This window comes from Eretmochelys imbricata, chromosome 1 (assembly GCF_965152235.1).
Source record: "Eretmochelys imbricata isolate rEreImb1 chromosome 1, rEreImb1.hap1, whole genome shotgun sequence".
Classification (NCBI taxonomy): Eukaryota; Metazoa; Chordata; order Testudines; family Cheloniidae; genus Eretmochelys; species Eretmochelys imbricata.
This window is the reverse complement of record NC_135572.1, coordinates 329356516-329887309: the sequence shown is the minus strand read 5'-3', so window position 1 is coordinate 329887309 and position 530794 is coordinate 329356516. Positions and strand designations below refer to the sequence as shown.

Sequence of the window (530794 nt, the reverse complement as noted above, 5' to 3'; positions counted from 1 at the left end):
ACTTTAGGGGAGGGAGGGCTGGCTTTCGTGGAAATAGACCAGATACTAAATCATTGTGGTGTGATACTATATGGGAGGTGTCAGGGTCCCTCCCTCCCCTCCCCCCACTCTGAACTCTGGGCTACAGCTGTGGGGACCCGCATGAAAGATCCCCTAAGCTTATATTCTGCCAGCTTTGGTTAAAACTTCCCCAAGATACAAATTTCTTTCCTTGCCCTTGGACGGTATTGCTGCCACCACCAAGTGATTTACACAAAAATTCAGGGAAAGGTCACTTGAAATCCCTGTCCCCACAAAATATCCCCCCAAGTCCCTTCACCCCCTTTCCTGAGGAGGCTTGAGAACAATATACCAACCAATTGCCTTAGCAATATGAGCACAGACCAGACCCTTTGTCTTCAGGACACTGAAATCAATCAGGTTCTTAAAAGAAGAACTTTATTTATAAAGAAAAAAATAAGAATCACACCTGCAAAATCAGGCTGGAAGGTAACTTTACAGGGTAATAAAAAAATTTAAAACACAGAGGATTCCTCTTTGGGCTCAGCTTCACAGTTACAAAAACAGAAATAAAACTACCTCTGTAGTATAGGAAAATTCACAAGCCAAAACAAAAGATAACCTAACACATTTCCTTGCCCTACTTACAATTTCTGTGCTTTTAAATGGATTATTCCAGGTATATTTTCAGGAGATATTATACCTGCTTGGCTTCTCCCTCCATCCGGAGAGGGAACAACACACACAACAACAAACAAATCCTCCCCACCCAAGATTTGAAAGTATCTTCTTTCCTTATTGGTCCTTCTGGTCAGGTGCCAGCTAGGTTATTTGAACAGCTTAACCCCTTACAGTTAAAGTAATCCAGTACAGCTGCCAAGGAGGGATTTTATGCGACTGCATACATAAAGGTTGCTACCCTTCTCCCTATATTTATGACAGGAGGATATTATGAAATGTGTTTATTATTTAAAACAAAAAACCTCCCAAGACTTTTGATACTGTGAATTGGAGCAAGCCACTGCATCCTGAAGACCTCCTCAGATAGCTATATAGCTCCTTTATTACAAGTCTTAACAAAAGCCAAGTCCTGTAGTTAACATTACTGTATAAATTAACTATCATTAACACACAGCTGCACGGAAGTAAGACTTTTTTCAAATGGCTGTAGAAGTCTGATGGGTATAGAATTCTGTCTTTATCCAGTTAAGGAGAGAGTCTAGAAAGCTGTACCACAAATAGATTTCATCAAATGTAAAAGTTAATTACATGTAACCATATTGTCTCCCCCCTCCTACACACACCTCCCTTTCTATATCCTGATTGCCAGTTTAAGAGCTGCTATTCTCTGCTCAGAGTAACAAAGGAAAATAAAGTTCTGTCTTTTTCTCCAAAGAGGGGAAATAAATGAACAGAAAACTCTCCTTTGAACTGCTACTTTCCAGTCTGTGGATTTGCTGAGAACACTTGTGTGAAGCAAACAAACCACCCTTCCTGTAAGAAATCTGTACCACTTGTCAGAAATATCAGTTGTCCTGTATGGGGAAAAAAAAACAGCAAGTACAGCCACTTATGATCGGTGTGTAAGGCACATCAGGATAAGTTCTATGGGGGAAAGTGTTTTTCTTTGGCTATCCAGATAAGAATGTATTATAAGGTTTTCTTTTGATTTTGTGGCTGTGTTATTCCTCCTTACAGTTGTTGATTCCTATTATTTTGATAATGTTATTCCAGTAATGAATCCAGGTAATGATTTTTATGGTTTTTCTTCATCTTAACCCCTTCATTCCTGAAATCGTAACTCTGCAAAATATGGAAATACTATAAAGAGGCTAATGGTCCATTTTTTTTCTAACTTGATTTATCCAGTAAATGTGAAATACACAATAAAATCTATTTTTATTAATTTTTTGTTTTACTGGTGTGATTTACTACTGCTTCACCTGGAAAGGCATTAGCTCCACTTGCTCTGGATCACAGGTGTTTGATATTTTATACTTGATTAATAGAAAGTACTTAACCTGAAGAGGACAAGTGGAAAGAATTCAGGCTGAAGGGGGACATTCATTTCCATTTAAAAATAACTATTCTTTATTGTATTGAAACATGCTCGTCTCTTGGGAGGTGCTTTCTCAACTAATGAAACTACTTCGTAGGCTTCCATTTTTATTTGGTGAGCATGTACTATAAATTAGATGCAGAAAATACAGCACTTTTTATTGAAGGCCATTCTAATTATCTTCAGCTGTTTGCTCCTTCAGAGTTACTTTTTATTAGTGGGGATTTTGAGTGCACCAAGGAAAGCTGGGTTGTTTTGTTTTGTTTTGTTTTCCTTGCAGAGTTATTTTCTCTGTCTCTCTCTCAATCTGGCCCAATAACTGTTTTTGGGCCAGAGAGATAAGGGGAATGACTGTGTAGTCCAGTGATTAGGGTACCCACCTGGGAGATGAGGCCCCAACTCCAGTCCTCCTGCTCCAATCTCTCACTCATTATTTATCAAGAGCGCAGCAGCTTTAACAGGAGATATTGGGGGAGCCCACCTTAGAATATCCCATAGCTCAGTGATTAGAGCCTACACCTGAGAGGCGTTAAGCCCCTGTTCAAATCGTTCCTGCCTCTGAGGCAGAGAGGGCTGAATTGAACCTGGGTCTCCCACATCCCTGATGAGTACTCTAAACACTGGCCTAAAAGTTATAAGATGGGTGGTGACAGCACCGCCTCTTCTTCCAGCCAGATTTTGAGTGGGACAGATCCAGTAGGGAGCCTCTGAGCATGCCTCTGAGATTGGGCCCTGCATGTGACTTAGGTAGCCAAACATCTGTCTCTCCCTGGTTCATGAATTGCTGTGGGACCTAGGCAGAATATAGGCACCTGGATGCCTAGACTGAGGCAGCAGTGTGCATGCTCATAGGCAGGAATGTAGGGATGGTGGGAACTTCTTACTCTAAAACTTAGGCACTGGATGAGTTTAGACACCTACAGGATTCAGCAAGAGTTTTGTTGATCATAGTGGAGCCAAAATTGGGATTTACGTGTCCAAGTGTGAGGTTTAGGCACCTAAGCACCTTTGTAGACTCAACCCTTAGTTTTTACAAGTAATCGTGTCAATGACCGTGAATCAATTCTGCCAAACATGGTTTAATTAGATGTTACTCATACCATAAAGTTGTCAAATTATGTCTTGCATCAATTCTTTAGGAAAGCATATCCATCTAATGTGCCACAGTCATGTTTTATCCCCTGTTGAATGTAATTACCCTTGTCTGCCTTTCATTTGGTGATTTAAAAAAATTCATTCCCAGCCATTCATGTTGCTTTAAGGGACATAAATGGAATAACGAAGACCAGTTGTGAAGAATTGGGCTCCTTGTAAAATAGAACAATATTACTGAATTTCTGTTGTACTATTTTTACACACCAGAATGTTTCTGTCCAGGGAAGCTCCTTTTTAACACTCTTCCCCCGATATTGAACTTTTAAAGAGTATGAGAACTGTATGCCAACTGTGTCTTTGCTCCTTTCTCCAATAAATGTCAATTCCTACCCTATTTCCTCACAGGAGAACAAAGGAGGTCTACACTACAAAGTTAGGTCAACACATGCTGCGTTAGGTCAATTTAATAATGTATGTGTCTACACTACCGAGTCCCTTCCGCCGACCTAAAGGGCTGGTAAAAATGACTTCTGTATTCCACCTCTGCGAGAGGCGTAGCGCTTCAGTCAACGTCCACACATCAACATGGGGATAGTGTAGACCCTGCGCTGTGTAATTTGAATGAATTGGCCTCCAGGAGGTTTTCCACAGTGCTCCACTGTGACCACTCTGGAGAGCACTTTCAACTCCACGTCAGGCAAGTACACAGGGAACAGCCGCCCCACTGTTAAAGCCCTGGGGACTTATGAATTTTCATGTCCTGTTTGATCAGTGTGGAGAGCTCATCCACAGCTGACAATGGATGCTTAAGCCGCAAATGCGCTCCAGCATGGAACACGCAGGATGCAGTGGATCTTATTGCTGTGTGGGGAGAAGAGTCTGTGCAGGCAGAGCTCCGATCCAGCAGAAGAAACACTAACATCTATGCCAAAATCGCGCAGAGCTTGGGGGAGAAGGGCTACACCAGGGACACACACCAGTGCAATGTGAAAATAAAGGAGCTTCAGCAAGCATACCAGATGACAAGGGAGGTGAACAGTTGCTCTGGATTTGAGCCACAGACAATCCGCTTCTATGAGGAGCTGCATGCGATTCTAGGTGGTGACCCCACCACTACCCAAAACGCTCCATGGATACCTCCCAGGAGCCTTGGGTGACCTCGGGCATCAACGAGGAGGACATTGTTGAAGAGGAGGAGGAGGAGGAGAATGCATCGCACGCAAGCAGAAGATCCATTATCCTTGACAGCCAAGAACTTTTTTTTAACTCCGGAGCCCATCCCCTCACAGGACCAATTGTCGGCAGAGCGTGATGCTGGGGAAGGCACCTCTGGTGAGTACATGTTTTCAATCAAACTGTAAGGGTCATATATTATTTTTAATGTTGAATTTGAATAAAAAAAATTGGGATAGAAGTTATCACCAACTACTCCAGTTACGCAGAGGGTACTCGCCAAAAAAGACTTTATATGCCCAGGAATGGCCTGCGAATCCTCCCTTGAAATCTCTAGGAAGCTTTCATGGAGGTACTTTGCAATCCTTTGCAGAAGGCTTCTGGGAAGGCCTGCCTTATTTCATCCACCACAGTAGGACACTTTCCCATGACACTCCAGTATTAACTCTTCTGGCATCATTGCGACACACAGCACTACAGTATAAGGACCAGGTCTGTACCCAGATGCTTGCAGCATCTGCTCCCTTTCCGCCTCTGTTACCCTCAGGAGAGTGATATCACATATGGTCACCTAGGGGAAATGGGGGAAGGCTTAAATACTAGCCCTTAAACTGCAAGCAATTAGATAAGTAATCCACCTCTGTTTTGGTGAATTCTGGGTCACACAACCACACTTTCTTCTTTGAGTGGTATCCCTGTAGGTGGTCCACTTTATGTGTCATTGCACTCCTGCACTTGTAGCTGAAGATTTAAGGTAGCAGTCCCCGTTTCACACCGCTTCAGGCAGTTAACTAGCGCTGTGCAACCTGCCCTCCCCCACACTTCCTTCTCTGCTGCCATTGGTTCAAGTCGGAGTACTCAGCAGCGCCACACAGCTAGAAATAAGCCCTTCTTCCTTTAGCAGTAGTTCTCAGTTCTTAGAATATTAGTGCCTTTTTCCTTCCTACTTTGTCCCCATTCCTTCAAAAAAAAAAAAATTTTTTTTTTCTCCTCATAGGACCTTGTTTCCATTATCCCCAATCGCAGCAGCATCTGTGTGTCTACTGAAGAGAGATGCTCCCTCAGGGGCATGCCTGGTATCTCAGGCTTTAAACGCTGCACTACCTGACGCCTTTCAATCCCTCTCTCAGACAGACACTCTAAGTGCATCCGCTGCCTTGGCGAGGGACACATGCCACAAAAGTGCTCGCACTGCCACAACTTGAAAGCCCACACTGGAAAAGCCAGCGATTTACAGCTAAAGCGTCTCCTTGTGGAGATGTCTCTTTGCCTGGCATCTGAGCCTGAGGTATGAACCGCTCCCTGCCAAATGCTGACTGCTGCCTCAGATAAAGGCTCCTCTTTCAGAGGCGAAGAGCCTGAACAACATAGCAAGAAGGCAAAGAAACGGGGCTCCACGTCCCTGTCTCTGGAGTTGCCCAAGAAAAGGCGCTCCAATAGCAGCAGAAGACTCCTGGTACCGACTGCACCGGCCATACCAACAGCCGACAGACCAGGTCCCTCCAGTACCAACGGTAACAAGAAACCCAGAGTTCCTAAGCAGTCAAGCTCTGGCACAGGCGGCAAAGGGAAAGTGAAACCCCATGCTGCCGCACTGACAACAAACCAAGCATCGGTACTGAGCATCCCTGTTATAATGCTGCTACCTACTGCTGGCACTATGCATTCCAGCCACACACCTGTTCCCATAAGCTCACTCCAGTACACAGTACCGAGTTCCCTCATTCCACTGGGACCGGGCACTTCACAGCAGTTCCTCTCATACAAACTTATCTATATCATTGGTACCCCAGTCTCCTCTCTTCAGCACCAACAGTACCACGGTACACACGGTACTTAGCCAACCCAACTGTCTACAGTTTTCACACACTTTTCTAGTGGGGAGGAGAATATAGGCCACTCTCCCCAGTTTTTCTCTCCTATGGCTACACCTGCTACATAGGCCCCACCAAGCATGGGTTTCCATGTAAACTTTACAAATCAAGCCTGGTACAGCCAACCCTGGATGCCCATGATGCCCTTTCAACTGCAATGGCCATTCTGGCAGCCATGGGCTCCATATCCACAACAGAAACAGGGAGTAGTAGTACCCACCACTCTGCCCCTAACTGGGGCACCTCAACCACCCATATTGTCATCCAAGGCACCTTCTGCCATCTCTGAACATGGGTCTGAAGGGCAGGAGCAATTCTCAGACCCAGACAAACCACCTGACGTTCAATTGTCATCCTCATCGGATGACACAATTATGCCTTCACCTCCCACCACTGCGGACGATTTCATGCAATTTCAGGAACTTTACAAGAGAGTGGCCACTTCTCTAGACATCTCTCTGGAAGAGGTCCAGGAATCTTGCCACAAACTGGTGGACATACTACACACGTCCACTTCATCCAAACTCACCCTCCCCATGAATGAGGCAATTATGGACCCCGTGAAGTTGCTTTGGCAAACCCCAGCAGCAATTCCACCCACGTGTAAAAGGTCTGATAAGAAATATTACATGCCTGCCAAAGGCACTGAATTCCTTTTCTCACACCCAACGCGGAATTCACTGGTTATTGACGCAGTGAACAAATAGGGTAAGCAACAGTATTGTAGGAACTCCCTGTATGATAAAGACTGGAAGCGACTTGACCTATTCGGCTGTAAAGCATACTCAGCAGCGACATTACAATTGAAAATTGCCAACTATGAGGCCCTACTGGCCAAATACAATCACAATAATTATGCAAGTCTCTCAGAATTTATAAACCTCAGCCTCCTGGTTCCATCTTTCCAGTTTCCCAAAGCCAGTACAGTCAACTGTAGAAGACTTACCCTTCGAGGGCACCAAACTCTTCGTGGACAAAACAGACAAGTCAGTGCACATCTTGAAGGGCCTACAGGCCACATATTTTCATATATCTATCCATCCTTCACATCAGAATTTCTGCGGTTTACAATAGCACAGGACCACTTTCAGTACAAGGTTCTACTGTTTGGCCTTTCTACTGCACCACGGGTATTTTTCAAAGTACTCACCATAGTAGCGGCCTACCTGTGCGGAAAGGGAATAATGATATTCCCATACCTGGACGACTGCCTCCTGAAAGCACCACGACTGCAGGCAGCCATAGATTCCACCCAATGTGGGATACATCCATTTACCTCCTTAGGGCTTCAAATAAACTTACAAAAGTCCACACTAACACCTGTCCAACATCTGGAATTCATTGGAGCGGATCTCGATTCCCTCGAAGCAATTGCCTCCCTCCCAACAAAACACTTTCTGACTCTAAGCACCTTAAACTTATCAGTGCGGAACAGCCCACAGGAACTTGCCAGAACTTGCTTACAACTACTAGGCCACATGGTGGCCACAACCTTCGCCGTCCAACATGCAAGGCTACACATGCACCTTCTGGCCTGGCTGCGCACAAATTATTCCCCCTGTCCCACCTCCCCCCGCACGGCACAGCATAAACAAACTCCTCACCATGCCCATTGCAGTCAAGGACTCCCTGCTATGGTGGACCAATCCAGAAAATGTTTGCAAAGGCTGCCATTTTTACAGAATCCACCAGCGCTCACCATCACCATGAATGCATCCCTTCTAGGTTGGGGGGCACATCTATAGGCATATTCTATTCAAGCCCGCTGGTCTCCGGCGGAGTCCCAGCTTCCTATCAACCTCCTGGAACTATGAGCAGTTTGAAATGGCTGTTCCCACTGCCTGCCGCTAATCCAAAACAAAATGCTACAGCTCCTCACGGACAATGTAGCCACTATGTTCTACATAGACAGACAAGGGGGAGCATGGTCACACTCCCTGTGTGCAGAAACTATGCACCTTTGGCAATGGTGCATCCAACAGAATGTCCATCTTATAGCTTCATACCTACCTGGCTGCCAGAACAACACAGCAGATGCCCTGAACAGGAAGTTTTACCAAGACCACAAATGGGAGCTGAACACACGGGTCATCTGAGATATTTTCCAGATGTGGAGGTTCGCAATGATAGACCTGTTCGCCACCACACACAACTCCAAATGCCCCCAGTCCTGCTCCAGAGCAGGACCCGGTCGACACTCTCTGGGCAGCGCCTTCCTCAAGTGGAATGCCCCGCTTCTGTACGCATTTCCCCCCCCCCCCCTTAGCCCATGTACTTCACAAGATAAAACAAGATGGATCCAGAGTGATCCTCATAGCTCCCACATGGACACGACAAATATGGTACCTTTACCTTCTCCACATGTCGTTCTGTCCCCCATACACGCTCCCACTTCTGCCTCAGCTTCTATCACAGGATGTTTTAGGAAAAACTTTTTCACTAGGAGGGTGGTGAAGCACTGGAATGGGTTACCTAGGGAGGTGGTGGAATCTCCTTCCTTAGAGGTTTTTAAGGTCAGGCTTAGTTGGGGATTAGCCCTGCTTTGAGCAGGGGGTTGGACTAGATGACCTCTTGAGGTCCCTTCCAACCCTGATATTCTATGATTCTGTGCAGGCTGCATTGTCCATCCAGGTTCCCAAAAACTTCATCTTAAAGACTAGTTACTACATGGCTCTCAGGATCTGAAAGGACATGTTTCACCAGAGTTCAAAAACGTATTGTTAAACAGTCGTATGGCAACTACCCAACTCACACATGGACATAAGTGGAAACTATTTGAATTATGGTGTCACCGCAAATGGACTGCACCTGTGTCACCTTCTTTACCTCTTATTTTAGACTATCTACTGGAACTTAAATGGGATTCTCCATGAGTTCCATCCACATACAGCTGTCAGTCATCACAAAGTTGACAGATTCTCTGTTTTCACTCATCCCATCACTAAACACTTCCTAAAGGGCCTCTCAAACTCCTATCTGGAAGTGAGAAAACCCGCTCCACCATGGGACCTCCACCTAGTTCTCCACGTCCTCACTGGGCCCCCTTTCAAGCCCATGGCTACAAGCTCGTTACTACACCTCTCTATGAAGGTTGCGTTTCTGTTGGCCATCACATCTGCCAGACAGGTGGGAGAACTAGCTGCTCTCATGATGGACCCTCCCTATATTTTATCTTTAAAAAAGATTTGTGTATCTTAGAACCCATCCCAAGTTTCTGCCTAAGGTGGCTTCATCCTTCCACCTTAACCAACCTATATACGTACCTACATTTTTTCCAAAACCACATGTAGACAGTAAACAATCCAGACTACATTCCCTGGACATCCACAGGGTTCTTACCTTTTATATCGATGGAACAAAATCTTTTCTCATGTCTCCAAAATTATTTGTCCAGCCTGAACGATCGAAAGGACCCTCTATTTCCAAACAACACCTATCCAAGTGGATATCAGACTGTATCAAACTCTATTAACTGCAGTATGAACAACAACCCCCTACAGGGATCTATACTCATTCTACTAGGAGTCTCTCAACCTCCCTAGGTTTTCTCAACAACATCTCTATTGTGGAAATCTGTAAGACCGCAACCTGGATCTCGCTGCAGACTTTTACACAACACTATGAGTTACAACAACGTGCATCTTCCGATGCCCTGTTTGGTCACATAGTACTTTCATCTGTTACGACTTCAACTCCAAAGCCCCCCTCCTTCCTGAAATCACCTAAAGTGGACCACCCACAGGGACACCACTTGAAGAAGAAGAAGAGAAAGTTACTCACCTTGTGCAGTAACGGAGGTTCTTTGAGATGTGTGTTCCTGTGGGGGCTCCACTACCCTCCCTCCTCCTCCCCTCTGCTTCGGAGTCCTGTCAAACACAGTCTCTGCAGTAGAGAAGGGAGTGGGGGTGGATGGGTCACACAGCGCTGGTTAACTGCCTGAAGCAGCGCGAGACAGGGACTGTGCATGTGCCATCCAACCAGGCACTGCTACCTTAAATCTCCAGCTACGAGCGCAGGGGTGTAACGACACCTAAAGTGGAGCACCCACAGGGACACACATCTCAGAGAACCTCCATTACTGCACAAGGTGAGTAACTTTCTCTTCTCGAGCGTGCCCTGGTTGTGGTTGTAAGGGATCCCACGTATTGCAGCCAGAATTTTAAAAAGGGGGGCCGACACTTTTGTTCATCTCGCTTCCATCCCAACCTTCTTTTGTAACAAACAAACTATTCGTGGGGCTTTACACTGGTGCCTGTCCTCAAGCACCATCCGGGTTGCTGTGGGAAAGGGGGTTGTCCTGAGGTTGCAACCACTGATCCCAAAGATGTCTTAACAAAAGCTGCAGCACAAGCCCTCTCACCCATGCCTCGTGGTCTTACTCATCATGGCTGTAGCAGCAAACCAACTCTTGCAGTAGCCAGTGGTTCTGCTTAAGTCATGGCTGGCAGGGAAGTGCATTTAGGGGTGTTTCTTTTATAAAAAGATTTAACCTTGCACCAGAAACAGTGTATGCACTGTCAATGCTAGCCTTGTGCCTTGTATTCTTTGCAGCTAAAACTTTGTCCATAGGCACATCCTCCATGCTGCGACAGAGACTTTCCCAGATTAGAAGGCAGAAAAAGAAGACTTGGGAGGACATGTTCAATGAGTTAATGAGTGCCTCTGAGAGTGGCAAGACGGAGCTCAGCGAATGGAGGATTGCACTGTCGAAGAGCCTGCACAATGACCGGGAGGACAGAAGAGCATGCAGGGAACATGAGCATGACATGCAGGATGAGATAGTGCAGATTATGAGGGAGCAAACAGACATGTTGGGGTGTCTGGTTGAGGTTCAAGAAAGGCAGCTGGATGCTAGAGTCCCCCTGCAGCTTCTGCTGGACCTCCTGCCATCTTCACCAAGTTCCCCATCCTCCTCTCCCAGACGTTCTAGGATGGGGGGAGTGGGGAGAGAGAGAGAGTCCAGTATCCCTTGCACTCAACTCCAGGGGAGGGTACAAGGACCAGAAGGCAACCATTCTCACACCTTTGATTTTATAGCAGTGCAATTGTAAGCAAGCTGTCCCTGTCTCTTTCCTGCCCCGCCCCCACCAACACCCCGGCCGCCCCAGTGTTATCGGCCCTTTTGCCCCAGGTTATCTTACTTTTCTTTGCTCTGTCTGTGTTTGTGAGCATAATAAAAAAATTAATGGATTGAGGAGAAAAGGCTCTTTATTCATTCAGCACACAACAGTTGGGGGGGTGTAGTTTACAGGGGAGTACATACAATGAAGTGGACAGCTAGGTAAGGAACAACACACGTATGTATCACATTGCTGTAGGTCATTGAGTCAACTAGTTTTCAAAGCCTCACGGAGACGCAGCGCGCCTCCATGTGCTCTTATTGCCCTGGTGTCTGACTTCTCAAAATTGGCTGCCAGGCAATCTGCCTCCACCCCCCACGGTGCCGGAAACTTTTCTCCCTTTTCAGAGTAACAGCCGTGTTAGTCTGTATTCGCAAAAAGAAAAGGAGTACTTGTGGCACCTTAGAGACTAACCAATTTATTTGAGCATGAGCTTTCGTGAGCTACAGCTCACTTCATCAGATGCATACCGTGGAAACTGCAGCAGACTTTATATATACACAGAGAATATGAAACAATACCTCCTCCCACCCCACTGTCCTGCTGGTAATAGCTTATCTAAAGTAATCGTCAGGTTAGGCCATTTCCAGCACAAATCCAGGTTTTCTCACCCTCCACCCCCCCACACAAATTCACTCTCCTGCTGGTGATAGCCCATCCAAAGTGACAACTCTTTACACAATGTGCATGATAATGAAGTTAGGCCATTTCCTGCACAAATCCAGGTTCTCTCACTCCCTCACCCCCCTCCAAAAACCCACCCCCATACTCACACAGACTCACTCTCCTGCTGGTAATAGCTCATCCAAACTGACCACTCTCCAAGTTTAAATCCAAGTTAAACCAGAACAGCTGGGGGGGGGGGGGGTGTAGGAAAAAACAAGAGGAAATAGGCTACCTTGCATAATGACTTAGCCACTCCCAGTCTCTATTTAAGCCTAAATTAATAGTATCCAATTTGCAAATGAATTCCAATTCAGCAGTTTCTCGCTGGAGTCTGGATTTGAAGTTTTTTTGTTTTAAGATAGCGACCTTCATGTCTGTGATTGCGTGACCAGAGAGATTGAAGTGTTCTCCGACTGGTTTATGAATGTTATAATTCTTGACATCTGATTTGTGTCCATTTATTCTTTTACGTAGAGACTGTCCAGTTTGACCAATGTACATGGCAGAGGGGCATTGCTGGCACATGATGGCATAAATCACATTGGTGGATGTGCAGGTGAACGAGCCTCTGATAGTGTGGCTGATGTTATTAGGCCCTGTGATAGTGTCCCCTGAATAGATATGTGGGCACAATTGGCAACGGGCTTTGTTGCAAGGATAAGTTCCTGGGTTAGTGGTTCTGTTGTGTGGTATGTGGTTGTTGGTGAGTATTTGCTTCAGGTTGCAGGGCTGTCTGTAGGCAAGGACTGGCCTGTCTCCCAAGATTTGTGAGAGTGTTGGGTCATCCTTTAGGATAGGTTGTAGATCCTTAATAATGCGTTGGAGGGGTTTTAGTTGGGGGCTGAAGGTGACGGCTAGTGGCGTCCTGTTATTTTCTTTGTTAGGCCTGTCCTGTAGTAGGTAACTTCTGGGAATTCTTCTGGCTCTATCAATCTGTTTCTTTACTTCCAGCAGGAGAGTGAGTCTGTGTGAGTATGGGGGTGGGTTTTTGGAGGGGGGTGAGGGAGTGAGAGAACCTGGATTTGTGCAGGAAATGGCCTAACTTCATTATCATGCACATTGTGTAAAGAGTTATCACTTTGGATGGGCTATCACCAGCAGGAGAGTGAATTTGTGTGGGGGGGTGGAGGGTGAGAAAACCTGGATTTGTGCTGGAAATGGCCTAACCTGACGATTACTTTAGATAAGCTATTACCAGCAGGACAGTGGGGTGGGAGGAGGTATTGTTTCATATTCTCTGTGTATATATAAAGTCTGCTGCAGTTTCCACGGTATGCATCTGATGAAGTGAGCTGTAGCTCACGAAAGCTCATGCTCAAATAAATTGGTTAGTCTCTAAGGTGCCACAAGTACTCCTTTTCTTTTTGTGAATACAGACTAACACGGCTGTTACTCTGAAACCTGTCATTATGCAAGGCACTGCATTTAGCCGTATGGAGTGGAAATCTATCAACTGCATGAAAAAACTTGCACAGATACAGATACATCATCTTCCTTTCCAAATGCAAACAGATGGACATCGTACCAAAAGGACTGAAGGTAAAAAATCCATTACAATCTACATACCACACAGACTATGCTGACAGCTTGTGCCACACGCTCTCAAAGAAACTGCGGAATCACCTGATCAACATCCTCTACAGTAAACAGGAAAAGATTAAGAATGAGCTCTCAAAAATGGATACTCTCATAAAAAACCAACCTTCCACACAAACTTCCTCGTGGCTGGATTTTACTAAAACTAGACAAGCCATTTACAACGCATACTTTGCTTCTCTACAAAAGAAAAAGGACACTAAACTTTCTAAACTACTACATGCTACAAGGGGCCACAGCAATGGTTCCCTCAACCCACCTAGCAATATTGTTAACCTATCCAACTATACTCTCAGCCCAGCAGAACCAGCTGTTCTATCTCGGGGCCTCTCCTTCTGCCCCTCCACCCCCACAAACATGATACAGTTCTGTGGTGACCTAGAATCCTATTTTCGACGTCTCCGACTCAAGGAATATTTCCAAAATACCTCTGAACAACATACTAATCCACAGAGGTCTCCCTACCAACACTACAGAAAGAAGGATTCTAGGTGGACTCCTCCTGAAGGTCGAAACAGCAGACTGGACTTCTACATAGAGTGCTTCCGCCGACGTGCACGGGCTGAAATTGTGGAAAAGCAGCATCACTTGCCCCATAACCTCAGCCATGCGGAACGCAATGCCATCCACAGCCTCAGAAACAACTCTGACATCATAATCAAAAAGGCTGACAAAGGAGGTGCTGTTGTCATCATGAATAGGTCGGAATATGAACAAGAGGCTGCTCGGCAGCTCTCCAACACGAGTTTCTACAAGCCATTACCCTATGATCCCACTGAGAGTTACCAAAAGCAACTACAGCATGTGCTCAAGAAACTTCCTGAAAAAGCACAAGATCAAATCCGCACAGACACACCCCTGGAACCCCGACCTGGGATATTCTATCTACTACCCAAGATCCATAAACCTGGAACTCCTGGGCGCCCCATCATTTCAGGCATTGGCACCCTGACAGCAGGATTGTCTGGCTATGTAGACTCCCTCCTCAGGCCCTACGCTACTAGCACTCCCAGCTACCTTCGAGACACCACTGACTTCCTGAGGAAACTTCAATCCATCGGTGATCTTCCTGATAACACCATCCTGGCCACTATGGATGTAGAAGCCCTCTACACCAACATTCCACACAAAGATGGACTACAAGCTGTCAGGAACACTATCCCCGATAATGTCACGGCTAACCTGGTGGCTGAACTTTGTGACTTTGTCCTTACCCATAACTATTTCACATTTGGGGACAATGTATACCTTCAGATCAGCGGCACTGCTATGGGTACCCGCATGGCCCCACAGTATGCCAACATTTTTATGGCTGATTTAGAACAACGCTTCCTCAGCTCTCGTCCCCTAAAGCCCCTACTCTACTTGTGCTATATTGATGACATCTTCATCATCTGGACCCATGGAAAAGAAGCCCTTGAGGAATTCCACCATGATTTCAACAATTTCCATCCCACCATCAACCTCAGCCTGGTCCAGTCCACACAAGAGATCCAATTCCTGGACACTACAGTGCTAATAAACGATGGTCACATAAACACCACCCTATACCGGAAACCTACTGACCGCTATTCCTACCTGCATGCCTCCAGCTTTCACCCTGACCACACCACACGATCCATCGTCTACAGCCAAGCTCTGCGATACAACCGCATTTGCTCCAACCCCTCAGACAGAGACAAACACCTACAAGATCTCTGTCAAGCTTTCTTACAACTACAATACCCACCTGCGGAAGTAAAGAAACAGATTGATAGAGCCAGAAGAATTCCCAGAAGTTACCTACTACAGGACAGGCCTAACAAAGAAAATAACAGGACGCCACTAGCCGTCACCTTCAGCCCCCAACTAAAACCCCTCCAACACATTATTAAGGATCTACAACCTATCCTAAAGGATGACCCAACACTCTCACAAATCTTGGGAGACAGGCCAGTCCTTGCCTACAGACAGCCCCGCAACCTGAAGCAAATACTCACCAACAACCACATACCACACAACAGAACCACTAACCCAGGAACTTATCCTTGCAACAAAGCCCGTTGCCAATTGTGCCCACATATCTATTCAGGGGACACTATCACAGGGCCTAATAACATCAGCCACACTATCAGAGGCTCGTTCACCTGCACATCCACCAATGTGATTTATGCCATCATGTGCCAGCAATGCCCCTCTGCCATGTACATTGGTCAAACTGGACAGTCTCTACGTAAAAGAATAAATGGACACAAATCAGATGTCAAGAATTATAACATTCATAAACCAGTCGGAGAACACTTCAATCTCTCTGGTCACGCAATCACAGACATGAAGGTCGCTATCTTAAAACAAAAAAACTTCAAATCCAGACTCCAGCGAGAAACTGCTGAATTGGAATTCATTTGCAAATTGGATACTATTAATTTAGGCTTAAATAGAGACTGGGAGTGGCTAAGTCATTATGCAAGGTAGCCTATTTCCTCTTTTTTTTTCCTACATCCCCCCCCCCCAGCTGTTCTGGTTTAACTTGGATTTAAACTTGGAGAGTGGTCAGTTTGGATGAGCTATTACCAGCAGGAGAGTGAGTCTGTGTGAGTATGGGGGTGGGTTTTTGGAGGGGGGTGAGGGAGTGAGAGAACCTGGATTTGTGCAGGAAATGGCCTAACTTCATTATCATGCACATTGTGTAAAGAGTTGTCACTTTGGATGGGCTATCACCAGCAGGAGAGTGAATTTGTGTGGGGGGGTGGAGGGTGAGAAAACCTGGATTTGTGCTGGAAATGGCCTAACCTGACGATTACTTTAGATAAGCTATTACCAGCAGGACAGTGGGGTGGGAGGAGGTATTGTTTCATATTCTCTGTGTATATATAAAGTCTGCTGCAGTTTCCACGGTATGCATCTGATGAAGTGAGCTGTAGCTCACGAAAGCTCATGCTCAAATAAATTGGTTAGTCTCTAAGGTGCCACAAGTACTCCTTTTCTTTTCTCCCTTTGTTTCACAGATATTATGGAGCACACAGCAACAGCAGTGGGGCTATTGCTTTCACTGTGGTCTAACACAGTAAGCAAATACACCAGTGGGCTTTTAAAAGTCCAAAGGCGCATTACATCACCATTCTGCACTTGCTCTGTCTATGGTTGAACCGGTCCTTACTGCTGTCCAGGTTGCCTGTGTACGGCTTCATCAGCCATGGGAGCAAGAGGTAGGCTGGGTCCCCTAGGATCACGATTGGCATTTCAACATCAACGTTTATTTTGCAGTCTGGAAAGGAAGTTCCTGCTTGCAGCTTTCTGAACAGACTGGAGTTCCTAAAGATGCGTGCGTCATGCACCTTTCCCGACGATCCCATGTTGATGTCGGTTGATGCCCCTGTGATCCACCAGTGCTTGCAACACCATTGAGAAGTACCCCTTTTCAATGTATGTACTCTTCGGCAAGAGGGTGTGGCCAAGATAGGGCTATGTGTTCCGTTTATCATCCCAGCACAGTTAGGGAACCCCATCACAGCAAAACCATCCACTATGTCCTGCACGTTGCCCAGAGTCACTTAGCTGAAGTCTATTGATTGTCCTGGCAATTTGGATCACAGCAGACCCCACGGTAGATTTACCTGCTCCAAATTGATTCCCCACTGACGGGTAGCAGTCTGGCGTTGCACGCTTCCACAGAGCTATCGCCACTCACTTCTCAACTGTCAGAGCAGCTCTCATTTTAGTATTGCTGTGCTTCAGGGCTTGGGAAAGCAAGGGGGGTGCAAGGTGCAGGCTCCGGACGGGAGGCGCTTACCACAGGCAGCTCCCAGCCGGTGGCGCAGCAGGGCTCAGTCTGCCTGCCATAGTCTCACGCCGCTTCCGGAATCAGCCAGCTGCTGGCACATCTCTGTGCACCCCTGAGGGGAGGGGGACAGCGTGTCTCCATGCACTGCCTGTGCCCGCAAGCACTGCCCCTGCAGCTCCCATTGGCTGGTTCCTGGCCAATGGGAGCTGTGGGACAGTGCTGGGAGCAGGGGCAGCGAGCGGAGCCCACTCCCCCCTACCCCCACCAGGGGATGCAGAGCTGTATCAGCAGCTGGCCACTTCCAGGAGCAGTGTGGGGCCATGACAGGCAGGCAGAGCCCTGCTGCGCCACTGGACTTTTAGCAGCCCAGAGATCACGATCCACTGGCAGAGGCTTCAGGATCGATCAGTCAGTCACAATGGGTGGGTTGGTGACCACTGAATTGTATATAATTTTGAATTTATTTTTGCGGGGCCCCCCTTAGCCCAGGGCCCTGGGCTGCAGCCCCTAAAACCCCTGTTTTAATCCAGCCCTGCTCGCACTCCCTTCTGCACTCCAACTCCCTGCCCCAGGTCAGAATCACTTCCTGTACCAAACTCCCTCCCAGAGCCTGCACCCCAACACTCTGCCCCAGCCTGGGGCCCTCTCCTGCATCCGCACTCCCTCCCAGAAAGAAACTAATATAAGAGCTGTCATAAGGTAAGAAGTAGGCTATTTTGAATTAACTTGACTATATTCTACATGTTTTAAGACTAAAATGTAACCACAGAACAGTTTTATGTTAATTAAAAGGCAAGTTTAGTATAGCATTAATCGCCTCGATGCCATAATTGTGATCATTTTGTTTTAAATAAGGAAAAAGACTTGTATACAGCGGCCCCACAAAATCTAATAGCCCCGGGTCCACAGGAGAGTTAATCTGGCCCTGGTTAGCGCAAGAACAAATGGATATAAACTGCCCATGAGCAAATTCAGGCTGAAAATTAGGTTTCTGACCATCAACAGGGGTGAGGTTCTGGAACAGCCTCCCGCAAAGAGTTGGGAGGGCAAATTTCCCTACCATTTTGGAGCCCTCGGGCACAGTGCACCTTGGTCACACCTATTCTCTGTGGCATATAATAGTCTAGTCTCCTGTGCGTTGTAATACTTTGGTCTAATTTTGGGTGTTGCGTTTCGTGCTTGGTGGCTGGGTGGTGTTGGTGCCTTGTGATATATAGATAGACTAGATGTGCGGGTATTCCCTTCTTGCCTTAAACTCTATGACCCACACTTAAGATGTATGCAATTTTTCATAACAAAAAAATTTGTTCACAAATCAGACAGTGATCAGAAACTGTGATCAGACAGTTCATTATTAATGCCTTTAAAAATATTACAACCTTTAGGAAGATTCTACTTGGCTCTGTAGTTTTCCATTCATGCAATAAATGTGAGGGTGACTTTAAAAAAAAAGATTCTAACACTTCTTTCCAGACTTAAGTATATTTTTCTACACTGTATTTTGGTTTCAAGTGACAAGTTTTGCAACTGAATTCCACAAAAGGAAATAAAGCGGGCATACCTAGCCTCAGTCCTAAGACCTCTTTTCCACTTCAAAGGACACATAATGGGAAACCCTCTTGAGTATATTTGTAATTGTCAACCCCAGTGTACAAACCTGAACCCTCTTTTGAAATCTGAATATAATACTGTACGCTTCTGTGCAGGCATCTGTAAAGGCACATATACTCACTATGGGGAAATATAGGGGAGTAGCATTGATGTAAAAAAACAATTCAGCGAGAGAGTAGTGACCTCAAATTGTAGAGACTGCACAAATTAGGAATGGTCTGATTCAGAGTGAATCTCTGATAGCGGGTGGCAGGGAGCGGTAGCAAGTCCCTTGGTAGACCTCCAAATGCCACACCCAGCAGGAAAGTACTGAGCTGGGCCCCACCCACTTGGGGTGGAAGAACAGCAGAAGAAATGCCATTCAGCTATGGGGATGGGGAGGTTCCTGGGTTTAGTCAGTGCTGGGCCCACTCTTGTGCAGGGGCTGTGGAGAGACAGCCTACATTTCATCCAATTGCCGGTGCCTGCAGCCCAAATGCACTGTGAGTGGATACATCACTTGGTAGGCATGGCAGCCTTGGCATTGGCTGCTGGAGTGCTACATTAACTGCTGGGCACTTGACCTGTATGTGGCCATCCCCTGAAGCTGTATGTGGTACCCTGTACCTCAAAACAGCACCCTGGAACTCCCATATTCACCCCATCATATAATTATGATATATTTTGTTCAAAACATGCCATATAGGCTATTGTATGAAAGGTCATGATCTGCTGAAACCCATTGTTCTGTCAAATTATGTATATCATTAAGGTTTATTAAGTTACAAGGTTTTGCTGTATGGTTGTTAGTGAAATATGTTGTGAGTTTGGAAGTCACCCAGTGCTAGTTCTCCAGTGGTACCGACAAAGGAGGTGATCAACGCCTAGGCGAGCATTAAATGATCATCACCAGCCATTGACGAGCAGGGAAATAGTAAAGAAGGGCTTTACAATTCAATGACAGTTCCACAAGCACCACACAATGGGGACTGCTCAACTCTGTGACTCAGTTGCACAAGACCACACCAGGGGGGTTGCTCAACCCTGTGATTCAACAAGGCCCATCAGACATGCCTGAGCTAGTGTCTTCCAGGCACATGGACTGAGGATGTAAAATAGAAGACAGTGGCATCATGCTTTGGCCTTTCTCCTCCCCCACCTACACTGGAAGCAAGAAGAATGCTGGGAAGACAAAGAACTGTGGAGACTGGTCCCAGGTTTAAAGGGGACGCCTGTGTATTAAGAACTGTAAGAGCTAGTGGGGTGAAAAAAACTGCTTGATCAATACTGCCTAGTCTAACAAGGTTTAAGATTTAGCCTGTGTGCTTACCTTTTATTTTCTTTGATAACTATCGCTGACCTTTTGCGCCTACCACTTTTATTAACTACAGAAAGATGGATTTTAAGTGATTATATCTGTTCTTATATTTTACCTAAAACAGCATGTTTTGCTTGAAGTTCTTGGGAAATCTCAGCTAAGTTTACAAAGGCTCATGTGTGTCCTCTCTACACCAAGGGAGGGGCATACTAGGTAATGAACTTACACTGGTCAGGCTTCTGACCAGAGCAAGACAGGACAGTTCTGGGGTGCAAGGCTGGGGAACTGGGGGGAATTTGGCTGATGCCATCTCTGTGTGATTTGTGAGTGGCTCAGGGAGCACTCATGCAGTTTGGCTGGATGTGGGGCTCCATATGCAGTTGTGCTGAGTGATGATAGTGCTCGGAGGGGTTTGCTGCTTGTCACTAGCAAAGCATTGTGAGAGACAGCCCAGATGGAGAGTTAAGAGGGCACAGCGGTACTCCAGGTGCCCCGGGGATCCCATCACACTGCACCTGGAATAATCTTCAGGAAAGATGTGATTTAGTGAGGGGCAACACATGGGGACAGCCTTCCCTGCTTGCAGGCTTTGGAGCAAAGACAACTCATAACTGGGTCTGGGTCACAGTGCAGCTCTGCCAGCAGTGTCCTGCCCACCTTTACTTATCTCCTCTGGCTGCAGCATAGTTAACTTGCTTTCCAGCACGCCCAGCCAGAGGAGACACTCCCATTTCATGGTGTACGGGTGCTCTTCCCTAGTGGCTCACAGCATGAAGTTGCCAGCCACACAGAAGAGCAAGACCTTCCAAGAACAGTTCAGTGCAATCTAAGGTCAGTCCTTCTGGACCAAAGACTGCTTTACTGCCCAATTATAGGGGCTTCTGCTCTCAAGGCAGAACTATTTTCAAATTCCTTCCCCCTGCCACTGAAGGAAAACTTCTCACTCAGAAGCATAAGTTTCAGTTCTGTGGGTGCTCCAGGGCTGGAGTGCTTAGCATCCACCAGCAGTCAGCCCCTCCCCTGTGCCTCCCGTCCGCTGGCAGCCCTGTGGATCAACTCCTCCCAGCGCCTTCTGCCTGCTGCAATTAGCTGTTTTGCGGCATGCAGGACGCACTGGGGGGCAAGGGGAGAGGGCAGAGCGGGGACAGGGCACGCTCAGAGGAGGGGGTGGAACCAGGCAGGAAGAAGTAGGGTGCCAGTGGGGGCTTGGAGGGAAGGGGTGGGGTTGGGGCAGGGCCTGGAGCGGATCAGGGGCGGAAAGAGGTAGGGATGGGGGTTTGGGGAAGGGGGTGGATCGGGGGGTGGGGGGGGCGGGGGCAGAGCAAAGGGTTGAGCACCCCTGGGGCCTAGAGGAAGCCAGCACCTATGCTCAGAGGCTCCATGAGGTGCACTTGGGACTGTGCTATGGCCAGGGTGGATAAAAATCAATGATTTTTTTTTAAAAAAAAAATTTAATGGATTTTTTTAATTTAAATCGGATTTTTGAGGAAAAAGCCTATCTAAAGATAGTTTTAATTACGATACATTGTAGCTCAAAGATATCAAGGAATAGGGATTATAAATTCTAATTCTATGGTATGAGACAATATATTCATGTAATGTTTAAGAAAAGTTTTGTAAATGAGTTCCAATAGTTCATGGATTAGGGACCAAATCTTATGGGGTTCCAGAGGCTTCTGTATAGATTATTTAGGTTAACCTTTCTATCTACCCAATGGGACACAATGCTCAGACTAGATGATACCATCAGAGATGCTTAGTTTTGCAGTTCTCAAACTGTGGATTTGTGTCTCCAGAGATAACATGCTTGTTAACAGCAAAAATGTTTTTAAATAAATAAATATATAGAGGTGAGAAATAACAGACCTCAATACTATTGTCCCTCTGCAAATTTGTGTACACAGAGTCAATCTCTTACCTCACGCTAAAAGTGCAAAAGTTCAGTGAATAGAAGATTGTTGGGGGCGAATAGATCTGGACAAGGAGTAGTAGTCTGGAGATAAATGTGAGAAGGGAGAGACAGGTAGTAGAAACAAAAGTGAAATTGTTTGAGCAGCATATTCTAGAAGTCTTGAGGTCTTTCTGAGCGTAGCCTTCATTGATTTGAGATCTACCATACCATTCTCTCACTAGAAGGGAAAACCTATAATGGCAGCAGGCCGTAAAAGAGACCCAGTTTGGGAATATTTTAATGAAGTTGCTCTAGCTGTGGGTAAGACTGGCATGCATGCAAAATGCAAACAGTGCAACAAAGAAATGCAAGGCCTGGTTGCCCAAATGAAACAACATCATGAGAAGTGTTCCTTCTCAGAAAGAAGCTGCATTGAAGATGATGAAAGGAACACGTCTGAACATGCAGGATCTTCAGGTTGGTAAACTTTTTTATTTCATACTTCTTTCTTAAGGACTGCCTGTCTTTCTTCTGGATTATTTTTGAATTCTCATGTTTGAGCAAAAAATATAGTTGTTACTCTGTGGTACTATCATTTTAGATGCAGTTGTGATAAAAAATAAATAGCTGAAATAGGCAGATCTTCCTTTTACAGTTTCACCTTTAAAGTAGTACTGAGCATCAGTGAATGCAATGAGTAATACTAAATGAGCAGTATGGTAATAATAGTTAAATAACTGCATTGACTTATTTTGTTTAGGAGAATACATCCTCAACATACAGGATTCTGAAGAATATCCACCTTCAAGATCACCATCATTTTCTATAGTTTCAGAGTTATCTGCCAATGATAGTGTTTCAGTCACATCATGTATGTCACATAGCCACAGTATATCACCTGTAGCAAAAAATAAAAAAACCCTCCATCATCCAGAAACAACCACAGATAAATTTGTGATAAGAACCAGCAGATTATAAAAAGAGGTAATGTCTGAAGAAATTGCCCGGTTTGTTTATGCAACAAACTCTCCTTTCCGTATGATTGAGAACCCACACTTCGTTAACATGATTCCGTCATTAAGACCAGGATACAGTCCACCCAACTGAGCAGATGTCGCAGGCAAATTGCTGGATAAAGTGTATGAAAGAGAAATTGAGAAGTGTGCAAAAGGTCTAAAGGGTAAAATTGTTAACCTGAGTCTTGATGGGTGGAGCAATGTCCACAATGATCCTGTTGTATGTGCTTGTGTGACAACAGAAGAAGGGAATGTCTTCCTTCAGAAACAATTGATGCATCAGGAAATGCACACACAGCAGAATACTTACAAGAAGTAGCAGTAAAAGCTATAACAAACTGTGAAAAAAAATCAAATGTCTAATACACAGCTTGGTCACAGACAATGCTGCAAATGTATCCAAGATGAGAAGAAATTATTTAGAAGAGAAACTCAAGCTAATAACATACGGTTTCAGTGCTCATTTGATGCACCTCCTAGCCAAAGATTTCAGTGTTCCAGAAATAAGGCTAATGTTATTGAAATTACAAAATACTTCCGTAACAACCACTTTGCAGCAGCTACTCTGAAAAAAGTGGGAGGAACCAACCTAACTCTCCCACAAGATGTGTGATGGAACTCAGGAGTGGACTGTTTTGAGCACTATATCAAGAACTGGCCTAATCTGATGACGGTTTGTGAACAAAATCGTGAAAAAAGAGAGGACGCTGTCACAGCCAAAGTTCTCAACATTGGGCTTAAGAGAATGTTGGACACATGCTGAGTACCCTGAAGCCTATTTCTGTAGCCTTGAACAAAATGCAGGGAAATAGCTGTTTTATTGCTGACGCTGTTGAAATTTGGAAGGAACTGAGTGAGATCTTAAAAAGAGAAATATGCAATGACAGAGTTAAATTATAAGCATTTAAAAAAAAAACAAATGGAACAAGCACTATCTCCAGCTCATTTTCTTGCAAATAGTCTCAATACTCGGTACCAGGGTCAAACCTTAACTGCTGAAGAAGAGGAGTTGGCTGTGACATGCACATCCCACAATCATCCCTCCATAATGCCAACTATAATAAACTCCAGAACTAAGGGTGAACCGTTCAAGAAATAGATGTTTGCTGATGATGTTTTAAAGAAAGTCACAGCAGTGAACTGGTGGAAGTCAGTTAAGCACTTGGATTCAGAGACTGTTGAAGTGATAATCTCACTTTTAGCAGCAGTAGCTTCTTCTGCCAATGTAGTAAGAATATTTTCTTCCTTTGGACTAATTCATTCCAAATTGAGAAATCGCTTGGCACCTGAAAAAGCAGGAAAGCTTGTTGTTCTTTTCCAGATTCTGAACAAACAGGAAAATGAAGGTAAAGACGACTGAGTTAGCTGCAGAAGCCAATATTTTAAGTTTCTCATGTTGACCTGGCTGACACAGTCGATTCAATTTTTGTTTTTGTTTTTTTAAATTTTTAATTTAACTATTTTAGTTAAAACAATTTTAACAAAAACAAACCTGATTTTAAAAAACTTGAATGTTTAACTAAATTCAAAAATTCATATGCTTGTTTTGTTAAAACATAATATATTTGCTGTTGAAGAAAAAAATCCAGAATACATAACTTTGTTGTTTTAGTTAAATAAAACAATTTAAATGTCTGTCTGGTGATGTTCTCCTCCTAATACAGCATGGCAAGAAAATCCTCCAAATATTAATGATTAACCTGTTGAATTGGAGATAGTTCATCTCCCAATGATTTCATAAATATCTGCTTCAATTGCCTTTGGTAAATGAAATAACCAAACAATCATTCATTTTCTGACATAGCTGTAAAACTAATCTGAAAAGTTTTCAAAATAAATCACTTTAAAAATGTATAGTGTGTACCTTCTAAAAATGAACCCTACATCTATCTTTGAGTTTTGAAGAATATGTGTTAAGGTTATAACAACCAACAAGAATGCACTTATATGTAGAAATCCACAATTAAATCAAGTCTTCCTGACTAGTGATTTAAATCAAATCCACCCCGGCTACAGCTATGGATTTTACATGGAAGGTGCTAAGTTACCAAGTGATGGGCTGCAGATAGCTTCTGGGTGGGCCTTGGTTACCAAATGAACTAGCTCAGTGGTACGTGTTTTGTAAAAGTAGGACATGAGTGGCTGCTCAGGGCCAAGTAAGCAGCACCATTTGTGATTTCCCATGCTTTGCTGCTGGCTGTGGTACCCTTCTTAAGGGAGGACAAGTTTGATCTCTGAGGGGTGGAGCAAGTACCTCTAAAAATTCATAATGGGGTATATAGAAAGTGAAGATGGGGAATGTGTAAACAACAACAACAACAAATCGCATGGCTACTCTGCATAAGAATGTACCCATCTTTAGTACTCAAGTCCTTTAAACAATTTTTATTAGGGCTGTCAAGCAATTAAAAAAATTAATCGTGATTAATCACATAATTAATCGTGCTGTTAAACAAGAATAGAATACCATTTATTTAAATATTTTTGGATGTTTTCTACATTTTAAAATATATTGATTTCAATTACAACACAGAATACAAAGTGTACAGTGCTCACTTTATTTTTTATTACAAATATTTGCATTGTAAAAAACAAAAGAAATAGTATTTTTCAATTCACCTCATACAAGTACTGTAATGGAGTCTTTTTATCATGAAAGTTGAACTTACAAATGTGCAATTAAGTACAAAAAATAACTGCATTCAAAAATAAAATGTAAAAAACTTTAGCGCCTACAAGTCCACTAAGTCCTACGTCTTGTTCATCCAATCACTCAGACAAACAGTTTTGCTTAGATTTACAGTAGATAATGCTGCCTGCTTCTTGTTTACAATGTCACCTGAAAGTGAGAACAGGTTTTTCTCATGGCACTCTTGTATTCAGCGTCGCAAGATATTTATATGCCAGATCTGCTAAAGATTCATATGTCCCTTCATGCTTTAACCACCATTCCAGAGGCCATGCAACTATGCTGATGATGGCTTCTGCTCGATAATGATCCAAAGCAGTGCAGACCAACGCATGTTCACTTTCATCATCTGAGTCAGATGCCACCAGCAGAAGGTTGATTTTCTTTTTTGGTGGTTCAGGATCCATAGTTTTTGCATCAGTGTGTTGCTCTTTTAAAACTTCTGAAAGCATGTACCACACCTCATCCCTCTCAGATTTTGGAAGGAACTTGATTCTTAAACCTGGGGTCAAGTGCTGTAGCTGTCTGTAGAAATCTCCCATTGGTAGCTTCTTTGTGTTTTGTCAGACCTGCAGTGATAGTGTTCTTACAATGAACAACATGTCCTGGGTCATCATCCGAGACTGCTATAACATGAAATATATGGCAGAATGTGAGTAAAACAGAGTAGGAGACAATTCTCCCCCAAGGAGTTCAGCCACAAAGTTAATTAACACTTTTTTTTTGTTTTAACTAACATCATCAGCATGGAAGCATATCCTCTGGAATGGTGGCCAAAGCATGACAGGGCATACGAATGTTTAGCATGGCACATAAATACCTTGCAATGCCGGCTACAAAAGTTCCATGTGAACACCTGTTCTCACTTTCAGGTGACATTGTAAATAAGAAGCAGGCAGTGTTATTTCCCATAAATGTCAACAACTTGTTTGTCTTAGCAATTGGCTGATTAAGAAGTAAGCCTGAATGGACTTGTAGGCTCTAAAGTTTTACATTGTTTTGTTTTTGAGTGCAGTTATGTAACAAAAAAATTCTACATTTGTAAGTTGCACTTTCACTATAAAGAGTTTACAGTACTTTTATGAGGTGAATTGAAAAATACGATTTCTGTTGTTTATCATTTTTACAGTGCAAATATTTAATAATAAAAATACTAATATAAAGTGAGCACTGTACACTTTGTATTCTATAAAAAGAAAAGGAGTACTTGTGGCACCTTAGAGACTAACCAATTTATTTGAGCATGAGCTTTCGTGAGCTACAGCTCACTTCATCAGATGCATACCGTGGAAACTGCAGCAGACTTTATATATACACAGAGAATATGAAACAATACCTCCTCCCACCCCACTGTCCTGCTTGTAATAGCTTATCTAAAGTAATCATCAGGTTAGGCCATTTCCAGCACAAATCCAGGTTTTCTCACCCTCCACCCCCCCACACAAATTCACTCTCCTGCTGGTGATAGCCCATCCAAAGTGACAACTCTTTACACAATGTGCATGATAATGAAGTTAGGCCATTTCCTGCACAAATCCAGGTTCTCTCACTCCCTCACCCCCCTCCAAAAACTCACCCCCATACACACACAGACTCACTCTCCTGCTGGTAATAGCTCATCCAAACTGACCACTCTCCAAGTTTAAATCCAAGTTAAACCAGAACATCTGGGGGGGGGGGGGGGGTAGGAAAAAACAAGAGGAAATAGGCTACCTTGCATAATGACTTAGCCACTCCCAGTCTCTATTTAAGCCTAAATTAATAGTATCCAATTTGCAAATGAATTCCAATTCAGCAGTTTCTCGCTGGAGTCTGGATTTGAAGTTTTTTTGTTTTAAGATAGCGACCTTCATGTCTGTGATTGCGTGACCAGAGAGATTGAAGTGTTCTCCGACTGGTTTATGAATGTTATAATTCTTGACATCTGATTTGTGTCCATTTATTCTTTTACGTAGAGACTGTCCAGTTTGACCAATGTACATGGCAGAGGGGCATTGCTGGCACATGATGGCATAAATCACATTGGTGGATGTGCAGGTGAACGAGCCTCTGATAGTGTGGCTGATGTTATTAGGCCCTGTGATGGTGTCCCCTGAATAGATATGTGGGCACAATTGGCAACGGGCTTTGTTGCAAGGATAAGTTCCTGGGTTAGTGGTTCTGTTGTGTGGTATGTGGTTGTTGGTGAGTATTTGCTTCAGGTTGGGGGGCTGTCTGTAGGCAAGGACTGGCCTGTCTCCCAAGATTTGTGAGAGTGTTGGGTCATCCTTTAGGATAGGTTGTAGATCCTTAATAATGCGTTGGAGGGGTTTTAGTTGGGGGCTGAAGGTGACGGCTAGTGGCGTTCTGTTATTTTCTTTGTTAGGCCTGTCCTGTAGTAGGTAACTTCTGGGAACTCTTCTGGCTCTATCAATCTGTTTCTTTACTTCCGCAGGTGGGTATTGTAGTTGTAAGAAAGCTTGACAGAGATCTTGTAGGTGTTTGTCTCACAGACATGAAGGTCGCTATCTTAAAACAAAAAAACTTCAAATCCAGACTCCAGCGAGAAACTGCTGAATTGGAATTCATTTGCAAATTGGATACTATTAATTTAGGCTTAAATAGAGACTGGGAGTGGCTAAGTCATTATGCAAGGTAGCCTATTTCCTCTTGTTTTTTCCTACCCCCCCCCCTCCAGATGTTCTGGTTTAACTTGGATTTAAACTTGGAGAGTGGTCAGTTTGGATGAGCTATTACCAGCAGGAGAGTGAGTCTGTGTGTGTATGGGGGTGAGTTTTTGGAGGGGGGTGAGGGAGTGAGAGAACCTGGATTTGTGCAGGAAATGGCCTAACTTCATTATCATGCACATTGTGTAAAGAGTTGTCACTTTGGATGGGCTATCACCAGCAGGAGAGTGAATTTGTGTGGGGGGGTGGAGGGTGAGAAAACCTGGATTTGTGCTGGAAATGGCCTAACCTGATGATTACTTTAGATAAGCTATTACCAGCAGGACAGTGGGGTGGGAGGAGGTATTGTTTCATATTCTCTGTGTATATATAAAGTCTGCTGCAGTTTCCACGGTATGCATCTGATGAAGTGAGCTGTAGCTCACGAAAGCTCATGCTCAAATAAATTGGTTAGACTCTAAGGTGCCACAAGTACTCCTTTTCTTTTTGCGAATACAGACTAACACGGCTGTTACTCTGAAACCTTTGTATTCTATGTTGTAACTTAAATCAATATATTTGAAAATGTAGAAAAACATCCAAAAATATTTAATAAATTTCAACTGGTATTCCATCGTTAAACAGCGCTATTAAAACTGTGATTAATTGTGATTAATTTTTTAAATTGTGATACATTTTTTGAGTTAATTGTGTGAGCTAACTGTGATTAATTGACAGCACTAACTTTTATAAAAAATATTAACTTATTTTGAATGGGTCTTATGGAAGAAGTGAATCTTAAAGAGGAATTTGGATGAGAGGCGAGGTGGACCAGGTTAAGCGGACAATACGTGCATATGGGCAACCCAAAGATGACTGTGGGAAAAGCAGACAAATGAGCTTAATTGTGGAGTGGAGGGCTCACAAATAGAAATCCAAACTTGCTGTGGCATATTTTTAATTAGGTACTTAAAAGCCAATTCAAGTATAAGAAGTCTACTTGCTTTACTATTATACCTGAATATATTTTCATATGCCTTGGTATTTTTTTCTGCATGTCTATGCTTTAATTCAAAAAAGGTTATGTAATAGGCTGGCATGAAGCACTGTATTACACAGAAATAGTGTCCTGTAAGCATAATGAGCTGCAAAATGATTGCATGTAATTTCAGGTTTCAGCACCAGATGGCAATAAGTGATCAAATTTTGTTCTTTTAAATCTATTCAGTTTCTCCTCATAAGTTTGTGAAAAATGTTTGTGATGGTGATGTTTTTCCATGTTTGTAGACTTAAAAAGCAGTTATTTTTGGAGCCATCTTGACTCATTAAACTTGTTTATGCTAATAAGAGAGTAGATAACTTTTTGTGACTATAAGGATGAGCTGGATAAACATAATTCCATACTTCAAAAATGGGACCAGGCAGTTTTGAATAGATTTAACTTTGGTGTGAAGAGGTTTGGCTTATACAAAGATTTTTGCACCTCTAGAATTGGTTCTCCTCTAATTGCAATTATACTCTGTTTTATTAACTGTATAACATCAGCTAAAAGAACCTGAGAATGAGAAATGTTAATAGATTCTTCATCCCACACAATGTCGCAAAAAGTTATTTCAGGCCATCAAAATCAGCACACAATATAGAAGGTCTCCTTCACAACTAAAGTGCTTGAAACTGGATTTGGGCCTGACCTCACACCCATTTAAATGTATGGAAAGACCCCATGGAGGCTTTGGATCAGATATAAAGAAAATGAGTGTGTTTTTAGAATAACAAACACAGGAGTTTGATAATTCACTGTTTAGAAACATTGTGACACTATGACTTTTTCATATTTAATATTTGCCTGAGGAAGTGATATTGACCTGTGTGTGTGTCCAGATGATTGTGTGCTTCTGATTTCCACCTCCTAACATAATAGTGAAAACAAGAATTAAATATTGGTAGGTAACTTAACTGCCTTTCCGACCCACAAATATTAAGAGTTCAGTACCACACTGTAGACTGCATAATTAGTCTTTTGAGAAAGCTCCTGTGAAAACATTATTCACATAAAAAGGGAGTGTATCAGCCCCTTATTGGAAAGCTTTTTTTTTTTTAAAGGAGTTACCTTAGTAACTAAAGAGAGATTTTTTTCATCAAGAAAAATAATTAAAATAATTGGCCTACCACTGATTTCTCATGTAATGTTGTAAACGTTCATGATGGCATTTCCGTTACATTTTATCTTTAGTTTACACACATATTTTAGTTACACACATATTTACACACATATAAGCCAAAAATTCTATCCATATGTTTTCTTTTTTCACTCTCCCATTTTATGTAATGTGGTCAGAGCAAACACAAGCGCATACCTCTAACGTTACCTTCAGTATTTAGAGAGATGCCGTGTCTCATCAGCATCACTCTCCCAACACACACTTTGCGGGTGTTTTAAAAATTGTCACTGTATTTGTCTTCTAGTTTGCTGTGTTCTAGAAGGGTGACTAGTGCCTTGGCAGTGGAAAAATTATGAGGAAGGGCCCATCAGTGTACACCATACAGCAGGGCAAAAGCAGAGAGCAGGATCCAAGGGGTGTGTTAGAAGAGAAAATCAAGACTGAGGCATTTTTCTTGATTGATTGAAGATTTTGGGGAAATTGGAGACCCATAATAATGAGAGCAATCACATACATGCGTGCGTGCACGCACATTTTCTCTGATGAGCCATAACTTTCAAGGGGTGAATTACGACAGCCACGTCACAGGACTTGACTGATAGTACCTGAGAGAGTTTTTAACAACAACACAGTTTTGATAGGGCTTCATTAAACTAAATGGTGATTTATGCTAGTAAGAAACATCAAACAAGCATAAAAAATGATAGTAGTCAAAAAGGTTGGCATGTTTGGAAATGAGAAATCATGACAGTTTCAAGCTCAGCACTTTCATGTTTTGAAGGTGGTGTTTATTAACCTCTCCAGCACATCATCAAGGATCTACAACCTATCCTGAAGGCTGATCCCTCACTCTCACAGATCTTGGGAGACAGGCCAGTCCTTGCTTACAGACAACCCCCAACCTGAAGCAAATACTCACCAGCAACCACACACCACACAACAAAAACACTAACCCAGGAACCTATCCTTGCAACAAAGCCCATTGCCAACTCTGTCCACATATCTATTCAGGGGACACCATCATAAGACCTAATCACTTCAGCCACACTATCAGAGGCTCGTTCACCTGCACATCTACCAATGTGATATATGCCATCATGTGCCAGCAATGCCCCTCTGCCATGTACATTGGTCAAACTGGACAGTCTCTATGTAAAAGAATAAATGGACACAAATCAGACATCAAGAATTATAACATTCAAAAACCAGTTAGAGAACACTTCAATCTTTCTGGTCACGCGATTGCAGACCTAAAAGTCGCAATACTACAACAAAAAAACCTTCAAAAACAGACTCCAATGAGAAACTGCTGAGATGGAATTAATTTGCAAACTGGACACCATTAAATTAGGCTTGAATAAAGACTGGGAGTGGATGGGTCATTACATAAGTAAAACTATTTCCCCATGCTTATTTTTCCCCCCTACTGTTACTCACACCTTCTTGTCAACTGTTGGAAATGGGCAATCCTGATTATCACTACAAAAGATTTTTTTCTCGCCTACTGATAATAGCTCACCTTAACTGATCACTCTCATTATAATGGGTATGGCAACACCCATTGTTTCATGTTCTCTGTGTGTATATATATATCTTCCTACTGTATTTTCCACTGCATGCATCCGATGAAGTGGGTTTTAGCCCACAAAAGCTTATGCTCAAATAAATGTGTTGGTCTCTAAGGTGCCACAAGTACTCCTCATTCTTTAAGTATTTAATGAGTCTCTCTATTATAAATATGCTTTTTATGTACTACTCTCTTCTAGACATGTATGTAAGTGTGCACAACGAGAATAAGTTGCTTTCCATACTTGTGCTGTGCCTGTCCCATGGCAGAGAAAACATTGTTAGTGAATTTGCATTATATAATAAGACTGTTAATTTCCTAAACCTATTCTGTAGTAGCAGAAACATTTAATATGATTTTTATTTTTAAAAAAATCATGCCTGAAATTCTAAACCTCTTTTTTATGCACAACTGAAACTATATATTTTAAAACAAGACATCTATCTATAGATTAAATGTATACATGATTCCTGTTAAATTGGTGTCTGGTGCATATGGCTCTGGGAGAAGGATGTGTTATGTCTCATATTCAGGTTCTGTGTTATGCAGGAACTGTGAGCAACAGTTTTATTTTACAAAGAAGTTATACTTACAGTTGTTTGAATCATAAACCATAAGTAGTTATGTTTTAAGATTTTACCAATGTGACGTTGCACTCCATATGTTTATGGAAATATGCTTATGAGTGTGAATATAATATAACTGGAATATGCTTTATGCAAAAGGTCTCTTTTAAGGTATCATTACAAAACTTATACTCTACTGAGTGTGTTCCTCCTATTTGTATGTGTGTATTATTCTTGTATCTAAAATTAGAAATATGAAGTATAATTCTGAAGTCCTATTGTAATTATGCAAAGTGTGGGCCATTAATGGTGGCTTGGAATCTTGATGGCTCCCATTGACTAGGACAATTGACTATAGATGGCTCTGTTTACCTGCAAGCCTCCACTGTATATATGCGGGCCAGTCCTGGAAGAATGAAGGGAGTCTCACAGGACATGTGAACATGTCACATGATACCGGAATCCATCTTTAACCTGCTGCTTTTCCATTTAGAAGGAGGGGTGGGAACTCAGAGAGAGACAAAGGATTCTCGCGTTGTGCCAAAGATATAAAAGGGGGTGGAACAGAACAAAGGGGGTCCCAGTCATGTGGAATCCCCTGCTTTTCACCTAAGATGCCTGCTGGAACTAACAAGGTCTGTACTAGGGGAAAGGATTGGGCCCAAACTACGAAGGAGTCTAGTCTGTGAAAGAAGCTTATTGGAACTTTTGAAAGTCAGTGGCCCTTGTGCTCCTAAATCAATCAGGCACTTTTGAAAATTCAACTTGTTTAGTATTCTTCTAACTTAGTAAAACTTTAAAAAGTTTCTCTACTGGGGATTCACCTACCTCAGTGCCTGACAGTGAGAACTCAGTGCTAAAATGTAGCAAGGTCATCTTCATTTACACGGCAGCAACAAACTCCAATTGATAAGGAGTATATGCTATTCTGTGAAGACGGTACTTACCAAACTTAAGAGTGGCAAAACTTGCCCGGAACTACTGGCCCATCTTGATTTCAAACATGAAATATATTCACACTTTTTCTTTCAAAATAGATTTTTCTCAGGGACTGCACAGTTGCTGTGAACAATGAACCCTTGGCCCAGATAGAGAGGTAGCTACTCCCTAAACTTCAGAGGAAGATAAAACACACACACACACACTGCTGTAAGTACAACTCAGAGAGGCAGCTACATGCATTAAATATTGCTCAGTTTTACATTTTTATTCACCATGACAATTTGATTTTAATTTTCTTCTATTCTGAATTTCGTTTGACTAACTGGAGGAAATGAGATTCATGACTTTGGGTAGACATGTGAAGCTGAAGTCTAAAGACATTTGAGTGAGATATTTGTGTCATTTCCTTTTTGTACCATATTTTATATTAAATGTTTATTAATATAGAAAGCATTATATATAATATAGCATTGTCTTTGTTCCTGCTCATGAGCTGAAGTTTTTTGTTAGTGTACTCAGCTATGATTCCAACATTTACTTTAATTTTTCCTAAGAAGAGGATGATATTCAGTTTCTTATCCAGTTGGCAGTCCTCCTGGGTATGCTTGGGTTGCTAAAATGCCTTCATGGCTTTTTTTTTTAAATGTTCTGTGCTGCCTTTATGTGGCTGCCACTGTGAACAATAGGACTATTGGCCACTTCTGTTTTATTCAAGAATGACCCGCATGAGTGCATTTCAGTACTAGTGACCTAAGCTGTCCTGGCTTGAACAAAAAGCCATATTTTCCCCCCACCAGCTATAAAGAAATCTGAGCCTACTCCTATTCTCAATATTCAGTGATGCACTTTTCTAAGTGTTCTTCCTGACCAGTTGATGATGTTATATTACACCCTGTCCCATACACAAGAAATAAACAGCCATCAGTAAAATAAACAATGTAAGAGCTAGTCAGTGGTTTGACAGACAACTACTCATAGCTCCTTGGGGCAGGAACCATGTTTTCTCCCTGATTTATGCAGGACTGAATCATACTGGAGGCGTTCACATCATTAATAACTTTTAACATTCAAAATACAAAACTACCACACTGCTTAAATTGTTGTATCGTAAACGCACAGCTCTTCATGCTATCACTAGTTCTGCCAGTGCATAAACAAGCTAAATATAATGGTAAAAAACATTTCAGTGTCTTTATTTCCAAAATACAATAACATCGAAATACTAACAAGATCATTAAACAAAGACCTATGAAGAGCCACTCTGGAATCACAAAAAGCAACATGTTTTGGTAAATATTAGCTGAAGATGATCATATCCTTCAGTCTGTTACATTTGTAGGAAAAACAGTATTAGTTACTATACCACTCAAAAGGAACCCCATCTAATATTTTACAACTGTACAGTTAAAGAGAGTGCCAGCATCTAGAAATGAGTTCTGCTTAACTTAAAAGTGTTCTCTTTTTTTGTGATTAGTTGAATTAATCATCAACAGACTAAAAAACATATCCAGCCAGTACTGAACTGGGTACAATCCTTTGGTTTGTGTTAGATTTTGTACATGAGGGAATATAGTCTAATGATGGATTGTAGTCCCCAGTATGCATGGCCCAAATGCCATAGTAACAGCCCAAATCCTCAGCAGTACTAAGCATGCATTGACTTGCATGAAGAACCAAAAACTTCCATGGAACACTTTTCAGCCTGATCAGCCTCTTTCAGGATTTGATATACAGTTTTTATTAAACACTTTTAAAAACAATTAAGCTCATAGATCTGGCTCCATATTGCAGAGTAAATCACTAATGTTGTTACAGTGAGAACGTGAACCTCTCATGAATTTGCCCAAACTGATTTCTGTTCAATAGATTAAAATAGTCAGCAACTGACTATATTGGAATTGGAAACGGTTCAGAAAAGGGCAACAAAAATGATTAGGGATATGAAAGTTTCCATATGAGGAGAGATTAATAACATTGGGACTTTTCAGCTTGGAAAAGAGGAGACTAAGGGGGGCTATGATAGAGGTCTATAACTATGGCTGATGTGGAGAAAGTAAATAATGAAGTGTTATTTACTCCTTCTCATAACACAAGGACTAGGGGTCACCAAATGAAATTAATAGGCAGTAGGTTTAAAACAAACAAAAGTATTTCTTCACAAAACACACAGTCAACCCGTGGAAGTCTTTGCCAGAGGATGGTGTGAAGGCCAAGACTATAACAGGGTTCAAAAAAGAACTAGATAAATTAATGTAGGGCAGGTCCATCAATGGCTATTAGCCAGGATGGGCAGAGATGGAGGCATTTGTCAGAAGCTGGGAATGGGCGACAGCAGATGGATCACTTGATGATTACCTGTTCTGTTCATGCCCTCTGGGGCACCTGGCATTGGCCACTGTCCGAAGACAGGATACTGGGCTAGATGGACCTTTGGTCTTACCCAGTATGGCCGTTCTTATGTAACGTGTTTTTACATTTATTGTTTGACATGCACTTGCCAGTTTAAAGGCAAGAGGTTAAACAGCTCCTTGTGCTGCTTTTGCAAAATGTTGTTGCACAGATTTTATTTTGGTATCAATTAAAATAAATGAATTGATGCTCAGAATTTGTAATGTTTCAGAACCCCTCCTCCCCTGAAATCTTTACTATTACTCTAGTTGAAAGAACTGTTTGGGTTTGGGGTTTTTTTGTTCATCCATGGCCAAAGTTGATCTAAACAGCTAAATCTGTTAGCTCAAGCAAACACAGTGGGGAGATTTGTCTGCTGTCTAGCTTCTGTAAATAACACGTGAGAGTAGAGAATTTGCTTAGACCAAAGTTTGAAGGGCCCGATTCTCATTTGTATTCTGGCATTGTAAACGAGACTCAGCCCCAAGATGTTACTGTTCCACTTAAAAATAAACAATACCATAAATTTTTAAAAAATGAATAAGGGTTTCCTCTGGGCTCAATCCTTTTGGTTTGTTTAGTGCTGATTTTTGGCAGCTTTAGGTTTTAAAACTTGCAACATCCCCTTCATTTCAATCCTGAGTCATTATAATAAAAATTGTTTCTTTCCCTGACCCCACACCCTGCCAGTTTATTTCATGAGTTTCACATTAATTTATTGAAGAACTGGCCAGGTATTTAGAAGTAATTCAATTAAAAAATGCTGGCACATTCTCACATCAGTGCTGTGCTGCATAAAATACATGATCCAAAATACTTGCACCAGTGTACTAAAACATCTCACATCTTAATTTTATTTACTTTTAAGGAATGGAAAGTAATACTTATTATAATAAAACCCCCTCTCACTCATTGGTTCACTAATGCCAACCAAGTTCAGTTTGCTACACTTAGGTATTTTGAATACAGATCTTTCCCCCTTAAATATAAATGGCTATAAAATATGGTACAGTTTGGCTTGACGGGAAGTTTGCTCAGAAGCAGCCCAGGACAAGCAGGTTGTTGGTAGATACAATTTAATCATTAACAGTGAAGGGAATATGCCTTTTTTATTTAAGAAAGGACAGTGCAGGTCACTGGTGTTGAAAGTCATTCACTGTTAACCAAATCCTCAGGCCCTTACTTTGGTTTGAGTCAGCCCTTAATCCAGGGTGGCCAACCTCCGGCCCGCAGGCTGGATGCAGCCCGCTGCTTCATTCATCCGGCCTGTGGCAAGTCTCCACACCAAGGGCTGCAAGCCTTGAGCCTCAGCGCCCTCCTGCTAGGCTGGAGTCTCGAGCACCAGCTCACCAGCATGTCCCTGCAGCCCCTAGGTGGAGGGGCAATCAATCAGGGAAGCTCCGCATGCTGCCCCCACCCTCAGCACTGGCTCTGCAGCTCCAATTGGCTGGGAACTGTGGCCAATGGGAGCTAAAGGGGTGGTGCCTGCGGGCCTGGGCAGCACGCACCATGCAGAGCCGCCTGGCCCCTCTGCCTATTGGCCAGACATGCTGGCCACTTCCGGGAGCAGCGCGAAGCCAGGGTGCAGGCAGGGAGCCTGCCTTAGCCCCACTATGCCACCGACCGCCTGAGGTAAGAGCCGCCTGGTTGGAGCCTGCCACCCACACCTCCTCTGCCCCCCCCCAGCCCCCTGTCCTAGGTCGGAACCCACTCCCACACCCTAACTCCCTCCCGGATCCCGCACCCCCTCCTGCACCGCAACCCCTTGGCCCCAGCCCGGAGCCCCCTCCTGCACCCCAAACCCCTCATCCCCAGCCCCACCCCAGAGCCTGCACCCCCCAGAGCCCTCACCCCAACCCCCTGCCCCAGGTTGGAGCCCCCTCCCACTCTCATTTCTGGCTCCACCGAGCCTAAGGGAAGTCCTGAACCTCCATACCCCACTGCAGGGCTGGAGCCATAAGCATCTGCTCGCCTCGCTGCAGGGGGAGCCCTGAGCCTCCGCATCCCCCTCCCAACCACATGGGTTGTGTGTGGCCCCAACTGAATTTTTCTGTGGGTCAATGGCCCCTGATAGAAAAAAGGTTCCCCACTCATGCCTTGATCAGTCAATTCCCACTGAAATCAGTGGGAGTGGAAATCAAGAAAAAAACAGAGTAAGGACCAGATTTTTAAAAGTATTTAGGGGCCTAAAGATATAGTTAGCTGCCTAATAAGATTTTTCAGAAAGTGTGTAACTCTTGTGGGCCTAAGTACCTGGGGATTGGCCCTTAGAGCTTAAGGGCCTGATTTTGCAACCCTTCCTCACACTGAACAGTACTTACACAAGTACTATGCTGACCAGGGGTCCACTCTGCTGATCTTATCAATGTAACTAGGACTACTTGGATAAGGCAGTATTACTCTTCATCAGTAAGGGTTGCAGAAGACTGGGCCCTACATGGGTATTTTTCCTGTCAAGGATTGTAGGATACGGGCCTGTATCTTTATTCGCTACATCCATGGACCTTACAGCACTTGCACATGGTCTAATAGCTGGCTTATCTTTTATCTTTTTAACGAGTAAACCAGAAGTGACTTTGTTAAATACAACACCTGCCCGTTATTTTTTTACCCCCCAAAATCAATGCTATTCAAGTTGCAGGGTTTCATTCCTTTTCAAATCTCCAGGTTTTTTTCTTGACTCTAAAATCCTCTTCCAAATTTTTGCTACATCAGTCTTGGTAACAAATCAAAACAGGCCTTAAACTTTGTTTCAGTACAATTAAGGCACTTTCAAAACAAGCATATAAATCCATGATACTCAGACTGTGGCTTGCGAACTGTAAGTGGCTCTTTAAGTGTCTCCCTGTGGCTCTTTGCAGCACATGATATTAAAACACCGTGTGATTTAATTATTAACCAATCGGGACGCTTCCACTATGTTATTAAACAATGAAGTTATCAACTTACATCAACTTATTTTCTGTGAGTATATATATTTTCCATCATACTGTTTAAATATGAATAGTACTATAGTAAATGAAACAATGAATTCGCACTACTGTTGTTCCTTTGGGTAATGCTGATCACCCATTTGGCTCCTGAACCACTGAGGTCTAACTATCACTGGTATAAATGCTTTCCACAAACAGGATTAGAAATAATTTTCACAAAGCAGAGATGATGCTATTAGGCTATTCTCTGAAACAGAGGTTTCCATAATCCTACAGATGGCACAGGGGTTGTATCCAGAGTATATTCCCTGCTCCTCAATGCTCATACTCCAAAGAAAGTTCACACAATAAAGCTTGGGAAAATGAACTTAAGATTTAAGAAGAAAAGGAGTACTTGAGGCACCTTAGAGACTAACCAATTTATTTGAGCATAAGCTTTCGTGAGCTACAGCTCACTTCATCGGATGCATTCACAGCTGCTACTCTGAAACTTGTTAAGATTTAAGGTCTAGATAAATTCTGTCTGCCTGTGCTCAGCCATGTGAGCAGAAACCTGTTCCTGTATCATGCCTTATAACTCCTTTCCAAATTCTATTTAGCACTTACAGTCTCCATAGAAACTCTATTTACTTTCAGTTTAGTGGTGAGGGGCTGTAATTCCATAGAAAAGGTCTCACATGCGGAATGTGAATGGTGGGTTTGGGGACTGAATTGCAGTGTATTGTTCTGAAATAGTGGGTCAGCAATTTGTGTTATCTGCCTTTATATATATTGTTGGTTTTGAACAAAGGGAATAATTCAAAATCTCTTTGCGCTTTATGACATTTTATAACATTTGGTGTGAGTGGCCTGAATGGTCATAATGGGGGAATGGAAACTGTCACTGAACAGATGGATTTGAGAGTCTAGGATGTGCTTTGCTATGGAGAAGCTTTCTCACTCAAGAAGAGACTCATTTGCCAAATTTTTAACTACTTGGCAGCCCTTCATCAATTATGCAAAAAGAGTGAAATCCCCTTTTTCTGTACAGAGGCTGAGTATTCCGTGTGCGTGTGTGCATGAGTCACACCGGCTCCTCCCTCCCCCTCCCCCACGGTTGGGTGTGGGGCTGCTATGCTACCACTCACTTCTCTATGCCAACTGGATAGGGTGCTGGCAGTGGCTGGTTCTGTCTTAATGCTGATCTGTGGTCTCTTTCTCTGGCCTCTCCTTGCCTTTTGTGACTATTAGCACAAAATGTAGTCAGGAATGTGGGGCTCTTTCAGTTTGGGAGGAAAGGGCTACTCATACCTTTTGTTAAAGTAGGGTTTCCAGACGGCATCCAGAGGGGGCATTTTATGGTGCTGTGTCTGTGAATCACAGGTGCAGCTTTATCCCCTTTTTCAATCTCAACATGAGGGAGTGGGGCTGGAAAGAAGTAAACGGTGGGCAAAGAGGCCCCTTATTACCTGCTTATTCTTTCACATCCACGTTGAAAATGAGAGGGTGCTGGGCACGGAGACCTGCAGCAGCAGCTGGGGATGTTTGCCTGGATGGATGGCCACGGTGTCCCACAGAGGCAGCTGGGGAGAGTTGCCCAGTACTTTCCTAGTCTTTTACAAATGGCTGAAAATTGCCATGACTCTTGTGTGATATCTTCCCTGGGAGTTTAAGGAGGGATAACAGCTATAGCTTTAGGGAGCCTCCATTCCACAGCGCTCTTGCTGGAAGAGATGACGCTAATTCTGACTGGGACAGCTGGCCTTCCTTTCTAAAGGTAAAACTTCCTTCACCACATCCCCTTCAATGTCTTTGCTCTTTGGCCCTGTGCTCCTGGTTCAAAGGGAGGGGCTGAAATTGGGCTCAGGGATCACTCCAAGATATTTTGGGTGATTTGAGCTCTCTCTCTGCCCTGAAAGAAGCCGACCTTATTCGCTCTCCTCCTGCTCTGGGACCCACTTCACAATCTCTTGAGGAGAGGGATGGGGCTTGGGAATGGCTCCCCAAGAAGCTGGATGGCTTGGGACCAACTTATCCAGGATGGTGGGTCTCATGGCCCTACTGTAGCAAGGTCTCACTTGGTCCACTGAGCCGCTGGGGAGCAGTGGGGAGCTACTGCCTCACCGAAAGGCCTTGGTCACACCTGTCGACGGGGAATTAGTGGAGGGAGGTGTGCCGTGGTAATTGGCACGACACAGTAGTACCGGCCAGAGTCCGTGACACGCCCCTCAAGCCGGGGGGAGCACTGATTAGAGTCAGTGATGCACCCCTCAGGCAGGGGAGTGCCGGCAAGAGTCCGTGGCGTGTCCCACAGGCAGGGGAGCGCCGGCAAGAGTCAGAGCTCTTTATCGGGGTTCTGCCACCCAAGGTGGGGTGGCAGGGGTAGGGGAACACAGGCCCATCCGATCCACTGCGTTCCAGCCCAGGGCCCTGACAGTGGCAAGAGTAGAGGGTCCCTCCACTGAGTCAGCGGGGATCCATCTGCAACATGCTGACCAAACACTAACTCACCGCACTGTTCAGTTCCACCCCTGAGCTACTTCCTACCCCATCTCTCGAGTGGGTCCCTCTGGCTCCTCCAACTCATCGGGATATTCAGCTGCCGGTAGCTCCAGCTCACCCTCAGCATCGGGCTCACTCGAGCTAGGGTCGCTGCCTGGCTCCTCCAATTCCTCGGGGTACTCTGCAGCCGGCAGTTCTGGCAACCCAAGTCCCTGCTCTGGGTCAGGTTTCCCTGGTCCAGGGCGTCTCCTGGTTTGGCAGCAGGGTCTACAGGGAGCAGCCTGTGTCTGTCTCCCTCCCTGCCTGCCTGGGCTAAGGGCCTCGCCTTTTGTGCTTCCTGTTCCACACCTCCCCTTCTGGTTCGGAGGGAGGCCACTCTGGCTCCCTACACCTACTTCTTTGTATCGCATGGGTCCCCATGGGTCAGATGGGCCTGCATTTTCCTGAGAGGTCTCAACTTGGGCTATTGATAGGGAACACCTGGAAGGCCTGCTACAGGAGTGGAGCAAGGGGAGGGATCTGGGCATGGCAGCCCCTTATCACACTCTCCAATGTAGGGGTCAATATCACCATGTTGCGCAATGGACACTTGACAAAATTACCGTACTTAGTGACGGACATTGGTGGTGGTGGTGGTGGTCGGGGAGTTATGTCATTCAGTCATTCAATTTTTTGAAAAATTACCACAGACCTCAGAATTTTTACCACGGACACTTGTGTCCACATACAGATACGTTGCTAACTCCTGCTCCAGTGTCCATGCTGTGCAGCCTGAGAGGAGAGGAGGAGGCAACTGAGTTTGTCAGTGAGAGGCGGGGCTCTGAGGAACTTAGGTGTGCTCTGCCAAGTAGCCCTTCAGTTGTCATTCCCCTTATAGAGATGGGGAAGGGAGCTGCTTGCCATTGGCCGTGGCTCTCCAGTCCTGCCTGCCTCCCTTCCTTCCTGGGGTGGGGTTGTGGGAGCTGAGGCAACCCTGCCCAGATTGCACTGTGATGAGGGTGGTGAAGCTGGAGACGAGGAAGTTACTCACCTTGAGCAGTAATGGAGGTTCTTCGAGATGTGTATCCCTGTGGGTGCTCCACTTTAGGTGCTGATGCACCCCTGATCTTGTAGCCGGAGATTTAAGGTAGCATTGCCTGGTTGGGTTGCACGTGCACAGACCCCATCTTACGCTGCCTCAGGCAGTTAACTGATGCTGTGCGGCCAACCCCCCACCCCCCCACACTTCCTTCTTTACTGCAGAGTCCGTATAAGCTAGAACACTGAAGCAGAGGGGAGGAGGGAGGGTAGTGGAGCACCCACAGGGAGACACATCTTCTTTTTACATCTTGAAGAGCCTCCGTTACTGCACAAGGTGAGTAACTTTCTCTTCTTCTTCGAGTGCTGTCCGTGTGGGTTCTCCATTTCAGGTGACTTCAGAGCAGTGCCCTCCGGAGGAAGGAGAGGACTTCAGAGTTGAAATCATAGTGAATGAGAGCACCGGTGAGCAAACAGGGAATGGGAAAATGCGTGTTGTAGCAATGCATAGTGTTGTGTAAATGTGTGCGGTGAAGTCCAGGTTGCAGTTCTGCAGATTTCTGCAATAGGGCTGTTGTTGAGAAAGGCTATTGATGTTGAGAGACTCCTAGTAGAATGTGTGCAGATCCCCCTGGGTGGTTGTCGCTCGTACTGGAGATAGCAAAGTTTGATACAGTCTGATATCCATTTGGACAGGCGTTGTTTAGAAACGGCGTGTCCTTTGGATCTATCAGTGGTGGAAAGAAATAGTTTTGGAGACTAGCAAAACGATTTCATTCTGTCGATAAAAAAGGCGAGAGCCCTGCGGATGTCCAAAGTGTGCCTACTGGCAGTATGTGGCTTTGGGAAGAATGTGGGTAAGTATATAGTTTGGATGAGGTGAAAGGATGATACCACTTTAGGTAAAAATTTAGGATGTGATCTGAGACATACTTTATCTTTAAAAAAGATGGCATAGGGTGGGTCAGCCATGAGAGCCACTAGTTCTCCCACCTGTCTGGCTGATGTAATGGCCACTAGAAACGCAAGCGTCATAGAAAGGTGTAATAAAGAGATTGTAGCTAAGGGCTCAAATGGGGGTCTGGTGAGGGCATGGAGGACCAGATTGAGGTCCTGTGGTGGGGCAGGTTTTTTCATGTCTGAATAGGAGTTCAAGAGGCCCTTTAAGGAGCATTTGGTGATGGGATGTGTAAAAATAGATAATCTATTCATTTTATGATGAAAAGCCGTAATGGCTGACAGGTGGCCATGGATTTTGGGTATAGAAAGTCCAGTTAGTGTGAGTTCCAGTAGGTAGTCTAGAATAAGGGGTAAAGAGGCCGATACAGGTGCAGTCTGTTTACGTTGGCACCATGATTCGGAACGTTTCCACTTATGTGTATATGTGTGCTGGGTAGTTTTCCTATGGCTGTTTAACAATATGCTCTGTATTTCTGTGGAACATGTCATTTCAGATCCCGAGAGCTATAGAGTAACCAGGCTTTGAGTTGAAGTTTGTGGGGATCTGGATGGATGATGTGTCCTGCGTCCGGAGTCAAGGCAGAGGCGGGAGCTTGCATGGTGGACAGACTGCCATGCGGAGAAGGTATGGATACCACATTTGTCGTGTTCATGTCGGGGCTACTAGGATCACTCTGGCCCCGTCCTGTTTTATCTTGTCGAGTACTCGGTGTATGAGGGGGATGGGGGAGGAAGGCATAGAGGATGGGGGCGTTCCACTTGATGAGGAAGGCATTGCCCAGAGAGTGATGGCCGAGTCCTCCCCTGGAGCAGAATCGGGGGCATTTGGAGTTTTGTGAGGTTGCAAAGAGGTCTATTGTTGGGAGCCTCCACAATTGGAAGATATCTCGGATGGCCTGTGTTTTCAGCTCCCATTCATGGTCTTGATAGAACCTCCTCTCAGAGCATCTGCTCAGAGCATCGGCCAGGTAAGTATGATGCTATCATGTGGACGTTGTGTTTGATGCACCATTGCCAGAGGCACATGGCTTCCATGCATAGGGAATGTGATTGTGCCCCCTCTTGTCTGTTTACGCAGAACATACTGGTGACATTGTCTACGAGGATCTGTATCGTTTTGTTTCGGATCCATGGCAGGAAGTGCGAGCAGGCATTACGAACCGCACAAAGTTCCAGCAGATTGATATGAAGTTGGGACTCTGCTGTAGACCAGTGGGCCTATACAGAATACGTCAGTAGGGTAAGCCTCCCAGCCTAGGAAGGACACATCCGTGGTAATGGTAAGGGTAGGTGGATTTTGTATGAAGGGCACTCCGGTGAAGACGTTGTCTGGGTTGGTCCACCATAACAGGGAATCCATGACTGCACTGGGCATGGTGAGGAGTTTGTGCATGCTGTGCATGTGAGGAACGTACTATATACGTAGCCAGGCTTGAAGATAGCGCATGTGTAACCTTGCGTGATGGATGACACAGGTCACAGTGGCCATGTGGCCCAGAAGCTGTAGGCACATCCTGGCAAAAACCTGCGGGTTGTTCCATGCTGTTGAGACTAAGGTGGCTAAAGTCTGAAAGCATTTTATCAGAAGGGAAGCAGTTGCTTCGAGGGAGTGGAGGTCCGCCCCAATGAATTTGCTGGACTGGTGTTAGGGTGGAATTTTGAAAGTTTATTTGAAGCCCTAAGGAGGTAAAGAGATGGATCGTATGTTGGGTGGACTCTACGGCTGTCTGCAGTGTTGGTGCTTTCAGCAGGCAGTCGTCCAATTACAGGAATATCATTATGCTCTCTCTGTGTAGGTGGGCCGCTACTACAGCGAGTACTTTGGAAAATACCCTCGGCGCAGTGGAAAGGCCGAAGGGTAGGACCTTGTACTGAAAATGGTCCTGTGCTACTGTAATCACAGAAATTTCCAATGCAATGGGTGGATGGATATGTGAAAATACATGTCCTGGAGGTTGAGGGCTGAGAACCAGCCCCCCTCCAACACTGGGATTATGGTGCTTAGTGTGACCATTTTGAATCTTTGTATCTGTACAAATTTGTTGAGTTGCCTTAAGTCGAGAATAGGTCTCCAACCTCCTGTTTTTTTCTGCGTGAGAAAGTAGTGGGAATAGAACCTTTTCCCTCTGTACTCCGCTGGTACAGGTTCTACGGCTCCCAGGGATACAGAATGGTTCACCTCTTTGCAAAGTAGGTGCTCATGAGAGGGGTCCCTGAAGAGAGACGGGGAAGGGGCGTGGGTAGGGGGCTTGGAGGTAAGGGGGATGGAATACCCAGTTTTGGTGATTTCCAATATCCATCTGTCCTTGGTGATGGAATGCCAGATAGGGTCAATTGGGATTTGGTGATCTCCAAAGATTTTGCCATTGATAGATGGAGCCAGCATTGAGAACAATGGGGTTCTCGAGCCCTCGACCAAGACTTCAGATCTGCTGTCTGGAGATTGATGGTTGGGAAGCAGTAGTCGAGAAGGCGGACTGCCTTCTCCTGGGGGTTTTCTGTCTGTGGCTTTGCTGGTTGTAGAACCTGTTGTGCTGAGTGTATGAAAGGATTTGGAATCGCTGCTGAGTTTGGTAATTGGTTTGTCGTCTCTTGTTCCTAGGTGTGTGGATACCTAGGGATTGTAAAGTGGCCCTGGAATCTTTCAGTGTGTGTAATGACTCATTGGTCTTGTCTGCGAAGAGCTCGGCACCTTTGAACGGTAAGTCCTCTACAATGGACTGTACTGGCTTTAGAAAGCCAGACAGGTGAAGCCAGGAAGCTCTCCTCAGCAGGGGAGGCTCTACCAATTTTGCCGCCCCAAGCAGTTGCCACCAAATTGCTGCTGCCGCAGAAAGCTGCCATGGTGGGAAGAATGGCGGAGCTGCTGCTGAATTGCCGCCACGGGACACGGACTGCCACCCCATTGTAAATGCTGCCCCAAGCACCTGCTTGGAAAGCTGGTGCCTGGAGCCAGCCCTGCTCCTCAGAATGACCCTAGTGGCTATGGCTCTCGCTGCGGAATCAGCAGAGTTGACGGCGGCTGGAAGCGCTGTTCTAGCGATGAGGTCACACTCCATAATGATGGCTTTATAGTGCTCTCTTTTGACTTCAGGAATAATGTTTGTAAATTCGGAAAGGCTGGCGTAGTTATTGTCATCGTATTTTTCCAGTAGGGCCTCAAAATTGGCAATTCTCAACTGTAACGTTGCAGCTGAGTATGCTTTGTGACTGAACAGATCAAGTTGTTTCCAGTCTTTATTGTATGGGGTATTCATATAGTGTGCTTGCTTGCCCCTTTCACTTACTGCATCGATAACCAGTGAATTTGGCGTTGGATGTGAGAAGAGAAATTCAGTGCCTTTGGCTGGTATGTAACATTTCTCATCAGATCTTTTACAGGTAGGTGGAATCATTGCTGGGGTTTGCCAGAGTAATTTGACAGGATCCATAATTGCCTCATTCACAGGGAGGGTAATTTTGGATGAAGTGGACATATGTAGTATGCCCACCAACTTATGGCGCGATTCCTGGACCTCTTCCAGAGAGTTGTCAAGGGAAGCTGCCACTCTCTTGCAGAGGTCCTGAAACTGCCTGAAATCCTCCATTGTGGTGGGAGGTGGAGGCATAATTGAGTCACCCGGGGTGGAAAGAGGAAAAATGAGTGTCAGCTATGTCATCTAGGTCTGAAAATTCCTCCTGTTCTTCGGCCCCCTGTTTGGGGACACTAGGGGGTGCATGTGAGAGCAGCACAGGTGGTTGGTGTGCGCCAGTTGCGGGCAGAGTGTTGGGTATTTCTTGTTGTTGTTGTGGGTTTGGTGCTCACGGTTGCCAGAATGGCCATTCTGGTTGGAATGGCATAGGAGGCATCCAAGGCTGGCTGAACCAGGGTTGGTTTGCAAAGTTTGCAGAGAAGCCAGTGGCTGGTGGTGCCTGTGTGGCAGGACTAATTACAGGAGAGGAATGTTGAGGCAAGCCTATCACGTGCTCCCCACTATAGCAGTGTGTTCGACTGTGGAGAGCTGGGCTGGGAAAAAGCCCTGTGTATCGAGGCGACATTGGTACCGAGGAGGGGGGGCTGAGGTACTGATGAGACAGATAAGACTCTGTGGTGCAGAAGTTGCTGTGATGAGGCCAGGGTCGGTACCAGTGTGATAGGGGAACACGGTACCGTATGCTGCATTGTATTCACAGGTGTCTGGCTGAAATTCATAGTGCCAACAGTAGGTGGCAGCATGAGCGCTGAAATGTTTGGTACCGAGGGTTTACTGGCTGTTGTAGGTGCCGAGACTTGGGGTTTAACTTTCCCCTTAGCGCTTGTGGAAGAGCTCGAGTGTTTAGGAGCTCTCTGCTTTTTGGTACCGGAGGGCCCCGGTGTGTCGGCCGGGGATATAGCCGGTGTTACCGGCTTGGCTGCTATCAGAGCGCCTTTTCTTAGATGACTCCGAGGCCAGGGATGTGGTCTCCGTCTCTTTGCTGCCCTTTTGGCAGCTTGGTCGGGCTGCTTTGCCCTTGAAGAGGGGTGTTTGTTCGACGCGGCCGTAGGCGATTTCTGGCCAGGAGGAATTCATACCTCCTGGTCAGACGCCGGGCAAAGAGATTTCTCCATGAGGAGAAGCTTCAGCTGTAAATCTCTTGCCTTTCTTGTGTGTGCTTTGAGGTTATGGCAGTGCAGGCACTTTTGTTATATGAGTCCCTCCCCGAGACACGGGACGCACTGTGAGTGGCCGTCTGGGAGCGGTATTGACAGCCGGCAGGTAGCGCAGCGTTCAGAGCCTGAGGGGGCAGGCCTGCCCCAGAAGGAGCGTAGTCTCTCAGTTGTATGGAGAGAGAGATGGCTGGAGAGCTGCTGCAGTCGCTGGGTAAATGAAACTTACGGTCCTGTGAGGAAAATACTTTTTTTTTTTTTTGAGACAGGGCAAGAGAAAAGGGAGATAGTATTTCAATGAGGACTACTAACTACAGGTAAAAAGGGAACAGAAGAGGGAATTAAGAGTAACTGCCAGGTGCTCTGACTCGAGCCAACGGCAGTAGAGAAGGAAGTGTGGAGGGTGGGTTGGCTGCACAGCATCAGTTAACCGCCTGAGGCAGTGCGAGACGGGATCTGCGCATGTGCGGCCCAACCGGGCACGGCTACTTTAAATCTCCGGCTACACGCACGGGGGAGCACCCACGGGTCAGCACTCGAAGAAGAACCAGACCTTTCCTTTTGCCTTTGGCTTTCTCAGCCTACCTCTCTCCCCAAAGCCTGCAGGGGCACCAGCCACAATGCCTCAGGAGGGGAAACAATACCGAAGGGAAAACCACCCCAGAAGCCCTGGGACGGGGCTGGGCATTAGCCGGACATCTCATGGAGCCCAATAACCAGAGATTTGAAATGAGAGTATGGAATTTCCCTCAGTAAAGCAGCAGGGAGGACTGGCTGAGCCACTATGGGGGCAAAGCAAATCTAGTGGGAACTTCAGAGGCAGGGCTTCCTGCTTCTGCGAGCAGCCTGAAGTGCCCATTGTAATGGAGCTGTGGACATTAGGCATGGTGAAGAATTATCTAATATTATATTTGATATCTCAGAACCATGTGAAGGCATCCAGAATAACTGTTTGTAATTTTCAAGCAAAAAACCAGCTTATACTGGTTTGCTGCTTGGAATGTTCTAGAAGGAAGAACCATAGCAGATAACTACATGGGGGAATCAATCTAGAGGTTGTAACTGAACCAAATGGTAAGATGCTCATACATGATCAAATCAGATTGGTGCAATGTGTGGCCCTGACTCAGCAAGCTCATCTGCATGGACAGAGCCCCATGCTTATGCGGAGCCCTATTAACTTAATCATAATAAGAAATGGATTCATAGATTTCAGCATTAGAAAGGCATCAGGTTTCAGGAAAGGACATCTTGGGAGAATATGACATGTAGCATCCAGCTCGCAGATATGCCCATTGGCATATTCAAAATGAGGCTGGATGCTACAGGGTTATGCACAAGCTAACTTAATAGGTATTTCCTCGTTCTAATTTCTATGCTCAGCAACCTTCCTCAGAAGCATAATCAATCTCGCAAACAGTGCTACTTTGGTGATAAACATTCTTGAAGTTTTTCAACCATTCTGTTTCACAGGAGAGTGACTGTTATCAGTACAAACATTACTTCTGTCTGCATTTTCAAACAACTCCTTTACAAACGATAGGAAATGCTACTCAAAAGTTCACCCATTTCTACTTCAATGCTCCATGAAAAATAAATAGCAAGAGCAGGAATACAAATTAAAAATCTTAATTTATTCTCCTTTCATCTGTGCTGCAATTCCAGTGTTCTGCACATTAATAAATACATATTTTGTTAAAAAACCTCCAGTGTCTAACCTGCCATAAAGTTTTAACAAGTCATAAAAATAGGTTGTAATTTTTCTGTCATTAATACAACTGACACATTTACTGAAACAGTTCTGATTGAAATAAAAACTAACTACATCTCACTGGGGCAAAATATACATACACAGATGCAAAATGGTTAACACAGGTTGTACACGGTATCTGAGCACAGTCAAGTGTGATAGACACTTCAACATAAAAAACTTTTCAATCAGAAAATTTCACGCAGTATGTTGCATAATTTTTTTTTAAAGAGACAGTATCCTTTCCCCTTTCCAAAGGCCTCAAGTAGATTTAAAAATGCATAAGGATATAATAAAACCAATATTACTACAGTATATGCTTTTTTTTTTGGTTAATTTCCTGCATTTTATCCAGCCTGATGTATTGTTTCTGTTTCTTCTTTCTCACATGCACATTCATACAAAGGAACAGCTAATAACTTTTCAAAATGGTAACTATGAAAAATTACTATCGTATGAAATACATAACACTAAGAAAAGGTATATAACAAATGTATCATTTTTGTAAGTGGAATTTTAAGGACTCATTTTGAGTCATATATTCAAGCCAAAAGGAACTGTTAACAGAAACATTTCCCTACATACTTATTGTGAACAACTATTTTTCACCTTTTTTTTTTTTCTTTTGGTAAACACTGTGAAAAGATGAGGTTGGCAGACACTACACATGTTTCTTACACTTGTGAAAATATGAATAGTGCACATGAAACATGAAATTATTTAATACTTGTGTTTGTATTGCAAAACAACAAGATAGCCAGGAATTTCCCAAAAAGTTAAGAAATGAAACACAGATATCCTTAAAGACTCATGTTGCTGCTCCAGTTGGCAAAATGCTGACTTAGAGTAAAAAATAAAAAGTAAAACAAAGCAGAAAGCCTCACACACGATTTGTGCAATGGGGAGCTGCACAAGTGTGTCCTCACAAGTGTGTCCTGGTTTCTTGCTTAGTAGGAAAAATGTGATGAAAAGCTAAGTCAAAAGGTGACTAGCATGTAAATTACACAAGCTTTATTTTAAAAGGGAAATATTGTAAACCAGAATTGATTTTTCTCCAAGAACTGTTTTGAAATCTTTAACTAGCTGAAGATACGATGTCTTTTAGCTAGGAAATTCAATTTCTGTTCTTTTTAATGTAAACACCAAATAAAAAAATATGGGAGAAGAGGCCAAAACACCTTCAAAACAAATGAACATTTTTGTTGGTGTTTGTTAGTAGAGGTTATCAAAAATACGCACTGCATCCTTAAAATATTCCATAATCTGGAAACAGAAACCTATAAATTATATTTATAAATTTAGACTCAACCATTTCACTGTAGTATTTTAAAAACTGCACTGCATTTTTAGGGTGGCTTTGATGCAAACACGAGTTACATTATCAAATGCCAAATTCAAGTACAACTGTGCAATTTTTAATATAAAAAATAATCAAGAGCTCTTCCCATTGATTTCCTAGCATCAAATGAAGAATATCAGTATAAATGTAAAATATACAAAGGAACTTTTCCTTCTTTAGAGTCACCATACAAAATATATAAAATTATCTACAATTTTTTTATATTTATATATTTATATATATAAAGGACATTTTTTAAGACACTGTGTCCATCAAAGGCTAGTAAAGATGCTGGCATAGATAAGGAAGGGCACTTGGTGTGATATTCTTCTCTCTAGAGTTCATGAAGCTGAATGGTTCACACTGTAACAGAACAAGACCTCAGGAAGAGGCATCTTTGAGTGCTTTTCTTAAGGCTGATAATTTGACTTATTGTAGGTCCACTGGAGTAAAGACAATTTGTTCTCCTTGTGTAAGTCATTATGGGCTGCACACATTAGCAGTTCCTGCAGCATTGCTGTGACTCAGTCAACGCTTCTTATAATCATTCATCCATTGTAATGAGTCTCTGTTACATCTCCATGCATTTTGGCACAGTTACATATTCACACAGCCATTGAACGTACCACAATGTAGCCTTATCATGCATGTCTTGGGCACTATTTTTCATGTATGAGCAGTCAGAAGTCTGCCATAGGAAGCAGTACCATCCTCATCCTCGATATGCAGCATCTCCTGTGAAATCCAAGGTACCAAGGAAGTGACATCACAGCAAGTAGTCCCCAGGTGGAAAAGTCATCAGTATTTCCTGATGGTTCAAATTGAAGTTTCATTACTGCCTCTGTTCATGAGAAGAAGTAACCATGCAGGCTTAGGGTTAAATAGAGACAGGCAAACAATTCCAAGTGAAACTACCTATTCCATTTTAGTAAATTACCATGCTTCACCAAGTGCTTGCAAGGCAGAGGCCGCTCTTGTTACAAAGGACAAAATAAGGCAGAAGAAAGTTATTTACAGGAGATGCAGATAGAAATGCATTATGAGAGGAAGGCCTGTACAATGCATGTAATTGGTAATGTCTAGGAGGAGGCGTGCATTTCATAAACTACTGAAATCCTACATGGTGTTAGAAACTTTGCATTTCAAACAGACTCATGCCATAGTTTATACATAAACGGTACAAAGATGTAATAGTATATATATAAATTCTTTAGCATTGTAGGCTGGCCAGATATTCCCTATGAGTGAATAATTCTACTATAGCAGCAACTAGCTCCTATTAGTGAGTAATACTTAGGCTTGTTGGCTAATTGGGGAACATTCCCATAGCCAACTTCCAAAGATCAGAGGGTAACTTTTCAGATGGAGCTTAGAGAAGTCTGTGTACCAGTTTAGAGTGTGCGTACTGGAGCTGGTCACGATGTCATGGTTAAGGCTGTGTTAGCGATTTCCTTATGAAAAGAATTAGGATATTTATTGTTATTATTGTGGTACTTAAAGGAAAACTGAACATGTAAAGTAAAGTTTGGCTAAAGAAGGAATGTATAGGTATGTCATTTTCATAATCTGAACTTTGGACATGTTACTAGACATGATTACTAATGAAACAATCATTCCATGAATACCTGTTTTAGGAAAGTCTGTGCTGTACTTGGGATTAAAATCTAGCTTTAGTTCATAATGGCAAATATATGCACCAATTTCAATCCAATAGATTTACTTCTGTTAATCACATCTGTGATATTTTTAGGGACTGTAGTATTGTATGTCACTTTTCTCTCCAGCTCCCTGGACTTCCCTAACAACTCTACTCATCTTCCCCCAGCACTGTTACCCCGCCCTAGCCATGCCAAGCTCCTCATGCCCTTGACCCAAACTATCCGCTCCTTTCCCTCACACTGCTCCCAGCCCTCCTGAGACCCAGTTCCTCAGGGCTCCTGCACCCTGACACTGCTCCTTAACGTTCTCCCACTGCTCTCAGCCTTTCTGGCATCCTGATACTTAGAACTCCCCCACCATGCTCCCACTACCCAAGATCTCCTCACTCTCGACTCCCCAGAGCATTCACTCTTTGGCATCTGCCCCCTGTGCTGGTGGCCACAGACTTTCCTAGGTCTCCAAAGCTCCTACCCCATAAATTTACCCTCCCCTTCCTCCCACTGCATGCAGCCCTCCACACTCCCAGCACCCCCATTACCCTCTCTCCCACAGGGACCATCCCTCCCTATCTTCCTGGAGTTCCTGTCGTACTCTGCCTACTGGTGCCCCCAACTCCCCGGGGCTCCTGCCACCGACTTTCTACTTTGTCTGCACTAGACTCCCTATAGCCTTGGTCTTCAACACTGCCCTCCCTGCTCCCTAGAGCATCTGCTCAGCATGCACCTTCTCCTCTCTCTCACTGCTCCTAGCCATTCCTGACTCCCTGATGTTCCTGTCCTGGGTGACCAAAGCATCTGCTCCATAGCATCTCACGTCCCTTCCCGTGCCTCCTCATTTCCCATTCCCCACACTCAAGAGACCCTGCTTAGTGGAATCCCCCTTTCTCTCCTTCTCACTGCCCCCCAGCCCTACCAACTCCTTTTTCATCCACAGCACCAGCTCCCCAACCCCTCCCTTCCTTCCACTACCTCACCAGACCTCCCACCTCCCTTAACCCTCCCTTTCCTTCCCCCCTCTGGCCCTCCCAGCCCCCTGGTCCCCCACAGCTCCAGCTCCACAACACCGCCTCTTCCTTCACCACTAATGCCCCAGCCCTCTGACCACTTCCTCTCTGCCACCAGTCCTCCAAGCTCACTGACTGCCTACAGCCCCAGCCCCTGACCCCTTCCTGCCACCCCCTACTGCCCTAGCCCTCCTGTCCTTTTTAATTTGAAGCTGCTTGAGAGGTGTTTTTTCATGTCTGTGGCTGAGGGCAAAGAGAGGGTTACTTTAGTCTAGAGTATGTGTTTAGTTGTAATATGTTCTTAAGACATGTTTTGTCTATTTAGTGAGATGTTAAGAAGCCTTTGGGCATGGGGCGCTGTATAATTAAGAGGTTATCACAGTCATTGTCCCAAGTCTTTAATCGAGTAGCCTAGAAAACTAAAAAATGAGATGGTGCAGTCTCATGTGGAAGTGAACCCGGGGCAGGGAAGAGAAAGGAGCGGAAGTCAGAAGCCAGTGATTGTGGGAAAACAGTCTCAAACTGGCACTTACTCAGAATCTGAGGTCTCAGCATTCACTGTTCCCACATGAACATTCATGGCCATTCCATTCAGCTGATCTCGAGACTGTTCTCTCCGTGGATTTTTTATTGTCACCCCAGTGTCAGAGGGTGAACGAACCCCATCATTTGTCCCTAAGGAAGCAGTCCTGGATGAGATAGTGGTTTGATTATAATCCGATAACTTTTCCCGTAGTCGATTCTTCATATTCTTATCCATCAGAGGGGGAGGGTAGGTGACTTTATTTTTTAAGATGCCTGGAATAGAAAGAAAGGAGGATCAGGGGTTTTAATTATGTTGGTAATTTTATTTAATCGAACAAATGCAAAAGCAACATTTACCTTTTATTAGGCAGATTGTTTCAAGTTTGCCACCATTATTCCATGTTAAAATAAAAAGGTTAGACCCATCCAAAAACAGTCCCTACAGTTATTGCCCCTCCACAGACCTCTCTGGTTACACAGACTGAAGCCAATTTGAAGGGTATTATGCCCCTACAGAGCAATCATATTCTGCAAGAACATGAATGGTGCTGATGGCCAACCCTGCCCATGCCTGCCTCTGGCCAAGTTTGTTGCAGATTGCTAGAGAAGTCATTAGGCTGAAGGGAATGAACGGGAACTTGGCAAATTCCCCACTTTTCTAACGTGGCAATAGAGGCCTTCAGCTGGGATCTCTGAGTTACCGTCACAGAATCTACAAAACTTTTCACTTAATCTCTCATTTGTTTCTTTCTAATGCACTGGGTTGGCTGACTTACCTTTCCTCTGTTCCGGGTGCTGGTTATTCTGCTGTTGTATAGGTTTATTCTCTTTCTGTTGCCCTTCATTCTCATTTTCTCGAGGTGCTTCATTGCTGTGGTTCACTTGATTTTCCCTATGAAGCTCTACATTAACCTTTGTCTCCACTTTCAGTTTCTGCTTCCCACCTGGATCCTCCCCATCGCTTGTTGTTACGCACTCTGTGGGCCAATAGGGTTTCACATGATTGGATATAGAATCAACTGCAATGCAAAAAAACACATTGGCTCGAAAACCACCCTTCAGCAAAAGGTGAGGTTCTTTCCTCCAGTCCTGCTCAACTAGTCCTATTCTCTGCAACAGTTTCAGTGGAACAGTCATTTGCAGCAGACCATTTCTAAAGATTAGCTAGGCCAGCCTTTTGCTGGAGGGCTCTATCCTGCCAGTTAAATACTGTCCTAGTTGGTGGCAGTGTGCTGGTACATTGCCCCAGGTGGAGCTCAGAGAGGAATTCTGTTTCCCCAAGGCAGAATTATTCCTGGAGCAAACTGTCACAGAGTGGGAGCAGCAGCAGCAGCATACTCTTCATCCCTTATGTGCCTGACTAGCTCTACTGGCTGATACACGTGTATGTTGGAGCGTGGCCCTGCCTTCTCCTCCCTGCCCTTTGAGATGTCTTGCACCCTTAGACTTAAATGGAGGGAGCAACCCCTATGCTTGAGGGAGCACAGGAACAGCAATAGGGCTGCACTGCTGGCCAGCAGTGCATAGGGGGTGGGAGCACATCCCCTTGCACCCTCCCTCATTGTCCAGCAGTGGAGCACAATCTGGTCCTTAAATTGGAATGGCTCTATAATGTTCTTTCCAGAAGATTAACCTTTCCATAAAGGAATCTTATAATTGTGCATTCCTTTGATAAGAAAAAGGAGATATCTCGTGCAGCCTTACAGCAGCATGTTTCCTAGGAACTCAGAAGTTGCCCTGTATGCCTGAGGCTAATAAAAGCAAACGTTGGGATAGCTCGCTAAACTGAAAATGCACAATGCTGAACAAACGCTGTGATGGAAGCACCTACCATTGTCAAGGTATTATTATAAAGAGCTGAATTTAAAGCCATCATTGTCAATTCAGCCATAACCCTAGTTGCTACAATAATGAATGGATTTGTAGAAAACACTCTCTAACCCAAAACTTGCTCCAAGGCTGGGCTGAGTTTCAATCACATCAGTTTATATTTGTGGGAAAATGGTAGGAATTTTGGTTGAATTTTACTCTGGGTTTGTTTGAATGTAAAAATCAAAAGGGAACTGAAAACCTATATGGGATGAAGCAAGGGAAAGTGAATGAACACCAGAGAGCCAAAACCCACTGAGTTTTGTCTGACCATATAAGTCTCTCTGTATCTTCAAAGAGTCACAGAGGGACACGGTGCACAGAATGTTCACGTGACTGATACCAAGTGTTAATTTCAAACCTTTCAGTTCCATGCCCTCCCCTGACCCCAGGAAATCTCCATTATTCTATTGTATTGGGGTGGGGGGGGAGGAATGTTGCAGGTGTTCCTTTTTTTCCCAAATTGCCACGCTCTTTTATTGCCTCCTCTTCCTGCCTCCCTCTGCTGATATTTAGATAGCTGTGTAGTGCTATTTCCAGTGACATTTGTGGAGAGAAACAGCCTGCAGGGTCCCTCTGCAATGCTAACAGCTATGCTGCATTGGTACGCTAAGTAGCTGGTGCACACTTGCTCAAGTTTCCTTTGTTCTTGCATTCATTCACCACAGGGGACAAATCCTCTGAGCTTGAGGAAACAAGGATCTCTTAGATATCACCACCAATAAGAAAACAGGGATTCAAAACAGCTTTAGCTGTACACTATCCTGGTCAATTCCATGCATCCACTACTCAATTAATTTTATAATACGGGAAAGAAATCTATTCCTACAGCATGAGCAGCTGCTTTACCTTTAGGAGTGCTGTGGATTGGGCCGCGTTCATTGTTTTTGGAAGTGGCTGTGTTCCATTTTTTCTCTGTTTCAATCCCATCTTCCTCACTCTCTGATGAATGGGAGGAAGCGTAAGAGCTGCTATGTTCATCAAGAGACAATTCGCTGTCAGAATCAGAATCATGTTCTGTGCAAGTGGAGGAGGCAAAAAACATAGGGATTAGAACCTGAAAGGCAGTTGTGGAAATCTACATGCCAAATGAATGGAGTGAAAGAAAACCACTGTAGGCTCCCAGATGCTGTGGTGATGGGCACTTTAGAATGCTTATGCCTACACAGCCCAGCCAGTCAGATGAGATTAGATTATTAGTGCAGCAGTCTTCAGCTGAGGAAATCAAGTGAAACAAAATTGCACAGTACAGCTAACTGGATAGGATACTTTAACAATTTATATGGTTTAGTGTCCACTATTGTTGCTCCTGTAACTATTGCTAAAGTTTAAATGTGTTTAAACGTGTGAGAAGAAGAGAGTGACTGAAGTTCATTTGTTGGATAATTGCTATGTACACACAGTGGCTGGAGAGCACAATTCTCGCTGCTATTCAATGTGCAAAATAGTCATCTGGTGCCATCTTGGTCAAAGCAACACATACACCCTCCAACATAAAGCACCAAGAAGACATAGAAACAGAAAACTGAAAAGCATGCTTACAACGCTAAACTGCAACAATATATTTGTCCAGATCCAAAATATAAACAATATGAAACTGAGACACACTTCCTACTTTACTGGAAAAAAATACAAAGTAGTAAAAGGAAGCCACTTCCTCAAACTTTCAACCAGTAAGAAATTTCCATCTGAAAAGCAAGGAAGAAAAACTGTGCATAACTTTGTGAGAAAGGAAAGAGAATGCACAAACCATCACACAATTTGTGGTAACCTGCCATCAAATCAGAAATAGATCCTAATACAAAATAGACACATGATATTTCTACTATGAAACCATGTCCCAGATAAAGATACTCAATAACTATGGCAACACCTTTATATCTTGTCATGCCAGTACAGCTATTTAAATTGAGAGTGAAACACAGTAAGATGGAAAGGTTACTACATTAATTATAGGATCTTTTTGAAGAAAGTATCTTTATTAAGCTGAGGAGGAAGAAATGCACACGTGGTTCTAAGCAATTCTCCAAAAAGCTCTTACCATTGGATTTTGATGGATTCCTATGAAAAATGGAGGAATCTGCTTCTGTCTGACCAGCCCTTGCTTGGCTTGAGGACCCACTGAGCTTCTGAGCAGCCTCATCCCTAAAAAATGGGGAAGCAACATTTTTGGTCAACATGCTAGTCTTAGTGACAAGACAGAAATACAGAGACCACCGTAAATCTCCATTATGCACTGTCAAATTTAACATTTTAACAGGCAAGCTGTACAGGACTAATAGCAAAAATACTTCTAGTATTTCATTTTAATTATAGTTTGAATTGCCCACTAAAGTTGCATGCAAATGAGAAATACATAAAGGAAGATGAAAAGATAGCAACTGCATAAAGAGAATTGCTAAGGAACAGGACAGGTTTCTCATCTCACTAGTAGCATTTGAACTAAAACATTAGTTGGTTTTGGTTAGTTTTTTTCTCACAAAAGCAATGAGAAGGGAAAAATAAAGGCCTGAAAGCCATGCACCCACCACCTGATTACCTGAGAATGTAAGCAAGGTAGCTATTGTGGCTCTTGGCTGACCTGATGGTGCTTTCTAGGGAGACTGTGGATTCACCAATATTTGTGCGATACATATTTGGCTCCTCTATATATGTGTTGTTACAGTTCAGAGATCGCTGAGGAAAAAAGTAGTAGTAGTGAATGATAACCAATAAACAAACATCTCTCCTTCAGCTGCCCCCAGAATGGCTACACAGCAGAGGAACGTCTAAGTACATGAACCCCCAGACTCCACATTTTGAGTAGGAACTGCGTCCCCCCACTGCAAACAATGTCTCTCAGCTCCCGAGCATCACCGTTTGAGTGGCCTGAGCACAGGACTGGGAATGAGACACTCCAGAGATGTAATCCCAGCTCTGACACAGGCTTCTTCCCTGGCCACTGACAAGTCACACAGCATCTGATTTTCAGAAGTGCATCACATACTCAGCTCCCATTGACTTTCTTTTCTCTTTTTATAAGTCCTTATACGCGCTCATTACCGCAGTATCTGAGCACCTTCCAGCAGTGCATTAAGCAACGTGACTAACATCTGTCATGTGTGATTCAATCTCTTTCTCATCCTCTCCCCAGCAGGAGAATTCTGCGTTCAGTGGAGTGGTTTGGTTTAGTAGGGCAGGTTGGTTATTTATGTATATGCTGCTTGGTGTTTATCAGAGGAGGCAGATTTAAGAAGTGCACCTGGCTTTTGAAAGGGAAGGTAGTAACGGTTGTGATGACCCTTAGCATTTGTGGGAGTTTGTCTCAGTCACAGACCAGCCCCTGAGAAAGCTCAGAAAGCTTTACCCTGACTGTAGAATTTTCTTGTGCCTGAGGAAGAGAGTAGTTGACCACAGTCCTTATCCTAGAGATTCAGGTGATCATCTAAATATTGTGGGCCCAAGCCAATGAGCACGCTGGTGATACGGACCATGAGCTTAAACTTTACTTGATATTCGATGAGAAGTCAGTGTAGGAAGCAGAGGACAGGTATGGTGTGTTCGCAGTAGCCTGTGTTGCACTGCAATGTTCTATCCTAGTTGGAATTTCCTAGGTGCTGAAGCTTTCTGCCCAGGTATAACATGTTACTTTAGTCCAGCCAAGAGGTGACAAAGGCATGAATAAATGAGGCCAGGTCTTCATCTGCCAAGCTGGGACTAAGTCTCCTAGCCAACTGGAGATGGTAGAAAGCATTACTAGCAGGTGCTTTTATGGGAGAGCTTAATATCAGCATGGAATCCAAGAATACCCCTAAACTATGGACTGAATTGACCAATTGTGGGTGTCTACTTTCAACCAAAGGAGGCTGTATTGTGGCTGCAAACTACTCAGAATGCTTTCTTTTGCCCATCAGCATCACCTCTGTGTTACTGCAGTTCTGTTTAAAGAACCTGCTGTTCTTTATCTATGAGCTGAACTCGTCCAAGCACTGGCCATCTTGATGCTAGTGGTAGGATCATAGGTAGTGAAGGATAAGCGGAGCTGCGTGTCATCTGTATATTGAGTCCATGTCATCTCACTAGTTCACCTAATGGCTGCATAGAAATGTCGAGTAGGGCAGGAGAGAGAATTGATTCTTGTTGGGACTCCACATGGAAGGGGGTCTAGTGGCAGAGGTAAAGTTTTCCATTAACCCTCTCTGTGGGCAACTGTGACTGCTCAACACTTTTGAGAATCAGATATTTAATCTCCCTGCCGCAGTTTCTCACCTGTATAATGAAGATAATAAAAGCTACCTCCCAGGGAACTAAGTAACGGTCTGATAAGTAGGAACATGAAAAGTGCCAAGCAATAATTACCCAGAACAAATCTTTACATATTACCTTATGGGGGAAACTGTAAACAAGAATCTTTTTATAAACAAGGAATTGCTTTTACTTACTTGAAAATATTGCAATATAATTTCAGTGGCAGCTAGCTATTCTACTTAACAGCTTTCAACCACCACTTATACAAGTTAACATTTTACAAACTGGGCAGAAAACTGCTGATAAATAATCAGTTTAGAATAAGGTGCACAACCACAGTTAACAGACACTGCCTTTACTTTCAACTTTGTGGGAATAAAAAAAGAAGTCCTTAGTAAAAAGCCATGCCACTAGTATTTGCAAAGTCTTGTGCAAATAGCTAATAGCTTCATGATGCTCCATTTTACTTGAAGAAAATAATTTCCTTTTCCCAAAAGTTTTCATTTCTGTTTTAAAATGAAAAGGCTTTCAGTGAATCACTCAAAACAGGGAGAAAGAATTAATTTTGTTATGGACAAGTTAGTTAAAATTATATGTGTGGGTGGCTGACAACTATAAACAAGAAAACGTTTTTCCAAGTCGACCTCTTACAGTTAGTAATGTAGCTCTTGTTGTAGTAGAGTCATCTGGAAGGGGTTTCTTTCCAGTTAAAGTATTCTTCAAGTGCTTCCTGACTTCTTTATTAAAAACGCAGTGGAAGAAGAAAATGAAGAGCCCCTGGATTATTAGACATAGAGAGAAAAATAATCTAAGATAAATGCATGATTTATTACTACTGGATTAAAAATACAACTGGAAATTAGTGAACGGCCTTTTTCAAACCAGCTTTTAATTCCAGCGTACGGTACATGCTTTTAATGGCAATGACTGACCACAACAGCATTAAACACTTACTGTCCTTAGTGAACTGATAATGGTCAATCCCTCAGGGATTCATGCTTTTCCACCAGCTACTTGTATTACCACAAAAAGACTGGGAAAACACAAACACAATTTTCCTCTGAGAAGTCCACGATGCATCTCAGAGGATGGTTGTTAGCACCTTTGTAGTTTGGGAGGGAAACATTCTATTCAAATGTGCACAAGAGAGTTCAGGTCGAATGGTTCAGGATATTACAGGGTGCTTTTGTGTTGTACCAACATTAATATTTTTGAGTTTGTACACTGGGTATGGGTCCAAATCCTGAAAGGTACATTGGAACTCATCAAAATATCATAGACAGCAGTGGAAGCCTTGGGAATAGCAGAAGTGGACCACTTCTGTGCTAGATCCCCTTAAAAACACTGGAGAGAGAGAGAGAGAGAGAGAGCGCTCTGCAAACCCTCTAAAACAGGAGCTGCGGAGGAGTGTTAAGGGTGGGGTTGAGACCATGTGCTAACAGGTGTTATGTTCCTCTGAGCCAGCAGTTACTCCTACATTCAGCCTCTTTGCAGATTATTCATACTCCTGGCAGGAACACTGTAATCTATGGGCTGCTTTTGTAGCATGTGTGTGTTTGTTTTGGGTTTATTCGGTGCAGCTGCCAAATTTGTTATTTATTTAGGTTGCAGGTGTACTGCTTTGAACTCATCATTCATGAAATTACAGCAGCACCAATGTCCCAAGATGCCTGTGTTTCATGATTTCAGACAAATCAACTGAGGTAGACTAATATTAAGCTTAAGGCGTGCTCTCTCTAAGCATTCAATCAAATTAGTCGTATCTGACATTAGCTCGTTGGGATTACTCATTAATGAAATTCACATAAAATATATCTTTTTAAAAAAAAAAAAAGTTCAAAGAAAGCAATGATGTGAAACATTATGTAGCACTGTGACTCTCCAGGCAAGGTAAGTCTCTTATTTTCTTCCCTCTGAACTTATGTTGTATTTAACATCATTTTACTTTAGAAATTTTGTTCAGGTTTGTGAAAGGATTTACATCTCCAGTAACTGGATTTATTTCCATACAGACCAGCTGTAACACAGGCAATGGCACTGTCAGCATCCCCCAGGCTGGCCCACAAATGTGCCTCCACCCTGAGCTGAAGGAACCACCTTGAGAGGAAAGCAGGGACCATGACCCCTTTACTGAGCCTGACAACCAGGGTACCCCATTTCTGATGATGGTTTTTGTACTGTGGATACCTGTCCATTCATTCATTTCACACAGGCCAACAAGACGCAATCGACTTTTGGTCACTACCATCCTGGACCAAATTCAAATAGTGACTGGATTCTGAATCCCATTACTATCTCCTCACCAGGCCCCTATTGATCAGCTGGGGTGTGTGCTAGGACCTTCAACCTCTTAACAGCTTCTCTAACATAAATGAAAGTCATCTTCTCCATTTGTCTTTCCTACAGTAAATTCAATTGTAAGCTGTCCACATGGCGTGGAAAACCACAACTTCTTGCTACTGCTAGCAAGAACGCCAGTGTTAATGCAGAAGAGACCATAACTAGAGTTTATTTGACAGTCTCAGGCAGAAGTTTGTGTCTGAGGTAAACCGTTTCCTTTTATTAGTGGTGAAATTGCCCACCATGAATTCCACTAGCAGTACATCCGGAACCACTGAGAGAATAGAAAGCTCCATTTATTGAAGGGTGTGATAATTCCGCCCTTTGCGATGAAGGGGGTGGAAACTGCACCTAGGACCTTCCATCTTCTTCATTTGGAAACTCAGTTTTAAAAGGTAGCTGCTCTGGCTTGATACTGGATTTAATGGATTTTCCCTGTTAATGGAGCAGCACTGCAGGGAGATGGCTGTTCAATATGCAGCATGTTCTAGATCTGAAGAGGTACAGTAACTTAATGTTATATAACTTACTTGTAAGCAGCTGAAGATGGCAAAGAGATAATGGAATGTCATGACATCACTATTCACTGCCATCAACCCCAGTAACCATGTGGCACTGATCAGCAGCAGGAGGAGGAAAGCAGTTCGCAGCCCGGAGCTAAAGTAAATACACAAAGTTAATTGCATTAAGGCAGAAAAATAATAAAATAATACAATCTAACACCCCATATGCCAGCTATAATTTTTAATGCACTTTGCTCTTAGAATGCACATTCACTATACAGGGCACAGATCCTGGCTTGGAGCAGCAGCATGGCTCAGTGAACTGTTTATGGGTCTAGGTGACAGAAATGCCAGAACCTTAATTCTGGCTCTGTCAATGACTCACTGTGATCTTGCACAAGTCATTTAATCTTGTGGTGCCTCAGTTTCCCTATCTGTAAAATTGGGCTAATAATGCCTGCTGATGTACCTCACTGGGTTACTGGAGTTAATTAGTTAATGTCTGTGAAGCACTTTGACAAATAAAGTGGTCAATAAGCACCAAGTAATAATTCTCTCTCCTGGCACAGAGAGATAGTTCCTAGATCCACAATTTGCTGCAGAAAGGAGGAATTGAGGCTGGAGCTGCATGGCTCTTACACAATCTCAGCTCTGAAGTTTGGTGCTGCGAGCGGCATGATGCTCCAATTGGCATTACTTTCCAAAAGTTTCCCATGGTTCAGTGCCACAACTAGCACATCTCATAAGTGAGGATGTTCAGAGGCCACATTCCTCAAGGAAGTATTATTAGCAGCTGGGGAAATGTTAAATGAGTTGCCCACGGCCATGGCTAAGTCAGAAATAGAACTGGGAGATAAGCGTCTGGATATCCTAGTGACTGGGCAGGCCCTTTATGAATGTTTGAACAGAAAGAATTCAGTAGCTCCTGATTCCGAGAACTACTCTCAAGCTACTCAGACCTTAGACCATTCAAACAAACATGTTAGAAGTCCACTTTCCTTGACACTCTGCTGTTTGTTTACTTCTTGAATTTCTTCCCCATGGACAATAAAATCAGTAAAGTCTGCTTCAGTTCTGTTTGTCAGTTTCACTTTCAGGTTCTCCTATCTGAGCACAATGTTGCAAGGTTTGGATTGCAGATATTCCAGGAAGTATTTATTTGTTTAGAAATACTATTTTCACTTACATTTAAAAAAACTATGGAGATAGTTCTATTGTTAAAGGCTTGTTTTTATAGAATATAGATTCTGGGACAAATATGACCTTCCATTATATGGCAATTAGACTCTCTTTACTTAAGGAGATTAAAAAACAAAACAAAGCAAACGATAACTTTTAAAGAAATCACTTTTTTTCTTATTGTTTCTAAAACTGCCCACCAGTCCATGTGTTCAAGGAACAGCTAGTGGATGCCTTGGGAAATCTCATATAGTTTATTAATTTGAAAAACGGGGCTGTTTAACCACTAGCTAATCACATTATAGTTCACAGGTAAATTACAAGCTTTGGGTAAAACATGACTTAAATGGAAACAGTCTATCACAGAGCCAGGAAACTCAGCAAGTTTCAGCATGTGGAATTTCTGACTCAGACCATCTCAAATGGCGGTGAGGAGAACATATCCTTCTGTGGATTGGGATGGACATGTTGCCTCAAAAGACCTTTGCCAAAACAGCAGCAGGAAAGAGCACTCCTGGAGGCACACCTATAAATCTGATGGTGCATGAGGAAGAAAGGGAGAACTCTCTGGGCCTCATGTCTTCCCCTTCCATGCCTTGCTATATCCCCACCAAAGATGCAGAGCCCCTGGTCCATGGAGGGGTTTCTACAGAGCCCAGGAGTGGGGTTGGGGAGAAAGGATGGCACACTGGTTCAGCCTCTTCTGCCCAGCACAAACTGCCCCTGTTTGTACAGCATTCTGCTTCTTTCCCCACCCTCTACAGTTCTCTTTATAGAGGACATGATCTGTCTCTTTATTATTCCTGGTCAGGGATCTTCTCATCAGTTTTTGAGCCTTGACTGCAAACTTACATGACTCCAGTTTTTTCAAATGAGCGTTGTCTTCGTCTGCATGATGCTTTCACTGCTAGTATAAAGATGACCGTGTTGATCTGAAAGGGAAATGTAAATAACACAAAGTAGATCTTTCTTCCTGAACTTATCAGAGCTTGTGTTTCACTGACAATGGAATTTTTTTAACATCAAAAGTCTTCAGTGCCAAGAGCTTTTCTCTTGTTGTTAGGGGTTTCTTCATATTGCCAAACTGACTGAGCTTTGAGCCAATGTCCATTAGCAACCTTCTTGGGATACTACGCTACTGAGTTTGCATTAATACAAATCTGATAAGACAGCCCTAAACAATGAGCTTAAATGAAACTCTCATCAGGGGGTAGGAAAAAGCAGAAAACATGGGCCTGACCATGTAACCTTTACTCATACAATCAGTCCTTTCTCATGCAAGTAGGTCCATTGATTTCAATGGGAGTACTCATGTGAACTGCACTTACTTTCACAAGGGATTCTAGATTGGATACAACAGTTTCACATTTAAATAAGATTATGAATAGATAGTGATCAAACAAAAATAAAAAGACAGTAACAGAGAACAGTCAGCGCAAGATGCAAACTCCACAATACTTACGACCACAACGATCACAATAGGGCCTGCAAAACTCCAGATAAGGGTATCATGAACAGAAAGCCAGCAGAAGTCAGGGTTCCCATAGCCCTGTGGGTCCAGACCCACAGCAAGACCTAAATCACAAAACAGAAAGAAAAGGATAACAGGGAAAATTAATGATGATCACTGTAGGATCGGGATGTTTATACCATGCCTAATCAATCACAAGGTTTTAGAATCAATCCGAGTGATGAACAACGATAACGTGGTTAATAAGAAATTCCAGAAATAGAAAACAACACTTACACTTTTCCAAAGTCTAAACATAAAACCAACCATCATTCCATATTAAATACTACTCCCAATTCTTCCGCTGACCAATACAAAGTTGGACCATATAAAACCTATAATAAATGTGTGTGCCACAATAATTCAGTTTCAATTAATTTTATATAGCAGGATTAAGAGAGAGTAACAAAGCATTTAGGGTGAGAGACATTTTGAGGAATTTCAATAAGTCAGTGCCCCATAATGACATACATAATTATTTCTCTTATAAACCAAACAGATATGAAAGTCTCAACCTAAGAGATCCTCCTTTAGCAGTGGCTTGAAACCAAATATTGTAGTTTCATGGGTAAGTAAAGCAATTCCTTCTTTTCTTAAAAAAACCCCAAAAAATGCAACAACCTTGTGTTAGTGCTTATGAATGAGAGCTCTAGAAAATGGAGACATTTTTTCACAGAACAGGTTACAGCCTGGGCAGAAGCAGCGTAATCTACTTCAATCCTGGCCTGGGGAAGCCATCTCTAGGACAGTCCCTATGCCCATACAGTCCTTAGTCTCTTTGCTCAGAGCACCTACAGTGATGCCAAATGTGGTGGTAGATTTTGCAATGTTGACACTTGTCCATGTAGAAATGGCTGAGACCATCAACTTATTTTCTGTACAACACTGCACAGCTATTCCTTCTTAACGATGCAGAAATTTATCCCAGAGAGGCACTTGACAGATATTATAAGGAAGATGACTATTGCACATTATATTATTTGGGAGTCAGGAAGATGGTAATTGCAATACCTTTAGGTCCTGATTCAACGAGGCATTTAAGCATGATAACCTCATTCACTTATATGAGAGTACTTGTGCACATAGTCCAATACATTCATAAATAATTCACTGAAAGGGGCCTTAATGCTTTGATGAAAAGTCACTGAGTAGGGTAGAGGGAAGGTAGCTGTATTTCACCCTGCCTATTTAAAGCTTGGCCCAAAGCCAACGTTCACATCTGGTACAGGCCTTCCAGGCTATGAAAATTCATCTGTGGCTGTTTGGCAAAGGGATATTGGATCTGTTTCCTCTGAAGTATGGACTTGAGATGGGACTGCCTCCTCTCCCTCTCACTATAATTGGTTTTTGCACCAGTCTTTAGCAGTCACCACCCAGAAAGAATTAGCCATAAATGATTAAAGGTCCGTAAAATATTTTATACAGCTGTAATCCTGCAGACACAGACTCAGTGCTCAGGACTCAATCCTGCCATTAGTGGGGCTTTGACCACAATTTGGCCAAACATCTGGCTCTAAGATTACAGTAAAAGTGATTTCACTTTCCAAATCCCATCCTATAATCCTCTAAGTGAATGGGGCTAGCTTTGGCTCTCTCAGGTACACTGTTCAACTACTACTGAAATCAATGATAAATTAAAAGGGTACATCATCTGAGGGTAGGATTGAGCCCATAGAATTTAATACAGGTGGCACAGAATCTTTCTTAAAATTTCTCAGTTCAGTTCAGTAATATTCAGCTGGCATGACAAGGGTTGCCACGCTATCTACAGAACCCTCCAGCCCAGCCCACAAAACCTCTCTGTGCACTGTGCTGCCCTTCCACTTGTGCAGCAGAGCTTTTCTAATATAGATATGTTAGTGCTGTTAATTAACTCAGGCGATTAACAAAAAAATGAATCGTGATTAAAAAAATTAATCGCAATTAATCGCAGTTTTAATCATACTGTTAAACAACAGAATCCCAATTGAAATGTATTAAATATTTGTGGATGTTTTTCTACATTTTCAAATATATTGATTTCAATTACAACACAGAATACTGAGTATACAGTGCTCACTTTATATTATTATTTTTTATTACAAATATTTGCACTGTAAAAATGCTAAACAAAAGAAATAGTCTTTTTCAATTCACCTCATACAAGTACTGTAGTAGCAATCTCTTTATTGTGAAAGTGCAACTTACAAATGTAGATTTTTTGTTACATAACTGCACTCCAAAACACAATAATGTAAAGCCTACAAGTCCACTCAGTCCTACTTCTTATTCAGCCAATTGCTAAGAGAAACAAGTTCGTTTATGGGAGATAACGCTGCCAGCTTCTTATTTACAATGTCACCTGAAAGTGAGAACAGGAATTCACATGGCACTTTTGTAGCCGGCATTACAAGGTATTTACGTGCCCCTTCATGCTTTGGCCACCATTTCAGAGAACATGCTTCCATGCTGATGACGCTAGTTAAAAAAATAATGTGTTAATTAAATTTTGACTGAACTCCTTGGGGGAAAATAGTATGTCTCTTGTTCTGTTTAACCCGCATTCTGCCATGTATTTCATGTTATAGCAGTCTCAGATGATGACCCACCACATGTTGTTCATTTTAAGAACACTTTCACGGCATGCATGCATGTCTTCTGGAATGGTGGTTGAAGCATGAAGGGACATATGAATCTTTAGCGCATCTGACACGTAAATATCTTGCAATGCTGGCTACAACAGTGTCATGTGAACGTCTGTTTTCACTTTCAGGTGACATTGTAAACAAGAAGTGGGCAGCATTATCTCCTGCAAATGCAAACAAACTTGTTTGTCTTAGCAATTGGCTGACCAAGAAGTAGGACTGAGTGGACTTGTAGGCTCTAAAGTTTTACATTGTTTTATTTTTGAAAGCATAATTCTACATTTGTAAGTTCAACTTTCTATCGCAGCTGTTCTATCACAGTGTAGACATAACCTTAGTCTACCAGCATAGGACGAGCAAAATCTCTCTAACCTACAGAGTAAGTAATTACAATACAATGTTACTTCCGAGTGCTTTCAATACATCTTGATTTGATCTGAATTCAAATATGTTTTTACCGCTGTAAATATCAGAAAATTACTTTCATTAGGGCAAGCAGCATTCATTGTGCTGATTTGTCAAGTTCAGTCTGATGTCTTCTTGTTTGCTGGTGGTTATTGCCCTGATTCAGGAAAGCACTTAAGCGCCACTGACTACAATAGAAGTTAAGCACATGCTTTAATGCTGTCCTGAATAGAGGGGGAGGGGAAAGGAATGAAGTTGTTTTGCCTTTTCAGCTTTGGTGACCTACTTCCCCTACCTGTTATAATAGCAGGAATCCCCCAACCAACGACATAGTAGAACCTCATATGTCCAAAATTGATGTTCCTCACTTCAGTCAGCATGCGGTAGATGTGGAGCTGTTCCACAAACATCCAGGCAAAGGTGCTCATGTAGAAGTAGTGCAGGAGGATGGCTATCACAGTGCACACAAACTGGGGAAGGGAAAAGAACACTGAGATTACAGCTGCTCCTGCTGAACCAACGACCCTTGCAACACACACAAGACTGGATATTCACTAGATGCTAAAGAAAATATTAATAACTCTTTGAAAAAAACTGTACATTAAAATTGATTTAATTATTTTGTCATAGTCTTAAGAGCTTTAAGGAAAGTGATTTTGTAAGCCTTTATTTTTAGATTGTGTGGCCTGCATGTGGTCTGACTGTTGAGAATTACATATTTCAGTCTAAAATTCTTTCAGTTATTAAACCCCCACCCATAGGAATCTTTTCTGAAGTTAATTTCTTTGTGCGTATTTGCTGTACCTTTGATGGCTTGGGCCATTCTAACACACTCACCTTGTTCTGTGTGCAACACTTAACAATTTAACAAGAAAACAGCATTTTTGCAGAAGCAAGGCATGGAGTCTCCACTACTTTTAATAGTTTAAGATTCACAAAACCAAGATGGAAGCCAAGAGGCAAAAAGTTTCTTAGCAAGGCTGCTGATTGCAACCTCTGACTTTTGGCTCCATTTCACAGTCAGAGGGATCATATAGATCGTCCTCCTGACAATGTAACACATACACAATGGCAAAGAGTCAGATGGATTCAACAAAGCAGGCTTAGCTGCCACATGAACATCTGATGCAGTGAGCTGTAGCTCACGAAAGCTTATGCGCAAATAAATGTGTTAGTCTCTAAGGTGCCACAAGTCCTCCTTTTCCTTTTGCGGATACAGACTAACACGGCTGTTACTCTGATAACTACAAATGGTACATTAGGGCTTTATGGGGCTGACTGATCCCTACCCTGAAGCCAATCTACAACTAAAAGCTCCCAAGACATCTACGTAGGTTCTACATATACTTCCCTAATCCCCATAAGCCCTGAGAACCTTCTAATAGTGCCTTAAGTGATGTGGCTAACATCTGCCACGTGAAGTTCATTCTCTCTCACATCCTCTCCCCAGGGGGAGGATTGTGTGTGCAGTGGAGTGTTTTGTTTTGTTATGGTTTTGTTATGGTTTTGTTTTTTTTAATGTACATGCTGCTGTGTGTTTATACTAGAGCAGTCCAGGCGGAAGAAGCGCGCCTTGCACAGGAGTGGAAGGTGATGAAGTTTGTGATGGTTCTGGGTTCCTGTGGGAGTTCATCCCTCAGGCTTGGACTGGACCCTGAGAAAGCTCCACCTCTGCACTAATGAGCTTTACCCAGGTGGTAAAAAGTTCCATTATGCCTGAGGAATGCAGTTACTGGCCACAGTCTTCATCCTAGAGCCTTATGCGATCTAAGCACTTGTAAACGTTAAGTCTCACCTCTCTCCGAGGCACTGTCTCCTCAGTTAAAGGTACATAAACCTAATAAGTAGAAGGAAAAAATACCTCATGCAAGGGCCAGCACTAGATTAATGCACTACTAAAGGACCACTTAGCCCTAAGGTGAATTCCAAAGGATCTTGGATACCATAGCTAATTTTCCAACGGTGTAACAACTGGGGTCTAAGCAGGCCTACCCCAATTGCAGTTCAATTTCTGGAAGATGGGTGAAAGTTTATAGAATGAATAACAACTCAAAATGATAGAAAGAGTATGGTTAAGTATGAACTAAAAAGGGCCACTGATCTGACCCAAGACTAGACTAAGGTAATAGTTTGAAACTAGATAATGATGGACAAAATTGGGATATTGGTAATTAGGCTAATTGGTGGTGTAGATAATGAGTAGATGGTCTATTCCACCCATCATACCCCTTTCTGAACCCTTAAAAAAAGACTTCAAAGAACAAAAACATGGATGCTTGGGGGATTCCCTTGGGACTGGCTAACAGGCTGTTGCTGCACTCCTGAAACTCTGCCCATTGCTGGTGAACCTCAAGGATCTTCGGAGACATCCAGACCCTCAACTGGGTAGTGAAGATGCCTGACCATCACCAGCAATGATCACAGATTGATACATGTGAGATCTATCTCTGTTCAATCTAAGAAGGACTCATGAAAGTGAGAGATCTGCCAAGACTAGCCAGATGATGTCCCAGACTGGGCAAGTAAGTCCCAGAGCAACATCCATCATGGATGAGCTGCTAACCCAGAGCATGCGTCCATGACCGACCAGCCACCCTGAGCCTGTGAATTTACAGAAAGCTGTATTCTCCCCCCACCTTTGCTGTCCTATTTTTCCTCCCCCTTTTTTCTGTCTGTTTTGCCAAAAATGGGAATAATCATAAGAACCCAGAGCTGAGTTAAAAATCCAACAACAGAACTAACACCTTCTTCCCTCCTAAGAAGGGGTATTTGATAAAACAAAGGACTCTACCCGATATCCTTTGGAAAGTTTTGATTAAGATCGGTTTGCATAACCACTCAATTTTAATTTCAAAACGCTTTATGCTTTGTTTTGGATTCTTTCTATTCTGTATATCACAATCAATACATTTTCAGATTCTGGCATGACCTTTCTAACTTGTTTGACATGGGTCTCAGTAGGCCAAAGTCTCTGTACTCAGAACCCTGAAGCAAGTTTAACTGTTCATGTTGGATAGTGACAGGGTCAGGATAACACTTTTGACTCTCTCTTTTATCCCTCACATCAAATTCCATCAAATTTAATACACCAAGTCCTGCTGAAAGTTTAGCCCTCAAAATAAAAATTCTTTTGCTATATTAACAAAGGTGTGGTTCTTTATGCTTCCACTGGCAAATATCTGTGCAGGCTGCAGCACTGAAACTCTGCCTTTTTCAGGTAAGGAACAGAGAAAATAAATCATTGTCTGTTTATCAATAGTCCACGGGGGATTAAAAACCTCTCCCTGAAATGTGATTGTTCATTTACAGAAACCCATAAAAGCCAGGCCCAGTGCCAGCCCCTTAGTATTATTTGTGCTCCAACATTCTTTTTCATTTTATGTTCATCAGTGCATGACTCGTTAAACAACTCTCATTCCACACAGACAGATGAATAATTCCCTCAAACACACATAGCTTACAGTCCTCCCGGCTTCTTAAATTGACTGGGGAGGTTGTAAGGAGTGGCCTTGTATGATATAAAATGTATTCTCTAACTTAAAAAGACTTTTTAAAATGGCTTAAGGTTAAGGATATTACAGTAAATTATAGTAACCGAATCATGGAGAGGAAAATGAAAAGGGTGGTCATGTCCCTGACACAATGGACATTGCAGTATGAAAATGCCAGGAAGTAATACTGATGGTATTAACAATGCTTCGGAATTACCTTGCTAAAAATGAGCTAGTCTACTTTTTTTATATCAATTAACTTGGCATTCAGTTTACAAAAAGTAATTGTAAATGGGGGGGGGGGGTTTCTAGTGGGGTCCTGCAGGGATTTGTTATCTGTTCTTGGCCCACTGCTGTTCAATATCTGTATCAATGATCTAGAAGAAAATATAAAAACATTGTTAGTAAAATTTGTAGATGACACAAAAATTGGTGGAGTGGTAAATAATGATAGGGAAAGGTCAGTTATACAGACCCATCTGGATCACTTGGGTAAGGGGCTTATCTGAGCAACATGCATTATAATACAGCCAAATGCAAGGTCACACTTCTAGGAATAAAAACTGTAGGTCACACTTGCAATGGGAGACAGGAATGCAGTGATTGGTCCAGCTTTGAGCAGGGGGTTGGATTAGATGACCTCCTGAGGTCCCTTCCAACCCTGATATTCTATGATTCTATGACACTGGAAAGGACTTGGCAGTAATGGAAGATAACCAACTGAACATGAATTCCCAGTGTGATGCCATAATAAAAAGGCCAACACAATTCTTGGATGTATAAGCCAGGAAATATGAAGTAAGAGGAGGGAAGTTGTATTACCTCTGTATATGGTATTAGTGATACCACTATTAAAGAATAGTGTGTCCAGCTCTGGCATCCACACTTTTAAAAGGGATGTTGAAAAACTGTAAAGGATTCAGTAAGGAGCTACAAGAATTATTTGAGGTCTGAGAAAACATGCCTCATATAGCGAGAAATTCAAGAAGCTCAATCTATTTTGTTTATCCGTAAGAAGTGACTTGATCATGATCTGGAAGCATCTAAAGGCGGAAGAGATTTCTGACAGTAGATACATTTTTAATTTAGCAGAAAATGTATAATAAGATGCAATTGCTGGAGGCTGAAACTAGACATATTTATGCTAGGTGCAAATTTTTAATGGCGAGGGTACATTGTAACCACTTACTTAGGGATATGATAGAGAATCTACCACCTGAAGTCTTTAAATCAAGACCACATATCTTTCTAAAATATATGCTACGGTCCTAACGGAACTTATGGGCTTGATGCAGAAAGTACTGGATTGAAGCTCTTTAGCCTGTATTATGCAAGAGATCAGACTAGATGATCACAATGGACCCTTCTAGTCTTCAGATCTACATGTCTTTTGCACTTCTCTCCCCTTGGACAATGAAAAAATCAATGCAATCAGCTTCACTTGTGTTTATAGCTACCTTCTCTCTCAAGTTACTTATCTGGGATTTAGAGTAAAGGCTGTTTAAAAAGATATGTCTAACAGAACATTCAAATAATATTTACGAAACATTTCTAATGGTCTAAATTGTAAAAGCTTGTTTGTATGATTTTATATTCTTTTCACTGCAACTCCATGCCCCATCTGTACATTGGCTGTTTACGCAGACTACTAGTTCTCTGGTCCAGGAACCTTTCCTTTTGCCTGTATGCACGGAACCCAGTACATTTTGGATGCCATTAATAAATAATAATAATTGCTACATAAAAATGGCTACAAATGAGGCACTGATTATAAAACATGAAAATGTCATGCATATTGTATTTCCCGCATTCACAGTTTCAATCCAGGTTGCGTTTCCTCATGCACACTGGCCGGTGCAAGAGAAGGCTGCACTAAGCTATAAAAATATTCATGCTGTGCCAAAGCCAGAAACCACAGTGAATGGAAAGCACAGTGCTAGGCAATGGGTTTCCCTGTTGTGCCAGGAGGTAGCAAGCTACCTGTGCCAGGCAATCGGCTTCTCCAGCATGACCGGTGCCAGTGTGGGACATGCACACTGCTCTTGAGTGACATGCCTTTCGGCACTAGGAGCCGAACATGGGACATGGTGCTTGGTGACATGCCTTTCGGCACTAGGAGCTTCTGCGTGGGCTTCTAAAGGAGTCTGTTCTGCACAGTACTGGAGAGATAAAGTGAGGTAGAATGTTATCAGGCAGAACCAAAGGAGGAAATCAGTATGTTCGGGGTTCAATTCTTATGTCACATTTGCCCTTTGGGGGGCAGTTTTCATCTGTTACCTGGGGGAAAAAAATACCTTCCCTATCTAATGGGACAACTATTCTTCCCAATGAGTGGTGTATAAAAAGGTGTAGGCTTCATACAAATGAAACCTTCGTGCTCCCTCCAGCCCCCCCAAAAAAGGAAAAAGAAAAAGTGAAATAGATAACAAATGATCAAAACTTGCGGTGTGAACACTCTATTTACAGCTTTACACAAAGCTTCAGTCATTGAATGGCAGCTGGTATCCCAAAAGCACTGAACTGGCTCTTACCGGGTTTTCTGTCTGATTGATTCCAATAAGAAAGACCAATTCTGAGAAGAAAAGGGCAGCCACCAGGTTTTTGTGAATGCTGTGTAGGTTTGAACGCAGTGTTCGGATCAGAACTAGTAGTATGAAGGTCATCAGCAAAGCCACCAATGAGATGGATACAGTGGTGTAAGTGACTATCTTCAGAGGAAGCACCTCGCCATTCTGTGGAGTGACAGATTAAAAACATCTCTGTAAAGCTTTCCTTCTAATTATGTTTTTTGTCTGATGTTATTTCTTAGAAAAAAAATTTAACTTTTAGCTAATATCCAGGCAGAAAATTTACTACAGAACAGATGGAAGTGGGGACAGTGGGGACTCAACCTCTTGAGCATGAAGAAAATGTATCATAAACCCTTTTACATGTCGGGTAAAACTAGCTCACTCGGGGGATTAAAAATACAAAACCACCATTAAGCGAATTTCAAACACTGAAGAAAATCAGTGTTAACAGGAAATCAGTATGTGCCAAGCAAGAACCCCTCAAGATAGTAAATTAAAATCTAACTCTTTTCAAATTGGCAACTTCACAAGATCTATACTGTAGTTTTTCAACTGACAAGTGTTGTTTTGTGCACTGCGGAGCATACTGATCTGAATCTGGCCTCTGGATTTAAGTAAAACTGATGCTTAACTATGGATAACTACAGTACAATCATATTTAGAAAGATGAACATGAGTCTCTACTTCTATGACAACTGTAACTTCTTAGGTGGGAACTGGGAATTTTCATGAGCTTTGCATTAGTGGTTAGTTTGTCAAACTTGACTCTCTGTGGCGCAAAGCAAAACAAGGCTGTCTTTATGTCCAAATCTTGCTTAGCTTCCTCCCATGAGTATTGCCAGCAAACAAACAAAGCAAGCAATTGGAACCAGGACATTACATTCCACAGATGGTGTTTCATCCAGAAAGATTGCAAGGGTTTTAACTAACTTTAACCGAGATGATCTTTTGTGCAGGGCAGAGGGCTCACAAACCTGCACTGAAAAATATGGGTCCCTATGGAGAGGGGGAAAAGGCTAACAAGATGCTCCCTTCCTCCCTTTAGCCATTTTCCCCTCTTCAAAAGATCATCAAGGCCCCCAGACTGACCAGGAGTAGGCAGGCATTAGACAGCACACACTCTTTACAGAGTAGGTTGTGCCTTGAGCAGCAGTAACTCTCCACTACACGCTTTGTGGCTTCTCTCTGCACACTCACAGAATGCAGCAGGACGTCATCACCAGTAACAGTGTGACTGCCAGTCTCGCTCTGCTGCTATGGCTTGGGGAGGGGGAGGCGAAGGCATAATGGGGTGGGGCATGGATGTAGGGCAATACAGACTGGGTACACAGGGTGGAGAGCAAGGATCCAAATAATCACAAGACCTCCATTGCCTTTTTGGGCCTTGTTGCCTGCCCACTCTGGACCCTATCTATCTTACAGACTGTGTGGGGAGAGTTACAGACACTCAAGTTTCAGTGGAGCTGTTAAGTTTATGCATTTTTGTTTGTTCCCATTTACATATTTCTGGATGAGGGGAGCATGTGGACATTTCTACATAAGGACCACTCACATATCTATAAAGCGCAGCCACCTGTGGTGTGGGAAGAAGTCTTCATCCTTATCAGATTGATTAAAGCAAAGAAAAACATGTCTCATAGCGAGACACTCAAGGAGCTCAATCTATTTGGCTTAACAAAGAGAAGATTAAGGGATGACTTGGTCACAGTCTATAAGTATCCACATGGGGAACAAATATTCAATATCTGGCTCTTCAGTCTATCAAACCAAGATACAACAAGACGCAATGACTGGAAGTTGTAGCTAGACAAATTCAGACTGGAAATAAGGTTTATATATTTAACAGTGAGGGTAATTAACCACTGGAACAATTTACCAAGGAGTTGTGGGGGATTCTCCATCCCTGGCAATTTTTAAATCAAAACTGGATGTTTTTCTAATAAAACAGGAATTATTCTGGGGCAGGCTTATGGCGTTTGTTATACAGGAGGTCAAACAGATCCTTCTGACCTTTAAATCTACGAATATATGGTCTGGAATAATTGCCACAGCTCCTCCACACAACCTATTTGGGGGTTCCCAAACACTGGCTCTGTGTAAGCACATGTGGGGACCCCTGTCCTGATTATCCTTGCTAGCTTTCTCCATATCCACCTATTAGGACAGCACAGAGCCCCCAGTCTGCAGTGTGCAAGAACCCCCAAGCCATGTGACTGCTAACCCATAGCTGGACTTTAGTGATGGAGAGGGCCTTGCACAGGCTCTCTACAGCCGAGCAGAGTTCAGCCCAAAGCAGCCTTTTCTGAACTGAGAAGGAGTCCCCCCCACCCATACAATATTCTAATCTGTAGTCTTGTGCATCAATTTTTAGTCCAGAACTACGTTTTTATGTCCATGTAATAAACTCAGTGAAAATATGGACATAGGCCTCACTGCAGCAGCACTGGCAGGCACTACAAGAATACATCTCTGACATGCTGTTGGCTTTATTTGCAGGAGAAAGCAAAGAAGGAATTAACCAGTTGGGGAAAAGCTCTTAAATCACACCTGAAACCTCTTAAAAACACCTTAGCCCAGCAGCTGCATGAGTGTGGCCACTCACCTCTCGTTTTGAAATGTCCATTAGGACTGCAAAGCTGGTCATGTGATTGCACTGGCAAGAAACATGGCTCTGATTTCTGGAAAAAAGCTCACACCCTTTGGAGGACCAGCCTCCAGACCCACCAACTCTGTTGAATGAAGAAAGCACAAGTAAAGTGATAAACTTTTATTGTTCTAGAGCATCCTTACATGACCACTTCCTCCTTTCACTCCTCACCCCATCAATGATATTAACCACTAATGCAGCTCTCAGTTTTAGATTAGTGGGAACAGCATCCTAGACAAAGTTGAACATTGGCAGCCTTCACCTGCATTGATTTACTGGGACACTATCACCCTGAAATCTAGTCAGTTTCAAAAGCTGAGTCAGAAATGGTTTCAGATATAACATGCATCCCCTTTTCTTTTTGTCCAATTTTTGTGACAAAACAAAGTGATGTCACTTGTGCAAAGTAAACAAAGTGAAAATACCAAGAAATATATTTTCACCTTTAATTTCTCAGTCATCTTAGGTATTATTTCACCTATGATTGTTACAAGTATTTTCAAACAGAAGTGTGAGATTTTAAACTGTGTTCTTTTAAAATCAGATTGGAGAAAATATGACAAAACACACTATAGAGAACAATATTCTATATCGAGGGATATCCTGCACCAGCACCAGAGAGGAACAGATAACCCAGCAAAGCTTCCTAATTCCACCAGGTATAACTCCTCTGACTTCAGGGATGAATTTGTCCTGAAATCTATTACTCTAGTCTGTAAAAATTATGAACAACAAATATTACTGTATTCATTTCAAAGGCTTCTAATTAGACATTTTAACTGTTTTTTCCATTTGGCAATATAATATTTTAACTGTGTTTTTAAGATAACTAGCCCCTTGAAACACAGTTAGCTTATTTAAAATTCTTTTGTTACAAGAAATTATAAAGCCAACGAACAAAGTTGGTTTTTAACGGCAACTGTGAAGAAGCCACAAAATAGACTGAAGTACCAATGAAGTAGTCAGCAATAAAAGAGGCAAAGTATCAAACTATTTAAAACTATTGAGTTATTCTAACCCGTATTATTACTGAAAAACTTTACAAACATAGGAATTGTCATTCTCTTTTATGAGCTATTCACAGAAACAATTGTTTAAGGTGTCAAGAAATTGCTTCTCTAAACTTAATTACTGCTGTATTAGATTTTCATTGCCCCTTTGAGCTCTCTTGAAAAATGCACACTTGATATGTTTTTCCTGAAAAAGAGACTATGATAATCCTATTAGTATATTTGTAATCTCATGATTTGGGACTTTCATTTTTTATATTTATATATTCATTTTAATACATCAGAATTATGAAATGCTGAATGAGTAGTTAACTCTTAACACAAAATGTTCATTCCTTTTTCCCACACCCTTAAAAATATTTCAAAGAGGATTGCTCTTCATATTTTCACAACGTTGTAGAATCCCAAAATGCTTACACAACGTAATATTGTTCATAGCATTCTCTGTATCTTTAAGGAATATTTGTGTTTTCAACTTTCCTCTTTATCAAATATGAAAGACTAGACTAGACTGAGAATATTTCTCCTTATTCTCCCTACTACTTCCTTCCATGAAAGTCAGACACAGAAACTGCTGCTTGATCATGATGGGCTGAAAGATGGAATGGGAAGGGTCAAAGGTTCCATAATAGACACTTCCCTTCCCACTCACTCACACATCCCTTTTATTTTTCACTAAAACAAAGACAAATAAGCAATAGTTTATTGGAGGAAAGATAAGTTACTAGTAACTAGCACAATTGTCCTTGTGATCAACTTTTTATTTCAAAATGATATTTTGAGGTTAGATTGTGGTGTATGTAATTCAGTTTAAAATTTGTAATCTCATCAACTGTTTAAGAACCACATTTCCACTTGTTCTTGTATGAAGAATAGCTAGCTGCTATAATTGTACTCATATATAGCCAAATTGGGCTTGGTCATGCCACAGAGAGTATGGGAAGGCACAGGGAGTCTTCTCTGCTTTGCGCCCCTTCAATTGCAAGGACTGGAGGATGGAAAAATAGGCAAGGAACCCAGCAAGCAAATCCTAACAGAGATTTCCTTCCCAGAGCTCCCAAGCAGGAACTTTAACACAAGAGGGGAAAGCTCACTCAGAGTTTGTGAAATCACTGGCTTTCCTGAGGCTCATATTTCACTGTGATAAGATATTGCAGAAAGTTACATATCCTGCAGTGAGAGTTTGTTAGAAAGCCACATTTTTAGAGGATCATCCTTTTGTTCTCAGGAGTTATTCTAATTACTTGTATATTGATCATGCTTAGAGGGATTCTATGAGCAGTTCACAGATGTGTATAAAGTTTACCTTAAGCTGCCTACACGAACGAACTAAGAACAAAATGTTCATGTTCTTCTTGTACAGTGCCTCCTTCTCAGCCTGAACTTCTGAAACCTGCACTGCAATGGCCTGGCCTGACTCCCTCCCAAAATATTAAAGAAGTCACCAAACATACATGATTGAGTGGTTCCAGAACACACAGACTGGCTTAGTTCTCTCCTCTGTTTCCAGCATGGCATATTCAAGTATAATGGGCTTTTCCAGGAGGTTTGGTACAGGTTCCCCATCACTATGAATGGTGGTGCTCACTATGGGTGTGTTAATGATGGGTCGATTAGGTAACCTGTGGAAATAAAGCAAAGCTGCAAAAAGATTTCAACGTTAAAATACAACAGCCCAATTTTGCAGCTACTGCAAATAAGTGTCGTAATCAAGGAGTTGTCATGGCTGCACAATCAGAAGGTATTTACATTTCTCAAACCTAGCATTGCTGATCTGGTTGTTCTCACACAACAGTCTACGGTCTCAAATATCTAGAACAAGAGAAGGACGGCTCTGCAAACAATTACTTTTACACTAACAAATGGATGACAGCTGATAGCTGAGAAATATAATTGTAACATAATAGCACCACTGACCACCTAGCATTCAAAGCAAGTCAGAAGGATTCTATGAGCAGTTCACAGATGTGTATAAAATTTACCTTAAGCTTCTTCTGTCAGGATCGTAGTGCTCAGGTAAAAGTTGTCCTAGAGATCGATATATAATCACCATAGCAACAGCATACTGGTTAGACTCATCTGGGTGTCGCTTCTTTCTCTTTGTAAATGCATTCTCAGGGTTTAAAATACCATTATCCGTCTTAGAGGACATTTTTTGGTTTGATGGCTTCATTGTAGGTGCCACTACAAAGTCAATACAAACATTCAAGCCTAACTCTTTCACCATAAGTCTGGGCTACCATTTTAACAGATGTTTACAGTTCGTTACCTATGTTAACATTCGCGCCCAGGTAACTTTAGATGCACAGCACTGAGGACACTTTTGATACCATGTTTCAGAATACTTTATATGACTATATTGCATACTATATAATCATACAATTGAAAATCAAATAACAACTGAACCATCTTTCTATCTAGTGTGACAGGGTCGGGCCAGATGGCTACAGGAGAGTAATAGAAGGCAGATATATTAGCCCCAGGTTAAGTAGGTCCCTTTCCCGGGGTAAGGTAACAGGGAAGGTTCTAGAACAATCAGGAACCTTCTGGAGACAATTATGACAGACAGGCTGATTAGAACACCTGCAGCCAATCAAGAAGCTGCTAGAATCAATTAAGGCAGGCTAATCAGGGCACCTGGGTTTAAAAAGGAGCTCACTTCAGTTTGTGGTGTGCATGTAAGGAGCTGGGAGCAAGAGGCACTAGGAGCTGAGAGTGAGAATGCATACTGTTGGAGGACTGAGGAGTATAAGCATTATCAGACACCAGGAGGAAGGTCCTATGGTGAGGATAAAGAAGGTGTTGGGAAGAGGCCATGGGGAAGTAGCCCAGGGAGTTGTAGCTGTCGCACAGCTGTTCGAGGAGGCACTCTAGACAGCTGCATTCCACAGGGCCCTGGGCTGGAACCCGGAGTAGAGGGCGGGCCTGGGTTCCCCCCAAACCTCCCAGCTCCTGGTCAGACAGACACAGGAGGAGTTGACCTGGACTGTGGGCTCATGAAAACTGCCAGACTAAGGGCTGCTGTGAAGCTCCAAGGTGAGCAAATCCGCCAACAAGATCCACCAAGGTAGAGGAAGAACTTTGTCACACTAGTTAGAATATGAGCAGTTCTGGGGCTAAAACAGGCACATACATTTAAATAAGATGTGCAATTTAAGGAGAAATATTAAAACCCATGTATATTATCCTTCTTATACTGCATGTACCAAGCAAGATTTACAGTACATTGTGTGCCTTTTCTGAGTGCAACAGTAATGGGCCACAGAGTTTTTACTTTAAATTGGCACCTCCACATGATCTTCAAATTTTGGTAGTATCTCTTAACGCCATTTGCTTTCCTCTTACAGAAAAGACACAGATCACATAAATATATTACTTATAAGAAAAATCTTCATTACGAATGTATTACCTTATATATTATTTATATTATACTGACATATTTTTATACTGAGGATACTCAGCCATATATAACGTTTGACACTTTTAATGATTCCATTTGGGCTACTCTCTCTGCCTGTGTTGACCTTGTCTTGTGGTTTTATCTCAACTTTCTTCAAATGTCTCAAAGGCAGAACTCTGTATCTTTGTAAGAGGTACACTTTCAAACATATCCTCCACCTGCCTGTTCTGGTTAGACCTTCTATTTGCCTTTGCTGTCTGTTAACTTGGCATCATCCTTGATTCTGGCCTCTCCATCTTTCATACCATGTTGTCTGTAAATCTGTCTTTCACTTGCTCTGCGCACCTGTGCCACCACTGACTCTGTTTCTGCTGAAATTCTCATTCATGCCTTCACAGGAGACCAGGTGCATCTAATGTCCACAGTTTTCACTTACATACTGTGGATTTTACTGAGTTCCTAAAGAAACAGGGCCATGTTCCTGCTATTCTGGGGTGAATAAGAAACAACTTCCCAGTCTGGAGAGAACAGCTAATCTCTAAATACAAGTTTCATTAACAATGATGTTTGAAGGGTTTCTGATACAATCATTTGCAGTATCTTCCCTTCTAGAATAGATATAAAAAACAGCAGATCATCAAACTGTCAGGTGTAAATGCTACAAAAATCTGAGCTGTACGGTTTTCAGAGAATCGTCTAGCCCTAGAACATATGTCAGTCTATAAGAGCTTCCCCTATTCGGGCAAGTTGACAAGATATGACTGTACTAGGGCCAGCTATAATTTGGATGGATGTGCTGGGGAGCCTGTGGGTGGGGGGAGGTCATGAGTGCTGCCAATAGTGCTAAAGGCCATTCCTGTGTGGAATAAAGGACAGGACCATTTCTATGCACAGTGACAGAGCAATGTGAGGGAACTGGTGAATGGGTATAGCAAGTTTCCCAGCGCAGAATGCTCCCCTTAGTGCCCTGAAGGCATTATGTCTTACAGGTCCACAGAGTCATTCTATCTCTACGTAAGGTTCACTTGATGTATATGATTGCCCCACCTCTGCCCCAGGACAATTCTGCCTCATAAGAGGCATAACTGATCCCTAAGATTCGATTGGAAGATTACTACTGAATATCTGGAGAGGTGTTTTACCTTTTCTATCTGAAGGTTTGAACAAAGTATCAGGGAACAAAACAGATGACTCCAAATCTTTAGGATAATCTTCTTTAATCCTCTCAAACCGTGGTACTTTAGCGCCCGTAAAATTAGACTTGTCAAAGATGTCAACAGCAATAACTGTGAAAAAAAATTAAATTTCTCATAATAGTAACTTAATTTCAATCATATAGGGTATTATCCAAAAATGAAATTTTACCGATACTTTAGAAAATCCATAGCATTAAGAAATTTGAACCAAAAAATATGCCAATGTAATCAATAATTATTGTAATCAAATAATTATTTCCAGTGACGACTAAAATCATATGTTCCAGCATTATTTCATATTTGGAGAATATAAAGGTATATGCAGTGCATATGTAATGGTTACAAATTTCACACAAAAAAGATTTCGTATTAGTAAAGTGCTGTTCTGTCCTGAACATAAACTATCTAAAAATGGCAGATTCCAACTCAATAGCCCAACTTCTTGTATGAGTTGAAATAGCCAGATCTGCTATTTCAAAAATAAGTTTTTACTATTTTTTTCTCCTGTTTGTACTGCAGAAATAACACAACAAAGAAAATGAGCTGGATGCAATTTCTGAGCAAGATAACAGACTTGCTAACTAAATCCCAATGGCAGAGCCATTTTTTATCATTTTTCATATTTTATCATTGCCTTTAACTGAGATGCACATCTGTACCTGAGGTTAGAATTTGTACTGCGGAATCTTTATTGCTGCTGATTATGAACAAACTGGAAAGACCTAGCTTGACTTTCATATCCCAGGTTATATGCAGTGTTGTAACTCTGTGTAAGTTTGAAAACTTGCCTCACCCACTTAGTCTCTCTCATATCCCAGGTTAGGCACCAAAGCTAGCAGGTAGAAAATGTATTTTTGCTAACAAACAGCAAATTTCTCTAGCGCTCATTAAGAGATAAATATGAATGGGCATGGTCAATTTTCAGAGTCAACTGCACTTTATGTGATCTTCTGGAAAAGTATAAAATGTAAACTTTTACATATGGTAGTGGGGAAGAAGGCTGGTAAGAGGGATGGTAGGAGGGACAAAAAGGAGGGATGCACAGGACTGGTGGTCAGGAAATATGGATTCTATTCCTAGCTTCATCATACATTTCCTGTATGGCGTTGGAAAAATCGTTGCCTTACTTTTTCCATATGTAAGTTGGGGATAATAATACTTCCCTAGTTCACAGGAGTACTGTGAAGCTTAATGTTTGTAAGATGGTTTAAAATCATTGGACAGGAGGTAATATAGCATGGTATGATATTACATTGCCACTGATGTGGAAATTATTTATTTTGTCTATATGAAATATTGTGTGGTGGTCAGCAACAGGAGAACATAGCTATACAAAGTGCTGCAATATTATTGACAGGGACATGTATGAGCTAGAAGTTTAAAAAAGACATCTTTCAAAAACTAAGTTAAAAATTATAATACTTCTACTGCTACTCATATACTAAAGGTCTGACCCCATGGCTTAGTTTTAGTGTTTGCCATGCAAAAGAAGTGGGTTAGATTCCGAGCCTCAATCTCTTGTTCCTTGGAGAGGTTAGGGATGAGAATACTTCTCAGCTCTCCCCTATCCCTGCATTTCTAGCTACTCTGGGGCTCATCTCCAGACCCCCTGGCTGTTTTGCAACTGCCAGAAGTGTTTATAGTGTTTGGTTTATAACTTTCATTTTTTTAAAACCTCAGAAGCTGCCAATTCAGGCATTTTAATAAAAATTAAAATTGAGAAGCTGGAGCTGTGGAGGGTAACTGTATCAGGCTCACTGCAGGTTTCTGTGTGAGGAAATGTCCAAGTTAAGCACTGCCAATTCCTATTCTTTCCCTAGTCCCTAAATAATTCCCAGATGAGTTGTTAGTCAACCCTACTAATGCAGCACCCACCTAGAAAAATTGCTCCAGAGAGAGAGAGAGAAAAAAGAAACTAGTCAGTAGAGAATTGCCTTGCCCCTTAGAAGCTACATCCTTCTGACCTCAGGCAGAGCTGATGAAAAATCAGATTTTTCATCCAGCAGGAAATTCAGACATTTTGAAATGAGTTGTCATGCCAAATTGGGATGAAAAGCTGAAATATCAAAAATTTTTGAGGAAGGGAAAGTTCAGAAAAATTTGCTTTGGAAATAGCAAAACATTTCAACAATCAACACGTTTTGTTTCAGTTTGCTGAACAGGTTGGCTTGATTGATTCAACTTTAATCTGTTGCACCCTGAGCTGCCACAGTGTGTCATCAGAATTGTAGTTCAGGCATCTCATGCCTCCATTTGCCTCTATGGGCAGGTCTCCCAGTCGGACTGCATTTCATATGGTGATACACTGTGGTCATACGGCTCCCATGATGCACTGTGTCAGATCAACCACAGGGGAGAACATGGTGCCACATGGGAGATGCAGTCTAGGCAGGAAGCCTGACCCATAGGGGAAAATGGGGGTATGAGACACCTGAACTACAATACCCATAAGGCACCATGGCAGATAAGAATGAAACAAATCAATGCTGAACTGACTCAAAATAAAATGTTTCAATCTGGGTTCATCAGACCTGAAATATTTTGTGTCAATTTTCCCAATGGAAAATCAAGTCATTCTGGCAAAATCAAAATTTTCTCATGGAAAATTTTAGTTTTGTGGAAATGGCATTTTCCACTGAAAAAACATTTTCATGGAAAATTCCAGACCAACTCTCACTTCTAGGCTCCAACCATTCACACAGAATAAAAACCCTGTTGGTACATGGAATGGAATACAGGCTGAGTCAGGGATATTTCTTTGTGAGTTTCTCTCTCCCTCTACTTGAAATTTTGCTGATAAGCTTTTCTGCCATGTAAGACTGGATTTTCCTGCTTATTTTAATAATAATCATACTTACCATTTACCTAGCACTTTATGTTTTCAAAGCTTTGAACAAATATCAACTCATTACTTATCACATAACCTCTGTGAGGTAGATTGGCAAGAATTATCATCTCCGTTTTGCAGATCAAAAGAAACTGACACAACAAGATAACATTTTAAGTCAAAATTAGAGTAAGAGTCGGAATTGGAAATCAAGAGGTTCTGGCTCCCAGTCTTCTGCTCAGTCCTTTAGACCATGCGGCTTAGCTGTTGATAGCTTCATCTGGGCTAATATCTTGGTTGTAGAAGTACTCTACTGAAAACTGTGTTTTTTTCAGAGGAATTCTAGAAATTCCAGTGCTTGAGGTGGGTATATTAATGTGTGGTTGCATATTTATGAAAGAATCTTAACTCATGTCACTATAATATTCTGATTATTGGAACAGTCTCAAGACCCATCAAGATGTCATGAAAATAAATATCTTCCGACTCTGGAACTGAACACCCACCATAGCTCTGTGAACCCTTAAAATCCGCATATATGTTCTGGCAATTTACAGTTTTAGAAACACATGGCTTGCATTTTGGCTCAGGATTCCAAGCCAGAGAGCAGAGAGCTCTTTCAATGCACATGTAGCATTGTCAAGGGATGAGTTAAACATGTCTGGAGAAAAATGTTGGGGGCTGTTCCCTTCAGACCCAGCATCCTGGAGCTTTTCTCTTATATAGCCTTGGCACCCTTGGCTGTTCTCTGCAGAACACATTGCTGGTCCAGTGGATGGACAATACCTGATGCTCTCAAGTGTCAGGGAATTTCATCTAACAGAAAAGACAGTTTTCAACAGCTACTCACTCATATTTGTGGCAATAATGACAAAAGGTTTCAGGTAAGTTTTCTTCATGTTCTGGGCCACTGTGTTGAAATATTCCTCATAATGTTTCAGTAGGTGGGATGTGCCACCGTCTGTTCGCTGGATCTGCTCCCAGTGCTCCTTGGTGTTGGGGTTCAGAAGGGCACTACCCACTTTAACGATGTTCTAGGAACAAAAATAAATATACATTTAAATGATTAGAATACCCAATACAAGGCAACCGAGGGAGTTTAGCTGGCTAGGTTTCAAGTGAGGAATATTGTAAACGATTTGCATTACACATAATGAAACATTTTGATCCAGGCATGTTCTGCTCCAGCCTTATCAAATAAATGCACACCTTTTAGTCACCCTCAGGTTGTTTTACTTATAAGAAATTCCTTCAAGCTTTTCATTAGCAACCTGCGCAATGATCAGAGATTATAAGGAAGTGTTTTTTTTAAAGCAGGAAACCAATCAAGACAACTCAGAAGGAACACCTAAACATACTGACTTTGCCTCTCACAGAGATGAGACAGGACAGGCAGAGACTGCTTGCTAACTAAGTTAGGAAACACCCCTGGGGAAGTCAGATTAATAAGACTTGTTAAAAATCTCATTTTCCAATGGGAAGACATGGTGTCCTATCTTACAGAGTTTGATATTTCTGTAGAATCATCAAGGAATCTATGAATCAGTCCCTGTTTTTCATCTTTTTGGGGAACATACGTGGCAAGAACTAATCTTAATTTGTGATTACAAACTCATAATCATGAAAGAAAATTGAAATTATATGTTGGGTGTTTTTCCATTTCTATGTTGTGTTAAAATAAAAATCTGTTGAAAAAAAAAGGCTCTGGATAAACTTCTCCATATACAGCTCTTAGTTAGGAGACTAAACAAAATATTACAATTTTTACAAAATATTACAACCTTGAGACACAATAGAAAAGCAGTAAACAAAATATTACTGTATAAAACTCAATTAAACAAGAACACTGAAATTGTTACAAAAAGCTCTTGGAGCAAATGTAGAAAACACTATTGTATGGTATCAAAAAACATAACATATGAGGATAAACTTGGATACAATTATGGTAGAAATTAAATTATGCTCCACAATGTCCTAGACTAACATGCCTATAACCATCCTCCTAAAACATTCATTTGGCTGGCAGGGGGGAAAGATGCTTCTTAAATATTGGTTTGAGATAACAAAAAGAACAGACAACATCTTTACAAAGGACCCATATATCACCTGGTTAGCTAAAACCACAGTGCAGCAGAGTATGGAAGCAGCCTTGTAACAGAACTCACCAATTTTCATGATTGCTATTTGCATTACCCACTCTGCTGCATTTTACAGTCTTCACTCAACAATAACCAGCAAACTTCTTCTGCTTTTCCTTACAGTCTCTCAGCCTAAACCATATCATCTTCTCCATATGGGTTCTCCTTGTTAATGACACATTAGATGTCCAAAACATACTTATTTTAATTCTTGCTCTCCCCTAAAAATACTTAGGCAGCTACTGAATATTATGGTGGGTATTTTAGTGCTATGTACATGAAAATATTTAAAATAAATGGAAGTCAAAATTTCAAAAGTAGATTATTTCTCTTTCTTTTTTCAGAGTAACAGCCGTGTTAGTCTGTAGTCGCAAAAAAGAAAAGGAGTACTTGTGGCACCTTAGAGACTAACTAATTTATTTGAGCGTAAGCTTATGCTCAAATAAATTGGTTAGTCTCTAAGGTGCCACAAGTACTCCTTTTCTCTCTTCCTTTTTGTTCACACTTTTATTTAACAAAACCCACTAAGTTCTTACGCAATCCATCTCAAGGCTTGGGTGTGTAAATTCATCCAAATCCAGTGCCTGAAGCTACAAATTTGTTGGCACAGTGTTTGCTTTAAGTAAGAAAAAAATAATCTCTTAAAACCTGGGGAATCTAAAAAGACAACTGTTTCAAAAGTCTTTTTCATTATTTGTAAACTGAATAACCTAAGATACTGAGAAATTTTCTACATCAGTGAGGAAACCACTTTGTTTCTAAGTTGCAATGAACTCTCTATTTTTATAGAATTTTTTTAGACCTTGATACGCCATCAACAACAGATATTTGTCTGCAAATTAACACTAGCACAAACAGTGCATCAGTGCTCTTCTGTGGACAGAAAACCAGGAAAAGGAGTATTATTACAGAATACAAAATTGTCAGAAAAGTTTTTAAAGAATTCTGCAGGGGAGCTTTGGTCAAAATACTACTTCAGTTCTAATGAAAACAACATATAAAACCCAGAGCCCATAACAGGCCAATTATAATTGTGTTTGTATTAGAAATGCATAAATAAAGGTTTCTGATTGTGTATTCATTTTCTGTAAGGGAATAGCTACACTGGAAATTATAGGCAAGGTATGATACAGATGTACATTTATTAATTTTTCACACTCCTCTAAAAAGATTTTTAAATCCAATGTGAGGACAACAGGATAACCCACCTTCAGAGTTAATTCACCTTTCAACATTTTATGTACTATATTGAAATGAAAGTTTGGTAAGATCTGGCTGGTTTTCCATTGAACAGCAGAATGTGACAAACAAAGCTATTTTACTCAATATTAGCACTTTCCCTCAATTACTTTCTAGTTCTGAGAATTCTGCTTTTTGGATGGTACTATGATGAACTTTACCTATCATCTAACTCCCTACTTGGTCAAATTTCATTTCAAACTATTCCGAAGAAGGAATAATTTGTAAAACAGATTAAACAACATTCACTCCACATGGGTTTGAGGTGAACTCATTTATGAATTTCTAAATGAACATATCAGTGAGAACCTATGAGCACACAGTATCTCTCTTACTTCATTGAATTCCGTATCTCTTGTCGCAGCTAGGTCAAACCCTTGCTGCTGGCTCTCATACTGCAGGACCCTGATCATCAGCAGGTATGCTGTCCTCACATCATTGCCATACAAGGAGTTGGTGTACTTGGTGGCATTTTGCAGCACTTTAGCAATCTGTATGGACTTATCTCCATCCAGTTTGGTCTCGTTGAGATGTAGTTTTTCATTCTGAAGTGGAAAGGAGAAAAAATAAGGGAAAACAATTTTGCAACAGTCTTAGTTCAGTCATTCCAGTTACAAAGACACTGTTGCTTTCCATCATCTAGAGATTTACGGGACAGAGGAATCATCTGATCCAAACAGAAATACTACTGGGAAAGGAGGGGAGAGGACATTGCAATGGAATGTGCATGACTGTCAGAGAAGGATAAAGGTTCTAAAGCGAAATGCAGGGTCTGAACGTTCACACAGCTGGCAGATGGAGCCTGGTGGTGTCAAGTTGGAGACTGGGATTATCTGAGATGATGAGCATTAGAAGCAGGAACTAGAGAAGATAACAGGGGTTGGGGATTTTATTTACTATGTACATTAACATCATGTGGGTTTCCCAGCATGCAAGACAAAATCTGCCAAAGATGAGCATTTAAAAACAGGATGACACATCTCCAAGGGCCTTTACCAACAAACAATTATTAAAACTCATAGTAAATTCTAATAAATCCCCAGGAAAATGTTGGGTCAGATATTCAGTTGTAAATCAGTGTTATTCCACTGAAGTCAGTGTGATTGGGGGCCACAGCGAATGTCTCAGTATTTGGACACTGATGTAAACAAATACGAATACAGTCTTAGTAGCCGTCACCACATTTGGAAAGCTATATGTCTATTCATTTCTTCGTGTTCAAAGTATGTCTATTATGTGTAGACGCTACTGTGTATTGGACAGGTTGATAAGACTCTGGCCTGCTAAGAATAAGGAAATATTTCCTACCATGATTTTAAGATCCACAAAGCTAACGGTGGTACAGTTAAAAAGCTCAGGAGGGAGCCAGCCTTTCTCACTATTACAGTGCCGAACAGCATTCCCTGAAGAAAACAAAACAAAGGATTAACAAGACCTACAATAGTTCTGCACAAATCAATATAGAATTTGTAGAAAATTAGCTTTTTACTTTCAAATCTCTTAAAGAAAAACACATATTTCACCTTGCAAACTAGGATTCCTCAGCCTCAGGAAAGTTACACAGTTTATTGTTGTTCATAAACAGATTTCTCCAACAATGGTCTATGTTAGCCTCCAGATATCTGTCTGAACCTGTCTCATGCTAGTTGCCAAAGCATCTTTTGATGAATTAAGCAACCGTGAATCTAAGAAAGATTGTGCAATTCCTAAACACCAAAGATGAGAGAAACATCTATCCATTACAGGTGAGAATTCATTCGTTCAGTCAGGTGGGTATCCTGGATAAATGCTAGCTGCGCTTCACAACATGTGAGCACTGTCAATATTACAGGTAAGCACATTGTTCACAGTGAACACTTTAAGCGACAAATGTAAATTCCTTTTTTCATTTGGACTTGTTTGGAAGCAGCTTTCTATTTAATTTAATTTATTCATTATTTCAAATTATTTGCCAACTAATTTCTACAGCTGTTTCTTGGTTTGTAGATTCCTTGTGAACAGCTGATTGTGGGTATTTGCTTTTCAAAAATTTTAGCTATGTTCGTTATCTCTGACTGGAAACAAAATCTCATGATATTGTTTCTGTTTCCTGACTGGCTGTTTGTGACCTAGGCTCAGGTTTCCAGTTCAAATATCCACATTTGCAAATACAAAATTTGCTTTCTGCCGATGTTCTGGAATGTTCACTTAAAATTTGCTGTTTCCACAGACATCTCTGCCTGTTCTCTCATTTGCTAGAATACACACAAACAATCACAAGAGGAATGCAAACATCATTGATGAAAATTTATTTTATGCAAAAATTTATATTAGTTGAAAATTTAAATAAAGTTAGCTTAAAAATGTAATTTACCCTACCCCTACCCGGCCCGGGAAGTTCTCAGAACTGGAGACTCAAGGGCTACCAATTTTCCTCAAACATATGGAGTCAATGCTGATACTCCATGGTGCTACTTTTAAAAGTTATACAATCATTTACAGTTCATTCCACTTGCAAATGATAACAACAGATAAGAGTTGGCAAGTGCAGAAATGAGATAAGTAGTTACAGAGATTTCATTTCCCACAAACAATTCTCCACAAGCTATGTGAGAATAATCTTATTTTAGTCCATTGTTGTAGTCTAGCAGACAAACATATTCAGTGAAACACTCACAGCTGCTAGTGTTTGCTGTCCAAGAGCCTTTCTTTTTCCCTATTCTCTTCATTAATAATACTTATTTAAGAAAAAAGCTCATATTCTCCAAATAAACAATGAATTTCAATAACAGAAACTTGCTTGGAAAGTGCGTTAGAATATTGTCTAATTTTCATATTAGATTGTCATTCACTTGTTTCCTTCATCCCACACACATACACTTTTGTCACATGTGATCCATCCCTTTAGATATAAAGGATAATAGTCATAACAAAATGGTGGAAGCACAGATGTGTCCATTATAATCAATGTTTTATTTAGAAACATTAATGTAGCCCAAACCTGCAGCTGCTACTCCTCATACAGAAGGAGAAGTCATGCTTACATTCTTGATAAAATGCAATCATCAGGAACCTCAAATGATGCAGAAAGGTAAAGTGCTTGATGGAAAATTTTAGCTACATTGTACCTCTGAAGTTATATTAGCAGAAATTTAGTAAAGCAAATACCATATAAGTACTCCACATTTTATCCCTGTCTACATGAGTTATATCGCTAAAGGTCATGTGTAATCCATTATGCGCTGAAAACAAAACATAATAATTACTTTATACAGTGAATGGATACTGAAACATTTGACTGTGCTCATTTACATATATTGTTTTAGACTCTCTTTTCCATATTACATTCACTTGTTTATTTATCTACTGCATTTTTAATGTTCTGCCTTTCATTTGTTAACTGGAATGTGCTTTAATTAATTCTTGATATGGAAGTTATACCTAAATAAATCCTTCAGCTTGTGACAACCACAAGCTACACTGTAATCTCTAGACTTTTAAAATAAATTCTTCTCTATGTATACAAGTTTTTTCACTCTCATTTTTTCCCATACCAGAGCTTCAGATAAAAATGTTAATGTTCTACCCAGTCAACTTACCCACTGATCCCTTGGGACATGGCACAGCAGCTGGCTGTCCAAACTTGGTCTGTGGCCACCAAATGCCAGCTTCAAATGCTTTGGGACACCCATTGTAAATCACTGTGACAGGAATAAAGAAATAATGCAATTTTTCTAGCAATGTAAAGTTAGGGAAATAATAGTAAGAATACATTTACAGCTGCAGAAAGGCTTTCCCTGCACTTAGAACCTTACTGGAATCTCCAACAGCTTCCATAGGGAGCCATTTATATTTGTTCTCTTTTCAAAACCAGTGTTCCCCAACCTTTAACCTGAGTGCTATTCAATCGTGCAAGCAAAGACATACATGCCAAGGAAGTGTCATTATTAATTTGGGACTCTGGATGTCACACCATATACACTGTATAACTTTAGCCACCTTTCTGGGCGTGAATTTCCACTTCACTTTACCCTGAGACCAAGAACCAACCATCCATGTGGGAAGGTAAAATATACAAATCATTTGAAACCATCGTCAATGTGGCTTCATGGCTAGGCCAGCAGAGGGCACCCTAAGAGTGGTGCAATCATCTCCTCCTACACAGACTCCTTTACATAACTGATCTTAACAGGCATAGGGAGCAGGACGTGTTAGCGACTTGGTGCACAGCATCTCAATTTGAGGTTATGATGATGCTAGCAGACGGATTCATATATCTATGTTTCAGAAATAACAGGACAAGAATGTTTTGCTTTCTTCTTAACTAGCACTTTCCTCATTTGGCATAAATTAGATAAACTATTAGCCTCAATTAATACTCTTCTATTTCTTTAGTAATAACACTTAATAACATTGAAAGTAATAACATTTTTTAAAAATGCTGGAAGCAGTTGATGGCTGAAACGTACGGTACCTTCGCAGCCCTGAATGGTAACCTCAGCAAAAGGATTGTCGCAACGGTTACACTGTCGCCCAATCACTCCAGGTTTACAAGGACACTGTCCTGTCTCCCTGTCACAGGATCGAGTATGAGAACCAGAAGGGAAGCAGTCACATGGATAACAGGTGTCACTGCTTTGTGGCCTGTAGTAGTTTGTCTGGAAAAATAAAGAGATAGACACACAGTATTTTAATTCTGCCATATTTCTTATAACCCCTTATTAATTATATTTCTTAAGGTCTTCCTGGATGGCTTGTGAGTCTGAAAAGAAGAATTAATGAGCGCCCAGACACTATGATGTTGGGGGCTTTAAAAGTGCACAGATAAAGAGGTTATTTATTTACACAATAACTTGAGTTCTTTGAGATGTTTTTCCCCAATGGGTGCTCCACGATAGGATGTTCATGTATCTGTGCATGCTCAGACAGAGACTGTGAAGCAGCATCTGTGGGCCTGCACCTATAAAGAGCAGCTCCTCATGCTCCCGTAGGAGGGCATAGGAGAGAGGCGCGGACCTGCCACCACTCAGTTCCTTCTCAATTGTGTAGCCAGAGACTCTGAAGCAGAGGGGAAGGAGGGCGGGAGGTGTAGCACCTAATAGGGACAAAACATCTCAAAGAACTCAAGTTACTGTACAAGTAAGTATCCTCTCCTTCTTCTTCATGTATATGTCCCTGTGAGTGCCCCACCATGGGAGGCTCCCAACCAGTAAATCAACATGCAGGTGGGTGCTGATGAGGCAAATCCGAGACAGTTTGAAACACTGCATCATCAAAGGTAGCATCAGCCCTGGAAGCAGGTAAAATGTCATACTGCTCCGCGAATGTGAGAGCAGACCTGCAGATTTCCACTATGCAACATCTTTCAAGAGGGCTATAGGTACTACTGAGCCCTAGTGGAATGTGCTGTCACTCTGTGAGGGGGCTTATTCCAGCAGTCTCCTAGCACGTTAAAATTAAATTGAGAACCATTTTGACAGCCTTTGCAGGGAAATGACTGTCCCATCACTCTTTCAGCAAAGGACACAAAGAGTCTGGGAGAGATCCTAAAGGTCTTGGTCCTGTCTAAGTAGAGGGCGAGAGCCCTTCTGATATTTAGTGTGTGTAGGCTAGATTCCTTTCTGGAGGCAGGAGGCTCTGGATAGAACACTGGTAGATGGAATTCCTGATTAACACAGTATTCCGAAGAGACCTTAGGGAGGAAGCGGGGATGAGGAATTAGTGTGACCATGTCTCTGGAGGAGGTAGTGAATGGTGGGTCTGCCATGGGCACACCAAGTTCTCCCATTCATCTAGCTGAAGCGATGGCTATAAGGAATGAGGGCTTGAGGGAGAGGTGGAGGAGAGAACAGGTAGACATTGGTTCAAAGGGAGAGGGGGCATTCCTTAAGGCACAGAGTCCAAAATTAAGGTCCCAGGGAGGAGCAGGGTTTCGTACAAGGGAAACAAGTTGTGTGTCAGCCCTTAAGGAATCTGGTTGTGATAGAATGAGCAAAAACTGAGAAGCTCCCAATGGGTGACTGGAAGGCTGGGATAGCTGCCAGGTATATTCTGACTGAGCTCACTGACAGACCCTGAGTCTTTAAGTCCAATAGGCAGTCTAGGATCTTGCAGAATGGAATTTTAATCTTGAGACGAATGAAGAGAACACCTGAAATAGAAATGTTTCCACTTCTGGAGGTAAGTTTTGTGAGTAGTAGGTTTCCTGCTACATAGGCGTACTCACTGGACATTATCTGAACAGGTAAGCTCCATGCTAGAGAACAATCTAGGAGCAATGCCTTCAGATTTGAAGATGAGATGTTGGGATGGTTCATGGTGCCCAACTTCTGTGACAAGAGATCCTGCTGGAGAGGAAGGCAGAGAGGCATTGCCACTGTGTGGTGATGGAGATTCGAGAACTGCACCCATCTTGGCCATGACAGCGCCATGAGGGTAACTCTGGCTTTTTTCCTGACTCCGTTTGAGGATGGTCTTGAGAATTCAAGGTAGAGGGGGGAAAGCATATTGCAGGATGCAGGGCCACAGTGTTATCAGAACATCTCCCAATGAATTGTGGCTGCATCCTCCCTTGGTGCAAAAAAGGCAACATGTAGTACTGGTTTGGCGGATGCTATGGAAGACAGAACCATTGAGCTCCCATTCATGGTCCTGATGGAAGTTCTTGCTTAGGGATTCTGAAGTTCTATTCTGGAGACCTGGTAGATAAATCGCCAAGATTTCTATCTGATGTGAAATGTACCAGTTCCTCAGTTTTAGCGATTCTACTCATAAGGACCAGGATCTTGCTCCACCTTGTTGGATTATATAATACTTCGCTGCCCTGTTATCCAGTGTTATCTTGATGGAGTGACCCTGTATGTTGTGAAGGAAGTGCTGATACATCCAGCGGACTGCTCTCAGTTCTAGAAAGTTGATGTGAAGTGTTATCTCTTGCATGGACCACTTGCCCTGAGCTGTGACCCCTTGGAGGTGGGCCCTCCAGCTATCCATCGTGAGGGTTTTTGAGGATGGAGGGTGTGAGAATGGGATTCCCCTGCAGACTTTCAGTGGCTCCTTCTGCCATGGCAGAGAGTCCAGTACTTTCAGAGGTGCTATCAGGTGTTTGGAGAGACTATGCCTGTTTGGGGTGTACACAGTCCAAATCCACGTCTGAAAGCACCTGAGGCATGACAACGCAGGAGTCATGTGGCCCAAGAGTTTTAAACAGGTCCTTGCAGTTGTTTGTGGGCTGTATTGTATTGTTGCAATTAGGTTGGACATAATCCAGCCTCTCCTTGGACAGGTAGGCTTTGACACTTAGGGAACCCAGAGAGGGTTCAATGAAATCTTTCCTCTGGACCGGAGTCAGTGTAGACCTCTTCCAATTGATACAGAGACCCAGGAACTGGCATAGGGCTAGTGCCTTCAGGGTTGCTGGCTGAACCTCTAGAGCTGACTGACCCTTGAGGAGCCAATCGTCTACAAATGGGAATACTGCAATGCCCACTGACATAAGGAATCCGCTACTGCTGAGAGGACCTTGGTAAAGACCCTTGGGGCTGTTGAGAATCTGAAGGGGAGAGCTTGGCACTGGCAATTATCTGAGCCTATTATGAAATGTAGGAAACACGTTTACCACTAGAGAATTAGGGTCAGGACGGGAGAAGTATTCCATTCTATGGACTGGAATATATTTATTATCTGCCCACCTACACATGAGAGGAAAAGTGGCAGGAATTTGCCATAAGGAATGTGTAGGCCTCTTCTAGTGGGATCTGGAGGGATTCCACCACACATTTCACTAGATTCTGGAAGGTCGTAAAGTCATCAGCATAAGAAGGTAGTGGTGGCATTACCACTTCATCCAGGGAGGAGGAGGAATTGGCTGATGGGGGTGAGCTTCTCTCAATCTGTAGTTCTTGCTCTTCTTGTGCCTCTCCCAGTACCTTAGGGGCATACGGGACCAGAAGATGGTCAGTTGGTGCCTGTGAGTGATGCAGTTCTAGTAGATCTTGGGGTTTCTTTCTAACTCGTATCCTGTAAAACTGTTCACCCAAGTGTCTCCAGGGGGTCCAGTAAGGTGACTGAGGAGGAAGGGGATAGAGGAAATGCCCCCAAGGGTATTCATATCCCCGAGGTCCAGGGCACCTGGCATGCTCCAGAAGGTCTTTTCAGTGAAGGAACTCAGGGGAATGTGATAGTACCGTACTGAGATAGGGCCTTTTACCAAGGTCTCAGAGACTGAAGTCTCCTACCCTCGGCTAAGGAGGGGGGCTCAGGCATTAGTGTCAGTACCCAGGGTTGGAAGTCTGACCAAAATACACTTTGTAGCTGATGGAGCGGTACTGGGAAGGGGGCTATAGTAGAGCTCCTTAATAGGGAAGACTCTGGTTTGTCTGAAACCAGAAGGTTGTCCAGGGAAAAGGATCTGGAAGGTGGTGGAGGGCTGTGATAGCTTATGGTCAGAGTCTGAGTTCGTACTGGAGTCAGGAACATGGGTCGGTGCCCAGGAGGAGATGGTGCATGTGGTACTGGAGAGGACAACGGAGCAGCTTCTCTGACCTTGGAGCTGTAGGAAGATGATGGTACCAGAGTGTGGGGAGAAACCCTGAGTATATCATGTGCCAAGAGGTGTCAGATGGTGCCGAGGGAGGAGCCCTCTGTACATGGAAGACTTCTCCGCACATGACTTCTTACATCAGAGGTGGGCAAACTACAGACCGCTGGCCACATCCAGCCCGCGGGACCGTCCTGCCCAGCCCTTGAGCTCCTGGCTGGGGAGGCTAGCCAGCCCCGGCCCCTCCCCTGCTGTCCCCCTTCCTCCGCAGCCTCAGCTCGCCGTGGCACCAGCACTCTGGGCGGCGGGGTTGTGAGCTCCTGCCGGGCAGTGCGGGCAGCGCGGCTGGCTCCGGACGGGTGGCGCGGCTGCTAGTTCTGCTGCTCTGAGTGGCATGGTAAGGGGGTGGGGAGGTTGGATAAGGGGCAGGGGACCCTGGGGGGACAGTCAGGGGACAGGGAGTGGTTGGATGGGGTGGAGGTTCTGGGGGGGGGGGTCAGTGGACGGGAACGGGGGGGTGGGGGGTTTAGTTAGGTGTGGGAGTCCCGGGGGGCCTGTCAGGGGGCGGAGGTGTGGATTAGGGTCGGGGCAGCCAGGGAGCAGCCTCACTGTCTTCTCTAGACCTGCCTTTAAACCCTGAGCAGACCTTGTAATTTGATGGGATATGGGTGTCTCCAGAAGTGCCCATTACTACAAGGAAAACATCTGTGGCAGGTCTGTCAGGGCTTAAACCCCAGGGTCTTCACCATAACCCGATGTGAAAAAGCATTAAACCAAAAGTCCTGGAGAGGGAGGACCTCCTTTTGAATGCACAACTTTGATTAAATTAAATAAAAATAAGTAAATAACTAAATAAAGTGAGAATGAAAAACTCATAGTGAGAAAAGGTGGGAAGCTGTAGGCACCAAGTGCTCCCTCTTGAGCGACAGGCGGGTGAAAAGGAACCGAATGGTGGCGGGTCTGTCCCTTCCTATATGGCCTTCGTATGGGAGCATAAAGAGGTGCTCTGCACAGGTGCAGGCCCAGAGATGCTGCTTTACAGTCTCTGGTCGAGAATGTACAGGTGCTCACACATCCTGTGGTGGAGCACCCATACCGACATGCACCTGAAGAAGAAGAATTATCCTATGATTATCACTGCTCATAACAAGTATGGGAAATAGTTTCTGTTAACTTTTGTCTCTACTGTAACTGATATAGCTGATGACATTGCTTATCATCATCAGTAGTTCCTTCTAATATCCAGGAGTGCCTTTGCCTTCATTCTATTATACTTTTCTCTTCATTTAAGCCCAGTTGAAAAAAATGATATTTGCGATCAACCTCTTAAAGAAGGTACAATTTATACTAACAATTTATAAGGTACAATGAACTGCGTAAATAGTAGGTCACTGCATGGCAAAAAGCCACGGGATCCTGAACATGAAAGCTCTGTGTGGGGAGAGCTCCCAGTGAAGTCAATGGGAGGTCTGCATGCAGAGTACTTGCAGCATCTGACCACGGTTTGCAAAAATGAGTGTAACTTACATGCCAAAAGATGAGCTTGCTTCATCTTACACAAGTCTGTTAGTTGTTTCTTCAGCTCCACCCTCCTTCTGCCACCCTCCTTCTGCCTTATGGTGTGAAAATTACTCTTACTCGCATACCCACAGAATATCCAGCTAGCACAGAATACACTGCTTTACTTTTACACCCCCATACTGGTGACCCAAAGCCTGGCCAATTTACACCATTACTGTTAACATTGAATTTTCTATCATGTAATCATGTAGGGCCTGATCCCCAGCTCTGCTTGGTTTACTTTCAGAACTGAGGGGTAGAGTGGAGGGCCACCTTTCTGTCTCCTGATCTTAAGGTCAAACTTTCCTCTTACATATACATGATTTCAGTAAGGCTTTTGACACAGTGAAATGTGACATTCTCACAAGGAAACTTGGGAAATATGATCTGGATGAAATTACTACAAAGTGGGTGCGTAATTGGTTGAAAAACGAAATAGAAAGTTTCAAGTTTACACAGAGCTCTTCTTCAGGTCTAGACCAGACCAGACTTGAAGAAGAGCACTGTGTAAGCTCGAAAGCTTGTCTCTTTCACCAACACAAGTAAGTCCAATAAAATATATTACCTCATCCAACCTGTCTCTTTGAGAGTGGGGTCATATTCTGATTTTATCAAGACCATTATAAAACAGAGGATCAGAATTTGGCCCCTTATTCTCTCTCCTTTGCTTGCAATAATATAGTTAGTAATGACAAAAAGGAAAGAAGATCTGCATTATATGGCTAAAATGAAGGACTAATATCAGAAAAAAATATGATTCCCTATGAAAAATAATTATGTTCTATATGATACAAAGCACATTTGTGCAGGAATGTATATTTTACATTGCAGTTATCCAAATAATTATGTTTTAACTTGAAAAATATTTCCACTAAACAGAAATTCTTTTGCTTACCTTACACTGACACTCTCCATTAGTCTTATTACAGTCAGGATCAAATCCTTTACTGATCTCACAATTACATGGACCACAAATGGGATTTCCCCACCAGCCTCTGGGACAAGGCAAGTCAATTCTACAAAATAAAACAAAATAGAAAGGAGGCTCTTTTAAGTTCACTTCTGAGAGGAAAAAAGTCACTGGGCCAAAATTTGCTCAGAGTTACATTACTGAGAGTATAATTTACCCCAGTGCTGTTGCCACAATTCAGCACATACAATAAAAAATAGAAACAGCTTTTGTTCTGCAAGATCATTTCTCAAACTGGCATTGAGTCCAGCTCCTCTCTCTTCAGTCTCTGATAGACAACACTCCTGATTCTGTGCATCCCAATAACCTCCTCCCTGCTGCTTATTTATGGCAAGACAGGCTGCTTTCAGTGCATTCAGAGAGCAGGTTGAATTCTGTTATTCCCTACAATTGCAGGGCTAATATTCTTATGTATTTTTATGAGTAAAATGTAAATGATGAGTGCTAAAGGATTATAACAGGAGTCTTTGTAAGTGATGCCAATTGGACTATCTGCCTTTCTGGTCCAGACAATGTGACTGGTTTTGGAAACAGCGCAACCAATATGTGTAGCTGTACAATGCAACAACAGAGAGGGTCCAGGTTGCCGTTTCCAAGAGGACTGATACGGCAGATGAAAACACACAAGCGACACACAAAAGGGGATAAACACAGTACATTACATGAGACTTTCCATTTCCCTTGGACTTCATGAATTACCCATATTGCACTCAAATGGGACAATAGATGAGAAAGTGTTTGCCTCTCCATGGCCAGCTGGCTCCTTATGAGAGGGAAGGGGTAGGATACCAAGGAGCTCCCGTTCTGTAGAACTCCTAAGTTCTACAGGAACAGAGCTGAACTCTTGCTGTGCTTAGAAGCTCTGCAGGACAAGGGATCTGCCAACTTCTATTGTTATCAGCTCTCAAATGACAAGGGGAATTTTTGTTGAAACAAAAAAGGGGGGCCACTGCCTTATGCTCACGGAAGGAATAGGGGAACTGGGAAAGATCAAGACATTGAACAGTAAAAATAATCCTCTTACTTGCTCTCACAGTATTGCCCATAATAGCTTTGTCCACATTCACAGGTGTACCCATGGGATGAGCTAGGTTTACGGACACAGGTGGAGATATGCTCACATGGGTTCAGGTTACACACATCAACACAGTCTCTCCCAAAGTACCCTGGGGAGACAAGGTTATAAGATTACAGCACCCAATGTAATTTACGATTTGCATGTCTCGGAAAGACCATCTATTTTAAGCTTATACACTAATAACACATCATGGATAATCAGTAGATTTCCCCAGAGATACTGTCAAAAAAGATCGCTTTTTACTGCGAGGGGAAAAAAAGGTAACAGGCTATACTTTACAACAGTTGGCAAAAACACTTTGGGTGCCCTTGGATCAATAGCTTCTGATTGCTTGCTCAGGTCATGTGTTACAAATAGCTCTATATTCTCTTTCTGCAAGTTCAGGAGGTGACTGAACTTAGGCAGGCACACACCTCAAAATGAAGACTGACAAGAGAAAAGTTTCAAAATGTCCCTTCGGGGCCTTGGGGTGTAAAACATAAATCTAACACTCGAAAAGTTTGTGTGAGAAATACGAGAACACAGAGAAGATGAACTTAAAAAAATTGCAAATAATATCAAAGCCCTTTGCAACATAACTAAAACCAGATACAATTCCAACGTTCTAACTGTTATGCCCAATTTTCATGCAGACTCCTTTACCTGGGTCACAGACACAGGAGTAGCTGTCCCAGTCATCAATGCAGTAGCTGTGTTGGGGACATGGACTGGAATCACACGGGTTGTCTACTTCGCAGCCTTCCTTTATATTGATCTTGATTGCCTGTTTCATGTTCAACGTAGCTACATTCGTAGAAGTCTCCCCCATTCTTACTCCCTGAGCACAGAAAAACAGTAACTTCAACTAAGAGATTCTTCCTTTAGAATATAGTGGTACATATACCGAACAATGCATCTCACTAACTTCTTTAATCTTCCAGTTTTCTATATACATGTGATCTGCTTAGTCAGGTGCCAGATTTTTTTTTAAAAGTGTTGGACTTTGATTTAAACCAAGAAGGGAAAGAAGAAATTTCTTGAGGTCAAAAGAGACTGGATTCCTACATGAAGAAAAGGGCAATGTTTAATATTTTGGTGCTTGCATATGTTATAAGGATTTAAAAGTTATCCAAAAAACAAAACTCAGGAGGAAAAGGATAATAAATTATTTCTTTCAGGTATCTTCTCATAAATGCAAGCTACGACATATTTTATTCTTACCTGCATACAGCCATAAAAACCCTGCTGCACTGAGACTTGATCTCCAGAGATACCTCCCACAATGATGCTTTTCATTTTGAGTCCAGGAAGCTGATTTCCAATCTGCACAGTGCTCTGTTAAAGAAACAAAAGGACAGTGGATAAGGGGGTCACTGCACTATTATCCTTTCCAAGACAGAGAATGGCTTTCCTTATAGATGCACTAATCTGATAGCAATTGACAGTAGGCTAAAATAGAAAAATTCATAATGAAATGAAGAGCTATTTATCTGATCTTAATTTCACAGGCATGGTCAAAAGATAAAACTCCACTGATTTCAACGGGTTTACACTAAGTGTAAGTCACTGAAGAATCTGGACCATATACTGCTTGCAGTAGGAGCAGTATATGGTATTTGTTTACCATCCCTTCCCCATTCCCTTCTTTTTAAAGGCCCTCTGGATGATGAAAGAAAGGCCAAGTTATGATGCTATCTCACCTGATACATCCCATAGTCCAAGGACATAACAGCCAGGTACTTGATGTCTTTGCCATCTTTAGCACTCTTTAACTCTATTAACAAATGATGCCATTCACCATCACTGACTCGTGACTGGGTCATCTTCAAACTAGCAACCTGGTTCAGGCCATTGTAAACTTCAAATTGCACATAGTTGTTCAAGATCTGCAGGAAACAAATATCATCTCTATTTATCGCTGCAATACTGACTTATTCTCAGATGAAGCTCACGGTGGACCACCAGTATGAGTGCAGGCAAACAATACTTCTTACAGGAACGAGCTGTAACCTGGGAAAAACTTGTAAGTGGTAACATCTCCCAACACAATTTAGGGAATTCTGCTTCTAACCCACAAAGAAAGAGAAGGAGAAGAAGAAGAAGAAAATGACAAAGACAAAAATGAGGAAGAAGAAGAAGAAGAAAAAAAAATGATATGGAGTCTGAATTAGAAACACAAGTCAAATCTTTGTGTTAGGACAGAATTCAGCACATCTTGGATAGTGAGGCTAAGCCACCTTTCTCAATAACTGAATTTAGCACTAAAAGTGCTTATATTCAATTTCAATCTATACTTCTGGTTTCTGCCTTATTCAGGGAAAGAGTAAATACAATGGGCAGGTGAACACAGCGGACATCGTTGGTTGACTACTACCTCTGTCTACATGTATTTCATGATAGGTAGAACAGAGTTCTTCCAGTTTATGTTAACTATACTTATACTTCCCAAGCTTTTGCATTTTATAGAAATGCATCTTGTTACACAGAGCTTTTGAACTGTAAAGTGAACAAGGGGAACAAGATGTGATGACATCTACAGTATTTGATTTTACATATGTTACTTTTAGCTACATGCATGAAGATACATATTTAGTTTAGCTCTGTCAGTTGATATTTGGGGAAATTTTCTGAATTCTGTTCCAGATTAAGAATGCCACACACTTACCTGAATGTTGATCTTAGATGAAGTTCCTGCATTAGCTTGCATTAACATGCCATTAACCTTCCGGGTCCTGAACATGAGTCCAATGTACCATGGTACAGAGATAGTAATATCAAGGTCACTCCAGACAATAATGCTCTCACCACTGAAACGCTGGGGAGAAGGCATTACTGTAAATCAAGAGACAAGAGATAAAAAAAAAAATTTCAATCTTTTAACACAAGGACTTAGAGCAAAAACAATATAATTTGCCATGGGTTTTTCATCTGCAATTTTTTTTCATAAATGGTCCCTATTCACTACTTATGTAAGAAGGAAATATAGAACACTGAAGCCAACGGGGGGTTGTTCCTGCTTATGTCAGGGCTAAATTTGGCCACACTTCTATATAGCGAGCAACCGATCAATTACCATAGATACTACAATTGTCCTGATAATAATTATATCATTTGCCAACAGTTACCACATATCATGGCTATTACACTTATTTCCTGTTTTAAATCCAGAAAAGAGACTGTAGTATCTCGGAAAACATTATCTGGTAATTGTTGTCTTCATAATGGTGACCACCTGATTTTGCCTACAATAAAAAATGAAGCCCTAAAATCATAATACAAATAGGTTTGGGCTATTCTTGCATAATGATTTCTCTATATCTGATGAAAATTAAGTTCTATTGTTTGTTTTATTTTAGTCTAATGTGTTACTGTGTTTATGTATACCATTGCTAATGATATGGAATCCAAAACCAAATTACAATACTGTAAGTGTGTTTTGTCCCATAGTCAAGAGTCGAGAACTGCTAAAAATGTGTTGCTGTTTTGAACAGGGGCTATAAAAATTAGAGAAAGTGACGGAGATAGAGAATCATGCTGTCTGTTAAATAACCTTTTTTTGTCTCAATTGAAGGGCTCAGCTCAAGATTGAAAGCAGATCTTCATTAACATCTTATACTAAACAGGGTCTTTTCTTCTTTTCTATGATGTGTTAACAAACTCCTTTTATAAAAGAAGTGTGTTATAAAACCATAAAAATATTGTCATAATGTCTGCACGAGATTTCATTAGTATAAATACCTTACTAACATGAAAAGTACCTCAGGTAAATTTTGTAGGATACCACAATGGCAAGAAACAACATAGTATTATGGACTTTATTAGCAGTTTATGCCTCATTTTATTGTTATTAAGTCAGTACGTTTTCTTATGAAATCACCAGTAGCTCCATATTTTTGCCAGTTGCCTCAGGTATATAGAAAATAACTGAAGATATCTCTACTAAAGCTAAATAAAAACCTCTGGGTGCTACTATGTTACAGAGAGAGATGTTTCAGGAGAGAGAAATTAAATAAAACACAGTTATTTATTTGTACTGTAACTGTTGTTGTTGGAGGTGTGATGCAGACGTGTATTCCACACAGGTGTGCGCGCGCCCCGTGCACTGGAGCTAGAGAATGTTGCTTAGCAGTACCTGTAGCAGCGGCACTTGTACCCCATGGCCATATGCCCTACCCTGGCTATATGGGGTGGCACTGCCCATCTCCTACGTTCCCTCGCACCAACCTCAAGAACATAGACTCCAGTGTAGAGGGGATGGATGGTGGCTTGTGGAATGCATTTCTGCATCACATCTCAAAGAACAATCGTTACCATACAGGTAAGTAACTATTTTTTTCTTCTTTGAGTAGATGCAGCTGTGTATTCCATGTAGGAGACTCACAAGCAGTACTTGCAGGTGGGGCTCAAAGTCTATTTAAACAAGGATTGCAGGACTGCCTTCCCACAGTTTGCATCTGCTCTGGATGCAGCGGTAATGGCATAATGGTTCGTAAACGTACGTACAGATGACCAAGTGGCAGCCCTGAAAATGTCCAATACTGGAATGCCACTTAAAAACACCATCAAAGTAGCTCGCACTCTCGTAGAATGAGCTCACACCCTTTGAGGGGGCATGGTCAGACTACTTTGTATGCTATCTTGATACAGGAAGTTATCCATCTAGAGATCATTTGCTAAAAGAGACTGTCTGTCCCTTCATTTGGTCTGCATATGACACAAACAGATGAGGCGAAGTGGGAAAAGGTTAAGTCCTGTCCAGGTAAGAGGCTAGACATTGCCTGACAGCCAACGTTTGGAGATGTCCCACAGTATTCTTGTCAGCAAGTTAAGGAAGTATGGGCTGGATGAATGCACTATAAGGTGGGTAGAAAGCTGGCTAGATTGTCGGGCTCAACGGGTAGTGATCAATGGCTCCATGTCTAGTTGGCAGCCGGTGTCAAGTGGAGTGCCCCAGGGGTCGGTCCTGGGGCCGGTTTTGTTCAATATCTTCATAAATGATCTGGAGGATGGTGTGGATTGCACTCTCAGCAAATTTGCAGATGATACTAAACTGGGAGGAGTGGTAGATACGCTGGAGGGGAGGGATAGGATACAGAAGGACCTAGACAAATTGGAGGATTGGGCCAAAAGAAATCTGATGAGGTTCAATAAGGATAAGTGCAGGGTCCTGCACTTAGGACGGAAGAATCCAATGCACCGCTACAGACTAGGGGCCGAATGGCTAGGCAGCAGTTCTGCGGAAAATGACCTAGGGGTGACAGTGGATGAGAAGCTGGATATGAGTCAGCAGTGTGCCCTTGTTGCCAAGAAGGCCAATGGCATTTTGGGATGTATAAGTAGGGGCATAGCAAGCAGATCGAGGGACGTGATCGTCCCCCTCTATTCGACACTGGTGAGGCCTCATCTGGAGTACTGTGTCCAGTTTTGGGCCCCACACTACAAGAAGGATGTGGATAAATTGGAGAGAGTCCAGCGAAGGGCAACAAAAATGATTAGGGGTCTAGAACACATGACTTATGAGGAGAGGCTGAGGGAGCTGGGATTGTTTAGTCTGCAGAAGAGAAGAATGAGGGGGGATTTGATAGCTGCTTTCAACTACCTGAAAGGGGGTTCCAAAGAGGATGGCTCTAGACTGTTCTCAATGGTAGCAGATGACAGAACGAGGAGTAATGGTCTCAAGTTGCAGTGGGGGAGGTTTAGATTGGATATTAGGAAAAACTTTTTCACTATGAGGGTGGTGAAACACTGGAATGCGTTACCTAGGGAGGTGGTAGAATCTCCTTCCTTAGAGGTTTTTAAGGTCAGGCTTGACAAAGCCCTGGCTGGGATGATTTAACTGGGAATTGGTCCTGCTTCGAGCAGGGGGTTGGACTAGATGATCTTCTGGGGTCCCTTCCAACCCTGATATTCTATGATTCTATGATTCTATGTTGCTCTTCGGGGGTTGAATGCGGCTTAGGAAAGAACACAGGTAAATACATCACCTGATTCAAATGAAACTAGGAGGCCACTTTAGATAAAAACTTAGGGTGTGGCCACAAGGTCACTTTGTCTTTGGAGACCTATGTGTAAGGAGCGTCTGCAATCAAAGCCTGCAGCTCATACACTCTCTCTGCCGATGTTATTGCCACTATGAATGCAGTTTTTTGACACAAAAGAGAAAAAGAAGAAAATACCTAAAGCTCAAACGGAGACCCTATCAGAGTCGCTAGGACCGTATTAAGGTCCCACAAAAGAACTGGTTCTCTCACCGGCAGGTGGAGACGAAGGTCTCCTTTCAAGAACCTTGCTACCATGGTATTCAAAAATACTGACCTCCCATGGATGGGTGGGTGAAATGCTGAAGTCACCACCAGGTGCACCCTCAGTGAGCTACGTGCAAGACGATGACTGACAATGTAACAAATGTAAAAGTATAATTAGGCAGACCAAAAAAGCATTTGAAGATTAACTAGTGAAAGACACAAAAACTAACAGCAATTTTTTTTAAGTACATCAGAAACAGGAAACCTGCCAACCAGTGAGGCCACTGGACAATCGACGTGCTAATGGAGCACTCAAGGAAGACAAGGCTGTTGCGGAGAAGTTAAATGAATTCTTTGCATCAGTCTACACTGCAGAGGATGTGAGGGAGAGTCCCAAACTGGAGCTATTCTTTTTGGGTGACAAATCTGAGTAACTGCCCCAGATTGAGGTGGTTCTGAAACAAACTGATAAATCAAACAGTAATAAGTCACCAGGACCAGATAGTATTCACCTGAATTCTGAAGGAATTCAAATATGAAATTTCAGAACTACTAACTGTGGTACATAATCCATTGCTTAAATCAACCTCTGTACAAGATGAACTGTGGACAGCTAATGTGACGCCGATATTTTTAAAAGACTCCAGAGGCAATCGTGGCAATTACAGGCTGGTAAGCCTAACTTCAGTGTCGGGCAAACTGGTTGAAACTGTAGCCAAGAACAGAATGATCTGACAGATAGTTGAACCTGATATGGTGGGGAAGAGTTAACATGGCTTTTCTAAGGGAAATCATGCCTGACCAATCTATTAGAATTTTGTGAGGGTGTCAAGAAACATGTGGACAAGGGTGATTCAGCGGATATCATGTACTTGGACTTTCAGAAAGCCTTTGACAAGCCCTGGGATAATTCTGGTCAGTTTTATGGGACTTCCTCCTCAGCATCCCTGAAGCGAGTGAGTGGTTCTTCCATCTCTTGGGGAAGATGGCAGCACTGGAATGCGGAGTGGCCTCATTCACCAAGTCCAAAGGTGACTGCTGACCAGATGTGAGCGTTGGTGCCAAAAAAGCCCTTATGGCCTGCTTGGGGGTGCGGCTTCAAGTGCAAGTCTCTGGCCATCTGGTTGCTTTTGGTGAACAACTTACAGATAGAATACGGCTCCCTTGTGTGCCCTCGCCTGAACACAGCAAGCACCTGCTGTGTGGGGGGTCACTATTAGGAATCGATGCTCTCCCCGCCCCATGACGGGCAGTGCTTGAACCTTGGAGCGGGTGTCATACAGGAAGTCCTAACTAAATCTAACTTAACCTTTACTAACACTATCCACGGTACAGTAGAACCTCAGAGTTACGAACACCAGAGTTATGAACTGAGTGGTCAACCACACACCTCATTCGGAACCGGAAGTACACAATCAGGCAGCAGCAGAGACCAAAAGGAAAACAGAAGGCAAGTACAGTACAGTATTGTGTTAAACGTAAACTACTTTAAAAAAGGGGAAAGCAGCAGTTTTCTTCTGCATAGTAAAGTTTCAAAGCTGTGTTAAGTCAATATTCAGTTATAAACCTTTGAAAGAACATAACATTTTGTTCAGGGTTATGAACATTGCAGAGTTATGAACAACCTCCATTCCCGAGAGGTTCATAATTCTGATGTTCTACTGTACTACTAACTATATAAAAACTACATACATGAAGGGAAATTCTCAGAAAAACTGAGATAGAGAACGTGAGGTGATAACCACACACAGCTCTGACTCCAGTCAGAGGCAGTGAGAAGGAACTGAGGGGAGGGTTGGGGCAGTGCTGCCTCATATAGCAAAGGGAGGGGCTACAGCCCTAAGGCGCAAGGGCCACCCTTTCGGGTACGGCTAGGCAAATTTCTCCAGCTCCAGTGAGCTGCGCTCGCACAGTACACGGCTGCATCTACTTGAAGAACTATATACGTATCTCTTTTGGTGTTGAAGGGGTAAACAAAGCAGGCAGTACAAGGGTGGTAATTTGCCCCAGTGTATCTCGGATTACTTGATTCTAATTAACAGATTAAGCACAAAGGAAATGGCTCTGAGGCAACAGGAAACCTTTAACGAATTTCAAATCTTCCAGAGCCAGGTTGGTGAGTTGTCTGAATTACCCAGCCTTTAGGCAGCGAGTATGCTCTTGTGCAACTAATAAAATATCTGCCATAGCAGCACAGAAGTGAATGCTCCAGTGTTAGGAAGAAGCCCCTAGCATTGCCCCAGTCTCTAATCTTGAGCAAATATTCTTACACAGTGAACCACTGGGCACAGCCTTCAGTGAAAAGCACCTCATTGTCAGAGTTATGTCCTGCAGTTAGGTCCCCATCCTGCAACACTCATGTACATGTAACTCCCACTGAAGTAGATGGGAATTTTGTGTGTGCAGAGATTGCAAGATCAGGCCCTTAAAACAGCTGCTCTACAGTACATACCGGTAGATGACAGAGGTACACGTTCACCTCAAGGGATATTAGAACCCGTAAGGCTTAAGCTGCTGCTTGCAATTTGAAACACAGCCCTCTAATTAGTCGTGCCTCTTTTCTAACTCCTAAGTTTTCCCATGCTCTACAGCAAGATGTTGTTGCCAGCTCACCACAAGCAGACAGGGAAGGAAATGGACAACAGTATTCATCCGATGAAGTGAGCTGTAGCTCACGAAAGCTTATGCTCAAATAAATTTGTAAGTCTCTAAGGTGCCACAAGTACTCCTTTTATTTTTGCGGATACAGACTAACACGGTTGCTACTCTGAAAAGAATTCATAGTGTAGCGTCCCCATTTTCAATTCTCCTCTCTAAATAATCAGTACTCCACAGTTCAATACTGTTGTATACATTTGACTTGATTCACTCTTGACATATAGTTTCACCCCCTCAGAGCTCCTCTCCCCTAAAGGTCTCATCAACGGAGAGCAGCTTTAAAGTGCAGTCAGAACTCCACAGGAGCCCAGCCAGTGGAGGGAAAAACTGAACTCTGAGAAACACAGGTCTGCAATCAGAACCTCATGTATTCCACAGCTGTGGCATTTGCCACAGAATCCACTCTTTGCCTATCCTTTGCTGCAGAACTGTGCTCCAAAATCTAAACTTTCATTTTTAAAATAAATTTTATGTTTCTAGCTCTCGTTTGCAAGATAACCTTGGCAATATGAACTGAGTGTAAATGATGCAGCGATGTCTACCTGATCCTGCAGACAGCCTGAAACAATAGCTCTGAGGACTCATCCATTCATCTGATGGAGGAGCGAATACTGTACCCTAAACATGATTATTTAAATGTCAACATTGCTTACATTTTCACTGCTCATCATTTTTGCAGAAACATCCAGAAACATTGTTTAGCAAACAACCTCAAACTGCTTCCCACACCACCCTGTGTTCCAAAAGCTCCGATGTCCCCTATCCAGCATCCCCCTGACTTCTGTAACACAGCTGTGTGTGGTCAATATTATAATCTCTGGCAATCTGAAAATGTGGGGAATGTAAACAACATTTGGGCTACTTTTATGCTTCCTTTATTCTTTTTCATAATTAACTTGTTAAAATATCTCCGTTTTTTAATTTAAATGAAGCTATCACCAAATGTCCTGTCTGCCTCACCAGAGGGCCACAGGATCAAGGGACCCTGCTACAGAACTTAATTCCAGCTTGCTGTGGAGGACATGGGGCCTTGTCTACAGATGACAAATGTAAACATACTGGTTTGTTGTTGGGTTTGCTAATGCTCCATTTAGATTTCCACACACCCAAGCTGCTAGATGAAGGTTTCTTCTTCCATTTATGCTTTGTCTTCCTCTAACCCCAAGGGGACTCCTAGCTATTGGTCTAATGAATTATTACTTGTGTTATGGTAGTGTCCAATTGTGCTAGACACTGGATAAACACACAGGATGACATTGTAAGGATAAGGCCTTTTCCTGTAGCCATATGGTAAGGTCTGAGGCCTTTGTCTGCAGCCATATTAGGAGAACAGCAGCCATGAGCTAAGAATCAGGAAGTCACATCCTCACATTCCATCTAAATTACATTTTGTAAAGCCATGTTGTATTTTGTCCCAATTACCATTGACCTCAATGTCCTTAACTACTTTCTCCTTCAAAATTTTTTTTAAGACCTTGCATACTACAGATGTCAAACTAACAGGCCTGTAGTTACCCGGATCGCCCTTTTTTTACCTTCCTTAAAAATAGGAACTATGTTAGCAATTCTCCAGTCATATGGTACAACCCCTAACTTTACAGTTTAATTAAAAATTCTTGCTAATGGGCTTGCAATTTCATGTGCCAGTTCCTTTAATATTCTTGGATGAAGATTATCCGGGCCCCCCGATTTAGTCCCATTAAGATGTTTGAGTTTGGCTTCTACCTCGGATGTGGTAATATCTACCTCCATATATCCTCATTCCCATTTGTCGTCCTACCATTAACCCTAAGCTCCTCATTAGCCTTATTAAAGACTAATTTCCTTAATTTTTTAAAGTTAGCCTTTTTGAAATCAAAAACCCTAGTCACAGATCTGTTTTTGTTTATCCTTCCATTTAGTTTGAACTGAATTAGCTCATGATCGCTCGAACCAAGATTGTCCCCTACAACCATTTCTTCTATGAGGTCTTCACTTTTCACCAAAACCAAATCTAAAATGGCATCACCTCTTGTTGGTTCAGCAACTACTTGGTGAAGGAATCCATCAGCTATCGTATCCAGGAAAATCTGAGCCCTATTATTATTACTAGCACTTGTTCTCCAGTCTATATCTGGGAAGTTAAAGTCTCCCATGATCACAAAATTCCCATTAGTATTTACTTCTTTAAAAACATTAAAGAGGTCTCTATCCATATCCAAATCGGATCCCGGCGGTCTATAGCACACCCCAAGCAATATCCCAGGGGAGGCTCTAGTAGCTTTCTTCCCCAATGTGATTTTTGTCCAGACAGACTCCGTCTTATCCATTCCATCACTTATTTCTTTACAGTCTACCTCATCATTGATATACAATGCTACTCCACCACCTTTGCCTTTATTTCTGTCTTTCCTGAACAGCACATACCCTTCAATACCATACTCCAGTCATGACTACTATTCCACCACGTTTCTGTTATCCCTATAATATCTGGTTTCACTTCCTGAACTAGTAGCTCTAGTTCCTCCATTTTGTTACCTAGGCTCCTTGCATTAGTGTACAAACATCTTAATTTTTGCTGTTTCGCTTTGCTTACATTCTTTACCCGATTGGGCACAGACATTCTACTGCCAATATTACCTATTAGATTGGTATGTACACTGCCCTTCCGCCTTATGTCCATTCTCCTATCCACGGCTGTATCCTTTCTTACTTCATTTTCTTTCCTCTCAAAGAGAAAATCTGGCATGGAGATTACTTGTACATCTCCCAACCATCTCCCCTGAATTCCTAGTTTAAAGCTCTCTGATGATCTGATACTTTTTTTCTTGGTATAATAGGTCAAGGAAATATGAATTTGATACAACTCTTGATCTTTCTACCCAAAACCAGGAGAAAGAGAGAAGAGAATCAGGCCCCTTGACTTCAATGGAATTATTCCACCTTTACACCAGTATGAATGATATCAGAATTAGGCCCTGCCATTTTAGCCAATCATCCAACCCTGCAGTTTCAGCACAATTAATCTCACTGGAGAGATTAACCAGTCAGGTGCTATATAACACATGATGGAAACCAGCAAATGGTTGACAAAGCTACCTGTCATCAGGCAACATCCCAAATGAGGTCTTTCTTTTTGAGGAACCATCATCCAATAATCACTCTAGCATCTATTTCCTGCTAGCGGAAAGGAAGAGTGTGCCTAATTTTCTTTGGCAACACCAGAATAAGGAAACCGCCTGCTCAAACTGCAAAGAAGTATGAGTCAGATTACACCAGTGTACATCTGGAATAATTCCATTCACTTCAATGGAGTCACTCCAGATTTACACTAGGGCAGGTGAGGCTAGAATCTGAACTTTTATTTCTTAAAAAGCAACCTAAATCTAGGGGATTTTCCCCTTAGAATGGGAGCATCACTACAAATTAGCAACCTGTACTAACGCAGGCTAGCTGCTATTCCCATTTAGACTGTGGGTCTGGAGCTGTAACGCCAATGCTGCTGTGCCTGAACCTCAGCCTCCAGCTATGGTTTTCCTAATGAGGAACCTCCCTTACTTCCCCAGGAAAGGAACTGGGTCCAAATTTTTCACTCCCTTATAAAGCACACCTGTTGCTCCTTTCCTATATTTTATTAACAAGTTTTACATATCTATACACAGTGTTTTCAGTCATAAGTACAGCCCAATAAAATATAAAGTGTTCTTATTAAGGAGGTTTCAGAGTAGCAGGCATGTTAGTCTGTATCCATAAAAAGAAAAGGAATAAATTTGTTAGTCTCTAAAGTGCCACAAGTACTCCTTTTCTTATTAAGGAGGGATTGCCTTCCGCTGAAGGAAGTAATAATTAAGTCCATGTTCATTTTGGGCATGATCCAAAGCTCACTAAAGTCAAAGGGAGTCTTTCCATTAATTTCAATGTGCTTTGGATCAGATGATTTTATTTTAAGCAAATTACGAATAGTGCCAAGCTTTGTAGAACTAATTCACTAATGTTAGTAAACAGATAATAGGAAAAGATAAAAGCTGTTACTGTTTATCCCAATAGGATTTCTGATTGATATTTTCCTGCTTTTTGAACCAAAAGTCAGCAACCATCCTTAATATATAGATGAGCACACACAGTTATTTCAAATATATAATGGATGAATTTCACACTTTATTGCAATATTCCATTATCTGTCCCCTAAAGCATCTCAAACTTTCATATACATTATGAGATGTTAATTATTAAAAACTAAATGCCAAAACACACAGGTAAACTTGAGGACATGTACACTGGGAGCCTTGTGCACCTACCTTGCTCACAGTTTTTCCCACCATACTGCAGGGGGCACTCACAAGTGTAGGTGTTCCATTTATTCACGCATGTGCCTCCATTTTGACACCAGTTAGTATCACAGTAGTTCTTCTGAGCTGCACAACCTGGAATTTAGAAAGTGGAGCTATTCAGCCTAAAACCATTCCACATCTGTGTATTTGGTAATGGTGCTTTCATCACACCAAAACAGACTTCAAATGACTGTAACAATAGTTTCTGAGTGACCGTCTCTGGGCTTTTTTCAATTCTGAAGGGAAAGGAAATCATTTAAGCATTACAACACTTTGAGAGCCACATGATCAAAAGAAAGCAAGAAACCGCTCAGATAAAGACAAAGGGCTTAATTCTGGCGTAACTCTACTGAAGCCAGTGGAGTTATACTATGTAGGAATGTGCCTCCAAATCAGAAAGCAACCAAACTGAAATCTTTCTTTGTTCTACTTCCCCTGAAACAGGAGCATATTTACCTAGATGAAAAACTGAATTGTGTTCAGCTAATTTTAAGGTAAAGACACAATCTGGCAAAAGCCAGATAATTCAAAGTTAGTGCTGAAGTTCCACTCTCAACTCATGGTCATTACTCATTAATTACCTGATAAGAATACACAGGATCTGAAGTGAGTGCCTCCCCTAGTGCATCACTGAACTAGACCTCCACCAGGCTGTGAGAAGAAGGAACTAACTACTTTTACACAACAGTGATTTGTTCTGCTCTGCCCTGCCCTGTGGATATCTGAGCACCACTTCCCACTTGCTGCCTCTTCCAATACAGGAGCCAGACAGCTGAGACTGTACTCTGAAACTGGTCACTTTATGAGGCAGTACAGCAGTATTCAGCAGGCCAGAAGAAGAGCAGCTCATGTTTCATTTTTAAACCACAGCTTTTAAAAACTCATGATAAGTATGCACAAGCTTCTGAGCAGCTTGCATTTCAGGTTTGGAGAGTTACTGCATTTGTTTTAAAGTATAACCAGAATTGGTTAAAATATTCCACTCTTCTTGACCTCATTACACTTAGTTTCAGAGCAGAGTGAGCTTTAATAGCTGAGATGCAAACACATGAAAATGAAGGGTTATTAAAAGAAATTCTGGTGCCACTGTTACAGTTCAGGGCAGATGTGCCACTCAAGTACCGCCTTGCCGTCAGAGTGCATGAAACACGACTTAGGGCTAAATTCTATGTGCAAATCCCTGGATGACATTCTCCTCCGTGCAGAGGACCTACAGAAGCTTTGTGAACCTCCTAAATGCCATTTCATTCTTTAAGTGGTGCACAGAGCCTCAGAACATCGTGTGGGTCTTCGGCACTGGTATGAATTTCACCTCACTCAGATAAATGGGGTACATGCAGGGGATTTATACAGTGGCCAGGCTAGAAAGACTAGAATACTTTCCCCTTATTTTCCAGACTGCTCCATGGTGGCTACTACAGCTTCAAAGGTGCAACAGCTTCTGTGGCTGTTATATTTCTCCCAGAGAGATGGCAGAAGGGTTGGCAGTGAAGAGTAAAAGCGTGTTTCCCTCTCCCCATAACCCTATCCAACCTGCTCTGCACTAGGTTTGGGCAGACTCCTTATTCGTACTTCCAAATCCTCCCCTCCACTGTTCAGCTGAGCTGAAATAGTTCCAAGACGAATTGGGCCTTCCATATCCAATGGCAGCATTGCGGGGGTAGGGAATGTAGGAGGAGGGCAGGATTTCTCCTGAGGGGAAAAATTTCAAGGACTGTCATAGCAAAAATGTGCATGTGCCTCACTGCTGTGTACATGGGCAACTAGTTGACCTATACCAGTTTGCACCCTGCTAATCAAATGCTATTTTTCACATGGAAAGGTTGCACTTGCAGCTTTCCATGCATTCCCCATGCACCCTCCTTTGAAAATCTGGTTCTTGGTGTACACAAGAACTCTCAGCGTGACAGAAAGCTTTTTCTTGTGGCCTTTTGAAGATCTGGCAGTTTATACCTGCAAGAGTGCCATTATTGGCTATGAAACTAGCCATGTCGATTGGCTTGTTGTCAATGGAGAGGTTCCTCATACAGCCAATAAACTCTCTGTTGTGCACAGGAAAGTCTTCAGGCAAGTTTGGGACACCCCCAAGCAGGAGAGGTCCAGTCAGGTCCAAAGATCTAAAGAAATAAGAAATTAGCTGGATTATTTTCATGTCATTTGTTTGGCCTCCTTTACTTTACAGTTTATTCACAGCTAATCTGACTAAAGAAATCTGAGATATTTAACTGTTTTCTGTTAGCTCATTATTTGCAGGATTTAGCTTCAAAAGACTGTAAGCACCGATCTCAATAATCAAAAAGAATCATAATAAAATTAGCTGCAAATTTGTAATTTAGGACTGTGGGAGTTGCCGTAACAACCACACCAATAGAATCAAACATTGGTCTCTGACAGTGACCAGAACTAACTATGTTAGAAGGCGTAAATGGAAAATTATGAAACAACATGCATCCATGGAAATTTCTTTTTAATCCCAAGTAGTGAGATGTTGATTTATAGCCTAAAGCAGGAAGGTTGGTATGTTATATACACTTTTATTCTGGCTGCTGTAAAACTATGTATAATAATTTTGTTATTCATAAATTGCTAGTCCCTTTTTGAATCCTCCTTGGCTCCTTGTGTTAACATCTTGTGGCAGTAGGTTCCACTGGATAGTTATATCACCTACAAAAAGTATATCATTTAATCAGTTTTAAATGTTAACAAGACTTTTAACTTCAGTGAGTGTCCTCTTGTTCTTGTATTTCAGAAAAGGGTAAATATGATCACCTGACTGGCCTTTTCAATAGAATTCATTATTTTACATATTTCTATCATGTCTCACAAGTTATTCATCGTCTCTCTAAACTAAATAATACTAATCTTTTCAATCTTTCCTCAGACAGAAGGCTTTCCATGTATCTAGTGATTTTCATTGCCCTTCTCTGGATCTTTTCTGTTTTTCCTCTAGCCTTTCTGCAATGGGATGATGTACCATTAATTTGAATGATGATGTCAAAATCTTTTCAGTATTACTCTCTTTTTCTTAAGGCAGCCTCCCATTTTATTTGCTTTTCTGACTGTTGCTGTGCAATGAACCGATGTTTCCACTGAGCTTTCAACAATGATCACAAACAATATTTTGTGTGTCTTTATAGTTATTTTGGACTCAACAATGTGTATGAGCCGTTCAAATTGCTCCTTCTGATATACAATGCCTCTCACTTCTGTGCTCTGAATTTCATCTGCCAGTTTAAAGTTAGTCAGTTTGTTTTCTTATAAACTCTTTGCTATGTGTGCTTTTCTTCTCACTGCCATGTGTTGTTGTTATTGCTCAATTCCTTTTAAATAGGAGAATGAATAATAAATATCTGTAAAAAGCCCTTACTTTTTTGAGCCACTTTGAGTTCCTTGGGCAGCACATGTGTAGTTCCCAATGAGACTTCCGAAGCGCACAGCCACTGCAGTGTCACAGTCATCCACTGTTACTACCGCCACCTTCTCTCCTGAAGGTCCATGAGGAATTCCTAATCGTCCAATGTGGGGCTTCAAAAAATAAACAACATACCTATAAATAAGGCTACAAACTCAGCAGAATCAACATGCCTGCAGTCTACTCAGACGGCATCATTCTGCTTTTAAGATGACTAAAGTAGGCTGTCCAATCAAACATGCATTAGTTAAGGCCATCTCACTTCCAATTCCATTGTGCAATAGGAAACAAAACGGCTGACTTTATCTGAGAATAGTAACAAGCATCCAGAAGAACTGTGTGATGATTTTTCACTCTTGATCGGAATTTGAAAAATAGGTATGTAGCTTGGCCAAAAGCTATTGATGAAGTGATCTGGCCCAGCTCACTTAGAATGGTTCTATTGCACCAGCACAGGACGGTTTCCAAACAATTCCACTCCTGTCACCAACTCTCCCCTCTCATCTAAAGTGAAGAGCTCACTTAAAAATACTGTATTTCTCACTCTTTCCCTTGCAAAAGCAGCCTTGACAATATAAACTGACACAATATGTCTCCCTAGGGTTAAAAGCATGAAACCAATTTTTCATTTAAAAGATTGACAGCCCCCTCACAGCAACCCAGGACTGGGCTTTAGAGTGCAGAAAAAAATACAGCGACAGGCTACTTGATTTTGGGGAAGATTCCAGATCAAGATCACAACTGTATACCACTGTGTCACCCAACTACTGCTGATGGCACGAGGGCTGCCTCAGAGTCCCACCGACCCCTTCTGGTACCTGAGCCAGCTCCTCTGCTGAGCAGACAGAACGACCTCGGGCCACAAGGAGTAGCAGTTCCACAGGACTGAACAATGGACAGAGAGCAAGGGACCGCTCTCAGCTCTGACATTCAGTACTTCAATGGCCTTCCTTCAATCACATAGGCCAACATTTTCAAATATTTTTGTGGGTGGTGAGAGACATGATCACAAATGTTTTGCAGGGCTGGCAACAAATTTTAAGGCCAGTTATGTTCTTCTACTGTCTATCTGGATACTCACACTATAGCACTGAGCTCCTCACTAGCATTAATGAATTTACACTCACACAACACCCTTATGAGCAGGGGTGTGGCATTTTACAAACAAAGAAATGAGGCAGAGAAAAAAAATGATTGATGGTCACAAAAGTCTACAGCACCACCAGAAACTGAACACAAATCTCCACCCAAAGTCTTAACCACAAGAATATCCTTTGTCTTTTTATAGCTCCATTAACTTCAAAAGAGTTATTTCAGTCTGACACCTGCGTAACTAAGAGGAGAACTAAACAGTCACCCGGAAACTGAGATACAGATCCCTCAGACTGAGGAATAACATCTTTGTAAGAGACACAGTAACAGTGTGACAAGGTGGGGGAGGTAATATCTTTTATCGGCCCAGCTTCTGTTGTTAAAAGATACATGCTTTTCAAGCTCACCGTGAGAAAGAGCTCTATGTATGCTCAAAAGCTTGTCTCTTTCACCAACAGAAGGTAGGCCAATAAAAGATATCCCCTCATCCACCTTGTCTCTCTAATTATCCTGGAACCAACAAGGCTACGAAAACATTGCAAACAATAATAGTATGAGTCTAAACAAAATAACAGCAATTGATAAGAGTCATTTTTCATATTGCACACCTGTAGAAAGCAACTTAGTCCTGCTTTTCTAACTTCACAGCTTCTAGGAGAACACTGTTTGTAATATACAGCATTGCATGAGCCAGATCTTGCTCACTTTATTCATGTCCTACTGAGGTCAATGGGGCTACTCAGGATTTAACACCAAACCTATTACATCATTGAAATCAGAGTGATAGTCTTATGATCCTTTGATCATCAATAGTAGCAACTGTTGAAGAAAATCATGATGCATGGGCAAGTTTGCTTTAGCGTGCAGTGCACTCCCTTCAGAACTTATATAGTCATTTACATGGCACGTTTCTTTGGTATTGAATTTGTCTGTACTGCAACCTAGGAAGTAGCAAGGGGATAAAAGATCAGTTCTGTCTGTTTCAGATTTTGCATGAACAAACTTACTGAAATAGTTAACAGTCAGTTTAATCATCTGCAAAGAATAACAGCTTCATTTATAAAGCTAACTATACTGGTGCATAAAAACAGTTTAAAACGAAGTTTCCTGGTCTCAAACAATTCCAGTTGGAAAGTATTTTCCATTTCCTCTATGAACAGATAACATGATCACATAGTTTGGCAGCTATTCATGTAAAGGTTTTGACCTCTATTAAGTGATATTAAGGAATATTTTGTATTTCCCAGATTCTATGGGCTACAAAGCAGTCTAATTTGGAAAAGATTGGGAGCATACATAGATACGATGCTGAAAATGTTAGTAACAAGCTGGTCAAAATTATGGAATTAATAAATAAAATATTCCAGTTAATAGCAAAACCTTCTGCTCCAAAGTTGTAATTTACATTTTTGGTACTAATGTTATACATTTTGAAGAAAAACTTAACACTTAAGTTCAAGATGTTTTAATTAAACAAGTCTGTTTGTTAACTTGGAAGCATCAGAGGAATTGGCAGAGAGGGCGCTTCTCCCTCCACAGGAGGAGTTTGCCCACAGTTAATCAGGCTTGCAACCTGGATTTCCTAGTGAATCCAAAACTGCTTCTGGATGTCAAGTAGCTGCAGTAACCAAGGCAGCTTTTTGTCCCTTATATTTGACTAGGAGTTGCAACTTTTTCTTTTAGTTGATGCTTTGTCTCAGTGATCCTGACCTTTGACACCTCAAGATTAGATTCTTTGAGTATACTCTACAGTTCTTAGGGCTATACCTTAAGACCGTAAAAGCTTGGAAGCTTAAACTGATACAGAACATGGCAGCCTGTTTGTCACCGAGGGGTCCCCAACTACAGAACTTGCTCCTCGCCTCAGTTCAAAAAATCCTGAATCTTCTGACTTTCTCATCATGTTGCAAGGCCTGCTTATAATCATAGAATACCAGGGTTGGAAGGGACCTCAGGAGGTCATCTAGTCCAACCCCCTGCTCAAAGCAGGACCAATCCCCAGTTTTTGGCCCAGATCCCAAATGGCCTCCTCAAGGATTGAACTCACAACCCTGGGTTTAGCAGGCCAATGCTCAAACCACTGAGCTATCCCTCCCCCCTTGCTTGTTCTCCAAGACTCCCTGAAAGGGAGGGATCAAGTTTGTTGGTGATTTAGTGGGATATGGAGAGTCTTTTTTTTTCTTTTCAGATGGTTACAATATCCACCTTTCCAGTACCTGGCATGGGGCATACTTTACAACAAAAAGACAAACGTCTAAAATGATGTAAGTAAATATTAAAATTAATCAAGTAACTGCTCCTTATACAGAAGGGTTCAAAATAACAATGTATCAGGAACAACAGTTCAAAGAAAAGTAAACTGGTGAGACTAAATGATAGCAGACAAAGCTTTCCTATTTAGGGTCTGATCCTTGCTCATATGGAAGACAAATGAGAGTTTTGCCATTGACTTCAACAGGAGAAGGACTGGGCCCTTACAGAAGAGAGGTTCAGTACAAAATTACAACATCCACACTGTTATTTTCTGAGAGGGAGATTTTCAAGGACACAAGTGGGAGTTAGGTGCCCTGTTCCCATGACTTTTAATGGGAACTGGGCACCTAGCTGCCCTTTGTGCCTTTGAAAATCTCTTCTTGAAACACCATGCTACCTAAAAGCCAAGTTTCATTAGCTTTGCTGTACAGTAATTCTGCATTCATGAATAAATGTTCAGTGCGGTGCACAGGAATTTACCAGCATGACTCCATTAATGTTAATGGAAGTCATGTAACTAAGTCCCTGCTCACAGAGATGAAAATTTACCTCTCATTGTCTAACCCTAAGGGCTGCCTTTCCACAAAGTGTTTGTGTGGCAATAGCTTGGGGTTCAAACTTCAAAGACCACATGCTCTAAAAGTGAGAAGTATGCAGAGGTACCAACAGCTCAATAAATAAATAACTAAAAAATAATTTACACAGAGGTCTCAGTTTCACATATGCAAATTAGAAATGAAGTTGATTCTTCCTGGTCTCACAGAAACAAGCTGCACCTTGCAGAGTATTCTCATCATTATCATGTCCTCCGCTCAAGTACGCTGCACCAATTCTTAGTTTTGCTTGCTATGTTGCCAATGAAAAACCTTACAGATTCTTGTCTTACTTAGATAAGGGTAAGAAACAGCTCTGGCTAATCAATCAAGCATAGGCTTTTGGGAGCCAGGAACCCCCCATTTCTAATCCCACTTTGGACACTGACCCATTCTGTAGCCTGGACATATCACTTAGCCTCCATGTATTTGACTTTCCACCATCTGTAAAATAGCAATAATAATATTTACCTCCCTCAGATGAGGGCAATTAGCACACACAATCTCCACAGAGCTTTGAAAACATTAACTATGCCTCAACACTCCAGTGAGGGAGGTTAGAGTTTTGATACCATTTTAAGGGGGGGCAATCTGAGGTTTAGGGTTTAACCCATGACATTCCCCATGACACAGAGGGAATCATGGTTAGCCTCACGATTATAATGAAGAAGTTCCAGACTTCCAGGCCGGTTTAATCAGACCACCTCTCTCCTTCAGACCATGATAAAAGGCATCTGTGAGATGTCTCAGACAAAGTGCATGACATCAAATGTGATCTGGAGGAACCATCTTCTCAGAGCCCAAAAGTAAAGATGATATCCTTTTGGGTGCAGATTTTCTATTTCTAAGGTATATAGCAGACTCAAGTGACACCTCCACATGTATCTTATTCAAGATGTCAGGTCAGATTCTAGTAAGATCCAGCTGAGGAGTGGCAATCTGTTTGGCTTTTTTCCTGATTCTTCAACATAAACAAACATATATATACTCTCACAGATATATATTCACACATTAAAATGCTAAGAATCTTAATCTGTGAAATTTCTGTTTTACAGTGATGGGGTCATCAGAATGTGTCCGTTTTATAGTCTGCAAATTTGATATCCTTTCCGTTAGTATATCACTTTAAAAGTCAGAGACAATGCTAAATTGATGTACTTCAGTATGATTTAGAAGTTCCATCCACTGAAAGCAAATATTTAAATCATTCATGCTCCATTCAGTTATCCGTTAAACGTACAGATGGTCTCATGGTAAATACTGTAGAGAAGAGATTAAGGGATAATGCAGGCTCTGTCTTAAACACTTAATGGCTATATTTTTTGTACTGCATTAATCATATTTCTCAAATGTCACAAACTAAATTCAGTGGCCAGTTTAACAAAATAGCCCAAACCTCTGTGGATTTATTTGTAAATAAATCAGATCCACGACACTTAATATTTTGTACTTAATGATAATATTTGCAAAGTAAAAACTGTTTCTTTGGTCAGTTAGTGGCAGAGGTGGGAACACAACTCTGGATTTCCTGCTCTGTGCTTAATCCTCTAGACTACATGGATTTTATGGTGACATCACCTTCAACTCCTTCATCAGTGGCAGCTTTCTCAAAATTCACAAGTGCACATTTTTGAGTGGAAGTGTCCACTTTATTTTTCAGAAACATCCAGAGAGTAAAAAATATTTTCATTCAACCTCATAAAATTGCTCCACTTTTATGGATGTTTCAGGAACTCAACACAGGCTCATTTATACAATAAACATTGCTATTATAAATATTTCAGTCTGCTCTGGCCTCTTTGCTCCCTTTGAAGCAACTGACAACAGAGGAAACAGCTTTGCAGCAAACTGTAGACAAGGACAACAGTGTGAAAAATATAAATGAGTACCCTTGAAAGGGAGACACAACAAACCTAGTTAAGCTTGGCATAAGGCAATCCATTCTTCTCAGGGGACAGATATGAAGGTGCATATTACAAACATATTCTTTGTTTAGCTCATTGCACAAAAAGCATCTATTTTTAAAAATTAAGCTATTAGACTAATGTCCTTTTCAGTGTCAAGACTTAATACACAGTCTAATTTGTTTGCCGTCATCATAACTTATTTTTAAAAAGAAAAGCCATTCCAAAATCAACGGTACTCTTTCTCTATGAAAGCTTCCAAGTTTTTGTTTCCTGGTCAATAAGTCACACATTGTTTTTGTTAATGAGTAGCTAATGATTTATTGAGGATTTTCAGAGGTTAAAGGTTAAAAAGAATCTGTTTCCTAGTTGTTCTTTTTTAAATTAATATTTTTCTAAACTTTTGTGTGTTTAGCTCAAAAAATTATTAGTGGTATTATAGGATAAAATGTAGCATATTCATATACTTTCAAACCAACTTATTTCACGATTTTTCCAGCTCCAGTAATAATTAGCAGAAAATGGAGCATCTTCCAAAGTCTACTGCAGATGCTGGAAATCTGCAGTGCAGTTTTGGTTCAAACATGCTCAGTCTCATTAGGCAACTAGCCATGCTCAGAGAACCCTTTCATTAACCTGTTGGCCTCAGCCCAACTATCTAACCCGGGAAAGGGGGAAAAAAGGCTTCAGATTCCCAGGCAATACTTCACTGCTTCAGTGGTCAAAAAGCTCATTAACTGACAGCTACAAACACCGTCTAGCTGGGCACAGAAATGGGAATCAACCCCCTCCAAAAAATAAACAAACTGGAAACAACAAATAAGGCAGCAGGAACCAAAAAAAGTGTGACATTTACAACCTAGAGGGATATAAATTGGTAAATACCAGACAACTTTAATGCTGCTACACAGACTTATAGATTGCACTGACCAAAACAGTCAGTCAGGCAACTGGAAATTGGGCCAGATTAGAACAAACACACTAAAGGTAAGTTCTGCTTTGTAAAATTGTCCTTTGCTGATTTCTAGAGAAAAAAAATGAACAGCACCTTTAAAACAAGCCAGTATAAAGAATGGAGAATCAGTCACATATTTCCACTCTGATACATTCTGATAGTCATCAAAGGTAAGTATGACAAATTATTACACAAACTTTTCATTCCTTTGATGTGCATTATTCCTTCATTACTCACTGAACAGTGTAAAGTCAATTTTTTTGGTATGTACTTGCTCTTGACTTGAATCTATACACACCCACAAGAATTTGTGACAGCAAAAAAACCACTTTCCAGTAAATGGATCAAACACTGCATATCACCATACCATTCCCTTTCCTAGACAAAGTGATATTGACATCCTGGGACTCCTCACAATCAGGATCCAGGCTGGGTCATGACACTGAGATGGCTTTAGTAGCACGGAATGGTGACCTACTTACAGCTATGTACAGAGGCCAAACTTTGAAGTTCATACAGCTTGACCTGCTGGTGGCTTTTGACATAGTCAATTATGAGACACTGCTCATCTTCCTACAAGATTTAGCTGGTGTGAATGGTGTAGCACTCAACTGATTTTCATCAATCCTTTCTACCACACTCAAGAATGATAATAGGCAGCAGCTTCTCATCCTCACAAGCTCTCACATGTGGAGTCCCACAGGACTAGTTCCGTCCCCTCTCCTTTTCAATATACGTGATGCCTTTGGAAGAAATTGTGTAATGCCATGCATACGTTGATGGCACTCAACTGTACATTTCTTATCCAGCATAAATGACCAACACACTCACAGATATGACATACCTCCTGCAAGAGGCCAGTGCTTGGATGAAGCTTGTCCCAGGGCAGACAGCCGTGATGTTGGTAGGGGGAGTGAAAGAGCAAAACCTTGACCACACCCTTCTTTGGTATCACTGGATTCCTCTCTGCTACTTGATACAGAGGCAGCAGCAAGATGCACCTTTTTCACCACTCGGAGACTATGTCCATTCCCCTCAGACAAGGGCCCAGGTGCCACAATCCATGCAGTCTTCACCATAGGACTGGTCTGTCTCATTCAGCTTCTACCATGTTTTTCTCAATTCTGCATTGTCACTGGTTGTTGATTCCTTTACCCCACCCCTTTCTTACCACTGCAACTTTCCAGCTGCCTGCCCTCTCTGTTTCAGCCTCCTATGCTTCGCACCCTTCTTCTTGTTCCCCTCTCCACATTCTCCCTGTCATTTACACACTCCCCTCTTAGTCCAGCAATCCCTTCCTCACCCAAACTTCAGCCCTAAACACCCTCCACACACAAGCATTATGGTATGTAAGTGTTCTGTTTTGATTAATCATGTTGAATTGTGTGTTTGGAGCCCAACCATTACTGTGATCAAAGTCCTACAAATACCTAGAAATACCAAATTGTGCCACTCTTATTCACACTGAATAGTATCTCACTTAGGATTAGTCCCATTTTCTTCCATAGAACAACTTGCTAAGAAAAGTATCATTCAGCATGAGTAAAGGTAACACAGCCTGGCCTTCATCCTCTCTCAGTTCAATAAAAGTACTTTGTGTGATTGTGTCAGGTTAGTGGCCTTTGGAAGGGACCCAATAAAGTACATGAGGATTCCTGTGTGGCCAGGTGCAGACAGTTCCTCCAAAGTGCTGTTTCCCCTCACTGCCATAGATGTGAAATTCTTTAAAAACTTCTCTGTAAATCAGTGAGTTACTGTAGGTTTGTGTGTGATTAAATACAGATAAGAGCACACTTCAAAGTATTACACTGAATTCCTGAGCTGCCATTTAAATGACTCTGCTGGAAACAGTGCACAGTGTTAAAATGTTTTTTTTCTCATTAGAGTAGATTATGAAAAAGATCTGCTCTTACAACAACAGAAGGGAGTCCTGCTGCAGTAAGGTCATGCCTGCTTTGAAACAAAAGAATAGCAAAGGTATAGATAAAAGGACATTTAATATTGTTATTATTACATGTACAATAGTTGGTTAAAATGTTGTAATGTAGTCTGGAAGGACTGGAATTTTCAATTGCTTCAAGCCCTGTTTTGTGATGTTTATAAGAGGAAATGTTTAGCCTGCATTAATGTGGAAAAAAACCTCATAATGTCAGAAAATCATCTACTATAGTAGATACAGAATAAGGCCTTAATCCTTCCCATCCATATTTGGTGCACATTGCCATATACCTTAGGTCTGCCTACCCACAGCTGACTTTCCAAAGTACATAGAAGGGCTTGAAAGGTCCTTGAGAAGTCATTACGTCAAGCCCCCTGCACTGAGGCAGGACCAAATAAATGTAGATCATCCCAGACAGCTAAGTTCCCTCTAGGCTGCACGGTCTTGTGGCTACGCAGCAGGCTATCAAGGGCCGCACAGGCAGGGAGAGGTGCCCCTCCCCCGGCCCACCCCAGCCAGAGCTGCCACGGCCAGGGAGAGGTGCCCCTCCCCTGGCCCTGAGCTGCAGTGGTGAGAGAGGGCTGGGGGGAGTCCTCTCTCCCCGCCCCAGCCCTGGGGCAGCCTGCACTCCAAACTCCTCATCCCCGGCCCCATCCCAGAGCATGCACCCCCAGCCCTTACCCCCCTGAACCCTCTGTCCCAGCCCTGAGCCCCCTTCCACACCCTGAACCCTTCATCCTGGGCCCCACCCCAAAGCCCGTACCCCGAGCCAGAGCCCTCACCCCCCCCCGCACCCCAGCCTTCTAATCCAGCCCTGAGCCCCCTCCCACACTCCAAACCCCTTGGCCCCACCCCTGCCACACATCACCTCCATATAGGTGCACATAACAAAATTCATTCTGCATATGGACTCAAAAAATTAAGAGAAAACACTGCCTGACAGGTGTTCGTCCAGGCTCTTTTTAAAAGCCTCCAATGAGGGGATTTCACAACCCCCCCCCGGAAGCCTATTCCAGAGCTTAACTACCATTGTAGTTGGAAAGTTTTTCCTAATATTCAGCCTATATTGCCCTTGATGCAAATTAAGCCCATTGCTTCTTGCTCTACCTTCAGTAGGCATGGAAAACAGTTGATCACCATCCTCTTTATAACTATTCTTAACATATTTGAAGACTGCTAACAGGTCCCCGCTCAGTCTTCTTTTCTCAAGACTTTTCACAAGACTAAACGCCCAGTTTAACTGTTCCTTACAGATCAGATTTTCAAAACCTTTTATCACTTTTATTGCTCTTCTCTAATCTCTCTCCAGTTTGTCCACATCTTTGTTAAAGTGTGGCGCCCAGAACTATACACAGCACTCCAGCTGAGTCCTCACCAGTGCCGAGTACGGTGGTAGAATTACTTCCCATGTCTTACATACGACACTTGTGTTAATACACCTCACAATGATACTAGCCCTTTTTCCAACTGCATCAGATTGCTGACTCTTGTTCAAGTTGTAATCCATTATAACCCTCAAATCCTTTTCAGCAGTACTACAACCTAGCCAATTTGTCCCCATTTTGTAGCTGTGCATTTTATTTTTCCTTCCTAAGTGAAGTACTTTGCCCTTGTCTTTACTGAATTTCATCTTGTTGATTTCAGTCCAATTCTACAATTAGTCAAGGTTGTTCAGAATTCTAATCCTGTCCTCTAAAGTGCTTACAACTGCTCTCAGCTTGGTGTCATCTGCAAATTTTATAAGCATACCCTCCTCACCATTATCCAAATCTCTAATGCAAATATTGACTAGTACACACCCAGACTGCAGTGCCCCACTAGATACACCCTCCCAGTCTGACATTACTAACTACTCTTTGAGTATGGTCTTTCAACCACTTTTGCACCCACCTTATAGTAAGTTCCTCTTGACCACATTTCCCTAGTTTTCTTATGACAATGTCATGTGGAACTGTGTCATTAAAATCATAGTTAAATGTCTTGTATCAGAGAGCTAGAGTGAGCACATAGGGTGCAATCCAAAAGCCTCACTAAGGCAAACTACCACTGGGAAATCCTGCAATTCTCATTTAGGGCCCTGTCATCTTCTCTACCTCTGTGAACAGAGGGGCAAAGACTCATCACTGCAGGAACCATGCTTTCAAGGGCTTCCACGATGCCCCATTAAACCTCCCTGGGGGATTCTGAAGTGCAGAGAGGTTAAGCTGCCCAAGTTAATATAGCCTCAGGCTGTACTCTCTTGTGCCAGCTTCCCCAGTGGGCTTGAGGGGGAGAAAGCAAATATGAAGGATGAGATTCCACCACCTCTTAGCCCCCTCCAAATCACAGAGTCCATACCGCATGAAGGGGCTTCTGCAGGTTTAGAGGGATGGAACAGTGTGAGGCTAAGTCTGTAGTTTCCATGCTGTGGAGGGGAGCGTGGGCCCCCGAGTGAGGAATTCAGACTCTGGCCCATTGACTTCAGGGAGAGTGGTGGGTGCTCAACACCTCTTGGGATCAGGATCCCTGTCCTTTCCTAAGCAAAACTCCCAGAATTCCAATGGCAGTTTTGTCTCCTTAGGACTGAATAAAGACTTCGGGACTTGGCCCAGCATGCAAGATGCAGACTTGTTAAATGAAAACTTTAAATGCACTGTGATGATTGTTCCTGGATTTGTTTTAATTTGTGCATAAAGAACAGAAGAAACAAATCCCTTGAGATGCTGGCAAGCTAGTGAATTCCACAGACAATAATTCATCAAAAAGCTTTTACAGAGGAGAAAGACATTAAAATGTTATGAGTTTGTATGGCCCATTTCTTCCCTAACAGTATAATTGGTTCTTTAAAGACATCATGAATTATATTTGATCTTGTATACACAGTATCTGAGCAATTTAGGTCTCTAGTGCAGAATACACTTCACAGCTCTGTGTCCCTGGAATGACTTTTGCTGCTTTACCCCTTTGTTTCCTGATATACAAAGCTAGACACGCTACTCTTTAGTCCCCATCACAACAATGAAACATCATGTATCATTAGTTTAGAGTCAAAACCTGACTTCCTTTCTTAGGTTTTATTCAGTTTTCACTCAGCCCTTACCAAAAGAAATGTCTACTGACTGGGGTCTGCCTGAGGAAAAACTCAGTGAAATAGACTGTCTTCCATATACAGAGGGGACACTTCACATATGGATCTTCCCCATCTCCCATCCCACAGAGAAGTGGAGAACAGCTGCCTCTACAGCACCACACCACAACCTCCTCTGGACTCTACAGAGGGCACTCGCTGGAGCTGAGGACTGCAGCTGGTTGCGGGGGGGGAAGAGAGAAGCAGCACATCCCTCAACCAGCCTTCAGCGATTGTCTGAAAGAGACACCATGGCCTGGAGCTGTTATCTTTTTCCCTCTTCCTCCCTCCCTCATAGATTTTAAGGCCAGAGGTGCCTATAATGATCATCTAGTCTGACCTCTGACATAGCACAGGTCATAGAACATCACCAGTGACTCCTGCACCGAGTCCATAACTTCTGGCTGAACAAGCAAGTATCTGCAAGACAGACATCCAGTCCTGACTTAAAGACTTCAAGTGATGGAGACTCCACCATGGCCCTTGGGGAGTGGTTCCAGGAGTTAATTATCCTCACCGCTTCTTATGCAAATCTGAATTTGTCTAACTTTAGTTTCCCACTATTGGATCTTGCTATGCCTAAGGGTCTTCTCTGGGACCCTCTATTGGTTGGATGAGAGAAACTGCTAGTGCCCAGAGCTAGAACGGAGGCATAGGGGTTCTGCCTGGATGGCCTAAGTTTGAGAGTGGGCCCCAAGCCCTATTCAGTGGGGGTGAGGGTGAGACAAATCCCGTTCCACGCCCTGACAAAACGATCAGGGAAGGGAGGACTTCCACAAGGGATCCCTCTCAGAGATTTCCTACCCCAGAGCCTCCTCGCACTGTTTATTCTATCAGACAGGATGACTGGGCCTAAGCAAGGACCTCCATACTTGGCCCCTAGACTGGAACACCAGAGAACAGAACCAAATATCATGTTAGCAACAAGAAGAAAGTCAAGGAAAGTGTGGGCCCCTTACTGAATGAGGGAGGCAACCTAGTGACAGAGGATGTGGAAAAAGCTAATGTACTCAATGCTTTTTTTGCCTCTGTCTTCATGAACAAGGTCAGCTCCCAGACAACTGCACTGGGCAGCACAGCATGGGGAAGAAGTGACCAGCCCTCTGTGGAGAAAGAAGTGGTTCGGGACTATTTAGAAAAGCTGGATGAGCACAAGTCCATGGGGCCGGATGCGCTGCATCCGAGAGTGCTAAAGGAGTTGGCAGATGTGATTGCAGAGCCATTGGCCATTATCTTTGAAAACTCATGGCGATCGTGGGAAGTCCCAGACGACTGGAAAAAGGCTAATGTAGTGCCCATCTTCAAAAACGGGAAGAAGGAGGATCCTGGGAACTACAGGCCAGTCAGTCTCACCTCAGTCCCTGGAAAAATCATGGAGCAGGTCCTCAAGGAATTAATTCTGAAGCACTTAGAGGAGAGGAAAGTGATCAGGAACAGTCAGCATGGATTCACCAAGGACAAGTCATGCCTGATTAATCTAATTGCCTTCTATGACGAGGTAACTGGCTCTGTGGACGAGGAGAGAGCAGTGGACATGTTGTTCCTTGACTTTAGCAAAGCTTTTGACACGGTCTCCCACAGTATTCTTGCCAGCAAGTTAAATAAGTATGGGCTGGATGAATGGACTATAAGGTAGACAGAAAGTTGGCTAGATTGTCGGGCTCAACGGGTAGTGATCAATGGCTCCATGTCTAGTTGGCAGCCGGTATCAAGTGGAGTGCCCCAAGGGTCGGTCCTCGAGCTGATTTTGTTCAATATCTTCATAAATGATCTGGAAGATGGTGTGGATTGCACCCTTAGCAAGTTTGCAGATGACAGTAAACTGGGAGGAGAGGTAGATATGCTGGAGGGTAGGGATAGGATACAGAGGGACCTAGACAAATTAGAGGATTGGGCCAAAAGAAATCTGATGAGGTTCAACAAGGATAAGTGCAGAGTCCTGCACTTAGGACGGAAGAATCCCATGCTCTGCTACAGATTAGGGGCCAAATGGCTAGGCAGCAGTTCTGCAGAAAAGGACCTAGGGATTACTGTGGACGAGAAGCTGGATATGAGTCAACAGTGTTCCGTTTTTGCCAAGAAGGCCAATGGCATTTTGGGATGTATAAGTAGGGGAATTGCCACCAGATCGAGGGACGTGATCATTCCCCTCTATTCGACATTGGTGAGGCCTCATCTGGAGTACTGTGTCCAGTTTTGGGCCCCACACTACAAGAAGGATGTGGAAAAATTGGAAAATGTCCAGCAGAGGGCAACAAAAATGATTAGGGGACTGGAGCACATGACTTATAAGGAGAGGCTGAGGGAACTGGGATTGTTTAATCTGCGGAAGAGAAGAATGAGGGGGGATTTGATAGCTGCTTTCAACTACCTGAAAGGAGGTTCCAAAGAGGATGGATCTAAACTGTCCTCGGTGATAGCAGATGACAGAACAAGGAGCAATGGTCTCAAGTTGCAGTGGGGGAGATTTAGGTTGGCTATTAGGAAAAACTTTTTCACTAGGAGGGTGGTGAAACACTGGAATGTGTTACCTAGGGAGGTGGTGGAATCTCCTTCCTTGGAAGGTTTTAAGGTCAGGCTTGACAAAGCCCTGGCTGGGATGATTTATTTGGGGATTGGTCCAGCTTTGAGCAGGGGGTTGGACTAGACAACCTCCTGAGGTACCTTCCAACCCTGATATTCTATGATTCTATGATCATTTGTTCAGTGAGAGTCTCCTTGAACACAGTTTTAAAAGCTATGTTTTGCACTCAGTGGAATGAGTAGCATTTTACGTTTGACTAATGAAAATGGTTTGAACTTTCAGTCACATAGTTCTTAATGAATTTCCTTGAAATGCATTCAACAATAAAACATCTAATTTCTATACTTTCCTATGCTTGCAATTGTAACTGCTACACATGTTAAAAAAGAGCAATGTCAATTAGTGCCACATAATAAATAATACAAATGACCAATGAAGTACATATATATATATAACCTCCTCTGATTCATGGGACAGATCCATGTACTGTACGTGTGCTTCACACTCTAAGCAGCATGCTGTTCAGTAATTGTATAGTTGGGACAAACCCACCCAAATAAAAAAAACGATCTGCTGATGCAGTTACTTTTGTTCTTGTAAGGAGCTCCCAAGACCACCATAAACCTATCTGGCTACCATATCATTAACTCAGACAAAAACTCTTTGGGTGCTCAAGTGTGAGAGTAAATTAAACATGCAATCCGCCTACATGAGTCTGGTAAATGCACTGTGCATGGTAAGTCAACAACATGGTTTTTTAGCTGCATCACTTGAGTTGCATTTGTGCTTTGTGTAACTGAAGGGCTTCCTGAAAGTTTCTCTGGGAAGTGAAGGCTCTACCCTTATGCAAATATCCTCATATGAGGCCCTTCTAGAATTACAAATTAAGGTTTCAAACTCAGTCAAATTCTTTAAGTTTTTTGTGTGCTGTAAATCTCCTTATATGAAAACCATGACAACAATTTGGATCCAACAGTAGCTTTGTAGAGGAAAAGTCATTCAGTACAAACTGGGGCTCTTGCTGAGAGCTCTTTAGGAGCTTTGCAGGAAGCTGATTTTCAACTCTGCCAGCTTGTCTGCTGCATTACAGCGAACTTGAACAGTCTGGGAATACATTCTATCGATTACTAGCTATTAACAATGAGAAGAGATATACAAGGGGTAACAAACCTAGGAACATAACTAAATCCATAGTCACTGGATACTATATTAGAGCTGGTAGGAACATCTGATTTGTTCCAGATAGAAGCAGATTTTGGAAATGAATAAAAACACAATCAACTACTTTCCACTGACTTCAGCATCATACTCTAGATAGAGGCTTTAAAAGCTGAGCCTGTTACACGTAGAGCCAATATAAATGTGAGCTTGGAAGCCTGGACTTACTTGATGGGGAATTCCCTACATCTCCTCCTGAGGAAAGGTACAAATGGCTAAAAGCAGCTGCAGTGTTCCTAACAGTGGGACGGGAAGGGAGGGAGATGGGTCCAAAGCTTTGCATTTTCAGTGCTCCCCTTGGTGCACTGTGTAGTGAGGGGAACCATCCTTGCATATCCCCCAAGCACAGGAATGGTAACTGTGACAAGCCCTTGTGTGGGCCATAGGGAGGCATCCATCCATGTTTCCCCCTGCTCCTGATTAAAAGCCACAATGCCGCTGATTAAAAGCCACAATCTGGCCCATGCTATTTAGTCATACCTTTAGATAGATTTCTCTGGTTATTCTGGATCTCACTCAGATGGGAAGTGAGTTTTTTGGGTCCCATCTTGAGCAAACATTTCAAGAGTGTGCAAATTTCCATATTTCATATTTGCAGTCCTTGGTAACTTTAGCAAAACTTCCTAATTTTTATTTTAATAGGAGCTCCAGCTCCTACTAAAGTCAACATAAAAAAATTCCCATTGATTCTAATGGTTGATTCTGGTCATAGTGACATTAAGATAATCTTCTACAACTGCATTGTTTATGCAGAAAATCCCCCTTAATCCTTTAATAAATTAGTTTTGAAGCCATTAGGATTTATTTCATGAATTCTCTCTGTGGCCACAATTATCTCTTGTCAGATGTCATTAGTGACGGATACCTACATAATGTTTCTGCTAAACTACATCTACTAATGATCAGATTTCTCTTATGAGGTATGCTTTTCAATAGGGGTCTAATATTTAGTATTCAAAAAAGATACTTATGAAGATAATAAACCAGTCACTTCTCTCCCCAGTACGTGTGTAGTAGCTGTGGCCTTTCCAAGCACACATCATATTATCAAAAACTGTTAATTTTCTATTGAAGAATATAACTGCCAATCACATTTCCAAATGTGCAGACTACCAAGTAAAAGGAATTAGTAAAATCTATAACTTTAGGTTCAAAAAGTGACTGAAAATTGTTGCTCTGCGATGACTGTTTGGTGGCCTACGTACAATGAGTCTGTGATCTCTGTTCTGTTCCTTGTGGACAGGTGGCTGAATCATAAATACCACCATCATAACTGGCAGTCTCAGTAAAGAAACTGAGGCATGAATGGCCATGCAGCACAAACTCCCCTTTCACTCATAAAGGGGGCCCCTCCAGACAGGGCTGAGGTGCACTGGTAGGGCAGCAGAGAGAAGTTAGCATTGTTTCTATAGCTGCATATCAGTTATGTGGGAACAGAGGACTTCAGGTTGCAGGGCTGTCAACCCAGCACTTGCACAAGCATTAAATTCACTTTAAAAGAGAGAGAATATCCAGTATTGCCATGAATGGCTTTTGAAGTGATTGTATTGTTTGCAATCTGAGTTTAACCCCAATGGTATTTGATAGCTTGCTTTGTTCTTCCAAGGTTAACAGTGGAATACCAAGGGGGTGGGGTGAGGTGGGGTCAATCATCATTGCTGGATATAGAATCATTCTGTTTCCATAACAGGTGAATTTGCTATCATCACACAAGGTCTGTGTTTGCAGATGGAAACGTGATAGCCTATCTATCAGCTCCACCTGCAGCCAGCACTGTGGGACACGTATGCTACAATGAATGGGGCTTGCACTTGTCTCTCCATTGCAGACTGTTGTGGTGTAGCCATATGTCATCCGATCCTATTCAAAACAAACTGCAACATTAATCTCTAATGCAGACTAGTACAACTCTCACCTTCCAGGAGTCTGCTCATTCTGCTCACCCTGATGCAATGAGTTTAGATTAAAGGTCAGACTCTGGCTGTCCTTAGGTGGGGAACGCAGGCTCAGGGTGCCACTTCGCCCCATCAGTACACCTGCACAATAGGCCGCCAGACAGCCACTGCTCCCTGACTCCAAGAGGGAAGGATGCAGCTGGCACAGCCAGACGTGTTCCATGTCTCCACTAAGTGAACTGGGGCCGTGGCCAGGCCCCTGTCCCTCTATGCACATACTTGATCTCAGAGGCTGACCATGCATTTAAAAAAGGCACATCTGAGCATGCGTCCCCACCCCCTGTGGAAACATTCTGCCTCTGGCTTTTGCCACCCATGCACTACACCTCCACATACAATCTTGCATGGCACAGACTCCCAGAGCCAAAACAGAGCCCTACTCATGTAAAGTCCTTTGTCAGCGAGGAATGCTAACTGGGAGACAGTGAAACTGAATCCTGCTAGTCAGCTGCAATCAAAATACATTTTCTTATTGGAAAAACTTCAAGAATCGTATGAGAGTGAAGCTAAGGGCTTGTCTTCACTGCCTTGTTAGCTCAAATGCTTACGCTCGATGTACTCCACTTCAGCTAGTCAGCCTATGAGTGACAGCGACCAACCTGGAAAGGCCAGCTCAAACCATCCTCAAGTTACTGTGCACTCATGGCCACAGTACTGAGTCAAACAAAGGCACTTGCCTTCTGGGGGCATTTCCCTTGGCTCTGAGCGCCACACTATTCTGAGTTGCTCCTTCCAAAGTCTCTTGGTGTATTTTGGGAAAACAATGTTTGTCCGTTCTGGTCACATGGGCAGAAGTGGTGTGTGCCTGGCAACTTACTGCAGCACACCAATTCTGCTTGTGTTTGTTTCTGTGTTCAAATGGAAAGCCATGGGTCCTATTCTGAACAAGGAGTGGGATGCAGGGCTTTTCTCCACCCAGCTCCTAGTCCCCCTGCCTGGCATGCAGAAGCAGAGATGGCTGGCCAGAGACTCCTGCTCCGGGGGCCTGATCCTTTTTTTCCTGCCTCGATCCTAATCCCCCTGCCTGGCTTGGAGAGTCAGGGGCAGCTTGTGGCTCTGTATCTGCAGTCCTGTATTAGAAAGCCTTCTCCAAATGTGCATTTATTGTGATGGTGATGCCGAAATAAAATTGTGTTAAGAGCCCAGCTCTCTCTAGTGCAGTCAAAGCACTCACAAAATCAAAGGGACTGAGCAAAGTTAATAATACTATCAATATCAATTTTAAGCATCTAACGGTGCCACTGGGCCTATCACTGTCAGTGCAGCTGAATTAACCTTTCACTGTGCATCAGTGACCAACAGTATCGGTGCAGCTGCATTACGAGTTAATTCATGTAAAAGTGAAATATACTAGCATCACTGCTGTTGTGAATTGTTAACAGTGAACAATTGCAGCAGTCCAGCCCAGCTGCCTTAAACCAGGTATAACGCGCACAAATGGCACAATGCAATGTCACATGAATGGGTTGTGCATACTGTCACCTGTCATCACACCACTGTCCCTGCAGGGAGGGTGGACGGATGACAGTAATCCTGACCCTGGGTATTTCCTTCCATGGACTGGCTAAGCCTCCACTCAGTGGTCACTGGCTGCATAAGCCTGAAGTAAAGTTCAGGCCAACGTGAACAGGCTGATGAACTAGATGCAGGAACATCCATCCCATGGAGATATACATTTCCACTCCTCCTTCCCCTGCAGCAGTGGGAGCCCAGTCCTGTATTTCCATGAGACTCTTGACTTTACATCAACAAAGGCCTTGTCACAGACTTACATCTTGGGACAGTGTTATTTTTTAAAAGTTTGCACAGCCTCTTTAAATGCTGAAATGCTAGTGCCATGTGAGAGAAAGCACAGTGCTGTATACTCTGCAAGTGCTTGTTCCCACCCCCAGTTCTGTGTCTGCAGACATTTGTATGCTTGTATTAATAATACCTGCTTTGCACACAGGCAGGAGTTTAAATCTGGAGGGATAGCAGCTTCGTATGGCCAGCAGGGAACAAAACACAGACACAGCAGCAGTGAAGCCTACCCTCTGAGTACGGGGAATGGGGAGAGAGGATGACTGTTTCCCACATGCAGCAGAGTGGTAGACAGGATGTTAGCTGAAGACTGTCCTCTGGATGCTCGAGGTGGAAGGATGGAATTGGTAGTACCCATGCCGAGAAGGGTTTGTTCACCAGCCACCTTCCAATACAGATTAGTCCTGCTCAGGCAATGATGGGCCCTTATGTTATTCCTGCCTGACAATGGAGTTTTCATCTGGCTGAGGCAATGCTGCTTCATTTGCCACTTCCTCCCTGGTCTGTTTCTCCATCTCCTCCCTAGAATTCTCCATCAGGGCAGAGTGGCTGTGGCCCCCACTGGTACGTGTCAGCTTCACCTCACCCAAGACTCTGTGGTTGGCGACAGCCCCAGGTTTCCCTGGGGGTCCTCCTTCTATGGTCAATGGCCCAGGAACTTCCTCTGGGGTCCGGGAACTGTCCAGGGTGTAAGTGGCTCCATTCAGCAGCACTACAGAGTACCTGGTCGAGCTGCTTGTAGTATGGTGGGGTTTCACCAGACTGGGAGATTTGGTCCTTTGCCTGGCAGTGGTGTCTTCGGGGGTTTGATCTTGTCCTGACATAGGTGGCCAGACTGGTGGATCCCTTCCTCAGACAGTTTGGATTAAATGTCAGCATTGGCCTGCTGAGTTGTGATCTTGGACACCAATCCATAAACCCTGCTGGCAGCGCATCACAATTGAACAAGCAACTTGGTGTCGGCCTGAGGCCAGCTAGCTGCATGCGAAGAAGAAAGTGCCTACCAGCCCCACTCCCCTCCTCCCTTGCATCACCATCTGAATGATCAAGCACAATCACAGAGCTAAGATAAACACTACAGGTGCAGACAGTTGCATGGCAAGGCATGGTCCAAATGCTGAAGTGGGTACTTATACTGAATAGAGAGAACGTCCAGTCAATAGGCTGGGAGGACAGAAAAAGACAGTTACCTTTTCAGTAACTGATGTTCTTCGAGATGTGTTGCTCATGTCTATTCCACAATAGGTGTGTGTGCTCGCCACGTGCACCGGTGCCAGAAATTTTCCCCTTAGCAGTACCTGTAGGGGAGAGCGCCCCCCCGACCCTGGAGCGGCACCTGCTTGGCACGGTATAAGGGGAGCTGCGCGCTCCCCCCACCCTCAGTTCCTTCTTGCCGGACAACTCTGACAGAGGGGAAGGAGGGCGGGATGTGGAACAGACATGAGCAACACATCTCGAAGAACACCAGTTACAGAAAAGGCAACTGTCTTTTCTTCTTTGAGTGATTGCTCATGTGTACTCCACAATAGGTGATTCCAAGCTATATCTGTTTAAGGTGGGTAGGAGTTCACAAGTTCCCAGGACGGAGTACAGCCCTGCTGAACCCGGCGTCATCCCTCGTTTGGGGGACGACTGCATAGTGTGAGGTGAACGTGTGAACTGAAGACCATGTAGCAGCCCTACAAATGTCCTGGATGGGGACGTGGGCCACGAAGGCAGCCAACGAGGCCCGCACCCAAGTCGAGTGTGCCCTCAAAATGGGTGGCGGGGGGACACCCGCCAGCTCATAGCAGGAGCGGATCCATGAAGTGATTCAATTGGAAAGCCGCTGAGTGGAAATTGGCTGGCCCCTTGCGCGCTCAGCTGATGCAACGAACAGTTGCGAGCACTTTCTGAATGGCTTGGTCCGCTTGAGGTAGAAAGCCAGAGCCCACCACACATTGAGCGTGTGGAGACGGCGCTCCTCTCTGGACGCATGAGACTTGGGGCAGAGGACCGGTAGAAAAATGTCTTGACTCATGTGGTAGGCGGAGACCACCTTCAGGAGGAACACGGGGTGTGGGCGGAGCTGGACCTTATCCTTACGAAAGACCGTGTGTGGCAGCTCGGAGGTCAGGGTCCTGAGCTCCGAGACTCACCTGGCCGATGTGATTGCAACCAGGAAGGCCACCTTCCACGAGAGGTGAGACCAGGAGCACATGGCCAGTGGTTCAAACGGGGGCCCCGTGAGACAAGTCAACACTAGATTTAGGTCCCACTGTGGGACCGGGGGTCTAGAATACAGAAAAAGACGGTCCAAACCCTTAAGGAACCAGACAATCATAGCATGGGAAAATACTGTATACCCTTGCACCGGCGCATGGAAGGCCGATATGGCTGCCAGGTGCACCTTGACTGACGAGGGTGCCAGGCCCTGGGCCCTCAGGTGGAAGAGGTAATCAAGGATAAGCTGGATCGGGGTGGCCACTGGGGAGACACCCTGGTCAGCCGCCCACCTAGAGAACTGGGATCACTTTGCCAAATAAGCGCAGTGAGTAGAGGGCCGTCTACTTTCAAGAAAGATGCGCTGAACCTGTTCTGAGCACGTCCTTTCCTCTCCGCCTAACCACTGAGCAGCCACGCCATGAGGTGAAGCGCCGCTAGGTTGGGATGGAGGATGCAGCCCTGGTCCTGAGAGAGCAGGTCTGGGTGGAGCGGCAATGGCTATGGTGGAGCGGCAACGGCCATGGTGGAGCTACCAGCAGGCCCGTAAGGGTCCTGTACCAATGCTGCCTGGGCCACACCGGGGCAATCAGGAGGACCCGGGCCTTGTCCGTCTTTAACTTCTCCAGGACCCTGCTGATTAGAGGGAACAGGGGAAAGGCATAGAGAAGCCGGCCTGACCAGGACAGGAGAAAGGCATCGGAGATAGCACCCCTCCCCAAACCCCCCCAGAGCAGAACTGGGGGCATCGTCGGTTCTGCTGAGTCGTGAATAGGTCCACCTGGGGAGTTCCCTACCCTCGGAAGAGCCAGTGGGCCACTTCCGGGTGGAGGGACCACTCGTGTTGCGAGGAAAAATCCCTGCTCAAGCGATCTGCCCTCTCGTTCCGGGCACCCGGTAGGTGGAAGGCCTTCAGGTGGATGTCATGGGCTATACAGAAGTCCCACAGCCTGAGGGCTTCGTGGTAGAAGGCAGAGAATCGGGCCCCACCTTGCCTGCTGATACAGAACATCAAGGCCATGTTGTCTGTGAGGATCCTGACTACCTTACCCTCCAGGTGCGAGTGGAAGGCCATGCACGCCAGCAGCACTGCCCTGAGCTCCTTGATGTTTGTATGTAGGGTCAGGTCTTGAGCCAACCACAGGCCTTGGGTCTGAAAGTTCCCCACATGGGCCCCCCAACCCAGGTCCGATGCATCCGACACCAACTCCAACGACGGGGCCCTGTCCATGAACGGGACCCCTTGGAGCATGTTGTTTGGGGTGGACCATCACCGTAGGGAGGTGATCATAGAGTCCAGCATGGTGAGGACCTTGTCCATCCTGTCTGTGGCCTGGGAGAACTTCGAGGCCAACCAGAGCTGGAGGGGCCTCATCCTGAGTCTGGCATAATGGATCACGTAAGTGCACGCCAACATGTGACCCAAGACACAAGTTGTAGGCAAACCCTGGCTGCTGTCACTGGGAACCTTGTGACCAAGTAGATGAGACCTTTCAGGGTCTCGAATCTGTTTGGCGGGAGAGAGGTCCTGGCCGACACTGTGTCCAGGAGTGCCGGGATAAACTCTATGCATTGGACTGGGACTAAGATGGACGTGGTGTTGTTTACCAACAGGCCCAAGGCAGTCCACATGGACAGGAGGAGAGCCATGTGATCCCTCACCTACGAGCAGGAGGTGCCCTTGACCAGCCAATCATCCAGATAGGGAAATATCTGTACCCCCTGCCGTCTGAGGTAAACACTCTGGGGGCAGTAGACAGATCAAATGGGAGGACCGTGAATTGGTAATGATTCTGTCCCACCACGAAACGGAGGAAGAGCCTGTGCCCCTCGAATATGTGTAGTGGTTCTCAAACTAGGGCCGTTGCTTGTTCAGGGGAAGACCCTGGCGGGCCGGGATGGTTTGTTAACCTGCCGTGTCTGCAGGTTCGGCTGATTGCGGCTCCCACTGCCTGCAGTTCATCGCTGCAGGCCGATGGGGGCTGCGGGAAGCGGCGTGGGGAGAGGGATGTGCTGGACGCAGCCCCCATTGAATGAACAAACAGTTCTGGGCACGAGCCGCAGCAAAGCTGGAGCAGAGCAGTTCCGATGCACCTTCACTGGCAGCAAGAAGGAACTGAGGATGTGGGGAGCGCGCAGCTCCCCTTATACCGCGCCAGGCAGGTGCCACTCCAGGGGTCGCGGGGGGCACTCCCCCCTACCGGTACTGCTAGGGGAAAAACTTCCGGCCTGGTGCACATGGTGAGCACGCACACCTATTGTGGAATACACATGAGCAATCACTCGAAGAAGAACAACAAATAACCCTAAGGGGGAATTTTGGGAAGGCATTATGGGACTCCCAGCACTCAAACGGATTGTAAGCTGAGTCCCCACTGCATTACCAGCTCAAGCTTCAGTGGCACTCAAGCTCCAACCCAATCCCCTTGACAAGCCTGCTACCTTGAACTTGAAGTGCTACTTAACTCCAGCTAGAGATTTCTGAATGTGGACAGGAGTCAGTTTAGGGGGAAAACTCAAGTTATATCTCAAGCTAACACTTAAGTGAAGATCACCTGTAAATGGCCCTGATCCTTGCAATTACAGACCGGTAAGTCTAACGTCAGTACCGGGCAAATTAGTTGAAACCATACTAAAGAATAAAATTGTCAGACACATAGAAGAACATAAATTGTTGTGCAAAAGTCAACATAGTTTCTGTAAAGGGAGATCGTGTCTTACTAGTCTATTAGAGTTCTTTGAGGGGCTCAACAAACATGTGGACAAAGGGGATCCAGTGGACATAGTGTACTTAGATTTCCAGAAAGCCTTTGACAAGGTCCCTCACCAATGGCTCTTATGGAAATTAAGTTGTCATGGGATAAGAGGGAAGATCCTTTCATGGATTGAGAACTGGTTAAAAGACAGGGAACAAAGGGTAGGAATAAACGGTAAATTTTCAGAATGGAGAGGGGTAACTAGTGGTGTTCCCTAAGGGTCAGTCCTAGGACCAATCCTATTCAACTTATTCATAAATGCTCTGGAGAAAGGGGTAAACAGTGAGGTCGCAAAGTTTGCAGATGATACTAAACTGCTCAAGATAGTTAAGACCAAAGCAGACTGTGAAGAACTTCAAAAAGATCTCACAAACCTAAGTGATTGGGCAACAAAATGGCAAATTAAATTTAATGTGGATAAATGTAAAGTAATGCATAATGGAAAAAATAAACTCAACTATACATACAATATGACGGGGGCTAATTTAACTACAACTAATCAGGAGAAAGATCTTGGAGTCATCGTGGATAGTTCTCTGAAGACGTCCACACAGTATGCAGTGGCAGTCAAAAAAGCAAATGGGATGTTAGGAATAATTAAAAAAGGGATAGAGAATAAGACGGAGAATATCTTATTGCCCTGATATAAATCCATGGTACACCTACATCTTGAATACTGCGTACAGATGTGGTCCCCTCATCTCAAAAAAGATACACTGCCATTAGAAAAGGTTCAGAAAAGGGCAACTAAAATGATTAGGGGTTTGGAACGGGTTCCATTATGAGGAGAGATTAAAGAGGCTAGGACTTTTCAGCTTGGAAAAGAGGAGACTAAGGTGGGCTATGATAGAGGTATATAAAATCATGAGCGGTGTGGAGAAAGTGAATAAGGAAAAGTTATTTTCTTGTTCCCATAATATAAGAACTAGGGGCCACCAAATGAAATTAATGGGTAGCAGGATTAAAATAAATAAAAGGAAATTCTTCTTCACTCAGTGCACAGTCAACCTGTGGAACTCCTTGCCTGAGAAAGTTGTGAAGGCTAGGACTATAACAGGGTTTAAAAGAGAACTGGATAAATTCATGGAGGTTAAGTCCATTAATGGCTATTAGCCAGGATGGGGAAGGAATGGTGTCCTTAGCCTCTGTTTGTCAGAGGGTGGAGATGGATGGCAGGAGAGAGATCACTTGATCATTACCTGTTAGGTTCACTCCTTCTAGGGGACCTGGCATTGGCCACTGGCGGTAGACAGGATACTGGGCTGGATGGACCTTTGGTCTGGCCCAGTATGGCCATTCTTATGTTCTTCTGCACTTTTATGCTTACCTTGCACAGAAGAATTTGCATGTTTAGTTTGGAAATATAGAGAAATAAAATTCAACTGTGTCTAACAGACAGTTGCACTCAATTCCTTCCTCACAAAGAGTGGTCAAATAAAAATAATATTTCAAGGGTATTACTCAAGCGAATATTGGCTATTTATGTAAGAGTTTGCGGGGCTGGGCCATGTGATTGTAAACTGGATAAGGGCTGGGAAAAGCGGGAACAGAGAGATGTCTGATATTGTGCCCTAAAAGTGACATGTCCTGACAATCCATCAGGAAATGTTAAACAGAAATGTTAAATATCCTTGCTAATTGTAACACCTGTGAAAGGAAACGAGAGTGGTTTAGAAAAATTTGGTGCACTTGGGCCTTTCACCTAGTGTCTAAAACTTTGTTCAAACACCTGAAAATAAGGACTAGACACTGGCTCAATGGCCTAAACAAATCCAGTGAATTAAACAAAGGAGTAAAGGAATTACACCTTATTGCATACTGTCAAATATAAGAGGACATCCTTCACCCAATTACAACGAATAGTGTGGTGTTCGTATTATATATACTTACTTACTGGAAGCCTTAAGGCTCAAGTGACACTTACTTTCCAGATTCTTTCTGAAGCATTTACACCTGCTGTTTTTATAGTTCTTGGGCCCTGATCAGTTGCAAGGAATGAATCCTTGACCACCAGTGGAAGACTGAACAGCTTCTGTCACAGACACTTGATCTGATCTTGCAAGCCTTACTTTTGTGAGTCATTTCATGAGTCATTTAGTGAGATGCTCAAGTCATTCTGTGGTTTGACTGAATTACTGAAACATACACAGTACATATACAGTCAAGGTTTCCATAAGGATTTTCTGTTCTATGCAGGATTTCTGGCCTGTCGGGAAATTACCTTATGTTCTATTGAGCTGTTGAAAAAGCACACTTAGCCTGTAGGGCAGTAACATTTTTAAGCAACCCTAACTTAATTTACATATAAACACATAAGTACATGCCACATATACATATACATACACATACCCTGTAATAATCAAAGAAACATGTCTATACTTAAACCATTTTTATCTCCTGCCAAATGACGAATAACACCCTTAGGTGATGAGTCAGTCAGGAATAACTGGAATATAAGTTTATGGATGTAACTTGAATTCTGAACAAAACTGCAGTTGTACTAAAAGTTTGGAACAATAGGTTGAAGTTTTCAACTAGGAAAACAAAATCTATTATTACTAGGTTCAGTAAAACTTCTCAGACAAATATAGGCTGCGATCAAGTGTGGTGCTGCATGTGAAATTAACCCTGGATTTCTTAATCAACATTATCATTACTGAAAGTGGTTACCACTGGGTGGCCTGGTGGTTTTGTTTCTATTCTTGGTGGATGAGTGTCAACATCACTAAATGTATCCATTGCCACTCATGTTGGCAGACTCTGCAGAGGCCAAGGACTTAATATTTATGAAGACTAAACTAATGTCTCGCCTTCGTTGGGCTCACTCTAGTTAGAGTAGAGGCACATTAGTAGAGTAATGGGGGAAGCTTGCACTGCTACTACCCATTACTTTATCTGTTCTGTGGCTTAACAGAGGACTTCACCATCCAGGGCTCTCACTTTTCACCAACATTTAGTTTACTGGGGATATCTTCCCCCATTACTTCCTCCTCTTCTTCCAAAGTAACAAATAATTCCTACAGCTTGTCTACACGGTGAAGTGGTGAACATCAGTGGGCTGTGAATTCTAATCCACACCAGCTGGCCTGTGTTGACTCTGCTAGTGTGCACTGAAAGTTCCTTAGCGCATGTTAATGTAGTTACGTTTGAGACAAGATTAAATTAACATACACTAGGAGCTTTTAGTGCGTGCCAGAAAGGTCTAAAAGGGCCAGTTAGTGAGTGACGTATTGGTGCATATGAGAATTCACTCCCCACTGATGTGCACAACTGCACAAGGTAGACAAGGCCCTATATTTATGAAAACATCAATCTTAGTGAAGTGGGACATGCTCATCTTGAGGAAGATTTACAAGGAATATTTAGCACCGAAAAACAAAGGGACAGTCTCTTTTCCCTCTCTTCCAAGAAATGTGTCTTGGTTGGAAGCTCAGCTAATTGAAATGAAGATGCCAATGGGACAATACTAAAATTACCTAAAAATTACACAAAGCAGGCGCGATAATTGGAAACTACCAAATCCAAAGGAAGATTAGTCAGTATGCTGCCAAGCTGGTGTCTAAAATACTGTACAGTACATTTTGCTGGAGCCTTTCAGAGATACACTATCCTTGGAAAACAGAGGTTCTTTAATGTTTAAGTAAGATAAGGGAAGACCCTTGCCATTTATCATTAAACTACCAGTCTATGGAATATGGTAGATGGATGATGGTTCCCAATTCTCTATTCGTCATATTGGACACAGGAATACCCTGAAGATTGCTTCACTAGTCACCTGAATAGGGGTTAAAAATGAAACAAACCAAAAAAATAAGTGTTTTCAACAGTCTGAATAAAAATCACCTTTCCTTTCTTAATTAACCAGATTTCACTTTCTTGATATATATAGTGTCATAATCCTACCACTTCTCTAGATGTCCAAAAATTCTTCCCGATAGAATACGGTAGGTAAGACTTGAAGTCATAATGTAAAATATGCAAAATTTAAAGAAAAACCTTAAAAAGTTTAAAGGCCTTCTTTATGCAATATAAAGTTACAAAAGGGACATTAAAACATGCTTTAAAATAATGCTGTTTACATTGCAGGTCACCTTTAAATTCAACAGCACACCTCCCATTGACTTTAGCGGTAGCAGGATCAGGACCCCTGAAGATAAACAATTTGCACATGTGCACCAGTTGAATCGGTGAAGATGAAATGAAAAATTTCAAATACATTAATTCCCACCCTCCGTTCACTCCCATAAGTCAGCAAACATCTATTACTGCAAGAAACATGACTGGCAGGTAAACAGATATCTTGTTAATGGAGAGCTGACAAGACTTTTAATATGAGACTGACACTGAAGCAAAGTCACTGGCTCGAAGCTCCTAGTTCTTTCCCCACAGTGTTTGTTATCCAGGAAATTCAATTCAGAATTGAATTTATCTGTCTTAGGCATTTAAATTGAAATCAAGAAGGCTGTCAACTGATGCCAAAGGAGGGGGAGGGAGAGAATCATTTTCATCAGTACATGTTAATTAAAACTTTATTCCTGCCTCTCCTCCTCTGATAATTGTTATCTTTGCTACTGTGATGTTTTTGCAGAAACACACCTTAGTGTTTGTAGCAGAATGCTGAACATTTGAGCAAGTGCAGAACTGCTGTGATGTTTCTTACTGAACACCGCTGCACGTTGCCTAAGTCTGAAATGGAATTACACTGTCCGGTGGTCACTGGCATTAAGCACCATTGGGAAGTAGTATGATTAACATGCTAAAGCTTAAAGGGTGGTTACACTCTCTATTTCCCTCACCCGCACCTTGTAATAGAGTGAGGTTAGGGCTGATCATTGCCCCATATGGCATAATTTTAAGGATAATATCAATGTGTGTGAAAGAAGGTGGGGGAGATTAAAACAGGGACCCAAAACAGCATAAGCCTTGCCTCCAACTATGTAGTCTGAGAGGAAGCCCTAAGGTTTTCTAATAGCAGAGGCAGAGGCTTGGCAGGAGCTGACAGCCACCAGCCAGGAGGCTGGGAGGGGAAGAAGCATCAGGGATCCACCCTGCAGTAGAGGAGGCAGGCAGGACAAACTCCACCCCCAAGTACTCCTCAGGGAAAGAGAGGAAGCGGCCCCTTAGAGAAAGTAGGAAGGAGGCCATGGACCCCCTATGCCTGGTAAGCACACGGACTATATCCGAGGAGCACAGATCCCCCCAAGGGGATAGGGAGGAATGATATGGTGGTGGTGGCACAGAGCCACGGTCACACTTTCCTTTCCCTACTAGCCCACACATCAGGTTGACTGCACATTGGGGGAGAAGCCTGCACAATCCACATGGATGATGCAGCTTCCACTCACCCCCAGCCTGCTGGAGAGTGAAAAGCGGGATTTTGCCTCCTGGGACACCCTGCAGACAAATAATCCATTTTTTTAAGCATGCAATCTGGCCCTTCGGCACAGCAGGGCACTCACACTAAAACCTCACCACTCCGTGCTCCCTATAGTACAACTGGCTGCACATTTATTTTCCTTAGAGGAACTAGTACAAAATGCAAAGCTGGGGTAGAGACTGACCTCTTGCTTCTGTATTTAAAACATCTGTCTCTTCTCAGAAGTAAAGCAACTGATGAGGGGGTCACTTTCTGACTAACACTCTGTTAACAATGTTACCAGTAACTTTAACAAGCAAACCTTTTCTGAATTAATTTTAAACAAACTCCTGGGGTGTCATTTCCAAGCTTACCTCATTCATACCCAACATCACCTTGATTCAGCTGCAGAAATAAATCTAAACTCACAGCTAAGGAGCTATCCACACCACTGGCCTGTTTTGGAATAGTTGAGACTTGCAGGCTTGTATTTTAAACATTCAACTATGAAACAATTAGGAACCCCGTAGGAGAGCCCACACACTCCCAAGTCAGCCATTCATGGAATCGAAATTTCAGGGACACTCAAAGTGTCACTGACTGCCTTACAAATTTCACAAACTGCCTGCACTTTGTTCAAAGCTAATGATTCAAAGATAAGATCAGTTCATTCATTTGAATAAAATATAAACTGACAGACAGTTAAAATGGATCTTCCAAGATAGTCTACAATCTGGTTAAATGCTGCTTTCCCTACTCGCTGGGGCCTCTCCTGACATGAAAGTCCCACTGAAGTCAATGGGAGTTTTGCATAGATATCACAACCCTCTCAGCAGCAATAGCTGCATTGGACCCAATTAGAATCAAGGCCTGTTTGTGCTAGGTGCTGTATAAACACAGAAAGACGGGGACCCTATCCTGAAGAGCTTACAACCTCTTTGAAAACGAGATATTTTGAAAGGGGTGTGTGTGGGGGGGAGGGGGGTAACAAACGAACGGAAGGAAGATTAAGTGTAACGATGATAAGAATACATAGTCACACAGACCTGCTAGGTGCACATCTCGAACGTTCTGAGTTGTTTGTTTGTGGTAGCACCTACAGTGTGTTAGGCATTTTCCAGGTGTGTAAAAGGAGACAGTCCCTGTCCCAAGAAGCTTGCAGCCTAAAGACAGACTGTCTACCTGTCTGAGGACAGAGAATAACAAAAGGGCTTTTCTGTACAGATCAGTAAGATACACTATAGGCAGCACAGCATTAGCGAGTTTTAAGAGGGAGTTAAGAGTGGAAACGCTTGGGCCTTGTGAGTGAATTCAGGGAGCTTAAAACATGCAAATAGGTAGTGCATTACAAGGCACAGAAGTGATGGTCCAGGAGACGGACAAATGGATGGACCACAGTGAAGTAGATGGGGTGAGGGGGAACGACGACAAATGGGGTTGGAAGGGGAATGAAGCTCAACAAGAGCAGGGTAGGGTGGGGCAGATTTATATTGAGCCATTTAAATTTTTTAAATTATAAAATATAGATCCATTAATAAAATAGACAGCACGAGTTCCCAATGGCCATCTATTCATTTATTATCAGTTGCAAGTTTCCCATAAACATCCTGGTAGAATTCAGAAGAGGAGGGGTTTGAAAGAGGACAGGGTAGAAGCTACACACCTAGCTCGGGGAAGGAGCTCCATGTGCAAGGACCAGCACTGAAGAAAGTGCAAAGAGGTGCGTGGGAGAAGCAGACAATATAGAGCTGCTATTGTTGACAGAGCAGACAGGGAAGGGGCAACTCAGCAAGTTCCAAGAGCAAATAAATAGGCAGGGGCAAAGTTGTGAAGGGCGTTAAAGAAGAGGACAAGACACTGGAGTCTGATACAGTGAAGGGGGAGCCTGTCAACGGATTCATCGAGGTGGGTGACATGGTCCAAATGACGGGCAAAGAAGATAGTATCTAAGTACTGTAGCTGTGTTTTGGCCTTGAGCTGGGAGGTGATGTGTGTGTTTGAGAAGCCAGAGAGCAGAAGGCTACAGTGGTCAAGATGGTAGTTGATGAGGTGCTGGATGAGAGCTTGTGCTGTGTGACTGGAGAAAAGGCGGGATTTTTGGAAATGGTGCAAGGCTGAAAAATGAACACTGTCCTGTGAACAATATGGAGTTATCTCCCCCTCCAAACCTGCTTGTGTGGGTAATTTAAATGAAGCCATACGTTTTAGGCATTCCGTTATTCAAACATGTCTGAGTTATATCAAGTTTAGACATAACATCCCATTTATCTTGGCATAACACAAATCCCTAAATTATCAGCCTTAGCAAACTCCTCAAAGGGACTTTTTATCTTCAAACCTTGTTAAAACATAAGCCTGCCAAGGAATTGCCTTACAAATAAATATCACTAGAAGCAAAGACCTAACCATCCCCTCTGTTACACCAGGGTGCCTCAAGGGCGGGGCCAGGAGAAGACAAGGCCATGGCTCTATCTTGCCAGCAGCCAGTCCTACCCAGCCAGCAGGACTGGCTGCTGAGGAGCATGCTGCAGCACCCTTGAGAGATGGTGCAAGGTATGCACTCCCCTGAGGGGCACTTTAGGAGCCTGAACTACCGTTTACATTATTTGTTAAGTACTACACATGTGACTCACTTTGAGACCTGAGTGCGAGTTCCCCTCCCCAACCCCAGTGCTAGAGATTTCCCAAATAAACTGCTGAAGATACCAAAGCTTGATTTACCACAGTAAGATGGCATCAGTCTTTTATATTAAAAAGCAGACGTATGCGTACCTCTCAAAAGAGTCGTTACCACATTGAATGCATGGTTCATCACTGCATTTTATGTAAGTTCAAACCCCCTGAAGTGAACGAAGCTACGCTGGCATAAAACAGGAGTAACAGAGTGGTGAATCAGGCCCTGTGTTTTGATGTCTAGTGTCTCCAATAGGCTTATAAATCATGAACAATAACTGTGGCAGTGAATTTCCATGCCTGGAATCAGTGGAAAGAAAGGGAGTGATTATTCAGAGTCCCTACAACAAAAATACAGCATTAGGTGATTAAAAGTAATATCATACCTTTAAATCATTAGTATGAGACAGAGAAGATGTCTACTGTTAACTACCTCACTGGGTTGTTTACAGAAGATGAGAAGGGACTATTAGCTGAAAGGTGAAATTAAGAGTGAAATAATTTTTGATTCCTTCTACCCTTGCCCATAAAAACCTCAACAATCCTTCCTCACTGCACCACTTTATTACATTAGACTGTTGAGCTATATTGTTCACCTAAGTCCTTATTGTATTCAGAACTTGTTAAAAGAACCATGGCATTTATTGCATTCTTCAGTGCTTGATTTTACTCTTAAAGTTTCACTCCTTTTTTCCAGGCCATCCCTTTCTATAAATGCGGGGGCCAATGCTAACCTCTCTTTATGAAAACATATTTTTAGATTCACTGTGCTAGCTTAGCGCTCTTCCGCCCGCTGGCCCTCTCATTTCACTTCTTGCTTGCAGACAAAAGCCCTCCTCAGGTCAACTCCTGTATCATTCACAGGGGGCAGGGCCAGCCTGAAGAGATTGCAACTTCTTTTAATGTCAACAGCCCTGAGATGACCAGGGAAGTGGGGAAAGGCCCAACTTTGGCTCCTTGCCCATCCCAAAAACTAAGCTGGTGCATTTTTAACAATAGAATAGGAGGGAGGGGGAATAACTACCCTCTAGGGAACAGCATCAGAGAAACATGGAAGGAACACCTGTATGTCCCCTTCTCCTCAAAGAGCTGGAGCAGTCTGGGAGATAGAAGGGGAAAGGCCCATATGCCCACTGGAAGGCTCAGAACCGAGCATCTGTGACCCCCCAAGAATCTCCTCCAAAGAAAATGGCAAAGCAGGGAGAATATTTCAGGGAAGCCCAGCAGGCCAGTTTCTTACCCTCATCCCAAGTGTTGAGCTCCCTGCGCTCTCCTCCTGGCATGGCAGAACTGACAGAGGACCCTCTGTCCTCCCTTGCCAGTGAGCCTTGATCTGCAGTTGGGAAGAAGAGGGCAGCACACAGGCCCTAAGAGTCCCCTCACACTGAGAACCACTCTCACAGTGGGGATTCATCCACCCCAGCTCAGAGGGAGGGGTACCACAGTCAGAGGCAGACAAATAAGCAAATGCTTTAAAACAGTAAAATACCCTTGACTATGCTAGCAGAATAACTTATACTATCCCTTTAATAAACAGAAACAAACTCTGAAAATGAGGCAAAGGTTTATTTTTAACCACTGCATAGGATCACTTTTCCTTTTAGAGAATACGCTGGAGCTGTTTCAACTCCTTATCTTTTTGGCAGCACTTTAGAATTTTAAACTAGTAGCCATACTGTGCAATCCAACCTTCCGCTGATGTATGTTCCTTTCCCCGTGCTTGCTGGCCCATGAAGAGAAATGGCTCACCAGGAAATATGTTAAGGGTTTCTTTATCATTTCAGTAAATAATTCCCTTTATATTAAAGCTACTTTCTTGGGGGGGGGAGAGCCAAGAACATGCAAAAACAGTGTTTTACAGATTACAGGAAAGACTTTCGTTGTATCCAGGGTCACATACATAAAAGTTACACTTCTGTTTCTCTGTTGTACAGTGAATATAAAGGCACATAATCCAGGAATAAATGCACAACTGGATATGATTTTATTTTCTCCATAAAATATCCTTAGGCAAGAAGACACTACCTATGAATCTGATGAAAATCCTAATACTCTCATTTAAAGTCGCACACAAATTGTGGTGAAAGGATGCAGCACTGGGAAAAAGAACTTGTTGATTATATTAATCCTTCATCTTCTATTTATCTTCTTACATTAGTATCCTCTTTCCTTTCTAACACAGCCAACAGTATGTATCTACTTCTTTATTTAATCCTTCATAATGCTATCATGTCAGACTAAAAAGCACCAGTTTTGAATAACCATACAATTTATTTAATTCCATTACAGATACAGGAGCTCTGAAACTTGTGTCTAAACTATGACCCAATATTTAATCTCAAAGCCTTCTTTTGTTCTTTACAGAAATGGCTTGTGTTCCTAGATCCCTGACATAATCAAACAGCAACTTACATTTCCCATAAGCTACCCACAGAGCACATGAGCATCCTTGCACCCCTTAATTAGTTTGTTGAGTGTATGGAATAGCCTTTTTTCCATTAAATCTAATCTCTTATATCTTTGTACATGGCAAATGAAAAATTTTTAGTAGGATCAGCCCTGATTACTCAAAAAATACCATATCATAGCTTAACTTTCCAATTCTCTGTATACAGTATGTTGTTTCTTTTACATGAATTTTCATGGGAGAATGCCCCAAAATAGAAATACATGGCTTGCAGTGCTGCCTGCTTTTTCAGTACTTAGCTACTGTAATGAATATTAATATCAGAATCTGGTAAAAAATATCAAAAGGCAATAGCAGATGCTGTCAGAGGGCCCGCAAAAGGAAAGTCTACCGGTGAGGAAGCTGTGGCAGCACAAAACAGTCACAGTCTTCCCTCCACCTTGAGTCTGAGCAACCCCAAAACTGAGTGGTCTTGACCATGCAAAGGGCATGGACAGAGTGGTTGGGGAATGTGGTGATTCAATGCATCCCCTCAGCAACCATTAGGGAGTTTAGTAGAACTGAAAACTAAAAAAGCCCAAAATAACTGAACATTTTCAATTTTATTCTTCCTCAAAGGACCCAAGCCTGCGCCCCCTACTATGACTAGATTCTAGAAGAACCCAGGGGAATTTTGCTTCAGTCAGGTGAGCAGGACTAGTGCCAGGGTTATTTAAAAATGAAAAGAAAAACAGAAATCCCAGGGCAACTACATACGCTGGGCCAGATCCTCAGGTGGTCTAAATTGGTGTTACTCCACTAAAATTAATGAAACTGTGCTGAGGACACACTAACTGGCCCATTGTCTTTACTACTTTACACACAGTGCCCCTGAAGTGTTCTACCTTACCTTGTTGTAGTACTGCACCTGAACAGAGTGCCATTGTCCATCACTGACCCCTCCTGGAACAAACGGTGCAACTGTTGTAGTGGTCTCCCCTGAAATGTTAGTTGGAACATGAGGAGAGAAAAAAAAAATAGTCACCATCACTGTTACTTTGATTTAGTGACCTGCTCAGCATTGTACAAAACACGAACAGAAAGACAGTCCTGCCCGAAAGACAACAGTTTACCAGCCACCCATGAGATCCAGGCCTAATACAGTACTGTATATACTGATGGTAATTTAACAAGCAAGAATTTTGAGTGTGAGTCTGTGAGTTGCTGAGTACTCTCAGTTTTACTTGAGTCTGTTTTGGGGGCACACACGTAAAAGTGACTTCTGTAACACCGACGTCAGTGAAACATGTTTCTTTTTGCTTCTGCAGAACATAAAAGGAGATGTTCAGGACAAACAGAACTATTGAAAAAGTTGTCAAATGAGAACACATTGACATACGTTTTGCTGCTTTTTCTATCATTAACAAAAGTCTGATTTCTGGTTTGAAGAGTATCTTGCTGGCTAAAAGCATATCAATGAAATCTACTTCTAACCAAGGCTGAGAAGCTGGAATCTGACAGATCTACTGGAAGGAGTGTTACAGAAATGAAATACTTTTCTCAGAAGAATTTTTAATTTCTAACCTTGTGGTTAACCAATACAGTTTGCATCCAATCATTGTTTAAAATCAGGGTTGCTTTGTATATTATATTTGTAAGAGTAGAGGGTGTTAAGTCAGGTATGCAAACCAGAACTACTAGCATGGTGATTATTCATTGCTGCTGTGAAGTAATGACAAAACAAACATTTGCAGCAAAAGTACATAAGGGCCTGGCAAAGTGCTTTGGATTCCCCCCCACCCGACCCCTTTTTTAAACACTTGGACAAAAGTTCCTGTTACAGAGGAAGAAGAGAAGAAAGAACATTAGACAAACTACCTATATAATAAGTCACAGAAAAAACAACTCCCCTCCCACAAGCTAACAAAGCTGATAGTTTCACATATTGAACATAAAGCGTGCATTCTCCTCTACATTCATAAGTAACCTTTCACTATTCTCTTCTGTGTCTATGACTATCCCTTAAATACACCTTGATTATTCAAACAGTACAGACTACAGTTTAGTATCTGGTCTACATTTACCTTGAAAGGGGCCTCAGTCATTGATAAGCACAATGAAAAATTACGCTAGAAGTTCATAAGCAAGCTTTTGTGAAGAAAGACACATTGATCCCTAATTATTTTGTCTTGATCTCTGCTAAAAAAAAAAAAAGAAAAAAAGGTGGGACATGTTACTCCATAGGCAAAAGTGACTGCCAACATGTCCAAAACTTGCACCTTCATGTTAATTTTTACTCATAGATACAAAACAAACCATTCTCCTTCCAAAGAGAACAGCATCTCTAAATATATTGGGCCAAATTCTGCTCTCATTTGCACTGGTGCAAATCCAAATGAAACTTCATTGATTTAAATGGATTCCTCGAATATACACCAGCTGAATTTAGCCTATTCTCATTCATCTTCAGGCTGTCTTCCTAACAATCTGGTTCTTGTTTAGGCAAGCAAAGGACAGGCAATACAGAATAAAACAAAACTCTCAAAACAGGAACACATTATTTCATAACACTTATCCATTAAAAAGTCTATCTAAAAACATGCTTTTGAGCTCTGTAGGTAATAATGCAGAAATAAAACTAAAGGAATTAAACACAAAGTGCCAATGTCTGCTCACAAGTACATTGGTGTAAATCAATGGAGTAAATATAAATGGATTTACAGTGGTGCATTTGCGAGCACCCACACTCCAGGGGAAGTTAGGCTTCTAATTCTCTTGGTCTTACATTTTGTAAAACTGTATTTTAAATAAAACCTAAATTGCAGCCAGATGGGACCCAATAACATCCCTTTTAAAGTAGAAAAAATTAAAATAAGAGGATTATTTCATTTTAAAAATGCATATGTTATTATATGTGCACATATATGTATAAATATACACACAAATATGCTAAAGGAGCACTCAAGGAAGACAAGGCTGTCGCAGAGAAGCTGAATGAATTCTATGCATCAGTCTTCACTGCAGAAGATGTGAGGAAGATTGCCACACCTGAGCATTTTTTTTAGGTACAAATCTGAGGAGGCTGAGGTGGCAATAGGAGAGGTTTCGGAACAAACTGATAAATTAAACAATAATGAGTCACCAGGACCAGACGGTATTCACACAAGAATTCTGAAGGAACTCAAATAAGAAATTGCAGAACTACTAAACAGTGGTATGTAACCTATTGCTTAAGTCAGCCTCTGTTCCAGATGACTGGAGGACAGATAACATAACACTGATTTTTTAAAAAAGTTCCAGAGGCAATCATGGCAATTACAGACTAACAAGCCTAACTTCAGTACCAAGAAAACTGACTGAAACTGTAGCAAAGAACAGAATTATCAGACACGTAGCTGAACTTGATATGTTAGGAAAGAAGCAACCTGGCTTTTGTAAAGGGAAATCATGCCTCACCAATCTATTAAAATTCTTTGAGGGGGTCAATAAGCATGTGGACAAGGGTGATCCAATGGATATAGTGTACTTGGACTTTCAAAAAAGCCCTTAATAGATCCCACACCAAAGGCTTTTAAGGACAGTAAGCTGTCATGAGTTAAGAGAGAAGGTCCTCTCACGGATCAGTAACTGGTTAAAAAATAGGAAAAAGGGTAGGAATAAATTGTTATTTTTCACAATAGAGAGAGGAAAATAGAAAATCCCCCAAGGATCTGTACTAAGACCTGTGTTGTTCAACATATTCATAAATGATCTGGAAAAAAGGGTGAACAGTGAGGTGCCAAAATTTGCAGACAATACAAAATTATTCAAGATAGTTAAGTGCGAAGCTGAGTGCGAAGAGTTACAAAAGGATCTCAAAAAACTGGGTGACGGGGCAACAAAATGGCAGATGAAATTCAGGATTGATACGTGCAAAGTAATGCACATTGGAAAACATAATCCCAGCTATACATACAACATGTTGGGGTCTAGATTAGCTGCTACTAGTCACGAAAGAGATCTTGGAGTCATCATGGATAGTTCTCTGAAAACATCTGTTCAATGTGTAGTGGCAGTTTAAAAAGCTAACAGAATGTTAGGAACCACTGGAAAAAGGATAGCTAGTAAGACAGACAATATAATGCCACTATATAAATCCATGGTACACTCACACCTTGAATACCCTGTGTGCAGTTCTGGGTGCCCCATCTCACAAAAGATACACTGTATTAGAATTGGAAAAGGTACAGAGAAGGGCAACAAAAATGATCAGGATTATGAAACAGCTTCCATATAAGAAGAATTAAAAGATTGGGACTCTTCAGTTTAGAAAAGAGATGACTAAGGAGAAATATGACGGAAATCATGAATGGTGTGAAGAAAGTGAATAAGAAAGTGTTATTTTCCCCTTCATACAACACACAAACCAAGGGTCACCAGTGCTTAATTTGTGCTAGGGCTGAGCCCTGACACCTCTAGGCTTGGCAGTTCGTTGCCCTGGCACCTCTGGGCTTGCCACATCAGTTATGAAAGTAAAAAAAATTTCTTGAGCCCAGGCACCTCTTTCATTGCAAATTAAGCACTGGGGGGGAAGGGTGGTCACCCAATGAAATTAATAGGCAGCAGCTTTAAAACAAACAAAAGGAACTACTTCACACAATGCATAGTCAACCTGTGGAACTCATTGCCAGGGGATGTTGTGAAGGCCAAAAGTATAAATGGGCTCAAAAAGAATTAGATACGTTGATGAAGGATAGGGCCATCAGTAGCTATTAGCCAAGATGGTCAGGAACAGAACCCCCTATTCTGGGTGTCCCTAAATTTCTGACTGCCAGAAGCTGGGACTGGACAACAGGGGATGGATCACTCAATAATTACTCTCTTCTATTCATTCCATGTGAAGCATCTGACACTGGCCACTGTCGGAAGTCAAGATACTGGGCTAGACTGACCACTGGTCTGATCCATACTATATAGCTGGCCCCTTACTATATAGCTTCAGGCCAAAATAAGTTAAACAAGACAAATAACCTTCTCTTGTATTGTGGTTGTTCCTACTTTCAATACCTCTCTTTTCTTCCTCTCAATAAAGAAAGTGTTTAAGGCACTGTCAAATAACTGATGCTATCCAGAGAAAAATCATCATCTAGCCATTTTGTCAATCATTGGTTATCTGTCCTGTCGCATTTAGCAAACCAAGAAGTAATTCCTTTCAGCCAAATGTGTTAAATCTACAGGTATTCATGGACTGGTACAGATATGTGAGATTTTCATTAGAATTTGAGACAAAACCCACTGAAGCCAATGAAAAGACTCCCAATGTCCTCAGTGGGCTTTTGTTCAAGCCCTAAGCTACATATTGACAATTTCACATCTCATTTTTATTGTGGTAATGAATGGTTAGTTCGGTTCTTTTAGTTCCTCAGCTGCTTACTACCTGTTGCCATTTGGAGGTGCAATATATATATATGCTTCAGGGAACTTTACTGACAATAATGTTTATTGACAACAGAATACAGAGTGATAATTTTTTTTCTTCTATCTCACTTTTAATTTTTTCCTTTCTCTGAGAAATAATTTTTGGATAACATGTATACAGTACATTTCCTTGGTGGTGCATTAGAACATCAATAACAGTCTTTAATCACATAAAATAATGATAACACTAATTAAAAAACAAACCAAAAAACCCCCACACACATTGGTGAGGGGGCCAACTTTCAACCTAGAGATAATCTTTTACTCCAGAGTTATAAATGCCCTATGGGCTTTATAACTGGTATGCTGACAAGCCCTTATCTACACAGTGGTTGCCACCGTTATAATATGAAGACTGCCACAAGCTGAAATATTTTACTAATCTCGTCACACATTATGTCATGAGAGTTACTGACTATGCAGGATCTGCAGCTTAACGCTCCATCTAATTAAAAGGATTACGAGTAGTAATAATTAACTATAGCAGATGAGCACCTATGAATATGAAAGAACAATGACTCATCTTTAAATGTTTGAATGCTATGGGAGTTTATAGTGAACAGTTGCCTACCAAAAAGCACCTCTTCCAAAATATCAGTCTTCACTTTACAAGAACCAAGCAGGTACTTGATGTGTAGTAACACTGGCAGTTCTCTTCTCAAGCTCATAGCTCTCTTTAATCTTCCCCTCTACTTAGAAATGCTGAATTATTGATACTGCCCAACAAATACAAAGATTGTGCACTCTCTTTTCCGGCCTTATGTCCAAGGAGTGAGAGATTGATCTGATATCTAAAGCCCTCTGTTCCTCTAGGGCCCAATTCTATTCCCATTGAAACCAAGAGGAGTTTTTCAATGGACTTCAGTGGGATTTGGATCATGCCCTCGGTGTGTTGTTCAGTAGTTAAAATGGTTTGATAAATGCCCTGTGTTTTAACAGTTGATGATGGAAGAGCTGCTGAAAGCCAAACCACAAAAATAAAAAAATAAAGAATACAAGAAAAGAAAGTAAAAAGATCTGGGTAAATGAACTATTATACAATACAATAGTGCAATGTTAATCATTTGTACAGAAGAGCAATAAGTCGGTAAAGTTTTAAACTCAATTAAAATCTTTAATTTGGGATCTATGAATCAATCTAAGAAACCACATAAAATCTTTAATTAATGAGGTTCATTTCAAAATGCAGTGAGATGTTCTCTTCACCATAAAGTTATTGCTAGTATTTACATATAAAAGTATCAAACTAAATGGGCAAGGAACACCTTACCTGCAGAGAACGTTAGTTGGATCTGTTCTTCAATGATCTCAAGAGCAATAAAGTCATGCTTCTCATTAAAACGTCCATTGTAGAGGAGTAGAGCATTCCTTTCTCTGGTTGCAAACCTGTAACATGCAGACACAAATTTCATATTTAATGATCTACAAAGTGAAGAACATACAATCCAGCCACTCTGAAAATAGACGACATAAAAACTACCAGTCACCATGATCTCAGGACAGAATGCAGCACTGTAACTGCATAATGCATCTATCTTAAAATTAATTCTCATTACCCCTTTCGTCAGCAAATAATAAAATTAAGATAATTAGCAATACATATTATTTTGAACTCTACAGGAGTTGGCAAGACAGAAAATACAGAGGATCTGGCTTATTCTTTGAATAGCTCTGATGAAAAATCAGGTACTGAAAATGAGTAAAATCACAAATACACTGAATTCTGAGGGAGGATCTTCCAGTGGTCAGAATGGACTCAATTATTATTCTTTGTTGAGTGTCCAAAAGTATGGAATGCTTACAGCCTAAATTCAAAGTGATGCAGTGAGGGTCATACATAGATGAAAAAGAGTTGAGGAGGGGAAAGACAAGACTTAATAATGTCACATGGTTAATCAGGGCTTGATCCTGCACCAGTCAAGTCAATTGAGATTAAGGCAAATTCACGCATTTTGATGATTCCATTAAGTTAGTTGGGGTTTTCTTCATTTTTAATGTCATGTTCTCTAATCTCAAGAATTGTATGCTCCAGAAGCAGGAGGGGTTTCCGCTTTTGTGCTAGGAAATAACTGATAGCCCTAGCTTTAGAAAAGCCTAGTTTTGGCCTCTGCAGCTCCTTTAAAATTTGGGTAGGGCTCATTATGAAATTCTTCAAATTTATCTATAACCAATGTTAATGTGTGAAAAAAAACAGAAGTCATCGGAAGTTTTTACAATTCTAAACAGTAGTAGTCTGCATTGATTCTGTATCACCAGCCTCTAGAAAGCTTTGTGACCTAAAAGCTTGGGGTGATCTAAAATAACCCACTTGTCTTATAAGTCTATGAAAGACAAATTTGAATTCAAAGCTCTGTTCCATGGAAAGACGAAATGGCCTCTACCATAGTGCATGCAATGTGGCACCAATTAGTGGGGCTCTTGTGGAACAAAATGACCACAATTTTCTGAATCCTGACTCTAGAGAATTAGGAAGAGGCAGGTATTTCAGAGCACTGTGTCCTGGCATCTTCATTTTCCAGAACATAGTTTAATTCTTAACAAGACATATAGGTTATACTTACCATATGTTCTCCCTAAAGAGACAGATGCCAGATCAGAGCTGGCTAGAAACCAGAATTTCCATTCTGTGGGAAAATATGACATTTCAGGGGGCAAAACTGTACCAAATCAGAACAAAAAGCTGAAATTCTGAAGTTTCTCATGAAACAAAATTTTAAAAAATTTGGATTAGGGGCAACTGAAATGTGTCATTTTGTTAAGGTAAAATGTGTCATGTTGATTTTATAGTTGTATTTAATTTTGTTTAAACATTTACATTATATTCACCTATTAAATATTATATTTTATATATGAATGCAGCATTAAAATTAATATTGTACTATAAAACAGAATTAGAAATGAAATAAGCCAAAATGACAAAATTAAAATGAAATGTTTCAATATTATCAAAATGAGATGATAAAAGTCCCGTAGAAAATACATCAAAACTGCCATATTCCGATGAAATGTTGCAATTTTGACTGAACTGTACTTTTTGGGATAAAACTGTTCCATCAAAACAATTTTGACCAGCTCTAAACAGAATATATCTAAAGAAAAGAGGAAAGAAAAAAGAAATCACTTGCTTTCCTAGAGGGCAGAAGTGATTAGTTAGTTGAATAACAGTGTCAACTTCATATTTCTGTCTGAAAATGTTACTAGGAACTACTAATAAGAGTACTATAACTGCACGTGGGTAAAATATATATATTTTTTATTTTTTTCCGTTTGTTTACCTTGTGCATTTAACAATACTTTGTATATATTTGGTTTCACTGTTCTGTTGATGGTCAATTGAACTTCCTGTCTCATGCACTGGCAATTTGGTGTTCTTGCTTTAGCTCTCTTTGCTGCAAAGAGCTGTATATACACATCAGCTGGGGAGCAGAAAAACACCTGTCATTTTTTTTAAAGGGAAGGTTTTGCTTCTTTGTTTTGTTTTACGTTCAGGAGATACTACCTACCGAGTGCTTTACCAGGGACTGGAATTGTTTTAAATAGATCTTTTTAAAAAAATCAGTTGACAATTCTCTTTAAGTGAGACTGAATGACTAAGAACTGTTGGTAGAGGAGAGATGGAGAGGAGGTGGGGTACATCTGATAAATGTCCCAAAATAACAGTGAGATTTAGCATGCAGAAATAGGGTATGTGGTAAATAAGCATCTGACTACTTGTTCGCTTTCCTTTTCCCTTCTGTAAGAACATATGGTGAGTATAATTTATAGGTTCCAAACCATCTAAATGCTTGGAATGCCTCATTAGCTTGTAACATAGTCAGTGAACATATGGGTTATTTTTAAAATCCCATTTTAGTCATGAGGATGAACTAGACAAACCTCGCACTCTTTGACCTCTCGGGGGAAAGTGGGGTTGAGGGACGCTAGACACCCTGAGATAATAGGAATATTCACAAATCAAAAAATATGTAATGGCAAATCCTTTGTCTAGCCAAAACTTCTACTTCTTGATTATCCTGAAGTAATGTTTCCCTCCTGTGTTGGAGGAGAATAAGGGGCATGAAAATACTCAGCATAAAATCTAAAAGCCCATATAGTTCATCATCCGGACCCATATAGGGACAAATTCTGTGCTAATTTATATCCTACGTAATGCCATAAAGCTAATGGGGGTTGCATGGTATTTATTTCAGCACCAAATATGCCTGTTGAGTTTTTAAAGATTTTGAAGTGGCTGCCTGGAAAACTATGATGCTAAGCCTTACTGTTTGCTGTTTCCCAAGAAGTCCCACAGGTGAGTATGAGCCATTCTAACCTGCAGCAGAACAGTTTCGCACACCACACTTTGAGAATCTTCCTGGAAGCCTGTAAAATGACACCATGCACTGCGGGAACAATTTTCTGGTAGTACAGGAGCTGAGCTGGCAGCCTGCCTCCAACACTCCCTTTGCATTTCATGTAAATCTGACAGTTCCAAGCCCTTTTTTTCCCCTCAGCTTTCTCTTGTCTAGCAGAGTTGATGCTTGAAAACCTTCTTATTTGGTTTTGAGATCTAATTTTGATCAGGATCAATGCAAAGCCATTATATATATTCTTCACAGTTTTTGCAACCTTCCATACTAACCCTGATAAGTTATATTTATTGTAACTGCATGCTTTGATTTAACCATGGTTTCAAGACTCCACAAAAAAAATGTGACCACTGTAGTGTTAAGGCAAGATCAAGAGTAAAATGGAAACATTCTGCAAAGAAGCAGCAAGCCATGCTTGAGTGTATAACAAGAACAAGCTAACTTTGAGGGTTTTTTTAGACTAAGTAAAGTGATTGATTTTAGCTAACTCAATAGCTAACATGAACCTCTTTTTCTAATCTAAGCAAACAACCAAATCTTCTTGTTGTTTTTATCCATACTAGCTAACTCCAATCCTTTTACTGGTGTAGACGCAGCTGTCATAAATCTAAAGGGAAGGGTAACCACCTTTCTGTATACAGTGCTACAAAATCCCTCCTGGCCAGAGGCAACAGCCTGTTACCTATAAAGGGTTAAGAAGCTCAGCTAACCTGGCTGGCTCCTGACCCAAAGCACTAATAAGGGAACAAGATACTTTCAAATCTTGGGCGGGGGGAAAAGGCTTTTGTTTGTGCTCTTTGTTTACGTGTTGTTCTGTCTTGGGACTGAGAAAGGCCACACAGAAATCCATCTTCTCCAACCCATCCTAAACCAAGTCTCCAATATTGCAACCAGTATAGGTAAGCCAGGCAAGGCGGATTAGTTTATCTTTTGTTTTATGTGAATTTTCCCTGTGTTAAGAGGGAGGTTTATTCCTGTTTTCTGTAACTTTAAGGTTTGCTCAGAGGGGGATCCTCTGTGTTTTGAATCTGAATACCCTATAAAGTATTTTCCATCCTGATTTTACAGATGTGATTCTTCTACCTTTTCTTTAATTAAAATTCTTCTTTTAAGAACCTGATTGATTTTTCATTGTTCTTAAGATCCAAGGGTTTGGGTCCGTGTTCACCTGTACAAATTGGTGAGGATTATTATCAAGCCTTCCCCAGGAAAGGGGTTGTAGGGCTTGGGGGGGATATTTTGGGGAAAGACATCTCCAAGTGGTCTCTTTCCCTGTTCTTTGTTTAAAACGCTTGGTGGTGGCAGCATACTGTTCAAGACCAAGGCAAAGTTTGTACCTTGGGGAAGTTTTCAACCTAAGCTGGTAAGAATAAGCTTAGGGGGTCTTTCAGGTCTGTACCCTAGAGTTCAGAGTGGGGAAGGAACCCTGACAGCAGCTTAGCACATTTTACCTTTACTCAGCCAAAGTCAACCTTTGGCCAGCTAAATCATGGTAAAATCTACCTTCAAAGCATTATTCTCCCAATCCTTGGAGCTCACAGAGATCCTTGGGTGAGCTTGTGCATTCATACACAGGGAGAAGGAGATTAGGGCAGGAGGAGGTGGTCTGGGAGCAGAGACAGATGCCATCACCTTCCTGCTCAAAGTGTGCAGGGGCTATGCCATAAAGTTAATGCAGCCTACGGCAACAATGAATTTTATGCAGCTGCATCTGTCCCTGTGCCATACAACCCTCTTTGTAGGAGTACCAGCAGCAGCAGAGGGTGGCAGAAGGAGCCAGCAACCCCAGCACAGCTGGGTGCCCCCACTGGTGATCAGCACACACACAAAAGTGGGCAGCACTAGTTGGGTAGAGGCATGGCCAGGCCAATTGTGGGACATCCTGTTTTAATCCATCTCCTCTCCAGCCTCTGCCAGCTGCAAACTGAATATGTCCTCCTCCAGCAGAATCCCACATTTCCTCTCTCCAGGCACAGTGTCTCCTGCTGGCACAACTGTGCCCTCCAGAGCCATGAGGGCTTAAAGGAGCCCATTCCCTCTATCTGTCTACAGGATTTTGCAATACTTCAGTACAGAAAAACCCTACACAAAACAAAATACTGATCTGTGTGGCAGAGGAGCTGAATATTCTGAAAGTGAAAAGGTTTATGATCGGAGGGACACAGTCAGCACTTCATATTAGATACAACAAGACTGCTTTTAATTCCTGCCCACAGTCCGGCTTTCAAATAATGCTCTTCGGGGCAGGGACCATCTAACTACTCTGGGTTCGTACAGTGCCGAGCACAGTGGGGCCCCACTCCTGGCTACCTTTGGGACAACACCATAATAAACATGATTAATAATAATCTCAAGTAGCATGGTTCTAATTCTGCTCCCATAGGAGTCGATGGCAGACTTCCCACAGTAACCACTTTCCCACATATTTAACTCTGGGGGCTACAAATATACAACAACATTTGGCCCTAAATCCAAATCAAGGAGAGATTTGAACTGAATCCTTTCCTATCAAGACAGAAGGGAAACAAACTTACATGAGGGAAATAGTGAAATGGAAGCGCTGCCTTAACCCTTTGAAGGTGACAAACGACTGTGGAGGGAAGCTTCTTGTTGTCATCTCACAATAAGGTCTCTCGTACTCTCCTGGGGGACACTCGCATTTGAAACCTCCTACTAGCAGATTAACACAGGTTCCTCCATTTTTACAGACTCCCGGCACGCAGCGGCCAGAGCGGGCATTCACTTCGCAATACTCGCCTGGAAGAAGAAGAAACAAAGATCAGCAGGAAACACTTGGCGCTAGATTCCAACTAAACAACGAATTCCCAGAGATACCAGTGAAGGAGATCAGTTATTATTGCCTAAAAAAAAAAAAAGCTAACATATTTTTAAATGTCTGAACATCAAATTAAGTAGTTGTAATTGTAGCAGAGTGTATGTACATGCCGCACTGTTTCTCAAATTTTAATTCTCTGCATAGTTCAGGATATTGTTTCCTGAGTGATCCTTTCTCAAATACTTCACAATGCTGGCTCTAATTTTTAGATTTCTAGGCTGCTTTCAGAACTGGTGATAAATATATATCAGGAAGAAGGTGACGTTGTCACGTAAAAACCTGAACACCTCCTGCCAGCTAAAAAATGTGTCAATGGTTACAGCATTTGATATTGTTTTCAACCACCCAGGATCAAATGTTCACTCCCAACTGTGAATGGTGTAAATAGATAGGTGTTGCATTTCCCCTTTAATGGAATTCAGTTTTACTGCAGGTGTCACTGACAAGGCACAACTGAGCCAGGAATATAACATTTTTAAAGTGTGTGCATTTATATAAAGAATGGGCAGGATACAGGTGACATGCATAGCGCTTCCATTTTTTTTCCAGTGTCCTTCTGACATTTACCTCACTTTCCAAACAACTACACAGTCAAGTCATTCAGTTGCTAAGAGACATGTATACTGATTTACAAACTCCTTAAGGTTTTTATCTTCAAATGCTGTAATTTTATTCCCTACCAAACCCCACCCCCACCCTATATTAAGATCTTAAACACTCAAATTTCAGGAAATAACAAAGGTAAGTTTGTACACACAACCTTAGCCCTAACAACTTTTGCACATGCATTAAAAGTTGGTCAAGATTTTCAAAAATGCTTCATGAGTTTGCAGTTTCCAAGGTCTGTAGGAGACATTCTTGAGCCCCTTTATACAATACAAAATCTGCAGAGGCTGATGCAAAGGCTGCTGCAGAATTAACTGTTCTACAGAAAATGAGTTCTCTCTCTGTGTTAATTATTTAAAATTTATCTATCAGAATGTGGGTTGTGAGGTAACTACTGTTGTTATGCTTGATTATATCCACCCAGCTCCTGCATGTAAAAAGTGTTCATAGAAACTAAAGTGGGTTTATAAAATTAAATTAATCCCAGAAACAGTGCCAGATAACTAAACATAGAGCAAAGCTATATGGCACAACTCAACTGACAAAAGAAGTTTCCAACACTATAATATTTGCATAAATACTAGTCACAGGTCTATATAATTACATTACTTCAACCCAAAAGGAAAACTTTGTAAGCGCATTCCTAAAGAATTCAAAACAATATTTAAGGAACTATGTCTTTCACACATAAAAAACACAGTAGCATACACAAGTATACCATTATCACTCAGCAAGTCAAATTCAGACCTGTAAAAGAGGATACAACTCCAGTACAGCCTACAACATCATATCTGAATTTAGCTCAGTCAGTGCTTATATTGCTGATTATAATAGGAGTTATCAAACAGCTGCCTAAAACAGGTATCTGTAAGTGCCTGCTTGGAAACAATCAGAAAATTGGTGTCTTAAAAAGTATCTGTTGTGAGGCATGTTAGATCTAACCAAACAACTCTGTTCCAGGGTTGCCAAATATTGTAAAAATTGGAATTATACTCTGCCTCTTCCCCAAGGCCCTGCCCCGTCGCATCCGCCTCTTCCCCCTTGCCTCTGCCGCTCACTGGATCGTCTCCACCTCTCTCCTTCTGCCCTGGGGCTGGGATGGGAGCTGCTTCAGCCTGACAAGGAGCCTGCCTGCAAGTAGGAGGTGGCCGCAGTGGAGCAGGGGCTGGCATGGGTTAATGACCTGGCACCTCTCCCCACCCTGGGGTAACCAGACTTTTGGTGTCAGGTCAGGACATCTGACCGAACACTCATAGGTCCCCTTTTTGACCAGACATTCCAGTTGAAAACTGGGCACCTGGCAACCCGAAATGGGACCCAGACACAAAAGCCAAAACCCAGACTGTCCAGATAAAACCCTAAAAAGGTTTTCCCTAAAAAGGAATCTTTCACACAAATCTAAAAACAGCAAAAGCAACAATCCCTCAACCAGAAGATAAAAATCAAGGTCTCAATTCAGAAAAGCATCACTGCTGAGGAAAGCACTTAAGCTAGAGCTTACCTTTAAGCATGTGCTTTTCTGAAGCAGGGCCCAAGTTCCTAAACTCTCATTTTATCAAGTTATTATTAGAATTCTGAAACAAACCCTTGAAAAATCCCTTCCTATTTCCCACTACCATCTGTGGACACCAGTTTAGACAGGATTATCTGAATGGATACCCAGCATTAGCGAAGCAAGGAGGTCAGGTAGATTACAATGATACACAGCATGGTTCCCTCATAAGAAATTACTATAAATCTGTGTACTTGGTGAGAAAACAACTCTCAGGTGCGGTGCTGAATATGAAGGAACAAAATAATCAAACAAACAAGTTTACAAAGAAGACATTAAGGAATGCATTTACTGGTGAGTTGCTTTATAACCACAAAAATAATGCGAAAAAAGAAAAGGAGTACTTGTGGCACCTTAGAGACTAACCAATTTATTTGAGCATGAGCTTTCGTGAGCTACAGAAAGGATGAAGTGAGCTGTAGCTCACGAAAGCTCATGCTCAAATAAATTGGTTAGTCTCTAAGGTGCCACAAGTACTCCTTTTCTTTTTGCGAATACAGACTAACACGGCTGTTACTCTGAAACCAAAAATAATGAGGAGTCCTTGTGGCACCTTAGAGACTAACAAATTTATTTGGGCATAAGCTTTCATGGGTTAGAACCCACTTCATCAGATGCATGGAGTGAAAACAAGGAGCAGGTATAAATACATGAAAGGATGGGGGATGCTTTACCAAGAGTGAGGTCAGTCTAATGAGATAAATCAATTAACTGGGAGTGGTTGGGTCATTACAAAACCTAAACTTAATTTCCCCAATACTAATTTCTCTCTACTGTTACTCACACCTTCTTGTCAACTGACTGTAATGGGCCACTCTCTTACCTCTTCAAAAGTTATTTTTCCTCCCTTGGTTTCCTGCTGTTAATTGATTTATCTCATTAGACTGACCTCACACTTGGTAAAGCAACCCCCATCCTTTCATGTATTTGTACCTGCTCCTGTATTTTCACTCCATGCATCTGATGAAGGGGGTTCTAACCCACGAAGGCTTATGCCCAAATAAATTTGTTAGCCTCTAAGGTGCCACAAGGACTCCTCGTTATTTTTGCTGATACAGAGTAACACTTCTACCACTCTGAAATTTATAACCACAGGCTCCCTCTCCACCCCAACAATCAGAGCCCAAGGTCCAGCCTGAGTTGCAACTTGAAAGCACTGTCCACAGAGCTATTTTTAGGGCATTAGCGGGAGCCCCGCTTACGCAAGTCTGTTGACCTAGCAATGTAGGAAGGGAGGCTCGCTTCTGCAATCTGGATAGATCTACCCAAAGACAACTCACCCCTCTTGTGTACTGAAACTCTTCAAGAATTAGAATTACACATTTTCTGCATAAAAGACTAAGCATGGGCTTGCCCCATTTTAAAAGGGGTAGGATATTTAACAATATAAATCTCCAACTCCAAATGGAGTGGAATCCTCAAGGCCTGCTGAAAAGAGAACGATACACTTGACAAAAGCAAACAAGGCAGAGAGCTGAACACAAACAGACATGACACAGACAAACAGGGGGGATTGTTTCCATTCTGACATGCTGTTGGAACACCATGGCAATACAGAGGGTTCTCATAATATAAGAGTCTAAGGCTGCATTCATTAATCCTTCTTTATTCTTCTATGCAGCAAGAGTGCATAGACACAGTAGATTGCTAGGTTAGATACAAGTATAATTCCTATTTATAGCAGACAAATGTAAAACCATTTAATAAACAAGAGAAAGAGTGATCTTGTCTGAAACTGGGGATCTGCAGTGGTGATGAGAGAACTAGGGGATCTGCACTGTAATGAGGAATGGCTGCCGCAGCCTGTGCTTATAGTTTAATAGTCTGGTTTATGACTCAGCCAATCTACCCCCGACCTTTTCTCTATTAAAGTAATTTAATATTTTCTATATTTTTCGTATTTGGAGACTCCCTGAACATACTACTTATGTAACACAGCTCCATGAAATCCAGGCAGGAGGTGTAATGCTACAGTGACCTAGAGTGTTCACCTTTGGATAATTCTGCCTTATGTGTGGCTATCATCCCTCATGCAGACTTTTGGACTTTGAGAAATCTTTAATAAGAGCCAGCAACCAGACCACTATAAGTCAATCAATTTGTAAACACCTAGAGGATTATAAGGTTATACGGAATAGTCAGAATGTATTTCTTAAGAACAAATCAAGCCAAACCAACCTAATTTCCTTCTTTGACAGAGTAATTGGTCTAGTGGATGGGAAAAAGCAATACACATGATATATCTTGATTTTAATAAGGCTTTTGACTCAATCCTGCATGACCTTCTAATAAGCAAACTAGGGACATGTGAAATTTCTATAAGGTGGGTGCACAACTGGTTGAAAGACCTATTCAAAGAATAGTTATTAATGGTTCACTGTCAAACTGGGAGAATGGAAGGGGGTATCTAGAGGGGTCCTGCAGAGGTCAGTCCTGGGTCTGGTACTATTCAATATTTTCCTTAATGACTTGGATAATGGAGTAGAAAGTATGCTTATAAAATTTGCAAATTATACCAAACTGGAAGAGGCTGCTTGCACTTTGGAGGGAAGGATTAGAATTCAAAAACAACCTTGATCATTTAGGTTATGTCCACACTGCAATTAGACATGCAGGGCTGGCCCATGACAGCTGACTTGGGCTCATGGAGCTAGGGCTCATGGAGCTGTTTAACTGCAGTGTACATGTTCAGGCTTGGGCTGCAGCCTGAGCTCTGGGACTCTCCCACTTCTCAGGGTCCTGGAACCCAGTTCCAGCCCAAGCCCAAACATCTATAGTGCAATTAAACAGCCCCTTAGCCTGAGCTGAGCAAGCCTAAGTCAGTTGGCATGGGCCAGACGTGGGTGTCTAATTTCAGTGTAAACATATCCTTAGAGAACTGGTTTGAAATAAAAAAGATGGAATTCAATAAACACAGTGAAAAGTACTTCACTTTGGAACAAAATATGAAATGCATAACTAAAAAATGGGGACTAACTGGCTAGTGGTAGTACTGTTGAAAAAGATGTGGGGGGCTAAAGTGTATCACAAATTAAGTAAGAGTTAACAGTGTGATGCAGTTGCAGAAAAGTTCAATATCATTCTGGGATGTATTAACAGGAGTGTTGTATGTCAGACATGGAAGGTAATTGTTCTGCTCTACTTGGCACTGGTGAGGCCTCAGATGCGGTACTGTGTCCAATTCTGGGTGCCACACTTTAGGGAAGATATGGACAAACTTGACATAGTCCAGAGAAGAGCAACAAAAATGATAATAGGTTTAGAAAACCTGACCTATGAGGAACAGTTCTAAAAAAAAACCTGGCATATTTAGTCCTGAGAAAAGATGACTGAGGGGGGAACCCGATAACAGTCTTCAAATATGTGAAAGGCTGTTATAAAGAGGACAGTAATCAATTGTTCTCCAGGTCCACTGAAGGTAGTACCAGAAGCAATGGGCTTAATCAGCAGCAAGGGAGATTTAGGTTAGATATTAGGAAAAACTTTCTAACTGTAAGGATAGTTAAGTACTGAAATAGGTCCTCAGAGCAGGGCGCTGGACTTGATGACCTCTCGAGGTCCCTTCCAGCCCTACATTTCTATGATTCTTCAAGGCATAGTAAATACATTTTCTGATAAAATTTAAAAGAATTTTGCATTTGTGTTAATAAAATAAAGTATTCTGATATGTGGCAATGGGAATGGTATAACAACAAGCAGAAAAGAAAAGAGAAGGAAATGTCACTGCCTAGTCAAAGTGCTTTTTTTTGATCTCCTACTGAAGGGTTCTACTCTATAACCAAATCAAGTAATTACCGATTGTCTTACCAGATCTATCTCTCTGCAAGATATGGTAGGTGCTAAAGGATTTAAAGAAACAAATAATAATGATGATGGTAAAAATTAAAAGAAACAAACCATGGAGAAATTAGTTCTTTGAAAATTGAGAGAATAAACCCTTAATTGCAAATAAATTGTAAGCAGAAACACTAGCTTTTGATTATCAAACTGTATACTAATTTGAATCAACGAATGAGTCTGCAGAAAAGCTCCGGGTTTGGTTAGTCAACTTGATTCTACAATGACAAAGCATAAAGTCAGCTACTTTTCTATAAACAACAATGTAATGACATTGGAAAAAAACAAGGAAGTATTCTAAAAGCTTAAATCAGATACTTCAGATCCCTCATTCTATGTACCATTCTATGACTGTTTTAACGGGAAATACCATGTTAAACAAGAGTTAGCATGAACCAGCAGGTCTGCACTGAATTGCTTTTTTCACTTTTTCTTTTCCATTATGCTCTGGATACATATTAATTTTTCACTCAGGATCTGTAACTGCTTCACCTGAGCTACAGGCAGCTTGGTAAGTTGACTGCAACTGCAGGTCTAAGAAGAAATACATTCTTTCAGTATGTTAATGGAAAGGAGAAACAACAAGGAATAGGGCATCAAAATTCTTTCAAAAAGAAATTCCCCGTGACCCGTTTTCTTGAAGATTTGTATGCAAATCTCCTTTACATCTTAAACATTATACAAAAAAATGCCTCTTCCTCTAACAAACGCAACTGAAAAATGGTTCTGGTGATGGTACTGAAACAATTTGCACAACAAACAAAGCAACCATAAAAATAAAAGGGGGAAATCCTCCCAAAGCAATAAATATCCATTTTTAAAATCTACTCCAGTAATGTGAAGTCTTCACTCCTTCTGAACTTTGTATTGGTTGGCAGAAAGCCTAAGTAACATGAACACTCAGGGGAGAGATAACCAAGCAATAAAATCTCTAAAGCAGGACTCTTAAAGTTCTATATAACACTAAAAAAGATTAGAATTCCATTAGAATCTCATCAGGCCTCCAAGTTAAACATTGATAGGCTGAGTGAATAGCCACTACAAGGACTTGGTGGTATACAGTTACAGTAAGCAAGGAAAGTGACTGTTCTAGTAATTCCAATCTTGTTGATACCTGTTTAGAAGTGAGTGACACTCTTTGCAGAGGCAAGTAAGACCATGTCCAACAAAATGAACAAAGAGTATGTGATGTGCAACCTGTAAAAGGAAATTTTTCCTTTCCAATCCACTCTGCAGGTATCTAGTTTATATTCTCCACTCATTTCATATACAGGAGTAGTGCAGAACATGCACCAGAGATCTGTACTGGGGATCAGAGATACCTGGAGGAAAATTTATGCCTGTTGAGACGATACACAGAGCCAAATTCATGACTTCACTGACTCCGCCAGGCATGAATCTAGCTCTCAGTGTAGACTGGAGTGGAGAATTTTGCTCTAGCTCTGGGTATGTTTCATCTACAAATTAAAACATTGCAAAAATCTTTCTTCCAACTTTATGAAAAAAACCATACAGCAGTGAAGCGGAGAAAATGACCACGCCAGCCCTCTGGAATGAAGAGGATGGATTCTGGGGTGTAGACACTGTCAGAGGACTGGTGAATGTGAAAGCCAAGAATAACAAAAGGAAAGACACACACACACACACAATCGTGTCTCCTCTATAGTCTATGGCAGGGGTCGACAACCTTTCAGAAGTGATGTGCCGAGTCTCCATTTATTCACTCTAATTTAAGGTTTCGCGTGCCAGTAATACATTTTAACGGTTTTAGAAGGTCTCTTTCTGTAAGTCTATAATATATAACTAAACTATTGTTGTATGTAAAGTAAATAAGGTTTTTACAATGTTTAAGAAGCTTCATTTAAAATTAAATTAAAATGCAGGCCCCCTGGACCGGTGGCCAGGACCCGGGCAGCGTGAGTGCCACTGCAAATCAGCTCGCATGCCATAGGTTGCCTACCGCTGGTCTATGGGTAAAATCCTAGCCCCACAGAAGCCAATGGCAAAAGTCTCACTGCCTTTCTTGGGGCCAGGATTTAGCCCCATATATCAAGAAATCGCCCCCCTCTCTCTCTCTTTTTTTTTTTTTTTTGAAGATTGACATTGATATAAACTACCTTGGGATTGATTCTCATCTCAGTTACACTGCAGTAAGTCTGGAATAACTCATTGAAACTGATGAACTATTCCAGATCTAAATCAGAAGCTCACCCCCCCCCCCCGGACCCCACCTCACCCCACATATCCCCCTCCCCTCCACCACTGAGACTGGGCTGATCCACAAAGTTGAGACTTGATTCAAACTTTCTGTAAGCGTAGGGATGTTCAGATTCAGTGTTTGGTTTGAACCTATCTCAGCTCTTGTTTTGTTTTGGTGCTCTTTACAATTAGAGCTGAGAACAAACTTACTAAGGATCATTTTGGGAAACAGATTTAGCATAAAAAAATTAAAATTCTACCTAGGGCTGTACTCTAATTCCTCATAATGGTATCTCTGGATCTCAGAGCATTGTACTAGTGGACATAACCAGCAGTAAAACCCTGAAGAGTGAAGGATGAATTGTGCGACACTACAGTACTACCGTTCTGCCAGCTATGTCAGCTTTGTACCCATTCATTTCCCACTTCCACACCTGTCTCTTGTGCCTCTTCCCACTGTACCTTCTGCACATGCAATGCAGTCCTCATCCCAGTTCTCTACTTCCCCACATTCAAGCTCCTCTAAAGACTCACTCCTTCTCCACCGCCTGGAAGTGAGCCAAATTACACACATAGGGCCTGATCCAAAGCCCATCTGCAGTCAATGGCAGTCTTCCAACTGATTCCAATGGACTTTGGATCAATCCCATACACTTCAGCAGTATAAATTATTGATTCTTCTGGGCTTCTCAGTGCATCCTGTCTACTGTTCTTGTGCTTGATCCTGTAAATACTTAGACCAGTAAGTTATTTTACTTATATAAGCAGCGCTGGGTAGGTGTACTGGACCACATACTTGAGTAATGTTATTGGCAGGATTGGGCCCTTAGATGATAAACGTCAAACCATTATTTGTCACCTTTTCATGTGCTCAGCAAATAATGTTTAAACTAATAATGACAGAACAGCAGTCATATAAAGATATGCAGTTTAGCTTGATAAAGCTTTGCAATACTATGTACTAATTTTTAAATAGATGATCTAGAGATTGATTTCACAGAATATGCCTTTATGCTGCTGAATAGTTAGGTACAGATTCTGATACCATTACTCCCGCTGAATAGAGCTGTACTCCACAAATAGCACCTTTGAAGTAATTCAGGATACTTTTGCAGTCAGGTGCTATTCAACATGAGAAAGAGTATCAGAAGCCGTAGGAAGAAAATACCTTAGGCTATCCTGTTTTCAATTAAATCCACAGTGATTCCATTTACTTCAATAGAGTTACCCTGATATTTCAATAGGAACTTTGCCTGAGTAAGGACTGAAGGATTTGACCTAAAGAGATTATGAATTGCTCTGATTATGATACATTTCAGGACAAATAAAGTTTGCAAAGAAATGTGAAAAGCTTGGCTCAAAGGTAACCACACTGAGGTGAAAATGGAGGGATTAGAGATGGTGGTAAAGGTAACCATGTCCGAATCACAGTCTAACAGAAGAAAACAATACTATGGAGGTCAAAATGGATTTACTAGAAAATAAGAAGAAAGGTAGAAGTTTTCAGATTGGGAGTTTATGGCTTCTCTCTCACGGATGGGTTGGGAGAATTCTCTTAAAATTGGAACTAATGAACCCCTGTAGGCTGATCCCACGCCAGCTCCGCTTCAGATGGATCCTGTCATTCCTCACTCTGCTAAGGAAACAAAAGGCTAACTTGTCTTCTTGACTGAACATGTTTTGTATGTCACATGGTAGGACTAATACCTATAACCTCCCTCTAGGTTATACACCCTTCCATAGCTTAGCCAAAAAGAAGAGAGCCTTTGGTGCACCTGAATAAAAAACGGTTGAATAACAGAGGACTAAACTGTCCACTTAGTTCCTGGCCTGCTAGGAATTGAGAATGAACAAAACATCTCTCTCCACCCCAGAAGGCACTATCAGATTTGGGGATAATACACACAGATGACGGAGGAACCGCTACCAAGCTCAGGCTGGGCTATTCTGTGTACGTTCTGATACATGAGAACAGCTGAGAGACTCTCGCATCTTTTCATTATGACTTTCAGCTACTTGTTTTTTTTCTCCCTCTTCAAAATGTCTAAGAAGCTAAATAAAATTCTCTGGGGGCTTGTTTATATGGAGATTTAATGCATGGCAAGTCAGGGTATAAATCTACAGTCCCCTAGCCTGCCGTGGAACGGGGCAGGTTGGTAAAGATCAGCCTGGTTAGCCTGACCTTCCTTTGCCTGTAGATCTAGAAGATTATCCTACACCCAGAGCATGGGGTTTTTTTTCCAATGGGTAAACAGGTTACTTTTGTTTGTTTTATTTATACCTGACTACTTGATGATGGGTTATTGTTAAAGTTTCCTTGTTTAAATTAATATTACTATATAGGATAACAGTGCGTTAACGTGGATATAATCCTGTGCAGCATTTATCTATATCAGTACTTTGTATGATACACATATTTGGCTCTCTCTCCTATCTCCAGATGGACTCTAACCCATTTGCACCAAACAGTCTTTTATGACTATTTTTCTATAGTGATTTCCTATCCTATTGTGTATATCTGTTGAAAAAAGGATCTACTCTGAAACGCTAGAAAAATGTTCTGTTACAGTTAAAGCATATCAGACACTGTAACTCAACAATAATCAATGTTTTCCTCTTTCTGTTTATATGCTTAATATTTGCTTCAGTTGTAAAATACTGCAGAAATCAAAGAAAATGTTTTAGTTACATGTTAAAGTGAACAGTTCTGAACTTATAGAGGGGATGGACTAGTGGGCTTTCCACAAGCCTTCGACTCCTAAGTGCCTAAGTAATTTTCAAAGATGTGATTTATGCCACGTTTGAAAATGTTAACCCATGTTTAACAAGCAAGGCACAGCGTCGGCACATATTATTCCAAGGACACTCCTCCTCTGACCAAGCAAAAAGAAATATTTGCTTTCTGGAAGCTGAATATTTTTCTTAGGTGCTGCAAGGATTTCACAAAACCATCCTCCTGGTTCTCAAAAAAGCATAACACTACATGCAGCAGCAGTGGATAGTGGAGAAATGTGTCTGACTGATGGTCAATATGTTGTCACCAGCCCTGACCTAGCTGGATGAACAAGTGGCTGGGAAAAGAGGATGAAAGGAGTTTTCTTCTCCTTGTGCTTGGCCCTCTGTAGAAGTGCAGTTGCAGCCATTGCACTCCTGGCACACAAAAACTGGGAAGTCAATGGTGTAAAACTCCTCAAAGCATATGGGACAAGCTCTGCCTCCACCTTCCAAACCCTACTTCCCTCCAAACAACAGAGCTGTGCCAGCACAAGGTAGAATTCATACTGTAACCCATACTACCGGCTATCATGCTGATCAATACAGTCTCATGGTTTCCTTGTACTCCTCCCCCCATCTGTCTGTATCCATCTGTTGTCTTTTGTCTTTCACTTCGACTGTAAAGACAATAGAGAATGTCTTTTGTTCTGTGTTTGTACCTAGCACAGCGGGGTTCTGGTCCATGACTGGGGCTCCTAGGTGCTATGATAATATAAATAATAAGTAAGTATAAATAAAAAGGAAGATGACGGGTCTGTGCTCCCCCAAACTTCCATCGGAGTTGTGCCTGCCTGAGGCACTGTACTTCCATGGGCAGTTGCTGGTCCACACAACCTTCCTCCTCACCCCCAGCACAGACAGGGGCTTAAAAGCACAGTCCTGACCTAAGGAAGGGAGAGATGTGCCACTTTCCCCTGCCCCCACTCTGCAGACTCACAAAACAAAACAAAAAGCACCCAGAGGGGATGGATGATTTGGGATTCAGTTCTTTTGTCTCATTCAAATGAGAAGGAATAATTGAAAAAAGAAACAATACTGACGGATATTTATGGCATATCTGCTGGAGGAATGAATTAGTCTATGGACTGCAGAAATTTTGAACACATTCTCAATATTGTAATATCAATTTCTGATAGCCACTAAGGGCTGTACAAAGCTCTTTATCGCCTGTGTAACTTCCACTCAAGTCAATGGGATCTATGTGCACAGCTTGAGGCCGTGATATGGTAATGCATTTACTGCCTTCAATGTTTGTTCAGTATTGAAAGCTCCTAAATCAAAACTTAGGCCTTGTCTAGACTTGAAAGATCTGTAACCAGTTCCAGCAACAGGGCTAGCAATGATGTAAACACTAGCTCAGTTCTCATAATTTGATTGCAAATCTTGCAATATTTGGTGTTTTTCTTAAAGTCCCAGCAGTTGGAGTCAAGAGATTGAATGAGACTTCAGCTCTCATTTTTTGAAAAAAGTAAATTTCTAGCCCTCGTAGTTACAAAGAAAAGCTTCAAAAGAGCACCCTGAAAGCTGAGAAACTAGAAGACAAAAAATACACCTCCAATTTTTTTTTCCCCCTTAAGGGTATGTCTACACTGGCAGAGTTACAGCGCCGGCAGACACAGCGCAACTCAGAGAGCGCTGAAGGGAAACCGCTGTGGCGTGTTCACACTGTCAGCTGCCTGCGCAATAGTGTGTTCATACTTGCGGCACTTGTGGTAGTATTCGGAGCAGTGCACTCTGGGCAGCTATCCCACAGAGCATCTCTTCCTCTTCTGCTGCTAAGAGTTGTGGGAAGGCGGAGGGAGTCGCAGGGCATCCTGGATCCTGTCCCAATGCCCCGTGATGCATTGCTTCGCATCCCAACAATCCCTGTGCTTCTATCCACATTTGGCGCCATCTTTCAACGGTTTGTGTACTGCGCACTCTGCCTCTTCGGTCCGCAGGAATGGATCTCGCACTGTTTACCAATATGCTGCTTGCTCTCACTAACACGTCACAAGTGGCGGTGGAGCTATTCCTTAAACTACAAAGGCAAGAGGAGTGCGACATTGATTTCACTACGCGTAGTAGATACGACACGAGATTGCTTGTGGCATTCACGGAGGTGCTGACCACTGTGAAACGCCACTTTTGGGCTCGGGAAACAAGCACTGAGTGGTGGGATCACATCATGATGCATGTCTGGGCTGCAGAACTTTTGTGTGTGGAAAGCCGCATTCATGGGACTTCGTGATGAGCTTGTCCCAGCCCTGTGGTGCAAGGACATGAGAAGGAGAGCTACCCTGCCGTTGCAGAAGCGTGTGGTGATTGTACTGTGGAAGCTGGCTACTCCAGACTGCTACCAATCGGTGGCTAACCAGTTTGGAGTGGGAAAGTCAACCACTGGACTTGTGTTGACGGAAGTATGTAGGGCCATTAATGGCATCCTGCTCCGAAAGACCATGACTCTGGGCAGTGTGCGTGACATTGTGGATGGCTTTGCACAAATGGGCTTCCCTAACTGCAGAGGGACGATAGATGGCACGCATATTCCAATTCTGGCACCAGACCACCTAGCCACTGAGTACATTAATCGGAAGGGGTATTTCTCAGTGGTTCTCCAGCTGCTTGTGGATCACCATGGGCGTTTCACAGACATTAACACAGGTGCACGACACATGCATCTTTTGGAACACTGGCCAGGGCTTTTAAGAATAAGATCCAATGGGGCCCATGGGAATGAAAATTACACAGAAGTTTCCAGTTACTGCTGAGCACTATAGTAGGTGCGTGTAAAAAACCCTACTGCAATGCAAATTACACTGATTTGGCATGAGATATGGTGATGTAACACACAGCCTTGCAAGGGCTTATGCTTTATCTCCATATGTATCTAGCAAAAAGACCAATTACTGTATGTCTAGAGATACAACATACATTAGGTAAGACATGGTGTCTGCAATTTATACTATCTCACTTGAGATAATATAGCCTTGGAACAGACTTTTCTAAGAATTCCATCTCCCTGTTATCCTGTATTATGTACATGATGAGAAGCCTTAAGGCATACGCACAAAAAACATGTCTACCCTCAACACATTTACATCCATTCATAAACTTTGCAGAAATATCCCTTACTCAGTTGATCTGTAATGGAAATAACAATCTTAGAGTTAAGAAGAGAAGAAATCTTACTCTGCCCTGAAGGTATATAGGCCCAATGCTCAGTTGATGCATTCTTTAGTGTCTTCCTTCTACACCTCCTTGACACTCATTCAGAATAGCTATTTTAAAGAAGGGGAAGTAGAAAGAATGGTAAACTAGATCAACTGCATTGCTGAGCTGGACATGCTACCTAAGGGCTAGATTTTGCAACGCCTTCTCACATTAGTGAGAACTTAGGGCTTGGTTACACTTACATTTTATAGCGCTCTAACTTGCTGGCTCAGGGGTGCGAAAAATCACCCCCTTGAGCACAGCAGGTCAGAGCGCTTTAAAGCGCTAGGGTAAACAGGCTCCGAGCGCTGGGAGCCACGTTCCCAGCGCTCGGAGCTAATCCCCTCGTGGAGGTGGATTACCAGGAGCGCTGGGAGAGCTCGCACTTCAAAGTGCTGCCGTGGGAGTGCTCCCGTGACAGTGCTTTGAAGTTTCCAGTGTAACCATGCCCTGAGTCAATCAGTTCCACTGCTTTCAATGCAGGACAGGGTTGCACTATTTAGCACTTAAGCATTTCCACAGATAGCAGTAATGGAGGTTAGTTAGGAATAAGTCAAGGCTGCATATCCAGGAGAAAGTACTATTTCTTGGAGAAAAATGGCAATTATCCCTAGGCACCATACATTTCACAAAGACATGGTTTAATTGCCAGTTTCAATTACTCAATGCTTTGTATGGCGTGAAAAACGTTTTATTATGTACCTAAATCAGGAACCAAAGGCTTTACCCACAGGGTTGGGTCCTCTGTCACCTAAATTCTTGAGTTTTTTTCTGCCTGTCTCCTACTTCAGAAAGGTTTAGTACCCTTTAAGCAGTCAAAACCAGGAGCATGCCCTGTAAATAGACTACTAACAGCAGCAGGATGAAGAGAGCAAAGGAAATACAGGCATTTAGGAGAAGGTCTCTTCTGCTCAGAGGAAAACCCTACTGTTTTCTTTGGAATAGTCCAGTCCCCTTCCTCCTAAGCTCCTGTTTACTTTCCTGTTCTCTTCCTGCTGCTCTTAATGGTCTTATCTGAAGATTTATCATAACAGAATCCAAGAGCAAAAGAGCAGTCTCCAACCAGCCCTCCCCTCCCCCTGCCCACTGCACTCTCATTCCCATTTTAGCAAGACAGATTGCTCAGGTTTGTCTCTTCAAACGTACAATAAATAAGTGAAAAGCTGGTAAAAGCCTGAATGTCACATTTCCCACAGATTTAAGGATTTTCACAGGAAAGGGTCAATTTCAAATTTTCCATGTAACTTAAGATGACTATGAAAATAAAGTTGTAATATTAGGAGACCAGCAGACCTCAAATAAAATCATGACTCTTGATTTTACAGTATTCTGCTTCTTAACAATTGTAACAGCTTTGCTAAAAAGAAGGGTCATGGATAAAGCTCCATGTTTGTCAGGGAGATCACGGAAGTCACGGATTCCGTGACTTTCCGTGAACTGTGACTTCTGCAGCAGCCAATGTGCCTGGCCCGGGGGCTGCCTGAGCAGCTTGGGCAGCCCCCAGGCCAGGCGCACTGGCTGCTGCTGGGGGAATCTCAGGACCCCCGCCCTTCAGCAGCAGAAGTTTGGGCATGGGGGGGGGTCAGGGCTGGGGGTTAGGTGCAGGGTGGTGCTTACCTGGGGAGTGGGGCTCCCCAGAAGGATGACAGGAGCTTCCCTCCCTCAGTTCCTAGCTCCGCCTGCAGGCACCAACCCGCCCCCCCCCAACCTCCCAGTGTTTCCCAGCCAGTGGGAGCTGCAGAACTGGGGACTTGGGGTGGAGCAGAGGCAGCACATGGAACTAGGGTCACCGCTTCCCAGGAGCCAGGTAGGGAGCTGCCCCAGCGCCACCAACCTCCCCTGCCCACACCTGTGGCACCCCCTGGGCCACAACTCCCTCCCCAGCACCTGTGGTGCCCCCCGGGGCCACGACCCTCTCCCCAGCACTCATGGCAGCCCCCCCGGGTCATCCCCCCCAGCACCCACAGGGCCGCCCTCCTGAGGTGCCCCCACTCCCGCTGTACATTGAGCTGATGTTTTCAGAGAACTATCCATAATGACTGCAAGATCTCTTTCTTGAGTGGTAACAAGAAAGAGATCCCATCATTTTGTATGTATAGTTGGGATGATGTTTTACAATATGCATGACTTTGTACTTTACAACATGAATTTCATATGCCATTTTGTTGCCCAGTCAGCCAGTTTAGTGAGATCCCTTTATAACTCTTCACAGTCAGCTATGGATTTAACTACCTTGAGTAAAACTAATTTTGTATCATCTGCAAACTTTGCCACCTCACTGTTCACCCCTTTTCCAGATAATTTATGAATACGCTGAACAGCACAGATCTTAGTACTGATCCTTGGGGGACCATGCTATTTTCTTCTCTCCATTGTGAAAACTGACCATTTATTCCTATCCTTTGTTTCCCTATCCTTTAACCCAGGGGTTCTCAAACTGGGGGTCATGACCCCTCAGCACGAGGTTATGATGTGGGGGTCACAAGCCACCTAGCTCTGAAGGCATCGCTGCCACCGCAGCAGCACAGAAGTAAGGGTGGCAATGGGGCACTAAGTCTGCTTTGAACAGTGATACTGACAAAGTTTCTTTGCACCCCCCAGTATTAAACAGTAACTATTTGTAAAACTAACTTATCTGCTTATAACAATAATTTGATAAAAATGTGTTTTAGTCTTAATTTAAAAGCGGTGAGAAAAGGTATATTCATTTTAAACAATATGGTTATAAATTTAGCATTTAAAATAGTGTTAAATATTAAAAAATGTGTTTTTAATTTATAAGCACTCAGAGGCTTGCTTAGTGAAAGGGGTCACCCATACAAAAAGTTTGGGAACCACTGCTTAACCAGTTACTGATCCATGATAGGACCTTCCCTCTTATCCCATGACTTCTTACTTTGCTTTAGAGATATTGGTGAGGGACCCTGTCAAAGGCTTTCTGAAAGTTCAAGTACGCTATACAACTGGACTACCCCTGCCATGTCTTGTTAGAGTAAATGTGCTTTATTATGTCATATGGATTGTTTTCAATTATTAATATAAAGCTCTTTTATATTCATAATTATATTTTTTACAATATGCATTTCAGTGCACTGATCTCTTCAGGGAAGGTGGCCCATATCTACCTAAACTATGGTTCCTTAGGCAACAAGCAAGTGTGTTGTAAAATATAATGCATAGGCTCCTATACATTTAGTTAAAGCTGCATTTGAAAGATTACTTACGGTAAAGGTTTTTCAGTTTTCATTTTAAGAAATAAACTGAAAATTTAGAACAGGGATTGCTTTAAAAGCTTCAGGCTTAACAATCAATAGCACAGTACAGTCTACTCTTGCAGAACAAAAACAACCTGTATGAGTAGCATGGGATTTAGATGCAGTTACTGAACCATGACACTCTAAACAAAGGAGCGTTTTCAGCAACAATGAAAATCCAGTTCCCATAATGCTTCACACAACTGTATTTCAAAATTCTAATTATCTTGATGTTCAAGTCCAAGTGCCTCACTTTGTTGCTCAACTGTAGAAAATTTCAGCCATTGTAAAACAAAGAGTGCACACACACAAAACTACCTTAAACGTTGCCTTCTTTAACAGGAGACTCCTTGATCACCCCCTCTCTCTCTGCTTTCTGAACGCTAGAATCTCTCATCTCTAAGCTTATATTTCCTATAAAGTGACCACCTGTCTGTCCATTGGTGAAAAAGGAGTCTCCTTGCCTGAGGACGGAAAAAATGCAAAGAAGCCTCTTACTAGTTTCCATAATTTTGTTCTACTTTAATTGATAATTTGTTTCCCAGTACTTAGAGACAGGACAAAATCAGACCTGCTTAACCTCCAGCTTTTGACCCAAGGCTCTAGTTTTCTCCAGCTCTTCCAATAGCTTTATGTTTCCAGACTTCCTCATTTGACATTTAGCATTTTGATGTTTACACGCATTTGAGAATTTTATCCAACTAGCCGTCTAGAAAACTTCTTATAAAGACAATTATGAAAAAAGCCAGCCCTGTACATTAAATATATTATGCCGAATTAAGTTAAACTGATATAAGCAGTTGTAAACCAATGTAAGTCTACACAGAGATTTGCACCAATTCATTAAATTGATTTTAATTAAAATAGCACAAGTTTCATACTGAGATAAGGTTTAAGTCTCTCAAGGCAAAGCTGTCACTTATATATTTGTGTTCAAAATTATACTAGTTTGTAGCAACAAATGTTTGTATAGCTGACAGTTATTCACATAACTGTCTTGGTTTTAAGAAAAGGAGTACTTGTGGCACCTTAGAGACTAACAAATTTATCTGAGCATAAGCTTTCGTGAGCTTCGCGAAAATAAATGCTCAAATAAATTTGTTAGTCGCTAAGGTGCCACAAGTACTCCTTTTCTTTTTGCAGATACAGACTAACACGGCTGCTACTCTGAAACCTGTCTTGGTTTTATTACTGCCTGTTATGCAACATAAAAACTTCAACTTTGCACAAGTCTTTTAAAGATAGACTAATAGGCAGTGGCAAAACTATCAGCCATTCACAGATTATCCAAATACTACAGTAGTTTTTACTACAGTAATTGACAGATTATCCAAATACTACAGTATTATCCAAATACTACAGTAGTCTAAAATAAAGACACCAACTATCAAAGTAGTATTACTGTTAATCAGAATGGTTTGGACCAGGGGTCGGCAACCTTTCAGAAGTGGTGTGCCGAGTCTTCATTTATTCACTCTGATTTAAGATTTCGCATGCCAGTAATACATTTTAACGGTTTTAGAAGATCTCTTTCTATAAGTCTATAATATATAACTAAACTATTGGTATATGTAAAGTAAATAAGGTTTTTACAATGTTTAAGAAGCTTCATTTAAAATTAAATTAAAATGCAGAGCCCCCCGGACTGGTGGCCAGGACCCGGGCAGCGTGAGTGCCACTGAAAATCAGCTTGCATGCCGCCTTTGGCATGTGTGCCATAGGTTGCCTACCCCTGGTTTGGACGAATATTGTGGAATGCCATTATGTGTTTTTAATAAAGAAGAATGCTTAGAGCTATGTTGTGCTACAATTGCAAAAAAGAAAGTGACAACAGTTGAAATTTGTTAACCAAAGCAAGTGTCAAAAAGCAACAGGGTCTTAAGGAGACAAGGTGGCTGAGGTAATCTCTTTTACTGGACCAACTTCTGTTGGTGAAAGAGACAAGCTTAATGATATATGATTAACTTTCCATTCACTGGTTTCAGAGTAACAGCCATGTTAGTCTGTATTTGCAAAAAGGAAAGGAGTACTTGTGGCACCTTAAAGACTAACCAATTTATTTGAGCATAAGCTTTCGTGAGCTACAGCTCACTTCATCGGATGCATACTGTGGAAACTGCAGAAGACATTATATACACAGAGACCATGAAACAATACCTCCTCCCACCCCACTCTCCTGCTGGTAATAGCTTATCTAAAGTGATCACTCTCCTTACAATGTGTATGATAATCAAGTTGGGCCATTTCCAGCACAAATCCAGGTTTTCTCACCCCCCCCCCCCTTTCCAAAAACCACACACACAAACTCACTCTCCTGCTGGTAATAGCTTATCCAAAGTGACCACTCTCCCTACAATGTGCATGATAATCAAGGTGGGCCATTTCCAGCACAAATCCAGGTTTTCTCACCCCCTCCCCCCCACAAAACACACACACACAAACTCACTCTCCTGCTGGTAATAGCTTATCCAAAGTGACCACTCTCCCTACAATGTGCATAATAATCAAGGTGGGCCATTTCCACCACAAATCCAGGTTTTCTCACCCTCCCCCCAACACACACACAAACTCACTCTCCTGCTGGTAATAGCTCATCCAAACTGACCACTCTCCTTACAATGTGTATGATAATCAAGGTGGGCCATTTCCAGCATAAATCCAAGTTTAACCAGAACTGGGGGGCGGGGGGGAGGGGAAGGGAGAGAGGAAAAAACAAGGAGAAATAGGCTACCTTGCATAATGACTTAGCCACTCCCAGTCTCTATTTAAGCCTAAATTAATAGTATCCAATTTGCAAATGAATTCCAATTCAGCAGTTTCTCGCTGGAGTCTGGATTGACCAGAGAGATTGAAGTGTTCTCCGACTGGTTTATGAATGTTATAATTCTTGACATCTGATTTGTGTCCATTTATTCTTTTACGTAGAGACTGTCCAGTTTGACCAATGTACATGGCAGAGGGGCATTGCTGGCACATGATGGCATATATCACATTGGTGGATGTGCAGGTGAACAAGCCTCTGATAGTGTGACTGATGTTATTAGGCCCTGTGATGGTGCCCCCTGAATAGATATGTGGGCACAGTTGTCAACGGACTTTGTTGCAAGGATAGGTTCCTGGGTTAGTGGTTCTGTTGTGAGGCATGTGGTTGTTGGTGAGTATTTGCTTCAGGTTGGGGGGCTGTCTGTAGGCAAGGACTGGCCTGTCTCCCAAGATTTGTGAGAGTGTTGGGTCATCCTTCAGGATAGGTTGTAGATCCTTAAGAAAGCGTTGGAGGGATTTTAGTTGGGGGCTGAAGGTGACCGCTAAAAAAACCTGGATTTGTGCTGGAAATGGCCCAACTTGATTATCATACACATTGTAAGGAGAGTGATCACTTTAGATAAGCTATTACCAGCAGGAGAGTGGGGTGGGAGGAGGTATTGTTTCATGGTCTCTGTGTACATAATGTCTTCTGCAGTTTCCACAGTATGCATCCGATGAAGTGAGCTGTAGCTCACGAAAGCTTATGCTCAAATAAATTGGCTAGTCTCTAAGGTGCCACAAGTACTCCTTTTCTTTTTCCATTCACTGAAGGCTAAAAGTGCCATTCCAAAGATATCACAGAATCTGGGTGTCATAGCAATGAGATGGAAGCAAACTGCTAACAGAACAAACAAGATACCAACCACCTCACAAGAACCCTCCCTCCCTTCCTCCCCTCCCCCCCCCCCCCAATTGTGACTGGATCCCTCATTTTTGTAGTATTAATATAACAATTAACACAGAAATGTCAGACATAGCATCACATTACTCAGGAACCTGCCAGCTTCTGAATTGTGAATGGGCAATAATGATAAGTGAACAAAGGGGTAAAACCCCTAACACACCACATTCTGGGAAAATGCTTGATGCATCTTATCTCTCTAGCAGAAACCTATCTTTGTCACTCTTTGGAAACACATGCATAGTTTGTAAAGACAATAAAGTATCACTGAACTGAATACACTGACTTTGAATTACCTTTAATGATAAGTACATCTCTATTTGTCCTGACGCAGTGTTCCTGCAACATCATAATAAGAACAGAAAGGTATTCTTTTAACAGCATAAATGAATAGATAAAAACACTTGTTTAATCGTGAAGAATACAATGTACTTTGAAAAAAAGTGTATGTTTATATTTGTGCTGACCAAAAAGTATTAACACAAATCTCTACTGCAAACACATTGCATTTTGCCTTACTTTAGGTACTTATATGGCATCTGAGCACTTCACAGTCTTTACTGTATTTAATGTCACCACACTGCTGTGAGAGTGTGTCTCTGGCTAGTGTCCTAACCACCGGACTATCCTTCCTCTTCCTAGGAGTCACAGATTCTCCAACACAACTGGTAGGGTTCTCAACCAACCACAAAGACAATCAAAATTTCAGCATGTATTTTCTATTGTAAAAGGACAGTCATGAAAAGTGTTGGCTGTTGACCTTGTTTACCCTACACAAATACTGGTCTACATTAGCAGGAGCACATTTCTAATTCACGACCCCATAAATTAAACCAAGTGCAAACAAAATATGTGTATACATACTTCCATGTATGTATGCGCACATATTGTATATTCACTCGGACACACACAAACATATATCTATTACATACAAACACACACAATGCAGCTTGTTCAGAAAGCAGCAGTTTTTCCTCCCTGGTTGAACAATCATGATCCCTCCCACCTGGACTGTTTTTATTTGTATGAATGTATAAAGAAAAGGAGTACTTGTGGCACCTTAGAGACTAACCAATTTATTTAAGCATAAGCTTTCGTGAGCTGCAGCTCACTTCATCGCTGTAGCTCACGAAAGCTTATGCTCAAATAAATTGGTTAGTCTCTAAGGTGCCACAAGTACTCCTTTTCTTTTTGCGAATACAGACTAACACGGCTGTTACTCTGAAACCTATGAATGTATAGGTATTCTTCTCCTCCTGCCTACTTATAATGTTTTTCCATTTATATGTAGTTTATATTGAATTGTGAAACAACTGAAGTAAGTAAAGAGGAAGCTTTATATATAGCTTTAAAATAATATACTGAATATCCTGGATCATGCAAAATATAGTCACTCTCAGGAGTGCAGGTAGGTGAGGTTTTATGAGTTCTCAGTAGGGGTAAAAAAAATAAATTAAAACTGGAATTTTTAAAGACGCCTTCAGGAATTAGACAGCCAGTTCCTGCTGAATTGTATTGGGATTTGGGCACTGAACTCCCCTAAACTCCTTTGAAAATCCCAACCTAAGTCAAAAAGGCTATCAGATTCTCGCATGGCAGAAGATGTTTCTCCCCCTGAACCCAACACCAGGAGCTCAGGCTCACGCAGATAGATGCAGTGCTCTATGATCAATTTATAGGCCAGGTTCAATGCCAGTGTAAGTGGGCACAATTCCACTTACACCAGCAATAAATGTGTCTTTTAAGATCTTCTCAAGTACCCACTTTCTCAAGCAAAAATCTGAAAGTGAATTGGAATCTAGATACTGTTCAGCCACTTAAGAGATGCAGATAGAGAGTGACAGGTAGCACATTCAGCTTCCAGGGCAGAGGTTAAGTGATTATACTGGTGTTTGGTCTATCACTTTGTTTTACAAAGCACCCTGAATGCAAGCACTTTAAAGTGCTTTGTAACAACAGAAATCTTGTCAAACCATTATAAAACTAATTAAAAAGAACAAACAAAACATTTAAGTCTTTAGCTTGGTTTTAAAAGAAGCCAAGGACTTTGATCTGGGCAAGTATTTCCACAGGCAAGAGGCATAACACATAAAGCAGGAGGCTTCAGAAGAGGAGTCTAAACCCCAGGGTCTTTCAGCAGGCTGAATTCACTGACTGCCATGGAATATGCTGAAAAGAAAGTCTCTGTGATAACTGGGTGAAAAGTAAAGGAAGGATTTGTACAAACCTGATAAACTTTTAAGTCAGATTGGTAGCCAGTGGAGGAACATCAGGACTGGGGTAATAAGATAAAACTATTTTCCCCTCCTAGGAAAACTCATGATAGATTGATGTTAAAATTAGAGGCAACTTACAGTCTCTGATGAATAAACAGTCAGCGACAAACACATCACAGTAATCTAATTAGGAGGAGACCAAGGCATCAACAGCAATTTCTACATCCTGTCAAGTAAGCACTGATTGTGGAATTAGCTGCAGGAAAACTCCAGCATCGTCTGTGAATCCAATATAAAGTTCATTTTGCAAATCTGAGTTTCTACTGCTGTAACAAAGTTTTGTCCATCAAAAAGTATGGACAAAAATGTAGGTCAACCATTTTGGATCAATCAAAAATCAGTTTTACAATTTGGACAGTCACTCCATGACAGAGAAAATTTAGTTGTGAAACCACACAACAAGGATCCACAGGAACCAAGAGGAGAATCTGAGAGACAATCAAAGCCAGAGCCACAAATAAAACTGTCAAACTTCAAATCTACAAAGAGAAGTCAATGGTTAGAATGGAACACTAAGCAATCCCATGCAATTACAGCAGCAGTTGATCAGCATGCTGCCTACTCTAACACAGAGATGTCCGTAAAGCAATTAAAAAAAGTTAGCTTAGCACTTCTACCAGCCAATTCATTCAGGCTTCAAAGAAGTTTCACTCTGTTGTCCCCATGGCAGCAAATAATAGATATAGATGCTGTGGTAAAAATAAACTGTTATGCGAGAATTAGTGTCTACAGTGAAGAGATGGCGAAAACTCTGTCTCTTCACTCAGTAAATACATTTTTATTTGTAGTTTTTAACTATTTTAAATTCAATCATCATGAATGGACAATTTTTCATAGTCTTCAAATAACAAGATGAGTGAAATAACTGGTGAATCCAGCCTGGAATCAGTAATGTATTAAACACTCTGATTTTACTTGTATAGTGGATAAATTAGAGTTAATTATTTATGTAAAATCCCAAGAAGAGGTAAAAGCTTTTAGCACTGCTCTTATTTGTTAAAAGTGCGGTTCTGTCCTAAAAATATGACTATCAAAATGGACTTAGGGGGTTCGCTCATTGTGACTCATTGACTTCCACCTATTTGGTAATTTTGCAAGTAAAAAGATTGTTTTTATTTTTTGCTAACTGCTAGCTCCGTAAATTCACCTTGAGGCCTGGCTGTCCAGCTAGGTTCATTTAATATCACACAGAATCTACAGGCACAATTATATCCTCAACTAAAGCATCTTGAAACTAACAGAGCAGCCTGCGTGAGAACACAGTCTGAAGACAGGTTGCATAAGTGTAACTGAGGGCATAATTGATCCTGCTAAATCACTGATGGTGATGTATGAAATGGAAAGAATCAAAGAAAACAGACACTCACCATCTAATCACAATGCTCATGCATCATAAATGCCAGCAAACTCTATAGTGGTCTGCACGCTAATTATTAAGATTCTGCTGCTAAGTATGGCTCTAACTAAGGATCATGGGACGACCCTATCATTCGAAGCATTTTTGGATGTATAAGAAGGAAGAATCTAGCAGCTATGAAGAAAACCTTCAGAGGCAGCACTATGGAGAAACGGACAAAGCAAGATTTATTGTACACTGTCCCTGGAACTCCTATTAGTGGGCAGCTTGAAGGGGGAAGGGAGATGACAAACAATGCATTCAGAATGTTTGTGGCTTCAAATTTTAAGAAAGCCTGATCCAGGTTTTCTAAATAGAAACTTTGCTGTCAGAAGGGCTTCTGTGTCTATTTCATCTCAAGTTTTATAAATAGATTGAGATTTCCCCCCCGCCCCTTTCTATGGCGTTAATTTCACTGTTAAGGTATTAACTTCAATGTGATGCCAAATATATTGCACCTGCATTTGTAGCCTGTGCAATTAATGATATATATATATATATATATATACACACACACACACATATACATATATAGAACTCAAACTGTCAAAAGTGGAGCCTAAAATTAGATTCTTAAATCGGGTTTCAGAGTAACAGCCGTGTTAGTCTGTATTCGCAAAAAGAAAAGGAGTACTTGTGGCACCTTAGAGACTAACCAATTTATTTGAGCATGAGCTTTCGTGAGCTACAGCTCACTTCATCGGATGCATACTGTGGAAACTGCAGAAGACATTATATACACAGAGACCATGAAACAATACCTCCTCCCACCCCACTCTCCTGCTGGTAATAGCTTAAATCCATATTTAGACACCTAAGTAGAGGTGGCCTGATTTTCAGAGGTGATGAGCATCTGCAGCTCCCACTGACCCTCAACTTCCACATGAAAATGATTCTCTTGCAGGTAAACCTGTGGCTGGCCCTGAGTGGGTGACACAACTGGGGGAGACTGTCTCCTTTTCCAACCTATACCAGGTCATATCATAGTGTGGCTGAGGAGCGAAGCATTGTTCTTCACTGGTTAGTACCACCCTTGGTGCTAGCATCTCAAGAGTGCAAGAAGGAGCCCGGCACATGCTGCATCCTTGGAAAAGGCAGTGCAGCTGTTGCTTCAGTGTGTGCTTCCCCAGAGGTCCACGAGGGATTCTGCTTAGGTCAACTGGAATCTCTACTGTCCCAGCCAGGGACCACCAAGGTAAAGGAAAACCGGCTCCCCGGGCCAGACCCACAATCCCGCCAGTTACAGACAGTAGGGCTAGATATATGAGCCACTATGGAAACTCTATGCCACCAGAGAATTCCCCTTCACAGGTGAGATCCACCAGGTTTAAGGCCACTTGTGCCAGTGGAAGAGCGCAGGGAAGCCAGAGTGCAGGGGAGGGTTATATTCCTGGCTTTGACCTAGAACTGGTAAATGACCTTTGCAATTTCAAGCCTCTCTGTGCCTCAGTTTCCCCACCTGTAAATTGAAGGTAGCAGCACTTCTCTACCTCGAAGAGCTTCTGTTGAAGCTTAATTCGTCATTATTTGCAAAGAACATTGATGGAAGGTGCTTTATAAGTACAACATGTAATTATAAGAAATCAAGGTTCTTTTAAAAAAAACACAAAAAGGTTTTTGACAAATGATACGCATCAGCATTAAAATCCATCTTACGGTGAAGTGCCCAAAACTGATGAGCTTCCTTCCATGACTATGTGATACAAATGGGGCATTACCCAAAAGAGAAAAAGTCAATTATATATCACAAAGGAGTATGGCGTTCCTGAAATGCAAAACAGAATGTAGAATAACAGAGAAAAGACCTACGGTCTGTGGTTAATTGCAAAGAAGAGGTTGTAGAGATTCCTCATACGTTCAGATATTAAGTCAGCTCACACGGAAACATCTGGGGTTCATTGCTCCTCAGCATGGTTAAATGTAACAGACTTAAGGGAAAACTTCAAAGAACCGAGAAATAAGATTTATGAGGCATTATGAGTCAACATGCAGAGTTGTTACAAAGGAAAGAAGTGGATAGGTTTTTTCCAGCTTTTGTGCTAGCCGTGCCCTCTAAGCATTTTGCAGAAGCTAAATGCTACCTCCAGACACCTCGCTGCATTGCCAAAAGTTTCAGCACACTGAATGCTTTTAGCCTTGCTGGTTTTAAAGTTGGGTGTAGTGAGAACACTGGTTGTTCCCAAAGCACTCTGGGTACAGACTCCATTTGAATCAATGAGAGGGCTTCCAACATCAGCCTCAGAGCAATTAAAACATCAGTTTATTTCAATTAAAGGGAGAGGAGATTTTCCATCATAGCCAGAAAGAAGGCAAGAAAAGGAGCTAGAGAACAGCCATACAAGAGGTATTGGGCCTAGAACCGCTAAAAATACAAGGACCTCCGCTGGTTCTGTAAGAACATTTTAATTTATATTGAAAACAGGTGCAGACACCAGACTGAGTTATGGTGATGCAGAGGAGACAGGCAGCCACATAGACATAAAATGACAATTTTGTTTCATGTCCATGCAGTGATGCTTTGTTAGAGCTATGTGACTGTCATGAACATACGAACCGAGACCTGAACAAGCAAATGACTAAGACAGGACCATGATAATAACAACATGACACCCTACTGGGGAAATAGAGGAGAAATTTTCTGAACTTTAATAGGACACAGGACTTTCTTACTTCAAAGGATCTCTCTCATTTTAAAATTAACTGTCCTATTTTAATGCCATACTGAAACTAGAAGTAAAAATAACCAATATTTCTCTGAGCCTTCAGGAAACAATCCAAGGAATTACAAAAGCAATACTCAACACTCCTCTTGACTTTCACACAAACAATATTAAGAGACTATTTTAGTCAGGAAAATATTTAGACTTGTTAGGAGTGGGAAAAGGTGTATTGTGCCCATTGTTAAAACATTGTGAGCCATTCACTGTCCTACCCAGTGTCTGGAATTAATACTTGTTGATCGGTTGAAAAGGAATCCTTATAGGAAGACTTCCCATTGTTTTTAGTACATTGACAACATACAATTCTGCTGAGTTCAGGTGGATGTGCACTTAAACATTACCAGTACAGTCAGCTAGCTATAAAGACTGGGCCAACAGTCACTCCTTTGTAGCAGTGAAGAGGAACTAGTTACAGGACAGTAGAAAAAGGTTTTATGATGAATCCATCACGCTGTCGTTCTTTAACATTTGCATCTGGTAACTCAAAAAGATGATCCATTAAGCAGTCAAAATTACTAGATCTAGAGAAGCATTTGGGAACAACAGGATTTGTTTGTTATTGTTCTTATGTGTCAGATTATTAATTTGGTCATCAAAATTGTTTTATACAACATAAGGATAAGCCTAACAGTTATGAAAATTGGAAAGTCTCTAATAAACAAACCCAGACTTTAGGACTACCTTGAGGTGCCTGAAGGAATCATATTAAGGTACATTAGGCAAGATTTTGCTCTGTTACACACAAGCAATCCCTCTGACTTAATGAAGCTGCACAAGTGTAATGGAGAACAGAATTTAAGACATTCTGAACAACATAATATGCTCATTATGGCTAGCCTGGCTGCCAGATTTCCGGACTCATCATGTCTGTGGAAGCTGAAAACCTTCCAAGTAAGTATACCTGACTTGAAAAATTAGAATCTCATCTCAGATGAAGACCAAACTGGGATATTATTGGCTAAAGAATAGAAATCCTTGACAATACCACAGAACTGAATGAATCTCTGCATTTTCTCATGCTGCTTGTACATAGCTTAAAAAATTCATGACTGGATTGAGGACTTACTGCGCTCTACATCTGCTGAAGACTATGAGTGGTTTTTCCAGCATGACCTGGATCACTTAACTAAAGACCAGCTATTAAACGCTGGCAAATACAACAGGAATAAAACTAAATGGCCAGACTTCCAGGGCTTGCCTACACATGAAACACTAGAGCAGCACAGAGGCAGTACTACAACTGTACTACTGTAGTGCTTCAGCATCGATACCACCTACGCTGATGGGCGGGGGCTCCTCCATTGGCACAGGTAATCCACCTCCCCAACAGGCAGTAGCTAGGTCGATGGAAGAACGTTGCTGTCTACACTGGGGGCGAGGTCGGCTTAACTACATCCGCTCAGGGGTATGGATTTTTCACACCCTGAGCAATTTAGCTGGGTAAACCGAACATTTTAGCATAAACCAGGCCTTAGAGAAATACAATGAATTCTGCTGCTCTGAATATCTCAGCGCAGTGTTACTGTATAGAATCTTAAGAAGAATTCTTCTGTCTACCTAGCTACTGCCCGTCCAGGAAGTGGATTAACTACAGCGACAGGAGAACCCCTCCCATCAGCGTAAGTAGTATCCACACTGAAGCAGTACAGTGGAGCAGCTGCACCACGGCCCCTGTGGCACTGTAGCATTTCAAGTGTAAACGTACTCTTAGCTAGTCTCTGACTATGTAGGAACCACAAAAGTGTAAATTAAGTGTGCAATAGTGGTGCTGTCTTGCAGTGAAAAAGGCACTATATTTCAATCTGCACGGAAATGCAAACTGAACATTGAAACATAAAAATAGTAAACTTCTCATATAGAAACAGTGTGAACACTAGATATTTAAGGCATGGTACTTAGAAGACCAAGTCCTTGATTAGGCAAGTGGAAAGTTGTGATTATTTGTGACTGACTTACTAAGAATTGCAAACATCCTACAATATTTGTTACCCCATCTCATTTGTTTGTCTCATGCACCTGTTAAGCTTTGTCTTTTAGACTGAAAGCTCCTTAGGATGGGTACTATCTCGTACAGTTGTACAGCACCTAGCACAATGAAATCCAACCAGTAATGATGATCTGCACGACACACGATGGGAGAGTAAGGTTTCACTTCATGGTTTCTCATGTCAATACAGTAACATGATAGTGAAACTTACAGAAAAACTGCAGTGCAACATGTACAAGATCTCTCTGATCACTACATTTGATTACCTAGATGATTTAAGATTTACATCCCCCTCTCTGAAATAAAAGCCAAAGAAGAGGTGCAGAGGGCCCAAGAAACTCTGAGGCACTATTTTTATAACAACTGCTCCCCCCAGGTGTTTGGGTGGCCAAAGAAAAGGCAGAAGGAATACCCTCCACTGAAAGAGAGTAAAACATTGGTGGGGCTAGATCCCTTTAACTTTTTTCCATTCCCCCCAGTTGCATCTATGCCTCCAACGACTGTGCAGGTCTCAGAATTAGGCCCCTGCCCTCAAGAGCACAAGGTATATCAAGAGCTATATCACCATTTTTACTTCTGTCCATGCCCCCACTCATATTCAGGTCTAGGGATTGTTAGCTTGAGTTCCCAGCTGACCTTAACTGCTTCAGCTGCTCTCAAACCAAGCTCTGTGTTTTAGGCACAATAGAGCATGAAATACTCCTGGAAATAAATACATGAAGTAGTTATTCCACATTACTCTAGTTAATTACATTTGTTTGTTTAACTTGAAATATCAGGCCCTGTAACAGATGTAATTTGAGCCCTCAGTCATGCACCCAGTCCCATCAAAACCAATGGTGGCGTTATTATTGTGTACTGTTTGCTTAACACCACTAGAGTACTCAGATTTGTACAAAATGAAGAAATGAAGATGGTCACTACTCCAAAATGATTGCTATAAACATATGTCTCCTGTTCACTCACCTCCTTACATCACAGGAAGTGAAGCCAATCAGTAATTAGCCAGTATTCCAATTTCAAAAATACCTTGTAAAAGCTCGGTTTACCTTTGTGCTAGTAACTGAAGACTCCTGAAGACAGAGAAACTTTCATCATGTATAAATGACTAATAATTACAGCAAAACAAATGGAGAACTTCAAAGCGGGGGTCGGGGGGAATGGAGGGAAATTCCAACTTATTAGGACATAATTATCTTCTATAGGACATAAATACCGTATTTTAGCAGATAAACAGAGTGCTTTTATACTGAGTTATGTTTATTTTATGACGTATCATCAAGATTTTGTGTTCCTCATTGAAGAGATGATAGATTTTACCATTTTCTTCTAATTATTTTTCTAAATATGGCTCTTTATAGGGAAAGGGAGATTTTATAACCTCAGAACAGGCTACATTCCACTGAGCAATACCACTCCAACAGGGGAAAGCCATCTTTTAAGTTTATTCAAATATTCAACAATGTCTCATATTAATATGATACTGCACTGAATCAATATCATGATGGCATTTCTGTAGGGCCAGTATTCCTCCACTTTCAACCTGTGTAATTTTCCATGCATACACATACCAGTGGGCAAATTTTTATTCTATTTATTAAAATTTACTAATTTTGCATTCAAGTAAACAAGCAATGTTAGTATTGAAAAAAACCCTGCATTATTTAAATAATAAATATATGTGAATTTTTTATAGTTTTAAGCAGTAAATTATATTTTTTAACATTTTAAAATAAAATATTATGGAATATGAATAGCTATAAGTCAAACATGTAAAGTGGCTGAAATCTTATTTTATATAAGACAAAAACCGGGACAGGGACCATCTTTGTGTTTTGTGTTTGTACAGCGCCATGCACAATACACTCATGGTTCATGATTAGGGCTCACAGGCACTATGGTAATACAAATAATCAATAATAATGATAACGTTTAAATTTTTTTACCCCCCACGGCGATGGATATCAGACTGACAAGGGCTAAACTACTCAGTAAAATATTTCTAAGATTATTTCTGATAATGAATTATTTGTTGGTAATATTTTCCACCTGGTCCTCTGAGCGGGGGAGGGAGGGAAACAAACTCTGGCCAATGACCACCATATGTTAGTTCAGTGGTTCCCAAACTGTGCGGCGAACCACCATACGGGGGCGCAGAAGAACGTTCAGGGGGGTGCAGTGGGGCCTGGGCCAGCCCGCCCTGGGGGGCAAGGAGGGAGCGCCACCTGGCCCGGCTCTGCCCCCAGCTCCACTCTGGTTCCGGCTCTGACCTCAATCCTGCCCCAAGTTGAGACCCCAGTTTCAGCTCCTGACCCCAACCATGACCCGGTCCTGGCCTTGGCCTCGGCCCCCAACCACAGCCCGGCTCCCAACCGCAACCACAGCTCCCATCTTTCGGCCCCAGATGCAGCTATTGTCCCAGTCTTGGCCCCCAATCTTGCTCCCAGATCCCAGTGGGCGCGGACAGATTACATTACAGTAAGGGGGGACATGGCTTAAAAACTTTGGGGACCACTATGTTAGTTGTATTAATTTCAGTGGAAAAAACATATTATAATGCAATGTGGGCATAAAGGTCCTAATGTAGCATCAACTTGATCATGCTGCACATACTGTATTTTTATTGTATCTGTTTAACAATAAACAGGAATATATTAATATTCACACTGAATAGCAAACTAAAAATGTTACAGGTTTCAGAGTAACAGCCATGTTAGTCTGTATTCGCAAAAAGAAAAGGAGTACTTGTGGCACCTTAGAGGCTCAAATAAATTGGTTAGTCTCTAAGGTGCCACAAGTACTCCTTTTTTTAAAAAATATTACGGGGATACCACAGCAGAGCCATATTTAAAGAAGCATTGACGTTTGCCGTTTAAAGCAGGGATTAAACGTCTTTATTATGTGTGCCTGTTACCATGCAACTTCTCTAAACTTACAGCACTTACTCTGCTGAATGAATTTTATAACTGAGCTAAAATGAATTTAAAATGGACCCTTAACTTTTTCTGGTTTGGTGTGTGACTTTGTGGCTCCCTCTAGCAAATGAATTTCTATATTTGATATGTGAAACTAGTCTTATTTCTAAAAGAGAGCAAAATCTAAGACATGAACTACTTTACATTTTAACATTAATTTTTATGTACTAATACTACTTAATCATTATGTACACCAAGATGATCATTATGAATATTTCTCAACAAACATTACAATTATTAAATATGTATGTATCAAAAGGATGTTCCAGATTCCAAGCTGTCATTACTAAAAAATAATTGTTTCTAGTCTTCATGGTTTTGAAGAAAATCTCAAAAACATGAACCAAATATAAATGAATACTGTGTTATCTCCCTGAGCCTGCAACGAGTCTGAAGCAATAAAGTTGGAGAAGTGTGAACAGCCCCATTCATCTCAATGGTGTGGTTAACTATGGAGACTGAATGTGACTATTCAAATATCAACACTGTTAACTATGTTACTGTTGATCATTTTGGCACAAACCTCCAGCTATGACAAGTGGCTTTGAAATACAAAAAGTGCATCAACAATTGCACTTAATGTAGCAATCAAATCTTTGTGTGAATAAAATATATCCTTTCCATATGTATATCCCCTACACTATAAATACAGAGTGAATATGCAAAGAAATTAAATAATTAGTTTATGACTTAAGCATTTAAAAAATACCTTTTACATTTTCATCTGTTCATCTATTTATTTGACAAGCTTACAAGTTTTTTTCCCAGAGATTTCCAGCAAAGAAATTTCTGAACAGATGAAAACACAAATTATTCCAAATTCTAAAACATGGGTTAATTAAGTTTGTTAATGTGCAAGTTTTTGTTTAATAAACTGTTAGTCATAATCACTTCTATTTATACTGTAATGTTTATTATACAAAACATTTTTAATCAAATTAATTGGTCATAAAACTTCCAACACTGTCTCACAGCCCGTTTCAGAGTTTACTGGTTGAGCTAATAGTTTATCATTTGGACCTTAGGAAAGGGACTATCTCTGGCAGACTTCCTCTGATCTCTAGGCGAACCCCACATCCTGTGCACCTCTTAAGGGAGGTCTCTGGTCCACTGTCCCTGGCATGGTACCCCCTCAGTGCAATGCTCCCCCTAACAGTGCTGCCCCCTCTCCATTGCCCCATCCTTTGTAATCTGTGGATCTGACCCAAAAGCCACAGATGGCAAAGAAAAGACTTTCCATGTGGGGGGCTTGGAGCAGGCCCTATAAGCACATTCCATTTAGACATATGCATTTTCGTCCATATGGATCTGTATAGGTATAATTTTCGAAAAGATAAAACTTTAGAAATCTAAAACGTCTGCTGAAAGAAAATGCATGGGGCAGTGGACAAAAGATGTTCCCCTAGAAGAGATGGAGACTAGCTAAGGGTTTTAGGAGTGAAGCTGGCCAAAGAACAGGGCTAAGGACGCTTGGGAGCCACAAACAGTCATATTTGTTCTATTTAAAGCTTTACACTCACAGTGGAAGAAAATGTCCTAAATGATGTTCCAGCTTTCTCTGCCTGGCCTCACAGGTTTTCAGCCAGCCAGGCTGCTGGAGCTTCCCAAGAAGTTTTGAATAAAAGATGAAGGAAGCTGGAGCACTGGTTTAAGCATTTTCCAGGGTCACAAAGTTTCAAATAGAGGAAGTATGTTTATTTGACAGCCTCCCCAGCAAGGCAGCCATTCCCACTCCCCACCACCTCAGCCCTGGCTCTCAGTCCCGCTGTTAAAATAGGTTAATTTAAGATTTATTTATTTTTAAAAAAACAAACCACACACCCTGGAAATTCCTAGACAAAATATTTCTAGTGAATGTTATTTAGACATTTAATATTCAGCTGTTCAAAGTGCACAAGCAAAACAGGTAATTTTTAAAAGAAAAACAGGAATTATTTAATAACAAACAAACTTATCCTCAAAGTATCATTAAAACTTTAGCGCTTTAGAATACGAAATGCCCCCTCTTCCCTCCTCCTCCATTTTAAATAAATATTTGCTGATGCTAAAAAGACATAGATATTACATTTTGTTTGTTTTTTGCTTCTACGCTATTTCACTCTGTTTTTTAACTACTTGGTATAACATAAGCTCCTACTGATGCACCGAGTAAGCATACTACTGAATTTCCCTTGATGCCAAGAAGAGAGTTTTGTCACTGACTTTCATGGAGTAGGAGCAGGCTTTGGACCTAAGAACTCAGGAAATACTTCAGTTTTGTCTACATCAACTTCCACAATGGATACACTAGGAATACACTACTACAACGGATAATATCGCAGTAATCAGCAGGAACTTCAGAAAGACTATTTATTCTATAAATTCCTAACCACCCAAATAACTGTAATTCCTGTTGACCGACAGTGTGTCATTCAGGTTTTCTCAGAAGGTCAAACAGCTAAGAACTTTGCCGTAATGTAAGTCTCAGCTGAGAGTTTAGACCTGATTCAGCAAAGTACTTTGACACACGCACAATTTAAGTTCATAAGTAATCCCATTAACTACAATGGTTCTACTATGTAGCATTTAATTCTTCTTCTTCTTCTTCTTCTATACTCTTCATAAATACTGCAGAAGTAGCACTTTAACCTTTATTAATTGTCTGGTAAATTACAAGATAAAGTAACTAAATCAAGAAAATGATAAAGATGGGCCTACTAGGAGGGGAATGACAAGAAGAAGAAGCAATCTTATGTTCTTTTAAACATACAATTTCTAGAAAGGAAATTGGATCGAGAGATAGATTCTCTCTTTTTATATTTGCCTGGATGGGTATTCACAAATTGAAGCTTACATATGGTATTTCCCAACTGTTTACATTATAGTAAGTCTTTGAGGCAGGGACCATCTTTTTGTTCTGTTTGTACAGCACATAGCCATATCAGGTCCTGGTCCATGACTGGGGCTTCTAGGCACTACCACAATACAAACAATAAGTAATAATAATAGTTCAAAATAAGGAGTGACTCATCATAACATGGGGAGGGATAGCTCAGTGGTTTGAGCATTGGCCAGCTAACCCAGGGCTATGAGTTCAATCCTTGATGGGGTCATTTAGGGATCTGGGGCAAAAGGTGGGGATTGGCCCTGCTTTGAGCAGGGGGTTGGACGAGATGACCTCCTGAGGTCCCTTCCAATCCTGATATTCTATGATAACATGTTGCACTCAAAGAATACTGATTTACATCTAGCACTGTTGGTTGTCTTGAGTATTATTTAAGGGGTAGAAGATAGTTGGATGTGCAATCAGGGACCCTCTTTTCCCTCCCAGAAACACAAATGTAAAAGAGATGTGTCCAAACAAGACATTTTAAAACAAAGATATGGGATTTCGTCTAACTGCAAATGTGACACATTAAATCCTTCTCTCTACCAGAGTCAGAGGCTTTCTCCATTTGAGTAAGAATGTCAACAATTTCAGCTTGATACAGAACTGACTCAGTGGATGGCCTAACATATAAATCATGGGTATAATAGATAAGATAAACACATACCAGTGTAGTCCTCGTAACATTCACAAGTGTAGCCTCCTTCTCGGCTCCGACAAAGCCCATTATTGCCACAAGGATTGGAGTAGCAGAGATCAATCTCTGTTTCACAATAGTCGCCTGTAAACCCAGGGGGACACCGGCACCTCAGACCATTGATGGGATGGATGGGTCGGAACAAAACGGTGTTTGAACTAATAAATGGAGCAGAGCTGTCAAACTTCAACACCGAGACACACTTCATATAGTTCTCACAAGGCTCTCGCAAACAGATATTGTCATCGAAAGGCAGGACCCGCTGCATAGAGATCATAGTCAGTAGTGTCCTGTTGAGGTAGATCTGTTCCTGGAGGTCCTCGGAGGGGAAGAACTTATTTCTAATGCCACCAGGAAGTAAAGCGGAGAATGTCACGTTCAGGATATTGGAGCTGACGTCTGTATCATTTTGAATGTTGAAGACGAAGATGCCATCCTTGGTAGTAGACAGCACCGTCGCCACACCTTCTACAAAGAGAGAGAGCAGCGGGGAGAGGAACTTCTCCTGGGACATGTTTTCCAGCCGCACGGTGATACTGTTGGTCAGCATGTCATCGGTAATGATAGTCACCCTCAGGGTGCAGACTGCTGTGACACTGTGAACACCATCTATTGACATGGGGGAGGGGGGTGGAGAAGAGAGAGAGACAGAGAGATCAGAGTTATTTCAAACAACATCCTCTGAAGTGCTTTGGCATACAGACCAGGCTACTCAGGCATTCTCCAATAAACACAACTGAGATGTGAGACATTCCAGCCAGCTGGGACGTGAGAGAGAGACAGAAAGTGCTTTGGCTTCTGCACTGGAAAGAACCTAAAGCTTGGAAGTAAAGTACAAGGGACATCCAGATATGCACTGCCTAGACTGTTCCACTCAAGCAACTGCAAACTGCTAGCAAGACAAATAGCTGTGAGAGGGTTAAGGGCAAGAAACTTCTTCTGATAGGAACTGAACATATCTTACACAAGTCACTGCTAGCCTACAACTAATGCTATGAAGCTGTCACTTTCTGCAGCACAACACCAAAATTATCTTCTCCCGCAGCGGTCTCAGACTTAAAGTACCAAAACTATGCAGAGTGAGAGAAAGGATTATCAGGACTTTAGATAAAAGTCATCATAGGGAATAAGAGCTAACTACATTTGATTTCCTTCAGGAACCTTATATGAAAGTTGGAGATGGACCCAAATGAAGCCAATCTCTAATGAAAGCAGGCATTTTTACACTGCTCCATTATGTCTTTGACATATCCACGTTTTTTTGCTACAAAACATTTCAATGCACATATGGCAGTGATATCTGATACCAGAGAGTGATGGATGCCAGTACAACCCCCAGTACAGAGTTACTTATATTAATGCAATGTCTTTGCAAACTTTACAGTCTCATTTCATTATGAAATATAATTATTGATCCTGGGCAATGTGATGGGTTCTATATACATTATGTATACTGTATACATAAATGAACATGGAAATTGCAATGAGCACCTACAACAGAGAGATCAAACCCTCGTGTTTGGTTCTGTCTCCTGGCTGAACTTAAGGACTTTGTCATTTTTTCACAAATATGTAATATTTTATTTAGAAAGTACGGATCAGAGTATAAAATATTAAATTATTTTTACTATAGTAGGGCCTAGAGGCCCCAGTTGAGATTGTGGCCTCATAGTGCTAGGCACTGTACAAACACATAGTAAGAAACAGTCCCTTCTCCAAATATTGCACAATCTAAATACAGTACAACCTCAGAGTTATGAACACCAGTGTTAAAAAACTGACCAGTCAACCACACACCTCATTTGAAACCCGTCAGGCAGCAGCAGACACACACACACAAGTACAGTACAAAGAAAAGGAGTACTTGTGGCACCTTAGAGACTAACCAATTTATTTGAGCATAAGCTTTCGTGAGCTACAGCTCACTTCATCAGATACACAGTACAGTACTGTGTTAAACATAAACTATTAAAAAAATAAAGGGAAACCAGCATTTTTCTTCTTCATAGTAAAGTTTCAAAGCTGTATTAAGTCATTGTTCAGTTGTAAACTTTTGAAAGAACAAACCATAATGTTGTGTTAAGAATTATGAACATTTCAGAGTTTTGAACCACTTCCATTCCCGAGGTGTTCATAATTCTGAGGTTCTCCTGTAGACGAGGTGGACAAAGCAGGGGAGGGGAAACAGAGGCACAGAGAGATAAAGCGAGTTGGATGGTCACGTCAGTAGTGGAGTTGGAATAAAACCCAGCTCTCTAGACTCCCAGTCCAATAGCTCATCCACTAACCCAAACTGCCTGTCACAGAGTCGTTTCTAATGTCTAACGCTGAATAGTCACCTACTATATACATCTACTCCAGCTAAACTGAGATACACACATTGGGTGTGATTTTGCATCTCTTCAGTGTAAATCAGCAGTAATTGCATTTGAATCAATATAAAAGCAGTGTGAGATCAGAATCGGGTCCCACCAGTTCATAAAAGGCTTTTTTTTCCTTTTCTTTTTTCGGTTGTTGGGTTTTTTGTTTGTTTTTTAATGGGGTGATAAGCAGAGAATCATCTCGTGCCAGGTGAAGTTGTGTCCATGTTCAGCATAACCACCTAGAAAAATTGAAAAAATCAGACCAGCACCTATTATCTAGTAACATTGTTGGGTATGTAACGATGCAATCTGGATGTAAAGTGAGAAGATTTATTTTCCAGTAGTCCAGGTGGGTCTAAACGAAGCATTTTCCCCCTACCCAGGAATGTCTATAAAACCTCAGCTGCTAATTGTTTTTCTTTCATTATAAAGCCACTGCAAAACAAACAAAATATTTTCTCATGGGTGCTACTTTACTACTTAATGGCTAAAAACAAACAGTGGTGGAGTTGTAGCAAGTGGTCATTATTTTGGGTGATCTTTTTGTAGGACCCATCACACCAGCTGATTTTTTTAGCTTTAATTTCCCCCAAGATGGATATTCCACACAACATTTCCATCTCCTCCTCCTCAAGCTGCTCCAGACAGACTGTCCTGTTTCCATTTCCACAGAAAAGGCAAAACTGCCTTGCATGATCTTCAAAGCTTTTCAATAGTCAAAACCCTAATTATAAACTTTTACAAGTGCATAGTCTGCAGGTTCCCAACCAACGGAAATATAGGATGCAAATTAGTACAATTAATGAACTTTTTTCGTAAATGACAGAATCAGACTAGCTTACCCATTTCTGTCAACTACATAGTCTATTTCACAAGAGAACAGCAGCAAAACTAACTATTCATGCATGTTTCTACAGCTATTGTCATTTTGATTGGCTTGTCCAAAGGGTGTCTGGTCTATTTTGTTATATGTTGCACAATGTATTACACAAGTTCTCTCATAACATGGAGGAAAAAGGGTACCAGACAAAGGGCCTTTTTCTTAACAAAACACTGATGTATAGTCCATGGTATGTATAGTAAGAAGACAAAATACTATCTGCTGTCTGACAACCCACTGGAGTCCACAAACTGTCATAATCAATATCAACTGCCACACTATACAAGAGCGTCCCAGCATTCACAGCAACTATTCTGACACAGTTAATAAATCACTATAAAAAGCCCAGTGTCAGACACCGCATAGCTTTGTTATTCTGAAGAGAGCACAAAAGAAAACCAGACATATGCATATAGTTTCAGATACTTTGAAATTACATATAATGTTTTAAAAGCAAATATAACCTTGTGCAACTCCGTTGCAAAAAGATTAATAAACAAAAGGCATAAAAAGTATTTTAAAATGTATTTTGTAGAAAATAACACAACTAGTATTTTCAGAAAAACTGGCCTTTTAATCTTATTATGGGCCATATCATACCATCAAGTTTGAAAAGAGAAAATCCCATTGGATGATTTATTCCATTCACTGGAGAGTTCTGTTTAAAAACTGATGTCACTTTTTGTGACTAGTATCTATTCCAAAGCACAGTGGAATTAATGCGAATTTTCCCCTTAATTTCAATAGAAGTTGAATTAAGTCCTATTTAATAATAATTAAGATTGTGAGTTTTTCACGGAGGTCACGGAAGTCACAGATTCCGTGATTTTCCGGGACCTCTGTGACTTCTGAAGTGGCTGGTGCAGCTGACCCCAGGGCTGCCTGAGCAGGTCCGGGAGAAGCAGCAGCGATGGGGCCCCGGGCCGCCCCCTTGCCCGGAGCAGCAGTGGTGGCAGTAGGGGGACCCCAGGCCACCCCCTCTCCAGCAGCAGCAGCAGCGGGGCCCTGAGTACCCTCCCCCAGGATCAGCAGCATCCCCAGAAGCACCCCCACTCCCCCAGGATCAGCAGCATCCCCGGAAGCACCCCCACTCCCCCAGGATCAGCAGCATCCCCGGAAGCGCCCTGCCCCACCCCCGACCCCCAGCACCTAAGATTTAGTCATGGGTATTTTTAGTAAAAGTCATAGACAGGTCACCAGCCTGTGACTTTCTGGTTATTGCCCGTGACCTGTCCATGACTTTTACTAAAAATACCCTTGACTAAATCATATCCTTAATAATAATATTTGCAAAATGCTTTGAAAGACATTGTGAAAGTGCCAAATATTATTGTTGTTGTTGTTGTTACAAACTACAATGAAATCATTTTATAAAATAGCATTTCATGAAATGCAGTTATATTATACATCTACACATCTTAACTGTCTTTGTCCTGCAGGACATGCCTAATATGTACAAAGGTCTGGCATACATGCAGAAGTCCTGTGCTATTGCATAATAGTGGTGCTTCTTACGAATGCTATAATGTAAATCTAATTTTTCATGGGGGGATTACACTACACTATAAATACCTATGCCAGGTTTTGGCTTGAATAAAACTTCTCAGAACAATGAAAACTAATAAGATATTCAATAAAATCAAACATTTTAATATAATTTTAATAAAATATCTTGATCCGTATTTTCTGTCACCCTTTTTCTTCTTTTGACCGTTCAGAATGTGGCATGGTTTTAACATTTCAGATGATGTTTGGCTTTGTTTGCTGTCAGTCACTTTGGGATAGCCCAGTTCCTTGCACCGATGTCAGAAGGCAATCGACCTGTAGTGTCCCTCTCAATCTTTTAACTTGCAGAGAAAGGATGGTCTAGTGGTTAGCATACTAAACTGGGCCATGGGAAACCATGGTTCAATTCCCTACTCTGCTACAGAATTCCTTTATGACCCTAGGCAAGCCACTTATTCTCTCTGTGCACAGTTCCCAGTCTGTAAAATGTAGATGATAATGCTGCCCTATCTTATGTGATGATGAATGCATTACAGACTGTACAGATACTACAATGATAGGGCCATATAAACACCTTACTTAGACAATCAAATATTGTCCTGAAGACTGCCAGAGCCAACTTTACCAAAGAGAAAAAGGCAAATATCTGTCTCATACATTTGACTGTGTTAATGAGAAGTGGAGAGAACCTGCAGAGTTGTGAACTGTTGTGTGACTGTGGGAAAAGAGGTGTGCAATTCAGCAGTAGTCTATCCACCACTGAATTTATTTCCCAACAATGCTTCTCTTTGCATTCATATTTCAAAAGAAAACTTCACAAGGTGGATCCCTTACAGTGCAGATTTATTTTGTAACACTGGCAACTGTGTTGAATGGGCCCAGTATTCTTAATTCTGCGCCAAACTAATGAGAAGATTTAATAGAAACCACACATCCCCACAAATTCCAGAAAAACAAGAAAAGGCAGGAAAGCTTACATATGCTCCCAGTCCTCTAAAACACACCCACTGCAGATAAGTTACTGAATGGTCATCACTATACGAATAGCTTTTCTTTATGAAAAGATGGATCAGATCCGAGGCTTTAATCTTAGCTTTCTATTGATGGGCAGTTCATGAACCACAGAATTTTATTATCTAGTAATATAAACACAGCAATGTTTAACTGAAAGGTGCACCTGGCTCTGGGAGTACCCGGCCAACAAGGTGTTTGGTTTTTTTTAAAGAAGTATAACAAAAAATAAAATTATAAACACTTTTTTTGGTCTTATTAGCTATAAACTGTATTCGGGTCTGACCAATAATCAAAGTAACATATTTCATAGCAATGTCCCAGTGTCACAGGCTTCTTGCACAGATGCCCCAATCTTACATTCGTTCTACTTTCCCACTTAGGATGCAGCTGGAAACCTTTAATGGATGTCAGAGTTTACAACACAGCTGTGCAAACTCTGTGTCTCGTAATAAAACAAGGGTACCCCTTAGGTTCTGAAGCTGCAATTCAAATGGTCTCATTTGTGTCAGTGAACAAGGAGCAAACAGATCCCCCAAGGCAGTAGATGTGCCTTGGTGACATGTCTTCAAGTGAGTGACCTTCCATACACCAGTCCATTCAAAGATGGTTATATATACAGGACTTTCTTTACACTGTGTACAAGGCTACACCAAACAAAGCAGCAATCCCCTGAAGCAAGCAGTGGTCCATGGACTACAGTAGCACTCACAAGCCCCTTCCATGACCATGCTAGGCATACGACAAATATAGAGCTAGCGATAGTCCCAGCCCCAACGAATTTACAATCAAGGCAGACAGACTAAGAGTGGCAGGGAAAAGAGAGATGCTCAAAGTCACACTGCTGGTTAGTGGCTCAGTCCAGGTCTTCTAAATCCCAGCCCAGTGTCCTATCCACTACTAGACCGTATTCCCTCAATCAGAGACAACTAGCCAGACAGTGAAGATTATCTTTCCCATTTGCACCTTTCAAAAATCATTGACACACAGTTAAAATGCATAATATACTTGCCAAATACTACTTTTCCTTGTAAACAATTGTTGTGGTTACTACAGGGAGGTTCTATGATTACGAATGGGAGGTGAGAGTCCATGAGACAACCTCTCTATTAAGATGTCCTCAATATGGAAACATTTGAGAACCCCTGACGTAGAGGAAACATTCAAAGCAAGGTGAATTCTACAGAAAATGAGTTACTGGAAACTAAGTAAAATGTTTAATTAAAATGCCAGAAAATGTAATTAACAAAAAGAAAAAAATATTTTTAGGCATCCCTGTACATTAACATGGAAATCATACAACCTGAGCTTTAGGCCACAGCCCCTAAAACACCTTTTATGATGGACTGCAATGTTTCAAAAGGGAGGGTATCAGGGCAGCCAACTTCCTCTATTAGCCAAAGGCTCTCAGGGATGTGAACGTATGCGCATGGCCAGTCAGAGATTGGCCCATGTCCTGTAGTCTGAATGGATCAAAGTGTGAGTTTTTCTTTTGCTCTCAAAAAGGTTGATGTTACACAGTGCAATACATGAAATAAAAGGAGCACAGCAAGGACCTTAAAAAGATACCCCCTTATCTCCCTTTCAAAAACTTTAATTTGTTCCATATAAATGCAATATGATCCCTGGGAACAGCTTTAACTGATTCTGCTGTAGCCTACTAGTCTCCAAATCCGGGATCAGAAATAATGCTGAAAAGCAACACTCTTTACAGTAAGTTAACCAACATGACAAGTAAATGAAACTAGTGTTATTTTTCTTGTTCCTTCCTTCGTTTAATGCCTGTCCAACAGGACAGATTGCAGTCTCAAAAGCTTTGTGTTTTTATAAGGAGCTATGGCTGCCAAAAGAATTTTGTCGGGGGCTGGAAGGACTGTTATAATAATTTATTACTTGAGTAAGGCCACAGATGTTTACGGTACAAAAACAATGAGTCCATGTGCTGATCAATTTAGCATGCTAAAAATAGCAGGGCAGCCATGGTAGCATGGGAGGCAGCACGGGTTAGCTGTCCAAGTACAGTCCCATCTGAGACCCTAGATAAAAGTACAGGTGGTTAGCCTGAGCCGCCACCTAAGCCACCACAGCTACACCGCTATTTTCAGTGTTTCCTTGACTGAAGCTAGCATGTACACGTCCACCTGATCTTGAAATTACACCTGTGGGCACACCCTAAGGGTCTAATCCAAAACCCACTGATGTCAATAGAAAGACTCCCATTGACTTCAACAGACTTAACCTAAAAATGACTCTGTGCAAGCAGGCTCTTGCACTCATGCAGAGCCTCAGTGAAGTCAATGGGGCTCTAAGCGAGTTCAGAGGTCTCCCCAGGCAAAGCTTGTTTCAGGATCAGGGCCTATTAGTTAAGACAAGATAACAGTATTTGATAACAGAGGAGGGCTGATGGGGACAAGGGTGAAGACAATATGATTATGTAGTCACAAAGGATCCACAGGATTACTTCTAATCAATGGATCCTAAAAAAAGGATCACTTTACCATTTTTAAACGTCAATGTCTAAAATCAGATATCTAAATCCATGTTTGGGCACCTCTACATTTTCAGCAGTGTTGAGCACCAGCAGTTCCCACTGACGTCAGTGGAGCTTATGGGTGCAAAACTTTAAGTGCAGACACCCACGTTTGAAAATGTTGGCCATGCTTGTAAGTCTCCTTGAAGAAATAAAATTTGAGAGGTGGAAACATGGCAGATAGTGTTAAGGTGGGAGTTTCCTGGCACATACGACAACATAAAGAAAACAAGGCACTCATGGAACAAGAGAAAAACAAAGCCATTCAGAGAAGTGGCTTGTGGTGAACATAGAGGTGCCAAACAAGACAATATGCTAAATGTAAGAAGGAGCTAAGTTGTAGGAAGCCTTGAAAGCAAGAACTAGGGGCTTGAATTAAATTGAGGAGTCAGCAGAGAGAAGGTGAACAGGGCTGTAGCATGTACCATAGTAGATAATTTTTGCAGTAAAGTTTTGGACCATCTGGTAGCCTCAAAGTTCTCTTTGAACAGTTCCAGAGGATTAGCGGATCTAGGCGACAGTGTTACTTGGCAAAACCAGACTTGCCACATTTGTTTTGTCGCTATATCAGCTTGTACCTTTAAAGCAGCACATGTGTGATAAGCCTGAGGATAACAGTTATTTTTTCTGACATGCATCAACAAAAAAAGTTCATTAAAAATACTATGACAAATAACTATTTTCTAGTTTCAGAGTGGTAGCTGTGTTGGTCTGTATTAGCAAAAACAATGAGATGAACAAATTTATTTGGGCATAAGCTTTTGAAGTGGGTTTTAGCCCACGAAAGCTTATGCCCAAATAAATTTGTTAGTCTCTAAGGCGCCACAAGGACTCCTCATTGTATTTTCTAGTTGGAATTTTCTGTGTATTTTTATCTATGTGGGATCTGTTTTAATGTCATTTAGGAAAGTAGCTTCAGGCTTCCTATACAGGAAGACTCCCTGGGATAGAGAGTTCATTATATATGAAAGGACATGATCTTACCAAAGGCTTTTACCCAAATATTCAAGGATATCCTTTAGGTATCAGAGGTGCTTATGGTACAGGAGTTCAAAAGAGGACTTTGAAATGGGCCAATACACTTAAAATGCTCAAACATTTGGGGAGGAAAAGGAAAACACTGTGGGTGAACTCCTGGCTCTACCGAAGTCAATGGGAGTTTTGCCATTGACTTCAATAGGCCATGATTTCACCTTGTGAAATGGAAAGCAGCTAAGTACTTTGTGAAAGACATTGTGTATTGAGTTTGAACTGAAGAAGGAGATAATGTCTATATTGTTAGGTTTCAGAGTAACAGCCGTGTTAGTCTGTATTCGCAGAAAGAAAAGGAGTACTTGTGGCACCTTAGAGACTAACGAATTTATTTGAGCATGAGCTTTCGTGAGCTACAGCTCACTTCATCAGATGCATACCGTGGAAACTGCAGCAGACTCTATATATACACAGAGAATATGAAACAATACCTCCTCCCACCCCACTGTCCTGCTGGTAATAGCTTATCTAAAAGCCATTTCCAGCACAAATCCAGGTTTTCTCACCCTCCACCCCCCCACACAAATTCACTCTCCTGCTGGTGATAGCCCATCCAAAGTGACAACTCTTTACACAATGTGCATGATAATGAAGTTAGGCCATTTCCTGCACAAATCCAGGTTCTCTCACTCCCTCACCCCCCTCCAAAAACCCACCCCCATACACACACAAACTCACTCTCCTGCTGGTAATAGCTCATCCAAACTGGCCACTCTCCAAGTTTAAATCCAAGTTAAACCAGAACATCGGGGGGGGGGGGTAGGAAAAAACAAGAGGAAATAGGCTACCTTGCATAATGACTTAGCCACTCCCAGTCTCTATTTAAGCCTAAATTAATAGTATCCAATTTGCAAATGAATTCCAATTCAGCAGTTTCTCGCTGGAGTCTGGATTTGAAGTTTTTTTGTTTTAAGATAGCGACCTTCATGTCTGTGATTGCGTGACCAGAGAGATTGAAGTGTTCTCCGACTGGTTTATGAATGTTATAATTCTTGACATCTGATTTGTGTCCATTTATTCTTTTACGTAGAGACTGTCCAGTTTGACCAATGTACATGGCAGAGGGGCATTGCTGGCACATGATGGCATAAATCACATTGGTGGATGTGCAGGTGAACGAGCCTCTGATAGTGTGGCTGATGTTATTAGGCCCTGTGATGGTGTCCCCTGAATAGATATGTGGGCACAATTGGCAACGGGCTTTGTTGCAAGGATAAGTTCCTGGGTTAGTGGTTCTGTTGTGTGGTATGTGGTTGTTGGTGAGTATTTGCTTCAGGTTGCGGGGCTGTCTGTAGGCAAGGACTGGCCTGTCTCCCAAGATTTGTGAGAGTGTTGGGTCATCCTTTAGGATAGGTTGTAGATCCTTAATAATGCGTTGGAGGGGTTTTAGTTGGGGGCTGAAGGTGACGGCTAGTGGCGTTCTGTTATTTTCTTTGTTAGGCCTGTCCTGTAGTAGGTAACTTCTGGGAACTCTTCTGGCTCTATCAATCTGTTTCTTTACTTCCGCAGGTGGGTATTGTAGTTGTAAGAAAGCTTGACAGAGATCTTGTAGGTGTTTGTCTCTGTCTGAGGGGTTGGAGCAAATGCGGTTGTATCGCAGAGCTTGGCTGTAGACGATGGATCGTGTGGTGTGGTCAGGGTGAAAGCTGGAGGCATGCAGGTAGGAATAGCGGTCAGTAGGTTTCCGGTATAGGGTGGTGTTTATGTGACCATTGTTTATTAGCACTGTAGTGTCCAGGAAGTGTATCTCTTGTGTGGACTGGACCAGGCTGAGGTTGGTGGTGGGATGGAAATTGTTGAAATCATGGTGGAATTCCTCAAGGGCTTCTTTTCCATGGGTCCAGATGATGAAGATGTCATCAATATAGCGCAAGTAGAGTAGGGGCTTTAGGGGACGAGAGCTGAGGAAGCGTTGTTCTAAATCAGCCATAAAAATGTTGGCATACTGTGGGGCCATGCGGGTACCCATAGCAGTGCCGCTGATCTGAAGGTATACATTGTCCCCAAATGTGAAATAGTTATGGGTAAGGACAAAGTCACAAAGTTCAGCCACCAGGTTAGCCGTGACATTATCGGGGATAGTGTTCCTGACGGCTTGTAGTCCATCTTTGTGTGGAATGTTGGTGTAGAGGGCTTCTACATCCATAGTGGCCAGGATGGTGTTATCAGGAAGATCACCGATGGATTGAAGTTTCCTCAGGAAGTCAGTGGTGTCTCGAAGGTAGCTGGGAGTGCTGGTAGCGTAGGGCCTGAGGAGGGAGTCTACATAGCCAGACAATCCTGCTGTCAGGGTGCCAATGCCTGAGATGATGGGGCGCCCAGGAGTTCCAGGTTTATGGATCTTGGGTAGTAGATAGAATATCCCAGGTCGGGGTTCCAGGGGTGTGTCTGGGCGGATTTGATCCTGTGCTTTTTCAGGAAGTTTCTTGAGCAAATGCTGTAGTTGCTTGTGGTAACTCTCAGTGGGATCAGAGGGTAATGGCTTGTAGAAACTCGTGTTGGAGAGCTGCCGAGCAGCCTCTTGTTCATATTCCGACCTATTCATGATGACAACAGCACCTCCTTTGTCAGCCTTTTTGATTATGATGTCAGAGTTGTTTCTGAGGCTGTGGATGGCATTGCGTTCCGCATGGCTGAGATTATGGGGCAAGTGATGCTGCTTTTCCACAATTTCAGCCCGTGCACGTCGGCGGAAGCACTCTATGTAGAAGTCCAGTCTGCTGTTTCGACCTTCAGGAGGAGTCCACCTAGAATCCTTCTTTCTGTAGTGTTGGTAGGGAGACCTCTGTGGATTAGTATGTTGTTCAGAGGTATTTTGGAAATATTCCTTGAGTCGGAGACGTCGAAAATAGGATTCTAGGTCACCACAGAACTGTATCATGTTCGTAGGGGTGGAGGGGCAGAAGGAGAGGCCCCGGGATAGAACAGCTGCTTCTGCTGGGCTGAGAGTATAGTTGGATAGGTTAACAATATTGCTAGGTGGGTTGAGGGAACCATTGCTGTGGCCCCTTGTAGCATGTAGTAGTTTAGAAAGTTTAGTGTCCTTTTTCTTTTGTAGAGAAGCAAAGTGTGCGTTGTAAATGGCTTGTCTAGTTTTAGTAAAATCCAGCCACGAGGAAGTTTGTGTGGAAGGTTGGTTTTTTATGAGAGTATCCATTTTTGAGAGCTCATTCTTAATCTGTCCCTGTTTGCTGTAGAGGATGTTGATCAGGTGATTCCGCAGTTTCTTTGAGAGCGTGTGGCACAAGCTGTCAGCATAGTCTGTGTGGTATGTAGATTGTAATGGATTTTTTACCTTCAGTCCTTTTGGTACGATGTCCATCTGTTTGCATTTGGAAAGGAAGATGATGTCTGTCTGTATCTGTGCAAGTTTTTTCATGCAGTTGATAGATTTCCACTCCATACGGCTAAATGCAGTGCCTTGCATAATGACAGGTTTCAGAGTAACAGCCGTGTTAGTCTGTATTCGCAGAAAGAAAAGGAGTACTTGTGGCACCTTAGAGACTAACGAATTTATTTGAGCATGAGCTTTCGTGAGCTACAGCTCACTTCATCAGATGCATACCGTGGAAACTGCAGCAGACTCTATATATACACAGAGAATATGAAACAATACCTCCTCCCACCCCACTGTCCTGCTGGTAATAGCTTATCTAAAAGCCATTTCCAGCACAAATCCAGGTTTTCTCACCCTCCACCCCCCCACACAAATTCACTCTCCTGCTGGTGATAGCCCATCCAAAGTGACAACTCTTTACACAATGTGCATGATAATGAAGTTAGGCCATTTCCTGCACAAATCCAGGTTCTCTCACTCCCTCACCCCCCTCCAAAAACCCACCCCCATACACACACAAACTCACTCTCCTGCTGGTAATAGCTCATCCAAACTGGCCACTCTCCAAGTTTAAATCCAAGTTAAACCAGAACATCGGGGGGGGGGGGGGGTAGGAAAAAACAAGAGGAAATAGGCTACCTTGCATAATGACTTAGCCACTCCCAGTCTCTATTTAAGCCTAAATTAATAGTATCCAATTTGCAAATGAATTCCAATTCAGCAGTTTCTCGCTGGAGTCTGGATTTGAAGTTTTTTTGTTTTAAGATAGCGACCTTCATGTCTGTGATTGCGTGACCAGAGAGATTGAAGTGTTCTCCGACTGGTTTATGAATGTTATAATTCTTGACATCTGATTTGTGTCCATTTATTCTTTTACGTAGAGACTGTCCAGTTTGACCAATGTACATGGCAGAGGGGCATTGCTGGCACATGATGGCATAAATCATGTGCCAGCAAATCCTTTTCTTTCTGTCTATATTGTATAAATCCTAACAAGGACTTTTAACACCTAAGATCAACCAAAGAAAGAACCTGAGTTAATGCCTCCAAGGAGATAGTATCAAGACTGAGGACAGGAATTTTATCTCAATAACAGCAGCATGTTACTAACATGTAAGGTCTGCATCTACCAAACTTTTTGCTTTGTGACTACATCCCAGGGCCCTTACTAGCATGGCTTTCCACAAAGCATGACTCAATGAGAACAAAATTAAATGCTTTCCTTTTTCTGTATTTCTCTGTTTTCTTAAATAAACTGGGTGAGAGTCTCACCTCTACTCCAGCACCTTTACACCAGGTAAAAGGGCCGAAGCAGCATAAAGAGACTCTAAAAAGTCCAAGTTCCAGTTGAGGGAGAATTCCCCTGGCACAGAAATTGAGGAGCACCCCTTTGCAAGCCCTGGTGTAGGGGGCATGCTGGGGTGAGAGAGTCTTATTGGGTTAGGGCCACTGCAAAATCTCTGGGCAGTGCTGGTACCCACTGGCACCTAGGGACAGACTACCATAAATTAGGCACATCTGCCAGGGATGTCTAAGTTACGCTGGAGTCTCTTCGAACCCCAAAGAAGTGCATATCCGAAACACAATACAGAATTCTAGCCATAGTTGTTCAGATTCTAGATTTAACTGTCGCTTGAGGTACAAGTGTGGAGAATGTCCCCAGAGAAAGTTTTCAGAGTAGCAGCCGTGTTAGTCTGTATTCACAAAAAGAAAAGGAGTACTTGTGGCACCTTAGAGACTAACAAATTTATTTGAGCATAAGCTTTTGTGAGCTACAGCTCACTTCACCAGATGCATTTCCCAGAGAAAGTGTCTGCCCTTGGAGGAGGAAAAGAAAACGTGGGATTAACTAGTCCAGTGGTTCTATCTGGGGACAGAGGGATGCCAGAACAGGACAGACTGAGGTCTGTGCTGGCACAGAGTGAGCCATTTGGAGATCCTGGGACAAGCTTTCCTGTTGTTACAAATACTTTTTATTTTATTTCTGAGTCCAAAGAGAAGGAGAAAGTGAAAAATGGTGAAGTACAAATTAAGGGTTAATCTAAGGAAAGCATGTGGCCAGTTTCAGAGTAAAGATAGAGACAGTACATATCTGATGACAACTTTCTTCATTTATGTAGGCTGTAGCTGGGATTTCAGACAAAGCTACCATAACAAACATTGGCCTTAGAAAGAAAAGGAGTACTTCTGGCACCTTAGAGACTAACCAATTTATTTGAGCATAAGCTTTCGTGAGCTACAGCTCACTTCATCGGATGCATACTGTGGAAAGTGTAGAAGATCTTTTTATACACACACAAAGCATGAAAAAATACCTCCTCCCACCCCACTCTCCCGCTGGTAATAGCTTATCTAAAGTGATCACTCTCCTTACAATGTGTATGATAACCAAGTTGGCCATTTCCAGCACAAATCCAGGTTTTCTCACCCTCCCCCCTCCCCCCACCACACACACAAACCCACTCTCCAGCTGGTAATAGCTTATCTAAAGTGACCACTCTCCTTACAATGTGTATGATAATCAAGGTGGGCCATTTCCAGCACAAATCCAGGGTTTAACAAGAACGTCGGGGGGGGGGGGGGGTAAGGAAAAAACAAGGGGAAATAGGTTACCTTGCATAATGACTTAGCCACTCCCAGTCTCTATTCAAGCCTAAGTTAATTGTATCAAATTTGCAAATGAATTCCAATTCAACAGTTTCTCGCTGGAGTCTGGATTTGAAGTTTTTTTGTTGTAATATCACAACTTTCATGTCTGTAATCGCGTGACCAGAGAGATTGAAGTGTTCTCCGACTGGTTTATGAATGTTATAATTCTTGACATCTGATTTGTGTCCATTTATTCTTTTACGTAGAGACTGTCCAGTTTGACCAATGTACATGGCAGAGGGGCATTGCTGGCACATGATGGCATATATCACATTGGTGGATGTGCAGGTGAACGAGCCTCTGATAGTGTGGCTGATGTTATTAGGCCCTGTGATGGTGTCCCCTGAATAAATATGTGGGCACAGTTGGCAACGGGCTTTGTTGCAAGGATAGGTTCCTGGGTTAGTGGTTCTGTTGTGTGGTATGTGGTTGCTGGTGAGTATGTGCTTCAGGTTGGGGCACTGTCTGTAGGCAAGAACTGGCCTGTCTCCCAAGATATGTGAGAGTGTTGGGTCATCCTTCAGGATAGGTTGTAGATCCTTAATAATGCGTTGGAGGGGTTTTAGTTGGGGGCTGAAGGTGACGGCTAGTGGCGTTCTGTTATTTTCTTTGTTAGGCCTGTCCTGTAATAGGAGACTTCTGGGAACTCTTCTGGCTCTATCAATCTGTTTCTTCACTTCCGCAGGTGGGTATTGTAGTTGTAAGAATGCTTGATAGAGCTCTTGTAGGTGTTTGTCTCTGTCTGAGGGGTTGGAGCAAATGCGGTTGTATCGCAGAGCTTGGCTGTAGATGATGGATCGTGTGGTGTGGTCAGGGTGCAAGCTGGAGGCATGTAGGTAGGAATAGCGGTCAGTAGGTTTCCGGTATAGGGTGGTGTTTATGTGACCATCGTTTATTAGCACTGTAGTGTCCAGGAAGTGGATCTCTTGTGTGGACTGGACCAGGCTGAGGTTGATAGTGGGATGGAAATTGTTGAAATCATGGTGGAATTCCTCAAGGGCTTCTTTTCCATGGGTCCAGATGATGAAGATGTCATCAATATAGCGCAAGTAGAGTAGGGGCGTTAGGGGATGAGAGCTGAGGAAGCGGTGTTCTAAGTCAGCCATAAAAACGTTGGCATACTGTGGAGCCATGCGGGTACCCATAGCAGTGCCGCTGATCTGAAGGTATACATTGTCCCCAAATGTAAAATAGTTATGGGTAAGGGCAAAGTCACAAAGTTCAGCCACCAGGTTAGCCGTGACATTATCGGGGATACTGTTCCTGACGGCTTGTAGTCCATCTTTGTGTGGAATGTTGGTGTAGAGGGCTTCTACATCCATAGTGGCCAGGATGGTGTTATCAGGAAGATCACCGATGGACTGTAGTTTCCTCAGGAAGTCAGTGGTGTCTCGAAGGTAGCTGGGAGTGCTGGGCTGATATTGTGGAAAAGCAGCATCCCATGCCCCATAACCTCAGCCGTGCGGAACACAATGCCATCCACAGCCTCAGAAACAATTCTGACATCATAATCAAAAAGGCTGACAAAGGAGGTGCTGTTGTCATCATGAATAGGTCGGAATATGAACAAGAGGCTGCTCGGCACCTCTCCAACACCATTTCTACAAGCCATTACCCTCTGATCCCACTGAGAGTTACCCAAAGAAACTACAGCATTTGCTCAAGAAACTCCCTGAAAAAGCACAAGATCAAATCCGCACAGACATACCCCTGGAACCCCAACCTGGAATATTCTATCTACTACCCAAGATCCATAAACCTGGAAATCCTGGGGGCCCCATCATCTCAGGCATTGGCACCCTGACAGCAGGATTGTCTGGCTATGTAGACTCCCTCCTCAGGCCCTACGCTACCAGCACTCCCAGCTACCTTCGAGACACCACTGACTTCCTGAGGAAACTACAATCCATCGGTGATCTTCCTGATAACATCATCCTGGCCACTATGGATGTAGAAGCCCTCTACACCAACATTCCACACAAAGATGGACTACAAGCCGTCAGGAACAGTATCCCCGATAATGTCACGGCTAACCTGGTGGCTGAACTTTGGGACTTTGTCCTTACCCATAACTATTTTACATTTGGGGACAATGTATACCTTCAGATCAGCGGCACTGCTATGAGTACCCGCATGGCCCCACAGTATGCCAACATTTTTATGGCTGACTTAGAACAACGCTTCCTCAGCTCTCGTCCCCTAACGCTCCTACTCTACTTGTGCTATATTGATGACATCTTCATCATCTGGACCCATGGAAAAGAAGCCCTTGAGGAATTCCACCATGATTTCAACAATTTCCATCCCACTATCAACCTCAGCCTGGTCCAGTCCACACAAGAGATCCACTTCCTGGACACTACAGTGCTAATAAACGATGGTCACATAAACACCACCCTATACCGGAAACCTACTGACCGCTATTCCTACCTACATGCCTCCAGCTTGCACCCTGACCACACCACACGATCCATCATCTACAGCCAAGCTCTGCGATATAACCGCATTTGCTCCAACCCCTCAGACAGAGACAAACACCTACAAGAGCTCTATCAAGCATTCTTACAACTACAATACCCACCTGCGGAAGTGAAGAAACAGATTGATAGAGCCAGAAGAGTTCCCAGAAGTCTCCTATTACAGGACAGGCCTAACAAAGAAAATAACAGAACGCCACTAGCCGTCACCTTCAGCCCCCAACTAAAACCCCTCCAACGCATTATTAAGGATCTACAACCTATCCTGAAGGATGATCCAACACTCTCACAAATCTTGGGAGACAGGCCAGTCCTTGCCTACAGATAGTGCCCCAACCTGAAGCACATACTCACCAGCAACCACATACCACACAACAGAACCACTAACCCAGGAACCTATCCTTGCAACAAAGCCCGTTGCCAACTGTGCCCACATATTTATTCAGGGGACACCATCACAGGGCCTAATAACATCAGCCACACTATCAGAGGCTCGTTCACCTGCACATCCACCAATGTGATATATGCCATCATGTGCCAGCAATGCCCCTCTGCCATGTACATTGGTCAAACTGGACAGTCTCTACGTAAAAGAATAAATGGACACAAATCAGATGTCAAGAATTATAACATTCATAAACCAGTCGGAGAACACTTCAATCTCTCTGGTCACGCGATTACAGACATGAAAGTTGTGATATTACAACAAAAAAACTTCAAATCCAGACTCCAGCGAGAAACTGTTGAATTGGAATTCATTTGCAAATTTGATACAATTAACTTAGGCTTGAATAGAGACTGGGAGTGGCTAAGTCATTATGCAAGGTAACCTATTTCCCCTTGTTTTTTCCTTACCCCCCCCCCCCGACGTTCTTGTTAAACCCTGGATTTGTGCTAGAAATGGCCCACCTTGATTATCATACACATTGTAAGGAGAGTGGTCACTTTAGATAAGCTATTACCAGCTGGAGAGTGGGTTTGTGTGTGTGGTGGGGGGAGGGGGGAGGGTGAGAAAACCTGGATTTGTGCTGGAAATGGCCCAACTTGATTATCATACACATTGTAAGGAGAGTGATCACTTTAGATAAGCTATTACCAGTGGGAGAGTGGGGTGGGAGGAGGTATTTTTTCATGCTTTGTGTGTGTATAAAAAGATCTTCTACACTTTCCACAGTATGCATCCGATGAAGTGAGCTGTAGCTCACGAAAGCTTATGCTCAAATAAATTGGTTAGTCTCTAAGGTGCCACAAGTACTCGTTTTCTTTTTGCTAATACAGACTAACACGGCTGTTACTCTGAAAATTGGCCTTAGACACACTCACCATGCAATTTTCATTGATTTATTTTTGAAAAATGAGTCACCTTAGTGTCCTGATATGGTGGTCTATGAAGCCCTGAAAAAGGGAAGGCAGCAGGACCTAAAGCTTGGAAATTCTTGGAACTCTCACTTAGAGATCCCCTCTTTGGAATTCATGGCAGCACAGGCTAAATTAAGAAGATGAGCTCTATATCTAGGGGGAAAGCAGTGGGGAGGAGGAACTGTATCCTCTACATTGTACAGAATACAGTCGTTAATTCCTGAACTATAGATGAGAAAACTTTGTAAATGCTTTCTTGAAGATCCTTGTCCTTTAAACATTCTATTACTTTGCAAACAAATTTTCTTTGGCTGCTTGTTGCCGGATTAAGATTGCTTGTATTCATCAGGTAAGATTGTGATTAACGAAACAGACACCTGGAAACTGAACATTTGGGAGGCAGATTGGGCTGATAACACTAGCAACTCAAGTGGGATGTGTTGTCTGAAGTGAGCCCTGTTGCGTCCTGACCACGCTGCTGGTGAAACATCCATACCTTTTCTGTATATGCACTCCTAGGCACCCTGCTCCCTGATGCTGGGTCTGGAATCAATTGGCGGGTGTGCTGAAAGTTAGTCATGGGGGTGGGTGGAGGACAGTAGAGGACTTTGATGAGGGCACTGGTAGAAAAGCAATGGCAGGAGAGCAGATGGTGTTGGATCATATTAAAGAAGTTCTGTATTAAAATCACAAATAAGTTTGATTCCCCATAGTTTAAATTCCAGGGTATTACTAATTAAGAGGTCTCTTGGTTTTTGGTACTGTTTCTCTCCCTCTATGTGTGAAACTTGCATGCTAATTGTGTTAGTACATTCTAAGACAGAGTCTGTTCTCAAAGCAATTCACAGAGAGAGAGACTCAAAGCAATACTCTAACAACAGAAACGGCACCCAGAAAGTCCACGCCCTTTTGTTGTATTAACGATTGTGATTAAAATAGAGATAGAGGATGTATGCGGATGGATGCTTGGTGTGGATAATAACTGAATGATCAGGGAGGTGCCAGCCTAAGAATCCAGTGTCCATCGGCTGAAGAAGGCGTCAAGTGGAAATAACCAGAGGACCCCCGGAGAACAGACTGGAATCCACCCAACAGCCTCAAGAATGGGAGAACCAAAGAACAAGATAACATCTAGCAGCATGGAGCCGTCAGGAATGTGATATCTGCTGATTGATTCAGCAACAGCATGATGAAGCAATTCCCATAGACTGGCATAGGAAGAAATTCCTATAAAAATAGACTCTAAAAAGTGAGAACTTTGGGGTCTGATTCTGCAAACCAACTTCCAGGAGCATCAGATGAGCATCTGACAAGGCCCTGCTCCCTCCTCATGTCCAGGCCACCTGGCCAGTGGCTTGGCATGAGCAACTCTAAGGCTGGTAACTATGATAACAACCTTGCAGAACCTGTGTGTGTGTGTTTGTATGAATGAATGTGTGAATAAATATGAGATTGAATGGAATGTTATAGCTATAACTAACTGCTTACTATGATTCTTTCCGTATTCACAATAAATGTGGTATTTTGCCTTTTTCCCTTTAATAAGATCCTGCTGGTTTTTATTTATTGGTATAACAATGGATGGGAACAAAAATACCTGTTCATAGGGGAGAGGGATATAAGCAGAAACAGATAGGAGGGGGGCTGCGGTGATCTGAGGTGGAGGTGGGAGGTATTAGGAACAAAACACAAGCAGGGCTTAAATTCAGCTTGTGCCACCCAGAGCAGAGCTCTGGTAAATGTTTTCAAACCCATGGGAGATCCAGTGCCTCCCACAGGGCTGAAGCCCCGATCCCCAGAATTTAAGCCCTGAACACAAGTATCCTAATTACCTTCTCCTTCATGATGTGTGTGTGAGGACGAGCTTGTCCTCAGACAGCCAAACATTAAATAAGACTCCTCTATCATACACTGACACAGGAGTCGATTCACCCCACAGGCACTGACCTACTCCCTGCCCCCGAGTCAAAGTTCAGTGGGAGATCCAGGAAGAGCAGTTTTAAACTCCAGCCGGCGTTCAATAGAAGCTTTGCTGGCACAGGCTGCCAGGATCTCCTGTTTACCCCAACACACCTAATTTGTGGGCAGAGCTAGCCAGCTCCAGCCACACAATGGCAGAGAGGCTGCAGGAGGCTTGTGCAACTATGGCCCAGTTCCAGGATGACTTTCTACTATGCGGGGCTCACAGTCCAGGTTCTTCCAGTGGAACATAGGCAGCAAATCCTCCCCACAGCATTGCAGAAGTCTAGTGTCACTACAAGATTGTTCGCAGCAGTGTATTTCTAGTATGCTCTTATCCTGGAGCTGAAGAGACTGTGTCAGTATTCCCTATTCTACATGAAAGTCTAAGGTGATTGTAAATACTATTATTAACCACACCTGCTCAGGTTACATACAAACCTCACACCATTGCAAAAGTTCATTTGCTGGGAAAGAGGGGGCTGGGGAGGAAAGAACTCAAACCTCTCCCATACAGCTTTGTCTTCTTTCACTTAGATAAGCCTTAGATATTTCTACCTATGTGTATCAGTCTGTATCTTTGTAAGCTAGAGTAAGCTATTATCTTATTACTGGTGTATAAGTCATCTTTCTAAGCAGGTCTGAGCTATGAAAAAAACTATTTTCAAGACATTTTATGTTTTCTTTCAAGGTCAGTATGTGGCCTCGAGCTACAAGACAGGCTTTTGTTTCTCAAGATATTTGCTGTGTTTCCTGTGTCACCAGTTTACACCCTCTGATTCTCTGCTCTACAAAGTCCTTCAGAAACTCTAAATAATGGATTCCTGAAGTATCACACAAGCACTAGACTAATTGTGACCTGGAGTCCTAGGATACTTGACTAGTAATCTGAATTCATGAGTGTGCACTCCAAGTAAATTATGTATTTTGTAAAGACTGAGATATCACCAGTGTGTTTACTCTAAACCATACTTTTACATCATTAACTCCACTTCGAAAGAAAGAGCCCACAATTGGAATGCCCAGCTGCTTCACCTGGCACAACTCAATAGAGCAGTGAGAGGGGTCCCCACAAAAAAATGTATTCTTTACTTAGCTAAAGCTCACTTGTAAACATTTTTCTCAGGATGGTTGATTAAAAGAAGAACTTCCTGTGGCAGGCAAGGAATTAATTTAAATCTCTTTGCCAGTTTCAAAGCAAGGATAGGTTAATGCTATTTTGGGGAAGGAAAGGGGTAAGACAGAGGGAGACAGCTTCTGAAACAGTACAGATATGAAGTGAACAGCACCTATGCTTTGAAATGTAGGCTCACATCATTGTAAAAGTAACCTAATAGGACTCTTTTCAAAACAATGTTAGTACAGCCAAGCCTTTCACAATTATTTTCTAATAAAGCTAAGTATTTCTATGATCCTACGATTCATTTTTCTCCAGATTGTGTTTTATTCCCAATGGCCCTCATCCAACTCCCAATGAAGTCAACAAAACTCTTCTCACCAATCCTTATGTTCCACCCAGGCTGGAGGAAAGTAAGCACTCAGGGCAAAATCAAGAGTTGAATATGGTTTCTGGAGATGGCTGCCATTCTCTCTAGATAGTCTGGCTGCCCCTCACTTCCACCCTCTCCTGAGGTACAGGCTCAAGAAGTTAACTTATCAAGTAACTTATGAACCTTTCAAATAACAGTTAACTGCACTACTTTACTGACCACCCTACTTTCCTTCTCATAATGTGATAGTACTCATGAACGTCAATTTCAGGAGAAGTTTGAGTGATCTTGTTTTTACAGATCATGGCCCTAATTCAGACAACTGTGTAAGAAAATGCAACTTCAGGACTTGTCTACGCTGGCACTTTACGGTGCTGCAACTTTCTCGCTCAGGGGTGTGAACTCCCCCCCCTCCCCCCCGAGTTACAGCAAGTTTCAGTGCTGTAAAGTGTCAATATAGACAGTGCACCAGCGCTGGGAGCTACGCCCCTCGGGGAGGTGGTTTTTTTAGAGCGCTGGGAGAGCCGTGGAGCCCTTTAATGTTGCCAGTGTAGACTAGCCCTCAGTGACTTGAGTGAACTGTGTAATCCAGAGTTCAGTGTGTGTCCTGTTTTCCACTCTATGGGCTGGTCACTGGAAGTTGATGGGACTATTCAAGTGTTCTGAATTAGCTATGTGCTTGGATGCCTTGCTGAATCAGAACTGTTAAGAGGAAAAATCAGTAGTTGGTACCTGTTTATATTGTGTGATTGAACCACATACATACAAGGTCAAGAAGAAAAATTCTGCTGTTTCTGGACAGTGCCAGCAAACTTAAGCAGGCTTTAGGTTAAAATCTCAAAATTTTACCCTGCACAGAAGCAATCACCACAATCACTTTTTTAAACATTGCCTGGCTAATGAGCTATGTTTCACTAGCCACTGGCAATAAGATCACAGGTTTTGTTTGTGGTTTTGGTTTTTTTGGCTGTGCAGTCCACTGAGGTTATTCCTGGACTCTTGCCATTAAGCTAGTTTGCTGAACACTAATCAAACGAGACAAAAGCACTTGTTTCCTGTTTCTATAGCCTTCAACTTGCAGAGGGTATTTTTCTCCTTCTGGGATTTACTCTACAGAAGAGAAAAGCAGTCTATCAAACAAAACTGGAATAACTGAAAACCCAGAGATTTACGCTTATGTACGCATCTAATCACTGATGGCTCATGCAAAAAACGACATGCCAAGCTACAAAAAATTAAAATGCATATGAACAGTGATTTCAAATCTTTGGTTAAATTTGTAATTACTAAGCTGATTTCTAGATATGATACTATAATCTCAGAAGCTCATCTATATCAGAGTATAGTGTAGTGTTTAAGTTAAGAAATGAAATTGATTAAAGGAATTATAAAAGATACACTTTGATTACACCCTGTATTTTGTGCATTTTTATTATAACTACACTTTACCATGCCATAAAAAGTAATTAGTCCTAAGTAATTGTTTCTGTCCAATTTGGTTTAGAAACAAAAATGTAACTATGCGATTCTTTTCTTAAAAAATAAATCAGACGTAATTCTCTGCCAAACAGTTTACAAGGTACCGATCCAGAGTGAATTACACAATACAGGTATTGATGGAAAACTCAAAATATTTTACACCTCAGAATTATAGCAAATACAGAAACTGGTGGAGAGTGTTTTAAAATCACATCTAGTTTACGTGAATGTGCTAGAATGGATAGCATGAGAAAATGCTGGTGCTCGCACCAAATATTGAATCTTAGATGCCACACGACTAACACAGCCAAGTGGTGTATTGAGATGTGGACAGGATTCTGTGTGACTCTCACAGTATGTAGAGAGTGGCTGTGTAAGAACCAGGCCTTTGCTCTCCAGGGAACACAGACACTGCTCCCTTCCTACTTCCCAAAGGTTGCACACAGCCCAAAAAGAGACAGGAAGGTGGACCAGGAGGCCAGGTTATACATCTATCCATAGCTATGATCTGCCCAGCCATGTAAGGGGTAGCAAGCTACACCCTGTGAAGTGTTGTACTAAAAACAAGTCCACAGCCTGCATGCACCTGGGAACCCTGCCAGTCACCTTCTCCACAGGGCAGAATGCTTCCCAGTGCCCTCTTTGCGGCAGCATGGCTTTGCATCACCCTCAGTGCAAGGCTGTGCCTAGACAGCATTACCAAGCCCTTAGTAAAATAATGAAAATTCCCTAAGTTACAAATCTAGAAACACCAGGCCCAATACAGGACAAGCACTCCATGCCACCCATGGAATAAATGTGACACGGATTTCAAAACGGCAAAGTAGAACTGCATGGGACTCAGGTAACTATCTCAAGGATACTTGCTCTTCCTTACTGAGTCTTAAATGTCTATACATCTTTCAATAATTGTAATTACTACAAACCCAGGGTGACATCTGAAATGTCATATTTTTCCATTACCTGTCTTAGTTGTTTTGTATAAAAAAAAGCCATACAAAAATACTGTGAAAAAACTCACCAAAGTGTAAACTCTGCTGATTTTTAACTTTAAATTATAAATAATGCAGGTGAATTGGGGTGGTCTTTACTCTCCCAGTAACCCCACTGAAGTGTATGGAACCACGATTTGTGTAAGATTTACTCACATAAGAGTTTCAAGATTGGGCCCTCAGTCCATACTCCAGCACAACTTCAAAATAGGAGGGTGGCTTTCTGAGGAAGGACTGCGTCGGGACTGCATGATCTGGCCCTGCATTTTTTGACATTCTGTCCTCCTTTTCTGAGCACAGTTACTGCATGAAAAGCATGAATGTCAGTAACAAGTGCACAGGCAACAGGAGGTGACTCATAGAGAGAAACAAGCTTTCGAGCTTACACAGAGCTCTTCTGCAGATCTGGAAATTTCCCAGTGTGGCTCAAACGTTTGTCTTTTTCACCAATATAAGTTGGTCCAATAAAAGATATGACCTCACCCACCTTGTCTCTCTAATATCCTGGGACGGACACAGCTACAACTACACTGCATGCAGACAATACTAGGTCATTCTAGCAGAAATGGTGCTGGAATCTATTTGGTTTGCAGCAAATCCATTTATAAGCAGCGGAACATTCTTTGCTACCTCAGTTACCCCTAAAGTATGTACTGATAAAGATTTCAGCCTCCTGGGAATGACATGAGTGTATCTACACTGCTTCCTTTTCTTATGCTTAGGTACAAGAAGCCTGAAGGAGCTGCATTCCAGGGCTCGCTGGGGCTGTGCTATTTCAGCTGCTGCCTTGGCATGACAATGGTTTCTTCACATTACTCCTTTTGCCACTGTCAGTCTTGGGTTACAGTCTCTCCCTCCCGCTGACCCATCAGAAAGCAGCCACTCCATTCAATCACAGGAGTTTTCTCACTGGAGCGTTAAACAAGGAGCAAGCATTAAACCCTTCATAATGTCAGAGCCCTGGCCACTGTGCCATCTGCTGACCTCTGGCCCTGCAATTACTACAGGGATGCCTAGGGACTCTGTGTGGCTCGAAAGCTTGTCTCTCTCACCAACAGAAGCTGACTCAATAAAACATAATACCTCACCCACCTTGTGTCTCTAATAGCTTGGGACCGATGTGGCTACAATTACACTGCGTAGGGACTTCTACCACAGGCTGATTATTGAGCAGGTGGCTTGAGCGTGGAGTTACAGGCCTATGACTGGGGTCTAAAAGACTACAAATAGGGTTCTACAGGACATGGCTTCCAAACATCTCTTCCTCTTCTGTTTCTTTACAACCCTGCTTTTAACTTCTAGCTTTAGGTCAGCATAAATATGCCTTGAGGCAGTGTCTTGCCAACACTGATCTCGTTATTATCTCAAATGCATGCACCTGTGAGGCCAGAATGCCTTACGCTTAGAGTGAAGCTACACCCAAATGGTGCAAACAAAGTCTGCAAGAGTTTTGAAAATTGTACTGGCATTGTTTTCATCTCCCTCCAGCCACAAAGCCAGATTCACTTAATACCATGTGTCCAGCTGCACAGACCTCAGGAGAAGAGAAAAATTAAAATGGTTACATTTTAGGGGTTTTCTAAAGATTCCTTAATTTGCTTTTTCCATATAGAATAATGTTATTTTTTAGGATCTGATCTCTTTGGACTTTCCTGGCCTAGAAGTAAGTGCTATGTATCCTGCTGAAAAGGGAGAATTCCTTGCTTTGTACTGGTGTATTGCATGTAGCAGTTGGAGCATCAGCCTGTGACACGGGGATTAATTCCATGCAACACCAGACTTCCTATGGGACTTGAGTGAGTTCCCCATTTCCTTGCTACTGCCTCCTGCTAATGACACTTCCCTGGTTCACAGGGAGTTTGGTGAAAATTAAAAATTGTGAGGCAAGTGCCTAAGACTGATGATAAATCCTAGCCCTGATGGATTGTAGATATAGGACCTTATAGGGTTAATTGGTCTAGGACAGTGGTTCTCAAACTGTGGGTCGTGACCCCGAAGAGGGTCATGACCCCATTTTAATGGGGTCACCAGGGCTGGCTTAGACTTGCTGGGGTCCAAAGCCAAAGCCTGAACCCCACTGCCTCGGGTTGAAGCTGAAGCCTGAGGGCTTCAGCCCTGAGTGGCAGGTCTAATGTTACAGGCTAGGGCTGAAGCCTTTGGACTTTGGCCCCCCAGCTCAGGGTGGTGTAGCTCAGGCTTGGCTCCTCCCCCGGCCCCGCACCACCACGCCCCCGGGATGGTGGGCTCAGGCGGGTTCAGGCTTCGGTCCCTCCTCCTGGGACCGAAGTAATTTTTGTTATCAGAAGAGGATCACTGTGCAATGAAGTTTGAGAATCCCTGTTCTAGGACAGAATATTGCACAGCATGAACCTGAGACACTCAATATTTGAGCAGGGAGGGGGCATGGATTCAACATTTGCTTAGAAAAAGGAAACATTTCTGTCAGGATAGGACTGTCGGGGTGAGGTGGGAAATAAGGGAACGAGGGCTGTCTGAAGCTGCTCAGAGGTTTGGAAAGTTAGCAGTAATACTGGCAGAGGTGGATTAGTGGGCAGACTGCAGGTGAGAGGGTCAAAGGTGAAAAACTGCAGTTACCAGACACATGGCTCCACAATGTATCCCATGGATCACCCCCACCTATCATGTGTATAGATAGTCACTCACCCCCCCCTCCCCCAGCAAGTCTTAACGGAAGGGAAAGGACACCACTCCTGTAACTCCCTCTGCAGAGAATTCACACCATAAATATCACCTCAGCAGCAGCTGGCTTCTCTGCCCTCCTGATCTAAACAAAACATTTCCAATTGCTATGAGGAGCAGACCATGCAATGAAAGTACAAATACGTCTATCTAGATTGAATGTTGTGGGTATTGAAAGAGGAGTGCATTTCAATGGAACTCTTTGTGTGAGTAAGAATAATTTACTTAAATGAGGCTTGCAGGATCAAGACCAGTATTTTAAAAATCATTTTACCAAGTTCTAACCCCAACAAGCTTTAAATTACTTTAAAAAAACCTTTAATAACAGTAAAACTTTTCAATTTGCCAGGTTCAAAATCATCAAAATATTCTCTCCATCCCCCCCCTCGACTCCTCAAAAATAAGGTTGACTTTAGTAATACTTCTTTGCCTCATTTTCAGAAGCATATCTGGGGAGAAGACATCTTACAAGCTCTTGGATGATGTTATGAAATGTGAACTCTGTGTTTGCTTTCCAGGATTGTCATCTGTTTCATGCCTAACCACTAATCCTTTTGCATTTGACTTTGAAACCAATTCCCAGAAACAGGAAACCTCTGCTATGACACTGGGCTCCTACACAGAGCCTGAAATGCCTCAAAAACCATCCACCCTTTAAAAAAAAAAGCTCAAGCTCTGAAAAATGACCCTTCTAAACTCTTGTTTCTCAATTCACTGCAGACATCTGTTCTCTCAATGATTCTTCTACAAAGGTAATGTTAATCTGTAGAAAATGGTGTAACAGGTGGTTAAATTCAATGCAACGCTCAAAGTGAAAACACTTTAGCAATTCTGATCTAACACAATAAGCCATTTTTTAATTCTTACAAGTACATTCATAAGAATTTGTTCTTTGTGCAACCCTATGACTGACATTACTCAAGACCAAGAGGTAAAAAGCTGGTTTGTCACAACAATCAACAGCTGCTTACCCATCTCAAATTATAGCAGTCCTGGATCTATATGTAGGAAGATACAAGTCTCATTCTGAAATGATGCTATATTTGAACTGTTTGCTGTATTATTTGACTTGAGTGGATTGAAAGGCACAGGGTTCTTTGATCCACTGTAAATAGAGAAACTTAATCTGTCTTCTTTAACTTCATCAACATTTTAACTTTCTAGATGATCGCTAGTTACTGATCCCTACACAGATTTAGTTAAAAGTACCACGGTTACTTAGAAAGTGCTGTGGCAATAATGAATAACTCCTTAAGTGTCCACATAACTGGTGAGGCTGGATTAATAATTATACTATGCTTGAAATTAGCAGTCTGTGTTTTCTATTTAGTTCCTCCAACAGATGCTCAGCAGTCTATTCAGAAATAACGTGAGAACAATGAGGTTTTAAAACAATTTTTTTTTAAAAAAATATAGCTATATAGACTAATAGCTGCAATAACTGTATAGCAGGGATCGGCAGCCTTTCAGAAGTGGTGTGCCGAGTCTTCATTTATTCACTCTAATTTAAGGTTTCGTGTGCCAGTAATACATTTTAACAGTTTTAGAAGGTCTCTTTCTATAAGTCTATAAGATATAACTAAACTATTGTGGTATGTAAAGTAAATAAGGTTTTTAAAATGTTTAAGAAAATTCATTTAAAATTAAATTAAAATGCAGAGCCCCCCGGACCGGTGGCCAGGACCCAGGCAGTGTGAGTGCCACTGAAAATCAGTGCCGCCTTTGGCACGCGTGCCATAGGTTGCCTACCCCTGCTGTATAGACGAAGGGTACATCTACTCTGCACACTCCTTATGGCAGCGTGTAGAGTACATACACTATATGCCCCCTTAACATGGGTATAAATAGCAGTGGAGACAGTGAGAGACGGCTTCGGCAAGTAAAGGAATGCCTGCACCCTTAGGGTGTGCACCCTACATGGATGGCTACACACCCAACCACTGCCTCCCCTATACACACTGCTATTTGAGTAGTGTTCTGCCTCACGGCCTCCCTGCTGCCAGACCCTTTCCCCATTACAGAAAAAGGCTCCAGCAGGGAAAAAACTTCCCACTCCCTCCCCCCGCCAGAAAAGTCTGGGCAGCAGCACAAGGCTCTGGCATGGGAGAGGCAGCAGGGAACAGCCCTGGCAGCTCACCACTGCCAGAGCCTTTCCTCCCCGTCAGAGCCTTTCACTGACGCTTGTAGCTACACGCTGCAGTGTGGATGCAGACTGCTTTTCACTGCAGCATGTAGGTGCCTGCACACTGAGTGCCACCGCCATAGAGAAAAGGCCTAACAGCTGTAAAATATATTCTGCCTAACTGTTTCTCCATGGCATATAGCAAAATGCTCAATACATAAACAAAGAAAGAAGATACATTCCTAGATTCTTTCCCTTAACACACAGTGTGCCCAGATTCTGACCCAGAGCTACACCCGTGATTTCAGTAGAGTTATTCTGGATTTACACTGGTGTAACCGAGATCAGAATTTGGCCCAATCATTTAAAAAAAAACTAAATTGTTTGAGATATTAAGACCTGGAAACCCACCTCCTAATACTCCATTGCTCTAATTTCTCTTCTTAAAGCATTTGCACCAGTAATCAGAAGTGATCACTGAGCTCCATACTGCACCTTTAATTAACGTCTGTTTCTAAAAAGCCCTGTCTAGATGTTAATCCATCTGTGCTTAGCTGCTAGATTTTCAAAGCAGGGCAAGGAGACAGATGTATGTTTTGGGAGGCGAATCAGGACCCTGTTTGGCATTACAAACTGTGACAAAAAGCCTATTGGTAGTGAAGCCAACTAATTCACATGCAAATAGTCAACATTCAATAAAGAAGTGGAGCAGAGAAGCAGAAGCAGGAGAAACCATGAATACAGGGATAATTAATCATGCTAGTGTAACCATGCAATCACAAGAACAATTTCTCTGAGTTTGGTATGGTTAGTTTTGGGCGAGGTTCTGCTGGCCCTTCTATGGGGAAGCAATGGTGAGGAAGGGTGCATAGCCTCAAGCAGGGCCTGAATAAACAGCCTGTCTGAATTGCAGATTACAGGAACTTTCCCCTCCCTACTTTGCTGGGGCTCCAAGGGAGGGGGAGTGGGGTGGAAAGGAGGCAAGAGTGGTACAGTGGAGGTAACAAACTAACCCATTAAGCAGTTTTGCAGCAGACGCTCCACACACAAGGCAGGAATGCACAGGAGACCACTCTGCCTTGCTGAGGCAGAATGCCTCCCAGTGCATCCCCAGAGAGAGATAGGGTGGGTCAATTCACTTCCTCCTTACTCTGGCCAGATTCTCCCTCCCTAACCCATAATTAAAGCTGTAAGTCTTTCACGGAGGTCACAGATTCCGGGACTTTCTGGGACCTCCATGACTTCTACAACGGCTGGAGCAGTTGCCCTGGCAGCTGGTCCCCGGCGCTGCCCCAGAGCAGCAGCAGCACCCCGGGCCGTGACTGCCCCCAGCAGCAGCAGTGGGGCCCTGGGCCGCCCCCTGCCCGGAGCAGCAGCAGCAATTGCGGGGCCACGGGCCAACCCCACCAGAGCAGAAGCGGTGGTTGGGTGACCCCGGGCCACCCTCTCCCCAGTAGCAGTGGCAGTGGGCTCCCGGCCTGTCCTCCCACCCAGCAGCAGCAGGGCACCGAGTGCCTTCCCTGCTGGATCAGCAGCGTCCCCAGAAGCGTCCCCCCCAAAAAAACCCTAAGATTTAGTTAGAGGTATTTTTAGCAAAAGTCATGGACAGGTCACCAGTCCATGACTTTTTGGTTATTGTGCGTGAATTGTCCATAACTTTTACTAAAAATACCCGTGACTAAATCGTAGCCTTACCCGTAATGCATTGCCATTTACCCCTTTGCTCCACCAGCGATGCCGTGCTCAATCATCCATTTGTAAATTTCTCCTAGCAGTGTCTCTACACCACCTTCCAAGATGCCCTTTATACACAGAATACGGCCCCCTTAACCTAGTCCACCAAGTCCTTTTTCCAATCCCAGCTCAAAACCTTCTGCTATCGGGATACCTATAAGAAACTGCCAACTGATAAATAATAGAGAGCCAGTGCCCCAGTAAGAATTGCTTAGCTCTCCTGTAGTCATATATTTATGAGAATCTTAGTAAATATTAATTTATTAATTCATTAATATAAAAGGCTCCAAACCATCCAGTATGTGCACATACCAACAGTCACCTTTGCCTTCTCCCGCCCCCTTTCACACACACTGATTTTTACACCAGCTTGTGTCTTAATTCAGCCTATCATTGCAGAGAGCTTTGGATGGGCTATTACCAGCAGGAGAGTGAGTTTGTGGGGGGGGGAGGGGGGGGCGCGGAGGGTGAGAAAACCTGGATTTGTGCTGGAAATGGCCCAACTTGATGATCACTTTAGATAAGCTATTAGCAGCAGGAGAGTGGGGCGGGAGGAGGTATTGTTTCATGGTCTCTGTGTATATAATGTCTTCTGCAGTTTCCACAGTATGCATCCGATGAAGTGAGCTGTAGCTCACGAAAGCTCATGCTCAAATAAATTGGTTAGTCTCTAAGGTGCCACAAGTACTCCTTTTCTTTTTGCTTTTGTGTTTGTACAGCACTTAGTGTAAGCCTGCTTGCGGTCTTAATGTACTGCTCGCTGTAATACAATAAAATAAACAACAAAGTGGTGAACTGGTTTGTAAAGAACACGTATGGTCCCAATAAGAGCATGTCAGGAAGTTATTGCATAGGTAGAAATTTTCTTCCAGATCAAACTGCATCTTTCACATAAGCCAGTGTATAGAAGAATACAGACTAATACGGCTGCTACTCTGAAACATTTCTATAAGAGACCCTATAACCTGCTGATTAAGAAGAAAACCCTGGACAGGAACCACTAAAAAGAAAGATGAATTCAAATGATCACAAGGATCACTCTGTAGTGAGGAACCTGACATGAGGTCTCCATGAACCACAATAAAGAAAACAGAATGGTATGCTGACTTCTGGGTGCATGCTAGTAAGGAAGAAGGATAACCTGAAAAATGCTGGGGAATTTCCACTATTTGTCATCCATATATGGGCACTAATGATGTGAGTGGAGGGAAATTCAGTAACATCAAGGATGACTTTAGGGACATGAGAAGAGAAATGAACACAGGGTTGACACTGGTGACCTTCTGAGATCCTCCTGGTGCCAAGTGCAAACAAAAAAAGAAGCTTGAGGCCGCATGCCAGCCAGCAGACACAGCAAAAAAGTAGAAGGGAAGGACTTGAATTCATGGAAGTTAGGGATGCTTTCTCTGAAAGGCCACTGCTAGGATTAGATTGTGTCTACTTAAAGAGATAGGGCGCTAACTACCTGATTGCCAACTGACAAGGCATTTTAGGTGAGATTTATGTGAGAGGAGGCAGAAAGGCAGCTTTCATTTCATTCAAATATCTGGCATTTACTTGCAGCATAAAAAATAAAACAGAACATGGATGCATTCATCTTCTTAATTATTTCCTAAATGTGCATCACGCTTATCAATGGGGTAGCTAAACAAACACTGTTACATACATTTAAAAAAGTGACAATACTTAAAGCATCCTGATGGCCAGCATGTGCATCTTTTGCTTGCACACCTGGATATATGCGTATGCATGTACACACACGTCTAAATAACTGGGGTTTTCTGTGCACTTGGGAAAAATCTGTATAGGTAGGTTTTGAAAATCCACTCCTTAGTGTTCTATTTGCTTAAAAAATAAACAAATAAAGCTGCAATAGTAGATAAACATAAAATACAATTATAATTTACTAAAGCGTTTGTGTGCAAATACACAGGGTATTGCAAATAAGCATGATGATCCAGAAGTATGAATAAAGAATGCAATTTATGACCAGGGGGGCATAACTGATATTTAGGGTAAAGAGTCTCATAACTGAAATAGGAAAGACAAAAGAAAATAAGAGGTAGAGTGTCAGTGCAATGTTAAAAGTATTTACATTGTTAATGAGATAACTATAACAATGAGGAGCATTGAGGAGGAAATACTTTAGGTAACAATAAATGGAATGAAAAATAAAGGATTAACTACAATGGAAAAAGTAAGAGAAGTACTTGTGGCACCTTATAGACTAACAAATTTATTTAGGCATAAGCTTTCATGGGCTAAAGCCCACTTCATCAGATGCATGCTGTGGAAAATACAATAGGAATACATATATATATGTATATATATACACACACACAGAGAACATGAAAAAATGGGTGTTGCTGTACCAACTCTAACGAGACTATTCAATTAAGGTGGGCTATTATCAGTAGGAGGGTGAAAAATTAAACCAAAAAACCTTTTGTAGTGATAATCCGCATGGCCCATTTCAAACAGTTGACAAGAAGGTGTGAGGACTGGCCTGTCTCCCAAGATCTGTGAGAGTGAGGGATCATCCTTCAGGATAGGTTTTAGATCCTTGATGATGCACTGGAGAGGTTTTAGAGTAGCAGCCATGTTAGTCTGTATTAGCAAAAAGAAAAGGAGTACTTGTGGCACCTTAGAGACTAATGCTCAAATAAATTTTTTAGTCTCTAAGGTGCCACAATACTCCTTTTCTTTTTGGAGAGGTTTTAGTTGGGGGCTGAAGGTGATGGCTAGTGGCATTCTGTTACTTTCTTTGTTGGGCCTGTCCTGTAATAGGTGACTTCTGGGTATTCTTCTGGATCTGTCAATCGGTTTCTTCAATTGAGCAGGTGGGTATTGTAGTTTTAAGAACGCTTGATAGAGATCCTGTAGGTGTTTGTCTCTGTCTGGAGCAAATGCGGTTGTATCTTAGACCTTGGCTGTAGACAACGGATCGTGTGATGTGGTCTGGATGAAAGCTGGAGGCATGTAGGTAATGTAGGTAAGTACAGCAGTTAGTAGGTCTCCAGCGCATCATCAAGGATCTAAAACCTATCCTGTCTCACTTACAGACAGCCCCTCAACCTGAAGCAAATACTCACCAGCAACCACACACCACACAACAAAAACACTAACCCAGGAACCAATCCTTGCAACAAAGCCCATTGCCAACTCTGTCCACATATCTATTCAAGGAACACCATTATAGGATCTAATCACATCAGTCACTATCAGAGGCTCATTCACCTGCACGTCTACCAATGTGATATATGCCATCATGTGCCAGCAATGCCCCTCTGTCATGTACATTGGCCAAGCCGGACAATCTCCACGCAAAAGAATAAATGGACACAAATCAGACGTCAAGAATTATAACATTCAAAAACCAGTCGGAGAACACTTCAACCTCCCTGGTCACTCAATTACAGACCTAAAAGTCGCAATTCTTCAACAAAAAAACTTCAAAAACTGTGGGAAACTGCAGAACTGGAATTAATTTGCAAACTGGACACCATTAAATTAGGCTTGAATAAGGACTGGGAGTGGATGGGTCATTACACAAAGTAAAAACTATTTCCCCATGCTAACTTTCCCCCTACTGTTACTCACACCTTCTTGTCAACTGTTTGAAATTGGCCATCCTGATTATCACTACAAAAGTTTTTTTTCTCCTGCTGATAATAGCCCTCCTTAATTGATTAGTTTTGTTAGAGTTGGTATGGCAACACCCATTTTTTCATGTTCTCTGTATATATATCCCTATTGTATTTTCCACTGCATGCATCTGATGAAGTGGGCTTTAGCCCACGAAAGCTTATGCCCAAATAAATTTGTTAGTCTCTAAGATGCCACAAGTACTCCTTGTTCTTTTTTCTAATACAGACTAACACGACTACCACTCTGAAACCTGTCAAATGGAAAAAGTGTTGCAGATCACCAGCAATAGAGCACAACACAAATGAAAAATCCCTGGACCTTAATGTCTTTTATTAAATACACTCATACATACATCATTATAGGTTACATAGGGTGTGTCCACACTAGGCAAAAAAAAATGTAGGATAACCATAACAGCTAACACATGGTAACAAAGCACCCTTTTCCTAGCAAGGATAAGAGGACAGCTTTATGATGTAGAAAGAAGAGAAGCCAATGTGAAAAGATCTGGGACATACATGTAAGTGGAAAGGGACTAGCAAATATAAGAGTAATAGGAAAGCTTTGTATCAGTAATCAAACTCTCTGAATTCAGCATATTCAAAAATACCACCACTTAATTCCAGCCATGCTGGGTAATTCAAAGATGTCAGCAGTTAGTTTAGCTTTATGGGTAATTCAGCTTTGCTTCTTGCACATCTCTTCTACTGGCTGTTTCAAAGAACATATTATAGTAGTCAAAAGATTTTATAAGACAGTAGTTGCTTGATTTTAAAAAGTTACCTCCAATTCACATGGAGCTAACAGACAGTAGCAATATGCTCAGAGTTTAAATTCTCAAACATTATTTCACTAACACCCTCCAAATCCTAGTCCAGATGAGGCCAAAGGAGAACTCCGCAGCAGGCTTTTCACACTGCAAAGAAGAGGGGTGCGGCAGAATGCTCCCCTGGTCTGCAGCACTGGAGAGAGAAAAACACCTTTGTTTCTCGGCTTTTGTGCAGCCCACATTTGCTTCTGCTCCCCCTCTCCCCCCCATACAGGGCTGCGGGCTTCATCTATGGGGAAGGGGTCTCGGGATTTCTGTGCCACAGGGCATCCCACTGGGCTCAGGGCTTCAGCCCCAAGGGAAGCGTCCGGCTCACGCAGGTTTGAGAATATTTACTGGAGCTCCACCCTGGATGGCTCCAGCTAAATTTAAGCCCTGAATATGCTGAGTAACAGCAACTGCTGCTGTTGAAAATATAATGGTGAGTGCCACACCTCTCTACTTTTAACTGTCACTTTGTCTAGTTTAATTTACATCCCTTTGCAGCCAGTTATAGTGCACTCTGTGGACTTGGCTCAAGGTGCTCAAATAAAGTCATTAAGAGAATGCACATTCAAATTTCAAATCAAGAACAGATGCCAAGGGCAAATTTCTCAGCCAATCAGGCAGCTGCAGAATGCTAAATGTCAGTCTTCCCTGGTTCGCTTCCAGAATTGAGCGTAGCTCCCCCACAAAGTCTGGGTTTGTTCACCTCAATGAAATAACAGCCAGTCTTGAACAGACAGTGCGAAAGAAGGAGTAGGCTTTCAGTTTCAGCTGAAGAATACAGATTGAAGTCCTTATACTTATTATATCCTGACTGATTTCAGAAGCACATACAGGATGAAAAGGAGTACTTGTGGCACCTTAGAGACTAACCAATTTATTTGAGCATAAGCTTTCGTGAGCTACAGCAAACCACCGCAGTCACCAAAGTATGATTTAGGTATTTTAGTAAACTGGGACTTGCAGGAAACAGTTATATTTTCAACTTTTTGTCATGTTTTCTACAGAAAGATACTACATTCTTCTTTATTTAATTAAATCCAGAAACTGCAGAACTTCAGGTTAATTTAGTTACATATTGATAATCTGAAATCATAAATTTTTGTTTTGTTTTTAGCAATAAATACTTACTGCTGCTCTGGCTCCCTGTCTTTAACCTTGGGAAAGTTACCTGACATGCTTTCCAAATTTAAAATTAAATTTTGTCTATAAAATACCTTGTAAAATATGTCATAAAAGTGAGTAATGTAACATTTTGCTAGCCCTACAATAGATAAATCCAGCAGTTGAAAGAACAAGAACAGGACCTCTCAATTGTTCTACCTTTTAAAAAAATCTCTTGCTCTAGCTTCATTATAAGCATTATAGATCATACCTAATGAAAGTTGTCATTGCATACAAATGTCAGCTTTGTCTCCACTATATCACAATGGGAATCCAGCATTCCAAGTGGTAGCCCATACAGCATTTCAAACAGGGAAGTGACTCTTTTTAAATTGTGTCTGTCCAAATCTCATCAATCTTTAACACTGAGCAATCTTTTGTTATTTTTAACCCCTACTTCTCCAGATCTGTATCCAGATCAGATTTGTCTTCCTGGTACTATATTCAAGAAAAAAACAAAAAACAAACAAACAAAAAAACCCAAATGTAGACCTACTATCCAGAAATAATTTACCATTGTTTATAGTTCCTGAAGACAAAACAATTAATAGCTATTCTTATCAGGCTGGAAGCCAGCGAGAATGGAAGACTAATAGGTCTGGAACGCATACTACAGAGAAAATCACAATACCCAAAGAGGACTCAAACCAGACATACAAAGCTATTGCTAGTATATCCAACATTCATTTCACTAGAGAAGAATAAAAATACTGTAATATAAAGCTTGGACACCAGATTGGTTGCCTTGGCAGAGGCCAACGACTGAATGGGCACGAAAACTCAACCACTCTCTCATTCATATGGGTGGTCCATTCACAGGCTCATGGTTGAGACATGTGCTGAGGTAGTGTGTGCAGGCAATTTTGCACTAAGGCGTTAACTCTTCTGTGCATAAATAAAAAAATTCAATTTCTCTAAGACTGTCAATCTGGAACTTTTCACAGGCACTAAATCCACTACAAACATTATGAAAGAAAAAACAAACCAGGATTGTAGAATTATATTCCAGTACACCCAAAGGCACAAACCTGCCTGCTTCCCCATGGTTCTCCTTAGGAAGGAAGAAGGCATACAAAGATGCTCCCACAGCCTCTCCCTAGTCCCCCTTCCCCACCCTGCCAAGGGTAGGATTGCAACCTATGCTCTGGAAAGCAAAGGGTATTGCCTCCAGCCTATGCACCACAGCTACAATGTGTGAATTCTGCTGACAGAGGTCATGTCCCCAGGGTGCCCAGCACTAAGCCAGGGAGCACAATGGTTTGTATTTTTAATACAAAGAAAGTCAAGCCCACCACATCCATTTCCTATAGCCTCCCTGAGCCTTCTTGCTCCACATCTGGGTGATGGCTCTGATTCCTACTGCATGGCTAGCACTATACCCTCCCAAATGCCCGACAGAACAAGAATTGTCCACAGTTAACACCAATGGCTCTTTGACATTTGAGCATTATTTACAGTAATGACAGTATTTACACAGGCCTCTAGCTATCAATAGAAACTCAGATTCTAGTCACTGTTTATTTTACTGCAACACTTGTCAAGGTCAGCCTTGAACAATCACAGCCAATTGGGAAATTGAACAGGAAGGCCTAGTTCTGATCCAGGTAATACAGGTGTAAATCCAGAGTAACTCCATAGACTTCACTGCAGTTACTCCGGCTTTACACTGGAGCACGTGAGAACAGAAGTTGGTCCAAAGTAACAAAATTTCTCTAGCCCAACCCCACAGACATGTGTGATCTCCTACGCTCCCAAAAAGATAATACCTACAACATATAGGGCAAATTCCTCTCTCAATTACATGGACACAGCCCCCACTTAAGTAAGTGAGAAGTCAATGCAGATTGCATTCATGTAAATTTGCTCCAGAGAATATATATTTTTAAATACTCTTCATCTGTTGTTACACAATCTCAAGAGGATAACATTTCTCTTCAAAAATATGTTTCTCTTTTTGTAATAGCATAACTTATATGTAGACCTGTAAGTGATGGGAATCTACAATGAAAAGGGAAAAGTGCAGACTTGGTATAATTGTACACAACTGCAATGAAGCCAAAGAAGTTGTACCTATTCACACCAGATTTGAATTGCCCATAATCATATAGCAGCCAGTATAGCCATTCCACAAGTAAGGGTGCAGCTGAGTTTCTGTACTTTAGTACATATGGAAGCTTCTAGAGTATGGGTAACCAAACTTTTGACAGAAAGGCTCCACATGGATTACTGATAGCGCTCTCAATTGCAGCATAAATTATTTCGTTTAAGGTAAGTGTTAGTGGTAAAAGGGTTTAGCATTAAAGTCCGGTGACCCAATTCATCCCAGTAATTCCATTGACTTCAACACTCAACATCACCAATGCAGCAAATTTTGAATGAAATGGGGATTGTGGATGGGGTGTGGGGAGATGAGTTAGAGAGACAGAAATCTGCTAGTAGTTTTGAATCCCTTCTATTGGTGGAGTGAATGGGAAGAGAGATAATGTGTGGAGTGTAGATGCCATCAGAAGTATTTTAATAGCAAAAGAACAACAGCTTCAGCCTCTCTAACTTACATGAGTGTTTTCTAACTTCTCCTGCCTTAGGTAAGTTGGTTTATACCTCTCCTAAGCAGTGGTGCAAGTAGAAATCATTTCTTGCCAGTACTACACCCATGTGAGGGACACAAGGGGGGGGGGGCACGTGACCTTGCCACATGACCCTCCACGTGACGCCTCCCTGCCCAGCCTGGGGCCCCCATGCTCTCCCCATTCCTTCCGACGCCCCCACGTCTATATACAAACATCAACATGCTTAACTACTCACTTTCCCCCCAAATATGTAGCATTCAGTCTGTTTATATGGAATATAGGAGTTGGGTGAGCAGCCACTTCGGCATATGTATGACTTATTAAAAGACAAATTTTAAGTAGAACTGTATCCTAAACTGCTTTATGGTATTGTACCCAAACATTGCATTTCAGTGAGGGATTCAACTTCCTTTATAAGAACAGACTCCTGAAACTCTTACCAGTCCACAAAAGTGGTCCACAGTGATGCAAATACTCCCATTGTCTTCAGTGGGATTGATCAAATGATTAAGGGTTTACATGATTAGGTTCCAAGTTTGTAAATTGTTCTAGATGAACCTGACAATGCCTGAGCTGTCAGATCAGAAGGAGCTTCATTCAAATAAAGGTGGGCAGATGTGTGATAAGTCTTAGCTCTGTTGCTAAAATGAGGAACATATTTTCAGCAAAGTTCTTGGCAGATTCCTGAGGCAGCTGATTTAAGGCCGTCAGTGTCCAGCATTATAATCTTCACTTACAGTTCTCTCACCCACAAAGCTGGAAAATGAGGCACTTGATTTCTTTGTTTTGCTGTTCCAGTTCCAGTTAACAAAAAGGCATGTTAGATTAGTTTGGCTGCAAAGAAGAATTCTGTGTACACTGGGGACAACACCTGATTCCTGTAAGGCTGCAGAATTGGGCTGACATCAGAACCCAAACATCCTCTGGTCAGTGCAAGCAGAGGCATTCCTCTAATGATCTGGACTTGATGTGATGCAGTGTGAATGTCATGGATAATTCAGACCAATGAGGAGAAACAGAATAAAAAACACTGTTTAAACACCTTCTGTCCACTACTCCCCTCTTGAGGACTTCTGACCAACCTAACAGCACAATATATATGCCAACAAACTTAAACAAAGCCTATGTTTAAGTTTGTGAGCATATATATTGTGCTATTAAAGCCATATAAAGAATGAATGCTCTCCCTAGTCATGTTCTGCTCATTTCAGAAGCAGAGCACAGGCCCCCACAGTGGGGCTAGCTCCAAGTCTTTCCAGTACTCACTAAAAATTTCTTGCCGGTACTGCGTAGTGAAAGGCACCGCCCTACTTGCACTCATGCTCCTAAGTATGAATAGTATTGCTCCTTGAAGATCTCCACAGGCAGTTTTTTTACCTTTTATTCTTTACTCTCTGTAGCAAGGGGCCCGAACCAAAACTCCGGATCTAAACATCCCAAATTTGGAGTAAGTATGAATCAAGATAGGAATGTCCTGGCAAGTCCTTACTTTTGTAGTGAGTCAACCCAAACCCCCAATCTGAATACACAACTTTGGAGAACATTTGACTCTAGATCCAGGTTTCAGCTCAGCCTCCATTCTCTTTTCTTGGTCTGGTTTCCTCTCCATCGTCCTTGCTTGTTTTCTCTCACCTTTCCTGGCCACTGTGGCTGATTGGAAGAAGAGATGCATTTTGTCTTGGCACGAAGGGCTTGATTGATATCAGCTGGTTTTGCTTGACATACAAGTAATGTAGTACAGGAAGGGAATATAATCCACTGTGACAGATATGGGAATTTCCTGCAGTATCCAGGGGCGCCATTTCATATTTGGGGGGTGGAGGGGGCAACGTTAACCATGATTCCAAAGGCTACTTGGGCACCTGAAAACTCTTGGGGTTTTTTGCAGATAATAACTTAGATACAGTGCTCCTGTCAGATAATAATTTCTAATTCCTAAATAAAGAAAGAAAATTAAATAAATATTAGACCCACTCAGCTCTAATACTTGTTCAGACATCTTGTGTCAATCCACTTAAGGGACACTGATTAGGTTTAAAAAATTAATGTATATTCTTACTTTGTTACGAACTCTTGAATACAACAATTGAAACAATTGTAGAAAAACCTAGATTATTTTCTATCACTTTTTTGCAGTTCATTAATCTTGGAATAGATCATTTAACTTTTGGAAACATCCTATTAGGGCAAGGCCCCGTAAGTATATACTTCACCTGCTTGGGGCTCTACGGGTTTTACTCCACTACAAATAATACACTATAAAATGACTTTAAACAGGAGTGAAACTGACACTTTCAAGTCACTTTCATAGTATTGCCAACCCCAAATGTTCAAAAATCAAGAATCAGGCTCACCAACGGGAGCTGGGGAGGGTGGTGCCTGCGAGCAAGAGCCACGTGGAGCCACTCGTGCGCCTCCACCTAGGAGCCGGACCTGCTGCTGGCTGCTTCTGGGACGCAATGCAATCCGCGGTGCCAGGACAGGCAGGAAGCCTGCCTTAGCACCCCCACTATGCTGCTGACCAGGAGCTGCCCAAGGTAAGCCCACACTCCAACCCTGCACCCCAATCCCCTGCCCCAGCCCTGAGGCCCCCCAAACCCGGAGCTCTTTCCTGCACCCCAAACCCTTCATCCCCAACCCCAGCCCAGAGCCTAAACCCCCAGCCCTGACCCCCTCCCATACCCCAGCCCTAGCCCAGAGCCCCCTCCCACACCCTGAAACCCTCATTCTCGGCCCCAGCCTGCAGCCCTCACCCCTGCATCCCAACCCTCTGCCCCAGCCCTAAGCCCCTCCCAAACCACAAACCCCTCATCCCCAGCTCCGTTGGGTCGCAGGCATCAACAATTTTCTTCAATTAGGTCACCAGAAATTTTTTTCGAAAATCACCCCCTTAGGGACAAAGTTTCAAAGGTTTTTAGGCACTCAAAAATGCAGCTACGCATCTAGTGAGGTTTACAAAGCACCTAGCCTTCTAGGCACTTTTGAAAATCCCATTAGGTGCCTAAATACCTTTGAAAATCCGGCTGTTAATCTCTCTGTGCCTCAGTGCCCCATCTGTACAATGGGGATAACAGCACTGCTCTACCTCACCAAGGGGTTGTGATGTGAGGGGCTCAGATACTACAGTGATGGGGCCACATAAGTACCAGAGGTAGAGTGGGAACTTCTCTATACCACTGCTAGCCCTTCCCTGGGTTTTGGCCCCTTCTTTTCACTTATGCCCTTCATATCTTCCTCTTTTCTGAAAGTAACCTTGGCGTAGAAGGCTTGGCTGTATTTCTTATAAGGCCCCTGCGTTCTCTCTTCAGCCACACAGTTAAGCTGACTTAACCTCCAGTGCAGACAGCGCTACTGCCTCTCCTGAAGGTGGATTAGCTGCGCCAATGGGAGAACCCCTCCTGTCAGCGTAGGCAATGTCTATACTGAAGCGCTACAATGGTGCAGCTGCCGCTGTGCGTCTGAAGCATTTTAAGTGTAGTCAAGCCCTTAGTAAAAACAGGTTTGGGTGGTTGTAGAGTAGTTACATTTCTAATGACTGGCTAATCCAGTAAAATATTTGAAAAGTAAACTGTGGCCTTCTGAAAAACTAGAGCAGTCAAGTGAATTTGAGTTCCATAAAAATATGCAATTAAAGCCCAACAGCTCTCAGGCTAAGTAAATCAACTAATAACCCATTTTAATACTAAACTCAACACATGTTCATACATGTAAGGACTAAAACAGAGAGTTTCAAAAGATATTCTCATGGGGGAAAGGGGAGTACGTGAGGTATTGAGTTCTGCCCAGAAAAGAAGCCTACAGCAGCTTTTATCTCAATATTTTCATAAGCAGCATTTTGAAAAAAACTGACTCAATAAATGTCAAGTGTTTTACCATTTGCTAAAGATTTACAGACTTTGCTTTGTTGCTCAGTTTAATATCTGATCTGTCCCCAATGGACTCAATGATCTAACACTAAATACTATGAGCCACTATAAAAATTTGACATGGCCCACAAATTAAACCATAAGGTACGATTTACTTCTGTGGACTTCTAAGTGAACACATCATCTGTCTCTTCTGTGTCTCTAGCAACTGAATGACTTCTAGTACAAGCCTGCTTCAAGGACGACTTTGGAGCTAACCTGGAAAGAAAAAGAACTTACTTAGCCAGTTATTTCCTGGATTCTCTCTGGGCCAAATTCAGAGCACGTCTCCACTCTCCTGGAGAGGCAGGAAATGAAGACTATAGCCTCATCTAGACTAGGATTTGTAAGGTGTTAGCAAACAAGTTTTAAACATGCTTTAAGAGGCGCATTGATTTATCTATATTAGGCTGTTAATACACGTGTTCACTAACACCCTTCAAATCCTAGTCTAGACAAGCCTCCACAGCAGGCTTTTCACACTGCAAAGAAGGGGGTGCAGCAGAATGCTCCCCTAGTCTGCAGGAGTGGAGAGAGAAAAACACCTTTGTTTCTCGGCTTTTGTGCAACCCACATTTGCTTCTGCTGCCTAACCTATGAAAAGTGAAATGGGGTGAGGACAGGGAAAGGTAACAATATATAAAGAAAAAAGATAAGCAGAACCATCACAATGCATCTATATCCGCTGTACAGCCATGTGCATTACTGCCTGCCCTTATCCTCCTCCCCAATTTCTCTCTGACTTCAACCCTCATTTGCTGATGAACTTTTATTTTCAGCTCTTTAGGGACCAAGGTTTTAACTTGCTTTTGGGTGGTCCATCTTTGGGTGCTTGAAAAATAATAATCAGAGTAGACTGGACTAATTAAACAAGCAAGGAATTGCGGACATGACTAGTGAGGAGTTGCACAGTGCAAGTCAGCAAGGACCAAGTCCCACTTTGGAAGTTAGTAGTGAGAAACACTAATGGAACCCTAGGCAGCATTAGCTCCTAAATGGATTTCTCTTTAGAAATCCACTGGAAGGATCACAATGTGCAGAATATTTTCCTTGAGGCTTCCCACTCTGACACAGTTTCTTTCCCCCACTCCCATTCTGCCAGACCCATAGAGCTCACATGCAAGTGTTTCTGCAAGCTCCTTCAGAGGGAGGAGGAGGCTGCATGAGCTTCTGCTCCCTTTCCCTTCATGAAAGATCTCCAGTCTTGTGCTCCTTCTCTTTTCTCCATAGTGTACCAAAGATTTGTTTTGTTTATTTGTTTTTAAATAAAACTTTAGTTTGAGGAGGAGGGGTACTTGATCCTTCTTACCTCGACAATTTCCACTATCCTGATTTTTTTATATGGTCCTACGTAAATAAGGAGAAAAGATAAGCCGCCTGGCATTTAAAATGAGTGGTTAACAAGTAACAGAGTTTGATTAAGCCCTTTGTATGACAAAAGGGCAGAGAAAACTGCTAACCAAACAATAATCTGACCAGTACCTGAACTGAGGTCTATTTCACTGGTTTCTGTTTAACAATTTCAGCTGCCCAGCAGGTGAACAATGAAGGACCCAGTGTTCCAGTCCGTGATCAGGTAAAAGTCCACTGAAGCCAGAAGGAGCTTTGCCTGCGTATAGACTTTAGGACGAGGCCCGGCTCCATGATACCATTTTGCAGTGCTATAGCACATTTCACAAAACAACAGCTTTTTTTCAGAATTTTGGTCTAAACCGATAAAACAGTAATCAGTTGACTTATGAAAAAAGGCACAAAGTAATCACATAAAATACATAAAATGCACTCCAGACAAAGCAGTTTACTCTTGTAAACTTCTATCTACACAAAAGATCTGCCTGTTGAATTTCTCAAGCAGCAAAAGGCTGTGTGACTAGAGACCTTAAACTGGCAAATGGGAGGGACACAGTGAATAAAAGACAGTTACCTTTCGTAACTGTTGTTCTTCGAGATGTGCTGCTCACGTCCATTCCACTGTAGGTACACATATGCACCGGTATCAGGGGCACCGTCGGCTCCCCCCACCCTGAGTTCCTTCCTGCAGGAAAGTCTGACAGAGAGGAAGGAGGGAGGGTCATGGAATGGACATCTCAAAGAACAGTTATGAAAGATAGCCATGAACCTTGCCTCTGGCAGGAATGCTCTGGCTCGGATAGAGTGGAGTACCACTCTGATAAACTAATCCATTGGACCAGGATCAATATTGATTTTTGTTCGTTTATCAACAGGCCCAGAGCTTGTCTTGATGTCTTGACGCTGCGCTGGAGCAGCCTTTGATGAGCCAGTCATCGAGGTACAGGTAGATCTGGATACCCCGATGTCTAGGTAGGCCACCCCACGACATGCACTTCGTAAACACCCTTGGCACCGTTGCTAGGCCAAAATGGAGCACTGCAAATTGGTAGGGCATGGTCCCAACTGCGAAACGTAGGAACCGTCGGTGTCCGTGAAATATCAATATGTGAAAGTCAGTGTCTTTCAGGTTGAGGGCACTGGTACCAGTCTCCTGGATCCAGGGAAGGAATGATGGAGGCCAGGGAGACCATGCAGAACTTCAACTTCTTGAGACACTTGTTGAGGCTCCGCAGGTTGAGGATGTGTAGACCTCTCCCCCCCATCCCCCCCCGGGCCTTTGGGATCAAAAAATTGCGGGAGTAAAACCCTTTCTCCCTCAAGTGCAGAGGGACTTCCTCCACAGCTCCCACCCGCAGAAAGCCCTGCACTTCTTGAGTGAGCAAATGCTTGTGAGAAGGGTCCCTGAAGAGAGCCGGGTAGGGAGGGTGGGAGTGAGGGATATCCTTAAAATATTTCAGAAATCCTTAAAATATTCATAAGCAATGGTAACAACTTTCATTTTTGCCAGTACTAAAACAACCATTTTAGCTATGTATTGTAGTCCATTTCAACAAGAAACTATAAGAACATCCATTCACAATTCAGAATAGTTGGGGGGAAAATGGTTGATCAGAACTTGTCTACACACCAAAGCTGTACCACTGTAACTACACTGGTACAGTTAAAGCAATAAAACCCCCTTAGTGTGGATGCAATTATACAATTATAGAAAAGTGCTATTATTAGTATAGCCATTCCTGTACAGGAAGGGGAGTAAACTATACTTAAATATGGAAGGATTAGATTTTTCATTAGTAAATGTCTATTTCATAGTACACATACATACCAAGGAAAAAACTATTTCCATCAATAATAATAAAAAATTACACATAGGCAAAGTAAGTAAAAAGTTGCTTGAGAACTTTTTTGAGCTTGATTTAAGGACATTGGCTTTGTATATTTTGACATGCGACGTTTGTGTTTTAACAGCCATAAAGCTTTTTAAATCTCAGAATCTACTGTCATTAAATAATTGCCTTACCCGCCATTGCCTGTCCCCGTATAATTTCCTGCAACTGTGAATATTTAAAATCAATAAATATAAAAAAATGCTAATTTTTTTAAACCAATATTATCCATCAAAACTACAAACAAATACAAATCAAATTCTGCCAAGCCTAGCTATACTGGTAAAGGCACTTTTATAGCAGGGTAACTCTCCACTCTAGGGGTGTACCGTCTGACCAGTTTGGTAAAAATGGAAACAGACAGCATTGCACTGACTCTGCAGTGCTGCTAGCTCATGCACTACACTTACTGCTTCTACAGACTAATTGAGATGGTTTTTACCATGCATTTACCAGTAAATTAATCCACACCAAGTCATAACTTTGGGGGCTTTAACCAGTCTGAGGGCAGCTAAGCCCTGATTTCAGGGGTGCTAAGGACCCACAGCTCCTATTGATTTCCACAGGAGTCAGCACCTCTGAAAAATCAACTCTTTCACCACTTCTGACTGTCCTAACAAACAAATCAGTCATTCTCCCCAGTTTTCTATCCATCGGAACAGATACTACCCTGCAAAAAGAACAGGAGGACTTGTGGCACCTCAGAGACTAAAAAATTTATTTGAGCCTAAGCTTCCGTGAGCTACAGCTCACTTCATCGGATGCTATCCTGCAATAATTCTCTTGGTGACCATTACTTAATGACCACTACGTATTCCTTGTTCTCACTAAAGAAAAGAGGTTTGTAACTATTAACCACCTGAAGTTGTCTCCCACCACAGCTGTAGAACTGAATTAGAATGCGGAGCACACCTAGCCATGTGTGTAGTACTTACTCATCCACTGCAAGTATTCCTTAAGACACTATTTACCCAATCACTACTTTGGTGCCAAATTAACTGCCTAAATTATGATATACAGTACAATCTTCATTATCCAACTATCGTGGGTAGAAGAGGAAAACCTTGGTAAGTATGGATAATTGGGCTCTGTGATTAATGGAGGAGATTGTCAGAATAGTTAATAGATATTTTGGATAACAGTGAGTTTTGGATAATTAAAGCTTGAATAATAAAGGCTGTTCTAGATCACAACTAAGACTAAATGAACTGAAATGTCCAGAAAGTCAAGCTGACTATTACTAAGCGTTAGGACTCTAAACAAAAGCTGTGAGGGTTTAAATGTTTTGTGGCGTACCATGTATGCTGGTGACTTCAAAGACACCACAGTCAGCAATGACATACCATAGCCAGAGAAAAAGGCATGATTTCTCCACTAACTTGTACATCCTCTAGTTATTACATCTGTGAAAAGTGATTGCAAAGTGGGTGTAGAATGAGGCTCACAGGAGCAGAAACAACGTTTTGGACAATGTAAGAAGCTCAGTAATATTGCTGGGCCTCTCTACATAACACCAAAGCCAATACTCCTTGCTGTGAGAAGTTTTCCTTCCCATAAGTCCATCAAGAAGGAATCTGTCTCTCCATTTAAACACTGTGAAGTTTCTAAGAGCTGTTACCACCCACCATTAAGGAATGTCACTTTACCTAATCCACAACTGAAACATACTTCAGCATTTGTGAGGAAAAACCATCTTGGTCACTGGCTTTTGGGCAGAGTATTGTCAGGCCCTGAAGAATGCCGTCATTGTCTGAGTCTATGCACATTTTCAGGCAAGGCTGCCCATTCACAAGTATGCTAATAGAGTTGTTCGGGAGCACAAAAAAAAGCAGAGCTTGAGCATTACACAACATGCTAGGTAACATAATGAAGGAAAGAAACAAGGCCCAGAAAACCAGTTACGTCTGGTAGAAGAGGTGCTACAAAACTTGAGACTAAACTGAAAAAACAGTTCCTTTTTTTAAGCTGTGCATTTGAATTCTTGCAGAAAGTTAAAACATTAAGACTATCTGCCAAATTTTGTTTTCAGCTATGTTGGTGTCAATATGAAGTAATTCCATTGATTTTGATGGAGTTTACATCAGAACAGAACATGGCTCTCTGCATGTCAATAATGAAGTTAATTAATAACTTATCAAATACTGAAACGGTATCCTTTGTGCAATGGGACTAGGAGAATGCTCTTAAAAACCCAGCATGCCCCATTCCCAAATATGCTTTTTTACTGTTTAAATCCAGATTTACATTTTCTGTAGCCCATCTGCTCTAGTATCCTGAGAGATGCTGAGTTTCCCTGTGAGAGGCAGAGCACACACATAACTCCTTGCAGGCAGCATTCAGAACTTTGAAGGATATGTTCCTAATTCAGATCATATTCTTTATGCTTCACTCATTCTTACTGCCTAAACTAAATGTACTGTATGCCTGCAAAGAAAGGGGGGAAAGGGGGAAGGGGGAGAAAAGAAAATTAAAATGAGATCTAAAATGTAATTAATTTTTCATAGCTCTCTTTTATTTAAAGTTTCCTCTTTCTAGTGGGACCCATATGATGCACTTCTAATACCACCTTCTTGAGAAAATGCAGGAAAAGCCATATGTTCTAGCACGGACTCTGCAAAGCCAACACAGGCACTGTTTTGACATTTACATCCTCTTCAACCCTGTCACAGGGCGGGCCTGCCTGCAGGACCCTCCCACAACAGGCTGCAGCATGACAAGTGATCCTGCCTCAGTTTCCCTCCTTACGAGTCCCAGTGACTGAAGTCCAGGATTTCTTGCCTCAATAACACCCTCCTTGGGTCCAGTTTATTACAAATTAATAGTGCAAAATAGTCCATAAGAAAGTCCCCAAACGCGGTATATTTATCACCCCTAATGCATATACTCCTTAAATCCCCAATATCTAGCTCATCTACATAGCACATAACACGCTCCCAACATCCTCCAAGACACCTGGGCTCTTCTTCAGTCCTCGCCTGTCCGTTTACCATGACAGCCACCCCAGCCCTTTCAGCTGAAGCCCAAATGACAGCCATCACAGCCGAAGCCCAAATTCACTCTTCCAGAAGAGAAGCTATAGGGATTCCTGCTTGGGAGTTCATCCTCACCCAGGGTGCATCTATCACTTCCCCAGGCCCTCAGCCTTCTCCAGCCCTCTGGCTCCAGCTCTCCAGCATAGATATGCCAGCAGATAAGTCCTCCACATTTCTCTCCTGCCTTCATAGCCCTCTCTGGCCCTTGGTTTCAGCTCCCTGGTGTTAGGGTAGCCAGGCGTCCAGTTTTCGACTGGAACGCGCCGTTGAAGAGGGACCCTGGCAGCTCCAGTCAGCACTGGTGACAGGGCCACTGAAAGTCCAATTGTCAGCGCAGTGGGGCTAAAACAGGTTCCCTGACTGCCCTGGCTCCACACGGCTCAGCTGGAGCCCTCACCCCCTCACTCACCCCAACTCTCTGCCCCAGCTTAGAGCCCCCTCCCATACTCCAAACCCCTTGGTGCCACCCCCCCAGCCTGAAGCCCCCTCCCGCACCCCAAACCTCTCATCTCCAGCCCCACCCAGAGCCTGCACCCACAGCCAGAGCCCTCACCCCCTCCTGCACCTCAACCCCCTGTCCAGTGAGAAAATGAGAGAGTGAGAGAGAGTGGGGAAGAGCGAGGGAGGGGGGATGGAGTGAGCAGGGGGCAGGGCCTCAGAGAAGGGGTGGGGCAGGGGCAGGGCAACGGTGTTTGGTTTTGTGCAGTTAGAAAGTGGGCAACCCTATCTGGCTTAGAAGTCAGCAGGCAACTCCCTTTGCTGCTCTCTGGCCTTCAACCCTCTCCAGTCTTTTGCCCTCACTCTCTGGCTTGCGGAGATGGTTGGCAAAACTCTTGCTGCTCTGCTGCCTTCCTCCACGTATCACCAACAAAGCTGCAGGTGAGAGCTACCAAAGACCAGGAGGCTGTAGAAGACCTCTGAAAAAATGCTCTTCAGGGACCTCCTACAGCTTCCTGGTCTTTGGCAGCTCTCACCCGACAGTCTCACTGCCAGTCAGGCACTTTTCCTGATTGACTATGGTCTCAGGGTCCGCCCCAATTTATAGGGCCCAGATGTCCTTTAACTCCAACTGGGAAGCAGCTGAGTCGTCACAGGTGCACTGACTTCTTCCTTCTTAGAGCCCAAAATTGCTTCCATTGCTCCTGGCACTTGGAAGAAGACGTATCCAGGAGCAGCAGCTGTGTAATACCAGTTCAGGCATTCTGCAGTCACTTTGAGATTGCCTCGTTCATTCCCAGGATGGAGTACCAGCCCATTGCTATTTATAGCAATAGGGCTCCTGGGAATGGGTCGAGACTGGGCCTCAAATATTCCCCACACTGAAGGGATGCTTCACATTTATGAGAGCTGCAGGATCTCTCCCAAAACCTACTGTCACCCAATATCTTGTTAGTTACTAATTATTAATATTTAATGTTTATACCGTGGTAGCATTCTGCGACCCTGATGAGCTAGGCCTTGTACAAACACACAGGCAGACATGGTCTCTGCCCTCAGGAGACTGCAATGTAAGAATTTTTGTTGTGTGTTTCAGCAACTATTACTCAGTCCCTTTTCACTTGAAACATATATTTCATATTGATTGCACACAACAGACAAGTCTATTTGCAGAAGTAGTACAAAACAACTACTATCAACAGCAAACTACACTTAACTGCCAGTAACGTTAGTGATTACTACCGTAACTAGAAAAACAATGTGACAATAGAATAATATCCCTACCATCTCCCTATGTAAACCTTGAGGCAAGTAAACCTGATTTCACAGGGGCATATATCCAAAAGAAAGAGAAAACATTTTGGTTCTTCATAGGGTTCCCAGGCATCCAGTTTTCGACCAGAATACCCAGTCAAAAAGGGACTCTGGCAGCTCCAGTCAGCACTGCTGACCGGGCCATTAAAGGTCCGGTCAGTGGCGCAGTCGAGCCTCTGCCTCCCTGAGCTCTGCGCAGCTCCTGAAAGCAGCCGCCAGGTCCCTGCAGCCCCTAGGCGCAGGGTCAGCCAGGGAGGCTCTGTGTGCTGCCCCCGCCCTGAGGGCTGGCTCCGCAGCTCCCATTAGCCAGGAACTGTGACCAATGGGAGCTGCGGGGACAATGTCTGCAGGCACGAGGGCAGCACGCAGAGCCTCCCTGGCCACCCATGCACCTAGGGGCTGCAGGGACCTGGTGGCTGCTTCCTGGGAGCTGCAGTAAGCACCACTGGGACCCGCACCCCTACTGCCTGCCCCAGCCCCGAGTCCTCTCTCACACCCAAACTCCCTCCCGGAGCCAGCACCCCACACTCCTCTAACACCCCAACCCCTTGCCCCAGCCTGGAGCCCCCTCCCACACTCTGAACCCCTCATTTCTGGCCCCACCCGGAGCCCACACCCCCCGCCCCGTACTCCCGGCCTGGTGAAAGAGAGTGAGGGTAGGGGTGGAGCAAGCAGGGATGGGGCCTCCGGGAAGGGGCGGGGCCTCAGGGAAGGGGTGGGGCAGGGTAGGGTGTTCGGTTTTGTGCCATTAGAAAGTTGGCAACCCTAGTTCTTCATCATGAACATTTCAGACCTAGGACCTCAATTTCCTTCCCAAACTGCCTATTTGAGTGTTGTGTTAACAAAATTACCAGCATTTTTACAATGAAACAATTATCAGATCTGTATTGGTTTGTCATATGCAGTTCAAACATTAATTAATACAGTTAGGACTCAGGCAAGTATAGTTTTAGTTAACACTTCCCACAGCATTCTTAGTTCAATCCTGCCATGCCTAGTACTTTGAGAATACATAATATGGAAGATGACTCAGATGTCGATCACCTGTGAACTTACCGTGCTAACTGTATCAGCTAGGGCTCTGCTTATGAAGACCTAGATACACTGCAATAATTGGCACCCTTGTCACAGACCAAAAAATGAATCAGCATCAACCATCCCCTCACCCCTACAGTACCTGCAGGTTCCTACGCTGGCCTGCCAATGTGCCCCAACTCTCAGAGACCAACTCCAGGGGAGAAAGGTTAGTTCAGTCTTCAAGTCAATTCAATTTTTGGCTTCTTAGTTGAGACAGATGGCAACAAAGCCAATTACTGCCAATTGTGGTGGGTGCTTTAGTGATGTAGGTATGTCTCCACTAGTAACTGAACCGATGCCGCCAAACACATTCCACATCGATCATGAAACAATAACTAATGGTTTTATTAATACACAAAGTGCTCAGTCACTTGAATGAGGAATTATGAAAGGAATAGCTGTGAATTCCTTTTTGCGTTAATCATCAAAATGCTGGCAGTAAAATTAAAATTTATCTGAAACATTGTCAATTTTAAATGGTTTTGATATTCCAGTAACTGCTAGAACAGCAGGATAGACTCAAATATTGTTAGGAAATCAAAAAGAAATCTGTGATCAGATTTAGATCTAGGATCAACTGAATCATTCCACTGAAGTACTGTATATGGATTTTTACTTACATCACAACTCAGTGAGGCTCTTCTTTCATTTAGTAGCTTGTTTACCAAGGTTTTATCCTCTGTAACTTAAGTTTGCTGCAAAATCAGGAACTATAATGGAAGTGTGAAAATCAGGATCGAAAGGGTATAGAATTAAAACTGGCCTGATATCAATAATGTATTTAATCCAGCTCCCACTGAAGTCAATGCGAGTTTTGCCACAGACTTCAATGGGAGCAGAATAGGTAGAGCTCTGCAAATCTCCAGATATGCGCATCCGTGAATGCGGATATCTGCGGACCATGTTTGCAATCCCGGATTGGATGCGGATACAAATTTTATATCCATGCAGGGCCATCCATCCATCCATGACTTCATGGATATAGGTATATCCAATATTATCAGGTTCCTGAAATTGGTGGTCCTTGGTTCTGCCCTTCTCCTTTTTTCCCTTCTTCATCTTTGTGCTCCCTCTTTCCCTGCTCTGATCTCGCTAACTCTGGCTTTGCAGCAGTCTAATTCCACTAACTCCAGAGGAGTCGCTCTTGATTTACAGTGGTATGAATGAGTTCAGAGTCAGGCTCTCTCGTTCTAATGAGAAGTCTCACTTTTTCATCCATTTAGATTATAAACCAAATGGGGTTAGGACCATGGCTTCTTCTATGCTTTGTATAGCCCTGCACACATGGTCAGTGCTTAAGTAGTAATAAAAATGTTCTCTCTTAGGCTGGATTTCTATTTCTCTCCTGGGTCATAAAGCTGCAAAGATTTCTACTGCTATTCAAAAGCATTTCTCTTGAACCAGAACAAAACACACTACTTGATTTTCATTTCAGTGGCTTTACCATGACATATAGTTGCAAAAACTTCACGTACACATTCTTACAAAGTAGTCCATCACAAATTTTGAAGGACTATGACCCAGAAAACTATGTATGTAAAAACAGACCTCTTCACAGAAATGTTACCTCGAAAATAAAAAGTTACATCTGTCCTAGTTAAGGTTCTGGCTTGAAGGCCCCAGAACAGAATTCTCACCACTGAAACAATGACATTTTTGGTGTAATAAATATGGATGGAATGTGCAATTTGGGCTGTCTTACTCACTGAACATGTAAATAGGCTTTAAAAGGTCAATTGTTAGATTAATACCAAAGTCTTACTAATCTGAAGTCTTACTAGATGCGATAAATTGACCACCGAGCGCTCTCCCATCAACTCCAATACTCCACCAGGGCGAGAGGCGCAGGCAGTGTAGACGGGAGAGTGTCAGCTGTCGACTTACTGCAGTGAAGACACCGCCGTAAGTAGATCTAAGTATGTCGACTTCAGCTGCGTTATTCATGTAGCTGAAGTTGTGTAACTTAGATCGACACATACCCCCAATGTAGACCAGGCCTTAGCTATAACGTCCTTCCTGAGGGAAAACTTCCATTCACTTAAAGTGCGTGAATAAGAACTACAGTGTTAATTTAAAACGGAGCATGATTTTACAAAAAATTATCTCACTTCTAAGGCTATAAAAACACACACACAGAACACCACAGTGTTATAAAGTGGATTTATCTTAATCTTTGTAGAAGACAACACCTTTCACTTGAAAGTTTTTAGGAAAAGCAAAGGCCTACAATAAACACTTATCCAGCTACACAGATTTCAACCACCATCATATTTCACATAACAAGCTAATTGGCAGTATTATCTTGGGGTCACTTGTAGAAATAATTATATTAATATGCAGTTCATAAGCAAATACAATCATTATAATGGCTATATAGTTTGCTAATATTTTCTGAGGGAGATTAGAGTTCAAACATGGCATTTGTTATACTCTTTTTACAAACATTACACTTAATTAAAGTTACTTTCTACCACATGCGACATGTAGTATAAGAAAAACAGTGGAATTACAATATTATATCTGTGCTATGGATAACTAAAAAATCCTAGTTTACATTTCCTGCATACAAGCAACAACTGATCTTTGGAATAAATAAAATAGAATAAATAAATAAAATGGATAATTTCCTTTTTCTGAATAAGTGTTTACCACGTCACACAAAGAATGTTCTCATTTCATCTGGATTAATTTGTCAGCGAACCTGTACCACTAATTTAAAAAAGACACAGATAAAGACCTCCTTATTTGAACAAAGTGATAAACCTATCGAGATTTTAATCCTTCATAATATTGAGATTTAAAGGTGATATCGCTCCTTAACACAAGTAACTGTTACACGGGGATACAGGCTGACTGTTGCATTACTATGATTAATATTTAAATGTATAACATATTTGACTTTTAAAGAGGGAAGCACATTTCCAAAATGCAAAGTGCTGACTCTTCCTTTTCAGGACTTAACACAACTGTGTGTAATCACTTTCTTCATGTACACAGCCTGTAGCTGTTTAAGGTCTTCTATTCCTTTGCTCATGGAACAATGCTAAATCATTCTGCATTAGATCCTGCCTTTCTGCATGGTCACTTTCAAAGCTAAGAATGTGTGGAATTGCTTTCCAAAAAACATCTAACAGTGCTGAGAATGTGCTTCTGCATAAAGGTTTATAAAAGCAGGCAACATCAGAAGAAAAGAGAAAATCAGTCTCAACATTTTAAGCTAGTGATGGTATGTAAAACAGAGGAGTTACTTACACTCCAATTCACAGCTCCAAAAGTGATATATGGTGGAAACATCATTCTGTTTAATTTTGATAAAGTTTCCAGGAAGGTATCTCTTTCCCAGGGTACCCAGGAAGACTGGGTCTTGGATGAGGCAAACTGACTGAGTCTAGGTAAGAAGGATCTTAGCAGCAGCCTGGAACAAGGATCTTGGGAATATGGCAGAGCTGGTTCCAGCCCTTAAAACTGAGGATCACAATTTGGAGGCAGACTTTGAGTCCTTCTTGGAATCCCAGGTGATGATGGTGGCATAGTACCTCCTTTCATCTACATGCAGCCAGGTGTTGTTTCCAATCAGATCTAAACCAGATGCTTACTCACGCCAACTACAACTGAAGCTAGGGTTACCAGGTGTCCAATCTGGCACGGGGCTGGCAGGCTCCCTATCCAGCTCTGGGCAGCTCCCAGGAAGCGGCCGGCATGCCTCTCCGGCTCCTAGGCGTAAGGGCGGCCACAGGAGCTCTGTGCACTGCCCCTGCCCCAAGCACCAGCTCTGCAGCTCCCATTGGCCAGGAACTGCAGCCAATGGGAGCTGCGGAGGTGGCGCCTGCAGACGGGGCAGTGCGCAGACCCCTCTGGCCTCCCCTCCGCCTAGGAGCCAAAGGGATGTAACACTGCTTCCCGGTAGCCACCTGCGCTAAGTGCTGCCATGAGCCTGTACCCTGAACCCCCTCCTGCACCCTAACCCTATGCCCCATCCCTGAGCCCACTTCTGCACCCAAACTCCCTCTTGGAGCTCGCACCCCCTCCCATGCCCAAACCCCTGCCCCAGTCAGAGGGCCGGATTAATTCTCCTGTGGGCCTGGGGCTACTAGATTTTGTGGGGCCCCTGTATACAAGTCTTTTCCTGGAAGTGGGTTGGGGTGCAGGAGGGGGCTGGGACAGGGGGTTGGGGTGCAGGAGGGGGATTCTGACCTGGGGCAGGGGGTTGGGGTGCAGGAGGGGGTGCAAGGTGCTGGCTCCATCCAGGAGGCACTTACCACAGGCAGCTCCCAGCCGGCAGCACAGCAGGGCTCAGGCAGGCTGGCTGCCTGCCTGCCATAGCCCCACGCCTCTCCCAGAAGCGGCTGGCTCCTAGCACATCTTTGCAGCCCCTGGGGTGGGAGGGACAGCGTGTCTCCATGCGCTGCCCGCACCTGCAAGCACCGCCCCCATAACTCCCATTGGCTGGTTTCTGGGGCAGGGGGCAGCGCACAGAGCTGCCTCCCCCCCCGACCAGGGGCCGCTGAGACATGCTAGCAGCAGCCAGCTACTTCTGGAAGCAGTGTGGGGTTATGACAGGCAGGCAGCCTGCCTGAGCTCTGCTGCGCTGCAGGACTTTTAGCGGCCCGGAGCTGGATATCACTGCCTGTGATTTATTTTTGCGGGGCCGCCCTTGAACTGGGGCCTTGGGCTGCAGCCCCTAAAGCCCCTGCCTTAATTAGGCCCCGTCCAGCCCTTGCTCCCTCCTGCACTCTGAACCCCTCGGCCCCATCCCAGAGCCCCCTTCTGCACCCCAAACCCCTCATCCCCAGCCCCAGCCCAGAACCTGTGCCCCCAGCCAGAATCCTCACCCCCCCTGCACCCAACCCCCTACCCCAGCCCAGAGCCCCCTCCTGCACCCTGAACCCCTCATTTCTGGCCCCACTTAGGAGCTTACACCCTCAACCAGGGCCCTCACCCCCTCCCACATCCCAAACCTCTGCCCCGCCTGGTGACAAGGAGTGAGTGAGGGTGGGGGAGAGAGAGTGACAGAGGGAGGGGGGATGGAGTGAGCAGGGTGGGGCAGGGACGGGACAAGGGTGTTCGGTTTTGTGCAATTAGAAAGTTGGCAACCCTAACTGAAGTCAGTTGAAATTTGCCTGGGTAAGTATTAATCCCCAAGTAAATACGAAGCAAGGACCTTCGAATTTGGCCTAGCGAGACTAATCATGTGAGTTAGGATTACTCACATGCGTAAGGATGACATGATCAAGCCTGTATTCTACATGGTATAAATCTAACTCAGTACTAAAGATATTCCAGTATTTTACAAAATAATGTGGGCTACCCTCCGGCACTAGAAGCCAAATTTTGTTTTCAATATCAGACCAGATTGCACTGAAATCTCAGCATGCTTACAAGGTTCTCCTCTTACTCATAGATATCTTATAGGCCCTAGGAGCAACATGCCAGAGTGAGGTATCATGCTCAGCCAAAACTTCCCTAGTTTTCACCCATTATCTTTAGGCAAAAATATTCACTTGTCACCACCATTTCATTTAATTAATAAAACCTGTCAAAAATACAAGTGTGTTAATACATAAAAGTGAAATTATAGATAATTAAAAACTGTATACAACCAATTGTATTTTGCTGCTCAAACAGCATTGTTTCTAGTAAGTCAAAAGTTTTGAGGAGAAAAGTCACAAGAATGATTCATTCTCTCTCTCACATATATGATCCATTTTCTCTCTCACATACTTCTGGTCTACTAAACTTTTATTTTATTTTATTATTGCAGATACTACTATAAAAGTTTAGTAGACCAGAAGGATCCCAGTTAAAGGTGGAAAAATATATTTGCCCATCTAACTCCCTGGCTCTCCAAAATTTCACACCTTCCTTAAAATAAATTCCCCACATCCACCACCATTTTTTGTGCAATACAACAACTAATGAAATGACAAGCTTCTTCACTTGTGAGGGGGATGTGAATCCCATTTACTGCTTACCACGGTGCAGGGGGTGAATCTTCCACACTTTGTTCACTTTTTGTAGAGGGAGTGGTAATTTGATTTTTACTGGTTTCTTGTTAGTCGTACACAGAAGCTTACCAGTATACTTCCACAGCAGCCTTCCTCCAATGTCGCAGGCAGAAGTTTGCACTCAGAATTGAATGCAGTGCAGACACAAAACTGTCCACACAGTTATTTGTGGCTACAGTTTAATTCATTGAGGGTAGGTCTCCACTGAAGACTTAGTCTTGGTGATTGGCACCCGGGTTTAGCCTAGTCTGGGTGTGAGCAGCCACACTGCAAAGCTCTACCCAAGTTAATGTGCCATCACTGTTAATGCTGCACTCCCCGGGTACGTCACTAGGACTTCTGGGGCATATCCAATGGGTCTCTGTGCTGCAGTAAGATGAGCCGCTCTATGATTCTTTCCCAGTGAACCGTGGGAGAACTTGTCTGTCCCTCTGGGCACATGGGGGGAATTGTGGGAAGGACTGGAGGACTTTCAGCATTTGAGTGATTTAGCCTGAGCATGTACTGTAAAGTGGGCAGATTACCAGCCCAAATGAAAGCAGAACCTGGGCTCTAAACCCACACCCTCAACTGTGCCAGCTAGCCAGGCTGACGGCACCACTTAACAAAGAGGAGAGGTTTGTGTGTGTGGACAGGAGAGAGGCTGAGTAAAAGCAACACTTGAGTAAAAGCCTGTGCTAGTTCTGTAGTGAAGGCATACCTTTAGATGCCTATGTACCGGGCTGCACCTTCAAATCAGGCAGTTAGGCACGAAAAGGGTGCAACTGGGACTTCAGTTAACTGTGCCTGCATTTAATCGGAGGCAGAAATGAGACTGAGAAAAATCAGGGCCAAAAAAGGCATAGCAATTGCAGGTAATTATGTACTACTGAACTGCAGATAACTATGCACGAAGATAGTCAGCACAAGTTATACAAAATACACAAAGACAAATATTTTAAAAATAAAGAGGTCTTACACTATGCACTTCCTTATTCCCCTGGTCCCAGAAAAACTTCAAACAATGAACAAAAAAATCACACTATGTGCCCTTGAGGACTGGAGATTTGGCGGCAAAGAGATCTTCGGGCTGGAAGCTAAAGTATGTAGTTCCTTCATATACAGCCAAATCTTTTCATATTATTTTCAGTTAGTCCTTGGATCAAGCCATCTTTTCCATCAGCTGCTAGGGTGATGGCTGTGGAACAGACAACTGAAAAAGACATAACAACACGGGTGGGCATTCACTCAGTAATGCTGCAAAACTTGAGGACCTGAGGGGCAGATCCTGACTTCCACTTCCTAAAAAGGGTCCGTTCAGCTACTAGGATAGAAATTGCTAAACCTTGTTGGATACAGTTGTTGCATCAAGTCTTCCTAATGCTCTGAGTTAATTATTGTAACTGAAGCAAACCACATTAAATTGGATACCACAAAAAGACTTTGCTCTCTTAAGGAGATGGTGTCTTTTCTTCCCAAAAATAATCTACCCTGCAGTCCTCCACACTCTAGCCACCACCAGCTCTCTATACCTGAGATCGAATGTAACTGCCATATCAAGGTTACAACCAGTTCACCAGGCGACAATCCTGAACATCACCAACACAGGCCAGGGCAAGCACATATCTGTAGAGCCCTGCACGGACACAAGTGTATACCCGCAGATGCGGATATCTGAGGATATAAATCGGTATCCATGGAACCGCAGGGCTCTCCCAGGAACCACAGAGGTGAAAGGAGCAGAACGTGGGGCTGCCACTCCCAGAAGCCAGCGCCCCGTTCCTCCGTTGCGGCTGTACCGGCCCCATCCCTGCCCACCGGGGTGGGCACCAGGCTCACCAGCAGCTGTGTTCAAGCGGCACACTCGTCCCCAGACAGGAGACACAGACAGCTGCATCGAAGGGACAGGGGCAGGACTAGGGGCGGGGCTGGGGCCAGTACAGCCGTGCTAGAGGAGCTGCCGGCGCAGGGCACTGACTCCTGGGAGCGACAGCCCCACGTTCTGCTCCTTTCGCCTCTGCGGTTCCCGGGAGAGCCCTGCGGTTCCGCGGATACTGATTTATATCCACGGATATAAATTTGTATCCACGCAGAGCGGTACATGTCTGGGCCTTGCAACCCCACTGGCTTCCCATTCATGTCAGGTCCAAATTCAAAGTCATAGTCTTAAACTACAGTTTGGTACACAGGTGTCTGAGAGACCAACTCATTCTCTGGGACATCTCCACAGGGCAATGTAGTTGAAGAGATTAACATCATTAAAACATAATAAATATAAATATATTTTTATACTATTTAATTAGGAAGTATTAACCAACTTACAAATCCTCATCACATAAATGTCAGAAACATAAAGCTTTTGAAGAGAAGCGTCAGGGCAGTAGCCAGTGGGCAACCTGCAGGAGCTGTGCTGCCCTACAGACCATGGAGGTCAGGAGATACCTAACCCCGCAATGCTGTTGAAATCAGTGGGGCTACTCATGTGAATCACTGATACCCAACACATGCAAGGGGATCACAATAGGGCCACAAATTAATTGGCTTATTAGAATGGAAACAGCTTCTCTTCACACCCCACTTTTCTCCTGGTTCATGATGATAAATAAGAAAAGGGAATGCTCCATAGAAAAAGTAATGAGGGTGAACTAGCTTTGCACAAAATGTAGATAAATTTTGCTGAAGTCTGGCAGTGCTTTTTTAAAGAAAGACTTTTAAACTGTAGCAAGTTTTTAAAAGCATGTTTTTAAAAGGAATATATTGTATTTGGCAAGTAATTTTCTGTGACTCTTTTGCCATTATTGCAGACATTAAAACGACAAATCAGGGCTTTCTCCCTCAAAGCATTGCTACTCCTGCATGATCCTGCAGTAAAGTCATATTCCTGAGTTTATTACATTAGTAATATATTACAAACTCAATACTACAGGCCAAATTCTGTACTGATTTATACACTGCGCAATCCACTGAGGTCAAGGAGGTTGTACAAGGGGTCAGTCAGGGCAGAATTTAGCCCTACAGCTCTACTGGAAGATCAACTGGAAGAGAAAAAGTGCTATCAGGGAGAAGACATCAGTCAAATGAAAATCTCTGTGGTATTTAGCAAAACACAGTGAGAAAAGTTATGAAAACCATGTGAACAATGAGTGGATTATCTTTAAATCAGACAGATTAGAAAGTGGTCTCTGGCATAAAATTCCCTCTTGGAGTTATCTGCGAACATAATACATTGAGCCAAGTTCTGCCATCAGAAACACGCACGCAACTCCCACTGAAGTCAAATCCTACTGAAGTTAATAGGAGCTGTGTGCCTAGGCTTGAGAAGAGAATTTTGCTCATCAAATGTAAACTTGTTAACCCCTAATTAAAATTCTGAAAGTGGAGTATGTTGACAATGCATGCTCACAGTACACCATTTTATAGCTCCACCTAATTATAGCTGTCCCCTTCAGTGCTGTTGTAGTTTACAGTCTGTCGCTGTTTTATTATAAGGCTCTTCAGATCTCATCAGCCTGAAATATCACACACAAGTCTTGTCTTGCATCATTTAAAATAAATGATCACGTAAATCAGTTGATGAATTTTAATTTAGGGCTGAGCTGTGCAACTCTTGTTCAGGTTGGTAAGCACTTACTCTGTGAGTAGCCCCGCTGAAGGTAATGGGATTATTCACAAGAGTAAATGCTCGTTACCATAAGAGTTGCGCGGTTGGGTCTTCAGCAAGTAGGGGCTTATCTAAGCTTAAAGCTCTACAGCAGCACCGCCGTAGCGCTTCCGTGTAGATACTACCTGTGCTGACAGGAAGGGTTCTCCCATCAGCGTAGCTAATCCACCTCCCTGAGAGGCAGTGGCGAGGTCAACAGGAAGAATCAGCGGTGCCCCTCCTGGAGGTGGTTTTTTTAGGGCGCCGGAAGAGCTCTCTCCCAGGGCTGCGCCGTGACCGCACGTGCCCCGGTAAAGTGCTGCCCCAGCAGCGTTAGCACTGCCAGCGCAGACTAGCCCGAAGTAGGTCTCTGAGGGACAAAAGCGGTGTTCACACCCTGACTGAAAACAGCCTTGGCGGAGTTTTGATATGGGCCATACATTAGAGTTCGGAAATGGTCCATACTTCAGCTGAACGAGCAGGAGCCTCCTGGCCAGGCCAATCGATTACTAACAGTGGTGCTGCCCCATTAACTCCTGTTGAGTAACACCTTACTTCCAGTAATTTCATTAGGACTACTCCTGGAACAAAGGGACCCTCAATGTACGGATGGCAGAAGTGGGCCCTAGGTTCTGGATTAAAACTGGCGCAACCTGGTGTACAGCTGAAAGAGCCTCATGTTATGTAGCTGAAAGATCTTTTTTAATAAAAGCAAGGGATTCTGAAATGAAAACACAGGAGGCTGAGAAATCTCGTACAGAACGTGTTACATATCTGTTTGTTAACGTGATTAGTTTTTTATTCAAGGCCTGGATCACACATTGGTTTGAGGTCCTCTTGTAAAGAATCATATTAGCTGTAATACCCAAGTACAACAGACAGAGATAATGGTGCTGAATCCTCTTGTTTTTGTGGCCTTAAATTAGACACCCCCCCTAACATTAGCTTAGCAGCCTTTTTCTTCTTCTTCTTCTTCTTCTTCTTTTTTAATTTAGACTGAGAAGTTCAAAGCTGCCTAGAGAATTTGGATGCCAAAGTCCCAGTAACTGTAACAGAAATACCTTAAACTGGTATAGGAGCTTATTTAAAGACCACAGTTAAATTATCACCATTTACAGTACACACACAGTCACCCAATAACAGTCGCTCACATTTTGCAAATGCTTTAATCAGCTGCACCAAAGGAAAGCAGTGATCTGCTTAGAGCAGTCACATCATTCCCAACTGAGAAACTACAAACTAGACTACGTCTAGTCTAGACGCGATAAATCAACCCCCGAGCGCTCTCCCATTGACTCCTGTACTCCACCGCCACGAGAGGAGCAGGCGGAGTCGATGGGGGAGTGGCAGCAGTTGACTCACCACGGTAAAGACACCATGGTAAATTGATCTAAATACGTCGACTTCAGCTACGTTATTCATGTAGCTGAAGTTGCGTAACTTAGATCGATTGCCCCCCCCCCGACCCTACCCCACCCCCCCCAGTGTAGACAAAGGATAAGATACAAAGGGCTGGTCCTGAGAGATTATGAGCCCTTGCAACTCCCACTGAAGTTAGCACCCTCTGAGGATCAAGTCCAATAAACCTAGTCTCCATTTCACTTTCTTTTACCTGGTCACAGGTTAGCTTTAGTAACAACAACAAAGAGTGTCAGAAATTATGAAAGAAAATGTGAGACCTTCAATGCTCCTGCTTTCCTCCCACTGTTCATATTTAATCACCACCCACAATCCCCAAATTTTACCTGCAAAAGTCACTTGATCGCTTTGATTCCGCTCTCCGTTATGCCTGTTTAAATCAGATTTCCATGAAATAAGACACAAACTTTAATCTCAGTTACACTGGTATAAATCCAGAGTCATACCATGGACTCTAGTGGAGTTCACATCAGTGTACATCCAGAGTAAATTAAATCAGCATCTGATCCTAACTAATGGTGCCCTGCAAGAAAGAGACAGAGCACCAGCTATTTATATCACACATCAACTCCGACAGATTGTCAAAGGGCCATAAATGTCATGTGGTGGAGGGGCAACATGACAGCCATACTATCCCAAGGCCCTTATATCATGTTTCAAGCATCTTTTCCCCCCACATAGGTTTTTCCAGAGATGGGGTAGATCATGCCCATTGTGACATTTTCCTCATTCCCTGAACTACATACGAAACAGCAAGCTCTAATGATGAATATAAATCATGGATATTCTGCATCAGTTCAGAAACTGTTCAGAAAAAGAAACTTTTAACCTGGAGGACAGACCTTACCTGTCAGAATTTTAGATCTAAACTTGTCTTTTCCAGATTCATCAACATATAACTTGCACCATTCTGTGGCGGTAATAGTCGTTCAATAATTAAGGCTCTAAGTAGGGGCCATTGAAGATAGTAGCAAAACTCCTATTGATTTCACTGGAGTCCGAATTTTACCCTCGTTCCACAAGAAATTTTGCAGGCCACACGTTCGCATAGGGCAGTTTGCATGGGGCAACAGTAAATGGGGAAAAACTGTACCATATGTATAAAGTTGCTGTGTCTCTTAACTGTTCATTTCCAAATTTACATACTTTTGAAATGTTTTTGAGGCAGAAGAGTTACTCTCTTGAAATTATACTATATTTTCTGAATGTCAGATAGATGCCACAGATACACGCTTTCAATCCTAAATGTATCCTAATGAAGGTTTTTGATTCAAAAAATTGTTTGTTGTTTAGCAAGACAATTATGTTAAATGACAATGGAAGTATATCCAATGTACGCCCAATGAATCTTGCTGCTGATCTTTTCAGTAATTCATTATAAAAAACACTGGGGAAAAATAAAACATTTTCTAAAGCAAAACCAAAATCCTCTTGAAAGAGCTACTAATTTCCTTGAGTGACCACACAAACTATAATTGAGTAAATAAAAATGGCAGGACCATTTGCATCTTTAAAACTATGGGTCAAATTCTGCATTGATTTACATACTGTGTAATCCCATTCACCTCAGTGCAGCTGTATGTACCATAAACCATGGCAGAATAGAACCCAGTGACTTCCTGTGTTTACTTACAGAATAGGGGCCTCTATCCTGGGAAACAGTGACTCTGAAAAAGATTTGGGGGTCGTTGTGGATAATCAGCTGAACATGAGCTTCCGGTGTGACACTGTGGCCAAAAGAGCTAATGCGATCCTGGGACACATACAGAGGGGAATCACAAGTAGGAGCAGAAGGGTTTTTTTACCTCTGTATTTTGCACTGATGCAACCACTGCTGGAATACTGTGTCCAGTTCTGGTGCCCACAATTCAAGAGGATGTTGATAAACTGGAGAGGATTCCGAGAAGAGCCAAAACAATGATTAAAGGATTAGAAAACATTCCTTATAGTGATAGATTAAGAGCTCAGTCTATTTAGCTTAACAAAGAGAAGGCTAAAGGGTGACTTGATCACAGTCTATAAGTATCTACATGGGGAACAAATATTTAATAATTGGCTCTTCAATCTAGCAAAGAAAGGTATAATACAGTCCAATGGCTGGAAGTTGAAGCTGGACAAATTCAGACTGGAAATAAGACATAAATTTTTAATGGTGAGAGTAACTAACCATTGGAAGAAATTCCCAAGAGTCGTGGTGAATTCTCCATCACGGACAATTCTTAAATCAAGATTGGATGTTTTCTAAAAGATATGCTCTAGGAATTATTTTGGATAAATTCTATGGTCTGTATTATACAGGAGGTCAGACTAGATCAGTGGTTTTCAACCTGTGGCCCGTGGGCTGCTTGTGGCCCAATCAGCACAGAGCTGCGACCCATGTGACATCCTCAGGGCCACAGAGGTAGTACTGGATGCGGCCCACAATGGTAAATAGGTTGAGAACCACTGGACTAGATGATCACAATGGTCCCTTTTGGCCTTGGAATCTAGGAATCTACTACAGTCAGCTAGCTAGTAGATTTAGTTAGTTTGACCTGCTGTAAGTAAAAAAGACATTACAAGGCCTAATCTTGAAAAAGGGCTGAGTGCCCTCCAGAACAACTGATTTTAATGGGAGTTTAATTAGAACTGTGTAGTAAGGCTTGCAGACCTCACACAGAGACTAAGGAAGTGAAGGAGCGGTACTGGACCAAGAGGACCCCATCCTTCAGCAGCTGTGGTGCCTGCTTCAAATGGAGGATCTGCTCAAAAGGGGACTCTGACGGTCAGACAAGGAGGGAGAGTGAAGGAGAAGCTGTCTGAAGGGAGATAGCCAGTTTGCAGCTTCTGGGGACAAACGGATCTATAGTAGAAGGTCTGAACTATAGGTGAGACCCAACTGAGAGGGTAGAGGAATTACCCTTTTCCCTCCCCACTCCCTGCTGAGGGAGAATAACTGGACCCTAGGAAAAGAGCTGGGGAATGCCCAGTTGACTCCAGCTAGGGAGGGGGACTCCTGCTGGGGGGAAAGCGGGCTGCGACACACCCCAAACCGAAGAGAAAGCGAGGAGATAGGAAGCAGCTCAGGGAAGTCTGGTGCAACAGGAAGCACATTAGGAGCACTAGGAAAAGGCGATAGTCATTCCATGCCCTCTCTTGAGTCCTGGGCCAGAACCTGGTGCGAGGCCCAGGTCCTACTACCGTCCCCCTTCCCCTCTGTCCATCTACGGCACCAAGGAATTGACAGGCATGGTCTTCCCACTGGTCCTGCTAGCTCCTGAATGAAACCCATTATAGGGTGCAACAATTGTCAAGCCATAGCCTGCCTGTTAGGTCTGCTGGCTTCTGAGTGAAACTCGCTACTATTATCATTACCGTTGTTAATAAGACATCAATTATGTGCTCTGTACTGCTCAAAACAAAAAAATAAAGCTAGTCCCTGTCCCAAGGAATTTATATCAGTGTAATAGCCTTAATAAAACAACCAGACAGGGTATAAATGATGAACAGATGTTCCTGGTGGATGAACAAAAGTAGTTAATCCTAACCAGAGACAAATACACAGGATACGGCAGCCTTTTAGAGTCATTGTATAAGTAAGCTCAGTAGTCCAGTTTCAGAAATTATTGTTAGGACATTACTTCTATCACAATATTGCTTCTGATAACAATGGATCTCACCAGCATAAACACCGAGGAATATCCAGAAAGGCAAAATAAGCATAAAAACAGGACAATCAAGCAACTGGTCAGAATTGTAAAAGAACCATTTAAAGAATACAGTAGAAAGATCAGCTGCCTGTAATAAATTCCATGGTCTTGTGAGAACATGAAGTCTGACTGTGAGATTCTGCAGGCCTGTACTCACACCAATAATCCCAATCAATTTAATGGGGCTGCTCAGGTGAGAAAGGACTATTCACACGAGTAAAAGTTTGCAGGATCTCACCACAAAGTTGACGGAAATGACCCCAAATTTTTCATGGTTACAGAATTCTGAAGCTACATGATAGTGCTAAGGTATCTCTATCAAGGCCTCGTCTGCACTACAGAGTAGTTTCACTATTTGTAACTATCCTGGTTTAACTGGAAACCATGCATTGCACCCATACCAGTCAGGCTGAATCATGATTCACACTGGCAACTTTGCCATGCATCCATACTAGTGCTGTCCTAAACTGTCTCAAGCAACGGGTTGGCCTCTAACTATACATTCTACAGTTCAGGCTGAAAGTTAAAATTAAAAGTGAGAATTAACCCTGATAAAAGCACAACTGCTCCAAAAATAGTTTGGAACGCTTCTGTGTGTGTAGACACAAGGATCTTAGCATGAGAGTTTTCTTTGCATTTCCAGAATTATTCCTGTTTACTATTGCCATAGCAGTGGTAATATAAATAATGTGCCACTGTACTTTCTGTGTTTCAAAACTATTCTGGGCCCTTTCCAACTTGATTGTTGAAAAGTTCTTTGAGCTAAAACCTACCATAAACTAGTTTACATTTGAAAGTAGGCATTTATTTTATGAAACTGGTATCAGTTCAGCATCATATTACATCACGCAATCACAGACATGAAGGTCGCTATCTTAAAACAAAAAAACTTCAAATCCAGACTCCAGCGAGAAACTGCTGAATTGGAATTCATTTGCAAATTGGATACTATTAATTTAGGCTTAAATAGAGACTGGGAGTGGCTAAGTCATTATGCAAGGTAGCCTATTTCCTCTTGTTTTTTCCTACCCCCCCCCCCAGATGTTCTGGTTTAACTTGGATTTAAACTTGGAGAGTGGCCAGTTTGGATGAGCTATTACCAGCAGGAGAGTGAGTTTGTGTGTGTATGGGGGTGGGTTTTTGGAGGGGGGTGAGGGAGTGAGAGAACCTGGATTTGTGCAGGAAATGGCCTAACTTCATTATCATGCACATTGTGTAAAGAGTTGTCACTTTGGATGGGCTATCACCAGCAGGAGAGTGAATTTGTGTGGGGGGGTGGAGGGTGAGAAAACCTGGATTTGTGCTGGAAATGGCTTTTAGATAAGCTATTACCAGCAGGACAGTGGGGTGGGAGGAGGTATTGTTTCATATTCTCTGTGTATATATAAAGTCTGCTGCAGTTTCCACGGTATGCATCTGATGAAGTGAGCTGTAGCTCACGAAAGCTCATGCTCAAATAAATTCGTTAGTCTCTAAGGTGCCACAAGTACTCCTTTTCTTTTTGCGAATACAGACTAACACGGCTGTTACTCTGAAACAGGAAAAATATAGTGACTTATTGAGAGGTCTATCATGATGAGAAATACTTTCTCTTCAATTTAATCTGTGTACACTATTTTTGTTTTACAAAGTCCTGTTAAACTTCAAAAAAAAGTTAAAGGAAAGCAGTAACAGATTGTAACAGAAGGCTAGGAATACATTAGGGATCACCTCACTCTTGTGAAAAGAGCCACCGACTTATGCAGGACAACTTGTGTGATTCTCTAAAATAAGTAGGATTTGGCCTTAATAAAGTGGCCTATGAAATAGCAGATGGATTTTAATGCAAGCAAATCTAAAGTAATGCAGTTGACATCTAAAACAACATATATGATGCTGGGTAACTAAAATGTACTGCGAATTAAAAGGACAGAAGCTATCAAGGGGAAAAAGGGCTAATAGGATTCTTGGCTACACTAAACAGAATCCAGTATGCTATGGTACAAAACCATGGTGAGGCCATATCTGGACTATTAACTCCAGTTTGGGGCACTTTAGCCCATAAGGATGCACAAATCACACCAACCACACCAATTTTGATACCTTGATTCCCCTTCCTACACAGACATCTCTGTACCTTCTGCTTGGGAAATCCTCCTAAATTCTATCCTCATCTCCTTCCGCAAACCCTACCTCTGAAACATGACTTTGGAAGCAAAAAGTGTGTCAACACTAACCCCACGCCACTCCCCGCCATCCTGAGCTGTGTTTGGCACAAGACCCAAAAAGGGGGAGGAGGACAGAGCCACCCTTGCATTCCCCTAATTCTGGGAGAAGTAGGGACCAGTTTGGCCCCTGATGGAAATTATATTAAACTGGCTGGTACCATCTCACCAGGGGCCATTATGCAGCCAAGAATCAGTGGAGCACACGGTACTCTGGACGCACATCCTCCTGCTTGTGATACACCCCTCAGTCTGATTCAGAGCTTGTCTACACAATGAATTATTCCAGAATAGCTATTCCTGATTAACTCCCTGTGTGGACACTCTTATTCCAGAATAAGAGTGCCTTCTTCAAAGTTATCTTAATACAGTTCAGAAGTTAACCAGAAATTGCTATTCTGCTTTAAATACACCGTCTTAATCGAAATTACTTCTCAGTGTAGACAAGCTCACAGAGGGAATGGGAGAGAGCTCTATGAGTATGTTTACACTGCAATTAAAAACCCGTGGCTGGTGCCAGCTGGTTCGGGCTCGCAGGGCTGTGGCTGTTTAATTGCAGTGTAGACATTTGGACTATCCCACCTCACAATATCCCGGAGCCCGGGCTCCAGCACAAGTCCAAGAAGTCTACACCGCAATTAAACAGCGCTGCGGCTCAAGCCCCAGTCAGCCGGCAGGGGCCAGTCACAGGTTTTTACCTGCAGTGTAGACATAGCCTATGTCAGCTAGGGATGCCCCTGTGGAAGGGGAATTCCCATCTACTTGTTTATGTACCCTATGCATCACAAAACATATTGGGGACTGAGGACTGGGTCCTAAATATATTTAACAACAAAAAACAAACAAAAAAGCAGACTTCCAAACTATCAAAAAACATATCTAATCCCTAAATTTAGTACCTACATAATCATCTCCCTCCTTACTGCACCACTTGTGACACCCTCATCTGCCTGTCTAATCCATCGTTCAGATTGTAAAATCCTTGGGGTAGGGACCTGCTTTGTAAGTGTTCTCTCTGAAGTGCTGAGGGTACTTGTAAGTGTTTTGAAACAATAAATATTAATAACAGCCTACCATTTATCTGTGAATAGAATTCCTCAATGAAATTAATCAGAGGATGTTAGATACATATCAATGGCAGTAAACTAATGCTGAAAACTCCTAATGTATGGTAATAGCAAAGCTTCACTACTTCTGTCACACTAAAAAAAAAAAAAAAGTAAATTATATTAAAGGTTTAAAAAAAGAAATGGCACAGCTTGACAGTGAAAGGGATATTACCTCAGTGCTCGTGATTGGAGACATTCCTCCAGCACAAAACATATGCATGCAGAATGCCTCCCAAAGCACATGCCAGGACGGCTAATGCTACTCCTTTTACAAGCAAGCACACACCCCTAAACCATCTTTGGACTTGCCATCTGATGCAGAACTGGGACAGGCAGAGATTAACTAACTGCAAACACAGCTACTGTTCCCACTACATACTTTGGGCTCCCAGAGTGCAAAACCCTGGGATTCTAGCCCCCTTCTTCAAGGGCTAAAGGAAACGGCAAGGTCTCCCTGCCTCTTATAAACCTGATGAGCTAGAGTTTGCCTCTAAGTATTTTATCTTTAACTTATAATAATTCAGACACATATTTACCTGAAATAGGATAGATCGAGCATTAGATAATTATTTCAAACAAACATGACAGTTCTTACAAAAAATCAACTTATTAAAGCAATATTATAATGAGTGTGTCTAAGGCAAACCCACAGCCACAAATGGTGTTAAGTAGTGGGTATCTGATACTGTAAGTATTCCAGAGCACTGATTCGTGTTATCCAGCTGAATGTCCTTTTGCTGAGGACAAGCAACGGACATTTTAAAATGGACAGAGAATTTCTTTTCATAGGTGGAATAGCTGCAGACCTTTTACACTAAAATTTTTTTTGCTGAATAGTCATGAAGTAATGAAGTGTTGTTCTGTGCGTTATTTTGTTCCTAAATCTGTATGTGTACAGCCTGGAGCTGGTTTTTTTGTAGGTACGCTTTCTTGCTCAGGGTATTAAACATGATAATTACTCTGAGGCTTGGACTGATCACACCTGTTAAAGGAGATCACATAACTGGCACTGATGAGAACACAGAAATTAAATTTCTTTCTAATACACACAGGCATAATGGCCAACTCAAATGCCTTATATATTGTGTAATTAATCAATGGCGAAAAGCACTGTCATCATTCCTGAGGCTCATAGTAGAGCCAAAGGAAACATGTTTAAGAAAAATATGAAGAGGAAAAAAGTCCTCACTCATATTTGATGCTTTTTCTCATTGCAAAGCAGAGATGTATACTTTTCAACAGAACAAGCCTCTGTTTCATCTGGTTTGTATCAGATAACCTTTTACATCCTAACTATTAGAGTTTTGTCTTCTCTAGAGCTGTGAAAATTCCTCCACACCCCTCTAGTATGGTCAAAGATCACATTTACAAATGTAGCATAGCACTCTTGGTTACCACAGTAACGGGTGAGCCCTCTGAAAGGCTCAGTCCTTTTCTATTTAGCAGGTCTGCCAATCAGACTGTTTATGAGTAACTAAGGAGACAATGATATTCACTGAGCACTTGTTCAAATTACCAAATGCCAGACAGACCAGGGAAATGGAGAAAAGTCTTCAGAATGAAACAAATACATGTGTTCACATGGTGACTGGTGAAGGTGGACAAGGAAACCAGCAAATTTTAGCTGCAGCTGGAGAGGATATATGTGCTCATGGTAGCAATAATAAAGAGAATATTAAAGTTGATTTCCCTGCCTGCCTTTATTGCTCTTTTTAAAGGATTTTACAGTGTGTATTTGTAGTAATTTCTCATGTGGATAATAAATGTAGATGGAATAGTAAGGTATGTATTCACTCAAGCCACAAAGCTCAGAACTGGATCCAGATTTGAATTTCCTTTAACATTAGGAAACTGGAGGAGAAAGGTCAGATCTGTTTTGTTCAGAATAACATACTTGAATTACAATTAATCTATAGTGATTACTTTATGAAGGAGCTCCTTCAAATATCACCATTTTGTGCTGCCTAAAATCCATCACTGAAATTAATTTATAGTTGTCCAGAATTGGAATCTTGTTAAATATTGTAACACAGCTACTTCCACAAAAGGCAGAACATTGGTTTTTTTGAAGTGTGACATAAAAACAGGAACGGGAGTATAGTTACTGCAAGTGTTATGGGCACAAACTTTAATTAAGTAAACGAATAGCAGCATCTGTCTGTCCTGATTGGAGCCTGTCGGGGCCACTAAGCTATATAAACCACAATAGTAATCTAATCATTTGAAAAGGAGTATTTGCGGCACCTTAGAGACAAACAAATTTATTTGAGCATAAGCTTTCATGAGCTACAGCTCACTTCATAGGAATGCATCCGATGAAGTGAGCTGTAGCTCACGAAAGCTTATGCTCAAATAAATTTGTTAGTCTCTAAGGTGCCACAAGTACTCTTTTTCTTTTTGCGAATACAGACTAACACGGCTGCTACTCTGAAACCTAAGCATTTGAGTGAGCCATTCACTGCGCATCTGGGCACCAAATAGGAAATGGATGTTAGACAAGCACAGATGTACACTAAGATAATAAAGCAGACCAGATTTAAGTTATACTGCATTACTGCTGAGCCCCAAAGAAAGGACAGAGCAACTATGCAGACTGACAGTTGTAGAGTTTTAAGAGAGGCAACAGCAAATTTGCAAGCTTCTCCACACAGCCACAACATGCTCCAATGCTGACCCATGGGGGACTTTTAGGAGCATGGGTTCAGTTTACTTGACCATTCAATCTTTGGGAACTCCACTGAGATTGCCAAAGGGTATCAGAGGGAGTGGAGCATGGGCACTGTGATGAGGGTGCGTGTATGGCACAGTTTGAAAAACTAAATGGTCACCTTTAATATCTCCAAACACACACCAGATGTAAGTCCAACAGCAGTCGAAAGAGCAGGCCCTGCTCCCCCGCAGATGTATTTTCCCAACACATGAATAATGAAGTAACCACCTTTTGTTTGGCAAAGCTCCATTTACAGAAAGGAAGTAAAAAAGTGAGTCACGGCTGAGCACTTCTGCAAGAATATACTTTTGAAGAAAATCCTTACAAACTCTTTCAGAAATCAAGAGATATACAGTAGTAGGGACCAACCTGCTCTTGTTAAAGTCAATGGCAAAAAAACCCATTGATTTCAGGAGGAGCAAGAGCTAGGTTCTTATTAGGTACTCATTACAGCAGGACTTGAGCACTTCCAGAAATTACTAAATATACAAAAACATCTGTTTCTCTCCCTCATGTCAGCAGGGATTGGATGTCAGGTTGGATTTTTGGGGTGCGTGCAGTATTAAAGCCTGATTCTACACCACTGAAATCAATGGGGATTTTGCCATTGCCCTCAAAGGGCACGGGATCAGACTTTTTCTATGGGATGGTTAGGTCAAAAAAATGGGCCCTTGGCATACAGGCCTATGTTGACCAGGATTTAGTCTTGACAAACCTTAGTTCTGATTTCTCCCTTAATAAAAGTGTAATAAGTCAAATCAGAGGAGCCCAAGTATGCATGGATACTTTCTGCAAGAAGAATTTTATATCCCCCTTTCTCATGCTTTTCCTGCCAAAAGTACTGCTCTTGCTTCATCCCAGTTCATCTAACTAGATATACTTTATTGCACAAATAAGACCCTATCCTAAGAATATCTTTGTGCTCTTTTTCTGTAAATATCAATATAATACAGAAGTAACAATGATTTAAATATATGTAGGGTATGATGAGCCAAATGGTGTTTTCTATGTAAAGATGCTTGGGTTTAGTCTATAAATGTATTGTTTAGTATCCTCAATATGCTCTAAATAAAATTTAAAAATATAAACTGCACACACATCTCTCTAGCATACATAATTCACAGTGGCCATGACTGTCTGTCTGTGGGCCTGGGAGATCACAGTAATGCTGGACCTTCACTAGCTCTTCTCAAACAACTGAACATCTACCAGGGAAGATTTCCCAAGCTGTGCTTTTCAAGCCTGCTCATAGCTGGTCATTCATGGCTAACTGTTAAATCTGAGTGTCTTCTTGGAGGCTTTTTTCTATGAATTTAGGGAACCAAGCTGTGATCCATGCATAGGCCTAAAAATCTGAGCCTGGCAATACCAGTGAAATTGAAACTTAATTCCCACTGAGACACTTCTTGTTGAAAGTAATTAAAATAAGCATTGATACACAAACAGTTCTCCAGAGCACCATTGTTTTACAAGTGACAGAAATCTGCATGTAGACAATGAAATGAGCTCTTCAATTTAAAGGGTCCCCTGCTTTAAAAAAAGCTCTACAAAGCTGCATCTTGCGGCCTACTTTTCCGGAGGAATGTCTTTGAGGAAGTTTCAATCACTATGACAACCCTTTTCTAATGCCAATATTTCTCTAGTCCAGACAACTCTTTCTTGAGAAAGGGCATGTTTCAAGGCTCTGCCAAAACTATGATTAAAAGCATTACTGACAAGAAAACAATCTATGAGGTTACTGTTTTGGCAAACATCGGCTCTTTAAGAAAACTGGGAATTTTACGTGAATGTTGGCAAAAAGAATGCTGCTCAAAGGGAAAGAAAACATTAAATGAGAAAAAAATATGGGATTTCAGTAAATTATGTTTTTTTAAAAAAGCAATGTTAGTTCAGTAATATTTTTGGCATCCTGAATGTTTGGAAATCAACAAAAATGTTCTGTGTACAGACAGACGAGGAGTACAAGAGGTGACAAAAAAATCCATAGATTCTTTTAATATGCAACAAAGGCCCTCTTTAATACTCGTCAGTATCTCAGTTTGCCAAGCAAAGTATTCAGGTTTATGTATCTGTCCATCAGATAAAATGGAATCAACTTTTTAAGAAGTTTTAGATAACATTTCTTGTACTGTATTGCCATTTCTCATGTTCTCTAACTAGACTAAGTAAATGAAGGGTTTTTCTCATTAGTGATTCTACACTTCATTTTATTATTCCCTAAGTATCAAACTTTAGAAGCATGATCAAAGAATGGACTCTTCAAAAGCCACAGCGCTGATCCAACAATCAAATATGATTTGAGAGAACATGAATTCTTTTCTACTTTTTTTTTAAAACATATTGCATATTACTTCCTTTATGGAAGGGGAAGCTAATGCACAGAGAAGTTAAATGACTTACCCAAGGTCACACAAGTCAGTGACAAAGCCATGATTAGAACACAGGAGTTTCTGAATGTACTTCATTGCCATACAGAGTCTGAATTCAGCCTGCTGCAACATGTAATATTTTAAGAATTCTATCCATCACAAAATTCCTACCAGCTGTTGTTCTAGAATCTGAAGTATGGGAAGTGTTATCAGCATATTCCAAGCTACTGCTTTGGTCCCAGGATGATCCAAATGACAAAGGTGCTCCAGAGAGAACTGCATAACTTTTATTTCAGTGAGTGCAGTTTTTGGCATTACACAACAACGTTAAAAAGGAAAAAATAGCAGTTTTCTGGTGGAGGTCTCTGTATAGAATATATTGCATAAGGTATTTGGGTGGTACTTGATTCCCTGAGAGAGATAAGAGTGTGACATTGTACTGAACCTTCTCTTCCATACTTAGGCCATGTCTACACTACGAAAGTAATCTGATTTTACAGAAGTCGATTTCTGGGAACAGATTGTATAAAGTCAAGTGCATGCATCCACACTAAGCACATTAATTCGGCGGGGTGCGTCCACAGCACCATGGCAAGCATCGACATTCCGAGCGGTGCATTGTGGGTAGCTATCCCACAGTTCCCGCAGTCCCCGCTGCCCACTGGAATTCTGGGCTGAGCTCCCAATACCTGATGGGGGCAAAAATTTCTCACGGGTGGTTATGGGTAAACGTTATCAGTCAACCCTACCTCCCTCTGTGAAAGCAACAGCAGACAATCATTTCGCGCCCTTTTCCCTGGATTGCCCGAGCAGATGCCATAGCACAGCAAGCATGGAGCCCGTTCAGCTCACCGCAGCAGTTATGACCACTGTAAACACCTCGTGCATTATCGTGCAGTTTTTGCAGAACCAGCACCTGAAAAACCAGGAGAGGAGGCGACGGAAGCGTGGTGATGAGGACATGAACACAGTTTTCTCTAAAACCGCGGTCCCCAGCAATTTGGAGATCATGGTGTTACTGGGGCAGGCTCATGCCATGGAACGCCGATTCTGGGCCCGGGAAACAAGCACAGAGTGGTGGGACCGCATAGTGTTGCAGGTTTGGGATGATTCCCGGTGGCTCCGAAACTTTTACATGCGTAAGGGCACTTTCATGGAACTTTGTGACTTGCTTTCCCCTGCCCTGAAGAGCAAGAATACCAAGATGAGAGCAGCCCTGACAGTTCACAAGCGAGTGGCAATAGCCCTGTGGAAACTTGCAATGCCAGACAACTACCGGTCAGTTGATAATCAATTTGGAGTGGGCAAATCTACTGTGGGGGTTGCTGTGATGCAAGTAGCCAATGCAATGATTGAGCTGCTGCTATCAAGAGTAGTGACTCTGGGAAATGTGCAGGTCATACTAGATGGTTTTGCTGCAATGGGATTCCCTAACTGTGGTGGGGCTATAGACGGAATGCATATCCCTATCTTGGGACAGCCAGTACATAAACCGCAAGGGGTACTTTTCAATGGTGCTGCAAGCACTGGTGGATCACAAGGGATGTTTCACCAACATCAGTGTGGGATGGCCGGGAAAGGTTCATGACGCTCGCGTCTTCAGGAACTCTGGTCTGTTTAAACGGCTGCAGGAAGGGATTTACTTCCCAGACCAGAAAATAACTGTTGGGGATGTTGAAATGTCTATAGTTATCCTTGGGGACCCAGCCTACCCCTTAATACTCAGGCTCGTGAAGCCATACACAGGCACCCTGGACAGTAGTAAGGAGCTGTTCAACTATAGGCTGAGCAAGTGCAGAATGGTGGGAGAGTGTGCATTTGGACATTTAAAGGGTCGCTGGCGCAGTTTACTGACTCGCTCAGACCTCAGCAAAACCAATATTCCCATTGTTATACTCCCATTCCCATTATACTCCACAATTTCTGTGAGAGTAAGGGGAAGATGTTTATGGCGAGATGGGAGGTTGATGCAAATCGCTTGGCTACTGAATACGCGCAGCCAGACATGAGGACGGTTAAAAGAGCACAGCAGGAAGCGCTGCGCATCAGAGAAGCTTTGAAAACCAGTTTCATGACTGGCCAGGGTACTGTGTGACACTTCTGTTTGCTTCTCCTTGATGAAAACCCGGCCCCTTGGTTGACTCTAAATTCCCTGTAAGCCACCCGCCCTCCCCCCTTCCATCACAGCTTGCTTGCAAAGGAAATAAAGTCACTATTGTTTAAAAAACATGTATTCTTTATTAATTCATTATAAAAATAGGGAGATAACTCACAAGGTTGCCCTGGTGGGGTGTGGGAGGAGGGTAGGAGGGAAGGAAAAGACCACTTTAAAACTTGTTGAATGCCACCCTTCTGTTGCTTGGGCTGTCCACTGGGGTGGAGTGGTTCGGCTCCCGGAGCCTCCCCCTCCCCTTCCCCCGCATTCTTGGGCGTCTGGGTGAGGAGGCTATGGAACTTGGGGAGAAGGGAGGGCAGTTAAACAGGGGCTGCAGCAGCAGCAGTCTGTGATCCTGCTGCTGTTCATGAACCTCCACCAGACACCGGAGCATGTCCGTTTGATCCCGCAGTAGCCCCAGCATTTCCTAATGCCTCCTCTGATCTTCCTGCTGCCACCTCTCCTCATCGGCCACTTTTCTGTACTCTGCTATTGTGTCCCTCCACACATTCTGCTGAGCTCTGTCAATACCGGATGACTGCATGAGCTCAGAGAACATTTCATCGCGCATGCATTTTTTTCGCCGCCTTATCTGAGATAGCCTTGGGGACGGAGGAGGGAGGCTTGAAACATTTGCAGCTGCTGGAGGAAAAAAAAGGGAGTGAAGTATTTTAAAAGATACATTTTACAGAACAATGGCTATACTCTTTCATGGTGAACAACACTATTCACATTACATAGCACATGTGATTTTGGTACAAGGTAGCACTTTGCATCTTATATTGAGTACCTGCGGCTTTGGTCACACACACAGTGCCAGCAACAGAATTCAGCTTGCAGGCGGCCATGGTAAGCCATAGTCTTTTTTGCTTCTACAACCTTCATAACAGCAGCGCCCTCATCTCCCATACCAAGCAAAGCATGCTGAGTTGGCCATTTAGCGCTGCGGTTTTCCTGTTAACGTGCAGCAGCAGAAACCAAACTAACCCCTCCCCCATCCAATTCTCTGGATGCTCGCTTTACCCCTCCCCGGACCACGTGGCTGGTATCAGGGAAGATCTCTGCTAGCCAAACCCGAACAGCTCAGCGCCAATGGCCCCCCCTCCCACCGCGTGGCTAACTGCAGGAAGGATTTCTTTTCAGCCACAGGCGAACAGCCCAGTAGGAACAGCCACCTCTGAATGTCCCCTTAATTAAATTCCCCTATTTCAACAGGTTACCATGCACGATATCACTCTCCTGAGGATAACACAGAGAGATAAAGAACGGATGTTGCTTGAATGCCAGCAAACACTGGGACCATACACTGCCAGGCTTTGTCATGCAATGATACCAGATTACTTGCTACTAGCATGGCATGGTAATGTGTCCTACCATGGAGGACAGAATAAGACTGCTCTCCCCAGAAACTTTCTGCAAAGGCTTTTAGAGTACCTCCTGGAGAGCTTCATGGAGATGTCCCTGGAGGATTTCCACTCCATCCCCAGACACGTTCACAGACTTTTCCAGTAGCTGTACTGGCCACGAATGCATCCCGAGTCCTCAAGGCTACTTAATCATTAAAAAACACTTGCTTTTATAACATGTATTATATTTTAAAAGAACGCTCACCAGAGATCCCTTCTCCGGGTTTGTTGGGTTGGGAGGGTATTTCAGTCAGGGTGATAAAAAGATCCTGGCTGTCGGGGAGAACGGTGTGCTGTGTGCTCTCCTCAAGCTCATCCTCCTCCTCCTCATCTTCCCCATCCGCAAAATCCTCAGGCATGGCGGAGAGTACCCCACCATCGGAGTCCACGGACAGGGGTGGGGTAGTGGTGGCGGCCCCCCTTGAATTGCATGCAGCTCAGCGTAGAAGCGGCATGTCTGGGGCTCTGTCCCAGAGAGTCCATTTGATTCTTTGGTTTTCTGGTACACTTGTCTGAGCTCCTTAAGTTTCACGCGGCACTATGTTGCGTCTCTGCTGTAGCCTCTGTCCCTCATGGCCTCGGAGATTTTTTGAAATGTTTTGGCATTTTGTCTTCTGGAACGTAGTTCTGATAGCACAGATTCCTCTCCCCGTACAGCGATCAGATCCAGTACCTCCCGTTTGGTCCATGCTGGAGCTCTTTTTCAATTCTGGGATTGCATGGTCACCTGTGCTGATGAGCTCACCTGGCCAAACAGGAAATGAGATTCAAAAGTTCCTGGGGCTTTTCCTGTACACCTGGCCAGTGCATCTGAGTTCAGAGTGCTGTCCAGAGCGGTCACAATGGTGCACTGTGGGATAACTCCCGGAGGCCAATACCTTCGAATTGCATCCACACTAACCCTAATTCGAAACGGCGATATCGATTTCAGCACTAATCCCCTTGTTGGGGAAGAATACAGAAATCGGTTTTAAGAGGTCTTTATGTAAGAAAAAATGGTTTCATTGTGTGGACAGGTGCAGGGTTAATTCGATTTAACGCTGCTAAATCCGACATAAACTCGTAGTGTAGACCAGGCCTTAGGTACACATACAGATATTAGGGCTGTGCATTTCAGTATTGGAGGAATTCAAATAAATCTGAATATCTCTGTACCCATATTTGTGATTTTCACTAGTATTTATTCCCCCAGGGAGCTATATAAGGAGCTAAAATAATGCACTCTCCTGAAATAGCTTTGTCAATAGCACTGTGCTGGCAGAACTTTTACTGTGACAACTTTCTAGTGTAGATAAGGCTGCAGAGTAAGCATTGTAACTCACCATACTAACTCCTGCTGTGGCCTTCCCTGGACCATCATCTTTATTGTCAAAGAGATTAGAGCTTTAAAGAAAAAAGCAGTAAGGCCGCAATTCAAGATGACATTCACTGAGGCCTGCACGTTCAATTCCACAGACCAAGCAGAAAGACACTTTAATACAGTTTATTAAAGATGGACAAAAACAAATGCAAATCTGGGCTGGCATGGCAGAGGTGGTCTATGCTGAATTATGGGAGAGCTAACTTACACTTCTGAAACTTATCCTCTTGCTCAATGGGCAGCAGGGCAGGGCTATGTATAGCTATTGTACACAGACAACAGAGCCTGCCAATCAAGAGCTCTTGAGGGGTTTAAGAAGGAAGTCTTGTCCAGTCCTCCAGAATGGAGGCTGATTGCTGGGCATGATCTAGTTAGAGGAGTAGGGAAGAATTCCGAAGGGCCTAAATGTTAATGGCCCTCAAGCGTCCATCTAGGTCAGCGGTCCCCAAACTTTTAATGTCGCCCCTCCCCCCCATCCATGCCCATGTCCCCTGGGAGCAGCAGTGCAGACAGGGATAAGGGACCTAAGGCTGGGATGGGGCTAGGGCTGGAAGCGGAGCCGTGGCCAGGGGCCGAGGCTGGGGCCAGGGCCGGGAGCAGAGCCGCAGGCCCTGGTTAGGGCCGGGAGCGGGCTGCTGCTAAGGGCTGGCCTGGAGCAGAGCTGGGGGGCACTCCCTCCCCACCCCCTGTTGGGGCTGGCCTGGGCCCTGCTGTGCCCCCCAAACATTCCTATGCACACCCCCAAGGGACACGCCTCAAGTTTGGGGACCACTGATCTAGCTCAATTGAGGCACAAAGTACAGAAAAAGGGAAACTCAGCCCCCCTGATCTTGTTATAATCATAAAAGGAAACAAACACCACACCGCAAGGACCTCAGTAAAGATGATGGTCCAGTGAGGGCCACAGGAGGAGTTAGCACGGTGAGTTACAATGTTTACTCTGTGGCCTTATCTACACTAGAGAGTTGTCCCAGTAAAGGTTCTGCCAGCACAGTGCCATTGACAAAGCTATTTCAGGAGAGTGCATTCACACTCGTCCACTCATGCCAGTGCATTATGTCCACAAAGCACTGTGTGCCATCAAGCGGTACTGGCAAAAAGTCTGCTGTACTGTGCGAAGGCTTCCTGGTATCCGCAGAGCTGTGCTATCTTGTGCGAAATTTCTGCTGCGTATTGTGGAGCAAGTGCAGTACATTGATGGATACCTGTATGTATCTTGGGGAATTCCCTCTGTTCTATCCCATAATCAACTGCTCACCCCTCCCCTCCCACATGTTTACACACTCACCACTGAAAACATGGCTGCAGAACAGAAAATATACTGCTCTTTACCACTGCAAGGGAATTGCATATGATCCTGTTACATTTGCAAGGGTGCAGCTCTCAAGACTCAACTGAGGATGACTGGACAGCAAATGCCTCAGACACATCATCAGTACTATTCATGGAACAAAGGCAGTCAGTGGAGTGGTAGTTTTGGGCCCATCCACTGAGCATCAAGCTCTGGGATAACCAGCAAGGCTCCACTATTTTTGGATGTGGAAAGGTACATTTCTGGAGTTTGTTCCAGTTCTGCAGTGCAGAAACACTAATATGAGAGCTCCCTTTATTGTGGGGAAATGAGTGGTGCTCACCGTGTGAAAGTTCACGACCCCTGATTGGTGGGGAGTCAATTTAATGTTGGAAAAATCCACTGTGGGGGAGATTTTAGTCATCACCAAGGTGTGCAAGGTGATAAAGCATGTCCTGCTAGACAGGGTCATCAGGCTGGCCAATGTGCAGGAAATAACATATAGATTCAGTGAGCTGGGCTTCCCTAACCGTGCTGGGGCAACAGATGAGAAGCATATCCCTATTCTGTACTGTCCATCCCCAACCTGCCTCGCCTCTAAGTATATCAACTAAAAGGGCTACTTCTCAATGATTATGCAGCCCTTCATGGATGACCATAGATACTTTTCTGACATAAACATTGGCTGGTCCAGAAAAGCCTACAATTCTTGGACTTTTAGAAACACCAGACATATTTAGACGCTCAAAGCAGGAACATTTTTCTGCATCATCCAGTTAACACAGATGGTTTTCTGTGCCAATCTTGGTTCTGCTGGCCCTGCCTACCCTTTATTTCCCTGGCTCATGAAGCCATACATCATAAGCTGGAAAAAAACAAAGAAATGTTTAGCTATCACTGTAGCAGTTGCAGAATGAATGTGGTGTGGCCTTTTGGAGACAGAAGGGCAGGTGGAAGTGTCTTATTACAAGGCTTAATCTCAATGAGTTGAACATTCCCACACTTACTGCTGCAGGCTGTGCATTGGATAACATCTGTGAGACTCAGGGCAAGAACCTCTTGCCACAGTGGATGAGTGAGGTGGGCAGGCTATCCGCTATGTGATCATTAGTACAATAACTGATAGTGCACTGCTTAAACCTGTTCTTTTTTAAAATATACATGAATTAATTTTAAGACTGACAGTGTACGTATGTGAGCAATATGTAACAAAGTTTCTCCTCTGCCTTGGTGGGTCCAGCGCTTATTGGTGGATTTGCTCGCCTCAGAGATTCACGGCAGCCCTCAGTTTGGCCACTTTTGCTAGTGGCTCAAACCTGCCATTCACTCAGCTAACCTCATCACTGGCCAGCATGGGGAAAGGGAGGAGAACAATCCCCGCAGTCTCTGCTGACCCACCTAGTGGGTTGGGGGCTAGGCCAGGGACCTTCCCCTCTGGTGGGAGCCTCAGTCCAGGTCACCTCCTCTTGTCTCAAACAGGGAGTTGAGGGAGATGGGGGGAACCCAAGCCCGCCCTCTACTCTGGGTTCCAGCCCAGGGCCCTGTGGGTTGCAACTGTCCACAGTGTCTCTTGTAAAAACTGCGTGACAGCTGCAACTTCCTGGGCTACTTCCCCATGGCCTTCTCCCAACACCTTCTTCATCCTCACCACAGGATCTTCCTCCTGATGTCTGGTAACGCTTCTACTTCGCAGTCCTCCAGCAGTACGCCTACTTACACTCAGCTTCTTGCACCTCTTTCTCCCAGCTCCTCACATGCACCTCACTAACTGAAGTCAGGTCCTTTTTAAAACCAGGTGCCCTGATTAGCCTGCCTGTCCTAATTGATTCTGGTAGCTTTTTAATTGGTCCAGGCGTCCTAATTAGCCTACCTTAATTGGTTCCAGCAACTTCCTGATTGTGCTGGAACAGCCCATGATGTTACTCAGGGAAAAGGGACCTGCTTAATCTTGGGCTAATATATCTACCTTCTATCACTCTCCTGTACCCATCTGGTCTGACCCTGTCACAAATCGTAAAAGAACTGTATTTCTAAACCAAGCAAAGGCAATTGCTCTTGTAGTGTACACTGGATTATAAATACTCTGCTAATTTCTTTATTGAATTATGGAAGCCTTTCTGGCTCCATGAACTACTTTCTAGTACTCCAGGTGGCAGAAATAATAATTTCAGACAGCGTGGACTTCATTAACACCACAAAATGCCAGACATCACAAAACAAGAGGCAGAAACTTATAAACACACCACAACCCTAACTCCCTCCACACTGATTCCTATGCAACAGGAATTCATTAATATCTCTTCTCTGTATAGAGTCTAGCAGCCTCCATTGTGTCCTTTTCAGAATATCCTTGGTCATGAGCTTCTTAGTCTGTGTTATAATGTTAGAGGCTATTCAAGCCATGAGGGGCTCATAAGTATTTATACACTGCACAAAGAGCTATATTAACATAGAAAATATTCTTAAGGATCATTTTCACTTTTGTATGCATTATGGGCTCAGGTCTGGTCTTGATAAAGTCAATGAGAAATTTGCCATTGATGCCAATGGGATCAGGAGCAAGTCCTCTGTGAGGTTTTTGTTTGGAAATCACGCATTTGGTTCAGCCAGGTGAGGGAGATGTTGTTCCTGGGGAGATTATGGTATACAGTTTTAATTATCCATGATACTGATCTAGAAGAGGGTTGTTGTGATACAACTCTGGAACACAGAATTAGCATAATTTAGTTTAATTAAAACAGACTTTCTTTATGAGCTCTGTTTGAAGTGGCCCATGTCTGTCAAGAGACAAAGCTGACAGCCCTTTGGCAGAGTCTCAAGCAATCTGAACTTTCCGCAACTTTTGTAGAGGCACATTTCACTCAAAGCTGACACAGTCAAGAGCACTCTTGTAATCTTTGTGTCCATTTTTAATGCTGAGTTAATAATTTGCTGCTTGGTCATTTGTAAAGGAAACAATATTCGTAAGAATTTTTTTTAGAAATCCCATCTATTAACACAACTGGCTGAATAAAAGCTAAACATACATATTGTATAATATTTTTTAAACAAAACAGCTGCTCAGTTATGTCCTGTTTAAGGCCATGCAACATTTTTGCTATAATAATTTATATTCTAGAAACAGCTACAGGCCCCAATCAGGATCAGGATCTGTTTGTGCTAGACACTACAAACATATAAACACCATATTCCACAATAATGAGAGGAAGACACCGCAGGGCAAATATTTTCCAGCTGAAGCCTTTTGAACAGGTTTAACTGGTAAATGGAAACAATTTCAAATCTAATCCTCTAAGGACAGGATCTACCCAATCATCTTCCCTTTAATTTTAGGAGGAAGCCCCGAGGTCCAACTTTCAGTAAAACTGTTGCTCTCTACAGTGCTGTGATAAAGAGCCCCTTTACTGTGCCACTCCCAAAGCACAGTCTCTCAGATTTCCTAAATTAATTCATTCTGTTTAGATCACAGGTGGGCTAACTACAGCCCGTGGGACACATCCGGCCCACAGGACCGTCCTGCCTGTGTCTTGAGCTCCCAGCCGGGAGGCTAGCCCCAGCCCCTCCCCCACTGCCCCCCCTTCCCCCCAGCCTCACCTTGCTGCACCGCCAGGGCTCTGGCCCACCACTCCTGCTGGGCAGTGCGGCAGAGAGGCTGGTTCCAGCCAGGCGGTGGGGCTGTGAGCTCCTGCTGCTCTGAGCTGCATGGTAAGGGGGCGGGGAGCGGGCGGGGATCCCAGGGGGGGCAGTCAGAGGATAGGGACTAGGGGGCAGTTGGATGGGGTGGGAGTTCTGGGGGGGCAGTCAGGGGCCGGGGAACGGGGGGGGGGTGGATAGACGTGGGGTCCTGGGGGGCTTTCAGGGGCCAGGGGTATGGATAGGGGTCAGGGCAGTCAAGGGACAGGAAGCAAGGGGGGTTGGATGGGGGTGGGGTCCTGGGGGGCAGTTAGTGGTGGGGGTCCCAGGAGGGGGCGGTCAGGGGACAAGGAGCAGAGGGGGTTGGATGGGTGTGGGGTTCTGAGGGGGGCAGTCAGGGCGGGAAGTGGGATGGGGCTGATAGGGGGCGGGGGCCAGGCTGTTTGGGGAGGCACAGCCTTCCCTACCCAGCTCTCCATACAGTTTTGCAACCCCGACGTGGCCCTAGAGCCAAAAAGTTTGCCCATCCCTGGTCTAGATAATATTTTTTAAACAAGTCTACAAAATTTCTCTGGAGTTAGTGGAAAGTATATGGCACTTCTTCAATAGAACTGTAACAATGCACTACTAACCTAGCTTTTCCACAATGAAAGATTCAACAAAAGATTTAAAGGGTAGGGCAGCCAGGGCTTTCACTGTCTTGGCAAACTGGAAATCTCAACTAGGGAAACTACACTGAATGTAAGAGAAAAATACAGGGAATTTTCTAAAAGATTCAAAACTTGCATCACATAACTAGTAAAATGTTCCATAACTAGTAAAATACTAGGTTTAGATTCATTGCCTAATTGCTCAGGGAAAGTATGAATAAATAAATAAATGGTCCTCAATCTTACTTCTCTGAGTGGAAAGGGCTGAACTTATAGCCTGCTTCAAGTTAGCTGGAGCCAAACCTTTCTCCGGTGGATGAAGTAATACATTGCCCTCCTCTTAGTTCTCAACCCAGCAGAAAGGGTAGTGGGTCAGTTGAACAGGCAGATATTGAGCTAGCTGTGGTAAGGAGGGAAGGTTTCAGCATTCAAGGCATTGCCTCCCTCATCATTTTTCTGACCAACTATCTTACGGAACACAGGGTGGCACTGCTGTGTCTGAGGGAGGCCAAAAGGAAACTGGGAGAAACAAAAGCACATAGAGGAGCAAACACGAACACTTTACAGAAGCCCATCGGTCACTGCTAACTTATATCATCTACAGTAAGAGGAGGACTAATCAATCACCTGGGAGTGGTGAGCACAGAGGACGCAGAAAGCTCAGGTTTTGTTGCTCCAGAGTAAACCCTGCTAGGCATAACCCTACTGTAAACTGCTTTCTTTTGGTAATCCAGGGGCCAATTTGCTGCCAGCAAACACCAATCAAAAATATAAAAATACCTCCACTGCAACTGGTTCTTTATTTCTCTGTGAGGTCAGGACCCCTAAGCTTTGCTCAAACATGGCAGTGGGGGTTTGGGATACAGTTAATATTCAAGTACTGAAATTGATAGTAACTGTATCTCAGCTGCCCACTCTGAGGGATGAACAAAGAGAACAACAAAGTATAAAATGAAGGGCCCTGACATGTTTCAGCAGCAGCAAGTGGCAACAGATGTCAATGGATGGGAGTTTCTTAGGGAAAAGCTACATAGGATTTGCAATGGACATTTTTCAAGAATGATGTAAACATAGTAAAAATGATACACTGAACACAAAGTTCAAAGCATCTTAGAACAATGCAGTTAACACCTCTGTAATCTGTTACTTCGCTGGACATGGCGGGGGCATAATACACGACAGTATAGCAGAGTGCCTTCCCTCACAGCATCCTGAGCTAGCCAGCCACCCAGCATTTGAGAACGTGTGCAACCAGCGTAACTGCAACCACTGACTGGCAACCCATATTTCCTATGGAGATTAGAAACACCAGACCATCTATAATCTTACAGTGCTTAAATGTGCAATCAGTACTCTACCAAAACACAACAGGAAAATATTAACTAGAATAATTCTTGCTATTTTCACATTATTTTTCTTATGTGTGGTCTCACAAAGCTATTCCCAAATGCTCTGGACCCCTGGCACCCACCTGCCATGCTCCCTGGCTGTGCAGATCAAATGGAGTCAGACTACCAGGGCTTCCCTACCACAGGAAGAGGACCTCTGGCTACACTACCTTTACCTGATAAACTCCACGGGACCAATGAAAGGATGATGTGAGTGCCCTTGGTCCTGTTCACTGCAGCTCACTCCCCCTAGTCCAGTGTCTCTCAACCTTTCCAGACTACTATACCCCTTTCAGGAATCTGATTTGTCTTGCGTACCCCCAAGTTTCACCTCACTTAAAAACTACTTGCTTACAAAATCAGACATAAAAATACATATAAAAAAAGAGAGACAGAAAGAGAAGTATCACAGCACACTATTCCTGAGAAACTGCTGACTTTCTCATTTGTACCATACAATTATAAAATAAATCAATTGGAATATAAATATTGTACTTAGATTTCAGTGTATAGTGTACAGAGCAGTATAAACAAATCACTGTCTGTATGAAATTTTAGTTTGTACTGACTTCACTAGTGCTTTTTATGTAGCCTGTTGTAAAACTAGGCAAATATCTAGATAAATTGATGTATCCCCTAGAAGACCTCTGCGCACCCCAGGGGTACAAGTACCTATGATTGAGAACCCCTGCCCTAGTCCATGAATCCTGAGACCCACTAAGAGCCCTTTGTGGCTGCAAAGGCAGCTGACTTCTCTGTACAAGGAGGGAGACTGGGGGAGGTCTAAGTGTGTGGAGAACAGGATGATTCAAAACAAACCCACAACTCAAGAGACATTAAAGCAAATTTCTTCCTTGGGCTTCACCAAGCTGTCTTACCATTATACATTACAATTATTTCTCTACCTTACACCGCAACAGTTAAGAATGACTTGTAGTGCACCATACATTGAAAGTTCAATATCCTCCTGGAGTCTGACAACAAAAGCATGAGAACGCCTTCTGCTTCCAGCTCTGACAAGGAACAAAACTAGACAGAGGATTTCAGGAGAAAAGAAAAGAAACCTTAGCGTCAGTGGTTGCCTTGTTGTAACATCAGTTCCCTGGCTGGAACCCAAGATAATTAGATACTTTCGACCTAATGAGCCAATACCTCCTTTTTCTCTCTAACCACAAACGGTAACAGAGTCTACCAGTCATTCCCAAAAGCTCTAAGAAAACATAAGAACAATACTGATTCTAAGAGAAGTGGAGTGTCACTTCCAGTTGTGTTTAAGAATGTGGGACCTGTATTTTCACAAACCATAAGATAGTTTTTCACACTTTTATGAGTCATCTTACTTGGTTTGACTCGCCCACACTAGCACTCACCAAATGCAAGCTAGTACTGGCAAAATCCCACTCAGCAGGTATTGTCCCATAGGAATTATTATAGCTAGCTGATGCCCAGGCAGCCTGCCCGACTCTAAAGACACTTTGGTGCTGCGTAGGGCCACATTCAGAGGAACACACATGGCCAAATTCCGCTCTTTGGTCTTGTCAACACTAGGCGTTCTTCCCCATATTTGCTGAATGGGTTCAGCTCCATCAACAGTTAACAATAGTGGGAGCACTAGTGTAGACAAGGCTCAGGCTGCTGAAACTCTAGGCAGGTTTAGATGACACAGTGATTAAAATATGAGGGGCCAGTGAGATTGCATACATGTAAAATCAGGGGTGGAGTATCCTTTGGGGATCCATATGTAAAAAGGCACCTTCTGCATATGCACGGATCATTCCCCGTCCCTTCAATGGGACCCAGAACACAAGTGTGGAGAGGGGACAGGCCAAGTGCAATGGTGGTATAGTTGCTCAAGCAGTAAAATTTCAGGAGTCAATAGAGAGTCATCTTCCCTTTCCTTGTATTTGATATGTCCTGTTCACTTATTTTGTTTTCACATTTCAGTACAAAGAGCTCTTCATATATTTTTAAATTTTTTTAAAAAGCTTAATCTCTTCCAAATTTAAGATCCTTTGATAAGAGCTGTAGGGATATAAAAAGTATAACATTGCAGCAAGTGACTCATAAGTACATGGAAACAGAATGATGCTGTTAAAAATTTCTATTTTAACCTCTTTGTTATCGTACTATAAACTTTAAAAGGCATTTCTCAATGGGCATATTGTACCCCTAATTTTTAAGTGAACCCTTCAGCACCAGTTGGAGTAAAATGGAGTTTCTGTTTAAAACCAATGGCTCCGTACAGCACCTATGTCTGTAGTTGCTACGTCCAGTTCAATGCAAATAATAAAATAAAATAAATAAATAATAATATGATGGCCCAATATTGCCCATGAGAAATGAAGAGCTGTATACATCGAATGCTTCTTTTCTGTATGTACACTGAGCTTCGTCAGAACTTCAAGAGTTAACTGATTTACAAGGCTGCAAGATTCAAAAATCCAGCTGCGCTTTATTTCTTTCCATATAGTAGCATATTTATTTTTAATATGGGGATTTATTTTTATTTGTAATTTTGCCTTAAAACTGATCCACAAAGCATCCAATAGTTCTAGTTCTTTTTCTTGCATCTTCTTTTTGCTCCTGTACACTATCTTTCTCCATGGCTCAAAAGAAACCCCACTTCTAAAACATCAGCTCCTTGATAATTTTTTTTTCTTCTTTTTTTTTTGCATTTCATTTGTGTAACTCTGGGTTTTTCTCTAGACCTTTACTTCTACAAGAAAACAAGTACTTAGAACAGGAATCAATGTCCAAGAAGAAAATGTCCTTCCTCAATGTCAAATTCAGGAAGAGATCTATTATGTATTTAAGCATAAACTTTCATGAGCTACAGCTCACTAGCTCACGAAAGCTTATGCTCAAATAAATTGGTTAGTCTCTAAGGTGCCACAAGTACTCCTTTTCTTTTTGAGAATACAGACTAACACGGCTGCTACTCTGAAACCTATCATTATTTATTTAGATTCCAGTAGCACCACAGTATACCAGGTAATTTCCAACGAGAGAGGAAGATGCAGTTCCTCCCCTGAAGAGACTAAAAGTTTGAAATTAAAATGACATTTTAAATTAAATTTATAATTAAAACTCTGGAAAGTGAAGTGTAAAAGTATAATTAAGCAGGCCAAAAAAGAATTTGAAGAGCAACTCAAATATAAAATTGCAGAACTCATAGCTGTGCACGTAACCTTCCACTTAAATTAGCCTCTGCACCAGATGACTACAGAATAGCTAATGTAACACCGATTTTTAAAAAAGGCTTCAGAGGTGATCCTGGCAATTACAGGTTGGTAACCCTAACTTCAGTACCAGGCAAACTGGTTGAAACTACAGTAAAGAACAGAATTATCAGACACATAATGCATCCGATGAAGTGGGTTTTAGCCCACGAAAGCTTATGCCCAAATAAATTTGTTAGTCTCTAAGGTGCCACAAGTACTCCTCGTTTTTTTTGCTGATATAGACTAACACAGCTACCACTCTGAAACCTGTCTTGTGGAGAAGTAATTCGTTAAAAGACAGTAAACAAAGGGTATAAGTAAACAGCCAGTTTTCACAGTGGAAAGAGGTAAATAGCGGGGTCCCCCAAGGATCTGTACTGGGACCAGTACTGTTCAACATATTCATAAATGATCTAGAAAAATGGGTAAACAGTGAGGTGTCAAAGTTTGCAGATGATACAAAACTACTCAAGACAGTTAAGTCCAAAGCTGACTGTGAAAAGTTACAAAGGGGTCTCTCTAAATTGGGTATATGAGGAGAGATTAAAAAGACTGGGACTGTTCATCTTAGAAAAGAGACGACTAAGGGGGATATGATAGAGGTCTATAAAATCATGAATGGTGTGGAGAAAGGGAATAGGGAAGTGTTATTTACCCCTTCACGTAACCAGGGGTCACTCAATTAAATTAATAGGCAGCAGGTTTAAAACAAACAGAAGCAAGTATGTCTTCACACAACACAGTAGAACTCATTGCCAAGAGATGTTGTGAAGGCCAAAAGTATAACTGGGTTCAAAAAAGAATTAGATACGTTCATGGAGGATAGGTCCATCAATGGCTACCTATTAGCCAAGATGGCCAGGAATGCAGTTCCATGCTCTGGGGGTCCGTAAACCTCTGACTGCCAGAAGCTGGGAGTGAACAGGGATCACTTGATAATTGTCCTCTTCTGTTCATTCCCTCTGAAGCATCTGGCATCGGCCACCGTCAGAAGACAAGATACTGGGCTAGATGGATGATTGGTCTGACATAGTATGGCCATTATTATGTTCTTATGTTAAAACAAAATTGCTGGTAAAATCAAATCTAAGGCCCCAGTCCTGCAAAGATTTATGCCTGTGCTTAAATTTAAGCATGCAAATAGTCTCACTGAAGTTAAGAACATATGTAGGAGTTTGCAGGATCGAGGCCAAAATTAAATTAAGTCAATGTTTTATTTAGCATAGAAATGAAAGCTTAAACTAGAATGTTTGGACAGCTAAACACACGAAGTAACTTGAGATCAGTGCTAGCAGGGGCATATCAGGAAATATTCCATTTTAGTTTTAACCCAAGAGATACAGAACAAGACACTGTAAGTTACCACATGCTTTAAAGGGAATTATCAGAATTCCCTCAGCTTTATCAGTATGTGCTGCATGTGCCCAATAGCCAGGCTAAGAGGTGCATTCAGTGCATCATTTACTTAAAACCGGTTTCAGAGTAACAGCCGTGTTAGTCTGTATTCGCAAAAAGAAATGGAGTACTTGTGGCACCTTAGAGACTAACCAATTTATTCGAGCATGAGCTTTCGTGAGCTACAGCTCACTTCATCAGATACATACCGTGGAAACTGCAGCAGACTTTATATATACACAGAGAATATGAAACAATACCTCCTCCCACCCACTTTCTTCTTAGGTCCCTCCCGGGCTGACCAGACCCATTATTCAGATCACCATCTCCTGGATACTCTGCAGGCATTACTAATCCTGAGGGATTATTACCAGTTCTTTTGCCAGATCACCTTTAAAGAACTGCAAATGCCTTGCGGGAATCTGAAAAAAACATTCTGACCTACACTCTGCCTCTTTCTTGCAAACAGTCAAGATAAGCAGGAGCTGGTCTTTTGTTTAGGCAGCTTCTCCCCTTGTAATCTACTGTCCAGTTTTTCTTTCTTTTGATTATTAAGGACACTTGGATCTTTGCTAGTTATTCCTTTCCTGAAATCATAATCCTGTTTGTGATGTCATAGTCATCTCCATACTAAATAGTGATATCATGGAAGACTAAGCATCAGCTAGTGGTTCAGTATGATCCTGCCACACCTCACCAAAGTAATGGCATGCTTCCCAAGTGGCAGTATACTTTCCCAAAGTGATAGTATCTGCAAAAAAAGGTGATGGTAACCCTACCCCCACTTTTTTTTTTTTTATTTAAAGGAATAGGCAATGGAATGCCTCCCAAAAAAGGGAAATAAGTCCCCAACTTTGTCTCAACTTTTGCATTTCCCATTCTGGCAATGGTAAGTTGGGGGCGGGGGGAGGAGAAGAGAAAGGCATAATTAGCATGACTCCTCTTGCCCCCAAATTCAAGTCTTGATTCAAAGGTCCATAATAAAGAAGAGGAGAAAAGAAATATAGATTATTTGAGAAGTATTTGTCTGTGTCATGGTCTTTAAAATATTTCTTTTCAAAGTCTTCCATTAGATGTCGGCAGGGCATAATACAATAAACTATTAAAGAGAAAAGTTAAAAACTGTAAGATATCTATTAAAACAGACATTTAATATTTAAAATGTACTCGTAAAGAACAGAAGCAGTGGCCGTTTGTTAATGTTCTTAAATTATTAACTATCATGCTTTTTCAAAGCAATCAAATTACTTTGCAGCTTTAATGAGCCAGTTTGCCACGAGCAGGTAGCAGGTTTTATAAGTGCAGAAATCATCTCTAAGGGGCAGACTGTGGCCCAGGTTGTGTGTCCTACAGTGGCAAAGGGAAAACAAGACCTGTGCTCCTGAGCAACCACTCTGGTGCACCCCATACCCTATAGCAGGTGGACAGGGAATGGCGCAACTCAGCCAGCACAGGGAGGACATACGTCATTTTCTACAGCAAATTACTAGCCCGCTGCAGGAAGTGGGGAGTACGGAGGAATCATGAACATGGCTTGTGGTAAGATTAGTCAGATCCATGATTTCTTCAGTGACAGAGCTAACCAGGGAATCATTCACAGGATTATAAAATGGGTAAAACATTGCAAAAAGGACAATGTGAACATGGACAAGCAGCACACGAGAGCTGTCAAGCTGAATTCTCTGCTAATGTACATTGGTGCACTTATTGACTCTGAGAATTTGCCCTGTTGTGTATTATGTGATATTGTGTATCCTGTGTGGCAGAATAATAAAGCAAAAAAACCAGAAGCTCAGTAAATCAACTAGATAACATTTCCTAAAATCCCGAGTCACCAACCTAATAAAATTCCATTGGCCCTTTCCTATTACTACTGGCTTGTACCCGGCTTGCTAAAATACTTCGGAGGAAAAACTGACTGTGCCTCAACTTCTTGCAGTATTAGCAGAGTAAAATGGAGCCCTGCACGATTTACGTTCCGTGTGCTTGCTAAGTTAGTTGCTCACTCCACAGAGCTCTTTTCGGTCTGAACGCACACCTAGTAATTAGGGTGAGGCAGCATTTTTAAATCAGGCATGAAAGATGTCACTTAACTTTCCCTTTAGGCCTTAAAAAAAAAACAGTTGGATGTTTTGACAGTTACAGTCTGATTAAGCAGATGAACAGCAAAAACAAGGGAATCACTGACACCACATCAGAGGCCGGTGAAGCTATCTGAGTTGAAAGAATCACCACAGCAAACAAAGGCATTGCTGCTAAACCATTACCGACAGTTCTAAAGAATTTGGATAATTTTATCTCATCTCAGCATATAGGCTCCACAGCAATCTAACAGCCATGCATATACTGTAACAGAGTTTCTTAAATTAGTCAACTTTGCTTAAGAAATCCCTAATGATTTGACACGACGTGTATTTTTAAAGTAATTGTACTAAAACTTCATAAAACTGTCATAGACAAAATGAAGAAAAAACCCACTGCACACCATGTAACAAACATTCTTGCTTCTCTGCTCCTACTAGCTTTTATTAATGTTAATAATTCACATCCATCAATGCTGTTGAGTAACAAAGAGGAACTGCTGAATTTAGAAACCTCTTAAATCTGTGCTAAATTACAAAAACAACATTAATTACATTGTAAAGAGCAGATACACTGAAGAGGTGTCAGTAGATACTTCTGTGATTTGAACAACACAGGCAACTGCAAATTGTCAAATGGAATAATGGCTGATCAAAGTAAATATCTGAATACATACTGGGACAAATTCTGCTCTCAGTGACACAGGTGCAGCTCCCATTCACGTCAAGAGATCAGCACCTATGTCTCTGAAAGCAGAATTTATCCCATTAGGTAATCTGCATAGTAGAATTATAGATCTATTTTCCAACACACATGCACACACCATTTTAATATCTGTAACAAAAAGCAGGGATAAATGGCTGTGGCAAAAAAATTCTTCCACTTGTATTCAGCTGTCAGCACCACAAAAATCCAGGATTCCCAAAGCATTTTACAGGGAATAGCCATTTCAGTGAAAACAGAGGGCCCTGTCTTTCATCAGGGTGGGGTCTGTGATTTCACCTCCTGTAACAGAGGGTCAGGTCCCATGAATCTATACACATCTCAGGAGACGTGTAGGAGGCAGCGTGAATCTTTTCAGATGGCCCAAGTCTTCCATCTGTCACCTGGCCCTGTAGGGAAGGGCAAACCCACATATAAAATATACAGAGACTGAACACATACAAATGAAAAAGACAGGGAGTGTGGGAGACAGGGACAAGCAAAAGGGGGAAGGGCAAGTGAAAGTGAAACCTGCCTGAACTTCCAGAGGCAAGGGTGAAGGGGAATGAGAGAGCAGGCTTGCTTGCTGCAATCAATAGAATTGGAAGTACCCACTTTAGCAGACAACAGCTAACAAGCGTAAATGCTCGAGCATCAAAAAAACCATCAGCAGGGCTCCAGGGCAGTCCAGCATGCTGCCATCCCATATCTACCCATCTTTCATGGGCTTTTGGTTACCAGTATCCATGGTTACTAATTAAGTGTATTACAGTAGCACCTCGGGGCCCCAATCAGGGATCCACTGTAGTAAGTCCCACAGAAACATGTAGTAACAAGGCAAACCCTGTCCCAGCCAGGTCCCCAATATTGAGTCTGTATTGAGTTGTATGCCTGGGGAAGGGTAAGCACATGCCGAATGCATTGCAGAAACAGGTCAACACAGAATTGCCTACATTAACAACAAGATAAAACAGGTGGGGAAATAAACAAATGATGGGGGAAAGAAGGATGAGGTAGCAGTAAACTAGCATATTTTTGCATAATAAGCAGGAGTCTCAGTTAGACACCTGCCTGGCAACATTTTCAGTCCTGGATGTTTAGGGATGTATGTATTGTACTTCCCTTAAAAATTACAAATGCAAATTCAAACCATGGCATCAGCATCTTGGATTAGTTAGTTCCTGACCTCTAGTCATTCTAAGTAACAGATGAAGATTACAGTAGGAGGCATCCTCAAATGATACTTGCAAGTACTGCCCAAGTATCAATACCCAAACCAGAATTTTAGATTTATAATCTGAATGTGGAAAGCTGTCTGATACTGCTATTAAGTTAGTCATCTCACCTTTAAATAATAAGAAGTCAATATATATTTTAAACCAGTATGTTAGCCCTTGAAAATTAATCCTCTTCTGATTAACAATCGGTGTCTAAAATGAAAATGAATTTGAGCAAACCAGCAGCTTTTGTGTATGCTAGAAATTTAAGATGAGGGAATTAAATTAGCAAACAATTACCTGCCCGATGGTGAGTTCACCACATAGAGCAGATGTACCATTACGTTTTACTAAGTCAAAAGAATAGTAAAAAAAAAAGGGGGCCAACTTCTAGGATATACATGCCCATTTACGGTAGACATATTCCTAACAGCCTCAGATTAGTCAGTGTTAAATACACACTTTCCTCAAAAATACTGTGGTATGAATTCAAATCACCTTCTTCCTCTTTTCAATGACTTCTGTTTCTACATATTGCATATTTATTTGTTCATTTTCAAGATGGTTTCACTGAGCCACTATTGACAAGAGATCTGTAGCTTCTTTACCGTATGTGTCATGATAACCTACCAACTCAGGCATCAGCATGAGCATTGCTGGAAAAGCCACACGTTCTAAGAAACAAGCAACAACATGCAGGTAATTACTGGTGGGTCTATCATCCTGACAACACTACACTGAGGAGGAGGATTAAGAGTAGGTGAAGATATGTTAAATTCTAGTTGTTGAACAGTTCATTAGGCAGATCCTATGAATCCTTTTGTAAGGGACCCTTTAATCCACATGTAAAGTCATGAGACTCACTCAAATAGACATACAAGTAAATACCCATAGGCAAATGGGGGAGAGAGGGGGAGAGAATCCATTTTAACACAATGAAAATGCCCAAGATAACCCCAATGGGCTGGGTAGAAAAGAAAGGCTTTGAAGAGGAGTTGTAGAAGAGAACAAGCTTTGTTTACATCCCGACTTTGCACTGAAATAACTAAACTGGTATTAGTTCCTTCTTTTTTCTATTTCCATGCATGTATGTGTGAAGACCAGCCCTTAGACTCTGAAAAGATCTTAGTGCCCAGTCTTGAAAAGAGCTAAAACGCCTTTTGTTAGGGGTGCCAAGCTGGCAGCACTGGCAGCAGTTAAACCTGTGCCCTGTGGTGTCTGGAGGCTGGAGGACATGTGGTATATTTCTGTCTAAAACATGCTCATCATTGCTTTAGTCAGCTTGTGACATAGCCTTCACATTATTTTAAAAAAAGTAAAAACCCAGCAAGTTAACTTTGAAAAATTGCACTCAGTGTATTAAATTGCCTCCTGCAGAGTCATAACAGAACCCAGTCGGGTAAATGCTAAAGATTCCACAAGGGTTAGCTGTGACCAGTCTGGATACCAGCGTTAACTCCGTCAGTTAGTACTGTTCAACAGGAATAAGGGTGGCAGAACCTGGAATCAATGCAAGGAGAGGGAACAACCTATAAACCCTACAGATCCACCACTGCTCCTGCCCACATGGCAAGACTTGCTGCCATTGGCTGCTCCTCAGGCTCTGAAGTAGCTCTCTCTCCCCCTCTCCAAGGTAGTAGATAAAAAGCCATAAAGGGGCTTTAATGTTAAGTTCCTTTGTGTAGCAGCATTAACTCTAATGAAGATTTCTAATCAGAAATCCGTCAGGTCCCTAAGGGTGGAGCTGCAAAGAGAAGGTGCTAGACTCTGCAGTCACAATTCTGCGATATAACTCCTGTTGTACCCCCTTCCACAATCTCCACCTTAATTCTAGCTAGTTTTGTTCCTCCTGCAAATGAATGGAAGCAACAGGCCCTGTGAGAATGTCTACACTAGGAAAGGGACCCAGTGTTGACAAAGGTTGTTAACAATGGGTCCTCCCTCCTTCAAATGGTGTTGAAATAGTCTGTCCAGATGGAGCCAAATCATTTCCAAGTGTACAAGAGATCTGGTGGAAGTGATCTCTCTCACGCTTTCTTAACTGTGTTGAAAACAGACTGGCCCTGTATAGATTTCTCTGTACTTGATAAGGATAGTGTGTTCAGTGCTCATTATGTAGGCAGTATAAGATTTAACATGTCCTTAACTTTTTACTGCCTTGTTTTTTTAATGCTTGGGATTTGTAAATGCAGGAATAGGTAAGAAGACTGTTGTATCTTAGCAGTTTTAACTGGCTGTTTAGACAAAGTTAAAACCACTTAATTTCCATAGTGTACATGAATCCTAACTATCTGTCCAACTGTTTTTCTTTAACTACAATGACAACTTTTATGAAATCTTTTAAAAGAATTCCCTTCCTATGGGGCAATACCAATTTTCTCCCCTAAAAGTGTTTCCCCCTCCCCCCCATGAAGTGATGAACTCTTAACAAAACTGAAAAATGAGTTATAAACAAACAAAAAAACCACCTAAACATTATTTTAAAAAAACCCAGAAACTCCAAACAACCAAAAAATTCACAGAACTAACAGGACACTGGCAAACCCCCCTTCTGTATGTTACAGTCCTTTCCCCCGCCCTTTCTCTAACTTGTCTGTTTAGACTGTAAGCACAGGCACCGCCGGCTTCTTCTGAGCCCCTGGGGTGCTCAACCCCCCAGGCCCTGTCCCAACCTGCCCCCGTCCCCCAAATCCCAGCTCCCTTCCTGCCCCCGCTCTTCCCCAGGCCCTGCCCCACCCCTTCCCATCTCCACCCCGCCTCTTTCTGCCCAGTTCAGCCCCCTCCCTCAAGCATGCCCCATCCCCACCTCTCCCCCAGTGCCTCCTGCACGCTGTGAAACAGCAGATCGTAGTGGATCAGAGATGCTGAGAGGGAAGGGGAGGGGTTGATCAGCGGGGCTCCCAACGGACAGGAGGCACTGGGAGGGGGGGAAGCTGGCTGCCAGTGGGTGCTAAGTACCCGCTAATTTTTTTCCGTGGGTGCTCCAGCCCCACGAAGACAGTACTTATGACTGTAAGCTCTTTGGGGAAGAGGTCATCTTTTACTCTATATTTGTACAGTACTTGGCACAATGTTGCTACTGCAAAATAATAATTATTAGAAATGTGGACAGAACTTTCTCTCCTGGAATCTGCACAACTGTATGTACACGATGAGCCAAATTCTGACCTTGGGTTCTCTACTGTAATTGACAGGAACCCCACTGAAGTCAACAAATGCCCATGAAGGCTGGGCCTGTATTTACACACATACCCCTGACATACAACCCGAATGTACTAGATGAACAGGAAACCTCTATAATAGGCCTTAATATTTTCCATGCTGTTTCCATTCTCTTTGTTGATGATTTTTGGAAACTTTCACCACATCAAGAAATACACGTTAGGATTTTCCATTCCTGGACAGAGAGAGGTCCTAAAAAGAAAGCAAACAACATAAATACGCCCAGCCACAGAAATATCAAGTGGCAAACATGCGGCTATTCTAATCGGCACCTCAACAAGGCTACTTCTGTGAGTAAGGCTGTCCAGGACTGAGCCCACTAAGTCAACATATTTCACACTCTGCTTTATTTAGTCTAACTGCAAGATAGTCTTGAAAAACAGAAAAAGGCAACAGAATGCCATCAACTCATGCAAATGGAAAAGTCATATTTCTTATACAGGTGTCAATGTAGCCAGAATACTATACAGCCTTAAATCCAAGAAAAATGCCATAATCATAGAAATCAGTCCAGAATAGTTATCAGCAGGATAAAAGCTATTAGAGATGCTATGGAAATTTGTTAGAAAGGGTTCTTAGAACTTAGTCACACATCAAACCCTATTTATTCTCCAACAATCCCCCCCAGGGAATTACTACTGGTGTTTTAAAAATTATGGCTGGGACTAACAAAGGGAGTTAGGTACCCAACCCAAACTCAGTGGGATTTTGGCACTTAACTCCCATTTGTGCCTTTGGAAATCTCTCCCTACATTCCTTGTTTTAAAAAAGTAGTGTACCTGTAGCACATGTTAGGAGAAAGTCACAGGGGCTTGTGAAGGGACAGTGTATGAACCACCATGGGGAGGAGATATGACCTTGGCTCCCCCTTGCTCCAGGAGGGAATAGCCTGTGACAGCCCTTTCCCAGAAGTAATTTACTTCTCTCTTGGTGGCTCAGCAGCTGGACTGTGCACTGGAAGGTCAGAGCACAGGCTTCTCCCCCTTCCCACCCCTTTCTTACAGTGAGGAGGAAGGAGTAATAAAGGAGCTGGGGTCCACTTTTCCCCAACCCAAGAGATCATGCAAGAACATGAGGAGGGTCCCCCTTTATGCCCCTGAGTGGTTGCAGAAGTGCCACGATCTGGTGCTTAATAACCCAAAGTTATTGTTTCTGCCTTTACTGGGCAGCAACATAATCTTCATACTGTGATTCTTCCTTCGCTGCCACATCTCTTCCCCCCTTAAGAGACCTATCACACGGTGCTACTCACAAATACTAAATACACATAACAACCAATTCCTGAACAATCCATAAACTGAAATTTCTTCACAGAAATGATCCCACAGTTACCACTCTAATCAGAAGTAACGTGTTAGAAATCACTGTTTGTTTGCAAATAATTAGAAAACAGAAAAAGGGCTACATTTCTCAGACAAACCATTCACAATGAATCATTTTTCCAACTCTAACTACCACATCTGGTGTGACTTTCATCAGTGAAGTCCTATCTTTACCTCCCCCACCTCCATTTACAACTTTAGCCTCGTTTCTCCTACTCCCCTTCCTACCTCCTCTTATGGTGCACTGAGTACAATGTCAACACTTACAAAATGAACCACTGTTATACTGAGGGCAGTGTATTCACTGTGTAAAGCCATCTTAATTCCAACCTCCGTAAAACTGCTGAAGTGTCAATCATTTTTCATTTCATGTCATATACAGGGATTCTCAAACTTTTTTTGTTGGGCCCCCCTTTGAAAATATTTCAGGCTGTAACGACCCCTGTGATAGCAAATTACTGTACATATTCATAGGTGCATTCTCATGGTATTGCCCCCCTTACTTCTGCACTGCTGCTGGCAGCCAGAGAATGGAGGCTGCTGTACCCCACCCTCAGCTCCCTCTCCCCCAGCAATATTTTTTGTGATCTTGCAACCCCCCTGCACACACACACACAATAGCCTTGTGACCCCCTTTTGAGTCAGGAGCCCCAGTTTGAGAAATACTGATCTAGAGGAACCCCCAACAACATGTAAATTCACAACCACATAAACTACGCAAACATTTACCACATGTTTAACTTTGAACTCTGGGATTGGGTGCAATGAGAATACTTATATGCATAAAGTTAAATGTTTGCAGAATTGAGGAATTAACCATTGTTAATATTTCATTTGCTGTGTCTGTGAATTTAAAAATGAAAAAGTCAGACACTCTTCACAGCACATCCGATTCACTGAAAGTTAATGAATCCTACAGTTGTTACCAGATGCTCTTTCCCAACATAAAAAGCACCTTTTTAATGTTAACACCAGCCAATTAAAAGTGTTCTTTTGACAACTGTATTCCATTAATGCCTATGTGTGTCTAAAGAGTCCATTACAGTAATGTATCCAAATGGATAAAAAGAGCACTAAACCTCTGTAATCACAAGTAGCACAGACAAACTATTCCAATGCAATTCAACAATTCCAAATAACAACTGATGTCTTGCTAAACAGCAGAAATAGAACACAAAACATGTTGGACTGAGATAGCCAGTTTACAGCCCTCATGAGAAAAGACCTCTGTATTTCATTTACAATTTTGACTAGGCTGACTTTTCACTCTATTTCTCGTATCTAAAAATGAGTGACTACACATTTTATTCACCTCTTAGAGATTTACATGTCTGGCATTTTTTTTTAATTTGGGGGAGCTGAGAGAACTGTAATATGCCATATACAGTAGAACCTCAGAGTTACGAACACCTCAGGAATGGAAGCGGTCTGTAACTCTGAACAAAATTACAGTGCTTGTATGAGGTAAACAGAAAAATGCTATTTCTTTTGTTTTTTTACAGTGCAAATTTTTGTAATAAAAAAATAGAAAGTGTGCACTGTACACTTTGTATTGTGTTGTAATTGAAATCAGTATATTTGAAAATGTAGAAAAATATCCAAAAATATTTATAATAAATTTAAATTGGAATTCTATTAACAACAGTGTGATTAAAACTGCAATTAATCACACTTTTTTTTTAATTTCACGATTAATTTTTTTAATCGTTTGACAGCCCTAGTTATACACTTTAGACTTTGTGGACTGAGATTCAGAAATACAATTATATTGTGTTCAGTACATCTCAGTCAATGATCTATTAGTGTAGAAATGTCTTGTTAAAGGAGTCTAGCAAAAATAATAGAGGTATGCAACACATAATGTATACATAGAGATATAGATAGAAACAAATATCTTCAGTGCTGGTTACTTTTCACAGTTAACACTTTTCAAAAGGATTATGATGAATAGAGAAACGTTTACCTTCTCACCATTTTGTATGATCTGTTTCAATTGGCAAAAAGCTATTGCTGTCATTTTGCTTTAATATGTGTTTCCTTCCATTTAATTCCTGAATCTCATAGGAGTGGTATATTTTTGTTTCAATAGACAGGAAAACATTTTACTGCTAGGAGAGCAAAATATTTAATGGAAACATATTGACAATATAATGCTGTATTGAGATAAAGGAACCTCTACTACTGAAAGGTAAAAACAACAACAACTTAGGCACAGTGACAGATAACTCACAGCTATAAACTAGCTGTTTTTTCGTTAATTGTGATCACCAGAAAAAAACACCCAAATAAAATGTTCACTTTTTAAAGAATAGTATGGTCCAGAGTTAGTCTGCTACTCTACACTTGTGAGCCGACAGACACTAAAACTAAAGGCACATACAATCATTTATAAGGCCAAGAGTTCCCCTCGACCTCCCCAAGTGAAATGGAACAAACAGCATGGGTGAGAAAGGGAAGACGGATGCACCAGTTCTATTGCATACTCCCCACTTTCTCCTGAACCCCTAGAATACCCTCCACAAGTGCTCCGTAAATAGGGAGGGGCCACTCTTTCTACAATTATCCTCTTAATCAACTCTGCGAGATTTCCAGAAGTAGGTCAATGCTGACCACCAGTTAATATCCCTTCCACCTCTTGGTGGCCCCCTGCCCTCCAAGGAAGTAGATGGGGAGGGCAGAGAATGGCAGCCAAAGATACTTCAGGACAACTACTCTTCCAGACACTCCTCCCCTAAAAAGAAAAGTTTCCCAAAACATCAGTCTATAGTCTAGAGAATGAAGTTTGCAACATTTCAGGAGTACACATGACCCATCATGCCTAGGTGTATAGCCAATAGAATACTGGGACCTTAAACTCTGATGTTCTTTGCTTGGGTGTTACTCACTTAGACCAATGTTTTCAAAATTGTCCTCCAATTTTGGGTGCTACAGTTTCTGTGTCCTCAAGTTGAACTGACTTGGGTCTGATTTCAGGAGGGGCTGAGCACCCAAAACCCCAAGTGAAGCCAATGAGAGATGACAATCTCAGTACCTCTGAAAATCAGGCCACGCTGTTTAAAACTGAGCACCTAAAACTGATCCACCAAAATTAGAAGGCGCTTTTGAAAATTTGGCTGTTAAAGGTAGATTGTGTTAATAGCAGCCACTGGCCAGTAGGAGAGGTTCAGAGGAGAGATAGAAACATTGGGAAGTATTTTTCTCACAAACAGCAACTGCTACAGCCTGTGCACTCCCCTCACGGCTGGCAGTGAAGATGTGTGGTGTGGAGTGTGACATTACACTCCCTATTCTTCACAGAAATATTGTTATGATATGAATATGACATAACTAAGATGTGTTTTATGCAAGATGGGTCATGTGAGGTATCATTGAAAAGGTCATGATTTACTGAATGTGTTTATCCAATTTGTATGCATGTACCATTCCTGTGTCTAAAGTTAGGAATATTATCCACGTAACAATTACCCACACAGTTGTATGTGCTTGGGAAACGCCCACCAGACAGTAAACAATCAACCTTAATGGGCCATTAGGAAAAGATAATAAGTCTTCAAAGATGTGGATCCCACATCTTCCCAGGAGTTCTTTCCTGTGGACCTTGCAAATAAACCTTGTCTCATGACTGTCCTGACACTACAAGGTCATGTGATAACATAATCTGGTACAAAACACTGCTGGTACTTTTCCACTGGAAACAAAGGTTTCCTGCCTTATGTAAATTCTATTTAAGGATGGGAAGCAAGGCAATCTGGGCTCTCCATTTGCCTCCCCACCCGAGATGGAAGACAGCTGAAAGATCCTGAAGAAAGCAAGGAATTAAGCTAGGGGAAGGCAAGGGCTGAATCCAGGCTGAGAACAGGGGTTTAGCCTGTAAAGAGATATAACTAGAACTCTGAGCAGCAGAAACTCTGCAACCTGCCTAAACAACATTTAGGGTGAGAAATTACTATGTGTAATCTGTTTCTTTAGTGTATTACGATTAGTTTGCGTGTTTTGTTTTATTTGCTCAGTAATCTGCTTTGTTCTGTTTGCTGTTCCTTATAATCACTTAAAATTTACCTTTTGTAGTTAATAAACTTATTTCTTGTTTATAATATAACCCAGTTTGTGCAATTCATATGGGGGGGAGGGGAAGAAGCTTGCATATCTCTTTCCACATTGAGGGAGAGAGTGAATATTTATGAGCTTGCGCTGTGCAGATCTTTCTATACAGTGCAAGACAATATTATTTTGGGTTTATACCCCAAAGGAGGTGTGCATGTGAGGGCTAGGCAATCCCCAAGCTGATTCCTCCCACATAGAGCTGATCTCAATGTCCATTTGCAGCTGGGTGTGCCCCTACCTCTATGTAAGCTGGAGAAGGCTTGAGGGCCTGGCACAGCGGAACAGGGTAAGGCAACCCACGCTGGTGGAACAGGAGGAACCAGTGGGACCCCAGCACATCAGGTGGCATCCCGGATGGGGGGTTCAACTTACCACACGGTGGACAGATCATAGCCCCATGGAGTGTCTCTTGTCATTATGCAGTCAGGTAGAGCTTTGGGGCAGGGACCATTTGTATCCCTTCCTGTTTGTATACTTCTCAGCAAAATGGAGTGCCAATCCTGATTAGGCCATTTGGACACTACCACATTTTAAATAAATAATTATGACGATTCCTTCATCATTTGAGTAACGTAAACTTCCTACAACTCTGAGTTAGAAGACTTTATCTTCTAACACACAGCCATAAGTAAGAATTATGGACTATAATCATGCAGCTGTCTTTCACAGACAAACACAGAATGAATGTGATCAATAACTTGTTCCCTAGTCTTTTTAGTCTTCAGATTATTGCTGTTTCTCAGATTACTTTACCATGGGATGTGCCAGCTATTGCACTTTCAGAGCTTTTCAAGACCAACAAGAATGTTTCAATTCTAAATTGCAGTTTTAGGCTATTCCCACTACAAAGTGGATTCTGTGTCCACATGATTGTTTTGTAAGAAACCTGATGTGTCTGTACATCTTTTCCAAGCATCATGATAGGAATGGGGAGTATCAAAGGTCATTCATTCATAAGTACACTGTAATCTTGTAATTGTATATAACCTGCTGGGATGTCCTGGCCAACGATGTTCTACACTTACAGAATTTACTTCCCTAGTGGCTACAGGGAGCTCGCAGCAAGCAGTTCACGTGTTACTCCTTCCTTTGTTGATACCTGAAACCAGACCTTTTCCCCAAGCTACCAGTAACTTTGTGAATGATTGAAATGAAAGCAAGTTCTTGCAAAAAGGCAGAAACATCACTCATAAAAGAACTGGTTACTCTGCATAGCTGAAACAAAAAAAAACAAAAAAACCCTCAAGCCCTCTGCATCTCTGTAGGGCCTGATCCCAGATCACTGAAGTTACTGGCACAATTCTTCATGAATCTAAAAAAGCAAAATCAGCCATAAAATAGAGATGCAAAACCCCAAAGATGTACACAGTCTACACTTCCATAAAGCAATGAAACACCGGACCTCATCACTTGGGGCCAGATCATGCATTCTTTGCAAACCAAAAATGACCTTGCAAAGTTTTCCCCCAATTCCTCCTGTTGTATTTCCATGCCTTTTGTTCTTTTAATCTCAAACCCTGCTAAAAATATCATAGGTGTTTATACAGTACTTATCACTGTAGTATCTGCCCTCTGTCCAAGAGGAAACTGCAGCCTTAACTTCACCAATATGCAAATAATACACAACAAGGTGCGCAACCTTCTGTTCTATTTGTATAGAAAGTGACCAAACTGGTAATGGGGTAACACTGGCATAATGACTTTTTAACTACAATAATGAAAATTATCCCTTGACGATCACTGAGTTAGAATAATAAACATTTACTGCACCACTACATGAGTCTTATCTTAATTTGGGTTTGTTGGTGTTATAGTGACTTCATTAAATCCCACTTTAATATCTAACATAAGGTCAGAAGAACATAGAAGGAAATACTGTTAGCTCACATACTCAGTGGTTTATTTAAAGCACATAATTGAAAACAAACTTTAAGCACTGCCTTCTTTAAACATAACTATAAAATGCCAGCAATAACAACAACTTGATATATAATTTAATTGCTCTTATCTGCTACAAAGACAATGGTAAAGAAAACCACACTGAAGTTCCTTACTTCTACATTTCATCACAATTATAACTAAGGCTGCATGTCTGTCACAGGGGTCACTGAAGTCATGGATTCCGTGACTTTCTGTGATCTCTGTGACTTCTGCAGCAGCTTCTGCTGGCTCCCTGGGACAGCAGCAGTTTCAGTATGTGGGAGGGGGCTCAGGGCTGGGGCACGGGATTGAGGTACAGGGCGGCACTTACCTGGTGGGAGGCTCCCTGGCTTGTCCCTGCAGCACCTAGTCAAAGCGGCCAGGGGGTTCCACACACTGCCTGAGCATGCTGCCCCCACAGCTCCCATTGGCTGCGGTTCCCAACCAATGGGAGATGCAGAGCCAGCGCTTGTGGTGGGAGCAGCATGCAGAGCTCCCCTGACCGCCCCTCCCCTAGGAGCTGCAGGGACATGCTGGTCGGAGCCAGGTAGGGAGCCTCCCAGCCCTGCCAACCCTCCTGCTCCCCAGCAGGGATCCTGGGACACACACACACACACACACACACACAACCCTCGGTGCCCTGACCCAAATTTTAGTTATGGGTATATAGGAAAAGTAATGGACAGGTCACAGGCCGTGAATTTTTGTTTACTGCCCTGTGACCTGTCCATGACTTTTACTAAAAATACCTGTGACTAAAACGTAGCCTTAATTATAACAAAACTTATTTACAATTAAAGTGTAGGTGATGTGCAAAATTAGTAGTAAGTTAGATGCACGGTACGTTAAGAAATGTATGTACTGAATTTAGGTATTTGCTTTCAATATTGAAAAATAGTATTTTAGGTTCCGATCCTGCAATGTGCATTGGACAGGTAGACTACGGCTCCTGTCAGAGACCTGTTAACCAAGGTGGGTTCCACAAAGGCACAACATTCCACCTGCACACTGTAAATTGCAGGATCAGGGTCTTAGCTACATTGGCAATGAACTGAGGTCCATAGGAAATAATTCATAGTTATCTCCATCTAGCTCTTTTTAGAACACTTATCACCATGATACCAAGCACCTAATGGAAAACAATTTACAAAAAATTATTCACTTCTGGTAAAAGCACCTATGTGATTTAAGAGTCAAAGCCCCATTTTCAAAAGTGGCTTAGGCACACAGGAGCCTAACTCTCACTGAAAGCCATTGGAATTTAGGCTTCTAAATTACTTTTGAAAATAGGACGATGGCTCCTGTTCTAGGTGTTTTTGAAAATTTGACCCTAAACTTCAACCTCAAGTTTTGAAAAGGATTATAAATGGAATTTTGCAAAAGAAAAAGTCCTACAATACTCCCTCTAATTTACAAATTAATTTTTGATTCAGCTATCTTTGCTTTTCACTTTCTATGACCTATCAGAAAGTTTCTCCCACTTTCCCGAAGTGATGATTTTGTTTCTACTAATGTTACCAAATGGCAGCACCAATAACCACCAAAAAAATAAAATGGCAATAATTTCAAAGTGAGTGATGATCAGAACAGATTAGAAATAATCCAATTAATCATAATGAAAACAAAAATCAACCGGTGCAAAATGACTGCTGGCATTTAATTTTTTTACTTAGGGTTCTCTATTTTTTCCAATAGTCCTGTTTTTTTCCAGAAGAATCATCACAGGTTTACTAGGGAAACAGTTTTAAATAACATTTATCAAACTTAAATTCACCTATCACCAACAAGTAGAAAAGTTTATCAGAACAAGCAGCTGAAAGTCCCATAAACCTTGTTATTTTTATCCAGTTTCCATGTTTCCTGTCATCCCTGAGCGCTTAAATGATTGAATGCTTTTGGTAAAAATATTCAATCTTCATACCTTTAGATCTCTGAAACTGGAGTTAGCATCATGCTTAAATTTTGAAATATTTAAACTCTTAAAAGAGAAGTTACATACTGCAATGTTCTTTTGTCTTTTAAAAATATATTTTGAGAACATTTTCTCACAATCTGATATTAATACATTTTGGCAGTTTCAAGCTGATGTATCCCCAGAATTCAGAATCTAAAATTATGTGTTCTGGGGACAGTGGGTTGAAAAAATAAAATATTATGATTTGGGTTTAAAACACTTTAGACCCAAAACCAAGCCCTAAAAGTCTCCTTTGAAAAATACCTCCAAAAATCTCTACTGCAATCTGGAAAAAGAGATTTGATTAAAGAGGCACCAGCAAATGAGAGAGAAAAAAAAAAAATCACACTTCTGCCTGAAAGAGTTTTTCTTTAAACTACTTTTTCTACAAGTAATATTTAAGACTGTTATGAGAGAGAAATGTGAGAAATTTTTTTCCCATTTATTTCGTGCATTTGACTACATTGTTGTACAGTTATTTTCATTATTTTACCTTTGTATTCATTATGCCCCGGCCCTGCAAATACAGGTACATATACTGAACATTACTGATGCAAGTTGTCCCACTGAGATCAATGGGAATACTTATGACAGTAAAGTTAAGTGTGGGCACAACTGTTTGTGAGATCGGGCACTTAAAGTCCCATTGACTTCAACTGACAAGGGGATCCCTATGCAAGACTGGGGCCAGAATCAGTTTCCCACTCCTGTGTATTTTCCTTCTCACAGCCATAGGCGTGGAAACTAATGGTGTGGGATGGGGGTGAGGGGATGCTGCAGAATCCCGAGATTTTACACGGGATTCCAGCTGCCAGCCCTGCACCTGGGGTCCTGGCTACCAGCCCCAGCCCCCTTGCCCCTTTCTGCACTCCCCCACCCCAACCCGAGACATGGTCCTGCTCCAGGCCCCAGCTCTGGCGGGTGGTGCAGGTAAAAAGTTTGGGTACCACTGCTTTTCAGTTTCGCTGACTTTCAACATCCCCACTGTAAAAAGTGTTCCAGCACCGCTACCCACAGCACAAGAGGAAAAAAATATATATAATTTTTTAACACAGGACAATTGTACTATAACCGTTAAAATTAGCAGGGGGAAATTAGGGGCAGATGCTTTATCTAGAACTACCTTTAACTCATTTTTACAAACTGACTGGACTGCAAGTTGACGGTGTCCCTTTAATTTTTGCTCATGTTGTTATAGGTGAAGAGAAAGAATATCAGCTCATAATCCTGATAATTTTACTAATTTCTTGCTTTTAACAACACTAAAGCAATTGCAGATTCTAAAATTCAAAACCCTCTAGATCCCCACAATGAAATCCTGACCCCATTGAAGTCAATGGCAAAACTCCCATTAACTTCAGTGGGGCGAATATTTCATCCCAACTATTCAAAAATTCACACCTTGTGATCCCATACACAGGCAAGGGAAATATAAGTCCAGACCACCCCTTCCTGTAGAAAAGTCCAGAGCAGGTGTAAAATAGAGGACAACTGTGAGATTTCTTTGCAAACTTTCCAGCAGTGGGGGCTGGGACAGGATTTCTTCCCATTTTCCTGCAGAATAAGCTGAGGCCCAGAGATCCACTGCTATCCTGGTTCCCCTGCCATTTGCCCATGCCCTATGAAGGGAGGTTTCACACATGGAGGGGACTAGTCCAAAAACTAATTTTCCTCTGCCTTTCACAAAGATTCCCTGCTCGTTGCCAGAGGAAAAGGTGTACATTAGTAACAGTCATCCACACAACCTCACCCCTGCTAGGCTTCCTCTCTATGCACCTACCCCAGACTTTGTGGTGGGCTTTCAGAGGCATCCAGAGCAAGGAGAAACAGTGCCACAGCACAGGAAAATCCACACACAAAGGAATCCCTCTTTCTGAACTGTCTGGCCAGACTCTTAGGGCAGGTCTACATTACAGAGGGGATCCACACTCTGAGAACGATCCACCGGCGGTTGATTTAGCGGATCTAGTAAAGACCTGCCAAATCGACAGCAGATCGCTCTCCAGTCGACTTCTGTACTCTACCCGCGATTAGAAGGGAAAGGTAAGTCGCTGGGAGATTTCCTCCCGTCAACCCCCCGTGGTGCAGACTCCGCGGTAACTCGACCTAAGGTAGGTCGACTCTAGCTACGTTATTCACGTAGCTGGAGTTGCGTAGCACAGGTCGACTTACCGCGGCAGTGTAGACATAGTCTCAGTATGGCTTCTGCAAATATCTATGCTGTTGAAGGTGACCATGTTTTTAAATGAAGTGGGTCTCTCATTTTCAAATTTCACTAAATCTATAATTTCGTTTCCTGTTTTTTCCAGAGATTTTTTTGACAACTTTGGACTTTTGTTTGTGAAATAAAAACATGCATTTTGAAGTCAATTACAGATCAAATAAGAGAATGCTGTTTTATCCAAATGTCAAAGTTCCAAGTTAATGTAATTGTCTAGTACAAGGGTGGCCAAACCCTGGCTCATGAGTAGCTCTTTTACAGTTAAAGTGCAGCTTGCAGAGCCTCCCCCGCCCCTCCCCATTGTCCACCTACCAGACTGGAGTGAGGGGAGCTCAGGACCTCTGCCTTGCAGCGGGGTGGTGGAGTAGGGGCTTCAGTCCAATGGGGTGCACCTGGCCAGGCTCGGGGCTGAAGCAGGAGTGGGAAGGAGTGAGCCCTGGTAGGCAACCTGGCTCTCAAAATTCTGTTGTCATCTGCAGCTTGGAGAGTCAGTAAGTTTGGCTACCCCTGGTATAGTATGTCTCCTCTCATTTGTCTAAGACCTATCACATCTGATAAACTTAATTTTTTATTTACACACACTTATCCACAGAGCCCTCGCAGCAAACCTCAGATGTAGCCCATGTCAGTAGGTGAAAACACGATTGCACAGCAGCAACAGCATTTCCATATGTCCCCTAAGAGTCCATATACAGCTCAAACTCCCACAGACTCTGACAGGACTTTTGCCTGCATCAGGATTGCTTCCCTGGCTTGATAGGTAGATTAATGACCACCCAGCAGACACATTTTTCAGTTAACTACAGATAACAATGTTGATTATTTCACTCCAAGGCTGTCCTTCTCTCCATTTCACTTGTTAAAGAAAACTGGAGAAAGTGGAGAGGTGAGAGTTTCCTAAATGGAATCACAAGCTCTGTAGACCTCTGCCCTCTTAAATACCTCTATGAAGCAATCTTTTCCCACACACAGAAAACTTTTCAAAAACAGTATCAAACTGACTTTGATGCCTGCCAAAATTACTTAAGAATGCTAACTGATGAAAACGCCTCTTTGAAATATCCCTGGTGGGGGTGCAGCTGTGATAGGGATAACAAGTTTTGAATATTACAGAATATTAATATTAATTTTTAATATTATTCAGAGCTCACATTCTCATAAAATGTAATAACAATGCATTACTCGTCATAGTTGTATTACATGAGACCTCATAAGGCAGCAGCTTAACTGTGCTCTAAGCATTCATGACTTCATTTCCGTATTTTTATATGTATTTCACCCACTGAAATCTGCATAAATGGATGAAGACATTATTAGCATGAGAAAGGAATGCTATCATCTTCTACTTCTGTCCCATATGCTCTCCCCACCTAGCCCATTTTAATCACCTTTCCAGCCTTCTTGCTTTTTGTCCAGTTCTTTATCTCCTGCTGTTAGATAAGAAGCTACTGCTTTCTGTCAGCTGGTTCAGGCTGATTGTGACCATGTAAATCACCTGTATGCCTTATTTCAAACATGCAAGCCAATTGCCTGTTTCTCTGTAAGCTTTCAAAGAATGTGGAAGTAACAGTTATGAGCTATTTTACCAAAAATAGTTCCCTTCTAGCATTTTGCATGAACCCATCGCCAGATGACACACACTAATAACCCCAGTGACTGGAGTTAACACCACTTTCCTTTACCCTGCAGCAAACAAAGACCCTGATCGTGCAAACCTGACAGAGCATAGTGCTATCTACCAGGAGGTCCCACTTATCCCAGTGACACTACTAACAGTAGCAAGTGTTGCCACGATTGTGCTGTATTTAGATATCTGAATGATTTGTGTTAAGAAAAGATGTCATTGTACACACTTAGTACTTACATACCCTGTTTCACATAAAAGAATACAAATATTAGTGATAGGCTGCAGGGAAAATGTTGCTCATGATGGGCCTTTGAAGACAACAGGAGTTGCGCGGAATCAGGCCCATGATAAAGACAGCATAGTAGAATTTGGGGAGGTGATTAGTCATTGCATTACTGATGCACTGTACGTACCATAATTACAAAGAGTAATTCCATAATAAACAAGAAACTGAGGAGAAAGTGCTCTTCTTTTCTATGGGGATTGTCTCTCAAGTTATTTAAAATATTGTATTGTAAAACAAAACAGTAACAATTTAGGACTTGCATCCATATGTCAATTCACTGTATAATTTAAAGCCACTACTAGCACAATAAATAAATTACTGTGACTACATACTAGTTTAGTTAAGCCTAAAAGACAAAAAAGAAAACTTTCAATACTTATTTTGGTGACACTGTGTGCCAATGAACATCCTCAGTTACACCAAAGCAACCCCACTGAAATTAACTGTGTTATACAGCTATAACTGACTGTTTTTGTAGGAGTCATTTTCTAAGGATGTAAACAAAAGGCAAAAATTTTGGTTGCTGGTGCAAATGGGTGATGTTCTACCAACTTTACTAGAAAATATGACCCAAAATCTAAAGGAGATTTACCAGCCAACTTTCCCAGTATTCAAAAAGAAATAATCAAATCTTTTATCTTGCTGTTTAAAAAAAAAAATAGCAAACCCCCAACTCATATGTACAGTGCCCTCACTAATTTTACTTTTCACTGTTCTTATGTATAACTAATTATAGGAGTAAGCCTAAACATTCAATGTAAATCAATCAATGAGAGCTGTGCATTCTTGGTATCTTGAAAAATCAGGTCACTTATTAACTCTATGTATCCACATCTGAAAGTTTTAGCCTAAAAAGCTAACTATGCCCAAGGAATATATTTTGCCCTCAACCTCTATATGTTTTTCCCCGTCATTCAAAATATCACTGGCTCAATACACCTCAACATACTATTCATGTCAGTCCACAGCACATAGCTCTGATACATTTTTGTGGCTCCTCTCCAGAAATTTCACAAATAAGCCACTGCGCCAGGAAATGAAAAGTTGTATACAGTATGTTGCTGCCTGTACCAGTATGCTGGTCCAATAAACAAAATTCTCATACATTATTATCCCCTGCCAAGTTTTCTTACCTGAAACTGACACTATCATAATAGCCTCCAGGGGTCTGTTGTTGTCCAGATCTCGACTGAGTTTGAGTTCCCCAGTGGCAGAGTCCAACAGTAGCAGGTTCAACTCGTTGCCTTGAACAAAAGTGTAGGCCAGGCTGTCGGACACATCAGGGTCATAGGCTGGGATCTTGCCAATCACCCCAGAGGGGAAGCTGTTAGACTTGTTGGTCACATAGTTGTTGAAGAGGATCTGGAAGTCCTGCAGCACAGGTGGGTTGTCATTCTGATCCAACAGGCGAATGTGCACGGTGGCTCGGCTGACGAGAGGGGCTGAGGTGGCCTGCACCACAATCACATACTCCGTCCGGCTCTCATAATCCAGATCCACCAGGGCTGTGAGATCACCGTTGAGCAGGTCAAGCTGGAAGACCTCAGGGATGTTACCCTCCACAATCTGGTACATGATTTGTGCATTTGTCCCTTCGTCTGGGTCGGCCGCACTGATCCGTGCCACGATGGAGCCCACTGGGCTGTTCTCCTCCACAAAGATGTCAAACTCATCCTGTTCAAAGACAGGCGGGTTGTCATTGATGTCTAGCACGGTGACCTGGATATCCACAGAGGCTTTGAGAGGTGGGCTGCCTCTGTCCATGGCAAAGGCCCGCAGGCTGTAGACAGCCACGTTCTCACGATCTAGCTTGCGCAGCGTGCGTATCACTCCAGAAGTGGGCTCAATGTAAAAGTCTCCATCACCATCATCACCACCCTGGAAGGTGTAAAGGAGGCGGCCATTGAGGCCTGAGTCACGGTCGTTGGCAGACAGCTGAAGGACACTGGTGGAGAGTGGCACATCTTCAAAGACCGAGCCCTGGTAACGGTCACGCAGGAAGTGGGGGGCATTGTCATTGGCATCCAGGATAAGGATCTCCACGTAGGTGGTGTCAGATTTCTGAGGGATCCCATTGTCACGAGCTGTAATGGCCAACGTGTAAGAGGCCTGGTCCTCGTAGTCTAGCTCCATCAGGGTGGTGATAGTGCCCATGTCCGGGTCAATGCGGAATTGAGGAATGTTATCTTCCAAAATGTATGTGATCCTGGCATTTTCCCCTGTGTCTTCATCGGTGGCACCGATGGTCACAATAGAGGTGCCAATGGGCTTGTCCTCACTGATGCTCACTGTGTAATGGGAGCTCTGGAAGACCGGGCGGTGTGTGTTGGCATCGGTGACATTAATGAAGACCTGGACAGTGTCAAAGAGTGTACCATCTGACGCAGTAACTGTCAGCACGTACTGCCGCTCCTGCTTGTAATCCAGGGGCAAGGCCAGGGTGATCAGCCCACCCCCACTCTGGCTGGTGATGGCAAAGCGGTTCCTAGTGTTGCCACTGGTGATCTGATAGGTCACTACACTGTTAATGTCCCTGTCTACTGCTATCAGGGTCAGGACACTGCTGCCCACTGCCGCATCCTCATTCAGCCTGAGCTGATAGACCTTCTCTGTGAAAGTCGGGTTGTTATCATTGACATCCAGGACCGTGATGGCCACACTGGCTGAGGAAGTCATGACAGGCACTCCGTGGTCCCTAGCCTCTACCCCAAAGTGATAGTTCTCCACAGTCTCACGGTCCAGCTCAGCTGACACTGTAATCCATCCAGTGCTGTTATTGATCTGGAATGGGGACACCACACCAGGAGATGGGGACAAGTCTATAAGGTTGTACTCCAGACGGGCATTGTCTCCAGAATCAGCATCCACTGCCTGAACATGCAGCACCGAGTAGCCCAATGGCACGTTCTCCAGCACTGTGGCCTGGAAGGGGGTGCTGACAAAGATTGGGGCATTGTCATTCACATCCACCACTTGCACCGATACCATTCCACTAGAGTTAATCAGAGGGGGCCTGCCCCCATCCTGGGCTTTGATTCTCAGTGTGTACTCACGGATGGTCTCATAGTCCAGAGGATTGATCAGGTCGATGGCACCAGAGAAAGAGTGGATATAGAATTGGCCTTTGAGGTTGCCACTCACAATGCTGTAGTGCACCTGGGCATTGTTGCCCCGGTCCCGGTCAGTTGCCTGCACCTGCAGCACTTGGCTGTTCACCGGGGCATCCTCTGGCACCTGTACCAAGTAGCGCTTCTCACTGAATTGTGGGTAGTTGTCATTCTCATCCTCCACAGTGATGTGTACTGTAGCCGTGGCACTACGGGGACCTGGTTCCTTTCCTTGGTCATTGGCTTCTACCACCAGGTGATACTCAGAGACCTCCTCACGATCCACCGGGGCACAGGTCCTCACTACTCCAGAGCGTGGGTCGATCTCAAAGACGCCATCCCGGGCACCTGGCTCCAGCAGGCGGTAAAGCATGTTGGCGTTGGCCGGAGCATCCCCATCCGTGGCACGGATAGTCAGCACCTCGTAACCCACTTCCATGTTCTCCCGGATGGTCTCCCGGTACACAGGCTGCTCGAACACCGGCCCGTGGTCATTGGTGTCACTCACAGTCACAGTCAAGTAGGTGGTGGCTGAGCGGCGGCGGGGGGAGCCCTGGTCAGTCGCAGTCACCTTCAGCACGTGAGTGTCCTTGGTCTCCCGGTCCAGGCTGCGCGTGGTAACCACGCTGCCCGTCTCCGGGTCGATGGAGAAGTAGTCATTGGAACGCTCGTCGAAGAGCGCCTCCATGGAATACACCAGCCGGCCGGCCTCCCCCTCGTCCGGGTCCTGGGCCCGCAGGGCGATCACCCGGGTACCCGCAGGCTCGTTCTCGGGGATGGAGACCTGGTAGCTGGGCAGCTGGAACTGCGGAGGGCTGTTCGCACTTCTCCTCCTCCTCCGAGCCCCCTGGAGAGAAGGATCCCAGCCGCCCCGCTCCTCTGTCCACAATCCCTGGGGCCCCAGCAGCAGGGTGGGCGCTTCCCCCTGCCCTGCACCCACCGCCCCTCTCTCCTCTCCCCTCGCACCCACGGGCTCCCGTTCCCCCCAAGTCCCCTCCTCCTTCCCAGCCCCTGCCCCGGCGGACAGGGCGCGCTCCAGCCCCAGCTGGAGGAGGATCTCCCCCCCTGTCCTCCTCAAGGCACAGACCAGCTGCAGAGGGGACTCCTCGGCGGGCTGCAAGCAGCACCGAGCCCTCCCCCCTGCCTCCTGCTCGCTGCAGCCCCGGGGGTGGTGGTCCGGGCAGCTGCAGGCAGGGAAGCTGGTCAGGGCCATGAGGGCAGAGCGCAGGTCCCCGGCGGGCCCTGGGGGCAGGTGCCGGCTGGCAGCGGGGAAGCAGAGCGGGGCTGGGAGCTGCCCGGGGGAGAGCCGGGCAGCGAGCCGGGGCCGCGCCTGGCCCCCGCTGCCTGCCCCCCGGTACCGGCGGGGGCAGCCCGGGCTGTGCACGTAGACTGCCAGGCGGAGCGAGAGCAGCGCCCCGGAGCGCTGGGCGGCGATGCGCACGTGGAGAGGCAGCGGGTTGCGCTTCAGCCGCGCGCAGCCTGGGGGGCTCGCCGGGCAGCCCCCGCCGGCCGCCCCGCTCCGCCTCAGCTGCCCCGCGGCCGTCACTTCCACCGCCTCCCGCACGCGGCGGGCCGTCAGCGCCTCGTCCACGCTGTACAGCCAGCCGGGCCCCAGGGAGACATCCAGCAGCAGGTCCCCGGCGCGCCCGGCGCCGCAGGAGAGGTGCAGCTCCCAGCCCCCCGCGGGCACCAGCCGGCAGAGCAGAGCCAGCCACGAGAGCCAGGCGGCTGCGGGCACCGGCAGCATCTCCGAGTCTTAGGCGGCAGCAGCGATCCCAGCCAAAGGGCTCCTGCAAAATCCATCCACCCCCCTGGGCGGCTCATCCGCCCTCAGCCATGAGCAGCGGGGCCGGGGGACCGTGGCCTCGTCCTCCTCTGCCAGGCGGGGCCGCTCCCTCAGAGCCCCGCGGCGGGGAACATCGCTCGGGACCCGGCTGGAGAATTCCAACTTTTCCACCGTAAAGTTTAAAGTGAGTTCAAAATGGCTCCTCTCCTCCTCCCACTGCTGCTCCCAGCAGGGTGATTAGCATAAACCTGCTGCTTCAAAAACAATCGCACTCCTGCTGCCTGGTAGCCTCTCCCCGCCCGCAGCTCCCGTGGACCCGCTGCCCCGCTCGCGGGACCCGCCTCGGCAGCGCACGCTCCCCTCCAGAAAGTGAATCGAGCAGGGGCCGGTGTAAATCCTCGCAGTGGCCGCGGCGACTCTGGGATCAACGCTCGCGTCCCTCTCCAAGAGGCACAGTCCCCTGCAAACGCATCCCCTTCAGCCCGCTCCTACTCCCGAGCGGGGCTTCCCCTTTCCAGCTACTGCTCCTGGCTCTTGCGGCCGGGGCTGCTCCGCACGGGCAGCGGGTGTCCGTCCTGGGGAGCAGCTCGGAGAAGCTTTGTTGGCGTTAACAAAAGGCGCTCGATCTGGGGTGGCCGCGGAGTGACTCCCGGCAGGGTCGCCTGGCTCGTGCCGCGGAGTTTGCTTGTGTCCGGCAGCAGCAACATGTGCGTTTAAAACCCTGGGGAAGTTGCCCAGAGATCAGCTCGCAGCGATTTCCTGCTGCTGCTTCTCTCTGCCTTTCCCCCCCTTGTATTGTTCCCGGAGAGCGATTGAAAGGTGCAGGGTGTTACTATCTCTATGGAGACCACAGGTCTCTAAAGCTGGCTCGGGGGAGAGAAGGCTGCAACCAGGGCCCGGGGCGGAGTTTCCTCCCTTTGCATTCAGTGCAGCTGCAACCTGAAGGGCGGAGGCGTGGCCGGAGCGGGTGCAAAAGATATAATGAGCCTGTGAGAGAGTAGCCGGTGGCGCTGGATGACTCTTCTGCGGCTTGTGGGGGTGCAGAGCTCTCTGCTGGCCCCGGGACACAAATACAGAGATCAGAGAGAGCCGGGCTGTTGGCACGCCCCGTGTGCAGGCCGCTGACCTGCAGAAGAGACCTACTGACATTGGCTATACACGTGCTGGCTCCTAGTCTCCAGAAGCCAGGTGCAGCTCCCTCAGAGCATGGAGCTGTGAGAGCAACCTCGGCCTCACCTGCCTTCCAGCTGAACTCCAGTTGCGATCACATGCACTACAGCAGCTTCCCTGCAGCATGCCCATAAGCAACAGGCCTTGCTTTGGTGTGTTTTTGTTTGCAGGAAGCTGGTGCTTTTTTGTGCAGACCCCAATCTGAGAGCACAAGCAAAAAAATGAGAAGGACTGTTCTTGGAGCTGTGCAGCTCAGAGTTTGCTCCCCGATCCTGGCCGTCATAAGGGCATTAGCATGCCTGCACTGACCTGTCCCCCTATCTATGGCATCTGTGAATATGAAAACATTTATGAAGTTTTGTGTGCTGTGGGGGAAAAAAATCTTACTTCCAAATCGGTGTTCCTTTGTCCTTCATCTTTTTATTGCTTGGGAGACCTTTTCCACCTAGCCTATTGTGCAGGAGACAGCTGTAATGAGGGGGGTTGTCCATCAAAGAGTTGTGACCAATCTCTGTATGGGCTGGGCTGCATTGGGACATCTTGCTACACCCTCTAGGGATTGTAGGTAGTGATGGACAAAACAATCCCTTTGCTGCTGGAGTAATTGGAGCTAAACTTCTCCACATGTTCACTGCAACAGCTAGAACAACTCCATTCTACAGGATGTGGGTTTGGTGATCAGTAAATGGTATGCATGAGTGGCGGGTATTAAAGGGCAGGCTAAGCCTTCCCTACCCCAGGCCGTGGCTCTACCCATGTTCTAACTGAGGCCCTGCCTCTCTCCCCCTCTCCCCTGAAGCTGGCAGGGGCTCAGCTCCAGCCAACAGCCTGGAGCTCTGGCCTGCCAGCAGCCGGTGCTCAGGCCAGAGGCTTGGTCCAGCACTGGGGCTAGCCTGTGGCTCAGCCCGGCCAGTGGCTTGGGATGGCTGGGGCAGGGCTCCTCTGGCCACTGTGGGAAGGCGGCCTCGGGGTTCCCACTGTGTGTGTGTGTGTGGGGAGGGGGTGCTGTGGTCAGACGGGGGAGGGCTGGTGGGTTAGCCTCCCCGAAGGTTAGCCCCTGATGGTACGCTTTCATGTAAAGCAGTTCTGAACCAATGTCACAGTTGGACGGTAAAGAGCATTATGTCCCTGGAGGTGCTATCTTCAGATGAAGAATAAAACAAAGTTCCAGAACACCCTAAATATAATTTACTCCCAAAAAGGATGTAAAGTATCTTTTATTGTAAATAAGAATCCAGGCCCTAAGAGAATAAGCAGATAATCTAGAAAACATGATGTGTTCTGAAAAAATGGAGTTTAATAAACATGCACTGGTACATAAAGAAAATGAGATATATTTGTTGGTCAGTTAGACAGTAATGTATTTGGTTTCTGTGGTCCAATGTTTGCCAAGTGTTAGACCACAACTCATTGGTTTTGTGGTTCACCAGTGTATCATAATCATTCTGCAACATCTTAGTTATCCACTATAACTTCAATACTGTTTCTCCCAATGTTATACTTTGTTTAGAAGTTATTTGCAATCTTTGCTGTACAAGACTTTGTGCACTTGCAGGAGCAGATGTGCCCTTTCACTAGCAATCACTACTAACTACCCTTGCTAGGTTAAGAAATAACACTATTACAGAAGATTCAAGAAAGATAACTGCAATGGTTTGGACACCTGTCAAGAATGCACCCAGAAAAGGTTCCATACATGGCAATACATGCCAGCGTGGAAGGTACTGGAAGTAGAAGACCAAGGATGCATTGGATAGACACCGTAAAGAATAACAGAGAACAAAAAAAATTTAAAGATGAACAAAGCCATGAAGCTTGGACAAAACAGAGAGTGGTGGAAATATTTCATTCAGCCCCATCATCACTGCTGAGCTGACAGACAGGAATCAGAAAATAAGATAGTATCACACTGTATACATTGGCACATTGTCCATTTACTATTTAGCTAGTAGGTCTAGCTCCACCTAATGTTGCATGCAAGAGTATCACTTTCTTAGTATGATATAATAAATGCATTGCAAAAGTTTAAGATAAATAGATGTTGTATAAATTTATCCATAGTAACCCTCTGAATTAGGAATTTGTCCTAATTCCCAGGCATAAAGCTAAGGTAAAATTGAGTTAAGATTAAAAGGACATATCAGTAATTTAGGGGAAAAGGAGATATTTATAAAACATGAACTATTTAGAAGCTCAACATTTAGTTGAGATATTATCAGTAACTTAAGGGTGCCTGATACAGGGTGGCTTGCCCCTTTTAAGGGACTGAGGCTGGGCCCAACCAACCCTGATTACTGAAGGGACTGCTCCAGCCCACTTGTGTCACTAACGGGCCTGATGGAGGGCAGCTAATTCCCCTATAAAGGGCAGCATGAAGCTATAGAGAGGGGAATCCAGGAGGCTGTGCAATGACTGAGGTAAGGCTCTTGCAGGAAAGCCCCTAAGACCAGGAGAGTTGTCCTAGCTAAGAGGACTTAGGAATAGTTTGCTAAGGTAGATGGAAGTCAGAGCCAGGACTCCAGCTGAGTAAAGTCTAGGAGTGACTGTTGAATTTAGGACCCAGCTCTAGGAAAGAGAGCTGGGGACTAGAGCCCTGCATGGGAGTAATTTTAATCCTGCTCCTGCTGTTATGGTAATGGGGCCCTGTGGGATCCTGGACCTGCTGTGGGGCTCTACATTAGTCCTGTGCAGGGCTCTTCTGGGCACTCCCTATTTAAGGGTAGGGAGACACTGAATGGGGCTTGGGCTTAGGGGGACAAACTCTTGCTTGGAGAGAGACTTCAAATTAGGACTGAGGTTTGTGAGAAAGGGCTGGAAACTTCCTATCTAAGGGGGAGAGAGCCAGCCAATGGGGTTGGGAGATGGAGAGCCAGTGTGTAAGGATTAAATAAATTGGACCTTAGGTAGGGAATATTTTAATTAATTTGGGGAGAGTGAGTCATTAGGGGCCCTGAAGAGGGGAACAGAGACAGGGTGCTGCAAAGAGATCTCTGGCCATGGTGGGGAGGAGACAGAGGTGCTCAGGCTGCAAGAGGCCAACCCTGTTAGTTGTATTGTTATATGTTACGGTATCTCCAAAACAAATGTGGAAGGTAGGTTGGAAGCCAGGCATGGACATGCAGAGTTAAAGGCACCTAAACTATGCCCTCTTATGACACCATGAAATAATCATGATTGACATTTTGCTGTCTTTGTGGCCCAGAACAAGGCTAAGATACTTTTTGGAGAGCGAGAGATTAGCTTCCCTCTCTTCTTCCCCATGAAATTCAATGGGCCTGCTTGTGTAGGTAAGCTGAGCAAGATTTATTTTTAGCCATCTCCAGCCAAAAACATTTTTGGGGAGGCTTGTTCTACTAGCCTCATGGAAAGTTTTGTATATAATGTTTGCTCTGATATAGAGATCACAATGTGTCCCATCATCTCATGTTGACCTGGTAATGCTGTGTTCCTTACTGTGCAAACATTTAAATAAAATGTTTAAACACACACTCTGGAACATCTATTAAAGACTTGATTCTTGTAGCAATAGATACCTATATATGAAGTAGTGTTACAAACTTAGATCTGTTTGCTGGGTGCTATGTTAGGCAAAGCAAAGTCACATTTTAATATAATTATTTCACTAATGAAGATGACAGTTCTATGTGATGTACACCTTAATTTGTGTTAAATACTTTTTTTCATTCTGTTTTCCTAGCTGTTCCTGATCCCTGCTGCAGCAGTGGCCTCTAGTGGCCAAGAAGGAAGTTTGTTTCTCATATAGCCAGCACCATACGAGCGTCGTACAGACCTTTCAGCATTTGAAACTGTGTTTGTGTGACACAAGCCATCAAAATGTGTATAACCAATGGCCAAAATGTGAAAAACTTGTGTTTTGTACATCATGCCATACATAACAGATGTTTTAACTATAAAAACTGCTTGTTAAGGATACTTCCTCTCTGGGAAAGTTAAATAAACCGTTAAGGTATTTGAAACTCTGAAAACTTGAACACGAAAAGGCGGTGTTCAGGAAAAGCTGTTCCTGTCAGTCTAGCATGTCCTCTATTAGTCCATTGGTGAGACTATCTCCATGAAGAATTAGATTCTCACAGCTGCTATCAACATTGGAAGTATATTATTTCAGGGGGGAAGAAAGCCATTATTGTTAACGTCTGTGGCAAACAGAAAACATCAATGGTTTTAGTTATGAAAGATGTTTAGATGATTCATGCAGTTTTACCCAAAAATCTTCTAGCCCTCCTTGGAATTTAGGGGCATACTTACATTTTCAGATCTTCAGGTGAAACCAGGCAGCCCTTCAAGAATAACAGGAAGGGGATTAGTTGAAAACATCTTAAACTTTCTCATCACCAAGCTTGAGTCCTGACTTACAACACAAAAGTCAGGCAACTTGCAGTGATGGTAAAAATCTAGACAGATTAATTTTTTGACACTGAGTGTGGACAAAAGCCAAACTGTCAGCCCATATTTTTCAGTATTAACTCTGAATTTCCTTGCTATGGAGGCTAACGTCTATACCTTTTAAAATATCGGGTTTTGTTGTGGAACAATCAATCCTCTGCTCTACCTCTTAGACAGAGGGGGAGCCAGAGTTCAAAAGTTTTCATTCGTTTAGCCAAATCCACAAAAACATTTTTCATTCCATCTTGTTACATGAAAACTAGTGTCCAGAACTCCTAGAAAGCAAAGATAGGGTAGGAACAATTAAGTGATAAGTACTTAATTACAAAAGCATCCTAGACTCAATTCTTGTTTGTGTGAGTGGCCTGCTGTTTCCTCATGCTTAGCAGCTCCACTTAATTTTGGCCTGTTCCATCTGACCTTCCACCGTACTTTCATTAGTTACATAACCCATAGTGTCAGTCCCCAAATCCCCTCTCACTGTACTGTGGCTTTGCAACTACTTTGTTTTTATAACTTGTCATATAATCATACCAGGATAAAACACACCTCAACTGTTGGAGCAAAAGTGCAAATAAATCTTATGTTCTCAGCAGTAAGGATGAGGCATTGGCTTGCCAAGAGCCAGTTGAAGACTTATCACAGAGTATTTATTTTGCTATTCATGGTCATAGATTATTTGAGATTATTTAGATACCAAATGGATTTATCTCTAGAACCACTGTTGCTAGTTCTGAAAAATACTTTCTCAAGCACAGGCTTATAGGGTCACTGTTACACTAACAATCGCACTTCTGTCTGAAATATTTTTACCTTTTACAAGTGACACTTAAAGCAGAGATTAAAGAAATTACGCTTTTTATACACAAAGTTTAAAAAAAATCTCCGCTAAAGTGCTTTGCTGTACTGATATCTGTGCAAGGGAAACATAACTTTTTAAGCAAGTGCATAAATGCTTTACTGAATTAGGATCATTCTCAGACGCATCATCTCCACTAGCAGGGAGCCCTGCACCAGTTTGGACTCCCATCATCTTGTATGGGGCTCCGTAGCAATGTAGCAGTCCATGCTAGTGGATCCTGATACAGGGTTGGAGGCAGTTTGTCTATTGCCCCTGCTGCTTGTTTGAGTTTTTCATACAGTAGGAAAGGGGGTGGGGGAAATAACTCCAGAAAGCACCAGAAGACTTGGTAGTATGTATAAGAAAATGAGAGATGTAATTTTAGTTGTTTTTTTTTTAATTTACTAGATTTCAACCAAAGGTGCCCTCTGAGAAGTAAAACCAATTGCCCATTTGGAGCCTGATACTGCAACCCTTTCTTGGTGTAAGTTGTCCTTACTCACACAGGAAGTTTCACTGGGTTCAAGAAGATGGTTGATTTCAGTTGGTCTATATGTCTGAGTAAGATGTTGCAGGAGCTCTTGTTTACTTGGTAGCAGCAACTGACATTCATTTCACAGTTTAACAAAGGCTGTTTCAACTTGTTTAGGAGTCAAGCATTTCAAGTTTAGCTCCAAAGTAGATTCAAAATAGATATGAGAGAGATGATAAAAGTACAGGACAATGCTGATTACCTAGATTTATTCACAGCTCAATTATCCAAAATTTGGGTGGAGATTTGAAGGGAATTTTTCCAAACGTTACATTTATGAGGGTGGGGAAGGACCCTCAGAGTAGCACAAAGAGTCATACTGTAATATTTGTTTCCTTAATTTAAATCCTAGTTTAATATCTCAAATTCCGGGGGGAGGGAATCCAGAGATGGGTTTGCTTGCTGCTAGAGCTGAGAATGTAGTGGTGATTTTTGCAGATGCACAACAAAGTAATTCATTAGAAAATCCCTCTAAGACAGAAAGCATTCTTTATTTTACAGAAAACCATGGGCCTTCTAAGTACCTGTCAGTAATGAACTTTGAACAAAAGAAGTTTAGAAGTGGCTGTATAGTGAAGGAACGGTGTTGTAGATGGTTCACTTTGTTAACAATGTTAAATCAGTGGAAAATCAGGTGGCAGTGACTTTTCAAATGTCATGTAAAAATGGACGACATTTGTATTCTTTTGAAACTTTGACACTCTCTCCTAATATTTATTCTTCTTTTTTTTTGAGGGGGAAGAGCGGAAGAAGGTAGGGAAGAATTATCCCAGAGTCTAGCTATCTGTTCAACAATTAAAATACAAAATGAATATAGTTCATAAAATACACTAATGATCTCCCAACAATAATATTTTCTGAAAAGAATAATAACAACCCCTAATGAACCAGCCTCTAAGCATACTCTCTCTTTCAACCAGCCACTTGAGAGAGAAAAGAGGAGCGGTGTAGCATTCTTAAAAAAAATTAATGAATCTGGGCTTAGGTAGATCAAGGAGGAGAACAAGTGACAGAGCTAAGGACCCGCTTTTGGAAAGTTTGTTGGCCAAGTTCAGTAGCTATTACTTCACCTAAGACTTTAGAAGAATGGCAAATCATTTTAACCCCCACTCCCATTTAACAGCTATGGTTTCATATAAACTAACACACTACTAAGGAAAAATACAGAAGTATGACAAATAATTTGCTCGTGTGATGGCCTAACAATCTAGGCCCAGATCCTCAGTGATATCTAGAAGTTTAACCCCCTCTGAAATCTTTGAGGAACTGGGACCTACGGTAAGTCTTTATCCAGTGTGATGTTACTTAATGTTCCTCCAAATGCCTGTGAACACCCAATCTACTATCCCACCCTGAAAACAGACCACTACGCTACTGGGTTTTTCAGAATTCTAACTCATGACAGCAGACATACTGGAGGGATTGGCTATCACATGGCTATCACAGGGATTGCTGCAAAAGCTAGAACAGTACTCCGGTAAAGTGGGGGGTGAGGAAGGGAGAAGAGCAAGAGAGAAGCTGAGATGAGCTCAGACATTGACAAGATGGGACCACAAAAAGGGGGCTTGGGCTACATTGTTGGCACTCCAAACTTAGATTCATGGCAACATAAGGGTGCTTAATCCATGGGACCTGAACTATATTCTTGCCTAGGTAGCTAGCAACAGCACCACCCCGTTAAGATTCAGCACATTTTTGCTGGGGGGGACGGACGGACTTGAAGCATGGTTTTTAGAGAATCACAGTCCTAACTGCTAAAAGACATAGTAAAAAGTAAAGCTTGAATGAGCAGAGCTGTATTACTCATGCTGTTCAGCTATGTTTATTTTAGGAATGGAAGAACCAGTTCAGGCTTCACAAGAAGCAACCTGAACTTTCACCTATCCCAGGTACCAAACTCACATTTGGAAATGGTTCAGAAAAGTCCCCGCCCCCCTGCTACTACCTACCTCAGTTGTTCTAAAGCCAAGAAGAGGCTTCCCAAATGTTGGCATCTTTATTTTCAGGAACTTGGCTGAGGCCTTTTAACTGCATAGTATCTTAGTTTATTAATTTAAAAAAAAACAATCCACTTCTGACTCTTCAACAGTCAATTTGACTTATCCAATCAACGTGCTGCTTCTTTTAAAATCCTGGGTGGGGATGAGAGCTAGTTGTTTCCTAACTTGTTTAGTTCTTTACACCTGCTGTGCTCCATTTAGAATTTACCCTCAGGAGCACCTCTCCACCCTACACTAACATTACCAGTTTATTTTCCACACTCTAAACATACAAGCCCTAATTTTCTCTTTCAAAGATTAGCAGAAAATTCAGCAAGTACAAACCTGCAAAAAGCTAGATAAATAAAAAGCAGTCCTCAAGAACAGACATTACACGATAGCCAAGAGCAATTACAATCTCAGTAGAGCATAACACTCCTTTCAACAGGAAATGCAATGTTTTTTTCTGCAGGTACCAATACATGATTTGTTTAATCCTCCAGCTGTATCATACTGAAATAATACATCAGCACTGGATATTAATGACACTAGAAATGAAGAATAAAGTTTAAAGTTAAATGAAGCAGCTTAGAAAGCCCAGATCTCACGTACAGCTCTGGTGGGGGGAAGTAGAAGGAAAGAATGCAGGAGGGGGGGCTAATTTTCTTTTATTGTCAGGGCTGTTTAACAGTCTGGACTGGAAAACAATCCCTTTCAAGTTACCCTTCAGATGTCTCTGGAAAAATTGTGTCAAAACTTTTGTAAAGGGACTGCTCCATGCACAAGAAACATGCTCTACTTGCACTACTGCAGGCTGAGAATGTGCTGCTTTATTCAACTACGTGAAAAGTGCAGTGTGGTGGAAATATCTACCCGCTAAACAGGAAGGAGGGAGAGGCAGACCATGGCTCCAACCCATACTACTCTGAGTGACCCAGGTGACCCCTTGATGACCACTTTAGTACAAAAGCAAGAATGTCAAGCTCCTGGAGATCCCCCTCCACATTGCTCTCACACTCTTCCCCCATGAAATCTCCAATCTTAAGGCCAAATGCTGCCTCAAGTCTCTGCATAAAACCTGAGTAAAGAGGCTTTTTATAAGGGACCCAGGAGCGGCTGATGAAAGGAATGCTCTCTTTGCCAGCCCACTGAAACAGAGGTGTGACACAGGAGTGCTGCTAAGAGAGCCTAATCTTTATTTCCTGGCCTCAGTCATATGATTCGGGGTTGAGGGATTAATTTATGAGAAAAAAGGGTAAGAGAAATGTGTTATAAAGAGGACAGTGATAATTTGTTCTCCATGTCCACAGAAGGTAGGACAAGAAGTAATGGGCTTAATCTGCAGCAAGGGAGATATAGGTTAGATATTAGGAAAAACTTTCTAACTAGAAGAGTAGTTAAGCTCTGGAATAGGCTTCCAATGGAGGGCATGGAGTTCCCATCTTTGGAAGCTTTTAAGAACAAGTTGGACAAACACCTGTCAGGGCTGGTCTAGGTTTACTTGGTCCCAGGGTGACCAGATGTCCCAATTTTATAGGGACAGTCCCAATATTTGGGGCTTCTTCTTATATAGGCGCCTATTACCCTCCACCCCGTCCTGATTTTTCACACGTGCTATCTGGTCACCGTACTTGGTCCTGCCACAGTGCAGTGGGCTGGACTTGGTGACTTCTTTAGGTCCCTTCCAGTCCTACATTTCTAGGATTCCATGTTTAGCTTGGCTAAGAGACAAATTTGGGACAGGAGCAGGGCAGGGCATTTCGACAGTCTACAAACATGAAGTGCGTAACCACCAAGGAGGAGTTGAGAGCCCAAGCTCCAGCCTGAGCCACAATATCACAGCAATGTCTACACAGCTACTTTTTAGCAAGCTAGTGCAGGTCCCACTATCACAAGTCTGTGGACCCAGGCTGGTGGTGCACTCAGATTCAGTGTATACATACACAGAGAGGCTACTGTAGTCCTGTTGCGGTAGCAGCTTTTGCAAAACAACCTGTCCTACAGGTAAGAGAGAAAGACTTCAGTGAGAGTAGGCTCTGGTCCTGAGTGTGCCTTCTGAATGATTTCAGGCTGGAAGATTAAAGGTGGCAATTCAGCATTGCCCTGGTATGACTGAACAGTGAGAAGAAATGATTGATTATAAATTTGCAACTGGAACTGCTTTATTTCTAGAATATATAAACCTGATCTTGGTTCTCTCACTCTGTATTCTTTGACTGTCCAACGATACATCTAGCATGACTGCACTTTAGAGAAAAGTAGGCTAGAGAGTTTCAAGCAGCTGTTTGTAAATCACGATCTGAGAAATAGACTATGGAGACAAAGAACTAAACCCAGGTCCAGGTTAAGGTAGAATGAAAACACAGGAATATTAAACCAGTTAACCTGTCATTTTTGCAGGAATTCAATTGACCCCAAGTCTTAAAGTGGTTCAGGCTGTTGAGGAAGGTGGAGTGTATCAGTAATGAAACATTTTCAAGACTAGGGATCAGTTGATCTTGACCAGAAATAATAGTTTAAACTCAAACATTTAGAAATTAGAGACTGAAGATACTAAAGGTGTTTGGTGAAATGGAATTGAATGGTCTTACTTGACATTTCTTGGCAGTGACAGCAAAAAGGCCACAGTTATGAGCTTGGAATAAACAGATCAGTTTTTCATCAGTAAGTTTATTTTATGCACTGCACACAGAATGACCAATGTTTATTTTATCCCCCCCTTGTTAAACTTTGTTTAATTGATGGAGTATGACTGTGAATTTCCTCCTCACTATCAAATAATTGTAATGGAAACAAATATTGCACCACATTTGCCTTCTCACATTTGAGAGGCATAGAAAAAGCTCTTTTCCATGAATGACTTAATTCATTTTAAATTCCTGTCTTCTTCTAGCTCACATATTTTTGAATATTCATAATCATACCCTGGGCTTTGCAGACACCCCTCAAAATCAATATGTTTTCATTTGTATGAAAAAATATTAATGTTTTAAAAGAAATTGCACAACATTATAATAATAATATAAACGTTAGGTCACCTCCATCAGCACAAGATTTCTATGATAGCTGTGATGTCACCAGCAGAGTGCCTGGTAGGGAATCACAATGGGTAGGAGCCTGCAAGTCTGGCTATCAGGACTGGGGGAAATTTATGTTCTGATTACATGTCAATCATGTACTGGCTGCACCCTTGGCACCCTGTCTTTGAAGCACTCAGCACATACTGTATGAACTGGGTTTCAGTTCACATGACCTGATGCTGTTGCATTTTCAAAGTACAGTATTTGAAGGTCACCTTTAAATCTGTGCTGTAGACTTTTCTTCTCACTGACCAGTCACCCTGCATCAGGGCAAAAGGCTTGTGGCATATTCCACTGATGGGGCAGCTGTCATACCCATCTGACATACTGTGTCAGGTGGCTGAGGCTGAGCACGTATTTGCCAGCCAGGTAGCCCCAGCTGCCAGACTTCTGGAGGGATCACTCAGTATTGGTTTATAAAAAGAGATGGAGTAATCCTCCCACTTCAGTTCATTTAGTTGTCATCACTGCCTTACTTGTCAGAGTCAGGTTCTGAGGTAGAGTTAGGTAGTATAATTAGCATTATATAGGTAATTATTATCTGGGAAGGTCTCCAAATGCTCCTTATAAATAAGGGTTAATCAACACTAGATGCACTAAAGGTACGTACGTTTGTACGTAACGTTCTTCTCACTGCTGAAGTAAGGGGTGGAGGATGTGCAACTTGCAAGTCAAGTGCAGAGGAGAATTTTTTTCTCCAGGTCTGGCCGCAGGTAATTTCTTGCATTGTCTGGTATTCCCAGAAACATCCTATTATCTTAAGATGTTCTAGCCTGGAAGCTGAAGTGAGGAAAGAGGACAAGAATGATCCCAGGAGCCTCCAGCTTTGTTCATGAAAACATCCTTCCTACAAACTTTGTACAGCCTCGGGCATGAGAAGGGCAGAACAGCATCAAGCTTGTACTCTGTATCCATGTTGACAAGCCATTGTTTTCACTCAGTTTACATGCAGATGGTTTACAGACTATGATCTGATCCTGTTTCTGTTGAACTTAGTGGTAAAATTCCCACTGACTTTAGTGAAAGCAGGGTCAAGCTGTGATGGGATATACCATACATCTGATGCCCCCTGCTGGAGGCCCTGTTGCTTTGGTGCAGCCTGCCCAAAGGCGTCCTTCAGGGTAAAAGAACAGTGAGTTTAGACCTCCAAGAAATGCCTAGAGACGCCATCCAGAATCACCTGCTGGCAGAATCAACAAGAATTAGTACTCCAGCGGCTTGGAGCAGGCAGTAGCCAATCAGAGGCCAGGAGGCAAGGTAAAAAGTGCTATCTGCTTCCTCCAAGGGGCAGTTTTGGGTGAAGCTGGGCCAGTGGAGGAAGGATTTTCCCTGTCTTAACCCAAAAGCCCAACTTGGTCAGGGGCCTACCTCTGACTTCACCTTTTGACGGAGCCACTTGTTTTGAGGATTGTTTTGGTTTACATTGTGGAATTTAAAGCCCAGGTGGCCATCAACTGCCTGCTGTAAAATTAAAGGGAGCTTGCTTGGCGAGACACATCACAAGTTCAGGTGATCCAGTGACACAGGCACTATGTTTATGTTCAATGGGATACTCTCAGTGTCTTATTCAGTTTCAAACCACATCGGCCGGAACTGCAGTTACCAAATATGCAGCGCTATTACTGCACTACTCAGCAATGACTTGGCAAATGGCTAGTTCAGAATGGCAGAGTACGTCTACAAATCAGCTAACCAGATTGCAGGGAGTGGGGGAGGGTTGCCCGTCTAATCTGTGCTTGACAGCAAGGGCACGTGCAACATTTTTAGCTCCAGAAAGCCCCTTGGGCATGTCTGTAGAATGGAGACTTCCAACTGGCTATGGAACTTCATCCTTAAGCTGTTGTTTCAGCTGTCTTCTTGTGATGTGAGGAAAACAGCAAAGACGCCCCTTGCCTTTGCATGCCCCACATGAAGTCTCAGGCCATCATCCACACACCACATGTAACATATACACATGATCATATAGGGAGTTATTAATCACCAAGATCAAGCACTGTGCAAAAAAAAGGTGCCTGCATGACCTTCACTGCTTATTGCACTAACTACGGTGGCACGGACAGCATTTTTGGAAACAATGTCTAGAAGGTTGAGAGACAGGAGTGAAAATATTCTTGAAGCTGATGCTGCCCCTGCTATAGTGAGTTGCGAGCACTTGTTTTCTCCAAAGCCTTAAACAAACAAACCAGGCTGCGTATTTCCTGATGAGGCAGGGTACCTGGAGGATCTGGTCATGGTTCAGCTGGCAAAAGCAATGTTCCCTTAGGCTAGTCCACAAACACACGTGTAACTGTGCCAGTAGGAAACCCCTCCGAATGCCTTACAGCACATATTACTTTTCAGCACATAGTTCATAAAGCCATGGGATAGCGCTTTTCAAAGACTTGTGAAATATAACAGGAAATAGTCTCGCCTATTAATCTGATGAAAGGTTTGTTGGATGCTAGATTAAATGAAATGTAATGAGATGAGCTCTGCAGTGTTCTTATTCTAATCCTGCACAGCTGAGGGATTTGTTTTGCTTAATTGTTACTTTGTGGAGGGCCACTTTGCCTCAGATTCACCACTCCCTCTCATGCTGGAGAAGATTTTTGTAAAAATGTCACACAAACTTCTTCAGTGAGAAATGACAGTCAGCCTTGGTAAGGTGTGCGCTGGCCAAGAGAAAACCTCATGCTTATGAAACCCACTGGTCAACTCTAAAGTACGGGCTTGGCGAAAGGAGCCAAATTCTGCCTGCATCCAGCCAACCCTTTGGACTTCAGCTGGGGCTAGTTGGGCATAACTGAGTGCAGAATTTGGCCTACTGTGAACAAGATCTGCAAGAGGGATGGTACTCGGGAAGGGTTATGGATCAGGGTGCAAATTGTATAGAATAGAGAGTGGAATGGAATAGGGGATAAGCAGCTGATTGAGTGGGAAGAAGGATGGATGAAGGGTGGATCACAGACATGGGGAAGAAAGCAGAATACTTTGAGAGACCAATAACCATCCAGATTTTTGTGGCGTATCTCAACTGAACCTCTCTCAGAAGTTACTGAGATGTAATGCAACAACAGGGACTGGCCACAAAGCTGTAGGTGGGAATAATACCTGTGGCAAGGGAGGGTCCTCCACAGATATAAAGCTGCAAAGCTAGCTTTTATGTCTCCCCTCCAGATAGCCCCAGTGCAGGGGGGTGTTGTAGTGGGAGAGGGATATGGCTGGAGCCTGGTCTGCTCTGGCAATTCCCAATTGCCAGATAGTCCTTTAGTGATCATTGCTGGAAGGTGCATTTGAGAGTATCCTCAGGCTCTAATCCATGCCTAGAGTCAAGGAGCACTACCCAGCTCCCTGATGCTCCTCCTGTCACTCCACTGCACCTAATGGAATCTGGGAACAGCAGAAAATCTGGCCCAATATCTCTGTTTAGGTTGCTTTGCCGCCCTCTGCTCTTTCCCTACACGAATCCATCAACTCTGGGAATGAACAAGAGGCTTCTTCTAGACATGCAGAGGCAGTGACAGTGGAATCCAACAGGTGTGACTTGTGACCCAAAATTTCTGTAGCAATTTTCCATTTTCATCCATCTTTGAATTCTTGTGATTGGGACAGGAGGTTATGGCCATCACGTACAATTGGAATACTTGTTCCCAAGCAGCTTCAATGTCTAATCACAACCAGCTGCCATGCAGTCCTCTCCTGCTTGTCCTCACCTCCAACATTTATCTAGGCTGCTGCACTATATATTAGAGACAAGGTGGGTGAGGTAATATCTTTTATTTGACCAACTTCTGTTGGTGAGAGAGACAAGCATTTGAGTTTACGCAGAGCTCTGTGTAAGCTCAAAAGTTTCTCTCTCTCTCTGTGTAAACTCAAAAGCTTGTCTCTCTTACTAGCAGAAGTGTGTTCAATAAAAGACATTACTTCACCCAGCTAGTCTCGCTAATATTTTGGGACCGACACGGCTACAACACTGCATACCCCAATGGCGTCATATTTTAACAGTTTTGTTAGGAAGAACAATGCAGGGATTTGATAGTTACTAGTTTAAACATAACTGCTCTAGAGGCAGTCATGGTTTCCTGCCAGGTCCAATCCCAACATCTGTAGCTGGAAATCCAAATTATTATTATTATTGCAACAAGCATTTATTTGGAGCCTATCACTATTTTCTCTGCGACTCTTACAAGACTCAAACTGAAACAATAAAGTTCTGAACAAGAAAGACTGAACACCAGGCTTCCCTGCCACCTGCAGCTTGACCAATCAGTTAGGAAATGTGGATTTAGAGTCTGTTCCCAAAAGATACTGAGAGCTTCTTCTGAGTTGCTGAACCCCCACAAACCAATGGGAGTCGAGAGCACTCAGCATCTCTCAGAGTTAGCTCTATAGGCTGAATCCAGAACCACTGAAGTCAATGGGAGTTTTGCCACTGACTTCAATGGAAGCATGGAATGCAATGGGACTCAGAATGTGCATAAGGATTCACATTGGCAGACCCCTGGATGGATCAGAGTCTAAATATGACATGCACAGAACACACTTTGGACTTAAAGGGACACCATCAAGCAGTTTAAGCCAAAATTAGATTTGATAAAGGAAAAACGGTTGGAAAACCTTATATTGATGTAAGCAGAGTCAGGATGAGCTCCACCCTGACATCTGGTGGTGAGGTGTGGCAAGTTGTGGAAAAGAACTTCAAGGGCTGATCTCATTTGCATAGGCACACCCACCCCGCCTAGAATGAGGCCATAGCTGCCCAAATGGTCACTTTGGCTGCTGTGGGATCCCCAGTGTCTCTGTTATTGGGGCAGGAAGAATAAATTGTTATTACCCTGATTATAGGAATCAAGGACAGTGGAACTGTACTTGGCCTTTTGTTATGATGGAGGTACTCACCATCAACTAAATAGCACTCGCTAGGCAAGGGACATCGGTTCCAAAATTCTGTGAATTGAGAGAGGCATTAGTACCTGGTGGTGTGGCCTCTTTGTGAGGGCCTGAAACACCAATTGCACCTCTGTCTCTCTCCACTGTGGAATGTCAGAGCTAATTTTGGGTCTATTAAGAGTCTCACTACAGGTGCTGTGCTGTGCTGAATTTACTTTGGCCTTATGGTGCACCAGCACTAAGGCTCCCACTACTGTGAGCTGAAATCACCGAGCACTGTGTCAAGTAGTGGGGAGCCGGAATATCTAGAGTGCAGCGGTGCTGTTCATGGATAGGCTGGCAGTGCGTTCGTGAGATGGCAGAGCGGAGCCCTGTGGGGCAGTCAGCTTCAGGTCACATAAGGTGCCCCTCACCTCTTTCCACCCCACACAGGCACATTTTTAGCCAGACTGGGGGGTAACACTCTGCAGATGAACTTTTGAACTCTGGGGCTGGACTTTTTGGACTTTGGGTGATTTTTTGGCTTGTTGGACTTAAGAGACGTTTGGATTGTGGGACTCAAGAACCCGAGGGAAAGGATGTGGCCCAATTTGCTGGGGTGGTTCTTTGCTTATGGTTTGGTTAATGAACGCTAGTTGGTGTTTTCCCAATTTAATGCTGATGTCGTTTACCTCATATTATTTAAGATTCTCTGCTGCACCGAGACCCTGTGCTTGCGAGAGGGAAAGTATTGCCTCTTTGAGGTGCCCAGGGGGTGTGTAGGATTTTCCCAGGTCACTGGGTGGGGGGCTCGAGACAGTTTTGCATTTGCTTTGATGAGAGGGAACCCCTGTGTACTGAACCCGGCCCTTGCTGCTATCAACTTGGCCTGGCAGAAAGGTTACATTAATAAAAATTTTTACTGATTTTAGAGACAGTTGCTATAAATTACACAAAAAACTATGTTAAAAGAAAATTATTATGGTTGCAAAGTCAAGCACTCAAAAGTCAGGAAATACCTCCTAGGCAAGCTTGCCTTTGTGACAGATGGTCCATTACACAATAATATTCAGGTTATGCCCAGTCACAAAGGACCTGTCACTTACCCAAGGTCAATTACACTTTAGATCTTACACCAAAGACAATGCTTGTAGCCAATCCTATAATAAAGTAACTAAAGATTTATTAACTAAGAAAAAGAAATGAGAATTATTTACAAGGTTTAAAGCAAGTAATCATACACACACAAATGAGTTACAGTCTTAAGTTTCAAAAGGTAATAGAAGCTGCTGTAATATGCAAACTCTCTATGTTCTCTAGGGCTAGCCAGCTGGGTTTGTTTATGCTTAGAAATCTTGCCCTCCCAAAATCCAAGTAGCATACAGATACAGTTTCTTCTTGTCAGGGATTTTTATTCCCTTCCCCCAGAGTTCAAGCTGATTGGACGAGTCCACCTGTGTGTCTCCTCTTCATTGGCATCGGGGGGAGGAGCGGGGAAGCAATCAACGAGGTCTTATCCTCTGGTGTTCCACAATGGTTTGTCTGGTATCTATGGGCCTTCTATTGTTGGGCAGTAGATAACACCCCCAGTGGCAAACTGGTACTTCATACTTGGTAATGCTTTTCTCCTGACTGGTGGTTTGTGTTTCAGAACAAACACTTTTGCAGTTACAGAGCAAACACTTAAATATTACCTTATACCATGGGTATGCATGCAGCAACTTCAGAGCATTTCGTAAAGTCTAAACACAAAACCCCCTTTTTTAAATCTAATACCTATTTCAACAATACTAACACACAAGTGAACCAGAACTGGTTTCCAGCTATGCATTTGTCACAGTGTTAAGGCCTAGGGACCTGTGCATGAGCGGGCACCTGGTCTGCATCACATCAAGCAGTTGAAGTTTGGCTAAAAGTTACAAGCATCTGAAAATGAGGTCTTATAATGGGAAGTGTTGAGCAACCTTAATAATAGGTAGACTACCAGCCCTGCCTATAACGAAAATAGGGTTTTTTTTTAATATTCTCATGCAATGTTAGCAACCTAAACACTCTAGCATTGTGCTAGTGTATGAGAAACTGATAATGAAATTGACTGGAAATTTACTATAATCAAAAGCAAAACTGCTTAGTGTATTTTCATCATGCAAGCGGAGAGAAGAATGCAAAAAGTAGGCAATGTCATCCTCCCTCCAGGAGGTTGATGGTGGGTGTGAAGTACAGAATTATACCATTGGTGCTGGATACTGGCATGCAAGCATTTTAAAACTGAGCCCTTGGGTAGGAATAATTTAGTGGGTTTCTGTGCTGTTGGGTGTGTCTTCTTATCCAAGAGACCCTTTTTCACAGAGTCCAAAAGCTGTGTTTAGTGTCATGCAATTCACTTTCCATCCACTGGGTAGAGGCAAACACTATTACAAAATAGATAAAATGACAGAAGAACTTTTCAGACGGTTCAACAGGTATTTCAAAAACTCTGATCCATTTGTCATTGAACGAAAGCTCCTAACAAATATGTGTTAATGGTCCTGTTTAAAATAATTCTGGCTACATGCAAATATCAATATTATTTCTTAATCTCATCCTCTCTCCTAGTCAATTGGTTAATAAGAAGGCATTTCCAAGATATGAACAACATGTATCAAGCATGCTCTAATTATACACCACTGTATCCAGGATGTTGGAAAGAAGCACTGATTTAGGATATACAGCTGATTTGCAACTATACAAAATAAATCAAACCAATGAACTAAATATCTGACATCTCAAATAGCTTTCTCTGAAACAATTTAAAAGGCATTGTCTCCTTTTTAAGCAGTTAGCACAACAACCTAATAATATGCCAGTTAATAGATTTCTAAAACACTATCTCTTGTAATCAGATTTGATTAAAAAAGTAATGAAAACTTTCAAAATCTTGGAGCTACAAATTCATAAGAAAGTGTTAAATATAAATAGGAATGTACAATTTATTCCCAGTTTTTTCCTCAGTTTGAAAGTTGTTTTTTTTTATGAGGAGCAAAAAACTAAAATGTATATTATGGAATAATTCAGGACAAATTTTACTTATGTACTTTATTCACTATCTAGTAAAATCATAGGCCATGATCCTGCAAAGATTTATGCATGTGCTTGACTTTATGGACTGAGAGTATTTGTGTTGCTTGTGTTGCAGTAGCATCTGGGAGCTCACGTCATGGACCAGGATTCCATTATCCTGTAGTTCTATTGGCAGCAGTGGGACTGTGCATGGTGTACAAATATCAGGCCTGTAAGTATTTGCAAGAGTGCGCCTTAATTGTTTGCATGCTAGCACCTTCAAATTGTTGAGTGAAAAACTACACATTCCTTAGTCAAACATACGTCTGAACTCAAAAGTTATTTTAAAGATGTTTGAAAGTTGAGGAGCTTTCTAATGCAACTGAAGTACAACTGCATCAGCATTTAAAATGTGGTGTAAATGATGCCAGAGAAACATCAAAAAACTGATTACAAGTTATTTTATAGGCTATAAGATTATGTTTTAAAAGTACTGTACATAGAAGTGAACTTTACAAAATAATATGCCAGTTTGCTTTCTAGAATCTGTTGGGGGAGAAATATACAAAATAGTTTCTCAAGAACTAAGGGAACATATCAGTAAATGAATAAAATTCTACTGATAGACTAATAGGCTAATATAACAAATACAGTGTGAGTGAAATCCTGGCTCCATTGAAGTCAATGGGAACTTTGTCCTTGACTTCAATAGTGTAAGAATTTCACCCATATACACATTTACTGGGAACTTTGGAAAGACAGACTAATTAGCTCAAAAAAATGCAATTAACAGCCAAACCTTTCCAGTTTGTTTCCTATTCACACTGTAGCAACAGCTTGTAAAAGAACAGTGAAATGTTAATATGTAGACCTGGCGGCTCGCACACATTTAAGAGGCAGCCTTCATCAGTGATATCATTGCTTGGCATTTGGAGACAGTGAACATTCTAAAAACAGTTACCAAGTACAGGCAGGTCTATACGACCATTTAAGTCGACTTAACTTACGTCGCTCAGGGGTGTGAAAAAGCCCCTCCCCGAGCGACACAAGTTTTGCACAGTCCACACTGGCGCTATGTTGGCGGGAGAAGGAGTAATTATGGGAGAAAACTCTCTTGCCGGCATAGTGTGTCTTCACCAGACGTGTTACTGCGGCGCAGCTGCACCAATGTAGTGCTGTGGTGTAGACGTGCCCTATGTCATTTACATTCTCAGGCTTGCACGCATGCACACACACACCCACACACACCTGGTTATGTCCTGTGACCACATCATGCCGCCTTTCTCCTACTCTTCCATACCCAGTCCAGTGCAGACATAGATACTTACCATTGCATGGCAGAGGACTGTGAACATTTCTCCATACTGTAGATATCCCTACGCAGATGCTGTATGCTAGTGCTTTGCCTCTCCACGCTTCATAGCAGCCTGCAGAACTGCACCCCAGATGAATATCACAACTAATGGAACTAAGAAGGTGAACCTGATTTCATTGATTTTCAGAGGGAAAATAGAGCTAAGTGACCCAGATTTGATATTTATTTTGCTTTTAGGCCCTATCCTTGCAAACACTTACATCTGTGCTTAACTTTACTACTAGAGAGACAAGGTGGGTGAGAATGAACCAGAGGCCCATTTATGGTTTACTACTCTGTGTCCTGTAAGGCCTGACATACTTACTACACCTACCACACTGTTGTCATCTAGAAGGTGGCATGTAAGATATAATTGGAAAACTAATAACTCATTGATCATTAATATCCTTATATGATGTATGCACAATGTGTTTACAAAAAGTTATGAATATATGCTAGAATTACATTGTTACAGTGTGTTTGGCAAGCAATGCCTAAGCACAGTTTGCCTTAGGCAAAGGAATGTGGGTTTAACCTCAATTTACATTGTGATGCTGGTACACCAGGTACCAGATCTCGACAAGACATCAGCTGATCACTAACAAATTCACAGCTGGAAACCAGACCAGCTCACCTGTATATTAGTGTCATTCAAGATAGGTGTTAGACTTGTAAAGATGTGTATAGTGTTTAGTCTCTGTCAAATGTTTGTCAGCTGCTGCATGCATTAATCTTACTTGTCATGTCTGTATCCCATGCTACAAGGTAAAATATAAGTTTGTTTTATAATTGTAAGAATGCTTGGTCTGAATTTGTGAACTCAGACAGGAAACGTGGCTCCTCCATCCATGCAGGAGGACTATCAAAATTAACTGGGCCATCATAGGATATGAGCTTTGTTAATTGCCCCAACTTCCCATGGAGAGGTACTGTACATGTAGAAGGCCTCATCCCATCAGTCTGAATGCTGCAGAGGTCAATAAAAATATCTGACATGAAGATTTTTCACTCTTTGCTGTTTGGACTCTTACAAGGGCTGGCGCTAAGAAACAAAAAGCAGAGATCCCCAAGGTTGACATGGGTTGAGCCCTAAAAAGACATTCAGTTCTGACAGATTACTACATCTGTTACCTTTTGAATCACAGGCTGAGGGCTTGGCTACACTTGTGAGTTACAGCGCATTAAAGCAGCCCCAGGTACCCTAGCTCACTACCCATCCACACTGGCAAGGCACGTAGAGCGCTCTGACTCCACGCTAGAGCGCTCCTGGTACTCCACCTCGGTGAGAAGATTAACGCTTGCTGTGTCTTGGATGAAACACCCGGGCGTCAGTGTGACTGAGGTGTTGCATTACTGCACTCTGATCAGCCTCTGGAAACATCCCATAGTCCCCTTAAGTTAAGTGGCCACTCCTGTCATTGTTTTTGAATGGCTGCAGGAATGTGGATATGCCCTTTGAAAGCTCCGTTTCTGACAGCCGACTGCTTATCTGCTCCGAGACAAAGCAACCATTACTGTGGAATGCTGTGTGTGAGAGAGGGAGGTGGGGTGGGGGGAGGGGGGTCTACTGCTCTCTGAACTTACAAGACAGCATGCTGACATGCTCTCAGCCCCCCAAAAACCCACTCTCTCTCCCCCCACATACCCACAACACACTCCCTGTCACACTCCACCCCACCACCATTTGAAAAGCACGTTGCAGTCACCTGCATGCTGGGATAGCTGCCCATGATGCACCGTTCTCAATGCCGCTGCAAGTGCCGCAAATGTGACTATGCCAGTGCGCTTGAAGCTGTCAGTGTGGACAGACTGCAGTGCTTTCCCTACTGCACTCTCCGAAGGCTGGTTTAATTCAAAGCGCTCTACATCTGCAAGTGTAGCTATGCCCTGAAACTCATGTGTATATATGTTTGCTTGTTTTAAAGCTGTAAATAACTTTTGTTTCTTTTTCCTATTTCATGAACCTTTTGTTGGTTTGTAATGGCATCAGATATAAACACTATTTTTGGTGTGAGATCTAAGGTACAAATTGATCTGGAGTAAGCAACTAGTCTCTTGGGACTGAAAGCAACCTGAATATTCTGTGATTTTTTTGTGTGTGTGTAAGTGACTATTTATCAGTAAATCCAGCTTGCCTGGGTGGCAAGATAGACTGGAGAGCCCACGTGAGCTGTCTGTGACTCTATGGTAAGACTGTTACAGTGATCCAGCAGTTCAGATTTTCCCAGTCCAGTAACAAATATGATTATAGATCACACCACCACTTTGGGGTGTCTGCTCTGCTCTTTGACAGTCTGCCCTGAGGTAGGCACTCATGGCTGTGAACCACTTCAGACAGCATGAAATACATATAAGCAGTAAACAAGGTCATCAAACTAACAAGGGGGGAGATGACAGAAAACAGAACAATTTACATTTTAGCAAACACTGCTGGGGGAAGAAAGCATGGAGTTTCCTTCACCACCAGATTCTATGTTGCCTTTCTCACAGCTTGAATAAACTTTATCTTGAGGGGTAACCCTCAGAAAAATCAATTTAAAAGGTTTACTGGTCTATAAAGACAGGGGTCTGAACCTCAAGTGATAAGCCATTGGATCAACATACTGTATACAATATTACAGTATTATAGAAGTATATTGAATGAGGTCTTTTCTGGAAGCTAATGACACACTGGTGGTTGATATAATTGTGAAGTGTATTTATTAACTCTGTAAGGAAATATGCATACTTAATGATATTATGCTTTAAAATCTGTGGCCAAACAGGGAGAAACACTTTCCCTCCCAGACAGGAGAGGGAACAGTTGTCTACTCATCTCCAATAGGATTAAGCCTGGTAGACTCAAAACAATTGAAGCCCCATTTACATACAGGGGGAGGGGAAGCCCACAGAAAGGAAAGAACAGCATGAGGCCACCCTGCCTTTTGAAACAAAGTCATCGAACTTTGGAAGATATAAGCGAGGACAGAAGCATTGTGGGCATCCATCACTAGACAGACACAAGGGAACAGAGTTCTTGCAAGCTGAAAACAATGGCTCCTTCCACCAGGGTGTGTGTGTGTGTGTGTTGAAGTCTCTGGAAACTGAATACAGGTGAGAAACCTGCTTAGGCAAAAATCTTTCATCTAGGAAGACAAGGAAACCATAATCTTGTACATTTGTGGAAGGTCCTGACTGAGAGAAAGACAGCCTGGCTGGGAAGAAGAATAACTGGTGAGATAAACCATCTCAAACAAAGCCTGCAGCTTGTTAAATTAAGCTTTAAACTTTTAAAAGTGCATTTTATTTTGTTTTACTTGTAACTCTTGCAACCTTCATTTCTTATACTTGTACTCACTTAATACTGTGTATATTTTGTTAATAAATTGTTTTATTTTTACTATAAACCAACTCAGTGCTGTGTTTAAAGGGTAGGCTCTATTTACCCCAGCAAAGTTAGTAAGTTGTGATGTGCTTTTGTCTCTTTAAAGGAACAAACCATATAATTTCTCTGAGCTGTCCAGGATAGGGCTGGACACTTCAGGGCACATGGTTTTGGGGAAAACTGAGGGCTAGGGGTGAGTTGGTGTCCCCTTGCTGGTTGTAACCAAGGCTGGAGGAAGTCAGAGTGGGGCTGCAGACAGCAGGAGCAGCGGAAGCACCCTAAAATTTTTTTGGGGGGGCTCACATTGCACCACTCCAAGGTCCTGCCCCTGCACTGCCTCTTCTTCCCAAGTCCCCATCTTTGCACCGCCCATTCCCTCCGAGACCCTGCCCTCGCACCACCTTTTCCCCCCAAGAACCCACTCCAGCACCGCCTCTTCCCTCCAAGACATGCTAGACAGGCTTCTGGGTTCAGAGCTGCTGAACCAGTGCCAGCTGCATAGCGCACAGACATTCAGGGTGAGACCTGGATGCTTGTTGCTGAATGTGAGCATCCCAGGCAGAGAGCTACCGTAGCAAACTATTTTGAGGCACCCAGGGTTACAGGGTAAGAGATGACACAACCCCTTACTGGTCTGAATTGCACCCCGAGCACCATGTCAGGGAGGTAATATATTTTATTGCTTAGCTAAATAGAAGATGGAACAGATTGTTGTGATGCTCTGAGTACCTTTCCCAGACCTGAAGAATCATAGAATCATAGAATATCAGGGTTGGAAGGGACCCCTGAAGGTCATCTAGTCCAACCCCCTGCTCGAAGCAGGACCAATTCCCAGTTAAATCATCCCAGCCAGGGCTTTGTCAAGCCTGACCTTAAAAACTTCCAAGGAAGGAGATTCCACCACCTCCCTAGGCAACGCATTCCAGTGTTTCACCACCCTCTTAGTGAAAAAGTTTTTCCTAATATCCAATCTAAACCTCCCCCACTGCAACTTGAGGCCATTACTCCTCGTTCTGTCATCTGCTACCATTGAGAACAGTCTAGAGCCATCCTCTTTGGAACCCCCTTTCAGGTAGTTGAAAGCAGCTATCAAATCCCCCCTCATTCTTCTCTTCTGCAGGCTAAACAATCCCAGCTCCCTCAGCCTCTCCTCATAAGTCATGTGTTCTAGACCCCTAATCATTTTTGTTGCCCTTCGCTGGACTCTCTCCAATTTATCCACATCCTTCTTGTAGTGTGGGGCCCAAAACTGGACACAGTACTCCAGATGAGGCCTCACCAATGTCGAATAGAGGGGGACGATCACGTCCCTCGATCTGCTCGCTATGCCCCTACTTATACATCCCAAAATGCCATTGGCCTTCTTGGCAACAAGGGCACACTGCTGACTCATATCCAGCTTCTCGTCCACTGTCACCCCTAGGTCCTTTTCCGCAGAACTGCTGCCTAGCCATTCGGTCCCTAGTCTGTAGCGGTGCATTGGATTCTTCCGTCCTAAGTGCAGGACCCTGCACTTATCCTTATTGAACCTCATCAGATTTCTTTTGGCCCAATCCTCCAATTTGTCTAGGTCCTTCTGTATCCTATCCCTCCCCTCCAGCGTATCTACCACTCCTCCCAGTTTAGTATCGTCCGCAAATTTGCTGAGAGTGCAATCCACACCATCCTCCAGATCATTTATGAAGATATTGAACAAAACCGGCCCCAGGACCGACCCCTGGGGCACTCCACTTGACACCGGCTGCCAACTAGACATGGAGCCATTGATCACTACCCGTTGAGCCCGACAATCTAGCCAGCTTTCTACCCACCCTATAGTGCATTCATCCAGCCCATACTTCCTTAACTTGCTGACAAGAATACTGTGGGAGACCGTGTCAAAAGCTTTGCTAAAGTCAAGAAACAATACATCCACTGCTTTCCCTTCATCCACAGAACCAGTAATCTCATGATAAAAGGCGATTAGATTAGTCAGACATGACCTTCCCTTGGTGAATCCATGCTGGCTGTTCCTGATCACTTTCCTCTCATGCAAGTACTTCAAGATTGATTCTTTGAGGACCTGCTCCATGATTTTTCCAGGGACTGAGGTGAGGCTGACTGGCCTGTAGTTCCCAGGATCCTCCTTCTTCCCTTTTTTAAAGATTGGCACTACATTAGCCTTTTTCCAGTCATCCGGGACTTCCCCGGTTCGCCACGAGTTTTCAAAGATAATGGCCAATGGCTCTGCAATCACAGCCGCCAATTCCTTCAGCACTCTCGGATGCAACTCGTCCGGCCCCATGGACTTGTGCACGTCCAGCTTTTCTAAATAGTCCCTAACCACCTCTATCTCCACAGAGGGCTGGCCATCTCTTCCCCATTTTGTGATGCCCAGCGTAGCAGTCTGGGAGCTGACCTTGTTAGTGAAAACAGAGGCAAAGAAAGCATTGAGTACATTAGCTTTTTCCACATCCTCTGTCACTAGGTTGCCTCCCTCATTCAGTAAGGGGCCCACACTTTCCTTGGCTTTCTTCTTGTTGCCAACATACCTGAGGAAACCCTTCTTGTTACTCTTGACATCTCTCGCTAGCTGCAGCTCCAGGTGCGATTTGGCCCTCCTGATTTCATTCCTACATGCCCGAGCAATATTTTTATACTTTTCGCTGGTCATATGTCCAACCTTCCACTTCTTGTAAGCTTCTTTTTTATGTTTAAGATCCGCTAGGATTTCACCGTTAAGCCAAGCTGGTCGCCTGCCATATTTACTATTCTTTCGACTCATTGGGATGGTTTGTCCCTGTAACCTCAACAGGGATTCCTTGAAATACAGCCAGCTCTCCTGGACTCCTTTCCCCTTCAAGTTAGTCCCCCAGGGGATCCTGGCCATCCGTTCCCTGAGGGAGTCGAAGTCTGCTTTCCTGAAGTCCAGGGTCCGTATCCTGCTGCTTACCTTTCTTCCCTGCGTCAGGATCCTGAACTCAACCAACTCATGGTCACTGCCTCCCAGATTCCCATCCACTTTTGCTTCCCCCACTAATTCTACCCGGTTTGTGAGCAGCAGGTCAAGAAAAGCGCCCCCCCTAGTTGGCTCCTCTAGCACTTGCACCAGGAAATTGTCCCCTACGCTTTCCAAAAACTTCCTGGATTGTCTATGCACCGCAGTATTGCTTTCCCAGCAGATATCAGGAAAATTAAAGTCACCCATGAGAATCAGGGCATGTGATCTAGTAGCTTCCATGAGCTGCCGGAAGAAAGCCTCATCTACCTCATCCCCCTGGTCTGAAGAGCTCTGTGTAGCTCAAAGGCTTGTTTCTCTTATCCAACAGAAGTTGTCCAATAAAAGATATTACCTTGCATATCCTGGAACAAACACAGCTACAAGAACACTGCAAATAACTTTACTAGTGCGAGTAGTCCTACTGAAATGTGCTAGTAGAACTCAAAGTGTTTTTTGCAAATTTTAAAAAGGCCTAATGTCTTACAAAAATCAATATCTCTTTCTGAGTGCTACAATATTTCGGACTCCGCACTGCAAGAAGATGTCTACTCAGGAGTTGAAGGTCACAGATATTTTAGGTTTCTTGTATACTATAGTTCTGTGCATATTCAGTGGAGCCAAGGCTTTGTCCATTCCCTGCCCAATCTAGCAGAGTGGGATTAGTGGCCCCACCCACACCTGTGATGTGGTTACTGGGTAGCTTGTGCACTGGAGTAAGGAGTTGCTCACACCCATTTACTCCCCAGTTTGGGAGTGTTGAGCAAGCAACAGTCTTCCCTTAATTAGTGTGTGAAGAGCTTTGAAGATGAAAAGTGCTATAGAACTCAGGATATTAATATGTAGATATCACATTTTGACTCCTTTTAGTGTGAAAAACACTCAAAAGTTAACAAAAAGAGGATTGGTTCTGGTTACAGACTTCTTCTGACTGGCACTCTGCCCAGAAGTGTTCCCAAAATTTCAAAGCCTCACAGCTCTTTAGGTATCAGCTTCCCTCCCCCAGGATGCTATCAAAAGGGGAGATTCATCATTTGGAAGGGCTTACTAGTTTCCCAGGAGGATGTTCTGAAAGGTATTGACTCTACAGAGCTAGGGTGTGTTAGGAACAGCTCCATAGCACAGAGTGGGTAGGTGCCAAACTTAACACTGACTCATTATTAACTTTACTGCAGTGGAAGAGGGCCAGTGTGTTTCCCCGACCGCATCTCTTCTCCACCTGTGCATCCTCAGCCCTATCAAAGGGCTTTGTGGGAAACAGAGAAAAGGGGAAATGATGTCACAGAGAGGGCACTTCATCTTCCACCCCCAACTTGGGTTCTGTATTGTTTTATTCCTATCAGAGGGGGGATGGGGATTTAAGAGTTTGTCTAAGATATTAAAATAACTATCATGTTCAAAAATAACAAGGAGTCTAGTGGCACCTTAAAGACTAACAGATTGATTTGGGCATAAGATTTCATGGCTGCCACCGGACTCCTCATTTTTTTTTTTTGTGGATACAGACTAACATGGCTACCCCTGTGATACTTGGTATCATGTTCAGTCAGGCCAGTTTTCTATATTAAAAAAACAAAACAAAAACACACACTGATGAGCCCTGATAGAGTAAAACTTACTCAAGATCATGTAACTAGCCTGGCTCAACCTCATTCCAGTTCAAAAGACATAAAGCAAATATATGAATTCTGAACAAAAGGGAGATGTGTAATAGGCTTAATACCCTTCCCAAGGCAGCTATTTCATAGCAGGTTGGTTGGTGTGTCATCTCTGGGAATGCATGGAAATGTTTGGGTGGAAGTGTTTTGGTATCCTTTTATACAAATATAATTTTGCAATTTGGCCATGATTTTAACCCCAAATTAAATATAGTAGGAAAAAAAATCACTTCACCTACCAACCCACCATTAAAATGCAGTCATGGTGAGAATCTAATGCTGGAGAAGGAACACCAGCTCAGAGAACTTAGACTTGATCCAGCATATCACTTAAGCACTTCTTTAGTTTAAAGTAAAGCACTGTGAAAAAGCTGGAGAATCCCTAGTACAGGATACCAATCTGGGAAATATTAGTGGCAGTCAATTGGCATATCATAGTGTAGAAAAAGGAACTGCTTGGCTTCTGTTCAAGCTGTACCACTGCTATAATGGTTCCCCATTAGCCTGCTTTCATGATGGCTAGGAGTAACAGCTGGCATGTGTTACTGAGCTGCAGGTTTTTTTATTTCCCTTGACAGAAAAAACACATGAATACTTCAGACTTCTAAATCAAATAGGAAGCATGTGGCAAAAGAGAATGAAGACAGGTGACTTCTCCAGTATTCCCACCCATGAGAAGTCAAATCACATTGAAGCAATTGCAATTCAGCTGCAGGTGGTAAAAAAACCCTACTTATTAATATGCTAGGCACTATCTGAAATCCCGGAATCAGGTATTTTAATTGCATTTTTGTTCCATTGCTGGTAACCACTGTGAAAACTGATCTTGTCTCACAGGGCAGACTACTGTTAATGCTAGATTGCAAAGTCAGATGCTCCAGTCTTCTTAATAGGACTTTTTACAACTGTAATGTAATACATTTTCCCCTATTGATTATCACGTGAAAACTACATAAGGAGGAAGGGAGCTGTTTCTTCTCTTTTATCTTATCCGAAGGGAAAGAGAAAATGCCAGTGTGAGCCACTGATGAATCAGCAAATGTCACAAGCTACCACCAGGTCAGTGAGGAATTAGATTAGATTGGGTTACAGCTGGGAGTTTGTGTGAGACAGTCAGCACTGTGGAATTTTCAGCCCTGGGCCAGAGAGCCAACACTTATCAAACTCAAGGGTTTCATTTCAGCTCTTCTTTAACTTCCATACAAGTTAATACAGTAATAGCCTGTTTCTAAATAGCCTTTTTCTATGCAGAAAATTTAAGGACCGGACTAGATTAAGGCATGCATACTCTAGATCAGTGCCTAGGGCCTCAGCTCCTATAGTCATAGGATTACATCAGTATCTGAGCTTTCATTAACACCCTCCACACACCTAAATCTCTAAAGGCCCCCTTGCTCCCATTCCTGCCTCCTGAAGCTGGGGAGGGAGGATCCTCTCACACTACCCCTGAGGGGAGGTTGGACTCTACTGCCACTCCTGGGGAGGAGAGTGGACACTGCCAGTTCAAATGTGGGACTGGAGCATGACTGCAGGGCACATTTTAGGGCCGTGGATATTAATACATAATGCTTTGTATGGCTTGATCTATCAAATGCACCTGAAGCTTGATCAGTTTGAATAGCAGATTGTGACAGGGTGAGCCAAGCCTTTGAGGAGGTTAGGCCCCGTCAATGTTCCTTCCCCACTCTGAACTCTAGGGTAACAGATGTGGGGACCTGCATGAAAGACCCCCTAAGCTTATTCTTACCAGCTTAGGTTAAACGCTGCCACCACCGAAGTGGTGCACAAAGAACAGGGGAAGTGCCCACTTGGGAACGTCCCCCCCTCAAAATATCCCCGCCCCCCCCCCCCCCAAGCACTGCACCCCCTTTCCTGAGGAAGGCTTGATAAAAATCCTCACCAATCTGCACAGGTGAACACAGTCCCAAACCCTTGGATCTTAAGAACAATGAAAAAAGCAATCAGGTTCTTAAAAGAAGAATTTTAATTGAAGAGAAAGTAAAAGAATCACCTCTGTAAAATCAGGATGGTAAATCCCTTACAGGGTAATTAGATTCAAAACATAGAGAATCCCTCTAGGCAAAACCTTAAGTTACAAAAAGACACAAAAACAGGAATATACATTCCATTCAGCACAACTTATTTTATCAGCCATTTAAACAAAACAGAATCTAATGCATATCTAACTAGATTGCTTACTGACTTTTTACAAGAGTTCTGACCTGCATTCCTGCTCTGGTCCCAGCAAAAGCATCACACAGACAGAGAGAAACCTTTGTTTCTTCCCCCTCCCAGCTTTGAAAGTATCTTGTCTCCTTATTGGTCATTTTGGTCAGGTGCCAGTGAGGTTATCTTAGCTTCTTAACCCTTTACAGGTGAAAGGGTTTTTCCTCTGGCTAGGAGGGATGTAAAGGTGTTTACCCTTCCCTTTATATTTATGACAGGCCCAGATCCTCAAAGGCCCTTAACTTGCATTGATATGGAGGATCTAGGCCCAGCTCTCCAGTGAATAGAAAGAGTGTAGGGGGTTACATGCCAAGGAGGAGCAAGATACTAACTCAGGCCTGCTGCAGAATATAGGGGCATCCTGAGCCCCCTCACTCTGAGTTGGGAAGGGAGTTTGGTGGGAGAAGGGTCGGTGATAGTTCTCCAGGCCTCAAGTATAAAGCCCGGGAGAAAGAGAAGCCTCAGCTGAGGGACCTGTAGGGAGCAGGAGGCTGCTGGGTAAGAAACCCAAGTTAGGAGGGCTGCGAAGGACTGAGCTGGAGGGAGATGAAAGGCAGGGGAAGTCCCCATTAAGGACCGTTAAGACTTTTGAGCCACCATAAGCTGAAAGAACTAATTGAGCCAAGGGAAGAGGGCTGGAATGTTTTGAATGTTTATTAACCACACCCAGCAGGAGCCAGTATTGTGGAAACAGCAGTTTGTTTGATGTGAGGCAGTGGATGGGCCTGAAGCCAGGCTGAATAAATTCCTGCTACACAGATAGGTATAAAAACCCAATGTGCAGTGACATGAATGTGACAGGAACATGCAAAGGCCATAAAGAGCTATGTGCCATAGTCTGCTCCACCTGATTCACTAGAATGTGGACTCACACGATCACTCACATTCTTGTCCTGCAAAATTTCTATTGCATATAAGAATGATTTACTTCCCTGTGTTTGGCAGCTGTGCAGTCTAACTCAAGCACCACATTTCAGGTAAGCGAGTAATGTGAACCGAAGACAATATGGCAAATTCATCCCTGGTGTAGTTCTGTTCAGATTCTGTTGTCCTGAAGTCCAAAACTGAGCTGAAGTGAACTGTGTGATGAAGAGCTGAGTTAACATAATTCCATATATAGGTATGCCTGAAAATGTCAGGCATGTATTACCTTTCACCCAGCAGACTGGTGTAGAGTTGACAGCTACAAATCAATCCTCCTTCTCTGCTTTCCAAAGAAAGACAATAAGCCACTCAAGCTCTGGCACGATCAAGTAACATTCAGAGCCAGCAAATAGCTTCCTGTTGGTCCGAGCATTACTTCTGCTAGAGTGATTTCTGAGAGCATCAGAGAGACGAGAATAAAAGGAGCTTTGGCTGTACATGAATTACTTATTGACTTTTTATTGATATCACAAACGTCTTTATATTACATCTTTATATTGTGAGCCCAACTCAAACATTTGGGTGGATATTTGTTTATTTTAATGTGTGTTCCCACTTGTTCCAAGAGCAGGAAGTGAAGGTGCCATTGGAATGATGGAGGAAAAAGGCCAGGGAGCCTGGATTGTTTGCTTTTGTTTACTTTTACATGATCAAAGTATAAGTGTTTATTCTTTGTCACAGCATTTCCAAACACTATACAGTGTAGATTTGTACATCTCAAAATGTGCACACACAGCTGTAGGCCACTAACTCCAGCCAGTCATTGATCACAAGGGATCACATGTTGCCAGGGTCACAACTGCTTTAAGGGAAATTGCAAATCAGAGATATTCTAATCAGAAGAGTAAATTACTGGAGATGTTGAAACATGTCTGACAATTTACAAGGAAAATGAAAAAAATCAAACAGGAAGCCATCAATCTGAGAAGCTGAAGATTTAGTAAGAAATACAAGAAATGCACCTTACCACTGAAAACCATGAAAAAAGCAGAGACTTTCATAGCTTTTGAAAGCCAAATTATTACAGTACATTCCAGGGTCAAATTCTGCTGTCAGTTATGCCGGTGCAAATGGAGTAAGACTTTTTACATCAGGAGAGTTGATCCAGATTTAAAGTGGTATAACTATGGTGAGATAAGTTAGCCAAAATTAATAGCAGCAACCAAAAAAAATAAAGCTTACAACAGGAGCTAGGTGAACAATGGAAAAAGTTATTCATCACGATGTGTTCCTAGAATTGTTTTTATGATATTAATGAATTATTTGCCCAGTGCTATGAAGTGGGGAAATGGGGGAATATTCTTTAAATTATTAAATTTTAAAATACTAGAGAGTGAGCAAACACTATTCAATCAGTTCTGCTGACGCTGCGGGAGTCTGTACCCGTCTCATCCTTTCCAGGCGGAGCACCATCTCCTGTAGCTTTATCTACTTCCCAGCACAAGGTCTAATCTGAAGATTAAAGGGGAAGTTTGCTCCTGCCCTGTAGTACTGGCACAGAGTGGGTGTAAAGGGGCTGCACAGCCTGGGGTAAATTCCCCATGGAACAGAGTCAGCTCCACTGCTGCCACCTCTGCGGAAGTCCCAGTGCCAGGAGAATTGGGACAAAATGGTGGGGGGAGGGAGGAGGAAGATATAACCTGTGTGGACTTGGCCCCTAGCTCTTTTGAGGCAATGGAGAACTCATAGGAGCTGTGGCAGCACAAGGCATAGGTTAGGGCAATCTCAGGGCTGCCCTCGCTTGCACAGTGGCCTCCAGAAGCTGTGAATAGGGGAGGAGGTACTAGCAGCCACTCCTGTGTCCCAACATCAGCCCAAGTGTTGGCACAAGGATGAATCCATCCCAGGGTGTCTGCTCCAGTTCAGAACAGTTCACTGAGGGGAGACAACAGTGATGACAGGCACCTATGAAAACTGCTTTGAAAGTTCTTTTGGCCTGTATTTTCTCATACAGGAAGAATTTCTCTCTCTCCCTCTCTGGGATTATAAATAAGCACTTCAGTTTTCCCTTAAGTGAAAAGGTTCTTCCTTTAGAAGGCAAAGCAGTGTAGGTAAGCTTCATGAATAGGATTAAAAACAGAATAGACATGATGTTTTCAAAAGGGCAGGAAATTTGCCACCTCAGAACAGCACAGAATGCATCATTCAGTGTGTTCTGGTTTCAGATTGCCTGAATCATCTCTCAACAGTGGTGGGCAACCTGCAGCCCATCGGGGTAATCCACTGGCGGGCCGCGAGACAGTTTGTTTACATTGACCGTTCGCAGACACTGCTGCCTATAGCTCCCAGTGGCCGCAGTTCGTCGTTCCAGGCCAATGGGAGCTGCGGGAAGCAGTGGCCAGCATGTCCCTGCAGTCCACTTCACTTCCCGCAGCTCCCATTGGCCGGGAACAGCAAACTGCGGCCACTGAGAGCTGCGGTTGGCAGTGCCTGTGGACAGTCAATGTAAACAAACTGTCTTGCGGCCCGCCAGCAGATTACCCTGACGGTCTGCGTGCGCCCTGTGGGCCGCAGGTTGCCCACTGTCTCTTAACGTTCAATTGTGTTTGTCACTTCAAATACACACACACAGTCACCATTTAAAGGCTAAGATAAATTAGTACAGAATGTTAATGACCGACATGCAAGATGGTCCCCGAGGGTCAAATCCACCCTTATTGTTTCCTTATACTCCTGCCTTTCCTGTTCCCACCTGTTGTCTCCTGTTTTAAGCTTAGATTGTAAGCTCCTTGATTCAGGGACCATCTTTTGGTTCCATGTTTGTACAGCAGCTAGCCCAACTGGGTCCCGCTCTGTGACTGGGGTTTACAGGCACTACTGTAATACAATTATTTATTAATAGTGTTGGTGACACTGGGCACTACTCTAGGTAACTCGGGAGGGTGGAAGACCACGAGTGTCAATGAAGCCCTCTTGCTCTAGGCCCAGGCAAACTGAAGCCCCTCCGCTCCTTGAACTTTCTGTGACCCTGCACAACTATGAGGAAGCTAACACACAGACAGGTTTACACACTGCTCGCTAGCCAAGGCCAGCTTCAGCCTGGGAAACTTATAGATAAGGCAGAAATGTTTAGCAAAAACCAGTAACAAATAGACCCAAATAAGGCAAGGCTCAGGCAATGCTACTGAGGAAAAACATAACTGGCTGCTTTAGCTGATTGGCTACGGTATTGTACAGGGCAACAGGTAATTGGTTGCATAAGCTTGTGTAGTGAAGTAGGCAAAGGTAGAAAATGTATACTGGAATCTGCATGCGGGGCTGCAGGATTTGAGACAGCTCAGTCTCCCTGCGCCATATCTGAAGCTTCAAATAAAACTCTCTGCTTCTCCACCCTGTTGTGGTCATTGGCGCGACGCACACCGGGCAACAAACCCAGCTATTGCTTGCCTCGGGCACTCTGTGCCGGCAACAATAGTAACAATAATACATAAAGGGGCAGCACTAGACTAGCACCAGTGACATGTCACTATGGTGTGAGGTTGAGGTAGTGAAGATTCAGAGCCTGGCATACCAAGAATCCAGCTAGCCTTGTGAAAACATTTGGTTTTCACATTGTGAAGATGGTATACCCAGTCCCTGCAGCGGGACAGTGCAGTGTATTGAAATGGGATATAGTTGTATTCACTGGATTCTGTGTTTGAGAATCTGCTTGAACAGCAATATGTATGAAGCTAGGTCTTAGATGTTTGTGTATATTTAGTTATTTGGGACCCACCTGGACCCATGCGGTTTCTTCATATTTCTTTTGTTGTGTAAAGAGCAAAAGACAACAGATTGTATTTTCCATTACATAACTAACCTCTCAGACTGAAAAGGAGCTGTTTGCATAACGCACTGGTCTGCATGGAATACTGGGACTGGTGGGGGAGTCAAACTCCCCTGATTCCCCTCCTGGCATTCATTAATTTTGAAAGTGCCTTTTTCAGACTGGTATCGGGCCACATGGAGGACACACTGCTGAGCCCCTCGGTCTGTTAATATGAACAGGATGCTGCATTTAAAATCATGCAGGCAGATGGATTTGGCTATGCAGTTTCATAGGGTTGTTGATGCTACAGTGATATGGCTAATGGAAGAGGATGAAGGAGAGCACGTATCTGGAGTTGCTTTACCCAGCGGAGAGCCACTTCTGGCCTCAACCAACTAGGAGTGACTAGTAGGAGATGGTAGTGATGCAGAACTGAGGTGACCAGAAGTGGCAGGAGAATTTCTGGATCATAAAGGCAACTTTTCTAGAAATCTTTGTAGCGCTCACCCTAGAACTGCAGTATCATCATACTAACATGGCAGTTCCCCTCAATGTGAAGAAGGGTGATGTCATCACCATCTGGAAACTTGCTACTTCCAGTTGCAACCAATCAGTAGCTAAACAGTTTGGTGTTCGTAGATTGACTGTCAGGGTTGTTGTCATAGATGTCTGTGATGCTATGAAGAGGGTGCTGCTGTGCCATGTTATAAAACCTGGCAACGCACAAGAGGTTATTGATGGTTTTGCATGGATGGGGTTTGTGGCCTTTTTAGATCCAGATCCAGAACCAGAACAGAGACTGGGCAGATCAGCCATTTTTTATTATGCAGCTCAAGTCTTTGATCTTGGCCGTCTGTAAAAATAGTCAGCAGGCAGGCGGACAATTATCCTGTCCTCAGGGCTTAGCTTTAAAAGTCTGGGTTTTTGCATAACCAGAGCTGGGGAATTTGCATTAACCTCTCTATAGGGATTCCCTAGGAAATCCACTTAATACTTATTGTCCCAAAAGGCCATATTTGTTTGGCACATTTTCAATATAGTCTTTTGAACTCCCAGGTCTCACATCTCCCCCCACCCTTACCCTGAGAGGTTACATGCAGTCCTGGCCCCCCAATAATATATAAACTTAAAACAATAAGAATATTACAGGAAATTGCCCTGTCTGTCACAGACGTGCTCTTCCAGGAAACCCACATCCTGCCTAGTAAGAGTGATCAGAAGCTCAGTTAATCTGCAATACCTTGAGATAAATCTCCTATAATACCCATTTAAATACAGTATCTGATACACCTGGCTGGCTGGAGAGGGTTGTGGGGATTGCCTGCTATGGTAGTTATCTTTTCTGGGTCCGTCTTTATGCAGAAGGTACATGCAATACAGCCTAGGAAAGACAGTTCTCAATGACAAAAAACTAGCACATGTCAGGGTCAGTGCCTGCTCACTGCCGTCAGGTTAACAATGTTCTACAGTTCTATGACAAAGTGTAAACTGGGAGGTGGGAATGGAAAAATAAATGTGCAAGTTGTATAAAAGTGTGTCTACTATAATTCATACTATATATAGTGCCAAAAATTTTGCTAGGCACTTTAAAAGGCAGGTTTCCATCCTGAATCTAGGCAGAGAGTTTAGGACCAGATTTTAAAGGTATTTAGGCACCTAAGAATGCAGATAGACACTGACAATCCTTGTGGGTGCCTAGGAACCTAGTGGGAATTAGGCATCTATCTGGATCTTTAGCAGACTAAAAGGCATTTAGGCACGAAGGGCCAGATTTTTAACAAGGAAGGAAACAATTAGAGTGTTAGGAGATCTGGAGTGGCTCCTGACTGAGTGTGCTAACCTCAGGGCAGACTGTCAAAAGCAGGGCAGACACCCTAACTGCAGAACATACCACCAGTTCGGGTAAGTCTACACTACAATATTAAGTTGTCCTAAGTTACGTTGACATACAGCCACCGGAGTAATTAAATCACTTTTGCATGTTCCTTGTGTCAGTGGTGAATGTCCTCCCCAGGAGTGCTTGCACCAATTTTACTGTCAGTGTGGGTGTAGCGAAGTGAGACTCACCGGTGCGGCACCTCCTGCTGGTCATCCTGGGAATTAGCTCTTTCCAGCCTTCAGAGTGCCCTCTGCAGGCCGGTGTCTTGCCTGCCGCTGGCCCCGTGTCCCTCCTGGACCCCAGTGCCCTTTATCCCCGGTACGGTTCTGCCCCAACAGTACCCCCACGCTCTGGGTCTCCCTCCCTGGGCAACCCCCAACCCTCTAAACCCACCTTGTCTCAGTGGCTACTGCCAGTCATCATCTAACCCCCACTCACCGGGGCAGACTGCAAAGTTAATGGCCATTCATCATTGGCAAGGAGCTAGGCCTCTGCCTATTCCCAGGCTGCCCCTCTGCAGCCCCAGTACCTTTGTAGGCCTTCACCAAGGCCTGCAGCCTGGGGGTTTACCAGGCTGGAGCTCCCCACCTCCCTTTGCCCTTCCCCAGCACTGCTCCACTTCAGATACCTTGTTCTCAGGCAGCTAGCCCTTCCCACTCCAGAGCTAGAGTAAGACTCCTGCGGCTTCTGGCCCACAACCCTTTTATCAGGGTCAGCTGGGCCCTGATTGGGCTGGCCACAGCTGTGGCTGCTTCCCCAATCAGCCTAGCTGTTCCCAGCCACAGCCCTCTCCAGGGCTGCTTTAACCCCTTCAGGGCCGGAGCGGGGTGACTACCCCGCTACAGCGGGGCATTGTGGGACAGCTTCTGAAAGGCAGCAATAGTCAATGTAAGCAACGTAGTGCCTAAACTGACACTGCGTTGCCCTAACTACATCGACCTAAGCACTATGCCTCTCATGGAGATGGATTATTAGGTCGGTGTAGTGGGCAAGTTACATCGGTGGGACCTACATTTTAATGTAGACGTTTACAGAGTTAGGTTGATGTAAGTTACCTTATGTTGACCTAATTCTGTAGTGTAGACCAGACCTTAGATTTCACCAACCTAGTAACAAATATTAACTCCTAGATCACTATAACAGTCTTACCTTGGAGTTACAGACAGTACCCTTACATTCTCCAGCCTATTTTGCCATCCAGGCAAGCTGGACTTAGTGATACACGGCCACTTGAACACACACAAAATATTCAGGTTGTTCTCCGTCTCAAGAGACCAGTCACTTACCCCAGATCAATTTGTACCTTAACTCTCACACCAAAGGGAACGCCTGTAGCCAATCCTGTAATAATAAACTAACAAAAGGTTTATTAACTAGGAGAAGAAAATGAGTTATTTACAGATTAAAGTAAGCAAGCCTACACACAGATGAGTTTCAAGCTTGGTCTACACTAGCAACTTATGTTGGTATAATTAAGTCTCTCGGGGTGTGGATTTTCCACACCCTGGAGCGATGCTGTTATATTGACCTATAGTGCGGGGTAGACAGCACTGTGTTGACAGGAGGGATTCTTCCGTTGACATAGCTACTACATCTCAGGGAGGTGAATTCCCTAGACCAACAGGAGAAGTCCTCCCTCGGTGTAGGTAGTGTCTTCACTGAAGTGCCACAGTGGCACACCTGCATCAGTGCAGCTGCATTGCTGCAGCTTTTTAAGCGTAGACAAGCCCTATGTCTGTTTCAAAAAGATGACAGATGTAGTAATCTGTCAGCACTGAATGTCTTTTTAGGGCTTAACACCCTGTGGGTCTCCTCTTTTTGTTTCTTAACTCCAGCCCTTGTGAGAGTCCCAACAGCAAAGAGATGAAAAATCTTCATGTCAGCTATTTTTGTTTCCCTCGTCCAGCATTCAAAGCCCTGGTCTACACTGGTGGGGGGGAGGGGGCGGGTGAATAACGTAGCTGAAGTCGACGTACTTAGATCGACTTACTGTGGTGTCTTCACCACAGTGAGTCAACTGCTGCCGCTCCCCCGTCGACTCTGCCTGCTCCTTTCGTGGCGGTGGAGTACAGGAGTCGACGTGACAGGAGACTAGACGCAATAAATGGACCCCCGCTGGATCAATCGCTGCCCGCCGATCCGGCGGGTAGTGTAGACATACCCAAACTGATGAGACAAGGCCTTCTGCACATACTTCTCTATGGATGGTTGGGGCAAATAAAGCTTTTGTCCTACAATAACCCAATTAATTTTTATGGTCCTTTTGGATGGACAGGGGAATTCACCCTTACTTCAGAATTGGGTCCATAATCTAAGATTTCATTGACAATACTCTTATGCTTCTAGTTCCTGTGGTTGTGAAGAAAACCTGAAAAACATGATCCAAATGGAAACTTTTCTTCCAAACAGCCTGAACCAATAGCTCATATTAGTTTCAATGGAGTGTTAACACTGAATGTAGGAACTGCCATATTGGATCAGACCAGTGATCATCCAGTTCAATATCATGTTATCAACAGTGGCAAGTAGCAACTTCCTCTGAAGCAGTTGGAAGAGACTCTGCAGCAGGCAGTTATGGGATAACCTGTCCCAAGGGAATGTTTCCTCCAGACCCTCAGTAGTTATAGATTGCCTTAGCTGTGAAGCAGGAGGGTTTGTACCTTTTCCAATTTTATGTTTTAGTATTTGCTATTCAAATGGGATGTTTTTGCCATCCAGATAAGTGTCTAATCCCTTTTTGAATCCTGCTAAACTCTTGGCCACCATGATACCTTGTGGCAAGGAGTTCCTCAGGCCAATCATGTTGTTTGATTTTTATGAGTTTGATCTTTGCTACCTTTCCAATTCATTCAATATCCCCTTGTTCTTGTACAACGAAATAGGGTAGATCACCTATACCAGTGAACTACTGGCCCCTGCAGCCGCTGAATAAAGAAGGTGCAAATTGCCTCTCCTCTGTTCCTACATGGGTGCTGTCAGGGTTCCTTCCCCACTCTGAACTCTGGGGTACAGATGTGGGGACCTGCATGAAAGACCCCCTAAGCTTATTTTTACCAGCTTAGGTTAAAAACTTTCCTAAGGCACAAATTCCGCCTTGTCCTTGAACAGTATGCTGCCACCACCAAATGATTTAGACAAAGAAGCAGGGAAAGGAGCACTTGGAGTCTTATTCCCCCAAAATATTTCCCCAAGCCCTACATCCCCTTTCCTGGGGAAGGCTTGAGAATAATATCCTCACCAATTGGTACAGGTGAACACAGACCCAAACCCTTGGATCTTAAGAACAATGAAAAATCAATCAGGTTCTTAAAAGAAGAATTTTATTTAAAGAAAAGGTAAAAGAATCACCTCTGTAAAATCAGGATGGTAAATACTTTACAGGGTAATCAGATTCAAAACACAGAGGATTCCCCTCTAGGCAAAACTTTAAAGTTACAGAAAACCAGGATAAACCTTCCTCTAGCAAAGGGAAAATTCACAAGTTGAAAACAAAAGGTAATCTAATGCGCCTTGCCTTATTTACTTACTCTTTTTGTAGTATCAGAGACTTGTACAGGATGGTTTATAGAAGGAGTTTTTTGACCTGATGCTTCTCTGCTTTCCCCAGAAAACACACCAACAAAGTCTCTCCCAAGATTTGAAAGTATCTTCTTTCCCCATTGGTCCTTTTGGTCAGGTGCCAACCAGGTTATTTGAGCTTCTTCACCCCTTACAGGTAAGGAGGAATTCTAGGCTACCCTTAGCTGTATGGTTATGACAGGTGCAAACATCAGTTCAAGAATGAATTGGTCCCTTAGTTCCTAAGCTTAAAAAAAGAAAAGAAAGATGTAACTAGGCACCATATGCTAACAGGGTCAAAAAGGTGAGCAAGAGTCTTGAGTGAAAGGGAATGAGTGGAAAAATCTAAAATCTTTAGTCTTGGAAATGAAACTATAGCTTGACAGCTGTCTCTCCAGTTGTGGATTTGGAATTTATGATAAAATGAAACTCCAGCCCCCCTGAGAGGCGGTAGCTATGTCAGCGGGAGGCAGGTGTAACTTATGTCACTCAGGGGAGTGGCTTATTCACACCTGAGTGACATAACTTATACCAACGTAAGCTGTAGTGTGTACATAGTCTTAGGGCAGCCACTGGGGTGGAGCAGGCTGTGATGGTGTGCTCTGAAAAAAAAGGCAGCCTTTAGGAACAGAGTCCTGGGAGGGATTTAACTGGGGAATAGACCAGGGGAAGCTAGAAAGGGATGAAAGGTCAAACTCATGTATGACAGAAGTGGGTTTAAGTTTATACCTGTTGGTTTGGGATTTTGTTGGGGGATTCCAAGGGAGGGCCCTGAGAGTCCTGGGCCTGAAGCTAGGGTGAACCTAGAGAGGTTGTTGGGCAGAAGGCCTGAGAAATGCTTGGTAAGAAGAAGTCTGGTGCAGTGAACCTTGGCTGCCTATCCTAGGGTCCCTGGACTGTAACCTGGTATGGTGGGATGGCCTGGGTTCCCTTACCAGCCACTGGTAAAGTGGCATGAGGCCCGAGAAGGAGACAAAGATGGTGGAGAGACCTGAGACAAGTGTGCAACGAGAACAGGGCCCAGAGTTAGGGCTGAAGAACTTTTTGTAAGGACTATCTTACAAACAGTATCTATTTGTTGGACTCTTGTTATCCTGAGGAGTGGACTAAATTGTGACTTGGTGGGAAGGCTGAGTTATGAGAAGAGAGACCACTGCAGAGCCAGAGTGACCATTGGCAGGGAGTGTTAAAGAGCAGAGAGCCTGCCATGCTCAGCCTTGAAGAGGCACTCTAGCCTGGTCTTCTACAGATCCTTAGAGAGGATGGGGGCCATAGTGGGCAGGCTTATTTAAAAAGCAGTACTTGGACATTTTATTTGTAATGTTGATGACTGTGCAGAGACTAGTAAAAGCAGCTTCATATCTCTTCTGCATCAGAGGAGGCTGTTGATGTCTCAAAAGAACCCCCTCTCATTTAATATAAATTGAGTAAGTTACATGAAGCAGTGCTCAAAGAATAAAATCACTGATTATCATTCAGGCTTGAGGAGAACGGTTAATCTTAGGGAGAAATCAGTTCAAATCAAAAACAATTATGCAGGCTGCCTCCAAAAAGCTAAGGCTGGCTATGGCGGAGGAGGCTAGTTCCAGAGCAGTGAGCAGTAGATGAGTTTGTTGGCAGCAGAGGAGAAGGCAGGGAGCAGGAGAGGAAGTGCTGAGGCACAAAGCCTCTGTGAAAGGAATACACAGATCTCTACAGGACCTGTGGATTTCAACTGCTGACTCTCCTGGACATTCCATTTGTAGTGGGATGGGGGTGGGGGAATAAAGCCTTTCTCTTGGATGGAACAAAACAGAGGAAACACTACAAGTCAGGTGGATTGTCTAGAATTTTTAATCTCCTCTGCATGGTCATCCCACGCCCCCTTAGTATGTGATCGGGGCTGTGGCTAGGAGAGTTAATTCTGATATTATTAGAATTTTGTAATTATTATTTTGAACACAAAGTCTTGGAATTCTGGGTTGATTTTAAAAAGTCAACTGTTTGGGTGTGAGGAAATTTAACACTTTCCTGAAAAATTTTCTAAAAGAAATCAAAAGCCTCACTTCTCTCCTTTCCTCACACCATCTGTACAAAAATTTTTGAGACTGTCTTTTGTGAACAATCTCTTCACTCTATAGATTGCATTCACCTGGCCTACTGATGAGTTTATGCACACGGGTAGGAGTGGGATGAATGGTAGTGAATCAGAGCCAACAAATAGCAGCTTTTGTCTCATCCTGGCTTATGTAGTTTGGTGGGGGGGAGGAACTGCCAGAAAACTCACCTCCTGCATTAGTTTAGGCTAGGCAGAAGCTCTGATTACAGCCTCAAACCTGCAGTGCTTGTAAACCAATGACCTTCTGTGATTCTATCCAGTTTATAAGCTCTGCAGAAATCCTTGCCTTAGTAGCTCTCCCAGGCCTGAGGAGAAAAGTGTGTTTTGCCAAACAGTTAGAGACCAGATTGTGCTGTGCCCTTATGTGAGAGCCCAAGCAGTGAGAGGAGGGTGGTAAGCATGGTGCCGCAGGCAACTCCCATTGCACACGAGGGGTGCTGGGAAGCATGAAGCCTGCCAGTCACAATGCCCTCCAGACCTCTCTGGAGCACCACACTGCCCCAACATGGATCCATACCCTAGCAGTACAACCTAGCCCTAAATTATTAAGTGGGCTGTAATAATTCTCTTACCTACCACCCGACATGCTTGGTGAAGTTGAACATAGGCTATGTAGTAGTAATATGGAGGTTAAAACTGAGCCAAACCTTGTAAAACCCTGCTTGGCTTGATAATCACATGGGGGGCGGGCGGGAGAGAAACCCAGACGCTTTCCAGAGCTCAAGAGCCAGATTTGCAGTGAAATAGCAAAAAGCTGGAAGAGCAGTGTGGGTCCTGCTGTGCAAATTAGCAAGACAAAAAGAAGGAAAGTCTACAAGAAAAAAAGAATCTGCTGGGAAGATTGTTACAAATTCAGATTACTAAATTATAGGTTCTTAAAATGCTTTCTCCCCTAATTACACTAGCCCTAGGGGCCCAGAAAATGTAATCATCACCCAGTTAGTGTACAAGATGATGTTCACTATTCCCTTAGCTATTATTTCTATTTTAAGTCCTGTTTGGATATTTGGAATTCTTTTCCACTATGTAACAGCTGTTTTAGTACTGGTCTCCCATTTCGTTGGATAAATCATCATGCTAATGTCCCACGGACAAGCTATTCACTTTGATGTAACTACCATTCACTTTTTAAAAAAGGCTTTCATATTAGGGAGTTTTCATGTACTGTAGTCAACAGTCACCATCTCCATAACTTTCATAGCCCCACCTCTCCCATTTTCTAAAGATCAAAGATATTGCTAATTGTAATGATTAATAATTAAAATCGGTAATACATGTATGTACTGTAGTACCTTTCATACCAAAGAATTCCGAAGTGCTTCTATATCTACAGTATACACAGCACTACCAAAATGTGCCACATCTGGGTCAGAGGGCTACAGCTAGGCAGAAAGCAATGTGGGTAGAAGTTTGGGTCAAAGACAGTCAGGCAAACTACTATTGTTAATACAGATAAGGGCTTCTTCTCCGAGGACCCAAACTTGCACCATTGAGTTCAATGAGAGCAGGCTTGGGCCCTCCCCTCCGCTTAATCCTGCAATGAAAATATAGTGCTAAATTCTACCCATCAGTTACACTAGGTGTTATGGGGCACATTCACTGCTAGAGCACCCTCTCAAGTCAGGGCACAGTACTGCAGGGATTCCCTCACTCTAGCCCATCTTATCCAGCCTCATTTCTTACCCCTCTGCAGCTTCTGTGGCCTATCACTCTAGCCAGACCACCTCTTGGTCCAGGAAAGTAGGCAGCAACCAAGGGGTGCTGTGATAGTCTGTGAGGAGCAGCAACAGAACCTAGCACAGACAGCTGGGTCCCTGAAGAGAGGTAAGTGGCCAGGAGGCAAGGGAGTGACTCAATCCAAACATCCCATTTTTCCTGCCCTCATATCTCAGCAAGAAATGTGAGCCAGCCCGCAACGCCAAAACATCCCGTTTGGGTTACAGGAGGGTCAGGGGTTGAGTTCTCCACTGAGGCATAGCTTGTTCATTCACTCCTCACCGTTTGGAGGTAGAGCGAAGAGCAGGGCTTGAAATTTTCCTGCGCATCTACCTGCTATTAGCCTGGGTGGATCGTTTAAGCAGCTAGATTTTTTTAAAAAACAAGCATCACACAATATTATCAACATAGTTTTTAATCAACACTGATTTTATTCTGTACATATTCTACATGATATACTCCCTTTATATTGCTATCAGTCTCAACCCTTCTGTTTGTAAAGTGGGCCCAGTTGTATAGCTGAAGGACAGATGGGCATTGAGAAACCAGTGCTAATATTTCATGTTGAGGACAGTAGCCTTTGTGACCAGAGTCCCAGAGGGGCCACGCTGAGACTGCTCATTAAGGGCAAACTGCAAAGAATGGGGCAGACAATCTCCCAAACTGGTGGCTATTCTAATACTTAGATTCACCAAGATAGCAGCAAAACAGATTCTACAATACTTTACTGGTTACCCAGAAGCCAGAAATACAGATCCCTTAAAACTGTACAGAGTAGAATCTTAATATTTTGAAACCAGTCCTTTAGATAAAACTTTAGACAAAGACCTCATCTGTTAGTTTTAAATTTCAGACCCCTGGTACATTTTGAAAAGATTCTGAAATAAACCAGTATCCCAGTCAATATTTCCTCTCCCAGTGAACAGGTTCTAATGTCCAACCCAAGGCTGTGAGCTGTAGTTGAGTAATAATGGCCATGCTATTTGTCTAAATATTTGTTGTCATTCTGCCATCTATCTCTCTGCTTTGTAGAGCACTGTGAGATGCTTGAAAAGTACATTATAATATCAAACTCTATTCTCTCTCTTCCTCTGATGACTGATCTTATTGAAAGTTATAAGACTCGCTGAAGTCTAAGGTAAGTTCCCCAAGGCCCATTGCAAACATTTCTAATCTAGAGACGAGAGCTGGAATTTTTTGCACAGATGCTCAAATCCATGTGAACTTAGTCTAGTGCCAAGGGTCATATGGCTGAACCATAACACACAGAAGTCTCATTGGCAAACATGGACTGAAGCTGTTCACAAAACATCAGAAGAGAGTCACCAGCAGGCACTCTGACAAAGAACATAGTAGTTCATAGACTAGAATATCAGGGCTGGAAGAAGGAGGTCATCTAGTCAAACCCTCTGCTCAAAGCAGGCCCAATCCCCAACTAAAACATCCCAGCCAGGGCTTTGTCAAGCCTGAACTTAAAAACCTCTATGGAGGGAGATTCCACCACCTCCCTAGGTAACCCCATTCCAGTGCTTCACCATCCTCCTAGTGAACATTTTTTTCCTAATATCCAACCTAAACCTCCCGCACTGCAACTTGAGACCATTGCTCCTTGTTCTGTCATCTGCTACCACTGAGAACAGTCTAGATCCTTCCTCTTTGGAAACCCCTTTCAGGTAGTTGAAATCAGCTATCAAATCCCCCCTCATTCTTCTCTTCTGCAGACTAAAAATCCCAGTTCCCTCAGCCTCTCCTCATAAATCATGTTCTCCAGCCCCCTAATTATTTTTGTTGCCCTCCACTGGACTCTTTCCAATTTTTCCACATTCTTCTTGTCATGTGGGGCCCAAAACTGGACACAGTACTCCAGATGAGGCCTCACCAATGCCGAATAGAGGGGAATGATCACATCCCTCGATCTGCCGGCAATGTTTCTACTTATACAGCCCAAAATGCCGTTAGCCTTCTTGACAACAAGGGCACACTGTTGACTCATATCCAGCTTCTCGTCCACAGTAACCCCTTGGTCCTTTTCTGCAGAACGGCTGCCTACCCACTCAGCCCCTAGTCTGTAGCAGTGCATGGGATTCTTCCGTCCTAAGTGCAGGACTCTGTACTTGTCCTTGGTGAACCTCATCAAATTTCTTTTGGCCCAATCCTCTAATTTGTCTAGGTCTCTCTGTATCCTATTCCTATCCTCCAGCGTATGTACCTCTCCTCCCAGTTTAGTGTCATCTGAAAACTTGCTGAGGGTGCAATCCACGCCATCCTCCACATCATTAATGAAGATATTGAATAAAACCAGCCCCAGGGCTGACCCTTGGGGCACTCCGCTTGATACCGGCTGCCAACTAGACATGGAGCCATTGATCACTACCCATTGAGCCTGATGATCTAGCCAGCTTTCTATCCACCTTATAGTCCATTCATCCAGCCCATACTTCTTTAACTTGCTGGCAAGAATACTGTGGGAGACTGTAACAAAAGCTTTGCTAAAGTCAAGGCATAACACATCCACTGCTTTCCCCTCATCCACAGAGCCAGTTATCTCATCATAGAAGGCAATTAGGTTAGTCAGGTACGACTTGCCCTTGGTGAATCCATGCTGACTGTTCCTGATCTTTCCTCTCCTCTAAGTGCTTCAGAATTGATTCCTTGAGGACCTGCTCCATGATTTTTCCAGGGACTGAGGTGAGGGTGACTGGCCTGTAGTTCCCCGGATCCTCCTCCTTCCCTTTTTTAAAGATGGGCACTACATTAGCCTTTTTCCAGTCATCCAGGACCTCCCTGATAGCCATGAGTTTTCAAAGATAATGGCCAATGGCTCTGCAATCACATCCGCCAACTTCTTTAGCACGCTTGAATGCAGTGCATCTGGCCCCATGGACTTGTGCTCATCCAGCTTTTCTAAACAGTCCTGAACCACTTCTTTCTCCACAGAGGGCTGGTCACCTCCTCCCCATACTGTGCTGCTCAGTGAAGTAGTCTGGGAGCCGACCTTGTTCATGAAGACAGAGGCAAAAAAAGCATTGAATACATTAGCTTTTTCCACATCCTCTGTCACTAGGTTGCCTCCCTCATTCAGTAAGGGGCCCATACTTTCCTTGACCTTCTTCTTGTTGTTAACATACCTGAAGAAACCCTTCTTGTTACTCTTACATCCCTTGCTAGCTGCAACTCCAAGTGTGATTTGGCCTTCCTGATTTCACTCCTGCATGCCTGAGCAATATTTTTATACTCCTCCCTGGTCATTTGTCCAATCTTCCACTTCTTGTTGTAATAGAACTTATTTATCTGGTGGGCCTTGGGATCAGATCCCTTTTCTTCTACATTCCTGTGTTTTCCTTTCCCTTCTCTGACTGCTCTCAATGGTGTGGGACCCATCTATGTGACAAAAACAAGTTTGAAGGTGACTCCAGTACAACACAGTTGTTCCCCGACCCAGATACAGCTTTTTAATTTGTAGCATGGCCAAGAACTAACTGAATCATATAACTAGAATTCAGTTAAATCCCACATCTACATTACAAATCTTGTGTGTTTTACTGGGTCAAAGGACAAATATGTTATAATCTAGTCTCCTGACTTCAATGTTTTTGTATTGTAGTTGAATCCTTAAGAGACCTCCATTGCAAACAAGCCTGCTCCAGCCCCTTGTTCCTGCTCTGTCTCCAGCTTCATCCCCAACCTGCTGTTGTATAGTCTCAACCCTACTTCTTCTTTGCTGCAAAAATTCTTTCCCTACACCTACCTATTGCTGGGGCTCTTTAGTGAGGAGGCGTGACCTCCCTCTGAGATTGACAGGAAGGGACCATAACCTGCCACCTGCTCGGCAGAGCTAGGAAGGCCAAGCCCCACCTGCTGGAAACGGAGGAGCAGTACAAGAAGAGGAAGTATAAAAAGTCGGCTGGCAGCTCAGATGGACTGGAGCTGCCAAGAGAGACAGATGCATCCTGATGGAGCCTGAAGAGGACCCTGGCCATACTGAGGACTGGCGAGCACTCCCAGGACCACCAGAGACACCAAGGAGCTGCTGGGACTGCCTCCTGAGGACTGGCCAGAGCTCCCAGAACCATTGGCCGACTGAGACCCAGACGAGCTGCTGGGGCTGCTGTTGGCCACCTACCCTGGGGAGACGGAGGACAACAACGTAGAGGTACCAAACCCAAGGGATGTAGGAAGTAGTCCAGGGAAATTAGACAACAGTCTGATTGACTGTTGGCCTGATACAAGGTCAATGTGTTGTGGGCATATCTCCACTGACCCAGTGGCGGAACACTTTGCCACTGTCAGCGCTCTGGGCTAGGGCATGGTGGAGTCAGGTGGGCCTGCGTCTCCCTAGCCCCTGCAGTGGCAGTCTCCCCACCTTAGGCCAGGAGGCCTGTGTTAGCGTACCTTCCGCTGAGCCATGACACTAGACTGTGCTAGTGCTCACCCCTGCCTGAGCCCCACAGACTGTTTTGATGTGCACCCCCTGCCTCTGGGCCTGGGGCTTCCAGATGTTGTTGCTCTGCCCTGGTTGCAGGCCAGAGCCCTATAGAATATTTGCTACCCCGCCCTGACTGAGCTTTATCGCTCTGCCTGGCCTGAGGGCCTGAACACTAGCAGCAGCTAATTCTCCTTTTTAGATCACTCTCACAGGTGTGCCAGTGAGGAGGCGTGGCCTCCCTCAGAGATTGACAGGGAGGGATGGCCATGCACTCTTACAGGCTCCAACAGAACTTGGCTTGTGATCTGAATTCTGCGGAGGGCAGAAGAGACTGATGAGAATGGGGCTGAAATGCATGTTAAAGGGGATGGAGTGCAAACACAAGAGAGAAGAGGAACAAGAAGCGTATGTACACACACAGAACTACAGTACAAAAAAACAAACCCCGGATCAAATTAGGTGTATATTTGATTAGTAAGTTTTTGTTCTCCTTCTGTCTTTGGAGGGGAGGAGGTATGGCCCTTCACTCCATGCCTCGCAGACTTTTTGGTCGTTGGGCCAGACTTATCTCATTATATACAAATTTGTACAGAATGGCCAAGCTGTGCTTAGAAATACAACATGGTTGAAATGAACCACATTGCACCAAAGTATATCAAAAGTTGCCAGTATTTTCTGGTGGAGCAGACACCCTGCCGCACCATGTCGGATTTGCTTGACCACTTTCAGATGGTAGCAGCCTCCAGCACCCCATTTGTATGAGAGATCCTAATGACAACAATTCCTCATTACAATAGACACGAAGGGCCAAATCTTTTGACCAAAATAAGTGCCCTAGAAGGTGCTGATTTCAGTGAAACCAGTGTTAGGTTAGGACAGAATGTGGGGAGTCAGCACCTGCCCATGGTGGAGCTATGCCACCTGGGGGTCCTTCCACTTTAGGATGCATGGGAGTGGTATCAGGACCATAGGGACTAGCTTTCTTGCATGTAGCATCTTGATGGGTGTAAGAGGACCATCATCCCAGTCTTTTTATTGTGATGTCTCACAATGGCCCAATTAGTTTTGATAGTCCTTCTTGATGGGTGGGGGGAACCACTCCTTCTGCCTGGATTCTGAAGTTCAGAGCAGGCATTTTTACAGTTATAAAGCAAAACTTACATATTGCCTTAGCATCGGATCCAGACATTACAAATAAGATTAATGCATGCAGCAACTGAGAAGCATTTTATCGAGTCGAAACACTAAACGCATAGTTACAAATCTAACACCTATCTTGAACAATACTAACGTACTGGTCTGGTTCCAGCTATGAATGTCTCCAGCTATGACTCCTACAGCCTTGGCAAGACCTGGCACCTGGTCTACAAGTGTCACACGTGTTTGAAAAATTCATGTAGAACAGAGGGGTTTGGTGTTTAAAATCCTGTGTTGGCCCTCAAAATGTTGGGCATGCTTAGAAGCTGTGAGACCTAGCTATTTAAACAGCTTATTTTTCACTTTTGTGGGCCTCTTTCTCGGTAGTAGCTTGGGGGGAAAAATCATTCCACTTTTCTTTCTTGTTTGGAAACTTGGAGATATTTCTTCTCAAGGGGAAAGCATTTTTCCAAGAAAATAAACAACAGTGTGCTTGCCCCTGTTCTTGGATTGGCGTCTTGACAGAAAAATATCACAATCATGGTCTAGAAGAATGTTTCACATTGGCATTTTTTAATGTGCTCTTTACATATTTATTAATTTTTATTCCCACCTCTGCCCCAGTTTCAAAGCGAACACAGTGCTCCTGAAAGATGCCAGATTGTTTATCAGCCAGGTAGAGCATGGGCAACACACTGTCCCATTAACTTGCTTAACCCCTCTCCTGGATATTGTGAGTAGGATCTTACTCATTCCAGTCATAGCTCAGACATCTGTTTTTAAGCTAAGCTCTATTTGCTTAATTGTTACTTCACCTTTTCAGTTCCTACCTTGTCCCTGTTTTTCTGATGTGCCCTCTCCAACACCCTAGATTATCATTTCTCTAGGGCAGGGACTATCTTCCTTGTAATTTGTCTGTACAGTGCTTAACACAATAGGACCCTGACCTGATGAGGGTTCCTAGGTGTAAGCATAAAATAAATAATGCTAATAATGGCTGAAAGGGCTACCAGTAACACTATAAGCAGCTCTAGCTGAAAATTTCCCACTAAAACAGCTTGACTAAAAACTGGGTTATAAACAATTTTATTTTATTTCTTTTTTTGCAAAAAATGTCTGGTTTCCATGTGTAGCGGTGCATGCATACCCCGTCTCCTGTTGGGGTGGATAGTAGGTGTGCTAACACTGCGGTTACTGTCTACCAGACGGACTTGGGCCTCACCACAATGAGATCCAAGGATCAGAGTCAAAGCAGTGTACCTTGGGTTCTGGGCTGCGTGGCCTAATGCCCGGAATCAATACCACAGCCCTTGCATGCAGGGCAGCGTGGCCTAGAGGCCAGTGTCACTATAGCAGCCCTCAGGTACAGGGCAGTGTGGCCTCGAATGCAGGACTGTGTAGCCTAGTGGCCAGATCCAGGGAGCCACCAACAGAAGGAGTGGTGGCCTGGGTTGTGGGACTCAGGGACACCTGACTCCACTGGGTCCCAACCCAGGGCTCTAACAGTGTCAGAGTGATCTGCCAATGGATAAAGTGGGGAATCCAACTACAACACACTGACCTTACAAGGGTGAGAGATACCATTCACTCACCCTTGCTGGGTGACTTCCTACCGGCTTCCTGAAACAGCAGTCTATAAGGCATTGGGGTCTCTGGGCTCTTCGGCACAGGTAACTCCCCTGGGACTCCGATGGCAACAGATCTCCGGTCCGGGTCTCGGGATCTCTGGCTCCCGCAGACAAGGGTTCTAATGGATCCAGGGCTGGAGCCTCCACCAAGTGTCCTTCTTTCTTGGCATTCTGCCCAGACTGAGCTGGGCTGCTCTCCTTTATACTAGTGGAGCAGCTGGAGCATGCTCAGTACGGTCTGAGGGACGGGACTTCCTCCGTCCATAATGTGGGATTAACCCTTCTCTGCCCAGCGTGGGGTATGCACAACCCATCACACCATATTAAAAAATAAAACATCTGAACACTTTTCAGTCTGCAAACCAAAAAATTATTTGGAAATGCTGCCACAAGGTCTGCTGGGAATTGTAGTTTGGGTGACTTATGCCCTCATTCTCCTCTTTGGGCTGATCTCCCCCGCCGGACTACATTTCCCATAACACACCACAGCCAGGGATTCCCATGGTGCATCGCAATGGTTCACCAAAAGGGGAAACCATGGTGCATCATATGAGATGTAGTCCAGCTAGAGAGCCTAGCCCATAGGAACAGGGACATGAAGCATGTAAACTATAACTCCCATGAAGCACCAAGGCAGCATTTCTGAATAGAAATGTTTGGTTTTCAGCTGGAAATTTCTGGTTTGCAATTTTGTTGTTGATGAAAATGACTTTTTAAAGTTCTCATCAAAATCTTCTGCAGAGTAAAAACCATTTCCCAACCAGGGTGGCTGCGACTACCTTCCACATCTAGGATAACCAGCAGGTTGGTAAAAGGTGTTAGATGTGTCCAGCTCTGTGCCAATTGTAATTTGCTTCAACAAAGTGAAGAAAATACTTCACATGCTTTTGGCTCTCCTGGTAAGAGGGGAAAGCAAAGTGGGGAAGGAAACAAGCTGAAGAAATCTGTCTATTTTTTTTAGAAAACATAAATCACTATAGTATCTCGATACCAATGGGGTCTAAAATGGGATGAGGCATCAACCCAGAAAAGCCTATTTCTGTCTACATCTTCCCTAGGTCCCGTAAATCCTGGCTGCAGCCCTGTCTGGAGAGAGCCAACTTAAGGGCTGAGATGGTGGTTCAGTGTCTGTTCCCTTTCCATTCTTGGTCTCACTGATGCAATTGAAACAAGGTGCCAGCTAGTACCAACTGTGGTAGGAGGGGAGTTTATTGGCTCATTTAGACTATGAGCCCCTTTTCACAACACTTTTCACATATGGAGCCAAACAGCTGTCAGCTTTTCAATTCCTATCAGGCTGGACCAGATTCAAAGCAGTGACCTCGAGCTGTTCAGCTCCATAGCCCATTCTAAATCCACAGCTGATCTCCAGTCATAATATATTAATGAACCTGACAAGTTATATTGGCATAATAATTTCTTTGTTTTTCTGAGTTTTTTATACGAAAAAAAAGCATGTTTGGGAAAAGCATGAGATCTTAGCCTTCAAACTTTATTAGAGTTTGAATGCTCCTGATATTTGTTAAATTTTTGGCAAGCTATTTTAGTTCTTGCTAGAGTAAATAAAAGCCATTTGGACACTGCCATTTACTCAACTCTTTACAGATGAATTGTTTTGTTAGTTCTGTCCAATTAATTCTCCTTTCTTTAATTCCTCTTGCAGAACCAAATCAAGCAAATCTGGCTTTAATCCTACATGTCAAGGAACTTAAATTGAAACTTGCTGCTACTCTTTCTGTTATCATCTCCCAAGCACAAAGAAGGGCTGCAAATTACAGTATGTTCCCATGGAAAGAAAATAAAAGCTTGTCGTAATGGGCTCTTTCATCTGTTCAGAAACATTTATAAAAGCACAGACAAAATGTTTGTAAAATGCAGTTTAGGAATGGCCAGACTGCCATCAAGTGACAGGGCTATTATTGGAATACTGTATTACTACAAACTTCAATCCATTCCTTTTTATGATACATGGTATTCTTTCTTAAAGGCACTCAACATTTGGATTATCTAACCCTAACACGTACTGTTAGGACTCACATTAATGGAATTCTAGAAAAGAAATGGACACTTTGAGATTACTTGGATCTTAAGTGTATCTCAGGGTATAAATGGGTTCCAATACTGATGATTCATTGTGATGCAGGAGGGCTTGCTTGCTCACATGAAGAACTGATTGCCACATTTCAAACCAGAAGGAATTATTTTCTCTGTCATATATTGTGAGAAACGTTAGTGGTGTTGTTATATTTGCCTTCTTTTGGAACACTGAATAGGGACCATTTATTAGGATAAGATGAGCTTATCCCAAATGACTAATTTCCTGCAATTGCAGGGGAGCATGGGGATTGGTAGATACCAATCCTTCTCATCTCTTTCTAGGCCTCCTTTTTAACAGACCATAATTTTTAAAAAATAATCTAGTAGGGAGGATCCACTGTATTTGAAATATGGCATTTTTTACAAAGTGATCATTTAATCACTGACAGCTAAATTCTATGTTTGGGTAAATGAAGGCAGTTCCAATTGATTCTAACCAGATGTTTTTGACCGTGAGAAGATTAGAATATTACCTGCCCTCGAGTTGCATATATGCGAGTGTTACATAGGCTGGAAACAACCAAGGATTTCTGAGTTGCTGCCAGCCTGTCTAATACTTTCACAAATCCTATGTAACCTATAAGAAACAAATTTTATGACTTATTATAGCCAGAGGTCTTTGTTCCCTGCCACATGATTGTGCTTATACTTGTATATGTTTTCCTATCTCAGTATTTGTTTGTAGTTTGGGGAAAACATGCATATTTTAAATACCAGAATAGCTATTTTTGTGAGGCCCATAAAAAACAATGTTTCATATTCCTTCTGCCAGAGCTGCAAACTATTCTCAGGGCTATTGTGACATCATAGCAAATGAACAAGCAAAGATATCTGAGCGTCATACGGTGCTGCATACAGGATGTATAATTTGAATTTTTAAACAAGAAAAAGTAAAGTTCAGCCCCACTTATAACACATGGAGAAAGAAATGTTTGACTAATAGAAAAGCACACTATTGATAGAAGAAAAGCTTTTCTCTGTAGGCTAAATACTGTTGTCTTTATGATGGCTATTGAAAACAAGTAATGTTTAACCTGGACTGAACTCCACGGGTCTGATTTTTCAGAGATGATGGTGGATTCACCTTAACTTCAGCTGGAGTTTGGAATGTCCAGCACCTTTGAAAATCGGGCTCTGTATTTTTTGAGGATTTTGTTATTATAAATAAGAGCATTTTAAAAAAAGTCCTTTTAAAAATTACATTTAGCTGCACGTTAATAAGAACACTATCAGCATCCATTTTGGAAGCTCATTATCATGCACAGCTTGACTAAAGGCTAATACATGCAAACAAAGAATTAATGTTTTCCACAGTGTGACATTACACCCCATATTCCTCATAGAAATATTGTATATGAATATGGCATAACTAAGATATACTTTATGCAAGATGGCTCATGTAAGGTAGCATTAGAAAAGTTATAATCTACTGAATGTGATTATCCAGTTTATATGCATGTATCATCATAAAGTTAGGAATATTGACCACGTATCTGTATTTCAAATGTGCTACTTTGGGTGACACCCACAACTAGCCATTCAGGTACAACAATGAAAAAGTCGGACAGGGCTGATGGCCCATCAGCAAAGACAATGGACTGTGAAAGAGCTTAGTCTTCCTGTGGACCCTCCAAACAGCGTGCAAGTAATGGCTGCTATGACCCTACCGAGACATGTGACTGAGCCACCTGTTACTGGACACCCACCCCTTCCTCCCCTCGAATGCCAGTGGTTTTTCCACTGGAAGACAAAGCGGTCCCACCATACACAAAAGCTATTTTAGGCAGGGGAATGACATCATCGTGGTTCTTCTCTGCCTCCCCACCCAAAGAGACACTAGAAAACACCTGGAAGCAAGAACTGAACTGGGGGGAGAAGAGTTGAGCCCAGGATGGAAGGGTGTCTAGCCTGTTAGTCATAATACCTGAAGTTTCAAGCTGCAGGTCAATGCAGCTGGCTTTCAAGAATCTCTGTAATCTGCCTGAAAAAACTTTTAGGGTGAGAAATTACTATTTGTAGCCAATTTCTTTAGTGAATCAAACTTAGTTCGCGTTTTGCGTGGTTTTTTTTTTTTCCTTAGTAATCTGCTTTGTTCGGTTTGCTATCCCTTTAACCACTTAAAATCTGTCTTTTATAGTTGTTAACATTTTATTATTGTTTATTATTTATTTGTTTATCTCTCTTCACATTGAGGTAGAGGGTAAATTTTTATGAGCTTGCACTGTGCAGATTTTTCTATACAGCGCAAGACAATATACCTTTGGGTCTGTACTCCAAGGGAGGTGGGTGCCTGAGTGCTGGGGCAAGCCCTTAATCTGAGTCTTCCCAGAGCTGATCTCAGTGTCTGTGTCTTTCTGCAGCTGGATATGGCCCTACCTGTGCGTGCGCTAGAGGAGGCTTAAGAGCCTGGTTTCGCAAGACAGGTTAAACAGGACCCATGCTGGCAGAACAGGCGGGCTTAGTGGTATCTCAACACATCAGGTGGCACGTTGAAGGGGGGCAACCTGTCACACACAGATCAATACACATAAAATGTTTTAAGAGTACTTTAGTATGGTACATAGCAGAAGCTTGAAATCAATACTCAGCTAGTTCTCCCAAAAGGAGATCCAGGGCTTTGAGATGTATGGTATATTACACTTGGAGAACCTTCACTTCCCAGGGCAGTCCTGAAGCATTCAAAGCAAAGATGTATTTACATTAAGGGGAGTGTGCATAGGCTGAGTCCCTAAACCATACTTCACAAAGCACACAGATCCTGAGTTAGGGTCCAAACTCATTCCCAGTTTGATGTTATTAGTAAATTAAATTATCACAACAGAACCTGCTACTCTACATTTCACTGTTTCTGGGATTGCTCGCCTTTGTCCTAGATCCCTTTACCTAAGGGGAGGCTCCTAACCCCTTTATATCCTGGCAAGAGCTAACTAGATTCACCTGTCAACCTGTCAGTACTAATTACCATAAATCTTAATGCAGGGTTTAGCACCTGCCCTGAGGGTGATTTAGCGGGGGAGTCCTTCATTCTCAGACAGGTCTTACGGTCCGCCAGCCTCTTTTAGGAAGATGACCTCAAACAGAGCTGCAGCAATCTAGCTTTGTGAAAAAAGAAAACAAAGCATCCCAGTAGCTCAGCAACCATATAATAGTGCCCAAGCCTGTACAAATCTTCTTTAGCATTTACAAAGCCTACAGAGATGCCAATCTGAAGGATGAAAAAGGATGTGAATAGGCAACCAGCTTCTGGAATAATATCTACATCAGCATACATATTAACAAGTTCTCACTTATTACATAATACCCAGTTCTACTGCTATTAAATATCAGAGAATTGAAAAATACATGTTTCCTGCTAAAGTATCAATACCAAGGCTCTTATAAATCACATTATATTTTTAATTATTTACAGTCATTGGGGGAAAGTAAAAGAATATACTCCAACTCCCTCTCTTATGTTTGTTTAGCACCTAGTACAACAGGGCCCTGGTTTCTTGACGCTACCAATAGTACAAATAAGTGGTATCAGTTCACTTATTATTAATTATTATTTATTATTATTATTATACCATCTATGTGAACCATTTATTCGGTCTTTTCATAATGGAAAGACTACTGAAGTCCCATGTTATACTGTACGTTGGTGATGAAAAAATATATAGCCAGCCACAACCAAATATATAGGGAAAAAGAGGCACAACCCAGAACTTGCAACTCATGAGGAGGGGAGGTTAAGGCAGCTTTAAGTCACCTGGAGGCCTGATTCAGCCAGCTCTTCAGGTTGCCTTATAGGAATTTCCACAACACAGGAGTTGTGGTGCTATCCCTGACATGTCATTTCTGGCCCCAGCCAAAGCTTGGTAGGGGACCCTTGGAAGATATTCTCCTGGCTGTCTTCCACAGTGTTTGTGCCAGGGTGATCTTCCTCCAGCCAAACTGAGGCTTTTAGTGCCCTTTTATGCTGCTCTGGCCCCATTCCAAATACTTACTGTGGTCACACCACTTGGACTGGGTGAAATATGCATGGATCTAAAAAACCTCCTGTAATAGAGCCTTCATAGCTAAAGCCCCAAGACATTCTTTTTAATTTGTATAATTTTTCAGTTTTATTTTATTGTCAGAGGCCTGGAGTGTCAGGTCCTGCCACTGTGTGTTCATGTGGGAGGCCCAGAGGGTGGGTGTTTGATCCTGACCGCAGGGATGTGTGTGGGAGGGCTGGTGGCATTGCAGAGAGAGCCTAACACACAGTGGTGGCTTCTGCCCCACAGAGCTGGTCTGGGCTCCCCTACTCTTGGCATTGAGACTTGCCACATGGGGTTGCAACACCACTCACTTAGATTTGGCCTGGAAGCTCCATCATGATAGAGAAGCAGCCAGGCCAAAACTGAGCAATGCTGCGATTCTGTGCACCAGGCACAACACCCAGAGTGGGGAGCTGGGACCAGACCCATAGGAGAAGAGCAGCCAACGTGGGGTAAGGGTGGTTTTTTTTGTTTTTTTAATTTTATGAGTTGTTTTTCATTTATTTCACACTTACAAAAAACTTAGGGCTCTATTCACAGCTATCTGTTACCAAACCAGATGGAAGAATATGGGCAAAGATCACACCTATGCTGCCACTAAGGCCTAGAGAAGTTGCAATGATTGTAATGCCCACAACAATGTAATGCACTGTTGTAATGGAGAGTTCAGTTCTCTGTATCATGGAAAGTATAGCATAGAAAGACTTTTAAACTGTCTTAATGTCATTTGTGTACATGTGACATATGCACACACAATCAAATAAGATGCCAACTGGGCAATAAATACCATGAACCACTTATTCTATGCAGGGAATTCTTAATGGTATAAAAGGGTGTTCCCTTTGGAGATTGAAGAGAGGCTGTGGCTGGTCCCTGTACACCAGTAATAAATCATGAGTGAAATTTCTTTTAAATGAATAACTTTAAAATCAGGTTTTATTTTTCAAGTTAACTTGCCCAAAAGTATACAGCCCTCTCTACATTTCAGAAGACTCATGAAAGATTAGCAGAGTGTGGGCTATTAACAAAAAGGTCTGGAATAAGTGAAAGCTTCTTTATCATTACTGTAAACTGTGGCTGCCTCAGAGCATACAATTTAAACTCAGGCATTTTGGCTGAAGTAGAAAAGAAATAAATGGTGTGGCAAGATGGCCGATTTAAGTCTGGTGGGTCCTGTGCTTTTCTTGGTGGGGAGCTAAGATGCCACCCTTTGTCCCTGCTCTTGGGTGCCAAGGGCCCCGCTACTAGCCCGGGAAGGTGGTAGAGGAGGGAAGCAGGGGAGGGATCTGGGTTTGCTCCTCGCTCTGAGTCCCAGCCCCTCTCAACCCCTGTGGGTTTCTTACCCTCATCCCCCTTAGGTGGGGTTACCCTCAGTCCTTAGATGCTGGGGGAAAGGGAGTCTCCCTGTCCTACTGGGCAGGGTCTCCATTACTTCAATTCTCAGGTCTTCCAAATCTCTCAACACACATCCAACCTCCAGTCCCAGTCCCAGTCCCTTCTCCCCTGTCTGCCTGATGCAAGGGGTTTTATTATTATTTATTATAAGGTTCCTAACAGGGCCTTAATTGACTGCAGGTGCTCCAATTAACCTGCAGCCACCTTCCCTAGTCTACAGGGAAACACGCCTTAATTAGCCTTGAGCTTATATATTTTCCCTCTAGCACTCTCCCACTGCTCCATGGCCCTCCTGTATCACAATGGGTACAAACCCAAAATTATTACATACTCTGCCAGAAATACATGGAAGAGATTGGTAGAGATCATGAGATTTCATTCAGTGTTACAACCAAGCTTTGAATAAGTAGTGATAATTTTAATGTATACATTGTTAATAATACTTGGCACTTACATAGCAACTTTCACGCAAATATCTCCAAGTACTTTAAAAAGGAGAATAAATATTATAACAACCCATTTTACAGATGGGGAAACTAAGAGACAGTGGAGTTAAGTGGTCTTCCTCATGTCACATAGCATGTCAGTAATAACAGGAATAGAACGCAAGACTATTGATGCCCATAACCTGCTCTTTCCACTAGATCAACTGCCCCCAGTTTGGGTGAACTATTGGTATTAAAGGTTATCTCAGAACTACAGTATTTAAAGGGACATTGTCAATATGTTGAGTTCTCTCATGTACTTCTCACTTTACTGTTCAGTTATTCTTATAATACCTATTATAAATGCTAACGTGTAATCAAAATCAAAGGTATCTTCGTAATGCCAATGCTCAACATTATTAAGTAGCTATACAGCCTTAGGTGAGGGGTCTGACCATTGGAACTACACCAGCTAAACAGATGAGCAAGAGTGTAGATTGCCAAATTAACATGCATGCATATTTTATTTATTTGTACGGCAATAGCCCGTACGAGCTACAGTCATTGTCCAGGACTCCATTGTGATAGGTGCCAGACAGACACAAAACAAAAATTCCCTGCCCCAAACAGTTCACAGTCTAAGTTGGAATGCATGCCTGTGTACATCAAGCAAGGATGCTAAGAGCTCTGAACCTGAGACAGTCTCCCTCACTGCCACCACTATGCCAGAGATAAATATCAACTGAGCAGGTGGAAAAATATGTGCTGCAACAGGGGTGATGGTAGTTCCTGACTGAATTCTAATTGGTGGCTAGAAACTAGGAGCAGACCACCAGTGACTGAGCTCACCTTGAAAATTACTGCAATTTAGGCTCAAACTAGGACCTTCTTAGTTCAAAAGCAGCAGCTCTAACATATGAGTTAAGAGCAACCAACTGTCCTTGACTGAGCCAGTGAGAGCCCGATCATCTACAACTTGCTTTAGTGTATCTGACAGTACTATGTCTCCTTTTAGATACAGTTGATCACTCCCACCTCTGCCACTTGTTCTCATGACTATGCTCTCCACACCTGCTTCTTCATCATATCCGTTGGTGATTGCCTTTCCCCCTTCCTTCCCACTTTCTGATGATAGCTCCTAGTATTGTGTTCTTCATCCCCTCTTTCTCTGTATTCACTCCTGGGTGAGTTCATTCATGCTATGGGTTCAGCTACCGCCTCTATACTGATGACTCCTAAATCTATCTCCTCACACTGACTTCTCTCCCTCATTGATTATGCTCATTTATTAATATGAGAACAATAATCAGCATTGGGCTGAGGGCCTGAATAGGCACATAATCTTTTTTTTAAGGAGCAGGGGGAGATCAGGTGGCTGCTGCATTTCTTCCTGTATCTTTAATATGTAGTAAAGACATATTTTAATGCTTATATAAATCTCAATCAACAAAACAGCACTCTTGTGCTAGGTGCTATATAAACACGTAGGAAGACTTGGCCCCTACCCCACAGAGTTTACAGTCTCAGATCTTTCACTGCCTCTCCAGCATCTCCACTTGGATGTCCTATCACCTCTCAAACTCAGCATGCTGGCAACTAACCTCATCTTCCCCTCCTTTCTGTCTTTGTAAGTAACTCTCTGTTCCCTTCAGCCAAGCTTGTAACATTATGTTGATATGAACTTCCCCACTCCACCTTCATCAATATCCTTTCTCTTGCCTAACTTTGTTTCAGAGTAATAAACATTTATAAGAGATCCTTTCCCTACTGATAAGAGTTTTGTTTCAACTTCAAAATAGCTTCAACTGCTGCAACTTATTCCTCTATGGCCTCCCTGCATCTCATTTCACCCCATTCCAGTGACAAAATGCTGCTAAAGCCTTCCTCTTCCCTTCTCTGGCTTCCTCTCACCTTCCATGTCAAATACAATATTCTTGACCTGATTTCTGAGACTCTATACAACTCCCTACATTTCTGTACTTAGTTCCTCTTAATGTCCCTCCCAATGCCTACACGATGTTCCTCCTAAGCCTTACTGACACCATTGTATCTTTCTCTCACTCTCATCTTTATATCTTTTTCCCAGCAACCCTTTATGCCCGAACCACCCTCTGCTAACTCCAAATGATCTCCTTCCTCAACACACATTTCTTTCACTAAGCCTTTTGGTGATGATCCCCTGCATCGTTTTGAGACTGACCTTCCAACTTATGCACCATATTTCTGAAATGTCATGTCTCATTTCAATGTTAAGCCCTTTGTGATATATATATTGTATCCTATATGTTTGTACAAGAATATTCAACCTTGACAGATCATATCTTAAAGAGGGTCTGTGAAATGACACGATAAGGGTGATGATTAACACTCGCTACAAAGGAAAACGTTGAGTTGCTGTAGGAGGCATATAAATTCCCCCTCTCTTTCTGACTCAGGTAAGCTGCCAAAAAAGTGGAGGTGGATACTGTGGTATGGAACTGTTTTGACTCCAGCCAACTGCGCGTGCGTGTGTGTGTGTATGTGTTTTTAAGGAGAAGACAGTTAAATTGTTAATCAGATTTTTTATTAAGATTTATATTTAAAGATCCAAACCTAACACTTGGCTTTAGCACTCAGTCGAATTACTAGTGCACACTGAGTTAAAGGACATTGTCTACTGTAGCTTTCCAGCAGCACACATCTGCCCCTCCGGAGATACATGTGTTTCCACAATCACATCTTCCTATTTCTGAAAGCATTTTTTTCTCATCAGCTGCTGTATGAAAACCAGGGAAATTGACTAGCTAAGGTCCCAGTCCTGCAATTACCTCCATAGAGGCAGATCTTGCACCCACACCAAGTTCTTTACAGGATCTGAGCCTAATTGACTGAAGAGGGGATACACTGACAATCACTATACAAAACATGCTGCCCATTGTACAAAAGAAGCAAACTGGGGACAGGGGGCAAGAGAAACATATTTCCACACTCTTACTTGTAACAACAGTAACTAAAAGTATTCACAAAAAGGAGTACTTGTGGCACCTTAGAGACTAACACATTTATTTGAGCATAAGCTTTCGTGAGCTACAGCTCACTTCATCAGATCCATTCAGTGGAAAAATTCAGACAGGAGTGTGACTGTTTTTTTTTAAGTTGACAATATCCTGTTCATCTAAAGGGTTAAAGAATTCAACGCAAAAGAAACCAGAGACAAAAAAAAACAAACCCAGAAGTTGTAAGACAGTGCTCATAGTCATGGATGTGGCGGGTCCAGAGTAATCCTCTAGCACTTTTGAGGGGTGCAGGATAGTCCTCTTGCTTCCCTACGTTGACACTGTAGGCTCAACACACTACTTTCAGAAGTCCATGCCTGAATCCTCCAGAACGTTCAGTCCAGTCAGTGCTCCCTATTCCTCCCTCTACCTGTTACTTATCTGTACATGTGTTTCTGACAGGGCAGGGAGCAGAGTACTTGAGAATATGAAGAAGTGCAGATCAGGAGATGCAACAGGACTGGATTAGCAGAGTGAGTCAGCACCCATGTGACAGCTGGGAAATGGAAGATCTGGACTGGATTAACATGGGTGTGTAAACCTGGAGAAAGGGTGGAGTGGGGTGAAGAAGGGCAAGAAAGCAATGGATGAACAGAATGAGAGGGACAGAGTAGCAAACTGGCATGGAATTAAGGAGCAAAAAGAGAAAAACTGTGGCATGTGAAGTGGGATGAATGAGGGCAGAGAGCAAACGTAAAAGCAGAGAGGGATAGAGGGAAAAAAGAAGGAAGGGGAGGACACAGTAAGGGGGCTAGAGAATGAGGGAGCAGGCATGAGAGGGCACAAGTGGAGAGAAGGGAGGAGTTTGAAGTAACAGACCTACAATTAGGTGGGATGGAAGAAGAGAGAAACAATGGATGAGAAGCAGGAGAGAGGAGATGGGAGAAGAAAGAACGAAAAACAAGAAGCTGAGGAAACGGAAGAGAGAATGGGCTGGAGAAAACATATCCTGCTAGAACACCACTTTTGACAGTCACAGAGAGGAGGCACTGCTGCTTCAAGGAGGGACGATTCCGGCAACAGGAAGTGCAGGAGATTAAAAAAGAGATGGAGAATAATCTCCTGATCTCAAGTAGGACATAAAAGAAGAGACCAAAGGGAAGAAGAATGATTAATGTCCCTGTTTTATTGGTTTCAACATGCTTTCCTGTTACAGTCCAAAGCAGTGCCAATATATGGCTACACCTACATGTCAGGAATGTGCTCTGGACCTCATTATGGCTAAAGCAGCCTTTGTCCCCTTGTCCCCTTATATTCCTGGGCTCTATTAAAATATTTCAACATCTGAGTTTAGAGTTCCTGCTCCTCCAAAATTGCCACATCACCATTGCAGTATAGTTCAGGAGAGGATTAAGAAACAAAGAAGGATGGAATTTAGAGAAAAGTTAAATAACTAGAAAAACTTACCAGTATGTAAGGAAAAATTAAATTGCTGCTGGGTAAATAAACCGTCATTTCCTTGCATGTCAAATACTATGAACAAAGAAGGGTGTAGGATGTACATTCATGTTAAGAAATTCTTACTGTAATTAGCATGCATTCTGTGAAATATTTAAAAAAAAAACAGGAAAAGAACAGGCTGTAATAAAACTGATACTGAGGAAATGGAGTAAAACCCCAGGAAGACCAAACAAGGTTCCCAGTGTAGACCAGTTTGAGAAACCAGAATTTTATTAGTAGTAACAGAAGCAGCATATGAGGCTGAATGAAACCATATTTGTAAATGTGATATGCAATTGCATATGCAATTGCACAAACTCCCTCCTTGGTTTGATTTTCCATCAGCTGACTCAGCCACTGCACAGATTGACTCCCCCACCTTTTGATTCATAAATTCTTGATAGTGTAAAAATAAAAAGCTAGCGTCAAAAACATCATGTGAGCAAAAGGGCACAAGATGACATGAAACACAACAATGTTGGAGGACAAGGAACATGCAATGAATCATCACCAAGTGAACAAAAAAACCCCAACCAAAACATCCAACAACAACTGCTACCACCCTCAAAGGAGATTGCAAAAATATAAAAAAGTTAAGCTCATTCCCTGCAGGAGTCTGAAGGATACAACACATAAGAAGCTAAATCCTGTCTCCATTCTACTAGAGACAAAGAATGAGGTATATTAATGCATCACAAAGAGTGTATGACATATGGTTTAAATTGCACAAGTGCCCAATTATGTATTCCTTGTGTATCCAAAGTCAAAAGAAGCTTTTGATGTACAAGGAATGTGGTATAAGAGGGCCTTAAGTAGTATAACGGTCTATATTCTTGCAGTGTACAAAAAAGATAATATACAGCACAATATCCAGCAAATAATGCATGATAAAATATAATGTATAAGAAAGGTATGTAATGTTTACTAAATAACTACAATACATAAACTGTACATATATAGATATAAAGTGTGTAAGTTATATATAATGTATAAGAAAGGTATGTAATAAGGTATGTAAATAACTACAGTACATATATATCTATAATGTAGATATAAAATGTGTATATTTGAATGATTTTCCTCCCACCCTCTTTATGTCCTGGTCGTCTGAGAGCCTAATCCTCCAAACATTTAGGCACGGGAGTAACTTCGCTAACAGGAATAGCACCATTGCTACCAATGGGACTACTCACCTGATCCATGTTTGCAGGATCATAGCCTTAGACAGCGAGGCCCTGGGGGCAGGGAACTCCAACCTTGCACAGAGTGTGTGCTTAACGTTCAGGCTGGGAGCAGTCCCGCTGATTACAAGGGAGCTATTCACGCGCGCGAAGCGAAGCACAATTCTGGGGGGTGGGAGGGTCCCCCAGGACAGCCGCCCTGCGTGTTGGTAGAGCCCCGAGCACAACGGGGCCCGCACTTTGCTGGCGGCTTTCGGGGCGCCACCACAATACAAAGGGCTCGTGAGAGGGACACCGCGGGGCCGCGGCGCAGAGCGGCTGGAGGGAAGCCCGTGCCTAGGCACCGAGCAGACGCAGCCCAGCCCGCCCGGCTAGACTCCCTCGCAGGCGCTCCCCGGGCGCAGGCTCCGCGCCGCAGCAGGTGCACCGGCGACAGGCCTCTCTCAACAGCCCGGAAGGACTAAAAGCTGCCTGGACCCCCCCAGCCAGCCCCCTCCCAGGAGCCTCCGCCGACCGGCGGCGCCCACACCGGCCTCCACCCCCTAGTACAAGGCGGGCGGGCCGCCGGGGGTCCGCGGGTCACGGAGCCGGCCGCGCCCCCACAGCACCACCCCCCGGAGCGCTGACGCGAGGGGGCGGGGCGCGGCTGCGCAGGGCGCGGGGCAGGGCGGGCTGGCTGGCGGCGGCGGCGCGGGCCCGGCGGCCTGAGGACGGAGGCAGACGACGGGCAGCGCGCGTCTCCCTGCCAGCGGTTGGGCGCAGGGGCTGAGCGGCCCGCCCGGCCGAGCAGCGGCGGCAGCAGCGGCGGGGTCTCTCCGCGCCGGGCGGCCCCTGGCGGGCGGAGCGGCCCCTGGGCTCGGCGGGGAGCCGGACGGAGCCGCGCCGTCCGCGTGAATGAGAGTGTGCCCCGAGTGCCGGGCAGGGTGAGTCCGCAGCGCCCCGGGGCGGGATGGCGGAGACCCTCTCTCCTCGCCGTGAGGGAAACGCCCCCGTTCCTCCAGATCCCAGGAGCTCCCCCTTCCTCTCCGGTGCTGCGAGTTCCCTGCTCCCTCCTGGGGACAAGAGACACCCCCTCCCCACCCCCCAGATCCAGCCCAAGGGGGCAGAGAGCTGCTGCCTTCCCATCCGTGGGGCCATTGTCTCTCTGCGGCCCTTTGTCTAGCATCTGGGGAGGGAGGAGCAGCTGCTCAGCCCCAGAGAGACCTTGTGGAAGGGGCTGACTCCTTTCTGTGTGACCCCCTCGCCCCGCCCTTGCCTTGGCCTGTGGGAGCAGCGCCCTGTGTAGATGCTAATGCCATTTGTGTAGTGCTTTCAGGATGTGAAGGGTTAAGTATATTGTGTGGGGTTGTTGTGTCCTCTTGGATGTGAGCAGGGGAGGGAACGGCTATGTTGTGCTTCACAATTTGCATGCAGTGGTGTGTTGTGTGGATTCGTGTATGTTTCACTATTGGGGCTATGTATGGGAGGGGATTATTCACTACTGGGGGTTATGTGTAGGGGGATTGTTGGTTCACTGCTGGGTGTGACATCAGCATCCTGAGTATTGGTGGGTGTTTTGTGTCTTACTGCATGGAAGCAGAATCCTTTTTTGTGAAGCTGATGGGGTGGTGTATCTGCTGGTGAGAGCAGCACTGTGTAAGTATGTATGCTGTTGCCTGTCTCACGTGAGAGCAGGAAGGTGTCTGGTCAGTTTATTTGCAGCGTGATTAGAAATGGGAACCTTGGGGGTTGTTTTTGTGCCACTTACTTGCTCTGTGACCTCTGGCATCTATCCTCTTTGGGCTTATGTTTCTCACTGTGTAAAACAGTGATTCTCTCCATCTACTTTTTTGGCCTGGTTGTTGCTTTTTTATGCTTTCTTTTCATATTGCTTTGGAAGGTTGTCACGCTCTTCCTAATGCAATTTGTTATGAAAATTATTCCTGGCCCTTCTCATGTTGGAGAGTATTTGGCTTTGGATTCCTTTCAAAGAGTTAGGTAAATCAAGGTTTACAAAAAAAGAAAAAAACTAATGAACTAGTTTATTTTTGTTTCCCTTGGTATTTCAGTAGCTATGAAGTAAGACTTAATAGTGCTGTGTCAGTACACTATGCAGGACACTAATAATCTCCATAAAGATCAGACACTGGGGGAGATGAAGATACTTCAGATGCTCCTTAAGCACATAGGGATACTCTTACATAACAACCTCTCCTGCAGGATGCATTCGTTTTTGTAGTGAGGATTGGGGTTGATGGTAAAGTGACCCTGGCTGACCTGCCCCTTTTCTGATCCTGAGACTTTTCTCTGATCTGCAAGTGGAAGCTGGTTCTTCAGCACTGTAATGCATTCTTTGGGGTGGCTGGTAGGGTCTCTCCTGAAGAAGAAGTGAAGGACAGGAGTGACCTGCACACTACTGCCCTGCATATATCACCAGTGTCTTGTATAAAGAGCCTAATCTGGTCATTTCATGCAAACTGACTAAATTTTCATTTGAAAATAAAGACCTAGTGGAGTAAGATCTACTGCAAGGCATTGTCTAGTTACTTCACTAGGTAGAGATTGAATGTCTATCTTCAGTTTGAATAAGCATGCTTAAATGCAATATCAGCAATGTATTATCCAAAATGCATTGATCTTAGCAGTAAGCTGTATCAAAAAATGACTGACAATGTGGAGCAGGAAACAGAGGAAGAATGAAGGAATGATAGCAGCAAATAATTGTGTCTAGGATTTCCTTCTTTCAAACAGACAGTGAAGGGAGGAGGATGGATTGAAGGGTAGAGGCTCATCTGAGTTCCATTGATAGACAAATGTCTGGTGTTATACAGGTGAAGCTGTATGCCAGTAAATTTATTGAGGAAAGGGTCTTCTGGTGGGTATGCCCACAAATATATCGGTAGATTCCTCTCTCCAGCCTTTTTTGAGTCTATTTGTAGGTAAGGAGTAAATGATTTCTCTAAAAATTTTTGTGAAGTGTTATCAAGAGTTAATTCAATTACTGAAGCTGTAAACTCTTCTATACTAATGCATTTTAGATTGAGTAAACGTGAGTTTTAAGCATGTGTGTGCTGCGGGGGGAGGAGGGGCAGTGAGGGGGAAGGATGGGAAAGATTGATTACATTAGACCTTAGCTTTCATGTCGGGCTAGGGGAGAGAGATGGGCATGTTTATTAAACTAAAGATTCTAGTTACAGGACTTTAGAATGTCAGATATTCTAGAGCTGCTGCAAACTTCTGCCTTAGAGCTTTTATCTATGGATGTTAAATACTTGTTTGACAAACTGGGAGGAGTGGTAGATATGCTGGAGGGTAGGGATAGTATACAGAGGGACCTAGAGAAATTAGAGGTTTGGGCCAAAAGAAATCTGATGAGGTTTGTCAAGCTTCCTTCCCCACTCTGAACTCTAGGGTACAGATGTGGTGACCTGCATGAAAAACCCCCTAAGCTTATTTTTACCAGTTTAGGTTAAAATTTTCCCAAGGTACAAACTATTTTTCTTTTTGTCCCTGGACTTTTTATTGCTGCCACCACCAAGTGTCTAACAAATATAACAGGGAAAGAGCCCACTTAGAAACGTCTTTCCCCCCCACCAGTCCCCCCAAGCCCTACACCCCCTTTTCTGGGGAAGGCTTGATGATAATCCTCACCAATTTGCATAGGTGAACACAGACCCAAACCCTTGGATCTTAAGAACAAGGAAAAAGAATCAGGTTCTTAAAAGAAGAATTTTAATTAAAGAGAAAGTAAAAGAATCACCTCTGTAAAATCAGGATGGTAAATACCTTACAGGATAATCAGATTCAAAACATAGAGAATCCCTCTAGGCTAAACCTTAAGTTACAAAAAGACACACAAACAGGAATATACATTGCATTCAGCACAACTTATTTTATCAGCCATTTAAACAAAACAGAATCTAACGCATATCTAACTAGATTGCTTATTAACCCTTTACAGGAGTTCTGACCTGTGTTCCTACTCTGGTCCCAGCAAAAACCAACACACACACAGACAGAGAGAACCCTTTGTCCCCCTCCCCCGCCGGCTTTGAAAGTATCTTGTCTTTTCATTGGTCATTTTGGTCAGGTGCCAGCGAGGTTGTCTTAGCTTCTTAACCCTTTACAGGTGAAAGGGTTTTTTCCTCTGGCCAGGAGGGATTTAAAGGTGTTTACCCTTCCCTTTATATTTATGACAAGGTTTAACAAGGACAAATGCAGAGTCCTGCACGTAGGATGGAAGAATCCCATGAACTGCTGCAGACTAGGGACTGAGTGGCTAGGCAGCACAAAAGGACCAAGGGGTTACAGTGGACGAGAAGCTGGATATGAGTCAACAATGTGCCCTTGTTGCCAAGAAGGCTAATGGCATTTTGGGCTGTATAAGTAGGAGTATTGCCAGCAGATCGAGGGGACGTGATCATTCCCCTCTGTTCGGCATTGGTGAGGCCTTGGAGTACTCTGTCCAGTTTTGGGTTGAGGGTAACTTGGATTGTTTAGTTTGCAGAAGAGAAAAATGAGGGTGGAATTGATAGCTGCTTTCAACTACCTAAAAGGGGGTTTCAAAGAGGATGGATCTAGATTCAGTGATACCAGGTGATAGAACACAGGGTAATGGTCTCAAGTTGCAGTGGGGGAGGTTTAGTTGGATATTAGGAAAAACTTTTTTCACTAGGAGGGTGGTGAAACACTTCAGAATGGGTTACCTAGAGAGAGGGTAGAATCTCCTTTCTTAGAAGTTTTTAAGGTCAGGCTTGACAAAGCCTTGGCTGGGATGATTTAGTTGGGCCCAGATTGGCCCTGCTTTGAGCAGGGGGTTGGACTAGATGACTTCCTGAGGTCCCTTCCAACCCTGATACTCTCTGATTCTTCTCTTTAAAATAGTAGAGATCTGTACAGCAAACCAGACTCTCTTGAGCACCTCCATGTGTATATGTCTGCAGTTACTAAAAATGCAGGAAAGTGATATCCTTATGAAAGTGCATTGCTTCCAGCAACACATTTCTGTGGAAATCTTTTTTAAGCTTAAAGCAGTTTTAAACTTATGAGAATGAGTGTTTTAGAACTATGTTATTAGTAACATGAGCAATTATGCAAACTAACTAAAAATCTGATTTACATTTCAGCACTTCCTTATGCTGCCTGCTATGGAGTAGGGAGGGAAGTGTGTGCAATACATTTAACGTGGATGGGGTAGATGAACTAGACTTTCTGAAAAGAAAAGGAGTACTTGTGGCGCCTTAGAGACTAACAAATTTATCTGAGCATAAGCTTTCGTGAGCTACAGCTCACTTGGATGAAGTGAGCTGTAGCTCACGAAAGCTTATGCTCAGATAAATTTGTTAGTCTCTAAGGTGCCACAAGTACTCCTTTTCTTTTTGCGAATACAGACTAACACGGCTGCTACTCTGAAGCTAGACTTTCTAGTTCACTTTCAGGTTCTCGTGCCCTACTACAGGGGCACATTAGGCCCTGCTTCAGCAAGGAGCAACATGCTGTCAGACCCTATGCGCCTGGTTCCTTTCAGGATTCTGGCCATTGGTTGTAAACTTGGCAAGAATATCCTTAAATCCAGACACACTTGTTTAAGTGGAAAACAGCTTTTGTCTTTCTTTCACCCTGGCTCCTGTAGGTACACCACAGTGATCAGACCCATAGTGACTGATGGGGCTTTGGGGGATGGAGTGGAAGCGGTCTCCTGCAGCATTGTTGCTATCTGGCTTTGCAGATATATCCTGTAGAGCTCGTTGCCTCAGGTAGCACAGCAACCAGTTCCTGTGGAGTCCCATTCCCCCTTTGCGCTCTATCCCCCCCCCCCCCCCCCCCCCCGGCAAGGTTTTTGGATTGTTGTGGGGGAATCAGATGAAGACAGCAGATTGCTACTGGAATTGTGCTGTCAGGGTAGAGGTAATTGGAGGAGCAGCAGGAAGAGATGCCTGGAGGTCACTTGCTGTTAGACTGTAGGATTAGTAGGCCATGCCTTTTTCTTTCTTTCCCTGAGATCTCTTCTCAAACCTCTGCTAGGTGATGGTAGGAGGTCCTAGGCCCTGAGTCCAGCTTCAGTTTTCCAACTTCTCTGTCCTGCTCCACTTGCTTTTTTTCCACGGGAAAGGCTAAGCTAGCCCTTTGTTAGGTATAAAATGGTCTCTCTGTCATTTCAAGCAGAACATTGATATTTAACACAAGGTATTAGCTCAGCCATACTGAGGCAGAAACTAAAGTGTGCATAGAATAACTTGTAGCATGTTTTTCCATATACAAATCTCACAGGATGATCTTGAAGCAATGACTTCATAGCTCAGCATGTGATGAACACTGCAAACCTTTCATACATTCTTATCTTAGGCAGTTCCTGTATTATTTCAAGAATGTTTGCTGTGTTGTTGTTGTGGTATTGGTTCTAGGATGTGATCGAGATAAGTTAGGTGAGGTAATATCTTTTTTTATTGGACCAACTCTTGTTGGTGAAAGAGACAAGCTTTTGAGCATACACAGAACTCTTCTCCAAGTAAGTTTGTGTTTACATATTTCTTTTTTTAATCTCCATATCCACTTTTTTTTTAATTGAATGAATATAGTGCCTTTGAAAAATCCTGGTGTACTTGACCTCTGGAGACTGAACTTCATGCACAGAATACATACATTTCTTTGAAGTGCCGTGCCTAGTGGCTTCAAACTTGGCTAGGAGGGGCCACTTCTAGAAGTGAGTTGTTCAGTCTCCAAACCTATTCAACTGGCTTCTTCTGCTGGGATGGCAAAACCTGCGATTCCACTTCTGGTGTGAACTATCAACCAGGAAATGGACTCACTCACACTTCATTTCATGTAGGTCAGCAAAAAGCCATCAGTTGGTAATGACTTTACCCTATGTTAAGTATCCTTACACCTTCTTGTCAGCTGTCTAAATGGGCCATCTTGATTATCACTACAAAAGTTTTTTCTCCTGCTGATAATAGCTCATCTTAATTAATTAGCCTCTTACAGTTTGTATGGCAACTTCCACCTTCTCTGTATGTATATATGTATCTTCTTACTATATGTTCCATTCTATGCATCCGATGAAGTGGGCTGGGGTGGGGAACGGGGGACACCAGCTGTCTGTGTATCCGCTTCCGCCTTGGGATTGGTTGCTTCTGGCAGATGTCTGAAGTTGGAGGCAGCGTGCTGACACACACTTCCCCAACACACGCTCTTGTCTGTCTCTCACATACACATTCCCCCCCCGTCTCTCTCACTCCCTCAACACACACACACTCTCTCTCTCTCACACTGCCTGTCACACACTCTCCCCTCCACAAACGTACACACTTCTTTGCGCTTCTTGTGTTAGTGCTCAGCAATGTCAGTTTGGTCAGATTACCAAGTGCTACTTTAAAAAGTGATTCAGCACACTACCTGCCCCCATGAAGCATTGCAAACCCTTCCCAAAGCACCCTGCAGCCAACTGCACAGTGGGATAGCTACCCACTGTGCACTGCTCTGTGTCTAGGGAAGAGCTGTTATTGTGGATGCGCTCCACTGACACAAGGAACATGGTGTGGGCATGCAACAGCAGTTTAATTTTAGCGGTGGCTGTATGTTGGTGTAACTTGCGTTGACAAAATTGTGTAGTATAGGCAAGGCCAGAATGTCACAGCTAAATGCAAGGTAGAACAGATTGTTTAGCATAAATAGCTAGCATATATATGAGACCATTCAAGGTGAAGTGGCCAGTTAACACCAATGCACATGTAGGACAAAATAGGGGAATTTATTGGTTACAAATGGTTGTAATAAACCATAAATCCAGTCTTTTTATTAAGACTCTGATTTTTATTATCTAACAAAGTTATGAATTTAACTTCCTGGGCTCATCTTTTGAAGGTTTTGTTTAGTTTTCCTTTGAGGACTGAGAGGTCAGATATGGATTGATCATTTTGTAAAAAGCATTTGCCCACGGGTGATATGGTGTTTTTAGAGTGACAAGGTGGGTGAGATAATATCCTTTACCTATCCCACCTTGTCTCTCTAACATCCTGGGACCAACACAGCTGTAACAACACTACATACAGCAATAGTGTTTTTGTCTTTTATTATTTTTCTGTGTGAGTTCATTTGAGAATGTAGTGATTGTCTGGTTTCACCCATATAGTTGTCATTGGGGCAGTAGTCATATGTCATAACTACTTAAGCTAAAGAATCTGTTCCATCTTGCATTTAGCTGTGACACTGTGGAAGCTCAAAAGCTTGTTTCTTTCACCAATAGAAGTTGGTCCAATAAAAGATATTACCTCATCTGCCTTGTTTCTTTAGTATCCTGGGAACAACATGCTACAAGAACACTGCAAACAGTTCCAGTAACTAAATCTCTTTTTAAGTGAAACTACTCTGTTCAAGCAGATATAAATCATAGCTTCCAAGACTTTTCTCTGCTGCTGTTTTGTGTTTATGAATTTGGAACACCATTTAGGAATGTTGGACGACTTGCCTAGGCCACTCATGATTGGCTGAAATTTTCTTTAAAGCTAGTTAGCTGATCAGGATCCCCCATATTTATCAAGCCTAACAATGATGCCAACAGTAACTGAACCTTCCTAAAGCAGTAGCTACAGCATAAGGACCTGATTCTGCTTTCCAGTCTCCCATATGGGCTTGGAGAATAAGGTCTAAAGTTAACAGTTAAAAGTTCAAATGGCTGTTCCAAAGCTTTCATGCCCGTATTCTGTGCCACTATCTTTTCTCCCTTCCTTTCTAAATGATTATTTCCCCCACTTCCAGTACCAGCCCATATTCTATAAACAGTTTCTAAGATTGCATTCTGACTAGAGCTCATTGGAAATCCTTCAGCAAAATGTTTTTCATCAAAAATACTGATTCATCAAAACCAAAACTTCTGGCAAGAAAGTGTTGGTTTTGATGAATTTCACATTTCAGATTTTTTTGAAAAGCTTCAGAATAGGCAAAATGTTCCATTTGGACATTTTTGAAACAAAGTTCTGTGTTTTTGGATCAAAATGATTATGCATTTTGAAATTTAAGGTATATATTAACCCCCCACCAATCAAAACAGAACACTTTATCCTGAACTAATTATATTTATTTTTTTAAATTTTTGGATGGTAGAAATTTTTGAGATTCACTTTTATGTGGATTGGGGGAAAAAATTTCAAAATCTCAAATTTTCCTGGGGTGGAAAAATGGCTTCTTGTTCAGCTCTAGTTCTGATTGTGTTGCTGGAAGTTACTTTCACTTTACTTCCCTAATTTTAACTGATGAGGTGTTGGATCCGTGACATTACCACTGAATTATAGAATCATAGAACTGGAAGGGACCTCGAGAGGTCATCTAGTCCATTCCCCTGCACTCAAGGCGGGGCTAAGTATTATCTATACCATCCCTGGCAGGTGTTTGTCCAACCTGCTCTTAAAAATCCCCAATGAAGAAGATTCCACAATCTCCCTAGGCAATTTATTCCAGTGCTTAACCACTCTGACAGTTAGGAAGTTTTTCCTAATGTCCAACCGCCCTTGCTGCAATGTAAGCCCATTGCTTCTTGTCCTATCCTCAGAGGTTAAGAAGAACGATTTTTCTCCCTCCTCCTTGTTACAACTTTTTATGTACTTGAAAACTGTTACCATATCCCCTCTCAGTCTTCTCTTCTCCAGATTAAACAAACCCAATTTTTTCAATCTTCCCTCATAGGTCATGTTTTCTAGACCTTTAATCATTTTTTGTTGCTCTTCTCTGCACTTTCTCCAATTTGTCCACATCTTTCCTGAAACGTGGTGCCCAGAACTGGACACACTACCCCAGTTGAGACCTAATAAGCGTGGAGTAGAGTGGAAGAATTACTTCTCCTGTCTTGCTTACAATACTCCTGCTAATACATCCCAGAATGTTTGCTTTTTTTGCAACAGCATTACACTGTTGACTCATATTTAGCTTGTAATCCACTATGACCCTCAGATCCCTTTCTGCAGTAGTCCTTCCTAGGCAGTCATTTCCCATTTTGTATGTGTGCAACTGATTGTTCCTTCCTAAGTGGAGTACTTTGCATATGTCCTTATTGAATTTCATCCTATTTACTTCAGACCATTTCTTCAGTTTATCCAAATCATTTTGAATTTTAATCCTATCCTCCAAAGCACTTGCAACCCCTCCCAACTTGGTATCGTCCGCAGACTTTATAAGTGTACTCTCTGTGCCATTATCTAAATCATTGATGAAGATATTGAACAGAACCGGACCCAGAACCGATCCCTGCGGGACCCCACTTGTTATGCCCTTCCAGCATTATTGTGAACTGCTGATCACTACTGTCTGGGAACAATTTTCCAACCAGTTATGCACCTGCCTCATAGTCGCTCCATCTAGGTTATATTTCCCCAGTTTGTTTATGAGAAGGTCATGCGAGACAGTATCAAAAGCCTTACTAAAGTCAAGATATACTGCTTTCCCCCCATCCACAAGGCTTTTTACCCTGTCAAAGAAAGCTATCCCATTGGTTTGACATGATTTGTTCTTGACAAATCCATGCTGACTGTTACTTTTCACCTTATTATCTTCTAGGTGTTTGCAAATTGATTATTTGCTCCATTATGTTCTCAGCTACAGAAGTTAAGCTGACTGGTTTGTAATTTCCCGGGTTGTCTTTATTTCCATTTTTATAGATAGGCGCTATATTTGCCTGTTTCCAGTCTTCTGGAATGTCTCCCGTCTTCCATGACATTTCAGAGATAATTGCCAATGGCTCAGATATCTCCTCCTTCAGCTCCTTGAGTATTCTAGGATGCATTTCATTAGGTCCTGGTGATTTGAAGACATCTAACTTGTTTAAAGAAAAGGAGTACTTGTGGCACCTTAGAGACTAACCAATTTATTTGAGCATGAGCTTTCGTGAGCTACAGCTCACTTCATCGGATGCATACCTAATGATCACTTTAGATAAGCTATTACCGCAGGACAGTGGGGTGGGAGGAGGTATTGTTTCATATTCTCTGTGTATATATAAAGTCTGCTGCAGTTTCCACGGTATGCATCCGATGAAGTGAGCTGTAGCTCACGAAAGCTCATGCTCAAATAAATTGGTTAGTCTCTAAGGTGCCACAAGTACTCCTTTTCTTTTTGCGAATACAGACTAACACGGCTGTTACTCTGTAACTTGTTTAAGTAATTTTTGACTTGTTCTTTCCCTTTTAGACTCTGATCCTACTTCATTTTCACTGGCATTCACTATGTTAGATGTCCAATCGTTACCAACCTTCTTGGTGAAAACCAAAACAAAGAAGTCATTAAGCACCTCTGCCATTTCCACATTTTCTGTTACTGTCTTTCTACCCTCACTTTCTAACTTTGTCCCTACATACGTGTTTCAGAGTAACAGCAGTGTTACTCCTTTTCTTTTTGCGAATATAGACTACTTGTGGCACCTTAGAGACTAACCAATTTATTTGAGCATGAGCCTTCATGAGCTACAGCTCACTTGTGTTATTTATTTATATTCATCCTTTGTAATTTGACAGTTTCCACTTTTTGTAGGACTTTTTTTTTTTGAGTTTTTTCACTTTGTTTCTACTGCCTGTTCCTCCCTTCTCACATCTATATACAGACTTCTTCTCCTTGTCCAGACCTATTCCACCCCCAACAGTCTTCTATTCATTGAACTTTTTGAAACTTTGCACTTGTAGAGAGAGGTAAGGGATTGACTCAGTGTACTCAAATTTGCAGAGGGACAATAGGGTTGAGGTCTGTTATTTCTCACCTTTATATATTTATTTATTTATAAACATTTTTGCTGTTAACAAGCATGTTATCTCTGGAGACACAAATCCACAGTTTGAGAACTGCAAAACTAAGCATCTCTGATGGTATCTTTTAGACTGAGTATTGAGTACCATTGGGTAGATAGAAATATTAACCTAAATAATCTATACAGAAGCCCCTGGAACTCCATAAGATTGGATCCCTAATCCATGAACTATTGTAACTCATTTACAAAACTTTTCTTAGACATTACGTGAATATATTGTCTCATACCATAGAATTAGAATTTATAATCCCTATTCCACGATGAGATATTTTTGCGGTCTAATGCATCTTAATTAAAACTATCTTTAGATAGGTTTTTTCCTCAAAGCATTTTATCAAAAAAATCCGATTTTTAAATTCATCGATTATTATCCACCCTGGTGACTGGGCAACAAAATGGCACATGAAATTCAATGTTGATAAATGCAAAGTAATGCACATTGGAAAACCATAATCCCAACTATACATATAAAATGATGGGGTCTATATTAGCTATTACCACTCAAGAAAGAGATCTTGGATTAATTGTGGCTAGTTCTCTGAAATCATCTACCCAGTGTGCAGCGGCAGTCAAAAAGCTAATAGAATGTTGGGAATCATTAAGAAAGAGATAGATAATAAGACAGAAAATATCATATTGCCTCTATATAAATCCATGGTCCGCCCACATCTTGAATACTGCATGCAGATGTGGTCGCCCCATCTCAAAAAACCAATATATTGGACTTGGTAAAGGTCAGAAAAGGGGAAGAAAAATCATTAGGGGTATGGAGCAGGTGCCATATGAGGAGAGATTAAGACTGGGACTTTTCAGCTTGGAAAAGAGACAACTAAGGGGGGATATGATAGAGGTCTATAAAATCATGACTGGTATGGAGAAAGTAATTAAGGAAGTTTGTTTGCTCCTTCTTATAACACAAGAAGAGGGGTCATCAAATGAAATTAATAAGCAGTAGATTTAAAACAAGTAGAAGTATTTCTTCACACACTGCACAGTCAATCTGTTGAACTCCTGGCCAGAGGATGTTGTGAAGGCCAAGACTATAACAGGGTTAAAAAAAAAAAAAGTAGATACGTTCATGAAGGATAGGTCCATCAATTGCTCTTAGCCAGGATGGGTAGGGATATTGTAGCCTCTGTTTGCCAGAAGCTGGGAATGAACAACGGGGGATGGATCACTTGAGGATTACCTGTTACGTTCATTCTCTCTGGGGCACCTGGCATTGGCCACTTTTGGAAGACAGGATCCTGGGCTAGATGGACCTTTGGTCTGACCCAGTATGGCTGTTCTTATATAAGAACATAAGTTAGCAAAAAGTGTCAAGTTTAATTTAAATATATGTTTAATAGCAAAGCAACTGTTTTAGTGGTTACCTATCAATGAGGATGATCCTTTCTTTAGGAAAATATCTAAAGTATAAATGCAAAAGTAGTTTTAAAATCAATTATTTAAATCAAGGTTTCTGCTTGCTGATTTAAATCACTGATTTTAATCACAATTTAAATCAATCCACCGTGGCTGCAGTTCAGAGTGAACATTTCTCATGCTCTAGAAATCATGAATTAAGTTGCTGTCTAAATCAATATTTCACTAAGGGCACAGAAATCATGAAAATGTTCTCAAACTGTGATCTTTTAAATATTATTTTTAAAAAAGGAAAATGTCTGCAACAAAATTTTTAATAAAAAAAGTTACCTTAGGCTAGTCAGTTTCAAGGGTGGAAAGTAAAGCAGTACTTGTAAATTCATCCTACCCTTAAAATTGACTAAATTTGGTCATAAAATTCATTTAAAGAAAAGTCTGTGAAATTCAGTATTTTGATATTTACACTGTTGTAATTTTTTTTTAGTGTTCTGCAGAGGGCCATAGTCATTAACTGTACAAGGTGAGGAGAGTGTGTTCTCTCCCCCACCCCCAAAAGCTTTTTCAAATGGGTACTGTATCTCAAAACACCAAATAACAAAAACCAAAACCATTGTGTGTAAAATGTTGGTTAAATTCAGTGTAGGACTTTCTAAGCTGAGCACAAACTTAAGTGGTATTTGTTAGATGTAGCTGTAATGTAAGTCCATCTCTTTTCTGGTAACTTCACCCTTATTTTGTAGATGTGCTTAGTTTTTATTTTAACTCCATCTTGTTTTGTTAAATTCTTCGCTACTGTTGGAACACAAGTGTACAGTTTTTGATGGCTTGGTGAGATATATGCTATGCTATGTCTAGCGTCACTGGATAAGCACAGTAATGGATGTAATTGTTATGTTACTTGGTGAAGAAATAGTGAGTTGTATTAGGATCAAGTGAACTGGAGTGCCCCTAGACTAAATAACCTATGATAACTATTTTCTTGGGCTACTGAATTCTGTAATGACATGGCTAAAGACGTTAATGAGGTCAACACTGGGCTTAAAAATGGAGATAAATAGAGTGAAGTTCAAGTTCCCTCCCTTCCCCTGCTTTATATGTACGTGGACTCTAGTGGAGCCTTCACAATATTATTTACACCAATGCCAATATTACTAGCTCATCCATCTGTATAAAGAGTGCTACATCCTTGTAGTGCAAATACAGCTTCACTACTCTTAGAACTACGCTCCCTTCTCTTTCCTCTCCCCACCAAGTCTCATGAAATACTTGTTGCCCTAACAGTTTTTAATTTATAGGGCTGTTGCTAAGAATTTTTGGGGGTGAGGGGTTGAATGGTGAAGCATCACTTTATCCTCACAATTATCCTCAATCTCTAGTACTCCTCCTCTGTTGTTCTACTCTCACATCTAGCTTTTTTTCGGTATGGTCTCTTTCATGAATAACTCAAAGCTCTGCTTCCGTTCCTGGCTTTTCCTGGCCAACATCATGAAATTGTCACGATGGAAAGTTTCACTGCTACCCACAAGCAGCGGCAGTGAACCTGACAGTCATGTAAACTTCCCTCTGCCTCTGGGTAGCAATGCTATGATCCGTAAAGGATGTGCTGGGGTTGCAGGCAGACTTGAGAACAGAGAGCAGCATATATATAACAGTTTACAACATTTGCTTCATGTTTAGGATGTTCTCTACTATGATAAGAGCTACAAACTCAATTTAAAAAAATGAAGACTAAAATCTATAGACATTTATAGGTAATGCCCTGGAGAAGCTTTCCACTCTCCTCTGGCAGGTGGATTTTTCCAGTCATGTGAGAGAGTATAGCTGCAGCTTGTGAAAAAAGCATTTCAATGTTGGATATAAGCAGGCTACTTGCTACCCATGTCAAAAATGGGCAGCCTTTTCAGTATACTTGGGGTTGCCATCAAAATACTAAAAACCCAAAAACCAAACCTGATTTTATCCAAAGCTGCCAAAGTAATAACTTTGTATTAAAAATTGCTGGGTGTTGCAAGGTGTACTTTAAAGATTTAGAGAAGTTCCTTGCCCTGAAGAGCTTAAACTGGGGAAGAGGGAGGGAAGGAAATACAAGAAAAACAACCACCACAGCAATTCAGATAAAGGAGATTGAGGTGAAATTATTAGTGAAAAGAAAAGAGGAAGAACTCCTGAAAGTTGGCTTTAAGGTGGCTTTTGACAGAGGTCATTGGGGCTTGAAAGCTCTTCTGTAGAGGTGGTAGTAAATAAGATATGAAAGTGGCTTTTTTTTTTAAAGTGAGCGAGCAGTAAAGTATGAAGATTTATGTATGTGAAAAAGCAGGAAAGTAGATCAGAAATGTATGTGAAGAAGGTTAGCAAAAGCCTTCAAGGGAAGGGCAAACTTACTTGACATTTACATCACTTCTGTTTGCTCTGCATCTTCATATGCTATGGTTATATGTGCATAATACATATATGCAAAAAATAGTTGCATAACATGAGAGGAAAGGCAATATTTATCTTAGAGAGCAAAGCCATGCACTCCATGCTACTCTGATGCATACAGTTAGTGACTAAGTGCTTGCTTATCTCATTTAGCACAGATTTCTGTTTTCAGCCTAACGACCTGTTTACCTTCCTAATTCTGACCTACTGACTGCTATTCCTACCTACGTGCCTCCAGCTTTCATCCAGAACACACCACACGATCCATTGTCTACAGCCAAGCTCTAAATATAACCACATTTGCTCCAACCCCTCAGACAGAGACAAACACCTACAAGATCTCTATCAAGCATTCTGACAACTACAATACCCACCTGCAGAAGTGAAGAAACAGATTGGTAGAGCCAGAAGAGTACCCAGAAGTCACCTACTACAGGACAGGCCCAACAAAGAAAATAACAGAAAGCCACTAGCCATCACCTTCAGCCCCCAACTAAAACCTCTCCAACGCATCATCAAGAATCTACAACCTATCCTGAAGGATGACCCATCACTCTCACAGATCTTGGGAGACAGGCCAGTCCTTGCTTACAGACAGCCCCCCAACCTAAAGCAAATACTGACCAGCAACCACACACCACACAACAGAACCACTAACCCAGGAACCTATCCTTGCAACAAAGCCCGTTGCCAACTGTGTCCACATATCTATTCAGGGGACACCATCATAGGCCCTAATCACGTCAGCCGCACTATCAGAGGCTCGTTCACCTGCACATCTACCAATGTGATATATGCCATCATGTGCCAGCAATGCCCCTCTGCCATGTACATTGGTCAAACGGGACAGTCTCTACGTAAAAGAATAAATGGACACAGATCAGATATCAAGAATTATAACATTCAAAAACCAGTTGGAGAACACTTCAATCTCTTTGGTCACTCGATTACAGACCTAAAATTTGCAATTCTTCAACAAAAAAAACTTCAAAAACAGACTCCAACGAGAGACTGCTGAATTGGAATTAATTTGCAAACTGGATACAATTAACTTAGGCTTGAATAAAGACTGGGAGTGGATGTGTCATTACACAAAGTAAAACTATTTCCCCATGTTTATTCCCCCTCTCCACCCCCCACTGTTCCTCAGACGTTCTTGTCAACTGCTGGAAATGGCCCACCTTGATTGTCATTACAAAAGGTCACCCCAACCCCCCCCCCCGCTCTCCTGCTGGTAATAGCTCACCTTAAGTGATCACTTTCATTACAGTGTGTATGGTAACAGTATTGTTTCATGTTCTCTCTGTATATAAATCTCCCCATTGTATTTTCCACTGAATGTGTCCAATGAAGTGAGCTGTAGCTCACGAAAGCTTATGCTCAAATAAATTTGTTAGCCTCTAAGGTGCCACAAGTACTCCTTTTCTTTTTGTGAATATAGACTAACACGGCTGCTACTCTGAAACCTTCCTAATTCTATCATCCAAGAAATGAGGCCTCCCTCCATGTGTTAATTACTCATTACAGGCCAGGCCTCAGCTAGAATAGTCATGCTGTGATTGACTAAGGGCTTGTCTACACTGGCAGTTTACAGCGCTGCGATGTTCTCGCTCAGGGCTATAAAAAAAACTTGTCTTATCAGCCCTGTAATATAAGACTGTGTCAGAGACTTGTGTTAGAGCCTCATATTATTACTTACCATTTATACAGTGCCTCTAAAAATCATTCTCCCTTTCATCTCATATCCCTTTCAGGTATGAGGTTATTTTTACTTATTTTTTTAATTTATTATTTAAAAAACAAAATAAAGGCAAAACCAAGTTTTGAAGGCTGAAAGTTGGCATTCGAGTTTTCAATGAGGAATACACAAACCTGTGTATATAACAGTCTTCAGCTAAACCAAAGATAATTTGAAGCTTGAAGTATCTAGATTAGAACTTCTGTTGTTTATATGGCAGAAACAAATGCTGGAGTCTGTTTTCCTTCCTACAAGATGATGTGGTGGGTGAAAGAGCCTTCCTCTGTCTCCAGCCTTTCTTTGTCTTCTGGAGGGAGGCCTTCTGCCATATACCACTGTTGCTACTACAGGGACAGTTGGGTGACTGCAGGTTTGTATGTCCTACTGCTAACTCTAATGTTAGGGTGGCTTTGGATACTGATCTTCAAATCCCAGGTCTGATTGGTCTGGAGCCTATTTTTACTGTCAAGCCATATACCAACTCTGGCTGAATGTATAGCTAGGACCATTACCATTGGGAGGGGTAAGCATTAATGGAATTTGTCTAACTGCCTCCGTGCTTAACCTGACGCATGCAACTGTATTTAAAAACTGTTTTTAGGCTTTATTCCAGTCCTCTTAACTGTAATTTATAACTCTGCACTTCTATAGTACTGTTCATTCAAGGACTTCAAAGTACTTTTTATACATTAATTTGCAATGCCCAACCCTCTTGAGGGACATGTGGGATTGCTTCATGCAGCCACCTCTGGAGTGAGACATAGCAGCTTGACAGCAGTGTTACTCAACAGTTTGGGTCAGGAAATGAAGAATATCGTATCTAACAAATTACAGATAGGCAGAATGAGTTGCTGCCTCTTAGGAAAATTACAGACTTCTATAGTTGTCAGGACCTCTGTCTCTCATCCCAAGTGAGATTTGGGAGCAGTGTTCCTTAACACCGTGCTGGGGTGCTGATTTATTAGTGACTTGGAGATAAAAACGCCATTATCTAATCGCCAACATCACCTCCAAGATATCGGTGACTTAGCACAGCCCTACTTGGCTTCTGAGACCTGAAAGGATCACGGTGCAAAACTTTATGATTACAGACATACTGTTTTATATAGATATAGAAGGGACTTCCTGGGTCATGGAATCCAGCCACCTGCTATTTTAGGTAACACTATCATATAATCGTGTTCATAAATTTATCAACCTCCATCTTAAAATTAGATTGGTTGTTTTTCCCACTACTCCTGTTGGGGAAGCTGTTCCAGAACTTCACTCCTCTGATGGTTAGAAAACTTCTAATTTCCATCCAAAATTTATTCATAGCCTGTTTATACCCATTTGTTGTTCTGCCAGCATTGTTTCTTTATCTTAAATAGCTCTTCTCCTTCAGTGATGTATTTATAGAGAGCAATCATATGCTTTCTTGGCTTGTTTAGCCTAGCAAAATGAAGGCTAAGCTCTTTTAGTCTCTTCTCCTAAGGTCGGCTCTGCATTCCCCGATAATTCTACTAGCTCTTCTCTGCATGTGTTCCAGTTTGAATTTATCTTTTTTTGAATATGGGTGATCAGAATTGCATGTAATATTCCAAATAAGGCATTAATACTTCCCTAGCTGTACTGGAAATATATCACATGATGCATCCTAGGATCATATTTGCTTTTTTTATGGCCATATTATATTGATGAGAAAAGAGGGCAACCTTTTTTTATGTTGCATAAGGCCCTTTTTTACTTTATATATTGTATTTTTTTATGTACTGTAAATTATATTTTTATTTTTTTATTTTTTATGATCGGAAATTAATGTTATTTTGTATAAAACATTTTACAATACTTTATATAGTTAAACTTACAGAGTTTTTGCTTTGTTTTTTAAAATGCAGTACATACGATGCTAATAGTGGCTGAAATATTTGCTTATGCAATAAATAGATACAGTACTTTTGGTCTTAGCTTCTGTTGAAATGCTTGGTCTGGGAACCTCAAATTTAAACCCTTTCAGTGCCATTGCTAAACTGCTGGATTGCGATCTTTGATAATAAAGCTACATGTACAATAAACTATACGTTCCTGCTGCAGATGAATGGATGTGATGATCCGAGTCACGGCACCACCAATGTTGGGATTCCCTCGGAGGCCTTTTCCACTCAGCTTATTCAGAACACCTCATCCAGATCTGGGAGAACACTTCCTTCAATTCTCTGGGATCCAAAAAACTCAGTTTGACTCCAGATTGCTTCACTTAGGTATCTTTATTTGGAGTACAACAAAGCTACGCTGAGTTGGTCAGACTCAAACTAAGAGATGGGTGGGTATAGGCATACCACACATTCAAAGTTTCACTGAATACCTCTTCCTTTATAAACATTTACACATTACGTTGCATTTACTGTACATTACATCACACTTTTTTGGATTGGCTTGGTGACTTTTTAGGAACCAATCCCTGTGCAGCATGCTCTGTCCATGCTCAACCTCATCTCTATATTGCTAACTGATCTTGTCCAAAGTTATCTTGTTTGTATTAAGTAAATGGTTCCCTGGGTGTTGTCCCTCTTATCCTAGCTGGCTCAGACGTTGTCTTTTTAGTCTACCGATCTGTTTACTTATCGTATTTAGCACAGATTTCTGTTTTCAGCCTAATGACCTGTTTACCTTCCTAATTCTATCATCCAAGAAATGAGGCCTCCCTCCATGTTTTAATTACTCATTACAGGCCAGGCCTGAGCTAGAATAGTCATCCTGTGATTGACTAAAGGCTTGTCTACACTGGCACTTTACAGCGCTGCAACTTTCTTGCTCAGGGGTGTGAAAAAACACCCCCTTGACCGCAGTTAATGTCAGCGCTGTAAAGCGCCAGTATAGGCAGTGCCCCAGTGCTGGGTGCCGCGCCCCTTGTGGAAGTGGTTGGGTTTTTTTTAAAGAGCACTGGGAGAGCTGCTGCGTCCGTGCTTTAGTGTTGCCAGTGTAGAGAAGCCCTAATACACCTAGTGTTTCCCCTGTTTCCAGCTGGTGGAACCCCCAGCTAATAGCAGTGTTTCCGTGGGAGTCACTGATAACCTGTTGAATTCCTGTTGATGAAGAGCTTTGCTTCCTTCCATGCTGAAACCAGAAGCGTCAGATCCAAATTGGTGTCAGGGAAATTGAGCTATCCTGTTTTTCTTTTGGTAAACATCTTTACAATGGAAATGAGTAGTTGCGTTAGAAAATCCAGCTTCCTTCTTGGGATGGGGATATTCATTTCTGGACGTTGCCTGTCTTTAAATTTTTTTTGGTGAACTTTGTCCATATAGCAATCTCTTAAAAAATTAAAACCTTTTAACATCAATAATCTACATTAGGATTTGCATCCCCTTGAGCCTCTTGTGCATTTCTTGGATGAAGTGAAGGTACCCTATCTCTGCCTCTTGCCCATGTGCATGTCTTTGTACATGTCTGTTACAATATGGCAGTGCTCAGGAGCCCTGACCCAATATTTGGGGCCCCATTTTGCTTGGTGCTATGCAAACATGAAAGACACAGTTCTACAGAGTTTACTGTTAAAACTATCAGCCTGTGGAGGATGGGGGAGAAGGATATTATTCAACATAGACTTGCTACTTTTGTAATTTATATAAATATTGACTTCCTTAGTTGCTTGCCCCCCGAGCTGTCACTCAGGATAGTCCTGCTGTTGTACCAATAAAATAAAAACCAGCAGGATCTTATTAAAGGGAAAAAGGCAAAATACCACATTTATTGTGAATACAGAAAGAATCATAGTAAGCAGTTAGTTATAGTTATAACATTCCATTCAATCTCAAATTTATTCTCACATTCATTCATTCATTCATACAAACATACACACACACACACAGGTTCTGCAAGGTTGTTATCATAGTTACCAGCCTTAGAGTTGCTCATGCCAAGCCACTGGCCAGGTGGCCTGGACATGAGGAGGGAGCAGGGCCTTGTCAGATGCTCATCTGATGCTCCTGGAAGTTGGTTTTCAGAATCAGACCCCCCAAAGTTCTCATTTTTTTAGAGTCTATTTTTATAGGAATTTCTTCCTATGCCAGTCTATGGGAATTGCTGCTTCATGCTGTTGCTGAATCCATCAGCAGATAGCACATTCCTGATGGCTCCAAGATGTTATCTTGTTCTTTGCTTCTCCCATTCTTGAGGCTGTTGGGTGGATTCCAGTCTGCCCTCCGGGGGGTCCTCTGGTTATTTCCACTTGACGCCTTCTTCAGCCGATGGACACTGGATTCTTAGGCTGGCACCTCCCTGATCATTCAGTTATTATCCACACCAAGCATCCATCCACATACATCCTCTATCTCTATTTTAATCACAATTGTTAATACAACAAAAGGGTGGGGAGTCTCTGGGTGCTGTTTCTGTTGTTAGAGTATTGCTTTGAGTCTCTCTCTCTGTGAATTGCTTTGAGAATAGACTCTGTCTTAGAATGTACTAACACAATTAGCAGCTTGCAAGTTTCACACATAGAGGGAGAGAAACAGTACCAAAAACCAAGAGACCTCTTAATTAGTAATACCCTGGAATTTAAACTCTGGGGAATCAAACTCATTTGTGATTTTAATACAGAACTTCTTTAATATGATCCAACACTGCTACCTTAGTCAGTGGCACAAATACCCTGCCTCTCATCCTCCTACATCACACAGACCGTTATACACCAGTGACCCAGGTTCATTTAAGGCATAAACCATTATCTGTGGCTTATTGCTCAAATAGTGGCTCTCCTGTTTACATTTCCTCTTATGTCTGTTTTTCAGGATAACTGTGAATGCTTGAAGTAAAACCGATGTAATTTTTATCTTGCTGGTTAAGGCAGAACCTGCACTGAGGGCTAAACTTTCATATGATGGCTGGGATTTAGTTGCGTTTTAATAGGAGTGCTGTAAGAATGGCCATATTGGGTCAGACCAATAGTCTGTCTAGCCCAGTATCTTGTCATCCGACAGTGTCTGGAGCCAGATGCTTCAAAGGGAATTAACAGAATAGGGCAATTATCAAGTGAGCCATCCCCTGTCATCCAGTTCCAGCTTTTGGCAGTGAGAAGTTTAGGGACACCCAGAGCACGGGGTTGTGTCGATGACCATCTTGACTAATAGCCATTGATGGACCTATCCTCCATGAGCTTATCTAATTCTTTTTGGAACCCAGTTATACTTTTGGCCTTCACAACATCCCTTAGCAATGAATATCACAGGTTGACTTTGCTTTATGTGAAGTACTTCCTTATATTTGTTTTAAATCTGCTGCTTATTACCATATATACTCGTTCATTAGCCCGTTCATTTATAAGCCGACCCCCAAAGATGGATAGGTAAAAAAAGTAAAAACTGTATGACCCTTTCATAAGCCGACCCTGTATTTTAGGGGTTGGCAAACTTTGGCTCCTGGCCTGTCAGGGTAAGCTGCTGGCAGGTTAGGACGTTTTGTTTACCTGGAGTGTCTGAGGCATGGAGCCCCTCAGTTCCCTGTGGCCGCATTTCGCCATGCCCAGCCAATGGAAGCTCCGGGAAGTGGTGCCACACCCCGCAGCTTCCATTGGCTGGGAATGGCGAAATGCGGCCACAGGGAACTGCGGGGCTCCATGCCTGCAGACGGTCCAGGTAAACAAAACAGTGTATTAGAAATTCAATTCAATGATTTCATAGAGTTTAAAAGAATGAAATTTTGGTGTAGACCCGTTTATAAGCCGACCCCCGCTCTTTGATGCATCATTTTTTTTTACCAAAAATATTCGGCTTATGAACGAGTATATACGGTAATTTCATTGAGTGACCACTGGTTCTTGTGTTATGTGAAAGGATAAATAACACTTCCTTATTCCTTTTCTCCACACCGTTCATGATTTTATACAGCGCTATCATATTCCCCTTTATCTGTTTTCTAAGTTCGACAGTCCCAGGTTTTTGTAATCTCTCCTCATGTGGAAGCTGTTCCATACCTGTAACCATTTCTGTTGCCTTTCTATGTCCTTTTTCCAATTCTAATACATTTTTTTTGTGATGGGGTGCACACAGAACTGCATGCAGTATTCAAGGTATAGGCACACCATGTATTTATAAACTGACATGATATTTTCTATCTTATTATATTTCCCTTTGACTGCTGCTGTTCTTGAGTGGATGTTTTCAGGGAACTGTCCAAATGACTCCTAGATCTTCCTTGAGTAGTAACACCTAATTTAGACTCCATGATTTTTGTATGTATAATTGGGATTATATTTTCTACTTTGCATTACTTTGTATTTATCAGTATTGAATTTCTTCTGCCGTTTTGTTGCCCAGTCACCCAGTTTTGTGAGATCCCTTTGTAACTCTTCGCAGTCAGCTCCGGGCTTAACAATCTTGAGTAATTTTTTATCATCTGTGAATATTGCCACCTCACTGTTCACCCTCTTTTCCAGATGGGATGACAAGCTTTCTAATCATGTCTGTCAGTATTTGGAATAGCTTTGACATTTTTGCAGGTATAAATGTTCACAAAGCAATTCTGTTTTTGTTTTTTGTTGTTTGGGGGAAGAACAGGAAAACACAATAAATCTTGCAACAACTTATTAATTAAAACGTGTTTCCTTACTGAATGGGACACAGTCTTTCTGTTGGGACCCAAAACCCAATTCTCTTCAGCATCCCTAGACTATTTTCTCTTTAATTGTTTGCATCCTCTGTCCTAAATATAGCACAAGGAAGACTGTCGCAGTAGCATGTGTGTGCCCTTGCTAGGCAAGCTAGCATTGCCTTAGCCCCTTCACTTGTAAACAGAGTCTGTTCCCTACCCTTCCCAACCATACCCAATGTTTATCTAGTTGGACTTTAAGATGTTTGGAGCAGGGACCGTGCCTTCCTACGATTCTGTTCTCTTTTGATTCTTGTACTGGTACCAAGAACCCTCTGTTCTGAATGGGCTTTTGGACACTACCATAGTTTGCATATAAACAAAAATAGTCTACCTTCTAGGACATGCAAACATTCTTCAAAGCAGCACTTGCAGCAGTAAGTGAATCCTCATAAAATTTCTCCATTGTTACAATGAGTTATTAGGAGCTCTGACACATCTAAATGACACATTGTTGGGCAGTGGAGCTGCAGCAAAAAAGAAAACCTGGACTATGAGGGACTCTCCTGCACTTTTGAAAATTCCTTTTATGGGCTGGTTACAGCTATTGCTTTGTTGTATAGTGTTCAGTACACCTTTCTGTAATTAGAAAAACAAAACCAACAACTTTAACCCCTTTTAGGAGTAAAAGAAAGGGTATGGGAGCTTCCAGTGCATGGGTGTTGTCATGCACAGGCATGTTAATTAGTGACTACTAAACTGTGTGTAAAATGCTTTGTTTTCAGGAGTTTTAACTAAATTGGAGAAACTCATTCAGTTTGAAAGTGAACTTCAGTCACATGTTTGTAAACTGCGAATTACAATACAAAAGTGTTTTTTTAAAAAAAAACTTAAGGTTGCAACAAACCCTATTATAAGTGAAATATCAATATGAGGTAGAATGTAACCACTGTTTGAAAAATGACTTTTCCCTCATGGTTAAAACCTCCATATAAATGTTGTTTTAAGTGCAACTTAATAAAAACAAAAAATTACATGGATATAAGGGAAAAATAATCCCAAAGGGTTCAGTAGGAACTTTGTCTTGCTAGTGACAGGATTGGAGATCTGTAAAAAAGGCAACTGATGAAGCTGAGGAAAAAGTATTGTTTTCATCTTCAAGTGAAAAACTGCTGTTCCTTAATTGCTTATGTTGTTGTAGTGTAGGTATTTTTCTCAAGTACTCAAGGGTCTTGTAATGTATTGGGTTCTAACCTCTGTATTTGCATGAATGAGGGGCAAAAGTGCGTATCTGTCAATATGATGTTGAAAAATTGGTGTACTCAGATAAAGCGGAATGGCTAGCACTTCAGCTTGATATCTCACCTGTTTAAAACCAGAGGTCAACTCTAACAGCTGGCTAGGCTTTCAAAAGCTTTTTAACACATTGTCTCATTAAATATTTCAAAATATCTGTGACATTTTAGGCACTAAGTACATGAATGCAATAGAAATGCCAAACTGGACAGGTAAATTACAATTTGAAAGAAGTTTCTTCACGTTTCTGTCACTTAAGGCAGGGATTCTCAACCTTTTTCTTTCTAAGCCTCTTCCCCAACATCCTATAAAAACTCCACAGCCCACCTTCGTCATAACAACTGGCTTTCTGCATATAAAAATCAGGGCCAGCTTTAGAGGGTAGCAAGCAGGGCAGTTGCCTGGGACCCCATGCCACAGGGGCCCTGCGAAGCTAAGTTCAGCTTCAGCCTCGGGTGGTGGGGCTCAGGGCCCTGGACTTCAGCCACATGTGGTGGGCCTTCAGTTTTCTGCCCTGGGCCCCAACAAGTCTAACACTGGCCCTGCTTGGTGGACCCCCTGAAACCTACTCATGGCCTCTTAGGGGGCCTTGGACCTCTGGTTAAGATCCACTGACTTAAAGCAACAATAACAAAGAAACAGATAAGGCCACTGCTTGTCTATTTCCACTGCTCTCTGGAGTTTAATTTCTACTCCTTCAAATGTCAGTTTCTGAACATACACGATATTAATATTTCCTCTCTTCGGGGAATTCCTTTTATAGGGAGTGCAGACACTGGGTTTTCATTTGTGAAGTTGCTCTTATGATCCTGCCATGGAGATGGAGTTGTCATCTTCTGCTTCTCTTTGCTGAAGTGGCACAAGATTTAGAAGATCCAAATATCGGGCTGGGGTAGGGGAGTATATCTGTTGGCGGGAAGGGTCATCTATGCAAAGGCACCATATCCATCTACATATGTCAAGGTTCCTCCCCCATGCTGAACTCTAGGGTACAGATGTGGGGACCTGCATGAAAAACCTCCTAAGCTTATCTTTACCAGCTTAGGTCAAAACTTCCCCAAGGTACAAAATATTCCACCCTTTGTCCTTGGATTGGCCGCTACCACCACCAAACTAATACTGGTTACTGGGGAAGAGCTGATTGGACGCGTCTTTCCCCCCAAAATACTTCCCAAAACCTTGCACCCCACTTCCTGGACAAGGTTTGGTAAAAAGCCTCACCAATTTGCCTAGGTGACTACAGACCCAGACCCTTGGATCTTAAGAACAATGAACAATCCTCCCAACACTTGCACCCCCCCTTTCCTGGGAAATGTTGGATATAAAGCCTCACCAATTTGCATAGGTGACCACAGACCCAAACCCTTGGATCTGAGAACAATGAAAAAGCATTCAGTTTCTTACAAGAAGACTTTTAATAAAAATAGAAGTAAATAGAAATAAAGAAATCCCCCCCTGTAAAATCAGGATGGTAGATACCTTACAGGGTAATTAGATTCAAAAACATAGAGAACCCCTCTAGGCAAAACCTTAAGTTACAAAAAAGATACACAGACAGAAATAGTTATTCTATTCAGCACAATTCTTTTCTCAGCCATTTAAAGAAATCATAATCTAACACATACCTAGCTAGATTACTTACTAAAAGTTCTAAGACTCCATTCCTGGTCTATCCCCAACAAAGACAGAATATAGACAGACACACAGACCCTTTGTTTTTCTCCCTCCTCCCAGCTTTTGAAAGTATCTTGTCTCCTCATTGGTCATTTTGTCAGGTGCCAGTGAGGTTACCTTTAGCTTCTTAACCCTTTACAGGTGAGAGGAGCTTTCCCCTGGCCAGAAGGGATTTCAAAGGGGTTTACCCTTCCCTTTATATTTATGACAACATATATTAAGCTCTCAGAATGCATATAGCTAAAATGTTTTTCTGTGGCTTCTGATTTGCCTGCGTTGCATTATTTTCTTTCTTGACTATTTAGGCAGATGAAGTATGTTTATAAATAAAAACTATGTTGACCTCTGGACCTTGTCATTATGAACTGAAGTTTCAGCATAGCAAAAATACATACTTAAATTCTGACTAATATAATTTTTGCTCTGCTACCAGTTTTAGAGGCATAAATATCAACCACCTGTCATAAATATAAAGGGAAGGGTAAACCCCTTTGAAATCCCTCCTGGCCAGGGGAAAGCTCCTCTCATCTGTAAAGGGTTAAGAAGCTAAAGGTAACCTCTAGGTAAAGGTAAAGCTGGCACCTGACCAAAATGACCAATGAGGAGACAAGATACTTTCAAAAGCTGGGAGGAGGGAGAGAAACAAAGGGTCTGTGTCTGTCTGTATGCTGGTCTTTGCCGGGGATAGACCAGGAATGGAGTCTTAGAACTTTTAGTAAGTAATCTAGCTAGGTATGTGTTAGATTATGATTTCTTTAAATGGCTGAGAAAAGAATTGTGCTGAATAGAATAACTATTTCTGTCTGTGTATCTTTTTTGTAACTTAAGGTTTTGCCTAGAGGGGTTCTCTATGTTTTTGAATCTAATTACCCTGTAAGATATCTACCATCCTGATTTTACAGGGGGGATTTCTTTATTTCTATTTACTTCTATTTTTTATTAAAGGTCTTCTTGTAAAAAACTGAATGCTTTTTCATTGTTCTCAGATCCAAGGGTTTGGGTCTGTGGTCACCTATGTAAATTGGTGAGGCTTTTTATCCAACATTTCCCAGGAAAGGGGGGGTGCAAGTGTTGGGAGGATTGTTCATTGATCTTAAGATCCAAGGGTCTGGGTCTGTAGTCACCTAGGCAAATTGGTGAGGCTTTTTACCAAACCTTGTCCAGGAAGTGGGGTGCAAGGTTTTGGGAAGTATTTTGGGGGGAAAGACGCGTCCAAACAGCTCTTCCCCAGTAACCAGTATTAGTTTGGTGGTGGTAGCGACCAGTCCAAGGACAACGGGGGGGAATATTTTGTACCTTGGGGAAGTTTTGACCTAAGCTGGTAAAGATAAGCTTAGGAGGTTTTTTCATGCAGGTCCCCACATCTGTACCCTAGAGTTCAGAGTGGGGGAGGAACCTTGACACCACCCTTCAACTTGCTTGAAAACTGGTTGGTCTAGTTATAGTTAAGCTCAAGAGTGGATTAATTGTTTTCTGTTATGCTGTGGTTTATATATTTCTTTCTTAAACTTCTTGTATGAATTTATTAGACTTCTGAGGTAGGATTTATGTAGTCTCAAAGAATTGCTAGATTATTCACCAGCAATTGAATTTCCTTAGTCTGTTGCAACATTTCAGGTATCTGACAGTTTACATAACACTAATGATGCTTTTGTTTCCTTTTGTGGGGCAGGAAAATGTTTTATTTAAAATTTGGGTTTGAAGGATTAGGTTTTTCACTGTCAGTAAACGTCGATTTCACTGTACACACCCAAGCCAATGGGAAAAAAAAGTTTCTATTGATGATGATGATGATAGGCAAGTAAGAAAATATTTGACTTAAGGATACTTATTTGTATATTTTGACTCGTGTTTTTCATAGATGCCAAGGCCAGAAGGGACCATTGTGATCACCTAGTCTGACCTCTTATATAACACGGGCAATAGAACTTCCTCCAAATAATTCCTAGAGCCTATCTTTAGAAAAACATTCTATCCTGATTTAAAAATTGTCAAGGATGGAGAATCCACCAAGACTCTTGCTAAACTGTCCTGCTGGTTAATTACTCTCATAATTAAAAATGTATACCTCATTTCCAGTCCAAATTTTTCTAGATACATTTTCTAGTGATTGGATTGTGTTATACCTTTCTCTGCTTGATTAAAGAGCCTATTCTAAAATGTGTTCCCCATATAGGTGCTTATACACTGTAATCAAGTAACCCTTCATCTTCTTTTTAAGCTAAATTGATTGAGCTTTTTGAATCTATCACTGTAAGGCGTGTTTTCTAATCTTTGAATCATTCTCATGGCTCTTCTCTGAATCCTCTTCAGTTTATCAACATCCTTCCTCAACTGTTTGCACAGAAACTGGACACAGTATTCCAGCAGCAGTCACACTAGTGCCAAATATTTGAGGTAAAAAAACCCTCTCTGCTCCTGCTTGAGATTCTCCAGTTCATGCATTTTAGGATTACATTAGCTCTTTTTGCTACAGTGGAAGCTCAGTTTCAGCTGATTATGTACCATGACCCCAAAATCTTTTGAGAGTCTCTGCTTCCCAGGATAAAGTCCCCCTATCTTGTAAGTATGGCCTACATTCATTGTTCCTAGATGTATACGTTTAGATTTAGCCATATTAAAATGCATATTGTTTGTGCCCAGTTTGCCAAACAATCCTGATTGCTCTAAATCAGTGACCTGTGTTCTTCATTATTTACCTCACCCTTCAATTTTTGTCATCTGCAAACTTTCAGTGATGAATTTGTTTTCTTCCAGGTCACTGATAAAAATGTTGAACAGCAAAGGGGCAAAGAACTGATCGCTGCAGATTGCCATTTGAAACAGACCTGCTTGATGACGATTCCCTGTTTACAATTAGATTTTTGAGACCTCTCTGTGAGCTAGTTTTTCATCTGTTCAGTGTGTGCCATGTTAATGTTGACAATTGGTGTTTTAATGGTTATAAAGCCTTAACTTTTTGAATCTCAGTGTCATTAATTAACTGCGTGGAGGGGGTCCAGACAATATTTCCCACAACTGTGAAAATAAGTTGATAAAAATCTGGGAAAAAATACTTAACGTGCATAATTTTGGTAACTGAATTTAAAATCTATTAGAAATATAAAAAACATGTAAAATATCCACTAAAATTATTTTTTAAAATTGAATTCTGCCGAGCCTATTTAAAATAGAGCATGTCAGAAACAGAGTGGATCAAGGAGTATGAGATGGGTATAGTACTGTGTTCACTTTAGCATCTGAAATGGTGCTCCTCAAACAGTAAATAACTGTTACTAAAGACAGGTTTCAGAGTAACAGCCGTGTTAGTCTGTATTCTCAAAAAGAAAAGGAGTACTTGTGGCACCTTAGAGACTAACCAATTTATTTGAGCATGAGCTTTCGTGAGCTACAGCTCACTTCATCGGATGCAGCTCATCTGATGAAGTGAGCTGTAGCTCACGAAAGCTCATGCTCAAATAAATTGGTTAGTCTCTAAGGTGCCACAAGTACTCCTTTTCTTTATGTTACTAAACTTGTTTAAAATTGAAAGCCCAACCTAAATTACCTGTGAGACTTATCTCCAAACACCCCATTCCTCCGAAGCCTGTCTTGTATAAAGCACCATTGCTAGTGGCAGTGTTCTGGAAAGAAATGATATCCAGGGAGATGGTGATGCCTGATGCTACACTCTGTTGTTGGGGGAAGGTTGCTTCCAGACATAGCTGTATCAGAGTTCATTTCAGAGGTGTGTGTGTTTGTCTCAGAGAGAGAATATGAATGAATGTAATGGGAGAAGGGGAGCTTGGATTTTTCCATCTGACCCTGTTCGCTTTAAGACTTCTTCTTGGATATCGAATATTTGAGCTTTCTACTTGTTTCAATCTCAAAGGGAAAATATGTTCAGCTGATCCTGCAGTTTAGAAGTGTTTTTTTTTAAAAACACATTAGCCCTATATATTTGTAATTTGGTCAGTTTTATTTTCATTTGCTTGAAACTTTGCATGCAAATTGTCAAGCTAGATACAAACTTGTTTTTCTAAATAGAATTTAAATTAGGGCTGTCAATTAATTGCAGTTAACTCAAGCATTAACTCAAACCAAATTAACTTGATTAAAAAAATCATGATTAATCACAGTTTTAATTGCACTGTTAAACAATACTAGAATACCAGTTTAAATTTAGTATAAATATTTTTGGATGTCTTCCTACATTTTCAGATATGTTGATTTTAGGCTTTTTAAGCTCACAGTACTTTAAACCTAGGGTCTCTTATTGCACTATGCTGCCTCCTCTGCTATATTTGGTGACACTTCTCCAGAAGATTGTTTTTTCTGGCCAAGGACCAATGCCCTGACTAACTCCAAACAAAATAGTCACTCTGCTGCTATCTGCTCCTGTTTCAAAAATATAAAAATTTAGGGGATTCTGTATCTTTTGCTAAGATGGAAGCAAGGATTTTGGTGGGGGGAATGGAGACCTAAACCTTGGGCAGCAAACTCAAATGAACTGAAAATTGCCTTCCTGAACCGCGAGGGCAGACTGCACAACTAGCAGAGGGCTGTATGGCTTCAGACACTGAAATGGAATGCTTAAACAATCGGTGAGGTCCAGAAAAGTGAGTGTACCAGGTGGCCCTTCAGAGCACAATGACTCAAACTTACTTCTGTTTTATGGGAAAACTCTGCTAGAAGTGCAAAGCATACATATATGCATAAAAGAAAATCTTACTTCATTCCTGGAGATGATGGGGATGATACATAACTCCCGGCGAGGCAACACTATTCTTGTAGTTCTATCTAATATGAGTGATTGAGACAAGATTTTACTTACCACATATAATATAAATACAATGGAAAGGGGCAAAACTGTTTAATGTCCCTCTCCCATATCTCTGACTAGCTGCATGGCTAGGAGAGAGGATTTTGCTATTTTGAAAAAGAAATTTTGTGCACGTCCTTTGCAGCAAAACTATCATTTTGATGGGAAATAGTTATATTTTGGGATCAAATAGCAGCAGTCAGATGACACTACTATGACGATACTCATGGTGAGGACTGTGGTACAGAAGGAACTAAAGAGGACTGAAATAGGACTTGCTGTGTATGATCCTTAACTCCCTTGGCCTCCTTTGACTTATTCACAACTGGCGAAGTCCTTGTTCTGTGTATCTTGCAACACAGCATTCTTTGGCACAAGGTGTCCATGTTAGTCCACAAGGCTGCTGGTGTGAACCTGTCTAAATGCTCGGTAGTGCTTCACTTAGAAGTCGGTGTGGTAAGAAAGTAGAAGACTACATCCCCTCCTGCACCTCCCCCTCATTGCAGGAGCATCTTCAGTTGTTTCACAAGTATTGTTTTTTCCATCCACACTTCCCCTCCCTCCAAAAATGGACACTGTTACATCATTGGCTCTTTGAAGAATGGATAAACTGTGTCACGGAGTCCCTGGGCGATGCTCTGTAACTGCTCCCCATGAAGCCAGTCAGGACTCTGGGGAGGTCTCCTTTCTGTGAGCAGCCTGTCTCCAGGACACAAAGCTCACACAGCTTCCACCTTCTGGGGTCTGACCTCGGAGCATTCAGCATCCTCTGCCCCTCCGTGTGCTTCCCACAGCGAGTCCACTCAGGCGGGGCTCCTGTGGAAGCCAGAGGGTCCTGCACCCCAACTTCACAGTCAGATGTGACTCTCAGCCAGCCTGTAAAACAGAGGTTTATTAGACAACAGGAACATGGTCTAACAGAGCTTGTAGGTGCAGAGAACAAGACCCCTCAGCTGGGTCCATTTTGGGGGGCCGTGAGCCAGACAACCACGTCTGTACTTCACTCCATGTCCCCAGCCAGCCTCAAACTGAAACTCCCTCCAGCCCCTCCTCCTCTGGGCTTTGTCCCTTTCCCGGGCCAGGAGGTCTCCTGATTCCTTTGTTCTCCCACCCTTTAGCTCTCACCTTGCAAGGGGGAAGGGCCCAGGCCGTCAGTTGCCAGAAAACAGGGTGTTGGCCATTCTCTGCGTCCAGACCCTTGCAACACACCTGCCCTCCAGGGCTCTGCAATGATCATACACCCTTACCCCACCACCTAGATACTTAAGAACTGCATAGGGGAAACTGAGGCACCCCCACACTATTCAGAGGAAACATTAAGAACAGTCCCACTTCGTCACACGCTGTCCACTCCCTTCCCGCTTGTGCAATGATCTTGATTTACTAAAATGTTAACTATAAAGTTATACTTTAGAAATGTTTATTTTCTTGGATTATACTGACCTTGACCGTGTGTTTGTAAACCAGTGATACTATTAATCAGGATTATAGATGGAGGTCATAGCCTGTATGATGATTATTATATATTCTTGGAGGTCTCTTTGACCTGTGTACCAGAAATGTGCACATCTTCATTTTTTCCTTTCTCATATATTTAAAAAAAAAAAAACTGAAAGAAAGTGGCTAGAAGTGATACATAAACTAGTTAAGGCACCTGCGAGAAATTGAAACTGCAGCAGGAAAGTGCCCATCATAGGCATATCTAGGCAACAAATTCTGTAATACTTTAAGCTATGGTTTTATTTAATTAAATATAATAAATAACATGTCTCTGTTTGGATAACACTTTCGTGTTTTTTACAGTCCAGTTTCTTTTTAATGTTTAAAAGAATCTCATTCAAACTGCAGAACCATGCAGTTACAGGTTAGCAACAAATGTTCTATTCATAGTTACTACTGTCCTTGAAATGTGTGATTTCTTATGAAAGATCACCTTTGATCGCAAAAGATATTCATGCAACAAACATCTAATTAATAGAGCTGTTTGGGGAAAATTTCAATGGAAAATTGTGTGTGTGGTGGGGTAGGGAAAGAATCTTCCTAATTTCCTGGTCAGGTAGTGCAGAAATGTTAGTTGTTAATGCAGGGCTCTGTCTTCTTGGATTCGTTGCTGTCAGTGTGTTGAGGACTGAGGAAGATAACGGTGGTACTATGGAGCAAGATCTGTTCCACTGCACAACAGGGTGGATTTGATTTAAATTTGAATGACACTTTTCCTGCCCCAGTTAAAGAAGAATAGTGTCGTTATCTAACTACACCCCTGTCAAGGTTCCTCCCCCACTCTGAACTCTAGGGTACAGATGTGGGGACCTGCATGAAAAAACCTCCTAAGCTTATCTTTACCAGCTTAGGTCAAAACTTCCCCAAGGTACAAAATATTCCACCCGTTGTCCTTGGACTGGCCGCTACCACCACCAAACTAATACTGGTTACTGGGGAAGAGCTGTTTGGACGCGTCTTTCCCCCCAAAATACTTCCCAAAACCTTGCACCCCACTTCCTGGACAAGGGTTGGTAAAAAGCCTCACCAATTTGCCTAGGTGACTACAGACCCAGACCCTTGGATCTTAAGAACAATGAACAATCCTCCCAACACTTGCACCCCCCCTTTCCTGGGAAATGTTGGATATAAAGCCTCACCAATTTGCATAGGTGACCACAGACCCAAACCCTTGGATCTGAGAACAATGAAAAAGCATTCAGTTTCTTACAAGAAGACTTTTAATAAAAATAGAAGTAAATAGAAATGAAGAAATCCCCCCTGTAAAATCAGGATGGTAGATATCTTACAGGGTAATTAGATTCAAAAACATAGAGAACCCCTCTAGGCAAAACCTTAAGTTACAAAAAAAGATACACAGACAGAAATAGTTATTCTATTCAGCACAATTCTTTTCTCAGCCATTTAAAGAAATCATAATCTAACACATACCTAGCTAGATTACTTACTAAAAGTTCTAAGACTCCATTCCTGGTCTATCCCCGGCAAAGACCAGCATACAGACAGACACAGACCCTTTGTTTCTCTCCCTCCTCCCAGCTTTTGAAAGTATCTTGTCTCCTCATTGGTCATTTTGGTCAGGTGCCAGCGAGGTTACCTTTAGCTTCTTAACCCTTTACAGGTGAGAGGAGCTTTCCCCTGGCCAGGAGGGATTTCAAAGGGGTTTACCCTTCCCTTTATATTTATGACAACCCCTTTAAAATAAATATATTTCAAGGGTCAGAGGACACATGTAGCCAAATCATGAATGTGTTTGCAGTAAGAAATGCAGGGCTAGAATCTCTGCTTCTTTGAGCTTCTGTACAGGGTGGATTTGATTTAAATCACTAGTCAGGAAGACTTGATTTAATCATGGATTTCTACATAAAAGTACATTGTTGTTGATTGTTATAACCTTAATACATATTCTTCACAACTCAGAGATAGATGTAGGTTTCATTTTTAGAAGGTACACGCTATACATTTTTAAAGTGATGTTCCTTTCATCATCTTCAATGCAGCTTCCTCCTGAGCAGGAACACTTCTCATGATGTTTCATTCGGGCAACGAGGCCTTGCATTTCTTTGTTGCACTGTTTGCATTTTGCACACGTGCCTGTCTTACCCACAGATAGAGGAACTTCATTAAAATATTCCCAAACTGGGTCTCTCTTACGGCCTGCTGCCATTATAGGTTTTCCCTTCTAGTGAGAGAATGGTACGGTAGATCTCAAATCAATGAAGGCTACACTCAGAAAGACCTCAAGACTTCTGGAATATGCTGCTCAAACAGTTTCACTTTTGTTTCTACTGCCTGTCCCTCCCTTCTCTCATTTATCTCCAGACTACTTCTCCTTGTCCAGATCTATTCCGCCCCAACAATCTTCTATTCATTGAACTTTTAGAAACTTTGCACTTTTAGAGAGGGATAAGGGATTGACTCTGTGTACACAAATTTGCAGAGGGACAATAGGGTTAAGGTCTGTTGTTTCTCACCTCAGCATATTTATTTATTTTTTTATTTAATTTTAAAAACATTTTTGCTGTTAACAAGCATGTTATCTCTAGAGACACAAATCCACAGTTTGAGACTGCAAAACTAAGCATCCCTGATATTATCTTCTAGACTGAGTTTTGAGTCCCATTGGGTGTGTAGATGATTTAGGTTAATGCTTCTATACAGAAGCCCCTGGAACCCCATGAGATTGGGTCCCTAATCCATGAACTATTGTAACTCATTTACAAAACTTTTCTTAAACATTACAGGAATATATTGTCTTCTGCTATAGAACTAGAATTTATAATCCCTATTCCATGATGAGATCTCTTTGAGCTATAATGTATCTTAATTAAAACTATCTTTAGATAGGTTTTTTTCCTCAAAGCATTTTATCAAAAAAATCTGATTAAAAAAAAAAATTTTTTTTAAATTATTTTTATCCACACTGCGGCACAAAAGCTAATTCTTGTGGCTGTACTACAGCTCTTCTGTTTTCACACCTTTTGATAAGTTGTTTGTAAAAATTTACTGCTTGCTAAAATGTGACACACAATCCCATGTGTAGGTGCTGGGGCATGTGACTCATGCAATTCTGTGAAGTTTTCCTATAAATGTGTGCATGCACAATTTGTCATATGTCACATGCATTTCTTGGGAAGGTGGGGGGTGAATGAAAATAGGAAGGTGAATGATCACTGCTCCAGCAATGTAGCTACATACAAATGGCTGTAGCTAGACTCTGTGGTACTTTGGGGAGGCACAGAGATACTTGGCAAACCTATAACCAGCCTGCCTATCCTAGGTTGGGGGCGTGAATGCATAGTCATTCTCCTAAATTAGTCTTTTGATTTATGCCTTTTATTATGTTCTCTCCAATTGTTAGGTTGGCCAAGAAAATGAACTGAGTTAAGATGGTGAATTTTCACCCCTCGCTGACTTGCATTTGTTTCCTGAGACTTATTTAGGGGTCTGTGTTTCCTGAGACTTATTTAGGGGTCTGTGTTTCCTGAGACTTATTTAGGGGTCTGTTTTGCTAATCCTGGATCCTGCCAGTTTTTCAAGACACCATTCACTATTTAGATCCTTGGTTTGAGGTTTTAACACCTGGACTCTGAGAGGTTTTGCTTCCTAAACCAGGCCTGTTCCCAGAATCTAGTGAATTTCTGCTTTTATCTAGAAAACTTTGAACTGATTTTGCTCTGTAAGGGAATTTGGAGAACGTGGTTCTTTGGGTGTGTAAATGAATTGCTCCTCTTTGCCAAACACATCCTGCTGCCACTGCCACCACATACACATTTTGTTAATATTATCAGAGAGCCAAAATTGACTTGGTTTGAATCTAAATGAGCTAATGTGCCTCAATCCTCTTGCTCCTTGTTGGGGTAGATGGATAGGGATAATGGCAATGCTTCTGCAAAAGGTGTAACTGTTCTGTGGATAATAAGACTTCAAAATTCTGCCTTGCAAAGAACTACCAAAATGGCCACGTCTTAGTTTCTATATAAAATGTGCTGTCTTTAGAAATGCAGAAAAGATTATTTAGACACTGCTGCCAACTCAATCTGAAAGTAGAGCTTCTTTCTTGCTTATCACCAGTAACAAAGATTTTACAGGCTAAGTTATGGAATGCAGTGGGTTTGAACAGATGTAACTGACTTGGTAATTAGAATTCTTACACACAAAAAGGAATAAAACCCATCTCACTCTTCTGTAGCTGTAGTATCTCTTCAAGCAGAGGTGACTGGTAACTGCTGATAGTGGGCTCCCTGCTCTGCACTGGGCTGCCCCCGAGTCCTGATTTGCCCTTCCCAGCCGAGCTGCTGCCTGGGCTCCCCACTCCCAGCTGGACAGTTGCTCGGATTCCTGGCTCCCCGTTCCCTGCTGGGAGCATGGCAGCCGCCCAACGGGGAGCAGGGTGTTGAGGGGGTAGGGGCAGCTGTGCTCCTGGCAGAGAGTGGGGAGCCAAGAGCCCTGGTGTCTGCTGTGCTCCTGGCAGGGAGCGGGGAACCTCAGGGCAGCTGGGAATGGGAAGTCTGGAGCCGTGGGAAGCATGGGGGCAACCCACAGGGGAGCTGGGAACCAGGGCAACAGCCCGGCTCCAAGCAGGAAGTCCAGGCAGCCCCCAGGCTCCCATTGAGGAGGCCAGGAGTCTCAAGGGAGCCCAGGGGTAGCCTGGCTCCCAGGGAGAGCTGTGCTTGGACCTGAGGCTTTCAGTCCCCCACACTGCTCCCCTTAGGTTGGTGGAAGCACTTCTGGTGAGGACGCACACCACCTACTGAAGAAGGGCAGTGTGGACATGAATCACCACAGGTAATTACTGTGGTGGCTATAAGTCAACCTAACATAGGTTGACTAAGTTTTTAGTGCAATATGCCTGTAATATGACTATAGTTACTGATTAAACTTGCAACATATTGAATCACCACTGCGTGCCCTCCCCCCTGAGCAATTTGTCAGAATGCACAGGAAGTGGTCACTCTCTTCCAACAAACTCTTGTTAGTCATCATGTGATAGGTTTAACTAATAATATTTTAAACAGATTTGTTTGCCAGAACTGTCTCATGTTTAAGCTTCTTTTTCCCTAGAGATCATTTAAGTGTGTTTATAATCAGTGTCTCTAGAGGGTGAGCAGGGAGCAAGATTTTTTTTTAGTTTAAATTGTAGTTTTAGAAAAAAAGTTCCATACCTCACAACCTTTGTGATTTGCTTTTTGTGACCAAAAGAGTAAGATCATGAACAGGAAGAGTTGTTTGTGTTACATATGTATTGACCCTGGAAATGCCAATGTTATCTTATTGAAGGTCTGGGATAAAGTAATAGAAATCTAGAAAACATGGTTAGTTGAGTACCAGCTGCAGAGTTCAGTGCTAAGACTCCCTTTCTGTCTTTGGCTGAAGTCCAATAACCAGTAATAACATTACTTGTTTGTTAAAATGTATAAAATCAATTTTTCTTAGGGGTTTCTTTGTCAGAATTTTACTTGCCCATCTGGAGTCACACCATGATGGGAGGGTGTCTCTTGCGATTGAACCTGTTGTAAGTTTTTTGGCCAATGCTTATAATTGTTGTTGCTAGGATATAGAATATAGGTGTGTGTATGTGCTTATATTTGTATTTTGGATGTAGCCAACATCAAGTGGCCTTCAGATTAGTAAAGGAATGCTTGGGTGGAAACTGAGTCATGGTAAAAGGAAAATTATTTCCAACACCTTGCATTCTGGGACACTGTTTCTACTTTATTTGGTCACAATGCACACAGTGAAATTCTGGTGCAAAAGGCCCATACGAGCCCCGAACCGCGCTCATGCCCTTTAATGCTGGGCTTGAGAGGTGTAGGAAGTACACCCTTTGTACAGATGTAAAACTAACCCAGAATACTCTCCAGTTTTGGAGATCAATAAAAAACAATAATGCTCACAATCTTCAGTTTTCCCCTTCCCTACTCAGTTTTATGGCTTGGGGAAACTGAGTTCTGTTGCCTTGGGCAAATCACTCGTTATTGCCAGTGGCAGAGTTAGGCAGAACTCTTGACCCTCAGTCTGATCCACTAGATCATGCTGTGCCTCTGATTTTAAGATTCCCTGTGGCCAAAAAGCAGAGGTAGCCAGAAAGGAGGTGCAAGGAAAAATAATGGAAATCTGTAATCCACTTTTAAAGAGATCCTCCACCCAGGGCTGGATTAAGGTAATCTGAAGCCGTAGGCGCACATGGCTCTGCCTCCTTTCTGTGGCCCTCTCCACCATGTAGAGAGGTGGTGGTAGTAGGGAGGATGCCACTTTTGTACTTCAGGAGTGGCAGCAGGTGTTCCCTCTACCTCAGGAATAGCAGATGTCTGTCTATAATGGAAAGGCAGGGATGTCAGCAGGGGGTTCCCCAGTACATACGCCAATATCTGGGTTAAATCTGCCAGACTTGCTGTGTTCTTCTCTTGCTGCTGCATACTGTGCTCGCTTTAGTAGTGACGGGTTCCCCGCAGAAGTGTGTCTTGCAATTAATACCCTATTAAGGTGCATGGGGCAGGTTCTCTTCTTTCTTGAGCCAGCCAACAGTTTCTTGCTGAAAAGTTCCTTTATAGGGAAGCAGGAAGAACCCTTACATAAACAACAATTTTTTATGAAGTTCAGGGAAATCTCAAGACCCCTTATTTAAAGAGTGCAGGATCAGAAGTTTGATTTTTTTTAACTAGTTAATTCAAATTGCATCTCTTTGAAAGCTTCTTGATATTCCTAGATGTCTCTTCTTGTTGAATGTTCTGAAAAATGAAGTGTCCTGCAGCTTGATTCTTAAATTCTGATGCCTTCAAAGATTTAACCTCTGTTTATCTTGCAATGGCAATTAAAAAAAGACAAGAAAATCAGAATAGCTTGAAACTTTTAGTGGCAATGATGTGATAATAAAATAACTACCCTACAGTATAATATAAAGCATCAGGAGTGTTTTTTCGTGGCAGCGTAAGATAGAATTAAGGGCTAAATTTTTTAACTGGGTGGTGAAATGTAGCAATGGAACCTAATTTTAATCACTTAAATATGAGTGACATGATTCTTTCCCCCTTAACCTACTATGCTGAGTGTGATTCAGAAGTCTGTTGCTCTCTATTAATTTCATTGCTCTTGAGAACAGCTGAGGTCTTCGAACTGAGTCATCTGCAGCACACTGTTTTGAACACACTTTTCATGTAAATTACACACTCTGCCACTTTTATTTTGCAATGTGCTTTTTTCCCTAGGGCTTATGTTCTAAAACTAGTCTATTGTAATTGTAAGGAGGAATGTTTCACCACAGAGCCAGTACTGAACTAGTTACCTGTTTCTGAAATTGTAGGTACTTGGTAAGAAATTAGAAATGGGTAAAAACAAAACCATTCATTACATAGTAGTATAATTTAGTTGCTGGACCATGCAGATGTTCTTGACCATGAGAATGTAAATAAAAGAAAATCTAATGGACACAATTTCAAAACAATGTGATAATTAAGCTCATAAATCTCATAAACCACTAGAATTGTGAGTTTGACTCCTTTTGTCATGCTGTGGAAATTTGATGGGCAGTGTAATCTGTTTCCTGTTACCAGAATTAACTTCGCAAAGGGAAAGGTGGGAGGAGGGAAGCTATTTAAACTATATAGTTGCGGGGAAAATATTGCTCTACATCTTTGGTTTTGAGGACTTTATTTTTCAAAATGTGTTTGTAGGAATGGCTTTTTTTGTGTTAAAGTTAATAAATATACACCTGAAAAACTCCATATTAGCAGATATTTCTGGCTTGCTACTGTGTGGTGGTGGGGTTTTGTTTTTGTTTTTTTAAGAAGGTTATTTTCCTATAGTCCTGCATACACAATCCAGCTATCAACTTTGATGCTCCCTAGTGGGGGAAAAATGACTAGAAGCAGTATGAAATTGACAGTGGAGATTGGGACATGCATGGCAAATCTTTTGGGGCAGGGTGGGGGTTTATTGTGCATGTTTGCAATGTATCTGTAATTTACCAGTAAATCTAATTCTACCCTGTGCTCCCATTTTTATAAATATTGCCGAAGTGTTTAGCAGAAGACGTGTTTTCAGTCTGAAGCTTACTTAATTTTCTAGCTTGGGATGTCGAAAGCTGTGAGAAACTAATTTATAATGCTGATCCTGGGAGTCTACCTAAGTGTTGCCATGTTTGTTGACTTCACTTTTTTAGCAGCTAGTTGCAGAAGTATGACACTAGGTGTGTTGTAATCAGACAATGCTGCACTTCTGTATAAAAACCGAGTTTACGTATGTCCTAGTAATGTTGCAAACATAGTTTTCTTAAAGGAATAAATTGTGAAGATGGTTGTAGCCATAAGCAATATTACGGAACCAGAAGTCGGGAGTTCTCCATAGTTTTCAGACCTGTACTGGAAAAAATGCTGCTTTAATTTGTACCACCGTTTTCAGTTTATAACTGAAAAAATCATACTTCTGACCAGTAACATCTTTCCTGAAAAAGAGAGAGGAAAATGACTAAGAACTATTTCCTTTCCTTTTTAACGATCAGCCTGATAAGCTGTTTTGGTCCCTGCCAATGTTTGTACCTTGTGGTAGCCTATTTTTGAGCTTAAAATTTAAATTGAAGACTTATTTTGATCAGCAGAGCAAGTTTGTTAGTATTTTACTTTTAAAATGTCTTGCATTTTCAAAACTACAGGTGGTAATAACCCAATTAAAGGTGGACATATCAATTACAGTGGCAAATTAAGCAACCTGACCATGTTTTAAATAGAGTGGAACCTCAGAGATACAAACACCTCGGGAAGGGACGTTGTTCGTAACTGTGAAATGTTTGTAACTCTGAACAAAATGTTATGGTGGTTCTTTCAAAAGTTTACAACTGAGCATTGACTTAATAAAGTGAAATTTTACTATGCAGAAGAAATATGCTGCCTTTTAACCATATTAATTTAAATGAAACAAGCACAGAAATAGTTTCCTTACCTTGCCATGTCTTTTTTTAAAAAATTTTCCCTTTATTTTTTTAAAAGCTTACATTTAACACAGTACTGTACTGCATATTATTTGTGTTTTTTGTTACTGTTGCTGCCTGATTAGGCAATTCCTGTTCTAAATGAGGTGTGTGGTTAACTGGTGAGTTTGTAACTCTGCTGCTCGTAACTCTGAGGTTCTATTGTATACCTAATGCAGAAATCTGCATTTAAATAACATCAAGCTGCCATTATGCCACTAACAGATGCAAAGAAAATATTTTTGTCAAAAATTCAGTCTTTAAACTTGTTGTGTACCATGAATCAAAACATACATGAAACTAGTGTAGCATAGATTCTTGACCTGTAAGTCTTAGCTTGGAAAAGACTTGTTTTTAATCACAGACGATGTTTTTAATACTCGTTACATGGGTTTCTTACACATCCATTCTCTGCTGTGCCCTCCCCAGCCCATATTTGTTTAATAGGTAAATGTCTTGTAGGCTATGGAAGGGGGTTACTGTGGGACTTTTGTCACTTTCAAATTCTCATCTCTAATGTGTCAGTAGTCTTGTCAACATACTAAAAGGACTTTTGCCATGATATAAATTATGTGCCTTCTAAGACTTCACATCTGCTTTGGAGAGACCAGTTTTTTTAGCTGAGGTGCTATGCTGGGAAAGCAAGGATTGTTTCAGGCTGCTGGAATTTGAAGAGGGGCCTCTGCTGGACTCTTTCTCCAATCTGTATTCCCAATATTATCTAACGTTGTGTTGGAATATGAGGCTGAAGAAGAATAGAACAAGCAGTGTATCATTGCTGAGGGTGACAGTAGGGGCAAGGCAGGTAAGGGAAAACTTGTTGGATAGCAAGGAAGGCTAACTTGTATTAGGCACACTGCATGAGAAGGGGGCAGGGGGCCTCCAGTCCTGACAGGAGATTTTGAAGTGGGGAGGTTCATTTTCCTGAGGATTGGGAGGGAACATTCAGGCTTCTATCTGATACAAAGAGGAGAGGGCCAGGAAGTCTGCCCTGCTCCAGTCTTTCAGTAAACAGCAAATATGCTTGCTTTTGGCTTTGTGAGTCAAGCTGCATCCTGTTCAAAAGAAGCTTTTGAAGTCAAATGCTTTTCTGCCTCAAATAATTGAATCTGTTTTAAGAATTAAACTGTGCTCCCTCAAAAATCAACCTCTCCCACCAAGAAAATATCTTGAGTGTAATGGGTGGATTTTCCCTGTTTAAGTTTAGCCTGGATACAAACTGGAAGGCAAAGCAGTTAAACCTCAGACGTTAATTTTTCCACCCGTGTTTTAAAATATAACAGACATTAGCTGTAGAGATGTTATGGATGGTAACTAACTTATATCTTCGTCTTTGATGAAAGACTGAGTTCACAAATTCTTCACATGTTAATATGATGTCCAAACTGTTCCATTTATAGAAAACTCTTAGCTGTGTGTCTTGCTCAGTTCCATTTTTTCAGTGCTTTTCTTCATGAAATAGAGTTTTTAAAAAATAATGGTTTGACTAATTTCCCCCCCCCCACCACGGAGAAGCAAGAGAGAAGAAGTCTCTCTTAGCAAGGCTTTGTTTCTCTAGAATTCTGTGTGGATCAGCGAGCAGTGGTGGTTTTGGAGATGGATCTGATGACTGCTTGCACAGATTGAATGTAGGTCAATGCCTCTGTTGAATACTCTTAATTTTGATGAAGTCTTTGATTCCAGTTGGTCGTCTAGTAGATTTCTTCAGTAAATCCTATGCAGTATCTATGCAAGTCCTTGAGTAATACTTTAGCAGTGTGCTGGCCTCTAAACTACCAATTTCTTGCTATGATTTGTAAGTCTCTTGAAAAATGTGATCTCAGTTATTCAGTGGAGGAGTGGTATATCTTGATTAGATGTTGCCGCAAATCCGTATGTGTGTGAATTTACCCTCAGAATAGACTTAATAAAAAAGCAGAAAATCCAAATGAAACAAACAAACAAAATCCTTTGTGGGTCACTTGAGTTAGCAGGTTGGTACCTGCTGGGAAAGGTCGCCATCAATTATCAGCTATTAGAAACAGGCTCTGCTCACTGTCATACTTGAAAATAAGTGCTTCTTGGAACGCTAAAGTGTTTCCTTCTATAAATAACTGTTTAACCAGAAAGCACTTGAAAAATGATTAAAAGCACTCTTTGTAATTAGAATGTTTGTATTCAGGCATACTGCAAATGTTTTAATAATAATAATTTAATAAAGCATATTGTTTTCTTTTATTTCTTGTAGGGACTCCAACCGTCATGTTAAGGTAAAGCAGAAAAGTGCAGTGCTGAACATGCTAAAGAGGTTAGACAAAATAAGGTTCAGAGGTCACAGGAGAGATGAGTTCCTTGATTTAGCAGAGTCTCCAAATGCTTCAGATACTGAATGTGGAGATGAAATCCCAGTGAAAATACCTCGAACGTCACTCAGAGAGAATGACGAACTAAGAGACCCTGTAAGTATTCAATCTGGCTACATTTTTAAAGCTATTATCAGATTAAAAAAATAATGGAACATGGTAGCTGTTAATGCTGCTCTCCTGATTTTATTTTATTTTTTTTTGGAAGTAATATTTCAGGATTAAGAAAGCAAATAAGAGGTGCACAGTTTTGAACATGCTCATATTTTTGTAACTCTACTTCAGTTCTTCCTTTTTGTTTGTGGACGTTAAGCCTATTTACTCTAATGGTCCACTGCTATCTATGTCATGGAAGTATAAAGTTGTATTTAAAATGTGGTGTTTCTTTATTCATGCTGTCTGCTCTTGCTTCCCCTGGATTTTGTGGGCCCATAGGTCTATGGATGTAGTTAGCACAGGAAAGGAAGGAGAATGATACTTAGCAACACCAGCTCGGATTTTTCGGGGCAGTTAAGTGGTGGCAGAATGTTAACCAAGTCTCCCTCAACAAACTAACATACTGTGGAGAATGTGGGAGATTTTTGTATTTCTGTGAATATATTTGTCCCTTAATTTACTTGTTTGATGATATTCTGTCTGACTGCCGTTGAGTTAAATCACAGGAGGTTGTTAGGGGAAAACAAATGAAACATTGACAAGGGAAGATACCTCTAGAGAGAACACCAGCAGAACAATGGGGAGAGCAATTGACTGGGAGATACCCATCTGCCTAGCTCCTGCTAGGTCAAAAGGTTTATTTGTCCCAGGCCCAAGCCTAGCATCAGAGAGAGCTAAACCATTAAAGATCCCTGTCTATTGAGAAATGGGGTTGAGTAGGAAGCAGTGCTGGGGGTGAGATTGACACACATTTAGAGAATGCTGCTGGAGCTGGCTTTGTCTCTCCCAGTGCAGGAGTAGGGGTCTCTAGGCTGAGTGGAACTTACCTAAAGCTCATGCACGTTTTGGCTAAGATGCATGTGTTTAGGCCACCTTGTTATTTTAATCCATTTCTCTAACTACTGTATTCCTGTTGGGTAATACATAAACCTTCTGTTTTGAAAAGGCTGCACTGTGTTGCTGCATATGCTTTCTGGTTACAAAGCGCGCACTTTCTCTCTCTCCCCCTCCTCTAAGACTCCTGTAGGGAGCCAAGCCAAATTGGCTCTGCTAAAGGAGCCATGGTGAAATATGGGAGGAGGGGGGCTGAAGCCTAGGGGTCCAGTCTAACAGTAGCAGAGTTGCAGGATGCTTCCTTGAGTGAAGTGGAGACCCACACCCTCTTTCTAGGATGGGTGTACTCACAAGAGACAGCAAAGGGGTATAAGGCATAAATCGCTACGTGAGCCATGATGCATCGACTTGAAACTGCTATATGCCTTTAATCTGAGAAACTCAAAAAGCTTTAAACAGCAATGTCCAGATCTAAAAAGTGCCCTATTCCCATTCAGAATAATAAGAGGTACTGAGGACTTGTGGAAAATCTGGCCATTAAAAATTGCAGTGGCCCTGGGTGGGGGGTGTCACTTTTTAATTCTCTAATGAAATGCAGCAGCCTTTGGTGTGAAACACAAGGCCTGTTTAACACTATGCAGCAGCTGAGGAAGGGAGGTGAAGGACACAGGTCAAGACTTTCAAAAGTTACTAGTGCTTTTGGACACCTCTGTTTATGGGTCCCCAGACTGAGACACATTTTAAAAAAGAGTGACTTTTCAGAAAAGGATGAACATCTGTCATTTGAAAATCAATCCACTTTTAAGGTGTCTCAAATTGAATGTCCACAAATAGTCATCCAAAATCACTAGTTACACTTAAAATTTTTGGCCACTGTGTACGATGTAAATTGCAATGGAAATTTTTTGTAAAGACAAGTTTCCAGAATTGGAGTTGGGCCTGGACACCAGAACTCTCACCCCTTTTATTAAGAAATATGCTGTATTATCTTTATTGACCACCGATGGTCTTTGTTCTTACATGTTATCTGAAATTTGAAATGGTGCTCTCTAACTACTTGCTGGGACACTAGTTCAGTGTTGATGTATTTCTGCTGTACCTGTATGTCCAGTGGTTATCTCTACTCTATCCCATTTACTTAAAGGCTGCTGGCAACCTTACATTAAATCAGGTTAGCTTGATCAGCACAAGGCATGTATTTTTGTATTTTTAATGTAATGTTGCTGATGAAATATAATAATGTGTTGATAAATTCAACAGCTATCTGGCTTTTAAGTAACCATATCTGATCAGATGTCTTGCTATTTCTTTAAAGCATGTCACTTAACTTAAACAGGAATTTGGGTTGTGGATTTTTTTCCCTAAATTTTATGCAACAGTTTAGTTCTGTGTCCTCTTTAAATTACATGGAAATCAATAGCTATGCGTTGCTTTGGGCAGGAAAAGTACACCAGAAAGGGTATCTTTCTTTCTATACAGGGAATTGAGTCATTCTGCATATAAAGTTAAGACTGTACCTCTTCCCATTAGACTTTCTAGGCTGTAAAGCACTCTGGTATGTGCTTATGTTCCGGCAGCTTCATGTTCTCAAAAATGGGCACTTTGCTGTATTTGGTCTATGTAAGAGAGTGTTTCTTTCCATACTGACTATATAAATGCAAGAAAGCTACTCTGATTTTCCTTCTAGGGTTTAGCAGAGTTTCTAGTTAAAATTAAAAGCCTTTTGTTTCTGGCCCTGCTTATGACTAATATGGAACTCCAAACTGCACCTAAGGTGGCAGTGATATTGGCACAAGATAAGAATGTCTGTAATGTTTGTCCTGGGTGACAAATAATCAGATTTATCAGGGAGGAAAGAAATCCTTTTGCTTTTAAGGTACTGGACTGTTAAATGGGGCTAAAATAATTCTCTACCTTATGGGAGTGTGGAGGATATGTACATTAATGGTTTGAGATTCCAATACTACAGTGATCGGGGCTGTATAACTGCTAATCAAAATGTAGGTCCTGCTGTCAAAACTCTTATTAACTGACAAGGTGTGTGTGTGTGTACATGCACGTGTGAGAGAGTGAGGGATAGAGATAAATGGTGCCTGGTTTTAAGGACAGTGGCTGTAAATTGGAGGGATTATTTACCAAATGTGAGTACAGTAGAACCTCAGAGTTAATACCTTGGGAATGGAGGTTGTTTGTAATGCTGAACAAAATGTAATGGTTGCTCTTTCAAACGTTCACCCATTTATCCCTGTATTGACTCAAATTATTGGGCTCGATACAGGAATAAATGGGTGAAATTGAATGGCCTCGGATGTACAGGTAATTAGCAGTGTTCCCTCTAATTTTTCCCACTACTGTGTGGAATAAATTTTGTTATGTGCACCAATATGGTGCAGATAACAAAATTCATGTGGTGGGGTGGGGCCAAGGGGTTTGGAGTGTGGGCCGGGGCTCAGGACTGGAGCAGAGGGTGGGGGTGCAGGCTCTGCGGTAGGGCCAGGGATGAGGGGCTCAGGGCTGGGGCAGAGGGTTGCCGGGGTGAGGGGTCTGGCTGGGGGCGTGGGCTCTGGAATGGGGCTGGGGATGAGGGGATAGGTTCAGTGGGGCTTCCCAGGGCTATGGTGGGGAGAGAGGACTCCCCACCCCCAGCAGCACCTGGGCTGGGGGTGAGGGGGAGGAAAGGTGCCTCTCCCCACCACGGCAGGTCCAGGCCAGACTGGGTCAGGGCCGGGGGAGGTGCGCCTTTCCCCCTGTCGTGGCAGGTTCTATGCTGGGCTGGGTCGGGGTGCTGCGGCAGGTCCAGGGCTTGGGGAGAGCCATCTCTCCCCACCACAGCCCTAAGCACCTGCGTGGCACAGCTTTGTGGGAACTTGGGTAGTCAGACTAGATGATTAACGGTCCCTTTTGGCCTTAAACTCTGTGTTCCAACTCTTTTACCTGAGGAAAAGAAATCTCTCAAGTATCAAAATCCCAAGGTTTGCTGGTAAAGTTTTAAAGAAAGCCCAATCACTGAACTGGTAGAATTCACTGGCTAAATACCTGGAACCAGAATTTGAAGTGCTTACACCAGCCTAGGAGTAGTCTCGTCTGTCAGTGAAGAGAGACTATTTTCTTAATTTCATTCAGGTCGTTTCAGTGAGTAGTTTATTCAAAGTTCAGAAACCAGTTGGTGGCTGAAAAAGAGGGAAAGCTTGTTTCCTCTTCCAATCATGAATAAAAATAAGGTGTGAAGATAAGTTCTTCTAGTTGCAAAATCTTAAAGGTTATGGTGACCAGACATAATAGGATCAATGGATTAACTGCAGATAATCAGTTAACCTTCGCTTAATCAGTTTTAAATGCAAAACATGTTTTGAGAAACTTTACTTATGTATCCAGCACCTTTAAATTAGTTTTAACTAATGAAAAACAACTTTAGAATGCTGTTCCTGTGCCTTAATTGAAGTCCAATTTCCATCCAAACGGAGCTTTGTAATAAAAAATAAAAAAATCATCAATCACCATCAAATAAGAAATGATAATAGAAATGAAACTTAAGAATCTGAGTATGTTGTAAGCTGCATAACTGCTTAAATAAATGTGTGGCTATAGTGTACTATCCTGGTTGGTAATTAGTATCATATTTAGTATGAAAGCTATGTTTAATTGCAAATGTACATGTTATAATGAAAGTGGATGAGTCATTCTGCAAGCAGATAACAAGATTAGCTAACACACCTGAGCTAGTAGTAGTATTAATAGGGGATTTTAACTTCCCTGATATCTCTTGTAAGATTGTTACAGCAAAATATTATATGTCCTGCAAGTTCTTAGCATGTGTAGGGGACAACCTTCTGAGGAAACGACAAGGGGATCATTCATTTTGGATCTGGTTTTGACAAACAGGGATGATTAGTTGCAAACATGAATGTGGTCAGGAACTTGGAAGGAAGTGATCATGGTCTAATAGAATTCAAGATCTTAAGGAATGGAGGACATGAGAACAGCAAAACGAGGACACAAGACTTCAGAAATGCAGACTTTAACCAACTGAGAGAAATAGGAAAGACCCCATTGAAAGAGCAATTAGAAAGAAAAGGAGTCAAAAGGGGCTGGCAGTTTTAAAGATGTAATACTAGAGGCTCAACATCAAGGTACTCTGATGCAGAGGAAAGATAAGAGTCACAAGAGGCCAGTGGCTGCACTAGGAGCTTTTTAGCTATCAAAAAACCTAAAGGGATACCTACAGGAAATGGAAGGAGGGTGATGTCACCAAGGAAGTATACATGGGAATAGCGCGAGTGTGTAAGGACAAAATCAGGAAAGCTAAGGCAAAGAATGTTTGTGACAACAAGAAGGGGTTCTACAAATAAGTCAGGCGAAAAAAAGATAGTGTGGGTCTTCTGCTCAATGGAGAAGGTGAGCTGGTAACGGAAGATGATAGGAAGGCAGGGCTGTTCAATGCCTGTCTTGCTGCAGTCTTCTCACAACAAATAACGTGACTGGACAACTAGCAAAGTTATCATAAACAGTAAAGGGGAAGGGATGCAGATCAGGATAAGTGAAGAACACATCAGAGAGCTTCTGACCAATTTGAATGAATTCAAGTCAGCAGGGCCTGATGCTATTCATCACTGGCTACTGAAGGAATTAGCTGAAGAAATCTCAGAGCCACTGGCAATAATATTTGCAAACTCATGCATGACAGGAGAGGTCCTGGAAGAGTGGAGAAGAGTATTGCCCATCTTTAAAAGGAGGGAAAAGGAGGAGCCAGGGAACTATAGACCAATCAGCCTGACTTCAATACATGGGGAGTTATTCAATTTGCAAATACCTGGAGGATGAAGGGGTAATCACTAGCAACCAGCATGGATTTACTAAGAATAAATCATGCCAAACCAACTTGATTTCCTTCTTTGGTAGGGTAACTGGTTTGGTGGATAGAAGGAATGCAGAGGGACATAATATACCTGGACTTTAGCAAGGCTTTTGACACAGTCCCACATGACATTCTGGTAGGTAAGATGGAGAAATGTGGGCTTGGCAAAACTGCCATTAAGTGGACACATATTTGGTTAACCAATAGCAAACAGAGTAACTATTAATGGAATGGTGTCAGATTGGAGAGAGGTCTCAAGTGGGGTTCCACGGGGATCTGTTGTGGGTCTGGTGTTTAACGTCTTCATTAATGATCTGGATGTAGGAATAGGGAGCACAGTGATCAAATTTGCAGCTGCCACAAAGCTGGGGGGGTTGCCAACTCTTGGGAGGATAGAGCTAAAATTCAAAGGGCTCTTGATAAATTGAAGAAGTGGGCTATAGATAACAAAATGAAATTCAACAAAGGCAAACGTAAGGTGCTACACTTGTGGAAGAAAAATCAAATGCACAAATACAGAATGGAAGATAACTTGCTTGGTAACAACACTGCTGAGAAGGATCTGGGAGTTGTGGTGGATCACAACCTCAACATGAGTCAGCAATGTGATGCTGTTGCAAAAAAAAAAAAAAAAAAAGGCAAATGCAATTTTGGGTTGCATTAAACAGAGGCATAGCATGCAAGTCATGGGAGGTTATAGCACCACTCTACTCGGGTCTGGTTAGGCCTCAGGTGGAGTACTGTGTCCAATTTTGGTCACTAATATATTAGAAAGGGTGTAGAGAAACTGGAAAAGATCCAAGGACCAATGACAAAGATGATCGAAGGGATGGAATGCAATCCATATGCGCAAAGCCTGAAGGAAGTGGGTATATTTCATTTGGAAAAGAGGCGATTAAGGAGGGACATGATAGCCGTCTTCAAACACTTGAAAGACTGTCTAAAAAAAGATGGAGAAAAGTTGTTCTCTCTTGCCACAGAGGGCAGGACAAGAGGCAATGGGTTCAACCTACAGCATAGTTGATTTAGATTAAATCTCAAGAAAAACTACTTAATTGTAAGAACATTAGCACAATGGAACAGACTGCCTAGGGAAGTTGTGAAAGCTCCTTCACTGGAGGTTTTCAAAAGGAGGCTGGATAGCCATCAGTCTTGGATGGTTTAGACACAACAAATCCTGCATCTTGGCAGGGGTTAGACTAGATGACCCTTATGGTCCCTTCTAACCCTATCGTTGTATGATTCTGTGGATACCAGTGAATGAGAATCAACCTTTTTTTGGGAAAATTGATTCAAATTAGTTATTTAAATCAAAGTTTGTTGATAAAAATCACTAATTTAAATCAATTCACCCCGATTGTAACCATGTTGCCTCTCAGTAATCTTTGTGATCAACTAAATAGATTGCGCTGTTTAAATCTCTCAGTGGATGGAGAAAATGCTTTACCTTGAATAATTTTTGTGGCTCCTTTCTGCACTCTTATGTTTCAGAATCCTTTTTAGGAAGTGGACATCTGAACTGTACGCATTATTCCAGTATCTTTCACTAATGCTGTATATGGAGGTAAAATCACTTCCCTACTCTTATTCACTACTCTGCTGTTACATATCCAAGGATCGCGCATTAGTCCTTTTTGCCATGTCATAGTCTGAGCTCATGTTGAGTTTGTGCACTGACTCCTAAATCCTTTTTAGAGCCATTACTTTCCAGGGTACAGTTTCTCATTCTGTAGGTATGGCTTGCATTCCCTATTCCTAGATGGACAGTATAACTTTGCATTTGGTTGTATTAAAATGCATTAAAACATTAGTATTGCTGCTTTGTTTGGTAAGATGCAACCTGTTATAGTGGCTCGGGCTTCAAACTGGAAACAGCAGATCTGCCTTTTATTCCTCAGCTCTGCCACTGACTTGCTGTGACCATGGCCAATGTCTTGACTTCTGTGCTTTAGCTTTTCCTAGCTGTGAAATAAGGTGGTAATGCTTATTCACCTTTGTAAAACTTTTTGTGTCCAAAGGATGGAGAAAACATTTTACAGTGCTAAATGCTGTTTAATGGGATTAATTGATATTTGTGTGCAAAGGAACTGTGGGCAGTTTGGTTGTTGATAATTCATATAGTCTCTTGGAAAAACCAAGGTTCTGTGCAAAACTTATTAAGAACCTGCATTGAATGGACAAAGTGAGACTGCAAATTGATGCTGCTACTTTGTCCTTAACTGGGTACTCTTTTGTACCTGGCATGTCATCTGAAAACACAATGTACACAACTTACAATGAAAGTCCACCACCTGACTCCTAGGATTAAATCTGACTGAGTTATTGTAGTGTATAAAATGTGTAAAAAAATTAGTTGTTGAGCATCACTTTAAATTGAACCTTTAACATTACTGTCCCCAAACTATTTCTACATTGCTCTGAAGGTGCAAAGCACCATGTGAATGCTACTAGTTCTGTAAAATGTCTTTCAGTATTTAATATCTAAACTAGAATAGTATTAGATTTTTGGGGTTGTGTGGCATGCAACAGGGTCCCTAGTTTTAACTTTTTGCTGTTCTTCAAACTCTGGAAATAATTCCAAATTCTACATGTTAATTCAGAGAGTTTTACCAACTTACCCACTTTTCCTTTCAGTTCTCTCTCTCTCTTTTTTTTTAACACATCCCAGAGCCCTTTGTTCCAGACACACCGTCCTTCCAGTCAGAAGTACTGGGCAGTACTTGCCTCCCTTTATAACCAAGGCCACTCTTTGGATGGCCAAGTAGGTTACCTTGAAATGACAAGTGGTATTATCTCCCAAGGGCTTGGTATGCTGCCTTGTCACTCGCTCACATGTTGTTGCCCTCGGTAATAGGAGACCAACTTAAGAATGATGTCAGTATCTAAGAAGGGTTTCTTTAGGTATGTTGGCAACAAGAAGAAAGCCAAGGAAAGTGTGGGCCCCTTCATGAATGAGGGAGGCAACCTAGTGACAGAGGATGTGGAAAAAGCTAATGTACTCAATGGTTTTTTTGCCTCTGTCTTCACTAACAAGGTCAGCTCCCAGACTGCTACGCTGGGCATCACAACATGGGGAATAGATGGCCAGCCCTCTGTGGAGAAAGAGGTGGTTAGGGACTATTTAGAAAAGCTGGACGTGCACAAGTCCATGGGGCCGGATGAGTTGCATCCAAGAGTGCTAAAGGAACTGGCGGCTGTGATTGCAGAGCCATTGGCCATTATCTTTGAAAACTCGTGGCGAACGGGGGAAGTCCCGGATGACTGGAAAAAGGCTAATGTAGTGCCAATCTTTAAAAAAGGGAAGAAGGAGGATCCGGGGAACTACAGGCCAGTCAGCCTCACCTCAGTCCCTGGAAAAATCATGGAGCAGGTCCTCAAAGAATCAATCCTGAGCACTTACATGAGAGGAAAGTGATCAGGAACAGTCAGCATGGATTCACCAAGGGAAAGTCATGCCTGACTAATCTAATCACCTTCTATGAAGAGATTACTGGTTCTGCGGATGAAGGGAAAGCAGTGGATGTATTGTTTCTTGACTTTAGCAAAGCTTTTGACACGGTCTTCCACAATATTCTTGTCAGCAAGTTAAAGAAGTATGGGCTGGATGAATGCACTATAAGGTGGGTAGAAAGTTGGCTAGATTGTCGGGCTCAACGGGTAGTGATCAATGGCTCCATGTCTAGTTGGCAGCCGGTGTCAAGTGGAGTGCCCCAGGGGTTGGCCCTGGGGCCGGTTTTGTTCAATATCTTCCTAAACGATCTGGAGGATGGTGGGGATTGCACTCTCAGCAAATTTGTGGATGATACTAAACTGGGAGGAGTGGTAGATACGCTGGAGGGCAGAGATAAGATACAGAGGGACCTAGACAAATTGGAGGATTGGGCCAAAAGAAATCTGATGAGGTTCAATAAGGATAAGTGCAGGGTCCTGCACTTAGGACGGAAGAACCCAATGCACAGCTGCAGACTAGGGACCGAATGGCTAGGCAGCAGTTCTGCGGAAAAGGACCTAGGGGTGACAGTGGATGAGAAGCTGGATATGAGTCAGCAGTGTTCCGTTTTTGCCAAGAAGGCCAATGACATTTTGGGATGTATAATAGCGAGCAGATTGAGGGACGTGATCGTTCCCCTCTATTCGACATTGGTGAGGCCTCATCTGGAGTACTGTGTCCAGTTTTGGGCCCTACACTACAAGAAGGATGTGGATAAATTGGAGAGAGTCCAGCAAAGGGCAAGAAAAATGATTGGGGTCTGGAACACATGAGTTATGAGGAGAGGCTGAGGGAACTGGGATTGTTTAGTCTGCAGAAGAGAAGAATGAGGGGGGATTTGATAGCTGCTTTCAACTACCTGAGAGGTGGTTCCAGAGAGGATGGTTCTAGACTATTCTCAGTGGTGGAAGAGGACAGGACAAGGAGTAATGGTCTCAAGTTGCAGTGGGGGAGGTTTAGGTTGGATATTAGGAAAAACTTTTTCACTAAGAGAGTGGTGAAACACTGGAATGCGTTACCTAGGGAGGTGGTAGAATCTCCTTCCTTAGAGGTTTTTAAGGTCAGGCTTGACAAAGCCCTGGCTGGGATGATTTAACTGGGAATAGGTCCTGCTTCGAGCAGGGGGTTGGACTAGATGACCTTCAGGGGTCCCTTCCAACCCTGATATTCTATGATTCTATGATAGGACTTGATCATAGAGAACAGTGAACCCTTTTGCCTGTTGGCACCAATGGGCCTCTGTGTTACAGGTACATTGACAGGGTACTTAAAAAGTGTAAATCATTCCTAACAGTGAAAATGTATATGCTGTGTATGTTGTGAATAAATCACTGATCTGCTTTTAAAACTTTTGGATGACATACAAAAGAACACTTTAAAAACTAAATACTTTGTTTTTAAACATTTAATTTATTTTAAAATTTAAAACAGTTCTATTAACTTGCTGAATTACTTGACTATATTTAGATCATATTATATTAATTCAGTTACTGGATTTTATTTTTGTATAAAATGTTTCATTTCTTTCAAAAGTACTCATGTTCTCACTTGAGTTCTGAATGTATACAGATGACTAAGCCATGGGCTAAGAATAAAAAATCACCTTTGCTTTACTTATAAAATGAATAGTATAAAAGCTTGCATCTGGTAAGCATTTAATACCAGGAGTAGCTCCAAGAACTTACACCCAAAATCAATCTATAGGGTTTGTACATTGCTAGTTGCGAGTGCACATGTTGTTTTAATTAACTGTCTTGCAAAAGAGAAATCTGTCTTCCTTGTAATTTAACAGACTTCTATTTCCAAAAATGTAGCATACTCACCTGACTTTTACTATGAAAGTACATCTGTTCCTTTGTTGTTTCACTTTGTGCAAGCTGCTGCTGCTTCAGTTCGAAGCCATGCATTGTTTGATTTTCACATTCTGCAGTATTTCCAGTGCTTAGTTTATGTGGCCACTGCTGGTAAAGATGATGATAGATCACCTCCAAAAGATGCAAGAGCCTAGAGTTTTTGTCCTGCAGCATCATCTTTTGGACGCTACCCACATTATTTAAAAATGAAACAAAATAGCCCTGCTGGATTTTTATTGCCTTTCTTGCATCAGGATTGTAGATTTTCTTCTTTCAGGATTATGTCTTGATGCTAAAGTATTCACACATATGTGAGAGAGGATTTTGTACAGAATGGTAGTCGGTGCTTAGAAAATCTATTTTTGTTAGGGCTTGTCTGTGCTACAGGGGATTACAGCACTATAGCTATGGAACTGCAGTTCTGCCTTTGTGACACCATAGTGTAGACATACAGTACCGCAACTGAATTAACTCCTCCTGTAGTAACTGCACCTCCCTGAGCAACAGTAGCTAGGTCAGCAGAAGAATGCTTTCATCAACCTTACTGTGTCTGCACTGGGTGTTGAGGTCGGCATAGCTGTGGCACTCAGGAATGTGGCTTTTTAACAGCCCCGAGAGCTGTAGGTATGTCAAACTAAGTTTTAAGTGTAGACCAGGACAAAGATTGTTGCTTGTGTGCATATTGGATTTTCTTTTGTTTTAATTGGCCATGTGTCAGATTAAAAGGAAAGGGGCGTTATTTGAAATGCACCTTCAGCCAGCAGGAGGGAAGTGAAATGATCATCATGTTGCAGCAACTATAGAATCTTTCTAGGCAAACACACTGAGCAAACCTGTTTGAGGGAGATGATGTATGTTTGGTCAGCTGTTATTGATTCATTTTCAGTAATTCTAATGCTGAATAAGAGCGTTGCTGAGTTGTTGGCTTCAAATGCTTACATGTTTTTTCACACAGCTCTTTGTTTACTGTCTTTTAGGTAAATTGAAGTATTTAAATGACGCTTCAGGGAGAAGCTTCCTTCTGAGTTGTCAATGTTTTTTTCTTCTTTCCCCCCCGCCCCCCCAATCCTTTTTCATAGGCTGGTCCAGGGACCATCAACATGGCATCAGGAGTCCAGGATTTTAACAGAACAGAGTCTGATAGATTAAATGAGATCAAAGGTCACCTGGAAATCGCCTTACTGGAAAAACACTTTTTACGTAAGTAATAAAGAATGCTCTTGAATAAGAAATGTCCGAGCTTATTGAAATATGGCTTGGTGTGCATGGAGAGTAGGAAAATATGGAAAACCTGTTTGGCAGTGGCTGAGTTATTTTGGTGCATGCCGTCTGTCTTTGGGTTTGATGCAAGATGTGTACCACATATAAGGTGGTCTTCAGAAAAGTGACAAGGTGTATTTTTTTGTTTTTGTTTTTTTTTTTAAAAAAAAGCTTCATCAGAATAATTCAGAGTGGCGGTAGGTTTTTGAAAAAATCTATTTATAAATTTGTAGGAAAAGGGAAAAAATAAGTGTTTCTTTCAAATATTTTATGTACTGTATGCAGTTGGTGAATGTTTCATACATATTGACATCTGAGGGTAGCTCTAAAATAACAATGTGCTATTTTTTCCCCTTATCCTAGTAGCTTAATTATGAGAAGGGGGAAAGAAGATTTTTTTTTTAAATAAGTCAAATTAAGCATTTCCTTAGCAAGTGCTCTGCTTTGCCAGACACATCTTAAAATATGTATGTTTTTCTCTTTTAATTATATGGAAACTGTTACTAAATATAAAATGTTGGTGGTCCGTAAAATAGCAACTAAATGAAATATAGGCATGAAAGAATTCCCATTCATACCCAGAAGTTATGGTATTGTGGAATAGAAAAGATGTAGGAATCTGACTGCACTTCTATGTTAGTAACATTGGAGTTCAAATTTGTCAGGTAGTTACATTAAGACAAACATTAAGGATAGGAGTGAAAGGCAAACAATTCTCTTTTTAGCTGATATTAAGAAAATCTATTCTTCTGACTGATCATAAAATTTGGTGCTCATGTATTGTTAAAGTTGGTGTTCTCGCTCAATTGCTTCCCTACAAGAGGCAATTTTAATGCACTTTTTTAAAACTTCAAAATATTAAGTTTCAAAGAAAAATAAAATCCCATGACCTGTCCCTGACTTTTACTAAAAATATGCATGATAAAATGGGAAGGGACTGCCCAGCCACCCCGCAGCTGCCAGCTCTGGGGCCCCCACCACCCATGGGGACTCAGCTCCAGGGTCCCTCTGCCTCCAGCAGCACAAGGGAACTGCAGGGTCCCCCTCCCCAGTAGCGGGGAGCTATGGGAACCCCCCTGCTGCCACTGCAGTGGGGAACTGCGGGGGGTGCCCCGGCCCACCCCACTGTGGCAGCCGGGGAGCTGCGGGGGTCCCCCTGCTCCCCACCCCACAGTGGCGGCCAGGGATCTGCGGGGTACCCCCCTGCCTCTGATGGCCTGGGAGCTTGGAGGCTCGCTGCCACAGCTCCCTGCCACTGTGGGAGGTGGTGGGACCCTGCAGCTCCCAGCCACTGGGGCTGAAGTCACAGAGGTCTTTGGAAGTCATGGATTCCATGACTTCCATGACCTTCATGATAAAATCATAGCCTTACTCATGAAATACAGATCAATTTTCCCCCGCCCCTTGTAAGAAACCCCTTGTCGTATTGCCAAAGCAGCAGCCTTGCTTATACTGCAGTGACAGAATCTTGTCCTGACTGAGGCTGGGTAGCAGCCAAATATGGATACAAAAAGGGGAGTTGTAGTGAAGAAATCACCAAAATTTTACATCTTAAAATACATTTCTAGCCTGATTATTCTAATCTGGCTGCTGATCTATTGTACCAGACCAGAATTTATTTTCCTGATATGGTTCCTTTCTCCTTTCCATTCCCTGCCCCCCTTGCTCATGCTCTCTAGCTTGAACAAATGCTAAGTGTGGTGTTGTTTTTTTTATAGATTATGGTATCAGCCCAGATAATGGTGAACATCCCGTGGTACTAGCAGTGTTTGGTTGCCTCCAGGGGGAGATACATGCTGAACAGAAGAATATGATTGAAACATGAAGTCTGTTTACTTTATCCTTGGAGGATAGATTTCAAAATGCAGGACGAGAGTGGGGCTGTCAAAAGTAAAATATAGAAAACAGTAAAGGGAGGCTTGTCATGCAGCTGTCTGCAACATACATCTCGTATAAAGAGGGAATTTGATATTTTGAAAAGTAGGATAAATGGATGCTCTCTTCACCAATATATCTTAAGAGTCATTTATGTATAAACAAAAAGTACTCTTCCATTACGTCTCATTCCCATTTTCCCCAAGGAAGCCTACAAGAAACTAGTCAGCTAATAATGACAAGACAGGAGGATGATTGGGAGCTAGTTCATGAATAAACAAAAGGCAGCCCCATGGAACTACCAATATGTGTGCCAACTGTCAGCCTTTGAACCCTCTGTTTGTATCTTTTCCCTTCATCCCCTTCATTACCTTTCTCCTTCCAGATTGTAAGCTAGTGTATTCTGGGCGCTACTGCATGCTGAATAATCATTCTGTTTGAGCATAGAGAATTTATGGGTCAGTGTTCCCTCTAAGCCAGACAGCCGCCAAGAGTCAATCAAGTGCCGAGCACTTGATTAGCAGAGCTGTGCACATCCAGCGACTGTGTTCAGATGCCCCTTCCCCTGCTGCTCTGCAGCCACGTTGCTCTTGCCCTCTTCCTTGAAGCCCCTAGCTAGCTGCTTCCGGGACCCTCCTGCTCGCTGAGCAGAGCGGGAGGGGATGCTGATGTCAGGGTGTCTCCCTCCCCCCGCCCAGGTACCCCATCTCTGCAGAGGGAGGAGGGACAGAGCTTGGGAGTTAGATGTGGCTGCTGCTGCTGAGGTCTGAGTGAGCCTTCAGACTGGTGAGTGCCCTGGATTTGTGCTGGAAATGGCCTAACCTGATGATTACTTTAGATAAGCTATTACCAGCAGGACAGTGGGGTGGGAGGAGGTATTGTTTCATATTCTCTGTGTATATATAAAGTCTGCTGCAGTTTCCACGGTATGCATCTGATGAAGTGGGCTGTAGCTCACGAAGGCTCATGCTCAAATAAATTGGTTAGTCTCTAAGGTGCCACAAGTACTCCTTTTCTGTCTGATTAAAGACAGGTTTCAGAGTAACAGCCGTGTTAGTCTGTATTCGCAAAATATATATATACACACAGACCATGAAAAAATATACATTGTAAGGAGAGTGATCACTTAAGATGAGCTATTACCAGCAGGAGAGAGGGGTGGGGGGAGAGAAAACCTTTTGAAGTGATAATCAAGGTGGACCATTTCCAGCACATTTCCAGGAGTTAACAAGAACGTCTGAGGAACAGTGGGGAGGGGGAGGGGGGGAGGAATAAACAAGGGGAAATAGTTTCACTTAGTATAATGACTCAACCACTCCCAGTCTCTAGTTAACTTAGGCTTGAATAGAGACTGGGAGAGGTTGAGTCATTATACTAAGTGAAACTATTTCCCCTTGTTTATCCCCCCACCCCGTTCCTCAGCTGTTCTTGTTAACTCCTGGAAATGGCCCACCTTGATGTATATTTTTTCATGGTCTGTGTGTATATATAAAATTTGCTCACTGTACTTTCCACTTTATGCATCCGATGAAGTGAGCTGTAGCTCACGAAAGTTTATGCTCAAATAAATTGGTTAGTCTCTAAGGTGCCACAAGTACCCCTTTTCTGTCTGCTTAAAGAGACAGCGCATGGTCTTTCATACGCTTCCCCAGCAGCTAGCTCACTCTCTCTCTCTCTGGGTCTCACATACGCCTCTGTAATTTTATTCTTTCAAAGTGCTGCTATTTTAGTTTTTTGACTGGGCTATGCATTTCATAATTTTATTTCTTTTTTTAATTCTTTGAGTAGTGAGTTCTAAAATGCCTAACCTGTCCTGGCTGGGGTAATTATCCCAATGGTAACTTTTTAAGAATATATATTACAACTTTGGTGTTTTGTTTCTTACTGGTGGTGTACATCCGCACATTACGCCAATATCGGTGCACATGGATGAAAAAAATTAGAGGAAACATTGTAAGGGCCATATTTTTTTGTGCATTTCCATTCCATGTAGCTTAGTGGAGGATGCACATATGGTGCAAGTGGAGCAGAAGTTTGACCTCTTGTGTTAAATTTTTGACTTTTACATCTCCATGGCAATGAATTTGATGTCTCAAACACAGGACTGGCTTAGATAACAGACCAAACAGAAAGAAGCTGTGTTGTGAATGAGAAATATCTTAGAACATCTTTACAGTTAGCAAAGAAGTGTTGATGTCCATTTTTTGTTAATATATGTATGTATGACTTTTTCTTCCAGTTAGCACCAACAAGGGTCTCTTTCAAAAACAATTTTTGTTTCCTGACTGATTGTAGGTGGAAAAAGCAGGTTTAATGGCAATTGTGGTCTTGGTTTCCTTATGGGTGTATTTTACTGGTTTTTATTTGTGATCAAAGGCTAAGGCTAATGCGGGACACTTTTTTTCTTTTTGAAATATTAAATGCAGAAAAGACTGGGTGTGTGGAGGGAATGAAGCAGTGGAGAGGATGACAGAAGTCTAAGTTAGTCCATCTGAGTGGCTTAGGCTAGTACCAGGGTATATCTGGGTTACCTTGATGCACTCAGAACTTGTTCACTTATTCTTAAATAGTAATACATAATTGGGTGACTTGTATAAATTAGTGCATTTATAATTAGTACACTTACTGTGGTAGGTTTGCTAATACATCCTATTTTGATGCTTAGGCAGTTTTTTCTTTAAGGTTGTGTGTTGCCCTTAGCTATCTGATATCTGTATGTGTTACATTTTAGCAAAGTGCCAAACGTGGTACCACAACGTGATACTAAACTAATGCTCCCATGCTGTGTATGTACTAGAAAAGAGTCCAAAGCAGCTTGGAGAATCATACTATGTTTTCTCTCTCATATGGTTAGTTAACACATTTCTGTCTTGTCAGCAAGAAAACACAGGGGCTGAGGTTAGGTCAGTTAGCCTTTGGAATGTCTCTAAACCTCAGTTTTAATTAACTACTTCCTCAATGCAAAACAACAAGCTTCAGGCAAAGATAATCTTGAGAATTACTGAGTAATGGCAAGGAACCATAAATCTTCACTTTTTAGATCCCAAATTAAGTTCATTGCATAAGGAGGAGGCAGTACCTATTTATTGATCTATATATTAGGTTTATAGAAAAGGTACATACAATAAAGCACAGAAATGTTCCTTTGGATAGAAAATGTTTTTATTCATTATCACTAGAACCGAGATGCTAAAATTGTGGATCTGTTGAAATATGGCCTTCAGTGGCTCTGTTTTTAATGTTAGTTGCACAATATATCCATCCAGTTCACCAAAGATGCAAGTTTGCATAACCACAAAGAGATGGAAGGCAAATGGTGTGTGCCCGCCTATAGTTGTTTTTGCTTAATTTAGCAAATGTCCTGGAATTAAACTTGAAGCCTAAAGAGATTTTGTAAAAGCTTTGAAAATGTCTTTAAATGGTTAACATGGCCAAATAATATTTTGTTATAAGAACATGAGTCATGGCATCAGCTGGGCTAAGGGAAAAACTGTGTCTCCCTTTTATATAGGAGACACAGTATATATTTATATATTATAGTGTACGAGTGTTCAGACAAACCTGAATTTCTCCTTTTGGTAGATGAAGGAAATGCAGTGGATGTAACATTTGATATTATGTCTTTCAAGTTCTTAGTTAAAAAAATTAACTGTTGGCTTGAATAGGAACTCTGTTTATTAAAAGGATAGAAACTCTGTCCTGTGGCTGAAAAGACTAAACAAAGGTGAGCTGGCAATGTATCAAATTGGATGGATAGTTCTAGAGGGGTACTGCAAGGATTGGCGAACAGACTGCTCTGAACTTATGAATATAATGACCTTAAAAGGTAAGAAAATGGCATGTTAATTGGATTTGCAGTTGATTCTAAAGTTGGAATTGTGAACACTCTTCAAGACCGAAGAAAATGATGCAGAAGGACCATATCAGAAACATGGACAATAAATAACAAAATGAGATGCTATTTGGAAAAATGGAAGCTAAATTATGAGAGATGTTTCTGTTCAATATATCTTGTGAGGAAGAAACTTGGGAAGCAGTAATAGTGAAAAGAGACCAGGGTGTTGGCAAATTCACCACATGTTAAACATGTTCAGCAAAACCGTTCTGGGTTGTATGTGCAAATATATTACCTAATATAGTAGGAGGGTAACTGACTTTCTCTCTACTCAGCTTTGGTCTGACCATACTGGGAATATTGTGCCTACTTGTGTGCACTACATTAAAAGAGTGAGAAGCTGAAGCAAATTCAGAGTAGATCAACAAAAATTATCAATGAACTAGTGTGGTTAAATTACAAGGAAAGCTTAAGAGTGAAAGAAGTAGAGCTTGGCTAAGCAGTGATTTGGTAAAGAGACATAGCCTACAAATAATTTGAGGGTGTGAAGAGCGAGGATTTGGAGGAATAGTTTAGGGTGGTACACAAGGCTGTAACTAGTCATAGAAGGAGGAAATTGAGGGGCAGGTAAACTTTAGGCTGAATATCAGGAAGAATTTGTAAAAAATGAAAGGCTGTGACTGTTTTACTTGGTTCTTTTGCATTTAAAAGCCTTATTTTATCTACTGTGACACTTTTGTAGTATAAAGAACAGGAGTACTTCTGGCACCTTTAGAGACTAACAAATTTATTAGAGCATAAGCTTTCATGGGCTACAGCCCACTTCTTCCGATGCATAATGGAATGGAACATATAGTAAGAGATAGATAGATATAGATACAGATATAGATAAGTTGGAAGTTACCATACAAACTGTGAGAGGCTAATTAGTTAAGATGAGCTATTATCAGCAGGAGGAAAAAAAGAATTCTGTAGTGATAATCAAGATGGCCCATTTAGACAGTTGACAAGAAGGTGTGAGGATACTTAACTTAAGGAAATAGATTCAATATGTGTAATGACCCAGGCACTCCCAGTCTCTATTCAAACCCAAATTAATGGTATCTAGTTTGCATATTAATTCAAGCTCAGCAGTTTCTTGCTGGAGTCTGTTTCTGAAGCTTTTCTGTTGCAAAACTGCCACCCTTAAATCTTTTACTGAGTGGCCAGAGAGGTTGAAGTGTTCTCCTACTGGTTTTAGAATGTTATGATTCCTGATGTCAGATTTGTGTCCACTTATTCTTTTGAGACTGTCCGGTTTGGCCAATGTACATGGCAGAGGGGCATTGCTGGCACATGATAGCATATATCACATTGGTAGATGTTTCAGAGTAACAGCCGTGTTAGTCTGTATTCGCAAAAAGAAAAGGAGTACTTGTGGCACCTTAGAGACTAACCAATTTATTTGAGCATGAGCTTTCGTGAGCTACAGCTCACTTCATCAGATGCATACCGTGGAAACTGCAGCAGACTTTATATATACACAGAGAATATGAAACAGAAAGCTCATGCTCAAATAAATTGGTTAGTCTCTAAGGTGCCACAAGTACTCCTTTTCTTTTTATTGGTAGATGTGCAGGTGAACGAGCCCCTGATTAGACAGCCCCCCAACCTGAAGCAAATACTCACCAGCAACCACACACCACACAAGACAACCACTAACCCAGGAACCTATCCTTGCAACAAAGCCAGATGCCAACTCTGTCCACATATTTATTCAAGCGACGCCATCATAGGACCTAATCACATTAGCCACGCCATCAGGGGCTCATTCACCTGCACATCTACCAATGTGATATATGCCATCATGTGCCAGCAGTGCTCCTCTGCTGTGTGCATTGGCCAAACCGGACAGTCTCAAAAGAATAAGTGGACACAAATCTGATATCAGGAATCATAACATTCTAAAACCAGTAGGAGAACACTTCAACCTCTCTGGCCACTCAGTAAAAGATTTAAGGGTGGCAGTTTTGCAACAAAAAAGCTTCAAAAACAGACTCTAGCTTGAATTAGTATGCAAACTAGATACCATTAACTTGGGTTTGAACAGAGACTGGGAGTGCCTGGGTCATTACACATATTGAATCTATTTCCTTAAGTTAAGTATCCTCACGCCTTCTTGTCAACTGTCTAAATGGGCCATCTTGATTATCACTACAAAAGGTTTTTTTTTTTTCCTCCTGCTGAGAATAGCTCATCTTAACTAATTAGCCTCTCACAGTTTGTATGGTAACTTCCAACTTATCTATATCTGTATCTATATCTATCTATCTATCTCTTACTGTATGCTCCATTCCATTATGCATCGGAAGAAGTGGGCTGTAGCCCATGAAAGCTTATGCTCTAATAAATTTGTTAGTCTCTAAGGTGCCACAAGTACTCCTGTTCTTTTTGCGAATACAGACTAACACGGCTGTTACTCTGAAACCTGTTCTTTTTGCAGATACAGACTAACACGGCTGCTACTCTGAAACCTTTTTTAGTGTAATTATTTTAATAGATTTGCAGAATACTCAGTCTCTCATCAGGTGTCCAGATGTAATCCTCAACTCTGATACACTGATTATCATGAATATCAAGCCCAGAAAATTAGTTATTTTCGTAGATGCTTCATTTTGGCTTACTCTTTTAACCTCTTATCTCATAGAATTTACATCCCCCTCACATCTTGGCTTTGGGCATCATTCAAATAGAGAATATGTATTATATTAATTAAGTGGCTTACTCCTGGCCAGGGTGGATTGATTTAAATCACTGATTTTAATCTTGATTTAAATCAGCAAGCAGGAAACCTTGATTTAAGTTGTAGACTTTAATTGTGCATTGTATTTATACTAGTTATTTTCCTAAAGAAAGGTTCATTCTCATTTGTTGGTAACTGTCATAAATATAAAGGGAAGGGTAAACACCTTTAAAATCCCTCCTGGCCAGAGGAAAAACCCTTTCACCTGTAAAGGGTTAAGAAGCTAGGATAACCTCGCTGGCACCTGACCACAATGACCAATGAGGAGACAAGATACTTTCAAAGCTGGAGGGGGAGGGGATGAAACAAAGGGTCTGGGTCTGTCTGTGTGATGCTTTGGCCTGGGACAGAACAGGAATGGAGTCTTAGAACTTAGTCAGTAATCCAGCTAGATATGCGTTAGATTCTGTTTTGTTTAAATGGCTGATAAAATAAGTTGTGCTGAATGGAATGTATATTCCTGTTTTTGTGTCTTTTTGTAACTTAAGGTTTGCCTAGAGGGATTCTCTATGTTTTGAATCTAATTACCCTGTAAGGTATTTACCATCCTGATTTTACAGAGGTGATTATTTTTACTTTTTCTTCTATTAAAATTCTTCTTTTAAGAAACTGAATGCTTTTTCATTGTTCTTAAAATCCAAGGGTTTGGGTCTGTGGTCACCTATGCAAATCGGTGAGGATTTTTATCAAACCTTCCCCAGAAAAAAAGGGGGTAAGATTTGGGAGGATTCTGGGGCGGGGGGGAAGGACGTTTCCAAACGAACTCTTTCTCAGTAACCGGTGTTAGATGTTTGGTGGCAGTGGAAGTTGAAGGGCAAAGGGTAAAATAGTTTGTGCCTTGGGGAAGTTTTAACCTCAACTGGTAAAAGTAAGCTTAGGAGGTTTTCATGCAGGTCCCCACATCTGTACCCTAGCGTTCAGAGTGGGGAAGGAACCTTGACAGTAACCATTAAGATGTTTTGATTTACAACTTAATATAGTCTTTACACTAGATTTGGTGGTGCTTTTTGCTGCCAAAGAGGGTGCACTATATGTGTACACATTTAAATAATCATTTAGCTTAATTTACACTTATTCAGATTTTTTACATTTTTTGTGTTAGAAAATGGTGAATTTATATATTAATGACTAGAGTTTAGTTTTGTGCTTGTGACATGTCAAGCTTTACCTCTGAGATGGTGGTTTTATAGGTATGTTAAGTGACTTGCACAGAGAAATACAGAGAATCCGTGTTGGAAATGGAAGTCTCCCACTTAATAAGGGCCCAGATCCTCCCATTCCACAGTAGGTGATTCTGGGTGAGGAACTCTGCATGTGGGTCTCCTTCTGGAGCTACCCTCAAAACTTTCCATAACAGGAATAGAGTTTGCTCCCAGCAGTGTTTGTGTGCCCCCCGGCCCCTTCAGAAACGGCCATGGGGCCTGCCTCCAAACTTGGTGGATCTCCAGGGATTGATTTAAAAACAGTGATAAAAGCACTGGGCTCTGAAAGACAAATTGGGATATTTCTGGTTTTTAAGGAAATGTGGGTTATGTGAGATTATATACATTTTATATAAGGATTTTCATTAGGAGTTAATTATGAATATTATTCAACAAATGAGGCGTATGGAGGCTGCTCATACTGATCTTAGAGGGGCTATTACAGAGTGTGCTGTTAAATATGTTAAAAAAAATTAGCCAAATGTTAAGAGCTCATGGAAAAACTACAGGTAGCACTAAGTTCTGGTTTCCATTATATAGCCACCTTTTTGCACATACTTACCATATTTTTGTCATATTCTCCTGTTTGTGTAGGCGTTTCCCATGCTTGGTTTCAGATTAGAGTTGACTTTAACTTTTTTGGTTTTGTGTTTTTGTTTTTACAAGTCTGAGCAAAAGTAATTTTGGCCATTTCAGAGTTACAGAACAGTGAGGGAGATAATTTCCACTTTTTTTAAAAAAATACTTTTTTGCTTTCCAGTTCAATCTTCAAACTTTTGTATGCAGCTTTCCTCTACAAGGGAGTCCTTGAGAATTTGGGGGAAGTGGAGTAAATTAATGTTGCGAATGATTAAAGAATCACTTTGATCATGCTTGCTGAAGATCAGTGATATGCTGTCTGGAGTGGTTCACGACCATGAGTGTCTACCCAGGGCACACTGTCAAAAGCAGAGCAAAAACCCCAAACTGATGGTATGTGCTATAATTAGATTTCACCAACCGAGTAACAAATGTGAACTCCCAAAGTACTGCAGTAGTCTTCTAATGGAGTCTGAGGCAGTCTCCTTAGACATTCCAGTCTATCTTGCCACCCAGGCAACCTGGACTATGTGATAGATGGTCAGTTCCTCCAAAAATCACAAAATATTCAGGTTACATACAGTCCCAAGAGACCAGTCACTCAACCAGGTCGATTTGCATCCCAGATCTCACACCAAAGACAGCACTGGTTGTCCATTCTGTAGTAAACTAACTAAAGGGTTATTAAGAAAAAGGAATGTGAGCTATTGAGGGTAAAGTGGGTAAAATATATGTGCAGGCAAGTCACAGTCTATAATTTCAAAAGGTAGCAGAGATGTAGTGTTTTTCAGGGCTACCCAGAATACCTGGGGAATCTCCACCTCCTTGTTCAGTTCTCTGCCCTATTAGAATCTAAACAGCCAACAGAGGAAGAATTTTTCCTTGTGACCATATTTATATCTTCTCTCAGAAAACAAATTGACAGCACCAGTTTCCATTCAGGTCCCTTATTCATGGAGCAGGGGAAGAATGCACTTAATTAAGTCTTTGATCCTTGATCTCACACAGTGGCTCATTTGCGTTTAATGAACAGGATTTAACATGTTGTTAGGGACCATCATTTGCATTATACAAGGCTTTTTCCCTGTCTGACTTACATAGCAAATGCTTGCTATCACTTTATAACATGGGGTATAGTTGAGTGAGAACAATATGTTCAACATCCTACAAGCATTTTATAAAACACTACACATACTCTTATCAACTTAACATCTAGTATTTATTTTGATAATGCTAACACACAGAGAAGCAAGACTGGTTTCCAGCTATGCATTTGTACGTTTTCAGTGAGGCCTGAGGCCTTGGCAAGAACTGGCACCTGGTCTGCCACTGTCACAATCAGCTAAGACATTTAAGCTATGGCTACACTACAGTGCAGATGCTCTCAGCTGACGGGAGAGAGTTCTCCCGTCAACTTAATTACTCCAGCCTCTGCAAGCGGCGGTAGCTATGTCAGCAGGAGACGATCTCTCACCAACATAGCATTGTCCACACCAGTATTTAAGTCTGTGTAACTTACATTGCTTGGGGGTGTGTGTGCTTATTCACACCCCAGAGCGACATAACTTATATCGACATAAGCTGTAGTGTGTACAGAGCCCTCCATGCCCTGTGTGACATTGCTAAAGGGCTGGACAAGCTTCTTATTCTCCCTCTCCATCTGTACTTACCCAGATTTGCCTCACTGCCTGGACAGTTCACTTGAAGAAAACTCTAATTTCTCACTGAAGCTCTTAAAATAAAATAAAAAAGCATTAACAGCAACAGAAAATTTTGTAGTTCCTGCAGTTCTAAATAGGTTCTGCAATTTATTTATTGTATTAACTGTAGCACCTAGGAGCAATAGTCAGGGATCAGGACCCCCTTTTGCTAGGTACTGTAGAAACACAGAACAAAAAGACTATCTCTGCTCCATGGAGCTAACATTTTTTTGCTGCATTTGGTAAATGTCTGGAGCTTTACAACCATTAATTAAAAACCTTGCTGGTTTGTAAATTCAGCCAGAAAATGTGTCCCTGGCAGGCAAGATAGAAACGTACCTGTTCTTACCCTCACCCCCACACATTACATTTACTTTAGTAAGGTTTGCATGTCTAAAACTATTTAGGATATCTTAAATGTTAGTAGGCAGCTTTTTTCTTTTAAAGGTGATCTGTAAGGAAAACTAGCTGGTCTTGTGCCTTTTTGGTTTTTGCCTTTCACATGCTGTAACTGTGTTTGTGGTATATAGGCCATATATATAAGTAAAGCATGACTGTAATGCAAGGCCTATAGGCTGAGGCTTGTAAGATTTCAGCTTAGCCCCACAAGGCTTCAGGATGCTTGACGTAAGGGGGGTGACACTATAATTAACCACATAACTATCAATTCATTCAATTTAATCTCTTTACCAAAACCCACCTTTTCTCCTTCTCCTTTTTTAGTTTTAGAAATAGGTTTTGTCTACCCTGGAGAACTCTATGGCATTTGAATATCTAGTGAAAATATGATATTACAAGACAGTCAAACCTGAGCAATTGAGAGGGAAGGGGATTTTAGTCACTGTTTAATGTGTCATCCTCGCACATGCTCTGGGAGAAAGGGTTGTCTTCCTTACAGATTAAATGCCCCTTGCTCCCGAGACGTCCATGTCTTCCAGCAATTCTAGGAAGGCTAGGTATAGCATTCTTGATATTTCTAAGGTAAAAATCATTAGGGAAACTTCTCTTTGAGGAAAAACTGCTCAGGGCTCCTTTGTGGCACCATATTGAAGTGCACCAGATCCCCACCCCCCAGAGAAACTTTAACCCAATCAACAAAGAATGCTTTTCAGGTCACTTTCCTCAAAATAAATAAATTTAAAAAACTAAGGAAATTAAATACTTAACTATTTGAATGTACCATTAATGTTTCAAATTTAAACACAAGTCAGAATGAGATGTTAAGGTTTTCACAGTGGCACAGTTCAGCCACACTCTGTGTGAATACACGTGGGAAGTTCCCACATCAAATTGTGCACATAGCAAGCCTCTTATCACTGCATGAGTTTATCAGTTCCTCTCCTTTACCTTGCATAATGACAGGTTTCAGAGTAGTAGCCATGTTAGTCTGTATTCGCAAAAAGAAAAGGAGTACTTGTGGCACCTTAGAGACTAACCAATTTATTTGAGCATGAGCTTTCGTGAGCTACAGCTCACTGGGAGTTAGTCTCTAAGGTGCCACAAGTACTCCTTTTCTTTCTCCTTTACCTGTGCCCCTACCCATTTTTTGTTTTCATTCACTTGTGTCTCCAATTAGCTCTAAGGTCTTGGGGACAGGGACTGTTTGTTTTTCCTGTGTGTTTGTACACTACTTAACACAGGGATCCTGATTGTGGCCCCTGGGTCCTGCAGTACTACAGCTTTATACTGGAGCTTGATATGAATGGGGAGCCAGTGGAATTCACTTGATAATGGGAGTGCTGTAGTCTTGCTGCTTTGTGTCTGTACCCAGGGCAGAGAGCAGGGAACAGCGCTTGCAAGTGAAAACAGGGGAAAGCGTGGATAGATGGGGAGGGTTGAAGAGGGGGAGACCTGCCCAATTGCATGTGTACATCAAAGCCTGAATATTCATCCTGAAATGCATACGTGGAATTGGGGAAAGCAGAGTTTTTCTCTGAGAAAAACGATTGGTTTAAAAATGATCATGACTTCAGGGGGGTCTGTTTTTGTGATTTCTGAAGTGTGAATGTGTTCTCCCTTGTATGCCTAACTATAGCTTTGATCATGCAAATAATTACTAACTTGACTAACTTTACTGTGGAAATAATTCCATTGAGTTAACTCATATAGGTCTACTCATATAACTAAAGTCTCTCATGTGGATACTTTTGTGGAATTGGAGCTTGCGTGCAATATAAAATTGCTTGACTGTCTAAGAAGTGAATGAAATCTTATCCCACTCCTTATATTTCTTTTCCTTGTTTCCGTTCAGTTTCTATGATACGTCGCTATAGTCTGGCTGCATTGTGTGTTCTGACTTTGAAGTGAAATTGTCTAAAATCCTATTGTCAGAAAATCTGCTTGCCAGCACTTCAGCGAGCAGCATTTTAGGGAGCACCACTTGGCTGCTAGCTCACTGAACACAACAACAGTGCTGTGGTGGTGTTTGTTAGAGAAATAGAACAATGAATCTTGAACAAGCCTGTGTCAGCTAGAGAGTCAGGTGATAATTGTGTCCAAAAGAAGTCACTGTATCTAGGCTTTAGGCTGTACTAGAAAAAAAGCACCTATTCTCTTTCCAGTGGACAGGTACATTGACAAAGTGAGTGGGCTTTTCAGACAGCCCTGGCTTGTAGTTAGAGAGCATTGCTCCCCGACTGCTAGGTCCTGCTGATTCACACTTACCTTCTCCATAAGGTCTTAGACTGAGCTGGTAAGCTGCCAATTTTCAGGAGTGCTCCCAGGAAGCCTTTAGGCATGGCAGCCAGGAAAGGCTGAGAAGTGGGTCCTCTTCTCTTCCCTCGCCCCAATGCACCAGTGTAGGGAGCAATCATGCACTGACAGCAGGATGGGATCAGATTTTGTCCTCCAACAAAACCAGGGAAGATATTGCTGATATTTCTAAGGTAAAAAACACCCAGAAACTAAATCAAAAAACAAGGTCTGAGGGAAGGGTACCTTTTTGGTGCCCTTATACATCATAAAGAAGAAGAAAGGGGAGCAAACCAGTTTTCTTACCCAAAAAAACCCAATCATCACCCCACACACACATCTCACACCCTTTGCTGTTCACCTTTAGTGTTTTTTGTCTTTTTTTGTATGATTCATATAGTAAACCCACATTCTAGTTTTTATAGCTGCTCTGTGATACTGAGCAGAGCACTGAAATCATTCTTGAAAGAGTTAACACTTCAACTACAGTGAATAGATCCATTAAATAGAAAAAATAGTTCTGAAAAGCATCTGTCAACTATTTCATAGCTGTGAAAACACTATTTGTGATCATAGTTTTTAAACATTGCAGCTAAGTCTTTTGTACCAGTTGTTGTCAGTTGGCAAGTGTGTGTGTTCTCGCCATGTGCTGTCCCAGCTCTGCACAGATAGCCAACCCAGCAGACCTCGATAGTATTATCCAGAAGGACCACAGACTTGGTTCAGTGGTGAAGGTGCTCGGTCAGGTTTATTGTCCTCAGGACACAGTACTGGCTTCCTGGATCAATGTCTACAGCTACACTAACACATGAGTGCCCAGTGGCAAGGACTTGGCTGAGTCAGCGGCAGGACTTTCCACTGCTCCCTATGCTGGACAAAGGGTTACGGTGAGGTTCCCTGAAATTTATAGGCTGAGACAACTGACATACCACCTTACGTGTTTCATGACATCTGCTTATTACCTCCCCTTGTACCTTGCTCCAGATGTCTCAGGCAAAACATCCCTATTCATCACTTCTGTCAAATCCTCTTACCTTATGTTAGGTCAGGATGTACTGTGTCTAATCTTTTGAAGTGTATTCACATACATATTGTGATAGACCCAGGCCAGTTGGGTACAACAGAGTAATTTTTTTTTTTTTAGAACAACAGTCGGGGGGTGCGGTGAGGTCGGGGCAAACTCAAACAGGGGAAGGGCACAAGCGCATGGGAGGGGGCATGGGTGCACTGAATAAGGGCCAAGCGGGGCAGGGCTATCACATGGGGAGGGGGGAAAACCAGGCTGGAAGCAGGACAGGGAACCTAGGGGCTGGCTTCAGAGGCAAGGGCGGGGCAAACAAGCAAGGGCTGCAGGGAGGGAAGGGCGGGGCAGGCAAACACACTGAAGCCAGCGAGGTGCTGGGGTAGAGGGGAGGGCAGAAAGGCTGCAAGGGGAAAATGGGGCAGGGAGCCAGGGACAAAGCTGGGGGCCGGTAAGGGGGGGTACAACAGAGTAATAGAAGGCAGATATACTGGCCACTGGATAGGTAGTTTTCTATTTCCTGACTGACCAGAGCAGGGGCTGCTCCAGGCTAGGGTGGACACCTGACTCCAGTTAACCTGCAAAGAGTCAGGTGAGGCTGTTAAGCTAATGTGAACACCTGACTCTAATTAAGGCCCCTCTGATACTATAAGAGAGCTCGCTCCAGTCAGGCCAAAGGGAGCCAGAGGAGAGGAAGTGTGGCTGAAGGGCTGGGTAATGAAGACACCCTCAAACCCCTGGAAAGGGAGCCCTAAGGTAAGGGTGAAGAAGGCGTTAAGAGAAAGAAAGTAGCGGGGGAACTGTGGGGAAGAGGCTCAGGGAAATGTAGCAACTCTGGCAGTGAAAGGTTGGCTGCCAACAGCTGCTGCCATTAGGGTCCCTGGGCCGAAAGCCAGAGTAGAGGGCGGGCCCAGGTTCCCCCCAACCCACCACTACAGAAACCACCTCCTGGGAGGGGAAGACAGGCCCCTGTCAGGACAAGAGGCTAAACTGCTCTGGAATGAGCCGTAGGAACAACAGAGACTGTGGGAGTTCTCTCACCAACCTCCTTGCTGGCTTATGATGAAAAGGGCTCAGTAAACTACCCTGGCCATAGAGAGAGAGAGAGAGAGAGAAGGGCTATGTGGAGGGTCACAATGAGCCTCTGAGGCTAGCATAAGCCACCTGGAAGTGTGGGACCCATGGGGACAAGGTCAGAGCTCTGCCACAGTACCCAGTATCTGTTGCTTCTCAGGAGTGCCTGTATTTTAGTAACACTAGCAATACCTTTGCCAGTGTCATGTATTGGGCAGTAAACTTGTAAGCATCTGCTTTAATACATGGCCTAACTTGTCTGACTTGTTTCAGACCTCAGGTGCTACACCAGCCCTAAACTAACAAGTGAGCATTGAAGTAGTGTACTTGGAATTCTTTGACTTCAGTTATCATTGTGATGTTTCACTCCATATTCTTTATGAAAATATGCTGCTGCTTCTAATGCTTGTTCATGTCAATTCCAATCAGGTGTGTGCGCAGGCATGTGCACAGTAGCCAGAAGATTTTCCCCCTAGTAGCAACTGTAGGGTCACCTGGGCACCCCCTGGAGTTGCACCTTCACGGTGCCCAATATAGAGCCCTGCCGACTCTCCACCCCCTCAATTCCTTCTTACCGCCAGTGACAGTAGTTGGAACTTCCCCTTGCTCTTCTCTTGCTTCAGCAAGTGGAGTAGCAGTGCTTTAGCTGTATGCTGTACATAGTTAGTTTCCAGTAGTTACTATAGTTTAGTAGTTCTGTATAAGCTTCAGTTACAGGGAGTTACCTTCCCCCTTCCCCTCCCCACCCCCACCGCCCCATCTCCTCCCCCATATTTGTTACCAGGGCATGCTGCGATCCCTGGGCTTTAATACTTGCCAGATTTACCCAAAATGCATGCCAAAAAGTAAACTCTCCCAGCATGTTATCGTCAGTGCAAAGCTGTCCGGTGCTGTCTTCAAAGGATCCGGCGCCGAAGAAAGATGCTGGCAAGGAAGCTCAGCACTGGCATGGAGCGTCTCGGGGACATCCCAGCCTTTGGCACTGGTCCCAATCACCGGCACAGAAGTAAAAAAGGTTAGAGAGAGGCCGATCTCCCTTGGCAAGACTCAGGGAACAGTCACCAGGGGCAACTTAGTCAGGCCACGGCTCGGAGACTCAGTGGGACCACGTTGACTCCTGCCCAAGTGAGGCTGTCGAGTCTAGGCCCGTCTTGCTCAGGGCTCCCATCGGAACATTTACCTCTCCCGTCCATCCCAGAGGCTTTCGAAGTGGCGCAGGACCTATTGAGGCTCATGGTGCCGTACTCGTCGCCGAGATAGGAGAGTATCCTGGCGCCGCAGGTTCCATCCCGGCACCCTGTGCAGTCAAAGGGAAAGCTGGCGATGATGGTACGCCAATCTCCAGCACCGCCATCCCAGGAGCGCAGTCAGTCCCCTGCTTCTCAATACTCTACCTCAAGGGGAGCAGCGCCACCCTGGTCCTCCTACTCGGTGTCAGAGTTGGACTCAAACCGCTCCAACTGTAGCAGGAGCAGAAGATCCTCCTTGCAGCACCATAGGCCGTCCTGTTATACCAATAAAATAAAAACCAGCAGGATCTTATTAAAGGGGAAAAGGCAAAATGCCACATTTATTGTGAATACAGAAAGAATCATAGTAAGTGGTTATAACATTATAGCTATAACATTCCATTCAATTTCATATTTATTCACACATTCATTCATACACACACACACACGCACAGGTTCTGCAAGGTTGTTATCGTAGTTACCAGCCTTAGAGTTGCTCATGCCAAGCTACTGGCCAGGTGGCCTGGACACGAGGAGGGAGCAGGGCCTTGTCAGATGCACTTCTGATGCTCCTGGAAGTTGGTTTGCAGAGTCAGACCCCAAAGCTCTCAGTTTCTAGAGTCCATTTTTATAGGAATTAACTCCTATGCCAATCTATGGGAATTGCTTCATCATGCTGTTGCTGAATCAATTAGCAGATGACACATTCCTGACGGCTCTGTGCTGCCAGATGTTATCTTGTTCTTCGGTTCTCCCATCCTTGAGGCTGTTGGGTGGATTCCAGTCTTCCCTCCGGGGGTCCTCTGATTGTTTCCACTTGACGCCTTCTTCCGCCAATGGACACTGGATTCTTAGGCTGGCACCTCCCTGATCATTCATTTATTATCCACACCAAAAAGAAAAGGAGTACTTCTGGCACCTTAGAGACTAACCAGTTTATTTGAGCATAAGCTTTTGTGAGCTACAGCTCACTTCATCGGATGCATTCAGTGGAAAATACAGTGAGGAGATTTATATACATACAGAACATGAAAGAATGGGTGTTTATCATGCACATTGTAAGGAGAGTGATCACTTAAGATGAGCTATTACCAGCGGGAGAGTGGGGGGGAAGAAAATCTTTTTTGTAGCGATAATCAAGGTGGGCCATTTCCAGCAGTTAACAAGAACGTCTGAGGAACAGTGCCGGGGGGTGGGGGGGGGGGGGTGGAATAAACAAGGGGAAATAGTTTTACTTTGTGTAATGACTCAACCACTCCCAGTCTCTATTCAAGCCTAAGTTAAATTGTATCCAATTTGCAAATTAATTCCAATTCAGCAGTCTCTCATTGGAGTCTGTTTTTGAAGTTTTTTTGTTGAATAGCCACTTTTAGATCAGAAATCGAGTGACCAGAGAGACTGAAGTGTTCTCCGACTGGTTTATGAATGTTAAAATTCTTGACATCTGATTTGTCAGAGCCGCTAACCCAGGAACCTATCCTTGCAACAAAGCCTGTTGCCAACTGTGTCCACATATCTATTCAGGGAACACCATCATAGGGCCTAATCACATCAGCCACACTATCAGAGGCTCGTTCACCTGCACATCTACCAATGTGATATATGCCATCATGTGCCAGCAATGCCCCTTTGCCATGTACATTGGTCAAACTGGACAGTCGCAATGTAAAAGAATAAATGGACACAAATCAGATGTCAAGAATTTTAACATTCATAAACCAGTCAGAGAACACTTCAGCCTCTCTGGTCACTCAATTTCTGACCTAAAAGTGGCTGCTATTCAACAAAAAAAACTTCAGAAACAGACTCCAATGAGAGACTGCTGAATTGGAATTCATTTGCAAACTGGATACAATTAACTTAGGCTTGAATAGAGGCTGGGAGTGGTTGAGTCATTACACAAAGTAAAACTGTTCCCCTTGTTTATTCCCCTCCCCTTTTATCACTACAAAAGGTCCCCCCCCCCACACTCTCCTGCTGGTAATAGCTCATCTTAAGTGATCAATCTCCTTACAGTGTCCATGATAAACACCCATTTTTTCATGTTCTGTGTGTATATAAATCTTCTCACTGTATTTTCCACTGAATGCATGCGATGAAGTGAGCTGTAGCTCACGAAAGCTTAAGCTCAAATAAATTGGTTAGACTCTAAGGTGCCACAAGTACTCCTTTTCTTTTTTGCGAATACGGAATAACACGGCTGCTACTCTGAAACCTATCCACACCAAGCATCCATCCACATACATCCTCTGTTAACAATTGTGATTAAAATAGTGATAAAGCGAGATAAATACAACAAAAGGGTGGGGAGTCTCTGGGTGCTGTTTCTGTTGTTACAGAGTATCACTTTGACTCTCTCTGTATGAGTAGTTGTTGTTACTAAGTATTGCTCTGAGAACAGATGCTGTCTTAGGATATACTAACACAATTAGCAGCTTGCAAGTTTCAGACAGAGGGAGAGAAACTACCAAAAACCAAGAGACCTCTTATTTAGTAATACCCTGGAATTTAAACTATGGGGAATCAAACTAATTTGTGATTTTAATACAGAACTTCTTTAATATGATCCAGCATAATCCCCCTTTTGACATTAAGATTTAAAATCGTCAGTGTCACTTTCTATGTAGCCTATTCAAGAGACGGTACTGTGGGGTAATTTGAGTTTGGGATTCCAATTCATCCCACATACGTGATCCTAGTGTTGTATCTTTGCTACAAGGTTCTTGGAACAGGCAAGGTGAGGCACACCCACTTTTGAGGAGTCCATTTGGTACAACCTTGAGTGTCCAATAGCTTTCCTCCCTCCCCAGCCCACTGGCTCGAGCTCCAGGGTAGCCAGAAGGATCCCATATGTAATATGGGGAGTGGGCTAACCTTCCATACCTTTGCCTCCAGGGACTGTTGGTGTACAATTTTGACAACAATTTCTCCCATTAACAAGTCTGGTTTTACAGTACTGGAAACGGATTGCATCCATTCATGTTGATAAGTGTCAAACAATGATCTCTTTCTTTGCTTTTGTATTAGGCTGTCCTGTAGCTGGGACAGAGAGCTTAATTTATTCTTAATTACTTGCAGGTCTACGGTATTTTTTTTAAACACACAACAGTGCTAGCAACAAGACAAAACAAAAGACAAAACATAGAACACAAAACACAATTTCTATTGTGACAGTAGATTCATGGTATTGGGTTGCTCTTCAGCTGGCATCAGCTTTTCCTGATTTTCTGAAAGACAAAAAGAACATGTTTCTACCCCTTTTGGGGTGGCAGATTATTGCTTAAAATATTTCTTTTACAAATACCCTTGCTGATTGCAGGCAAAACAGAGGAATTACCCCTATATTTTCCTGTGTGTGTTCTATAGGCAGGCCAGGTTTCAATGGCTTCTATCTTTTAAGGGTTATGGGGAAATTATCCCACTGTTTAGTCATTAAATCCCTGAGGTGGGGTACCTCAGTTTCCCTTCTTATACAGTAGACCAAGTTTATAATGTTTTTCCTGCTGTGTTAAGCTTTACGTTTATTTACAGGTAATAGCTGAGAAGCATCATTACCATATGACCTTAAAGGATTTTTCCAAAAATCATACACACTATGCATTGTTACAGGGTACTTATTATCATTAAATTTATTCAAGTTACCTTGTTATACCATGCCTTTTATTTAGACAGCTTGTTTGCTGACCAGGTATGTCCTTTGTCTGCAGCTCCTTTGTGCTGCTAGTTCTTTCCTTCCTTTATCATTTAGGTGATTTGCATTTTCACAGACTATTCCTTCTTGCTTTTGGATATAAAGCCATCAGCAGCTCAGAGACTCTATCGTAAAAGGGACACAATCAACTTTCACCAGAGTTTTGATTACTTTTAACTTCTGCTTCCAAAACCCACAGTAATCTGAAAAAGAAAACCCAACCTATTGTGGCTCCCTGTGGAGCCCTAATAGCATTTTAATTAGGTTTCATGGTATGTTTGCATTTCTTTTGCCCCTTATACAATATACACTGCACATGTTCTGGGGAAAATGCGCGTTCCTTCCATAGTGTAACTTCTATAACATTATCCATTATCAATTTTTACATAAGGTGTAACTATTTCTTTTGTGCTTACAGTGTTTTCATGTACCTTTATCAAAGTGACCCTCTGATTACTCAGAGCCATTTTAAGACTCTCAGTGTTTCTAACATTGCTTTTTCTTTTTAACATTTTCACAAAGTTTAACTGCTTAATTCTCTCCAGCCTCTGCAAAGTTAACTTTTCACTCTTTTCTTTTCGTAGTTTTGCCTGGGGGTGCTGTATATAAGACGTTCTCCCCCTTCACCCACTGTAATAGCTGCTACCTGGTTAGTGGCAAAGTCCAATTTTTGTCTGACTCTTCTCACGACAACTGTGATTTGCAGGTGCTCTGCCCTGCTTCAAGGTTAATTTCTTTACTGTACCTTGGAGCACATGATTCACTTTCAATTTTCTCAAGGCTTTACCTTGGTCTGCCAGGAATCTTTCTCTCTGTGCATTCCTGGAGTGTCTCTTTCACTATTTCCAGCTGTCTCTGGGTATTTGTAGCCAGCACCTTCCAATTGTCTGTTCCCTTTTCCGTTTGGTTTAGCTTTTCCTGTAAAGATGCTGTCATAAATATAAAGGGAAGGGTAAACCTCTTTAAAATCCCTCCTGGCCAGAGGAAAAATCCTCTCACCTGTAAAGGGTTAAGAAGCTAGGATAACCTCACTGGCTCCTGACCAAAATGACGAATGAGGAGACAAGATACTTTCAAAAGCTGGGAGGAGGGAGAAAAACAAAGGGTCTGTGTTATGTTTTTGCCGGGGACAGAACAGGAATGGAGTCTTAGAACTTAGTAAGTAATCTAGCTAGAGATGTGTTAGATTATGATTTCTTTAAATGGCTGAGAAATTAAGTTGTGCTGAATAAAATGAATATTCCTGTCTGTGTGTCTTTTTGTAACTTAAGGTTTTGCCTAGAGGGACTCTCTATGTTTTGAATCTAATTACCCTGTAAGGTATTCACCATCCTGATTTTACAGAAGTGATTCTTTTTTACTTTTTACTTATTCAGTTTCTGAAAAGGATTTTAATAGAAGGTTTTTTTATTATTCTTAAGATCCAAGGGTTTGGGCCTGTGGTCACCTATGCAAATTGGTGAGGATTTTTACCAAACCTTCCCTAGGAAGTGGGGTGCAAGGGTTGGGAGGATTTTGGGGGGGAAAAGACGTTTCCAAACAACGCTTTCCTAATAAAAATAAACCCAGATAAATGTTTGGTGGTGGCAGTGGAAGTCCAAGGGCAAAGGGTAAAATAGTTTGTACCTTGGGGAAGTTTTAACCTAAGCTGGTAAAAGTAAGCTCAGGAGGTTTTCATGCAGGTCCCCACATCTGTATTTATGACAGATGCCTTTTCCTCTTTACATGAAGACAAGCAGAGGTAGGAATCATTACATGCCTGCCACAACAACCAAATTGCTGCTGCATCTCTTTTGGCAGCAGTAGGAGGTATGTATATGAGGATATACTGAGCCAATCTATCCTCTAGGTCCGAAATAGTGCAGACATCAGCTAGGGCTTGTTTAGTCCAAGGACTGTGCCCAGATTTTTGAAGGATTTGTTTAAAGGGTGTAATTCCTTTAACAAAAGGTGTGGTTGGAGTTCCTTCTGACTCCATTCCTCCCTCTGGTACCGGCTTACCCTGTTTTCTTTTAAACATCTTAACAAGAGTATTTCAATCTCTTTGTCACTCCCAGTATTACTCAGCGAGTGACACAGCCTAGATTCTGAAATCGTAGCTCATCAAACTTCCTCATCACACCTGGCACAGGTCAGCGAGTGACACAGCCTAGATTCTCTGATCCTGCTACTCCTTGTTCCAGCGAGCAGCACTGCCTGGCCCTTAGGCCTTCTTGTTGCCCCTGATACTTCAGTGAACAATAGGACTTGGATTCTGTAATTGTACCTTAGTAATATGAGCTCTGTGTATTTTACCTCTGCCTCCTGGAGGCCAGAAGGCTGGTTAACCAAATAGAAATGCCAAGTTCAATAGAGCTGATGGTATGCACACCAATATTTACAATAACTGAGGTTTTTTACCAATATTTCCCCTTTCGCAATTCTCCACCAAAATGTTATAGCAATAAAATAAAAATTAGCAGGATCTTATTAAAGGGGAAAAGGCAAAATGCCACATTTATTGTGAATACAGAAAGAATCATAGTAAGCAGTTAGTTATCTATAACATTCCATTCAATTTCATATTTATTCACACATTCATTCATACACACACACACACAGGATCTGCAAGGTTGTTATCATAGTTACCAGCCTTAGAGTTGCTCATGTCAAGCCACTGGCCAGATGGCCTGGACACGAGGAGGGAGCAGGGCCTTGTCAGATGTACATCTGACGCTCCTGGAAGTTGGTTTGCAGATTCGGACCCCAAAGTTCTCAGTTTCTAGAGTCCATTTTTGTAGGAGTTTATTCCTATGCCAGTCTATGGGAATTGCTTCATCATACTGTTGCTGAATCAATCAGCAGATGGCACATTCCTGACGGCTCTGTGCTGCCAGATGTTATCTTGTTCTTCAGTTCTCCCATCCTTGAGGCTGTAGGATGGATTCCAGTCTGTCCTCCAGGGGTCCTCTGATTGTTTCCACTTGCCACCTTCTTCCGCCGATGGACACTGGATTCTTAGGCTGGCACCTCCTTGATCATTCATTTATTATACACACCAAGCATCCATCCACATACATCCTCTAGCACTATTTTAATCACAATTGTTAACAAAGCGAGATGAATACAACAAAAGGGCGGGGAGTCTGTGTGCTGTTTCTGTTACAAAGTATTGCTTTAAGAATAGACTCTGTCTTTGGATGTACTAACACAATTAGCAGCTTGCACGTTTCACACAGAGAGGGAGAGAAACAGTACCAAAAACCAAGAGACCTCTTAATTAGTAATACCCTGGAATTTAAACTATGGGGAATCAAACTAATTTGTGATTTTAATACAGAACTTCTTTAATATGATCCAACAGTCCCACCCGATGTAGTGGGCCCCTCAATGGAAAAATCTGCCACAGTGGACCTTTTATACTCCATAGGCTTTCCATCAAGCCCAGGGTCGGAGCCAGGATTCCCGATCGGGTGCAGCATCAGTGGCGTCTATGACGTTGGTTCCGCCACTGTTGGCACCAGATCCAGTGTCTCGGTCATTAGCACTGGCACTGACTGCAGCATCGATATCGACTGCTTCGGCACTGGAGGAATCAGCGGCCCTGACTGCGGCTACGACGCACCCTCTGCACTGACGATGACACGGGTGCCAGCACAGACACCGCCTGCGTCATTGGCATTGGCTGCGATGGCGCATACAGGAACCCTGGCACTCATGCTGCACCAGGCACCGGCACGGGGCCCCACATGGGCACCGACACCACGCCTTTCACAGCACCTGGCCCAGGCCAACCTACCGCAGTTTCCACGGGGTCAAGAGATCCCTCGGGTGGGTATGGTAGGGAGTAACCACCTCCCCTGGTGGTCTCCTCCTCACCAGATGAGTCTCTAGTGGGCACTTCAGTAGCCCAAGCTCTGGAAGACTCCCGGGTGTCTGAGGATTAAGGTGGAGGAAGTTGTGGATGATGTGGACCCTATGGTGGACATCCTGGCTCCCTCTGGCCCTGCCCATTATCACCTTACCTCTGATAAAGACAATCACGGAGATGACCAAGACCCTTTGGCAGACCCCGGCCTCGCTGCCCACCTATGGCCAAGCGCAATGAGCTCCAGTACTTTGTGCCCTCCAAGGGCTATGAACACCTCTATTCCCACCCTCAACCTGATTCCCTGGTGGTCGATGCCACTAAGCAGCAGGAGAGGCAAGGATTTCAAGGCCCTTCGCGGATGAATAGGGACACCAAAAAACTAGACATTTTCAGGCAAAAGGTCTACTCCATGGGGGGACTGCAACTCCAAATATCCAACCAGCAGTCCATCGTCTGCAGTTACGCCTACAATACCTGCTCAGCAATGGCTAAATTTAGAGTTGCTCCCCTCGGATTCCTGTGCTGAATTTTTGGCTTTGGTTGAGGGAGGGAGACTGATCTCCAGAGCATCCCTACAGACAGCACTTCGCTGGGCAGATGTGGCAACCAGTGTTATGGCTACTGGAGTGGCCATGAGAAGGGGCTCATGGCTCCAGGTTTCTGGCCTCCCCTACGAGGTACAGCAAACCATCCAAGACTCACAGAAGACAGACAAAAGGCTAAACTGCCTTAAAGATTCCAGAGCCACCCTCAGGTCCCTGAGCCTCTATATTCCTTCAAAGCAGCAGAGACTTCCATCCACAGCCCCAGCAGCAGTTCGGTCAGCAGAACCGCCAAAACGGGTCCAGAAGGAGGAATCAGAATGGCAGGAGAAGGCCACGCCAACCCTCTAGCCAGGGCTTGTGACAACCGAAACCATCTTCAGGGGGGCCAAGATGGCCTTTTGAAGGCACGGTCGAGGACAGTGTACCACACCTGACAATGGATCCATCCCATCTTACCGTCTCGTCCCAACTATCCCTTTTCTACGTGCATGGTCCCGTATCACCTTGGACTGGTGGGTGCTTTGCATGGTAGAGGGGGGATACTCCATCCAATTCTTTGCCCTCCCTCCCTTCCAACCCCCGTCCCCTGTCCCTCTTCAGGGACCCTCCTCATGAGCAGCTCTTTATCCAGGAGGTGCGTGCAATCACCCCTATCTTTAGGGGCAGCGGAGGAGGTTCCTCAGGAGCATAGGGGCGAGGGCTTTTATTCCTGGTATTTCCTAATACTGAAAGCTAAAGGCGGCCTCAGGCCAATCCTGGATCTGCGAGAAATCAACAAGTTTGTGAAGAAACTCAAGCTCCGCATGGTCTCTTTGGCCTTCATCATTCCCTCATTGGATCCAGCAGACTGGTATGCCTCCCTCGACTTGAAGGACACATACTTTCATATCACGGTCACCCAGCCCTATTGGAAGAACCTCAGGTTCGTGGTGAACAACACCCACTACCAATTTACAGTCCTCCTATTCAGCCTGTCAACAGCACCTTGTGTTTTCACCAAGTGCATGGCAGTCGTTGCTGCGTTTCTGCACAGGCATTGGGTACAGGTGTTTCCGTACCTCGACGACTGGCTGATCAAGGGCCTTTCCAAGACCCAAGTGGAAGCTCAGGTCAGATTGATCAGAGCCACCTTTGACAACCTGGGTCTCCTAAACGAAGAGAAATCGCTGTCCCCTGTCCAGAGGATAGAATTGACCCAGGCCAGGGCATACCTGCCTCAAGCGACACTTCTGGCCCTGATCGATATCATTCAAGGCCTCAGCCAGTTTCCCACTTCCACAGCAAGAAACTGCCTGAAGCTTCTCCGACCCATGGCTGCCTGTACCTACGTGGTGCAGTATGCCAGACCCAGGCTTCGACCTGTTCAGTTATGGCTTGTGACAGTGTACCGCCCGGCCAGGGACAGCTTGGACAGGATAGTGATCCCGCCTCACCCGGTCCTCGACTCCCTCCTTTGGTGGCTCAACTCTCAGGAGGTATGCTCAGGGATTGCCTTTGCCAGTCCGCAGCTGTCTCTGTCACTAGTGGCGGACGCATCAGACTTGGGCTGGGGAACACATCTAGGAGACTGCAGTACTCAAGGTCTTAGGCAGATCTGGCTCTCCACATCAATGTCAGAGAGCTGAGAGTGGTGTGCCTGGCATGCCAGATCTTCCGGGCATACTTAATGGGACAACATGCATCAGTCATGATGGACAACAAACGGGGGTGTACGCTCCTCTCGCCTGTTCCAGGAAACCCTCATGCTGTGGGACTTCTGTGTAGAACATTCAATACTGCATCATACCTCCCTGTGGTACAGAACAAGCTGGCGGACCACCTCAGCAGGTTGTTTCACAGCCATGAGTGGTCCCTTCGCCCGAACGTCACAATTTCAGTCTTCCAGAGGTGGTGCTTTCCCCAGATAGACCTGTTCGCCATGCGATACAACAGGAAGTGCCAGCAGTTCTGCTCCTTCCAAAATCACAGCCTGGGCTCCAGCACGGATGTGTTCCGCCTCCACTAGGGAGATTGTCTCCTATATACCTTTCCACCCATACTGCTCGTTCACAAGGTGCTCCTCAAGACCCAGAGGGAATGAGCTCAGGTCATATTGATAGTACCAGCCTGACCCAGTCAGCACTGTTACATATCTCTCATAGGCATGTCCATGGAAACCCCGATCACCCTGCTGCTCTTCCCGGACCTTTTGACCCAAGATCATGGTTGTCTTCAACATCCGAACCTCGAGTCGCTTCACCTCATGGCGTGGAAGCTCCATGGTTGAAGATGGAGCTTTCCTGTTCAGACCAGTTTAGACAGGTCTACTTGGCAACAGAAAACCCTCTACAAGAGCCACATATCTTGCCAAGTGGAATAGATTTTCAGTCTGGTTGGCGCAGCGCCATTCGTCCCTGACACTAGCATCAGTGTTGTTTATTCTGGACTGCCTCCTCCATCTGCAGCAGCACGGGCTTTCGTTGTCATCAGTAAGGGTGCACTTAGCTGCCATCTCGGCCTTTCACCTGGGCGAGGAGGGCCGCTTGGAGGGCCGTTTGCTAACCCCAGGGTCAGATGGTTCTTAAAAGGATTCGATAGGCTATACCATAATATCAGTCAGCCTGTCCCAGTCTGGACCTCAACCTGGTCCTTTCTAGACTCATGGGACCACGCTTCGAGCCCTGGGCAACATGCTCCCTCCTCTACCTCTCTTACAAGGTAGCATTTCTGGTGGCGATAACCTCGGCCAGAGGGTGTCTGAACTCAGGGCCCTATCGTCAGAGCCCCCTTATACCGTGTTCTGTAAGGACAAGGTGCAGCTCAGACCTCATCCTGCTTTTCTTCCAAAGGTGGTGTCCCAGTTTCATATTAACCAGGCCATCTTTCTCATGGTGTTCTACCCTAAACCGCATTCTAGCGACAGGGAGCAGATCCCACTGACAAGCTGTCCAGAGGGCGCTAGCTTTCTACATCGAGAGAATGAAGCCGTTCAGAAAATCGATCCAGCTATTCATGGCGGAGAGAATGAAAGGCCTACCTGTGTCATCACAATGCATTTCATTATGGATCACATTCTGCATCCGCGAGTGCTACAACTTGGGGGATGTTCCCACACCCCCGATGGCTGCGCACTCCACAAGGGCACAGGCTTCATCAGCAGCATTCCTGGCGCAGAACCCTACTCAGGAAATCTGCGGAGCAGTGACGTGGTCCTCCATCCATGCCTTTACCACACACTTTTTGTGATTATGGAGCAGGCCAGAGATGATGCGGCCTTTGGGCAAGCAGGGCTCCAATCAGTGGAAGACTCTGACCCCGCCTCCTGAACTTGGCGGAGGAAGGAGTTGGCGGATGTGATTGCAGAGCCATTGGCTATTATCTTTGAAAACTCATGGCGATCGGGGGAGGTCCCGGATGACTGGAAAAAGGCTAATGTAGTGCCCATCTTTAAAAAAGGGAAGGAGGAGGATCTGGGGAACTACAGGCCAGTCAGCCTCACCTCAGTCCCTGGAAAAATCATGGAGCAGGTCCTCAAGGAATCAATTTTGAAGCCCTTCGAGGAGAGGAAAGTGATCAGGAACAGTCAGCATGGATTCACCAAGGGCAAGTCGTACCTGACTAACCTAATTGCCTTCTATGATGAGATAAGATGGCTCTGTGAATGAGGGGAAAGCAGTGGACGTGTTATTCCTTGACTTTAGCAAAGCTTTTGATAGGGTCTTCCACAGTATTCTTGCCAGCAAGTTAAAGAAGTATGGGCTGGATGAATGGACTATAAGGTGGATAGAAAGCTGGCTAGATCATCTGGCTCAATGGGTAGTGATCAATGGCTCCATGTCTAGTTGACAACCAGTATTAAATGGAGTGCCCAAGGGTTGGTCCTGGGACCAGTTTTGATGATTTAGTTGGGAATTGGTCCTGCTTTGAGCAGGGGTTTGGACTAGATGACCTCCTTGAGGTCCCTTCCAACCCTGATATTCTATGATTCTGTGAAGTCATAGAAGTCTCTCTCTTTCTACAAATGACCTGAAGAAGAACTCTGTGTAAGCTTGAAAGCTGTGTCTCTCACCAACAGAAGTTGGTCCGATTAAAAGATATTACCTCACCCACCTTGTGTCTCTACTAATGTCAGATTCACCCATACTTTCCATCGTATGGAAATAGTTTAAACTATTTGTTTGGTAGCGGAGGGGATTGGTACGGAGGAGGAAATGCAGATATTAAAGAAGAAAAATGTTACATGCATTTTAAACAGGCACTTGAAATTTAATCTGTTTTAAAAAAAAAATCTAAACGTAGTTTCAGGTACAGCACCTGCCACTGAGTTCCCCCTGCCAATATTTATGGCTGTAACCAAATCATGTTTTCCTATTCTTAAAAATGCTTCTCTCACTAGTTACTGGGTAAAAGACCCATGCAGGCAAGAGGAAGACTGCCTGCCTGCACATGGGAATTCATTAAATTGACAATACACAAGTATGTTGCCAAACACATGAAGTAAACAAAACTAGCAGAGAACTGTTTTCTCTCTAATCTTTTGTGTATAATGACTGTAGGTATTTTTGTTACTACCTATAAGGGACTGTGTCCTGTTCATGGCCCTTATCACCTTAGTTTCTGAATACCTTACTATTCTCCTGCTGAAACTAGTGGGTGTCAAACTTCAGACAGAAAAGCTAATAATGTCCCTTTCCTATCATTCACGATTGCATTTCAGAGGAAATCTGAATGAGGTGAAGAAGACTTCCTTTTCTCTCACTACAAACAAGTCTGACTAGCTGTGAGGACTAACTATTTGTATTTGAGAAAGTTAAATAGTTCACAATAACTAAGAATAAGATAGAGAGAGGTTATCACATGCAGAGGTGGCAGAAGAAGGAAGTGATCTGCCACTTCAAAAAATAATAGTCATGCCCATTTATTGAAAGATCACACTGAAATTCTTCAGGCAGGCAATCCTCTTTCCCCTCACCCCTTTTTGTTTCTTCCACTTCCTGTGCACTGGTAACAAATTTTGACTGCAATGGCAGATCTGATTGTCATCTTTTTTAGGTAGGCATGTTTATTATTTCTAAGCACACATTGCTTGAGGTCTTTCACTTTTGCCACCTATTTATCTTGCATTATGTATGGATTTCTTTCTTCTATTGAGGTTTACACAAAATAAATGTCTCTAATAAACCAATCATAATGACACAGGATATGCTGACCTACATTATCTTTTGACTCTGCAGTGCTTGGAGAGACAAGGTGGGTGATGTAATATCTTTTATTGGATCTGCATCTGTTGGTGATAGAGACAAGTTTTCAAGCTTATACATAGCTCTTCTTCAAGTCTGGGTTTCCATTTCAGATGGTAAAATCTGGTATCTTCCAACATTGCATATCTGCAATGGTTGGCAGTTCACCAAAATGAGTCTTGTTAAACACGCGTGATATTTGAAATTAAAGTACATTGTCACTAAGACATTATTCCTGTAAATTAATATGTACAATTAGGATTACATCTTGAATGTAGGATGCTACTCATGACAGCTCAATAGAACAAACTAACCATGAGAATTTCCTGTACAATATATTTATTATAACTCAATTTTAAATGATTCTAGGAAGTAGTAATGAATCTGACACTCATTACTTTGATTATATGTGCCCTGAAAACTGACTTTTGATTGAAAAATGAATCGTAGTACATTTTAAACAGACTAGTTCGGTTTGACTTATTTGGGTGATGAATGAGTTGAGGGGAGAGGCCCTTAGTGAAAAAAAGACTTTATGTTCTTAATTCTGTTTTCATTGGAACTCTCAGCCAAGTAAGAAGGGGAAGCTGTTGCAGACACCAATACATTGGGAATTGCAACAGTTTTATATAGCATTCATCATACATGCAACACTGTAGTAACCTTTGTTTTGTGTTGTGTACAGGGGTAGCTCAAGTGGCTCATAAGCAGGAAGAGGATGATACATGCAATATTTAGCCTGCTGTAAGTATACACCCTTACACAAAAACATGTAGGGCAAGATCCGTGTTTACTCATCATTCATGGTATCTAAATATAGATTCAAACAAACAACCCCTTTCTCCCTCCTGTCCCCATCCTGTCCCCACCCTCAAAGCAACAAGTTTGGCCAAAGTCAGAAAGTTCCTGTCCCAAGAGGTTTATAGTTTAACTCAAACATAGACATGAGGTAGCAATATAAAAGCAAAGTGGCATGGTATGGGTACAAAAAGGTCAATTTAGGAAAACTTCCCCAAAGTCAGTTTTAAGGAAGAATTTGGAGGAGGAAGGTTTTTTGATGCCAGAATTGGTCTTTGTGCCCTGCAAAGTCCACAGTTATGGGCCTCTTTGATTTAAGGGAGCTGTAAATGTAAAGGAAAATCTCCGGGTACATGTATGTGTGTGTATTCCTAGCCCACTTCCTTGTAAGGATAGCATTGAAATTATACAGTGATTGCTAGGCTTAAAAGAAAATAAGTACCTGGGCTCCAGGTTAGCAGCAGTGTAGGTAGAGTGTAGGGACCTAAAGTGTGTGTGCGCATGTGTAACTGTGCCTTAGTGGGTCACAGCTGAGGGTGCCAAATTCAGGACGAACTGCTGAGAAATAGGACAAACACAACCCAAAACTGGTGGTTTAATCTTTTATAAGATATACCAAACCAGCAACAAAAGTAAACTCCTAATTCACCACACTGGCTAACAAGAAAACATAAAGGCAGTTTCCTCAGGCATTCCAGTTCTTATATCGCCACCAAAAACACTAGATTCAGAGATGAGTGGTTCTTTACAAACTAGTCTCATCAAATAGGTTCTTCTGATACCAAAGGACCAGCCACACACCCAGGTCAATATATAACTTACCCAAAAATCATGCCAATCCCTTAGTATGTAAAATCTAAAGGTTTATTTATAAAAAGAAAGAAAGGTGAGAGTTAAAATTGGTTAAAGGAATCAATTATATGCAGTAATGACAAAATTCTTGGTTCAGGCTTGTAGCAGTGATGGAATAAACTGCTGGCTTAGGTCAAGTCATGAATACATCCACAGCTTGGATAGGTCATTCAGTCCTTTGTTCAGATCTTCAGCTTGTAGCAAAGTTTCTCCAGAGGAAAGAAGCAGGATTTTTATGTAAAGTGAGCTAGTTAAGTTTGGTGTGTCTCTCAGACTCATCTTGCTAGTACTTGTGCATGATGGTGGACAGGAATTGGTTACATTTTGGAGGCAAGGGAGGAGGGACATGGAAACTGTTTGAGGCCTGCTATAAAATGCGAAGGCATATATGAAGTAGGGGGGAGAGGGGAGGGTCAGCGCTAAGTGTAGAAATCAAACATGAAAGAAGGCCTGAAGCAGAGAGATGATAAAGAAATCAAGGGAACAGGAAATAGAGAAAATGAGGAGCCTAGAGTATTGGTTTTGGGAGACAGTTGCTGTATATAGCAGCAGCTAGGTAGAGGTAAAGGGAGGATTAGTTTAATACTACACATGCAAGTAGGAAATTGGAATTTGTGTGAGGTCTTGCAGAGGGAGATGCGCCACTTACACAGGCTCTTGTTTGTAGCAGGTTAAAAACATAATGGCCATACTGGGTCAGACCAGTGGTCCATCTAGCCCAGTATCCTGTCTTCCGACAGTGGCCAATGCCAGGTTGCGTCAGAGGGCATGAACAGAACAGGCAATCATCAAATGGATCCATCCAGTCGTCCACTCCCAGTTTCTGGCAATCCCGAGGCTAGGGACACTCACATGCTATTACATCCCTTCCCATCGTCGTTAATAACCATGATGGATCTATCTTCCATGAACTTATCTAGTTCTTTTTTGAACTCTGTTATAGTCTTGGCCTTGACAACATCCTCTGGCAAAAAGTTCTACAGGTTGACTGTGCGTTGTGTGAAGAAATACTTCCTTTTGTTTGTTTTAAACCTGCTGCCTACTAATTTCATTTGATGACCCCTAGCTCTCGTGTTATGAGAAGCGGTAAATAACACTTCCTTAATTACTTTCTCCACACCAGTCATGATTTTATAGACCTCTGTCATCTTAGTTGTCTCTCTTCCAAGCTGAAAAGTCCAAGTCTTATTAATCTCTCTTGATATGGAAGCAGTTCCATACCTGTCATCATTTTTGTTACCCCTTTTCCGTACCTTTTCCAATTCCAATATATCTTTTTTTTTTTAGATGGGGCTGCCAGATTTGCACGCAGTATTCAAGATGTGTACATACCATGAATTTATATAGAGGCAATATGATATTTTCTGTCTTAAGGCCCTACCAAATTCACGGCAATGAAAAAACGCATCATGGACTGTGAAATCTGGTGTTTTGTGTGCTTTTACCCTATACTATACAGATTTCAAGGGGGAGACCAGTGTTTCTCAGATTGGTGGTCCTGACCCAAAAGGGAGTTTCAGGGGGGTTGCAGTATTGCCACCCTTACTTCTGCGCTGCCTTGAGAGCTGGGCTGCTGGAGAGCGGTGGCTGTTGGCCGGGCACCCGTCTCTGAAGGCAGCGCCACCACCAGCAGCAACGCAGAAGCAAGGGGAGCAGTACCTCCAACCCCCACTTCAATAACCTTGTGACTCCCCCCCCAACTCCTTTTTGGGTCAGTACCTCTACAATCACAACACTGTGAAATCCATATTTAAATAGCTGAAATAATGAAATTTACAATTTTTAAATTTCTGACCATAAAATTGACCGAAATGGACAATGAATTTGGTAGGGCCCTATTTATTTTCTATCCCTTTCCTAATGATTCCCAACATGCTGTTAGCTTTTTTGACTGCCGCTACATATTGAATGGATGTTTTCAGAGAACTATCCATAATGACTCCAAGATCTCTCTCTTGAGTGGTAACAGCAAATTTAGATTCCATCATTTTACATGTATAGTTGGAATTGTTTTCCAATGTGCATTACTTCACATTTATCAACATTGAATTTCATGTGCCATTTTGTTGCCCAGACACCCAGTTTGTGAGATCCCTTTGTAGCTCTTCGCAGTCTGCTTTGGGCTTAACTGTCTTGAGTAGTTTTGTATCCTCTGCAAATTTGGCCACCTCACTGTTTACCCCTTTTTTCAGATCATTTATGAATATGTTGAATAGGTCTGGTCTCAGTTCAGACCCGTGAGGGGACACCACTATTTACCTCTCTCCATTCTGAAAACTGATCATTTATTTCTACCCTTTGTTTACAATCGTTTAACCAGTTTCTGATCCATGAGATGACATTCCCTTTTATCCTATGACAGCTTACTTTGCGTAAGAGCCTTTGGTGAGGGACCTTGTCAAAGGTTCTCTGAAAATCTAAGTGCACTGGATCACCCTTGTGCATACCCTTATTCTCAGGTTTTGGTATTATACTATGGTTCCCAGGCAGATCACTACTGGAAAATGTTTTGCCAGATTTTTTATTTGAAGAATATGTATTGGGAGTAGACAAATTCATTCCCATGTTCAAGGAGTTGTAAGCTTTCCTGCTTTTAGTCAGAGGAAACCCTTTGCTCAGGGTAGAGTGGTGGTAGGAGACAAAAAACAATTTGGGTTTTTTTATGGAGTTTTTTCTTTTGGCAGATCTGGCTGCTAAATATTGTGAATTAGAAAATGACAAGCAATGGCATGGATGCCTTTTAGGCTTTCATCTGTGTTTTCTCCTCAGGCAGAAAATGAGCTTTGCTCTGAATGTTTGAGCAATTGGATACACCACAGGAGATAGGGGGAAATGGGATATTGATCTCTGTGGTTGACTGAATATGTAAATGTTAGTTTATAGTTTATTTTTATTACTGATATTGGGGTTACTGGCTTTGATTGAAATCTGTATCAAAAATAGGAACAAGCCTGGTAGTTAATATGTCAAGAGTCCTATTCTGAACTCTGTCAGACAGATACTGACATTCTACAAGCAGTACTGTATGTCTGACCCTCTTGGAAAACTTTTAAATGTTCGCTTCGGGGGGAAAAAAAAAAGCTGGCAATGGTAGTAAGTACTTGTTAAAATTATTTTACAGTGTCTGGCGCTGCCATTGTTGCTGACAGATCCAGTTTCCCAGTGTGTGACTGGGATTTAGTATGTTAGTCTGTACCAATTACACAACATGTTTGAACTGAAATAGTATTCAGGGAGTCCTGGCGGATTTACCATAATTAACACAGACATAGAGGAACTATTTCTGTCTTAAGCTTACACTGGGAAACATCAGTGTTTAACTGTCTATAACCAGAGCGCATATTTAACCTTTCCATTGCCACTTTTATTCAACTCATTGTCCTCAAAGTCAGTATAATACAGTGCCTGATATTGTACTGCTTTGGTAAACATAAATCTTGCCTTATGGGCTGTACTCCAGCACTGACCTGAAATTTGAGGTACTATCACACAAACATACTGTCAGGCTGCCTGGAGTGACTCATGAATGTGGGTGCCAACTTAGGGCAGATTGTCAAGAAGCAGGACACAAACCCCAAATCAGTTGTATGTTCTGTAATTAGATTTTGCCAGCCAAGTAACAAGTATGAACTCCACAAGCACAACAATAGCCTTAACATGGAATCACACAGTCCCCTTGGATATTTCGCTCTATCTTGCCGCCTTGGCAGTCCTGCCTTTGTGATAGAGGGTCCCTTACACCAAAAATCACAATAATATTCAGATTACTCTGAGGCCCAAAGGACCAATCACTTACCCCAGGTTAATTGCACTGTAGAGCTCTCTTTAAAGTATGCACTTTATAGCCAATCCTGTAAAAAAAACTAACTAAAGATTTATTAACTAAGAAAGGAACTAGTTATTTAAAAAGTTAATGCAGGTAAACATACACACACAAATGAGTTACAGTCTTAGGTTTCAAAAGGTAATAGTAGCTGCTATAATATGCAAATCTATCTTGTATCTAACTGTGACAATCTGAGTACATTTCCTGGACATGAAGAAGAGCTCTGTATAATCTTGAAAGCACGTATCTCTCAAAGGTTGGTCTAGTAAAATATATTATTTCAGCCACCTTGTCTCTCATATCCTGGGACTGACAAAGCTACCACAACACTGCATACAAGCTCTCTATATGTTCGTTGTGGCTAACCCAAGCGAAGGAGCTTGGGGATCCCTTGCTTATGCTTATAAATATTGCCCTCTTTGAATTCCAAGCAACGTAGTGATAACAATTGCTCCTTAGCAGGGATTTTTATTCCCTTCTCCCAGTGTTCAAGCTGTGGTGGGATGAGGGCTTATGCACATACCTTCTTCATGGGTGTGGGGGAAGCAATCAACAAAGTGTTTTGTCCACTGATGTTCAACAATGGTTTGGCCTGAGTCTATAGGCTTCTTTTGTTGGGAAGGAGATGACACAAGTTGTGGTAAACTGGTATTTCACACTAAGTAATGCTTCTCTCCTTACTGTGGGGTTTATAGTCTTATCAAATGTTTTTATAGTTACAGAGCAAACACTTAAATATTATCCTATAATGTGGGATACAGATATTCTAAATAAGATTACTACATGCAGCATCTGACAAGCATTTCATAATGTCTAAACACGTTCTTACAACTCTGTCTGTTTTAACAACACTAGGACCCAGACGAGCCAGACTGGTTTCCAGCTATGCATTTGTCAGTTAAGTGTTCAGTGCGGCCCAGTGACCTTGGAATGAGCTGGCACCTGGTCTGCCAGTGTGTCACATACCTCTATATTTAGCAAGCAGTGCTGCTACATAGATTATCTGGTAAAAGGCACAATAGATACTGCAGCAGTTTATGATCGGTATTAAGAGAAGACTGTCCTCCTTACCGTGTGTGCATTTCTGATGAGATTAGAAATCTAGTTTACTGCCATAATGAGTCTTCCCAGTCTATAATGTAGTATGTTACTATTTTACATACAGACATTGCCAAAAATTACCTGCTTCACTTCAAAAGTATTCAATCTAATGAAAAGGTGGTCTTCTAGCTAACTAGTATCATCAAAGGATATTTGATAAGGAAAACACTGAAATGTGCATTATCTGCACAGAGCTGTAGATGTCTGACTGACCTAACTGCCTTTTGTATCATTACAACCTCTAGACATTTTATTCTGGCATCAAGATGTTACCGTGCAGACAAAAATTCTTGGTGCAGACAAACTTCCTGTTGTCATATGAAGTTCTAGATCTAAGGCATACAGAATTTGGCTATCATATTTGAGGAAGGCATTGGTGAAGAGGGGGGTGCTTTGGAAAAACTGAAGACCCTACATTTATTTTGGAATCTCATCTTGCATCCAAAAGTTGTTTTGGAATCTCATCCTACTGCTGATGATTTCTGCTATTAGGGTCTATTGTACTATATACTTATCTAGCCTAAACTATAAACTATTTAATTGTACTTAAATCTTACAATTTAAACTTGTTCAGATAATTTCCCTTCATTGTTTTAATGACTTTTTAAAATAATTTTTATTTATACAGCACCCAAGTCTTTGTAATAGAATGACACATGACCCTGTTACAGAAAAAATTGCAGGGCGCTTTTCTAAAATCACCTTTGGTGATGGTGCTAAAACTGTACATTGTAATTACTGAAAAATTATGCTGGTAGGTAGGTCCAGTATATAAAGTGTGTGGGAGTGTATGTTTGGGCCAGAGGGACGTAAGGAGCTACAACATAGAAGGTCCTGGAAGAAAACTGTAGCAAAAGCCAACTTAGACTGAGGTTTCTGGCGTGTGTATGTGTATCTGTATTCTGGGAACTGGGGGAGGGATCTTAAAGATCAAATCACAGGAGGGGGGGCTGAGTTTCAGGTACTAATTCAAGTTTTTGTCATCTGTTGAGGGTGCAGTAGGATTCACCCATTTGTAATACTTTACAGACAAGTTGCTGTGTACCCTGAAGAATTTTCCCCTGTAAAAGATTCTTGTGGACTTTTTTTGAGTAGCTCTAAGAACTCCACTGTGTGCAGCAGACCATTGAAATTCTGCAGGGACAAAGTCCTGGAGCTAGAGACGTGTCTATCTTTGTCCCATTAAATTGTGTTCAGATTTGCCCGAGTTACAAACTGTTGAAAACTGCCACTTACTCTTCAGTTACTTAGCAGGATTTGTAAGCATGCCAAACTAACTGCACATGAACGTTCTAAAGAGCCAGACCTACACTGCTGTCAAAAGTAGCAGACGTTGCATTGGGAGTGTCTGCTACTGCTCCAAAGCAGCTGTATTGGTGGGAAATTGTGGGAAGGAGGTGTCGTCTTCAACACCAACATATCCTGGACCAGTGCATGGTCCCTTTCTGCTTCCCTTCTGGGATAGGTCTTCTGCTGATGCTACCTAATGTAGTTAGTTATATGCTGAAGTTCTGAATGTCTAGAGTTCAAACTCCTCTGATATGGGGGCTGTTTTTACCATTGTTTTCCTTTTAGAAAAACCTTCCCCAAAAACCTAGGAAATCACATACTAAAAGTCTACATTAAAGGAACATTATTTGAGTTCCAAAATTATGAACTTGAAAGTTAGGAAATGTCAGATTTATGGTTGTCCTTGCAATCTTAATTTTGCTATCTTGTGCATATGCTTTATTGTACAGTCTTAAATATGATGATCACATATTTTTTCCCATAGGACCCCTGCCTCATTCAATGTATAGGATGAATGCACAAGAGACCAGAATTAAGGTTCCAACTTATATTCAGGAATTTGCTAACTGTCATACACAGCAGTGGTAGAGCCCCTCCTGGCTGGACACTCACCAGGTTGTTGTGTTTGGGGCCCAGCAAAGTGGGCTGTGTGCTTTAAACCTTCTGAGTCTGAACAAAGTCCAGGCACTGCCCCTGGTTGAGCTGTCTAGGCATACTCTTGATTGATCTGGCACTATCTTCTGAGAAATGAGATCCTGCAGTCCAACTGCCTAGTACCTGGGACAGTGCTGACCCCTCAGACTCTGCTCATAGCTTAAGCACATGCTCTCCCAGAACTCCAGCTGAGAGGGTGCTCTGGGTTTGCAGTTTAATTCTTCAGGGCCATGTGAAAGTGCAGGCCAACAGACACCCAGACAGACATCTTTTGCATAGGATTTTAAACACAATCACTCTACTTAGATATTACAAGAAATACAAATCTAGACAAAATAATAAACACACCTATACACATTTCTCTGTGTCAGCTTTGTCACTGTTCTGGAGAGTCCTTTGGATTGAGGGCAGAGACCTCTGAGGGGTCCAGGATCATGGAGTCCCCCTCTTAAAGTCAGCTAGCACTCTTCTTTCCTGGCTGGTCCTGCAGTTAAGCAGGACCCTCTGCTATGAAAGCATTCTCCTCTCCTTTCCAAATTTCCTGTGCATCTGGCTCTCTCCAGTTCACATGTCCCAACAACAACCTGCTTTCTTTATTTTGTTGCTGAGGGTTTTTCACTCTCCACTTCTACGGCCCTATGCAAACAAAACTTCATTAAATTTATTTCCCTTGGCATTAGCCAACCCATTGTCCCAAGGTGCTTCTATTTGAATAGGTGACCAAAAATTATAGGTCCAACAATTCACCATTGCACCTGAACAGCCTCACCTCAGTCCCCAGAAAAATCATGGAGCAGATCCTCAAGGAATCTATCCTGAAGCACTTACACGAGAGGAAAGTGATCAGGAACAGTCAGCATGGATTCACCAAGGGAAGGTCATGCCTGACTAATCTAATCGCCTTCTATGATGAGATTACTGGTTCTGTGGATGAAGGGAAAGCAGTGGATGTATTGTTTCTTGACTTTAGCAAAGCTTTCGACACGGTCTCCCACAGTATTCTTGTCAGCAAGTTAAAGAAGTATGGGCTGGATAAATGCACTATAAGGTGGGTAGAAAGTTGGCTAGATTGTCGGGCTCAACGGGTAGTGATCAATGGCTGCATGTCTAGTTGGCAGCCGGTATCAAGTGGAGTGTCCCAAGGGTCGGTCCTGGGGCTGGTTTTGTGCAATATCTTCATAAATGATCTGGAGGATGGTGTGGATTGCACTCTCAGCAAATTTGCGGATGATACTAAACTAGGAGGAGTGATAGATACGGTGGCAGGTAGGGATAGGATACAGAGGGACCTAGACAAATTGGAGGATTGGGCCAAAAGAAATCTGATGAGGTTCAACAAGGATAAGTGCAAGGTCCTGCACTTAGGACGGAAGAATCCAATGCACAGCTACAGACTAGGGACCGAATGGCTAGGCAGCAGTTCTGCGGAAAAGGACCTAGGGGTGACAGTGGACGAGAAGCTGGATATGAGTCAACAAAGTGCCCTTGTTGCCAAGAAGGCCAATGGCATTTTGGGATGTATAAGTAGGGGCATAGCCAGCAGATCGAGGGACGTGATCGTTCCCCTCTATTTGACATTGGTGAGGCCTCATCTGGAGTACTGTGTCCAGTTTTGGGCCCCACACTACAAGAAGGATGTGGATAAATTGGAGAGAGTCCAGCAAAGGGCAAGAAAAATGATTGGGGTCTGGAACACATGAGTTATGAGGAGAGGCTGAGGGAACTGGGATTGTTTAGTCTGCAGAAGAGAAGAATGAGGGGGGATTTGATAGCTGCTTTCAACTACCTGAGAGGTGGTTCCAGAGAGGATGGTTCTAGACTATTCTCAGTGGTAGAAGATGACAGGACAAGGAGTAATTGTCTCAAGTTGCAGTGGGGGAGGTTTAGGTTGGATATTAGAAAAAACTTTTTCACTAAGAGGGTGGTGAAACACTGGAATGCGTTACCTAGGGAGGTGGTAGAATCTCCTTCCTTAGAAGTTTTTAAGGTCAGGCTTGACAGAGCTCTGGCTGGGATGATTTAATTGGGGATTGGTCCTGCTTTGAGCGGGGGGTTGGACTAGATGACCTCCTGAGGTCCCTTCCAACCCTGATATTCTATGAACTGGGAGGGACACACTACAGCACTGAAAGCACATGGCAGACTCCATTACTCCTGACAGAATTCTATGCTCCAGTCTGCATATTTTTGTGTCTCCCTGTGCAGAAAAATACAAAAGAAATCTGCAGGGGGACATATGCCTCTTCCCCAGTAGCCCAGGCAGCGCATCTGTTCTGGCGTGCCTGGAGCAGCCTCAGAGACGCAAATCAGTGCAGGTGGAGGGAACTGGGCATGCCTATGGGGGAGATGTTAACCATTGTCATGGGGCTGGGCTGGCTAACAAGCGAGGGAGAGACTGTCCCTCTTGCTTACTAATGTGGCTTGCTGGGCGTGCAGGGGGTTAGTTCTTTTTATTACGCATGAGCAAGACTCTGTCCCCGAGGCAGAAACGTAGCAGCCTGCCTGCTAGTTAATTGATCTCATTTGCTGAGGCAGAAATGTAGCAGCCTGCCTGCCTAGTAACATGCCTGTAACTTTTTGAGAATCGAAAAAACACCCAATTAAATAGTATCATTTTACTGAAAATTGTTTGCTTTGAAATTAAAGAAAATAGCTTTTGTAAAAAAACCAGCCCCACATTTTGTTAATGTTGCTGTTGATGCTTTATTGATCTCATTCCCTGAGGCAGATGTGTAGCAGCCTGCCAGCTTAGTAACATTGTTAATGTTCCTATTGTTAGTTAATTGTTCCCATTCTGTAAAACCTTTAAGGCCCCTACATTGCCAGAGTGAGGTAAAGCCTTATAAATGACAGTAAGGGAATCAGCTAGGCAGATCTATGTGCTTTCTCACTTTTTTCCTGTGCCAAAGTGGCACAGTGAGGTTAGATTACAGCTCAGGATTTATTATACTTACTCATTTTAAAAAAAAGACTTTGAGGGCAAATAATACATTTACCAAGCAGTAAATAAAATGTCAGGAAAATCAGAACCAAATGCTTCCCAAAGTATCCAGCCAGGTCCAGGACAATGATTAGCGAAATGGTATGACTTTCATGTGTGAAAGTCTGAGCAATTTAAAACTACATTCTGTTCTTTCTTTCTTTGCTGTTTGGTGTTCTGTAATGTAATTTAAATGCAGGCTATTAGTTACCAAGTGTTTTGTAACTTAACTTTAATGTATTTAGGAAATGCTGAATAGTTATTCGTGACTTTTTTCTGTATTGTAGTTTAAATAACTTAACAAAACAATTGAAACTGGAGATTATAGTGTATTGTTTTGACAAAATTTTCAGGATATGTAATTTTTTTGGCACAGAATCCCCCCCCCCGGAGTACCACATCTATATTTATGCATTCCATGATACAGTAGTTTCATAATAACTTTATAATATCAACCAGAACTCATAAGTTATACATTGTGTGATGATTCAGGCAACATGTATGATTTTCACATGCTTGACTTTTTTCAATTTAATTTTGTATGACTGAATCAATGAAAACAAACTGTGGAAAGGAAATAGGGTCTAAGCAACAATCTTTCATGGTGATTGAGGTTTATATGCACCACTTGGTGGGTCTGCTGTGTACATCTACACTGTAAAATCATTTTGTCTTTCTTCATTGTAATGTTAATGTTAATCTGTATATTTCATTCGCTCTGGCCCATTACATTTTTACCCAGCACTGGGGCTTCACCTGATACTTTGTTGCAATATTTCACTAACTTTTAACTAGTCTGAATTGTCACCCCTGGCTCATTGACTGTTACGCTGAAACTGTTTTGTTTATCTACAAAACAGATACAGTTTGTGCAATAGCTGTCAAAGTTTCCTCCTCCTTCTTTCCCTAATGTGCCACAACACTGACACAGAGGAAACTCCTTTAGGGGTTTGAGGGTGGCTTTGTTTCCATGCTCATTCAATACTTGACCGTCTTTTGGCAGGGACTCCTTACAAGACATCAGTGGTATAAAAATTTTCATTCCCTCCAGACATGGGTGGCAATTGAACCAGTAACCTAGCAATAAATGGAGCTGTATCCTATGATCAGTCACTTGAGTCACTTATTTTACCCCAAATGTATTGTAAACATTTAGTGTGTATTCAGAGTTGAGGGAAATGGAGAGTGGACAGAACATCTCCCTATCTGCCACCAACTCACTTAAAATATATTAAAATGTTCTTGCAAATTGCACAACCCACAGAACAGCTAGCCAGAGGACAGGACATATTATTATAAGCATGTGTTGTTAGTTTGTATGAGATAACTTATAGCATAGATCTGTTTCTGTGGGGATAGCAGGATTAGCTGGTTTCCCTTGTCTGGTTTGCTTTGAGTTTGAGACATTACAGCTCTTCTCCTGCTTATTGTCAAGGCAATTAAAAAAAAAAAGCAACAAAATACTGAGCAGAGTAACTTTCATTTTTAAAAATTTAATGAGAATTCCTGTCTTGTTTTGTTTCATGCCTTTGTGCATCTGTTCAGAGTGATGTGCTGGAAGTGACATTGAATCCTTTTGTTCATTGGAGACTAATATGGAATTGTGAAAAGGATACTATTAGTAAACTCTCCAACCTCTCAGACTGCAAGATTAATTAGTCATTAAGTAGGCTTTTCATTGGTTGTACTGGTTGATTCAACACAACAGGCTTTTCTTAAAAGCATGTATCATAACACCCTATTGAAATGTAACCTACATCTTGGGTAGGAATGGGCCTCAGTGGCAAAGTTTATATTAAAAACTTGCCCAAATTTAAAAGTGCTCAGATCTAGGGTGTTGGTTTGGACCTATATCTAATGTAAAGGGAAAATAAAAAATTGCCTTGTATTTCCTGTGCTGTATCTTAATGTGAAGAACCCTTCTATCACTTGAGAAACTTCCCTGTTCCTGGGATCCAATATAGAAAACTGTATTGGGTACTGATAGCTTATGCCTCAAGTTTATTTCATGTTTCTTTTTTACTATTTTAACTGTTTTGCAAGTGCATTGTAATTAACCCCATCCTTTTAAAATAATTGTTAACCAATGTTACCTTTCTATGGTGCATATGGACATGTTGAAAAATAGACTTCCTTTTTATGAAGAGCATATTCAACAGCAATTAAAAAATATTATATAAATTGGTCTTTCTGTTCTTCTGGACAATATATTTGCATAGACATGCATGTAAAGCAGTCCATTTGGTTACTTATTTGTCTTGATGCGTTGCTTTTTTTAGATTTTTCTTAACACTTCAAGGTAATTAAACCTTTCTTCCTTCCTTTCTTAACAGAGGAAGAGCTCAGGAAGCTCAGAGAAGAAACAAACGCCGAAACCTTAAAACAAGAACTAGAAAAAGAACGTCAGAGGAGATTGGAACTAGAACAAAAGGTCAATGAAGTACTTAAAACAAGGTAAGAGAAATCACTGCATAAAGTATAGCTCAAGTGTCAGCTGAACTATCTGGGTGGCACTGAGTGAAGAGTTACAGAGAAACATTAAAAAACTCATGTTTGTTTATTCACCCAGGGTTTCACTAGAGAGAGTAGGGAAGTCAGAATTGATGGATTAAAAAGTTCAGAAGGGACCATTGTGGTTATCTAATCTGATCTCATGCATAACACAGGCCATTGAACTTTCCTGAATTAATTCTTTTGAATTAGAACATGTTTTTTTTAGGAAAACATCCAGTCTTGATTTCAAAATTTCCAGCGATGGAGAATCCACCGCAACCGTTGGAATAAGTTGGTGAACTGTTTCACTTGTTAATAATCCTTCCGCCCACACACACACACAAACCCCCTCTTTTTTTCTCTTTTTTTAAATGCCTTGTTTCCAGTCTGAATTTGTCTATCTTCAGCTTCTAGCCACTGGATCTTGTTATGCCTTTATCTGTTAATTTGAGAGAGAGTTCTTTAATCTTCTATTCTCCATGTAGGTACTTACAGACTGATTAAGTTGCTCCTTAAATGTCTTTTCAGGAGCTCAATCTGTTCAGCCTGAGTCTTTCAGTATAAGACACTTTTCCCCAATCCTTTAATCATTTTCATGGCTCTTCTCTGAACCCTTTCCAATTTATCAATATTCTTCTTGAGTTGTGGATATTGAAGCTGGACACAGTGCCAAATACAGATGTAATGTAAGCCCCACTACTCCTACTCAAAATTCTCCTGTTTATGCATACAAAGATTGCATTAGTCCTTTTGTCCACAGAGTTGCACTGGAAGCTCGTGTTCAGCTGATGATCTAACATGATCCCTGTCACAGCCCTGGTTGAGCTCCTGCTACTGGACACTCACCAGAATGCTGTAGTTGGACCCACATGCTGGGCTTATGTAATTTTTAAGTTTCCCTTGGTCTGGGTAGGCTCCAGCACTGTCTCTGGTCTAGCCTCTCTGGCACACATCTTGTATGCCAAACTGTCTGATACCCCTTAGAATCATAGAATATCAGGGTTGGAAGGGACCCCCCGAAGGTCATCTAGTCCAACCCCCTGCTCGAAGCAGGACCAATTCCCAGTTAAATCATCCCAGCCAGGGCTTTGTCAAGCCTGACCTTAAAAACTTCCAAGGAAGGAGATTCCACCACCTCCCTAGGCAACGCATTCCAGTGTTTCACCACCCTCTTAGTGAAAAAGTTTTTCCTAATATCCAATCTAAACCTCCCCCACTGCAACTTGAGGCCATTACTCCTCGTTCTTTCATCTGCTACCATTGAGAACAGTCTAGAGCCATCCTCTTTGGAACCCCCTTTCAGGTAGTTGAAAGCAGCTATCAAATCCCCCCTCATTCTTCTCTTCTGCAGGCTAAACAATCCCAGCTCCCTCAGCCTCTCCTCATAAGTCATGTGTTCTAGACCCCTAATCATTTTTGTTGCCCTTCGCTGGACTCTCTCCAATTTATCCACATCCTTCTTGTAGTGTGGGGCCCAAAACTGGACACAGTACTCCAGATGAGGCCTCACCAATGTCGAATAGAGGGGGACGATCACGTCCCTCGATCTGCTCGCTATGCCCCTACTTATACATCCCAAAATGCCATTGGCCTTCTTGGCAACAAAGGCACACTGCTGACTCGTATCCAGCTTCTCGTCCACTGTCACCCCTAGGTCCTTTTCCGCAGAACTGCTGCCTAGCCATTCGGTCCCTAGTCTGTAGCTGTGCATTGGATTCTTCCGTCCTAAGTGCAGGACCTTGCACTTATCCTTGTTGAACCTCATCAGATTTCTTTTGGCCCAATCCTCCAATTTGTCTAGGTCCTTCTGTATCCTATCCCTCCCCTCCAGCGTATCTACCACTCCTCCCAGTTTAGTTTCATCCGCAAATTTGCTGAGAGTGCAATCCACACCATCCTCCAGATCATTTATGAAGATATTGAACAAAACCAGCCCCAGGACCGACCCCTGAGGCACTCCACTTGACACCGGCTGCCAACTAGACATGGAGCCATTGATCACTACCCGTTGAGCCCGACAATCTAGCCAGCTTTCTACCCACCCTATAGTGCATTCATCCAGCCCATACTTCCTTAACTTGCTGACAAGAATACTGTGGGAGACCGTGTCAAAAGCTTTGCTAAAGTCAAGAAACAATACATCCACTGCTTTCCCTTCATCCACAGAACCAGTAATCTCATGATAGAAGGCGATTAGATTAGTCAGGCATGACCTTCCCTTGGTGAATCCATGCTGGCTGTTCCTGATCACTTTCCTCTCATGCAAGTACTTCAAGATTGATTCTTTGAGGACCTGCTCCATGATTTTTCCAGGGACTGAGGTGAGGCTGACTGGCCTGTAGTTCCCAGGATCCTCCTTCTTCCCTTTTTTAAAGATTGGCACTACATTAGCCTTTTTCCAGTCATCCGGGACTTCCCCGGTTCGCCACGAGTTTTCAAAGATAATGGCCAATGGCTCTGCAATCACAGCTGCCAATTCCTTCAGCACTCTCGGATGCAACTCGTCCGGCCCCATGGACTTGTGCACGTCCAGCTTTTCTAAATAGTCCCTAACCACCTCTATCTCCACAGAGGGCTGGCCATCTATTCCCCATTTTGTGATGCCCAGCGTAGCAGTCTGGGAGCTGACCTTGTTAGTGAAAACAGAGGCAAAAAAAGCATTGAGTACATTAGCTTTTTCCACATCCTCTGTCACTAGGTTGCCTCCCTCATTCAGTAAGGGGCCCACACTTTCCTTGGCTTTCTTCTTGTTGCCAACATATCTGAAGAAACCCTTCTTGTTACTCTTGACATCTCTCGCTAGCTGCAGCTCCAGGTGCGATTTGGCCCTCCTGATTTCATTCCTACATGCCCGAGCAATATTTTTATACTTTTCCCTGGTCATATGTCCAACCTTTCACTTCTTGTAAGCTTCTTTTTTATGTTTAAGATCCGCTAGGATTTCACCATTAAGCCAAGCTGGTCGCCTGCCATATTTACTATTCTTTCGACTCATTGGGATGGTTTGTCCCTGTAACCTCAACAGGGATTCCTTGAAATACAGCCAGCTCTCCTGGACTCCTTTCCCCTTCAAGTTAGTCCCCCAGGGGATCCTGGCCATCCGTTCCCTGAGGGAGTCGAAGTCTGCTTTCCTGAAGTCCAGGGTCCGTATCCTGCTGCTTACCTTTCTTCCCTGCGTCAGGATCCTGAACTCAACCAACTCATGGTCACTGCCTCCCAGATTCCCATCCACTTTTGCTTCCCCCACTAATTCTACCCGGTTTGTGAGCAGCAGGTCAAGAAAAGCGCCCCCCCTACTTGGCTCCTCTAGCACTTGCACCAGGAAATTGTCCCCTACGCTTTCCAAAAACTTCCTGGATTGTCTATGCACCGCAGTATTGCTTTCCCAGCAGATATCAGGAAAATTAAAGTCACCCATGAGAATCAGGGCATGCGATCTAATAGCACCTTTTGGAAGTGGAGCCCCGAGGCCCAGCTACCCTAAGCCCCCAGGGCCAGTACTGACAGCCCAAGAAACTCCAGTAGCTCAAGTACACTCCTTCCCAGAGCTTCATCCTGTAGACACTTATACGTAGTTTACGCCTTTGGGAATATGTGATAGTTAAAGCTTAGGCACAGACTGTGCAAAAGGATTTCTGCAAACAATCGCTCTTTGCGTTAGACCCCACAAGAAGTGTGTAAATATAGATCTAGATAAAAACAAATGCCTGAACACTATTCCCTGCCTCAGTTTCCTTGCCACCGTAGGTGTTCTTTGGGGTCAGGATTAGTGTCTTTTCAGGGTTCCAGGTCTTCTTTATGCCTTCTCCTTGTAACATGGAGTAAGCTCTCACTCTTGTAGCCAGTTTCCTTCTCGTTCTCCCTCTGTAAAATGGCTGTTGCCTGCCTGCCTTCCTTCCTTCCTTCTGTGACTTCCAGCCCCCTTTATCAGGTGATATTCTGTTCAGCCTCAAACCCCCAGTCAGGCAATCAGTTGTCTGGATTCCAGCCCATCTTGGGTGGACTGGTTCTTCTTGATGATAGCCAGCTCATTGAACTAGGGTTCCTCCATTTAAATAGAAGACCACTGTAATCCTTGTGTTACCACCCATTGGAATTTCAGATCAAGATGGAGGTAAAAAGGCAGAGAAAGCACAGACCAGCCTTATAATCAAAATGGGGTTTGTAGTTTGATATAGATACATAGTCCATAATATCAAACAGAATTCAAAAGTTGCACATGGATTCTCCAAATTGTCAGAACCCCCAAGTTTGTTCCTGTTTCACCAGTTCTGCCCTCTGTTCTGTTTGTGAGGCATGCAGATGTGTGTAAGACAAAAAAGACAACAGCACTGAGAAAGTTTCCATGTTTATGCTCATGTAAGCTCAGTCTTTATTTTAAGGTGCCTTCCACTTGAGTGAATTAAGTGTCTTTTATTTCTTTTTGATCAGTTACACGTAACACAAAGTGTATTTTAAAACACCTTAAATGATTTTAATGCACAGACACAAACGATTTTCTCGCTTACAAACGTGAACAGCCAAACAAAACCAAAACTAATCAAGCTGTAGAGTAGGAAGAAGAAGATTGCTTCCATTTTTAAATAGTTAGGAGGTACTCAGATACTACAGTTTTGTTGGGTCCTGTAAGTACCCCAAGATGAATACAGATGTTGCAACTACAATTCAGTGAAGGCAAGAAAAGGAATGCTTAAGAGGACCATCTTGTCAAAAACCTGGCTTCTTTCTTCTGTTTCTCTCTATTGTTCTTGATTTTGAAGCTGTGGTGCCCACACCAACATACAGTATTTGGGAAGGAACTGTTTGAGAACATGAGGGCACCCAGATAGAGGCTTTTTTGTAGGGTTGTCCTTGGACTGCCCAGTCTTTGGTACAGCAGCTGCAGCTTGCAGTGCTTTGCCAGTGGAATGATGCATAACTGATCTGCCAGGTTAGCAAATGAGAGACCAGGACCCACATCATAAATTCTTTTGGCTCTTTTGGATGACAGTGCATAACACTCGTCTGCGAAACATCCAGTTGGCTGCACTTCTTGTTTTATTTATTTTTAATCTGCCTGAGATAGTGATAGGTTGCATGTACAGTACTACTCTTGAGAATGTTTTTATCTGTTGTGAAACCTTTTAACATCCCAGGAACATCTGTTCATCCTAAAAACACATGGACCAGTATTGTTTTGTTGACAGGATCTCCTGTGTGAGTCCTGTTTCTGTTGGCAAAGAACCTACAAGCATAGGATGTTAGCTACATAAAGTATGCTAGATGTTTACAAGTATGGGAGTGTTTGGTGGGCAGGGAGAAAGGGAAGTCAGTGTATTTTTTGTAAATCTTTAATCATTCCTCTGAAGTAAATTTAACATGAAAATAATGTTGGGTGTATTCAAACAAGAGGAGTGAAATCCAGAATATACGTAGCTGTTGTGTTAACTCACCTATTGCTGTACGTAAGATTACTCCAAGTTCAGAAACCTTTACTTTGCATGGGCACAATTTGGATGACACTTTTCCTGCCCCAGTTTGAGAAGAATAGTGTCATTGTCTACCTACACCCTTTTAAAATAAATATATTTCAAGGGTTGGAGGACACTTATAGCCTAACCCTGAACGTGTTTGCAGTAAGAAATGCAGGGCTAGAATCTCTGCTTCTCTGAGCTTCTGTAGCAGTCATCAGGAGGCCAGTTATGTCACCAGTGAAGTGCTGATTTTAGAATCCTGGCATTTTGGAGACCACCTCTGTGTTCTGTCCACATCATGATGCACTTTGTGGCAAAGTACACTTAATTTAATTTCAAAGTACCTCAGTATGGTTAGAATGGGTATACAGTGGCTCCAAGCTTTTAAAAAAAATTTTTTTCCTCCAAAAATTGTAATGATATTGTCATGTCATGCAACTTCCAAAAAAACACTTCGGTTTGCGTAACACTTTGAGAATGTTGGAGTAAATGACCAGCATGTCTGGTGTCAGGTTTCCTTTTTAATTTGTGCATCATGCATGCAGCTATAAAACTCATGCTTACTAATATCTTGATGTTGTTGCAGGGTGTTTCTATGGTTCAGAACTGAGTGGAAGCATGTGACCCTGTACGTTGCCACTGTGTAATATTACATGTCATTTGCTACTTATGAACAGCTATAAATGACATTTCATGCTTTCCTAATTGCAATATGCTTAAGCACAAATGAACCCATTTAAAAAAAAATCTGCATTTCTATTGGGTACAGTGGCCTTTTTATCAATTTAGTCAGTCCTTGCGTTCAAGTGCAGATAATTTGAGGTTGAGTAAGAATATGACTTACTGTAATCTTAATGCTAGTGCCCCTTAGAGTTAGCCCTTCCTCTCTCCCCATTTTTCTGGGTGGGAGTTCCTAGTTGCAGTAGAACTGATGTGATTTTTTGAATTTGGATTTGGAGTGGATTTACGAAGCTTGTACCATGCTGCCCAGCTCCAGGTGGCGTGGGAGTTGTGGGGACAGTGATTAAGCCAGTGTGCCCCAGGATTTCCCTGGCTGAAGGAGGAGCTCAGGAGCTGCAGAGAAGAGAGGATGTCTCCAACCCAGCCTGTTTACTCAATGTGTCCTAGTTCTAGTACTTGGTCCACTATTTTACAAGTGCACAAGCCTGAAACAAAGGAGTTCATGGCTTCCCCCTATGAATCTGTCTAAAGCAATTCATTACAGTCCCTGTGCCACCCCACCCCCGCAGATGCAACTAAAGCTGCCATGGACTATCATCTCATAACCTGATTCTGAGCGGTCAGGCTGTGGGCAGAGGTGAGTGGCAAGCAGATGTTAGCTTAGTCATCTCAAGAAATTACCACCCAAGGTTGCATTAATCTTATTCAGATTGGCATTCAGAACTAATTTTAAATCATAAGTTAAAATCCTTTCTCCTTGCGAGAAATATGTGACAAAAAATGTCACTGTGCTGCTCATGGTATTGTATTTCAAATAAGACTCAAAGCCGAGGACCTGACTGCTTATGGCCATTGGTTCCTGCGGCACTTTTGTGTACGTCTTTGTAAGAATGCAGGTGTGAACCCCCGTGTCCTGGCAGAATACTTGCTTGAATAATTATATCCTGCCTACCTAAACCTGATATTTCAGGGTCAGTAGGAGAAGTTGCTGGTGGCATTATTAATATATATTGCTTTACAGATTAAAAAAGACATTGTGCTACAGAGAGTTTACAATCTAAATGCCTGATTTTGCAAACACCATCATGTGTAGTGCAACATGAGCGGGCCTGTAATGAAGCTGACGGAACAGGAAGTAAAACAGAGTGGGGTAGGGAAAGAGAGCTGAGGGAGAAAATGAGTTGTATAGCAAGTGACTAAAGCTTAAACATAAATAGAGCAAGACTAGAGAAGTAGATAATACATGTGCAGAAGTCATAATTAAGCAGTAAGACTAAATTAATGAATTTTCAGAAGGGGTTTGAAGGAGAGTTAAAATGCTTGATGCTGAAAAAGGAATGCCATGCAGCATGGAAAAGGCCCAGGGAGGAACTAGGAGGCACATCACTGTCTTTCATTTTTTAAATTGTAATTTTAGCAGTCTGCATTTCAGAAAGTGAATTATTCCTCAATATTGAATCTGTAAAAGTTCTGTGGGAATTGTTCAGGATAGAGGAGGTTTGTAAAGTATTAGAATATATAAAGATGTTTGGAACTGAGATCTAAATTACCTGCCCCTCCTTCAGTTGTTCTCTATGTTCAGTTCTGTTTCTGAATAGTGTCATGTTGCTGAGTTCTTTGCATTTCGTATTCACAGACAAATAATTGTGTCTCTTTGCCCTTCCCTATGGTCAGGTAGGTAGTGACATAACTTGGCTGTCTGAAGATCAGTTAGTTGGCAAGACCCAGAAACTTTCAGTTCTGTGGTATTGGATCTAATCCTTGTAAATCAATTTTGCAATTTAATTAGGTTGTGCATAACAGAGGCTTGTGAAGCATTGCCTCACATCCTTTTTTTATTGTAGTCACTTAGCTCACTAAGACATTGAATTCAAATTGCATTCTGGACATCTTTGGTGGAGAGAGCTGCCTGGCTTTCCTCATGCTTAATCTCCACAATGGCTTGCCCACATTATATCTGGTGTTCCTCCCCTGGCTGTAGTGGGGTTTAATCCACGTTGGAGGATGTTATGATTTGCATAGGTTTATCTTGTGGTGCACCACTTGAGGATGGAAGGGAGCTTCTTCCCCATGCAACAATAGGGTCTGGGCCTTTGGGAGATCTGTTAACCTTTAATTGCTGCTAGCTGACTAGCAGGCCGACTGATGCATCATGTCTTTGAGGGGCCATGTTCTACCTGTTACAGGATCCTTCCTCTTCCCCGGTGCTGTATATGCTGCAGCCTACAGTGATCAGCAGCTAGGGGTGAACGCTGCTCCTGTACAGATAAGCAGCATTGCATCAAGCTAGTTGCACTTCTGAGCCCCACAGCCTATCCGGTGGAATTCTGCCTTGTATGCATGATTCCTGTAATTAGAGGAAGGTTCATCTGCAGTTTGCTGACCTAGGCAGGATTTGGCTCTTAGTGTTTATGGAGAAAAATACACTTGAGAGCACCTATATCATAAAACTTTGAGAATGCGTTTATGTGACTTATCATACCTTTGCTTCAAGCAGTAGGTTTGGAAATCATGTAAGTTCATGTTAAAGAAGCTCTTATTATATCCTACACGGTCAGAGTAACTTCTCCAGTGGAGCAGTTTAGTTGCATGGTATCAGAGCCATGCTGTATGGATTGGAAGATGCCTGAAGGTCACAGTTTTATCGAAGAGCATCCTAGCAGCAGCTGGCTATGGATCGAAATAGAGTTGCTGAGAATTAGTGTAAAAATAACAACAAAATGGAAAACTAGGTATGGGAACAGACATGTATATGCATCTAAATATATTGTGATAACATTTGAATATAAATGTACCAAAGTTAACTTTTCAAACTGGCAGGATATTGGACTTGAAGGACCTTTGATCTAATCTGTTATGACCAATCATGTTTGCTGTAGGCATTTCAGGTATCTATCACCTCAGCTCTCCTGGTATGTTCAATATACAGAAATGTTGAGCTTTTGCATAACCTGTATTTTCCCACTAGTGAAAGAATGATTAACTTAACTACAGCAAGTTTTAAAAGTAATTTCATCATAAGTTGATATCTGTAGACTCTGTATTGTTGTATAGGAATTTAAACAATACCATATTTAAAGAAACTCTTTGTCTTATTCTTAATTTAGTGAAAATAAGTAGCTGGTGGCTCTAGTAGTAATGATGGCATAATTAAATCTTTTGGAGTATTGTTCTAGAACTGTGCTTCTCAATCCCCCACCCAGTCAGCAGTATTGGAAGGAAGCATGGTCAGGAAATCCTGATGCATGTTGGGAACATCAGTTCTGGATCATTGTACTGTACATGCAACACGTGTACAGAGATATCTTGGAATGAACTGTAGAATGGCTGGCTGTAGAGCTAAAGGAAGGAGGAATTGAATAGTCAGGGAAGAGGGGCATGCTTTAGCCTTTCGCTGTAAACGTATTCTGTTTTCACAGATTCTAAAAATCTGTGAAAATAAATCTACAGTGAATATTTTACTTCCCCGTTGGCTACCAGCACAGCTTGCACTGCAATGGAAACAAACTTAACTCCTCCTCCTGCCTCCCTCCTCCCACGCTCTTGTGCTGCCTCGGCCATGGAAACAGACAGTGACAGCACTTCTCCCATTCCCCAGCAGAGGCAGTTCTGCAGCATGAAAATATGCATCTGGTTCATTCATGGGAAATTATAAGCATGAAATACTCTGATTCTACAGGAATTCATCTCTTCTTTTTGCTTTTTTTCTTTATAGAACAGAAGAGCTGCCTACAACACAGCAACCCGCAAAACCACCGACACAAGTCAATGGAACAGGTAGTTTTGCCTAAGTCAGTACTAGTTATTTAATTCACTTATCAGTTTTTATTCACACGAGCTCTTCTCTCAAAACTGATCTGCAAGATGATACTGGAACATTTCTGTACTAGCTGTTGGTTCTTTATTCAGGCTTTTGGAAAGCTACATATGAAGATTATGTGGATATACTCTTCTGTTCACACAGCCATGGTTTAACTTAACAAACCTAAGTTTACAGGATGAAAGGAAAGAGTGCTCTGTGTCACTCTTGATTTCCTTTGAAGTTAAATGAGAATGCTGGTGTTAAAATGTTCTTTAGTATTTGACATTAAGTAGAATGTTTGTTTGTCCTCTTCTAAAAGCAATGAACATAAGTACATCAGAACAGCCATCTAGCCCAGAATCCTGTCTTCTGACAGTGGCAAATACCAGGTGCTTCAGAGGGAATGAACAGAACAGGTGATCATCAAGTGATCCATCCCGTCACCTGTTCCCAGGCAAACAGAGTCTAGGAACACTTCAGAACATGGTTTTGCATCCCTGCCCATCCTGGCTAATAGTAATTGATGGACCTATCCTCCATGAACTTACCTAGTTATTTTTGGAACCCTGTTATAGTCTTAGCCTTCACAACATCCTCTGGCAAAGAGTTCCACAGGTTGACTGTGCGTTGTGTGAAGAAATACTTCCTTTTGTTTGTTTTAAACCTGCTGCCTACTAATTTCATTTGGTGACTCCTAGTTCTTGTGTTATGAGGAGTAAATAACACATCCTTATTTACTTTTTCCACACTACACCATATTTTATAGACCTCTGTCATTCGTCTCATTTCCAAACTGAAAAGTCCCAGTCTTATTAATCTCTCCTCATAAGGAAGCTGTTCCATACCCCTAATCATTTTTGCCCTTTTCTGTACCTTTTCCAATTCCAATATATCTTTTTTTGAGATGCAGCGACAACATCTGCATGCAGTATTCAAGATGTGGGTGTACCATGGATTTATATAGAGGCAATATGGTATTTTCTGTCTTATCTGTCTCTTTCCTAATGATTGCAAACATTCTGTTAGCTTTTTTGCCTGCCGCTGCACATTGAGTGGATGTTTTCAGAGAACTATCCATAATGACTCCAAGATCTCTTTGAGTGGTAACAGCTGATTTAGACCCCATCATTTACATGTGTAGTTGGGATTATGTTTTCCAATGTGCGTTACTTTGCATTTCTCAGCATTGAATTTCATGTGCCATTTTGTTGCCCAGTCACCCAGTTTTGTGAGATCCCTTTGAAACTCTTTGCAGTCTGCTTGGGAGTTAACTATCTTGAGTAGTTTTGTATCATCTGCAAATTTGGCCACCTCACTGTTTATCCCTTTTTCCAGATCATTTATGAATATGTTGAACGGTACTGGTCGCAGTCCTTGGGGGACACCACCATTTATCTCTCTCCATTCTGAAAACTGACCATTTATTCCTACCTGTTGTTTCCTATCTTTTAACCAGTTACTAATCCATGAGAGGATCTTCCCTCTTATCCTATGACCGCTTACTTTGCTTAAGAGCATTTGGTGAGGGACCTTGTCAAAGGCTTTCTGAAAAATCTAAGTATACTATATCCACTGGATAATCCTTGTCCACATGCTTGTTGACCCCCTCAAAGAATTCTAATAGATTGGTGAGGCATGAGTTCCCTTTAAATAAAACCACGTGGACTCTTCCCTCAACAAATTATGTTCATCTATGTGTCAGATAATTCTGTTCTTTCCTATAGTTTCAACCAATTTGCCCAGTACTGAAATTAGGCTTACTGGTCTGTAGTTGCCTACTGTATATAATTGGCAGAGTATCTGAAAGAGAAGCAATCCAGAAGAAACATACAAATTAGATGAACTACTGCTACTTGTAATAAAACTTTATCTAGAAGCATCTACATTTAACTGTAATATTTCTCTTTAAAGATCAGGAGACACATGTTAATTTAAAAAAGTGGATAGCTCTAGATCGTTTTTAATTTCCAGAGTTGGTGGAGAAGGAACCATTCAATCCCATTGGAATCTGCAGTGGGGTTCTTGAGGGAGGTGATAACTTACAAAGAATGCCACTAAACTACAAAGAAAAACTAGATCTGGAGCAGTTCTAGTTGCATGTTACAAAATGAGTTATTTTCAGTTGATTTTTCAAAAGTTGTTTTTTGTCTAACATACAAAATATGCTGTTCGGATTTATAGATAAACGCAGTCAGATGGTGTGTTCAAGAGTCCAGAAGTGGTTTTATGACAAATTTGGGGAGTATGTTGAAGACTTCAGATTTCAGCCGGAGGAAAACACAGTGGAAACTGAAGAGCCACTTAGCGCTAGAAGGTAAAAATACTTGTAGAACTTTTTTGTTTGTTTGTTTGTTTTTTCTTTTTGGATAAACCAGCATAAAACTTGTCACAAATGATTCTACTATAATGAAATACATGTAAGGAAATATATTTGTATAAAAAGTTATAGAAGTTGAAGAAGCAGGGCTAATTTTGGCTCTGTATGTATGCTTCTAAATTAGTGTTAGCAGCAGAGAGTTGAAATCCCATATTTTTCTGCATGTCTAGAATGAAATTAGACTTGGGGTATGTCCACACTGCATCTCAGTGTGTGCTTTCCAGCTCGGGTAAACAGACAGGTGCTAGCCCTGCTTAAGCTGGGCACTCCAAAAATAGCAGAGTAGCCAGGGGTAGCACAGGTGGCAACTTTGGTACATACTTGGGTGGCCAGCCTGAGGGTCCAGGCAGTTTTGTACTCAGGTGGTTAGCCCAAGCTGCCACTCATGCTATTCCTTGCTACACTGATATTATTAGCATGGTAGCACAAGCAGGGCTAGCGCATCTGTCTATTCGTGCTGGAAAGTATACTTCAGCTACAGTGTAGACATACCCATAAACTAGTTACTGGGTCCGCAGGGTGCAAGAAAAGTTTTCCTTTAGCACTGAGGCTAAGTACCTCATTAGGCTTGGTTTTGGCTTCAATTTTGATTTGATATCAGGTAGGGCTTAGTTGTAATTCATTTTTAAATGCATTTTGGCAGCTGAGAGTAGCTTTACACCATTGATACGCAGTCTAATGTATGTGCTGTACATATTGTACTAGAACAGAAGTACAGGTATGTTGAGTTGCACTGAAATGCTTAATATCTGCCTAACATCATGTTGTATTATCCATATTTTTCTAGGTTAACTGAAAATATGAGAAGATTAAGTAAGTATACAGCAACATCATTGTCTTGACATTAAATCAGATTTTTTTATCGCTTAACTTAATATTTGTGCATATAAACATGCAGAAGTCCTGAGAAATTCTTCTGCCAGTTTATAGGTGGAAGCATTTCTGAAGCCTTGAATTAATCTTTGTTGTAGATAGTAACTTAAATAAGCAGTATAACACCAGGGATGATGCTGTCTACCACATTATTAAATAGTGGCAGAAGCTATTCCCTTGTTAAGCTCTAAGTAAACAAGACGTTCCCATAAAAACTGTAATACAGTATGCTAAATAAATACCCAGTCTGGTGAAACTTAACTCTTCAGAGCTGGGTAACTGAAAGCCTATCTTACATACCCTTGCTCCCACTTAGTTAATGGAACTATGAGCAGAGATAGAGGCCTTCTAGAGTCAGTAAAAGTTTGCAGGCATGAATCATAACTGACCAGGAGGAGTACTTCATTGTTTCCATCTATCCTACTGCTTTGTACAGCCTAGTTTTTAAAGTAAAATTATCATAGTGTGTTGCTTCCATCATTTGCTTTGGGAGACTATTCTATGGCTTGTCCTCCTTATTAGGAATTCGGGGAGTCCTGTCTGAGTAAAAAATGTCAGATTGCACCCTTGATATTTACGTAGGAGATCCGAATAGTTTTTAATTCCTTCAGGTGAGCAGTGAGGGCTAGACTGACTGACTTAAGTAAGGAGTTGTAAAGATTTCCCTAAGCCATCCAGACTCCTTGTGCCTAGGTACAAAGGAAGGCAAGCAATGCTAACTTCTTTTGAGGGTCTTGCAAAGGCTGGGCAGCCATCTTAATGCAGTACAGCACTGTTGACAGTAGCTGCTGTAGAGAGCAATTAAACCAATGAGCTCCACTGGTGCTATCGCCCTCCCAGCTAGTTCCATGCAGTCCTTAGGATGTGATGTTGGTCCTTAGAGCTACCCTTTTGCAAATCTAGCCCTGGTTGTTTAAGAACTTCCCATGGAAGGCATAGCAGGGATAGATTAATTTTGAGCAATAGAAATTAAGGGCCTTGTCCTGTACTCCTGGAAGTTAACAGGAGTCTTGACTAAGGATGACAGGAGATCAGATTGGGCCCATCAATAGGGTACAGGGTTGGAAGGAGAAGAGTATTTAAAGGATCTAAACCACAGTTCAAATCATATTTGTACTTCTTTGTGTTAAAACCTTTTTAGTTTGTGGGAGTGTGATTCTCTTTAATTGCTCAGTAATCTTGAAGTCTTTCTTTTGCTATGTGTTTTTTTGGTTTTTTTTAACTAATTTGGGCGCTGAGATTTTGGGCAGCTCTTGCATTTAAATAAAAATGTATGTAATCCAATCCATAAATCTGTCTTTAACATTCAATAAAGATCTCAGATTATTCCCAATTTACTTTTGTTGTTTTACAAATGATTTAATTGCTGTTAATTATTTACCACATTTGTTTTTTTCTTCTGCCTAGAGAGAGGTGCCAAACCTGTTACTAATTTTGTGAAGAATCTTTCTGCCTTATCAGATTGGTATTCTATCTACACTTCTGCTATTGCCTTTATTGTAAGTTATCCTTTTCTTCCAGGTGTAATAACGGTTGAAAACTCTATAGCCATCACCTAGTGGCATTCTTTGAAAGTGTCTACTATAATTCAGCATTAGCAAACATGGCAAAGTCAAAACAGTGTAGTATAATTTTGTTCTATATTAAATAAAATGATTTTTCTTATTTCAGAACTATTTTTAATATTAGGATTCTTTGCTCATTTTTTAACAATGTCAGATATTCAAACAAAAGTTTCCATATTTGCAAATGGTTTACAGCCTAGTGGATATTTCATCCTGTTGCCTGTGATTGCCACCACTCCCTCCCCGCCCCCCGGAAAATGCGTCCAATCATCTGACTGATGTTCCTCTGTGAAATATCTTATCAATCTCAGTCCAGTTCCTAAAGTGGACAGTTCCACATCAAATGAAAGTCTTTCCTGTCAGTACCCGCACCATAACATCATAGTTTGCATTAATTTGGCGCTCTTTGTCAGAAGGGAGGCCCAGGGAATAGGCATACAGACTGAACTAGAATTGATGTACACTGGTGAGAGTTTTGTGAGGAGGACTTGTACTGCTTGGTCTGTGGATAATTACAGAACTTTGGTCTCTAGATCTGTCTGTGTGGCACACTTTATCCACACCACATCTAATTTAAAATATGCTGGAAAAATCTAAATTCTAATTTAAAAATAAATTACAGATAACTGAATGAAGAGTTCTAGCAATATCCTAAAACATGCAAGTGAAGTTTCATTATTTTATGTAGTTACAGCTGCACTTTCATTGATTGTAACCCCGCAAGTCTACATGGGTTGCTGATTTAATACTGTTTTTTAATACACCAATCAAGGAACATTAAAAAGAACCACCTCCATTCTGGGCTCCCTTACCCCCTTCTAGCACTGCCTCTACACCCCTTTTCCCAAACCTCTATCCACCTCTTTCATCTCTTCGTCTCTCAAATTCTTGCTTCTCATCTGAAAAGTGATTTATATAGAAGCAGTGTGGTCTGCTATATATATAGAAGAGCCTTATCTGGGAGCTGCTAGTCCTGATACTGGCTGGGCACTGTCTTGTTGTGTGGCTTCGAGCAGAACACCTTACTATGTTACTTGTCCATAAAGTGGCCTTTGCAAAGGTGGTGAGAGCAGTTATGTATGTAAAGCACTTCTGAAGTGTAATCTGTTATGCGAGTGCTAAATAATTTTTTCCCTTTTCTTCTTAGACATCTCAATTTTCCTTCCCCCGAATGGTATTAAACTTGGTGACACATTGGAGTATTGCTTCTGTGAATAAAATACAATTCAGTATCTTGGTGCTCATACTGCTTCCTCTCCCTCAAGTGCCCAGTCGCTAGAACTACCCTGACTTCCACTCAGCACTCTGACTCACTGCTAGTGTGGCCTTGCTACTGATCATAATATGGCCCCTGCTGTCTTAAATTCTGTTAATCTAATGACTTTTTGTTATTGTTGTGCTCAAGCGACTATGAGAGATTCATCTGCCATGCATGCAGCTCAGAGCTGCTGAAGTAGCAGTTCATTGTGATTGACTGAATCTCCTAGTTAATGTTTGACCCTGGGTGTATGAATCAGCTGCGTTTTCATCAGTCACAGGGGTGCTTTCACATCCTTAAGTGTTAATATCTTTGGGAGTTGTGTTTTAGCAGTGTACCTAGTAACACAGTTCAGGTATTGTTTCATGCAAATCATTGTAATTTAGCTTGTAATCTGCAACTCTTTCCTTTTTTATCTGCAGATTTACATGAATGCTGTATGGCATGGCTGGGCCATTCCTATGTTCTTATTTTTAGCAATTTTGAGGTTATCCCTAAATTACCTCATAGCCAGGTATTTACTTTGCTTAAATATTAAGGATTTAGCCATTCGTGTAACTTAATTTATCTACAGGCTTTTATTTTGTTCTTACACTGAAATAATTTTAAGCTGTTAACTTTGCTATCAGCAAGGGTTAAAATGTGGGTTTAAATAAATTTGTGGTTCTAAAGCTATGACAAATATGAAAAGGCATAGAATCCAAACTAGTCTTGTTGTCATAAAGATCTATCACCCTTGTAAGTAAATACTTTTGGTTTGCAATGACTCAGGTCGCCATAAGGGATGCTGCACATTCACTCACTTAATGCAGTGATTTATTGTTATAGTAAAATCCCCCAAAGGAGGCAGTTTCCATCTTCCAGGAGTACTGGAGGCGATTGGAGAGCAGCACGTTACAGGCTGAAACCTGTTCACATTTTTATAGAAAGAACTTTTTCTTTCATCCAGGCATAACACAGGTTGAATTAATATTTTAACTTGGATACAAATATGTTAATGAAAAGATATTTCATTTTTTTCACAATTTTAAACCTAACTAGGCTTCCTGCTCTTAGATGTCATGGCATTTTTTGTTGTAAATGTAAAACTCAGCCCCTATATAAAATCTGTTTGTACAAGAAACCTAAAAATACAGTATATGCTGACTGTTCTGAGAAACTGAGGTATTTGAAAATGTCCATTTCCTGAGAGTCATGAAGAATCCTTCCTACTAAAACCTCAGTGTCAGGCTTAGGACTCTTAAGAGTGCAAAGTCTCGCTTCCAATACTGATCACTTATTTCAAGCTATAATATATATCAACAGTTCTGCAAAGGAAGGGGGAAAGCTCAGATCCTTGCACTAAAGGCTTTTCTAATTAGAATTTACCAGGTCAAATTTAGTGTGTGGGGGGGTGTGCAACTCCAGTGACTTCATGACAGCTTCATCTGTTTAAACCAGTGCCGACTTGGATCCATAATGTATAATTATTCAGTTGTTAAGAAAAAAATATAAACTTTGATGGTTCAGTTGCAAATGGCCTGTGCACCATTAGTATATATTTATGGAACAATACTGTAATTCCTTAATTACTGCTTATTGTCAGAAAGGGGTTGATGTGCTTATTTTTTTAAAATGGAACTCCCAGCACAAATGATGATTTTGAACAGTTGATGTCTATTCTAAACATACAAGTGGCTATCATTTCATTGCCATAAATCAGTGTAAAATGTTTGAAATATCAAGGCCATGTGACTGGTTATTGGAGAGAGTGTGTGTGTGTGTGTAGATTTGAAAGGACACTGTTAGCTACCCTGTCATAGATATTTTAAAACGTCGTCATTTTGTTAAAGCCACATAAGTGTTGGTTGCAGAAAAGCATTTTAAACCCTGCTTGGTAGACTTGTGGAGAAGAGATATCTACATAGTTTGTTTGTTTGACTTTTAGGGGTTGGAGAATACAGTGGAGCATTGTGCCTGAAGTTTCTGAGCCCATTGTAAGTCTTTAATCCTCATTTTGCACTGCATGTTGTAATGCTATTCCAAAACACACACAGAAATGCCTATGTGAAAATTGTCCTTTCAAAGGATTTTCCCGTTTTTCATCATTCAATTTGGGAGGATGTAAAAATACACAGCTATTGCCACTCTGGTCTTTCTTACTTGCACTTTCGAAGCCAACGTTGGTTGTGGGTTGTTTTTTGTTTTGTTTTTCTGTTTGTTTTTTTACTGGAAAACGTTGGCAGTGTCATAAATGAAAGTGTACATTGAATTTCTGGTTTAAACTGAGATTTGATAGAAGTCTCACAGTTGAATCCAGTGGACTTTTCAGTTCAGGAAACTTGCTTATACTGCTGTTGAAAGTCCACTGTAACAGCGTGAAGCTGTCAGTAGCTTTCAGTATGTGAAAATTAATATTGACTTGATTTAAACAGCCCAGAAATTTACACTATCTGCAAGAGTTCTGGGAACAACTATTGATAATAGATAAAGAGCTATTTGAATGACAAACCTTTTCAGTAAGATGTATTGAGGATTTTGGGGTTCCAGGGAAAACCTTGTGGTCTTAAATGACAGAAGATATTTATTTTTATCATAAGTTTCTAGACATATAACTTTACTAAATAGTTTTTAAACAGAAATGTAAATGATTAGTATCTAGAGCAGGAAGGGCAACAAATTTGCACAACATTTGTCTAGGTCAGAGGAGAGCAATTTGTTAGTTAGCTACTGCTAATACAAATCATGGCTAGCCACAGAAGAACTAAAACCCGTAAGTGGAATGTAGTAAATTTAGGATACAGGATGCACACTCGGTGGCTTTATTGTATATTAAATATTTTTATTTTTGTCACTAGCAGTTTTCTAAAATATAAAGAGCAGTGACAAAGCTGAAAGTTAAATTTAATTGGATTTTTTTTGTCTTGTCCAAGGAACCTCCAAAGGAAGACCTGACAGTGTCAGAAAAGTTTCAGCTTGTTCTAGATGTGGCACAAAAAGCACAGGTACTGTACTCCATTCAGACTTCGTCTGTGTTTCCTGAATAAAGAGAGGATACATCTTGAAAGAACGTAGTGTACAATGTGTGAAAATGGGTCAGAACAAATTAATTTACCTCGTAATCTCTTGTACCCTTATATATTTAAAAGAAATACCCTGTGGAGAGGTAGGAATCATGCTAAACCGCTTTCGATTTTATGAAAACCGCATGCTGAAGTAGATAAGAAAACTTCAAATAAACTATAAAAAGAAATAAAATCCAGCATACAAACTGCTGTAAGTGAACTTCCTGGCCATCCAGACCAATAATATTAACCCAGAATAGTAAAATAATAACCCCCTATAAGAGCCCACCATCTTCAACCACCATCCCTTACTTTTTAAAAAAAAGCTGAATATAGGTGGCCTCCTGGGGAAAGTTAATAACTTAAACTAACACTTTAAATGCCACCTCGTGGTTAATATGCATTCACGCTCTGTTCTGGGCTTCCTTGGTGCAATGTGCTCTTTATGAAAACTTGATTAATAAGTGAGCTGCTGCATTCTGCACTAGCTTTATTTAACTGTAGCTAATACTCCCAAGATGTAGACCCATGTTGCAGTATTGTAATCTTGAGATGACACAGACATGCAGCTTCATTTAGGGAGTCTGACATTTCCTCCTAAATGTCTTGCCATCATCTTGAATTGATCATACCTGAACTCCTTATCTTTCATCCCACAGCCTCTGTGCTCACCCCATTCTCTGTGATTGTTGAACACACTACCATCTGTCGTGTAACTTAAGCCTGAAGGGAATCATCAACTCCTCCCTCCTCCTCCTCAGCCACCACCTTCCAGGCAGTCTCCAAATTCTACTACCTCTTCATCCACACCACTATGGTCTGACATCCTTTCTCACCCAACAGCTAAAATTCGCATTCATGCCCTGATCATCTCCAGCAACTTCCTTGGCCTCCCTGACACCTACATCAACCCCTCTGTTCTGTACAAAGCATGGCTACTAAGAACTTTCCTGGCTCATTGTTTTTCTCACAATACCTTGAATGCCTCTACCCTCTCCCCTACTTTCTCCCCTGCTGCATCAAGTTGAAGCTGCTTGTCTGTCTTCCAGTTCCTGTGTAATTCTGCCCCTCATTTATTCACATCTGTCTTTTTTCATCTCTCCTCACCCCCAGACCCTCATCCTTCTCTGTTATCATTGATGCCAACATCAATGTACTATTTATCTATTTCTCCCACAACAGTCAGAGACCATGCCCTCAGTATGTTTAGTAGAGCCTAATGTGGGATCTATTGAAAACTATGTATTTTATGGTGCCTCAATAGCAAGGGTCAAGGAAAAATGATCTTTAGAAAATTCTACTAGGCCATCAGTAGAGTGGTTACGTATTGGATAAACAGTGTTCTTCATCAGAGCTGTCAGAATCTAGCAGGCTCAATCTGCTTCAAAGAGTGTACCATTCAAATAGATCCACCACCCACATGAGAGAGGTGGGTTCTGACTCCAAACAAAGAAGCCAATGGTCAAACCATGACACATACAATAACGACTTCCCAAAATTCTAGTCCCATCCAAAACCTATTAGTTCAGATTTGACGTGTTGTCTACTTACGTAATTTGTCTTTTGACTTCTCCATTATTCTGAAACTATGACCAGGACGCACGCATTTTCCAACCGTAACAATAAAGTTAAGCAATTCCTTCCACTTTCTTTAAATAACCAGTGATTAATAGGTCAGAAATTGAAGAACAAGGTATACAACAAAATGGAAATCCCCTGGATGCTGATTAAATAAATTTTAAAGGGAAAACATGCATGTTGTTAATAGTGCATATTTCATAATTCTCTAGACTTTTAACTAAAGCCAGAAGAAACTAAGTGGTTGGCTTTCAAGAATCACTTAACATAGAAAATAACTGAAACTGGTGGAAAGCAAAGTTCTCTGCAGGCAAAAAGTATATTGCAAATTAACTGTCTCTTGCTTTTAATGCAGAACCTATTTGGCAAAATGGCAGACATATTGGAAAAAATCAAGAAGTAAGTTTATATTTTTCTTTTTCTCCTAAATAAACCATTTGAACAACCTCTGACCAGCTGAAAACAAAATGCTGTAACAATTATTTCTGTTTTGTTTTTACAGCTTGTTCATGTGGGTCCAGCCAGAAATAACACAGAAGCTATATATTGTTCTATGGGCAGCTTTTATTGCATCCTGCTTCTTTCCCTACAGGATTATAGGGCTTGCAATGGGTAAAAATTACATATATGATGTTTATATCATAAGATAGATGTAGCTCTTTACATTTTAGAATTTGTTTCTTGAAATACCATCCAGTTTAAGAAGAAAATGTTTTGATAATGTCATCCTTCCTTCAAAACTTAAGTCCATACATTAAAGCACCATATTTACTAAAGCATCAGCATTGTTCTTGGCACTGTGTAAGATACACAGAATAAAGGCACAGTCCCTGCCCCATGAGGCACACAGTCTAGAAGACAGAATAGACAATGTACCAGGAGAGCTAGTGAATGGTAACTTTGGGAAGTGGGGGATGTTGTACAAAATAGGCATGGTGATGATATGCTATTGACATGGGTTAGAGCAATGGTTTTCAAACTCTTTTTCTGGGGACCCAGTTGAAGAAAATTGCTGATGCCCGTGACCCAGCGGAGCTGGGTATGAGGGGTTTCTGGGGGAGGAGCTCAGGGCTGGGGGTTGGGGTGCAGGAGGGGGTTAGGGCTCTGGGCTGGGGGTGCAGGCTCTGGGGTGGGACCAGGGATGGAGGGGTTGGGATGCAGGAAGGGCTTCTGGGTTTGGGGGGGCTTAGGGCTGGGGCAGGTAGTTGGGGTACAGGAGGGGGGTCAGGGGCTCTGAGCTGGGGGTGAAGGCTCTGGGGTGGGGCCAAGGGTGAGGAGTTTGGGGTGCAGGAAAGGACTCCAGGTTTGGGGGCTCAGGCCTGAGGCAGGGGATTGGGACTTGGGGTTGGGGCGCGGACTTACCTCCAGCAGCTCCAGGTCAGTGGTGCAGCCGGGGTGCACAGGCAGGCTTCCCTCCTCTCTTGGCACCGCGGACTGTGCTGCATCCTGGAAGCAGTCAGCAACAGATCCGGCTCCTAGGCAGAAGCGTGACTCTCTCCTGCAGGCACTGTTTCCTCCCCCCACCCCCAGCTCCCATTGGCCAGTTTCCAGCCAATGGGAGTGAGGAGCCAGTGCTCAGGGCGGGGGCAGCACGCGGAGCCCCATGGCCTCCCACCTAGAAGCCAGACCCGCTGCTGGCCGTTTCTGGGGTGCAGCGCGGTGTCAGAAAAGGTAGGCTGCCTTAGCTGGGCAGCACCGCTGATGGGACTTTTAACGTTGCAGTCAGCGGTGCTGACCAGAGCAAGGCAACCCAGTACTCGGTCGCGACCCACGGTTTGAAAAACACTGGGCTAGAGTTTGAAGGCCTCTCTGTTTTACACACTTCCTGAAAATCTGTGGCAACTTGGGATGTAAGTGTGAGGCATGGCGGGCAGCAGGGAAGAAGTCATGAAGCTGAGAATATTTGGGAAAAAAAAGAGCAGTGACCTCGTTGGTAGAACGAGGACATATTGAACAATAACAGTAGGGGCAAAGTTGTCCCTTTACATTTGTCCCTCTTTATATTTGATTGGTTTGGCCAGGGGTAGTCAGTAGGGGGTTTGAATAGGAAGGAAAGCTGTGTGATCAGTGGCCAAGGATGCTTTTTGGCTGCTGCGTTCAGTATACCAAGCTCCTGAAGTATGTGGGGGAGAGGTGGGGTGTTTTTGAAATGAGAAATCAGGAGAGAAAAGCCTCTTCTGTGTAACATGTAACCATGCCCTACGAATTAGGAGTGCCCACCATGCACAGGTGCTGGAATTAGGAGTGTTAGGGGTGCTACCACACCTCCCAGCTTGAAGTGGTTTCCGTTATGTACAGGGTTTACAGTTTGGTTCACTGGCTCTCAGCTCCCCCACTATACAAATTGTTCCAGCACCCCTGCTACCATGTATCTGTAATGCAGCTTGTGACTGTCGTGTGCAGTTCTTAAACTGTAGGTAATATTTTAAATGTGGCATTGACTTTACATTGCTGCATTAGATTAAACACCTACTACACATATTGGGTCACTTTATATGCTGATTGAATTGACTGGCTGGAATTTTTTTTCCAATGGCTTTCAGAATGAGATTTCACTCACTCTGAAGATTCCTTTTAAAATCATTAGTCTCTGTTAAGAGATTAGAGGTTTGAAATATGTTCAGTAACCTAGCATAAAGGAAGAGGATCTTTTGTGTAAGATAAAAGGACATAATCAGCTGTCCAAGAGCTCTCTGTTACTATTTAGATTATTATAGGGGATTACTGTTTTAATAGAAAAATAGGCAAAAGGGCATCTCTCATGTTTCTCGTTTTTATTCTGAAAACAGCAGATGGATGTTTGAATTTTTTTTAACGCTTCTCAGCATTAAATACTAAACTTATGCAAAGAAACCAAAATTATAGCTGCAGAGATCTTGCAGTTGTAGCTCCCACGTTCTCCACTTAAATTACTTTTGTGAGATGCAAGTGTGTATGTGGGTGTGCTATATTTTTTATACAACATCGATTAGAAATATAATTGCAAAAATATGGTTTATAGATGGACTTTATGGAAAAGTGATGGAAAATCTGACAATCTTAATGCCAGTTACTGTGTTTGCTAAAAACAGATTTTTTTCAATTGTTCAGGACTTTATGCTGGAATTAAGTTTTTCCTTATTGATTTTATCTTCAAACGATGCCCAAGACTTCGAGCTAAGTATGATACTCCTTATATCATCTGGACAAATTTGCCTACAGATCCTCAACTCAAAGAAAGGTCTAATGCTACAGTGTCAAGACGGGTAAGTAAAGTTTCATGTTTTTACATATCAGGCAAAGTCCACTTCTTTTTTTTTTTTTTTTTTTCTCCGTCCCCCCCAGTGACTAGAGCACATTGAGGGAGGGGTAGGTAATTGTTACACCTAATTTCAGTGTTCACACTTCAATGGCAGTCTGACGTGTCTTTATTTTTAAATCCAGGGTCCCAATATTCATAAAGTGACTTGCTTTTTTGTGGACAAAGAATTTTCTTTTAGTTAAAACAAAAAAAAGGGTGGAGGGTTTGGGGGTTCTAATGTTTATAACCAGAAAAATTACTAAAAATAACATATAGGTATCCATATTAATCTGTATTTTTATAAGAAATTTGCTTACATCACAAGTAAAAACAAGGGTTTTTTTCCATATACCAGAAGTGAATACTCAATGTGCTATTTCATAGATACTAGGGTTAGAAGGGACCATTATGATCATCTAGTCTGACCTCCTGCACAACGCAGGCCACAGAACTTCACCCATCCACTCCTGCGAAAAACCTCTCATCTATGTCTGAGCTATTGAAGTCCTCAAATCGTAGTTTAAAGACTTCAAGAGGAAGAGAATCCTCCAGCAAGTGACCCGGGCCCCATGCTACAGAGGAAGGCGAAAAACCTACAGGGCCTCTTCCAATTTGCCCTGGAGGAAAATTCCTTCCCCACCCCAAACATGGCGATCAGCTAAACCCTGAGTATATGGGCAAGATTCACCTGCCAGATACTACAGAAAATTCTTTCCTGGGTAACTCAGATCCCACCCCATCTAACATCCCATCACAGGTCATTAGGCCTATTTACCATGTGCTATTTGGGTTACCTAGATAAAGAATCACTGTGACACTTAAAAGTACACATGGGATAATAAATAGTTTAGTTTAGTTTAATAAATGATTAATAGATGGTTGTAAGAATGCTAGATATAACTAGTATGTCTTATAGAGATGGTTATAAGTGCTTCAGTAAAAAACATGGTAGATGAGTATAAACCCATGTTCATAAAGAGCCTTCAACATTTTGGGCTTTAACAATTGATTAACCATTTATTAAAACATTATTAACTCTTTTATAAACTATTGATACATGTACCATTAATATAAACTGCAATCTTATTCTGCTTTGTACATAATTACTAGCAGTACAGTTCTTGGAATAAGAAACAATAACTTTTTGCTGATTCATGAAGCAAATTGGAATGCAACATGCTTTTCCACATACTTGTTGTGAACACTGCCAAGCTCAGTAAAACTTTGCTGAAGATGTACTTACAAGGAATGCTTACGTGAAATAGAGCTAGATGGAAATAGAATTTTATCTTAGAATTTTGTATAGTGCCCCTTACCGTAATATCTGAGTACTTTGACAATCATTTATAGCAGTGGTTCTCAACCTGTTTTCATTTGCAGACCCCTAAAAAATTTCAAATGGAGGTAACACCCCTTTGGAAATCGTAGACATAGTTTGCGGACCTCCGGGTCTGCGGACCACAGTCTGAAAATCACTTTTCTATGGTAATGACAACCTTTCACTGACCTCTTAAACATAATCTACGGACCCTCAGGCATCCACGGACCACAGATTGAGAACCACTGATTTATAGGACTATAATCTGTTGTACCAATAAAATAAAAACCAGCAGGATCTTATTAAAGGGAAAAAGGCAAAATACCACATTTATTGTGAATACAGAAAGAATCATAGTAAGCAGTTAGTTATAGCTATAACATTCCATTCAATCTCATATTTATTCTCACACACACACACACACACACACACACGTACGTACGTACGTACGTACGTTCTGCAAGGTTGTTATCATAGTTACCAGCCTTAGAGTTGCTCATGCCAAGCCACTGGCCAGGTGGCCTGGACATGAGGAGGGAGCAGGGCCTTGTCAGATGCTCATCTGATGCTCCTGGAAGTTGGTTTGCAGAATCAGACCCCAAAGCTCTCACTTTTTAGAGTCTATTTTTATAGGAATTTCTTCCTATGCCAGTCTATGGGAATTGCTTCATCACGCTGTTGCTGAATCAATCAGCAGATAGCACATTCCTGACGGCTCCAAGATGTTATCTTGTTCTTTGGTTCTCCCATTCTTGAGGCTGTTGGGTGGATTCCAGTCTGCCCCCCGGGGGGGCCCTCTGGTTATTTCCACTTGACGCCTTCTTCAGCCGATGGACACTAGATTCTTAGGCTGGCACCTCCCTGATCATTCAGTTATTATCCACACCAAGCATCCATCCACATACATCCTCTATCTCTATTTTAATCACAATTGTTAATACAACAAAAGGGCGGGGAGTCTCTGGGTGCTGTTTCTGTTGTTAGAGTATTGCTTTGAGTCTCTCTCTCTGTGAATTGCTTTGAGAACAGACTCTGTCTTAGAATGTACTAACACAATTAGCAGCTTGCAAGTTTCACACATAGAGGGAGAGAAACAGTACCAAAAACCAAGAGACCTCTTAATTAGTAATACCCTGGAATTTAAACTATGGGGAATCGCTCATTTGTGATTTTAATACAGAACTTCTTTAATATGATCCAACAAATCAACCTTTAAAGAACAGTATTATCTCTTTTGTTATCTGAAAGATTTTTAAAATACTAGTTTTCTAAAAGTACAATATTTTTCAATAGATGTGATTCCTCCCCTGCCCCCCGCTTTCCCCACTTTGATAGTGTCTGGTTTCTAAATTAACCACTAGCACTCGTAGAGAAAGTCATTGTCAGGTTTAACAAACCTGGCTATGGATCCAATCTGTAAAATTACTGAATGAAACCAAAAATGGTAGCCAACTTTATCCCAAACCCATCTACCCTCCACACAATCCTTAACTGGGGATAAAATGTTCATGACTCAAGACTTTTCTGAATCTCTGACAGGAGGACTCATGCTCTGTTTAAAAGTAGTGCTAACATTAAACCAGCTGCTTGCTCCTTAAGCAAGGGGCTGAGAATGAGGATATAATACAGTCCATGTACTACGAGTGAGAGACTTGCACTTTACTGCTTTTATTCTTTCCTATCCTTTTCCACTGAGGTGTCCTTTTACTACAATAACCCTAAAGGCAAGATGATAAATAGCCCATGTCTGCTTAGCTGTTTTGTAAAACTTGATTCAGTTTCAGTGCACAGATGTCATTCGTTTTGAATTTTTTCATCTTGTAGGGCTCAATACTGAGAGTACCATGAACTTACAGAGAAATCAGAAGCAGCAGAGGGTAGTCAACTCTTCCCAGGATTGTCTCTCTATAGATTAAGGGCTCAATCCTGCACCCACATGTCGGGCATGTGTGCATTACCCAGCTGGTGATGCATGTGGGTGATGAGAATGGAGCCCTTCATGTGTAATTTCTGTGAGAAATGCCAGCCTGTAGAACTGAGCATTGTGCTACCAGTCAAGACATAAGAAAATAAAGTGCAAGAAAGCTTTCCAAATTCAGCTGTGTGCTGCCTTGTCAGAATTCAGGCTTTGGGCTAGATCCACAAAGCGCCACAAGACTTACAATGCCTAATTCTTAGGTGCCCTGCTTGCAGACAGAAGTCAGAGCACTTACTTAGGTGCCTGAGCTCCCTTTACAATGCATGGGAAGAGTCACACACTCGAGAAGGGGATTCTCAGAAGTCAGAAAACTGAGCGGGGAGCCACCAAAGTTAGCTTGTAGGAAATGCCAAGTCCCGCCCTCAAAGGGAGCGAGGCACCTAACTCTAGGGCAGAGGGAGATGACTGGTGGATAGAAAGCTGGGTAAATCGTTGGGCTCAACGGGTGGTGATCAACGGCTCGATGTCTAGTTGGCAGCCGGTATCAAGCGGAGTGCCCCAGGGGTCAGTTCTGGGGCTGTTTTTTTTCAACATCTTTATTAATGATCTGGATGATGGGATGAATTGCACCCTTAGCAAATTCACAGATGACACTAAACTGCGGGGAGAGGTAGATACGCTGGAGGGTAGGGATAGGGTCCAGAGTGACCTAGACAAATTGGAGGATTGGGCCAAAAGAAATTTGATGAGGTTCAACAAGGACAAGTGCAGAGTCCTGCACTTAGGAAGGAAGAATCCCTGCTATAGGCTGGGGACCAACTGGCTAAGCAGCAGTTCTGCAGAAAAGGACCTGGGGATTACAGTGGACGAGAAGCTGGATATGAGTCTGCAGTGTGCTCTTGTTGCCAAGAAGGCCAACGGCATGTTGGACTGTATTAGTAGGAGTATTGCCAGCAGATCGAGGGAAGTGATTATTCCCCTCTATTTGACACTGGTGAGGCTACACCTGGAGTATTGTCCATTTTTGGTCCTCCCACTACAGATGGGATGTGGACAAACTGGAGAGAGTCCAGTGGAGGGCAACGAAAATTATTAGGGAGTTGAGCCACATAACTTATAAGGAGAGGCTGAGGGAACTGGGGTTAATCTACAGAAGAGAAGAGTGAGGGGGGATTTGATAGCAGCCTTCAACTACCTGAAGGGGGGTTCCAAAGAGGATGGAGCTAGGCTGTTCTCAGTTGTGGCAGATGACAGAGTAAGAAGCAATGGTCTCAAATTGCAGTGTGGGAGGTCTAGGTTGGATATTAGGAAACACTATTTCACTAGGGAGGTGGTGGAACCTCCATCCTTAAAGGTTTTTAAGGCCCGGCTTGAGAAAGCCTTGGCTGGGATGATTTAGTTGGTGTTGGTCCTCCTTTGAGCAGGGGATTGGACTAGATGACCTCCTGAGGTCTCTTCCAACCCTAATATTCTATGATTCTATGACTCCCTGCGCTCGGGATTCCCAGCTATGAATCCTCTCCTTGAGTTAGGCACCTAAGCCAGGTCAGCCCTTTCTGGCAAAAAATGAGAGAGAGGTAGCCAGTAGCCCAGTGGTTAGAGTTCTCACCTAGGATGTGGGAGAGTCAGGTTCAATTTCTTGCTCCAAATCTGACTGAGTGGGGATTTGAACTTGTGTTCCGTATGCTGGGGGAGTACTCCAAACCATTGGGCTACTGGATATTAATCATGAACCCCGCAGCTAGCCACAAAAATTCCCGATATGTGCATCCCTGGCTGTCTTTTGTGTATGGCCTGTGCTCTGAGCAGGCCCCTTGGATTGGGTTCTGCAGGTGAACTAGGAGAGGGAATGCCTCATTTGAGAATCCCACCTGGACTAGGATTCAGAACAGTTCGGCGGCATCAGGACTTAAGCAGTTTTGCAGATGCCTACTAGGGTTAGGCGACAGCTGAGTAGGGGTTTCAGGGATCAAAGGGGGTACCTAAATGTTGGATTTAGGTGCCTAAAGTGGCTGTTAGCTGCCTAGTCGCTTTGTGGCTCTCGCCCTTTATTATGGGGCAGCATCCAATGACTTAGGAGCTTTGTTTGAAAGTTGATTTTGCTTTAGAACATGATGTTTGAGAAATCTCCATTCCTATCATCAGTGTTCAATAATAGCCATGCCAGTTTTAAGAGTGTTAGCCTGGGAAATTCAGATCAGTTTCCAAAGTTGGAAGGCCAGCCCACCCTAAGATAATATGAATAAATTAAAATGGTGTGCTCTAACCACTGATAACTTGTTTTAAATTGCATTCATTGTGTGCAATTTCTTGGTATGTGAGTAAGATCTTGCAGCTTCATTCAATTTATGTTTTATTCTGTATATGATACTGTTAAATAGATTTCACTTTTTTTCTTTTGTCACTGTCACATTTGTGTTTGTTGTTTCTTTTCCTGCTAGCTGTCAGGGCATGAAAAGGTATGGATCTTAGTGTGGAAAACTCTCTTTCAATTTGGGCATTTGTGTTCATAATGAGCCAATGCTATTTTGTGTGTGCTTTTAATGTTTGCTTTTTTTGTTCTTTATTTAGACTGAGTGTTCTGGGTTTGGTTTTTATGTCTCAAAGACAACTCTTAAATACTGCTACTGGTTATATATTAACTGGGCGTGGGGAAGTCCCCCCTAGCAAATTAATTTCGTTGTGTGCAGTGACATATCCACATCTAATCACACTCCTTGGTGTGCAGAGACTGTATTTAAATACAGATACCTCTTGCAGAATGTTTTTTGGAGGCATGAGACAGCATCTGTCTAAAGAATAAAATTGCAGTGAACCAACACCCCTTAAAAATTATCTTCAGATGGGATATTAGTGCAATATGGTATAGCAAGAATACTATGGTATTGTACCAAGTCCAATTCGTGCTGGAGACAGCAAGAATGCTATTCAAGGTTATTTTTAGCTATCCTTTTTAATTTGATTTTAAATGAAAGTTAAAATTAATAATTAACTAATCATTTAAAGAGTGCAATTAAATATTGCTGTTCAAATTAATCCAATTTATTTCCCTGCAGGTTCAAACAGCATCATCGAGAAGTTATGTGGGCTCAGGTGCCCCAGCTGGAATAAACAAAGATGAAGACAGTAGTCGTTTTCATACCACCAAAAGAGGCAATTTCTATGAAGTCTTTAACCTATCAGAAAATGAGCGTCCTTTGGCAGGTATTTGTACATATATTAAGGTTACAGTCGTGGGAAAAATTAACTCTTTTAAATTAGTCAGACATGTAATTTGAAGTCTGGGCCCTTGTCTGCATATCCCAGCACTATTTAGAAATGAACTGTATTGTAATAATATCTACTCTAAACTGGTATAGACGGGAGATCAAGTTAATCTTTTATCCATAAGATTCTCTGAAAGAACCCAGTGCTCACAGCCTGACTTGTCTCTTCCCCCCTATCAAATTTGTATTACCACAAAAGATGCTTAGTCAACTCAGAGGAAGTAATTTAACCCATTCTTTGAAACAAAGATTTTCACATTTGGCTATAGAGCAAAAGCTTTGCAATCACAACATACAAGAAGCTTCATTTGCAGAATATGCTGCTTTTTATAGGAGAACTGTCTAATTGATGGGGAGCCATCTCTCTGATTTTAAAACTTGTATCTATCTTTCTTTCTTTCCTAAAACTCTTTCCTTGACACATTTGATTTTGTGTGTTGTATTTTCTGGTAGTATGTGAAAATGGTTGGCGCTGCTGCTTGATTAACAGAGACAAGAAGATGCCCACGGACTACATTAGGAATGGGGTTCTTTATGTTACAGAAAAGTAAGTCATTGGCACTTGGCAGTACATTGTTTGGGATGGGAGGACAGGGGAACAAACTTATTGGGAACTCATTTTCTTTTGTAAATAGAGTTAAACAACGAAATGCAAATTTAAATGTAATCCTATAGGAAAAGCTTTAAACTACCTAGCCTCCTGACATTTGGATATACAATGTTTTTTCATAATACTAAACATACAGAGAAACTGTGCAGGATAAGGACAGTTGGAAATTGGAGCATGGTAGGATTTAACAAATGCATTAGGTGTCCGAAATGTTTGTAGATGAGGAAACCGTAGCATCAGTGTTTAGTATGTTAGCGCTTGTTACGGTGAACGGGACAACTAAATTATGAAAATTTAAAGCACTAGCTACTTTTATTAAGTGCGGTACAAATGGTTGCTCATTATAGTTTACCAAATGTTCTGTGTTTTGCTGTGTATTTTGAGTGCTGTGTAAACCCCGTTAAAAATGAATGTATGGCTTCTTTAAAAACAAAAAACACAGTTGAGTAAGTTAAGTTTTGGTTTCAAAATCAAAACCGTTTTCTCCGCACACACTGAATGGGTATTACCAATGCTGTTTGGGATCTTAAACTGAAATTCCTTCAGTGTATTAGAACCTCGTGGAACTAAACCTAGGTTATCTGCATACTGTGCCCTCTAGTGATGGAAATAATTCTTCTAACATCTAGAATTTCAAGCATTATTTTAGCATATCTTCAGGTTTGTCTGCATTACAGTAGTGTGCAGCTAAGTCCAACTTTTCATTAGTTTTCACTTGGAAGGGGAGCAGGTTATATGGATTTGGTGGGTTTTTTTAACTTTCAGTACAGTGGCCTACTTTTGCTGTCATTTAAGATTTGTATGTTTGTTCTCATTACATAGACTTTCACTGTAAGAATATGAGTATGAAATATTTGTGCATACAATAGATTACTGATCCTTCAGAGGAATTAGATGTTCAACTGATGGAATTTATGAAAGTTTTTGATTTAAAGTAAAATCATAATTGGAAATTACGTTTTTCACACAATTCCTTGCAAAGCTGTTTTTAATTTAGAGAATTTCAAAGCTCTTAGGAAGAAGGCAGAATTTTAAGAGTTTTGGTTTTCAGATTATTGTACCAAATAAACACTTTTCCCCCCCTTTGTCTTCAGTTACTTATGCTTTGAAAGCTCCAAATCTGGCTCTTCTAAGAGAAATAAAGTTATTAAACTAACGGAGATAACAGATATTCAGAAGGTATGTCTCTGTTTTGTTGAGTGTATAGTAATTTGGGAAGTTCACTTTTTCTGTTCCATTGCTAATTTTACTTTGTTTTCAAGGAGTGTATATTTAAGAATCAGGCGGTGGGGTTTTAGATTTTATAATGCAAGTAGATATGCAATCATCTGAGCAAAGGTAACAAATTCATAAAACTATTTAACTGAACGTTGGGGTTTTCCTAATGCAAAATTGGGGTGAATGTGAAATAATGCAAAGCAACTTGAGTCTTCCAGCAAAAGATGTTTACAGGAGTATATGGCGTGCTTTGAACTCACAATAGCTCAAATGCAAACATTAGGGTTCTTTTCTGGTGATACCTCTGGTAATAGTCTTTTCCTGTTGAAGACTGATTATAATATAAAACTAAGTTGGAAACTGGGTTCTTCTAGTTCAGTTTCCTGAAATCCTCATTCCTCCCTATTTGATTTCATGGAATTGAAGGCCAGAAGTGACAATTAGATCAACTAGTCAGACCCTTTATATATCACGGGCCATTAAATTTCATCCCCTGTTTTGAGCCTAATAACTTGGGTTAAACTAAAGCATTTCAATCTTTGGGAAAGTACATTTTTTACTTTGGGAAAGTAAATTTTTGTGCACCAGAGAACAGGAGAGACTGAGGTGTCCCCATGCCAGGCCTGTGGCCCCTGAAATGGCAGGGAATTGATTAGGTGGGATATACCCAGGTTACCTTTCACTTCCTTCTCAATCTGTCCCTCCAGAATTGAACTTCTTTCCTCCTGAGGCCTCTTTATCGCTACTGACAGGTGAACTGCCCTTTCCATCTCAAACTCTCAGCCTCTGTTATGCTTGACTCTCTCTTCTGTCTCTTAGTATGTCATCACAGTAACTTTGTCACCAAAATTTTACCCTTTTCCTGCTCTCTTAAAATCATGATCCACGCCAAATCCCTGTCCTATGGATTACTGTATCCTGCTTCTCGCTTCACCCCTTCCACCCCATCCAGAATGCGGCTCCGTACCCTTCTCCCCCTTGATTTCAAATCTTTGTCCAGCCTCTCATACATACAGCTATCTCCAGTATTTTGTCTAAGTATTCTTTTCCTCTACTTTAAATACTTCCTTAAATCCTGTTTCTTAAACCCAGTAATCTCTCTCCTCTGCCCTCTTTCATACTGATCCAACAGTGACAAAGATGCTCTCCAGCTCTTGTCATTAGGAATGAGGGTTTAATCTCATGTGGGGCCTTTAGGTAGTAGGAAATAAGAGACTGAAAACTGAACTATCCCACAAAAAACATTCCACAGAAGAAACTTACATTCTTGAATATTATTGTTGGCACTTCCTTTTGCTTGGCTTTGGTTTCTATTCAAGCGGTCCACTCTTGCTACAGTACTTACGAGAGGCAGCGTACAGTACATTGTTGGATTTTCAGTGTACTGCATTCGCGTGATGAGAGTTCTTTAGCCCAATAGGAAGCTATGATTCCTGCCATGATTCCCGTACCTCTGAATTGTCACTTATCTATATTTCACCTTAATCATATCAGTCTGTGAACTCCTTAATGCACTTGCCGAGGCAGACCTCCACAAATGATCTTAGAACAAGCTGTGCACAAACATGTTAAAAGTACAAGGAAAACTTATTGCATTGATATATTTGGCTTAAGTTAGGACCAACTTAAGCCAAATATACCAGCCACATCTGACACTTTAAACAGTATAGACAGTTTTAAACAGTATAAGTAGGCAGCTTTTAGGCAAGCTTCAGAGGTGGGTGGGAGGATCCACAGTAGACAGGTTACATCACATTCTCTTTCATGCCCCTTTGTAATTGTTCAGCCTGTAAAGTATCTTCGTTTGTTTTTTCTAGTACAAAGTGCTCTCTGTTCTCCCAGGATCAGGGATGGGTATTGCAGTATCAACGCCAGCTACACAAAAAGTAAGTAGCCTGCTCTGTCTGTGTTGCTGCACTGCACCCTCAAGTGCTCAGGGATCCTATTCTGTTTTAATAGCAACATAAATGCCCTCCATTTCTTTATAGCTTGTGTCGGGGGGGGTGCACGTTTAAATTTTTTGCTCTCACTCTGCTATGTTTTATTCAGGTTAATATATTTTGGAAGCTGAATATATCTATTATATAGTATAGTTGACATTGTTTTAAAATGGATTTACTTCATCCCCTCACCTGTGGTGCCCACAGCTTTTTTACTCCAAACTTAAATTGACCATTTTCTTACCAACCTTCTTCATGGCAACCATAAGAGCTGTTAGTAACACTGCTGCAAACATGTTAGAAACTGGAGGCCTTGGGGTAACTGGGGTGCCTTGGGGTAACAGTGTCCACAATGCACCTGAAGAGTAGTATAATTGGGGTAGTTTGAAGGCCAATATGATTTTGACAGGTCCTCCAAAGCGTGGCTGAAATCCACCAAGTTTTCCAGCTTCAGTCATGTTGTGACTTTCCAAGAACCTATAAACTAAAAAGTCATGAACGTTATCTAGTTTTTAATAAGCATTTCAGGTTTACAAAAAGCCATTTTAATAAGCAGGGAAATATTATTGAACCTTGATAACTAATCAAACTACTTCCTCGTAAAGAGGTTCCTTCTGATTCATATGCTAGTTAGTGTGCTGAGCCTGGGCATGCATTTGAAAATTATTTTTTTTTAAAGATAATTTTAATAGACAACTAATTACTCAGGATGTTTAAATTGGAAATCTAGTGATCTAAAACTCAGTGCCACTGCACCATTTTAGAAATCCTAAGACTATCTTAAAAGAGCTCTGTCTCTGGTTATCAGGAAGGCTTTATAGGTCCCAAACAGTTGGAAAGTGAAAAAGAACAATTGGTACAGAACATCTATGAACATTCTGTGCAAATGATAGCTGTGATCCAGTGCACTAGCAGAGGAAAATGGGAGATGGAAATGGAATACCTGGGGGAGGTTTTCTTAGGAATCGAACACTGAACAGATTCTTAAACTTTTAGGAAAAAGCCCCTTATAACTTCCATTTGAATCCTGCTTGTTTCACTGGACCAAAAAAACCTAAAAATCTAATATAGGCTTATTAAAAAGGAAGGGGGGAGAAGGGTGTTAATTTGAAAGAACCTGGTCAGACTTTTTTCTAAAGACTTCAGGAAACTTTCTGATTTCCTTTAGCCTATAGTTTGGTTTCATTTTTTATTTTGTTTTGTTTTTGTCTTGTAGCCATTAGTGTTTGGTGCCATGGTACACAGAGATGAAGCTTTTGAGACCATTTTCAACCAGTATGTGAAAATAATCTCTGCAGCATCGAACAGTGAAAGCTAGTATCTTATCTTCAGACGATCTAGAGGAGACTTTATTTTACAACTTGGTAGTGAATAATTGAACATCCTCATCTATTTTGCAATAATTTTTCCTGTCACATGGTTTATAGTCTATCTGTTACATGAATCAAGTGTATTTTATATATGCCTTCATGTTTGTTTTTAAGGTTTTTGTAAAAAAACAGTGAAAGTGCTATCATCACTATTAGCCTTGCACATTAAGCACTTTTAATGTTTATTTACTGACATTAAAAGCTAGGACGATACTTGGAGAACTGCCTAAATATCAGACACTGGGACAGATTCATCCCTTGGATACCTCCATTGATATCATCAGGGATTAATTTTGCCCACTGTCTGTTGTTTTTGCATGAGTAGAAACACATTACAATAGTCTGGTGTATGTTTCTTGAGTACAACAATCACTGAATTGGGTACTTTATCAAACCAGTATCACCACCTACGAAATATCACTATTAGCTGGTAAGAATATTAATATTAAGGCAGTTTTTCTTGCTGATTTCTGTATTATAAAAGGGTTTATTTTTGAACAGTTTGACCTGATTCAATTTTTGGTGCATACATAGTTTCAAATTCCTTGTACAGTGAATTCAGCATTACAAAGCAGAAGGAAATGTTTGGAACCTTACCTTCCTTTTCTGATCAACCCAAGTGGAAGAAAAGAACTACTTGTTTTTTGAGGGCATCAAAACTTTGTTCATAAAATGTTAGGCAACATATATTTGTATTCCTGTTGATATTTGTCATGGAAGGGCTCAATAATTGTACTTGTACATATAATGTAGCAAGATGCACGTACGTTCATGCAAAAAGATTTAATGAGCATCTTTTTCTGATGCGGGGGGAAGTTGGGAATAATTACACCCAAGCAAAACTTGAGATCAGCTTTGTACGTTATATATTCATTTATATTTGGGATTGTGGGGGCGGGGAGGGTTTGCGAGAATCCCTTACAACAGAAATGTCAGGATAATGTAACAAATGAAGACATTATTTCCAGAAGAAATTATTCTATTTTGATCTCCCCTTTCTGTATTCCATTTTTCCAGCAACAGAACCTGACTTTGTCAAATGGAGCAGTGACACTGTGCCTGCCTCCCATAGTTTTTCTCTGTTGAGGGGCAACGCATATAATGATATTGGTCTTACTTTAAATTTTGAAAGCTTGGCATAGTCCATGTAATATAAAGCCCATCTGAGAGTTTAGGATTTCATTTGCATTCTCCTAAAGGCACAGCAGAATGTATACTAGCTCCCCAGTATATTTTCTCCCTACTGCACTTTTGAATTTAGTAGTATTTTTATTTCACAAACTTTCCCATAAGACAGATCAAGAAGATAATCCTGTTAGCCGATCTAAAGAGTGTTGATTTTAATGTCAATACACTTCTTAGCCATGTGTTTTCTATTTAAACAAGTTTTATGGGACATCATTACACAGAAGATCTTTAAACAAACTCCAGGGTTACATTCAGTTAAGGATAACAACAATACAAAGATCCAGGGAAAAATGGCACTCTGAAACTGTAGAAACCTATTTGAAGTGGCAGTGAAGATAATGTTAATATTAATATGAATAGTTAATGACAGTATTTCTCCATATTGTATTTAAAGTTCATGTGCATTGGGACTCACTCAATTGAATATTTAAGGCACAAAGTTGTTCATGTTAAAGCTCTGTGCTGTATAAATATGTAGCACAATCCATCTTAAAGAATTTAAAATTAATATCCGTGCACTGAGTTCAGGAAATCACTTAATCATGTATTCAAATGTCCTGAATAGTTATGGACCTCAGCACATGCTTAAATACAGTACGAAGAGGGATGTTTTCCTGAACCAGGGCCTTGAAAGTTTAGAGTGTAATTTAAATTGGTAGGTGATCCAATTACCCACTATATAACAGGGATGTTAACCAAATGCCATTTTGAAGCTACTTTCATTTGGCAAATAGATATTCATTTGGCATATACAGGCTTATATTTAAGTAAAACTATTACTTTTAATTTTGAAGATTTTTTTTAAAAAGCAATTTGATTTAAAGAGAAGAAATTGTCATTTATACAACAGCAATTTATTATATAGTTAGATTTTTATAAAGCCTCCTTTAAGGATCAAAGTGGCAGATGAATTACAATAAGTGGCGAATAAATAAGCATTAATATAGCTTAATGTTATGTACAACTTAGTCATATTCATAGTTCATTCAGTTTGTCTTAAAATCCCTTGGGTGTTTGTGAGGTTGTCATTTTTTGAAGAAACAGAAGATTATATTTTTTACAGAGCAAGTGGTTTTTCTTATTTTTGTATCATTTTCACGTGTAATTTTTACCTTCACTCTGATCATAAGGCAGTGGTTTTAGTGTAACTGCTGGTAACTGCACTTATTATCCCCCCCCCCTCCTCCCCCCCCCCCCCCCCCCCGACTGACTGACTAGTATGTAAAATTGTCCTATATTCCGGTACCTGAAAGACTAAAATATTGTTGTGTTGATGATGCCAGGACAATTAACAAGACTCATTTTTAAAGAAATAGTAAATCATTTGCCATCTTCCCAGACTTAGAATCCTCCTACAGAAAATATACTTTTTTAAAACTTTAGTTTGGTCAACAAAGATAACCGTCCTACTAATACTGATTTGTCCTTTAAAATTAATCTGCACTTCAACAATATGTACTTTAAAAAAAATTGTTAAAGCAGTAAACTTATTGCAAACTACAATGCAACATTGGCTCATGCTGATAAAAATAAAATGAACTGGATTTTTTTAAAGAGTAAAATGTGTAATATAACTGATTAAAGATTCATGTATATATTTTGCAAAGTTCACTTTACATTAGGTTATATGAATTACTGCAGAGTAACTGCTCTCGTGTTACATAATTAAAGGCACTAAACAATAACTTCAGTGCTCTTACTTGTGAGTATTGCTACACTTTTGTTTCTCCTGGGTCCTGAAATGCTGGGAGGCAGTGACAAATACATAATTTACTTGTGTAATTGCACTGAGGTTAATAATTTAAAATTTACCTTCCTGCATACAATATGCAGTATAGTCTTCTTTTGATTCAAGATTGAGTGGTGCCACTTAATGTAAAGTGTTACTTTTTGACAGCAAAAAGTGATGTTTTTGCCATACTATTGTTCATTTGCTGTCATTTGTTGTAATTCTGTTGATGTATGTGGTTTATTGTTGGATCATTCACATTTAGTTGGTTTAACTTCTTTCCTAGAAGTGTAGTGGTTAGTTTGAGTTCCTTTCAAGAAAAAAAGGGAGATGAAAACTTACCACATTTATTATTCATCAGTGACCATTTAAATACAAATTCCTGATGAAAAGTTCAGATACAACATCATGTTTTTCTGTACTTTATCACTCTTGTGAGGTCAGATTGACTATAAATGAGCTACTTATAAGTGGCAACATTGCACAAAAAGCCAGCAGCAAAACCTTATTACTGTCCATGCAGACCAAGAGAGAAGATATTTTACGTGAGAGTTAAGAGGTGAACGTGTGTACATTTTTTTTTGGCAACTTAAACTCCTGCAAAGAAAACTGGTAGTTTTTATCGAATTCTGTAAATTTTGGCTGATATTTAATTTCTATTACTAATCATTGAAATAGAATGGATGTTAAAATAGTTTTTATGTCTGAAGTTTGTCTATTTTGAAGTTGTAAATAATTATGCATTGGCAGTGTAACTTTTGTTCAACAAAAGACTTACACTGTGTGAAGAATTGAAATAATGAAACAATTTGCCTGTACATTTTTTAAGAATCTTGTTTGTTTAAAAAAAGTATTGTATAAATTATAATTTTTATTTAAATAAACCTACAAATGCTTTGTGCTAACAGGTATTTTTTAACAACTTTTCATCCTTCAGATAGTACGAACTTAGTCTTTCTTTATTTCCACAGACTAAGGTTAGTAAAAATTATTTTTTTGGTATGTTTATAACCCCATCAAGAAGATCAAATAGGTAACAGGTTTTTATAAGTAGCAGTTTTATGTGCTGTTGCTTGAATTTTTACATCCACAAACCATTATTGAATTAGCTCATATAACTTGTTTGAGATTAAAAAAAAAAAAAAAAACATTTTTCTGTCTTCATGCTGTTCAGATTTTTTTTATACAAATTCTTTTTGCAGTGGTGGCCCTTAACATTTTCTGGTCTTACCTGAGAATATGATGTATTCCCTTCTACATGGCTGTATTTACTGTAAGAAACACCATGAATGTTACAATTGGCAAGAGTTCACAGCCCGCCCACTGTAACTATCTATTGGTATGCATGTTTGTTTTTTAAAAGTATGGTCATTCAAAATGTTTTATAAAACACAACATGGGGAATTTTTTAAAAACTTTGCTAAACATTTGAAGTGTCTACATTATATTGCATTTAACACAAATAAATGTAAATGAGGAATAAATATTATCCATACATAATGCAAATTTCCCTAGTTTCTGGAAAGTCACCTCCCTTACCACCACTCCTTTCCTTTTCTTCCCCTGCCCTCAAAAACTCTGTTCACAAAACAAAATTCACAACATTTTTCTGTTCTGATCCTTTATTAAGGGCTAAGTTCCAGTCCCTCACTATAATCATACTAGCTGGATTTTTCCCAGGAGAGTTCCACAGGGCCTAATTGCACTTCCAGGTCAGGTTGTGCCATGGGCTGCAGTTACCCTACTACCTGTGTAAGGGGCGGGGCGGCGCTAGGAAATCCCATAATCACTGATCCAGTGGCCACTCCTGCACCTGATTCACCCCCTGCACTGTTGTGGTTGAAGCTTCCATCAGAGCATGCTTCTAGTGTCCATGGTGTTAAGAGACTTTTCACAGGTTCACTACATCCTGCGCCCCTTGTGCAGCAGCACTGCGCCGTTCCATGGCCTGTTGGACGACACATGCCTCTGCAGCCAATTGATTGGTTTAGAAATACAAAATCAGAGGTGTGAGACTTCACAGATTAACTAGTCCAGCCACGTTGCTGTGCCACAACCATCCTCCTCGTGCATTTCACTCCATCATGATTTTTCTTTTAAATGAGTACATGTTGCTTCCCTTATTCGGATACCTTCTTATTCTAATAAAACAGCTGGCAATTTCCTGACTGAAATTCGTCAGTTCTAAAATTTTTTCTTTGAACATGCTCAAGTCCCTTTTGTGTGTGTTTCCATGAGTGTTTGTGCAAAATGAGTTTTATTTGTACCAGTACTCAGAAAGTGAATTCTAATCGGCATGCTGGAGTCTGAGGCATGCACACTTAAATGTTTGAAGCAAACAAATGTTGAACATGTTCAGAATTTGGACTTCCAGTAGCAAGTTACTGAGTAAACAAAACTTGTGATTTTCAATCTTTCCTAAAATAAAATCATGAAAATTGTGATTGTTCTGACAGTCTGTGAAAGTGATTATATTCATTAAATGAACTGTTTATTACAGGTTATTCACACAACTCTAACTGGGCTGGGAAGAAAGCAAGTATGCCAGGTCTTACTTGTACAGCATCATAAATGTATTCTGTGTTTTAAATTGGGAAATAGGAAACCATGGTATCCTGTGGTGCAGCATCCTATAGGCTTCATGGGAACCTTCATGGCCTTTACATTAGTTTACACCAGAGTTGAATTTGGGTACTTTAAAATGACCTCTAGAGCCAGAGATGGGAGTCTGGTTGACAATAACAGCATCTTCACCAGGGATCTTTATGATGCACAAACACTCCTGTTAGCGAATCATAACTATCTAAAATAGTTTGTCAGCAGGCCACCAGTTCCTTTAAGAGATTCAAATGTCTTTCCTACATTATAAACAAACTACTAAAGCTGTAAGTGATTCCGTCTGTCTTCTGAATGACAGAAGTAGGGTATTTTCCAGTGAACAATCCCCCCAACTAGTTGCTGGCAGCCTTTTAAGTGCACGTGCACTTAATAGGATGTCTTAGGGAGACAGTTATTCTCAACATGTAGGTTTGAGAATATAAAGATTTCTTTAAAGCTGGATTTACTCTGTATTTGAATGAAGTGTTGGAGGCTTCCCTGTCTTTGGACATTTATAGATATCTAAGCTGCCCTTATTTGGTTACATGTTCTTTACCTCTGTGCTATTGAGTTTACAATCAAGTCAGTGGTAAATGCCTCTATTTGGGATTTAAATAAAGGGTGCAATATTCCCTTAGCTTCTCTACTTTCCTTGCCCACTTCTAGGAGAAAACTGACCATATATAGCAGAGGTGGGCAAACTATGGCCCGCTGGACCATCCTACCCAGCCACTGAGCTCCCGGCCGGGGAGACTAGCCCCCAGCCCCTCCCCTGCTGTCCCCCCTCCCCTGCAGCCTCAGCTCACTGCACCGCCGGCGCTCTGGCCCGCTGCTCCTGCCGGGCAGGGCCGCGGCATGGCTGTGAGCTCCTGCTGCTCTGAGCAGTGTGGTAAGGGGGCGGGGAGGGTCTGGATAAGGGACAGGGGGTTCCAGGGAGCAGTCAGGGAGCAGGGGAGTTAGATGGGGGTGGGGTCCTGAGGGGGCGGTTAGGGGCGAGGGTGTGGATTGGGGTCGGGGCAGTCGGGACAGGGAGCAGAGGAGTTGGATAGGGGGTGGGGTCCTGGGGGGTGGTTAGGGGCAGGGGACCTGGGAGGGGGTGGTCAGGGGACAAGGACCAGGGTGGGTTTGGATGGGTCGGGGCATCTGAGTGGGGCAGTCGGGGCGGGAAGTGGGAGAGGGCGGATAGGGGGCAGGGGCCAGGCTGTTTGCAGAGGCACAGCCTTCCCTACCTGGCCCTCCATAAAGTTTCAAAATCCGATGTGGCCCTCGGAAAAGTTTGCCAATCCCGGTATATAGCATTACTTTTCTTCAACCTGCCTCTTTCCATACCCTTTCTTCTCTACTGATCCTAAGGTGTCCTCCTTGCCACCTGGCCTCTGGGGTTCACCCACTTCTCTCTATTGACTTCTCTTGCACCAGCTCTAATTTCTCCCTGTCATCTTCTCCTTCTGGCTCCAGCCTTCAGTGCGTACTGGAGTGCCCTTCATCCAAGCCCCTTGACATCCGTTTTTTCCCAGTTATCCCTTTCTCTGTGATTTTCCCTCCTCTATATTTTGGTTTTGGGTGACCTCATCTGTTTACATATTTTACCTGCTACCTGCATGCTAACCTGACAAACTTTTCCTTCCATCCTGCCCTGTCTTCTGTCTGATATAACTCCACTGTCACTGATAC

At 42.4% G+C, this 530794-nt stretch overlaps 2 protein-coding genes across 4 annotated transcripts; one reads left to right on the top strand and one right to left on the bottom strand.

The window, feature by feature from the left end:
* Positions 1–52043: 52043 nt before the first annotated feature.
* Positions 52044–319666, bottom strand: CELSR1 (cadherin EGF LAG seven-pass G-type receptor 1). The gene is made up of 35 exons (XM_077807853.1): positions 315946–319666; positions 201682–202320; positions 165372–165594; positions 159759–159874; positions 153942–154030; positions 118275–118432; positions 116861–117024; positions 114875–115000; positions 104360–104526; positions 103395–103580; positions 102916–103029; positions 102358–102532; positions 101662–101803; positions 100563–100683; positions 94043–94226; positions 93168–93269; positions 90898–90992; positions 89925–90134; positions 87063–87246; positions 83332–83475; positions 80772–80973; positions 80244–80411; positions 77735–77861; positions 75094–75294; positions 69367–69541; positions 65995–66107; positions 65385–65464; positions 63381–63507; positions 61162–61287; positions 58823–58959; positions 58325–58428; positions 57133–57300; positions 55191–55433; positions 54423–54687; positions 52044–52068 (listed from the first exon to the last, which is right to left on the bottom strand). Exons 1-35 carry the CDS (start codon positions 319664–319666, stop codon positions 52044–52046), a joined length of 9321 nt encoding a protein of 3106 aa, XP_077663979.1.
* Positions 319667–386578: 66912 nt separating this feature from the next.
* GRAMD4 (GRAM domain containing 4) lies at positions 386579–527433 on the top strand. Of its 3 annotated transcripts, none has more exons than XM_077834962.1 (20): positions 386579–386806; positions 430205–430415; positions 442587–442707; positions 487895–488015; positions 497904–497965; positions 500172–500304; positions 501155–501180; positions 502648–502739; positions 504486–504577; positions 505991–506039; positions 506976–507047; positions 509041–509084; positions 509188–509297; positions 511776–511930; positions 517643–517660; positions 518258–518405; positions 518921–519014; positions 520172–520256; positions 522113–522181; positions 523452–527433. In XM_077834962.1, exons 1-20 carry the CDS (start codon positions 386778–386780, stop codon positions 523551–523553), a joined length of 1833 nt encoding a protein of 610 aa, XP_077691088.1. In that variant the 5' UTR covers positions 386579–386777; the 3' UTR covers positions 523554–527433. The 3 variants fall into 3 exon arrangements, with proteins under 3 accessions (XP_077691088.1, XP_077691096.1, XP_077691105.1); XM_077834979.1 differs by lacking the exon at positions 386579–386806 and adding an exon at positions 429496–429605; XM_077834970.1 differs by lacking the exon at positions 517643–517660.
* Positions 527434–530794: the final 3361 nt, after the last annotated feature.

Coding starts and splice junctions, on each gene's coding strand:
- CELSR1 (XM_077807853.1), bottom strand. CDS start 319,666: ATGCTGCCGGTGCCCGCAGCCGCCTGGCTCTCGTGGCTGGCTCTGCTC. Junction 100,684..101,661: donor GGGCAATACTGTGAGAGCAA/GTAAGAGGATTA, acceptor TTTATTTTGTAG/AATTGACTTGCCTTGTCCCA. Junction 65,465..65,994: donor CTATTGTGATCGTTGTGGTC/GTAAGTATTGTG, acceptor TTTCCCTTTCAG/ATCAACACGGTCATCTTTAT.
- GRAMD4 (XM_077834962.1), top strand. CDS start 386,778: ATGAGAGTGTGCCCCGAGTGCCGGGCAGG. Junction 386,807..430,204: donor TGCCCCGAGTGCCGGGCAGG/GTGAGTCCGCAG, acceptor TATTTCTTGTAG/GGACTCCAACCGTCATGTTA. Junction 502,740..504,485: donor CTTCTGCTATTGCCTTTATT/GTAAGTTATCCT, acceptor TTTTATCTGCAG/ATTTACATGAATGCTGTATG.